This window comes from Penicillium manginii (genome assembly GCF_028828005.1).
Source record: "Penicillium manginii strain IBT 31320 chromosome Unknown utg000009l:1.0-3297300.0:1.0-3298630.0, whole genome shotgun sequence".
In the NCBI taxonomy this organism is placed as follows: Eukaryota; Fungi; Ascomycota; class Eurotiomycetes; order Eurotiales; family Aspergillaceae; genus Penicillium; species Penicillium manginii.
Genome location: NW_026643110.1, coordinates 2,853,498 through 3,262,500, shown reverse-complemented (window position 1 = coordinate 3,262,500; position 409,003 = coordinate 2,853,498). Strand labels below are relative to the sequence as shown.

Sequence of the window (409,003 nt, the reverse complement as noted above, 5' to 3'; positions counted from 1 at the left end):
CATGCTTTGGCAATTTCCGAAGTATCTCTTTCCGACGATCTTTTGCCTTTGTTTGAATCTGACGTTGTAATGTTACGCGAGAGGGCATATTGATAGGAGAGGGAGCTCGCTGAGCTAGTCGGATAAGCTTCAGAAATTCAGGGTGTTCGATCGTTGTAAAGGGAAGGCGTAATGTAGATATTGTTGTAATAAGTTGCTGTTTCCATCGGTTCTCGTTGAATGCTTCAGGGGCTATGGCTGCCTAATCAAGAGAGAGAAGCATTAGATGGTTTTCCGGCTGGAAAAGAAGGTCCTTACCTGATGCCGTAGTAGCCGCTGTAGATGAGACCCTTTCCCTTGCGCTTGCCCTCTGGCCTGGCATGTTTGACGTGTAAGATGGCGGCGTAACGCAGTAGTTCCATGTGCGCTCTTACTAGAACGACTTATAGCATTGGGGTGGTGGAGAATAGCACCACATCGCTTGCACATCATCATTGGCTTCCCAGTAACACAGTGAGCAACCTGGTCGAATGAAGCCCAGATATCTGCTCGGCAGCCCTTTGTATCCCATACTCTCGCATCCTCAGCTTGCCCAGCAGATGTACGAAGCCACCATTCAACAAACTCTTCCTTGTTCATTGCTTCGAATATTATGTGGTTGTTGATAGGTTTAAGACACCCTGGGATCTTGATAGGTTGGAAAGACTGTGTTGTTTGACTTGCAGAGTGCTCAGGCGCAATACTGTCAGAGTAAAGATCCAGGAAAGATGAATCATCAACATCACATGCCTCGCCATCATCTATAAGGGTTATCTCTGGTAATTGGATTTCAGGCATAATGAAGAATAGGCAATTAATTAAAGAACGAGGATTGTTGAATAGATAGAAGAGAGTAGAGAAAGAGGTAACGAACTATTTTATTCTACAAGTACATACTCTCTATTTAGCTGAAAGATCAATAAAGCAGAGACTCAGGGGGGACGCGTTGTGTACGCAGCTCTAGTCTGATTAGCAACTTAGCCAGGAGACTCCCTATTAAGGGTCTCTGATTGGTTAATTTAATGGGCCAGCCCATGGGCCGGCCCATTCAGCCTAGATATTCGTGAAGTGCTATCCCCCGCGGATTAGATGTCGGCATCGAATTTTTTTTTCACCCTCCGATGTTAATATTTTAATGGATTTAAGCCACCACCAAAGTAGTATTAATCAATTTAAAAATATAGAGAATCGAATCAGACTACTGCGCTCCCTATAGTATTAAAAAATCTAAGAAAACCTAAGTTCTCAACTACATCGAATTCACAAACGATCAAAGCAAGAAGGCCTACTAGCTTGCGAGTAAAGGAATATATATCTTTTGACTTACAGTATATTTGGTGAATGGTAATCTATTTAGTAATTTGCCATAGTTAAAGCTGTATAATTAGAACACTATCAAATACCACTAGTAATATTGAATATCTTGCATATAATTTATGCAAATTTGGGGGCTAAATGGGCCAAATGGGCCAGCCCATGGGCCGCCAAGAAAACCCATGGGCCGGCCCAATTGGGCCGGATATTCGAATTTTGGCCCATGGGCCGGCCCATGTACAGGTCTAGAGGGAACGCCTACATAGCCACGGCGCTCACTAGCTAGGCTGCATTAGGTTAATAGAATCTTGAATTGAATTGAATTGAATTGAATTGAATTGGTGCAAACAAAGCAAACCTGGCGCATGTGCCCTTCACTTAACCTCAACGCAACAGCAATCCAGCCTCTGTCACGTGGTCTATGATTTGCTAGCTCATTCAATTGCCCCTGTTGATTGTTTTTGTCGCGCCTAAATCATACTCGACAAATCAGTGTTATAACAGAGTCACTCGTCCGGGAATTATATAGAAATTTCATCAAGTCCATTGAAAGAAAAGCTCATAATATAATTACTCTAGAAACAGTCGAGCTAAGCCATGTTCGCCGCTGCCATCATCTAAACACCGAAGTGGACATAGGGAATCCAGTGGCTGTTCAGAGGCCTTTTTTCTGTAGTCCCCGAATCCAGATGAAAAGCTTTTCTTGCTTCCTGCCCCGTGTCAGTGTGGCCTGCGCGCAATGCTCGAAGGGCCCGGTGCAGTCCTTGGCAAACCGCTACGTCCGTCATCCCTTCATCCCGCAGGGTCTCATAGAGCACCCTCGCCACATCCACACAGTGCTTGTCTGAGACTTCCCAGAGTGTTCCAACAACATGTCGGAAACCAGCCAGTTGGAAGGCGCTTACAAGATGGATTCCCTCGTCTGCCAGTCTATCCGCCGTGTTGGCGCCAGTGGAACAAGCCGAGAGATACCCGAGAAACGGCGGGTTTTCTTGGAGCTTATAGTCGCGGAGGTCATCAACGGTCAGGGGGTCGGTGGTCCAATCCTCAAGAAGCAAACGACTTTGCGAAGGCTCAACTGGATCCGACAGCCCGTGTCCTGCGAAATGGAATATCCTACACCCCTGCAGATGTTTCAGAACGTTGTCTTTGCGACGTGCTGTCCTAATAGGCTTCAATTGAAGTGAGGGACAGAAGTCGTTCAACATCTCGACCTCTTTTTCAGCATACGGAAGAACTTGACTCGCGGGTAATCCTGGGGTTTCGTCCATGGCAACCAGGAGAGCATGGTCTGATAGGGGTCCTGTGGGTTGGCGAATATGGTTTCGGCGCCCAAATATCAACGACTTGATCGACGAAGCATAGGAGGACATGACTCGGTCTAAAACTGTATTTGAGGAGTCTTGCGTGTGGTATCCTGCTGCATGAAGTGGTAGCTGGCTGAGTACCCCCGTGGGAATCCACCAGACCCGAGGCCAACTGCTATCAGAGGGAGACTTGTTGAAACCGAGTGCCTCTAGAATCGGAAAACTGACGGTGTCCCAGAGCCACTCGAGCAGTGATGTTGTGTAGGAAGAGGCAGCGAGGGAAGATGATGGCAGATCTTGGGTTCGCTCTTGGACCTCTTGTAGTGTGAGGGTAGGTAATTCTAATGCCTTGATATGAGTAGACCTGGCTAGAACCCGCGGGGTACCCTCCACGACCCTGACCCTCACCTCCCCATGCGGAGGGTCAGGGTCCGAGACCTGGACCCGCGGGGAGGGTCGTACCCAGGCCGACCCTCATGAGGGTTACCCGCGGGGACCCTGAGGGTCGTCAAACATAACAAACAGGTAAAAGACGTGACTGGGCGTCAATTGCATAAATTATGTAGAAACAAGCTGTATTTCATTGTAATTGTAAACTAAAAACTTCATCATTGTATAGCCTTACAGGAGGATACACTCCTTATTGCATCCATAGGTTCATCCTCGAATAGGGGTTTAATTTTTGAATGGTTTACATTACATCTATAGCATAGTGTCTAGTCATAGTTCTAACAAGCCAAGAGTCAAACTATATACCCATCCAGTAGTCTCGACTTCTTCCGTATCCTACCTGATACACGATGCTGCGTATTAGGGAAGGATAATAATAGGTTCTCCTCCGGGTTCACAAATCCATCGGCATCAGAATCTTCCTCATCACCAGAAGTGACCGCAGGCCGCTTTCCAGCGGCAACCGCTGAGAGTGGCGGTACGTTTGGGGTTGTTTGCATAATTGATACAGCAGCCGGTGTATCAAGACGCAACTCAATATCCTCCTCCTCGTCATCACTGATAGCCTCGAAGGTATGTGTCTGGACATCAAGTGCTTCTGCCGAAGCTGCTATCTCATGGTCTAAGAGATACTCTTGGAGAATCAGCCGCTGCTCCTCCTCAATATCAAATTTTGTTGTACACATGTACAACATAATATCACGAATAGTCTCTGGATTCAACGACCCCCGGCGGTAGTGGCATACATCCCGAGCAGAGTTAAACAGACGCTCAACTCCGGCACCAGTTGCTGGAATTGACATGATATCACGGGCAATGCTTGCAAGAACAGGGAACTCTCTCTGATGATCTTTCCAGAAGATCCGAACAGATCCTTTAATAGTATCTAATCAGGTGAGGTTAGTTATATGATTCATCACATAGGCTTATTTACTTACCACTCTGGAGATATTTGGTGAGCTCGTCGTACTGTGGAGCAATTGATCGTGGTGAAGAATCACCGTCAAGGGCCCTCTCTAGCTCCGATTCAGTTATTAATAACTGGCTATTAGGCTGTATCATATCTGATGGTACACGTTGGCTATATCTCTCGAAAAGAGACTGAAGACTCTTGCGGTATTCTTTTCTATAGTCCTTTCCTATCTCAGGATCTAGGTCCCAATCACCTGTTGAAAAGAACTCCATCTTACTTGATGGCGCTAAGATCGTCCCAATTGCATAAAGATTACCTTCGATATCATCTGTCTCGCCGTAGTATTTCTTCAGTTTCTCCTTCGCAGCCTCAAGGGAGGAAAGCATCAGCTGTTTCCAGTGAACTTTCTTTCGACGAAGCTGACGAATTGATCTTTCAAGATGATCAAAAAGCTTGTTATAAATCCTAAAGATAAGGTGGATACTCGAGTCTTTAGTACGACAAACTAGCGTAGTAAGCGTAAAAAAGGGCTGGAGAATACAAAGTAGATAGTCAATCTGCCGCCACCCCTCAATACTCAATGCAAAATGGGTTTGGGTGTAGTCCTTGCAGTACTTGTCGAATATGTCATGAAGTCTTTTCGCCCGCCGAAGCATCAGAAATGTCGAATTCCATCGTGTACGGACATCCTGGATTGGGAGAAGCCTTATCCCAGCATTATTAGATTGAAGATTCAAGAAGGCTTCTTTGCGTTGAGGGCTTCCGTTGATATAAACTGCAAGGCCGCGAACCTATAAGGATTATTATCGTTATTGGATTATGATTCGTAAATAGAAGCTTTAAGCTTACCTTATTTAGAGTATCGGCGATCTCATGTTTCTGCTGGCGTGCACGAAGTGAATGTACACGATCTTCAGACCATTCCGTCTCGGTGTTGTTATTCTTCGGGGCGGCCTTAATTTTACCAAGTAAATCAGTTAGACTCAATTGAATAACATGCGCAAGGCAGGGCACTTGGACAATTGTAGAATCTGTCTCTTGCTGTAGCGTCTTAGTCGAATCATTCACCGCTGCGATAAGTGTCTTATTATTAGACGCATTATCAGTTGTCACCGCCAGTATACGGTCAGCGATCTGGTGCTTCTCTAGGATCTGGAGAACAACCCTACCGAGGTTCACTCCAGTATGAGATCCAGATATTGGCTCAAACCCAAGGAGAACCTCGCGATACTCCCATTCCTGGTCTAGGAAGTATCCTGTGATAGCCATGAATGCTTGCTGGAATGGAGAAGTCCAACAGTCAAGCGCAATCGACATTCTTGCACTAGATGGAAGCCGTTGTAGTGTCTCCTGTTGATGTTCTATAACAAAATCCTGAAGGCGCTCACGAATCACCTTTCTTGATGGAACACTTGGTAGTGTGGGTGCTAGCCGTGCGTAGGAAAGGAGGTCGTGGAATTCTTGATGTTCGACAAATAGGAAGGGTAAATGCGATACAGTGATCAGGTTTAGGATCTTCTGCTCCCATATTTGCTGGGTAAAGGTAGGCGCTGGTCTTCTCTCAGCCTAAATAATAGTGAAAATAGTATTAGTATTGATATTAAATATAGGCTGGTTCAAATATACCGCGTCACTAAGTAGTTGCTGGATATTACCCTTCTTCGGTATTCGCTGTCGGCACCTTAGCCCATCGAGATGTTTCTGCATCGATGAGGTTCCAGTATGGTTGGTAGTTGGGTGCTCAAGAATTGTACGGCACCGTTTGCATATAACGCCTGGCTTCCCATCTTTGGTATTTGCAACTTGTTGAAACCCTTTCCAGCACTCTGCACGACGGTTCACATCCCAGTTGATCCGCTTCTTCTTACCAAAGTCGGTTTCAAGCCACCACTGAATAAATTCTGCGGTCATTGTAGTTGTAAAGACAACGTACTCGTTGATACGGTCTGGTTTGATTCGTGTAAGAGTGTCTGGGGCCTGAGGTGCCACGCGCGATCGATGGGTTGGAAGGTCTGGAAGGTCTGGAACTGATCCAAACTGACTTTCGGATAGTAGTTGACTCTGGCTTTCGCGTTGGGATAGGGAATCGTTAGGAACAAGGTATTGTAGCGTGTCTAATTGCACCCCATCGAAGCTAGATGATGCGTAGACATCGGAGAGCTGCGACATGACAGATTTAGTAACTAGAAGATAGTACTATGACTGAGGAAGAAGAGAGTGAGGAACTTACTGTTTAATTTGTAGAAAAAGATACGCAAGATTCTTGGGGCATCCGTTCATCCCTGTTCTATATGCTAGAATTGATCTATCATCTTTTGTTTCCACATAGCTAGATCTGATTGGCTAGCATAATAAACGAACCTCAATGAACCTCAAATAGACCCTCGCTTACCCGCAGCGACCCTCAAATAGACCCTCGCTTACCCGCAGCGACCCTCAAGGGGACCCTCACTACCCGCATCGACCCTCAAAAGAGACCCTCAAGTTGAGAAAAAGTCTTGATCAGAACGACCAAGTCCAATAATTGCAATCTTTGAACCGGATTTACAACATATTTAGATTATTTGTCCTGAATTCTTGAAGAAAAAGTAATAGAAGAAGATATAACAGCTCAAATGATGTAAAAATGAGGTTATTTGAACCACGTTTTTATAGCTTTCTTAAAAAACAGTGGTTCTACAAATGAAGATACACATAGGTTACACTATCTGCAATATATATATTTACAACTTTACATGCATTTTTGTCGACAACCGCCACTGACCACCCCCTATATCGATATCATCAAATATTACTTGTAATCTGTGGGTGACCATGTCTACGGTTTACTTTTACATGAATATTTATTTATAATTCGCTATATTGATGGAGTATTCAGTAAAATATCTACAAATTGACGGAACAGCTATAAAAAACATAGATGAATCATCAATTTTATCCAACCGAAAGAGGTAAGGCGTCGAAAATTTATGCAAATGCGGGTCGTTGAGGGTCGCCGAGGGTCCGCATACTGAACCTCAACGATCCTCAGGGTAGGTTGAGGGTCGGAAGGTTGGAACCTCCCCTCAAGAGGGGAGGTTCGAGGTTCTGGGGTAGGGACCCATGCGGAGGGTCGTAGCCAGGTCTAGCCATAGATCGGGACCTGACCTGTCACACCGCTGCCATTATCTAAACACCAAAGTGGACGTAGGGGATCCAGTGGCTGTTCAGAAGCCTTTTTTCTGGAGTCCCCACGTTCAGATGAAAGGCCTTTCTTGTGTCCTGCCCGTGTCAATATGTCCGGCGCGCAACTCTCGAAGGGCCCGGTGCAGTCCTCGGCAAACCGCTACGTCCGTCATCCCTTCATCCCGTAGGGTCTCGTAGAGCACCCTCGCCACATCCACACAGTGCTTGTCTGAGACTTCCCAGAGCGTCCCAACAACGTGTCGGAAACCAGCTAGTTGGAAGGCGCTGACAAGATGGATTCCCTCATCTGCCAGCCTATTCGCCGTGTTGGCGCCAGTAGAACAAGCAGAGAGATATCCGAGAAACGGCGGGTTTTCATGGAGCTTATAGTCACGGAGGTCGTCAACAGTTAAGGGGTCGGTGGTCCAATCCTCGAGAAGTAAACGACTTTGCGAAGGCTCTGCTGGATCTGACTGCCCGTGTCCTGCGAAATGGAATACCCTACACCCCTGTAGGTGTTTCAAAATATTCTCCTTACGATGTGCTGTCCTAATTGGTTTTAACTGAAGTGAGGGACAGAGGTCGTCCAACATTTCGATCTCCTTTTCAGCATATGGAAGGGCTTGACTAGTGGTTAATCCGGGTGTTTGGCCCATAGCAACCAGGAGAGCATGGTCTGATAGGGGCCCTGCGGGTTGGCGAATATGGTGTCGACGCCCAAATATCAACGACTTGATCGAAGAAGCATACGAGGACATGACTCGATCCAAGACAGTCTCAGTGGATCCCCGCGTATGGTATCCTGCTGCATGAAGTGGTAGTTGGCTCAGTATGCCAGTGGGAATCCACCACACTCGAGGCCAATTGTTATCAGAAACAGGGTTGTTGAAACCGAGTGCTTCTAGAACCGGACGACTGACGCTATCCCAGAGCCACTCCAACAGTGATGTTGTGTAGGAAGAGGCAGCAAGGGAAGTTGATGGCAGATCTTGGGTCCGCTCTTGGGTCCGCTCTTGGACCTCTTGTAGTGTGAGGGTGGGTAATTCCAATGCCCTGATATAAGTGCGTTGGACAAGGAATGCATCGCAGCGATAAGAGCTTAAATTGACGACGACGATAGGGTCCGGATCTGCTGCGGCCATCAACTCATCTGGGGTCGGCGGCAGAAGAAAGTTGTGGAAGCCTGTCTTGGCACGAATCTTTGCTAGGGTCTCGCTAAATTTTTGGTCCGCGTCACGGCGTCGAGATGCTTGAGACTCCCAGGATAACGTATGATCAGTGGAGCTCAAAGTTATTGTTCGATCTACTGGCGAATCTAGCTCGTCTCGAAGAGATACGAATGTATCTGCCAGATCAGGGTGCTGTTGCTTGAGATCGGAGATATCCCCGCGCATTTCTATCAGCAGGCCAGCTATAATGGCGCGACCGAGTTCGAGAAGTTGCAAGGCGTGATGAGCTGTTTTTCCAGCATTAAGAGCAGCCGCAGCGGCCATAGAAGCCAAGCCAGCAAAGGCTGCGAGCATTTCCTGCTTGTCGGTGTGCTTTAAGGACCGTGGGCTCACGGCAGGAAGCAGGTCCACAGCCTCTCGGAGCAACTGACTCGATTCGTCCCAATTGGACCGCGAGGCCAGAATGCTGGCGGCATATTTGGCTAGGCTGATGCGGATAGACGGAGCAGCGCTACGGCAATTCCAGCCATCTTTATAGGCCGATAGGGCGCAGTTGAGGTCGTCCATCGATCCAGTCTGCTGGAATCGCCGACCAAGACAGTTTCCAAGGTTATTCAACCAACCAGCTCGGTTGGGGTGGTCATCAGGTGTAGAATTGACTGCCATATCGGTAACTTCGATAGCACGGTTGATGTCGTCCATTGATCCAGTCCTGTCAAATCGCATACTAAGCTGGTGCCCAAGATTGTTCAACATCCCAGCTCGGTCAGGGTTGTCTTCAGGTGTGGAATTCACTGCGATATCGGTAACTTCGATAGCACGGTTGATATCGTCTATCGATCCAGTCCGCTCGAATCGCCTACTAAGCTGGAGTCCAAGATTATTCACCGAACCGATTCGGTCAGGGTGGTCTTCAGGCCTGAAATTCACAGCCATCTCCGCGGCCTTAATACTATGGTTGAGATCTTCCATTGATCCAGTCCGGTCAAATCGCAAACCAAGAGAGACACCAAGATTATTCAGCCACGTGGCTCGGCTAGAGCAGTCTTCAGGTGAGGATTTCACTGCCATATTGGTAACTTTAATAGAACAGTTGAGGTCGTCCATCGATCCAGTCCGCTCGAATAGCCAACCAAGACAGTTTCCAAGACTATTCAACATCCCAGCTCGGTCAGGGTTGTCTTCAGGTGTGGAATTCACTGCCATCTTGGTAACTTCAATAGCACGATTGAGGTCGTCCATCGATCCAGTCCGCTCGAATCGTATACAAAGACAGTTTCCAAGATTATTCAACCTCCTAGCTCGGGCAGGGTGGTCATCAGATGTAGAATTTACTGCCATATCGGTGACTTCGATAGCACAGTTGAGGTCGTCCATCATTCCAATCCTCTCAAATCGCTTACCAAGCAGGCTACCAAGGTTTTTCAACCGATCAGCTCGATCAGGGTGGTCTTCATGTGTAGACTCCACTGCCATATCGGTGACTTCGATAGCACGGTTGAGGTCGTCCATCGATCCGGTCCGCTTGAATCGCGCACCAAGCCAGTGTCCAAGATTGTTCAACCAGGCGCCTCGGTCAGGGTGGTCTTCAGGTGTAGACTCCACTGCCCTGTTCGTAACTTCGACAGCACGGTTGATGTCGTCCATTGAACCAGTCCGCTCGAATCGACTACCAAGTTGGCTACAAAGATTGTTCAACCAACCAGCTCGGGCAGGGTGGTTATCAGATGTAGAATTTACTGCCATATCGGTGACTTCGATAGCACGGTTGAGGTCGTCCATCATTCCAATCCTCTCAAATCGCCTACCAAGCAGGCTACCAAGGTTTTTCAACCGATCAGCTCGGTCAGGGTGGTCGTCAGGCGTAGCGTCCACTGCCATATCCTCAACTTCAAGAGCACGGTTAAGGTCGTCTATCGATCCAGTCCGCTTAAACCGCCTACCAAGCTGGCTACAAAGATTATTCAACCAACCGGATCGGTCAGGGTGGTCTTCAGGTGTAGATTTCACTGCAATAAACACAACTTCGACAGCACGGTTGAGGTCGTCCATCGATCCAGTCCGCTCGAATCGCCAACCAAGACAGTTTCCAAGATTATTCAACCAACCAGCTCTGCCAGGGTGGTCGTCAGGCGTGACATCCACTGCCATATCCACAACTTCGACAGCACGGTTGAGGTCGTCTATTGATCCGATCCGCTCAAAGCGCCTACCAAGCCAGGTACCAAGATTATTCAACCGACCAGCTCGGTCAGGGTGGTCTTCAGGTGTAGAGGCCACTACCATGCTCACAGCTTGAACAGCACAGGTCATGTCGTTCATTGATCCAGTCCGCTCAAATCGCGCATTAAGCCAAATACCAAGGTTGTTCAGCCAATCGGTTCGGTCAGGGTGGTCTTCAGGTGTGGAATTCACTGCCATATTGGTAACTTCGATGGCACGGTTGAGGTCTTCCATCGATTCGGTCCGCTCAAATCGCCTACCAAGCCAAGCACCAAGATTATTCAACCCCCTGGCGCGGATAGGGTGGTCTTCAGGTGTGGAGTCCACCGCTATATCCGCAATTTCGACAGCACGGTTGAGGTCGTCAATCGATCCGGTCCGCTTGAATCGTGTATTAAGCCGGACACCAAGGTTATTCAATTGATCGGCTCGGTCAGGGTGGTCATCAGGTGTGGAATTCACTGCCATATTGGTAACTTCGATAGCACGGTTGAGGTCGTCCATCGATCCAGTCCGCTCGAATCGTGTATCAAGCCAGATACTAAGGTTGACCAACGCCGTAACGTCTGGTATAATATGTACGATGTCTTCCATCATACGTATGGCATTCTCGAGCTCTCCTATGACGCCAGTTCGCCGATACTTTTCAGCTAATTGTGCTGCGCGACCTACTTGGATGTCTATTTCGTCGTATGTGGACCCCTGGCTGTACCTTGATCGTTATGTATATGTCAGCCGTTGGTCTTTCTAACTAGAGCCGTTACCCTTCGACAATTTCTTTCTTTACGCTTCTCGCAAGCAAGGATTTGGCAACAACGCCATTGTGATCTCATGGAGAGTTTAATAAACTGCGGCTTACCGATTCCTGGAGACCATATTTTCAACGTCTTCTGAGATGATCCTGATCTGGCTCATCCAAGCGGACGTCATGTCGAGAATTTGAAATCGTCGAGCACGATCGGGGTAGCCTATCGGTACTTCTGTAATCCATCCTTCTATTCGCCGAATGGCTTGTTGAAGGTGCTCAGTTGAATATGTCCTAGTGAAGATGAGGAAACAGATGTAGATATATAATTCAATTTGATCGTCATTTGCGGGTTCTTCTTGCAACTCTGCGAAAGAGCAAAGTTCTTCATCGTTCATGTCTCGTAGTAACGAAGCCATCTCCGCCTCGACATTGAAGAGCCCAATGTCAGCCGAATAATTTGCTGCCATTAGTGTGGTTATTGTGGTATCCGGAACGATTGGTCCAAACACGGACTGTGACATGGGCAGTTTTAAGCTGATATAACCAAGGGATATATGGCGAGTCACAGATGTATCTAATTTGACAGACCATACAGGGTCAGGCGCGTACAGTGGCGCGTACAGCGACGCGTGCAGTACTGCGGGGCCAGCTCCAGGCTTCCACACCAAATCTACGGTCAGACACCTTTTCCATTTTTGCCTAGAACCGAACCAGCCAGCCATGGATCATATAATGAAAACACCAACTGAACATCTCGCCTGGCCTTGAATTTCGAGTGACCCTGACACGGCCACCAGACCTAACACCAGTCAATAGCCTGCTGCTAAACCGTCATATTCCCCAAGAGTCTATCGGGCTCGGCCCCCTTTTCCTCGACCCCCCAGTACCTTGGCCAGGACTTCTGCCAGCCTTCCTTCCAAACGCATCCAGGAGACCAATCGTTAGACGCCACAAATCCCGATCATACCCCCATCCATCCCTGATGTGCTCAGCTGAGCCTGCACAGCCTGCACTCGGTCGCGCCCTCGGTTCCTCTACGATCCACGACTTTGCGCTTCAGCTGGGGTTCTTTCCTGTGTATATTCTGTCTTCTAATTCGATCTTCCAGGGGTATCTCTATCTATGTGTTGTACGACTTATCGTACGCTCTTGAGTTCTAGTTGGATTTCCTTCTAAGAGAAATGGGGTCCGCCAAGCCTCGGGACGGCAATCTCGTTCCGCAATGCAACTGCTCACACACCATTAATCTGGCGTATCGAGATGCAAAAAGACACGAGAGCTCTTACGAACATGGACGCAGGCCTGAGTACCCTATGAATAGCGTGGAGGGACTCGGATGAACACTTAACCGAGGAGTCCTATAGATGGCTAGATCTCGATGGATTTACTGTGGTTAGACATCGTCGATGTCATTCGTTCCTTTCCGTACTAGTCCACACAGTATTCTATTCGCCTATTAGTTCCCCGCTTATTTCCTTCTGAAATTCACTTGGAGGCAGCTTACCTCAACAATCGATTTCACCGCCATCTCTAGCCATGAGCCAGGTTGACAGGGTGCCTGATAAATGGGCGGTGCTGATAGGGGTTGACTATTACGAGCATCCCGAACAGCCCATAACCACACCACGACACGACGGTCGAGGCAATAAAATTGAGTACAAAATCCTTCATGGTTGTGTCAACGACGTCCTTGCAGTTGAGCAATACCTTGTCGACACAATCAAGGTCGACCCGCAGCACATAACGAAGTTGCTCGCCCCCTGCCCAGGACGAAAATATTTGTCACAGCTTCCTGTGGACAGCTACCGAGATGCTTCCTATGATAATATGGTTGACGCTTTGAAAGTACCCAGGGGTGCTAAGAGGGGTGACTTCATCTATATCCATTTTTCCGGCCACGGGGCCCGCGCTACGACCATTTTCCCAGAATTGAAGGACGGCGGGGCTGACGCTGTGGATGAAGCTCTTGTGCCAAGTGACATCACCCGTGGCGGAAACTACCTACGAGACCTCGAGATAGGTGTTCTTCTACAAGCTATGGTAGACGCCGGTCTAGTTGTGACGGTAATCCTTGACTGTTGCCACTCTGGCGGGGCTATTCGGGGTGACGACGATCCAGAGATTGGCGAAACTCGAGGCATTCCGAATATATACAAATCAGACCCGGAACGAGATCTACCCAGGACTATAGACAGTATCATGAAATTCGGACGCCAGCCATCGTGGATGCACACTCCACAGGGCTTCGTGGTTCTTGCTGCGTGCCAAGAGCTCGAGACGGCCAAGGAGACGACTGATAAAGACTATACCCACGGTATCCTAACGTACTGGCTTCTGAGTATTCTTCGTAACAGCCCCGTGGAAATCTCCTCGCAGGCGATCTACGAGCGGATCTGTGCCAAGGTGCAAGACAGCAGTCGAAACCAGACTCCGTACCTCGTAGGAGACAGAGACAGATTCTTCTTCAGCAAGAAGCTCCGGTCGCGTGTCTACGCTTTAGCAGTCAGAAAAGCGCATGTTGAGCCGTACAGAGTACCTATTGACCGCTTAGTGTATCTATCTGGTGGAAAGCTTCATGGAGTGGAAGAAGAGTCTGAGTACGCCATCCTGCCCTGGGGCTTCGACCTTGGCAAGAGGTTTGATGACACCGACATCCTTGGCCGAGTCCAAGTAAAAAAAGTGATGCCGGCGACATCCCTCGCGCTTTTCATCTTGCCGTGTGGGGTGCGTTGGGATGATATTGAGGATGGGTGCGCTGCTGTTCTGCAGAAGTTGCCCATCGCGAAAAAGTCCACAGTCCATTTTGTCACACCTGACGAAAATTTGAGGGTTAATTTCAAAAAAGAATGGGATCAACTTCATGGCGACCGAACTTGGCTTAAAGTCAATGAAGACAATAGCAGCCCATTCTTCACCATCTCCGTCGACGATAGCGGCAATTTCAAAATCCGCGACTGGTCGGGCAATCTCACTGCGGTCATCGAAAACGCTCTGAAATCACTGCCGGCCGCGAACGCTGACAGTATGAGGGCAGTCATACGTCGCCTGGAACACCTTACGAGGTTCAGAATTACAAAAGAACTGGCCAATCCAGACATAGGGCCCGGCACACCATCCGGTTTAATCAGAGTCGAGGTAGATACTGTATCTGAGGGCCAGAGCGTGTCGGGACGGTGGTTCCCCCCTGCGGAGATCGGAGAGTGGGTGCCAGGAGTTTATGAGGTGCCCGAGAAGACCATGTTCCGCATCGCAATTAAGAATCAGTCCAGCCGACCCTTGGGCTGTGTAGTCCTGGACTGCGGTGCAGAGATCGGCATCGAGCACGTTTTTCCACGAGGCGAACCTTATCGCATCCTCCATCCGGGCGACCACGAGGACGCGTTGTTCTGGATGGAGATCGCATCAGAAATGCGAGTATCAGCGCAGGGCGGTATTCCCGTTGTTGATACATTAAAGGTCTTCGTGTCCGATCCTCCAACGAATATTGACTCGCTCAGGCTCCAGGGGCTAAAGGAGATGGAAGACGGCAGACGGGGCGGTGACGGTGAGATGTGGGCTCAGAACTTGGAGGATCTCTTGAGCTTCCTCAACACGAGCCGGCTCGCAAAATCTCTTCCGGCTCGCGGTGCCCTGAAAGCCGACTGGGAGACGTTCAACGTTAAAATTCGAATCAAGCCATCCTCCAATTAGAGATTCCAGTTGTTCCAAATGATAAGATGCATTGCGGCCGTCACCAGCCTTGTCACTTTATTACCATTTGCGAACATTCTACCTAGCTGGAAGTCACTTTCCTGTCCAGTCATTCTTCTCTTGTTTGCCCCACTACATTTATTATTTAACTCAAAAGACAGAAGACCTTGCTGATTCTACATAGTGCAAAATTGGCAATATAATCCGCCTATAAATATTGGCATATATGTTAGGGGTTTCGTAAAGGATTACAACTTCTAAATAGTATGCGTTGTTCATTGCACAAGACGAATTATTTCTCACGTCTGCTAGAGAGGATGAGAATTCATTCATTCTCTTCCAATATCTGCATCCACCCGATAAAGAATTTGCTCGCCGTCCAACTCAGAACTTTCATACGTACCCATCAAGTCTGGCAGTGCAAGGGGATCGGAAACTTCTGCATCTACCCCATCATTGGCATTTCCTTCAGGCTGCCCCGCCCTGACGGCAAGGTATGATATCCATCGGTTACCCTTTTCCAGGTAGGCTTTATCGACTTTCTGCGTTGTAAACCACGAGAAATGAATTTTGCGGTACTGGACCGCGAACACCTGTTCCCCGATAGCCGTGTATCCGACCCCCTCATTGGACGACTTTACCAGCGATATGCTGCTCGAGATATCGAGGCCCGAGACTAGGGGGGATGGGGGCCGGCACGCCAGCCGCACTAGTGATCACTGCTGCGGGTAGGGATGCGGTCATGCCGAGGTTGGTTTCGCGGTGGCGCTCCAAATCCACGCGGCCGTCGATCATTGTCTTGAACCCACAAACGAGGTATACAGTGCTGGAGGAACGCCGTGATTCCTTGTCTAACCAGGCACGCACCCTGGTCTGCCGGCATGCGGCACTGAAGTAAGCGCTAGCATTTCGTAGGTGGTGGGTGACGCAGTGCGTGGCGGTGACGGTCGCTGAGAAGCTAGTTGGGGCCGAGGGCGCGACCGAGAGCAGGTTCAGCAGTCTCAGCTCTAGTTGTGTGCCCCGGCTTCGTTGGAGGACTTCGTGGAAATTCTCAACCCGTTGAGTGGCCACGTCAGGGATGAACGGAGGGGCGATGGGATTTCTGGCGTCTAACGATTGGTCATTGGGATCTGCTGGAAAGGACGGCTGGCAGAAGTCCTGGTCAGGGTACTTGGGGTCCAGAACAAGACGGCCGAGCTCAATGGATTCTCGGGGAATAGGATGGTTGAGCAGTAGACTAGTGAGTGACATTGTGCCTAGTGGCCGTGTCAAGGTTGCTTGCATTAAGCCAGAAGAAAATGGTAGGTCGGTGCCCTCATTATATGGCCCGTGGCTGGCTGATCTGGTTCTTGGTGTGCATAAAAGCTGTCTCTGACGTGGTCACTGCAGATTCGGCAAGAAAGCCTGGTCTTGACCACACTGTTACCCGCCTGCTCAACAAGAGTCTGCGTGATTCAGCAAGCTCGTCACTACCCTGCGCCCCGGTTAGAGGGCGCTAGGCTATATACGGCTAGCGATAGTACTCAACAAAGGCCCCGGAAATCTAAAGTTAGTGTAGGGAGGGAGATTTCGGAAAAGAAAGTCTTGTGTGTCAGGGGGTTATTTATTCTCGATATTCACTGAATATCTCGTAGTTGTACCATTTTCAATCCCCCCTAGAACGAAAATTGTTCCCTATAATTGTTCGAATACTGCAGCAGGAATAGGAGAGAATTATCGCCAAAATAGCATCTTCGGTGAACGAGAGGCTAATCGTCCGACAAAAGACACAACAAATGCTGCACCATACGTTTCCACATTGGCCAGCTTTGTCACGATGCTCGGTAGTCGATTTCAGCGGACCAGATCGATGGACGACCTCAACCATGCTGTCAAAGTTGTGGATATGGCAGTGAAATCCACGCCTGAAGACCATCCTGAGCGAGCCGGTTGGTTGAATGATCTTGGTATCTGGCTTGGTGCGCGATTCGAGCAGACCAGATCGATGGATGACCTCAACCGTGCTATCGAAGTTGCGGGTATAGCAGTAAATTCCACGCCTGAAGACCATCCTGACCGAGCCGATTGGTTGAGTAATCTTGGTACCTGGCTTAGTATGAGATTCGCGCAAATCAGATCGATGGATGACCTGAACCGTGCTATCGAAGTTGTGGGTATAGCAATGAAATCCACGCCTGAAGACCACCCAGACCGATCTCGTCGTTTGAGCAACCTTGGCACCTGGCTTAGTACGAGATTCGAGTGGACCAGATCAATGGACGACCTTAACAGTGCTGTCAAAGTCACAGATATGGCAGTGAATATGACGTCTGAAAACCACCCGGACCGAGCCCGTCAGTTGAGTAACCTTGGTATCTTGCTTAATACACGGTCCGAGCGGACTGGCTCAATAGACGATCTCAACCGTGCTGTTAAAGTTGCGGGTATGGCAGTGGATTCGACGCCCGAAGATGACCTAGACCGAGCTAGTTTATTGAACAACCTTGGTAACCGGCTTGGTAGGCGATTTGAGCGGCTTGGGTCGATGGACGACCTTGATCGTGCTGTCGAAGTTGTGGATATGGCAGTGAATTCCACGCCTGAAGACCATCCTGATCGAGCCCATCGGTTGAGCAACCTTGGCAACCGGCTTGGTAGGCGATTCGAGCGGACTGGATTGATGGACGACCTCAACCATGCTGTCGAATTCGTGGATATGGCAGTGAAATCCACGCCTGAAGACCATCCTAACCGAGCCGGTTGGTTGAACGATCTTGGAACCTGGCTTGGTACGCGATTCGAGCGTACTGGATCAATAGAAAACCTCAACCATGCTGTCGAAGTTGCGGGTATAGCAGTAAATTCCACGCCTGAAGATCATCCTGACCGAGCCCGTCGGTTGGAAAATCTTGGTACCTGGCTTGGCAGGCGATTCGAGCGAACTGGGTCGATAGACGACCTCAACCGTGCTGTTGAAGTTACCAATATGGCAGTGAATGCTACGCCTGAAGACCACCTGAGACCGAGCCGCTTCGCTGAGCAACCTTGGTATCTGGCTTGGTACGCGATTCAAGCGCATGGGTTCAGTGGACGACCTTAACCGTGCTGTCGAGGTTGCAGGTGTAGCAGTAAATTCCACGCCTGAAAACCACCCAGATTGGGCCCGTCGGCTGGACAACCTTGGTATATGGCTTGGTAGGCGATTCGGACGGACGGGATCGATGGACGACCTTAACCGTGCTATCAAAGCTATGAATATGGCGGTGAATTCCACGCCTGAAGACCACCCAGACCTAGCCCGTCGGCTGGGTAATCTTGGTATCTTGCTTGGTAGACGATTCAAGCGGACTGGATCGATGGGCGACCACAACCGTGCTGTTGAAGTTACAGATATGGCAGTGAATTCCACGCCTGAAGACCATCCTGACCGAGCCAGTTGGTTGAATAACCTTAGTATCCACCTCAGTAAGCGATTTGAGCAGACTGGATCGATGGATGACCTTAACCATGCTATCGAAGTTGTGGATATGGCAGTGAATACCACACCTGAAGACCACCCAGACCGAGCCCGTCGGCTGAACAACCTTGGTAACCGGCTTAATACGCGATCTGACCGGACCGGATCAATGGACGACCTCAACCGCGCCCTATCAGCCTACAAAGAAAGCTGGAATTGTTGTAATGCCGCTCCGTCTATTCGTATCCGCCCCGCCCAAAATGCTGCACGAATTCTGGCCTCGCAGGCGAATTGGGAAGAATCTAGCCGGTTGCTGCAAGAGGCTGTAGACCTGCTCCCTGCTGTGAGCCCACGATCCTTGAAACACACAGACAAGCAGAGCATGCTTGGGGCCTTTGCCGGCCTGGCTTCTATGGCAGCTGCTACTGCTCTCAATGCCGGCAAAAAAGCTGATCATACTTTGAAACTTCTTGAACTCGGTCGCGGCGTCATTGCTGGTCTATTACTTGAATTGCGCGGAGATATTTCTGATCTCAAGCAGCAGCACCCTGATCTAGCAGACGAATTCATGTCTCTTCGAGACACGCTAGATTCCCCAGTAGATCAAAAAGCAATTCTTAGTTCGACTGATACTATGCCATCATGGGAGTCTCAAGCATCACTACGTCGTGACGCGGACCAGAAATTAAGCGAGACCCTGAAGAATATTCGCGCAGAGTCTGGTTTCCACAACTTTCTTCTTCCGCCGACTCCAGATGAGTTGATGGCCGCAGCAGATCCAGACCCTATCGTCGTCATTAATTTAAGCTCTTATCGCTGTGATGCATTTCTCATTGAACGCGCTCGCATTAGGGTATTGGAATTACCTGACCTGAAAATGAAAGATGTCCAGGAGCGGACCCAAAGTCTGTTATCATCTTCCCTTGCTGCCTCTTCCTACACAACATCACTGTTGGAGTGGCTCTGGGATAGCGTCAGTCGTCCGGTTCTAGAAGCACTCGGTTTCAACAACCCTGTTTCTGATAACAATTGGCCTCGAGTGTGGTGGATTCCCACTGGCATACTGAGCCAACTACCACTTCATGCAGCAGGATACCATACGCGGGGATCCACTGAGACTGTCTTGGATCGAGTCATGTCCTCGTATGCTTCTTCGATCAAGTCGTTGATATTTGGGCGTCGACACCATATTCGCCAACCCGCAGGGCCCCTATCAGACCATGCTCTCCTGGTTGCTATGGGCCAAACACCCGGATTAACCACTAGTCAAGCCCTTCCATATGCTGAAAAGGAGATCGAAATGTTGGACGACCTCTGTCCCTCACTTCAGTTAAAACCAATTAGGACAGCACATCGTAAGGAGAATATTTTGAAACACCTACAGGGGTGTAGGGTATTCCATTTCGCAGGACACGGGCAGTCAGATCCAGCAGAGCCTTCGCAAAGTCGTTTACTTCTCGAGGATTGGACCACCGACCCCTTAACTGTTGACGACCTCCGTGACTATAAGCTCCATGAAAACCCGCCGTTTCTCGGATATCTCTCTGCTTGTTCTACTGGCGCCAACACGGCGAATAGGCTGGCAGATGAGGGAGTCCATCTTGTCAGCGCCTTCCAACTAGCTGGTTTCCGACACGTTGTTGGGACGCTCTGGGAAGTCTCAGACAAGCACTGTGTGGATGTGGCGAGGGTGCTCTACGAGACCCTACGGGATGAAGGGATGACGGACGTAGCGGTTTGCCGAGGACTGCACCGGGCCCTTCGAGAGTTGCGCGCCGGACATATTGACACGGGCAGGACACAAGAAAGGCCTTTCATCTGAACGTGGGGACTCCAGAAAAAAGGCTTCTGAACAGCCACTGGATCCCCTACGTCCACTTTGGTGTTTAGATAATGGCAGCGGTGTGACAGGTCAGGTCCCGATCTATGGCCAATATAGGCTTGGCCTGTGCGATGTGTTCTATCAGTTCCCCGGGAAATTTACTCGCCGCGGGTCACCCCATATTCTTACACTTCTCCAAGCTTCAGATAAACTGTATGTTAGCACCGCTCAATTGAAAAATTAATTTGGCTGTAAGTTAGCCTGGGAGTAGCGGTGCTCGAATGTGCAGGTACCAGGTGGGCATTTCATCACACAGGGCATTTCATGTCCCCGGGATGGGGGTTAGTACGTTGCAGATAGTAGATGGCCTATTTCATCCTTTCTGTCCTGTTATATCCAAATGTAAGTTAGTTGCGATGGGAGCATCTCTCCTTCTCTTCTCTTCTCTCTCTCAGCTTAATACCTTCGTTCAATACTACTGCTATCTTTCAAAACATCTGAGTCCTTACACCAGTGAAAACATGTAAACGAGGCCCCTGGCCTTTAATCAATTTGAAAACTCGTCCTTGCAAATCCTCGGGCGCACGACTGAGCCGTTAAACTAAACCCCAATTATCCAAGATCGCCATCCTGGCCCCTCAATGTCCGCTTCATTCTGTCAGCCGCAGCTGAGAACACGAACAGGGCGCAGAACCCTGTCAGCCGAGATGATGATCTTATCAGAATTGGACGAGGCAATGGGCATTGCTGAGTAAATTATCATGGTTGACAGCGACTCTGTTGATTCTGGCCAATCGCAAGAAGTAGGAAAGGCCCTGTCCACTGAATTGGTTTCATGCCCTCTTGGAGGCGCAGCAATGACTGAGCCGTAATTCTGCCTTGCCCTGTGTTAGACTCCTGCACCTCGCCGTCATGCTGACATTGGCGTTCATTGGGGCGATTCAAATGAGACGACCGTGGCCCTGTCCATTGATTTAAGTTCATTTTCGATCTCGAAAAGAGAGCCACTCTTTAGCTGAGCCGTGATTTTTCCTTGCTATGTTCTAGATTCTTGCACGTCGTTGGAGTGTTGAGCCCTACATTTATATCAGCAAATAGAGACAGACGACCATGGTCGCGCCCACTTATTTGATTCCAAAACAATGTTCAAAATTACTGGGTCGCAAGTCTCGTAGGAAGCTGAGGCTGAGCCATGAATTTTCCGAGTATCGACCAACCCCCTGGAAAAATATCGAGATAAATTCATGTTCGAGATGAATTCATGGCGAATACCAATGAGGAGCCTGTTCCAATTAGCCAGTCAGATCATACGAAGGAGACCATGCCCATTAATTCAGTTTCATTTTCGAAGCTAAGCCACGATGTGGTGACGAATCGACCGAGTCATAACTTTTACTCGCTAGGCAGCTGGCAATCAGGCAAGTGCAAAAGCAGTTTTTGATGCCGAGTGATCCACGGTGGCCAATCAACATAGGTGGATGTAGCTCTGTCCGCTGATTCGGTTTCATTCTGAGCCGTCTTCTCCGGTTAGTAGCATGAGCCATAAATTTTCGGGGTGTCTGGCGATGCCCTTCACAATCTTAGAAAGTGGGATCTGAAGTTTGACAAACCGCTGTTGAAAGGCGAGGAGTAGAAGCCCTAAGGTGATTGCACATGAGAAATATACAGGCTTTTGGTTCCAATCAGAGAAAAAGGTGAACATAATTACTGGCAATTTGTTGTACGATAGATAACTCTAACCAACGCTCCTACTACGAACGTCACACTGTAAGCATATGCCATTGGCCACGTAGCTAAGAGATAATTATATTTCTATAGTAGTTACTACCAGGTGACGAGCTTCTATTCTCATGCCGGTGACACAGGCAGTCAAGCTAATATCGAACAGACCTCGTTAAGACTCAAATTCGTTAAGACTCGAAGAGACCACCTGGAAAGACCTCGTCAAGGCCTGGCCACGGGCAACCTTTGACGCAGCTCCTCTTCTTGACACAAACACCATCAAGACACGGGCATCCTCCTGGGAGAAATACGGGCGTTCTGGAAGGGATTGGTATTTGGCGGGTGGCAAATAATGGACCTCGTAAAGGCGTTGCCACGGGCAAACCATCAATCCTGCTCAGACATCAGGGAACAAGCTTGGTTAGTGGAAAGTGGCCGACGTACACTGCCGGACGGAGCCTGCACAATGGCAGCCACTGCGACAGGGTCGGGGCCTGTTAAGAGACTGTCTGTATGGCCCGAGAGGACGGATGCGCGTGTCAGTGTACAAAGAGTCGGGAATCAACTACCTCACTCGCACTGAGGGCCTGAGATCAGCTAAGCTGGTTGAAGCGGTGTCGTCCTAGTTGATTGGCCCGTGATGTATGCTTAAGGAGTAAACTGAGAGACACCCAGGGCGAGAGGCTTTGTCCACCTCAAAAGGCCAGAAGCCTCGTTTATTGGGTGAAAAACTGGGGTAGTGGTCTATGCAAGTAGGCCTGCCGAAGCTACTTTATGTTTCTTGGCCCCGGTGGTGGACTATGTCTCCAATGTCTGGATGCACACTTTCAAGAACAAGAACATCGGGCCGATCAACCGGGTTCAACGAGTCGGAGCGCAAGCGATTGTTGGGACATTCCTCACAGTCGCGACCAGCGTAGCGGAAGCGGAGGCTCACATCGCCACAGGGCAACACCGGCTCTGGAGACGAGCTGTGAAGATGTAGACAGACATGCATAATCTACCAGCAACCAATCCCCTCCGCAGGAATACAGCTCATATCAGAAAATTCAGAAGATACCACCGGTCGCCCTTGTATCAGGTCGCAGACGCGCTGAAAAGCATCGAGATGGAAACACTGGAGACCATCAACCCATTCACATTGGCACCATGGGAGGAACGTGCGCAGGGCGATGGTCATGAAACCCCAGAGACACAGACCGAAGCAGGTGGAGTCATGCGGATCGCGGTCCGCAGTTCGGCGCGGAACGAGCTGGTTGGATTTGGAGTGGCGATCGAGAAGCAGCCACCTCGTTATCGAAAACTGAAACTGAAGACTTTCCCTGTCACACTGGGCGCCAGAGCAGAACAGAATCCGTACTCCGGAGAGCTGGCGGCGGTGGCACACTCATTGAGTACGCTCGCGGGATTTGTAAGGACTCAGATGCTTTGAAAGATAGCAGTAGTATTGAACGAAGGTATTTAGCTGAAGAGAGAGAAGAAGAGAAGGAGAGAAGGAGAGAAGCTCCCGTCGTAACTATCTACATGAGCGGCTGTCTGGGCCACGTGCTTGGTCACGTGCCAGACACCGAAGGCTTCAATTGTTACACTCATGAAGGAGCGCCACGACACGCGCCAAGCCCCCTCGAGCACGCGAGGAGGTGACGCAGGCCACACGTCCTCACACGAGGGGAATGTCACATGGGGTCGAACAGGGTGGAGCACGTGAGATACAGAAAACTGGTATCACGTGGTGCGAAGTAATCTATATAACTGTCTTACTGTTGCCAAAAATGCTAGCATCGCGCAGACCCTTGGCTAATACTCTCTTTCTGTTCAACCTCAATCTTTTGGAAGCGAGGTTCATTAGAGTGGTAGGTTCAACTATTTTCGATTAATAGTCATGAAATCAATCTGAGGAGGAAGATTTGTTGGAAAGTAACACATAAAGCAGAATTGCTAGGTAAACATCTGATACTGAAGTATCTAGCTTTCTAGGCATGCATATTAAGGCCCTCCATTTCCCATTCCAACATTATCTCAGAATTAGATAAGGTATTCGGATGGTTGACGCCTATTTTTTGCTTCTGCTTCGTTAAGTAATCTCATAGCAAATGGATGGCTTCATCATTACGACCTGAAGATTTCCAGGTGAAAGCAAGATTGCCGATACTCGTCAGTGTGGAGGGATGGTCATCGCCGAGCTTCGCCTTGCGAGCCTCCATCACCTGCACCTCGAGCCTTTCGGCTTCATCATATAGGCCCTGACATTTGCATGTCAACACTAGGTTAGCTATACTGGTTAACGTAGAGGGATGTCCGTCGCCAAGCTTCATCTTGCGAGCTTCCATCACCTGCATCTCGAGCCTCTCAGCCTCCTCCCACCGGCCCTGATTCCTGTATGTCGACGCTAAATTGGCCATACTGGTCAGGGTGGAGAGATTGTCATTGCCAAGCTTCGCCTTGCGCGCCTCCATCACCTCCACCTCGAGCCTCTCGGCTTCCTTCCAATTTCCTTCAAGGCACCATGCTGTTGCTAGCATCGCAGTGCTATCAAGGGTCTCTTCATCATCTGGACCCAGCAGTTTTATCCTCTGTTTCCTTGATTCCGACGCCATATCCCTCAAGTCCGTGAGAATACCGCTACGCAACGCGTACCATGCACCGTTATAAAGCAGCGTAGCCCAATTTCGTAGAGTATCATCTGATTCTGGCCGCTGCAACATCGCCGCTTTCACATGAGGAAATAGCGGTCGGCATACATCCCAGTTTTCGTATTAGCCAGCGGGGAACTTGTGGTAGAGGATACTGATAAATTTTTCCTTCCATTGTTCCGTTTGACCATAAGTTTTCAGCCATGAACGTGTACTCAGTTGCACTAGTCGATGCATAGTGAGAGAAATGCCATTTGTGCTAAGACAGATAAACGAAAAACTCCGGAGAGTTGCAATATCATGTTCAAAATCATCGATCAAATCAGATCCGGAAATCTTCCCATCATCACTAGAGTCATTCAAATTCTCCAACCTTAAGAAATGGCTGCTCTCGGGCTGTACCCGAAGAAGTTCTTCTGGAATCCTTTGCCGATCGAAAAAGCTCATGAGAGAAAGTAAACTTGCCGCTGACGGTTTTGTTCGGCGAATGTAATCAAATGATATTTGCCATATCGCTAATATTGAGTTCTTCGCCCCCCAGTCCCGGTATAGGTGACCAGCCTCGGTTTTAAGAAGCTTGATTGCTTCACGGTCACTCTTTTGGAAGTATCTCAGATACTGGGATACCGAACAACTAGGTGCTCGATTCTTAATATAGCTTGCTGCCTGTAAGATCGCCAGTGGCATAAAATCGAGCTCCTCCACCAATTCTCGACCCTCTTGGATATCCTCTGAATGCCCAAGCTTTCTTTGCAGAAGCTCTAGCGCCTCGGACTTTTCCATCGGTGTAACTTCAATAAGGTCCTTGTAATCGACCAATTTCAATATAATTTCTCGAGTCAGACTCGTGATAATGATAGATCCATTCAAGCTTCTAGGGAGGTATTCCGATAGTGGCTTTGTGGAGGTGTTCAATAGACTGTTCTTCGCGTCTCCCTGTCCTGTCTCCGGAGACCTGCGAAGGAACTCATCATCATCGAGATTATCAAGAATAAGAATCCATCTTCTTCTCTTTTCATCCCGGAGCCAGTTTTCGACTAGTATGAATATATTGGCTTGCGGATCTTGACGCCCCGTGATTTTAACCTGGTCTGCTATATCCCGGAAACTTTCTTCGAATCGGGCTTTATTGCTCGCATGGACCCAGAAAACCCATATCGCGGGAGATTTGGATCGAACCCGGTACGAGTATTCGATGGCAAGTTGCGATTTCCTTTCAGTCATGAGTAATAAGCCAGGTACCTACTGGACGGCTACACTTACCCGACGCCACCGAGGCCGACTAACGCTATCCGCGATCCTGGCACTGAGCATTTTTCCTGGATCTTGTTGAGCAGCGTGCTACGGCTGACAAAATCTAGATCACGCGGGAATGGCACAGTCGATAGAGGACTAGGCGGGGTTATCGGTCGCTCTGGGAGGGGGAGCGATTATTAGTAAGTCGACCTAGTCGAGGATCTCTGGTTCCTGACTTACCCGGCGGGAGATGGAATTCCGCATTGATCGAGCCACGGTTGTCTCCGAACTGAAACCCGTAGTTATTACCGCGAAAAGATGTCGATGCCATAGTTGAATGGATTTGCGTCGTATGAAGTGCATTCCAAACGCCCTGGTCTTCTCCCCAGCCCAAGGAGGGGCGTTTTGTGACCTCCACGATTAGGTGACCCTGCGGCGCCAAGACAGAGGATCAAACTAAGATTGGCACCATTTGTTTTCATGATGTACTTCTGGTAGATCACTAAAATTACCGTAATCATGGCCTGTGGACAAACAATAAATTCGAAAACTGATTACCCTCTCTGGGCACTCACGCTTTGTTTCTCGAACCGTACCCGAGACCACACTAATCTGTCTTAAGGTAAATATATCGTTCCTAACAATAGACCTTTTTTATTTCCAGAATGACTACCCTCGTCAAAGCGACATATTATAATTGAAATTTTTCTCAATCTGAGTAGGCAAAAGGTGGTCCTAGCGAGTCCAATATCAGCGCCCACCTAGTGCAGCGGGGAAGTCGCTCCCTGCTCATGTGACTTTGTCTCGCTCGCTCGCTCGCTATTTAACACTAGTAGTAGCGCAAACCATCATACCATTCTTTCTCTTCCAGCTTGACTCAACAAATTCTGACCTTTTGAAGGGAAGACGTCTCTGCAACCGGGCCATTCGATTATACACCCCACCGGCAAATACGTCATGGATGAGAAGCATATACTGGGAGACTTGGCATGGACTCAGCAAAGAACAGTTTCGCGTTCCAAGTTCTGGGTCATTATTCCATCTTTCTTATCATGCTTTTACATTATTTTGCATGGCTGGCTGGGCATATTGCCATCGACGACTGAATCAGCGTCCCTCAAATACAATGAAGAGCTCATCAGCTGGCAGTCCTGTGGGAGCTTTAAGGGCAATCCCCTTGAATGCAGCAGTATTAATGTTCCTATGGACCAATTCGATCTGGGGTTCCCGGGAGATAGGACCTTTACCATCCCACTTGTTCGCATGCGAGGCAACAGCGCGACCCAAAATCTCCTTTTAAACCCTGGTGGTCCTGGAGCTAGCGGCTTTGAGTTTCTCTACCGCCGAGGAGAGCAGCTGAAGGCCGTGGTCGGCGAAGGTTTCCACCTACTCTCATTCGACCCTCGCGGGGTCAATAGCTCGACACCAATAGCCTCTTGCTATCCGGACGATAGGACCCGACAGAAATTGTCCCGCGTTCGATCTCTACATGTAATAGGCGATAGCCCCGAAGTCTATGCGTGGGCGCAGAATTTTGCCAAGGCATGTCCTGACACGATGGGCGAGTATGCCAAGTATCTCAACACTCCCCAGACCGCCGCCGACATGAACAGCATTCTTGATGCTCTGGGCCAGCAAGACATGATATACTGGGGATTCAGTTATGGCAGTCTGCTAGGTCAGACATATGCAGGGCTATTTCCCGAACGTTCAAAGCGCGTTATCATTGATGGGGTCATAGATCAATTCGAGTGGTACGAAGGTCTTTTTGAAGCACAGTCACTAATCGACACGGACACGGTGCTCGATGGCTTCTTTGACGAGTGCATCAACGGCGGAGCAGAAAACTGCTCCCTGGCCTTGTTGGCAGCATCCAAAGAGGAATTGCGTGACACCGTGCTCTCGTACATAGATACGCTTCGAGATCAGCCCGTCAGTGTATACATCAACAACTCCGTTTACGGCTTGCTTGACTATGAGAAGGTCTGGTACCAGGGGTTTCTCGAGGCCCTGCACAAACCTTCAATGTGGGCTGCACTTGCGGATAATATGTACAGACTGATCCAAGGGAATGCGACAGATGCATTCCTAGCATATGGAGTTGAGGAGATTCGGGATTGGAACCGTGAAGCATACGAGTTTATCACCCTGAACGACGGTATTAGTGGCCCGATGCATTGGCCTCGAGACAGACAGACGTTCTTAGATAAAATCGTGCCCTTATTCAACCATAGTCTGTTCAGCCCTATGCAAAACAAAAATTATTACGTGCGGCAACACTGGGCTGTACCAAAGACACATTCCTATGTGCCACGCAAAAGTGTGAAGACCACACATCCGCTGCTCATACTTTCGACAACTTACGACCCCGTGTGCCCCCTCATAGCTGCGTGGTCTGCGAATGAGGCATTCGAGGGTTCGCAGATCGTCGAGGTCAAAGGGTATGGCCATTGCTCTGTTGCAGTACCGTCGGTGTGCATTGCGAAACATGTGCGAGCGTTTTTGTACGAAGGCAAATTGCCCGACACATATACGCACTGCGAGGTGGATTCTCCCTACTTCCACCGGTCAGACAAGAGCGGGCAGTTGTCGGCTCACAAATACTTTGAGGACGCGGAGGAGGCCAAAATCCACCAAGCGCAGGTGCTGCTAGCGAGAGACTGGGATTTTGTATCGGCCAAGTAGCATAATCTTAGACTTAAAGCACACACAAGCATCTATCTTAACAAAGCGGACTAATGATTCAACGGGCGGTACCAGCTATGGATAGATGATACTAGCGGAAGGAAGGTGGAATAGGGTAGCAGCTATTCGAGGATGCAAACGAGAGCTTTTTGGCCCAGTAGGGATACTGTAGTCATTTTACAACAGTAGCACAGCCTTCACAGAGAGAGTGAGCGTAGATCAAGCCAGACTACTAGATTTCCCCACCCCGTTCAAGGTCCCACTAAAGATTTTCATGGGAGAATACGGTAAATTGTAATGACTCATCAGAGGACGGAAATCCAACCCGCTCTGACGACTAAACAGGGGTCGTTAGTTAAGTGGTTAAAGAAGTATTAGCGGACGTACGGATCGAGAAACAAAGCATGGGTTAGCGTCTGGACGAAGCCAGTAATTACGGTAATTATGATGATCTACCAGAAATACATTGAGAAAGGATAGTTTGGACTTTGACTAGCCAATCTAGCCTAGCGCGATCTGAGCTGGGGCGCTGCGAAAGAAAGCCAGTGTGTCCGAGGGGTAATCTGTTTTCGAATTCTACTGTAATATTTTGCATGATTATTGATAAAGTTCGTCGATTACAATCTCAAGAGATTTCCGATCGGTGCAAATCATGAGAGCTTTGAGGAATCTATCCTTGGCCTTCGATTTCAAGTCATGAATCATCAGATAATAAGCTTCACCATACATGCGGATATGAAAGTAGCATGGAGCACCAGCCTGATAGGTCGAAAACAGGCTTCAAAACCTCTCTTTGCTCAATTATATGTTTTACAAGGAAGTCAAAAACTGAAGTTGGCCTGTCAATTATCGACAATCCCGGGAGCTTCCCTATGTTGTCATTGAAGGCTGTCGCCGAGGTTTCGTAATAGGAGATATATCTTCCTCTGTTTGAGGAAATAATTGTGATTTAGACCGCCCTCTATCGAATCGTTTGCGGTACTTGGGCAGAAGTCAGGGGCTCCAGGGGCATGGGCCAAAGTATTTGCCGATGGGGACGAGAAAGGTTCAATAATACAATTCTCCGTGTATATATATTCCAACCATTTTTTCACATTAGCGGCACCTCTATCATGTAGATCAATTGGTTTCAAGGTTTGCTAGAGGCTTGTGTCATCGTTGAACTCATAGAACGATTCTAAAATCCCTTATCATGAATCTTTCCGAGCAAGCGTTTCTGAACCACTTTGATCTAAGACATACAATGTTTCTATGGGCCTTAATAAATTCACCACATTTGATATCCAAGTCACTATAATCTGTACTCAAATGGAGACTGCTCTGAATATCAGCACTTATCGCTATCGCTGGTGGAGCTTGTCCGTTCTCACCTAGCAACAACTTCTACAATGCTCTGGTCAATCCCAGTCTCCGACCCCTTATTCTCCGGAGAGTCAGCTTTAAGGGTTGGCATTATAGGTGCTTGTGCAGCTTTTCCCTCTTTCTTCTTAATCGCGAGTTAGGCTGTCGAGGGAATTGAGAGGACCAATGTCATATGAGAAAGTGGCACGGATGGCGTGAGTAGTCAGGCCATAAATGCGGGTCAGACGCATTGCTGCTGAATCCTACTCCGTATTCCGCCGCCCGACCCGGCAGGTGCCGTATGTGATATGGCAGCGGTCGCTGTATTTTATCTCCTATACGTATCAAGAGAACACGAAATAACACCCGCTAAGGCAAAGTTGTGATTCCTTCAATCTCCATTTCAACGCCATAACTGTAATAACGTTGTCGCGCAAGGACTAATTGTGCTAAGAAAATTGACGAATCTCTAGCTCTGCGTCTTCCGAGATCGGTAGGCTCAGTGCTTAGCCATCGCCGACCAATGGCGAAAATACCTCAGAATCCTCGTCCACCACCCACTATGCAACCAAAATGCGATCAATCTATAAATGTGCAGAGGAGGATAGTAATTGGTGTCTATACCCTTGGGAACCAAGTTCCGGTACTTAAGTGCCTTTGCAGTGGAGCAGCGTTCGAATGTAAATTCATTTGCCGCATAACGGATCACCAAGTGAAAGAGAACGGGCAAAGAGAACCTATACCCTGGTCCGCGGCGCACCCAGGGCTCAATGCGGTTTCTCGCCTGAATATTGGCCTATATCAAGCTATCGGAGCTATCATATTCAGTGGCTTCGTTCTCACAATTGTGCTAACGATCCATAGAAAAATCTCTTCTCCACTGTTTACCAACTTACCTTACAAATCCTACAGGTCTTAGGCTTTTTTCTCACCCAGCCTCCTAGCAACACTGATATCATAGATACTCTTGTAGAGCTCTTCCACTACAATTCCACCCACCGGATCTGGATCTGCAAAACCTGCCGGTGGGCCGTGACCCCTAATCATAAGTTGAGTCACTTAGCCGGCCAACATACCATATGATCCATATGCCAGATCTAGCGCACAGAGGGCAGCTATATACACTGAAGCGATAAAGTTCGGCCCCTGGAATCCCGACATTGAGCCGTTCCACATCCCATCTCCAGATGCTCGACCTATTGATGGATTGCCGGTCTATAATGGCTATCGATGTCCAGAAAAACACTGCATTTATATAGCTCTCCACCACTCTACCATCCGGAACCATCACCGTGAGAAACATCCCAACCTCACTAGCCAGAGGGGACGGCTAAAACGTGCGGGTTGTGCTCAGCTACAGCCTGTGAAATGCCAGCAACTATTCAAAACTGGCATCTATAGTAGCTCCTTCGTGGTTACACCTATCGCGGATGAACGACGGATCCGACCAGCACTAGAAATAACGAAGGCAGACTTTATTCAATCCCAGGTCAACTCAGCGCCCCTCCGCTCGGACGGGCTTGCAAAGGCTAAAGATAAGATTGTACCAACCCACCATGATGAGACCGAGACTTCACCCTGGCTTGAGCTTACCCGGTGGCCGGAGTACATTCGAGGGCATAAATTCAGCAAGATTGCATCACTCGCCTTTCTGCCTAATCCTGCGACCGAGGCGATCCTTGTCGCGGTTGAGCATAGTATACGGAGGCTGAATTCCATCGAGGCCACTCTGCTGCGGTCAGACTCTGCGTCGGTCAGACTCTGCGTCTGTGTACATTTGTAAGACATAAAATCGATCCGGTCGCTTCCGCTCCAGCTGATCAAGGGGATCTAGGTAGACCATCAAAAAGATTATTATAAAAGCCACAAGGAATGCACAGGTGCCACTGGCTCCTGAGTGGCCTTTGAGCCTGTGAACAACCTATATCGAACTTTGCCACTAATCTTTTACATGATTATTGAATGTACTCCCACTCAAGATAGTCTCGAGCCGTAAACACCATACGCGATGACTGCTACACATAGGGCCGAGGATGTTATTGCTGCCCTCAACCTTACGCCCCATCCTGAGAAAGGCTTTTACATTGAGACATTCAGAGACTCAAATGTATCGGTCGAGGGCCGCGCACTCAGCACCTATATCTATTATCTCCTCGAAGGCGAATCCGGCCTATCGCACTGGCATCGTGTGCTTGACGCTGTCGAAGTGTGGCATTATTATGCTGGCGCACCGTTGCAGCTCTCGCTATCCTGGGACGATGGCAAGCCCATCCGCGACCTAGTTCTTGGGCCCGATATTTGGGAGGGTGAGAGGCCACAGATTGTTATTGAGCGCGGAGAATGGCAGCATGCGCGGTCTTTAGGAGAGTGGACGCTGGTAGGCTGCTCTGTCGCGCCAGGATTTGAGTTTGGGGGGTTTGAGATGGCAACCGCAGGTTGGGAGCCAAACAGTGCAGCGGAGAGGAAATCTTCGGCAGAGGTATGATTCTCATTCAGTTTCTACACCATCTGCGTGTTATTGGGAGGATCCGACTGTGCAGCAGAAAGTAAAAGGAGGGCCAGGGTGCGATACTGTTGATTGATGCGGGTACTGTAATCTCATCATGGTTAGTAGGCTTTGGTAGATAATAGGATACTGGATACCTTCCAGACAAGACATATCGGATCATTCAGATAGAGATGAGGAGATATACTGCATGAATGGGGCTGACCTGTGAATTACTAAATTGGCCACGCGCAACCACGACAGCTCCGCAGCTGAGAATTCACTATTCTTCCTCAGTATTTCATTCTTGTACCCTAGTCCGAGACGCATCCAGGGCTCAATGTCGTTCTCCATTAGTTTCCCACTTCTCATCCGTTTCCCATTCACCTTCAGTATCCCGTGTGACTTCCACTTCCCATTCTAACAATGTTCCAGAACTAGATAAAGTAGTGGGATGGCTGAGGCCGAGTATTTGCTTCTGCTTGGTGAAGCACGTTCTTAGCAGAGCTATGGCTTCGGCATCGTGAGCTGAAGATTTCCAAGTGAAAGCGAGGTTGGCCATACTCGTCAGTGTGTGGGGATGATCCTCGCTAAGCTTCGTCTTGCTCGTCTCCATCACCTGCACAAAGAGCTGCTCGGCCTCCTTCTATCTCCCATTCAGCCTGTATGCTGTTGCCAACATGCTTGTGCTATCAATGACTTCCTTGTGTTCGTCACCTAATAAAATTCTTCTTTGGTCTCTTGATTTTGATGCTATTTCTCTTGTATACGCGATGTTACCGCTTTGCCCCGCATACCATGCGCCCCTATAAAGCAATATAGCCCATTGTAGTAGACACTGAGGTGATGCTGACCACTGTGACATTACGGATTTGACATGGGGAAAAATTAGCCTGCACCTCTCCCAGTTTTCGTATTCACCGGTGGGAAATTTGTCACACAGGATGCTAATGAATCTATTCTTCCATCGGTCTATTTATCTGTGAGATTTCAACCATGCGCGCGTAGTCAGTTGCACCAGCCGATGTATAGTAAAGAAAGTGTTGTTCTCACTGACGGATACGAATGAGTAATTTCTTAATGTCGTAATATCATCTTCAAATTCGGGGTCTCTATCGGATTCAGATGTCATCCCATCACTGGAGCCGTCAAAGAGTTCTGCACCAGAGGTACATTTGGCCTCAGGCCGAAGCCGAATAAGGTTCTCTGGTATCCCTTGCCAGTCAAAAAAGCTCATGAATGAAAGTAACTCTGCTGCAGGTGGATTTGTTTGGCGAAGATGACCGAAAGAAATTTGCCACGTCACAAGAATTGAATTCGTGGCTTCCCAGTCCCGGGAGAGGCGACCTGCCTCTTTTGCCAGAAGCCTTGTCGCTTTACGGTCACTCCCTTCAAAGTCTGCTAGGTATTGGGATACCGAATAGCGAGGCGCCCGATTTCGAATAGCTGGCTGCCTGTATGATCGCTAGCGGCATGAACTCCGACGCGTTTACTGATTGTAGATATTCTTGGCTCTCCTCTGGGTGCTGAAGCTTTCTTCGAAGAAGCTCCAGCGACTCAGACTTCTCCATCGGTTCTACTGTAATAAGGTGCTCATGGTCGACCATTTTTAAAGCAACCTCTCTGCTCCGACTTATAATAATGATGGATCCATTTCGGCTTCGAGGAACGTATTCCAAGAGTGGTTTTTTTGTTATGCTGTTCGTTGGGCCTATCGTTGGATCTTCCTTGCCTGCCGTCGGAAGCGAGCAAAGGAACTTATCGTCATCGACATTAATCAAGGATACAAATCCATTTCCCTTACTTCTCATCCCGGAGCTTGTTCTCGACCAGTTTAAACATATTAGCTTTCGGATCTTAGCGACCGTAGATTTTGACCTGATCCGCTAAGTCTCGGAAAGTTTGCTCGAATCGAGCTTCGTTACTTGCATGGACCCAAAAAACCTATGTCGCTGGTTTGGACCGGACCTGATAGGAGTATTCGATGGCAAGCTGTGATTTCCTTCGGGTTGTGAGCAAAGGCCTACGTTCGCGTCGCTCTACACTCACCCGACACCGCCGAGACCCACTAGCGCGATTCTCGACCCTCTGGCACCGATGTTTTCTCATGAATCTGATGGAGCAGCGTGTCGCGAGAGACAAAATGCGGATCGCGCGGGAATGGAACAGTCGATAGAGGGCTAGGCGGGGTCACCGGTCGCTCTGGGGTCGGGCACTAGTCATTAGGAAGCCGACCTTGCGACCGTGTCCAATTCCTGACTTAGCTGGCGGCAGATGGATTTCATTGTGGATCGAGCCGCTGCTGTGTCCAACCTGCAGTCCATGATTGCAGTCTCCAAATGATACTGATTCCATAATCAAATAAAATGCCTTGTGTATGGATTATGGTAGGAATGCTTCTTAGACCCCACAAGCTGAAAGAGGGGCAAGTTCTCCGTCTCGTCCGTCATCATGTGATATAAGAGCACAAGCCAGGAACGTCGCCCCCCACGGCTTTCCGAATGACAATCTGTCGATCATGGTTCCATACTGTAGGGGGTGGGGCGGGTACTGTTCCTGGGCACGGATCGACCCGATCCAGAAAGTCAGATCCAGGCAGTCCGCCGCAGTCTGCTATAAGCAGCCAAAAGGTTCCAGATCAAACGTTTTAACCTCACCATGAGAAGAAACTGTTGCGACCCAATGACATCAAGCGCATATTCTGAGAGCAACCAGAGTACAGCTTGTGGCTGATACATTTGATCGAGAGATGACGCACCGCTCTCAACCACCTTTTTTGAGTTTGAGAGGGACCCCAAAGCTCCCAGGAAACCCCGACTCTTCCAAGTCACGTGTATTTCCTAATAGATGGCACCCCCCAGACTTTTCGCCCAAATTAGCTCCACCAGCTCCCTGAGCAGAGGGGTTAAGCAAGGGTAAGCAGATGGATTGATTTTCCTTCACATTCGGTGGTCGTCCGCCCATCTCTTCCGCCAAATCCCACCTCCCCCAACGTCCTGATCCTTGCACCCCTCTTTGTACAACAGGGCGCCAAGACTCCCCATCCCAAAGCTGGAGATGATTCAAGATACTGTTAAACCTGTTTAGTACGATGTAGGTTTAGTACGATATCACCCTTCGTGCGATAAATTTTAGGCTAAAAATTGGACCCACCATACAAATATTGCTAAACCTTGATAAAGCGGTAGTGTAAGGACTCAGATGCTTTGGAAGATAGCAGTAACATTGAACGAAGGTACTAAGCTGAGAGAGAGAAGAAAAGAGGTTAGATACTACAGTGGCCCACGTTAAGGCCGGCGAGGCCTGAGGCCTGGCTTCGATCTGTACTCGCAGAGCTCACACTTCCTCGTGAAGCTCTCTATTCTGTTCTTAAAGGTTTCTCTGGTCGTGTTTAACTTCTAGAAGCTCGGCTTTCCTGATTTCGATAAGGGAGGTTTGCTGGTTGGTCGTCGGCTTTGCAGAGCAATTTTGTTTAGGATGTTGAATGCGTTGAAAACATTCAACTCCAAAAAATAGCGAGTTTGAACTCAAATAATAGTAGGGAAAAACCACACATACTGATATTTATAAATTCAATAGTAACAGAGACAAAACATTCAAAATGAGTGATCAGGTAAAATATAGCTCCCCTATTCCTGCAACCCCCTCATTATGTGTACATCCACATCCACATCCACATCAACCAAGAACAAAAACCAGAAACCAAGAACTGAAAGCGAAAAGCCAAAATCTAAGGAGAGTAAGGGGTGACAATTAGATCACCAGTAAAAATGCAAACCTGCGTTCCCTCTTCTTTGTGACATCCCCACTGGGAAGCATCAGCATTAGAACCCAAAGCCACATCAATTTCTTCTGCACCCCCAGTACGCTTGATAACAAAGCTCAACCACGTCGGCTGCTCATAGTTCACACCGTTGGGGAACTTAACAACATAGTTGTGATCGGCCGACCAGCTTTCGGCGGGTGGCTGTCCGGGGCGATCCCTAAAGTAAGCGTTAGTTACTTTTGTCGACAGGAAAATAGGGCAATTGGAAAACATACCAATTTAGGCTTGCGCTGGTGCTGTCGGAGTAGTTTGGATCCCATAGAGAGAACTGAACGGAGCCCTGCTGGTCCGAATAAGTGGCCTTAAGACCAGTGATGGTGACAGCTTGACCGGCCCGCTTGGTAGGCACAGCGAGGGCACCGGTGGCGGCAAGGTAAAGAGAGGAGATGATTGCGGCCTTCATTCTTGGTAAATAATTGACTAGTATCAATGCGTTTGAGTAGAACTAGAAGCGATTGATGATTGAATTGACCGTGGTTGTTGATGATGCTGGTTGCAAGCGGATATGGGCATCTTTTTATAATGTGGCATTCAGGCCCTCAGCATGGAATCCGACCCCGATTCACAATGTGTACATATGGCTTGATGTTGCATTCAGATTTACCGTACCTGTCTCAGTCCATCTCACTAGCTGTAAGCTCTATTCGCTCTATAGCCATGCGACATCCGCTCTGGGGATCTTGATACTCGTCAGGCCCCCAAGAGAAAACACAACCTTCAGATTAAGCCAATCTCTCATTGGCCTTATTTTTGACAGTGTCTATTTTCGGCAAAAAGCTTGAAAATCACTTGATCTGTGACTACCTCCGCCTCCTTCCAGATAACACTGAAACAACCTCCCCTCGGGTTCCGGCTGTAGAACATTCCCGAAGACAGTCCCGCTGTTTTTGTGTCTCATTCCAGTATACCCTGTGCCTGATGTTGCGATGCATTGACAAAATGGTCTCCAATTTGAAAAGACGTGCTGGCTGAGAAATGTGCTCCTTGAGCACCTTGACCCAGAACATACCCTCCAGTCTTGGGAAAAAGCAAACTTCCTCATCCTGGAGCGGCGATTGATTGAGTTTTTGTTGAGCGCGAAAAACAGCAGTTTCTAGAAGGTGAATATGTTGACAAGCTTCTGGTGCTCTGCTGCGGCATTTGAAATTCTCTGTTTCGAAACATTCCATCGTGATATATGCGAAAGTTGCAAAGTCCTGGGAGTCCTCCAAAAATTTAGCCCAAGAATTTTCACCCTCGAGCGGAATCTTGAAGCAGCTAGTCTGAAAGCCTTCGAATGGCCAAGCAACACAAATGTATTTTTCTGTCAAGTCTAATCCGGTCGGCCCAAGAGCCTGTAAAATTTGATTAATAAGGCTCAAAGTCTTTCTGTCAAAAAAGGGATCTTTTGGTCTTAGACACTCCCGTCTAATTTTGGACTCAACAAGGTCTGGGTCGAAGTTTGAGTTGATGCAAAAATGCGGGATTAAGTCTGCAATAAGCGTTCGTAGTGGAACTCTCCTGGCGATCCCTGTACAGTAGCTAACTTGAACGCCATAGTAATAATCCAAATAGGTATGTATCACATCTGGGAAATTGAGCATAATGTCTTTCACCGTGACACCCCTTTGCTTATTCCAAGTTTGGGAAACCTGGCTACCTGGGACCTCGCTGACACCGACGTTGATCTGCCGTTGCGAAGGTTTGTATATCGTAGGGCCAGTTCCCAGAATGTGCAATGAGTTTTGAGACTTTTCCCAGCATTCCCTTTCCTCAAGGTTGCATGTGGTGTTTGTTTTCACCAGAGATCCAATCAGGAGTGGATCTTCAATATTGACGGGACTTTAATCCTCTATATCTTGGATATCCTTAGACCAGTGATATGTTTGGCCGTTACCAGCGAAAATAAATCCCTTGCCGATTTTGATTGCGACTGGAAGTGCCGGTAAATCACTCAGAAATATCAGGGACCCCGGTCCCCAAGTATCCAGTATATCCTCAATGTGGCCAAGGATGTCGTACTTGATGCTTATCTGTAAGTCTTGAGGCTTTTCTAGCTCTCTGGGCTGCGATGAACCCTGGCTGGCACGGAAAATCAAGACTGGCCCACCGGTCATTTCACCTAAACACGTGAGATCAACAAGTTCTGCTATTAATTGGGGGAAGTCTGCTTCCCAGTCAAGTCCACTCAACGTCATCTGATGTAGGGGGCTATCCAGAAAGAACGGCTGGAATGGACCAATATGTGCTTGTGAATAGGATAAAAAGCCAACACAGAGGAATTGGACTGTTACCGCACAGAGATGAATGCACCATTCCATTTCAGAGCCTTTTTGGTATCTCGCAACATCTGACCAGACCAATTCTAAGATTGTCTCGGAAGCAGATAGAAGAGTTCTCAGGCTAGATTGCTCAGATGTTGGTTCTAATACACGCTTCAGTGCCTCGGATAGAGCAAGAACGGATTTGAAAGTCACGGAAATAGTCTCGCCCCGAGGTATCTCCAAGGTGTGGGCACCTTCCTTGATTATTGTGAAAGAACTGCAACACAAATTCTTTGACTGTGTCAGGGCAATAGCGTCGCAGACCCCTGCAAGGGCGCGAGAGATGCGAGACCAAATAAATCCGATATTGATTGGTTGACTTCGATCGGTGGCAAGAGTATATGAAGCCTTTATACTGCAATTCTCGTTGCTGAACTGAATGGATCCAATCCAGTCCCTGGAGGAGCGAGTTGATGGACTTATTCCAGCGAGTCCACAGAGTCCCTGGATCTGCTCAGTGGTACTCCGATGATCAATATTGAAGGGATTATGATCGAGCTTTGGGCCCCCTGATGCCCATGATCCACCACCCAAAACTTCATGGCAACATCCTGGTATATGTCTGTTGTCCCTTATATCAGCAAGATCGAGGGAAATAGGATTGAAGAAGATCCAAGGAGAGTCTTTCACGCTATCCGAAAGCAGCTCAAATATATCCTGTGTATTATATCCCACAATACCGAGCTCGTGTATCCAATTGTAATCGACGGGAATTTTGAGATTACTATCAAGAACAAGAGTCATCAACGAACGTCCTTTCTGAGAATTGTGTACAAACGCCTCTAGGATTTCACCGGTTATATAGATTGAGTCTCCTAGTTTGTTCACACAAAGAGCCAGCAGTTCGTCTCCCTTCGTCGTATTCTGGACAGCCGCTTTCACAACACTCTCAGTGATTGGGATCGCATCTCCTAGTTTCTCAAAGAAGAGAGTTATCAGTTTGTCTCCATTTCCCGTATTCCGGACAGCTGCTTTCACAATATCCTCAGTGATTGGGATCGCATCTCCTCGTTTCTTGAAGAAAAGAGCCATCATTTTGTCTCCGATCGCTGTATTCCGGACAGCTGCTTTCACAATATCCTCAGTGATTGGGATCGCATCGCCTCGTTTCTCGAAGAAAAGAGCCATCATTTTGTCTCCGTTCACTGTGTTCTGGACAGCCGCTTTCACAACACCCTCAGTAATTAGGATTGCATCTCCTTGTTTCTCAAAGAAGAGATCCATCAGCCGGTCTCCATTTCGCCAATTCGCTGCAGCTATCCTCAACATATCTTCAGTGATTGTAATCGCATCTCTTCGTTTCTCAAGGAAGAGAGCTATCAGTTTATCTCCCTTTGCTGTAGTTTGGACAGCCGCTTTCACAATCTCTTCAGTGATTGGGATCATGTCTCCTCGTTTGTCAAAGAAGAGAGTCATCAGTTTGTCTCCATTTCCCGTATTCTGGACAGCTGCTTTCACAATATCCTCAGTGATTGGGATCGCATCGCCTCGTTTCTAGAAGAAGAGGGCCATTAGCTGATCGCCCTTCCTCCAATCCTGAGTAGCAGCTTTCACAACATCCTCAGTGATTGAGATCGTGTCTCCTTGTTTCTCGAAGAAGAGAGCCATCAGCTGGTCTCCACATCTACTGTTTCTTATAGCCGTTTCCATAACCAGTGGGGTGATAGGAACATTATCTCCTTGCTTTTCAAGAAGAGACACAGCAATTTGAACACCAGTCTGTTCATTCTGGGCGACTGCCACCATGACGCGTTCTGTAATTCTGATCTGATCTCCTCTTCTGTCAATGAGGACGGACATCAAAATCTCAGCCCGGTATACATTTCGTGCGACTAACAAAAGGATATCTTCGGTAATTAAAATATCCTCCCCTTGATGGTCAAGGAGAAAAGACATAACCTTGTCACCTTTATGCTCGTTCAAAACAGCAACCTCCACAATATCTTGGGTAAGAGCAATTTTATCATCATAATTTTTGAAAAGGAGAGTTACCAGTCGATCCGCACTATGTATATCCCCGACTATTACCTTCATTACATCCTCTGTGAGCGGAAATTGATGTCTAAGTTTCTTGAGAAAGAGAGCCATCAGTTTATCTCCCTTTGCTGTATTCTGGACGGCCGCTTTCACAACACTCTCAGTGATTGGGATCGCATCTCCTCGTTTCTCGAAGAAAAGAGTCATCAGTTTGTCTCCATTTCCCGAATTCCGGACAGCTGCTTTCACAATATCCTCAGTGATTGGGATCGCATCGCCTCGTTTCTCGAAGAAAAGAGCCATCATTTTGTCTCCATTCACTGTGTTCTGGACAGCCGCTTCCACAATATCCTCAGTGATTGGGATCGCATCTCCTCGTTTCTCAAAGAAGAGAGCTATTATTTTGTCTCCGATCGCTGTGTTCCGGATAGCCGCTTCCACAATATCTTCAGTGATTAGGATCGCATCTCCTCGTTTCTCAAAGAAGAGAGCCATCATTTTGTCTCCGATCGCTGTATTCCGGATAGCTGCTTTCACAATATCCTCAGTGATTGGGATCGCATCGCCTCGTTTCTCGAAGAAAAGAGCCATCATTTTGTCTCCGTTCACTGTATTCCGGACAGCTGCTTTTACAATATCCTCAGTGATTGGGATCGCATCTCCTTGTTTCTCAAAGAAGAAAGCTATCAGCTGGTCTCCTATTCCAATATTCTGGACAGCCGCTTTCATAACATCCTCAGTGATTGGGATTGAATCTCCTTGTTTCTCAAAGAAAAGAACCATCAGTTTATCTCCGATCGCTGTGTTCCGGACAGCTACTTTCACAATCTCTTCAGTGATTGGGATCGTGTCTCCTCGTTTCTCGAAGAAGAGAGCCATTAGGTTGTCTCCCTTTACCATATTCTGGACAGCAGCTTTCACAACATCCTCAGTGACTGGGATCGTGTCTCCTCGTTTCTCGAAGAAGAGAGCCATCAGCCGGTCTCCCTTTCCCTCATTCGCAGCGGCCAACTCCATAATGTCTTTGGTGATTGGAATCGCGTCTCCGTGATCCAAAAGAGCAACTACTCCTGACAACCCACCATGAGTATTTCTCCCTTCTTCCATAAGTTTTGTCTTCACAGTCCTGCTGTTCTCAGTAGTCTGCTTGCTACTGTCCATGATTACGCAAGGTGAGATATTATTGATTTCTTTGTGTTTTGGTGTTAATGTAGACGAAATGATTTGAATGGGGAGTTAAGGCACCAAAGTGAAGGAAATCCTGCCTGTGCTCAGTCTTCCGCCTTCTGAAACGCAGTTTCATGGGTCTCTGTGGGCTGGGTTTGCCACGTCACTCGTTCCTTGTCAGCGCTAAGCCTTGCCTTTCTGATTGGCTCTAGGCTTTCCTATAATTGGCTGTCTTGTGCATTTTGCAACTAAGCAAATTTTGATAACGTAATTCCCGGTCACCCTGGCCACCCGGTCACCCTGGCCACCCACGCCCATTAGAAAATTTCAAGATCAATTATCTCAACCAACACCCATTAATTCAACTAAATATAGCGATTTTTACATGTATTAATCCTGTGGCCAATCTCCCTACACCCACTACACCTAGGCGGAGCCCTAGTAGCCGGCCTATCTGCCTGAATAGGAAATTCACCCTGCGTATCCGATTCTATTACCGGTGCTTCTGCTGGCGAATCGAGCTGCGCAACTAGCTGTAGGCCCTCTTCAACAGTCAAACCCTCTTCGCAGGGTATCTGCTTATGCGACCGATTGCGCTTCTTAACGATCTTCTCATTCGCTGCGCGTAGATTCGCATTATCCTGTGCAAGCAATGCGGTGTTGTGTAGTGATAGGTAGTGACCCTTGATAAGTCGATCCAAGATAGTTTTTGATGGGCTTGGAGGACTCATTGACCGTCGCTTTAGTAGATCTTTTAACATAGAAGCTTGTTTGAATAGTTGAGTAACGGTTCTAGGTGTTTTTGGTGTGAATTGGCTAGATCTGCTGCTCGGTCGGCTGCTTGGTGGTGTAGGTGTTCGTAGAGAGATATTAAGCTTCGAGAGCACTCTTTCTGCATTGATTGGTACTAGGCCACTAGCTGCGAAGCTATTTTGAATAGTGCTAGGTTGGTAGGCTTCTAGCCGTGCGCGTTGGTAGTCCTCTAGGAAATCGAATTTATCGATATGGTTATATCCTCTGCGTGCAAGATCGCTTATAAAGCGACTATACGTACGCTTTAGCACTGCAAAACAGCCAACATCTAGTGGCTGTAGTAGATGTGATGAATGTGCAGGCATACAAAGAGGTATAATATCGTTTTCGGCGCATACTCTATCAAATTGAGGTGTAAGGTGGCTACCATGGCCATCAAGGATTAGTAGCCGAAACCGGCCACGAACACGCAAATTCGTTGATGGGATGAATAGCTTTTCTAGCCAGCGTAGGCCAATCTCATCAGTAGTCCAGCCGTTCTTGGATACCTCAAATCGCCAATCTCGTGGTAGGTTTTCAAACCAACCAGCGATAGCAACTTTGCCTTTGAAAATCACACATGGCGGTAGCGAATAGCCATCTGCGCAAATTGCTTCGATAGCAGTAACCCATTCACGATTTCCTGGCTGTAGTATCGATCGCCGACCGTAGTATTCAGCTCGCGTAACCACCTTCTGCGTAGATATAAGACCCATAGCAAATCCTGTCTCATCAAAGTTGTAGATATCCTCCGCTTGTATACCATTCTCGTCGATAACACGCTGTACGGTCGTAAACCACTCTCGTAGCGATTTTGGGTCTTCGTTTAGTGCGCGCTGGTAGTCATATCGCCTAGAGAAGCGTGATCGAATCTCTTTACGTCGATTTATAAAGGTTGATGGCCAATTCTTGCCAACCGTAGGTGGAGGGTAGCTACCGCGTGCAGCCAGTAGGATATTAGCCATTTTGGCTACAGTAGCTGGCCTAGGGGCTGCTCCACGTGAATCCATAGAGATAATCCAATCAACAAGCGAATCCTCTTCCAATTGGGTCAGTTTATGGTTAGGGTTACGTCTCTCTGCGATAGAGACTACACCACATGCACGCGTTTGTAGGGTACTGCGTGGAATTTCGTATAGCTTTGCTGCTGCACGAATAGATTTGATACGGCCATTTTTAATATCATCGAGGGCTAATAAGATCCTGCCCTCTTGATTGGCCGATTTTTGTAAGGATTCAGAGCGAATTGGTGGCATGGTAGTTGGTTGAAGTTGGTAGGTTGGTAGGTTGACGCGTTTTCTGATGGGGTGGCCAGGGTGACCGGGTGGCCAGGGTGACCGGGAATTACGTTATTGTGTTGGCTAGTTTCGGTCATCTTCGATCAGTGCTGCAGAAATAGCGCGCTTCTTACTCTTGTACATTTCCAGAACTCTGCAAACCTAATAACTAACAGAGACGGCAACATGTGGCAGAAATATTGGGGAATCGCTAAGGAAGGTGTGCGGCTCATGGTGGTGCACAGTTTCAAGAATAATTTCTATTTAGGCAAATTTCTCTCATGTCGGATACTGGTCGCGTTTGACCCAAACTTCCGTGGTTTTATTGGGTCAGCGTGGGTATGATAAGATGTCCAATTGCATGATAGTGAAAGATTACGACCATTTTCAAGTGGTCCAGTATTACCTTTCCTTGAATTCCCCGAAAATTCTTCGCGCCGAACGTAATAATTCATAAAGAAACTCCTCACTACTAGCGATGTGAGAATGGGCAGGTGGTAGATCGACATAAACGAAACTACAATAGAAGATTTCGACGGTACGTCCCGAGACATCCACAGTAGGATGTATGTCCACGTCAGCCCGGCGCGGGGTTGAAATAGCTGTTTACATATGACAAGAAGCTAATTTTTGAGATACGTAGATAGAGCCAATAAAAATCACTGTGGGATCCTCAGCTGAGGGGCGAACGCGAATCACCCCCACCCACCCCCCGGTCAGCGGCTTATGGGCTGGGGCAGTGAGAGCACAGCCACGATGGAGCTGACTGCACACCTCCGCCGAGAGATTCACAGGTCAAACAAAGAAGTTAAAGCCCTGGGTATAATTCATGAAGACCTCAGATAAGAAAATGTACTTTGGTGTGAAGAGCTCGGTCGTGCTTTGATTATCGACTTTCATCGTTCGACTCTGAGATGCCGACTGGCTAAGCAGCCACTGGGGCCGGCAAAACGACGACTATATCAAGTGGACGCCGGAAATGCAAAACGTCTTGGGATCTCGGGGTGAGGAAATCTATTTCAACGTGTTACATTGGCGATCTCCGTTGTGTTTGGTTTGATTCTCGAGCGTGAATACTAATAGTTGTTTGTGGATATTTCCTTACATTCCCGGCCCATGGCCAGTTCTAACTAGTAGATCGCCTCTTTAACTTGGTAGAATAATGTACCTGCAATGATGAACGTTTGCGGCTAGGAAAATGTGCTTCGATTTCGCTCCATGACAGCCTCTTCTCCTCCTTTAACTCGACCAGCAGGTGGTTTTCATTGGCCGAGTATGACCGACGTTTGCCCTTTACCTGACTGGCGCGGCATTTGGTCACCGGCTGCTTTCGTCTGCTGCTCGGCGCCACGATTTCAGGAGCACACTGTGTAGAGAGGCGACGGGACAAAGGTATGTTGTCGGGCACTAGTGTAAAGAAGAATGTAGGCCTTGGTCCTTCTGACTCAACTGTAAGAATGGCCCGCCCAATAAAATCGCGACTCGTGTTAGGACACTCCAGTAAGCTACCACAAGAACTCTGAAATTAGTATGAAGAGGCTGTGCTTGTACGAGTGTGCTTGCAATCTAAGACCTCAATGCGTTCCCTATCAGAGAATCCTGGTTGGAGATTGTCTGTTGTGAAGTCCCCTTCCGAGGAATCGTCAGACCTCTCACCGCCTCCACAAAGAGACATGTTGAATGCGACTGACTGAGAATTCGATCGCGCAATTCCTGTTGTTCGTGATCGCAACGGGGGTATGACAACAGTAACAGAAGGGTACTTCCCTTTGTGACATGGTTTTTTGCTTGTCCTCTCGCTTTCATTTCTCCCTTTTCTCATTTTTATCTTTTTCGAACCTGTAGTATATTCATCCGGAATACATAATGACTTGGACATAGCCGGCGACTCAAGATCCATCGCCTCAGCCGTGTCCGCCCGTTCCGGGGTGACTTGTCCAGGGCTGCTTGGAAGAGTAGTGGTCACAGAGCAACTATTCGAATCGCGCATAGCTTCCTTTCCTGCGTACGGGTGCGTATCATATTTTTCTTTGCTGTGATCTTCCGAAGCGAGACTCAACAAAGAATCCTCTTCTGAGGGTTCAGCTGCGAGAGAAACTGATCGGGAAGAAGGCGAGGTATCTGTAGAGCGCTCACACACAGAAGTGAATATATCAGATGAAACGCACCGCGCATGGGTATCTAAGAGGAAACGTCTTTTCTCTCTGTCGCGCGACTTCCACTTCAGTCGATTGGTTTGCATCGCCAATCCAATTTGCAGAGTCCGGCCGGACGAGTACCACAGGATTAGTCTCGATGAGCGGCGGATTGCTGGCGCTGGGACGAAAAGGTGGTGGAGGTTTGGAGGGGCTTGTATCGCCTGGCTCGCAGACACAATTTACTCTCGTTGAAAACGGCGCTATGTGAAAAACCATTAGCAAGTAGGGAAGCTCTGATTACAGTTGATACATACGATCAAGGGGTAAGTCTCTGTCAAAATCCTCTTGGTAACCCAAATCAAATGTCGGCAGTGAATCGCAAGAAGCGCCTTCGAGGGCATCGTCATTGGCCAAAGGCGGAAGTTCTTCCTCCAAGCTCTTTCTCAGTTCCATATCAAACTCGTTCTGTAAAACGGCAGTCTGCTGGTGCTTCTGATTATTTGTAGGTCTCTCAGACGACGGAAATACGCCAGTAAAATACCCCCTGCTGCTGAATGCGGAATGCGGTGGCTTGGGAGGCTTTGAAGGGCCTTCATAAAATTGGATATTATCGAGAGTCACAGGCATGCTGGTATTGCAGATTGAAACAGAGGAGTTCAAGAATGAAATAAGTACACCTTTGAAGCAAGAGGTGAATGATTCTGAGGTCAAATAAGCCGAAATCAGCCTCTCCTTCCCCACTTCCTTCCGGCAATGATTTAATTATCCACTGTTCATACTCACCAAATATGTCTGGCACGTGTGAGAAAGGGGCTTCTTTAGCGGACTCTCTTCCAATTCAGCTTGGCCCGTGTGTTCCTGCTTTCACACAATGTAACCCTCCCCATATCCGTCATCTCACCTCAAGATCCGATATAAAGCTATGAGGTTTGTCGCAGAAAGCTGAAAACGTAATTTGCGATCCGTGACCAATGCCAAAAACCGCGCACCAACTACACAAAGCAGACAAGTGGCACAGGGGGTGGGGATTTCCGTGGGCTGTACATGGTCGCCCAGGCCGTCCCGAGGTGCAGTGGGTCAGATTTACTGAATCATATACAGGAAGCACCACGTCTGCTGACCGTCGTTGTAGGGTCTGGGTGGCATCGTTCCGCCAGGTGGGAGTCTGAGACAAGCTCGAAAACTCAACAATTAAATACGATCCAATTCTGAAGTGTCCAGTTCGACTGCGGGTTGTATGGCTCTGGACAAGATATTAAGGGGGCCCGGCAGAGCCTTGTAAGTACCAGAGCGAGTAGTCATTTAGCCAAGAGAACAAAGTATCGCTAGAAGAATGGTGTGAGTGGAAATGGATGACAGTGCTGCCAGGAAACGCTAGCAGTCAGCCTAGAAAAAAGAGATCCATCCAAGGCCAAGGCCAATGCCCCAATCGGATTCATGGTGGGCTTGCTGGGAGGGGGGGAGGAGCGAGATAGTCAAAGAGGGTGACGATAGAGCGACGCACCGCGCCTTTATACAGTCGGGCGGCGAAGTCGCCCGGCGGTAAGGGACCAGGGTGGTCCCGTTGAGGGATAGCGTGCGGGCTAAACCTCATCTGGAGAGCGCTAAACCGGTCTGAGGGCGCGTGGGGGCGGGGGCTAACCGGGGTTGGGGAGCTGCCGTTTCTGGCGGCGGCCCAAATCGAGATATTACTTCCTGTATTTTTCGATTTGGGCCGAAGCTGCCATCTTCAGCGTCATTCGACGCCGAAAATGGCGTCCTTGGCCCCGGTGGCTTCTGCCACGACCGCGGTCGCCATTCGCGCACGCACCGGCTAATGCAAGCCCGACCCACCCAAGGCGCCCAAGCGTCTCAATGATGTTCCGATTCCAGTCCTCAGTTCCATGCCACCGAAAATGGATTACCCACAAGGGCGCAATGGCTTTGCTAATGAGTCGTCGCGAGCAGCTACTTATTACATATAAGTTTCGATCGTGCCGATGGAGTCCACTCACTCTCGACCGCCTCTTGAGCTCCTGCACTTACTCCCCATTCGATACGAACAGTGGCTGTCTTGTTTAGCACTAGGATTCGCATGATAGACAGAACCGAAGTCCATCGTAATTATTTTCATCCTTCTATTTCTGTGGTCACCCAGCTGATAAATACAGATGGTAATGAACCGAAACCACGATTACAACGAGAGCGCAAGTTTCGAATCATCTCAAACAGAATCAGACACTAGTGGCTCTGGCTGGGAAAGTGGCTTCATCAACCTAGATCGCTCTACAGCGCGCTATTCCAGAAAAAGCTCTCGGGCTCTTCGGGTTGACAAGGGGATACGCAAGCGTCCTGCAAAATCCATTTCTAGCAGCGACTCCGATAATGATATGGCCCCTAAAACTTTGCATAAAAGAGTGAAATATCGGATTGCGAAATCTCAAAACAATCCGACCAAGCTTCAAGTGGGGGCTAATATCACGGAGAACCTCTTGAGCCCTGATGAGTCCGATGAGCTCGATAGCGAGGACGGCTCTGAGACTGATCCAGATATTGACACAGACGATACAATCTCAGAAAGCGAGGATAATGGCTATGCCGACACTACCAAGGAAAATGTAGCGGGAATGTACGATCTTTGGGAAAGGTACGTAGAAATGCAATCAATTATAAAATTCACGCTAACTGAAGTCTAAATAGATTTTGTCGGAAGCAGTATAAGAAAGGCGGAATTGGCATCAACTCCCAGTGGGCGAATCCAAATAATGCTCTGAAAGTAGCCAGTAAATCTGAATTCACACGATTCTTGCGCTGGCGCCTAAAGGTCCGGCGTAGTAAGAACGGCCGACAGGCGAAAGGAGTCAAAAAAGCTAGTATACTGGATACTAATTGGAAGAACTTTCTTCGGCATTACGAGAAAGTCAATAAAAACCCAATAGACGGGAGCCTGGGTCGAAGGATGAGAAAGGTTTGAAATCTGCCCGTATCTTGTTTCATGATAATATTAATTTGTGCTTGTACAGAGTATTCGGAGAATTATCCTACGGGCAGGACTGGATACCGAAGAGAAAGAAAAGACGCCGATGTATATTGAGGATTTGGTTCCTCTCCAGGAAACAGTGCTCCGAACTATGGAAAAAAGATTTTATACCGGATTACAGAGAATACAGTAATGTCTGTACAATCTGATGGCCTACTTTACTGTAAATCGAATCAATACCATACGAAACTTGCAATATAAGTATATACTCTGCTTAATCTAATATGATCCTAAAGGTGGTCTGCTGTGGATCTTGCTGGAGTTTACTTACAAGTTCACAAAGAAATACCTAAAAATCACATAAGGGTATAGCTTATCTACAATTTTCATTATTATGACTGGTGTTGTAATATTTCTTCTAGAAATACTTTCCTGATTCCTGAGATTATATATGACCTATTATTGATGTTAAGCCTGTATACCTTCTTGCTAGGTATATTGTTCCACGATAACGCCTTCTGCGCTCCTGGTATCCGCTCTATAGGCGATCTAAGGCGTTTATTTCTGGAGGGTGATCAGTAGCAGATAGAGATACTATTTAAGCCTGAAAAGTCTGAGAATTATGTATTCTGTAAAATTAAAGGGATTAAAGGCCTGATAAAATACTATCGTGATCAACCTATTTCGAAGAGCTTACTATCTAGCCAATTTCAAATATTTGGAGAAATTACTGGATTCAAATAGAGCCTATTCATACATCGCTTCAGATACGGCGGCGGAACTATCTTGAATGAAAGCGGTAGGTTTTCTTATGCCTGACCTCTAGGATAAAGACTAGTACGGGATTAGTTTACAGAGACTGACTTTAGTAAGGCTTGTCAGTGATGTACAATAAACTTGATTATGAAATATACCGACATTCGGACTTTTCTCAATCACTATCTGCTACGGCGGATTGGCATAGACATGTAGTCTTTGATACGGGGCTTGGAGCCTGATTCTGCGATAATGCGTGCAGTTACTAGGATGAGAAGGTGGATAGACACGCGGAGGCCTCGTGAACTTACCGATGAGCAGAAGACAAGCGTCGAGGAGGATTCCGAGCTCTAGGAAGTAATTAAAAAACGAGATTTATTTTCCGGAAAGCTTCATCGAGGGAAGAAAAGTACTGCAACTTAGCTCTAAAAGCTTGATCAGTTGAAAAGGAAGGTCACAAATACGCGTAACAGACTAATTTACGACCTGCGGAAGCGTGTACGGGAAGACTTTGATAGCCAACAGGCTGTCATTGATATCGAAAGGCAACTTTCTGGAAGTGTACTGTATGAACAAGAAACAAAAGAGATACTCCTTATAGAAGAATATATGCTCCCCAATGCAGATCCTTCTACTGGAAAAATTGACAACTTGGCCGACGACTCTATCTGTGGAGGCAGAGTGGACGCGTCGAAACGAGGCTGTTGAGGCTGTTCGGATGTATTGCGATGTTCTCGAAGGGGGACCACGCCGAGGTCGACGATATAAGAAACAAGCGATTCCCACGAGGAATAATACAAGTATGCCCAATGATCCGCCCCGCGCTGTCACCAGAGCGCCCTCTCCAGAGGAAAGAACATCAAGCGCAGAAGCGATAATGAGAGAGGATACGAAACCATTTGAATGCTTTCAATGCTACGGAATGAGACACTACTCTCGCCATAAGCATCTTCTGCGTCATTTCAGAGACTCACATTTGAATGACCGTCAATGCAACCAGTGCAACGAAGCTGTCGAACATGAAATGGGCCTGCGCCGACATATGCAGGACAGACATGGATTGAAGACATAGCAATAAACTATTTTAGCATCTATATGTCTCATAGAAATCAAGGCAACACAATTTCAGTTTGATCCAGATCCCTACAAAAAGTTAGGCGAGTGTAACTGGTGACTACAGATCGAACATAGGGTGCAAGGTTCGAATTCATACATAATGAGATGGACATCCGCATAGATTAGGCACAAAACGAAATGAACACTGGCGTGACCCAACACCGGCGAAAAGCCAAGATGAATTTTTGGGCGAACAAAGTCACACGAGTACAGCAAGTTATACGGCGTAGATGTATGTATCCGCGGAGGAAATTAATAACTTCCCGATTCTCGAATCCGAATGCTTAGGCATCAGGATTTTGGTCCTTTCTTGGTCCTCATCTTGTATATCTCGAGAAGCTTCGATCACAATGGAATACATATACTTACTTTGATCGAGGCTTATTATCCACCACCAATACAGAGAAGTGAGAAAAACTTTTAAACAGAAAATAAACCTTGGTGGGGACAATAGATACGTTTTTGTACTTCCATTGACATGAAGCATGAATAGCATGAAGAGCTTGAGCAAGCCCGCAACAGCTAGAATTCGTAGTCTGCGTCTACGTAGCGATTGCCCCCAGCTACGTATCTTGCGAGCGCTTGCTAGAGCTGCATGTCATAAACAAGCACATGTGTCGGCTAACGGTCGCTCACGAAGAGGAAGTCGCCCACGAATAGGTGACTGACAACCTCCAGATTTTGGCCTTTTCCAATCATGTACAATATCTAAAATAGTTCCGGAATATTCGTTCAGATTTCAAGGCCTTCGTCGTAAAAGCTATGGTTAGACCAAAGTTGCGGTAGTCACCTCTACATAAATAACTAGACTTGCAAATATCATGCGGTTTCTTTAGTCTTCTACTCGAACGCCGCCGACCGCGATCGCGAACTGGGGGCAGTCGCTCTAGCAACAGACGACAAAGGTGAGTGGCGAGACTGCCGTGTTAAGAGGGGGATGTGTGGAAAAGTCCTGATCGAAACATAGAAAACTATCATGAGCCATTTGAGGAGGCTCGGCGCCGTCTGATGTTCCGTTTCTTTAGCTCGCGAAGGTCATCCGGATTAAAAGGTGGTAAAGGATGATAATTTGCCGTTTTTAACTCGGACTCTTCGGGAGAATCGTTGTCGGATGAATCTAACTCATAGATCTCTCGAGCACCATCACCATAATCATGATAAATGCTTTTTTTATCCGTTTTTTTTGTTGGCACGAGTGCACCCGTCATCTGGCAACTTGAACTGTTCTGGATTTCTTCCTTTCCTCCACTGATGGTTCCATTGGCCAAAGGGCGAATCCTGGCAGATTCATAGAAATTCTGGGAGGGAGTAGATAGATGGCAAGAGCTGACGGTCTCCGGAGCAGCGGGTTGAAAAGAAGAATTTGTAAACGGAGGTAAACTAAGATTTTCGGTTTGTATCGAATTAAATCCAGACTTATCGGAGCTAACAAGTCCAGTTTTGATGACAGCCCTGGCATTTTCAATAGACGGTCCTTCGATGTTTTTGATAATCACAGCAATGAGTCGTATGTTGTCAACAGCTTTGGTAAAATCTCCAATATTGTCAAGTCTGTTTATGGATGCCTTAAGCTCGCGTTCTGTTCTAAATGTCTGTCTTTCTAAGGATTTTCTGGTTGATCCAGATGTAAGCTAGTATTTCGGGATGAGGGGAAAGGTGACTAACATTCTAGAAAGCAATTGTGATTTTTTCCCAAGGTCACTCTCCGGAATTTTTGAGTAATTGATGGTGGCCAACTCAAGCATGGCAATGGTTCCCAAGAGATTGAGACTAGCTTTCACACTGCCCAATGCGGCCAATGGAAGTTGTAGTTCATCTTTGGTGAAGTGCCATCGGATTTTTGCTAATACCTTGCCGAGTGAAGTTGCATGATCACTTCGATATAGCGGCTTCAGCTTCAATTTGATTCCCCGTATCTGGTTATGAGCCAGCTTTGATTGGCGCCGGAGTCGCTGATCAAGCTTTTGTTCCAGGGCTTGCTGCATTACGCGAGTAGGAAGTGGCGCGACAGCGTCGTAGAACATACTGGCCAATATTCGACAGTTTTGTACCTCGTAACGAAGAAGCCGAAGATCTTCTTCGGCCATGCGAAAGTCTCGGGCAAAGCGTCGAAGGCTGATACTACATGCGTCGAGTTGGCTAAGTAATGCGATCCCGGCAGCAACAGTACTAAACGCTTCCATTATGAAGGCACCTTCATTTACTGAACAGCTAAAACTCAATTTAGAAAGAACTTTGAGCTGCCTTTTATCTCACGCAAATGAGGCTCTTCGCCTGACTGGTATTGCAAACCAATGGAAAAGTGCCACGAGTACTTGGCGTCCCAGAAGGATGCCTGAGCGGCGCGCGTAAAGGTTGGACACCAGCCCTTAGCGCGAGGTCCGTGTACCGGCGTTTCCATCGAATTCGCCCACTTAGAGGGAGATCGTGCTCCACCAGATCCCCAAATCTCGTGCACTTGCGCCGACACAAGATCTACAAAGGTGACACCAGCTCCCGCGATGAAAACTAATACAGTAAAGTTCTTTTATTTCTCTTCCGTACTAACTTTCTACAAGAAAGACACGTTCATGGTTGGCATGGTCAAAAGCAAATAGCAAATAGCAAGGAAGGTACTTCTAGAGTAAGATCTGTTGGCAGTGTCCTAAGGGGCCTTGTTGTTCATGGGACCTCCATGGCAGTTCCCAGCGTATTTTCTGGATCGAGCCAGGGCAAGGGCGTTACTTTGCCTTATTAGAGGATGGTCAGGAGGGGATCAGTGGGGCTTATTTAGCGCCACAAACCCCCAAGAATATGTAGACACAAGAGCCTCAATATTCAACATGGCTACATTGCGGTCCACCACTATGTACGTCTAGTTGAACAGTGATATTCTAGTACACTGAAATCATTTGAGTGAAATTCTCCAGCAAGGTATTCAATATCAACTCTATTGCGAGGACTCGATAGTCTTTGTCTCTTTTCTTCCTTGTTCTCTTATCGTTCAATTCTCTCCATATCCAATTTTCCTAAGGGGGTGTAAATTTCAAAAATAGTTCAATCCAATTTCATTCGACTATGAACCTGGTGCAATCTAACTCAATGTCTTTTTAGTCAGATAAAAGTGGAATTTTCCTCCGCTCAAAACAAGGCCTGTGAGCTGCTTTAATACACAATTGTTAGATCAGCTCCTAACGAAGAAACCATCAATCTAATCTATTAAACTCCGTAGATCCCTGGCAATTTCTAACCCCAGAAAGCCTGGGAAGTGAGTAAAAACAAGAACGATAATGGTAAATTGTGATCCCAGACCATCTCAATCAAATCATGCGGCGTGGTTAACTCATACTCGTACTTGTCTGGACGGAAAGAATCTCGCTAAACACATTGTGGGAGTATTTGAGGTGATCGCAATCCCGCTAATGCAAGTCCCTTTCGAACTAACCCCCATCCCGGTGACTTAAATGGTCTGGAGGGTGCGAGAATCTGCGTGCTTTATGATCAAATTCTGCTGAGCTTCACTGGCCGTATCACTATTTTTCAGCATATTTCCACCTCCATAGCACATACGGTGCGCAAACATCGACTGAAGCCAACCATGAATCTCCCCGAGATTTCTCAGTCGAGCAGACATGGTGCCACTAAGAATAGGTTGATCCCACAGAAGAACCGGGTGCCCGCTGACCACTCCAGTCTTGCAAAAGATACAATAGCGCTCCACCTCGGGGTTTAACGGGAGTAGCATCTGTTGACGACCGCTTTCGACAAATAGGTTTCGGAGTTTTTCTATAGAGGAGAGGGCTGGGGATTCAAAAGCCTGGAGCCAGAAAAGTATACCAAAGATGAAAACGAGGGTGCTGAAGATAAGCGACGGGTCATCAATAATTTCAGGGAATGCAAAAGTGCTACTAAGAAGAATCAATCATCAGGCCCTTCGAGATCAAGGAATAGTAGATACTCACATTGCTTCAAACCCGAAGAATGGTTTCGTGTGCTCTGGACCTGACCTCGGCCAGAAGCACGAAAGGACTGCCTTGAGGATCCTTTTGTATAGAGAACTCGAGATTCTTCAATTGCAAGGATACGGATTGAGGCCTTCAGTTGCTTAGATGAAACCCTATAATCAAAACCCTTCCATCACCGTACCCAAGAGCAAGGGTGGCTTGCTTGACAGCGGAAGCTGTGAATTGACGATGCTCGGGAGGGAGCCACAGTATATTTTCACCAGCCAGCATTACCCAATTATTTGAAACAGATACTTGAAATTTCAAATTATGTGAAATATAGTTATACTTATCATGACCTTTTTCAGCATGAAGATGGCAGAAAGCCAGTGACTGAGCCCAATCTGGATGGCCCTTGAGCGTCTGTATCTCAGAGCCGGTCTTGGCATCCCAGAGCTTGATGGTGTTGTCCTCGGAGCCTGAGGCTAGTATCTGGCTGTCATGGGAGAAGGCCACAGACAGAACGTCATGTGAATGGCCCTTGAGCGTCTGCAGCTCAGAGCCGGTCTTGGCATCCCAGAGCCTGATGGTTTTGTCATAGGAGCCTGAAGCTAGCATCTGGCTGTCATGGGAGAAGGCCACAGACAGAACGTCATGTGAATGGCCCTTGAGCGTCTGCAGCTCAGAGCCGGTCTTGATATCCCAGAGCTTGATGGTTTTGTCATGGGAGCCTGAGGCTAGCATCTGGCTGTCATGGGAGAAGGCCACTGACAAAACCCAATATAAATGGCCCTTGAGCGTCTGTAGCTCAGAGCCGGTCTTGATATCCCAGAGCTTGATGGTTTTGTCATAGGAGCCTGAGGCTAGCATCCGGCTGTCATGGGAGAAGGCCACAGACAGAACGTCACGTGAATGGCCCTTGAGCGTCTGCAGCTCATAGCCGGTCTTGGCATCCCAGAGCTTGATGGTGTTGTCATGGGAGCCTGAGGCTAGCAACTGGCTGTCATGGGAGAAGGCCACAGACAGAACGTCACGTGAATGGCCCTTGAGCGTCTGCACCTCAGAGCCGATCTTGGCATCCCAGAGCCTGATGGTTTTGTCATGGGAGCCTGAGGCTAGCATCTGGCTGTCATGGGAGAAAGTCACTGACAGAACCCAATTTGGATGGCCCTTGAGTGTCTGTAGCTCAGAGCCGGTCTTGGCATCCCAGAGCTTGATGTTGTTGTCCTCGGAGCCTGAGGCTAGCAACTGGCTGTCATGGGAGAAGGCCACAGACAGAACTTCACGTGAATGGCCCTTGAGCGTCTGCACCTCAGAGCCGGTCTTGGTATCCCAGAGCTTGATGGTTTTGTCCTCGGAGCCTGAGGCTAGCATCTGGCTGTCATGGGAGAAGGCCACAGACAGAACGTCATGTGAATGGCCCTTGAGCGTCTGCAGCTCAGAGCCGGTCTTGATATCCCAGAGCTTGATGGTTTTGTCATAGGAGCCTGAAGCTAGCATCTGGCTGTCATGGGAGAAGGCCACTGACAAAACCCAATGCGAGTGGCCCTTGAGCGTCTGTAGCTCAGAGCCGATCTTGGCATCCCAGAGCCTGATGGTTTTGTCTTTGGAGCCTGAAGCTAGCATCTGGCTGTCATGGGAGAAGGCCACAGACAGAACGTCATGTGAATGGCCCTTGAGCGTCTGCAGCTCAGAGCCGGTCTTGATATCCCAGAGCTTGATGGTTTTGTCATGGGAGCCTGAGGCTAGCATCTGGCTGTCATGGGAGAAGGCCACTGACAAAACCCAATATAAATGGCCCTTGAGCGTCTGCAGCTCAGAGCCGGTCTTGATATCCCAGAGCTTGATGGTTTTGTCATAGGAGCCTGAGGCTAGCATCTGGCTGTCATGGGAGAAGGCCACAGACGAAACCCAATGCGAGTGGCCTTCAAGGGTTTGTAGTCCTGGGCTCCAAAAATCCTCCACTTGCGGTATTATTCGTATGCGTTTGGGTCTGCTGTTAGAAAATATATTCCTAATAGTGCTTTGCATTGGTGAAAATACTAGCCCAGAAGAGTAAAGTTGGAGTGGGGCAACCCTTGCTATATAAGTGTTCTTCAGGATGAATCGCTTTCCGTCATAGAGAAGTGTGGCGATTCTATCTGTGCCCTTCTGCATTCTCGGCGTTAGCTATTACTCAAGTATGGACAACACAGAGACTTACGCCAACAGCCCGCTGCAGCATATCTATCATTCCCACAGCCTCAGATATAACACCCATCAAGCTCAGTGCTTCTAACCAGTGGAGGAAATGTTTTTCCAAGAAGGGAAAAACCTCAGGCTCTGATACGTGGCCTTCACTCTGTTGCAAATGGTATATCCAGTACTGACAGGAGTATTGTAGAGCCGCGGAAAGATGCTGATCAACAGTCTGACGGTCAATGTCCTCGTACTGGGTCCCGTAACTTAGCAGACCACATATATTGCGTTTGAGACCACGTTTGGAGTCGTTCATAACGCGGAGGCAATGCAGTGCTATCTTCTGATGTGTTTTTTCCGGACTGACACGGAAAGGGCTTTCTTTCGTTGTTAGAAGATAATCTTGAAATGATAAGTGCAGTAGCCGAACTGGCAAGTCAAGATTTTCTGGCACACTGAGGACCGAGTAGAATCCATTTAATCGGTTAGTGATCATTTCCCTTGGCCTGTCTGTCAGCTGCGCAAGAGCATTGACGGAAAGTGGGGTAGCAAGAAGAATAATAACCCCAACCGTATCGTGGAATTCTTGCTTCAACTGCTTTTCTTCGCCTTCATCTGCACCAGCCAGGAGTTGTTTCAAGACAGGCAAGTACGTTCTGTCCATTTGGGAGCCTGAAGTTGTTGCTGGATCATTCAGAAGGGCTAAAAGACGCTCTTTAGGGAGCCATTTTGGGTCATCTACAAATCGACAGATGGTAAACGCGGAGATGAACAATGGCACTGCTCTCTTTATTAGAGTTTCAAGAACATCATCTCCCGGCCATTCACTAGGGAGTTTTCGACGTTCCTTTATCAGCGAAAATTCGTCGCTTAAAAAAGCACGAATATCTTTTCCAACAACGGTGCTAGAGAGTTCGTGGAGGACGATACATTGATGATTGTTGCTTTTCTCGAAGACAGGACGGATTGGCAATTCGGGGCGGCTTGTCACGAATATGCGGACATGCCTAGATTTGCATTTCTGCATATCCGGCAAAAGTTGGAGTATAGTTTGTATGTCATCAGTATTGCCGCATTCATCTAGAGCATCGATCACAATCACAATTGCTGTGGGCTCATTTTGATCCAGTTCGAGAAGTGGCTCAAGGAGCAGCTTGGTGAATTGCTCTTTCAGCGATTTCCCTGATATATATGGGTCGGTATCAATAGCCATCTCAACATGGTGAATTAATGCAGGAACTTGAAGCAGAAGCTGCGCGCAAAGGGTGGTGAAGAGCCTCTTGGCGCTAGCACGCTCACCCTCTCCGCGTTTGAAGAAAAAGCTGGCACCAAGTTGATTTTTCTCCCTGAAGCGATGGGCTATTGTCCGAGAAATGGTTGACTTCCCAGTTCCGGCCATACCATTTAACCAGAATATAAATTCTTGGCTTGGGTCATCCGCCCACTCAATGATCTGACGGAGCAAATCAATCCGCGTTTTAGGGTGGCATTTTGCTTCATGTTCAGCATCTAAAGCATCGAAACTAGAACCTTCTGCGTAGGGCAGCTTGTTGAAGACTTCGCGCTGCCGGGATCGACTACTAAGGTCTTTGACGATGGAATGGACTTCTCTTACAGATTTCTTGACTTGAAACGCAGTTAATACATCATCCTCGTGAAACTGATAGATGAACAGATTATATAGCTAAGTTCCACATACTTTGCTTGACAGGATCCATATTCATAACTCCCTGCCCCGAAATAACGTCTAGGAGTTCTTTTGCATAGCATGCCGCTGTCGCCGCAGCGTACGGCTGCCAGACCTTGTTTTTATGGGAATCAGCGTAATCGCAGATGCCTCGGATGACAAGACACGGAAATGAGTCCATGAGTCCTATTCAGGAGTTAGATCTCGAAGTTTGAAGTCCAATAGAGCGTTATACTAACCGGCAGCTTCCATTTCAAAGCAGATAATGCTTTCTTCACTTGCCCATTTATCTCTTAGGAGTGCGTCCTTCATCACTTGGTCCGCTGACCCAATGGTTCCGTAATGTAATCGTGGAGAGTCATCGGGTCGATTATCCCTCTTCACGAAGTTGCTTTCCAGGCTGCGACAAGACTTACACGTCTTCTTCCCCGCCTCGTGAAGATATCCTGGCTTAAAGAGGTAGTCCTTCCGAGACCCTGGATGCTGGAACTTTGTCGCGAGCGCCGGATAATTTGACATGATAGTCGATAGTGTTTTGAGAATTTGATGCCCTTCCATCTCATGCTGTGCCTTGAGGTGAGCAACGGCGCTCAGAACAATGCTTGGGGGTTTGTTCAGTTTGCCACCGCTAAGTATAAACTCCCTTTCCTGCAACGACTTCCCGAAATCGTACTGCACAACAGCGTCTGAAGACTTGGAGTGGAGGCTTATGACCACGTCCCCAAGTCGTATGTCTCGCAGATCCTCTTGATTATCGTCGGACTCTTCAGTGTCTTCGGAATCCTCCTCCTCTTTATTTGTGCCGAGATCATTATTTCTCCTGGGGCCATAATATGGCGCCCCACCACCAATCCCGACCATGAGCCCGAATCTAACAGCTGAGAAACTGCGAATCATGTCTTTTGCAACAGTAGCGGCAGACACTCTGCCCGTTGTTTCTGCTGGCAAGCAGGCAATCACGACATTATGGTCGCCAATTCGCCCAAGGACGTAGGAATTCGAATCATGTGGATCAATTGTCGGAAGAACGGGATGCTTTTCGTCCAACATGGCCATGGCAGCCACTAGCTCGGATTCAGGTAAAGCACATATCCAGCCAACAGTATAGTCGCCATGTGTGAACGTTCCGCGAGGTTCATGCATGGTGCTTATAGAGCAAATGAATGACGATGTTCGTAGTATGATAGCATCGAACGACGATATTCTACATCTACGGAGCGAGGGAAGTGCAAGACACTGATTCAAAAGGCCATTCGGAAGGAACGCAGTCAGATTGCTGGTGCGGGGTTATCTGTCGGAATATGTGGAGCTTTGTTTTGTCATATGTTGTATTTAGTAACGTGATTGTAATATTCGGTAGATAGATTGTCCGAGCTACCATACAAAATCGTATGGTAACGGAGACGTTCACAATCAAGACTGTTTGCTATCTCATTCGTGTATGCTACTTGGGCCCACAGCTGCTCCGACAGTTATGAGCCCGGATCGCCTGGAAGAATTATCTATTTAATCAATATTGAAGCTATTCCCAGAATCCGACAGTAGTGGCTCTGACTGGGAAGCTGGTTTCATCAATCCAGATCGCTCTCCAGCGCGCTATTGCAGAAAAAGCTCTCGTGCTTCTCAGGTTGACAATGGGGCAGGCAAGCGTCTTGCAAAATCTATTTCTAGCAGTGACTCCGACAATGATGTAGCCCCTAATACTTTGCATAAAAGGGTGAAATATCGAGTTGCTAAAACTCAAAACAGTCCGACCAAGCCTCAAGTGGGGGCTAATATCACGGAGAATATCTTGAGCTCCGATGAGTCCGATGGGCTTGACAATGAGGATAGTTCTGAGACTGATCCAGATATTGATATAGATGATACGATGTCTGAAAGCGAGGATGATGGCTATGCCGACACGACCAAGGAGAATGTAGCGGGAATGTGTGATCTTTGGGAAAGGTATGTAGAAACACAATCAATTATCAAATTTACTCTAACTGACTCCTAAACAGATTTTGTCGGAAGCAGTATAAGAAAGGCGGGATTGGCATCTTCCCCCAGTGGGTGAATCCAAATAACGCTCTGAAAGTAGCTGGTAAAACTGAATTCACATGGTTCTTGCGCTGGCGCCTAAAGGTCCGGCGCGGTAAGAACGGCTGACAGGTAAAAGGAGTCAAAAATACTAGTACCCTGGACACTAATTGGAAGAACTTTCTTCGATATTACAAGAAAGTTAACAAAGAACTAATGGATGGGAGTCTGGGTCGAAGGATGAGAAAGGTATTAAATCTGCCCGTATCTATTTTCTTAGTCATATTAATTTCTTCTTGTACAGAGTATTTAGAGAATTGTCCTACGGGCAGGACTGGATACCGAAAAGAAAGAAAAGATACCGATGTATATCGAGGATTTGGTTCCTCTCCAGGAAACAGTGCTCCGAACTATGGAAAAAAGATTTTATACCGGATTACAGAGAATACAGTAATGTCTGTACAATCTGATGGCTTACTTTACTGTAAATCGAATCAATACCATGCGAAACTTGCAATATAAGTATATACTCTGCTTAATTCAATGTAATCCTAAAGGGGGTCCACCGTAGATCTTGCTGGAGTTTACTTATAAGTTTACAAAGAAATACCTTAAAATCACTCAAGGGTATAGCTTATCTACTATTTTTAATATTATGACTAGTGTTGTAACTTTTCTTCTAGAAATACTTTCCTAATTCCCGAGATCATATATGACCTATCATTAATGTTAAGTCCGCATACCTTCTTGCTAGGTATATTGTTCCACGATAACGTCTTCCGCGCTCCTAGGATTCGCTCTATAGGTGATCTGAGGTGTCTATTTTTAGAGGGTGATCGGCAGTAGATAGAGATACTACTTAAGTCTGAAAAGTCTGAGAACTATATGTTCTACAAAATTGAAGGGATCAAAGGCCAAATAAAATACTATCGTGATCAACCCATCTCGAAAAGTTCTCCATCCAGCCAATTTCAAACGTTCGGAGAAATCACTGGCTTCAAATAGAGCCTATTTATACATCCCTTCAGATATGGCGGCGGTACTATATTGAACGAAAGCGGTAGGTTTTCTTATGCCTGACCTCTAGGATAAAGACTAGTACGGGATTAGTTTACAGAGACTGACTTTAGTAAGGCTTGTCAGTGATGTACAATAAACTTGATTATGAAATATACCGACATTCGGACTTTTCTCAATCACTATCTGCTACGGCGGATTGGCACGGACATGCAGTCTTTGATACAGGGCTTGGAGCCTGATTCTGCGACGATACGTGCAGTCACTAGGATGAGAAGGTAGATAGACACGCGGAGGCCTCGTGAGCTCACCGATGAGCAGAAGGCAAGTGTCGAGGAAGGTTCCGAGCTCAAGGAAGCAATTGAAAAACGAGATATATTTTCCGGAAAGCTTCATCGAGGCAAGAAAAAGACTGCAACTCAGCTCCAAAGGCTTGACCAGTTGAAAAGGAAGGTCACAAATACGCGTAACAGACTAATTTACGACCTGCGGAAGCGTGTACGAGAAGAATTTGATAGCCAACAGGCTGTCATTGACATCGAAAGGCAGCTCGCTGGAAGTGCACTCTATGAACAAGAAACAAAAGAGATACTTCTTACGGAGGAGCATATGCTCCCCAAGCAAATCTTTCTGCTGGAAAAATTGACAACCTGGTCGACGACGCTATCTGTGGAGGCAGAGTAGACGCGTCGAAATGAGGCTGTTGAGGCTGTTGAGGCTGTTCGGATGTATTGCGATGTTCTCGAAGGGGGACCACGCCGAGGTCGACGATATAAGAAACAAGCGATTCCCACGAGGAATAATACAAGTATGCCCAATGATCCGCCCCGCGCTGTCACCAGAGCGCCCTCTCCAGAGGAAAGAACATCAAGCGCAGAAGCGATAATGAGAGAGGATACGAAACCATTTGAATGCTTTCAATGCTACGGAATGAGACACTACTCTCGCCATAAGCATCTTCTGCGTCATTTTAGAAATTCACATTTGACTGACCGTCAATGCAACCAGTGCAACGAGGCTGTTGAGCATGAGATGGGACTACGCCGACATATGCAGGATAATCACGGATTGAAGACCTAGTTAATTTCTGTTTCAGTCAGAAGCCATTGCTTTTATCTCACTGAAGCTGGTCAAAGGTCTCTTCTACCCCGAGATGAGCCGAATAATTTCTGATGGGGTCGTTGACGGGACCAACGACTGATGCCAGATTCTTCAACAGTCCCGCGTGGATACAAGTGGCGGCCGTTATTGCCTTACATGTTTAGAGACAGAGATCCTCTTTCAAAACAAAATCACGTGATAATCTAAGTCCAATATATATTTCACATATATTACGGGTTTTTTATGTACATTGTAAAGATATCTGAGATTGTGTATCTGTGTATGAATACAAAGGCCTAGAGTCCAGACAGGAAGCCTGTGTGCAAGAGCGGCCTTTGGCCATCACACGAGACCTCGGAAACAACGACCGGTTCCCACACCATATCAAATTCGCCATTATGATGTCCTAATCACCAAATTATGCCTGTATAAAAAATGTATGAAACTATCAATTGGTGGCTCATCCGGTATAACGATGCGATACCAGCATCTGCACTGCCCTCTCCGGGGCGGCTATTCCAGCCCTATGATTGGTGAGGAGAGATTGTGAGACTGCGAACGCAACTGCCTCAGCTTCTCACGACTTCAGCTCTACTTACCCTCCATCTCCAGGCCTTTTCATCGATGTTTGACATACCAAAATCAGCTTGAATCTCTATCTCTATCTCTATTTTAAACCCTTCCAAAACCTGTCCTGCAAAATGCGACCGAGAAGCCGCGACGACTTTGCGATCGCAATTATCTGCGCTCTCCCTCTCGAGGCGGAAGCGGTCGAAGCCCTGTTTGATGAAACCTATGATCGGCTTGGAAAATACTACAGCAAAAAGCGAGGCGACGCGAACGCATACGTGAATGGACGGATTGGCAAGCACGATGTGGCCCTGTGCTATATGCCTGGAATGGGCAAGGGAAACGCAGCAGGTGTTGCATCCAGCTTGCTAGTCAGCTACCCGGGCGTCAGGCTTGCTCTAGTCGTTGGGATCTGCGGAGGTGCCCCACCACCACCAGAGTATCAAGAGATATTCCTTGGTGATGTGATCATCAGTGACTCGGTGATCGAATTTGACTTCGGCAGACGATACCCTGGTGGTCTTCAACAGAAGACTGGGGTCAAGGACACGCTTGGCAGGCCAGGTCGAGAGATTCGGGCTCTTCTAAATGGCCTTCGTGCGGAAAATGCTCGCAGTGAACTTCAGAACCAGGCGCAGCACCATCTTCACTCCCTTCAACAAACAAGAACTAAGTGGTGTCATCCGGGAGTCAATGACATTCTTTTCAATGCCCGCTATCTTCATAAGCATTATAGTGATGCTTCTCCTGCTGGGTGCGCCTGTTTTGGAAGTGACTCACCTGATCAAATCTGCGAGGAGGCATTAGGTAAGGACTGCAACAACCTCAATTGCGACAAAGCTCAACGAATCCGATGTCGCAAGGCCTCAGAAACCATCCCGGTCTCCATCCATATCGGACCAGTTGCATCTGCTGACACGGTCATGAAGTCTGGACAGCATCGGGATGAGATTGCCAGCAAAGAGATGGTCCTTGGGATTGAGATGGAGGGGGCAGGGGTCTGGGATAATGGCCCGTGTATTATTATCAAGGGTGTGTGTGACTATTCTGACAGTCACAAGAGCAAGGTATGGCAGGCATATGCGGCAGCGACCGGAGCGTCAGTGGCAAAGGCTTTTCTGGAGTACTAGATGCCGGCAAACCGTAAAGGTTAGTGGAATGTCTAGTCAGAGTTTGCCGCTGCTAAATATCGTTTCTTCTTGATAGACGCAAGCAGACATCCCCACGTGATGATCCCATTTGCGAGAAATCCACATTTCGTGGGCCGCCAGGAGGAAATCCAGAAGATAGAGGATTCGATCACTGTGCCAGATGGACCGAGAAAGCTTGCCATCACCGGACTGGGCGGTGTGGGTAAGACTCAAATCGCGCTCGAGGTAGCGTACCGCATGAGAGACAGACACCCTGAATGTTCGATCTTCTGGATCCCGTGTACCAGCTACGAGGCTATTGAACAGGGTTTCATGACCATTGCGCAGATATTAGGGCTCCAAGAAGTGGAGCCGGCAGAGGTGAAGGAGTGTCTCAGGACTTACTTCAACCAGTCCAACAAAAAGTGGATCCTGGTCTTCGACAACGCAGATGAAATGGACATCTGGACTCGGGGAAGCCCCACAGCACCACCACTCAAGAATATGATCCCTCGAAATGAAAATGGTCGTGTAATCTTCACCTCCCGCAACTGTCAGCTTGCATTGAAACTAGCAGCAGTAAACGTGGTGTCTGTTCCCGATGTGGATCAGAAAACTGGCAAGGAGATATTGAGGAAATTACTAATGCGGAAGGATTTACTAGAAGATGATTATGTGACAAATGCGCTCCTTGAGAAGCTTTCTTATCTCCCTTTGGCAATCAGCCAAGCCGCGGCTTATATCAATCAAAATTATATCTCCTTGGCAACATATATGTCACTACTGGGTGAACAAGGGGCAAGCATAGAACTGCTGAGCGAGGAGTTTGAAGATGATGGACGATACACAGCGACCCAGAATCCAGTGGCCACGACCTGGCTAATCTCCTTTGCGCAGATCAAGCAACTGGATGAAATCGCCAGCGACTATTTGTCATTCATGGCCTGCATTAGTCCACGGGAGATACCAGATACCATTCTTCCACCCACAGTGTCAGCGAAGAGAAAAGTGGAAGCATTGGGTCTTCTCAAAGCATACTCCTTTGTCAGCGCACAGGTTGATGATAGCATTTTAAGTCTTCATCGACTTGTACATCTTGCTACTCGAAATTGGTTAAGAAAACACAGGACATTTGCGAGATGGGTAGAGACAACCACTCAACGGCTGGACAAGATTTTTCCTGATTACAGCCATAGCAATCGACGAACATGGAGGGAATACCTACCTCATGCACTATATCTAGCAGACAGCGCAGAATTTCAGGCACACCACCATGATTATGATGATTTCCTCACCAGGATAGGAGGGTGCTTGGAAAGTGATGGCAGATATGCTAAGGCAGAAACTTTGTTTCGAAATGTCCTTCAAATTCGGGAAAGAGCTTGCGGACTGGAGGATGCTAGGACTCTTACCAGTGTCAGCCAGCTTGGTTCAGTGCTTACACAACAGGGCAAGTATGAGGAGGCAGAGGCCATGCACCGACGGGCACTCCAAGTTCGTGAGAAGGTCCTCGGTCCTGAGCATCCTGATACTCTTACGAGCATAGCCGGTTTAGGAACCGTACTTTTTGACCAGGGACGCTTAGTCAAAGCGGAAAAGCTGGAGGTGCAGGTGCTTGGGTCGCGGAAACGGATGCTAGGGCCAGAGCATCCCGAGACCCTGACCAGCATGCACAACCTTGCCCTTACTTGGAAAGGATTAGGGATGGCTCCTAACGCATTCAGCCTTCTCAGGGAATGCGTGGACCTCCGCAACAAAGTATTAGGCGCAGATCACCCACAAGCCGCCCTATCATTCAATACTCTTCTTAGCTGGGAGACGAACAGCGAACCAGCTTCAGCAGACGCTCCTACTCCACCACGGGTTCACACGTACGCGAGTGATCATATCACACTAAAACCAAACCCTGCAGGCCGTAATCGGCGTGACCTCATGGATTTTCTTTTTCGAAGACGATGATTTGTGATCAAAATTTCTTTTCTGCCTTGATTTGACTAATGGCTTATGTTTCAGAATTTAGTTACGGAAGATTTCGAAAATAGTTTACCCCCCCTGAGATAGACGCTTTCTTTCCCAGCGACCCACTAGTTCAGGTCGCCGGGATCTACAGTATATTAGAAGGAGTGTGAGCGGACGATGCAATCGTGGGGAGAATATTCTTAGGGCTCCTGGGACGCGGCTATTTTCAGACATACAAACCTGGAACAAAATATCCATTACGGAAGTATCCATACAGTACAGTATAAGGTTTACTGTAGCGTTTCATGTGATTAGGAATTGAAAGCGTGAATCTATGTTCCCAACATGGAATGCAATGTGTACTGTACCGGTCGCCACTGTATGGACTTCCTTTCCACTCGGGCGGACCTGGAGAGAAATGACGGAGGACTCAAAGATACTTCGTACATTCTAGAGTTAGACTTGAGATTTCAGACTGAAGATTATTCACTGACCTTGAATCGTACTGTACAGTACTCAGACATGTTCATGGCCGCACTTGTTGTGAATACGCGACATGGCATTCTACATAAATGCACAGGAACTAGTTAGAAAGATGTGAGTAAACCTTAAACCCTGGAACAGGGACCAGAAATGGAACACAGGCCAGAAATGGAACAGAGGCCAGAAATGGAACAGAGGCCAAAAAAGGAAACCCCAATAAACCACATTAGTCAGGTATTGAGCAATGCCTTGATTGGGTCGAAGAAATCTTTGGACAACAGAACCATCACTTTGGCCCTAGCCTCTAATCACCTGGAAGAAGTTCAAAAATTACCTCCCATCAATGACTACAGATTTGGAACAGTGGAGCAAATGCCCTCCTGTGTTGTAAGGATAGCCGATGTACGGCACTCTGACTTGAAGCCGGCAGTATCTGCTACTCACTCAGAGTTCTGTTCCGGAACATGACTCTACATACCATGCCTTGAGGTATAAAAATATTGCTCAGTTATCGCTGGTTTATCTTTTCTATCCCAAGCATTAACTTCCCGCGCTGTTCCGACTGGCGCTAGATCGATCTCGACAGAAGCGGCTCGTTTTGGAGACGGCTAAGTAAGTTCCCAAAATCCCTTACTTGGTCTAGTAGCCTTCTCATGTAACTAATTCCAAAAGATTGCGTTATTTTGTTTCTTTTATCTCTCCACGGCAAGCTCGTATAAACATGGCTGGAAAACTTCACAATCAATCGAAAAAGGCGGGCGTGGAGAAAAAATATATCCGACAAAAGCGTGACCGGCGCAAGCTCAATCTCGAGAAGAAGTCGCATGAGTACAGCGAACTTTGCGGGGCCGATGTTTGCCTGGGTATCCGAATCCGAGATTCAGGGCAGGTTTACATTTTCTCAGCAGACCACTCTGGATTTTGGTCGTTTCTCAGCCGTAAATTGGTAATTCACTCCAAAAGACTTCTTTGTCGCCATCGCATGGACTCACTCTACTAGAAGTCTTACTATCCAGCCCCAATCCAAAGGAGTCAGAGAAATCTTTAGATGCTTTGATAGGGTTCCATTCATAGTTCCCCGCGCGGTGTGGTTGGATATAAACCAACTACATTCCTAGATCGTGCGGAGGAAGAGAATTGTGTAATGAAACTCAGCTCTCATACCATCTCCAACTTCATTATTCGTATTGGTAGATATTCCGACATTTGATGCATCTCAGCGTTGTTTCAAAGTGCGTGCCTGCGCGACTTATCGAAATCCAAATAAGTTCTCTGCAATGATTGAGATATACAGAGACTATACTGTATGGATCCGATTCGTTCTTATTACGTGTTTCCAAAGAAGGCTTGCGTGCCCGAAGCAGGATCAGCCTATAGCATTGATTTATTATATAAAATATTCCAATATAAAGGCTAAGTGAATGTTCAGTAGTTCCAAGGCCGAGATCATAACAAAAAGTTTAAATCTTCAAAATATATATTTATAGCAGCTTTAGAAGCCAGTTCTCACTACTATACTGTATATTTTCAACCAAGAAACCAATATAAACCCTGATGTCTCGCGTGTGCCCAAAGTAGGAAGAGGCAGCACGACTAACCTATCAGTAAAGAGGGCATTAGAGAACTTGCTACGCTATCGCCGCCCTAACACAAAGATTAAAAATAATCGATCCGTCCTGTGCTGCCGCGTCGTTGATTCTCTGAACTTCTGAACAGGAAAGCCAGAAATTCCATTGCTGTTTGACCCATGGTAAGCTTTCACCGTGGAAAAACTGGTCTTGCTTCTTGCAAATGACCATCAATTGTTCCTGTGAAGTATACCATCCTTAATCATCAATACAGCGTTTGCACAGGGTATAGAGATTGATTCGACGCTTTGAAGGGAGGCAAAAAGACCACAATGCGACAATGAATGATCCAGGGTCGCGAGGAAGTATTTTGATATTGACTGTTTTCGTAGCATACTGGTGGCATGAGACACATGACTATGATATGGTACCCCTCATACTAGAGAGAAAATAAGTCAATTTACAAAACTCGTATTTGATCGATTTACATATACTAACTTTAAATGAAAGACTTATTGCACAATTTCAAGTAGTGTGTGGTATTACAACCAGGAAAACATCGATGGAGGTGAATAAAAGGATTTTTGCACTTATATGACCAACTGTGGGCCGCCTAAATACATCAGACAGGTTCAAAAATGGAACAAGGAACAGAAACGGAACAGGAAACTGAAATGAACAGGGCACAGAAATAAAAAATCCACCAAGCCATTTTAGAGCCCCAAAAACCCCGTTTACTTTCGAGCGTTTTTACTTTTCCTTAGTTTGCAGTCACAAATAACAGGGCTTTGCACTTTTCGCGTACCTAGAGCGCTTTTCACTTACCTACAGCGCTTTTCACTTGCCTACAGCGCTTCTATATTGTAGAGAAAGTTTCATATGTCAACGAATCCTTTTATATGGGCTCGGCGCTCTCTTTCCAGATTCAGTACCCGACAGCAATCTCATGGTCTATCTTTATAAAACATGACTTACTACGTATTGTAAATGTCATTAGCAGACAGCATGGCGTCTCTTCGAGCAAAATAGATGCCCAAGTCAAGTTTTTAGAGGAAAACATCAAGTTCGCACTACCAGAAGACTCTCAGTGGCACGGAATGTACTATAATCAAGGTCGCAAACGACTCCACCCGTCCTGGTTGCGAAAAGAGCTCATATTTGCATTTATGGGACGCAAAGGTCTGAAGCGCTTAGATGAGATATGGTATCAGACTTGGATACATGCGGTCAATTTGAAAATTGAAGGCGATTTCCAGAAAGCCTCACACAAAAGCACTTGAGGCTACATATGACGGTGGAATGGATGGAAAGTACAATATAATTCGAATATAGTTTACTGTATAGATGGGAAGCGCTTCGATGCATCAAAAAAGAATATTCTGCAGTTGAGAAATGAAATTCCATGGTTGGAAAATGGGGAAGCAGGAAATAAAAATCTTCAGGGTTGCCGATGTTTTGGGAATCGGTTTGAAGTTGTAAGGCATATCTGATGAATGTTAAGCCATATCTAAAGAGGAACCGTGCTGGTAGTTAATCATGTGAAGATAAGCCTCTCCGCGTTGTTACTGTAATGTTTACTACAGTAAACATCAAGAATCAACGGCCATACTCTCATTCAAAAGAGCCAGTCCTAAATTGCATCCAGGAAAGGTAGCGGCTATCTCGAGGTAGTTATTTACTAGAGCGCTCATTGAAATCATTCGGACATACATGAAGGAATTTCATTTCAACAAAAGAGCAGACTCAATTTAGAATTCAACAGTAAATAAAACAACGAAGCATTTGAGCCTCAGAATAGAAAACAGTACGATGTTCTCCACTCAGCTTGTCCAACTAAAGTCCAAGTACTCCATGTAGTCAATATCATACTGTGTAAGAGCTACCAGAGGCATCGGACATAGTAGACGTGGTGGACCCAGCACTAGTAGCCAAAGACGAGTCTGAATCAGTAGCAGTGACCGACCCAGCAGTATCAGCCAAAGATAAGTCTGACTTAGTAGTCGAGATCGAATCAGATGTCATCGTTAAGGACGAACCCGACTCAGCCGTCAAAGTCCTTGGTGTTGCGGGGCTTGAAGGCATATTAACGCTCGAAACAGCCAAAGGGTAGAAGTCAGGAACGCTACACGAGCTTCCAGTACTGAGTCCATTATCAAGTCTACATTTGACTTTCACACCATTCTGATTAAAGAAGGTAACCTCTCCCGTCTCGTTCACCCTAATCCAAGCGATATTTTTGCCGTTCACCTGCCCACATACTGCGACATCAAGATAAGAGAAGTCAATATAAGTGCCATTAACGGCCACAGATATATCTGAAATGATTACTATTAGTGATTCCGGTACTTTAGTCATTCATGACCCGAAGCTTGCTATACATACCTAAGCAATCCTCTCCGTTTAGCTTTGAGAATGATACAGAGTAGCCGGTACAGCCATCGACATTATTAGAGTATATTTTACACACACGGTCCTCGTCAATAACCTGCAGGACTCCTCCTAGGGAGGTGCGTATCAAAGCGCCCGTAATAAACGCGGGGATTGCAAAATACATGTTGACGGGGTTGGCAGTTTGAAAATGAAGTTCCTGCGATAAGAGATTACATTGAACCCAGCAGCTATCTTTATACGTCGAATGCACTATGAAGCATTACTACACGATTCTCCGCTACTCGATCTTTTTCTCTTCCAGTACTACAGACCCGTATTCGAGTGGGGCTGTGTATTATCCCGAGTGATACAAATATCGTTGAATCGCCCCGCGAAATAAGTATTAGGCCCCTAGATTGTCGGACAAAACCCGAGCTACATGGAAGTGGAACAGACATGAAAGTGGAATAGGACATGAAAATGGAACAGGACATGAAAGTGAAACAGGACATGAAGCAAATGAAATATGATACTCGCCAGATATATGTTAGTGCGCCAGGTCCTCTATAGGTGACATAGATAGGTGACATAATTTCGGTCAGTAAAGTGCATGATTGCCATACCCTTGAATTCTCATAACTTTCAATATGTCGACTCTTCCAAGTAACACCAGGCCTACTGGTCAAGCCTGGAAATATCAATTTTTGGATTGTTGTGAGCCTGCTGGAACATATAAGTCTATTTGATGTCCCTGTAAGTTCGAGCTTCAGCTGAGAGATAATAATTGGAAGGCTGCAGCGCCACATTCCTACCATACCTTATATTTGGTAGAGTTTCCTCACGACTAGATTCTATCAATAAACGCCATTTGTCAGATGAACGCGTAAACCACCGTTCCTACAATTCAAATGTATGGATTGGGCTCTTACTATCTCTTGATTCTAATTATTAACAATCTATCTAGTACTGTATATACTCGCTGCTGGCCTGTTATGGCCTCTGGTAGATACCCCTTGCATGGCAAAGATGGAAAGTTAGAAAGGAATTCCAGATTGCTGGTTCAGCCGGAAGTGACTGCTTGAGGTCATTTTGTTGTTCTTGTCCTGTTCTTGTGTAGCAGGATAAAGAGCTACATCACCGAGTTAAGATAGATCGCAGGTATATTCCGGTTGAAGGAATGTCATTGCCATCCACCCAATGAGATGAATGGCTTTTCCGGAGCCTTTATTACTTCAATGTTGGTAATCTATCGCAGGATGGTATATCTATACTCACAGCCTTTTATTTTCAACCTTTTTTTTGCTTCTTCCGCTTTAATACATGTTCCTAGATCGGGCCTCGTCTCCCGATATAAAGACAAAGGTCTATGTGTACATTATTTAGTACAATGAAACTCTCATGTTATCGTAGCTTCCTTCTGTGAAAATGTATACTTCAATCTTAATGCTAGATGTGTATATTGCTAGCTAATATATCAAATTAAATACACATCTTCGCAGTGTGGGGTCCCTTAAATTAATGGCCTGTACTAATATCTGGGTAATCGAGCTACGAAAGCAAAGGGTACCCACTTTTACATTGCTCCAGCTAATTTCGAGACTAGATTTATGTATACGTCCCTCAATACACCAGTTGCTTCCTAAGTCTGGCGAAAAAAACAGATAGTGCTGGACCATTCTGAGCAAGATATTATTATTCACCATCCTGCAGAAGGTTTTGAGAATGAAAAGGAAATGAATGATCTAATAGGACAGTTTTTGATATCTTGAAGGTTGGTACATACTAAATAATAATGCCAATTTGAATTCAGGGAGATATTTTGCTTTATAAAACTGATCTAGGTAAAGGGTAATGGCGGTAGTTGCCAGTCAAAAACGAGCATCAAAATCGAAGCCATCGACACTATTACCATTGAAGCCATAGTATTATATAATACATGGGATACTCTTATTACCAATATCGTATCTTTCGTTGCTAGTGCTCCAGCGGTTAAAGTTACTGATAGTATTGTCGTTGGATTGGTTATTATATCACTTGCGATTGAGGTAGGAGCAGATATAGGGGCAAAGATTGTCTCAGCGCTTGGGGGAGCCACCGAGAATTACCTTATATTCTTGCCTAGAGCTAATAAGCACTGGCCGTAAGTCTCTGCATAGTATAGAGGCGTATTTTGCTAGGGAGATTGTGGTATACTGTAGAAAGTAAGAATCAAATTTCAATAATTATGACTTAAGGAGGTATAAAGACACAGAACTCGGTCCTTTTTCGACATATAGTACCTCGGATCCAGCGCAAAAGGCAGTAGATGTCTTACTTCCTGAGATATTGGATCTAGATTCTTCTTTATAGTATACAGTAGTCGTAGAAATAGATAATATCTTGTTTGATAATAAGTAATACGGAAAATTTTCACTCAAAGCTTAGGTGTATAATATGCTAGTCGGAGATTGAATACGTACATCTTTACAAGGCCTATTAGGCTACAGTAGCGATGTTCTACCAGATTGTACAATAATAAGTGTAATACTAACAGAGATCAGGTGCCAGAAAAAATAGATCATTATACTGAATCTATGTTATGAGCGCGGCCTCTGCAGTTGATATAGTCAATTTAAACAATGAGAATCGTCCGCGGAAGCAGGCCGGAATACGTGCATATGGCTATGATGCCATACTGGAACATGACACCAATCAAGCATATATAGAGCTTATTCTTTAGTCTGAGCTAATTGCATCTCTTCGGTCTTAAATTTTTCAATAATACTGTAGATCACTAGATGTAAGATTTTGAGTAAGTCAATAAGTCGATATATAATTACAGTCTGCCTTACTGGAAATTATATGCTGGAGAAGGATAATCAATTTAATAACCTCAAGATAGATATTCTATCTCTATTTTTTAGACTTATATATAGCAATCCAGATCATATAAATCCATGCCCTATATCTTCTACCCAGACCCCAAAGTAAGCTACTGTCTCCAAGTAGTATCTGAAAAGAGACCAGCTTCCCATCTCATTATCCACCTACTACAGAAAAGCGTACTAGATATTGTTAGTTCATGAATCCACTATCATAGAGTAAGAGAAGATAGGGTAGAGTCTCCTACTTCAAAAATATAAGAATAAGAACTTAAAGAGATATTTTTGACAAAATGAATACCGAATTAGGAAAGGTTAGAGAGTAAATTTATTGTCGCTAGATTCTATAATATACAAGACTCGCTAAGCTCAGTTATGACGTTGCTGATATTTTCTAGGTTAAGTTTTATTCTTTTCTCAAGGTCCAGATTCTTGTCAAGACCTAGAAAAAGCATACTTTTACCGATATTGGCTGTAAGATATCAGATTTAATATAATATAGGGAAACAGAAGATATTTAACTACCAATTTTGATATCGCTGTTCTTAAATAAAAGAGTAGTATTCCCGCTGATATAGCTATACCCTATCTTCAAACTTTTATAAATAAATTCAAGACCCTTTAGAATACCCTTAGAGATATAAGATAAATCTGGCTCGGTGAAGCTTATAGATGGTGTAGAAGTAACTTAGAACAAATCGAAAGTAAATCTAGAGTAATTATAGACAAAATATAAAATACTTTTATCATAAAAGGCTTCTAAAAGTCCAACTATATTAGTATAGGAAGCTATTCCTAGTCTAGAGAGTACGGCTATATTGCCTTCAAAACCTAACTTCTTTATTATAATAGTAGATTAACCAAAGTAGTTCCCTATACTGATTGACCCCTTACCAGACTATTTGATTTTCTAACAGCTTAGGTACTTTCTGGAGGGGTGCTCATAATAGGGGAAAGTATACCTATAAATTTCGAAGATCAGAACGTATTAAGGCCCTAATACAGAGTTTAATATACTTACTTTAACTTTGGCATCTATTTTATTAGATTTTATTCTTTATTTAAGCAACCCTTTAAAAGTATATTAGGTAGGATTATCGATCTTACTATATCTATTAGTTACCGTAAGCAAATTCTACCATAGGAAAGAGATAAGAAGAAGCTTGTAAGGTTAATAGTTGAAAAATACGGAGGGCAGGATCCGGATTTAAGACAATCTTTTACCCCTAGTCATTTGGAACAATATGATTTAATTACGTATAGTAGATATGCCCCACTTTTTTTTGTTAATCTAGCACTGTAATCAAAGTAGAATATATTCCAGTACTGGACCTTCATAGATCCGGATCCTAAGACTAAGATATACCAAGCATAAAAAATCAGGGTATCTATTATTATTCCGTTATATAGTCTTTCTATTAAAAAGCGGTTTCCTAGTAGCTATTTGGGCACACTATCTTTTTTATATCTTGTATTCGAATATAGCTCTATTTACTTAGTACTATAGCCTTTAAACTAACCTCCCTGGTCAAAACAAATATCAGAAGTACAGATAAAGTTTGCCCTTCCAGACTACCCTCTCAGTCTTTATATTCCTTTAGAAATAAGAGCTCCAATAACTTACTAAAGCTTAATAGCCTAGTTATACTTACCAATCAATACACTAATCATTATTTATATAAAAAGGCGGAAGCTTTGTATCTCTATGCCTTAAGAGGCTACAAAAAGGTACTCGCACCAAATAGCCTCCCCATTCTTAATACAAAAAACAATCTCGGGACACTTTACGCTCATTAATCCTAATTAAGCAAAGCAGACTTAATGTATAGCTCTTCTCTCAGAGGCAAGCTTAAAATTATCGGCACTAAGCATCTATCTACATTAATAATAATATATAATTTTGGAGGCTTTTATACCTATAAGGGTAAAGTAGAAGAGGCTAAAGTATTTTACCATACGGCCCTGTCCGGGAAGTTTAAGGTATTTAGTCCTAAGTATTTCTCTATATTAAATACCATAAACGATCTTGGTATTCTATATCGCTATAAGGGTAATTTTATGCAAGCCAAGAAATTTTATTCATTGGCTTTGAAAGGGGAAATTAAGACCCTTGGGAAAGGCCACATATTCATACTTAAGATATTGAATAATCTAGGTTCTCTCTATCAAGTACAAGGAAGGTACAGGAAATGGAGCAAATCAGGCGCCTTGATTTTGTGTTGGATGAATCATGTACATAGACAAAGACAAAGTCTTATCAGACAACATGGATCGATGCATTTAGAAAGACGATTAGTAATTCAATTAACCATGCGAACCAGCTAATTCAATCTCAGAGTGTGTAGTGCCCAAGTGAGCTTTTCAAGCAGAATTTGGGGATCTGCGCCCTGTCGATATGGCGGCATCTCATTTGATTCGATTGCTGATAAGACGTCAAAGAAGTCGTGGTGTTTGGGGGGGGGATCAGCTTCCAGTTCTCTTCGTTTTCGAGCTCTCGGGGGCTACGCTTGTCCTCTAAAATTCGATCAATCCCGTTGAGAGGTCATGAATATTTCTGTGCCCTCCTTATCCATATGGCGACGGAAACCTGCAGCTCTGATAGCAGCAATCTCGACAGGGGGAGCGAGGAATTACTTGACCAGAGGAGGAGGTAGTTGCTTTTTGGGCCGGAAACTCTGTCTCTGTCAGATCCTCTTGGACCTCTTCGTCGTCCTGATAGAGCGCTCGATCCATCTTCTCCATCCTTTGTCGGTAATCTTTTTCTTGCGAGGCTTTTGATTTAATCAATAGAATTCTTCGATCGGCATCTGCTTGGTGGTCAGCATTGATAGCGAGCCCCTTTAATATCGCGCGAGGCATTAGGACAACGAGCTTCGTTGCAACCTCGGCTAGCAAGGACACCTCATCAGGCCAGATCAATCGGTTATTATGACAATCGGCGAGAACCAGGAAGTAATCGCAGTCCCGCCCAAGAATAACATCTCATTGCCCCAGATCGGTGATCATCATGGGGACTTGCAATTGTCGCCGTCCGTCAATATGCAGTGTAAAGCGGACGAAGTGGGTTATTGGTGTGCCAGGACATCCGTCATAGCACTTCACAGGGACCAGGTTATCAAACGTTTCAATATATATGCCACTATTCAAGTGTCACTGTGCTACCAACAGGGTCTTGATATACACGAATCCTTGTGCTCCGGTGTCTCTAAGGGTTGAAATTCAGAATGATCATTCATTGTCAACTAGCTGTGGCTTCAATACAAAGGCTTTTGCGGTCATTACTTGAGATAGATCCAGATCCATTAGGGATACCTCCGGTCCGCCTGGTAAGGAGACTTTCACCAGGCTTAGGCTTTTCCCGCATCGGCAGCGAATGCAGGGGGAGCAGGTGCTTCCATGTCAATGAGGTTAACGGCAGCAATAGGTTTGGGCTCCTTCGAGAGGCGTAGCGCATGCTTCGGACAAATCTTGCCACTATGGTCCGTCTCGTTACATTCGAAGCAACGTCCCTCGGTTCTCCGCTTGAGCCGTTCGGGCCGTGTCAAGAGTGGGAGGAGGAGGTTTACCGGTCGCGGCGGCGGAGGAGGAGGAGGAAAGGGTTCCTGATCGTTAGTTTCGAGACAATAATTGATTAGCGTTGGTGTTGGCGTTCGGTTTCGGGTTGAGAGACTTTCGAGCTTGTTCATCAGCATCCATTATATCCAGAAGAGCAGCAGTGCGGTGAGCCTTGTCAACATATTCACTGAAGGTGACGCCTGCTTTAGTGGCCTTCCCAATAAGCTTGTGCTGTAGCTTTGCGTTCACCTTCCGCTGGAGCAGTCGCACTCGCTTGTGGTTAGGGATCTGCGCATCATTGGCCAGACGAGTGAAATCAGCAAGGAAGATAGCAAATTTGTCCGTAGGCTTCATCTTCAGTTGTTCAAGCTCGTGCTCGGCTCTCTCTTGGCGAACAGGGTCTCCGTAGATGTTCTCCAGGTAATCCAAGATGTCGTCTCCGTCGTCGAAGGAGGGATTGTCTCTATCGTTGTCATCGTCGTCGTCAAAGATGCTCAGCCCTGAAACAACTTGGTCATACGCGGCGCCGCTCAGGTGGCGCACAACGTACGCCTTACGGAGCTCCACGGTCGGAAAGTGATCCTTGTCAGCTCGCAGCTTACCCTCCATCGCGGTACGCCAGCTTCGGAACTTCATATCACCAGTTCCATCAGAAAAGACAGGGGGGATCAGCAAGCTTGTAGGTTTTCGAAGACTTACCCCGCGAGCGTGAGCGATAGCGGGATCGAGAGCGGGAGCAACGGTGTGATCGATGGAGTGATCGATGCAGTGAACGAGAGCGAGAGCAAGAGCGCACGTGTGGCTGAGGCGCTTCTCGAGCGCGACGGAGTCGATGAGGGATTCTTTCTTCAGGCTGCTGGCTCCGGCGGAGTTCCTCTCGCAGACGGTCGCGATCTTCATTAGCTTCTCGCAAATCATTCATAACTTGTCTGACCTGTTCGCGGATCTCCGAGAGAGCCTCTTGATCAGTAGTGTGTCGATTAGTGACTTCAGCCTGATCGTTGATCAGACGATAAAAGTGTTCAGGATCTTCCTGGAGGTATGTCCGAAGGTCTTCAGGGTTCGTGAATTCGCGAAAGCTGCGTTCGTGTGAGATGAAGAATGAACCGCGGCGGTCATCTCTCTGCTTGCCCTTGTCGACCGCGGCAGTGGTCACCTTTCTCGCGGTTTCGAGAGTAGGAGTGGTCAGTTCATCCTCGGCTTCAGACTTAGTCGTGTCGTGAGCGGAGCGACCGTTAGCGTCGTCACTAACCTCTTCGACACGAGGTTCTTCAGTTCGTGCCTTCGAGCCGCTGCTCTTAGGCTTCGTGGAATGATCACGGACCATGTTGGCGCGTGGATCGGTCGGTTCGTGGGTCTGATTGGATGGAACAGTCCTGAGTGGCTGAGACGTCGCGCAAGCGCGCGTCTGTACAACCTCAGGTGTTCAGGGGGAATGGGAATGAGAATGGGGTGAGCTTAATACTATGTAAGGACTCGGATGCTTTGAAAGGTAGCAGTAGTATTGAACGAAGATATTAAGCTGAGCGAGAGAAGAAGGAGAGAAGCTCCCTTCGCAACTATCTACACTTGAGCGGCTGTCTGAGTCACGTGTTTAGGCACGTGCTCAGGCACCGAGAGAGCTTCGATCGTTACACCTTTCCTGGATCAACTCACACCATTTCCTATAAATATAAAAGGGTATGATCGATGCCATTGACATGGGCTCTCTATTACTGAGAAAAATATCTCGGCAAAGGCAATGACCCTACTTGCCGATAGAGCCTTGGCATGTCAATACTAAATCCTTATTCCATGACTGGGGGCTTTATGATTGGTAGATCAAGAATCGAGGGTCTTGGCGAAATCAGTTGAATCCTTCGATTTACAGGGTCTGTTACAGATTGAGTCAAATGAAGTACTACGCCGGAAAGCGGGGTATGTGCACGGGCTGGTCTCAAGGATGGCAATTTGATCGACATGTTGGATTGAAAGTGTTAGTGTGCTAAATATGATCGGTGGAAACGATTCAAGGGGTTGTCTTCTACGTGTTACCATATTACTTCTACCGATGAAAGTCCGAATGTCTTACAAAGTTTATTATAGAAATTTGAGGGCTCGCAAATTTCCTATTGCTGTTTGGACTTCGCAGCAATTTACCCCTCTGACAGTTGACATAATAGCCTGCTCGAGAGTATTGTACGCTTGTAACGCTCATAGAAAAATTGTGGGGCGTTTTGAAGCGAGCTATAGCTATTTATCCAGAGTTTGACCAGGTTCATGGCAACACCTGCGTCGGTCCTTAGTATACACAACAAGGGGGGTGGGAATGTGATCCACGAGTAAAACTAGTTACTTAATTTCTTAGTAAATTGCGGGGACTGAAGAAACAGGGTCAACAACCCTGTACCTTGGCAATTCTTTCCTCCCCGGTCAGATACCATTGTGTAAAAGATATTACGGGTCACTGCACGGAATTTACCCGGCTAGGGTCTAGGCAGAGCTTTAGTTACATCAAGTAAAACAAAGGCCTCGCATGATACTCGGAGAAATAGGGGTCTCCTACCGAAAGTGTATCATGCAGAGCATCATTATAGTCAAGGAAGGGAGTTTCGGTGAACATATTATCATCTTAATCTGAGTCATCTAATATTAAGAGCTGAGGATATAAATACAAGTACATACTCATAGTTGTGGATTTTCAAATTACTCTCTTATCTTCCCACTCACGAACAACCTTGGAATCTCGAAGATTGAGACAAAATCTATAATTTTACTTGACAAGAGTTTCATTATCCGTTGTCTTGTCTCTTTGTCGATTGACAATGATCTTCCTTCCTTCTCTCCTATCCCTGAGCTTTCTAGCCTCAGTTGACGCCGCCACATCCTCGGGCTGCGGCAAACAACCGACCCTCACGAATGGAGTTCACAATATCAATGACCGCGAGTACATCCTCAAGATCCCCGAAAACTACGACTCAAACAAACCATATCACCTCATTTTCGGCCTCCATTGGCGAGGCGGAAACATGAACTCTGTAACCAGCGGTGAGAGTGTTCAACCTTGGTACGGTCTCGAAAGCCGAGCGCAAGGCAGTGCGGTTCTGGTAGCCCCCAATGGCAGGAACGCTGGCTGGGCCAACACCAACGGCGAAGACGTATCCTTCATAGACGCGATCATCAAGCAGGTTGAGGATGACCTCTGTGTGAACTCCAGCTCTCGCTTCGCGACGGGATTCAGTTGGGGCGGGGGAATGAGCTATGCGCTTGCTTGCTCGCGGGCGAAGGAGTTTAAGGCAGTGAGCGTGTTGAGCGGTGGGGTCATCAGCGGGTGTGATGGGGGTAATGATCCTATCCCTTATTTGGGTATCCATGGGATCAACGACCCAGTGCTACCCTTTGACGGGGGCTTGAGTCTGGCGAATAAGTTTGTTGGGAATAATGGGTGCCAGCCAAAAGACATCGGTAAACCTGGTCCCGGGAGCAATAGTTTCGTTCGAACGGACTTTGAAAGATGTTCCAAGCCAGTTTCGTTTATTGCCTATGATGGAGGACACGACGCTGCACCCCTTGGCGTTGGGAATTCTCTTGCTCCGGATGCGACTTGGGAGTTTTTCATGGGTGCTTGAATAGGAAATAGTATTTGATAGTTTGGGTACTGTTGATAATTCATAAATATGACCTGCCAGTGGTGAATGTACTTTTGTACTACTAGTAGAGCTCCAGTAGAAGTTCTCATGTCAAAGGATACATAACAAAGACATATTAACGCCAAACCTACAGCGGTATCTTTCAAATGATAGAATATACGTTTCAAGGTTATATTGACCGGTGAGTTTTACATTGAAGCTAGCCAGAAAATAGTAATAAAATTGGACCTGAGCGTTCCATATTTGTCCGCCGACGTACATCTCATGAATGAATTACTCTCCATAAAATTTTGAATTCACATATTCATTGTCTCACAACCATCAGAGTCTCGTATACACAGCTTCGTTCTCCCTTCTTAGTACCAAATCTCATCTAGTTCTTCAAGGTGAGCACAGCCGGCCGCCAGGGTAGGGTATTGTAATTTCCACCAGAACTTGGGTTTCGTCCCTGATAGAGAAATTGCAGGTTGCATGGGTCGATGGTCATGGTTTGATCAGGATTAGACCGAACCAAGTCGCCGTGACTGATGTCGTTGGTCCAGGTTGCGCCGCTATTGGCTTTCCCGGCGAAGGGATTGCTCTCGCTTGTTGCTTGAGCCACCCATGAACCACCAAGGCTATTGGCAGTAAATGAACGAAAATACCGCCCTTGTGATCCAATTGCCTCGACAATCATCAAATATTTGTTTTGGCCTTTCACAGTGTATACTTGGACTGCCTCAAACAAATTGTTCTGAGTATCACTCAGCACCACCTCTGACGTTGTTCCAAAGTTTCCAGGGAAACTTTGAATAGACATGCTAGAACGGTAGATCTTGCCATTGTCCCCCGCAAAGAAAAGATACATATTTGTAGAGTCACCAATAAGAGTCTGATCAATGGCGCCAGTGCTTGAACCAGAGATCTTCCCTGAAAAAAGGGCTTGCTCCGATGACCATCCATTGGCATTGCTAGGATCACTTGATGTTCGATAGGTGAAAGTGCTTGAGCCCCATTGATAGGCTAGGACCCAGATGTTCTTTGGCTGGAAATAGAACAAGGTAGGCGCAACAGCTGAAAAGCTCGTTGCGCTTTGGCTTGCAGATGCCATGCCAGACCAATCTGAGAAGGTCCCGAAGTTCATCGAGCCATAGTTCCCATTTGCGTCGGAGGTTGATGCATAGACCAAATGTTTGTTGTTGAAGACCACGTTGGTGAAGTCCTTGATTGCCGTCCACCCAGACTTGGGATTTGCAAGAGCGCCAGTTGATGTCCAACTATAAGTTGATGGAAGAGCACAGTCAGCGACGACAACCGGCACTGATGTGAGCAAGACTATGCTAGTCACCAGGCCAGCTTTCGTCCCGAGGAGCTTCATTGTTGTTGAGATTCCGATTGTTGATTGTTTGGAAGAATGAATGATCCAAGTTAAGCCCAGAAGTATTTAGCCAGGAGCCTAGCTTGTATAAATACTCCAAGTACGACCTTTAATTTAAATTGTTTTTAAGATTCGCAGCGAAAGTTTCGTGGGAGAAAATAGATTATCCTAATCCTTCCTCCTTTTGGATAAACTCCGCAATGTTTTGATTCAAATTATGGTTTTTGATACGTTTCTTTTCTCAATGAAATCGTTTCGGAGTGCTTACTGGATAAACTACATTAGGCAGAAACAATCATTGGCCACCTTTCTAGGTATAGATTCCGACATGGACCCCGCACCAGTTTAGCCATTCCATCCTCGTATTTGAAATAGAGCACCGTCTTGTGACAGAGATTCGTGGAACGGCGGAACGGCCCGCGAGGCTGGGTAAATTCATCAAAGGAATTGCGAATCTAGATGGTTACGCTAGACAAATTAAACTTGTTCTGATAGTTATCATTATAGAATTGTTTCATTATAATCACACTTGTATCTCATGATTATTTCTGCTTGGGGGCTATAATCTTCTAAGTAGGGGTTATGTTTTGCTAGACTTGACGCTCCGTGAAGAAAGTTGGAACAGATTTGTTTCGGAGATACCTCGGGTAAATTAGCCGAGGTAAATTGAAGTACTAGTTTCAGCGAGGTTAGAGTAGCTTAATTTGGACTTCAGCGTATTGGAGATCGCCACAGTTTCCACACTTGGACCCTTGCTTGGCTTCTGCAGACCGCATCGTCAGGACCCTCTTGAGCACATGCTCAAATTGATATTATTTGATTGGTCAATGCTGGAGCTGAGGCCTGCACTGGGCTTACGTGAATGAGCCTGGATGTTTGTTAGTATCCAGCCTGAAACCTTATATGCGATCATTTAGCCTGATAAAAATAACAAATACCATTTTTCCCGAGTTCTTTTTTTTAAGGGGCTGAATCGACTTGATACATACATTCTCCATCAGTGAAACAGGGTCTTCGTAGATGATGCAACATCCGTTCTCAATCGGGAAATATGTCCGTCCGGCTAATTGGTTGCTTTAGCTATGAACTATTCTGCCTCAAGAAAAGTTGAGTATCATTCTGTATAAATATTGTCTTCGTGCTCTTTAGGTGATATCCTTCTCTACTCTCATTTTCTATCCATTTGGCCGTAAAAACATTCCTCAATATGGTTCAAATCAAGGCAGTTGCCCTGGCTATTCTTTTCGCTGGCCAAGCGCTTTCCGGGCCTCTTGATCCCCGACAGGCATCTGTGAGCATTGATGCTAAATTCAAGGCACACGGCAAAAAATACCTTGGAACTATTGGTGAACAGTACACTTTCAACAAGAACGCAAAAACCCCGGCTATTATCAAAGCCGACTTCGGTCAATTGACACCTGAGAACAGTATGAAGTGGGATGCTACTGAGCGTGAGGACTGACTTGTATGAGATACTTGTTTATCAAAAGCTTATTTGCGAAATAGCGAACAAAGGACAGTTCTCCTTCTCTGGGTCGGACTATCTGGTACGTACCCAGCTGGTCTTTAATATGACAAACGCTTCTTTGGCCGATGCTTACAAATTCTAGGTCAATTTTGCTCAATCAAATGGGAAGTTGATCCGTGGCCATACTCTAGGTAAGTTCTCGCACCCTAAGGGCCCAAATATAATACATTCAAAAATACTAAACTCGTCAAGTGTGGCACTCTCAGCTCCCATCCTGGGTGTCTTCCATTTCAGACAAGACCACTCTGACCAATGTCATGAAAAACCACATTACAACAGTCATGAACCGTTATAAGGGCAAGATCTATGCCTGGGTAGGTTATATTCTTTTCTATACAGCTATGTTACTGATCGATTTCAGGATGTTGTGAATGAAATTTTCAACGAGGACGGTTCCCTGCGCAACAGTGTATTTTACAATGTTCTCGGAGAGGACTTCGTACGAATCGCTTTTGAAACTGCTCGCGCTGTTGATCCAAATGCCAAGCTCTACATCAATGACTACAAGTGAGTCTCAGCCCATTCATATTCCCATCCCCATTGTTATTTGTTTTTCGTGTCTAATTCTGATCTTGTAAAGCCTGGATTCTGCCTCCTATTCTAAAGTGCAGGGTATGGTCAGCCATGTCAAGAAGTGGATTGCTGCCGGTATTCCAATTGATGGAATTGGTAAGACACCTGTCATAGTAGCTCACCGAACATGATTGCTTACTCGTCAAAGGTTCGCAAACCCACTTAGGCGCCGGTGGCGGTGCTGCAGTTTCAGGATAAGTACCGCCCTCCTTTTTTTCAATCGAGTAGTAGCTTATGGCCTCTTACAGCTCTTAATGCTCTAGCAAGTGCGGGAACGAAGGAGGTTGCCATCACCGAGCTTGATATTGCTGGCGCAAGCTCTACCGACTATGTGAACGTGAGCTCCCCAGCTTATTCCCTATTCCCTCTGCAATATAATTACTCGCGTGATGACCCTTTGCTAATCATCCAATTAACAGGTGGTCAAAGCCTGCTTGAACCAGCCAAAGTGTGTCGGAATCACGGTTTGGGGAGTGGCTGACCCTGTAAGCGCCAAGTGCCAAATCTGTTTAGATTATACTGTATACTGACACCGGACGATGTTTAGGATTCGTGGCGGGCCAGTTCCAATCCTTTGCTCTTCGACAATAACTACAATCCCAAGGCTGCATACAACGCTATCGCAAACGCCCTCTAGCGGTCTTGCAATCCTTTGGCTACATTCGACCCGTTCATAAGTTTCTGGACAATCGTCTCCCGTCTCTCAGTCAGACATGTGGCCGTCAACTATGGTGATCTGTGTATTAGGCTCTCTTTGTCTAGACCAGCTAGTGTGGCTTGGATTATCTTCAAATCTGCAAGTAATCTTTTCTCAAGAGATCCTTGTTGTGATCTAGCTCCTCGATAGCCATCTTTAGCTTTGGCGAAAGAAGAAACTACTTTGTCAATATTTTAAATTTATCGTCGATCTTCCTAGTATAGGTCCATTGTATTAAGAGTGCACCTAAGAAACTACAGCCTACCCCTGTCATTTTCAAGCATGCCCTTGGCACCAGCGTCGGAGCTTTCTGTCTGATGATCCCGCTTCTCGTGCCTGGTCTCATTTGTGGTATTGGCTTTATCACCGCTCCCTCGCGCTGCACTTGGGCCTTTCGTGATGGTTGTATTCCCGACTCTGGCTGGTGGAAGACTGTCCATAAGAAGTTAGACATCCCCTTCAATGCCCTCGTCCTTGGAATGGTCGTCGAGATCTGCCTCGGTCTGATCTACTTCGGTTCCTAAGCTGCCTACAACGCCTTCTCCGGTGTTGGTGTTATCTTCTTAACCATGAGTTATGCATGCCCCATCGCCGTCTCTCTGATCTTCCGCCGTCGTGAGGATATCAAGAACGGCAGCTTCAATTTCGGCATCTTCGGTCTGATTGCCAACATTTTTGCTCTTGGTAAGTGTAAACGCCCCTCCCTCAGTTTCTAAGCTAACAACCCCAGGTTGGAGTGCTCTCGCCATCCCCCTCTTCTGCATGCTAACCCTGAAGAAGGTCACTTTGAAAAGCATGAACTACGCCTCGGTAGTCCTCTTCGGGACTATTGTTATCGCTGCCGTCTGGTACGGAATTTAGGGTTACAACAACCACCGTGGACCTTCTACTGACGCGGTGGATAACCACTTGATGACTGACTCGATCCCTGACGTGACTTAGGAGGTCACCAAGACGAAAAGCCCATAAATCACAGCAAAAAACGCCCAATCATCTACTACAATCGCTCATATACACCGCACCAATGCAGCACTACCGCACCGCAGCACCGCATACCACAGCGCTATCGCAATAACATACCACAGCAGTATAGGACCCATGGTACCACCCTTCACGGCCTGTTCCTCCCACGGCAGCATTCGGACCTCCACGAGTCGGACTCGGACTCGGACTCAGCTTGCCTTGCGCTCTTAGGATCCTAGAATCTCGCCCGTCTCGCCTGTTTCATCCGTTTCGATCTCTTCCAGGCGCCTATTCCCATGCAACATCCTCACCACCAGATGCGCCATTGAAGCCCAATGTTGGATCGTACCTTTAAGGTAGCTTACACGGAGTTTTAGATGTACATAAGCATCTTTATATATACCTGCCATTTAATGCATTGATCTACAGTCCTTCAGCTTCGTTTTTACGAAGAATCCCCGGTGACCAGGTCACTCAGAGCTATTGATAACGATAGCATCGGACTCAGACTGTCCGGCAAACTCAATAGGCGTATGTACTGGCCCAGCTGGTCCAGCCGGTCTAGCCGGCAGATTCGCTTCTAGAAAAGCCCGGATCGCAACCAACGGGACGCCATGCCTTATGCCCGTAGAATCGTCCCACGAGGAATGCAATCCGACGAGAGTCCCATCCGATGACCTTAGCAGCGGTGCCCCCCGAGTGGCCCCAGTACGTCCAGGCATCATGTTTGAGAACGCCAATTTCCGAGTTGTCGTGTGGATCCACGTTGGGGATCAGCCCACGTAGTCGACCCCCGGATACCTCGATCAAGTCGTATGCCGTCTTACGGGGCATACTTGACTCTAGGTCGTCTGCGCCGGGTTGTCCGATACATAATATCGATTCTGTGGGGTCCTGTATTGTTGCGGGGGAAACATAACTGAAGATGGGGCATCGCACGTCGGTATCACCCGGCTGGGGCTGGGGCTGCTCCATCTCAACGTGGATGACCTTGGCCAGCGCGAGATCGCGTCGTGGGTCCCAGACGCGACATTCCACTTGCACCGCCAGCCCTGTGTAGTATAGCAGCCATTTCCGTCGGTATGTTTGCCATTCTTGTCGCGTTTCACCGAAACAGTGTGCGCAAGTGAGGATCCAGCCTCTTGCGTCGATACACACTGCTGTACCTGCCTCGGCTTGACCGAATATCAACGTGGATTTCAGAGCGCGCACTGCCTGCGGACTTGTTTCACGGGCTAAGGCAACTGTAGATGGGATTGAATTCCGCAGTCGTTGCTGTTTTCTTCGTAGAGTCTGAATCTCGGTACTATTGAGATCAGGTAGTGATTCATTGAAGATGATCCTTGGTTCGCTCAGAGTGAAAGTTGGGACGAAGCGGATAGGTGAGTGGCTGTTTGTTGTTAGTTCCGATGATGTAGCGTGTGAACGCAGCCGACGAGGCATAATTGAAATTCCAAGTCCATCGAGGTAACTTTCCAAGATTGTTGGAAGCAAACTTGACACTTGCAAGGTTGAAGAGTAGAAGAGAGTGGGCATCGCTGGAGAACGCGACGTACTTCATCACGTGATGCAGCCACAACAAAACAACCTTGGAACAAAACAAGAAATACAAAAGATAATAGTACAACTTAAGGTAATAAAGACCCAGATGAACTTGCGAATTCTAATGAAAGGACTTGTTTAACCTTGGAATTTTAAGTTTCTCAACGCCCTGCCCAGGTGAGTTCTGCCTTGAGCTACACTGCCAGTGGGTCTCACCACCAGGCACCAGGGTAGAAAGACCCTTGATTGCCCCGCAGACTCGGGATGGATCTGTCCATACTACTCTATTATCTCTCACTATTCCTGCTGTTCGGCTACTTCGTCGTCTACCACTATCCAAATATGTCTTCCGACGCCCTTGCCCCGACTTCTTCCCCGCCACGTGATCCAGCTGAAATCAACAAACTAGTGACCGAACAGGATGACCAGTCTTTCTACCATCACCCTTCATGGCCGGAGCGATGGTCACACCCCGAGTTTGTTGGCCACTTCTCAAACAACTGGCGTAAAGCTCCTTGGTTTAACCAGACCAAACGAAGTCCAACAAACTTTCTGTACCCGTCGGTCCGCTCTAAATCCCCCCTGGGGTTATATCATATACCGAACAGTCTATACTGCCGAATCTGATGAGCTATGGCCTCTTGCTATGGATAAACTGGCCAAAATCATGGATGACGAGATCGACTCTGATTTTCAAGCCGAAATTCGACGGAGGGGGCTTGAGGATGAAGAGCCAGATGGTGATGCTGAACGGTTAGTGAGGGAAACACATAAGGATGTTATTTTCTCAGACAAGCAGTTCTGGGATGGAGCAACTATCGAGCAGGTTCGAGATCATTTTGCTGAGTATCTTCGTGCAAGCAAGGACCGGGGAACGGGTCGATTCGAAGGCTGTCTTTTTATTGATGAGCGGTCGCTGAAGTCAATCGTTGCTAGTCCTGACCCTCAGCCCTGGCTTAAGGGGAAAATGCCCGAGGAGCCTATTAAGCCTTGGGGTTTTGTTGGTATGATCGATGGGCGGTATCCGGGGAATCGGTGGAAGGCGCGATATACGGGCTATATGCGGGTGGATATTCTTTCTCTATGGCATCTCTATAATGAGTTGAAACGGAGAAATATGCAGGAGCTCTGCCCCTCCGAGATTGTTCCTGAAGGATTGATTCCGTTTTATGACAGTGGGATGGGGAAAGCGCAAGACGAGGAGGGAAACTTTATTCCAACGGTGACTGATCGAACGACTCGAATATTTTGATGAATGTTGGTGCATAGCCCACTGTTCGCTATCTCCTTCAGCACCAGTCTCTTCTGGGGCGGGCTCAGGGGCAGGCTCAGGAAAACGCTTAGTCGCTTCTGGGGCAGGCTGAGGCCCTTCGGAGGCAGGCCCTTGAAGAGGAGATTCATTTGAGATAATGCCGTTCGGTGTCTTCACTAACAATGTACGAAACATTGGTTCGGCCTAATCACTATATCGTTGATTTGTTGTAAGTGGCTTACCGTGCTGATCTTTCATAGAAAATATGCGAATAGATAGTATCTCGATAATCAATTTCATCACCATATTATCAAATTGGTGGTCTTCGCCGATGATATCGTAAAATTCGCGTAAAACAAGCCCTGGATCATTAGGCCTTAGTAGTCGCTGCAAGCTTTTTTGAATGTAGCCCTGAAGCCAAGTTTCACCACCAGGGAGGCTTGAAAAAAACTGCCCTCATAACCCGCAGTATCTCAATAATAGGAAGCTTCTCATCACAGCGCTGCATCTTTTGCTGAGCGAGGACTTCAAGATCAGTAAGACCCCAAGTCCTTGATGTATGGTCTCTCCATATGAAGTTTCACACCCTAACTAATAATGATGTCTAAAGAATTCTGAACATCAAAAAATAGCTGCGTGTTTAACAGTCACAGTTGTTTCCTACAAGTCGGTCGAGAATGGCGATACTGTATAGATTATCTGCCCAAACCCCACATTTTGACTGTTGGACACCGAGAGGCAAATTGAACACGGTCACTTAATCAAAGTAGAATAGTCTCAAGCAGAAGTTGATAGGAGAAAGCAAACTCGATACTTGACCATCAACGGCCGAGCAAATACAGATAGATACATTCGCCCGGGCAAATTTCACTATCTGACAGTTTTTACCAAAAGCTTTTAACAAGACATTCAAGTTAAACGGTCGTTTTTGGTGTATCTGGCTACCTTGAAATAGGGCATCGGTCACGTGGAGTTCAGGGTCAAAGTGATCTCCCGAGGAACAGGAAAATTTTTCACTCACTTTGGATGTGTTCTTACGTAATATTGTCCTAGTCTAAAACAGCTAGCTCTAAGCTAAACCGAGGGAAACTTAGCTTCAATTTACTGTACGTGATATCAGAGCAGGAGTATAGAGGTTGTCAAAAGCTTAATCGAAGTGAAGGTTATAGTAATTAGTTTTTATAGGAAAATAATCTTTTGATAGTAACAGACTGATACTATATGTGGCTTGAATACTCTCGCTATCAATCAATGATTTGGGAGTATATTGTGTTTGGTAGACAGCAGTACATTTCTACAAAGTGATGAATATAGGTGCACGCTCGATACCCCACACCTGCTAGTGGATTCAGCCTTGCTGGAAGGCTAAGGTGGTTGCCCGTGAACAAACAACATACAGCTCGCACTTATCCGATTTACTATTCTACCATAGAGCATAATTACAAATCACGATGGCTAGTTACATAAAGTTATATACCTTTCAGGTAACAGGCCTGTCGAGGGAACTGCCCGATAGCAACCTCAAGACAGATAGGGATCTCAGCATAGTATTACAAGAGGTACTCGACGATAACTTTACTGACAACAAGAGATTACAAATTAAAGCTAAGGTCATAATCACACCGTTATACTATGAAAATAAAACACAGAGGGTAGCGCTGGTGAAATTTCGCGGTGGAGTGCCTTAGTTCCTTTACGAGCTAAGAGTTAACCCTCTCAGAAACTGGTAGGTTAAGATAGGAGACAATAATATTAACTTTGACTGCCACTTCTTTGGATTCACCTAGCTCTATACACCAGACGATAGTAAGCCAGTGATTACTGAGTATAGACATGTATCTCTATCTATATCTAGCAGACTCATAATAACTGATAGCGCAATATAACATTATTGCTATTCCCAGACTGGATAGGTATACGTACGGATTATAGCAGGACAGAGGAAATCTTGGCTAGATGTGGCTCCGCGACTTTCTATCGAAGGATCTTCCGTAGTGCCGTAATATAATCTACAGCTATAACTCCAAGCTGTCAAGCCACGGTGTCGATACAATCCTCAACTACGGGCGGGAACTAATAGAGGAGATTAAGAAAATCCGAAATACGAAGGAGGTAGGAGACGTAATTTGACTATCTATTAATAGCAAGTTTAGGCTGATTATTGGACTAGCTCTAGTAGAGACCTCTGATTTTCATCGTACATAGCTTTAGAGATATTATCATAGCTTATGTGGGACCCCTATCTGATGTTCGGTATTATATATATACTAAGACAACGTATAGTGCCTAGTCAGGGCCATCCAGAAGATAGAGGAAGACCCCCCTAGCGATCACATCACTATATCGACCACCCTAGACAATTATCATGCGAACCGAGATGAACACTAGTGTATCGGACTCATGGGAGATTCCGAACAATAAAGCGAACCGAGATAACGAACCTTGTATATGAGTAGCCGAAACTAATAGAAAGACTTGTAATGGAAATTCCGTGGACGTCAGAGCCTCGCAATGTTAGAGTATCCATGTATAATACAACTAATACTAGTCCGGTGTGTTGTAATCCATGGATGTTTCGGCTGTACTATGTAGTTTTGGGGGCGACAGAGCTTAGCGTGGCACTAGTGTGTATAAAACGGGGCCGGCGGCGCTTCTGCCAAGGGTCTTCGCCTCCGAGCCTCCATCCCTCGGCTGCTGGTATCCACGCAACCCTGCAAGTACATCCGAGTCTACCGGACTCAAAAGCCCTCCGAGCACGAGAGTTTGGCTCGGTTATACCTATATTATTGAAACAAAATGAGGTGGCTTTGATATCCACATACTAGCAGTAAGAAGTCCCACTCCGAGCTACTTGGATGAGTCGAAAAGCCCTCATGAAGCCCACGTTACATCGTACAGGAAAGGAACATTTAACTTATTTTTATTCCCGGAGAAATATATGGTAAAGGATTTGATACCAATGCACTAAATTGTTTCCTCCTGTCATTGAGCCCCTTAGCGAATACCAGAAAGGCCGAGATCTCAAATACACATGCGACGTCGCTGTGAAATTCAATCAAATCTTCCATTCTCTCAATACCCCATTTCACCATGGCTTTTCTGGTCGGGGCTTTTGTGAAACAAGCTTCAAAAGCTAATCTGCTTGTCCAGATGCTTTTGGTGATCGCCTTTTACGCTCTTGCGACCGCTTCCTCTATGATCAACACAGGGAGCCTTCCAGCTGATATCGAGTTAACTGAAAGTTCTGCCAATACAAGTTTGGTTTTAGAATATTTAAATCTTCTACACGCACGCGCGGACACAAGCCTAAGGCCCAAGGTTGTTTTTCAATCGACTTGTTCGAATGATCAGATTGCCTACCTTCAAACAGCCATGAGAGACGCGGCGGATCTGGTATGTTCTCACCTTGATCAAAAATCTTAGAAAACCTCTGAAACTTTTCAATAGGCCTCCAGAGCTCGTACTGCAATTATCGAGCTTTTGGAAATAATGGAAAACAGAGAACAGCCTAGAACCTGGGCGGCGGCCACGTACACTAGAAACAGCCGAAATTTTCTTCTTTGGATTTCTTTTTTTGGACAGATAGAGCTTGGAAGAGCGAGTGGAAAGGTCACACAGGCGGATGCTATAGCCACAATGAAGCTGGCGAAAAGTAAGTCAATGCCTTAAATATCAACGCTGGATTATTGGTCCTGACCTAGATGAAACTTTAGGAATCTTCAATGATGTCAAGAAGAAATTAAGCGCAACTAACACAGACCTTGAAATGATAATCAATTGTTCTGATGAAAGGCTTATCAACACGGGCGAAGTGAGTGATATGGGGGCTCGTAAGTTTCAATACTTCAATAATATTTGATTTGTTTCGACCACTACTAACAATGAATGTAGCACTTTATCACGATACAAGAATTGAAGATCGCGAAGTTCTCATCGAGCATCATGTGACTTGCCATGAGAATCCCAAAGCGCGAGCTTATACGTTCTATCATAATACGGATATTAAGGACGAGACCGTATATTGCCCAGGTAGTTTCAATCTTTGGGGTGGAAAGAACTTGGCTGCAATTCAAAGCTCCTCCTTTCAATCCTTGAAGGGCCAGCGCATGTCATACGTGAAGGAGTACTCCGCGGCCATCACAGTGTTTCATGAGTCCACCCATTGCGAAGGTATTTTTGGTGACAATTTCACTCGTGGTAAGGATTCTACAAGCAAATATCAAAATTGGAGTAAATTTTCTTCAGCTAACACTCAAATTCAGACCTGACAATTGTTCATAACGGGAAAAAGTGGGCGGCTTATGGGTCATTGCTTGCCCGAGAGCTTGCCAAGGTATTCACAAGCACTGGTACCCCCATTAATAATGCTGGTGAATGGAACTTCTTCGTCTCAAACGAGCCAAATCTTTAACTGATAATGCTAAAATTTTCGCAGACAGTTTGAACTTGTTTGCGCTTGGGGTGTACTTTAACCAGTGTAACTGGGCTAATCCTGCAAACCCCGGCAAATGCGCTGGTGACTCGCCAGATCCTATTTGCCCGACAGATCAGGCTGGCAGGAGAAACTGCGTTAAATTTTTCGATTGAATCACGGTCTAACTTGGCTGTCTAAAGGTCAAACAGCAAGACTTGTGTATTTGGACAGAAAACTTCATCTAATCTGGAAAATCAAGTGGTGATGCACTGGTAGATAACTAGATTGAAAAAAAAAAGAAAAACTGTTAGGGTCAGCGCGAAGCTGAAGATCTTCTTGTGTAACTGATGAGACTGGAATCTCTCTATAATTCCTGATTCTTGGAGATGGCTTTGGCCCTGGCATGAATTAGGGAAGAGGAAGTTTTCGGGTTGGCAGTTGGGGCAGGGCTTCTGGCCCGCGATAAGATCACAAGCAACTCCGAACCCTCCATCCTCTATAATTACATTTGGGTACTTCAAAGAAACCAACCAGATCACCCTTTATCTCCATTTTTCCAGTCTTGCAATACTAGTAAATCAATTGAACTGGGCTGCTATTACTTTCTAACGGGAGTGCCCAGGTTCGAATTATTACTATATAACATACGTGGCATACTACGATAAGAGAGCTTTAGGAATCTTTTGATGTATATTATAGGGGTTGAGATTTGTTTAAAGTCCTTCATCCATGGCATTGTTCTATTATCTTGCTAGTGTTCCGCACCAGTTATGCACGAGGTCAGCCTGGTCCGTTATCCAAATACGGAAATAGAATTGGTATGTGCTCCACATTATGACTTCAACACGCCAAGCACACACTGTATTTTACACCGAATACCGGAATTGCCCGAACGCGTCAGTAATGGATCTCCAACTGAGAGCCAAAAATGGACATAGGGGCTTCAAGGAATTCAAAACCTTTCATCTCCACCTTGCTCCTACACACAACATACGTGAATCTGGGAAATCATCTATCTTTTTCTTTTCTTTTCAATTCTGGTCATACACATCAAAATGAGCCTTTCTCATCTACCCACTGAAATCCTGTGGATCATTTCATCCTATCTTTCGCGCCGGAGCGACATCTATGGCTTGGTTAGAACCAATCGTCGTCTGTACCAAGAGCTGAAAAGTTGTCTTTACTATTGGAATGCTCAATACGAATCCGGGTCGGCGGTCCCTGTTGCAGCCGAGTTAAATATCCTTCCACAGCTCCACGATCTTTTAGTCGGATTAGATCTTGCCCGAACTAGATCTGACTCGCTTCCCCAGAAAGTGACCCAGATACACTATCTGACCCGGCGTAAAGGAGATTTGGGTGTTCAAGAAGGGCGACAGGGCCAGGACCAGGACCGGGACGAGGATGACGATGACGATAACGATGACGATGACAAACGGGATCAGGAAAGAAGATCAGATCCCTACTGGGAAGATATAACGTGTTTCATGGGTAACCCGGCCACCCGGGCTATCCGGCCACACGTCTCCACCAACGCGTCGCGTGTAGCAACCTCCTTTTTTCAACCATCGCCATGCCACCAATTCGCCATGAAAAGCGTCAAAAATTGATTGAACAAGAGGGTAGGATCGAATTTGCTATCCAAGCAATAAAAAACCATACAATAGCTTCTATTCGTGAAGCTGCACGCGTATTTGACGTGCCGCGCACAACCTTGCAAGATCGGCTTAAGGGTGCAATCCATAAGCCAATTCAGCGCCCAAACAACATGAAATTGAATCCAATTGAAGAGGATTCATTGGAAAATTGGATACTAGACCTTGATTCGCGTGGCAAAGCCCCCCTCACATACTATGGTAAAAGATATGGCAAATATATTGCTTGCTGAACGGCTACACCATGGCAAGACTATTACTGTGGGCAAAAACTGGGTATACGAATATATCAAACGTCGGGATACGCTGAAATCGAGGTTTTCACGTCGATATAACGCACAGCGTGCCTTATGTGAGGATCCGAAGGTTATAAAGGAATGGTTTCAACTTTTGGCCAACAAAATTGCTGAATACGGTATCCTTGACGATGATATCTACAATTTTGATGAAACTGGATTCGCAATGGGGATCACTAGTACTTCAAAGGTTATTACTGGCAGGGACTTCTATGGGAAGCGAAAACTCCTACAGCCTGGTAACCGTGAGTGCATAACTGTGATTGAATGTATCAATCTGAACGAGGTGTTACCTCCGACCATCATTTTTAAAGGCAAAAACTTGATGTCAGGCTGGTTTAATACTGTACCAAGAGATTGGCGCTTCGAAGTCAGTGATAATGGATGGACGACCGATGCTATAGGTCTTTCGTGGCTCGAAGATTGCTTCATTCCGCATGTTATCAAGAGGCAACGTGGTACCTACTCACTGCTAGTGATGGATGGTCATGGGAGTCATCTTACCCCAAAATTTGACACAATTTGCATGGCAAATAATATTATTACAATTTGTATGCCTGCACACTCATCACATCTATTACAACCACTAGATGTCGGCTGTTTTGGTATATTGAAGCACTTCTATGGCCAATATGTACAGGATATGGCCCGTGTGGGTACTACCCATATTGACAAGCTTGATTTCCTCGATATCTATCCTACAGCACGTGCAGCAACCTACAAAAGCTCTATTATTACTGCAAGCTTTGTAGGCTCTGGTATTATACCCTATTCACCAGAGAGGGTACTACAAAAGCTTGATATACGCCCTCCAACACCTACACCACCACCATCTCGTGGTAGTGCTAGTAGCCATGAATTCGTGCCACATACGCCATGCAAATCCGTCCATTTTAGACGACAGATATCGTCAATTAAACAACGAATTGAGCAGGATTCATTTGTATACGATGATGAGATACAGCTACAATTGGATCAACTTAGCAGAGGTGCCCAAGCCATGGCAAATAACGCAGCTATTGTAGCTGCTAATTATAGCCGTGCAATGGCTGAAAATGGCCGAAAGCAGCGTAAGTATGCATTACCTAACGTCCAAATGGCCTACGAAGGTGGTGTTACTGTGGAAGAGATGCAAATACGCCTACAATTGGCAAATGAGACCAATATAGCAACACCATCGGCACCTCCGCGCGCAGCAAGATCAGGCAATGAGAGAGCGCCACAGCGTTGTGGCAATTGCCGCGAGATAGGGCATAAGTGCAATAGGTGCCCGCTTAATAATAGCACCTAGTTTTTGCAATTTAATGGGTGTTGGTGGATTTATTCATGTTAAATATAGTGGTGGTGTAGATGGGTGGCCGGATAGCCCGGGTGGCCGGGTTACCCATGAAACACGTTATATACCCATCCTCTTTTGTCGCAAGGATATTGCTTTATGGATATTCTTAATATTCAGCATGCCCTAGCGATAGGCATTCGTGCTGGACATACCAAGGTTGTTCATGCTCTGTTGAATTTTGGTGCAGAAGTCAACTTCTATCGTGGAAGTCATACTGCCAACCCACTTCCATCAGACTATACTAGCACAAGATGGCATAGCCGGATGGTTGACATTGACAACCCACCATTGTTTATAGCTGTGCAGTATGGCCACACTGAGATGGTGAGCAAGTTACTCGAGTGTGGTGCTGATCCAGAGCGGTATACCCCTTCACCCTTATACCGCGCTGTTGAAGATGATAATCTGGATATCGTTTCTATTTTACTGAAAATAGATAAACGATCCCAGAAATCAGCCTTGAAACTTGCTGTATTACGACGGAACTCTTCTATGGTTGAATTTCTGCTGCTCGGTGGCCTGGGAGCTTCAGAGCATGGCAATGCCGGTCTATATGTTGCTGAAATGAAAGGTTACAAGGAAATAGCTTGTTTGCTGAAGCTTCATGGTGCGACTATTGATACACTCTCCGATAGGGACAGAAAGAAGTGGGAAGCAGAAGACAGAGATGGTACTGATCGCGCCAAATATGGGTGGTCCTCTGATTCTCATGCAGAAGATTATCCAGATGAACCTTCAAGTTCAGAATCCGAGTCTGAGAATATGGATTTGATATGATATATTTTGATGTTTGTGCCAGTGCCCAGGTGCCTGATGAAATCCCGTCGTCATTGATATGCAGGCTGTTGTATATCATGAGTTCTGCCTAGGCGTAATCATAACTCGGAATTACTGTCCAAGGAGACAATAGGGATGTACTTGCTATTTTACGAAATTTTCTATACCCAAGATACTAGTATTCCCCGAAGAGGTCATAGAAGAGGGTCCCGTATAGAAAGAAAAAAAAGTTATAGACTCTGTTCCCAAGAAGCATCTCAGCAAAGTGGTTCGTCGGATAACACCATAGTACATAGTACAGCCGAAACATCCATGGATTACAACACACCGGACTAGTATTAGTTGTATTATACATGGATACTCTAACATTGCGAGGCTCTGACGTCCACGGAATTTCCATTACAAGTCTTTCTATTAGTTTCGGCTACTCATATACAAGGTTCGTTATCTCGGTTCGCTTTATTGTTCGGAATCTCCCATGAGTCCGATACACTAGTGTTCATCTCGGTTCGCATGAAAATTGTCTAGGGTGCTTCAGCAGACTCGTGAGCAAGCTCGCCGGCTTTCAGTGCTGAGGTAATTTTTGGGCAATGGGAAAATCAGTTGATACAACGTAAGGAAAGAAAATCAGTTACTCCTCCCGCTGTCAAGCCTGTTCATTGTGCTTATTGCACTTTTGTCCACACAATTTCCAGGCGGAGCTTGGGTTGTAATATAGACTACAGAATCATGCTTATCTGTTGGGTAATGCTTGATGATATCATACGGTATTTTAGGTCAAATTTTGAGCCTCTGCATTCACAAAACGGTGTAGGGAAACCTAGCTAAATAGGGAAAACCTGTACCAAGGCAGGCAAGAAAAACATGCGCTGTCAAGTCTGTATAACCCCTGAAAACCGGCAAGGATTATCGACAAATTCTACGCTCCTGGAGTGTTTCCCTTCCTAGACACTTGGTAGTCCATCGGCATAGGCCTTAAGGTATGTCGCCATGGTTTTATCTAGCAGATGGATCAGCACGGTACACGGAACGTTATATATGAGTTCTGATAGCTTACATATGGTAACAGACCCATCGATACTGATTTTCATATACTCCGGTAGGTCCTAGAATAGAGGACAGCCAGTGTCAGTGAGTTAGAGTTCGTAAATGACCTAGGGGCCTTACCGCATCATTAGCACCGGCTTCCAACCATTTCTGGATACGTCGTGTGTCACTATCAGTGTCTTTCCAGTAGCTAGCCAGAAAGTCCAGATTCTTGTGGAGGTCAGATAATTGCTCTTTTCCAAGTTTCTTCAACTCTTCTCGTGAAGCGATTATGGTCTTCTTCTCTTTCGTGAGCTCATCTCTCTCACTTTGCTTCCTTTCAATTTTTCCCTTTGTCTCTGTTTCTTGATTAGTGGGAACCTTTTCTGGGGCTATGTAGCAAAGAACCTACCTGAGAATTGTACACCAAGACCAATAAGAGCTATGGCAGAGACACCTCCAATCACAGCCCCAAGCCCCTGGGCGTGGTAAGTTTCGTCAGAGTCACAGCATTATTATTGGTTGTATCATTGAGAATCTTACCGTTACGAACGGGGCAGCTGGGCCAGTCAGCGATGCAAACCTCATTAGTAGACCCCCAACGACAACCCCAGCTCCCATGCCGTACATAGATTTCTCTAAACGGGATAGCAAGGCTTGCAGCTCAGCGATTTCTTCGTTCAGGTCGGCGATCTTCTGGTCAAGGCCTTCTTCATGAGACTTAGCCCAGTTCGCGAAATCGCCAACAAAAAGTGTAAAATCGTTCATAAGTGTAGCAAACCGCGTCTGCATTGCATCTGCATCCGATTGGAAACCCTTGGCTTCCTTTTTTTCCCGGAAGTAATATTTAGTTTATGTTACTGTACACTGCAGAATTAGTACGTTACCTCGATGTGCTCGTTGATTTTTTTTAATCTCCTTTCGACAGTTAGTTTCTTGTCCGAAGTCAATGGAACCACTAGCGTATCGAATTCTGTTGTGTATTAATCCGTAAATATCTGTACAGGCATATTGGAGCTGGGTGAGCTTACTTTCTCCATATTGGCTGATATTTATCGCCAATAGTCGACTCTCTTTCACAATAAAATCGAACGTCTAGAAACCTGCGTTAACCGTTTGACCATGGCAGTGGAAGAAACAAATTGACCTTACCTGCTCATGGGTTTGAAGCTTCGATAGGAAATTGGATTTCGCAGTGTTCTCAAGCTCACTGAGCTTGAGTTTAAGTGATTGGAATCCGCCCTTGACACTGCTAGCAGCCCTAGCAACATCTTTGGCCGTACCCTTTAATAGCTCCTGGCCCTCAGGCGCTGAGAGTCCCTTTGCCATATTAATGGCAGATTTTTTCTTCTCTTCGTCTGTCATCTTGGGGGGCCTGGTTTGAGCAATATCCGAGAGCACCTTCCGCTCTGGTGCACTGAGCCCTTCAATAACATGGAGAAGTTGCTGGGGCATGGTATTATTACCGGTAGCCGCTTCAATGCTTTTGATAACTTCACTGTACGAAGGAGGTACATCTCCTTCTGCATAGTTGGGCGTTGCACAGGCCATTATAGTGGCTTTCAGAGGAATAATTAGATTATAAAGTCTTCGAACACACGAGAAGTCTTACATCTGAACAAATGACCAAGTTTAGGAGAAGATGTGGCCTTATGTATCCTGCGGAAATACTCAGACTGCAGCTCTTTTACATCGCCGGGTGACGCACACAAACTAAAGGATGTATGTAACATACGTAAATCGTCAAAGTAGCTCCGACATATCCGCACTAACACCCCCGCATCACTGACGTAACGGCATTGTATAGCCACCACATCTTACACAGTGATAACCATGGCTACTGTATGCACCGGTGCATGCATTCGGATACAGGGCCTTAGATTGCGTCAAAGACTCTAGGAAGTCTAGACCTGACTTGATAGACACACGCATAAGTAGACCACTGTAGTATTACCCATTTTATCTAATTGGGCAGGTGATCACCCACAGGGTTTTACCATTTGGAAGTTCACCTGAGATGTTTATTATCTGTGGGTAATCGACCGGGTCCTCCTCGATACGCTGCAAACAGGTTGAATTTGGTAAAAGTTTCATCATCAAAGTATTTCACATGTGGACTCCTAGTGACTTGATGGGGATGGTGTACTACCCTACATCCCACACGGCGGCATTTATCATAACGAAATTCTCACAGCGCATTCCAAGCATCGCACTAGGAGAGATGCGGCATGTAGAGAGTGACACAGTTGTAGCCGAATACAGTGCTGCGGAACACGCCGACGCAAGATACCTGAAATGTTACAGCCTGTCTCTAATAGGCTTCACAGTGGGCCATAAGACTAAGTTTTTGAATCATACTCAAGATTGATGGGGCAAGCTCCGCATCGACACGTAATGACCTTCATTTTCCAATGCTGCATAACATGACAAAACGGTGGGCGGTTCCACTCTGTCGTTCTCCTCCATGCTCAGCCAATCACGCATTATACAGTTCAAAGGCCGAACTCATTCCAATGGAGTAGCTGCATGCATTCTGCCGCTTATCCGCAGCCCCAGATGACCGACACCAGGCCGTCGGGATCGCCTCATACCTACTCTCTTTAAAAACATGTTTCTGTCTTCTTTCGCTTAGCCATGTTTCTCAACCTTGGGATAGAATGGCCGGTATTCAGAGCTCTGAAGCCTGCAGTAAGCTACAAACGACCCCTTGACGAATCTTAGACCCCGCTGCCATTTCCTAATGACGTGTCATTGTCGAATCTGCGGAAAGGGAAAATTTATTCAGTAGCAATGGCTGCTTTCTGGTATCTGTATGGGTTCCACTAAAGTAGGAGCCCGAGAAGGGCTCGGAAAATCTAACCGAATGTATGAATTCTTGGGGCTGTGTACAAAGTGGGTCTTTCCGTCGGATCGTCGCGAACCTACACGCGGGCGCTTCCGAACCTTAACTGCAGGAGAGTTTTCCCAGTGAATACCGACCTGAAAACGAGGTGATATATGAGCGGCTTCGGCTCTACGAGGACTATTGGGTTAGCCTAAAGAGACAGACGTGGCCCCGGTAGGATGGGCAATCTTGAAACACAAGGCAGGGACTAAAAAACCTCAATACCTGTGAGCATTCTTTAGACATCCGACTTTCCGGGTCCTAGATTTTTGGTCACACTGTAGCATATCCTGTGTTTTCTCAAGAGGATACATAATGTGTGGATGGTGCATATTCTTGACAATAGGACTGGGCTGGCCGCCCATCCCGATGCTGCAACTGTCAAAGAATTGCAGTCCCTCATACCTGGAATCTGAGAACAGGACAAGAAGTTGTTAGAAGGTAGAATGGATGACCAGACATTGTTTCCGTCGATCGAGAATCAAGAAGACCGATATATCATTTGGGGACGACTGCAGGCATATCGACGCCCCCATCCCGACTTCAGAGTCCGACTCCGATCAAAAAATGTCCATCGACGTTGCTATGGATAAGGAGTATCGGATGGGCGCGAGTGTGTCGTTGAAGGAGAGAACGCGCAGTCACGGCAGGGAGTGCATGAGCTCTGGTCGCGGGGGTGCAGAGGTATTAGGATATGCACGGACCTGCGCATCGGGCGGACAAAGGCTAGTGGAATAGCCAATCATTTACTATTGCGACAGTGATTTTGGACTGAGCTCCAAGCCTATCGAACTTGAGGCTCGTTGCCTAGGTTGTGGAGAGAGGGGAGTTGGCTTTGCTGCCCAATTCGGTGCCTAATTCGCTGTCAGGCTGGCTTATTTTAAGTAGCATAGTGCCAATGGCCATAGCGCGTTGATAGGTCAAAGCCCCTCGCACGTGCCGATCTATATATCTTAGTCAGCAGACATGTTTGTTGGAAGGTAACCAACTATCCACCTGCTCCACCTTTCCCACCACCAGCACCACTCTCAGCATACTGATGCTGCTGATAGTAAAGAAAATCAATACCAAATCAACACAACTCCTCCAGTTTCTCCCTGCGCACGCGGTGGTAGGCGAGTAGGCAGCGCTTTCTACGGCGCAAACATATGTAGTTTACTCTGCGCTTATTATAAAAAAACTCCGAGATTTTCACGCTACGCTACTATTTGAACTAGGCGTGTCGAGAAAGCAATCTATGTAAGGACTCAGATGCTTTGAAAGATAGCAGTAGTATTGAACGAAGGTATTAAGATGAGAGAGAGAAGAGAAGAAGGAGAGGAGCTCCCATCGTAACTATCTACATGAGCCTGGGTCACGTGCTCGATCACGTGATACAGGCACCGAGGGCTTCGATCGTTACAATCTATATCATGCTGAGAATTTGCGATCAGAAGACCGAGATCACTATCTTAGTCAATACCAACGTTCGAAAACACGATTTCCTCCGATCCTGCTATATACTTGTCACGATCACCTTCAAGTGAGAAATCATCATCATCCAGTGCGACCTCCATGATGTCTTCCATACAGCTCTGAAGATAACGAGGGCGGTCATATCTCTCCCATCTCGCCTCTTTTGCTAGCGTCGCATTGTCAACGCTTTTGCTTGATAGAAACCGAAAGCGGACCTTGCGATATTGCACCGCGATGATTTGCTCGCCTTGGGCCACAAACTGCCTTTGCAAGTCTTCGGCACGTCCACTAGACCCGACTAGTCTAGGATCAACAAGTTCACCAAATGGCACAACAACCCCTGATGCCGCCAATGCACTCGAAAGTGAAACAGCCAGCTTTCCATCCAAAAGCTTCTCTTCCAGTGCCTGCTCGGCAATTCGAGCATCTAATACAGTATGGTAGCCAACCACAACATATATGTCCTCCCCCTCATCGATAGTACGCTCAATCCACTTCCGGACATCTTCTGATTTCACAATATCCCGAAACCACTGTCCATTGTTGTCCAAATAATAGGTCTTCACTTGCTTGGTAGTGACGTGGATCCTGGCATTCGTACGGCTTGACATGGAGGAGGACAGGAAGGCGGTAAGTTCAGAACCAAATGTACGTTGGGTCCCAAGAGAGTCGGCACCGTCGTACTGCCTTGCAACTTTCTCAATAATATTGAGACCCTGGCCTAGTACTGGATCATGGTAATCTCGGTGGGGCTCATCAATATTGGTGACAAAACGTCCCAGCTTAATAGCAGATGGCGGGAGGAAGAACTGCGGGAGAAGAACGCTGGCACGCATTTGGAACGAAATCGGATGTTTGGAGTGGTATGAATAGGATAGGCAAGTTGCGTGGCACAAAAGGGAAATATGAGGAGACATAGCCTGCGACGTGGCAGAGTGGGTCAAGTTGTCAACTACGGGATCGGCCGCGCTATGGCCTCTCGAGAGACCCTCGCAGTCGCTTATTGGGGCTGAGTCGTATCCAGGGATCTTCATATCTTCATCAGTCATCGTTGTGAACAAGTCAAAAAGAGGGAGGTTTGCGAAGTAGATCGAGTTCGCTAACAGCTCAGATCACGACAGATGATCGTCGTTATTGTTCAGGCTAGCCAAGCAATTAAGAAACCATTTTCCTCATGTGGTACGGGGATGCATGATGGTTAGCTTTTTGAGAACTTTCGTCAGGTGCAAAACTCTACCCCTAACGTTCCGATTTTTGTACACCAGATAAAAATCTGGGAAGGGCGATTGGTCTAAAGCGGATACGAGCGTACGCACAAAATGGATGGTGATCTAATAATTATGGCTAGGCGGTCAAGAATTACACAATTCAAGAATCGTGATAAAGGAAAATAACTGACCAGTACATTGGGCGTTTTCATGCGCAGGAGATAGATTGGGAGGGAGGGGAGGATGACGTGGCAATATACAATTAGAAATCCCAGAGGACGCTTACTAAGTCCTTACGTTTTCGCGCAGAATGCTGGAAGTGACTCGCCACCGATAAAACTGACTGTTCAGGGGATCTGCCAGTGTGGATCCAGCTGCGGCTGGGCCCAGGCGGTGAAGGCTGAGACACGGATGGTGATGGTAATGCGTTTAGGCCATAGCTTTTGGCGATGTTGGCTAGATGAGTCTACGCTGACAAGTGCACACCGTAGTAGGCGTGTATCTTGATCCAAATCGAGTTCTATCACCGCAAATCCTGGAAGCATAACGCCTCAAAAAGATTGAATAAAAAACCAGAACGAAAATCAATACGAACAAACAGGACATATGGATGAACTCGAAGAAGCGATCCGTGTGTCTCGCCAGGAAGTTCAAGCGACTCCTGATCACCATCCTGATATCTTAGGGCGATTGAATAACCTCGGAGGCAAGCTCACAAGTCGTTACGAACGAACCCGCCAGATGGAAGATCTCGAGGAGGCGATCCGGGTGTCTCGCAGTGCGCTCCAGACCATTCCTGATGGCCATGGTGATCTTAGAGTGTTGTTGGATAACCTCTCAAGCATGCTCAAACGTCAATACGATCGAACCGGACAGATAGAAGTCCTTGAGGAAGCGATTCAGGTCTCTCGCCAGGCGGTCCGGGCCACTCCTGACGGTCATCATGATCTTGTGGTACTGTTGAATAACCTTGCAATCAAGCTTGAAATTCGATACGATCAAACTGGTCTGATGGGAGATCTCGAAGAGGCAATTCGTCTACTCCGACAGGCGGTCCAGGCCACTCCTGATAGCCATCATGATCTTGCAGCATTGTTGAATAACCTTGGGAACAAGCTTGGAAATCGATACAAACAAACCGGACAGATAGAAGACCTTGAGGAGGCTATCCGTCTATGTTGTGAGGCAGTTCGGGCAACTCCTAATAACCATCCCGACCTAGCAGGGTGGTTGAATAACCTTGGGAACAAGCTTGAAAGTCGATACTATCGAACCAAACAGATAGAAGACCTTGAGGAGGCTATTAGTCTATGTCGTAAGGCAGTTCAGGCAACTCCTAATAACCATCCCAACCTAGCAGGGTGGTTGAATAACCTTGGAAACAAGCTCGCAAGTCGATACGAACGAACAGGTCAGACAGAAGACCTTGAAGAGGCGATACGTCTGTTTCGCCAGTCAATTCAGGCTACTCATAATCACCCGGACCTTGCCGGGCTGTTGAATAATCTTGGAAGAGGGCTTTCACGTCGATTTAAACAAACAGGTCAGACAGAGGACCTTGAGGAGGCTATCCGGGTATCTTACCAGGCAGTCCAAGCCACTCCCAATGGCCATTCAAATCTTCCAGTGATGTTACACAATCTCGGTAACAACCTTAAAACCAGATGGGATTTAACTAAACAGAATGAAGATCTCGAGGAAGCGATCCGGATATCTCGCCAGGCGGTTCAGGTCACTCCTAAAAATCACCCCAATCTTCTAACTTTGTTGAATAACCTCCGAAACAAGCTGGACAATCAATACAGGCAAACTGGCAACATTGAAGACCTTGATGATACAATCCGGGTGTCTCGCCAGGCAGTCGAAGCTATTCCTATAAACAATTCCAACCTTGCGGGGTTGCTAGACAACCTTGGAAACAAGCTCGCAAGCCGGTCCGAACGCACAGGACATACGGAAGACCTCGAGGAGGCGATCCGGGTGTCTTACCAGGCAGTCCAAGCCACTCCCGATGATCATCCAGATCTTCCAGCTCGGTTAAATAACCTCGGAAGCAAACTTAAAGGTCGATACAATCAAAATGGACAGACGGAGGACCTTGAGGAGGCGATCCGGGTGTCTCGCCAGGCGGTTCAGGCCACCCCTGACGGCCATCATAATCTTGTAATATTGTTGAATAGCCTTGGGAACAAGCTTGAGGTTCGATACAAACGAACCAGACAGATAGAAGACCTTGAGGAGGCTATCAGTCTATGTCGTAAGGCAGTTCAGGCAACTCCTAATAACCATCCCAACCTAGCAGGGTGGTTGAATAACCTTGGAAACAAGCTTGCAAGTCGATACGAACGAACAGGTCAGACAGAAGACCTTGAAGAGGCGATAAATCTATTGCGCCAATCAGTTCAGGCTACTTCTGATGGCCATCCTGATCTTCCAGGGCGCTTAACCTGCCTCGGACATGAGCTCGCAAACCGATACGAACGCACAGGACAGATAGAAGACCTCGAAGAAGCGATTCGCCTCTCTTACCAGTCAGTTCAGGCCACTCCTGATAGCGATCCTGGTTTTCTAGGGCGCTTAAACTGCCTCGGACATGAGCTCGTAAGCCGATACGAACGTACAGGACAGATAGAAGACCTCGAAGAAGCGATTCGCCTCTCTTACCAGTCAGTTCAGGCCACTCCTGATAGCGATCCTGGTTTTCTAGGGAGGCTCAATAATCTGGGAAATAATCTCGCAAGTCGATACGAACGCACAGGACAGATAAAAGACCTCGAGGAGGCGATCCGAGTGCATCTTCAGGTTGTTCAGGCCTGTCCTGACGACCACCCTGATCTGGCAAGGTGGTTAAGTAACCTTGGAAGAGATCTAGCAAATCGATACGATCAAAAAGGCCAGACAACAGATCTCAACGAGGCGATCCGGGTATCTCGCCAAGCAGTTCAAGCTACTCCTGATGGCCATCCTGATATAGCTGGATTATTGAATAAACTCGGAAACAAGCTCGAATGTCGATATGATCGAACAGGACAAACGGAAGACCTGGAAGAGGGTATTCATCTATCTCGTCAAGCCGTCCAGGCTACTCCCGATGGCCACCCTGATCTTCTAGGGCGCTTGAATAGCCTTGGGAGCAAGCTTGAAAATCGATACAAACAAACCGGACAGATGAAAGACCTTGAGGAGGCTATCCGTCTATGTCGTGAGGCAGTTCAGTCAACTCCTAATGACCATCCTAACCTAGCAGGGTGGTTGAATAACCTTGGGAGTAAGCTCGAAAGTCGATACGAACGAACAGGTCAGACAGAAGACCTTGAAGAGGCGATATACCTATATCACCAGGCAGTTCAGCGCACACCTGATAATCATCCTAGTCTGGTAGGATTATGGGATATCCTCGGAAATGGCCTCGAACGTCGACACAAATATACAGGGCAGATAGAAGACCTCGAGGAAGCGATCCGTCTGTCTCGCCAGTCAGTTCAGGCCACCCCTGGTGATCATCCTAATCTTCCAGGTAGGTATAATAACTTAGGAAACAAGCTCGGAAGTCGATACAATCAAAACGGACAGATGGAAGACCTCGAGGAGGCGATCCGGGTGTCTCGCCAGGCGGTTCAGGCCACTCCCGATGGCCACCCTGATCTTCTAGGGCGCTTTAATAACCTTGGGAACAAGCTTGAAACTCGATACAAACGAACCAGACAGATAGAAGACCTTGAGGAGGCTATCAGTCTATGTCGCAAGGCAGTTCAGGCAACTCCTAATAACCATCCCAACCTAGCAGGGTTGTTAAATAACCTTGGAAACAAGCTCGCAGGTCGACACGGACGCACAGGACATACGGAAGACCTCGAGGAGGCGATCCGGGTGTCTCGCCAGGCAGTCCAAGCCACTCCCGATGATCATCCAGATCTTCCAGCTCGGTTAAATAACCTCGGAAACAAACTTGAAGGTCGATACAATCAAAACGGACAGATGGAAGACCTTGAGGAGGCGATCCGGGTGTCTCGCCAGGCAGTTCAGACCACTCCTGTTGACCATCCTGATCTTGCAACATTGTTATACAACTTTGCAAACAAACTCGAAACTCGATATGAACGCACAGGACAAATGAACGACCTTGAAGAGGGGATCCTGGTCTCCCAACAGGCGGTGAAGATCAGCCTAGCACCACCTCTTGTTCGGATTATGGCTTCTACATTGGCCCTTCGACTCTTTCTCAAGCGAGGAGATCATGAAGGTGGCTATAAACTATCTGTTGAAGCTATCAATATCCTTCGGCTGGTTCACACAAGGTCCTTGACGTTACAAGATCGACAATATGTCGTTTCGCATGCGTCTGGCTTAGCAACCCAAGCCTGCTCTCTTGCCCTTCAAATTGGGCAACCCCTTTTCGAAGCTGTACGATGGTTAGAGACAGGACGTGGTGTCATCCTTAGTCTTCTTATGGATGACAGGAGTGACACGTCTAAGCTAAGGAAGGCGAACCCCGCTTTGTGTGCTTTGTACGAACGCCTTCGCCTCGAAGTCAATACTTCAACGGTGAGCACCACATCACATAGAAAGGGAAAATCCTTCTCCATCAGACGGCCAAAGGCAATCGAGGAGCTCGAAAAATGCATACAGGATATACGACAGCTCCCTGGCCTCGACTCTTTTCAACAGGGCATTACGGCGGAGCAATTACAGGATGCATCCAATGAGGGGAGTATCATTGTAGTGAACATCACTAGCCTAAGAAGCGATGCTATCATCGTCTCTGCATCCGGAATAAGCCTGGTCCCTCTTCCTCGATTTGGGGAGGTTGAGGCGCAGAGTTGGGTCAACCAGAAGTTGACTTCAGCTTCATCTAAGGAACGTGGTGTGAACAACAAATCATATCGCCGATTTTTGACCTGGCTTTGGCGGGAGTGCGTAAAGCCTGTCCTCACTAAACTTGGTCACTCTGTGCAATCTTCTCCGGGTGATATCCCAAGAGTCTGGTGGATTGGGACTGGACTTGCCAGCTCATTTCCCTTTCACGCTGCGGGTGACACCTTTCCAGGAGAGAATACATTCTGTCGCGTACTATCTTCTTACGCCCCTTCGATTAAGGCGCTCTTACACGCCAGAGAGCGGGTTTCTATCTCTATCCCATCAGAAAAACCCCCCCTCAAAGCTACTCATGGTTACCATGGCCAACACGCCCGGCGCTGGTGATTTACCTGGGGTAAAGGCTGAAAGATCTACAGTCCTAGCAGCACTTGGAACAACAGTTCAAGTGGAAGCTCTCGACCAACCAGACTCCGCAAGCGTTATGCTCCAGATTCAAGAATGCAATATTGCCCATTTTGCTTGCCACGGTACCTCAGACTCGCTTGATCCTTCTCAAAGTGGCCTTCTACTACAGACTACCAGTCCACATCCAGAACAGGATATCTTGAGTGTCCTGAAACTTTGTGAAAATCATCCAACGCTTGGAGAGATAGCATACCTCTCTGCATGCTCAACTGCAGAGAACAGGGTGGAAGAGCTTGTGGACGAGGTCCTCCATGTGGTGAGTGGCTTCCAGGTTGCCGGATTCAGACACGTCATTGGGACTTTGTGGCCATCTGATGACAGTGTGTGCGTGGAGGTTGCGAGGTCGTTCTATACTGAGCTTTGCCGGAACGGTGCTCTGGATTATAGTGGCAGAGCTGTCGCGATGGCGCTTCATAAAGCGGTTTCCGACGTTTCTAAGAGTGTTGACTATCGAAACCGGCCGTTACATTGGGCCCAGTATGTCCATTATGGTGCTTAAGCATAGACCGGCGATGTCACTGTTTGTGCTATCTAGTATGTACGAAGCCTGCCTTGAGACTGTCGCTTGTATACGGACGGGAGTGGTGGCAGAGGGAAATGACATCTTACCAGACTGCATAATTCTCGAGGCCCAATCCAGCTCCTAGTATTTGACTTTTGTTTGCAGGTGACATAGAAAGTAGGAAGGCAAAATGTAATTTCAAAATTTCAAAATTTCAGAAATTTGGTGTCTTGAAATGAAATTTCAAACAGGCCGTGAAATTTTGTAATCGTTCCAGTCCCAAATGGACAAGGCTATAAAGAACCTAACCAATCAGGCGCCTTAGGCTGTTCGATTTGAGGCGGCAGAATTCAGCTTTACCTGGCACTACCAACTTGGCGGTTTACCCCGCAATCAGATGACAAATCAACTTGACCGAGGAGCCAATCTTCCCGGAAACTCCCACCAACCCGTTATCAACCGTCCCTTTCGCGCGTGATCCTGACTTTGTCAGTCGCGACACTCTACTTCATCAGATCCACGAGAAAATCTCAGTGCCAGGGTCAAGAATAGTGCTGGTCGGCCTCGGAGGTGTCGGGTAAGTAGTAAGTGACCGATATACTGTTTTGTGGCTCATAATTCGAAGTATATCGCAACTCGCCATCGAATACTCCTATCAAGTGCGATCCGAGTCGCCAGGGACCTGGGTATTTTGGGTCCATGCGAGTAATGAAGCCCGGTTGGAGCAAAGTTTTCGGGATATCGCGGACCAGATCAAAATCCCAGGCCGTCAGGACGTTAAAGTCAACATATTCAAACTTATCGAGAATTGCCTCCGGGATGAGAACAGAGGTAAATGGCTTCTAATCCTTGATAATGTTGATAATGAGCAACTTCTCTGCTCGTATTCGATGGCAGGGAAGGAAGATCCGATAAGCAGCCAAACAAACGCCTCGGCAAAACCAGTGTTAGAATACATTCCCAGGAGCCGAAATGGCTCTATCATCATCACGAGCCGCACCAGAGACATTGCATTAAAGATGGCCGATCACAAGGACCTTATTGAGGTTAAACCGATGGAGGAACCCGAAGCCCTAGAGCTTCTCCAAAGGAAGCTCGGTCAACCCAGGGGAAGCAAAGAGGGTCAACAGTTGGTGAACGCGTTAGAGCTTATGCCGCTAGCGATCATACAGGCCGCTAGCTATATTCAAAACCGGGCGCCTCGCTATTCGGTATCACAGTACCTAAGAGACTTCCAAGGGAGTGATCGTGAAGCAACAAAACTTCTGCAAAAAGAGGCAGGTCACCTCCACCGGGACTGGGAAGCAAAGAATTCAATCTTAGTGACATGGCAAATTTCATTCGATTATATACGCCGAACCAACCCGTCTGCAGCAGGATCGCTTTCGCTGATGAACCTTTTCGATCGACAAGGAATACCAGAGAATATTATCCGACCACGACCTCGGGCCAACTATACATTAAATTCTGAGCCTCTGAATGGCTCTAGTGATGGGGAAACTTCTGGATCTGATATAGGGCCCGATTTTGAAGATGATATCACAACACTGAGAGAATTTTCATTTATATCTATTAGTGAAGACGGCACTTTTTTTACAATGCATCGGCTAGTACAACTGACGATGCGTGCGTGGTTAAGATCCGAAGGAGAAATAAACCAACGGCGGGAGGTATTTATAAGCAATTTATACGAAGAATTTCCCACAGGTGGATACGAGAACTAGGAGAGGTGCCGGGCGCTATTTCCCCACGTGAAATCCGCAATGTCACAACGACCCGCATCACCTGAGTGTCTACTACAATGGGCTACATTGCTCTATAAAGCTGCGTGGTATGCGTCGCAGAGCGGTAATATCGCGGATACAAGAGATATGGCCGCAAGATCAAAAGAGCAAAGGACGGTCTTGTTAGGTGAAGAGCATGAAGAGGCGATTGATAGTACAAGTATGTTAGCAACAGCATACTGGCTTGATGGGCGATGGAAAGAGGCCGAGCAGCTCCAGGTGCAGGTGATGAAGACTCTTAAGACACAGCTCGGCGAGGATCATCCCGAAACGCTGACCAGTATGGCCAACCTGGCATCAACGTACGGGAACCAGGGCCGGTGGGAGGAGGCCGAGCAGCTCGAGGTGCAGGTGATGAAGACTCGCAAGACGAAGCTCGGCAAGGACCATCCCGACACACTGAACAGTATGGCTAATCTTGCTTTCACATGGAAATCTTTATCTTATTATGCCGAAGCCATTGCTCTACTCAGAAAGTGCTTAACCAAGCAGAAGCAGATACTCGGCCTTAGCCATCCCACTACTTTATCTAATTGTGAAACGTTGTCAGAATGGGAAACAGAAGTGACACTGAGCAACCAAGGCGAATGCGAAACAGATCAGGAGTGGGAAACTGATAGCGAATAAATAGGTAAACAAGACACTGGACATAGATGCATAGATTCTAGGTTTCAGAATTTATTTTTACACTGCATTTTCTGCTAATTGTGTACTTCCCACAGGAATGTTCCATCCTAAATTGGTTTAATGCGTGCCCCTTGAAATTTATTGACCTTATTGCTCCAGTCAGAAGCCCTTACAGAATAACAAGACGAATGGATGGAATGTCGTCAACATTGAAGACGCTGCAAATTGCTTATATCTTTTGTCAGAGTATTACGAGCATATTAATGGACTTTGTAGCACGTGATATGCCTTTCAATACGATTCAATACTTGATATTAAGCAAGGCCGGATATGGATTAGTGTGTTTCGGGCTAGGGTTCGAGAAAAACTCTGTGAAAACAAAGTGGTGAAACTGATTTCGATCCATCCTGTATTCATATAGAGACGGGAACGCAGAAAATGAGGTGGAATGATTTGGCTGTCGTGTATACTTCATCTTATGGTTTCAGGCAAGCGATGGTGGTTATTCGGAGTGTCAATGTACATTGGTAGATAGAGATACAAATAGACGCCCCCAAACTTGTTTTTATTATATTTGGTATTCACTGTAAGAAACACTGCCAGCCTTCACTCGTGAGCTGGTGAGCCAAAGTTCTCGTATTTTGCCTTTGACCAGGCTTCATTGAGGTAGTAGCAATGGTTCTGGCTAATACAGAATTTTCATAGGTCTTCAATCCGTGGTTATTCTGCCTATGTCGGCGCAGGTCCATTTCATGTTCAACAGCCTCGTTGCACTGGTTGCATTGGCGGTCATTAAAGTGTGAGTTTCGAAAATGACGCAGACGATGCTTCTGGCGAGAGTAGTGCTTCATCCCGTAGCATTGAAAGCATTCAAATGGTTTCGTATCTTGTCTCGTTCGAACTTCTGCATTCGATGTTCTTTCCTCTGTTGACAAGTAGGGCGCTCAAGTTACAGTGCCGGGCAAATCATTGCGCATACTTGTATCATTCTTTGTGGAAGTCGTTTGTTTCTTATATCGTCGGCCTCGGTGTGGCCCCCCTTCGAGAACATCGCAATACATCCGAACAGCCTCAACAGCCTCGTTTCGACGCGTCCACTCTACATCGACCTGCATCGAATATGCACCGGCCCTTCATCCGCCGCCTACATTCCCAGACCATTCGCCGCCTCGCCTCCGGCCACCGAATGCGCGTCGTCGCTCCAGTCGTCGCCATGTTGAAGCCCCGCTCACTTCTACGATGCAAAATTACTTATTTTCAAAAATGGTTGAGAACCCCGGCAAATGCTATCGCAGCAGGGGAGATAAGCGGTGAATCCGAGATGCCGAGGAACTCATTGATAAATCTAGTCTGGAGATTGTGGGTCAGAATTGAGCTCGATTTCGAGGTGTAGGGGGTTCCCAAATATGGTAGCTTCTCCAATTCAGACCATGTTGCAGCGTCCATTGGAGGGGGCATAGTCTGCTTGAGTTCTGCTCATAGTTTGTCTCGGGTAGCTGAATACCTTGATGTACAGTATGCGGCAAGGACGAGACCCACTTTTTGGAGAAGATCCCTTCCGGACGGCTGCGTCGATAGCGATGGATATCATGTGAGACAATTACAACTGTGGCATAGGGATACCAAATTTACTGTAATGGTCCGAATATTTTTTTCCACTTGCCACGAAGTACAATCAAGAAATCTTTGTGACTTTGTGAACTTGGGTTGCCATAATTTTTGTTTTGGACTCGCGAGATTGACCGTATATCATTGAGGATGAGAATATCGGGCTTCCTGTCAAACCTGAAAGGAAGTAAGCGCCAAGCCTGAGCCACCAGGCGACCGCCTCGATTGACAAATTCATTGGATTTCTTTGTTCAGTTGCGTCAAAAGGAAGGCTGCGTGACAAAACATTGACCCACTTCCGCATGTCACAAAGCTCGGGTTTCTTTGTTTGAAGTACGGTTCGGATTGGGCTCTCAACACGTGTCTCGCTACGGTCACTATTTATCTGCGCAAGAGGTTGCAACCTTAGCCACCAATCAGACAGATCCCCTCATTAAGGTGGGTTTCCCCCTTTCTTTGTTCTTTAACACGTTTGACGGTTTAGACCAAAGCGATGCTAACGACCGATACCATCAAGTCATAGGAAAGCCAGAGAACTGACTGAAAGATAGTATATAAATAGCATCCTCTTTCCCTCTCAACTCTGATCCTTAAACTGTAAAGTGCTTCAAATCTGCCAAGAGCTTCTTCCAATTTAGTTTGTAACGATTGAAGCCTTGGGTGCCTGGGCACGTCTCTAAACACGTGACCCAGATAGCCGCTCATGTGTAGATAGTTGCGATGGGAGCTTCTCTCCTTCTTCTCTTCTCTCTCAGTTTAATACCTTTGTGAAATACTACTGCTATTCTTTGGCACCTGAGTCCTTACATTCTCCAACGCCCTGCCATCCCGCTCGTCTCCTCGGCACTATGAATTTCTACCTCCACTGCCAATCATCAATGGGACACGTCAACAAGTGCCACTACTGAGTCAAACCCCCAAAACCATTGTTCAACCATGAACTGGTCAACAAAATGGATGAATCGCATGGTCTTAGCGCTCGGAGAGTCTCCTGCATCCTCAGTAATGCCCCGGAGGCCGGAGGGTCGCCTTCGTATACGCTGCCATCTCATCCATAGTAATCGCGGTTTTGGGCTGCGTGGCGTTCGAATCGCGTGGTTTCGGTGTTGCGGGCGCACTCGGATTTTTTGGCGATCCGGATGCACAAAATCGCCATTTGGGCGCGGAACGTCGACAGCGGCCATTTTGATAGGTATAATCTGGATCAAAATGACGCTATTGACGCGCCAATTAAGATGAACTAGGTCCGAAGAGCCTAGGAACCATGTTTGTCGAGATAGAGCACAAATCGATTTCGCCAAGATATAGTTGTCTGGTGAGTCTCAGTGGGACTTCCTAGGATCCGCCCCTGCATGTCTGGGGAGCTGCGATAATAAAGGATGTTGATAGGAAAGTGAGAATTCAATTAATCTGGAACTGTTATCCGCGTGACCCCTGGCGCCCTGGTGAACCTATCAAAACCAAGCGCCCACAAGAATGCATGCGTGGGGTTCAATGCAAACTGATCACAGAAGTTCGCAAAAGTTACCAACGAGTGAGTAACATATTCTACTCCACTGATTCGGCCTTCGCTGGTCAAGATAAGTGTCTTGAGTGTACCTGCCAATAGGTCCTAGGGTACTGAGGATGGCACACCTCGAAGATAAATCGTTCGCAGGGGAGTCGGATCCTCGGGCGCGCAACTGCGTCAGGAACACGCATCGATAGTATGGAGGGGAATCTTGGTGGTTCGAAATTTGGCAATTCAAGCTGCCGCGTGGTGGTTTACGATCGCGAGGGCCGAACGGGAGGAAGAGGGAAGAGGACGAAGGCCTACCAGTGGTGGTTGAGAAGCCATCCAAGAAAAAACATGGAGTACTGGCAGGGCCTAAGAATGGGCACTATCGTCAGTCATGATCCAAGCACGCTCAGGGATTATTAGGCTCGCCTCTGACCTCTACCACATCCAACGTGCCTCCTCCCCCTTCTACAGGTACGGCAATGGGGTTGAAGCGCAGGTCCGCGAGACGGTGACACAGACCTTAGTGATTCAAGGAAGCCGAGGAGGAAGTTGGGAGTGGGTTTGAGGAACGAACGAGCTGTGCGCTCGGAGCGACTGAGAGGACTTACATACATTTAGACACAGTGATAGAAGACCTGATTGCTTGATTTCTACTACTACAAGAAAATCTCAAAAGTATGGCTCGGAATCATTTCTTTCGAGGCGTCGGCGTCCACATGTTTTCTAACCCGGAACTGGACTTGGAGTTGGAGGAAGATCGCGGAGTGTTGCCACCGACTTGATGCAGTAATTTTTGCGCCGCGGGAGTGAGCATTTTCCGTGGCCCTGAACTGGATCCCACTGTCGGCGTCGATCCACGCAGGCCGAAGTTGAGCCGAGGACTGCTGGCAAAACGGGGGGTCGCCGGAACCGGGGTCTTGGTGATACGGGCGGCTTGTTCTGTGCGTTTGTTCCGCGCGACGCGATCCACCAGACGGTGGTGCAAGGCCTCACGTTTACGGGACTCGCTGATTTGGAATGGGTTTGGCGTGGAATCGGCAGACCCGAGGAGACTCCAGTCAGTTGTCATCAGCTCATCCGTCGAATCCCCTGCTGGTTCAGGCTCATCTTCATCCACAAATGCATATCCATTGATACGAGGTGTCTCGCTGCCTGCCACCACAGAGCCAGCCTCCGAGGCGTCGAGGTGGGGTTTACCGGCAATGGCGTCTCGGATCGCAGAGATAGAAGGAGATGGAGGGACATTGCGCGAGGCGTCCGCTGCCGCTGCCGCCTCGGTATCCAAGAGTCGTGTATTTTGATATAAGACGCGCTTGGGACCAGCTCGAGAGGATGCTTCTGCTTTCTGTTGTCGCGTCTCGTGCGTATCTTCGACAGATGACGGTAAGAACATGAGGGGATTATTCGGCCGGGCCTCCCATGCATCCGGCCTGGCTGGGCGTGCATCAAGGTCGGTCTTGATGGCGGGTTGAGTGCCATCATTGTGTTGAACCAGCTCGGTGTTTGGATTACCCCCCCTGTGCAGTGATGCGCTTCACCTCTCGTTGGTGGTGTGCAATTTGCCGCGCAGTCGGGATTTTGTTATTGTTCCAGACCCAGGCGTACTTCTCTCGTCGCTTTGTATTTTGCTGGTCGAGAACCTTGTTGAAGGACTCATTATCTTCGCTCGTATACTTAGCTTGGAATGCCATCAGTCCCATATTCGATACGTCGGGGATATTACGGTCGGGGGTTTCGGTGGCGGTAGTAACATCAGAGGCAACCGATAGAGGGGTGTCTCCTCCCCATCCACAAGGCGTTTTGTCTGGATGACCAGCGGGAATATGTTGAGGGGTGCCGAGAAGAGATACCGAGCCGGTTCTGCGTCGTGTGTTCGAGCCGGGCGTAGGAGTTCGCATGGTATCAGTAAGTTTCTGTTTCGCACTTATGATCCAGTCTTTGTCTTTGGATTCAAGGGCGTCAAGGTACTCTTGCTTGACATGGGTCTCGAGAAGGCCCGGGAAAAAATCCCGAGCGATGATATGCGATAGGGCATCAGTGTAGACATCTTCATCAAGGGCTGTTGTGGGACGTTTGATGCGCTTGGGAGGTGGAGGTGGAGGCATGAGCTGGCCGTCGGACCGCTTTGCTAGGGCATGCGACTGTTGGGGAGCCATGACTCTCGGGTGGTGGCGAGGGGTTCATAAAGAGAGCATTTTATGCAGTTCTCGGGTGGGAGATCCACGGGGAATAGGGCACCAGTGAAGGCAGAAACTGTAATACGTATCTCCTCCGGTCGTGGACAGAAACGAAGGGAAGTTCGGCCAGAGACTTGATGAAGACGGGGAGCGAGGATCGGGATCATGGATCTGAGAGGAGTACCATAATCGAGCCGGAGTCCTGCCAAAATCAGTGGGATAACGGTGAGGGTGGGAAGTCTCTTTCTATATCTCTCTCTCTGTGCGCGTGTGTGTATGTGCTCAAAGATCGTGAGGTGTTCAAGTCGAGTGATGGGAGATGGCAAGTTGCGGAGTTCACGTGCTTATTCACTTGTTATCAGGTGGAAACTCTTAGTGTTATGTAAGGCGGATTTCCCCCACCGCCCTGGAGGTTCTGCCGCCAACCTTGGAAAGCGGGGAATTAGCCCTAAGTTCTAATATATATACCGGACTCCCCCGGCTCTTACAGAGCCTTCCTCACGATCCGCCGGCCAAGCTAATCAAGCAGATCTTGTTGGCCCCCAAGCTAGTCAGGTCACAGTCATCTTTGACATTGACGCAAGCACAGAATGGGATTTTGAGACTCATGCCGTGCCTGGCGACGCATTCTTATGAATGTCTTTGGCAACGCACTTAAGTACAGCCCTTCTGGATATATCTACATTGGGTTGAAATCATCTTCAAGCTCTTCTAGCTCAATTGCGAAGAAGTCTCCTAGTGAGCAAAAGCAGGGGTTTGATGTCATTATTACCGTGAAAGATACCGGAAAGGGTATTGGGCCGAAGTTCCTGCAAAGCGACCTGTTCAGCCCATTCAAGCAGGAGGATCCTTTTGTTTCCAGCAGCGGGCTAGGGCTGAGTATTGTTCGCCATGATGTTCGGTTTACTCGGGGGGCTCTATTGAAATTGAATCAACTGTGGGACAGGGCACTCAAATCTCAATTCACGCACCACTTATGAAGTCAATGAAACAGATTCGTCATCATTGAGGTCCATCTCCTCCCTGAAAGGTCAAATCGAAGGACACACAGTGGGAATCCTAGGATTCGGGCAGTCTCTCAAGTCGCAACGTGATACGGCACTGTATTCGTCATTGGAACGAATGTGCCATGAATGGTTCGGTCTTGAAGTGACCAATATCTCACCATCGGATGGGACAAGCTTTAGTTTTGATTTCCACTTCGCTGTGCAGACAGAGTTAGATTGTGAGGACGTTGTAGGAAGAGACATATTCGGTCTTGCTAGTAATCTGGATTTGGGAGACACAAACAATTCACCGGTCATCGTCGTCTGCCACTCGCCGGAGGAAGCTTATCACATGTATTTTAAGGACTCAGATGCTTTGAAATATAGCAGTAGTATGGAACGAAGGTATTAAGCTGAGAGAGAGAAAAAGAGAAGGAGAGAAGCTCCCATCGCAACTATCTACACATGAGCGGCTGCCTCGGTCACGTGCTTTGGGCACCGAAGGCTTCGATCGTTACAGATACTCTCTCAATAAATAATGACGAAATGTGCCTTCATCTCCCATGTCCTACAATATAGCTCTTACATTATTCATTTCACTTCGTCTAAGGAGCGCTACAAAGACACACGGTGTGTGTCGGTATTATAAAAAGATCGATATAATTTTGATACTACGATATCATAAGAGTCACAATAAACCAACAACAGTACTTTGATACCCCGCCACCTGGCTGCAATATTGTTTTAAAACACTTCAGCGGGAGCTGCAAAACATGAGGCGTACTGAAAATAAACTTCAGTCTGACGCATTAGAGGCAACTCAGATGGCGTATTTAAGCAGCCACATATGAAGATCCGATCGGAAGCCCAAGCGTTGTAATCAGTCCGCAATTCTCCCCAAAATTAAATTTGAAGGGTTATCGTAACGATTGAAGCCTGCCTGGCACGTGACTAGGCACGTGACCCAGACAGCCACTCATGTAGACAGCTGGGATGGGAGCTTCTCTCCTTCTTCTCTTCTCTCTCTCAGCTTAATACCTTCGCTCAATACTACTGCTATCTTACAAAGCATCTGAGTCCTTACAGTTATTCTTACCTCCACACGGGCAGCCATCCTTTTGATATAGAGACATTTACGGAAATCCCGGGATCCTTTGGCACTATTATCCAAGCAGAGTAACGAATTTATTGCCAAACACGGCATCTCCTTTCTCAAATCACACCATGAAAGTTGCATCGTCATGGTATTTTCATATGATATATGGAGGCATACTAGTATGGATAAGCCAATTTCTTGTATGGCTGGTCCAGATTCGGGTAGTTAAGGCCGGGTGTGCAGAGACCCAGTAGGATGAATATTAAAATCAACGAAGATACTAAAGATCGCAGAAGGAAGAAGAACAGGCAGCAGATTCGGCACCTCGATACACTTGATTCCCTGTGGTGCCTAGATTCTTTAAAGCATATAATGTACCAGACATGTGATTCCCCACACCGTAGTCCTTCCTTGTTTTCAACTTTAGTTGGCCAAGGTGTACCGTCACCTGAATTAAATCCTCAAAAACAAGCGATTCCGGTAATGACTTGACATAGACCTGATAATAGCTTATACTGTACCCATAATGACACCTGCCGGTCACACAACCAATCCAGAAACAGCAGGTTGGGATGGTTGATTAATGATGTATGAGGCTTACCACACCGCAGCTGTACCTTCCATGACTCAATTGTGACGAACATCCCCGGTACCTATAGGGCCAATAATATAAATTGGCGATTTCACCCAGTTCAAACAGAGCTTTTCAGCATTATCAGAACTACAATTTCTACTACATACTACATCCAATCTAATTCAAAGCCACTATCCCACACAATGGAGACTGCTAAGGTTCGCAAGTACCTACCCTAATAGGGATACAGACGCCATGAGAACTTTAAATTAATTCTATTATAGAACGCGGCCAACTATGTCTCGGAGTCCGTCAAGGGCACTGGTCATGAGACTTCCAAGGAGGCCAACAAAAATGTCGCGAAGGACTCTGATGTAGGCATTGGCAGCCGTGCTAGTGCTGCAAAGGACGCTCTGAAGGATAAGACCAAAGAAGAGAAGCATGACGCCAAAGCTGATGCTCACAAGGGTAATTGAGGTCCCGCGTCTTATTATTACAGCATTTTGAAACTCACATATTTGCAGAAGCCGCTAAAAACTAAGATTTCTTCGCCCTGAAGACGATGCAACTTCATCCAAGTTATCGCTATCATTTGGTGATAAGCTGCTTGCCGATTTGAGAGGTCTGGATGCAGAATGGCAACTACCATAGCAATGTTTGCGAGGAAGGCATAGTAATTAAATATTTTGGAAGATATAAAATGATAGGATGATATGTATCGTACAATGAGTCACGCACGCCATATTTCGGAGTACCAGTTATTGTATTGACTATCGTAACTGTATTATGATCGCTGTCCTACGGCTTCTCTGTACCATTTATCCCTATTTACATCCAGATTCTACCTAGGTAGCTATCAATCAAGATAGTATGTCTTTTTGATGAGAACTTGCCTCGTATATTTAATTTGCCAGTTGGATCCATTTAAACCCCAAAAATGTCGATAATGCGTGCCGGCTTTCTCCTTGAACTCATCGTATTCACGATCGCAGTCTGCTGCGCCGGCCAAAAGATCTCACGCCGCGCACTCGTCAAGCTCTATCAAGAACTTGAAGAGAAATATCCAGAATGTTGTCGTTTTGGAGATGGAGAACCGCTCCCTAGATAACTTATTGGGCGGCTGAAAATCGCGTGCGAGTTTGAACTACTTTCTTTTATCTGCCTTATGTATGAACTATGCTCCCATGGTCTTCGATCGACTTGACATCAACATTAACTCAATTCTTGAAAGTGCTCAAGAAATTCTTGAGGGTCACTATTGAACTGAGAGCCAATCTTATCCAATTCCACCAACAAGAATGATGTAAGGTGTTCTTGGCAAAACAAAGGTCAAAAAAACATTTATTTATGACCTCACGACCGCGCTCAGACCCAATGCACACCAATTCGACACGGGTTACAATACCCACTTTGGGTTACGCCTCTCAGATTCGTTTCCAGAAACCGCTAAAACATCGTGGTGATTTTAGAAAACTGCCCAAAATACAAGAATGCCCCAACTACAACCCCCGACCAAACTTGAATAGGAAAGACTGGTCGGTCGGAACTGATGTCATAACGGTAACATGTTATTTAAGGCTAGGAAACTCTCCATTTTACCTACCTGTCTCACCTCTCACTTTTCGCAATACAACGAAAGGTAGGAGCTGCAAAATCGACCGAAATTTAACCATGGTGGACACCAGTGAGCAAATCGTACACAGATCGAAGGTCGCCAACCTTCTGGACCCCCGAGTCGCGAACAATGTCGGTAAGCTCAACTTCCGATGTTGCAAACTCGTGGGTTGGAGCGGTCACTAAACATCTATTCAGAGAATAAAGATATCCGTGAGGCGGAGGAGGGGGCTATCGGTCCTCACAATACCAACAACCTAAAGAAGACACTACCGGACTGGGGAACAGAGCAGCGTAAGTATTCCGGATAGTAGGTACAAGGCCGGAAAAGCTACTAATTCACTCAGGGCAAGATACACCCCCCGAACACTTGAGTTCAGCGCGGCATTACGGCAAGGGTGGAGCATCTGGTCCGTATGCCAGTAACATCATTAACAAAATTGACCCAAGGGTGAATTCCGGTAGTAAAGATAAGGGGGCAGACAGGGGGTAATGTGTATCATCGCAAATTAACAACCCATCTAATCTCTGAAACCTTTTTGAGGTATTTGAAAGCCACCGTTTTCAAGGATGACGCGATAGGTGGGATCTTTTGACTACCAGCTATATATATCATGACCAATCCAAAATAGCCTCCACCGTCCCAACAGAAACCTTCTTCCCGAGTCATGCTCAGTGAGCCTGCCCTGAGCACCATGATCTGATCACTGACCCTGACCTGATTAGTTACCCTAGAGTAATTACCAATTCAGACTGTCATCATCGAAGTGGCCGACCGCCTGGTTCTCCTACTAGGCACTATTACGCGTACTGACCGCCCTGTCAGACACAATTGTAATCCTTCGACGCCAATCTCGATGGTTTCTCTGGAACTTAGCTCAATTATGTAGCTGGCCACTTAGTCGTATCGAAATTTCCAAATCCTTCCCAGGAGATATTGAAGTGCCAAAAGCATTCTAGACTTCTCTGCATGCTAAGGTGACCGAGGAAAGCTGACCCGACGCTTCCCCATTCTCCCCGTTGCTCGGGGCCCGTGCGCATGGACCTGTACAAGATTGGAAACACTCGAAACTCGGCGGTCACAAACTTACGAAAAAGGTCTAAATCGCGAAGAGGGGAAATGAGGGGTCTCCTACCGATAGACCCCACAAGTTCATATGTCTAGATAATGCGATGTCATTTGATACCTTCTGGGAATATCATACGGAGTACATATTATCAGCATATTGGCGGTCCGAAATCGGGACGATCCGCGTGTATTCGCATATGCCGCCCGGGGCATCCCAGGCTCGTGTTTCTTGAACTTCCCCGACTGACCCATACAGCCTTTTGATCCACGCACGCTTTGAAAATATACGCAACGCGACACGCGACTTCAATGGCGGAGCAGGGTTCAAACAAATTGTTATCAGAGCATGGCCGTGAGTCGGCACTGGATCCCCCCCCCCCGGGCAAGCAAGCGACGACGTATCGGTCTGGCATACAATACCTGCCGGGTGCGCAAGTCCAGGTATGCCATGCTGACGAGTGCGAAGGACCTCTGGTGCACTCATTGACCTGATCTTCGTAATAGATGCGATTGACAGCGGCCTTTGTGCAAGGTGTGATGGGTTGCCTAGGTACGAAATCTACGAACAGCAGTGGTGCTGCGGTATATATGTTGCCATTGAGTAATGCAATTATTGCAAGACCTTCAAGTTGGAGAAAAAAAGAATTCACTAGCAGGTACCTATCTAGATAGATAAGAAGCTTCAAGTTGGAATCCTATGACAACTTTGACCTAGACTCGTCACTCGGAAGTCTTATCTTCCTGCCCACGTGTGTTATGGAACAAATGAAGCATTTCTTTGACAGCATAGTCACCGAGCGCATCGAGAGTTCCCATTCCCAGCATCTCCAACACACTGATATCAAACTCGAAAATGGTCTTCCACCATTGTCTCACTTCTATTGCCACAAGGGAATCCATACCCAACTCAGTCAGAGAGCACCAAGTTACTAAATCCTCTTCCGGCTTCAGCAAGAGACTGAAGACTTTCTTTCCGATCTCAAGAGCGAGGAAATGAGCACACTGGCTGTCAGAAAGAAGAGCGGCGTCTGATTTAGCGGCAAGAATAAATGATTTTAGGCCGCTATTGATCGCGCCCGCCGATGATACCTCATAGCCACCGGTATTGTGGAATATAGCCATGCGAACATCCTTTCGCCAAATCAAACGATTGTTGGGATCGTGGAGGGGTATGCTGGTGCGAAGACCAAGACAGATGTTGTTGGCAGTACTTGAGGAGTTTATCTTTTTGGATTTCATCGCCAGTTCTAAGCCAAGAAGAAGTTCTGATTCCGAAATTGGCGCAGGCAAAGCACCTGCGACCTGAAGCTTTTGCTTGATATCCCCATGCTCCGCGAGAAATCCGACCTCTTCAACTGCACCAATTTCTATCGCACAAGCTGGCAGTCCCAGGCTTAGCCGATATTGTGCGAATGCATCCATGAATGTATTTGCGCCGGCGTAGTTGGTTTGGCCAGGCTGCCCACATATACCGGAGATCGAGCTGAATAGAACGAAGAAGTCAAGATTTGCCTGAGCGGAAACGGACGCGTGATGCAAGTTCCAGGTGCCTCGGACTTTCGGGTCAACAGCCGTATTCCACTCGTGTAGTGTCATCCGAGGAAAGGTTTGATTGCCAAGTGCCATGGACATTTGCAAGATACCTTTCAGCCGGCCTTCAGATCGTGCAACGGCTTTTATAACGTCCTTGAGATTTGAAACACTGCCTTGGACGAATGAAACCCGACATCCCATGCTCATCAGCTCTTCACCAAAGTCCTGGTGGTCCTTTTTTGTCCCAGCGGTTGGAGAAAGGTAGATGAAGTGCCGTGCGCCTCGCTCCACCATCCACGTTGATACGGAGCGACCCAGACCTCCAAGGCCCCCGACAAGCAAAAATGCGCCAGAGTCATCAAACTGTGTATGTGATCTCCGACGTTGCGCACTATTATCAAGGTCTTGCACGCCCTTATTGTCTCGGATTGAAACAACGATCTTGCCTAGATGGACACCTTGTTGCATATAGCGGAACGCATCGAGTATCTCATTGGCAGGAAATATTCTGACTGGTCTTATTGGATGAATGTAACGTTCTTTGACTAGATGGACGATTTCTCGGAGTAGTCTTTGTAATTTTGTCAGCCACCGTGCGCGGTTTGATTGCCAGACATGCACACTCACCTCTTTGTGATTTTCGATCGCTTGCGGCAAATTTGGTCGAGGTCAACACAGCAATAGCTTCTATTAGCAAGAAACGGTCTCATATCAAGCTTTCCTGTACCGATCAAGTCGCGTTTGCTTATCTCGACCATCTTTCCAAATTCTGCGATGCAGGTCCAGGTTGCATGCAACAATTCTCCTGATAACGAATTCAGTGCCATATCTACACCATCGCCATTGGTCTCTCTCATGACATCATTCACAAATGATGTATCCCGAGAATTGAAAATTCTATTGCGTCGTAAACCGAAATTTTCCATTAGAAATTTGACCTTGTCATCGTTTCCAACCGTGGCGAATATTTCAGCACCAATCATCTGCGCCAGTTGAATGGCGGCAATGCCAACCCCACCACATGCACTGTGTATGAGAATAGACTGCAAAAATATCGTTAGTTTGAGCTTGACTCTTACGGTTTGATCGTTATTTGCGCATACCTGGCCTTTTTGCAAATTCCCGACGTCGAAAATGGAGTAGAGGGCTGTGGCAAACACACAAGGCATCGTGGCGGCATCCTCGAAGCTGAGACCACCAGGAATCCTTTCACAGACGTCCGCCGGGACGACAACCCTAGTTCCAAATAAACAGGAAGAAAGAATCATCACCCGGTCACCAGGTGTAAGATCTTTAACCTTTTGACCAACGCGGCGGACTATACCAGAGGCCTCGAGGCCAAATCCATTTTCTTGGGTTTCAACAATTCCCATGGCACTTAGAACGTCCTATAGTAACTAGTGTCAGCAGTGAATATTCTCCTATTGCACGTAAGATATTGATTGATCTCTTACTTTGAAGTTCAAGCCAGTCGCGTGGATGTCAATCTCCACTTCCATGGCACCCAGCGCCTGCGTTTCTTGATCGGCCCAGTTCAGGGCGGACAGACGACCAATTTTACTGGTCTGAAGCGATATACTGTCGCTAACCCTTGAAGATAGAATCTCTTCGTGTGCCGGGAAAGAATGATAACGCCCAACATGAACAGTGTTACTCACGATTGCGTACTCAAACTCGGGCTTAAGAAACTGTTCCTCATATCGGACTTGAAAGGTCTCGAAAACATCAATGATTTTACCGATCGATTGAGGGACGTTGTCGACCTCGCAGGTAGCAAAATCAATCAGCATTTCCGACCGCAATGATCTCGCAGTCCCATTGATCTGGGCAAATTTTGGGTCCCGGCATTGAATTTGGGAGAGGCCAGTTACCCAAAGAATTCCGCGATCCTCGAGGTTTTCAATCAAAGATTTGAATCCAGAAAATCTCTCCTCATCGATATCTTCGAAGAACGGGACTTCGTCGTCAATCATCGCAATCACATCCTGACCAGAGGGGAGCGGCATTTCATACAAGCCGCGAGGGTAAACCGTATAACCCCTGTGCTCGAGACCCTCTGTTACGAGATCGACATTCTTCGACCTGGATAGGGTGAGGAGGGTTACCCTCTTGATTGGAGCGACGTCAAGTGCTGGTCTGGCAACAATGACCGATCCTATTTGATACGGTTCTGGTGAGTCCAGAACTGCCGCATCAGGAGAACGGAACCCAGCAGCCTGTAGTTCGGTCTCCCATCGCTTGATATCAACATAGGGCTCATGAACTCGACCATCACCTTCCCCATACCACCAACCGGGCAATATTCCCCATATATAGTTAACCCATTTCGACGTTGGGGTGAGCTCGTGCAAAAGCAAACGACCATTTGGGGCAAGCAATGTTCGTACATTGCGCAAGGCTTCATTGAGAGACGGAGTTGCATGTATCACATTGGTCGCAACGATGAGGTCATATTCAGAATCTTTAAAGCCCTGAAGGTGGGGATCTTTGCTGATGTCTAGAGCTGCATACTCAATATTTGCATATGTCCCAAAACGTTCCTTTGCAGCAGAGAGAAAGCCGGAAGATATGTCCGTGAAAGTATATTTCGAGTAATGCCTCTGATTTCCAGGAGTCAAGAGCTTGAGTATAGTAGCAGTGGATCCGCCGGTTCCAGCTCCGATCTCAAGAACGCGAAGATTTGGTCTTGTGTGGATAAGATGCTCGAAGAATTCTGACTCGTCGCATTGATCCACTATAGAATAAAGATCGACTAAGGTGTTCTCGGAAACAAGCAAGTCAAGGCCATCAACAGATCCAATAAAGATCTTCTCGATGTGGTCGAAGATCTTTTGAATGGCTATAGCAGGGCCCTTCACACTGGTCCCTGATAGATTGGCAACAGTTTGTTGGACTCGGAGTCTGATTGCATCGTTATCAAGACACTCGAGATGTTGAAGATCAGAGAGTTCAAGCTGGCGAACGATCCATGATCGATACTTTTTCAAGTGAGAAAGGGGGCTTTCAAGATTCAGGAGTACGCGTTTTGTGTAAATCATGCAGACGTGCGATAGCTCTGTGAGCATGCGTATTTGCGTGCTGTTATCAGCTAATGGCCTGATTAGTGACTGCACATCGAGAAAGTCGATATGTGGTGCCCATCTTGCTCGAGAGAAACCGCTTGGGGTTTCCTCGGTGCCACCATCGTCAACACAAGATAGTTTTATACCAGAGGCTCGTAAAACAACCTTGCCTTCGCTTGTCACACACTCTCCAGATCCCAATATGCAGCCGCTTGGTGAGTAGCTTGCAGACGCTCGGACCTCAATGTCTTGATGACAACGAAATATGCAAATGTCCTCGATGCTTGTTGGAACCATCATTTTTCCCGTGGTGTTCACATAGCCTTTCGTAGCCGCGACGCTGAGTAACTGTAGGGAGGCATCAATGATCGAAGGGTGAAGTCGATAAGACCTGCTGTCTGTTTTCCTGCTCGCAACCTTCGACGTGGCCATCTGACTAGCTGTGCCAGCGCGCACATGATCTAGCCGTTGGAACGAGGGCCCGTAGTTGAGGCCAGCCCTCGCCATAGCATCATAGCAGCGGCGGGTTGTAACCTTCCGTACCAGGCAGTCTGGCTTTTCGTCACAAAAGATCTCTTCAACCTGCATCCGAGCTTCCCCAAAGCAATGTTTTGTCCATGTGGATCGATTATAAGAGGAAATGGTAAACTCCCACCATTCACTGTCAAGGTTCTGGGTCAAACGGTGACGCCGAATGGTTGTCATTATCTCCATTGGCTGATGTTCTTTTAGAACAAGCGCGGCACTAATGACAACACGACGCAAGCGAAATGCGTCGGTGGCACCGGATACTTGAGACATTGCCTCTCCTATCATCTCTGCATAGCCCGCAAATGGGAACACAATGTCGCCGCCCACCTTATGGTCACGCATCCATGATGCGCTTTCAAGATGGAAAACGTTGCGGAAAAGCACATCAAACTCGGTACTTTCTGCAACCCGAACCCCTAGAAGGTCATGGTGCTTGTGTTGCCGATGCCTCCATTCCTTGGTCAGCCTTGACTCATACCAAAAGCTTTGAGTATGGTCCCAGGGATATCTCGGGAGATCAGGAAGAGTGAGGCCTTTAGACACTGTCTCTTCTAGATCGACGGAATATCCAAGAGCATGAACCTTTCCTATCATCGCCAAAAGGCTTTCCACATCATTCTGGCCTCGAAGGAGGGTCGATGCGTAGGGCGAAGTGTTTGAAATCTCCGCCTGGATCTGTCGCAAGGGACCTTCGAGGGCTGCATGTGGGCCGACCTCAATAAGGATCATATTCTCGGAGACTTCATGCTTTAGGAGTGATGACACAGCCGAGTGAAAGAGGACTGGCGACTCAAGATTTTTCTGCCAGTATTCGGGTCCGAGGCTCGCGTCCTGGATAAGCTTGCCCTTCTCAACGCTGCTGAAAAACAGTTTCTTTGGCTGTCCGCTAGATAATCTCTTGATGAGTTTGAGGTATAAAGGACCTATCTCGACCATGTGTGGAGAGTGGTATGCTTTGTCAACCTTCAGCTTCCTTGCCAAAATCTCAGGATGTGCATTTTTGATGTTGGAGATTGTTGCATCGACTGCATCGGTATCCCCGGAGATGGTAATGCTTCTGGGGGGAATTTTGACAGGCAACAGTTACACCTGGCCGTAGATGATCTTTTATACCAGTATATCCCATGCCTATTGCCGCCATTGATCCAGGCTTGGTCTGCATTAGAGTAACCTGCCCGCGGTAGAATGCTATTTCAATCGCATCATTTGCCTCGATGGCACCAGCGGCATATGCCGCGGCAATTTCGCCACTTGAATGCCCAACAACAGCCGAGGCATGTATGTCGAGAGATTTCAAGGTGTCAACCAGAGCAACTTGAATTGCAGTGCAAATAGGTTGAGATAATTCAGCCGAGTGAAGCTTACTATGCTTCGCAGACTTCCGCAATTCTTCCTCGACGGACCATGATATGTTCGGGGAGATGGCTTGAAGATGGCGGTCGAGTGATTGTATAGTTCTCTTGAATATTGGAAATGTTTCATCCAGGATCAAACAACGACCCATTTCAGGCCATTGGGCACCTTGACCAGTAAATATCATCGCGATTTGGGGAGATTTGGAGGATTTGAATGGCACCGACGCTGTCATGCCGCCGAATAGATTGACCACGGCATATGCGCGATGAGATAAATGCTCTCTTCTTGTAGCCAATGTAAATGCCAGGTCATGTATTTTGCAAGGATTTTTCAATACGTAGTCTTTATAGACTGAAATACTCCTCTTTACGGCATCAGCATTGGTGCCAGAGAGAACAAGTAGCTGTGGTGACGTCAGAGGTCTGTCTGGAATGGCTGGAATACCAAAGCTTTTCGCGGAGTCAAGAATGAGATGTGCATTAGTGCCTCCTATTCCAAAGGAATTTATGCTGATACGCTCGCACCGAGACTTTGGCCACGGCATTGGCTCCGTGGGGACTGAAAGCTTGCACTCATCCCACGGAATATCAGGATTTGGTTGGCTGAACTTGATGTTTGGCGGAATAATACTGTTTTCAAGCGCCATGACAGACTTGATAACAGATGTCAGACCGGAAGCACCTTCGGAATGTCCAAGATTAGGCTTGACAGATCCAATCTGGATGCCTCCATGTGGGCCGAAGACACGGCCGACTGCTCTCGCTTCTGTCGGATCGCCAATAGAGGTCCCTGTTCCATGGCATTCCACAAATGCTGTCTGAGAGTAATCTGTGATACCTGCCAGCTTATATGCTTTCCTGATCATTGCCTCTTGTGAGACATGATTTGGAGCCTGCATGCCACCAGTTCCCTTCCCGTCGCTGTTGGAGGCAGTGGCTCGAATGACGGCTCGAATCGGGTTTCCGTCCTGGATAGCGGCAGAAAGCGGCTTAATAAATACTGCTGAAACGGCCTCTCCTCTAGCATAGCCATTCGCATTTGCGGAAAATGTATTACATGATCCATCAGGCGACAGAACACCTTGTTCGGACATGGCAGCGGTCATGCCCGGCCCAAGTATCAAGTTGGCGCCTCCCACTACTGCGGATTCGCAATCGCCTCTCTCGATTGCCACACATGCCTCGTGTAGTGCCACAAGCGATGATGAACAAGCTGTACGGATAACCATGCTTATTGAAGCGTTGTTAGTGATTTATCTATAAGAGCATGAGACGAGAATTAACTAACCTTGGCCCAGTGAAGTCCAATTCATACGAGACTCGATTGGCTAAAACAAAATCACCATAGCCGCTGACTCGGTGCAGGCCATACTGCTGGTTTTCTTTTGCAAACATCTCTGTCCAGTCCTCTCCGAAACTGCCCATGTAGCAGCCGATTGGCCGGCCTTTCCACTCGGTTTCACCGGCATCTTCAATACACTCCCTGGCGACTTCTAACATTTGACGCTGATGCGGATCAGTTCTCTCAACTTCGGCCTTTCCCATATGGAAGAACGAAGTGTCCACCGTTGAAAGATCAATGCTCTCGTCAAGAAAGTAACCATGCTGGGCTTTGACACTGCCTGGTTTGGTCGTTTCAGAAAAGTAGGCAGATGCATTGTATCTTGACTTTGGAACAGGGCCACGTGCATCACTCTTGGAAACAAGAAACTCCCACAAATCCTGTGGTGTATGTATTCCTCCTGGTAGGCGAACCGACATTCCGCATATTGCGATGGGCACAGGACTTACTACCCCTGGTGATATTATACCATTGACGTTGGATTCGGCATTTGTGGCGGGGCCTGGGTGCCTTGTCGAGGTAGTTTCAGAAGTCTTGGATTCAATTACACGAATAGCAGGCTTTGTTGAGCCATTACCCTCGACAGTTTGATAAGACATGGTTTCTTTGTCGCAATAATCGAGATCGTTTCAATGCGGAAATTTTGATGAAAGGAGTTTATTTGACAATAAGGCAAGGGGAATTTCTCTAAAAATTTCCAGGGTAGTGAATCATGCTTATATACCTTGATGCTACGAACTGAGGACAGTGGTTTGTCGAGCATTGATAAGATTCCTCGAGATCGATACAGCCCCTAGCTGGGATGGCCCTGTATAGTACTCCACAAAGAGGCACTAGCTTAAAACCCCATACATAGCTCGCTTATAGTAGTGGGAACCCTCAAATCGACCTGTAAAACTTTACTTGATGCTAGGGATATTCCCTTTCAAGACGCCGACTTCTTGGATCGTCCTATATCTTTATTAACATAATCCGCTTCTTCAGAGTATCTATCTCTGTAGATGCATCTGACCGAACGGAAAATCGAAACAAAAGTTTTCCATCTTTTGCATTTGGAACTACATGTGTTATTAATGATGGAAGAGGTTCAACGTAGATAGTAAGTTCTGTATTAAAACCGGCCACCAATAATTTTAATTCAGTTCGGAGCACCTCGGGGCACTAGGTGTACATACCGGTTGGGCAATCGAGGAGCATAAATTAACACATACGCCAGATCATAGATCCTTTGGGCTTTTTGTGGTAATCACAAATGCAAGTCGCCGAGCAGAGACATGTGTGGATAACTATGCATACTAGTACCTGTATGCATCCATAGACTCTACTAGAAACTAGGGAGAGAAGCAGTGGAATCACCAGGCGTCATAGGCCTCGGACCTAATATACTAGGAATTTGTTATTATCTGATTTAGCTAACATGTTGCGGCACGATATATCTGTGAATAATCTTGGAATTACTAGTACTTCAGCCTTTTTGCGGATAGCTTCAGCTTCAACTTGAAGCCCTGATTTTATTATCTTAGGAGCCATCTCTCGCGCTTTTGGGAGTACAAAGTTAGGCAGGATTACTAGTAGCTGAACGCAAAGTGAACTCATATTTAAGAATCCACCTGCGATGCAGCCCCGAGGCGTCTTTGGGCGGGCTTTGAGCGATTTCGTATGCCATTCATTGTAGCAAAAGCACTAGCCAGAAAGGTACGGAGTACTCCGTACCAAGGGAGATTCTGGTTAACCCCTCGCAGAACTCAGTTTCGTGGTCTTTGTTCTCTCTATGCCGCTAAGAAAGCCACGTCAATGACCCGCTCCATGTTGCCACTGCATATTGCGCTAATATCATGATTTTTGCACACAAGGAAGCAGGGGTGGCCGGGCACATGGCCAAGCACCTGGCAGACACCCACGAACTTCAAGAGTGCGTAGCCACTCTTTAAAGCCTGCTGCATATTTTGATAGAAAATTCTGGCCATACCTGCCGGCCGCACGACGCTGCCCTCATACACACACACATGCGTGTTACATGTTTCCAATAAAGTTTTCTAATCGGCATCGGCGGCTACGCGTCCCGCCGATCGTGCGATCGACGAAAAACGCTAGCGCGAGATGCTAGCGTGCGATGATCAAGCTAATTTAGTCTAGCGTAATCGAGGACGAAGGATGATCCACGTACCCGCCCGTGTGAGAGCGAACCAGGCGATCTATCATATTGACTAGGGAGTCATCTGCCTGCAAGGACTATATGCAAGCCTCAATAATTTGATGAGCCCGTATTATCACCGATTAATGCGATACCGTAACTTACACCAAACGCATTAGTCGGCATGTCGGGCGTAGCTACATAAACCGTCATCTTCGTCTTAACTGATGACCCGGCTGACAACCCACGTTTCTTTATTGACAACTGCACTCTGCGCGACACACTGCCTCCTCTCACCCCTACCACGCCGCTGTATAGATCTTGTCCTATCCTCTGATATGAAGGTAGAAGAAGAAGAAGCTAAATCTGCTGTTCAATGGAGTAGCACATTGCATGGCGCTCGCTTATACCTTGCCGGGGTAGGGTAAGTAAACCACATCAAAATGGTTCCTCCCCATTCAAATTAATTGACCGGCTCCTTTAGCCTCGGATTGGCTCTTTTCCTTACGTGTCTTGAAGCAACCATCGTTAGCACGTCACTTGTCACGATTACCAATGATCTTGAGGAATCGAATCAAGGAAGCTGGATCATCACTGCCTATCTGCTCACGTATACAGGTTTGTCGCACAACTATGACTTAATTTAGGGATTGATTTTTAGTACTGATACATTTCCGACCAGGATTTCTGATCGTTTGGTCCAATTGCAGTACAATTCTAGGCGTCAAGGCTGCCGTACTCGCATCTCTCTTTCTTTTTGTTGTTTTCTCTGCCGGCTGTGCAGTAGCTCACACACTCAATCAACTGTAAGTGAGTCCCGAGTCCGAAATCTCTCCCGAGCTAAGTCTTTCGATATCAAGGATCATTTTCCGATCTTTACAGGGACTCGGGGGAGCAGGCGTCTATTCCCTGACGCTCTTCTCATTTGTTCGGATCGTGCCTTATCAGCACTTTGACAAAGTTAGCTCACTGGCTGGTGGCATCTCGTCACTGGGCCTTGTCCTCGGTCCACTCCTGGGCGGTGCCATTGCCAGTAACGGTAGTTGGCGCTGGGTGTTTCTCTATAAGTATGTCTATCCTGATGGATTTTGAAGCTGTCTAATCGTAATAGTGTTCCCGCGGGTATCATATCTTGGGTTTTCATTTTCATTGCTCTTCCCATCCACTTTCCGCACGATAGCCCAGATCATGATTCTCATCGTGAGTCGCAACTTTGGGTGGCTACAAAATCCTTCTTCCGCCGTGTCGATATCCTGGGATCGTTTTTGACTTTGACCTCTTGTTCATTTATTATCGCCGCCCTCCAGGAAGGGAATTCGGAGTATGCATGGGGATCTGGGCTAGTTGTCGCATTCTTCGTCGTATCAGGAGTTTCTTGCATGTCCTTTATTTACTGGGAGTGGTTTATATGCCGCCAAAATCTCGGGGTCGTCCCAATGTTTCCATGGTGGCTAGCGCGCAATCGTGTGTTCATGGGAGTTGTGCTGTAAGTTTTACTCCTGGCTATTGATTTGTTCGGTCCTGATATGAGCTAAAACGGGCAATTTAGGGGGTTTTTTACCACAGGCTTGCCTTTATTTGTTTGCATAATTAATATTCCACAGCGATTTCAGATCGTCAACGGAGCCTCCCCGATCGGAGCAGGTGTTAAATTGCTTTCATTTTCGGTCAGCTGCCCGATCGGCATTATAGCCTGCTCCATCATTGCGGGAAGATTATCGATCCCCTTTTGCTATATCATTCTTGCCGGAATAGCCTGTCAAGTCTCGGGTCTTTTTCTCTATTCTGAACTCGAACCTGTGACACATCTTTGGCCTGGACAGTTCGGATACCTCGTTCTCGCCGGATTAGGGGTTGGCTTAAGTGTAGCCGCCTTTTACATGGCGGCACCGCTAGTGGTTGACCAGGATGACCAGTCAGCGGCAGTTGGCATCGGTATACAATTTAGAACACTGGGAGGTGTTCTTGGTGTCGCCGCCTCGGCTACTATTCTTAACCACTATATCCAAAGCCGACTTTCTTCTGCCTTGCTTCCTTCAGAACTAGCTGCCTTGTCCGAAACAACCGAGTCAATCATGTCGCTGTCACCGAATGTTCAAACTCACGTTCGTGAGGTTTATGCAATGGCTTACAACACTCAAATGAAACTTGCTGGTTCATTTTCAATTGCTCAGTTATTTGCCGTGGCAATGATGTGGAAAAGAGATAACATTCGATTCTACAAGGCGAAGTAATTTCCTAGTTCAGCTCAATATACCAGTATTATCATTGTTGTTACGGAGCATATATAAGAATCGTGGACTTGAAAAACGATGCCGAGCAATCACAAACAAGTTGAACACCAACATCACCACTAGTTTCAAGGTTCCAGCACTACCCCCGGTTGAAAGAGTAATCATTGGGGTTCTCAACTTTAAACTGTTCATGTTCCAAAGTTTGGCCTTGCATCTGGTTCGGCGGTCAGGCTACAGTCTAACACGACACAGCTGCGGATGTTGACTTCGTATATCCCAAATTAATGAACGTCTCGTAATTCCAATAATCCATCTGGGTTCCCTCCCCGTCAACTGTGGTATTTCCCGTGAATTTGGTGGTCCAGTAAGCACTACCTCGAGTATACTTTTTCCACGCAGCAAGGCCGGTCTCCAGTATCTTCGCACGAGAAGCAAAGGTGTTGGCAATCTGCGTCTGGATAGACCACTCGCCCACAAATGTCGGGAATTTTCCATCGCCAGCCGAGTTAACAGCATCTGCACAGATAAGCTGCGTCACGTTGCTTGGGCTCGCGGATCGACCTTCGAAATAATAATTGTGGATGTCGAACACGAGATTTGTGTCGTCCGTAAAGTTGGCAGACCAGTATGCTTCGCCTTTGAAGCTTCCCTGGAACATAATGGGGATCTTACTATTGATAGCCTCCACCTTAGCAATGACTTGATGCATGTAGTTTGCTAAGTACGTGGCACCACTATCGGTAAGGCAATACGGTGTTCCAAAGAGAGAGAGATCCTCGACATCGACAGGCTCATTGATTGGCGCCAGAGTGTATGATTGTGGAGAGTTTGAGTTTTGGATAAAAGAAATGGCCGCATCAACAGCTTCCAAGGAATATTTGAGAGCAGTCTGGTTGTTAAACCAGCCGTAGTGTCCATCAGCTTCACCAAAAGGGAAGCCATTCACTCCACCCGGAAGAGAGTGGATGTCAATGATGATATGCATGCCGAATTTATTGATGGCATATGAGGACATGCTAGCTAGAAAAGCCTGTTGGTTGCCATGGTACAATTGCGATCCAGGAACTTCAACCCAAGCCGCATATGTAGTTGGGATGCGAAGGACGTTGACACCAGCCGCGCCCAGAATGTCAATGTCCGCAGTTGTGATCCAAGTGGCATATCGACGTTCAAGGACTGGTCCACATTGAGAGCCCTGGTGGGCACAAAGACCCCATTCGTCAACAGCACCTCCAGAGTACTGAGCCCACCATGCAGTGTCGATGGTTGATTCCTGTACGAGCCAGCCGCCTAGGTTGGCACCGACAGCATTGAAGGACTTCCAATCCAGATAGGCGTTGGATGCTGCAGCGAGGCAAAGAGACGGGCCTACCAGTAAAGATAGCAGTATGACGGACTTCATGGCTTGTTTTATTTTATTTTCTTCACGAAATTTGACTGATAAAATAGCTGAAGGCTCCTTGTTGTTTGCGGATGTTGAAGATTAACGTTCCTCAATTCCCGGACTTTGTAGCTTCTTATGTAGTTCTTCGCGAAATTGAGCAACGTTGCAAAAGGCGAGGATCGTCGACGGTAGCAATAAGTCCACTCCCACCAGAACTTCACTGTTTCGGTATTTTTGATATTCACCAGACAAACGGCTTTTGGCATTGGGTCAAGATGTTTCTGCACCCCGCAATCTTCATAGTACCGGTGTTTCTAGATACCCCTGCGTTGGAAATTACGATGATCGGCGCCAAAAAAAAACATAAATCTCTCCACATTCCGAGAGAAGTGTCGGTGGATTGAGTGCCCGACTTACGATTATTCCACCTTCTCGGTATACTTTGTCACGAATTGACGACCGTAAACGGTCGTATTCAGCGCGCAGGACCCTGACTGAAGCGGTGCTTGAGCAGTCGGGGGTAGGATCGACCAATAGGCGTGCCTGTGATTGAGGGGGTGGGGGTGGGGGTGGAGTGGAGCGCAGACTAATTTCGGGTTCTTTGGGGGCGAAGTAATAGAAGCCTAACGAATGAAAGCGAGAATGGCGTTTCTGTAATGGGGTTTCAAGGCTTGGCAAATTAGCGGCTGGCGAGGATGGAAATGATGAGCTGGAGACCCTTCACTTACTTTGGCAATGCTCCAGCCACCAGTCTCACAACCATCATGGCCTGCGAGGGTGATGGGTTTAGAGGGAAACATCGACTGATCTCGGGAATGGTGGTCGAATTATACATCCACTAGCCCAAACCGTTCACAAGAGGGTTGAGTACCCCTTCTAACTACGTAGGGGTTTTATAGGCGAGCAGAACCGCCTACCACTCACAAAGTCTGGAATAATATCGCTCGAGGGAATTCTTAGGCATATTGGAAGCATTGAAAGACCACATTAAACTAGATTAGAGAAGAAAGGCACGAACTTAAATCAATTGATAAAATTGATAAAGGTGAAAAGTTCCATTCGCATTGAATTTTCAATATCAAGTACTTCTTCACCATTCCAAGATTGGTATATCATCAATGTATTTGTGCGCACAGTTGGTTCTGTCAACACATAGGACCCACAGCGACAGAAGTCAAATATTTACATGAGACTTAGGAGAAATTGGCTCCAAAAATGCTCCTCATTCATACGAATGCTCAACTTCCGTCTTCAGACATGGTGATCGTCAAGATCAGTCCATTGCATCCTTTGCCAATTTCCCGATTGCTGTATAAGCCTCCTCTGCCCGCTGCTCTGCCATTGTTACATATCCACGGAACTGCCTTGTTGGTACCCGATTCATGAACAGCTCGTCGAGCTCTTCATATGTGCGCCGTCGAGTCTCTGGGACAAAGAAAAATGCCAACACGGCAAAGATAAGCATGAATGCGCCGTAAACAAACCCAATCTTGGCCTTGAGGTTACCGTAACCGGGGTTGAACATGTAAGGAGCAACAAAAGACCACATGGTGTTAACCGCCGCAGAAATGGAAAGTGCTATCGCAAGGGTCTTGGTGCGGAGAATTGAGGTAGGTACCTCGGAGGCGATGGTGTAGACGTTAGATCCAACTCCTGCGTTGTAGAAAAAATTATACATGGTGTAGAATCCGACTGCCGCCCTGGTTGCGGTAGATGTACTAACAGAGCCAGCAATTCCCATACACAGGAGCAGCCCTGTTAGCCCGATGCAACCCGCAAGGAACATAGGCCGTCGTCCTATTCCATCACTAACAGAGAAAGAAACGATTGCGCCCGACATTGAAAGGATTTGAGCGCCGATTTGGATCAGAAACGATTGCCGATCACCTATACCCAGATACTGGTACATCAGGGCCCCATAGTTAGAGACAAAGCCTAATCCGGACATAGGTTCGGAAAGAAAGACGAAAATAGCGATAAGAGTTCGTCGTAGGTTTGTGCCTCGGAAGCATTCAATATAGGCAGTGGTTTTCTGTGTCTCTGCCTCCTCCAAAGTCATTTTAATTCGTTCAAGATGACCTTCGGCATCGTGTGGATCAGAGTAGAGTCGAGTCAGAACGCTCCGAGCCTGATTAATCTTTCCTTTTCGGACAAGGTATACCGGGGATTCGGGAATGAAGATTTGCCCTATCAAAGCCACGGCGGAGAACCCCCCATTGGGCACAAATGAGAGACTTCCAGGACCAAGCACTATCCCACTGAGATGTATAGTAGGACATGATGGCTGAGATAAACGGCCCAATACATTGAGAGAGGTTGCAGAATCCAATGACGGATGCTCGGATGGCGAGGGGGGAGAGATCGGCCACATATGCAGTACAAATATTGAGAAAGGCTCCAATAGCAACAAAATTCAGCATTTTGCCGGCAAAAAACATCCCGATCGACGTGGCGGAAAACTCGATAGCGACGGATGCAATATTAAGGACAGCTGCAGCCAGAGTAACAGGCTTCATGCCAACTTTGTCGGCAAAATAGGAGGCAATACAGGAGCCAACAATTGCAGCCGCATTAGAGCCACCGCTCAGAGCTGACTGCCACTTGGTCTCGATAAAAAACTCGCCGTCTTGAATAGAGCCGAATCGTTTTTTGAAGTCTGGAATGCTGATAACAGAGCCTGATGATTGATTCTCAAAACCTCTCACAATGAGAGTCCAGAGCATTACCCCGATCCAGAACAGCAGCCAAGGATCTTTTCGAAGCGCTTGAAAGTATCCTCGATTATGTTCTTGTTTCTGGATGGCGCGTCCTTGCAGTTCCTTACACTCCAACCCAAAGCTAGATGGATTGGTTCCATCCTGATTTGCGTTCTCGGCATGGACCTGCTCATTGGCTTTCTCCATGGCGGATAGAGTGGATAGGGCTGAATAGAAGATATACAACAATGTAGAGTGTAATCAGCGCTGCATGTAAATGGCAAGGAAAGAGGAGAGACTTGCGGTTATCTCGGCCTTTTTGTATGGAAGCTCGGATGCCTCTTAAGCTGTGATAGGATAAAGGGGCAATGCGTTTGGACATGTATAGCCCGCCCGCGTCAATTGTGACCGAGCTAAGGATAGAGAGAATCTGAGAAGTGAGCCAAAACTGGTTTAGGTCATTGGGGGCTGGATGAATCCAGGTGGTTGATGACACTCAGACGTGGTTGCAATCGTATTCCGCCATCAGCCATAATCCCCCTAAAGTGTCGGATCAGCAGCCCACTTCCCGACAGGTTTCCTTGTGTGCCATGGCGCAGTATTTACAAACTTGATACATACCTAGGTATTTATGTACTACATTTTTCACTGGCATGGGTGTGACATTTGAATGATAAAAGGAAAGCAAGAACGTCCACTTCCGCCGTTTCACTTTCAACCTTTCTTTCCCTCGGTAACCCTTAACGACGACGCATTGCCCGAAGTTTATCATGTCCAATCTTAAACAGGCTCTTTCAATGCCTTCTGAAGAGGTTCAATCGGCCACTCCTCCTGGCACTGTTATTCTATCAGGCAGGTCATCTCAGTTAAGCCTTTGAAATGAATATGTTGGAAAGCCTAACTCTTACCCTCAGTTCAGTCAGAGCGGGCAGCAGATGGGAGTAGTTTCCAGAGCGATGGAGTAGTTCTCATTCCTCAACCTAGTTCGGACCCGGAAGATCCATTAAATTGGCAACCTTGGCTCAAAGCCAGTGTTCTGGCGTGTATGTCATTCTATGCTGCGATTGGAAACTTTAGTTCGGCCTCCATCGCAAGCGCCTTTCCTCTCTACGCCACACCACTGGCCTTTCAGCCGCCAGTCTCTATTGGAACTCTGACTCATTTGATCGCTGTAAGCCTTATTTGGTCTATAGAATGGGTGGTGCGAGATCATTCTGCGGCTGCTAACCAATATTAGGTCAACGTGCTGATGATGGGCGCAGCAAATATTTGGTGGGTACCGCTGGCGAATATTTTTGGTCGACGGCCTGTGATCCTGGCAAATATTTTACTTCTAGTACTATGCTCCATGTGGGCTGGATTTGCTAAAAGTTTTGGAAGTCTCTTGGCTGCCCGGACCTTTATGGGAATTGCGGTTGCACCTGCAGATACAAGTAAACATATCCTTTTGAAAAACTACTGGTACCATCTCATGGGACTAATATTTTTAGTTGCACCGAATGTAATTGGAGAGATATATTTCACTCATCAGCGGGGTCGAGCGATGGTACGTCAAGATTCTGACTCATAGAATGAAGCAACTCTCACTAATGAACTTGCTCAGGGAGTTTACACTGTCTGTATCTGCCTTGGACCCATCATCGGAGGCCTTTCAGGCGGCTATATTGCTGGCAACAAAGGACTCCCTTGGATTCATTGGGTCAACGTTATCCTGTCTGCCATATTATTTGTTTTCTGTCTCGTTTTCGTCCCCGAGACTCTATACAGCAGGGAAAAGCCACTTATATCGAGCCAAGTAACCGACCTGAAGGGAAACACGGAAACAGTCGAGGATGTGGCCGCTGGGTGCCAAAACGGTCCACGAAAAAGTCATCCACTTCTTACATCGATGTTGAAGTTTCATAAACATGATGGAGAAATCTGGAGCAAATTCTTAGCACCTTGGAAGACGCTTCGTCTACCAGGTGTGTGGCTTGTTATGTTCTGGTATGCTGGACTTGTTGGGGGTGTTGTTACGATCACAACTGTGGCCCCAACCTTGGTCTCCAAGCCGCCATACTTATGGGGAAATAATGCTGGCTTGATTATGATAGGTGGAATAATTGGCGCATTTCTGGGGTTTCTTACAACCAGTCTAAGCGCAGATTGGATTATTACCAGCAAGCGCGTGTTACAGGGTGATGCTTTCGTTGAACCTGAAGCACGACTACCTGTCGCAATTCCGGGCTTGGTTTTAGCTACGACCGGACTTTGGACATTTGGTTTCTGTGCACAGAGCCTCAATCAGCACATGTGGATTGGGATGCAATTTGGGACCGGTATGCTTTGCTTTGGCCTGATGCAAGCACCCTCAGTTGGATTCAATTATGTGAGTCAAGTCAACCGGTGATGTTCAAACCTTGAAAGGTTACCGATTATGCTGACTTACCTTGCTTCACTCGATGATAGCTCCTCGACGCTTATGGACAACACGCCGCGGACTGCTTTGTTTCGGTCACATGTATGAGAGCCATTATTAGTTTCTCTTGGACCTTTTTCGCTGGTGAATGGGTGACAAGTGCGGGACCCGCCATTCCATTTGGAGTATTTGGAGGGCTGATGGGGGTATTTTCGTTGCTCACGATCCCGGTCTGGCTTTGGGGCAAAAGGATGAGAATTGCTACTGCAGGTTGGGTATAAATACTTAGTACTCTAGTGCTTCAAGCGATATCTATTACCTAGATGATTTTCCATCCAATTGGCTCCACTTTACTCATCGCTCGGCACGAACTTCAACTGGCCCCCGCGGAAAGAAGCCTGGGACGACTGGGTTTATATTCTCATTTGACCAGACCATTTGAAAAGAGGTTTTAGTTTCTGCATTCTTGAAATGGTTAGGGGTCAATCAACCAATCAATATTTCAATTACCCGGTATCTAGCTTGCTCACGTTGATATGGCGGCTATGCTGGGGTCTTGGTACTCAACAAAAAAACAAAGGTATTCATGGTAAGCCCATCAGCCAAGCATGAGACCTAATCTCAGGTGACATCCTTCGAAGGATATTTAATCGAATTTGCCTCAAGCTTGTTCTCCTCCAAATTTCAAGTTTCTCATTTCTAGAACTCACGCCCTACCAGCGTAAGCACCCGCGGACGGCCCCCCAGAAGCGCTCGGTGTAACGATCGAACAACGAAAGTATTAAGCTGAGAACAGAGATAAAGAAAGAGAAGCTCCCATCAAAATATCTATATATGAGTGGCTGCCTGGGTCATGTGCCCAGACACCGACAAAGCTTCAATAATTACAGTATGTGCCCCCCCCTGAAATGTCTTACTCATATCTAATTATATGCATTGCAGCAATTTCTGCCGCTTGTTGAAAAATATTCTGTTTCATATAAGAGGGCCACACAAAGCATGGGAACGGAGCATCAAGTCCAAGGAAATATGTGCATGGAAGGGGATTATTCAACATTGTATGCATTTCCTGCTTAACTATAACCACCACACCGCCAGTATGACGAATCAAAATAACGTATAGTATACTATTGTGTGTTTTATTTTGCATTGGCTATTAACGCTAGTCTTTGCCGAATTAAAAGCAAAATTGGTGTGAGATAATCCGCGTGCAGTTCATCATGGCCTAACCTGAGTTAGTCCCCCCCGCCGCCCTGAGCTGCTCCCTGAGCGACCCTGAGTACTCCCGGAGCACTCCCGGAGCCCTTCACCCTGGATACTCCGATCGGCCCACAAAATGCTTCTTTTTGATTTCACGTCCTCCGATGATAAGCGCTTTGCTGTCTGCGATTCCTCCTAGGAGCCCAAGTAATTATATAATCTAATTGAGCGCGGTGGATGTTCTACGGCGCTTGCTCACTCGGCTTTATTGCTTATTGATTATAATTCTCCATATCGTGGCAGAAACGAATGCCTACAATACACTCTTTGAAGATCTCAACATGGACATATATAAGTTTCTTGACGGAGGGTTAAAAAAGTGAATTTGGTTGCCGTCTTTGGTTCTATCCTATGGATTGGTTCAGCCCCAGGAACAGTATCTATTCTTTAGTCTAGCAAAAGTTCCTTGACCGTAGGCCAAACAAATTTGTATGTGAAGGAACGTAACCAATGGAGAAAACAAGGTATCTTTTATTCGTTTATATGATTAGGTTGAAAGCTACAATGACAATGAGACCACTAGCTGCCAAAATAAGTATAGCTTGGCACTATCCCAAAGGCGGTTTGGCTGTCGCCGAAAATCATATATCCTCGAAAGTCCTCAACTTCTCTACCCTCCCCTGGCTCAACCAGAGCCGGTCCTGATCCAAGTCATGAAATACCTGTTGGAAAAGATTTTGATGCGGCCAGTTGGGCAAGAGTTGGCAAACGGTAGACGTCAGCTACCGTAAGCGTCAGACCACCCTTGCGGATGAGACTGATGAGCTTCATCGCCGCGATCGAGTCACCACCAAGGTGGAAGAAATTATCATCCGCGCCAATCGTATGGGGCGCGGTATTTAATACCTGTGCCCATAGCTGCTGCAGTGTCTGCTCCGTCAGGGTGGCAGGGGAGCGCTTGGCTACTGTAAGGCCGTGGTATGCCTCGATCTCTGCTCGAGACAGGCGGGCAGCCCGATCTCGCAGTCGGTGACGATCTATTTTGCCAGTAGCTGCCAGCGGCACAGCTTTCAATGGAAGGAAAAGCTCTGGCACCATATAAGCTGGCATGGCATTATAGAGGTGATCCTTGGCAGTAGGAATTTTCACACGGAAGGCATTAGTAGGCGCAGCCAGGATATCTTGTGTATTGTTGTTAGAGGTAGCATTTCCTGACGATTCCTTGCCTGGGGTTTCTTGTTGTAGCCTATCTGTCTGGATAAACACCACCAGCAGCGGCGGCCGCCCGGTGTCCGTCGGGGTGACTACCTCGGCCACCACATTGCGCGCCTGCGGGAAGTACTGCTGCACATAGTGCTCCACTTCACCCAGCTCGATGCGTTGGCCGCGAAGCTTGACCTGCGTGTCTTTACGCCCGACAAAGCGTAGCGACCCGTCCTCCGCGTACTGCACCAGGTCGCCTGACTTATACAATTTTCCGGTAATGTTCCTCCCGCGGAACTGGCGTAGCCAAGCCGGCGGGTCGATAAACATCAGCTTCGTCCGCTCTGGATCGTTGAGGTAGCCACGCCCGACAATTGGTCCCTCGATCAGCAGCTCACCCACGGCTCCGATCGGGACTAATCTCGCATGGCTCTCGCAATCTACCACCCAACATGTACATCCTATCGCATAGCCAATATTCCCCCGATCTGAGTGTTCAGACAAGGATGTCTGAACGGTGGCCGACACAGAACATTCAGCAGGTCCATAGGCATTTATTAGGTGAACATGTGGACTGCAGTTTTTCATCGCAGCAGCGGAGACAGTTTCACCCCCAACAGCCACTGTTTGTAATATCTGAAGGCTCTCATGTGTCAATGTGCTCAACAAGGATGGAGTAATGTTAGCACAACTGATCTGGTATGCCTCTATGGCGGCGTTGATATCAGTCTGCTGGGAGGATTCAAAGGGCATGCAGACACATGCGCCAGCCACCAGTGACATGAAAACATCCATAATGCTGATATCAAAGGCGTATGACGAGAACTGGAGAACACGCGATTGATTTGTAAGGCGGAGAGCGTCCATATATGGTAGCATGCTAGAACAAAAGCTAGCATGTGGGATAACCAGTCCTTTAGGAGTCCCAGTGGAGCCAGACGTAAACACGGCATAGAGCGCGTTCTCTGGGCTGACAGAAGATGGGATAGATAGGCTGCTCCTGTCTCGCCATGTAGTGTCACTAACCCCAACAGACACCACAGTTCCTAGACGGTCCGCCACCAGATGCGCCGCCATTTCTTTGTTGTGCGTCGATGCTATGATTAGCTCGGCCGACACATCTCGGCAGATCGCCCGCAGCCGCGCCTGCGGGTGCGATGGGTCCAACAACACAAACGCGCCGCCCGCCTTTACTACCCCAAGCATTGCCACTATCGTCCACCGCGACTTTTCAAAGCATAGTGGCACGAACACTTCGGGTCCGACCCCACGCTCGACTAGATGCGCTGCAAGTGCCGAAGACAGTGCATCCAGCTCGCCATATGTTAGGTCACCATCCCACGCGCACACTGCCGGCGCCGCTGGCTGGGCTTGGCACCGTTCCTCAACCAGCTGGTGCACGCACCGCTCCATCCGCTCTGGCACATCTCGATTCCACTCCTTCAGTTGCCTCCAATCCTCGCGGCTTATCTTGCTCAGATCTCTGATTACCTTGTTCGGCTGCTGATAAATCTGTCTCATCACATGCGCCAGTTGGTAAAGCATTCGCTGCACTTCTGTGGTCGTAATTGTCTGCGGATCATATGTCGCTTGTATGCTCACCGAGCCGCTCTCGGATTTACACAGTAGGGTTAGTGCGTAGGTAGTGAATGCGTCTTGCTCGGCGAGGACATCCGCTTCCGTAAACAGGTCTGGTATGTCATCTCGTCGGCTCGCCTGGATGACCAGGAGGTTTTGGAACTGGCAGGCGGCGGCCGCCTCGTCGCTCAAACGGCGGATATTCTGCAGGCCAGCCTGCTCAAATGCCAGCATCTCGATTGATTGATCTTGTACCCGTTGAAGTGCTTGGGTGACCGTGGTATCCTGGTCCAGCTGGACGCGGAGAGGGACAGTGGCGATGGTCGGTCCAGTCATCTGCCCAATGCCCTCCACCGGCACCCCACGGCCCGTGACAGTCAGGCCAAAAACGACGTCGCTTGTATTGGAATACTGTGAAACGGTCAAAGCCCAGGCTAACCGGAGCTTGGTGGACACTGTGAAACCGTCCACCGGGCCGTGAGGTAAGCTTATCGTATGTGTGGCGGACATGGTTGGATTCGGAGTGTACATCGGCGACGGGAGCGGTGGGAAACATGAAGCTTGCAGCTGAGTGAATTGTGACCGCCAGAAGCCCTCTGAATCAGTTTTGGAGTTGCAGAGGTACGCTATAAACGGGCTGAAAGGTCGGGGTTTCAACAGGTCGCCCCGGATGGCCGCTGCGGCTTGTACCAGAAGCAGTGGCAGAGACCAGGCATCATATAAAGCGTGATGCATCGTGAGGATGAACCGTGGTCCCTTCTTCGAGCTTCGGCTCGAGACGACAGTCGCCCGGACCAGGGGTTCACCCAGCCCGAATAATGATGCGGCTTCGGCTTTATACGCTTCCTCGTCGTCGTAGAGCATCCACGGAAGCTCGCCCGGCACAACTGCCTGGAAGCTTCCCAGCGGGTCGCGTGAGATGATCCTCGTATGGAGAATAGGATTGGCGATTGCCACCGCATTCCAGGCAGCTCGGAAGTGAACTAGGTCGATGTCATTCGGGATACGATAGGAGAAATGAGCAATATAGGCCCTCGATGTCTTGGCTGTAAGGGCAATAAGACCCTCTTGCAAGGCGGTGCAAGGGTAAATGTCAGTAATCTGGTCGCGAGATACCTGGCATTGGTCGATGGCCAGTTGAACGACAGCATCGTGCACGCCACCGTGTTCTAATAGAGAAAACGGGGACGGAAGATCGGAGATGTGCGAGGGTGTCCTCAACGCCGACTGGGCAACATGTGCCAAATCTGACAGCCTCGGGTGGTAAAACACATCGGCCACGGTAAGTGCAAGACTTCCCTCGCGGAGAGCGCCAACAAGCTTCATCGCCGAGATGGAGTCCCCGCCGAGGCGGAAGAAGTTATCGTCCGCACCGATAGTATGGGGCGCGACATCTAACACCTGCGCCCAGAGCTGCTGCAGCGTCCGCTCTGTTGGGGTGGCGGGGGCGCGCTTAGCCGCTGCGTCGTCATGGTACAGCTCGAAATCCGCTCGAGATAGGCTGGCTGCCTGGTCTCGCAGTCGGCGACGATCAGTTTTACCGGTAGCTGTCAGCGGCACAGCTATCAAGGGAATGAAAAGCTCTGGCACCATATAGGCTGGCACGGCATCAAACAGGTTAGCCTTGGCAGTAGTGATATCCGCGCGAAAGGCATCAGTAGGTGCAGCCAGAACATCTTCTAAATTACTATTAGTGATTGTCTGATCTGGCAGTCCTTGGCGCAGTTTATCTGTCTGGACAAATGCCACTAGTAGTGGTGGCCGCCCTGCTTCTGTTGGCTTGACTACCTCAGCCACCACATTGCGTGCCTGCGGGAAGCACCGCTGCACGTGGTGCTCCACTTCACCGAGCTCGATGCGCTGGCCGCGAAGCTTGACCTGCGTGTCCTTACGCCCAATGAAGCGCAGCGAGCCATCCTCCGCATATCGTACCAGGTCGCCTGTCTTATATAACTGTCCGCTGACGTCCCTTTTACGGAACTGGTGCAGCCAGGCCGGCGGGTCGATAAATACCGCCTTTGTCCGCTCTGGGTCATTGAGGTACCCACGACCAACAATCGGGCCCTCAATGAGCAGCTCACCAACGGCTCCAATCGGGACTAACCTCTCATGGCTTTGCATGTCTACTACCCAGGGCACACAGCCTGTTGCGTACCCAATGTTCTGAGGGTCCGTACCCGATTTCATGTTTGATAGTGCAGTACCGACGACACTGCATTCTGCTGGCCCGTAGGAATTTATCAGTTGTACCTGGGAAGCCCATACCTCAACGTCTGCCTTCGACATCTGCTCCCCTATCAGAGCCAGGGTTTGTAAGCTCGGCACATTTTCTGGTTCTAGAATTTTGATCAGCGACGGGGTAAGATGAGCCCAGTTCACCTGGTAGTTCGTGATCGCCATGGCCAGGTCATTTCTTCGTTCTGTCTCAGAGGGAACACAAATTGCCGCGCCAAAAATTAAAGTGGTTAACGAGTCAGCAATACTGACGTCAAATCCGTACGAAACAAACTGAAGCACTCTGGATTGGCTGGACAGGGACAGACGTTGACCGTGGGACAGTGCACTCGTGGTGTAAGCACTATGGGGGATGACGGCTCCTTTAGGGGAGCCAGTGGAGCCGGAGGTGAAGACGGCGTAAAGTGCATTGTCGGGCGCCACTGCAGACACCGCACAGCTGGTGATATCCTTCTGCCATGCCGTCTCGTGGTCGCCTACCACTACCACCTGTGCTGCCTGCTTGACTGCCAGGTCTGCCGCCATAGCCTTGTTGTGCAATGATGCCACAATCAATTTAGCCGACACGTCTCGGCAGATCGTCCGAAGCCGCGCCTGCGGATGCGATAGGTCCAACAACACAAATGCGCCACCCGCCTTTATCACACCAAGCATTGCCACTGTTGTCCACCGTGACTTTTCAAAGCATAGTGGCACGAACACTTCGGGTCCGACCCCACGCTCTACTAGATGCGCTGCAAGTGCCGAAGACAGTGCATCCAGCTCGCCATATGTTAGGTCACCATCCCACGCGCACACTGCCGGCGCCGCCGGCTGGGACCGGCACCGTTCCTCAATCAGCTCGTGCACACACCGCTCTGTCCGCTCTGGCACCTCTCCATTCCACACTCTTAGCTGCTTTTTGTCTAATTCACTTAACAGTGATACTCGGCCGATGTCTTCGCCCTCCAGAATACCGCACACTGCTTGGTACAAAGTGTGTGCTACTTCCGTGGCTTGTCTCTCCGATAGGGTCGCCGTCTTGTAACGCAGCGCCGCTGTAAATTGTCGGCCTTTTGTTCTACACTCGATCATGATATCGTACTATTACATTATCAGCTTGTGTGATTATGGGGTAATGATCCTCGCGACGCTTCTTGCCCTCGGGATCACTGGTGGAAATATTCTCACCTCGCTCGGCAGGTAAGATTCCATCTCTCGAAGCACCAGACTTCTTTCTCCCAAATCTTTGTCTTCAGCTCTCTCCGAGGAGAAAGTCATACATGTGTTGAACATCGACTTTTCTGCGAGGTTCATTGAGTGAAAAAGGTCGGATAACGAGAAGTGCTGGTAAGTCAACCCCGCTGCAAAGTCCACTTGGAGCTTACTCAGTATCTCCAAGGGTGTCCTGAATTCATTGAAATCCAAACCACAGATTAACATGTTGATATATGGGCCCACGGCGTCTCCTATTCCAGATACCGGAGCTCCTCGCCCCGACACGAGGTAACCAAAGCACACCGAGTTTAGCCCTGTGTAAGCTCGCAGTACCAGTCCCCAAGCAAGCTGAAAGACATTCGATACTGTGAACCCTGTATCAGCGCAGAAATCGTAGATCCTAGATACGTTTTTCAGTGGCACATGGGTTCGTTGCAGTTCCGTGGCGTCGCCAGAAGATAATGAGGCGTTGCGCAGCCGCGGGAATAGGCAGGGGCCACAGCCACCTAGATACTTCCTCCAATACTCGATGGCAGGAGCTTCACATGCATTTTGCAAAAATGCGATGTAGTCTCCGTAGCTTGCTCCCCCGCAGATGGGGAGCTGGTCGTCGTATGCTAGAGTCAGGTCACGTTGCAAAATGGCTATTGAGGTGGCATCAGTAAGCACGTGGCTAATTTCCAGAGCACAGAAGACTCTGTCGCTGTTCGTCTCACAGACTGTGAATCGTGGTAGCGACTCTCGCCCCTGTTCTCGGATCTGCCGGTTTGCGTAGAGGGAACCATATACATCAGCATCAGCGGATCGTATTAGTGCTGTCTGCACTGCGCCAGCCTTCAAAACCACCTGTATGAATGAGTGTTTTGAAACCCTTTCCACAAAGATTGACCTCAGGACGGAATGGCGATGGGTCAGTTGCACCCAGGCAGCCCTGAGCCTATCACTATTGAATTTAGGAGTGTTACCTACAGCAGTGACCTCCCAAATAAAGAATAACTGATAGGATTGAGGCTGGCGTGCCTGGCTCAGCAGCATTCCTTGCTGAATGGGCGAACATGGATACGCCGTTTCCAGATCTTTCTGATCAAGACCGATTACTGGCAGGCGGTGATTCAGGAGGTAGTCAAGGTCAGCGACGCTTATCTCGAGAAGCGGAAAATCTCTGGGGGTGAGAATAGGCTTCCCCTGCCGTAGTATTTCCACAAACTCGTCTACAGATTGCTCGCATTCATGGGCCCATCCCTGAAGTTCTGTATCAGACAGTATGTCGCTGCGACTAAAAGAGACTTGCAGGACATCATTGATAACGGAAACATTAACCGCCATGGATGCGGGAGGCAGGGTATCATGGATGTACCGCGGCCACTCTAGAGCCTGGAAAGACACCTGTTGCCACAGTGTACTGCCACGCGCTTCCTGCCACTGCGTAGGTGTGGCGAAGGTGAAAAGTATTATTGGCTTTTTTCTCGACAATACCGCGTCCCCGTTGACTGCAGGCGGTGTGTCCCCTCTGCTGTGGTCCTGTCGGCAGCTCTCCTTCGTCTGGCGTAGAAAGTCTAGAAGATCGGGTTGCCCATGAGAGGGCACTTGTACTTGCAAAAGCGTATTAAAATGACCAACAGTCCATGAGTAATCACCACCAGAGCAGCGGTACAACTCGCGTCCATCTATTTGAGCTATTGTCATAGGCAGCTCTCGACTTTCAAAATTCCGTGCAAAGGAATGGAGTACCAAAGCTTGAAAGATTTCAAAGGGCTCCACCTGGAGAATTCCGCTCGCTTTGGTGAGAATCCAGTGCGAAATCATTGGAGGTATCGTGAAGTCGCTCCCAGTCGTACGGCACTTGTGAGCGGCCAGAGAATCGTCCACTGCTGAATCTGCTACTTTTGAAGCCATAGCCTGGCGGGAAACAACGTGATGAGCACGATTGTTTTGCACCTCCGTACAGCACCATTCCCCAAAAGGCTGGGGTATTGGCCTGTTTGACAGGATGCCTCCGCTCAGAAGGTGTTCAATATCTGCCAGAATGATTTTCCACGAAGTCTGGTCCACCACTAATTCATGGGCGAAAAGCACCAGAAACTGACTACCTCCGTCAGCGCAGATATATAAAGCAGCAAAGACAGGGCCCTTTTCAATATCCAGAACTTGCTGAGCGGAGGCCGTGATGTCGGACACGGTTTCTTTGCTTGTTGCAGTGCGGTTGCTGTAACCATATGCTTCTCGAAGTTCGTGAACAACTTTCTGAGTCCAGTAACCCTTATGGTCCTGGGCAAAACGGGCGCGCAGCATTGGGTGGCGTTGGACAACCTCGTAGATTGTGGTCTCCATTAATTCAAAAGAAGTATACCTCTCCAGTTGAAGACAAATTGCCTGGGTAGATTGACATTGGCCTCTGGATATTGCATGAATCATGTTCTGCTGGGCTGGGGATAGAGGAAACGCTGCCTCAGTATCATCGTTGAACTGTGTTGGCAGGTTTGTTTCCTCCATATCTGCGCACAGGGATAGACGGGCGATTGTTTTCTCACGGAAGATATCCTGCACAGTGATTGATATATTTTTAGCCCGGCATCGAGCCGCCAAATCCATCGCCCTGATGGAGTCGCCTCCAAGTCGGAAGAAGCTCTCATTCACGCCAAAAACATCAGATCGCAGACTGAGAGTCTGTGAGACCAGCTCATGGAGAAGCTTTTCAATGCCCGAGTCAGGTTTCACTTTCTGGATTCTGGTGTCGGTAAATGAGATCAAGTCTTCATAAGACAGTCTACCTGCAGTTTCCCTCAGCGTGCGGCGGTTAATTTTCCCGGTTACGGTCAATGGTACATATTTCAAAGGGATATAAGCCTGTGGAACCATATAATCGGGTAAGAGACTACGGATGGTGGAATCCGTCGTCGCAGCATTGAGTCGGAATATCTGATCGGAATCATCGAGGATTAGACCAGAGCCGGAATCTCCGAGAATCTGCTGGCACTCGCGGGCTTTCCCTTTCCTGAGATATAATGAACGCCACCAAGATCGGAGACCCAGACCCTCCCGCTGGGACCACAACTTCGGCAATGGCCTTGGTGGCATCGCGGAAGTGGCGGCAAACGTGGTATTCCACCTCTCCGAGCTCAACCCGCTGGCCTCGAATCTTGGTCTGCAGGCCCTTGCGTCCGACATAGTTGATGGTCCCGTCAGGGCCATACCGGACGATGTCGCCTGTGCAATAGAGCGTAGACGGCAATTTATGTCGGAAGAAATGCAGCCAAGGCGGATCCGTTATGAACGCTGTAGCTGTTCGCTCAGAATCACCGAGGTAACCTCGTGCCAGACAAGGGCCTTCGATGAGCAGCTCAGCAATAGCTCCGATTGGAGCGAGCCGTTCATAATTCTCCGGATTGACCAGCCAGAGGTTTGCACTGGGCGACGAGCCGATGTTTTTGACGTTCATGGTCGGTGTCATCTGCGGCTGGACTGTACATATTCCTGCCCATTCCGTCAGCCCGTACACCGGCGTTAGACGGACCAACCCCGCCCAACTCTCGACAATGCGCTTGTTTAAGGGTTCGCCGGCCACCGCCAACGTTCTCAGCGTGGGCACACTCCGAGGATCGAGCAAATTGACCACCGAAGGAGTCAGTAGAGCCCAATCGACCGACATGCGACGCACTGCTCCCGAGGGGTCATTGATGCGCTCAGTTTCAGAAGGAATACAAACCACCCCTCCCGCGACTAGTGTGCAGAATATCTCGACCAACGAAATGCCAAAGCTGTACGACGCAAATTGTAGCACCCGACACCCAGAGCTGATCTGTAATGCTGCTGCGTGATTTGCGATGGCAGCTAAAGCCTGATGCTCGACTACACATCCTTTCGGGCTCCCAGTACTGCCCGACGTAAAGAGCACATATGCTATATGGTGTGGTTGGGCGTGGGTATGTGCAAGTGAGTCGGTATCCTGCAGGTTCCCCATGAAGGAACCAGAGACGGTGAGTATGTGGTCTGCGGTCCCGGTAAGCAACGTCGCATATTGTTCCGATACCAAGATAGATGTCGCATGCGTTTGCGAAATGACTTGCTGCAGACGCGCCACCGGGTTGGAAGCATCCATTGGAACAAATGCTGCTCCCGCCTTGAGCACAGCCAGTGTTGCCACAATTGCCCAAATAGATTTCTCGAAGCAAAGAGGCACCATCACATTAGCTCCAATCCCCGCTTTTTGCAAATGCACTGCCAATTTGGTGGAAAGCTTCTCCAGCTGGGCATATGTCATCTGACCGTCCCAGGAGCAAATCGCTGGTGCGTCTGGCTGAGCACGCGATCTTCCATCGATTATTTCCGTTATTGAGCGATGATAAGAAGTGGCCAAATTTTGGCTATTCCATTTCGATATATCATGCCGACTCTGCTGATCGACCAGGTCGACATTCCGTACTATCTGACTTGGATTCCGGAAAAAGCACTGAATTGCCTGTGCTACAGAGCCCGCTATGCTTCTTCCTTGCCAGTGGGAAAGGGCTGAAGTGCTGTATTCTAGCTGCATGTGCACCTGATCGCCACGTATCTCCATGATAAGCAACAAGTCATATCGCCGGGCCTTGGAATCTGTCAGTCTATTGCTGCCACCCTGAGTCTAGGCTAAAACCGACCTGACCATCTAAAACGCTGAATCTGTCATTCAGCTTCAGCTGCAGTGGCCCTCCTGTACTGTTCTTCCGGATTTCAACGCCAGTGTTGAAGTGAATGCGGCTTGCATCAAGGTCCAGAGCATATACACTGCTGTTGCATTTAAGTAACTCTCTGATGGGGGCGTGGGGGTTTACTGTCACCGCAAGCAATTGTACGTTGTCAGGAACACAAGTCGTCATGCCAATTCTCGCACCTGGCAAACTAAGACCGAAGTAAAGCGTTTCCATTTCAGAAAACCGGTGGAGAACAATAGACCACGCGGCGATGAGTAGAGAAGTCAGGTCGGTCCCATTACTATCGCAGAAGGCTCTGACCTTTTGCAGGCTGTAGATAGTAATATCTTGCGACACAGCGTGGGGTACGTTTGACGTGTCACCGTCGAGGACTGGGAAGATACATGATTTGAATTCCGCCTCTGCATTCCAGGAGTGCTCCCCAATTTGCTGAGGGGACAGGTAAGTATCCTGATCTGATACGCTCTCCATTTCTTGCTTTTGACTCGATATTCAATTCACCACGTTAAGCCTTTTTGTCCTTTCTTGTTTTCTTGTTTTCTTGTTTTCTGCTGTTTTTTTCCGATCCTTTTTTCTCTTTTCTCTTGCGCCTTTCAAAGCCCCACGTATGAAGCAGATAGAATGAATTATCAAGTATGTGATTACTAGTCCGCGAGTAATTTACACCTCGAGCTTCGAGGGAGAGCATCCGGGGAAGGTTGCCGTTTATATAACCCAGTTGTATTGATATCACAAATAGACGAATCAAGATGAAATACTAAACCTAATATGGACCTATGTAACGAGGAATTTATACCAAGGATCAAGTCCTCATTATCAAGTTTAGTATGACGCTTAGAAAATAAGATTACTCGATAATACCTCCGCACGAGTGATCAAGATTGAAATGGCTGAAGGCTCCAACCACTAGTCGCAAAGATTATGTCTTTTTTTACTCTTATGTGACATTACGTTTTCCCCAAGTCCGGTACTATGAGCTGTGGGATTCTGATGCACCTAGTTGTTGATATGAGGAGGAAACAAAGGTTACACTTTCACTTTGTCTTTAGTAGTACTGCGTTGTCGTGCACTCCAGACTGGGGACTTTGTTCATCTTTTTCGGGGTTACACTTGATGATGATGATGATGATGATTTCATGTGCCCTGACCCCTTACCTCAAAGTTGGTTTACCCAACTAGACTAAAAACGAATCCGTTCTCAGCCTAGTCGATGAGTTTTATAATTAATTCTCAACGGTGATATGCATGATACTTCAATTATACATGTCCCTATCCGTACATGTAAAATGTCCAACTTCATCATGGCCTGCCGTAACCCAATTGACGCTCCAATCTTTAGACTATCCTCGTGGCGCGCGACTGCGAAATCGTTGTGACGTCTCGGCGAAGTTCAATACGGCCTGGGATGTCTTCGTCCTCGAGGCGGTGCCTGGTTTACCTTTCTCACCTTTGAGCCTCCCAGCAGACTCGACACGCTGCCGAACGCGTCCTCCACTTTCTGCCTCAATTCCCTTCTTAGATCCGTTTTATTCGCAATTTCACCATATCCGCGCCATGAAGGCAGCCTAATACCACAAATGGCAATAAGGCCACGACTAGCTTTACCAGGTGAGGCTCAATGTTTACCGTTCAGGCAGTTTGGATCAATCTCAAGGATCAATCAAGATGTATCTAGAAAGTAGTGGTAGCCTGTGTATCGCTTTCAATTGCGAAGGGTCATGGTAAATGAAACCATTCATCCATCCATCCATCCATCCATCCGAGTGTAAGGTATCAAAGACAAAAAAGACCCTCTCAGCTTGCTGGGATTAGCTGTACCGTGCATGGAAATCTACCACTGGTCTGCCAAGCAACGGTTGCAGTGACTAAAGATCTAGATTTGACAATAGTACGCGCTTACTTCCTGTACCACGCGATATACCATCAGAGTAGGGTGATCTGTTTCGTCTGCATTATTGTAGTTAACCAGATTCGTAGGTATACGCCGACAACCAGTTACGATTCGAAATCCATGAGCTCGGGTCACTCAGACACTCCTCATGTGGCGATTATGAAGTAACCATTGTCAGCAACGTTGCCTAAAGTCTATGAATATTAATGTTTTAGGTAATTAGTACCTCAGCAAACACTCCAAAGTCTATTCTCCTTTTGGGCTAATGGAATGATGTTATAAACACGTCACGCAATTAGTAGTTACTTTGATAGAGCTCTACATTGTAACCCTTGCTCAAGCGATCAGTAGATCAGATGTGGGTTACGCCCAATATGTGCCTATGCTCGAATATTATATTCATTCCCACAACGTAAATCAAATAGTATGATCTACTTAATAGTTTTGCGATGGCCGAAAGGAGAATCACAGTATAAGACGATTCGATTTAATTATTTTGTACGACCATACACTAGAACGTGTCGACTAGGATGTATGCTGGCTGGACTATCGCTTGTGTTTTGGTAAGACAGTAAACTAATGTACTGTATTAATCAGGAGCCTGGTGTTTTATCCTCACTTCGCTTTCCCTCTAGGTCAAGCGATGCAGATATGCTAACTTGGCCTGGATTTTTGCAAGAGATGGCGAATTTTTAATTGCATGTACAAGAATGATTATGTTTCTCGGAATTATCCAGGCTTATTCCACTGCCAAATCTTTGTTTGGGCCAGGTGGATCAAGTGATTGTACAACAGTGACTTGTGAATGTACACAAAGCAATCAGCGAACTTATATGGATAAGATCTGGAGCCTCGGCGGAATGACTTGGAAATATGTCTCTGCGCAACTATCAATTTTAACCACGCAGTAGAGAGCATTGGAAAACATCGTACGGTTATTCAAAGGATATAGGAATGGATCACAGCTAGTTCTAAGGATTTAACATCACCCCCGGTTTATGTAGAACAACGGGCTCTTTAGTTGAGAGAGAGAGACGGTAACCAGAAACACCCACCATTAATCGTAAGTACCTTCATCTGCATCTCCCTGCATGCGAGAAAATGTTCATATGATGTAATATTTGCATCGCATCATGGCTCTCCCATATATAAATGTAATAGTTTACAATGTTTTCAGAGGCTTACCGGATCTTACCGGATCTTGGCATGATTATTGAGTAACATAAAATATAATAATATCTTCATGTTCTAGGGTTTAGAAGCCAAGGTATTTAGACTTCGTTAGAAACATGGTCAGCTGGTTCCGGAATTTCTTGGCGGCAAGTTACATATGCAGTTCACGTAAGATAGTGTTGCTACACCCCTGCACCGGAAACATAAGAGAAACCTATTGCATCGTGCCAAATGTTTATATTCAGGTGTCGAACACTTTCCTTCTAGACCACCTGCTTGATGTTAAATGCTTCAAAGTCATTACATCACGCAGTTTGATATAAATCTAGCCTTCGCCCTATTAACGCACAATTACTCATCAAACTAGGATGAAGACTGCAATTGATACCACTCAGGGAGTATCATCCGAAGTAATTACCCGTGATGTCTGCATCATTGGAGGTGGGGCTGCAGGAACTTACGCTGCTATCCGTTTGCGCCAGATGAATAAGGATGTCGTCGTTGTTGAGAAAGAGCCTTGCCTTGGTGGACACACCATGACTTACTCTGACTCTGAACCTGGTGGCAAAGCAGTTAACTATGGCGTCAGATATTTCCAGAACCTATCAACGGTACGAAGTTTCTTTGCATATTTTGGGATCCCGCTAGAACGATTGCCGTTCGGTAACGATCGGGAAATGTTCGACTTTCGCGCCGGCAAGAAAATTAGTCCAGTTTCCCAATCAGATGCAGATGCCGCAACAGGAAGATACGTTGCTCAGTTAAACAGATATCCTTACCTGAAGGGAGGGTTTGAACTACCCGAACCTGTCCCAGAGGATTTATTGTTACCATTTGGGCAATTCATGGCGAAGCACAATTTATGGGCCTATATAGACGAGCTAGGCGCGTTCATTAACCCGCTAGGCGACGACTGGCCACAGCTACCCACTCTCTACGTTATGAAATACGCAAACTTAACCGTTTTGGAGGGCATGAGATCCGGATTCGTTCGATCAGGTGATCACAACAATAGCGCTATCTATAGTGCAGCGGAGAGGGAATTAGGGGAGGATGCGCTTTTGAGTAGTAGCGTGGTTGCGGTAGACCGGGACCGCAATGATGGTTGGAACCTTGTCACCGTGCGAAAAGCTGAAAATCGGAAACCTTGGCTGATCCGTGCGAGGAGGATAATTGTGGCTATTCCTCCTAAGCTGGAGAACATGCGTTGTTTCGACCTGGGAAGCGATGAGTGTCGACTCTTCGGCCAATTTCAGAATACATACCTGTACACTATGGTTGTTGGTATTAAGGGTCTTCCGGTCAAAGATTACGCAAACCGAGTGGCGGATGATCCCTTCAAACGACCTCGACTCCCTGGCATTTTGTTTTTGGCCTCCACCGACGCGCCGCATCTGAAGACGGTCCAGGTTGGAAGCACAACGTCCCTTTCGGAGGAGGAGCTCAAACGTGTGGTCTTTGAGGACATTCTGCGGCTCAGGCAGTGCCTTGGGATTAACTTCTCTAATCCCGAGTTTCTGGCAATCGCGGATCATAGCCCTTATCAGTTGACCGTTTCAGCTGACGCTATAAAGAAGGGCTTTTATCGCGAGATAAATACTCTTCAAGGCATTCGACACACCTTTTATACAGGGGCAGCGTTTGAATCTCATAATACACCGCAGGTTTGGGACTTTACGGAGGATTTATTGCAGAAATTTGTTCTCCCGTCCTTCGAGCAGACTGTTTTGACATAATAAATTAGGCTACGGCAGTATCCATAAATTCCATGGATATTGAACCTATATTAATTTATGACAATCAGGGCAAACTGGCCAACACTTTGATCTAAAATCGGAATCCGAAAATTGTGCATCCTTTCCAGTATTTTTGATGTTTTCTTGCTATACAGGGCCGCTCGAAATCAGCTTCACCTTTGTTTTCTTTACTTTTCTTTTCTTTTCTGAACTTTATTCTGAAACACGCCAGTCCCCCTTTGGCTTAGTCTGTTGTGGAGTCTTGAAATGTTTTGTAAGGATAAATTACACGAATGAGGGGTTGTAACTTTCCTACAAAACACAGATACAATCGTTACGCTGCGGTCAACCAAGGTTCGTCACTTCGATTAGAGCTTTGGTCTTCCGCGGCAACTTCGAGGAAGATGGCGCTACGTTCACGTATTGACCTCCTGAATAATGTAAATCGAAAGACACATTATCTATCGAGGTGATTAAAAGGGAATATGATCAAGACGGTCGATTTCTTCTGTCTCGAATCAGATCACCTGATAGCGGGGTAGACTGGGGATTGGGAGATCCAAGCTTGGATTTGAGCCTCCTCAAAACTCTTACGCAACGGCCATGGCAACTACTATTTCCTACGGCGAAAACAACTCTGGATTCCAGGCAGGAGTAATACACGGGAATGTCGGGAATGTCACTATTGGTAAGTGAAAAATAGATGTGACTGTAATCTACGGCTGGTAATAGTGATCGGCTTCAGTACAATCCGAAACGCTGAATCAAGAATGCCTTCGTGATTTGCATGCCACCAACCCTGTCGACGATAAAGAACGTATCGAGAAGACCAAGGGCGGACTACTCAAAGACTCATATCGCTGGATTCTAGACAACAAAGAATTCAAACAATGGCAAGACAGCGAGAGAAATCGCCTTCTCTGGATCAGGGGTGATCCTGGTAAGGGCAAGACGATGCTCGTATGTGGTATCATTGACGAGTTGACAAGATCGTATGGGGATAATACGAACATCTCGTTCTTTCTCTGTCAGGCTACCGACATGCGAATCAACAGTGCTACATCTGTCCTAAGGGGGTTGATATATTTACTTGTCAATAATCATCCATTTCTTCTCCACCATGTGCGAGCTCGGTACGACTATGTAGGAAAGACCCTCTTTGAGGATGTCAATGCATGGAACGCACTGTCAGCAATCTTCAGGGACATTCTAAACGACCCGACACTGCAGATGACTTATTTGGTAATCGATGCTTTAGATGAGTGCACCAATGGGCTCCGTTTTCTTCTAGACTTAATTGTCCAGGAATCATCAGTCAGTCCACAGATAAAGTGGGTTGTTTCTAGCCGCAACTGGCCTGAAATCACTGAGCGGCTTGACATTGCTACCCAGCTAGCTCCGATCTCATTAGAGCTGAATGAGGTTTCTGTGTCTGGAGCAGTGAATCATTTTATCCACCACAAAGTTCAGGAACTGGTAAAGGCTAAAAAGTACAGCCAAAAAACTCGCGATGGTGTTCAATCCTACCTATTGTCAAACTCGCAAGGTACCTTCCTCTGGGTGGCCTTGGTGTGTCAGAACCTTGAAAAGATACGAATAAATGTACTCAAGAAGCTAAAATCATTTCCTCCTGGGTTGGAGGCTCTATATGGTCGAATGATTGACCGAGTTCGCGAATCTGAAGATGCCAAGCTCTGCAAGGAGATACTGGCAATCATGTCAACAGTTTTTCGGCCTATTACGCTACACGAACTGACTTCATTTATTGGACTACCGGACGACAACGACGACGACGATGATCTTGTTTCTCTTGAAGAGATAATCGCAATCTGTGGATCTTTTTTAACGTTACGGGAACATACTATTGTGTTTGTTCATCAGTCTGCAAAGGAATTTTTACTCAAGGAAGCACTCAGTGAGATACTTCCTAGAGGTATAGAGGCTGAACACAACGTGATATTTATACGATCTCTCGACGTTATTTTCAAGACACTTCAACGTGATATCTGGAATATCAAATTACCTGGACTACACCCGAAGGATATTTGCAAACCTAGCCCAAATCCACTTGCAGCGGTAGAGTACTCATGTGTCTACTGGATGGACCATCTTGAAGCTAGCCTGCTTAATGGAGCTTGTGAGCTGGGAGTCTATGACAGAGGTCGCGTGGATACGTTTCTGCAGCAGAAATTCCTCCACTGGCTCGAAGCTCTTAGTATTTTGGGAAGTATTTCGGATGGTATCCAAGTGATGCAAAAGCTCGAGATTTTGATTGAGGTGAGTGGTTAAAATTGAATAGAGATGATCTTCTCTTCTGACACGGGGCGCACTTAAACAGAAGGGAAAAGAGTCAGGAATGCTAGTGAATCGATCTCGAGACGCCTCTAGGTTTATTCGATATCACAGGACAGCAATTGAAAGCAGCCCTCTGCAAGTATATTGCTCACCTCTCATCTTTAGCCCACTAAAGAGTCCCACAAGGATATCTTTTCAGGATGAGAGACCAGACTGGGTCTTGAAATATCCTGTGATAGAGGAAAACTGGAGTCCCTGTCTTCAAACTCTTGAGGGGCACAGTGATTCGGTCACGTCGATTGCCTGGTCGCCAGATGGAAGCCGACTCGCATCAGCGTCTCGTGATAAGATAGTCAGGATCTGGGATCCGGCTACCGGCCAGAGTACATCAACCCTTGAGGGGCATGGTGCTTCAGTCAGGTCGATTGCCTGGTCGCCAGATGGAAGCCGACTCGCATCAGCGTCTTATGATAACACGGTCAGGATCTGGGATCCGGCTACCGGCCAGAGTATATTAACCCTTGAGGGGCATAGTGATCCGGTCGCATCAATTGCCTGGTCGCCAGATGGAAGCCGATTCGCATCAGCGTCTGATGATGAGACAGTCAGGATCTGGGATCCGGCTACCGGCCAGAGCATATTAACCCTTGAGGGGCATAGTGATTCGGTCACATCGATTGCCTGGTCGCCAGATGGAAGCCGACTCGCATCAGCGTCTCGTGATAAGACAGTCAGGATCTGGGATCCGGCTACCGGCCAGAGTACATCAACCCTTGAGGGGCATGGTGCTTCAGTCAGGTCGATTGCCTGGTCGCCAGATGGAAGTCGATTCGCATCAGGGTCTGATGATAAGACAGTCAGGATCTGGGATCCGGCTACCGGCCAGAGTATATCAACCCTTGAGGGGCATAGTGGTTGGGTCGACTCGATTGTCTGGTCGCCAGATGGAAGCCGACTCGCATCAGGGTCTGATGATGAGACAGTCAGGATCTGGGATCCGGCTACCGGCCAGAGTATATTAACCCTTGAGGGGCATGGTGCTTCAGTCAGGTCGATTGCCTGGTCGCCAGATGGAAGCCGACTCGCATCAGCGTCTCGTGATAAGACAGTCAGGATCTGGGATCCGGCTACCGGCCAGAGTATATCAACCCTTGAGGGCCATGGTGCTTCGGTCAGGTCGATTGCCTGGTCGCCAGATGGAAGCCGACTCGCATCAGCGTCTTATGATAACACGGTCAGGATCTGGGATTCGGCTACTGGCCAGAGCGTGTCAAATCTTCCTATCGGCTTCATCGACTCTCTTCAATTCGACAACGATGATATCAACCTTCTGCACACAACTAACGGCACATATGACATAGGCTCAAAAGCTCCGATGACGCCTGTGTCTGACGACTTCATCTCGCCGCCTAAGCAGTATGTATACGGATTAAGCCAGGAACTTTCCTGGATAACCTATAATGGACTCAAGCTGTTGTGGCTGCCTTCAGAATATCGCCCAAATTATCACGATAATTTCGCTACATATGCAACCAGATTGGCGATCGGCTGCTCATCAGGTCGTGTCATATTGCTCATGCTCTCAAAACAAAATCCCGTTTCTAGCCTTTGATCTGTGTTTGGACATCCACAAATATATGTCTACATTTGTAAAGTGGGATCATATTATGCTTCTTCCAGGCTCACCCAAACCTCCTTAATGATTACCACCGACGTTGCGCGATCAAGCTTTGTGTTTAAAGCTCACTTCTTTTCATACCAATTAAATCAGTTTCCCTTGAATATCCAGTTCCTCGGCATTGGAATGATGCTTCAAGTGCAATGTCTATTTGTGAGGTGAACGTACCGGTCTGCTTTCTGTTAGCACTGATCAACACCCGCAGCTTTCGGAACGCCAAGACACAACGTTCCTTTCTTTTTCAATCTGAGTATTTCCGTTCGCTTATCCGCTTGGATCTGCCGTGGAGGGGGGTGGGTGAATGTTGGAATGCAAGCTGGAGAGGTAGCCGGACAACAATGGCATTGTTTGACATGTTTGCAATAAGTTGGTTCTAGAAAACAAAATCGTCCGTACAGCACGTTACGGAATCTACTTTTATTCATTTAATTACGCTTGTATGATCATACCGCCGCATAGTGGGTCAGGGTTAGTCTAGCCTAAACGGGTATAGTGCAATGCAAGATAAGGTTTCAAAAAGTTTTGAAAAGAATAAACAGGTGAAGCTGATTTCGAGCGGCCCTGTACAGTACCTTGCAAAATCGCCCTGCGTTTTTTGCATTCACTCTTTGTTTCGCCCACGTCATTGCCAAGCTATGTCTAACCTAATACGGTTAGGTATTGAACTATTCTTAGCTTTGTATTACATAGTATAGTTACAAACCGTAATATATTTCATTCCAAGCTTACCTCTGTTTCGCCAACCTGTATTTTGTTTCTATGGGTTGCCACCGTGAGCCATATGTCGCCGTAAAAGTTGGTGCTTAGTGAAACTACGAAGAAGGTTCATTCCAGAAATATCAGCTAGGCTAAGCCCCACTATCAGTGATGATAAAAATTGTTTACAGTGATCCTTCTTTGATCGACTGCTTCATGTCTTGGAGAGCGTGCTGAGACGCCAGTCGAGAGGGATGTTCTTCATCAAGCGTTCTCTCTTGCACTGCGACGACATGCTCGAGTAGCTCCACGGCTTGCTTGATCTGCCCGTTGGATTCATATGCCCCTGCGAGTTCATGCTGAGACGTCAGCCGAGAGGGATGTTCTTCATTATAGTGCCTTTCACCCCATGCACACACATCTTCGAAAAAAGTAACAGCTTCTTTTGCTCGGCCATCCGCTAGAACACATTTCCCAACCTTCAAAAGTAAGCTATACCGCTCACTTATATCTTTATTTTCCTCTCTTCTAAGAATTCTAAGGGCATGTGGAAGACATATCCTCCATGTCTCACGGTTTGTGTATTCAGCAGACGGAAAGCACTTGTCCATGTATCGTGTCACGGTCGCGATGATCTGCTGCATCTTCTGTGCCTCTCTTATCCACAGTTGTGTTGATAGCTGCACAAGGCTATGTATATCGAAAATATCCAAATCATTTCTCCTGGTCAGAAACCCATAGTTACACAGTGTACCAATCGCAGACTCCATCTCCTCCTCCGAATCAAGGGTAGGCAGGACCAGTCGGGGTATTCCCTTTGGCTCAAGATAAGATATAAATTCCAACAAATATGCGGCAGAGGGATCAGAGGCTTTGATTTTATTGAAGGAGATCTGCCATGTGGTAGCCACCGCGTTCGACATTTTTGGATAGCGAGTTATATCATGGAACTCTCTGGTCGCTAGGCGCATCCGGTCGTTTGTGGTCTTCTTCATAAGCTGGAGGTACCGTATGGTTGTTCCATTATTTCGGATCATATAGTAAGCTGCTTGTGAAATAGCGAGTGGTAAGAAGTTCAGCTCCTCAAGTAACAGTATAGTCGACTTTTGATCACGAAGCGAGTCGGGTCCGATGATCTTGGTAAGAAACGCAACCCCTTCCTCTGTTGTCATCTTTTCGACCTTAATTGTATCCCTTCCTGCGAACGAAAACGCTACCTCGTGGTCACGAGTAGTGAGCAACGTCATACCAGTCTTGCTAGCAGGGAAATACTGATAAAGATCATCGAAGAGCAAGCTCCCGTTATCGGCATTATCGACAATAAAGAGCCACTTTCCGGCTTTGTCAGAACTTAGATGCTGATGCACTAACTCTATCACGTTTTCACCGTCTGAATATCGATCAATTTGAAGCGTTTTAGCAATTTGCGAACAAGCCTGCTCAAAACTCTCGAGACTAAGGGCAGGCGCCCAGAAGATTGAGCAGTCCGATATATGCGCTTTTACCCAGCGCGCAAGCTGAAGAGCAACCTGGGTTTTACCGATGCCATATAATCCGAATAGGGCTACCTTCTCAGTATTTCCTTGGAAAAATAGCTTTTGCTTTAGCTCTTCTAGCGTCGATTCACGGCCCGTAAAGTGACGGTTCTCCAAGGATGGAATGACATGGTGAACTGCAGACTGGTCGCCTTAGAGAGAATTAGTGCGTCTATAATTGTACTTGGGGCTTCTGTTGACGTACAAGGCCTGGTGTTTGCCTCGTTCTTTTCTCTTTCTGGCGCATGGAAGTGGTAAGAGACTGGGCCGTGGCTCACACCTATCTGACCCCCCGAATTTGAACCCCCAAACGATATTGTGGACGTCATGCTCGTCACGGAAATAAGTCTAACTTCTTCAATGGAGACTTGGGGACACAACTATCTGGCGTAACGTGCCGCTGCCGTGGCCGAGAAGGCAAGGGTAATGGGGCAGAAATATCAATATATCGCCAGCTTTGAAATGACTCGTAGGCTATGAACTCGGCCTTTCATCAGAATCAAGAGGGGTGATACTGAGTGATTGCAACCGCCTTCTGGTCAGCCTAAGGCACCAAGGTGAAGAGGGGTAACTGTCTAAGTTACAATAGTTAGTCCCTAAGCGCCCGCCCCAGTCAGCGTACAAGCCGTTTTGACCAGTCATTGCATACAACGATGTCGGAGTGCATGAGGGATCCCGTACTATTGGTGACTGACTTATGATCACGCAGTTGCAGAACCAACCAGTAGCCTGGGATGTGGGGCTCAGGTCGTCGGATTATCAAACTTCCCATCCCCAAGAACACAATCAGGCGGCATCCTATGTGAATCTGAATGGTCTCACAATGCCAGCAGATGTAAATTCCACCCAAATGAAAATAAAGGCTTCTTGTCATTTTAGGGGAAAGGAGAGTCAAATAAGGCTAAGAAGAGAGGGAAAAAATGACTAGTGCTGTCAGAGCAAACTATGAAATGCGAGTACACATGTAGATATACGTAAGTTCTATAAGTCTATATAAGTCAATCAACAATGTTCAATTGTTAGGCCTATATGACGAAAATGGCCTTCAGCACTTCCTTCTCTTGCACCAACCACATCTACACACGACTCCAGAAATTCCTAGAAATTTTGATCCGGGTCATCCCCAAACAACTGCCAGTTCCGTTCGATGAAAGCTTTTAGCTCTGCGAAAAACTCTTCGATCGTATTGGGATCAGGAGAATACGGTGGAAGATATACCAGCTTAACTCCTGCTTCAGAGCAGATTCGATGTATTCGCTCAGAATGGTGGAAGGATACATTATCCATCATTAATACCGATTCAGGCTCCGGCTATCTACCACAATAATGAAGAAGCTGTTTAATAAAGTCTTCGAATAGCAGAGCATTAGTCGAGCCACGGAAGAAGCAGGAAAGAAGAACACCATATTAGCAATATGCCGGCAAGATCTGGTATCACTGACCACGATGGAACTTGGCTACTTGAACCAGGGTGACCCCAAGCGGGGCCCAACCTGTTCGCCGATACCCTATCCGCTTGTCACATCCAGATTCGTCTATGTAGACCAGGTGATACGACTCAAATTCCGATAGATTATGAGGTAGTAGTCTCGTAAATCCGCGTTTCGTTCCTTCGCCTGATGCCGGGCTGTCTTCTTGGACTAGCCTTTCGCTGCCAGAGCTCAACCAATAGTGGAGTTGGCCACGCAGACATGAAATTTCTCCCGAAGGAAATCCCTTCCAGTTTCTGCTATGATTCACAGTATTGACGAATTCCAAGGTCGGGAAACTGACATTGTCATTTTTGTTACGGTTCACTGCAATCCGCATGGCGATATTGGGTTTCTGGGAGATTTGAGGCGATTCAATGTGGTCATGACAAGAGCGCGAGCGGGATTCATCTGTATCGGATGTCCCTGGACATTGAAACATAAGACATTTTCTTATCTGGGTAGTGGAGGCCCTGATGAAACGGCGTGTGAAGTGAGAGGGGATAACGGAGTGACTGAAGGTGTTGATAAAGACAGTGAGCCCATTTGGAGGCGTCGCTGGTAAACGTCAAGTTGTCCTGAGTATCAAACTAAGTTTCAAGAAGTTTCCTGCTCGATCCTACTGTAAAGCGATAACATGAAGCCCACTTCATCCAGGCCGTAGCGTTTCCTCACCAGGCCGCTGCTGAACTGAGCCAATGATCCATATATTTCTATCTGGACAAAACTCCTTTAGATACTCCTCCATTACAGGCGTCTGGCTGCGCCGCAGGGCTGCAAGAAATATGTTTCTGTAGATTACGACCTCTATCTCTAAGGTTATCTGCGCTGCAGGGCGAGAGTCGCAAGATTTTCGGATTTAACTACCCGGCCCGACGTTAAATTTCCACAATATTAATTGGACCCTGGGCTATTGGGTTCTCGTCGCGGAATATTCCTCTTTGACTTGGAAAAGCGCCTCGGGCGATAGAAAATCTAGTGAAAGTGACTGAACGCAACCTGGGCCCCAGGCTACCAGCCTATGCAAGTGAAGCAGCCCGCCGCTTAAAGCTTGACGTGGTCCAAGATAAAGAAGCTCTAGAAGGCGCTTCGGATGATCGTGTCCGGGCGGAGTTCAAATCAATACTTCGTGGGCTCAATTTCATGAACGAAGAGGATACTGTGGAGGACTACTCTGCCTTTAAAGGGAAGAACTCAATTCGTAAATGTTTTTTTTGGGTTCGTGAGCCAACAGAATGGTCGGTTTCAGACCCTAATGCTCGCCCATACCGGGGCGCAGACGAGTATCCTTCAGTATTCTTACGATCTTTGTACCTTAATCTCACCAGCAGTACTTGGGGAGGAGCTTTGGAGGAGCTTTTTCCCTTGCAAAATAGGTGTTACTAGCGAAGAGTTCATTTCCATCGGCATTGAATCTGATTTTCAATTCTTCTTGATTGTATGTTTGACAGATAAACTATGACTGTACGCCGACGAGTTTTGGCGCCAAGAAAATATTAATACAGGGGAAGGGACCAAGGTCCTTTATGAAACCTCGCCCTCGACCTCGCCCTCGACTTCACGATTGGCGGGTTTTACCTTGAATGCCATGTCGCATGCCGCAGTATAGAATTCGTGGTATAAATGCTCTACAGAACGCTGGAACTCTTCAGCGTCTGCATGTAGATTGGCGTCAGCCTGCGGAATGTCAACCGCCAATGTGACTTCTGTCGTGAGTCTAGCGTAGAAAGGATCACTTTCATAGAAACGGTAGCTTAATTCTCGGCCATCGAGGTCATAATATTGAACGACAGAACCGCGAACGTCCTGCAGAGGGGGATACATGTATTCCACCTCGATGTTGTTTTCGAGCGAGATGTCCCAGATAGAATCACCAAGAGCCTCTTTCTCAGGAGATAAGAGAAGCCCACGGGGAAGCGAGACCTTGAAGAAGGGGGGGTAGAGCGGAAGAAGGCGAGGAATCGGCGGAGGTGGAAGCCGAAGCTACATCACGGACTAGGGATTGCTCGATGTTGCGGACCAGCTGCCTGTAATGAGGTGACTCGCTTAGGACCTCCTTAGTGATCTCTCGATGGGCAGTGCGGGTGAAACGGAGATCAGTCGAATTCTCGGGGAGAAGGTAGTCCACACTGCTCTTTTCAAGGATAGTTTTCAAGCTAGTTATTTGGACACTAGAGCCAGAATCTTCACCTTCTGATTCATAGAGACGATATTCAACCTCAATTTCGGGGGCCACTCCAGAGTATTCCGAAGATGGTTTGAGACAAAGTCTCCCGGTCCCTGATTCCGGCTTAGGTTCCGGAAGAGACTCCAGGAAGGACGCCAGATTGGGTACTTCGGTTGTAAAAGTCCGAGTCATGGAAGATCTCCCAAGTTCCGAGGCACTTAGAGTAGCTTCTGCATCTTCAGGCATTTGCTTCGAAGAAAAAAGACACCTACCAACAGACGCTGTCACGGTCTCCTGTATGGTAGCTCCATTTGAGACATTTCTATTTGTCACAGCCGAGTCCTTTCGAAGGAGCTTGAGCAGCTCATCGGAAAGCCGTGTCTGGTGACCGTCGAAGAATGGCGTTCGCTGTATCTCGGTTGATGTCGTTTGAGTGGATAAAATAGCCCATCGGAACCATGCTTTGGATCGATCCAACCAGGAAGGGTGCTGGATAATTTGACTGTAGAGATTGGCCGGCTCCGAGGCAGGCATATATGTGGAGAAGGGAACGGAGGTTTGGCTCGCATCAGATAGTGCATAGTTAAGGGTTCGGCGAGCACTCTCTGCATCTTGAATACTTTCCGAGAGGCAGAGGATCTTGGTAGGAATAGACGAAGAATCTTGCTCTATAGCCACGCCATAGGTTTGGCAAACCCAATCGATGAATGGCCGTGTGAATACCTGAGCCGGGTTGACAGAGGTTTTGACACTGATGCCGGTCTTTTCCGTACGAATACGGGTCACGGCGTCTTCGATGACATCGCGGATCGATTCGCAAGCTTCCTGTGTACCGGTAACTCGGACCAAACCGAGAGAACTAGTCACATCGATACTGGAAGAATGGAGGTCGGCAACTTCATCGAACGAGAAATTTGTGGAACTGAGCAGCACGGTAATTGAGAGCGGAGGGAGGCGAAGATCCAGCTGGCCAACCTCGCTGATCACCGAGAAATGCCAGCAATCTCGAAGGATATGTTCTGCGAGGAGGGGCTTTCCCGTTAATCCCTGAGCCGCGGCTAATCGTTCGGTGTTGCTATGCGCGGTTGGACTGGCATGCCAGAACGAGGAAGTTCCTGGTCTCCAAACATCTTCTTCTTGATGTTCTTCTGACGCAGATTGGTTGCGGGCGGCGATATAGTCGGATAGTTGTTTATAGGTGAATGAAGTTGCGATGTCTGATCGGAGGGTCTCCCACTCGTGCAATGCCAGCTTGGCACTTTGTTCGGAGAACTGGCCAAGTGTTTCAATGGTCTTACGGATATCCTCTTCATCCAGATCAACAGTCTCCTGGTCCAAATCATCCAGTATTGAGTCGACTGTCGTGGCAGTTTGGTTGCGAGGATGCGCCGGGCGGGGTTTGCGTGGTCGAAAAGGCAATTTGGGGCGATTAGAAGATATGACAGTGACACAGCCAGGTTCTCCTAAGGAATCGACCGTCAGCTGGACCTGGCGGGCCTCAGATTGTTGCACGGATTCGAATCGCCTGGAGTGCGGTCGGCGCGGAGGTCTCGGTGAACGGTGGGAGGCTGAGGTTGAGGTTGAGCTCTGGCAACGAATGGAGTGAATTGAGAGTCTTGTAAATGAAGTAGGTCGAGCCCAAAGTTGAAGGCGTTGGGCACACCTAGGATGAGGACGCATGGTGGTGCATCACAATAGAAAAGATGGAAGTTCTGGAAGTTCTGGAAGATCGAAAAGGCGGAGGACGGAGAAATTAATTGGCGGCCTGAGGAACCAGGTGTCATATGGTGCCTAATCTGTCAGGTGACAATCAGGCATCATTTCACTTTCCCTTCCTCTTTCCTTCCTTCTCTCCATGCGTTGATTCACACCTTGATTACACCATATCGGATGTGGTACTTGTCATACTTGTGCTACTTCGTTTCCTCTTCCTCCGCTTCATTTTCGTGACCAAGACAATTATCTGCAGCCAAGATTATGGCGGCCCGGTTTGAATCGATCTTTCACCGTGTGCCTATCATGCCTCAACTACGGGGCACAGAGTACAGAACACAGCAGAGGTCCAGAGTGGATTAAATGACGGAGTCTGCAGACCTTGAATTCGCCAAATTCGAGCGGGCCTCGATGTACACGCAGTCCACTTCAGTTCACTTTCAGCCCTACGCCCTTCTCCACTGCCGATCGGAGCAACTCCCACGGTTAAAAGTCAAAAGAAACCCGCGGGCTTTTCGGCCGCGTCCGACTTTTCCTCAACTTAAACTCCGGCCTTGCCTCTTTGCTTCTTCTTCCCTTCCTTATTATTCCCCTCTCCCCCTCTCGGCCTTGTGCTGCTTCTCTCCCTCGGCCCCTTCCCACCCACCATCGCCAATGGAGAAAGATTCACAACCCCCAATTATGCCCGACCTTGAGGCGAGCCCCTCGCCCGAGGCTAAGTCTCCTCGGCAATCATCATTCATGCGCCGATGGAAGGAAACCGTGGACCCGGCCAATGCAGACTTGGTCTGTCTGCTGCTATGCTTTCTGACCGGTCTCTGTGATAGCAGTGCCTACAATGCCTGGTCGTGTTTCTTGGGCATGCAGACTGGTAGGATTCCACTCTCTTCCCTAAAGTTTAACTAGGTTTTTTTTTTGTGTCGCATACTGATCGTCGGTCCTTTTTTCTTGCTCGATAGGCAACACCATCTTCCTCGGTCTGGGTGCCTCCAATCAACCTACCAGCAAGCCCTGGGGCTGGTTGAAGTCGCTTATCTCCATTGTCACTTTTTTCGCCGGCGCCATGGTCTTCTCCATCATCATGCGTAGTGTCGGTGCCCTCCGCCGCGGTACCCTTGTGGTCTCCTTCCTCATCCAGGCGATTCTCATTATTATTGCGGTTGCCCTTATCGAAGCCGATCTGATCCCCCACAGCTCGGCCGATATGAGTCTCGATGGAGGGCCATTGTTCCTGGAATTGATTCCGATCGGTCTCCTGGCCTTCCAGTCGGCGGGTGCCATGACCTGCAGTCGGTCTCTGGGCTACAACGAGATTCCGACTGTGGTTCTGACCAGTGTCTACTTTGATATTGCGTCGGACCCCAAAATCACTGAGAAGCCGACGGGTAATGTGAAGCGGAACCGCCGTATTGGTGGAGTGGTGTGCCTCTTGGTGGGCGCCATTGCGGGTGGATGGCTCAGTCGAAGCAGCGGTGGCATGGAGTCGGCGCTGTGGCTTGCGGCCGGCCTCAAGATTATTGCTGCGTTTGGATGGGTATTCTGGAAGGCGGCACCTCCTAAATAGAAGGGATGAGATGGGCTGTGAGCTGGTGGGCTCAGTGGATCTCTCCTAGCTACTACACATACACATATAGATACCAACGTTGAGTCTGAAGGGTTGACTCTGTAGATAAACTAGACATTTGCTAGACAGACGGCATAGAAATTTTACTACTTATTATTTGCTATTTACTATTTACTCTTTACCATCTGTCATGGACTATTTATTTATTATTTACCTGTCGCACCACCACCAGGTTCACCGAAATCCAGCCAGCTCGACTCCACAGTGGATCATGATGGATCCCCAATGTTGACCAATGACTCTCAAATTACCCTCCCTCTGATTTGTTAGTCTCATTGGCAGTTGCTGGCAACATTCGGAGCAGCGATGATGCCATCCGCATGCGGTGGAGTTGGCTGAGTTACCCCTTATGGACTGTGGAGGAGTGATGAATGCAGTTGACCTTTTCTCTCGGACTCCTACTTCACCTCCACATTTCATCTACATTGACATCTCGACCATGTCATTCATATTCCATCCATCTTCATCCCAACCCCATGTGGAGATGACGGCTGCAGCCGAAATATCCGGGGAAGAACCCGACTGAACCGAAAACCTGCTCTGCTCTGCTGGCCACCCCCGCAACTCCAACTCCAACTCCATCAGCTTGAACTGAGCCCTGCGTGATGTCCTGGGACACTATTCACCATGACCGACTCGATCCAAGTTCCCCATGAGGCACACTCCAGTACTGTCGTGCATGACAGCCCACCGCCTTCTCCGCGCACACGCACACGCACCCACGCACACGCAGAAGCAGATGACCGCGAGGCGTTAGAGCTACATCAGATTCAGACCCACGAAGATGCCGACTTCAACGACTCCTCCCCCTCAGTCTCGTCGGGTGAGGAGATCCGAATCACCACTCGCCGTACACGCTCGCGCGCCAGTATACAGTCTACCCACCGGGGTAAGGACCCGTGGAGTCGGCTGTGTCGATTCTGGACACATCATGTCACCCTCACTGTCCCGCAGAAGAGCAATCGCGATCACTTTGGTGAGTCCCGCACAGCCCCACAGAATAGTGGAAGAGAGAAGGAGAAGAAAGAAAGAAGCAGGAGCTTTGGACTGAGCCTCGAACGATGCAAGCGGACCCGCTAACGGCTTTCTAGCTCTGGAACGAACATTCCTCGCCTACATCCGTACCTCGGTGGTCATTGCCATGCAAGGGGTCCTGATTGCCCAGCTCTTTCGCCTGCAGCGATCCAACCAGGATCAGGACCGACTGCGATTCTACCAGGTCGGGATCCCGCTCTCGGTGACCTGTCACTGCGTTGCCGTCATCGTTGCCCTGATCGGAGCCTATCGTTTCTGGCGACAACAGAGTGCGATTGCCCGCGGCAAGGTGCATGCGGGTGGATGGGAGTTGAATTCGGTCGGCATCCTGCTATTTCTGGTGAGTAGAGGAGCCATCGCATCCATGTCGTCGTCTCCAGCTTGGTCCATGCTAACCACTGAAAAATAGATCATCTTGGTGACATTGGTGATCAGTGTCGCGATCATCGTACAAATTGAAATGAGCCCGACGACTCTCATGAAGCGTCTCCTTCTATTCTCAGATCGAGACTGCCTGCAATAGCCACTATAATGCCTAATGACAGCGACAAAATGCGATTCCTTGCGGTAGTGTACAGTTAAAATAATTTGCAGAGCACCAGAAATTCGATAATGAATGTTTTCCCCCTTCGTTTGACCCAATGACGGAGGAGATCAGTAGCAACAACTCCTGTTCAGCCACAGCATGGACAGGCCAGTTGGAAACACACCAAAAAGACAAACTAAATTCATTTATTCTGCCGATTGACGCCTATTCACCTTCAATTCTCAATCTTGAGTCTGTTTTGTACATTCATAAGGATCCCGTGAAAAATTTGCCCCTGAATATCCTTCAATCTCTCTCCCCTTCACAACAAAGCATTTCTAAATATTCGCACCTCCATTGCACGGGAGAATTTGACCTATTCCTCGTTAGTATCTGGATACCCTGACGTCTCTCCCTGCATTCCACATACCGTTGATCCATTCTCCAGCTGGACTGGATAAGAATGCCACAATGCGCCCAATATCCGCCGGCACGCCGCATCGCTTCAAGGGGCTACCGCCAGCGAGCGCTGCCTCGATCTCCTCGATCGAAGAGTCCTTGTTGCAGCCAGGGGCATACCGCCACGAGTTGCTCAGCCACATGTCGCTCTTCACACCGGCAGGCGCAATCGCATTGACAGTGCATCGCTTCTTGCCGAAGTCCGCCGCGAAGCACCGTGTAAAGCCCTCGACAGCGCTCTTACTACCGGCATAAAGTGAGTGGCCGGGGACTCCCACGCCGGCGGCGATTGAGGACATCAGGACCACGCGGCCGCCAGGCTGGATGTAGTCGTAGGCGTACTTGGCGACGAAGAATTGGGCGCGGGTGTTGAGGTCAAACACGGCGTTGAAGTCGTCAATAGTCGTGTCGGCCAGGGAGACAAACTTCTCAGTTCCCGAGTTGGACACGACAATGTCCAATTGGCCGAAGTGAGAGACGACTTCACGGAAGAGGTTCTCGATGGCGTCGACTTTCGTCAGGTTGGCTTGGAAGGCTGCAGCGTGCACACCCAACGCCTTGACTTCGTTGACCATCTTGTCTGCTGCGGCCGTGTTACCGGCATAGTTGATGGCCACTGAGGCGCCCTTCTTGGCCAGCTCGAGGGCAATGCCAGATCCAATGCCTCGGCTCCCACCGGTGACGAGGGCGACCTTGCCAGCGAGTTCGCCCTGAGTGGCGTTGGGATTGGTGACGACCATGATTAACGAGAGATGAATGTCACAGGGAACGTAACTAGTAGATCAATGGGCTCAGAAATTGAGGAATTGCAAAAACCACGGTCTACTGGATAATCTGGAACATGTATATACTTACTGGCAGATAATAGGAATTGTCGGATTCATCCAACTGGAATCAGATAATCCGCCCCATGTCGCATTTGACTCCTCGACTACCCATTGGAGATTCAGTCCCGCATTGAGATTCACTGGGTGGAAAAGGCTACACTACTGTTCAGTCGCTGGAGACGACCAAGGCTGCTTTCGAGTGCTGTTCGACTCCGCTGACAGGTTCCTTGCCGCATCCGGGAGGCCGTACGATCTACATCGCGTGTGCATGTCACATCGTGAGCCCGGTTGCATTCCGCCAAGCATTGGCGTACAGATCTGTATCCCCAATGGATGGATTGCATTTGACTCAGACCGCATTCGGGCTAATAATTACGAAGATGGATTGCAGGTTACACATCACAGTGTAGACTCCATCGCGGGGCTATACATTCGCACCCACCTCACTTCACGAATTTACACCTTTTTTTTTATCAGACTCTTGATAGTTAATTTTATCATGTCGCCAGCCATCAAAAACCCCGAGCCTAACTTGGACATTAGCTTCCAAGGTAATATGATTTTCCTTTCGAGGCTGATTTGTTTACTGACCACCCTTAGACTACCTAGTTTTATCCAAGCTTGTATTTGACTGGGCAGATAGCTATGACGCTAAGGTACGATCGACTTAATTTATTTCCTGTCAACCATGAATGAGTCTCTTCTAACCGCAGTTATGAATAGGACTGGGAACGCCTACGTGGCATCATTGCCCCGACTCTGACCGTGGACTATACCGAGGTCGGCCTGAGAAGATGGGATGACATGTCAGCCGAGGAGTATATGGGAATGGTTACGCATCCAGGTTTTCTCGGGGATCCAACCATCAAGACACAGCACCTTTTAGGTCAGACATGGTGGGAGAAGATCTCCGACACCGAGGTCATTGGCCACCATCAGCTGCGCGCTGCCCACCAGGTGTATACAGATGAAACCCTGAAGGAGGTCAAACTGCGTGGGCACGGACATGCTACCAATGAGCACTACTATCGCAAAGTGGATGGGGTTTGGAAATTTGCCGGATTGAAGCCACATGTGCGATGGAATGAGCTTCGTTTCGATGAGGTTTTCAAAGGATTGGATTGAAATATGGAATTCAAGTTAGATGTCTGCAAATTTCCGAAATGTACCTAATCAGGAATCTATTTATTTCGGACAAGAGTTGCATGGATATTCAAACATCATACTACATACTAGTACTAGTAGGTAGGTATTACCAAAGTATAAGATCGAGTCGACCCAGCTATGCTATTGTCCCTGTAGATGCTTCTCGTGGTCACTGTAGCGATTCCAGAAGAAATATCATATTGAAAAGTAAATTTGACAGCAGCGTATGCGAGCAAGGGTTTGTGGAGGATTTGTGCACCATAGGTGATAATCATCTATTGTGTAATTTCATAAGTTACGTTATGACGGGGCATGATAGGAATACGCATGCCCAATTTCCGCTAAAAGCGAGATCTTTGTAACATAATGTGCTTGTCGGATGGACCCATGGCCATGAAATCCAACTTGAATACAGATCATTCTTGGACAAGAGAGGAGTTCGGGAGATCCTGCTCATTGGCTGTCCTTTTCGCGAATTTCGATATTGCGAGGGAAATGCGAGACCCGGCCTTATGTGAGTAGAGCGAGAAAGGCATTGTCTAATTAAGGTTCTATGCTAGTGAAACTTCAGAGTCGGAGTCCAGTCATTTGCTGCCGAAGTACAAGTACAAGTTTCCACTTATTTGGATGTGATTTGTTCTGGCGGGGCTCGCGAAGTATTGGCTATTCTCGCAAACCACAGGAATCCTGGACGCAAAGGAGAGATACGGAACTGGGATTCTCAAAGTTTGCTAAGAACTAGGTGAGCCTACAAAATGATAGCCGAGACCACGAGAAGAAGGGAGGTTGTAGCAGGAATGCGCTCCGTGTTTACGGAGTTGCCCGGGCGTATTGTCGCTCCTGTGGGTACGAAACAGTGGTGGTCGATCTAGAATCCAACACTGTCACTAAATTTGGCAACCTGATTATGAGTTTCTGCTGCCTTTCTTTGTTATCTTCATTGATTCAATCATCATGGTTGTTATGTTAGATCCACCTTGGCATCATTGAGGATAGATCTCTGGATATGAGGTGAACGATGGTCATCTCTAATACTGGTACTGTCAAGAAGATAAAAAGAGCAACTCAGAATAGACAGCTTAATTCATCAATAGATTCTAAAGTTGTTTCTAGAGTTGTTATGAATTTCAGAAATCTTTATTCAAAAGAAGAATTCTAGTATAATCTAAGATCTATGCAATTATATCTATTTTCGTAATGGTTCATCGCTCAACTCCAGAAAGCCTTCTGGAGGGCATCACACATCAGGGTAATGCATCGTTTACCCTCCGACAAAGCACCATCCATGGCCAGGAAAGGATGAGGCATACCCTTCATGACCTGCAAATCAACCTCCACGCCGGCTTGCTGCAGCTTCTCGGCGTATTGCTCTCCCTCAGTCCGAAGCACATCCAGCTCGCCCACCATGACCAAGGCTGGCGGGCATTGCGCGTATCCATCGGCGTAGAAGAGCGGACTAGCCTCTGGGTTTGTGCGATCTGCGTGGTTGGGTATATAGTGATCGCGATACCAGATCATCTTGGGAGCAGGTAAGGCCGGGGTGTGTTCGTAGCGACGGTAGGACTCGTTGTTCTCGACGGTGGCCGTGTTATCAGTCACTGGGACGGAGAGCAGCTGCGCCTTGAAAAGGACGGGCGGCGAAAGCGTCAAGGCCTTGTGGGTCATGATGGCCGCAAGATTTCCCCCAGCCGAGGAACCACCAGTCGCAAGTTTGGACTTATCAATGCCAATGGCCGTAGGGCCTTCCTGGACCAGCCACAGCAGGGCTTCCCAGCAGTCGTGAACGGCGGCCGGCCAACGGTTTTCCGGAGCGAGACTATCGGAGAACAACTGGTATTAGATCCTCAATTTCCCATTGGGACCCCTTGGGAGATGGAGACAATATTCAATGCTACGCTAGGAATAATAGAACTCACCGGTAGTCAACGGTCACAACGACACAGTTGCCACGAACGCAGAGGTTGGAGCAGACAACATTCTCAGTGTCGATATTTCCCAGCACCCAGCCACCACCATGGAAGTACAGCATCACCGGCCACCCGCCAGCGGGGGCATCACCTTTGGGGGTGAAGACGCGGATGGGCACCGAGGGACCCTCAGTTGTTCGGCGTGTAACAGAGATATCCTTGGTAGAACCGACTTCCAGCATGGGACCAGCACCAGGGATCAGGACACCGCCCGTGCGAGATGCGGCTACAGGCTGCAGATGAACCTGCTGATTATTGATGACATGCTCATTGTAGAAGGCGACGTACTCCGGATCCAATAGGTCCTTGACGGACTCGTGAAGCGGATATGGAGGTTGTGGGCCGGCCATGTTGGATGTAATTCAGAAAGGATGGAAATTGAGGAAATTCTTCGGAGGAAGATGCAAATGAAATTAATAGATAAATGGATGAATTCAAAGACGAAGACGAAATCCGGGGGAAGGCGATGGAGTCATAAAGACCCTGTTAGATTCCACCCCCACGCGACCGCGGGATGCGGGGAGTGCCAACCGAAGAGGGGCAGTCATTTGGAGGGGTCCACTGTACCAGAAGCCCATGCCCACCAAGAATCGTCCAGGAATGAAGAGGAAGAAGAGTCCGAGAGCCTCCGAGTGGGAAGCGATCGGCGGATGCAACACGCCCCTGCGACTCTGTGCTATCGGGGCTCCATAAAACACTCGGCGATGCTCCGAGTGGAACTGCTACTTGGTAGAATAGGGGGTAGGGATAGTAGAGAGGAAGAGACCATAGGTAATTACGCAATTAAGTGATTACTGCCGAAGGGATACGTACAGATAAACATGATTTGAAGACTTGTAGCCTCAACTGATCTTAGCAGCCTGGCATTACTGAATCTTACTTACTACCGAAAAGAATACACTACTACTAGTAACTGACTAATAGGATAGCAACTATGAATAGTAAAACTTGAACTATAAAGATGAACATATACTACAATCAGCCCTGGTGTGGATTTACGATGAGCTGCAATGAACGCATGGTAAATTGCATCTTCAGTGCGCCCTGTTTATCATGTATATAGGCAGGCTGCTGTCTTGGATTATTACCCCCTTGCCTCGCGTCTTGCTCAGGCGGTGAGATCAGAGGATCGGTCGATTTGCACAGCCATTGAAGCTTACATGCTTGTCCTTGCAGATTGTTGCGGTCAGGAAAACTTACTATTCTGTGAATGTAGAGCAACTTCGGGTGAAAATCAACACTTCCAATATCGAGATGTCTATCACGAGTGACTAATACTGGCGATATACTGTTTGAACTAGCACTAGTAATAGACTATGCAGCTGCCCGACCTCTCATCTCGTATGGCAATGCCAGGAACACAATCCCTGTGACGACAAACAGCACTGCTGAGATCCAGATCGGCATGCTGGTCTCCACGCCAACGTATGCCGCGATTATTGGGGCCATCAACCCGACCATTTCCAGTACCGCGGATTGGAGCTGGGAATAGTCCAGGTGTGTTTGAATAGAGTAACCCATATACCAAGTTTTGGAGAAAGGCAATGACACAGGAAAACCCGAGAACGCTGGCGGGGGTATTGGCCTTAGTGAACAGGAACAAGAAGACGCGGGTACATATATAAGCGATGGCTCCAGTTCCTTTTCGTCCAACGCGTTTCATCTCAAGAGTGAAACCACCGGTGATGGAAGCCTGAATTCCACAGACTGCTTGAATGGCATAGTTGCGATATGTCTGACTCAATGACCCCCACTGGAGCTTGCACCTTTGGTCTGCAAGTAGATGAGGATGAAAGAGTTGTAAAGTGGGTACGCCATTCCCATTGCACATCACAGAAAAAGCATCATGGAAGTTGAAAGGGCCATCATCCGGTGGGGAGCCCAAGCTTTTACTGCACGACGGATGATGTTGTCTGGCTCGGGCGAGGAATCAGCAGACACGAGTTCATCTGCTTCCGAATTTTGCAGTCTCGCGGAAGCAGAATGGAAGTGATCAACTGTAAGCCAGGTGGTAGTAACGTCCCTCATTGCTATGCTTTGAATAACTTCTGTTGCCTCTCTATCTTTGGCCTTACCCAAGAGATACTTGGGGGGTTTCATGGATGTGGAAAAGCAACCGAGCAAAGTACATGGCTAGAGTCAGATCACCAAAAGTCCATTAATTATAGCGCTAACCGAGATTGTTTTGAAATGTGCATTCGGTTTCTGATGAGCATGTGAAGTTGACAATCAATGACCTAGATAAGGATGAGTTTTTGAAAATACGAATTCTCCGCTAGATCGATGATATCCTTACCAAGCCACGAGTGCTGCCACTGCTTGTCCTGGGGACAAAAGCCCCAACTGCATAGTGAGCAAGTACTGGTGCGGGGTATTCCACGCTGGATGGAAGATATACGATCCAGATATAACAATTCAGCGTCCATGCTGAGCCGATCATAGCCTTCTCATTGCACATGGAGCTCAAGTGTCGACTAACAGGCTGGTAAAATGCGCGTGGCATTAAATATTGCCAACGATCGAGTCTTCGGCAATTACCAACTAGGTAGCCTGAGCTGTGAAGCAGCATTGTTACTGAGAATGAGGTTCCTGGGCCAGAATTTGGTGCACACGTGTGCGGAGGAGTCGCTATCCCCCAAATTCAATGCTGGGAATTCGGAGATCTGAATTGACCGATTATGTTTCACTGGATGGCGGTAGGATGGGAAGATAAATTAATTGGTAGAGAGAGAACTGCCGCCTTTCCAAACAGCTGATTACCAATCCAACAGACTATGAACAATGATATCAAAGAAAGTGCGTAGGAATCATAATTGTCGTATATAGTTGAAGCGCTTACACATATTCTATGGTAAGCGTTGGGAAGAAAGCCATCAGCTCATTCTGAATCGAGGTGAGACCGTATGATATTCTCAGCCCATCGGACTAAGACACAGTGTAGTCGAAAATGTGCAACGCAGCGGCGGAGGTCTGGGTCTTCAGCAGTAGCTTCACGCTCCAACTTCTCTTTCGAGATGACTGATAGCCTGCGGAGAAGGATTTGATCGATCTTCATTTGGGTTTTTAATCTCTCAAGGTTCTTTTGCAAAGGGTAAAAAGCGTTGGACGGGGGTAGAATATCCTTGAGACAAGGCTTTATGCAACAGATTCTATTATTCGTGTATTGCACGCCAGGGTATTCGTTTCGATCTGATTTAAGATTCAGATCCTTTGGTTCTAAAGGTGCGATTTTTAGGTCCTGCAGAGGGAAAACAGCCTGGACCTTGTTTGTAACGACCAGAAAAAAGAAGAAAGAGATGTATGTGACACCAGTGCTGGCCTTTGTCAAATCAATCAGCACCATACCACCCAGATACCGGCGTTGGATATTAGCTGACCAGAATTCCCCTTATACGAATGAAGTTCAGTCAATAAATAACCATCGTCGCCCAAATGTTGAAATTACCTACGCAATAGTGGCCTTGCCTCGGTTTCTCCTTTTTATTTGGTGAAGGGGCAGGGCCACTCTAGTTGCCAAGATTGTAACCCTGCTACCTACAAACTTGGTCTTCAAAAATCTTATCGTCCTCGTAATGACAACATCCATAGTCATAAGATCGTAACAAGGACAAGAATGATCACCATTACCACTGTCACCACATCGATGAAGACGCTGTACCTGTAGCTAGGACATTAGAGTTGATCTACCTGTTTCGTAAGGGAAGATTGAGGGATTGAGCGATGACTTAGGCCAATAGGGCGGTGATTTCAGTGCCAGCGCGCTGTTTGAGCCCCGGTCGCCAAGTTAATCTTTTGTACGCAGCGCTTTAATCAAGAAAGGCATACTTCATTCTCATTGAATTTTACGACAAGTATACATATCTAAGTAAGCCAACTAAATTGTATTCATGCTAGCATCCTGCCCGGCATACGTGTCCTGGAATCATGATGACGACATTCAATACATCTGCTTGAATTCACACGAGGGTCAAGCTTGTTTGCAATTTGAGAAGAATGCGAGCAGGTCAGACCATCTCTCGGAGGACTTTTGGCTGCAAAGACAAGGTTGGGACCTCCGTTGCAGTCTCTAAAGTGACGGGGCTTCCAACCTCTATCTTCAGGATGCGGCCGTCCAGTGTCACCCACGTCCTCTACACACTCAGATGTGGTATTTGGCTGCTCTGTCATAGCTCCAGTTAGGCACTATGCTTCGAAATAGTTTCCAAAGAGAACACTTACTATTATCTCCATCAAATTGTATCCCAAGTTACCTTGCTTTCTCGGAATTTTGACGTTCCTTGATAGAGTTACTGTCGGGCTGTGAATGTTTTTCTATTTTGCTGTAAATACCCTTGTCTAATATGATAGTGACTAAACTTCGTTATTCTTCTTTATCCGCTTATATAGAACGTATCTAGCAACTGAAAAAGAAAAAAATTTATTTGTTACATCAATTTGCAGTCATGCATTGGAGCTTGCTTGTTTTCAAATTGAGAAAGTTTCAAATGCCTCTAACAGATGTCTGGATTATGCGAAAAGACTCCACTTCCATCTACGCTATCATACATCAAAATTTGGCGACCGCTGACCGATTAAATGGTTGGGTCTACGCAGATCCTTAGTCAGACGACCTTCCTGTGCACTAGTTATCCAATTTAGAAATTTTACTTATTGACTAATAATTACATCATTGATTGAGTAGCGACAATCCAAAAGGCGAACCCAAGTTTGTGAACCAAAATTGATTTGTTCAAGGTTCTCTGCTTCAAAGTGAAGATGTTCCCGTAGGCTTTCCTGCCTGGGGCATGAAGCGATGGCTTGCAGCGACCTCTTCACCCCGCCGTTCATCATGGGGTGTCTCTTCTCGCTCTACGCTCTCAGTCTGAGTGTTATAAATTCCCGCAGGTTTCCCCGACTGAGGCATAAATCGAGAACTTGCGGCAATGTCTTCGCGGGGGCATTCATCATTCGTTGATTCTGTTGTTTGATCTTTGTCGTAAGGCCCGTCGGTGTTCATGGAAGCATCTTCTGTGCTAGAATGCTGTTGACGTTCTGGGCGTGATTCTTGTGCGTTTCCAACGACTATATTTCTCCGGTCAATTCAGTCATTCCTTGTATTTGACAGTAATAAAGAGACACTGGCATAGGCAAGTCACACCTTTGTCGTTACTACTTTGAGCATTGACTGGATCCGCGACCTTAAAGCCGTGAGCACCTCTGTGAAGGGAATACTGGGACATTATGAGCCGTTGAAGTGTGAATTATTAGGAATTTTGAGACGCTTTTGCTATTTTATAGATAAATAAGATAACTGATAGAAAAAAGGTCTCCACGCCTATGACACATGAATGACGTTAGGTCACATGTGTATCACTCCAACCAACTATTTCAAATGCAGAACCAGTCTCGTAAAAAGATTGGCAAGTTTTCAAATTCCTGAAAATAGTATTTCTTGCCACTAAATAATGAGTCCTTATTTGGTGAGGGCTTGGACCAATTACTGCTGTATTTTGCCAACCAGAAGCAGCCTTCTTCTGCCGCTGGTCTAGCTCAGACCCTGCAATCGCGTTCAGCAGATTCGAGGGCCTGAAAATGATTGCTTGTTCTGCTGAAATGGTCTGGTACTGTATGCTTTATCAATACCTCATTAGGAATGGGACAAGGTTCTACAAAAGATCCCATTAGGTGCTCAGATATTAATCCCACTCGACTGCTGGTCCTCTCCGTTCCAACAAACCTTGTGGTCATCACTGGGTACTTTCCAAGGTTGTATATTGATGTGAACTGGAAGCCCCGTGGAGTGCTACTTTTCTTCCATCTTCTAGAAGTGGCGCATATTGAGGTAAACCTGGGTGCTCCTCTGATGAAACTGCTTAAGGTGCACCCAGGTCGACCAGATCTTGGCTATTACTACCGACAATACTTCTAACAACAATGCAATGGCTGAGAGTCTACAAGAGTCTTTTCAGGTTTCACATATCAACGAAAAGGCTAAAGCAATAAGCAAATATTAACTTCCTATGTTTTGTTTTATAAAACCGACAAAAAGAATCAATCAAGGGAAGTATCGCCTCAACGGAAGAGAAAGTCTCAATTATATGATTACTCCAATATTTTATCCGTTCAAGAGCATGAAAGGATGGATACACAGGTCTATTGATCATGCGCCCAAGACGCAGCCACGAATTATGAGTTTCACCTCTAAGTGAACTTATCGCTCATATCATGTTCTTCGAATCTATTAGCGCATGGGGTGGTAACTTACCACTAGCAAGCGATCTATAGCCCAGGGGGGGCCACCTTTGGGACATTATGGCAAGTGAGTTGAACTGGAAATACTGGTCTATGTATTAGCCACCGAGTATACGCATATACAGGGGTTATTTCAAGTACTCTCATCCGCGTGCTTCTTCTTATTCAATCAATATATTGTTTTATTCTGGGTTGCTTTCCACTTGGTCTCATTTGTCTTGAATGCGGTCTAGTTCATACGCTTTGAGCAAGTGCTGATCCACGCCTCGCATCATAACTTCTCCGTGCGTTTACGTCAGCAGCCAACCCATAAATTTATCGTCTGCCTGATAGTCGCACTTTTGGATTCCAGGAACCAGGTGTAGTGTTTTTAATTTGGCCATTAATGTCAGAGTCGTAGGTCGCTATGCTTCGCAGGGTGCAAGGTAACGCAACTACGACTGTTGGTGTCCAAAGACACATTATGTCTTCCTGAAGTCAGCAGGACAAGTCATAACTAGTGATTACCATGGTAACGGGCCAGATAACCCTCAACATTCTACATACATGCTCTCCTGTATGTGGAATTCCCAGACCTAATCAAGATTCTGAACCCTGAGCTTACATCATAGAATCTTCGACTTGTTCTACTGCACTTGAAATAATTTTAAGTTGCCGACAAGATAATCCCCCGTTTGAAATGACCTGGCGTCATATTAACATCACATTTCCAGTTTGTACTTGCTTTGTCATACTTCAAATATTAGTATAATATCAAGCTGGGCTTTATTTTTGGGAACATCAAGTTTTGTTCTTTCGTTCTGTATCATCTATTCACCGAGAAAACGTCCCAAAGTCAAAAAACCTTCCAGCTTAATACTGGTGCCCACATTCCGGCTATTGGAATTGGAACATGGCAGGATGAGGATGCCCAGGAGGCCGCAGTTCTTCAAGCACTTCAAACTGGCTATCGTCATATAGATACTGCGAGATGGTAATTTCTGTTCTTCGATCTATAAAACAAAAGCTGATTAACTCTGTACCAGCTATGGTACTGAGCCAGCAGTTGGACGCGCTATCAAACAGAGTGGTGTGCCGCGGAACGAGATTTTCGTTACCAGCAAGCTATGGAACAACAAACATCACCCCGAGGATGTTGGTGCAGCATTGCAACAAACACTAGAAAGCTTAAGCCTTGAATATCTCGACCTATTTCTAATGCACTGGCCTGTCGCATTCAAGAGAGGAGACGATATGTTTCCTTCTGATGGAAATGGTAACTTGATAACTGACGACATTGACTATCTTGACGTGAGTTAAATCTCATCTCCTCTTGACCTGAGGCAACGCCATACTAAACAAACGCAGACGTATAGAGCGATGGAAGCTCTAGTAACATCTGGAAAGGCAAAAGCTATTGGTATCAGCAACTTCTCGAAGAAAGAGGTTCAGCGTGTCATTGATAATGCAGAAATTATTCCAGCGGTCCACCAAATGGAACTACACCCGTGGCTACAACAAACCGACTTTGTGGAGTTCCACAAAAATAATGGTATTCATGTGACCCAGTATTCTCCATTTGGAAACCAAAACGAGATTTATGGCAGCCGTGAGGATCATGGTCAGTTAGTGAATGATAAAAGCCTTGTTGAGATCGGGAAGAAATACGGCAAAACCTCCAACCAAGTCGCTCTAGGTAAGCAGAATATTTCTTCTTAAATCTGACCATATAGGAACTAATATGATTATAGCATGGGGCATATATCATGGTCGATCTGTCATTCCAAAGTCCAAGTCACCGGAGCGAATTAGTCAGAATTTTGACATTGCTTTCAAACTTGAGGATGAGGATGTCAGCAAGATTGATAAGCTTGACAAGAAACTTCGTTTCAATGATTCGAGCCAGGACTTCGGATATGAGCTCTTCACTGACCTTGATGGTAAAGTCAAATGAGTCCGCCCCTGGGCAGGCTTTTGTCATGATGCTGTAGAGCCTGAAGATGTTACTCTTTGTTCGTGGCTGCCTATTATTGCTAAGAGGTTGACAAAGTTGAAAAATATTTTACTTCTTTTTGGACAATATCTCTAAATCGAAGTGATTTTACAAGTATCCTTACAGATTCCTGTTTCCCAATGCATCTTTTTCCTCTAGACCATGTTGGGCAAGGAATGATGGCTTTCAATGCACTGAAAATCGAGCACTGTCGTCATAACTTAACTCCAAAAGTCCGAGCTCAAGAACTTCTGACGGTCAACTTGTCGGTAAGGAACGGGCAAGCGGGATAGTTTCCTATTATACTTATATACACAGAGACAGTCTTTCTGAATATACGATATTCCAAATAGAAACCATGGAAATTAATCGAGATATAAAGACCACGAAATCTTGCCACGGTGGAGTCTTTGGGTATATACCATCAACTGCTTAGCAGGAATTTCCCCACTCCGGATCTGGATAGTGTACTCTCTTTTAATACTAGGTACCATGCTTTATAATTGAAATGTCCAGCAGCTCTTAGAGTCGCTCTTCTCTGGGCATATGGTTAATTAGAAACACAATTATTGAAGGTCTAAAAGAAATGCGGCGCAAAATCTGCTTGTTAAAGATTATCCTCTGAATGGAGAGCTGCGGTGAGCGCTGAGATCGACACCACCACTTTATTTTTAACGTCATGGCATTTTCGTAGCTTGGTTCATTGAAACGGTTAAACCAGTCCTCTTCCAGTTCTCACTACGCACTGAGTTGAAAGCTATCAAGTTTTTATAAGAATGCAATACAATGATGTAAGTCTTATATAATACCCAATGGAACTAAATACGGTGGTTAATTGCTCCGCCATTGACAATTTGACGACCGCAGTAATTAGCGAGCCACTTCTCTGACTCAAACTCGTCAAAAACGGCAAGCAAGTACCACCATGTTATCATCCGGCAAGGAAAGCATAATTGAATAATGGCCACGAATCGGAGTCGTCAGTGTCGGCAACATAGGAAGCCAGATAAAGATCGCATTCTCCAAGCTAGGTCTCCAAACTTCCATCTAGGATATCAATAAAAGCAATGTTGACGACGTCATCAAATAGTCGCAAAATATTAATACCAAAGGCAAAATAACGGGCTTCCACGATATCAATAAGTTCTTCGGAAGCTTAGAAGAGAAAGGAAAGAAAAAACTAGTTCTTTTCTCTATCACCCATAGTGATCCAGCAGAGTCTATCCTAGGCATGATAAAAGAAAAAGTCAACAAGGGAGACATCGTTCTATCCGGGGGCAACAAGAATCACCCGCGCACGCAGAGAAGACAGAATAAATACGCAGAGATCGGTGCTCATTGGATTGGCATGGGTGTATCGGGAGGCTATCAGGCTGCCGGAATGGTTCAAGTCTTTCACCGGCCGGCGATGCTAAAGCTTTGGAGATGGTGATGCCGCTATTAGAGCTCTATACAGCTAAATACCTCCATGGGAAGCCATGCGCGGCACGTATCGGACCTCATATATCCGGGCACTATGTGAAGATAGTATATAATGCTTTTGAAGGAGGAATGCTCTTAGCCCTTAAAAAAGTACGGTCTTTCATGCATGATGGCCTAGGATTTGACTATGAAGTTATCGCGGGTATATTTGCCGGTTGGAATAGCCATGGTGAGCTTTGGGGCAACTACCTGCTCAAGATAGCGGTCGATATGCTTCGCACAAAAAATACAGTCAGCGGTACCGAGCAACATACCTAGGTATGCTTGATAAGGTCCTCGATAAAGTGGTCCAGGATGACGATGATACCGAAGAAACTCCCCATTGGGCTATTAAGGAGTCAGCATCAAGCCATATCTCGACACCTACGCTCACTTCAGCCTATTACCTGCGCGTCGCTAGTGGTGATCGAGAGGAAATGCTAGCGGCAGCCAAAACACTCCGACTGCCGAAACCTAACCTCATACAAGGGATCAACCGCAAAGAGAAAGAAAGTCTCGTCGACGATTTACACGACGTCTTATATTGCACTTTTCTATCCTCATCCTGCCAAGGGTTAGAACTGATCAATTGAGCCTTAGATGACGAAAATTGGGAAATTAACCGAGTTGAAGATCTCCAGATTTGGCTTGGTGGGTGTATTATTCGGTCTGATGGTATATCTGATCTCTTAGAGCCAGTGCCTCAACTGAAATGTTCTGGAGGAACTTGAAGCATTCTGATGAATTTGCCCAGGATCTACGCCGGACATACAACTCTATAAAGACAACAGTTATCCAGGGGTGTTTGCACGATCAATACTTGCCTGTAATTTCTGCAACCATATATTTGAAGTATGTGGGTGCAACGAAGCTGCCCACCATGTTCATGGGAGGCCAAATGGACTTTTTCGGATCACACGGCTACAATAAGCCCGGAGTACCTGGTGAGGACCCAGGGCCAGTTTGCAAAGCTCATTATCACTACGAGTGGCGGCCGGCAGAAAAAACGAGCTACAACTTGATTGTATTTCCACAGCCAGCTATAGCCACGAATTTATGCTTATAGATGCTACTGAAATGTAAATATGTATTCGCACAATTGCGATTCTGTTATAATCTTAAACAGAATACTAAGGAACTATGACTACTATGACTCGACTCTGCCGACCAAAATAATAAATTACTATCTACAACTTTTTTTTTTCATTTTGCATGCTGGCTGATAGCATGATAAAGCTTGTGGGGATAAATTAGTTCTAAAAATTTGCGACTAATGGGACTAGCTTCACTGTGAGAGCGAAAATTGTGTTGCACTACGGCCAAGCTTGAAAGCCTGCTTGAGGAAAAGATAAATACTCTCAATAAACCATAATGATATCTGCCTTCATCACCAGTACCTCCCATATTCTACAATATAGCTCTTACATTATTCATTTCACTTTGTCTAAGGAGTGCTACGAAGAAGACGTGCACTTTACATCAGTATCATAAAAAGATCGATATAATTTTGATACTACGACGTCATAGAGTCGCAGTAAACTAAGCTCAGTACTTTGATACCCCGCCACCTGGCTGCAACATTATTGAAAAACAGGTTGATGGGAGCTACAAAACATAAGGCGTACTGGAAATAAATGTCAGCCTGACATATTAGAGGTAACTAAGATACCGTATTTAAAAGCGGTAACTAGATCGGAGCTCCTTTTTTAAATTAGGAATTCAGCGTAGAAGAATAGACTTATTAAACTATTAAACAATATATACCAGAGTGATATTTACGAGAAACATGTTAACCCAATATATCAAGGGGACTATGTGTTTACCAGAATCTGTGGAGAACCTCATAAGGGCAAGATGTGTCAGAATTCCCATATGTTCACCGGATCCCTAAGGGAAGACATTCTTAGAAGAGTACCTGAGGCTTACCATGAAGAAGGCGGACAGATCGACTTTAAAAGTCAAGGTCCCACAAATGGTTCATGTTGTTGTTCCTGTCAAAACGCTTTCCCAATTTATAAACAGATGTAGGGTTGTATTGTCATCCTCCAGGGCCGATATATTACACATACTGCCGCTCCAGCCGCGGATATGCCTGAGCGCATCACAATCGTGACATCCTTCCGCCCAAAGAATCCTACATCCTTGGACGAGACCACCAATGCCAATGTTAGGAATAAGTCCCACTTGACGGAGCTCTACTTCCAGTGGACGACCTGCAGACTGGATGTGCTGGCTCAGAGAGCACATATCGCGGCCCAAGAATTGCGAGAAGTGTATGAGAGGAATGTGCATGAATCCGATCTAGAAGGTAAAAAGGGCCTATGTCGAGTTGAGACCGTGGAAATTAAGGCCATCGAGGCTTGGGTGGAAGATCAAATGAAGTATACGAAGCAGATACTGCATGAAATGCGCCCCTTGGATCAATAGGTGCCTACTGGCAGGTGTTGTCGCATCAGTTTTGTTGTAACATTGCAAGCCTAGTTATATTTATCCGAAGAGGAACGCATCGTCACCATAACTATCATTGGCATGAAAGTCTTCATCAAATGAACCTAGCTGAGCAGTCCGATTCCATCCCTTGAGCAAGACCTCTCGTAAGCGTTCGAAGTGTTTCATTTGGAAACGCTGTTCCAAAGCCCTTAGTCGATCGATGATGTACTCCCTCTCGTAGATTTTTACAGGAGTGAGTTCGGGACCAATGATGCCGATTGGCCAAAGTAGAGCATTCTCAAAACTTGACCCATCTGGTAATTGAGAAATCAGGGATATAGCATGACAGGCTAGATCTACCAACTTCAAGCCACATTGAGACAAATACTGAGGCGCTTGCTGACGACACAGGCATTGTCTTGGATATACCTTTACTTTATCCCGGCAAAGAGATTTTATGAGGAAATAGCTGTCCATATCTACCGCGTAGGACCTTTGATCAATATTCGGACTCCGAATTTTCCTGACAGGGGGTCCTAGGTCTGATGGAAGGCGAACTGCTAGCAAACAAAAGTTAGGAAGCAAATCGAGTCGGCCATCCCAAGAATCAATGAACCCATCGGATACTGTCCCTGGCGCTGATTTGAGCTAACAGATAGGGGTAATAGCCACGACCGTACTTGGTTGTTTCATCATTCTATTATATAGGGGGGGGGCTTGGAGCATGCCTTCGACAAAAGGAATATTAGACCTGACTTCAGCGCGCCCCGCTGGCCGAAGATAAAAATTCGACAAAGTGGATTTCCTTCGAGCCGTGGAGTGCAATAGGTCATTGTATAAGAGTAGGTGGTGAATGAACGCAAAGGCTTGTCTTTGCTGATCCCAGCGCTGCATCGAATCGAGTATTCTATAATTTCCGGGTATCTCTAGTCGGTCAAAGATTGCGGCCAAGAAGGCCCAATGTGGCATCCAATTAGCTTTGCCATCTCCTATAAGCTTTTCATAGAGCATGAGGCAGATACAGCATGCTAATATTAGGAGGATATTCTTGCTATTTGACTCCTCTGCTGATGAGTTATCTGGACTCGTGTGCTTCGGATCCATCAGTGACACCGAAATGGTTAAAATGTTTCTACAGCCTTCTAAAGCACGGTGGCGTGCCTGAAGTGTAGCTTTCGCGATGTTTGTGTCATGGTGGACTTCAAATTGGGCTCCACTCAAAGCCAGAACCGAATTCATTACAGTATGATGCTGCGTTGTGCGGGGAAGAGAATGGAGAGAAAAAGATTGTTCGGGCCGGAGTATGTCGGATAGATACGAGAAAATCGCTGAACATGATGTTCCATCCAATAGAAAATATTCGTGGGTGGTCAACCTTTCCACTGTGGGAAGGCGAATCTGAGTAATCAGCGCCGCGCACGCATGGGCGTCTGGTAGTGGACAGAGATTGCTGTCAGTTTTACCTAGATCGGGAATTGCATCGTACGATTTGGCGTTTTAACAGGGGCTGTGCATTCTGATCTCGATCGTGGGGTTGCGCCTGGAGATGTTTTCCGCGAGCCTCGTCGCTGCATTCCTTTCCTCCTTGCATCGTTCTCCCAAACGAGTCTCATGCCTCGGTCACAAACCAGTCCTCATCTGACACAGCTTTTGCAGGCAAAGCTGTCAGCGTCACACTTCTTTTTACTAGAAGGTGAGTAAATCAGTGCCGGGCAGGAAGAGCCGTACGGAGTTGGACGTGAGCCTACATACCGATAGCGACAAGTCCAGCATCCCGACCTACTGCGTTTCCTCTGTTGTCGATCTTCCATCAGTAGTCAGGCTAGTTTGAAACACACGAAGTGAGAGGAGAAAATAAACTTCCGGAGCAGCAGAATTAACCATCATACTAGTGCCCAAACCCCCGCGGCATCTTTCCAAAGTTAGCACCGGCACGGCAAAGTGGAGGGGCGATCTGTGCAGCGATAAGCCGGCGGCCAAAGTAACAAAAAGGGGTTGTAAGTCCGGGGCTGCCGTAAAGTCCTGCAGACTGCCGATGTCTACCTAGGTAGGCTACTAAAATACGAGGATACCTACTAGGTCACTGGGGTGGTCGGCCATGAACGATGCTTCAAGTTGAGAGTAGCCCTGTCTCCTACCGAGATCATCCATGATTGATCGGGAGAGCTCCCTAACCCTGAAATTACAAGTAGCCCTGTCTCCTACCGAGATCATCCATGATTGATCGGGAGAGCTCCCTAGCCCTGAAATTACATATTAATAGTAGTGCCCGATGGTAGTGCCCGTGGACATGTTCAAGAAACAACTTTGAATATTCCAAGGTTTTTATGTCCAAATATATAACTTGAACTAGCAACCCCCTCCACCTCCGCCCCCCACCCCTACAACACCCATCGTGTAGACATTATCTCGACCGGCACGCACCGATCGGGTAGTTTGGCGTCGTTGTTGCTCCCGGACGGCCAGCCCTGTCAGCAGAGACGCTTGTTCGAAATATTCGCCATAATTGCCGTATATATCTAAGGAGCCCGGGACGAAGGCGAAGCCATCGCGGGAAAAGACGGCCATGACTTCTTGACTCCTCTCGTCGATAAGTTTCATATCTCCATAAGGTGTGCGGTGATTCCCCAGCGACCGTGTCTTTTTCCAAGCCAGGCTCCTCCTGTCGCCGTGAATATACATCTGAAAAGTATAGGACGGTGATACCAAACCCTTCTTCGCGAGGTGGATCTCATTGTCATTCTTCTCCAGTCTCACACTGCAGTTGGATGAAAAGCGCCGGAATTGAGCCAGACCGAGAACGGGCCCATCAACATCGGCATGATGAAGTGTCAGATCTGGCTTCTTAGGGGCGTGCGGGGAGTTTTCGATGAACAATCGATGCTGGGAGCCCTCGGCATCAAGGGTCGCTGCAGTGTAATGAGGGCCCCAGGCTTCCGCCACAACGAATTGGCGAGTCGACATATGACGTCTAAGCCGTCCAGTGTGTATATTTTTCTTATGATTGAATAATCGGAATGTGTAGGACGATCCCCTCATTTTATCTGCCGATCGAGAATGTGACGTAGGCTGGTTAGCCCCCACCGCCGATTGCGGGTCGTTGAACACCATCGCCAATAATCGTCGCCCATAGATGGCCCCCAATTTATGACCAGAAAATCAATCAATGGGCCGGAAGTTTTGTGGTGATATCTTCCACGGTTCGTGCTTGTTACTAGTAGCAATGTGTCCAATGTTTGAACTTGGTACCACTATGGCCCGAATGAATTCGAGATGGATCGTCTGGGAACACCTTGAAAGAGGTGGAGACCGTGTCCATCCGAGATCCTTCCAAGGTTGGAACTTCAAGTTGAAGTCGAAGAGCCATTACTAGGTCCCAGCACTTAACTACTTGTACTACTAGTAGATAGGCACAGTCTTATAACCCCGGGGCATGGAGCGCTACTAGTTACTAGAAGCAGTACTATTAGTATTATATTGGTTATCTTGCTAGGCATGTGATATGGCCTTATATATTTACCATTCAGAGGAGTCTCATGATTTACCAGAGCATTATTCGATATACGAGACTATCCAGTGGGGACCTGTGAAATATAAGAAATACCAACGTAATGAAAGACGTTGATGGATTTAGCTGAAGATGACCGACAAAGTGACATCCAATGGATATTATGAAAAACTGAGAAATGGTTACGAGACGATCGCGTGGGTGGCATCCCCCAAATTACGATACTTGGCCCTGGACGTGTTCTAAAAGTTCGTCCAGCGCCCAGGTGGTAGTTATTATATGCTCAGAAGACGTTCGAAAAGAACAGCCCTCATACTACTAACGCCTGGGGAATCAAAAGTGTTCCTCGCATGACATCAATCTTGCCTTTTAAACCTTCTCAATCAACTCGACTGCCTCAAAGCCCCCGACGATAGATAAAATAGAGCTAACTAAGGCAAACCTTGGAGGATGGATGTTTCCTCAGTGCGCTAGAGCACAGTGCCCAAGTGGCATATATATTACCGCAGAGGGCGGAATTTCTGTTCAGATAAAGAGGCTATTAGGCAACTAGGACCAGCAGCTGCGCATCATGATGATATGTTATAGTTGTAGTATATCATGTTAGGAGTGAAAGTCATAGGGTTTAATTTGTAATTGTGGCAAGCTTTGACGATAGAGATGTGTCATGTTGTGAGGTGATTTTCATGAAAAAGGCAGATTGATTCATCCTAGCAAAAGTTCAAGGGAGGGATAGATACCGAATTCTTGAACTAAAGAGGCTTCTGTACAAAATTCCTCCTAAAGTCTAAAGCCAAAAGTCCGAAACTTAAATCGTAAAATGCACCTCGATCAGGATTGTATTAAGGCTAGCTCGACCATCTGCCTTTGCCCTAATCTACTCCGGGATGTTCCGTATCTGCGGCCTGGAAGACCTGAAATATAATTGAAGGTCAATAAGCCGCAAATTAGAGATTCAAGCTATACTAATTTAGTATATGGACATGATTTCATCATGACGATTGTTTAGCCAAATTAATAGGAACATGATCTCTAGAAACTGTTCCCACTTTACTTTTTCATGCCAAGGAGATAAAGCCGCGTTGTGCAAGTCCAATACAAGGACTTGCACTAGATCAACGCAAATGAACCCACAGCCACGAGGAATTAAATGGTAATGACATTTTTCTGTTGGAATTGTTTGAGGGTCCAAAGTCTAAAAACCTCCATTCGCTCCACGAGAAACTCAATTACAAGTCTACTCCGAAGCTTGTTTTTCCAAAACTTAAAAACATAATGAGAATGGACCTTAGATAATACAAAGTACGCATGATGAGGTGGAAAGATGTCAAATTCGCTTTGGCCACAACTTCAATGATAGAAGGGATCCTTCGGCGAGAGAAAAGAGATATGGGGGTGTTATGCCGGGCTGTCTTTGGCATGACTGCTTAATGGGTACAAGTGCTAGTATTTGAGTTATAAAAAAAAAAGTACAAAATGCTAGGTTCAAGGGGTTGAATATTGATCAGATAAATCTCACTGACGGGGATGTGCATGCACGTCGGCAAGGGTAGAGGATCAACAATGCGACACCAAACAAGTTAGGCTTTCTACATCGAGCACACTTGCATATCTCAATTCTCTGGGATATTCCAGCTGCCAGGATATGCACAATCGAGGTGAAGTAGGTGTGTGGGTCAGGAATGCTGCGTGGAGGTTACTATCGGCTTAGATTCACATTCCCGATCCTGGATCTGAATCCTCTCAGTGGGTCTAGGTCTACTAGTCTGTCTGTTTTCCCACCCTAATTGTCTGATCTGGAACCACGAGGTTTGTCCATTTCGGGACTGGCTAAGCCTAAGGTAATCAAAATGGGCAGAAAGTCTTTTTTTTTTTCTCTGATCTTCAATGTTTGATTTTGATTTTGAGTTTCAATTTTTCGATTTTCTTTCAAATTTAATCTACCAAGTGGAATCATTCAATATCATGCTAGCTACGGTGTTCTAAGCGCTAAACACCTCAAACCAATTGTCGACAGCGGCCATTTAGGATGCGCCTCTCTCTAATATTGGCATTCAGCAGGCTTGCCGTAGCACTGGAGCTCGCTGAAAGCTCATGCTCGACAACAGTTTTGGTAACTGAAACAACAACATCGACTGAAATAGCTACAGCTACACCTCCGCCTGCTGGTAAACCTATCCCGTCTCAGTCTGAGTCCATGAGCAGAGTAGATACTTACGTCATATTTGCATAGGTGCTGCAGCGATCACTGTTGCAACCGATGACACTGGGAAGTTTACGGATATTGGAAACGCCATCTCCTACGCCCAAAAACATGCGATCCCGACAGTCACCGTCTTGGCTGGTACCTACCCAGCGGTTACCGTCTCTGCTACACCGTCAGTAGCTGTGATAGGTCAATCCAATAGTCAAAATGATTACTCCCAGAATAAGGTGACCATCACAGATGAGAATTCCGCACTGGTAATGGACGGAAGCATCGGTGGTATTGAATTCAAGAATATCAATTTCGTCAACACCGGCTTGGGAACAGCACTGAGTATCGGGGGTACCAGAATTGGTCTCTACAATTGCCAGTTCATCTCACCTAGTGGGATTGGAATTGCCACCAATCCGGGCGTTGCTGTGATAGCGAATAGCCTGATAAAAGCATCAGATACAGCCATTGATGGAACTGCAACTCTATACATCTTTAACACAGCAATCATTCTACTCAAAAACGGAGGCCGAGTTGCAGAAACCAAAGGCAGTATATCAAGCGGAACTCTTTTCAACTCCACGACAGTTCTAGACCGATGTACTGTATCTGGAAAGTCTGGTGGTTCCGATAGTCAAATATACCTTGCCGCTGCAAAGGGCCCTGGTTCGGTCGTTGTGTTTCGTGGCTCTGGCCTCGACAGCTCAATCGCGGAGTCTGGGGTACACATTGACGACATAACTCAGGACGATAAAAATCTATATGCGGAGTATGACGATACTGGTACTGGTAGCTATGAGAATAATATAGACAAACGTTCCGGTTACGTGAGTCTACTATCATCCGCTGACCTTGCTCCCTTCACAATTTCTGCGGTACTCGCCAATGCGGATCCAGAGGTGGCAATCTCGGACACTTCTTGGGTTGACTCTGCCGTTATATCTGCCATAGAAAGCGCGGACGTGATAGCTCCTTCGACTTCATCTTCCACCAATCCAGCTGGCGGGAGCTCATCAGATGCAAATGGCGACGGTGCTAGCGGAAATGGAAGCTCAACCGGTGGAAATGACAGTGGAACAGATAATGATTCTGGATCCTCTGGGGATAGTTCTGGAGACGGTTCTGGTTCAGAAGACGGCACTGGCTCAGGAGACGGTTCTGGTGACGGTACTGGATCTGGTGATGGCGCTGGTGATGGTACTGGCACTGGCTCCGGCACTGGCTCTGGTTCAGGAGACGGCGCTGGCTCTGGTGATGGCGCCGGCTCTGGTGATGGCGCTGGTGATGGTACTGGCACTGGCACTGGAGACGGTACGGGCTCTGGTGATGGCGCTGGTGACGGCACTGGCTCTGGAGACGGTTCTGGCACTGGCACTAGCACTGGCTCTGGCACTGACTCCGGAGATGGTACTGGCACTGGAGGCGGCACTGGCACTGGAGACGGTACCGGCTCTGGCTCTGGCTCTGGCTCTGGCTCTGGCTCAGGAGACGGCACTGGCTCTGGAGATGGCACTGGCAATGGCTCCGGCTCTGGCTCAGGAGACGGCGCTGGTTCAGGAGATGGTACTGGCTCTGGCACTGGCTCTGGAGATGACTCTGGCACTGGCTCTGGTTCAGGAGACGCCGCCGGCTCTGGTGGTGGCTCCGGAGATGGCTCTGGTGACGGCTCTGGCTCAGGAGACGGCTCTGGCACTGGAGATGGATCTGGCACTGGCACTGGCACTAGCACTGGCTCTGGCTCCAGCGATGGCTCCGGTGATGGCGCTGGCTCCGGCACTGGCTCCGGCACTGGTGATGGCGCTGGTGATGGTACTGGCACTGGCTCCGGAGATGGCGCTGGTTCAGGAGACGGCACTGGCGCTGGTGATGGTACTGGCTCTGGTTCAGGAGACGGCACTGGCACTGGCTCTGGTGACGGTACTGGCGCTGGTGATGGTACTGGCTCTGGTGATGGCTCCGGCTCCGGAGATGGCACTGGCTCCGACGCTGGCTCTGGTGATGGCGCCGGTGATGGTACTGGCTCTGGTGATGGTGATGGCACTGGCGCTGGTACTGGCACTGGCGCTGGTTCAGGAGACGGCACTGGCGCTGGTGATGGCGCCGGCTCTGGTGATGGCGCTGGCACTGGAGACGGTACCGGCTCTGGTTCAGGAGACGGCACTGGCACTGGCACTGGCACTGGTGACGGTGATGGTACTGGCTCCGGGTCCGGAGTTAGCTCTGGTTCAGGAGATGGCACTGGCACTGGCACTGGCACTGGTGACGGTACTGGCTCTGGAGATGGTACTGGCACTGGCACTGGCGCTGGTGATGGTACTGGCTCTGGTGATGGTGATGGCACTGGCACTGGTACTGGCGCTGGCTCTGGTGACGGTACTGGCTCTGGTTCAGGAGACGGCACTGGCACTGGCTCTGGTGACGGTACTGGCGCTGGTGATGGTACTGGCTCTGGTGATGGCTCTGGCTCCGGAGATGGCGCTGGTTCAGGAGACGGCACTGGCGCTGGTGATGGTACTGGCTCTGGTTCAGGAGACGGCACTGGCACTGGCTCTGGTGACGGTACTGGCGCTGGTGATGGTGACGGTACTGGCTCTGGTACTGGCGCTGGTGATGGCACTGGCGCTGGTGACGGCTCTGGCTCAGGAGACGGCTCTGGCACTGGAGATGGATCTGGCACTGGCACTGGCACTGGCGCTGGTGATGGTACTGGCTCTGGTGACGGTGACGGTACTGGCTCTGGTACTGGCGCTGGTGATGGCACTGGCGCTGGTGACGGCTCTGGCTCAGGAGACGGCTCTGGCACTGGAGATGGATCTGGCACTGGCACTGGCACTAGCACTGGCTCTGGTGATAGCGCTGGCACTGGAGGCGGCACTGGCTCTGGCTCCAGCGATGGCTCCGGTGATGGCGCTGGCTCCGGCACTGGCTCTGGTTCAGGAGACGGCGCTGGCTCTGGTGATGGCGCCGGCTCTGGTGATGGCGCTGGCACTGGAGACGGTACCGGCTCTGGTTCAGGAGACGGCACTGGCACTGGCACTGGTGACGGTACTGGCTCTGGTGATAGCGCTGGCTCTGGAGATGGCACTGGCTCTGGTGATAGCGCTGGCTCTGGAGATGGCACTGGCTCTGGAGATGGCACTGGCTCCGGGTCCGGAGTTAGCTCTGGTTCAGGAGATGGCACTGGCACTGGCACTGGCGCTGGTGACGGTACTGGTGACGGCTCTGGTACTGGCACTGGCTCTGGCTCTGGTACTGGTGACGGCTCTGGTTCAGGAGACGGCACTGGCACTGGCTCTGGTGATAGCGCTGGCTCTGGAGATGGCACTGGCTCTGGCTCTGGTACTGGTGACGGCTCTGGTTCAGGAGATGGTACTGGCACTGGCACTGGCACTAGCACTGGCACTGGAGGCGGCACTGGCTCTGGCTCCAGCGATGGCTCCGGTGATGGCGCTGGCTCCGGCACTGGCTCTGGTTCAGGAGACGGCGCTGGCTCTGGTGATGGCACTGGCACTGGCACTGGCTCTGGTGATAGCGCTGGCTCTGGAGATGGCACTGGCTCTGGTGATAGCGCTGGCTCTGGAGATGGCACTGGCTCCGGAGATGGCACTGGCTCTGGCTCTGGCTCCGGAGATGGCACTGGCTCCGACGCTGGCTCTGGTGATGGCGCCGGTGATGGTACTGGCTCTGGCACTGGTTCAGGAGACGGCACTGGCGCTGGCACTGGCACTGGCACTGGCTCTGGTGATAGCGCTGGCTCTGGAGATGGCACTGGCTCTGGAGATGGCACTGGCTCCGGAGATGGCACTGGCTCCGACGCTGGCTCTGGTGATGGCGCCGGTGATGGTACTGGCTCTGGTGATGGTGATGGCACTGGCACTGGTACTGGCACTGGCTCTGGCTCTGGCTCCGGAGATGGCACTGGCTCCGACGCTGGCTCTGGTGATGGCGCCGGTGATGGTACTGGCTCTGGCACTGGTTCAGGAGACGGCACTGGCGCTGGCACTGGCACTGGCATTGGCTCTGGTGATAGCGCTGGCTCTGGAGATGGCACTGGCTCTGGTGATAGCGCTGGCTCTGGAGATGGCACTGGCTCTGGAGATGGCACTGGCTCCGGAGATGGCACTGGCTCCGACGCTGGCTCTGGTGATGGCTCCGGAGATGGCGCTGGCTCTGGCACTGGCACTGGTACTGGCACTGGCTCTGGCTCTGGCTCCGGAGATGGCACTGGCTCCGACGCTGGCTCTGGTGATGGCGCCGGTGATGGTACTGGCTCTGGCACTGGCTCTGGTACTGGTGACGGCACTGGCTCTGATACTGGTGATGGCACTGGCACTGGCTCTGGCTCTGGCTCCGGAGTTAGCTCTGGCTCAGGAGACGGCACTGGCGCTGGAGACGGCACTGGCTCTGGAGATGGCACTGGCGCTGGCTCTGGCTCTGGCTCTGGTACTGGCACTGGCACTGGCTCTGGAGATGGCACTGGCGCTGGCTCTGGCTCTGGTACTGGCACTGGCACTGGTGATGGAGATGGCACTGGCGCTGGCTCTGGCTCTGGTACTGGCACTGGCACTGGTGATGGTGACGGCACTGGCGCTGGCTCTGGTGATGGCACTGGCACTGGCACTGGCGCTGGAGACGGCACTGGCGCTGGCTCTGGCTCTGGTACTGGCACTGGCACTGGTGATGGTGACGGCACTGACGCTGGCTCTGGTGATGGCACTGGCACTGGCGCTGGCTCCGGAGATGGTGACGGTACTGGCTCTGGCTCCGGAGTTAGCTCTGGCTCAGGAGACGGCACTGGCTCTGGATCTGGCACTGGCGCTGGTGACGGTACTGGCTCAGGAGATGGCACTGGCTCTGGAGATGGCACTGGCTCTGGAGATGGCACTGGCTCCGGCGCTGGCTCCGGAGATGGTGACGGCACTGGCGCTGGCTCTGGTGATGGTTCTGGTGACGGCACCGGCTCTGGTTCAGGAGACGGCACTGGCACTGGTGGCGGTACTGGCTCTGGAGATGGTACTGGTGCTGATGATGGTACTGGCGCTGGTGATGGTACTGGCACTGGTTCAGGAGACGGCACTGGCGCTGGCTCTGGCACTGGCTCTGGAGACGGTACTGCCGCTGGCTCTGGTGATGGCTCTGGAGACGGCACTGGCACTGGCACTGGTGACGGTAATGGCTCTGGAGATGGTGACGGTAATGGCTCTGGAGATGGTACTGGTGCTGGTGATGGTGACGGTACTGGCTCTGGCTCCGGAGTTAGCTCTGGCTCAGGAGACGGCACTGGCGCTGGTGACGGTACTGGCACTGGAGATGGCACTGGCTCCTCTGGTTCTGGAGATGGAAGCTCTTCCGGATCTGGAGACGGTGATGGAAGCACCTCTGGTGATGGAGACGGAAATGGATCCTTTGGTGATGGAAGTTCATCTGGCGCAGGAGATGGAAGTTCATCTGGCACAGGAGATGGATCGGACAGTAGCTCAGGCAATGGCTCTGGAGACGGCAATGGATCCTCTGGTGACGGAAGTCCATCTGGCTCTGGAACCGGTTCATCCGAAGATGGCAGTGGGAGTGCAGATTCCTCATCTGGTGGTGGTACTGCTGGTGGTGAGGATGGAGGAAGTGGAAAAGGAAGTGGAGATGATAGCGGCAGCGGCAGCGGTGGCTCCGTGACGGGCAACCCCCAACCGTCAACAACTCTCGTCGTCTCAATCTCCCCCTCCCCCGGTCAGTTTAACAATGTCACTGCCGCTCTTTCTGCCCTACCGGACAAAGGTGATTGTACAATCCTCATTCAAGCAGGTGATTATGAGGAGCAAATCTCTATCAACCGATCCGGGCAGACTATCCTTCGGGGAGAAACCGACTTTCCCAACGATTACACGCAGAACAAAGTCACCATTAAAGTCTCAAGCACCTCATCTAGTCCGGACATAGATGGAGATTCGGCTGTCATCAAAGTCAATACATCCGGCGCAACGGACTCTGTGGCTTTGTACAACATCGACTTTTTCAACACCGCCTCTCCCTTGGCCGTGAGAGATGCATTGGCCGCTGATTTTGATGGACGGGTGGCTGCTTACGGATGTTCATTCATCAGTAATCAACATACTCTTCTTGCCAATCAAGGCACCCAAGTATTATCGAATTGTTACATCGAAGGATCCACCGACTTCATATGGGGATTCTCAACCGCCTTTCTTCACCAATCATCCATCGCTACAAACGCACCGGGTGGATCGATTGCGGCACATGGGAGAGAATCTGACAGTTCAACGGGAGGGTTTGTCATGGATAACTGCAGGGTAATCGAGACGAACTCATCCGGCGATAATGATCGATCCTACGCCAACAAGAATAACGTTGGCACGACCTACCTCGGAAGACCCTATTCAGAGTACAGTCGTGTGGTCTACATGAATTCATTCTTGGAAAAGCACATCAATCCCGCTGGATGGACAATTTGGTCACAAAGCGGCCACCGGACCGGTCATGTCCTTTTCGGCGAGTACGGTAACTCTGGTCCGGGCAGTTCAGGCCACCGCGCACCGTACGTGACCAAATTGAACAAGAACGAGGCTGAGAGATACAGCTTGTCAAATTGGATCGGCGATACATCATGGCTTGACAGGAAAACCTATATGTACGCTCCTTCGTATGCACTGCCTGGTTTGGCAGCCTCCAGTACAAGCCCGGGTTCCTCGGAGAACGCTGTTCATGATGGAACCAAGCCACCCCCTGGTGCATATGTGGTCTCTCAATCAAAGGTGCCTGGTACAAAGAGTTTCAGCAGCATTCAAGAAGCATTGGACAGGTTGCCCGCTTCGGCTATTGGGCCATACACGATTTTCATCTTCCCGGGGACATACGAGGAGAAGATTACGGTCAGACAAGCTGGTACCGTCATACTGATGGGATATTCAGAATCACCAAGACAGTATTCCGATAATCAAGTGACAATACTCCATGTGGATGAACAAGACACGGCTCCCGGCGACATTAGTAGCCACACCGCCACTGCTTCCTTCACGGAGGGGATCGTGCGAGCGATCAATATCAACTTTTCCAGCACAAACGGAAAATTCGAGAAGAAAGCGTCCCTCGCTTTGGCAGTTGAACCTTCTAGCCATGTCAGTCTGTATGGCTGCCAGGTTATTGGCAACCAGAATACGCTCCTGGTCAATGGATTATTCTTCGCTTCGAATAGTTTGATTCAAGGCAATGTAGACATGATATGGGGTGGAGGATCAGGATATTTCCTGAACTCTCATATTACACCAAATCAAGGTGATTTGAGTCTTACTGCTGACCGGCGAGGTACTCGGACTAAACGTGGGGGTTTTGTCTTCGACCAATGCACCATTACGCCGGCGGACCATTCGGGATCTATATCGGGCATATCCCTCGGAAGACCTGAGAATTCATATGCGCGTGTAGCGTATGTATTTTCTTATCTGAGCTCGATTGTTGAGGAAACCGGGTGGGAAGAGGGCTCAAGTGCCATTCCTCGAACGACTCATGTGCTTTTTGGCGAGTACAAGAATAGTGGACCGGGGTCGGACACATCTCAGCGTGTCAACTTCGCGACTCAATTGGACGATACTACCGCTGCTCAGTTTGAAATAGCAAATTTTTTCTCAGAAACCTCTTGGGTTGACTTCGATTACTTTTCTGGCACTCCTTTCGTTGCCGGTCAGTCTGGTGAAACACCGTCGCCTTCGTCCTCGACCACTGACTCCGATCCTGAGAATCCGGCAACAAAGACCACCACTAGCACGTCTGTTACAACCGATTCAGAGACCTCTACAATTACAGTCACTGCAGCCGACGGGACCTCTACAACTACATCAATAAAAACCCCTCCCGTGACAGGCGCTTCTTCTTCCCATGTTATCACAACAATCCCCACCATCTCAACGACCATCCTCATCACTGTTCCGATTTACATCTCGACCAAGACGTTGACGATAACAATCGACGTTGAACCCACGATAACCGCTGCCTCCGCCATCCCTGCAACGTCAGCTGATAAGCCCGCTGTGGAGACTGTGCGTGCGAAGGATATCAACAAGACAGTTGAATCAACACTCTTAGTAACTCACACCAAGACCGAGTCGCCCTCCACCATGACAGAAATAACCACTGTGACCGATGCTCACACAATTCGACCTTCCCCCTTAACAACAACTCGGACTATCACAATGAATGTCAATCCTGGGCGAACAAGCACGCTAGAAGGGAAACCTTTGGTTGTTACCTCGACCAACACACTATCGGCAACTTCCACGATTAGATTTACCACAGAATTGAGTTGTATTGGATCGAAAAAGGCAAAACGCGCTGGTCCTACGCCCCTCGCAGCTCCCGCAATCACTACAACGGCCATTGAGCTGTCTACAGTCACATCCTTCGTGACAACAACTACTGTTACAGTTCCAGGTTCCACTTCATATTTAACTGATGTGATGACCAAAGCACAACCAGGCCATGGATCAGCTGCATCAGCCGCGATTGCAATGGCAACCACAACTGTCACAAAGACCTTCACTAAGACTATATCTTCCGGAGTTTCATTCATTACGATCACCAGGACGATGTCCACCTCAAAGACCAAAATTGGCACCGTGAAAACAGAAACCTCCACGACTACAATGGCTGGATCCACTAAAACCATAACCAATGTTGAGACTGTTACTTTGAATACCACGACGAAACCCTCTCCTTCAACGACTACGATCACGAAGACGTTGAAAGGGAAGTCAACCATTACTCTTCCAAGACTCACGTCAACAACCATTGAAACCAGTACGCACTACAAGGCAGCTCTCGTGACGGTGACCGCTCGTCCCACATCTACCAAAACTGAAACGCTTAAGACTACAACCACCACCGTCGAAACTGTGACGAAAACACTCAAGGGGGCTTCTACCTGTGACTCTTCTTGAAAAACCACACTCTATTCAACCTGTTCACAAGACCAACATACATACGACTTTGCAATTATCTTGCTCTTTTTTTCTTTTCTTTATTTTTCTTTTGCATGACCCACCCCAATCCCGAGGCGCGGTTAGACTGTTTGTGCTTTCTACTCTTTTTTCTTCTGCATTTCTTTTTTTTCTTTTCTTTCTTTTGTTTCTTTATATTCTTTTTCATTTCTCCCTTCTAATCCGAGCCCATGTAACTAAATTGTGGAACACCATACATTGAACTCAATCAACCTCCACCTACTCTGTCATATCTTTAATTCGTCAAGAAAAATCTTCACATAATCGCCTTCCAACATGAGACATTTTTCCTTCTTGCCATCCAATTCTTCACTAGCTTCTCTTAGGAGAAGAGCCCGTGTTCGGCGACCAAAGGTTCACTCCTTCACTCCCTGCAATGTTGTTTTCGTGGAGTGCGGCTCTGGACCCCGTCTGTTTGGCTGCCCCCCGATGCAAAAAATCCCCAAAAAAAAGAATCAATAAGGCGATGCATCTCCTATCGGCCTGCTATGTACAGCCAAATTCGGCTATATCGGTATAACAAAGGTCGCAAGGTCCGAGCAAAATGGCTGCGTTAGCCGGATTTGTCTCACAACCGACCCTAAACTGACTCGCGTTCGTTTATTCCACCGCCCTTCTGGAGTACAGCAGTATTCGAAATTGGCTTCCATGTTTTACACAGAGAAACTCCAAGCCGATCGTGAAACCGCCTAGGCTAAATTAAGTTAGACTACAGATCACCCCAGCGTGACAGAACGGAAGTGTAAACTATATGACAAGACAATACGTTGTGGCGGGTTCGCTCTGATTACGAGGTTTTTCCCAGTTATTCGTTGAGGTGTCGGTATCGTCACATGACGGAGTCTTAGCTTTAGTTCTACCTTCCCGTGAAGGGAATAACTTCTGGAATACATCGATCTCTACATCGACTGTGTGCCCTGGTGAATCATCATTTAAATACCATACGGTCCCACCAATAGGATCGGGAATTCTCAACGTCTGGGGTCACCACCTCGTTTCGAAGAGAAAAAAGCCGTCTATATCTTTTTCTAAATATAGAATAAAGCACCTGACATTTTTAGCGCCCGAAACATCACCGAATAGTGAGGCTGAGGATGGACTTTCCGCCCAAGTTGGGACCTTGCATCTACCCCGGAAACCTTGGAAGGCAGAGCATACATGGTATATGAGCTATGACATCTTCACATATATTGTTCGGTGACAAAAATCGGGGTAACCAGGTGGGAATCAATTACGGATCGGTCCATCTACCCCCGGGTAGGTTTCACAAGACCCTTACCAAGCTCAAATTGACTAATATTATTGACCCAGAGCGACCGGAAACCCCACCCACTCCCCTCTCAACCGTCCCGTTCCGTCGCGACCCAGACTTTGTCAGTCGTGATACACTACTCGATCAGATACATGAAAAGGTCTCCGTCCCAGGATCTAGGATAGCCCTTGTGGGCATCGGTGGTATCGGGTGAGTGCAAAGCAGTTAAGGCAGTGGGTTGTTGCTGACGGGCCGAAAGGAAATCACAACTCAGTATCGAGTACTCCTACCGAGTCCGATCTGAATCGCCGTCGACATGGGTTTTCTGGGTCCATGCAAGTAACGCGGCCCGGTTCGAGCAAAGTTTCCGGGATATCGCCGACCAGGCCAAGATTCCGGGGCGTCACGATCCCACAGTCAACATATACCAACTCGTCGAAAGTTGGCTCCGGGATGGCAAGAGAGGAAAGTGGTTACTGATTCTTGATAATATTGATGATGGCGGTTTTCTTCGCCAGCCCTCGGCAACAGGTCAGCAGAATCTGCAGGTCGGCCAAAGCAAAACCTCCACAAAGCCACTATTGGAATTTCTGCCCCGAAGCCCGAACGGATCAATAGTTCTTACAAGCCGGAGCCAAGAAGTGGCGTTGAAAATTGTCGATCACCAGGACATCATCAAAGTCAAGCCAATGGAAAAGCCCGAGGCGATAGAACTTCTCCGACGAAAAGTCGGGCTACCAGCAGAAACACCTGATATTCTAAAGCTAGTGGAAGAACTAGACTTTATGCCACTAGCGATCATACAGGCGGCCGGCTATATCGCACATCGAGCGCCCCGCTGTTCGGTATCGCAGTACCTAGAGATGTTTCAGAAGAGTGATCGCGAAGCGACAAAGCTTCTTGATTATGAGGCAGGCCACCCCTATCGAGATTGGGAGGCAAAGAATTCGATCCTGGTCACATGGAAAATATCTTTCGAGCATATTCGAAGTATAAGACCGTCGGCCACTGATTTACTTTCTCTTATGAGCTTTTTTGACCGACAGGGAGTCTCAGAGAATCTTCTCCGAGTCTATGACAAGATACAAAACAACACTTCGAGCTCGGAGGAAACCACGTTTGGGTACAACGACAATGATACAGATCATAATTTTGAGGATGATATAACAACACTAAGAGACTTTTCATTTATCTCCATCAATAGGGACAGCACAGTGTTCATGATGCATCGGCTGGTGCAACTAAGTGTGCACGTATGGTTGAAAGCTAATCGACAGCTAGAACGATGGAAGGAGCAATTTATCATGGCCTTGTGGCAACGGTTTCCCACTGGTAAATATGAAAATTGGGCACAGTGCCAGTCGCTCTTTCCACATGTGAAATCAGCCATGTCACAAAAACCAGAATCACATGACTTTCTAGAGAAATGGGCTACGCTACTTTATAATGGGGCGTGGTATGCACGGGAAATTGGGAATATTAGAGAATCACGGGATATGGCATCCGAATCGCGGAACCAAAGATTGTTAATATTTGGATTTGATAGTGAAAAGACTCTTGGTAGCTCTGCAATGTTAGGAGAAGCTTACCGACTTGAGGGACAGTGGGGAGATGCGGAGCAGCTCGAGGTGCAGGTCATGGAGACGAGCAAGACGAAGCTCGGGGCCGACCATCCTAACACGCTGACGAGCATGGCCAACCTAGCATCGACGTATAGGAACCAGGGCCGATGGGAAGAGGCGGAGCAGCTTGTGGTGCAGGTCATGGAGACTCGTAAGACAAAGTTCGGGGCTGACCATCCCGACACGCTGACGAGCATGAATAACCTAGCATCAACGTATAGGAACCAGGGCCGATGGGAAGAGGCGGAGCAGCTTGAGGTGCAGGTCATAGAGACAAGCAAGACGATGCTCGAGGCTGACCATCCCAACATGCTAACGAGCATGGCCAACCTAGCATTGACGTTCTGGAACCAGGGCCGGTGGGAAGAGGCGGAGCAGCTTGAGGTGCAGGTCATGGAGACTCGCAAGACAAAGTTCGGGGCTGACCATCCCGACACGCTGACGAGCATGAACAACCTTGCTCATACCCTTAGGTCGTCGGGTCAATACACAGCCGCTTTGCGGTTGATGGCGGATTGCGTTCAGCTTCTCGACCGAAAACTAGGCCCTGACCATCCGCATACTATATCTTCCAAGTCTGCTTTAAACGAATGGCGCGGGAAGGTTGACTCCCTGTCTTCACAGCTCACTAAACCGCCGACGGACACCAAAGAGGCCTCAATCCTACGCAATTCCACGGAAACCTCCGAGCAAGTTTCTAGACCTGGCGGTCGTCGTAAGCGGACAACAATATTTCGCCTCTTTGGCAGAAAGTAGGAAAGGCCTCTTTTCAATTTCTCTGCAGTGGAGCTTTTCTTGGTGATAGTTTATATAAATCATCAGATCAACATATTCTGTTATCACGAAGGTGAACGGCTCATATCTCACTAAATGTAAGATTGTAACATCAATAGCTAGAACCTTAGAAGGTTCTAGAAAATGTTTTGACTATATCCATAGATAACTTACGGGGCCGTATTAAGTCTCATGTTTTGCTCCATACGCAAAGACTATCCAAAACAGGGATGATCTGTAGCCTATTTTAATTTGCTTGAGGCAGTTTCATTATCGTCTTGGCGGTGGGGCTTGAGATAGTTTCTGTGTAAAACATAGAAGCCAATTTCGAACATTGCTGTAAGACCGAATGGATGCCTAATCATGGCGAGGGCCTCCCAATAAATACTACGGAGTAGTCAATACGGAATATCCACCTGGGCACCCAGTCAATAGTTAGTCATACCCACACACAATCCTGAGTAGGATCTATACTGCAATGCTCATGCATTGATGGTGCATCACAGCTGCATCGTGTTACCGAGAATGTTAGGCATTGACTAGTGTACTGCGAGGTGATTGGCAAACTGATTAAAAACCGGCACATTGGCTATGATAAAGTACAACTTGAACCAGAGAAGGGCCACCGTGGACCTTGGTTGACACCTGTGGGGATTCGCTATTCTTCACTGGACTGGGCTCTCATCGCAATGGATCGAATGCGTGAAAAGAATCCATGAGTATCAATCTGACAACTTTGGCATACCGGCCATGACATACTAGAATCAACAGCCCGTGGGAAACACTGTACGACAATTAGGATAACTGTATAGTATTAGACAATCACAAAGTATCAACGACTCGAATACTCCAAGGTTTACTGTCAGTGTACGAAAATGAATTTCTATCCAAAGAATCCGAGTCTTTTCTACAACCTACCCCAGGTGGGCACGGGCAGTCCCCAGCTTAAGGGCTTCCAACCTTGGAAGGTTGTCATCATGATATTTGGCAAACGTACCTACCTAGGCAGGTAGTACCTACGTAGGTACTACTAGTACTAGTAGTAGGTAGTAGTAAACTATATATCCATGGTTTTCATTCACTCATCTCTGTGCTATATAAGAACAATTATGCACATTGCCACACCCGTATAACAGGCCATGTCAACTGATCACCTCGTGACAGCCAATAAACTTACTAGAACGGTCATATTGACAGCAAGAAAGCGGTTTCCGACACGCATTTAGTCGATCCAGCAATGATGGTCATGGCATTCGATTCCTGTGCTAGACGATCCATCCTTGTCTATGAACAAACACCATCCAGTCTGGCCTGGATAGTCTTATCATCAAACCGCCCATCATCGCCCTTGTAATTGCGGAGCACCTCAACAGTCATCAGTCGACGAGGCGCTTTCCGACCTGTCATCAATTCGAATTGCGCAATGCCTTGTTCGATCACGTTCTCTAGTCCATCAGAAAGAACCCACGGTCGTCCAGTATCAGCCCGAATGCGACGCATTTGCAGGAGGAGAGGGGTGTCTAGGGGTTTGTAGGCCAACTTGAGGCAGTTAGGTTAGTATGAAAGTCATTCAGAGTTGGGGTTCTGGGTAGGACTTACTTCTAGAACAACACCCCCAGTCGGACTTCCCAGCCATTGAAGAGGCATCTCGAAGTTCGCCGGGGGCTCATCTCGATCCGGGTCGGCCGGTACACAAGACGCAATGAGACTAGGCGGATTGGCATCGTCTGGCCAGTCATCCTGAGTGGAACGTAAGATGCGCACCACATCCGCAGAATCAACCTGCGATGAAGCCCATGAGTTGAAGTGCCTTGCCACCTCGTTGGCTCGAGATTGCGTTCGGTTGTAGATGAAGATCTTCCGGCAGCCAAGTCGGAGCATCGCGTATATAGCCGAGCGAGCCATTCCACCTGCGCCGATGACTAGGCCTGTGGTTTTGGCACTGATTGCGTTACGCGGGGAGAGGTGGCGGGTAAAACAAGTCATGATTCCCACCCAATCAGTATTCTCTCCATACCATCCGAGCACAGGGCCAGCCTGGTTCCGTCGGCTAGCTTGCTCTCGAAGGGGGTAGATTGTACCGTCAGAGGAGCCTCGTAACGGCATGATAGTGTTAATAGCACCGATGGCCTCGGCGTGTTGACTCTTGGCAGCAAGTTTGTGGTATGTGTCGACTCGCCAGGGCTGAACAACACTCGACCCTCCAAATTGGGGGTCCTTGCGAAGGCGATCCAGTATAGCGAGCGAGGGGAGTCGGGGATGCTATATTGATGGCTCATTCCACAATGCTGGATGGCTGCATTATGCATCGCGGGCGATAAACTATATGTCACATTTGCGCCGAGAATGCAAAACTGTAACGGGTCTAGTACATAGCTCTGGAAAAGCGCTCGGACGGCGTCTCGCGATGTAATCTGTGAATCACGTTCGTTCTCCTCTGACCGAGTGATAGCTGGGTGCGTCACGCTGGTCAGAATTGAATTGAAAACTTGTGATGTCCGTCCAAGGCGACCGATATTATAAGCGATGAGGGGAGGATGTTCGCCTGGCATTGACCGAATGCGATTGGTGAATTCTAGGACTGTCGCGTTGTCCTCGCGTGAGGTTGCGACACGCAGGAATCGGACTAGCTGACAGTCCATCTTTTTTGCTTCTTGGTAGGAGTGCACGCACGTCTCGTCCTCCCACTTGATATCGGAAGACGGCTCAAAAACCCGTTGGCCGATAATCTTGGTCTTTCCTCGAGCCCGGATCACTCGGGCAAGTCGGGTCGGGTTCCGTTCGAGGTCGACAACCAGGTATTCGACAGCTAGTCGCAGTCCATGTTCCAATATATCGAAGTACTGCAAATCTGGCGCATCGGCCGCGCCAATGCCGGTGGGAGACGTGTCGACAGAAAGAATCACGGGGGCCTGCGCATTGCGTCGTAAGATCGAGACCTGTTTGCTGATCACATTCGGCATATCGGGGCCCCATCGGTCGACGCAGAGTTCAATGGCATCACCTCCCGATTCCAGCTCGGGGAGATTGACATTATCGGCGATGAGATCTGATGAGCGAATAAAAATGGCATGTGTATAGGACCGAAGTTCTGGGGGCGTCTCTAGCAACACAAATGGCGAATCGTAACTCGAGTGATTCACATCGACACCTGTCACAAAGCGAACGAAACGGGTGAAGTCTTCCTTGACTTCCTGCAGCTTAAACGAGTAAGCAGCGGATCGTGGGTCCGGAGTACCATCATCAGACCCGACGCGCGTCCGGTCCTCCACATTAAAGAACTCGAAATTGGAGCAAGTGCGGTGAAGTGGATCGCCCTCACGCAGAAGTCGGACCGACTGGTCCTCCAACCCGAGAAGCTGTTGTATGCGGTCGATATCGCGGACGAGATGCACGACAGGGTGTGTCTGAGAATAGAGGCGAAGGTGGTCCTGAACCGGGCGCGTAAGACTTCCGAGTCCGCACTCAATGACACAGCCGGTTTTATGATTGTCCAGCATCAATTTGAGCACCTCAATATCTCTGCGCTGAAACTCCTGACTGCCATATTGTTTGAGGTATTCATGTCGGGTGACGCCTGTCGCCTCGCGGAAGTAGTGATCTTCAGTGATAAACCGGCGCTTCAGGGCTGTGGCGGCGACAAATCCAAGGGACCGCTTGCCACAGCCGCGAATACCTACTAGCACCAGTGAGGCATGGGGGTCGAATGCGCGAGGGATAATCGGGGTGATCGGAGTGGTCGAGGAGGTCGAGGTAATTGTGGGAGGAGGAATCGTGGGGGAGGCGGAGGTGGAAGAATTGGGTTCCGCGTCATGGACGCGAGACTTCAAGTCAAGCATGAGGGCGGTTTCGAAGTTTCCTGGGAATATTTGTAGGTCGAGGCGAGGTAAAAGTGCAGGATGAGGCAGGTTCAACTACTTTGAGTACACGCGTGCCATGATCGGGGCAGCACCATGCATACCAACTCGCGCATTAAGGGGAAGTTGAGGGGCTACACAGCAGCAGTAGCGGCAGTAGTAGTAGCAGTCACGGTAGAGCAGAGCAATAGCAGATCTCGAGAAAGAGAAAATGTGGAGAGGAAAGTTCCCCGGCCGCAAACAGGTGAAGGACGAAAAGGTGGGGAGGTTTCTTATCGCTGAAAGTGCCGGAGGGGAAAGGAATTACCCGGTTGAATTGTAGGGAATATATGAACATCAGACTATGCATGGGATCTAAATAATATATACAACAGCTAAATATACACTTGGAGACTCACAGAGTATATCTATAGTACTAGTATTCATGGTAGTATTCTTATTTCCCAGTGTCACCAAATTTGTGCAACATTCGCCTCTATATTTACTCACTCATCCCCTCCCATCTCATCCCCGGGTTGTCCGAGCGAAACCCTGTCAGAGAAGCTTGACCTCCATCGACCATCTAGGTCTCTTTAAACTCGTACCGACCCTCGCGGTCTTGCACCTCCACCTCAATGCGTCCCTCCTCAATCTCCTTGCCATCCACTTCAATTGTGGCCCGCATCACATCACCCGCCTGGACCTGACCCACTCCCTTGGGGGTGCCGGTCAGCACAATATCGCCCTTCTCCAGGGTCATCACACGTGAGATCTGAGCCAGCTGGTGGTGGATCTGGTGTAGCATCAGGCTAGTCGAGTCCGCTTGGCGTTCAGTGTTTCCGACGCGGAGGCGCAGGAACGCGTCGTGGGGGTTCGGGATGCGCGATTTGGCAATTTCCTGCGAAATGGGCAGAAAGGTGTCGAAGCCCTTGGCGATGGACCAGGGAAGACCCTTCTTCTTGGCCTCCTCTTGAACGTTGCGGGCAGTCATGTCAATGGCGAGGATGTAGCCTTTGCGATGCACAAATGATGATTAGCAGACTATCCTATCTAGTCGGCCTGAAGCGAGCACGGGAAAATGAGAAGGCAGGGCACTAACTCTGAATAGCATCCAAAGCACCTTGCTTGTCCTCTGGGTCTAAATCCCGGACGGTCTTGCCGATGACCAGACCCAATTCGACTTCATAATGCAGGTTGACACCCTTGGGGCGGAGAACGGGGCCGGCGCCGGGGATAAGGATAGAGGAGGAGGGCTTGAGGAAGAAGAAAGGCTGCTTGGGGGTGGTGTTGTTCAACTCGGCGATGTGGTCGCTATCTCATGGAAGGTCAAGGTCAGCCAAGGCACAGAGGGCAGAGGGAGGGTGGAGTTCACGCACGCGTAGTTACGGCCGATGCACATGACCTTGCGGCAATTGGCGCGGATGGAGGCCATGATGAGTGGTTAATGGGAAAGGGAAAGGGAAAGGGGTACGAGGAGTATGAGAAGTCGGATAGCGGTGCAGTGGGAGGGGAGGAAGTTATAGCGGGAAATCCGAAGTGGAATGGAGGCGGAAGTGGAAGTCCGGGGGGGGGAAGCTCGGATGTCCTCCGGCGATGCGGAGAAGCCGCTTGTATCTTTAACCACTGGCACTTAAAAGGTGATGCAAGAGATGTGATACTAGAAATATTTGTATTTTGTATGGTTGATCAAATTGTCTGTACTATACTTAGGTAGGTACCTATGTAGATTCCTCGTAGTAGCTTGAACTCATAGCTAATGACGCCTGGTACTCAAGTTGTATATTTACAAAGTCGGCCGCACGAGCCGAGCATCTCGGGCTAACCAACCGATGGAACTGAGAGTGGTATTACTAGTAGTATCGAAGTTTAATTCTAGATTTACAATGCCAATACTATATATTTTAGGTATCCCGATAGCTTGCCGTCACGGTGTCTTCAAGCATAATAGGATTATGAGGCCCGCAGTGCCGTGGAGATGCCGCATCTTGAAGATACTAGTCACTTCAAGTTGTCTCTGGGCACTTCAGACCAATGGTAAAATTTGTCGCAGAAACAAGAATTCTGTATCCCAATCGGGATATGTGATACCCAAAGTATGAGGTTTATAAAATAGTAAGAAAAGGCAAAGTGATACATTGATGCATTGATGCCTTGATGCCTTGATGCCTCGGTATATGAGTCAGCTGTTGATTACTAATGTGGGGCTTGGACCCTGTGGGCGTCCAATTTCAATTTCCCTCTGCTTGGACCCTTTGGACTGAAGCGCCACGCTTATTATTTCCTCCAAAAAGAAGAAATGGGGGGTTGTACCCGTACTCCGTGGTGATACGTTCTCCATGAACCATTCTAGTACTCTAAGCTCTGTGCAGTTTCCACCTGGTCTTGCCAGACAGCCCACAGCACACGCACACCGATCTCCCGGTTCTCAGCGGATCAACGTGGGTCAATAAGTGGACTAGGGAACTCATTGTTGGTGCATCTCGGATCCTTAATTGACCTTAATGTCCCACAGCCTTGTCTTTCCCCTGGCGCGAGGGGGCTTTCCCCTAGACCCGATCGCGCCAAGCTGTCTTATATCTGCGGGCTGGGGCTTGTCGTATTCTTGGAGAGGCGCCAAGGAATACTAGTTTTCCTGGGAGAAGGTCATTCCATCGCCCCTTTACGGAGTAACTGTGGTATGCTAGATGTAGTATACTAGATATCGTATAGTAGATATACTATATCATATCATTCACTATCGTACTCCGAGTATACTGAAGGAACTGCCACCGCCACTGGGCCCACCGAACCCAGTGACACCCAGTGACACTCCCGCTTGGGTAAACCCAGTGACACCCTGACAACCCCATCTGGACCTTTTTCCCTTTTCCCCACTGTCAGCTCTTCTCTATTCTCCATTCTCTCTTCTTACTCCCCTTCCTTCCCCCCCTCATTTCTGATGCCCTACATCTTCCACTCGTTTTGACATGATCCTCTCCAACTGGATGGCCTCCCTCCTGGCCGGCTTCATCGCCGTCCAGGCGGCTTTCGCCATCGACATCACCGTTAACGATCAGGGTTCGTTCTCTCCTACTTCCAAGCATTTTCGCCCCGCTGACCCCAAGGCTTGTCTTTGATTAGCTTCCCTGTCCAAGGCCGCCAAGCAGGTCGCAACTGACATGATGAGCTACTACAACGATCGCGATTCAAAGAATATCCCCGGAAAGTTCGACGGTACTTGGTGGGAGGGTGGTTCCATGTTCATGATCCTCATTCAGTATTGGTTCTTGACCGGTGATGATCAATTCAACGCCGCCGTTCAAGAAGGTATGTACTGGCAAAAGGGCGACGACGATTTCTTCCCTTCCAACTACAGCTCCTATCTCGGAAACGATGATCAGGTCTTTTGGGGCCTCGCCGCCATGACTGCCGCCGAATTGAACTTCCCCGAACAGGACGGTCAACCGTCATGGGTCTCTCTCGCGCAGGGTGTGTTCAACACCCAGGTTCCCCGCTGGGACACCACCACCTGTAAGGGTGGTCTACGCTGGCAGATCTGGCCCTACCAGGATGGCTACCAGACCAAAAACGCCATCTCGAACGGTGGTCTCTTCCAACTGTCTGCTCGGCTCGCACTTTACACCCACAATCAGACCTACGCCCAGTGGGCCGAACACATCTGGGACTGGAGTGCCACCACGCCACTCCTCAAGGAGAAGAACTGGAATATTGCCGATTCCACCACCCCCGCAACACAATGTACAGATCACGGTGACTGGCAATGGACCTATAACTATGCGACTTACATCAGCGGTGCCGCCTACATGCACAACTACGTATGATCTTCCCCCGCATTCCACTCTCCATTCTTGATCCCACGCGCCGATCGCTAACCACTCCACATGCACACAGACCAACGGAACAGAATCGAAATGGAAGGAAGGTGTTGAGGGCTTGCTGGGCACCTCAGAGCAGTTCTACCCGACCAAGGGTTTTGGCAAGGACGATGGCTCGATATTGGTGGAGATCACCTGTGAAGCGATCGAGAAGTGCGATCGTAACCAGCGAACCTTTAAAGCCTACTTCGCTTCTTGGCTCGCCTGGCTGACTCTGATCGTTCCGGGTACATCTGATCAGATCATGCCGAAGCTCCAGACCTCCGCAGTGGCTGCCACTAAGACTTGTGTCAAGAATGGCCACCTCTGTGGCATCCAGTGGTACATGCAGGCCTCGGATGGAACGGATGGCTTGGAGCAACAGTTGGCGGTGCTGGGTGTTCTCAACGCTAATCTGGTCCCATTGAAGAACGCAGCACCTTTCTCATCAGACAACGGCGGTACTTCGAAGAGTAACCCGAATGCTGGTACCAACTCATCCAGCACCAACACCGTCATCCAGAAACCCATCACGACTGGCGACCGAGCAGGTGCCGGAATTCTCACCGTCATATTTGTGACGGGTTGGGTGGTAGCGGTTACCTGGATAATTCGTGGTGGTTAAGAAGAGGTTCTCCAAAGACTTCTACTATTACCCTTTTTTCTCGCTTCTTCTTCTCGCGTTCCTTTGGCGACCCCGTGGGTGCTGTCTTGTCTTATAAATTCCCTTTTTCTTTTCTACCTGTATTTATGTTGGACTTCCCTGCCAGAAGTTCTTTCCTCTTTCTCCTTCCTTTTCAACTCTTGATACTGGCGTGGCGTGATGTGGCGTGTACCTGGGATGTTCGGCGTCTGGAACTCTGCCTTTTATGACTTTTCTCCGAACAATGGACTGCACCTCGATTGACGAGACTGCTTTCAATTAAATCTGGATTACTTACTTGCAGCATTGCAGTATTGCAAGTAGTGACTGTGACTATTTTGTAGGGTTCAAGTAGAGCCATGAGTCATGTCGATCACGAAGTACGGGGTATCTACAATGTTGGGTGGGAGAAGTTACCGAGTTGCCGTTACAGTTGCAGTTGCAATTTACATATGACAGACGGCGGGGATTACTGTAACGCTAGGGGCTGGGCACATTTCATATGAAATTGAATTGTACTCTCATACGGAGTAACTGCACTCCCAATGCGGTGAACCCAATTTATTGACAGGAGATCGCCCGGTCCAGACGCAATTGGCCAAATGTTAGGACGTTAAATGGTTCATGATGTACGGAGTAAAAAGTCCTACCAGTACGTGCTACGGAGTATTTAAATCCGAATCACTTTCCAATAGATACATTAGTGTTGTACGGAGTACATTCAAAGGCCAGCCAACCACCGTCAATATTGGCTGAAACGCACACGCAATTGCAAATCGAGGGGCGCAGGTAGTGTACAGTACCATACTGTAATATACTCTTGTTTACTCAGTAATTACACAACCCCCGGGTAGAGATTGTAGATTACAGCATCAGTACACTGCCGTTACATATCTGGTAATATGCAGTACACAATCATTACACACAATCCGTCAGCCTTCAGCCTTCCTCTCTCTTCCGGCCCCTTCGACCTCCACCTCCTTTTTATCCTTCATCACTTCGTCTATCTCTAGAGACCTTCATTATCTCTTGTTATCCCACGAATTCTCTTTGTCACTTTATCCTTCCGAGTGGGGGATGATCCGCTACCCAACCTTCGACCTCGCTCCACTTCCGTCTTTTCCACTGTCATACACCCCAATCGCCGCAATCAACTCATGAACCCTTCGGTCCTCACCTCTTCGACCCCGCGACTCTCCCTGATCATCTGCACACAGTTCTGAAGTTCCCATCATGCGTTGGCGGCTGCCGGGCGCCCGTTCGACCCTCCCCGCCAGCGTCGCCCTCCTCCTGCTCCCAACTCTGGTCGCTCCGCAGCAGCAACCAGAGCTCCATGATTCGGCTTCACCCTCTCGAGTCTCCGTGCCCTTGGCGGCCGGGACAGACACAACACACCATGCGGCCACTATAGCCGCTCCTCCCATCGTCAAATCCAACGATGCGAGCGCCCTGGCAACTCTGGCTCTGGCGGGCTCTGGCCGCGCCGTTCGAGCCCCTCCTAGCCAGGCCAGCACCTCTGCCGGCCTGGTTTCGCAGCTTAACGCGCGGTCCTTGCAGGACTGGGAGGTTGAGGACTTTGTCTTGATGGCGACCGTCGACGGAACCCTTCACGCCCGAGACCGGAAGACCGGTTCTCCCCGCTGGGCCCTGGAGGTTCCCAGCAGCCCCTTGGTTGAAAGTATCTACCACCGGGCTAATCGATCCAGTTCTAGCTTCGACGAGACACACCCGGAGGAAGATTTTCTGTGGATCGTTGAGCCAAGCCAGGACGGTAGCTTGTATATCTACAGCCCCGGAGAAAATGCCGGGCTACAAAAACTCGGCCTCACAGTTAAGCAACTAGTCGACGAAACGCCCTACTCCGGTTACGAACCTGCTGTGACGTACACCGCCCGCAAAGAAACAACCCTCTACACGATTGATGCTCGGACCGGTAGCATTATTCGAGTGTTTAGCTCGCGGGGACCCTTCGCCACTAGACACGAGTGCCAGAAAGTCAATGGGCAGGACTTGGACTCGGACGACGAGGAGTGCGAGACAACCTCTGGTACGCTGGTACTGGGTCGTGTCGAATATGCAGTGGCCATTCAAAATACCGAAACCGGTGACCCAATTTGCACATTGAAGTATTCTGAATGGGCACCAAATAATCGCGATATCGATCTCCAGGGCCAGTATCTCCAAACCATGGACCAAAGCCATATTTACAGCATGTACGATGGTGTTGTATTGGGATTTGATCACTCTAGGATGGATCGGCCCCGTTATACGCAACGATTCTCCTCCCCTGTGGCTCGCGTGTTTGACGTGGTACGCCAGCGCCCTACCAGTAAAGAAAAACGAGATGCATCGACACCATTGGTTCTGCTTTCGCAGCCACTTCAGCCTCCCGACCCAGACTACGCCTCGGATGATCGGGACCAGCGGGTTTTCATCGACTCCACCGCGGCTGGGGGGGTGGTTTGCCTTGTCTGAAGAGACCTATCCTCTCGTCACGGGTCGTGCCCCGATGGCCCAGTGCTATAACAAGGATTTCTTTCGCCGAGGCCAGCCCCTGATGAGTCTCACCCAACCTCAACAGCGCGATGCACTCGCTGGTGTTCACTCGCTGAGCGGCCCGACCGTTGTCCCACCTGTTCCCCGGATCGCAAGCACTCCCGAAGTATCCAACGATACCCCAAGAGATGTCCTGCGATCGGAATTGGCGCTTCCTCCTGCCCTGCGACACAGTACAATCATTCGCAAGAGTTGGGACAATGCTCTAGACATTGTTGTGACAATGATCCTGCTGTTTATCGGCACTTTCATCTACTTGAATTCCCACCATATTCGTGACCTTGCCAAGCAGAAGCTTGATTTGAAGAATATTATCAACTCCAATGACAAGTCGTTTTCCACTCCTGCCACACCGATTGTTGGCGCGACGCCTGACATAAAGCGGACATCGACTCCTGTTCGAGATGCCACGGCTGGATTAGTGCCAGAGGTCACTGTCGACCATGTTGATGTCGACATGAGAAACAACTTCTCTGACAATGATGCCACCCCACGGCCATCCCGGGATCAGAGCAAGCCGCCAGACTCGGGGCCCCGTGTGCAAATTCGCGAACCATCTCGTGGCCCTGATGAAGGAGATGACAAGCAAGAAAATGACAAGCCCAAGAAGAAGCGTTCTCGAGGCTCACGAGGTGGCAAGGCACATCGTCGCAAGGGTGCCAAACCCGCAAGTGAGAACGGAGCGAATGAGCAGAATAACCAATTGACGCCCAACGCCTCGATCCATTCAGACCACGGCGTTCCCCTCACTCGCACTGTGTCAAGCGATGTTGTCGACATGACTGCTGATGGCGTAGTCCGCATTGGTCGCTTGGAGGTGTTCACTGATGTTGTGCTGGGCCATGGTAGCCACGGCACTGTTGTCTACCGGGGTGTCTTTGATGGCCGAAATGTCGCAATCAAGAGAATGCTGATGGAATTTTATGATATCGCCTCTCATGAAGTTGGATTGCTGCAGGAGAGTGATGATCACCACAATGTCATTCGCTACTTTTGCCGTGAACAAGCCGCAGGTTTCCTATACATTGGCTTGGAACTCTGCCCCGCTTCTCTCCAGGATATCATTGAAAGACCTTCCCAGTTCCCTGAGTTGATTCAAAGCGGTCTCGATATGCCGGATGTTCTCCGCCAAATCACACAGGGTGTGCGTTATCTTCACTCTCTCAAGATTGTGCATCGTGATCTCAAACCCCAGAATATCCTAGTGGCCATGCCCCGTGGCCGAAAGGCAGCCTCGAAAACTGCCGCAAGGGCCCTTCGCCTTCTCATCTCGGACTTCGGTCTATGCAAGAAGCTAGAAGACAATCAAAGCTCTTTCCGAGCGACCACCGCCCACGCCGCTGGTACCTCTGGTTGGCGTGCTCCGGAGCTCCTTGTGGACGATGACACTGGCCCTCTGATCCAAAACATCGAGTCGCAGCATACCGAAACATCCGAGCCAGCTGTGGTAGACCCGCAGACCAACCGCCGTGCTACTCGGGCCATCGATATCTTCTCCCTTGGCTGTGTTTTTTACTACGTCCTTACTCGTGGTGGCCATCCGTTCGACAAGAATGGCAAGTTCATGCGGGAGGCAAACATTGTCAAGGGTTACTTCGATCTCGAAGAACTAGATCGTCTTGGCGACTATGCCTTCGAAGCCAAGGATCTGGTTAGCTCCATGTTGTCACTTGATCCACGCCAACGGTATGCATCTCCTTCAAGGACCCCCACATGCTGTTTCTACTTTACTAACTCCAACCAGACCGGACGCAAGTGGTGTCCTCACACACCCATTCTTCTGGCCAGCATCCGACAGGCTAAGCTTCCTCTGTGATGTCTCAGACCACTTCGAATTCGAGTCCCGCGAGCCCCCATCCGAAGCACTGCTCTGCCTCGAATCCGTCGCGCAAGAAGTCATCGGACCGGAAATGGATTTCCTCAAACTCCTCCCACGAGACTTTAAAGATAACCTTGGCAAACAGCGCAAATATACGGGTTCCCGGATACTCGATCTGCTCCGCGCGCTGCGGAATAAACGCAACCACTACAACGATATGCCGGACCAATTGAAGATGCATATCGGTGGGCTGCCGGAGGGGTATTTGAATTTCTGGACCGTCAGGTTTCCCAGTTTGTTGATGTGTTGCCATTGGGTTGTTGTTGAACTCGGGTTGACGGATATTGATCGTTTCCACCGGTATTTTTCATCGCCGGATGAGTAGTTGGAAGTGTAGCTGGTTGAAATAGTTATGCTATCTATTTGAATTCCTTGGTTATACCTAAGCAGTTGATCACGTATTTTTCAGCTCCCTTCTAGTTACTGGTAGCATATGGCAGGTATGACGGTACTACCTTCTCTATGTTAGTTAGCAGTAGGTGTGTTCTGTGAGGGAAGGTGCCACCGGGAACCATCCAGCGGACCTGCCAGTACTAGTGGAATAGCATGACCTACTGCCTGCAGTTCTACTATGTTCATCCCCCATTTATCTTTCACCTTCCTTCGTCATATCTATTATCACTTACTCATTCACCATTCCTATTGTTTGCCCGACCGTCATTCCTCAGTGCCCGTTGGTGTTTGCCTAACTTGACCAGTCGGAAAAGTGGTGCCTGAGGCTGAAGGAACCACCGCGGCTCCGCGCAACAACTGCTTGTCACTGTTTTCTTCCCTTCACCTCACCTCCAGAACCTGAACCTGCCCGTCCACCGTTCAGCCTTTCGCAAGCATGGTTCTCTTGCGCCTGGAGGTCAGGGTTTATCCTAAGGAACCTCCACCAACCCTCTCTTCTGAAGCCAGTGGCTCAAATACGAGCGTTTTCTCGCGATTGATCGGAACCGGAGTGGGAAACCGCAATAAAGAGCCCGAGCAGAATGTTGACCGGCGCGACAGCGACGAGTTGGGAGAAGCGAACCCGGCTAAGCCATACGCCTCGTTCCTTTTGCTGCTCAGAAATTCGGAGGATCTCACTTTAGCGGATCTTGCTCGCAGAATTTGTATGGAGTGGGCTCACTTCCGATCCGACCAAGAGTGAGTGAGCTCTGCCCCAGCGCCATATTGAATACCACGTCATTTTGCTGACCCAATGGACAGACCTCTAGAAATTAAGAAACTACTCGACGAGGCAAACCCTACCGTTGACCTTAATTTATTCATGACGGTTGCCGATGTCTTTGTCGACAACGGCAAAGCATTCTCCGACGGCCACGACCAGCGAGCAATTGTTCGCGTGATACAAAAGCCCGCCAGATACGCGCCCCAGCGATTTTCCTCAGTTGTGCAGGACTGGGATGGTGCGACGAATAATGGATATCAACGCAACTCGCGTGTGAGGAACCAATTCAACCCAATTGCGGAAGAAGAATATGCCCCCGCTTCGGCGCAGGAGTCCCCTGTTGAACAGACATATCACGATGCGCCCACCCCCTCCATAGAATTGCAGCCTCAATACAGTCAAGATGAAGCGATTCCTGGCACTCCAACAATTCGGAGCTCGGGAAGTGAGGAGCTTGGCGACTCGCCAAGTCCGGAGCAAGGCCACAAGTCCAAGAAGCGCAAGCCCAGTCCAGGGGCTAGTGGGCCCGTCAAACAACGCCGACTGGGTGGAGAAAATCTGAAGAATACGGAGGCCAGCGTCGCCAGTCCCAACAGGAAGCGAGTTAATGTGCCCACTTTCGCGAGTCCGCGTCGGAGAGCTAGCCTGTCTGAGCGGTCAGCTACGGGCAACAGTCTTGGACTAGGCGTCACCTCGAGTCCGTTATTCAAGAAGTTAGCGAAATCCGATACACCCTCAAGTCAGAACACTGGGCCCATTTCCACTCCAAACAATGTCGCGACTCCTTCAGGGAGCATGCCCCCACCATCAGCAATCCGCAAGTCATCTCCAGCAAGCATCCATTCATACAAGAGACGGTCTGTTTCATTCAATGAACCGATCCTCAACTCCCAGTCTACCACGCAAGCCAGCTCTTCCAAGACCAAAAGGCCGCAATCGAAGCATTCAAAGCCCGCCAACAAAACTCCTGTCTCTGGTTCAAAGGGGTCCCCACATGTCCCGTCCAGTAGTAACAAGGCAGCTCCTGTGAACCAGCAGGACCTAGATGAGCAATTTGCTCGTATCCAAAAGGAGGTGAATGAGAAAAGAAGCCTAGAGAAGAAACTAAAGGATCCAACCACCGAACCTGCGGCCAGGTCGATTGTGGAAGCAATACTCCATATATACAGACAAATCGACGCAGCCAGAAAGGAGAGACGTGAAAATAGCCAAAGTGACAAGGGCCATCGTATCACGAGATTAGAAAGAAAGATTCCTCCTCTCAGGAAAAGACTCGTTAGGATCGAGACTGGACCCACTACAGAGCCACAACAAACAGTGACTGAAACATCAGAGCCTCGAGGAGAGCCTGAGACTGAGCCGCAGCCGGAGGCCCAGCGCTTATTGCCTGCAGTTGAAGCAAGGGTTACCCGCTCTATGCGCTCCTCCGCTGCAGCTCCACCAATTCCAAGCCAAGCACCAACCTGGTCCTTCATCAACGCCGTATCTGCTCCTGCGCAAAAGCCCGTGACCCCTCGAGAATCTCAAAGCCCGGGACGCAGAGGCTCACGGTCTTCGACAACTAGTTCTCAGGCACGCCTGCCTAACCCGTCATCTATCAGTCGCCCGGGCCGCTCTCCTTCGGTTGTGATTTACAAATCGCCCAGACGAGAATCTCAGTCTGGATCTGTCAACAAGAAGACCCCCATCAAACCACAAGTTCCTGCTGAAAATACAGATATCGATACGGAGATGAAGGATACAGACGAGAACGATGAGGTAGCGACTGAAGTGGCTACTCAGGAGACTACTCAGGAACAAACCGAGGAAGCGACGGGAGAACCCAGCGCAGTGCTCAACAACGAAGCTGACCACCCAGTCATCGACGATGCTAACCCTGTTGAAGAACACGATGACCCCGAAAATGATCCGACTAGGGACGCCGAAATGACCGATGACTGGGAAGGATCTGCGGAGGTTGTTTCAAATGGGCTTGTTGATGATGCGGCCATGGTAGATGAGAATGACGAGGAGGGAGATGATGATAAGGATGACTTTGTTGATGATGTGCCCGAGGAGTCAGAAGATGAAGAATACCAAGATGCCAAAGATTACGAAGAATCTAGCGAAGGTGTTGCCATTGAAAACGTTCATCTTCAGGCGGAGGAATCGGATGAATGCAACGACCAAGTTGGAGCTCAAATGAACGAAAGCAACGAATCTGAATATGAAAGTACGGAAGTGCCAAATGGCAATGGCAATCTAGAGGTTGCCTCGAACGGAAAACCCGATTCTGAGTATCAATTATCGAAGAGTGACGAATCTGAGTCTGGCTCTGAGTCTGATCCTGAGTCTGATTCCGAGCCTGGTCTAGAACAGTAAGTCTACCATCGATAATCTTGAAGCCTGGTCATCCCTAACTGAATATTTTCTAGGTTGCCTTTCGTGCGCAGGTCTCCCAGAAAACAGCCGAATACCCCCAAACCTATCCCAAGACTTCAATCCAGTCAACAGCTAGTCTCCTCCCAGCCGAAGCCAGCCCCTTTGGTTACGCTTAAGAGTCTCCTGCAAGCTGCTAAGGAAGAAGCTGCCCAGGAAGAGTTGATGCGCCAGCAAATGCTAGCTTCAGCTTCAGATACTCCAGCCAAACCTAGTGTCCTCGACTTAACAGACGATGAGAGCAGTGATAGCGACGGCAATGATAGCTGTGGTGATATCACCTACAATGGTGATTCCCACAAGTCGCGAAAGCCAGTCCTGAGTTAGGTGGATTCTGTCACTTTATGTGAAGTGATTGAAATAAAGCAAAGCAAAGCACCTGGGCAGGTAAATTGGTCGAATGGTCTTTGCTGTGACGCGGTCTCGTTCGATTCTCGGCGATACCATTTCTGTTTGATATCCCCCTTGTATTGTATTGTAGAGAGGTGAACTAGCACAGATCTAGGAATAAACAACTGCAACGGATTCGTGTCTCAATGTCTAAACTACTACTTGATCCTTTTCAAGGCACATTCGCACCGCTATCCACCTTCTCGACATTGCCTTCCTCCAGCCACTCCTTCGGGGGAGCCTGGACTTCGTAATTCCAGTTCATATCATCGGCAATACCACCCGACTGGATCCCCCGAAGCGTCTGCAAGAGTTTCACACACACCTCGCCACCCTCACCCTTCTCGCCAGATTGATATTCAAACTTCTCCCCGCGAGAGCGCATCGTGATACTCCGAACCGGCACCAGTGCCGCCGCCGTACCTGAAGCAAAGACCTCATCAAACTGGCCCAACTCCTCATACCCGACCCGACGCTTTTCCACCTTATATCCCAGCTTCCGCGCAATATCCGCGACCGACGAAGCGGTCACCGAATCAATCGCATTCCGGCTATCGGGCTGTACAATAGTCACAACATCCCCATCCCGCCGCACGCCCGCGAAAGCCGAAGTCGAAAACTCATCAATCTCACTGCGCGTCGCACTATCCAAATGCAGCGTAATCCCGAACCCCTCATTCCGAGCCTTATCACTATGTCGCAGCACGGGCGCGTAGTTCCCGCCAACCTTCGCATCACCCGTACCATGCGGCGCAGACCGGTCGAAATCCTCCAAGATCAACGCATCAACCGCATGGGCTCCGTGATAAACACCCGTCGGCATCACGAAGACCGCCAACGTATACCCGTCCGGCGGACTAAGTCCCAATTGCGCAGAGGAACCGAAAAGAAGCGGACGCACATACATGGCCGCGCCAGACTCATGCGGCGGGACAAATTCGGCATTGGCACCGACGGCCAGCGCGACGCATTCCTGGAAGAGATCTTCCGGGACGGGCGGGATGGAGACCACGGTAGCGGAGTGCTGCATGCGCTTTGCGTTGCGGTCGGGTCGGAAGATGGTGATCTTGCTGTTGCCGGCGTGGCGGAATGCTTTTAGGCCTTCGTAGACTTGTTGGCCGTAGTTTAGGCCTGGGGCCATGCCGTGGATGTTTAGGAAGGGGGAGGCCACGAAGCGTGGACGTGACCATTGGCCGTTACCGGAGGTGGAGAAGTGGCATTCTACATGGCCGTTGACTGGGAGGATGAGGTTAGCTGGAAGTGAAGTGGTATGGAAGTGGATTTGACTTACCCTCTCGCACTTTGAAACCGATGTCGTTCCAGTCGAGAGCGGCGGGAGGTGGGGGAAACATTGCGGGGGTGGATCAAGCGGGGGCGGGGGAAAGGAAGAAGAGAGAAGAGCAATTGGTATTGGTATTTCTATCTGTAGGGGGGAAATGCAAATCAAATAGTAAATTGTGAGGGCAAAGAGGGGAGAAAGAGAAGAGAGGTGGAAAAAGGAGGGGCAGAGCAAAGTCAAGCTGACGAAATGCACTGGCTGTTTTGGGCCAGTATTACGCAGCAGGAAATTACTATTGATGGTTAGTCCAGGATTATCTAAGATCTGATTTACTATTATTAGGAGTACTCTTAGTATTGGTGTTAGCCCTCAAGCCCAATACCATTGCTTAATGCTACCACTGCAGGTATCACGCATATACTAACTAGTACTTATGATCATGATATCATACAATCGAATGCTCTGAAGCTACTAGTAGTTAGGAAATATAGACACAACCGCCTCGGTGATTCCATTTCTGTAATACAAATCAATTTCAATGATTCTTCCATAAATACAGCCTTTCCTTCGGCGTTCCTCATTCCTCATCCCCCACTAGAATATCCGCTGGATTCCGCACGATCCACCGGCATGTGGCTGAAGGACTGTAGACGCTCGCTGCGCCCAAATACCGTCATCAGACACACTTTCAATCCTTCGGGCACTTCGTGCTGTGCAAACTTCTGATCACAACCTAGAGTTTGCTACTCATTCCAGGCGCGAAGTTACTTCCATGCCCTTGCCCAAGTGTTTCCACTATCCGGTCCACACTTTCTAGAAGCCACACACTCCCATCATCACTAGCCAACCAACGCTCCCCTCCAAGATCATCTTTCATTTCCTGGTGAAAATTATCATCATCAAATGCCTTTCGAAGTCCATATACGTGAGACAATAGCTGTGGCCCAACCCCAGTTTGCGCTCGTAGACAAGCGATGCCCAGTATGGAAGTTAAGACTCTGCCAACGGTGACCGGCATCGCTCCCGGCTGTGTGGGCGGGTCTGAAAAGAGGTTTCCATATTCGCTTTCTACGATATGCACTGGAAGGTCTGGATGAGCCTTACCAAGCTTATCAAACAGCTTCGACTCAAAAGGATAGTAGACAGATTTCCAGAGGGTTTGGCCACGCAAAGACACCATGTCGACATTCTGAGACGCTAGGGATCTGTTTCAACTGGCTCAGTATCTTGATACTAGAGGCTCTTGGCCAAACATACCGGCGTGATTTCGTAGATAGGTTTTCAGCTATGATCTGAGGCAGCGCGGCATGAAACTCATTGAGACAATTGATGGTCCGAGGAATCTATTTCCAGTCAGTTCCAGGCCGCCGAAAAATGTCCATGGCAAGTAATGTTTACACCATTGAATCCGAGACATTTTAAACCAATTTCCCTGACTAACTCTGCCAATAGGACCCTTTCATTGTGCGACTTCGATGCTGAAACCTGCTCAAAGAGCCGATTTAAGGATTCAGGAGAATTCATCGTCATCGTTGCCGCGGCCTTTTTGATTACGCAGCGTCAGTATGATTCTTTTTTTTTTCGTTCTTCATTTGAGTATCTATTTACTGCGGCAGTGAGCCATGGCTTAAGTCCCACGCCACGGTATTGGGCATCTTTCGCGATTGCTTGGTACACAGACAGGACGTTGGAGGGGGCTGGAACGGTTCCTGGTCGGGCGTATGGCGCGTTGATCACAGACTTCAGCTTCGATGATAACTTGGACATACTGAGGACTAGAAATAAAGAGATGAGGTTTAATGCGGTGTTTGAATATAACTGGAATATGCTCTCTTTGGAGTTTATATGTAGCTATTGCATTCAGTCATTGACCATCTCAAAAATGCGGGGTTATGCCCCTGCAATTTGGATTCGCTGGCTTAAGGGGGGCTCTCCGCATTTTAGCTGGCACGGCATGTCACACTATTCTCTCGGACGAAAGACATGCTCGGCACTCAAATATTTTACCGAAGGGTGTTGTCGCCGACTGGCGTGCCTGAGAAATTCAGGCCACGCCGACGTTGACGGAACTACTCTGGCATCCCTTGTCGAAGTTTGTGGCTTGCTTACATTACGCGAAATCAAAAGGGCATTTTCCGAATTCAATTGGGGGCTTGCAGTGTGATAAGGTAATACCTGCGCCGACCTTTCTGTCTGAGTGATGGTAGTGGGACCACTGGGGCACCTTGAATAATTTCAAAAATATGAGTAAATGGAACTAGCCTCGATACGGACAAACCCTGGGCCTTCGATAGTTTTTTCCTAAAACTACTAGTAAGAGTTAATAGATTTTCCAACAATCTTTATGTCAATAAGATCAGCCTCCTATGTGTTTGCAATTAGCCTATGACGAAGCGTTCGTCCTTGATGTCTCTGAGTCCGTGAAACGAATTTGAAAGTTTTAATGATACAATTTAATTTTACTACTAAATTTGAATTTCGCTTCTTGATAATCCGGTCGGTCAGTTGATAGCTTCCAAGCCCTGATTGAATACTAGGACAAGAATTTGAAGTGGTTGCTGTATCTTGCCTTCCTGACAAGTCGCCAGGAATAGAATTTCCCTTCACCTAGGTTATGTCTTTCGGAATTTAAGATTCTGAAAAACTAAATATTTAGTGAACTACCACTGGCATTGATTGGATCTTTCCAAGGGACATAATATGGAAAAGAATGATCAAAGGTGTCGACGACCTCATGCAAGATTTCCCCAAATTCTCGAGATGGGAATGGAACGAGTGGATCATGGATCCAGATCAAGAAAAAAATTGAAAATGTTTGTCATTTTTCTCGGCACCCAGCATCTTAGCAATTTCCAAATTCGACTCTGGAAGGTAAGAGCTAAGAAGTGGAGACAGCTGTCGCTGTAGGATATCGAAACTGTTTCCCTTTTCGGCATAGTGGGTCCAGCCACCCTGGATGTCGGCAAAACCAGGGCTCTTATCCAATCAATCACCGAGAATAGGGAGTATGATGGAAAGAATAGGCTAAGCCTCTCTGCCGGATGGACGCTGACCCGCGCTCTTCTTGGTATACCTTTCGATCTCAAAACAAGCTCCAAAAGTCCCGCTATTCTAGGCAGTGGGGGCTGCGGCTTGCAGGTTAATGCTTATTTTCAGCCTTTTTCATTCGTTCTGATCTCCTCTTTGGGGGGAGATAGTGGATACCGTGGCTGGAGGCGCTTCGCAGCTTATTACGAAAAGTAGAAGTGAATAAAGTAGTACTTCTAGATGAAGAAAATTAGTTGAAGTCAAGCACATATAAAACACTGGTCAATAACATCCTGATCACTCAACAACTACATCTATTCTTCTCAACAACCCAAAGACATTTATTTGGCTTCCAAGCTCTTAAATCAGCAATGACTGCTAGTGCCGAGCACCTTGCTATCGCGGAGCTGGTGGTATACATACCGATCTTACTCCTTGCGATATTCGTGGTCTTCCGCCATGGATTTTACAAACAGTTGGGATGGATTTATCTTTGCATCTTCGGCGGAATTCGTGTTGTGGGCTCTATCATGGAGATCCTAAGTGTCAAGAACCCCGACAACTCTAGCGATAAAGAGTGGGCCACGATTCTTCAGTCTGTTGGCCTTTCTCCGCTACTATTATCCACTTTGGGTCTTTTAAAGAGAATGTGAGTTTATCCTCAACTTCATAATCATAGATGTGAAAGATTTGAGTCCTAATTTGGCCAATAGATTCGACGAGACATCCGACCGGGTTCCATCGGACCCCTTATCGACGAAGAATATACTCCTACAGACCGTGAGCTTATTTTCTGGTATTTTCGGCATCTTTGGCAAACTGTAAGTTCAACTCTGTCCTGATTCCTCCCCATGAGACACCCCTTTAATTTTCTGTTTCCACCACTAGATTTTCCATCTACAACAAAAAAGCAACCGCCATTTCCTATCGCAGCAAGGTCGTCCAGCTCCTCCATATCCCAGCCTTCATTGCCCTCATCTTAGCCATTAGCGGTGGCTCTGACGAAGCATCAGCCGACGAGTCGGACCACGCCAGCGGCAAGAATGAAGTCCGCGCCGCTATCATAATGTTTCTGCTCATCTATCTCGCTACCTGCATTTTGTGGGTAATCACTGTTCGCGATTTGGGCAAGATGCAAAGTAGCCAGAAACGCATTTTCCTCTGTGTCTTTCTCGCACTACCACTCATCGCCGTCCGTTTGCTTTACAGCCTGATCAGCGATTTTGGAAATAACCCGAAGTTCTCACTCATTGATGGGGATATCACTATTCAGATCGTCATGGCAACTATTGAAGAGTTTGCAGTGGTCTTTCTGTATACAGTTCTCGGTCTCATGACTCCTCGATCGAGTATTCATCCGACCGTTGGGGGTGGCATTGTCCCGCCTGTGCTGTATCCAATGGTCAATGAGGTGGCCGATGAGCGCCAACAACGAAATTACGACCCGACATATAAAAACATGTCGGATGCTGAAGCTGGGGCTCAGTATGCGTATAACGATAGCCAACGGCAGCAACGGCAGCAGCGACAGCAGCAGCGACAGCAACACCACTCGCGCTAAATCGGACATTCAGTCGTGGGTTGCTACAAATGACAGTTGCTGGACTTTGAAACTAGAATCATGCATCGGTTGAAGATGTTTAGGGGCGTTCTGTTTCTTAGATTTGATTGTATTTTTTTTTCTTGATCTATTTTTGCTTTCTCAATATTTATGACTTGGAATTAACGACTTGAAGGGCATTGGAAGATAGGCTTGTTCAGGAATGGAGTTTTGTTGCAGATTTCGTCTTAGAGCAAAATTTGATTGTCTTTAATTTTTGTCTTTTTCTAAAAATAAAATTTCTAAAACTACCTTGCTAACTTTGAATGAGAATACGTATATTAGACTGAGATGGGAGATCCAAGCTCGGGTGTCAACCAGGCTCGAGAACCACTGCCATTTCGTAAGAGCTTCCCCATGGCCAAGGCTTGGTTAATTCCCATTGAATACCCAATTTTGTCAAAGCAGCCTGTAATCCAATTGCGGAGCTCAAGCGAGGCAAGCCCGGAGTTTGCAGCAATGAGAAGTGGCCAGACCAACGTCAGGCCGCCCGCTCCACTGATTTTGAAGAGATCCGGAGATAAACCTCCCATTGAACTGACTGTTGAAGAGTTTGAGATTTTCGAAAATGGGGAATCCCTGCCTGGAGATGAATTCCAGCTAGTAGAAGGCTGTTCTCGGCCGGGCGAATATTGTTTCGACGCAGCTGAAGTGGCTTCAGGTATGTGGCTCCAGTCCGAGCAGTTCAATGGGCTTGTAGATCCCGAGCGAGGGGCCACTCTCTCATCCATACTGTCTTCTGATCCTGCTCCGAGATGGAAGGGGGCACTGGCACAGATATCCTCCATCAGTTGACGTGCAATTTGACGGCTTTGGCTGGCTAGATGCTGCCGTTGTTGATAGCTTGTTTGATCGGTCTCCGACGAGTCAAGGCCTGTTACAGTGTCGATGATGAGTTCATGAATGAGTATTCGGGACGAACGATAATTGTTCCACATGCTGCTTGCGGCGATGCTGTGATATATATGATAGCTTGTCCCCCAGGCCATGGGGAGTATTGACTCCCCATCAACCATCGGGATGTCGATTGATTTATAATTCCATGGAGAGGGAACGTTGATGAAATTCGCCATAAGCTCAGCATCTAGCGTCAGAGCGGTGCGAATTATTTCACTGGGGTCCGTTATGGTTGCGTCCTTCAGGGCCGCACAGAAATTAGTTAGTCGTATGACTATCAGGCCGAGGTTGTCGAGAACATGATCATTTGTATTTCGATATTGCTTTGCAAGTTCACTCAGCTCTGTAAGGCTCGATGAGCTATACTCCTCTCGATATATGTTGCTAGTACTCTAAATGTGAATCTGGTAAGCATCAAGCTCCTTAAAGTTTGCTACATAAGAGCAAATGGAACCTTGGAATGGGACGTACAATTTGGGCACGTAGTTGACTGAAGAGATCTAGGCCCTCTTGTCGAGCGAGCTGATCTGGGCCTCGGAACTCAATCAGTCTTGCAGCCCCTTCCATGTGTTTCATCCAGCGGTCGATGAATGAGTTGTCAGTGCATGTCACGAGCTGAGTTTCGTTAGAATTGAGGGTAATGCAAAAGCCGGGAGTCGTCTTCCGAGTCACTCACTTCAAACATTCCGAGTAAAACCACCGCAGCTAGGGTGTCATCTTGCTTAGACAGAAATGGGTCTCTCAGTGCATGATTGGTTTGCGACAAAGCAGTGGTATACTCTCGACGTGCCTTCAACATCATCCGAGGAGACATTCGAATATTTGACAGAGCTGCCAAGCCAACGGCATTGAGAGCCGCATTGAGAGCCGCATTTTGTGGGTTCTGGATCAATGGTAGCAAATACGACATATGGCCCGCATGAGGGCCTCCGGCCATATAATTGCAAAATAAATAGCCCCTTGCAAGTTCCTGTGCTGGATATTCTGGAATGGCCTGTGGTGAAGTTATAACAGCGCCACTGTTGGAATCTGATTCAACGACTTCGGGGAGGGCATTTACTGCACGTTTTTTACGTGTCGGATTTTGTGATTTGCGAATGACTTCTTCATTCTGGTCCCGAAACTTGAGCTCGAGTGGGTCACGATACCCTGGACATTCCACCTTAGCGCGCATGCATTGGGTACAAGATGGATATCCTTGATCGCACTAGGAGAAATATGAGCCTCATTGGGTCGAATTCGAATTCCTCGATCTCGTAGCTAGCTAACCTTCATGCGGCGAGATCGACAGCGCTCACAAGAAGCACTGGGTTTGCCGCGATACACCATCTGAAGGTGAACCTGGAGTATTTCCCGCTGCCAAGTAGACCCCGGAAGGCCGGAAGGGGTGGTCGATGCGTGAAGAGCCCACGGGCGCGACAATGCTCGAATTGGGATCTCAGAGATCAGATGGAGCACAAGAGAAGGGTGAAACGGGCAGCGATGAAGCAAAGCTTTTGCGCAACGGTTTCGGTAGGGCGTTCGACGCGGCGCAGGGCGGGCCAACTTTATCTAGATGGCTCTCATGATTTGGTGGCTTGTAGTGGTTCGGCGTCATTGGTTTCCATGGATGTGGAACCTGAATGTAAGCTCAGTACTAAAAGTCTTAGCTTGGCCAGGTTAGCGAGATTTCCTAGTCTTCCCAAGACCATTTTCCCTTTTCTACCCAAGGGTCCGAGCTCGTGACTCGTTTGAGTGGGGGCCGACAGTGGCTGACAGTAACAACCAATAGAAATCACACCGGGGCACTTGATAACATCCATTGGATCATTAGCAGCGCCACAAGGGGAAGAGATAGAGCTTGGGAAATGGGATGATTCAGATCGGGATGATTAAAGAGATAACTTGAAGATGGGCTAACTATAATTAGAAGGGGAGAGGTCAAGGCGCGCCAAGACAATATTATTGCCTGAGGCATAAATATCTACAATTTAACTAACTAAAAGGCAGTTGAGGTAGCGTATTTCAAACGGGGCTTAGAGGTGCTATTTGAAGAGAGTCGTGAAACCAACCTCGGTCTTTTTGTCAAATATCGCCTCAGTACGAAGTATTCTTATGACATTCTAATATAGCAAGTTGGTTTTCTGGAATATCCCGGCAAGTGCTTGTTCAACCAAGGGACCCGCGTCAGGTAGTTAAGAATCACCCTAGGCAGCTCATGGCCGTTCCCATAAGAGCAAATGATTCAGCTTCCAATTATGGGTGCCTTTTTCACATGTCTTTTTTGCATTTCTCTGTTACAAAAGTCACTCTAGGGTAGCCATGACATGAGAACATTCAAGTTGATTGAAAAATCATGTCGCTCATTCAGTAGCATCACCTCTCATCACTCGGCTTTCCATACCCTCGATTTGCACATATAAATTTAGGGGAGTAAATCTTCCTTTGTTCCCTAATAGTGGCATAGCAAGAACTTCGGGGGTTGTTCCTGCTTTGAAAATCATCGTTTTTAAGTTGTATGATGTCTACTAATTCTTTCCGGGCGTGATTAATTTTAATTGCAAGATATGAGCCTGACTTGAAGTTGTTACTAGTACAATTACCATTTTCATATGCTCCCTGATAACATGAATCTGAGCCATGCCCACTCCGAGGACTCCAAACCCTGGAAACCCATGCTACAACTTGAACTTAAGAAGATGACCAGACCCCAAGTTCAAAAGTTTGGGTCATGGCTTCCGAACCAATCGGATGGCTGTATATATGTCAGTATACTAGTGACTAGTACATTTGTTCCTCATTTAAAGCACTACTAGGACTAGTACTACTATTCTAGTACTTTACATCATAGAATTCGATGATCTATTGTGGCTTTGGGGGGGGGGGGTGAGAACTACTCTTCCTGGATTGACTGATAGTACAATGTATGTATGCCAGTGGGTCTGCATATTTCAGGTTCCTTTCCAGAATCCGCCAATACTGCCATAAGCAGATCGATGGTTCAAGTCAGATTTTGAGGAAGGTTTCGGGCCGGATTCTCGGGCTTAGGATATGACCCCTTTGTGACAAGGGCGTCAGCCCTATGCGACTCATCAGCTCAGTGACAAATATTCAAGTTCTAGTTTCCTATAGCCTTGAGCCTCTTCCCCCCCAGATCGCTAGTCAAGATCCACGACTGATTATGGGCTAACATTGGAAGATGGTTTCTAATACCATGAAAGCAGCCCCCAAGAGATCAGTCAATATCTGTACAGAAGCATGATGAGTCAACAATGAAACATAATGGATCCGGTCACTGGGATTTAATCACCGAAAAAGTCCAGCCTTTACTCCTGAACGGGGGCAGGAATTCCGGTGTTTGGGGGATTCACGTTTGTACTAGGCTGAACTATATGCCGAACAGAGCAGGTGGGGTGACGGTTATTTCAGTCAGCCAATAATATTTGTCACACTAGCCCTTTTCAAGGATAACGTCGGTATGTCGGCGCTCCGCTCCCCGACCGCGTAGCCCAAAGTGGAGACTCGGCAGTCTCCCCACCCGAGTTACTCGCATAATTTGCATAGGATGTCGGCGTTAAGCCTGCTCGGTTTACTCCGTCCCCGAGATCTTTGTCGAGATTTCAGGCGTGGCCTGAAAATTTGCGAGGGGACCGGTGGCATTTAATACGATGGGTACCCCCGCTGCTTCTAATTGAACTCTAGCTACGAGTCAGCCACCTGTACTCACTTTCTCCATATTGGTTGACATTCAGCCAGCATGGATTCAGACAAAGACTCCGAAGTGGAGTTCGCTCCTATTACGGAGCGATCCCAAACCAACATGACTGCTGTGGATGAGCGTGAAATCGAGACCCTCGGCCGCATCGCCTCGAGTCGACTCGGCCAAGCTTTATCTGCAACAGCAACAAATGATAAGAAAGATCCCCGCTTAGACCCCGAAAATCCCCAGTTCGACCATAATCGATGGGCTCAGAACCTACTCATCAAGGTCCACGAGGCGGGAATCGATATCCCAGATCAGGGCATCGTCTTTTCAGATCTCTCCATCAGTGGTTCTGGTGCCGCTCTCCAGTTCCAAGAGACCCTCCTCTCAAGCCTCACAGTTCCCTTCCGAAACGCCGCGAGGGCCTTTTCCGGCCAGAAATCACAACCACGCCGCATCCTTCACAGCTTTGATGGCCTGCTCAAAGGTGGTGAGCTTTTGCTCGTGTTAGGACGCCCTGGAAGTGGCTGCACAACCTTTCTCAAATCACTTTGTGGCCATCTCGGCGGCCTGACCATGGACCCAAATAGCAAAATTCATTTCGAGGGCATCGATTACAACGACATGCTCAAATACCACCGCGGCGAGGTTGCATACAACAAAGAAGTCGATCTTCACTTCCCTCATCTGACCGCCGGCCAAACTCTCACCTTTGCTGCGCATGCTCGGGCCCCTCACCGTCGCCTCGAAGGTGTGAGCAGAAATGAATATGTCGATACTCTCGTGAAAGTTGTGATGTCTGTCTTTGGCCTCACCCATACTTACGACACTAAAGTCGGTAGCGATTTTGTGCGAGGTGTAAGTGGTGGAGAGCGGAAGCGCATCAGTATCGCCGAAATGTTTCTGTCTCGTTGCAGAATCGGAGCATGGGATAACAGCACTCGCGGGTTGGATGCAGCCTCGGCTCTCAAATTTGTCAAGGCTTTGCGTCTTGCTGCTGACATGGGTATGTCCTGCCATGCCATAGCTGCATACCAAGCATCGCAATCCATGTATGATCAGTTTGACAAGGTTGTCGTCCTCTACGAGGGTCAAGAGATCTATTACGGCCCCAGAGAACGCGCCGTCTCCTACTTCCAGGATATGGGTTGGACAAGACCTGAGCGACAGGTCAGCGGTGACTTCCTCACTGCTATCACCAATCCCAGTGAGCGCAAGGCTCTTCCTGATATGGAAGATAAAGTACCGCGTACTCCCAAGGAATTTTCTGAATATTGGAAGAAGAGCCCCGAGTATCATTCCCTCCGCAAGCAAATAGTGGAATTTGAGCAACAACACCCCCCAAATGGAAGCGATGCTCAAAGACTTCGTTCCACGCATGAAGCACACCAAGCGCGTCACACTCGAGCCAAAAGTCCTTACTTCCTTTCTATTCCTATGCAGATTCGACTCTGCACGATCAGAGCCTTCCAGCGCATGAAAGGTGACCGTGCGACCGCCATTGCCCCTGTGATTGTCTCAATTATTCTATCCTTGATCATTGGATCCGTTTTCTATAACACCCCCGACAGCGCCGACTACTTCTTCCAAAAGGGCGCTGTTTGCTACTTTGCCGTGCTCATGAATGCATTGCTTACGATGAATGAAATTCTCCAACTTTATAGCCAGCGACCGATCGTGGAAAAACAGGCTGGCTATGCTTTTGTCCACCCGTTTACAGAAGCCCTGGCTAGTCTCATTGTGGACCTACCCATCAAGCTCGTACGAATCTCAGCGTTCAGTATAGTTCTATACTTTATGGCGAATCTTCGCCGAGAAGCCGCCAACTTCTTCATATTCTACCTCTTCCTGATCGTCGCTGTCCTGACCATGTCCGGTTTGTTCCGTAGTCTGGGAGCCCTCACGAAGTCGGTAGGCCAGGCTATGGCACTTGCCGGTATCATGGTTCTTTGCATCGTTGTCTACACTGGTTTCACTCTGCCTCAGCCCTATATGCATCCGTGGCTATCCTGGATTCGTTGGATCAACCCGATCTACTATACGTTCGAGTCTTTGATTGCAAACGAGTTCCATGGCAAAGATTATAACTGTGGATCCATCATTCCAAACTATGGCACTGGGACAAATTTCATTTGTTCCACTGTTGGAGCCGTGGCAGGGCAGGACTTTGTCTCTGGTGATGCCTTTATCGAACAGAATTACCTCTATCACTACTCTCACCTGTGGAGGAATTTTGGCATCCTCATCGCATTCTTCATATTTTTCAACGCACTCTATCTCACGGCCACCGAATTTATTTCCAGTGACAAGTCCAAGGCGGAGGCTCTTGTATTCCGACCCGGACATGCTCCAAAGTATTTGCAAGATCATGATACCGAGGGTGGCGCACAAGACACAACCAAACTTGAATTACAGCAGACAAACGACACCATTCGTCTCCCAGAGCAGTCCGATGTTTTCACGTGGAGCTCTTTGAACTACGACATCCCTGTCAAGGATGGAACCCGACGCTTGCTAGATGATGTGAATGGCTGGGTTAAGCCTGGCACTTTGACGGCCTTGATGGGTGTTTCTGGAGCTGGTAAAACAACCCTTCTTGATGTCCTTGCTCAGCGTGTGTCCATTGGTGTCGTTACTGGTGATATCTTCGTTAATGGCCTACCTCTTGCTGCCAACTTCCCTCGCCGTACTGGCTACGTGCAACAGCAGGACCTTCATCTTGACACTACCACTGTGCGAGAGGCTCTGCGTTTTAGCGCAATGCTCCGTCAGCCCTCGACTGTTTCCAAGCAAGAAAAGTACGAATACGTCGAGCAGGTCATCAAGGTGCTCGGCGTTGAGGACTTTGCGGAGGCTGTTATCGGATCCCTCGGCGAAGGGTTGAATGTCGAGCAGCGCAAGCTTCTGAGCATTGGTGTCGAGCTTGCTGCCAAGCCCACTCTGCTCATCTTCCTCGATGAACCGACGAGTGGCCTTGACTCCCAGAGTTCATGGACAATTTGCCAATTTCTTCGAAGATTGGCGGATCACGGGCAGGCCGTCCTCGCAACAATTCACCAGCCTAGTGCAACCTTGTTCCAAACCTTCGACCGTCTGCTCTTCCTGGCAAAAGGAGGTAAGACCGTCTATTTTGGCGACATTGGCAACAACTCCTCCACTTTGCTTGAATACTTTGGGAAAAATGGAGCTCCCCCCTGCGAAGAGCTGGAGAACCCGGCCGAGTACATTCTTGATATGGTTGCAGGAGATGGTTGCCTGGAGGTTGACTGGCCTACGGCTTGGAACAAAAGCTCTGAGAAGGAGGCTGTCCTGGATGAGATTGAGCGCATACACTCAGCTCGTCGACCCTCGGTTCACGACACAGTTGGAGACAACGATACAGCCGAGTTCGCCATGCCCCTTTCTACCCAGCTTTCCATCGTTCTGCAACGCTGCTTCCAGAGTTACTACCGCCAGCCTGACTACATCTACGCCAAATTTATTCTAGGTATTGCGAGCGGTTTGTTCATCGGATTTTCTTTCTGGAAAGCGGATAACACCCAGCAAGGCTTCCAGAACGTTCTGTTCAGCATCTTCCTATTGTGTACCATCTTCAATACCCTCGTCAACCAGATTATGCCTCGCTTTGTCGCTCAACGCTCGCTTTACGAAGTTCGCGAGCGCCCATCTCGCACCTATTCCTGGAAGGTCTTCATTGTTTCACAGATTCTCGTTGAAGTCCCCTGGCAAGTTTGCCTGGGAGTCTGCTCATGGGCCTCTTTCTACTGGTCTGTTTTTGGCACTGACCAAGACTCTGAGCGCCGCGCACTCATCATGCTCTTCATTGTGCAATTCTTCATCTATGCTGCTAGCATGGCTCAGTTTGTCATTTGTGCCATCCCAGAGCCGACTCTAGGTGCTATCATTGCGACTATGACATTTGGTCTGTCGTTCATTTTCAACGGTGTCATGCAACCGCCTAGTGACCTCCCACGATTCTGGATTTTCATGTACCGCGTTTCCCCATTCACATACTACATCAGCGGGATTAGCAGCACAGCCCTGCATGGCAGACAAGTCCAATGCAACTCGGCCGAGCTGAGAGTCTTCGATCCTCCTGCAAACCAAACTTGTGGAGAGTATCTCGGCAAATATGCCGAAGCGGCCCTGGGCTCTATCTACAACCCCGATGCCACCTCGGACTGCCAGTACTGTACCATGCGTGAAGCTGACCAGTATCTCGCAGCACGTGAGATTTATTGGGAAGACCGCTGGCGCAACTATGGAATCTTCTGGTGTTACTTCGTTTTCAACATTATTGGTGCCATCACGCTCTACTACATCTTCCGTGTGCGGACTTCGCGGGCAAAGGTTGGAAAGGGCAAGAAGACTGCATAGGTGTCTTTCAAGTTACTCGTATACTAGCATTTGTGGCTTTCAAGCGTTTTCCTCCCCATCTTGCTCTATATTTTGAAGCATAAATGTATCATGTATTCTTACTAATTTCATGAATTCTCCATTCTCCCCCTTCCCGTGCATAAAAACCTCAGAAAATTGCAATTATTTAGCATGGGACTACTCCAAAAACTTGGTCCTGGAATATTCTTTACTCCTTTGAATACTAGTAACATCTGATCTTAATTGAATCCCTAAAGTGATCGCTTATTGACCACTTATTGACCACCTTATTGGTGAATAGATGCCACGTGACTGACACCCGAGATGCATGGCCAAATCCCCGGGATCAACGACGTCCAACCAATGACTACCCCTCATCGGCATACTGTTGGAATGTCGACCCACTTTGCCCGTTTAGATGCGTGCAGATGGGGCCAAGGATCGGAGCCAAGAACGGGCTCATTTCCACATTTTGGATTGGAGCACCCACGCGTCTTTGACCGCTCGTGGCTTAGATGCCTACACGCGGTCAGCTTCTCCATCCAAGTGAGCCTTTTTTGAGAATTTCTCTTTATTCCCCAACTTCTGCTGAGTTCCCTGCTGCTGTTGCTTCTTTGCTTCAGCATCATGGCGAACAGCACCACCGTCGCCGCCGCCGCTGCCACCGCAGCCGGCAACAGAGCTACCCCACAAGGAGGTATCCTCGAGGGGGGTAATCCCACTCACTATGACACAAAAAACCCCATTGTTGTGTTTATCATTCAGGCTGTCATCATTATCGTCCTTTGTCGCCTCATCCACTGGCCACTTTCCAAGATCCGCCAACCGCGAGTCATCGCCGAGGTCATCGGTGGGATTATTCTAGGTCCCTCTGTTATGGGCCACATCCCCGGATTCACCGAAGCTATCTTCCCCACTGCCAGTATCCCCAACCTCAATGTCGTCGCCAACTTGGGCCTGATCTTGTTCCTCTTCCTCGTGGGCTTGGAGACCGATATCCACTTCCTCGTCAGTAACTGGCGCACCGCCGTCAGTGTCTCGGCAGCTGGCATGATCCTACCGTTCGGTCTGGGCTGTGCTATCTCCTACGGCCTATATCACGAGTTTCAGGAAGACCCTGGCACCGTCCCGATCAAGTTCGGCACCTATCTCCTCTTTATCGGTATCGCCATGGCCATCACGGCCTTCCCTGTTCTCTGCCGTATCCTGACCGAACTGAAGCTTCTCGGTACCCGAGTTGGTGTCATCACTCTATCTGCTGGTGTTGGAAATGATATTGTCGGGTGGGTCCTTCTGGCCCTGTGCGTGGCTTTGGTGAATGCAGGTTCTGGGCTCACAGCACTGTACGTTCTTCTCGTTTGTGTGGGATACATGCTTTTCTTGATCTATGGCTTCCGCCCAGTCTTCCTGCGCTTCCTCCGACGTACTGGCAGCCTGCAGAAAGGGCCCAGTCAATCCGTTGTCACTCTGACTCTGCTCATTGCCCTGGCATCTGCGTTTTTCACTCAGGTCATCGGTGTGCATGCCATTTTTGGCGGCTTCGTTATCGGCTTGATGTGCCCTCACGAGGGCGGTTTCGCCATCAAGCTGACAGAAAAGATCGAGGATTTGGTAACAGCGCTGTTCCTGCCACTCTATTTCACACTTTCCGGTCTCAGCACGGATCTCGGGTTGCTGAATAGTGGGATCGTATGGGGTTATGTCGTTGGTGTCATCGTCATTGCATTCACGGCCAAGGTGGCTGGAGGCACACTGGCATCCCGCTGGACTGGCCTTTTGTGGAGAGAGAGCTTCTCCATCGGTGTGCTCATGAGTTGCAAAGGCTTGGTCGAATTGATCGTGCTGGTGAGTTGCGGCGTTATCTAGAAGGGGAAGAGCAAAAGGATCAAAAAACTAACATGCATCACAGAATATTGGTCTTCAGGCAAAGATTCTAAGTACTCGTACTTTCACTATTTTTGTCGTCATGGCTTTAGTCACAACCTTCTTGACTACGCCTCTGACCACCGCCCTATACCCCGATTGGTATCAGACTAAGGTCGAGCGCTGGCGCCGAGGAGAGATCGATTGGGATGGTAACCCTTTGCAGCAAGATCGCCGCTCTGACAGTGTCACTGCTGTCAAGGACCAGCTCAAAACTGTTCCAGTCCGCAAGCTTCTCGCCTATCTTCGTCTTGACGGTCTATCGGGCATTTGCACTTTGGCCGCTCTGCTCAGTCCCAATCGTGGATCCGCGCTGGCAACCCCCCCGCATCCACCCTTCCAAGGAACCAAAGCAAACCGACGAGGGCATTGAGGACGCCATCTCGACGGATCAAGATGAAACCGCACTTCGGGTTCATGGCGTCCGGCTCATGGAGCTGACTGACCGTGACTCCAGTGTCATGAGGGTGTCCGCTGGTGAGCAGGCTCTCTGGGACCCGGTTGTCAACACATTCCGTGCCTTTGGAGAATGGCATGACATTGCTCTCATGGCGGGCGTTTCGGTCGTACCAGAGCACAGCTATGCTGATACCGTTGTCAACATGGCTAGTCAGGAAACGACGGACCTACTTCTGCTCCCTTGGAGCGAAACGGGCACTCTGACTGATCGTCACAATGGGTTGGAAGTTGATACCGCCAGTCGCTTTGACAATGGATCATACACCGATTTCGTCACTAGTGTTCTCCAGCGAGTCCCCGGCCATGTTGGTATTTTCATCGAACATAACCCCGAGTCACGCTCCCCCAAGCGACCCACTCCACCCCACCCTTCAGCCAGCGGAATGAGCATCCAATCTGTATGGTCGCGCAGGGTCTCTGGCGACCGCTCTCACCACATTGTTCTTCCATTCCTTGGAGGCGAAGACGACCGCTTTGCCCTCCGCTTCGTACTACAGTTAGCGCAGAACGACCAGGTCACGGCTACTATAATTCAAGTCCCTGGCTTACAGTCCCCCGCACCCAGTTCCAAGAATGCATCCATGACCAGGGATAGCCAGTCTGACCTTGTCTTCTTCGAATCCCTTCGTGATTCTATCCCCGAGGAACTGAAGGAACGTGTCGTCTTCCAACAATCCACCGCGCGGGAAACTATTACCGATCCCACCCAACTAGCTCTCTCTGCCGTGCGGAGTGAGTTGGATGATAACATCTCCGGAAAGTCGGGCAGCATCGTCGTCGTCGGTCGCAACCGCACTCTGGCCGAGAACGGTGCGTCAATTGATGACAGCATTGGGACCGATACGTACTATGCCCTTGGTGCGGTTGCTTCCACCATGGTTGATCCGCAGAATAAGGTCTTTGGCAGTGTTCTTGTGCTACAGGCTAGCACCAGCATGGTTGTTGATTACCAATGATGTTCCTATTCACGATGCATTGAAGTTCTTTTGAGATTAGCTAGCTTTTTTGATTAAATACCAATGAAATTTTATGTGACACATGCACGGGAATGAGCCCGGTGGATAAGGAGATGGGTGGGTATGTAACGCCCGAATAGATGATGATGTAAGTTTTGGGTATCACAGCCTCGTTTATATCAGGGTAGACTGAGTGGAACGGGAGGGTTCCCAGTCGCGGCGAGCTTTTTAATGTCTAGAAGACGCATTGCTAGATGGGTGTGTATCCTCCCAAAACCAAGGTGGGCTGTACTGCCGCGGGACATTGCGGCGAGATTCCGAATTGAGCTGCGATGGTTCTTGGGAAGATGGATATGAAGGGTAGGAAGGACAGGATGGATAGGAGTTGATTTCGCGGGCGCTGGAGGGTAATTCCTCGCTGTTGTAGGTACCGCGGGCGACAGCGACGAGTTTCCCCAGGATGGCGTATTCCAATTTCAGTTTGATTCCGTAGGCGACGGGTTTGAACATCACCTGGATTGAGTAATAGCCGGTGTACTCGATGGCCACGATGGCCACGTCTAGGACGAGGATGACGACGTTGATGACGAGGAGTTGGTGGAGGATTCCGTTTGGTCGGCCCTCTGGACGCAGCTTGAGGAGTTTCACGGTCTCCCAGACGTAGATGCCCGAAATGATGAGTTCCTGGAGACAGAAGCCGACCAGTTGAATTCTTTCCATGACATTGTAGCCGCTCCCCCAGGGGCCAACAGGGGAGGCCACATTTCCGTAGAGCAAAACCGTTGTGGGGACGTGGAAGATGATGGCATCGATGATGATCATCCATAGGACCCCCCCAGAGTACTTTCGGATTTTGCAGCACCAGGTGTAGACGTGACCATAAAACGACGGATTGGCCAGTCACCATGGTAATCCAGCCCACGATGATGAGAGTGACACAGATATAGGGAGAGACCCCGGTTCGAAATAAAAGAAGGACATAGCCGAGGACATTAGGAATGATGGCGATAGAGGAGATGAGGAGGCTCCAGAAATAGCAACCACGGCGGCGCTTGAAGGAGACGAAACAAAGGACAATCAGCTCAAAGGCATTGTACCAGGCGATAGCAGCGAAAGCGGCAAAGACATGAGTTCGCACAGGATCTCCGGTGTCGGATCTGTGTATCAGCGACTCCGCGATCTCCGAAGCGGTATTCTTTGACATGAGCGGAAGGGGCACATCGCTCACGGTGAGTCGAAGGCACACATCTAGAAAGAGCAGGGGGGGAAGGGAGGGAGACAGGGTTTTGTTAAAGAGCGAGAAGAAACAAAAAGGGAAGAAAGGGATGATGTGAGTGGCCAGCGCTCGAGCGTTGTCGATCAAGGGTCCTCCTGCAGGGAAGGTTCCTGACTGTTGGGATTTTGTAGGGAGAAAGTGACCGGGGAAGAGGAGAGGAAAACTATTCGTGCGTATCCCCGGTCCAAGCGTCAGGGATAGACATTTTCCCACCCATTCATTGACGTGGAAGAGCGGAGGTGCCGGAGGTGAAGGTCTTCGGATCCCCGCCTTCAGATTGGGTGGGCCAGGAGGGTGCCCCAGATGCTCCCCCCCAGAAGCTCACCAGTTTGGGAAGAGGACCCAAGGATCTGGAACCAGTCTGGGCATCTTCGAACTATTGAAGGCTCCGATGCATCCAATTGTGGTGCAGGAGGAGGCAATGGAGCCGATGGAGCCGATCTTAGTCGCCGATCATTCCTGGCCTCGTTGGTTCGGGACTGGCGGTGGATGGGGCCGATTGGGGGGGGGGGGGGAGACGAGGGGGAACCCGTTGTAAGCGGGAGATTGGGAATGTCCTATTTTTGAGGGGAAGAGAGGGGGGGAACCTGATCATCATGATGCTGATGCTGATGCTGATGGCGTGTGGTAAGGTAAGTTGAAGTTGATGAAAGGAAGTGCAGGACAATCTCAATCACACACATACTAGAAACTTACAGTAGTAAATAGGGTAACCCCTGGCGCTAATCTCAATATTTTAGTCATGGCATCGGCAGAAATTTGCAATTCTTATTCCGTACATCAAAGTTCAAGCTATTTCCAATTGAAGTTACGGATTGTAAAGGGGAACAAAGTATACCCCTATCCATGGACCATCAATTCTCTATATCTGCCACCACCACACTGGGGTGTCAGACTTGATCCAAAGCTGAATCCCGATTAATCATCCAAACGAAGAGCCGATAGGGAAGAAATGTGTTGCACATCCAACTCAGGGTCGAGGCCTGTCCGCGTCGAATAAAAGGGCCGCGGCCATTCAGCACATCCTCAACCACATTGGTCGCGGCAATGCTGATATTCTGCTTATTCGGGTGGATTTCAGTCTTCTTGTGGCGATCGATGACACTGGTGATCTTCTGGTAATGCGAGTTTGGGGGCAATTCAAGATCGGGGATATTCAAAGGATTGTTTCCGCTTGTTTCCACACCACCAAGAACGACCGTGACGACTCGCACGCCGAGGGGGGCCATCTCGAGACGCAGTGTCTCAGAAAGCCTGGTTTGGGCACTGCGAGAGCTGCTATAAATACCTACGTTCTAGAGAATTAGCTTCTTATTCCTCTATCAGGATAGTATAGGATCGTCATGGACGAAAACCCACCCGCCCATGCAAAGACCATTTCGCCAGATACAGAACTGATATTGCACATGATGCCCTTGGCCGCAATGAGCAGAGGCGAAAAGGCTTGCGCCATTGCAACAATACTCCAAACATTTGCATCGTAGACTTTCTTAGCATCATCGATAGACGCATCAAGAAGGGGCACAATAGCGTTGACGCCGGCATTATTCACCAAGATATCCAGTGTTCCGCCAGTGGATTTCGCAACGGCATCGGCACATTTACGAATAGACTCCACCGATGTGATTTCGAGCTCGATAGTTTCTATACCGTCCATGCCGACCAAGGATCCTGCCTTGGCCATATTGCGTAGCGTTGCAAAGACGTGGAAACCTTTTGCACGGTAGACCTTGGCCATTGCGGCTCCGAGGCCTCCATCGCTGCAACCTGTAATCAAGACGGTTTTTGCCATTGATTGAGAATTCTACAAATTCAACGACTTCTGAGGATCCGGTTCAACCTGGAGTAGTAGTAGAAAGTTTGGGTTTCAAGTTGTTCATTAGCAGTGTCATGTTGTGCAATTCAGTTGCGAACCTTGAAGTTATATATTACTGATATCGGGAATCAACTTGAATTCCGTTTAGTGCTGGACGGGAATGAAATGGCCAACCCCGGCGGTAGCGTGTTTAAAAGGATACCTACCTAGATATCTATTTCGAGGCGTGAGCAACTGGTAATGTAATACTACTAGTACTAGTAGCAACAGGTTCTGGAGGAATCAATGGCGAGTCGAATTAACCAGTAACATGTGGAGGACCCCAAATTGCAGCGGAATTCCGTCGTGAAACCCGCGTGAACCGGAGATAACGGAAAAAGAATTATGACCGAGATTCAAGATATACTATGGTAGGTCTAAGATTATATAGTAAGATATACTCGTGATGAGTGTTCAATTAATTTCAATTTGAAGATGTTGACACTCATCACGTGGATCCCCAGACTAGTGCCATCAATTCAACTTTCCAACCTTCAACCCTGGAACTCGAAGTTGGTGCGACTTGAATTCGACCAGATCACCATCCATGAATGTACTACTACTATCTAGGTGTATATTGCCAACAACTTGATCCTCCAATTCTTGAGCCATGGAATTCCACCTATCCCAGCCTCGGATCGGGTGACGTCAAGAATCCCGATCGCTCGATCGATGACATCCTACGCGTCCAGGACCGACCGATGCTGGCCTCTTAATCGGGGCCGCGCGCCTGTTTGCGCGCTATTCCATCGATGCATCTCACAAGTTTTATCCCTGTTCACCTCCAAGTTCTCCCTCGACTCCTCCTCCTCCAACCTCCATCTTCCCGTATCCTCCGACCCCGTACCTCTTTAATCAACCTCATCTCTACATCCACATTCACAACTACTGGCAGATCCACAATGCCGCCGAAACGCAAAACCTCCGATGCGGACGTCGATAATAAACCAAACGGCCACGCGTCCAAGAGAGGTCGTACCGGCCTGCGTGAGCCACACCCCAATGCGAAACAGACCGAAGACTTTGGCATTGTTCTGCGCGACTTCTACCCTCCCGAGATGAGCAATGAGCGATGTAATGCGTACACCAACGGCACCATCCAACGTCCCATTGAAACACTGCAAGAGGCATGTCGCGACACCGCGGACAAACGTCGTTCGATTGAGGCAGGCAAAGCCGTGGTTCATTGGTTTAAAAGTGACCTGCGGTTATCCGACAATCGTGGCTTACATACTGCATTCCAACTCGCCCGCGACAACCAGGTGCCTCTCATCGGTCTCTACATTGTATCCCCTGAGGACTTTGAGGCTCATTTAACAAGTCCCGCTCGGGTGGACTTTACGTTGCGGACCTTGGACCGATTGCAGCGAGACCTGGCCGAACTCGATATCCCGCTCTACATGGAAACACAGGAGAAGAGGAATAAAATCCCCGATCGCGTGGTTGAGCTGTGCCAAAAGTGGGAAGCGAAGCACCTCTGCGGCAATATCGAATACGAGGTTGACGAGCTCCGACGTGATGCCAAGCTCGTTCGACTGTGTGCCTCGAATGATATCGATTTCAGCCCTACTCCCGACACCTGTGTGGTCTCGCCTGGTGCACTGAGCAGTCAGCAGGGAAACCAGTATGCGGTTTATACGCCCTGGTTCCGCTCCTGGCTGGCTTTTCTCAAGGAGAATCCGGATTACCTGGAACTGTCTGAGGAGCCGGGGTCTAATCCCGGGGATGCACGGAAGCAGTTCTCCGACCTTTTTGACTGCCAGATCCCCGCGTCGCCAAAGAGCAAACAGCTCTCGAACGAGGAGAAGAAGCGGTTCGAGGAGTTATACCCGGCCGGGGAACATGAAGCGATGCGCCGTTTGGAAAAGTTCCTCGAAGACAAAGGCCACAAGTATGCGGATATGCGCAGTATGCTTCCTGGAGAGAATACATCGCTGCTCAGTCCGTACTTTGCTTGTGGAGCCCTCAGTGCGCGAACGGCGGTGGTGACGGCGAAGCAATCGAACAAGAACTGGCTGGATCGTGGTGACCAGGGGTACATGACGTGGATTAGCGAAGTGGCCTGGCGTGACTTTTACAAGCATGTCCTCGCGCACTGGCCATTTATCTGCATGAACAAGTGCTTCAAGCCGGAACACACCAACATCGAGTGGGAGTATGATGCAGATCAATTCCAGGCGTGGTGTGATGGCAAGACCGGCTTCCCGATTGTTGATGCGGCGATGCGACAAATGAAGCATTGTGCGTGGATGCACAATCGGACGCGGATGGTGGTATCGTCGTTCCTATCGAAGGACCTCATGATTGACTGGCGACGCGGCGAGCGTTACTTTATGGAGACTCTGATCGACGGGGATTTTGCGTCCAACCATGGCGGGTGGGGGTTTGGATCGAGCACTGGAGTTGATCCGCAGCCTTACTTCCGGATTTTCAACCCTCTGAGACAGAGCGAGCGGTTTGATCCGAACGGTGAGTATATTCGGAAGTGGGTTCCGGAGCTACGCGATATTTCAGGCAAGGCGATTCATGATCCTTACGGGAACAAAGAGGCGGCGGGGGTGGCGGCGAAGAATGGGTATCCCAAGCCGATCGTGGATCACGCGGAGAGTCGAACACGGGCGTTGGAGCGATTTAAGAGTGCTCTCCAGAAGGAAAAGGAGAAGTAGGATGAAATAATGGGGACAGAGAAGAAGTGAGAAGATGTGAGACATTTGATGTGCTATGAACACTCCATACCAAGGAACTCTCAATACAGAAGAAGAGAAAAGAGGAGAATGAGAATAGAAACTGGGACCGAAAATGACTACTTGGGGTAAATCAGCGTTCAGTTCCCTAATTTAATTTAATGATCTTACTCGTCCTAGTCCTAGTTCTCCTAAGTAATTAAGTAACTAAGTTTAGAGGCAGTGCTGAGTGGTCCATTTGTACTTCCCCGCGCTTTTCCCCATTTTCTCCATTCCCCCCCATTTTCACATCTTCACATTTTCACATCTTCACATCTTATCTTCTCCTTCTCCTCATGCAATTCTCATGACCTGACATGGAATCCCACGGGGATCCTCAAAGCCCTGGCCCCGTTGACCTCCCCAATGGAAAGCGACGTTGGCGCCGCAATCGAGTCGCTTGCGATTCCTGCCACACGCGGAGGGTCCGATGCGACCGAGCCTTTCCCTGTTCGCGATGTCTACGAAGTGACATCCACTGCGAATTCACCCGTGAGCGTCGCAAACGAGGGCGCATTGCGCGCTCCAAGTTGACCTTGAACTATGATGATCAAGATCAAGATCAAGATCATGACCAGGATGAGGATCCTGATCGCCATCCTCATCCCTCGGCTCGCAAAGCCTCCACCTCCAACGGTGACCAGAAAGTCTCTCAGTCCGCCCTCTCTCCATTGCAGCAGAGCTCCTTGTCGCCAGAATCCGCCTTCCCACACAGGTCACCAGGAATTGGTTCCAATCACCTCAGTTTGTCTGCGCCGAGTGTCGAGGAAGACTCGCGCTCGCATCCGCGCTTGCGCCCACATCCGCGACCAGAGACCGAGGCCAATGCGACAGAGGAGTGGTTGTCTAGCGCACACCTGTCACCCGAGTCTTATGATATTTTAGGAGGCGTACATGGCAATGAAGGCCCACTGCCGAGATTATACGATATTTGGAACCCTGTCGACCTCGGCCATCACTCTCACCCTCAATCTCATCCTCATCAACGCAACCACCAGCATCACTACCAGCACCATGCACCCCAGCGCCCTCAGCGATTACCGTCCATCTCCGCACAAACCCACTCTCAATCTGGTCAAGGAGCGTCCTCGACCTCGCGATCAAGTTTAAAATACCCCGTCCTCGAACCCATCATGCCGTTCCTTGAATCCAGTCTCCCTCGTCGACTCGTCTGCGATTTGTTAGAACTATACTTCACCTCTGCTTTCTCGACACACATGCATCCCGTGTGCCACCACATCCACTGCTATGTCCTACGCAAAGCATCTTTCCTGAGCACCGACCGACCGCGACCGAGCAGTCCAGCATTGCTGGCGAGTATGCTGTGGGTAGCCGCCGTGGATGATCGCGCATTCTCCCTCTCCATTTCACCACTACAACGTCGCAAGATCTGCCAATTCCTCTGCGCGTTGACCATTCGTCTCCTTCGCCCATTGATTCATGTCTCGTTTAAAGACCAGGAACCACCGGAGAATCCTAATGTCCCGCAGGAATTACCAACAGCCGCAGTTCACCACCCGTTTGAAGGAGTGGGGGATGACAAAGGGTTGGTTGGACCGGCAGGGTCTCTTGACGATGTGATTACATATATCCATGTCGCATCGATTATTTCATCGAGTGAGCAGAAAGCGGCGAGTATGCGGTGGTATGTACTCCTACTTCTCACACCACCAGCTCTATGCTAACATAACTCTCATTCCAGGTGGCATGCGGCCTTCACTATGGCTCGTGAACTCAAGCTCAATCAGGAGATGGAAGTGATGTCGAACATAGATAATCAAAGTGATGGGTCGAGCCCGTCCTTTGGCTACTCCCTCGGAGCGTGGGCAAACTCCCCCGGCGGTGCCGCGTTCGACTATTCGAATCCATCTCGACCGAGCTTAAACTGCGTCTGTGAGGAAAAGCACGACCCTCACAGTACCGGTTTGATCACCGAAGAACATCGCGAAGAGCGGCGTCGTACGTGGTGGCTATTGTATATCATGGATCGACATCTGGCCTTATGCTACAACCGGCCACTTGCCCTCCTCGACGCCGAGTCGGAGGATCTACTCCTCCCACTGGATGAGGGGTCCTGGCAGGCTGGAAATATCCACAGCAACAGCCCACGCACTGATGGACCGCAGTGTATTCGATCTGGAGATCGAAACAAGAGACGTGTTTTCCCCAACTTTCTCTGCCACGACCACTCGATTCTCGGCTTCTTCCTTCCACTCATGACCATCACGGGGGAACTCATCGATTTGAACCAAGCGCGCAACCACCCAACACTGGGACTCCGTCTTCAAGGGAAGGAGGCATGGGAGGTCCATGTAGCGGAGGTCCTGGGCCAATTGGAGATCTACAAAGCCAGTCTGACGACGTTTGCTGCGACCACGGCAGCACCTGATCCCGAAGGCGACCAACAATCGGGCGACGGGGGATCCTTGTCGCAGGCTTATTCCTGGCACACTCAGACAGTGATCGCGTACTCATCTTACCTGGTGCACGTCCTGCATATCCTACTAGTTGGCAAATGGGATCCAGTCAGCCTGATCGAAGACAAAGACTTCTGGACCTCATCGCCAGCCTTTGCATCGACGATTTCGCACGCGTTGGAAGCGGCAGACTCGGTGCAGCAGATCCTGCGGTTCGACCCGGATATCAGCTTCATGCCGTACTTTTTCGGCATCCAGCTGTTGCAGGGGAGCTTCCTGCTACTGCTCATCGTGGAGCGGCTGCAGAAGGAGGCCGGGGAGGGAATTCTGAATGCGTGTGAGACGATGATTCGGGCGACCGAGTCGTGTGTGGTCACGTTGAACACGGAGTACCAACGCAGTTTTCGGCAGGTCATGCGGAGTGCGGTGGCGCAGGCTCGGGGCCGACCGGTGAATCCCAGTGAGATTCGACATCGGCGAAAGGCGGTTTTGGCGTTGTATCGGTGGACGCGCAAGGGGACTGGACTTGCTCTGTAGGGAGTATAGAGGATATTGTTAACTTTAGTGTATAGTGTATAGTGTATACCCGGCACGATGAATAGAAGCGAGATATGGCGTAATCCATGGACGCCAGTGGATACTCATAATATTAATATTAAAACTAATATTAATCCCTAAGTATTACCACTGATTCCAGCTACCTAAAGGTATTGTGAAGTCATTGCGGCGACGAAGCACGCAATTGTGGGGCAATACTCACAGTGGGCTATCTTATAACATGTATGAACTTGTTTACTATCAGAGACCATATACATCCCGAGTATATTAATGCTAGTCTACTTGTACAGTATACTAAATAATAAGAAACTCGACTGGCTGTGGTATCACCCGATATCATCTGTGTAACCTGCATGGCAATGCCTGGGGACGGAGTATAGCAGATCTAGATCAGATCGTGCATTGCTTTATCAATGCAGGTGTACTAACTAGTGACTAGTGTACTAGTTACTTAGTACTAGTACTATATCGTAACTAGCATCGATTGCTCAAAGTGAGCTGCAATGGCATCATCACCTTCCCCACAATCATTGCCGACGGCTCCACTCTTCTTACTACACTTGGAGAGTATTAATACTTTCAATTAATACTTTGGATTGTCACATTGGATTCAAGTCTCTGCATCTCATGCCACTGTCACTGTCATCATGAAGCTCTCTCTCTCGCTGGCCACGGCTTTCCTCCAGGGTGCAGCTAGCTCCAACCTCAACTTCAACCTCCAAAATGCCCTGCAGTCCGTCCTCGCGTCTCCGCACTCTTCCTCCTCCTCCGCCTCTCCACCAAATATTCTCCTCGTCATCACCGACGATCAAGACTTGCAGCTGGACTCAATCGATTACACTCCCCATATCACCCGCCATATTCGCGACCAGGGCACCTTTTACCGCAATCACTTCGTCACCACCGCTCTTTGTTGCCCATCGCGCGTGAGTCTATGGACTGGTCGCCAGGCCCATAACACCAATGTAACGGATGTTCACCCCCCCATATGGTAAGTGGAATTCAATCAAGGGCAGCATGGACAGTTCTTTGGCATATATCTAACATGATATATTGACAATTTGTAGGCGGATATCCCAAGTTTGTCGACCGGGGCTTCAACGACAACTTCCTCCCCGTCTGGCTGCAACAAGCCGGTTATGACACCTACTACACCGGCAAACTCTTCAATGCACACACAGTCGACAATTACCATAGCCCTCACGTCAATGGTTTCAATGGTTCCGACTTCCTCCTCGACCCCTACACCTACTCCTACCTCAACTCCACCTATCAGCGCAACCAAGATCCCCCCCGTAAGTTACGAGGGCTACCACACAACCGACGTGATCACAAAAAAGGCACTCGGCTTCCTCGATGATGCTCTCGAGGGTGAAAGACCCTTCTTCCTCACCGTCGCCCCCGTCGCTCCTCATTCCGACGTGAATCCCGGGAGAGCACTGGCTGGAGAAATCCCCATCATGACCGCCCCGATCCCACTCGAGCGACACGAGCATCTCTTCAAGAATGTCAAAGTCCCCCGGAACAAGAACTTCAATCCCGACGAGCCCAGTGGTGTGAGTTGGGTCAGGGATCTGCCTAAGCAGAATCAGACGGTCGTGGATTACAACGACCACTTCTACCGCTCGCGTCTCCGCGCCCTGCAAGGCGTGGACGAGTTGGTGGATGCGCTCGTATCGCGCGTCGAACAGAGTGAGAAACTGGATAATACTTATATCATCTACACCTCCGACAATGGGTTCCATATTGGTCAGCACCGGTTGCCGCCCGGAAAGACCTGTGGGTTTGAAGAGGATATCCGCGTGCCGCTTTTCATTCGGGGTCCTGGGATTGCGGAAGGCGGGGTCGAGGATTCGGTGACGACGCATATTGATCTGGCCCCGACGATCTTTGAGTTGGCGGGGATCCCGGCTCGTGAGGATTTCGATGGAACAGCCATCCCGGTCACGGAAGGGTTCTCGGGTACGCGACATGAACATGTTACGGTGGAGTATTGGGGAAGAGCAGTGGTGGAAGGGGATTACAGTGCTATTGGTGAGTCTTTCCTTTCTGTCCCCCCGGAGAAAGACATTCTGTTAGGGTCAGTTTGACACGATACTAATCATTGCATTTCATTTGTTCAGGCCCCGATGGTCTACCGCAGTTCCCTAACAACACTTACAAATCGGTACGCCTGCTCGGCGAAGGGTACAATTTCTACTACTCGGTCTGGTGCAACAACGAGCATGAACTTTACGATCTATCGGTGAGTAATTTTCCCAGCTCAAAACAGAAGAGGTCCGGAACTAACTGAACAGACCGATCCATATCAACTACACAACCTCTACCCGAAGACCACCTCGAAAGCAACAGAAGAGCCCCAAATACTGGGCCGTAGTCTTTCGCAGGTCATTAGTCGATTGGATGCACTTCTTCTGGTGCTTAAATCGTGCCAGGGAGTTACATGTATCAAGCCATGGAATGTCCTGCAGCCAGATGGCTCTGTCAGTAACCTCCGCGAGGCCCTGGACGAAGGATTTGATGCTTTCTACGGGGGGGCAGCCCGGTGTATCTTTTGACTGGTGTGCCAATGGCTATATTATTGCGGCTGAAGGTGCGCAGGTGCCATTGACAACTCGTTATGGACTGCCGTGGGATGCATGGGTGTAGCGGGTTTACTAGAAGACACATCCAAGTTCTAGCGTTAGATTGTATATATTAGTACCATCACGATCATGATTACAGAGAGCAGATTCAAAGGCATAAAATATCTATTGTTAGTAATGAGCAGGGGAAATTCAAATGTCAAATCGACTGGCACTGCACTGCACTGCACTGCCATGCACTTGGTGATCGTAAACGGCCTCGTAAGGGTAAACCACTGGCACTACCACGCCACACGGTATAACTGTACAATCGCAACAATAGCCGAGCCTGGCTTAAGAAATGCGTATTACATCCTGCGTAAGCCTCGCAATTGCTAACAGCCAATGGCAATGACATTCGCGGAAAGGAAGAGAGAAAACTGGGGCGGTTCTCGCGATGATGATTGATGATTGCGCCATATCTCCCCGCCGTGTCGACAACACTAAACATTCCAACATTCCCCGAATACGCGTGGTTTTTTTTTTATCTGCATCTCGGCAGATTAGAAAATAAAATGTATAAAATGTCTGGTACCCACTGGCTTTGTTGGATATTCTCGAAATCTTTTTCAAAGTATCTCTTCGCTCATCATCGCCTTCACGATGTCCGATCGGACGAGTTTCGATGAGAAACACATCAATGAAAAGGTCATTGACTCACCGCCGAGTGAAATAGACCATGGAATTGTTAAAGATTGGGATGAAGAGGAGTCGGCTGTGAGACGCAAGTTCGTATCAACATCAATACTTGCACACTGGACCAGCAGGATAATTTCGAATGGACATGAAAACTGACTCTGTCGCTTTGATAGAATCGACTTCATCCTCTTACCGACCCTGGCCCTCGCCTTCTTCTGTCTCCAGATGGACCGAGGCAATATCAGCGCCGTTCTGACCTCGACTATCACCAAAGACCTGAATATCACCACCAACCAGATCAACATCGGTACTCAATTGCTCTCCGCCGGCATCGTTCTCGCCGAGATCCCTTCCAATATTATCATGCAACGAATTGGGCCTCGTGTGTGGCTTTCAGGTCAACTCTTTGCCTGGGGGTTGGTCGCGACCTTCCAAGCGTTTGTTCAGTCATATCCTGCATTCCTTGTCACTCGCATCTTGCTGGGCTTCTGCGAGGGCGGTTTCATTCCTGGTAAGTCAGATTGGGTCAGGTCAAAAAGCGAGCAGAGCGGTTGAAGCTAACATGATTAGGTGCGCTATACTACCTGTCCACCTGGTATAAAAGGAGGAGGAGACCAGTATGCGTACTAGTCTGTTCTTTTATGGCCAGATGTTCGCCTCAGCGACATCCAGCCTGATTTCCGCTGGCCTGCTGCGCTTGTCCGGAACGCATGGAATGGAAGGATGGAGATGGATCTTCCTGGGTTAGTTCGGTTCAACATCCGTCGTCTTTCTGTTGAATAGACTAACACCAACACAGTGGAGGGCCTTCTCACCCTATTCATCGGCATCTTCTTCACGCTCCTCGTCCCACCAAAGGTAGGCGATGGCCGGCCACTCATCTCCTTTGGTCGTTGGAGCTACTTCACCGAGCGCGAATCACACATCATTCGCAATCGCGTCCTGCTGGATGACCCACAAAAGGCACAAGGCCATATCCAGATCACTTGGTCGGATATTAAAAACACCGTGAAACAGCCGCGAATCATGCAGCATGTCTTCCTCACTCTTGTCTCCATGTCCGGATTCCAGGGTGTCACTCAATATACCCCCAGCATGATCAAGGCGCTTGGATTCGATTCCATCAAGGCTAATGCCTTGACCTCGGTCCCGGTGTATTGCAGTATCGTCTGGTTGACCATTCTGTCGTTTGCCTCGTAAGTTGAGCCCAAAATTCTTTCGCTTATGGGCTACCATAAACCAGCCGATCAAGTGAATTCGGGGGTTTCCGACAGATTTCTAATGATTAACAGAGACTGGACTGGTCATCGAGGACCCTTTGTGTTGATTTCCATTACTTGGAATGTTATTTCATACGTCTGCCTGAAGACAGCGCCGTACACACTTGACAAGTGGCATCGATATGGAGTGATTGCGGTCGCCAATGTCTCCTATTGCAGCATGCAGTAAGTCAAGTTCCCCCCCTGTGTTGTGCCTTTTTTTTTTTTACCCCGGGTAAATACTAACGGTGAGAAACAGCATTCTCAATGTAGGCTGGCTGTCTATCTACTGTCGCACCCCACAGGAGCGAAGCGTTGCCATGGCGTAAGTTCTCTCCCTGAAACTTCCCTCAAAAGTAAAGTTACAAGGATACTAACTTTTCCTTCCAGCCTGGTGGTTATGGCGGCCAATTGTGCTGGTATCTCCGGCTCTCAGATCTTCCGCACCGCAGACGCGCCCAAGTACACGCACGGTCTGACGGCGATCTGTGCATTGGCTGGAGCATCATGGGGCCTCGCGGCCATTCTTGGTGCGCAGTATTATATTCGGCGGCGTAAGGCGAGCGGAAATCAAGTATGAGCTGAGTGGAGAGCGGCGGCTCTTCTGCCCCGGTGTGCACATTATGATTGTAAATAGCGCATACCAGTAGTATACATGCACATATTAAACTATACTTATAAGCATTGCTTATTTACCGTTGTGCAGAAGTACCCTGGCTAGTTACCAAGTATAACTACTAGTTAGTTAGTACTTCGTAGTTCTACCGAACAGGCTTTACCCCCTAACCATACCCGGCAAGGAACTACACCCATTGTTCTTCGTCGTTTCGCGTACCTGGCAGTCTGCAGACTACATCTGTACACCTGCAGAACTGCAAACTTCTCGTGGCGACTTGCGGGGAAATTCGGTTAAAAAGATGCAGTGATGGGAGACAAATGCACCGATTGGTGCATCGTTGGCCCGCGTGGCTCGATTATTCGGCCCGACGCGGGGAATCCGGGGTCGGTTAATTCTCGAGACAATTTATTTTCGTTGTTTTTGACTTTGAGGATCATGCGGTCTGTCGGGTGGAGTGCTACTGTTGGCCTTTTGTTTGGATGTATTCACTTTCATCTGGTGTGATCCCAGTACATGGAGGGAGCTGTTTAATTTACCGACCGGAGCTCGCTTGCAGCACTGCGTCTCTCCTGGTTCTCCGCAATTTATTTTAGCTCTGCTTTGGTTCCTGAAGATGAAATAAAATGGAAGATTCCCCAGGTTTGCGGGGTTCAATCATTCTCCAGGATCTTTTTGTACGTACCTACTATACTTGTCCGTGGAATATTTGAGAATCAGTTGCACCCATCTTCGACGGCAAAGATCATTTTTGTTTTGCAAGGGAATGAGCACATTGGACTTGAAGACGTCAAGTTTTATCCACACCAAGCCCTCCTACTTTCAAGATGACCACCGACTACCCCTACCCCATGGCTCAGTGGCCGGCGCATCTCGCGCAAATGGCCGAGCCCCAATTGATGACCCAAGAAGAACTCGACCAGCAAGTCTTGATGGCTGCAGGCTTTCCCATGCAAACCGACTTTGAGCAATACCTCCCGCAGTTGGATCAAATGGATCAAATGGACTGGAACAGTGAAATGGCCAGCAAACAAGTGTTTTTGCCACCGTATCCCCAGTCATGGTACGAGGCCGGCCTTGTCAATGACCAGCGAAAGCAGCTAGAAGCTTCATGGAGGAACAGGTGAGCCAAGCCGAGCTTTGCCAGAGAATCATTTTTTTCTGTCTTCGCCAAGGAAATAACTAATCGTTGAAAATCATAGCTTCATGCAGGAATATCAAAATCAAACCATGACACCCACAGCCACCCACCACGACACCGAAAATAACCTCCTCTCCCAAAGTGCCAGCGAAAGGGCCCTCTTCATGACCCCACCGGCTCAGTCTCACTATTACCCGACCTTTCCAGGCTCCCCGATTTCCGAACTCTGCAGCACCCCCGAAATGTCTCACTCGTCGCGCTGGGAATCCGACGAGGACAAAGAGAGAGAGAGGGAGAGGGAAAGAGAAACCTATACTTCAAGTTCAAGTTCAAGCTCAAGTTCCCGATCGCCCTACACAGCCCCAGATCCCCGACCGAAAAATGAAGGGGATTATTTCTCGCCCACGCGCGGGGTAGACGGGGTGCATGGACATGCGCATGTGGATGAGTCGGAGAGTGAGACTATCCTGGAAATGCCCGATGGCACCACCCGCCGCACGGCAAATTGGCTACCCGTTGACTCAAGCGCTGGCTTCACAATCGGCCCGGAACAGAGGGGCTTTTATCGAGATCCTTCGCAGATGGACGAGTTTCAGGATATGCAGGGTGCTTTCTTTATGAGCCCTGCCAGATGATGGGTGCCGGCTACCGTCATCTATACATGAAGTTCATGGTATGCGCCGGCGCTTACCATCATATCGGTCTCAGTGAAGAGGAAAGGCACTCCGTTGATCCGATTCATCGATTGATGCACCTATAGGCTGGTAGGCTGGTAGGCTGGGGGCCCAGGCTGCGTTCAGTCACTTTCACTAGGTATTCTACCGCCCAAGGCGCTTTTGCAAGAGTCAAAAAGGAATATTCTGTGACGAAAATCCAATAGCCCCGTGTGGAAGTATGACATAGGACTTCATCCAGGTGTGTGGTGAGTTCTTGGTCGCAGACTACTTCCAGTAATTTGCGCACTTTATCAAGCAATTCTGTGATAGATAGACTAATTCATTGGATAGTACAGGGATCGGTCTCCGGAAGACTATTGAGTTCGACCACTGGTTGGAATGGTAGATCTGATGCTGTGCTTTGCCTAAAACAAATGGGCCCAAAATCGCGATGGCTTGGGACTGGCTGTCTGGTGGGGCCGAGGGGCCGTTCGCGGGTACTCATGCTGGTCGGGCATAAGTTCTAGAAACTAGAAATTTGAAATTTGGAGAAGGAGCTCGAGGCAGACTTGATGAAGAATATTTCGACGGATGTCATCTGACTCAGGTCTTATGCTTGGCTGAGGGACTTACCTTGAATTCCTTTGTTTTTCAGTGGGAACCAACACCCCAGCATAGCGGCCATATCAGCCCGAACAAGCTAGATACTGGGTAGTTGAAATATTGAAATGTGGATTGATTGATTGATTGATTGATTGAAGTTTAGTGAACAAGGGGTTGGGTAGTAGAAGGCTGCTTCCTTCTTCTCCTTCTTCTTCTCCTCCTGCTTCTCCTCCTCTTCTTCCCTGTTCTCTCTGGCACTGGTCCCGCTCTCACCACTCTAGCCAGGGGTTGGTCGTTCACATTTAGACATAGTCCCTCTGTCATAAACTCCTCGTGATCACGATAACCCTCACAATATTTAATACATGCTGGCTGATGGGGACAGATGAAAATTTTCTTCTCGCAATCATGGTTACAGTCCACCCAAACACGACATCCCTTTCGGGACTGATTAGTGATGGTTGGCTCCGAAATGATATGTTCCTTAACCAAGCACCGGGGGTGGTGGCATAAGTGCGAAGCATCCTCCCCCGCCCTGACTTCCCCGGCGTTGGCCCAAATCACCAGTGTCTGTAGACAGGCAAACTTATTCGCGCCTGCCCAAGAAACCTGAACATATCCCGCCTCCTTAGACTCCCGCAATATAGTCTCGTGGCACCACCCGTTAGAAGTAGTCTTCAGAGAATACCGTTCGAGGACTTCGTTGGCAGTGACTGGATCAATTGCGCAAAGGTCAGATATTAGTTCACGTCGTATGGTTGGATGGTTATAGTCAATGACATCTGAGTCAACACTTGATGGTGGGCTGGAGGGCTCATATGTACTAGCGTCGTCCATTGTGCATCGGGGCGCTTAGGGGTCTGGTAAATTGGGTGTCAGTTACTGTATGGAGGAGATGGCGTATACTGGATGTGGTCTCGAAACTTCTTGACATAAGCTGCCGCAGTGATTTGCGATCGCGGAGGCGGTGGTGACAGAGATGGGGACGGAGATTGCTGCGGGTCTCCCAGATAGCTAAATGAGGGGGGTCCTTTTCTTTCTACCTGACGGTGTGCGGCCGATGGCAAGGTTATTGCGTGTGACCCCATCCTCCATGATTTTCAATTTACGATTGGCCAAGAAAAAAATACGAGGACGCAGTTGTTAAGCCTCCAGGGCTTTCAAATTGGAGTTGGTGAATATAGTATAGTAGGTCTCTATAGCAGGTCTTGAAATGCAGTCCCACTAACATCAGCCTGAACTTCAAGTTGAAGTTAAAGTCCCAAGAAGTTCAAGTTGAGGTTATAAACTAGGCGTGAATGCCAGCATTTTTCAGGACCGCAGATTTGACGCGGCTGGCGTCGACGACGGAGATGCCGAACTCGCCCTTTGGCCAGCTGGACAGAACAGATGAGTCCGAGGCGGACAGTTCACCAGAGGAGGTGAGGGTGTTGGCGACACAGGTGCGGCCGAGGGCAGAGTCGCAGGATGACTTGTCGCTGGCGCTGACGGCGTAGGTCTTGCCGGGCGAGCTGTCATCCAGGAAGGGTGTATCGACTTGGTTGAAGACGTTGCCTTCAATCAGGGCATTGGTTCCATCGCCGACATCGAAAGCATGGCCAGTGTTATTGTACCAGTAGTTGTTGTAGGCGTGCCAGTAGCTGTTGAACTCGAGTTTCGGCGAACGGCCGGAGGTGTGATGGATGTAGTTGCCAGTGAAGGTGACCTTGTCATTCTTTCCGTAGCCGAGGCTGGTAAAGCATTAGCTCTGCTGAAATCTAACGATGTTCATACCGAGACTCACATGGTCCAGTAGTGGTGGCCATCGCAGGTGGCGGACCAGCTTGTTTGTCCGTCAAATTCGCTGTTGGAGATAGTGACACGACCACCTGAAAATAGTTAGAGGGGGAAATTTCTATTGGATTATCGGGATACTTACTAGCCTCGTAGCCAGCAACAAAGTGCTGGCGACCAATCAAAGAAGTCTTGACATGGTCGATCCAGACCAGGTCTGAGCCATCCAGGGTAATAGCATCCCCACCCCAGATGTACTGGGGGTTCAGCTCGGTGATGTGGATATTCTGGATAATGACATTGCTAACGCCATTGCGAATACGTAGACCCTTACCACGAAGTACACCAGCGCTTCCAACACCAACGATGGACTTGTTAGAGGCGACATCGATACCCTCAAGAGCGGCCTTGTCATAGGTGCAGGTCAGAGTGGGATAGCTACCACACCAGCTGGAGGAGTCGAGATCAATGGCGTTTTGACCAGAGCTACCGCAGGTGTTGGACGAGGGCTTGCAGCATTTGCAGTCGGTGCACTTGCTGCCGAGGAAGTTGAACTCCTTATCGATGAGAATCGTACGGGGGGGTGCTGTCGGTCAACCACGAGGTCAACTCGGCAGTGTCACTGGGGGAAGCGGCGCTTGCACTTCCACCACCAGTGGTGCCAGTTGCGAAACCGAATGCCTTTCTAGAGACGCCAGCGGCCTGGGCAGTGGCTCCGAGCAGCGCAAGAGCTGCGAGGAGAGATTTTTGGATTGCCATATTGGGCAATAGAGAAGGGGAAAGTACTGAACTAGCAGTATTTCAAAGAATGAGCGTAGAAAAAGAACGAATGGGCCGAAGTGGCAATGGAAAAGAAATACAGATGGCACAGGTCAACAGCACCGTGCAATGTAGCAATGTTATATACCTGCACACATTTTATCACAGCCCAAACAGGCAATGAAGAGCATCTTGGCCTCGTTTGAGCTTGAGTAGACGTGAGGCTCGCATTGAAGATCTATGCTCCTTTGTGTCAACGGACCGAGCACCGCCCGTGATATCTTGCCCACAGTATCACAGAGATTGACCGTAAATGATATCGCAGGGCGGATCCCTGATCGACCGGCCACTTGCCCGTTCCTAAGGATCGACTCCACCGGGACGTTTCAGCGAAGCCCTAGTCGGGGCTTGGGCACTGTGATCCTTGCTTGTAACATGGGGATGTGAACTGTTGGTACAAGGCCTTGAATAGAGTTTGTGTCTTTCAGCTTCTTTTTGGAAGGCCGACGCGATTTCCACGTGCAAGTGGCAGTTGAAGGTACCGCCCCATAGCACAGAATTTCTAGTTGCGTGTTACCTAGGGTTCGCAGCGACGATTCCTCGGAAGAAAGTCGGGGATATGATCTGATATAGAAATGATCTGATGCACACGTCAAGTGGAACTTCGGCGAATGGTCTTTTTGAATTGTTTCACGACATCACTGCCTATTGCCAGGGGGACATTGCTTATGTTGCCAGTGGAGCAAGCATTTCTCAATGAGACGGGGTCAAATTCTCCACTTACCTCAATGAATCCCGTGTCTGGGATGTTAATTTGTACTGGCCAATCTCTCTAGTGCGGCTAGAACAAGTCGAGATCATTCCAAGTTTGTCCGATGCCTCTCCTGAATAGAACCGTGGCCGAAGATTGCCAGTGGGGGAAAGGTGAAAATAAAGGTGAAAATAAAGGTGAAAATCATGCACCCCCTTCCTCTTGAAAACTTAGGAGTTCAGAACGAAAGAAAATCCAGCCATCCTTGGAATGCTTATAAATGCTTTGATTCTGCTCCATAATAATGTCAGACGGAGTTCAAGTTACTCTAACATCAGCTAATATATTCTGAGGATCTTCATCCCATCAATATATAGCCCGGATCCATTCCGAGCGATGCTTAGCCATAAGCCACCCAACAATCTTATTATATTAAACCTGTTGATCGTTCACCAGATTATTCCCACTCCGGCCACACCGTAATTTCTCTGAGATCCTCTCGATGGGCCATGTAATAAGCATTTCCTAACATGTGAAGCTTGCGACGATCCGTCTTCTTCGACTTGGTTCGTGGGACTCGGTCGACGAGTAGGAAAAGACTAGGAACATAGTAGGTGGGCAGATTCTGCCGGACCCCTTCGCTGAGGGCCTGAGTGAGAGCATAGATCGCATGACGCTGCATTATCGGGCGAAATTGCATCTCTTCGATTGGTCCCGTCTCCAGGTTCATTGGGTTATTCGCAAGGTAGAGGTAGACCCCAAGGATTGGCTCGCCCGCACCATCCACAGCACCTAAGACATCCACCACCGCGGCATCCCCAGTCGACAGATGTTGGCGAAGTACGTACTCGACTTGGCCGGCTTCCACCCTCGCCCCATCGAGTTTTAGCATTGTGTCTTTTCGCCCAATGAGCTCAATCGTTCCGTCGTGATTGTACCGGCCAAGATCACCGGATCTATAGAATCGATGTTGTGGACGATCGCCATGAATCTGTGCCATCCAGAGAGGCGATGTTGTCAAGAAGTTTTCCGATTTTCCGGAGACGTGGTCTAGATAGCCTCTTGATATGTGTGGACCCTCCACGAGCAGCTCTCCGACCGCTCCCACGGGCATCAGTAGATCAGGGTGATCTTGGTTCACAATCCAGATGGCGCCACTAGCTGGTCTTCCAACAATAGCGCCGTGGCCCATTTGAAGGTTGGGATTGTGAGCACACAGAGACGCTACCTCCCCCATGCCATACTGGTTTACAACCTTCACGCGAGTCAGCCACTTGGCGAGAACCGCGTCAGAGACAGGCTCCCCGCCGATGCACATCATCTTCAGCGTCGGCACACGGTCGGGATTAATCTCGATGGCCACTGAGGGCGTGGCAAACATCATATTAGCCTCGAGGTCATCGATATCTGTCATGAGGGCATCCACTGACAGCGCAGTTGTGGGCACACAGCAGCAGCCACCGGCTAGCAGAGGTGCAAGGAAATCATTATTACTGATATCAAAGGCGTAAGCATCGAATTGAAAAAGTCGTGAATGAGGGCCCATGCCCATGACGCGGATGTAATCGGTGAGAGCGGACGCGTAGCTTCGGTGCTCTTGGACGATTCCCTTGGGTTTACCGGTACTGCCCGAAGTGAAAAGTACTACGCAAGCATCGGTAGGCTTAACATCGACACATGGTACCCCGGATATGAAAGGGAGTTCTCGGAGAGAATCCGCGCTCACTTCAAACTGGACTTCTACAAGTTGCGTGTACCTCGATGCGTATCCGGTCGATGTCAACATGATTTTAATTTGAGTTCGCTCCAGGACAGATGCCAGATATGGTGGTGGGTCACTGCCATCAACGCAGATGTATGCACCACCGGCCATTAGAATTGCAAGACGGGCTACGATTGCCCAGGTTGACTTGTAGAAAGTGCAGGCGACAAAAACACCCGGTCGAACACCCTGACCAACCAACCAATGAGCCAGGCGAGATGAAAGATCCTTGAGTTCACTATAGGTGAGGTCGCCGTCCCATGATCGTACAGCTGGTGCATTCGGGGTTGTCACGACGTGGCGTAAGCAGAGATCGTGAAGCAAGGCATCTTGAGAAGGTGCAAGAGAGCCGGTGAAGTCGGCAATCTGGGCACGATCATTTGACCCACAGAGATCCACGGCTCCAATCGACTGCATTGATGTAATTCCAATTGAAGAGAGGGCTCGATTGAAACTGTGGAGTAAGCTTGTTGCCAGTGGTAAGCCGATTTGAGAGTCGCCCACATCGAGCTGTGCATGCAGGAGGTCATCTGGCGTACATCTGACGAAAAGAAGCAGACCCTCCCCGGGGGTTTCTTGCTTCGAAGCAATAGAGCAACAAACGTGGCACCGGCCCATGCAGGCTTTCTGGCCCAAGCCCACCGCCATTGCAGGCTCTCGCTGGTAAACAATGGTCGTGTTATAGCGAGGATTCTTGCAATCATTTACATGCACGCCATTGGCATATGACTCCTTTGCGAGGGAACCAAGCCCATTCGTAATCTGCCCGAACAATTCATGCACTGATTCTTGAGTGTCGACGTGGATTTGCATCGAAGGGGCGGTGGAATCATCAGACTCCCCGACATAACAACGTCCCTTGGTATATTGCTCACCAACGTATAGGGTAGTCGAGGAGGTGAACGCTCCAATTGTAATGACCCAAGCAAGTTGGAGTAGACGTTGAAGTTGGATATCAGAAGGCTCGGCTTTGACGATTGTTGGTGCATTGAAAACCTCGACGAGTCGCAGAAGGAGCCGGGGGTGCTCAGAAAGCTGTAGATCCACGACCGACTCTTTCAGGCCATTTGCCTGGTCCCCCAAGAGAACCAAAGTTAGCGGTTGGTCCAAGGTATCGGAATCTAACAGAATGGGCGCCATGGTGGTAATGACAATGACAATGCTTTTGGGATGAATCCAGAGCTGTGGTTGAATGAAATGAGATTCCGAGACAGGAGTTCAACTGGGATATTCATGATTAAATGTCTGGGGGCAGATGTCAAGCTGCAATGGTCTGGAAGGACGTTCCACGGACATGACTGATGCGGCGCAACGAGGGGTTGGCTTTGTTGGACAAAGAAAGTACTCAATTGGAGTGGGCGTCCAAGCGCTCGTCTGGAAGGCATCTGCTGGGGAGTCTTGGATGCTGCAGGCCTCGGAGAATTGGCAGGAATCTATTCGATCGGGGTGATTGCTCCAACGGCCACATTTGCAAACGGGCTGGCTGATGGACGCGGCCGTTCGTGAAGGGTGCGGAAAGGCGCAACTGGGGGCAAGCAGTGCCGGGGGTTGAGCGAATGGGAAAGACAGAAAGTATCATGGTGGATGAAGTGCAGATCGAGTGGGAAAGAATTCAGCTGATGTGAGGGAGCTAAAGAATAGTTGGTCGATCATGGTTCATGGGCTGAGCACTGGCTGGCGGCTTGAGGAGGAGATGTTTTGAGGGGAACGTTGGAAGTTGGGGTTAAGTCGGGCAAATCGGGGAAGTCGGGGAACTCCCCACCACGCCTCAACTCTGCAACACCACGTCAATCATAAAGTCAAAAAGTCTCAAAGTACGAGATGACCGAGGCGCTAGTAGAGACTAAATAGTGCAGATAACAATAGTTCATAATAATCATAAAATTAGCAGTGCGAGTACTAACCGGCGCCACATTAAATTTCTACAATATCAATTGGACCCTCGTAAGCGAGGGTCCGCCACCCAAATGGCACTCCGCCCCCAAATGACACTTTCGCATAAAGATATTACATCTCAACTTTGTCGCGTCGCTACACCATCAATATGACAGATATCAATAGGCAAATTGAACACCGTATTCAGCAAGCATGCGAAAAAGTACGACTACAATCTCAGCCGAATATTGCACAAATTGCGCGTGAATTTCGCGTGCCATATCGACGGCTTCTTCGCCGCGTGCAAGGTCAGAATTCGTTATTTGAACGAGAACCAAATGGTCGCAGGCTTGATTCCATACAAGAACAAGCTTTATGTCATTGGATTGATTATAATGACAAGCTTGGGTTGTCAGTGAAACGTCATGAGATTGCTGCAGCTGCTCTATCAATTCTACAAGAAACTGAACCTGATACTGCTCCGATCGGTGATAAATGGCTTGAACGCTTTTTTCAACGACATTCTGAGTATCGTGTACGTAGGCGTAAAAGCCTTGATATTGAACGACTTCGTGCGCATGATAAAAAAGTCATGGAGGAATGGTTTGAAAACCTTCAACGTACGATCGAAAAATATGGGATTCAATCCGAGGATATCTACACTTTCGACCAAACAGGCTTTCAGATTGGGGTGGGCAAAGATCAGTGGATTGTTACACGTGAGCCACGTCAAAAAATTGTATCTGAAAACCATACAAATCATACAAATCGTGAATATGTGACTGTTGTTGAGGCTATATCAACAGATGGCTTCACCGTCCCACCGTTGATTATTTTGGCCGCGAAACAAGTTCAATATCGCTGGTTTGAGGATCTCAAAGATGACGAACAAATTGCTGTAAATGAAACCGGCTATATCGATGATCTGCTTGCGTATCGGTGGATTCAAATGTTTGAAAAATCTACGCGTTCACGCACCAAAGGATCCTGGCGGTTGCTCATCTGCGACGGTTTTGGTTCGCATCTGAATTACGAATTTGTCAAGTTTTGCGAAGCTTCATTTATTCAACCCTTCTTCTTGAACGCTCATACTTCACATTTGGTTCAGCCATTGGACGTTGGTGTGTTCAATGTATACAAACACCACCACAGTGAAGCAATTGAGGCCGCAACTGCTACAGGATGTACGAAGTTTCAGAAAGTTGATTTTTTTGGTGCAATTGCTTCAATTCGCGCAAAAACTTTTACATTACGTACAATCAAGCTTGGATACAGATTATCTGGTATCTGGCCATTCAATCCTACGATTGTATGTGATAAAATGGTTGAATATACACCTGAACGTACTGAATTGCCACTATCACCAAACAAATCTGAATCTTCAACCTCGTCACTCTCAACCAATTTCGGTACACCAACAACTATTCGGGAGATTCAAAAGCTTGAAAAGGAGCTTCTTCGAAGTGGTGAAGATATGCATGACTATACAATAGCTATTCAAAAGCTTGCAAAGTCAGCGCAGTTAGCTTTATACCAATTGAAGGAAGTACGACGGGAAATGGAAGCAACGAAAGCCACTACGCTACGTCGCGATGAGCGACATAACCTTTCAAGATCAGGTCTTCGTACGTGGGGTATTGTATCCGCTCAGAATCTACAAAAAATGAAGCGAGGTAAGGAAAATTTGACGGAATTGGAAGCAATTGACAAAGTGCGTCCTAAATGGCGCAAGGTTATGGAAGAATTGAAGCGTGAATCTAGGCGTTCGGGGCGGCGTCTACGGCGCTGAAATATTGATATATTGCAATTTATACGCTATATTATATAGGGTCATATGAAAGTAAGTGGTATATATGGTATTGTGTGGTATAGAATGTAGGAATGGTAAAAAGTGTCATTTGGGGGCGGGTTGCCATTTGGGTGGCGGACCCTCGCTTACGAGGGTCCAGTTGATATTGGAAAATTTAATGTGGCGCCGGTTGGTATGATATGGATATGAGTTAGGTGAATAAAGGCTATGTATGGTAGTACATGGGTTATAGATAAACATCAGAAACTTGAACAAGAATATTGGGCTTTCGAGAAGCCGCTGCCATTGCTTTGCTCCGAACCATCACAGGATTACATAGGCATACTTCTCATCGGCCAAAGGATGGTCGCACCGAATCAGAAGTGCTAAAAAGTAGACAATAACATTAGACGGCATTCTGCATGATGCCAGGACGCACACCCTCGAGAATTGCCGCAACTTCCTTCCACAGCTTCAAGCGGGCCTGTCGCCCCTCATCACTGCGCACCCAGGGTGATAATGCGGTGTTCTCAACATGACCGTCGGTCATGTAGGCACCGTGGCTCTCGAGTCCGGCCGTGATCCCCGCCACTAGGGTACGTGATCCAATCTCTGTTGTTCGTGCGAGCAAGAGCCGTATAACCTGGGCTGCACCGCCTGCCTCGCGTCCTAGAGAGGAGTGGCAGAGACCCGGGTTAATCATATTGATGATCACCTCTGATCCTCGCACCCGCCCAGCAAGCTCCTGCACAACAAGAACCTCGAGGAGCTTAGATAGTCGGTATCGCTCGTCCATTTTGGCCTTGGACTCCTCAGAGAGTGTGTCCAGGATATGGTCGGCCTTCCACTCAGGAAGCGAGACCCAGGCGTGGACTTCACTGACCACAAAGCTGAGCCGGGGCTGACTCCCTGGTACTTTCTGGCCTGTTTTCCTGAGGATCGGGAGAACCAGCAGTGATAGTAGTAAGGTATTGACAACATTCACGGTGATGGAACGCTCCAATCCTTCTGCCTTTGCGTAGTTGAGAGTTGCTACTCCGGCATTCAGTAGAGCGGCATCCAGTCGAGGCAACTGCGCAACACGATCCCCAAACGCCAGAACTGATTTATTGGATGCTAGGTCAACCTCCCAGACTTCACAGACGCCTGAACGGCCGGTGGATGTCTCGATCTCCTGCTTGGCTTCTTCACCAGCGGGGACATTGCGCACTGCGAGGATGACACGCGAAGCGCCTAAGCGCACCACATGACGAGCTGCTTCAAATCCTAGTCCAACATTGGCACCGGTGATGAGGACAGTTTGGTCGGCGAAGGAATGTTCGGGGTAGGGAGGTCGAACACAGAATTGAGAGTAGAGGAAGCCCATGTTGTCGTTATTGTGGGTGGTTGTGGATGAGATAGGTAAATGGGAAATTCAATGGTTGAATTTGTTGAGTGATGGAAGATTCCAAGGTAGATTCAAGTTGTTTTTGATGAGAATTAGAATCATTGCTGAATGGGGTGTCTTTATATAAGGGAAATTCAAGAAGAAGTTGAAGCTGAAGCTGTCATATCCCATGTCGGAGATTAGTGGACACGGCGATAAATGTGGAGCGGCCCCAAAGGCCTAATCCCGCCACGGTGCGATGGGGTTTGCTAACACCGACTCGGAGACTCCAAATGCCGGCATAATCAGATCGGGGGCGTGTATGATGGAGGAGAAGCCGGAGGGGAAGCTGGATGAAAATAGACTGGGTGATGTGGAGAAGAAGAATAAAGTTGAGGTTGAAGCTGCCAAGCCACATTGCAGTGAGAGTATGTACTAACTAGTTACAGGAGTACCTGAAGAAGAACTGCTGTAATCATTCACTACCCTCGGTTTAATTTAGTTAATTAGTTTCGGTGTAATTAACATACCAGTATAGTAGTAGTCCATCTTCTTTCCTTTCATTGTATCCGTATAACTTGGATCATATTTAGATTAGATTCAATCTGTAGCTGTTTGGGATTTATTTATGCTGCCTGGGCCCATGACGTAATATGAGACATCTGGAGATCTCCTGGAGGTTGAGAGCATCTTCAACTTCAACTTCATTTTCTCTACTCTTCTCTTCCCCTTCCTCCTCCGCAAATCACTCTCCCTACTACAAACACAATGCCTGGTCGCTTCGGTCAGAAAGTACTCAACGTCTTGGGTGTCAATCATTCCCACGATGAGCAACAACCCCCATACGGAGGGAATGGAGGATACCCCGGCGGGCCACCACCAGGAGGACAAATGCCCCCAATCCCCCCTGGACATCCAGGGCCCCAACACCCAGGTCGCGGTCTAGTGAACAATGATGAGCGTGCACTCTCCTCTCACCCCAACCAAGGAACCTACCCGCGTCTCGCTCGACTCTCCGATGGCTCCATTCTCTCATCCTTCACACGCTTCCCAGACGGCCAACGCGCTCTCTGTGTAGCGCGCAGCACAGACAATGGACACACCTTCCAAAACATCTCCGAAGTGACCCGGGCCGCAGGCGATGTCGATAACATGTTCCTCTGTGAGGTAGGACCGGGTGTTGTACTAGCAGCCTTCCGCAACCATGATAAAGGAGACAATGGCCCCACACATTTCCGGATCACCGTCTGTAGGTCGATGGATGGCGGAAATACGTGGAGCTTTGCATCGCAGGCCGCCGAAAAAAGACCTCCATTTGGAATCTGGGAGCCGTTTATGCGAATGGGTCGGAGGGGCGAGGTCCAACTGACCTACTCCGAAGAATTCGCCCATAATAACCAATGTACCATGCTCACCGTCTCGCATGATCAGGGGAGTACTTGGAGTCGCCCAACATGCCTGCATGGGGACAGTGATCCCCGTCGAGATGGTATGAATGGTATTGCGCGCACTTTTGATAATGGTCGCGAGGCTCTTGTGATGGTCTTTGAGACTACGACGTACGGTCCATTTAATGTCGAGGCTCTTATCTCTTATGATGACGGTGCCTCCTGGCATAATCGGCACCAGGTGTTTCGACCCCGACAAGGACACAATGCGGGTTCCCCACAGGTTGCCTCTTTCGCGGATGGCTCCCTGGTCTGTGTCTTCATGACGGATGATGATTCAGATCAAGTGGCCTGGGTCAAACATGCTTCCATCAAGGTTTGCTTCGCAGGTCCTCCCCAGAATGGCCAGATTAGGTGGGGGCCTCCGATTATGGTTTCACCGGCCTCTAGCTTCTGGCCGGGAGTGATGGCGCTAGATCATCACACGGCCCTTGTTACGTATGATCGTGGAGGACCATTGGCCAAGTCAGTTACCTGGCAGACGTGGTAGGTAGCCAAATCCCCACAGGGGACATAAGAAACTGATACAAAATAACTATTATGAATATTCATATGCGATGCTTAGTAGTGTTCCTTGAATCCGCACAATTGAGTGTTGATCAAGCATTCTCTAATACTGGCCGGAGTTGTGTTCCGATCAGTATGAGTATGACGCAATTTAGTTGTAGTGGAGTTCAGACCTGATAGCCTGGTCTCAACGTGATGAATATTGGCATCATCAACTTGAAGAGACTCGAAAACCATCGTCATGATGACTACTACCAGTAGTAGCGAATTTATTGAATATCGTAAATGCCCCCAGTTGAAGTCATCCCCCCCCCCGGGGCCCCAGAGTCACAGCCTCATCTCGGTGCTTCCGTAAAACGATTGGAGCCATAGAAGCAAAGATATTTATATTTTACTAGTCGTTTATCAGATTAGATATCAACTTGTCTTAATCGAGCTCCGACATCATGATCTCTGAGAAAATGTGTCGAAAGACTTCACAGGTTTCGGCAAACTTGCTTGAATCCACAGACAATTTGTTGCTGAACAAAAAGAACGCACAAAATCCTTGTACTTCAAAAGCGCCCAGTCGAAATCAGCAAAATATCAGTAGACCTTTTCCATCTATACTCTTAAACAATTCTCAAACGGTTCGTTGGTCTCGGCCCATGGGCGAACCGGACAAGTAACGCTGCACAGGGTCCGAGTCACCAGTTCCACATTGAGAGACCTTGCGTCCGGCCTTCTTCCTGTCTGCTGCAAGTACTTGTGCGAATGGTGATCTCTCCCGGATGGTTGGCCCTTTCCAGTAGAAGATATAGATTGGGATCGTGAATATAATAGCCATGAATCCCAAAAATGTCGAGGGCCACTCGAGCGTATTTGTCTTGCCCATGTTGCTGTACACTGCAGGGTGTGAGTAATTATGCACATCATTTGCTTAGGCTGGTAATACAGATATCACTTACTCGGAACAGAGTACATTGCAGCTATACCGGCGAGGAAATCTCGCGCGAAACCATTGCCTCCGGTGGCTGAGGCAGAGTACGGTCCGTACGAGGCAATCATGTAGTCGATCGTTGCCATATAGATTGCGAACTAAAAGCAAAAGGTAAGCTCGCGTCCTCCAAGCTTCTATTTTATGTAATTAGGCCTTTTAGAGTACTCACGTTGGCAATAGCAATCAAAGAGGAAAATATCATCGGCGCAATCCAGTGAACATGTGGAGGGCCGAGACTTGTCCAGGCGAAGCCAAATAGCCCGATCGATAGCAAAGGTGCGACTATCACAGTCAGAACATACTTTCAACTGATACTTAACATTCAATGGCAATAATTACCGAATAAAAGCCAGTAGAGTCGAGCCTCCGGTTGTAAGCCATCCGGGTCACGCTCCCGATCCCTATTATGCTTGGCGATCCAGGGTATGAAGGAGAAATAAGCAATGAAATACCCGACCAGAATACTGGAGATAGTCAGTAGTTATCTTAAGTAATACAGAGGATGTGATAGTAGTAGGATCTATACTCACGGGATGAAGGCCAGTCCAATCTCAATAGTATTGAACCCCCACTGCTTATACACCGGGGTATAAGACTGAAGGAAAGTGAAGATCAGCGCATCACTGAATCCACTCAGTAAAGCGAGACAAAGAACAATCGGCTCGCGGAAAAACATGATGAAAGGCCGAAGCCAGATCATGAAGATCCAGCGGAAGGTCAATCTCGTGCCTTTCAACTCGTCTCCACTCCAGACCATATCCCCGGCCGCCCTTCGTCGCCTCGCCTCCCGGGTAACCAGAAGACTGCACCGAGTCTCAGGTACAGCCCAGTGCAAGATCTGTACGAATCCGCCAAGTATCAATTGGAGCCAGAAATTCCAACGCCAGTCAAGGAACGTCGCGACAAATCCGCCAATAATCGGCGCAATCACAGATCCAGCCACGGAAGATAGAACAATAAAAGAAACGGCATATTGTTGATCTTCTGCCTCCCACATATCAGCCACCATACCGAGAGTCACTGATCCACCAGCCGATGAAAGGCCGCCCAGCAAACGACAGACGACAATTGTGCCGAAGTTTGGAGCCAGCGCACACGGTATCTGCCAGATATTGACGAGGAACAGACTCAGCTGCATAATGGGCCATCTTCCAAACTCCTCACTGAAAGGCGCCCAGAACTCGCAGCCAAAGGCGTAAGCTATGAGGAAGCCCATCTGCCCGACTCTAGCTGCTTGCTCGGAGATACTGAAGTGTTTGGAATAGAGGCTGATACTGCTGGCGTAGAAACTTGCGTTGAAGTTCATGGATGTCTGAACGGCGAATATGATGGATATAATCCCCCATTTCTTCCACCAGGGAAAGGAGTAACCCAGTTTATCGTAGCATTCCCATTCCTTGAGCTCGGAGTGATCCGAAGGTGGCTCGGTGTTGACACCATCAGCTTCGGCTGGGCCTTGTTTCTTCTTTTTCTGTGAAGTTCCGCCTGGTGAGCGGACGCGTCCATCCACGGTATCCTCATCGGCATCGCTTTGCTTCTCGATGTCCTTTTCGAGTTTCCGGTCTGTGGCTGCTGTTTCGGAAGACTCGGGGCTATCGGGCGTGTGTGGCATGTTTGTTTTTCGTCTAAATATTATTCGATTGGTAGAATATGGGAGTATGTAGAGATTGATTGTTTCTGATCACAAGAGGGATCACCATCTTCACTTTTTGCAAAATGAATGATAACTCGTTTTCCCGGGTCTGGGGATGGACCTTATATGAACGAACTATCTCTCGTAAGCGACAATGGCATTCAAGACCTACTCTATTCGGATCCTCCCCGATAATGTTCTCACAATTTCTTCTCCGATTGGTCTCGAGTATTGATTCCCACGGGATCGTGTGTATGTTTCCGCTAAATGTCGCGTGCATCCTGGTGTGGAGTGGACATCCGGGGGTAATGACCAGGAAGATCGTCACCAACGGAATCAAGATGCCCTCCGCACTTTGGAGATCTCCAGAGACCGCAATTGGGGCCCGCAAATCGCGAGAACTGAATCTGGAATTATGTTGGATTGTTCTCTATGCGTTCGGATTTGGTCTTCCGGTGGGTTGGTGTCTGTGCCTAGCATCTTGGAAGGCATCTTATAATTGAGAGGGCTTGCAATTGGACCATGCCCACGGTAGCTGCTAACTGATAGCTGCAATTACGCACGAATTGCGAAGACTGGGGTTTCTTTCGGGGCTAACCCCGTCGATCCCCAGCTATTTATCTTACCCTTTAAGTACTGGGAACAGTGTCGAGCAATGCATTGATTTAGTTATGGGGAATAGTTAGACTATGCGATCATCAATCATAAATGGATCTCTGCCAAGGGCTATGTACATCAGATAATATGTATAGCTTCGTCTTACAACAGAGGGAATGCCATTCCATCGCCACGCTGGTCACTGCCGGCACTGTAGACCGGCTTCCCCTCGTCATAGTGCAGACGAATGACCTGGCCACGGCCAAACATGGCGCGCTTCCAGCCGGCAAGTACCTCGACCTTGTGGCCAAGATTGCGCAGGCCCTCCACGGTAGCTTCGCTAATGCCCTCTTCCACATAGACGGTACGGTCCTGGTCCTCCTCTGTCGGTGCGGCGAGGCAGATGCGGGGGGGGAGTCCAGGGCTGCTTGTGGGTGGTAACCAAAGGCGAGCATGTTGAGAAGAACTTGAACGTGACCCTGAGGCTGCATGAATCCACCCATTACACCGTATACGGAGTGCAAAGAATCGTCAGAGACATTGGTAATGAGTGCAGGGATGATGGTGTGGTATGGTCGCTTGTGCGGTGCCAGTGCATTCGGGTGGCCCGGCTCGAGGGAGAAGTTGGCTCCACGGTTTTGCAGGGTGAAACCACAACCAGCAGGAATTATGGCAGTGCCAAAGCCGGCATAGTTGCTGTTGATGAAAGAAATACCATTTCCTTCGCGGTCTGTCACGTTGAAATACACGGTATCGCAGTGGTTGTGGGCAGGGCTGCCGTGGTCTAGAAGATCGGATGTACGCTCGGGGGAGAATAGTTTCGCGCGCTCAGCCAGATAATCGCGTGCTAGTAGGCCTTGCGAGGGAACCTTCTCCACGTCGGGGTCAGTGACCCACCATGCGGCATCAGCGAAAGCAATCCGCAGACTCTCAATGACGGCATGTAGATACTCGGGGGAATTGTGCTGATCCTCACGAAACTTGGGGATCTTGCCTGTTCGCTCGAGCTCTTCCATGATACCGAGGGCCATGAGTGCCACAATACCTTGTCCATTGGGTGGGTGTTCCCAAACTCGGACGCCTTTATTGGGGCTACCATCAGTTCCGGGAGTCTGCTTGGACACAATATCCTGTCCGGTGAACTCGAGTGAGATGGGATCGACTTCTTGGGTGCCAACCTCGGCGTGGTAGGCCAAATCCTCTAGAGTCATGTAACCACCAAGATCTTGTATCACCTTGACGATCTGCTCGGCAATGCGACCTTGATAGAAGCCTTTCTTGCCCTCAGCTGCGAGAGTGCGGAAGGTCTTCGCCAATGTGGGGTTCTTCATAATATCGCCCGGAAGCGGGGGACGCACACCATCCTTGGCCGAGGCATCATCCTTCAGCATTTCGCGGAAATTGGGAGACGCATTTCGAATATCATCCTCGGAGCCGTGCCACTTGGTGGGGGTTAACAAGCTTGCGGGTGAGGGGAAAGCAGGCGGGGTTACTTACTCCACGAGAGGAAAGTTCGGAGACGGGGAATCCTTGCTCGCCCATCTCGATAGCCGGCTGCAGGATTTGTTCTAGGGAAAGCTTGCCACTGCCAAACTTCTCGACTGTGTCCACCCAGCCAGCAGCGGCACCGGGGGTTGTCACGGCCAACGCGCTCAGCATAGGGATACTGCCCGAGTCACCGGGGGCGAGCTTCAACTCCTGGCGGACTTTTTCCAGACTTCCCGCGCCGGGGTAACGGCCAGAGCCGTTTAAGGCATGGACTTTCTTGGTCTTGGAGTTGTAGAAAAGGCAGAACATATCGCCACCGATTCCGGTAGAGCCAGGCTCAGACATGTTGATGGCGGCGGCTGTAGTTATCAGCTTGAGATCTTCGAGTTCTTTTCTATTCCTGTGTGTGATGATCCAGACTTACCAACGGCAACAGCGGCATCCTATAGAGAGGTCTAAATTAGTGATATTGCTCTCATCTTCAAGTTGTCCGGGCACTGGTATGACATGACATACCGCAGCATTACCACCCTGGGTCAGAATGCGATGGCCGGCAGCGGCAGCCAGAGGCTGAGTGCACGCGACGATGCCATTGGAACTGTGGACGGTACTCCGGCGACTGGCGAAAGGCACAAAATTGGCGTTCGCCTTGGCGTAGACGGCTTTGGAGTTGAGAGGCATGATGAGAGAAAGTGGATCGGCGGAGTTCAGGGCAGAATGGGGTGGGGTCAGGGTTTTTATAAAGGTAACTCGGAGTGATGTCCATGAGTAACACAGAGAAGCCGAGGGTGATTCAAGCCTGGGAGTAACCGATGAGGGGACTCAGATAACATTCCAACTGGAAAGTCTCCACTTGCACCCCCGCGCCTTCCAATGATGCTTGGAGTCGGAGTTGGAGTCATTCGGAGAGTATCCCAGTCTCCCCGTAGTAGAGTAGCAGTAGAGAGTAGGCATCTATGATACGATTAATTAATTTCAATTCACCTGGGCATGCTACGAAAATAATTCCTAAGTACTAGTAGAGGAACCATGTAACCATGAGCATGGTACTATTCATTGCCATATTAGGGCTTCATCTAATGTACGGAATTTTGGTCTGGGAAAGATACATATCCCATCACATCTCATCATTCATTTCACATCCGCTCACGACGGCGAGGCGCCGCCCGGATGATGTTATCCACCCGGAGAAGAAGCTACAGAGTAGTATTAGTATATCAATCTCTCAATCGTGGTGGGAATCTGTCCAGGGTGAGAATTTACCTCTGCAGCCTCCGAGGCCGACGAAACAACCGCCTTCTTCAACTTATACGCCTCCACGACGCCCAACTCGCGCATATCAGCAATACCTCCACCCGGTGTCAACAGGTCCAGTCCGGAGCTGGTCATACCGTTGTTGATGGCCTGGCGGAGACGGGTCACCAGATCACTGGAGTCCAGACCCGCATTATCAGCCAGAATGGTGGGCAGCTGCTTCAAGGCGTGTGCGAAAGCGTCTACCGCCAACTGCTTCTTACCAGTGGTGTTCTGCGCAGCGTGCTCGACAGCCTTGGCCATCACCATCTCGGCGCAACCTCCACCCAGGGTAGCCCGCGGGTCCTTCACGGTCTGTGACAGGACGGCGAGAGCATCGTGCAGCGAGCGCTCAGCCTCGTCCAACAGCTGCTCGGTGGCACCGCGCAGCACAATGGTGCAGGCCTGGCCGGCAGACACACCGGAGAACTTGATTAAGGTGTCCTCACCAATGATAACCTCCTCGATCAGGTCACAAGATCCCAGCTTCACCTGGTCGGGGTGCTCGAAGGTCGAGGCGATCTCACCGCCAGTCACGAGAGCCAGACGCTCAATGCCGTCAAAATCGGCGTGCTCAATGGACATGATGCCGGCCTCGGTGAACAGCTGCTCGGGCCAGTTGTAGATCAACTGACGGTTGACGAAGCAGTTGATGCCGTGGGACTTGATCTGCTCAACCTTGGCGCGCATCTTCTCACGCTCGGCCTTCTCCAGGTCGGCCAGCTTACCGGTCGAGTCAACCTTGACACGAGCACCGAAAATCTTGACCTTATCCGTGTCCATGGCGGTGTTGGCCACCAGGATCTTGGCGTTCTCCAACCGCTTGGGCTGGTTGACACCAATCTTCTTGTCCATAATGAATCCCTCATCCAGGTATGAGTCGTTCAGCTTGCCGCCGGCCTTCTTGATAATCTGAATGTGGCTGAGGTCGGTGGAGCCCTTCAGGCGAAGGACAGCCTCGCAGGCGAGACGGGCAAAGTGTTCGCGGTCCTGGGCGAGCACCTTGGAGCTCAGTGTGGTACGGGCGATGGCGTGCAGGTCCTTGCGGAAGGCCTCGGGGTCCTTGCTGCGGTCGACAGCCACAGACTCAAGAGCGGAGAGGGCGGCCTTGCTGGCTATCCGGTAACCATCGATAATGGTCTGGGGGTGGATCTTAGAGTTGACAAGTTTCTCGGCCTCGCGCAGGAGCTCGGCGGCCAACACAGTGACGGATGTTGTGCCATCACCGACCTCGTCGTCCTGAACCTTGGAAATGTTGACCAGGACCTTCGCGGCGGCGTTGTCCAGAGCGATCGATTTCAAAATGGTAGCACCGTCGTTGGTGACTAGAATTTCGCCAGTGGATCTAAATATCCCAAGACGATAGTTAGTACACCTGTGGTATAAATGCAATGCCCGCGCCCGCACTAGCTTGATAAGAAATTGGGAACCCCTCCACGTACGCAGATTGCAGAATCTTGTCCATTCCCTTGGGACCGAGGGTACTCTTCACCAAGTCGCCAACGGCGATGGCACCGACAAAGGCGGAAAGACGAGCATTCTCGCCCTTCTCCTCAATTACGTCGTCCGCAAAGATCTGTGTGGGATTGCCGAAGGAAGCCTATGACAAGCAAAGAGTTGGTTAGCTGAGAAATACCCACTTCGAAGAATCAAATCGATCCAACACATACCATTTTGATCAGCTTGAAACGAACAATCGACCGTAACGATCAAATGTGTCGACTGCTGAAAGATGATAGCAACTCGTCAACAGTGGGGGGGAACTTGAAGGGAAAGGAGAAAAGTCAGGTGGTCCGAGCTTCTTCTGCCCGCAAAGGCCACCGCCCGCGCGATGCGCTTCCCTTGACTTCTTGATTCTTCGAAGCTGCTCCTGTCTGACGAAGTGAGGAAAATGCCAGACTCTGAAGATCTCGCTGTAAATGCGGCACTGAAGCGACCGCATTCCGCCGTGGAGGACAACGACAATGGTGAGTGACCCACCTCCGAAGAGCTCTCGATAGCTTTACACAGACGATTGATCAACTTCATGATAGCCGACGACGACTCTTCCGATGATGACTTCGGTCCAGCGCTCCCTTCGGAGGTTGCACCCAAGAAGAAGCGGAGAAAGCTGCCATTTGAGAAGGTCTACGTGACTGCGCTACCCACCTCGCCGCGGTACTCCAAATCACTCATGCACAAGGAGCAATTGTCCTTCGTGACGGTCACTCCATTCACCGATTTCTTAATCACCAGCTCAATTGACGGCGTGGTCAAATTTTGGAAGAAGGTAGCGGACGGTATCGAGTTTGTGAAGGAGTTCCGTGCCCATCCAGGCGAGATTCGAAGCACGACTGTCAGCGCCGATGGCCGCAGCTTCGCAACGGCGGGCACAGACAAGACGGTCAAGATTTTTGATGTGATTACTTTTGGTGAGTATCTCTAAGCTATCTGGAGTTGTCTTTGCTCGGCGCTCATTAGAACAGATCTTCTGGCAATGTATAGTATCGAGTTCGTACCCCGGTGTATCTGCTGGGTGCATCGACGAGGCGCATCTCTCCCTCTCCTCGCAGTGACCGACGAGTCCAGCAACAAGATTCAAGTCTTCGACGGCCGTGGCGAGAACCCGCAACCCCTGCACACCGTCACCTCCGTCCACCGCAAGCCCGTGGCAGCAATTGCCTTCAACAATGCATTCGACTGTGTGGTTTCTGCGGATGAGTCGGGTATGGTTGAGTATTGGAGAGCGGGAGATGGATCATTTGAGAAACCAGACAATGTCTTCGAGCTGAAATCATCGACCAACCTTTTCGCCTTCAAGAAAGCCAAGTCCGTCCCCACCGCGATCACCATCTCCCCGTCTGGCGAGCAATTCGCAACTGTCTCGTTCCCGGATCGCCAAGTGCGAGTATTCGAATTCGCAACTGGCAAGCTCTACCGCACATACGACGAGTCAATAGCAACCATTACAGATATGCAACAAGCCGGCACAGCACCCTATCAACTAGACGAGCTAGAATTTGGACGAAGACTAGGCGTGGAGCGCGAACTGGAAGGAGAAGCGACCCGGAACAAGGTCAACGTCTCCTTTGACGAGTCAGGACACTTCCTGCTCTACGGATCACTATACGGAATCAAGTGTATCAACACCTACACCAACCGAGTGGTACGAGTCTACGGCCGAGAGGACCCATTCCGCGCCTTGAACCTCACCCTCTACCAAGGCCAGCCCCTGCGCAAGGGCGTGGTGACTGTATCAATGGCAGCCAGTAGCAACCCGCTACTACAAGAAGCTGAGGAGCGTGATCCAATCCTAATTAGCACCGGGTTCGCCAAGGTCCGATTCTACATGTTCACCAACGAAACGGAGATATCCAAGTCATCGCGCGATGTGCAGAACGAGAAGCCGACCGAAACATCCGGAGGACACGAATCAAATGCCCCCAAAGCCGGCGAGAGCGGAACAGCCGCCGTCCTACACACCACCATGGGCGACATCCACCTGCGCTTATACCCCTCCGCTGCCCCTCGTACTGTGGAGAATTTTGTCACGCACGCTCGACGGGGCTACTACAACAACACCATTTTCCATCGTATCATCCGCAAATTCATGATCCAGGGTGGTGACCCGCAAGGCGACGGTACCGGAGGCGAGTCGATCTGGGGCGGCGAGTTCAATGATGAGTTCTCCAGCTTGAAGCACGACAAGCCGTATACGCTTTCCATGGCCAATGCCGGGCCCAATACGAACGGCAGTCAATTCTTCATCACAACCGAGAAAACTCCTTGGTTGGATAATAAACATACGGTCTTTGGACGGGCGGTGCAAGGTCTGGACGTGGTGCACAAGATTGAAAATACGAAGACGTTCAAGGAGAAGCCCGAGGTCGACATCAAGATTGTTAGCATTACCATTTCGTGATGCGAGAGGAGAGGAGATGCAGATGAGGATCAAATCTACAATGTACAGTAAATATATGCGAGATGAAAGCGCTGAAATTCATTTCATTCCATTTTGGACGAGCCACGCAAAAATTGTAGTAAAAGTAGTAGAAGTATATGTACGATGCACCTCCTAACCGAGCAAGAAATCCGCGGGTTGTATACGGAGTAATCCGTAACGAGATAGACCAGTGTTAGCATTAGATAGTATCGAAAGGGGGAAAAAAAAACCGTGCAATGCCTTAACCCCATGACCACGCAAAACGCCGAGAAATGCAATAGAGTGGAACGAAGCAACACGTAAAGGAGGGTCCCGAGGCAGCACCGAAGATCAGATATATCAAACATAACGCGCAGGATGGTGTAATAAAATAAGCAAAGTATTGTTTTCCCCCTGCTTTTCCCCTGAAAAGCGGGTTCCCAGAAATGAAAGGAAAAGGAGCGGTCAAATCCATAAATAACCGATCATCGATTATCGATTACCTTTGGAGTTGTCGAATCTCCACATCTGCCGCTGCTGTGGGCGCACCCTTCTGTAACCTGGAAGGAGGAACAACTCCCTTCGGCGCGATATCAGTACGGGAGGAACTAGCCAGTGAACCCGACTGCACAGGACCAACACCAGCACCTTGGGTCTGGGAGACGGGCGGTTGGGACCCCCAACCTGGTGGCGGGGGGGCTCAGCACACCCGAATCATTAACCGAGCCAGGTTTAACAGGCAGGGCACCGCTGCTGCTGGCGGCGTTGGGAGCGTAGAGACCGGGATGTCTCGCTTCGTAGCGACGTTTAAGCCAAACGCCCAAGACGGCGAGGGCCGAGAAGCCGATGACCAGGACGATCAGCATGACAACCCATTGGTAGTGGGTGCTCCACCTGCGGATCGGGAAGGATTAGCATGATAGGTCTCTTTTTCGGGACAATAGTTTACAGCGATCGTCTGAATGATGGTTCATAGGATCCCATGACACCATGTATGCGCTGTAAATAGGAAAGGGTTGGGTTGGCGGATAGTGGGTGGGGCTTCAGGTCTTACCAAGACTTGTTTTCTTCGGTGGTGGCATTCTTAGAGCCGCTGGACGCGGCGGTCGCGGTCGAGGTAGAAGTTCCGGTGGTGGCCGTCGCGGCAGTCGCAGTACTGGTGGTGCTAGTCGTGCTGCCACCGGATTTGCAGTAGCTATTGTACCAGCTGGAGAGAGTGGTCTGGTCGGAGGAGTCGCAGTTGCTGCAGATAGCGCCGGAGGTTTTCAGCGTGGTGAGCAGAGAGGACTCGCAGAAGCAGGAATTCCAGGTGGATTCGGCGCCGGCGACACAACTATCCTGTGCGGATTTCAAGATACTGCAGTCGATACCGCATTGTGGGAAGGTGGATGAGGCGCTCGTGGGGATAGGTTTCGAGGCAGCCAAGGTGGTGGTGAATAGGGTGGAGGTGCAGGCGAAAAGCAGGCAGGCCCGGAGGAGGGTCATGGTGATGGGGTGAGATTGAAATGCAGGATTTAGTGGCGAATAGAGGGCGATCCGGCCATATCAGAGACTCGGAGTAGGGTATCAACGAGTAATGAGAGATGGATGTAAGAAGTCAAAAGCAACCAGACAAAAAGGAAAGTCGAAAGGGCCGAGTGAGCCGTGGCTATTTGGGGATTTCGGGGTCGCGCTTGCCTGTTTTCGCCCGCATTTGGGGCCTTCCGCTTGCGACTAGTCTTTCTGGTATTCTTGGTATGGTATTGTATTAATATTATATTATATACGGAGTAGTTATATCTAGATCTATATGGTATTAAGTATTTTATTATTTATACTATTTACTCTAGGATATAACTCAGTTATCACTACGGAGTACTCTGTACTAGATATGATGGCAGTCATCAACCCCAAACAGTGGCCCACTGCTGATCGCCCGTTAATCTTACCAAAGTATGGTAGTACTAGAACAGAGTACTAGAGTACTAACTAGCTAGAATACTAACTAGAGTACTAAATTCCTAGGTATTTCTACCGATTGGCCCTGATCGACTTGGAGCTTGTTTTGTTGACCTCTCCATTCCCGCCATCCCTGTGGAATGCAGCTGGACGAAAGGAATGTACAGTACTCTATACGGACTATCTAGGTATCACTGTTAACTATAACATAGTAACTAGTATACAGCATACACTCACAAACATTATGGAGTATAATGTCCCACTATCTCTTCTATATCTCCTGCGCTCGGATCGCGTCCGAGTCCTTGAATCGGTCCCGCACGAGGATTCTCGCCCACGAGTCCACCCACATGGTGTTGCAGTTAAAATGAAGTGAGGGTCAAACTCAATCCATGATGCCACTTACCTACCAACAGTGTAATACTACATTCATTATACATATCTACTACTAGTATTCCGTGCTAGGATCGTGCTGCATTATCAGATCCATCATCTGCGGAGTAATAATTTTATTTACTACCAGTACACCTGACTAATTAGGGAAGTGCATGGAATCCTGAAAATGGGGAATCACTGTCCACTGGCACTACTAGTACCTAGGTAGTTTGGTCGTCGTAGTAGTAGTACTGCTACTAGTACTAGTAGTGCTTACTTCCAGTTCCAACTTGAACTTGCTTCAAGTTGGCTCCAAGGTTCCGCCCGAGTCAAGTTCAACTTCAACTTAAGTTGTTGGGGGGTCCGAGCTCGGGAGTCGGATATATAACGCCTACTATTTACCCAGATGGTACTAAGTAGCTCTTCTTCCAAGGTTCGCAGACTCACCTGAGGACCTCAACACCGACTCGGAGCTTCAAGTTGAACTTGAAGTGCTCGAGATTATTAGTAAATGATTTATCGGCTAAGAATAGCCAATACTTTTACTTTTCTACTAATACGATGTTTCCGAATCTGTGTCAATAGCCATCATCTGAATGCCTCATCCGTAGAGTGGAGTACTCCGATAGACAGCCGCTCTCCCGCTCTTCCCTCACCTCCCCCATTCAACCCATTCAACCCATTGCACCCAGGCACCACCACCATGCCCTCACGTCAAATCCTCGCCACTCTCTTCGGGTCCCTTGGCAATACCCGCTGGTCCCTCACCCGCGTCCTGCGCAGCGATAACCCCCCTCGACTTTAATGGCGAACTGCGGGGCACTGCCACCTTCTCCGCCCTCCCCTCCGACCGCGACTGGCTCTACAGCGAAGAAGGCGAGATCCCCAGTTCAATCGGCGGTGCCGCAGCTGTAGCTGGACTGCGCTGGACGAAAAAAATATATCTGGCGCACAAATGAGTCCGGCCGGATTAGCGTGTGGTTCGTCAAGGTCGCCCCGGGCCCCGACGAGGCCGATTACCTTTTCCACAACTTCGATTTCAATGAAACAACTCTCTCTGGAGGACAACAGGCTCAAGCTACTGCCGAGTCCAACTCTGAGTTTGTCAAGCCGCCAACCCCGCCGATCACCGAGGGATCCGGCCCAACAACCGTCCTCGAGGCGCAAGGAAACCACCTCTGCATCAATGATATGTACCGTACGGCTTACTCCTTTCGCATTCGCCCCGAGACGGGCGAGGTCCTGACCTGGGCAAGCCGGCACGTCGTTAAGGGCCCAAAGAAAGACCAGGATATTGTCAATTGCTACCAACGGTTGGAATGATCGCGCAATCCACACATATAATCTAGCTACGACATGATGAAAATGCCAGCGTCCCAGCCTCAGTCACGTTCGATATTATATTTGCATTCATCGATTCAACTTGGGATCTCAACAGACCATACCCTCGATCATTGTTCTGACCTGGCCTGACCTGGATTCACTTGACTTGACCTATCTACACATATTTACATGGTGTAGAAAAAGTCCGGCCGCTTATCACCCAGCAACTCGATCTGACTCTGGTTCAGCCCCTCGATCCAGTGGTCGCGCTCGCCGCGCCGGCGCTTGGCATTCTCCCGCTTCAGCAGGATGTATTGCAGTAAAGATCCACCGAACTCGAAGAGAACCAGGTAGGCGAGGACAGTGCCGTGGCCCGGATAGTAGCGCGGTTTATCCTCGTCACGGTAGATATTGGAGGAGACGATACCGTTGAGGTTACCCCATCCAATGATGAAACCCAGAGAGACACCTCGCTTGTAAACACCTACAACCGCGTTAGTATACTGCGACAGTATAGTAGATAATGGAATCAAAGCCCAAACTGACCCTCTGTATTGTTACTCGTCCACGAAATCGTGTTCGCAATGGCGGGGTAGATACCCATAGCCCCAAGGAAACATCCAGCATACCGGGCACCGGGAGCCTCGCAGCCCAACAGCATGGAAAAGCCTACCATCCCCAACAAAGAGACGGCCATATTGCAGATACCACGCTGCTTAGTACGATCCGCAATGAAGCCGACCGTCACGGTCAGCACAGCAGCGGCTGCGTAGGGAGGTACACTGAGCAGCTGCGCCTTGATAGAACTATAACCCTGCAAAGGGGTTAGCGAAAACTCGTATAAAAGCCGAAGGGGTTGAGAAAACACTCACCAGTTCACTGATAATAGTCGGAACAAACAAGGAGAAAGCATACAGCGTCCCATCAGCCCCCATATAAATGATGGCACCAGTATAAGTCTTCCAATCCTTCACACTGGCCCAGAAATAGTCCATTTTAAACTCCTCATGTTCAGCACTAGACTGCTGATCCGCCGCAAGACGACGCAAGACGCGAGCCCGGTCATCCGCCGACAAGAACTTAGCCTGATCCGGAAAATCATGAATGAGCCAGAAAGAAGCAATCCCAATCAGAATCGTCAGTAGGCCCTCCAGAATAAAGATCCACGACCACCCCGCCAGACCACCAATCGTGTCCATCTTCGCAATGGCCGCTGCTAACAGCCCGCCAAAGGACCCGGCGAGGGCGGCGGCGGAGAAGAAAATCGCCATCCGAACGCCGAATTCAGAACGCTTGTACCAGCATGAAAGGAAGTAACTCACGCCGGGGAAGAGGCCTGCTTCGCTGAGACCGAGGAACCACCGAACAGCCATGAGGCCGGAGTAGTTCTTTACCACGCCCATGCAGGTCATACAGATACCCTAGAATACGTGAGCGAGGTTTTAATCGAAACTTGTGTATGTGTATAGACCCACCCAGGCGATCATGATAAGAGGAATGAAGACACTCGGACGCAGCCGTTTGAGTAGGATATTGGTCAATGGCTCGAAGACGGAGTATGAGACGAAAAAGATGGTAAGACAGGCATTGTATTGGGCGCCGCTTAATTTGAGATCATCCTGTAGACCGACAAGCTTTGCATTTCCGATATTTGTTCTGAGACGAAATAAGTTGTTTGGTCAAGGGATGTATGGGGGCGTAGAGATTTCATTTCGAGAAACCTACCGATCAAGGAATGAGACCAAGTACAGTAGACTCAACCATGGCACCAGACGCATGTCAAGCTGCCAGAGAAGCTTGCGATCCTGCAAAAGCAAAATAGAGGTTAGGGTACCTGCATCGATCGACATGCAGAAGCAAGACTGGGCAAGACAGGGATACGATCGGATGAGATGATATGGTTGGAATGGAAGTTCGTACGATCTTTGCCCTTTCCTCCTCACTCAAGCCCGCGTCTGGGTCCTCGAACCCAGCGAGTCTCTCATTGCTCTCAGTTTTGAGGTCTTTCTCCGCATCAGATAGGCGGGTGGCGTCAACCGGCTTTTCTGTCTCGGGAGATGTAGCCATGACTAGCAGACACAGGCACAGGCACGGGCAGGAGTCACAACAGATGAAGTCACCGCACCGATGCAGCTGCAGGGAATAAAAGAAAGCACAACCTAGCTAGCAGACTGAAAAACAAGAAGAGCGGGGGCAGGGCAAGCGAGCTTATAAATCCGCACGTTGTTACCAGGATCTCTGAGCTCGAGCCAATCAGGGTTGCATCGGATTTGGCAGGTAGGGGGCTGTTGAACGGACAGACTTCGTACCATTGAGACCCAATGGTTTGCGCTGCATTAGCTTTGACTGCGTGCATCTCGGTGGAGAAGGGATCATCCCTGCGATCGGCAGTAGGTCGAGAGATACGGGTACGATCAGCGTGGGAGGGTTGAGCGGAGGACAATGAGCAGCGGACCAGCGGAATGTGGAGATGGATAAATGGAGGGATTGTGCAGCTTATTTAGTTCGATTCTATGGGAGGTAATAGGATAAGAGAGGAGTTGGGGTGCCAAGGATGTTTTCATTGGATGTAAAGTGTGGGGGGTTGGTCGGGGTATGCGGGGAATTAGGGCAAGTCAGCCCCGACGTGGACATTCACAATGAGTGCATTGTATCCACAATATATGGAGTAGGTGAGGGAGTTACTTCTAGGTTCAAACTCTGGCTTTGTTTTGAACCAGAGAAGAAATCGAGTGCCTACTTTGATATGTATTTCTTATTACTATTAGTACTAGTTAATACCTGGTACTTCTTTACTTAGTGCATAAATTGGGAATTCTCATATTGAGAGACCTCGGGAGCCAGTTACACTCAATGCTAGAAATAGTCTCGATCCGAAAAGAACAGATTGAAATCTACCAAATTAACATGTGTATACTCTCAGTTACAAGAATAAGAACATACATATAAACATCAAGCCAAGCCTAAGTATAGATCAGATCAAATCAGACCCACCCCGCGGAGTGTGGGGAGCTCGGCATCTTGCATCCTAGCGAGTCCGGGAAACCGTCGGCAAACACACGCCGCGGGGATGCGCCTTTTCTCCTGAACACGGATGCTACTTATCATGGAATGGGAATTTCAATAAAGAAATCCTCGATTTTGTAGGCATACAGCCTAATGTCTTTGATCTGTCGCGAATAGCGGAAAACTAGCTGTATTTCTCCGTCCTTCGTCTCTGCCAGTTGCTAACCTCCTCCGGTTCCTTTGAAATGATTCGCGTTCCGCGCTCGAATGGTTCAACTCCATGCTTAATCACCTTTGCCTACTAGCCTGTCCTATTTCCATCAAATCGCCCGCTGCCGACTGTCTCCTGAAGTCTCGAGATCTCAGATAAGCAACCACAAAGGGATTTGGATCACAATGGCCTAGACCGCACAGGGGTCATGGCAGAACTCAAGATCCGCAGAGGAAAATTGCCGAGTCGAATGCAGAATGCCATACGCGACGATCGCCATCTTGATCGATGTGAAATGGAGAATACTGGTTCCAGCCAAGGCATTCTCCAGCGTGAATTCAATCCACTCGGCCCAGTCCGGTTCGTATAGAACCTGACGCAGATACCCACGCAGTTCCAGATGTTCGGAATGAACTTTTAGGCAGCGAGTACGCCCCCATTGGTTGATTTGCTTGTCCATTTCCTCGCCGAGGGTGTAGGTCGGGGTGCCGACCTGACGGACTTGAGTGGGCCAGTATCCAAGGAAGAGAGCGCCGTGAGTTCGACGCAGGAATTCCTGTGCTCCGCTCTGCAGGACAAATCGGATCATCATTGTCGGGTAACCGCCCATAATAACCGCGGTATCAGCCAAAACGGCGGATTCGATCTTGCCGCCTTCGACACGGGACAAGACTTCGTGAACGGTGACCCAAGGGGGTAAACCCTCCACCACCACAGTGCGATAGATATTGCTGTTCTTGTCGCGTTCCGATGGAATATACCGGAGGCCTGGCCCGAAAAATAAGGGGGACCGCTTGATTCCAGCGATATTGGCATTGTACTGGAAATTTTCCGCGAGCTTTGCTTCCTTGCTATCGCTGAATAAACGACGCATGCTCCACTGGGGCAAGGCTGTCCAGGTAGGCGGAGCTGTACTGAGTCCGGTGCGCTCTACCTCAAGCATAGGAACACTAACGGACTCAGCAGGAACTTGCACCACAAATTGTTCGCCAATAATAGGCTTTGGGACAGAACTCGGTGCGTGTGAGGTTGTTTCCAAACCACGGGGCTTCCCAAGCCAGCCTACCGGGGTCGAGACTCGATAGGGGACTTTAGTGTCACGATGAATGCTTGACACTGGTTGAGATGAGGTGCTGGTTTCCTGAGAGGTCGTTTGTGTTCTTTCAGAGATAGCGAAGGGTTTGAAGTTGGCCATAGTTCGCTTGTCGACCTGAGGGATTCCGAAGTGAGGATCGGGTTGGCTTAACGGGGCGAAGGGATCATCAAGGTGAGTCGGAGATGCCTATGGGACAGTCAAAGAAAAACTCCAGAACCAAAAAAAAAGATAGAGCTTTACCAGATGAACGACTGGTCCCATTGTATGTTCGACCATATTGTTTGTCGCAGTACTGAAGCAAACTTGGATCAGAACAAAGTCACGGCCAAAGAGACATGAAAAGAAGTTATATTGGTGTGACAACTCACTTGCTTGGGACCAAATAGCTATACTGGAATGCGCCGACCAACTCATCCACCAAGTAAGAGGTCCCTGTCGACTGATTGGATGGAATGAAGTCATTCATTCTGCCGAAAGATAGATCATGTGCTTGTCTCCGACAGGGTATAACCTAGGCAAGGAAGGGATTGGAAGAAGTTCTGATAATAGAAGGAAGGTCGAGGATGAAAGTTGAGGGTGAGTGAGAAGATAAGGTGAGAGTGACCTCCCGAGACAACCACCTTCGAGGCTGCCTTAACCACCCAACGCCCACCACCACCAAACACCACCAAACACAACACAACGTGTTCTCCTCTTAAGAAATTATTACACTAGAGTCGAACAAGAATAATGGAAGCACGTGGTGGAACATCGTAAGTTGATGAGTTAATTGCGCTACATCATCTATTCGGTTATTCGTGATTGAGGCGCTCATACTACTCCTAATAAATGGAGGCGGAAGTTCAGGATTGCCAGTCGCCATATCAAGCTGCTATTCAAATACCCAAATAATCAATTACCCGAGAAATTGTCCCTCGGCTAGCGCAATCCACGGAAGCTTGTCATCCCAGCAGCGTTGCATCAATTGGCGGGCGTGTTGAATCTGGAATTTGCTCGTTAGTATTGTTGAAATCAAAAACTATACAGCTGAAGGGAATGCTCACCTGCTTTAAGCCAGACTTTTCCAGCACGAAGAACCGATTGAGCAGCTTTGTTCGCTGCGCCGCGTCTCGCGACTCACAGCCAGCAGTGAAAAGTGGGAACAACGAGCAAAACTCGGGCGGCGCGTTGGCTGGCATACGCTCCAGTGCCCCAATAAGCTTGCGGAGGGCTTCTTGCACAGGGAAAGAATCGGGCGACGAACCAAGCACGCGTCGGTGCAGATGCAGCAGTCCCGCACACCGGAATGCCTCCTCAATGGCCATCATATCGTCACACTCATCTTTGTGGTGGTCGGGGTCAGCATGGGCATGTTCGCTGAGACCTTCAATGTCTCCCAAAACTGATTGAGCTTCCATGACAACATCCGCTGAGGGATGCCATGTCTGTCGGAAATTCCCGTGCTTATCGAATCGCTCACTATCACATTGTTGTACAAGACGACCTAGCCGGATGAAAAACGCTCCCGTGCGTGGGGTGAATCCCGTGAAGCAGTCCACGGTGAAGTCGTCGTGATGGTCTGAACCGTGACAGGCAGCTAACACAGTATGATATAACATTAATGGTGGTCCGGCTTGACGACATGACAGTGCTCCCATTGTGTCGAGATAACCCAGCCAGCGCGCAAAGAAAGCTCCAATTCGATTACCCGGCCGTGCGATACGCTCACTGCGCGCAAGAAACAGATCTCGTGCAAGCTTCAAATGGCTTTGCCAGGTGATCGGTACCTCAAAGGTGCTAGGAGACACGATCTTCAAGGACAATAAGAGAATCGCCGTGGCTAGGTGACTGTCTGTGATGTCTTCCGGAGAAGCCTCCAATGCAACACGCAAGGCTGGGAACACCTCACTTACCCAGTGTGCAATTCGGTTTGCGGGTTCAGGCTGGCCCAGGTACCGTGCACGATGGCTGGCAGAATATGCGAGCAGGAGATTCAACAAATTTGGATCTCCAGTGGCCATTGAGGGAAGGACAGACAAGAAAGGGTTGTTTTCACAGTCATGCGGTACCAACATACGCGACGTGTGGTTGATGAAGTGATGAAAATACATCAGATTGATGGGGTTATCCAACAGCGTTCGTGGAAGCGGAGATAGATATCTTGGAATGTTGATTGGTACTGGAGACGCATAGTACCCGCTGTAATCGGCATTTTGTGTCGCAGGCGAAGCCCAAGGTACACTGGGGGAAGCACTGTCGCCACTTCGGCTCTTTGTGGTAATCGAGTCCAGCGCTGAGTTGATGTCAATGGCGGCGTGGTCATTGTTGAAGGCAAGGTCTCGATCCGGACGCCCAGAATCCATGCCGTAGTTATCGGTTACGCTGGTCAAATAGGCTTGCCATTTGCTTTGCGCCAGGAATGACTCTCTAACAGAGTGCTCTTCGTCTGGCTGATGGAAGGCATGCAGTGACTCGCTCCGCGGGGCATTCATCAAATCGAGTCCCCTTTGACCATGCATCGGAGACGCCGTGGCCTGGGATCCGCCTGTCAGCTCGTGAGATCCGAGCAAGGCTAGAATATCGCCATGACTGGAAATATCACGGGGGTGATCATCCCGGTGTTCCATACCATTTATGGAAAATCCCAATCCGTGGGTCGTTTGGTTTCCGTTCTGATGATGATCGGATGGATGGTTTGTCTCATCAACCGAGTCACGAAGGAAAGACTCTGGTTGTGATACTGAGTTGGCATGGAATGCAAAAGCAGAGAGAGATCGAAGCCCGACCCCTTGATCTGCCGCTGCGGAAAATGACCCATGGAAAGAGGGACCAAATGGGTATCCTGACATAGGACCCGATGATCCCGCAGTCGCCATGGGAGAGTGATCAGCCCACGCCGAGGAAAACTGTATCTCTGCTTGAGATGGAGAATTAATTCCCTCGGAGCCGGACTGAGGCTTTGGGGAGTCAAATATACCCAAATGGGTGTTTGTACCGGGTGAGATTCCACCGGGAGAGCCCAAGTCTCCAGATCGGAAATTTACAAAGCCATCCGATGATGTGGGATTGCTTCCCGGCGTGGGTAGTTGGATTGGCTTAGCGGCACTTGTTGGAATAGGATCAAACCCGATCAACGTCCCTCCATATCCACTAGATTGAGAGTTGGGTGAGTCCACAGAGGCTCTTTTGGTCCGACCACCCCAATTTAGGCGGACGCTATAATCGCATGACTCTCCCTGCCGTTGACAATTGAGGCAAATCGGCTTCTCTTCTCCGCTGCGAGAACAAAAGAATCAGCCAAAGGGTGTTGTTGTTGTTGACACAGGATGCCTGCATTCTTACCATTTAACTTTCCGTGCTTTACATGGCCTGCAACAGTCATTAGTTGGGAGATTCAACAATTGAGAGGCATAGATCATTTACCAGCATCCTTTGCGACTTCTCCGCTTGGGCTCTGGCGCGCCAGGTCTTCTTGGACGAGGCATTGCCCGAAAGTGGCGAAAGGCAGAAGGCGAGGGTGAGGGCGAAGATTCAAAACAACAAGAAGAAAATGAGAAGTGGGGAAAGGGGAGAAGAAGAAGGAGAAGAAGAAGGGGAATTGTCAGAGCAGTCTCCAAATTTCTATACACGGTACACTGTTGACCCTTTCCATATACAGGTTACGTGCTTCTCAAACCTGATACAGCCACCTCACGAAGCACACAGATCGGACCGCTTTCTGTGACGGGAACTGCGATGGCCCCAGGTAGCAATGAAACGAAAATCGACCAGACACCCACACCTAGTAGACAAGCACATCGAGGTGTGGGAGGGAGATGTGCCTTGGAAAGAGATTAAACTCGGAGAAAAAGCTGCAGGTGCAGCTCGGCAGAAACAACGTTCAAAGTATGTGACCAGGGTCGATTGTGACGATCCCTCACGGGTCTGGGGGTGGGAAAAAAACGGGGGATTCTGGGGAAGGCCCACTTGGTAGGTTCAAAGACACCTACAGACCATGCACTTGTCAGATGAACAAGAGAGAAAAGACGCAATGGAAATTCGAGACGAGAGAATGGGTATCTCTCCTAAGAAAGTGTGGGGAACCTGGTGATAAGGATCAGTCATCCACCGGAATATCGGAACGATTTAATCCGGGACGGGATGCCGCGGCAGGCCGGGTCACGTGGTCGTGCACGGAGTTGTACACTGTGGAAGTGGCAGGCGTGGCAGGCGCGATCCGCGGGGGCCCGGGGGGCTCGGAAGGTGCGGGCGCTGGGAAGGTCCCGACAGTCCGCGATGACTTTGGTTGGTTCCTAGTTTCCTGTCTCGTCTTTATCTACCTTCATTTCCTCAACCATGTCTCGTGCCCTGATCGAGAAGCACCCCTTGCAGTGGCTACACAGCCCTTCTCGGGGTATCTCTACTTTGATTCATGTACGTTGCTGTTCTTTTTTGGCTTCCGTCTTCTGTTTCTCACCTCGTTATCTGGTTATTCCTCTTCTTAGTGGAGCTGAAATGCTGACTCCCTATTCAGGTGACCGGCCTTGCAAGCTTTACCTGGTCTTTCAAATAGTAAGTACATCGAAGATGTTGCTCGGTCCATCAATTTACGTAAAGATTAACGCTAACGTCATGATATAGTATGCATGAAAACCCTAACCACGCGTATGTCTTCCCGAAAGAGCGTCGGATTTACTCGGCTTGGATCTAATGCTGATGACCATCTTAGAAACGAAGCATATGGTTGGCACTTCCAGTACTTGACCGTCATTGGCCTGAGTCTGTCGACTCTCACCTTTATTTTTGCAATTCTTGCCGATGTGACACTTTCCCGACGCCTCTTCTTGATCAAAAACCTCTTGTCAGTGTGTAGTGCGCCGCTGGAGGTACTGATCAGCGTTCTCTACTGGGGCCTGAGATTGGTAAGTGTCAACCGCTTTTTTTTTCGTCCGCCCACCTGATCCGGGAACCCTTTATCTAATTGAGTTTTAGATCGATGAACGTCTCGTCGTTCCCGATTGGGCTGTGATCCCTCTCGATGCCGGTACGTGGCTAAACTCCGGGCCTCCTCAGGGGGGTCCGCTCGCAGGGACCCGCTAACCTGCTTTCATGGGGGCTGCTTGTTTGCTAATTCATTTCGGTAGATATAAGCTTTCACGCATTGCCGTCCATATTGATGCTGATTGATCTTCTGTTTCTCTCACCCCCGTGGACAATTACCGTCCTGCCCTCCATCGGACTGTCCGGTGCAATTGCCTTTGGCTATTGGTTCTGGGTGGAGCGGTGTTTCTCCTACAACGGATGGTATCCGTATCCCATCTTCGAGCAGCTGCCGACCCCGGGTCGCATTGCGCTCTTCTCGCTCAGCGCGGTTGTGATGGCATTCAGTACCGCGACGCTCAAGTGGCTGCACGGTCGCATCAATGGGTTTGGTGTTCCTATTCCGGCGCAGTCTCGTCCTGGCGAGATCAGGCGGGCAGATGGCCTGTAGAGGTAAGCTAGACCTCTTGCTCTGCACCCTTTTGGTACGAGCAAGCTGTCACCAGCAAGCAATCTTGCTTTTTGGTGATTTATATGGCTATAGAATATATGAATGGGATATATTGGAGGGCTCTGGTGCATTGGGTTTGGCTCGGGGAGATCTGGATTTATTGTATCCCCTTGTCTTTGGTTTTAATTTCGGGAGAGTGGTGTTGCTATGGTTGATACTAGTCGTAGCATATTTCGGAGTTTTCATAATCTAGACCTACTTGAATATATGCTCAATTTCCGCATTAGCGATGAACAAATCTCTTCTACGCTAGCCATTGTGTCAACCCTAATGCTGAATTCAATTTACTCCCATGTCTTTTGCTTACTGCTACTTAGGTAGTAGTAGTCTGATACTCATAGGATTGTCCTCTTCCTACACTCATGTAGTACTAATTCTACAGTTGTTGTTGCTTCAAGTCAGCAGACCTGCTGACTAACCGCCGATCCTCCGTCTTCCTGAACCTGGACAATCTCTTGATTCGACCTCGCAGCGATCACATACACCTCCCAGCTCCTTCACAATGTCAGTTCGCTCAGTATTCGCCGGTCGGATGAACCCGACCGCTATGAATGCTCTCATAAGTACACGCTCGATCCAACCCAGCTCGCAAATGGCATCCAAGCTGCTCGTCCGACCCCAATCGACGGCCGCTCGCCCATCGGCACAGCTAGCCCTCCGTCCTCAGGCTCGTCCTGCTCCGTCATCGCTAGTGAAGCCGGCTGGCCTGCGCATGCAATCGACATCTGCTGCCAAGGAGGAGGTGAAACTCGACTGGGACTCGTTCTTCAAGCTCCGCGCTTCCCGCCGCCGGTACTCCCTCGCGTCGTCGATTGCAACTTCGCTCGCCTCGACGGCTGTCGGCGTGCAAGTTCTGTCCGGGCAAGATCTGGAGTCCCTCGGTGCTCAGGTCATGGGCCTGGACCCATTTGTGGTTCTTGGTATGGCCACGGCAGCTTGTGGTGCTGTTGGCTGGCTCGCTGGGCCGATGGTTGGAAATGGCATCTGGGGATTGGTTTACCGTCGATTCAAGCCATCCGTTGCGATTGTAAGTGATGAATCCATTGCGTGATGTCGTGCCTGCCTCCTTCTGCATCAACATCTAACACATTCATCCCTTCTACAGAAAGAGAAGGAATTCTTCGATCGCATCCGCCAATACCGCGTCGATCCCTCTACCAACTCGATCTCCAACCCCGTCCCAGACTACTATGGCGAGAAGATCGGCAGTGTCAAGGGATACCGAGCATGGCTGAAGGATCAGCGGGCTTACAACCGTAAACGCCGCAACTTCATCGCCTAGACACCCACCGAGCGACATGTTCGGCAACTTGACCTTATTCTAAAATCTATTCGTGTGCATATGGTTGACCTTACCTGGTATTGCAATATTTGCAAATCCAGGATAAAGCTGGTCGTCAATTTCTTCTCATTTTCTTTCCTATTCTCTGGATCGGTGTTTTGCTTTCCTCATTAGCGGTCCGGGCGAGCTGGGGTATTACATTTGTATTTGAGAAAGTCTTGGTAGCGCTAACAAGCTGCATTATTTCTTTGAATCCATTCATTTTGTCTCTTTGAGTTGAATTAATTCTTGCTAAGATTGAGGAGATTGGGTATGTGAATCATTAATCGAAAATAGCACTATCCCCCGTCACTCCGGATACACTTCATCACAGCTTCGAAGAAACCTTGGCCTTGGGAGCCCGGCCAGTGTCGACCTCAGTCCACCAGGGCAGGTGAGATGGGGGGGTTATCATCCAGATTGGCTCGGAAGTTTGGCTTGCGCTTCTCGAAGAATGCGCCAACACCTTCCTTTTGATCACTAAGAACGATTCGTGTGAGTAATAGGAAAAATGAGGCGGAGACAATGAAGAACATACTCAGAAGCAAAGGTGTGATGAAGAATATGAGATTCAACCAGATGAGCCTCTTCAGGCGTGCCCGGATTCCGCCACATAAGAGCACGATTGAGATACGACGAAGCCGGGCTGACGTTCTCCGCAAGCTCAGTAGCCAACTCCAACGCGCGAGGCAGGACTTTGGATGGATCTGGCAAGGTTTCATTGAACAGATCGCCAAAATGCTTGGAAGTAGGAGGGAAAACAGAGCCGGTGCCGACGAGGTAATTCGCGTTGGAGAAGCCGATCAACCGTGGGAGGAAGTATGAGGAGCAGGATTCCAGAACGATACCGCGACGTCCGAAGACGAAGCCGTATTTACCCTTTTCATACGCAATGCTGGGAGTGGTCAGCTTTGGAATCGTTGTTCGTCGTTGGAGAAGAAGTTCTTACCGAATCATTGCAGGAAGCGTCATGGTCATGCCCACGCCCACGGCGGAGCCTTGCATGGCTGCAATAGTCGGTTTACGGCAGCGATGGATAGCGAGGACGACACGTCCACCACTGTAAAGTCGTTAGTATGAGAAATAATGCGGGAGAGGCGACTGAGATTGTTGCTAGTACTTACCCGTCGCGGTGGTCGGTAGCAGGCCGTTTCTCGACATGGTTGTTGAAGCCAATGTCCAGATCCGCTCCAGCACAGAATGTCTTGCCGGCCCCTGTGAGCACGATGACCTTGACACGCTCATCGACGTCGAACATGGGGAAGAACTTCTCGAAATCGTGGACCATTTGGCTGGTGAAGGCATTGTGGTTGGCTGGACGGTTCAGCGTGACAACCACAACAGGGGTCACTGTGGGCGAGCCCTGTGGGTGGTGGGAAAAAGCGACATGGCCCGTTGTAGGAACCTTTTCGTATGAGTCTGGGAGCTCCAGGGGGCTGGGATCGAAGATCATTTTGGAGATGGATGTTGGGTGAGGAGTGAGAGTAGGAGTAAGAAAGTAGAGTAAATAGTAAAGTGGAGAAGATGAGTGGAGTGGAGTAACTGGAGTACTGGTAGTGAGAATGGCAGCAGGGAGGATACTAGTATATATCAATTCAGTCAATGAGCTACGCTTTTAATCCTGAATCTTGTTTAGATTTATTCTTTCGATTCTTTCTTAGAAAAGTTCCAGTGTAATTGAAGGTGACTGGCTGTCCCGGCGCGACCTCGGCTCGGCTGTTGCGATGCGGAGAAGACCCCGCATGCTAAATATCCCATGCATGATCATATAATCAGAGTCACCATGGGATTCAAGTGGACTAGTAGTAATATGAATCTATTGCACATGAATATGGCCATCTCTTCGATCCTTCTAAAGAAGAGATTCTCATCAAATTCATCTTTGAGCGATTAAACGGGATGTATGGTACTAACTAGAGAGTATTCGCAAGGTCATATAAATGGAATGCAGGCAGTCTATTGAATACGATGCGGAATCTCCCCAGGGTGATCATGAATAGTGTTGCCGATGAGATCGGTACATCTTGAAATGGAACTTGGCGGAAATATTGGTCTCATAGGCCGGCGTATGACATGGTCGTGAATCCATGTTTCCAAGAAAGTATGAGCTGGGGTATTCGAAATAAAATAAATTTGTATGATAATGTACGAACGGCAGATGTCAGAAATCATATCTTCTATTTTGATAGATCTGGGTACTTCATTTGACGCTAAATTCCATTAATGCTGTGTCAATAGTATGAGACATTAACAGATCTCAACTGGGAGAAGGGATGAAATGTGATTGAGCTGGAGCTCAATTATGCAGTTATGCTATCAATAGCAACCATTCATATCTCTGCCCAGTGCTACTTATTATGCAAAGGAAACCCATAGATGTAGCTTATATATCGGTACCTACTTAGGCTGAAAAGAGGCTATCACTGCACCCAAATGTTGGATTTATGGTGAGGGCCACGTAGGCTGCGAGGTCTAAAGGATTCATAATAGAGGGTGAATATCACGGCTCTGCCACTGTAATTACAGCATCTGTTTTCCAACTGCTATTACGCTGCAAATCGAGAGGCCTTCAATGTACGTAATTTTGCGCTTGGGGAGGCCAAGGCTAGGCCGCCAGCCAAGCTCAGCCAGGTACGACTGAAGAAAGGGGCCGAAACGGGGAATTCTGCTTTGACTGGCAGACATGATCATTTTCCTGCTATTATTAAAAGGCCAAGATTGAATCAGCCCCCACCGCCCCCAAAAAGATTCGGAAATAGTTAGTATCGTTCACAGAGTAAGAATGTCAGTCAAAGTTGCAATGCTTTACAGGTTAAAATATTCCCGCTAAATGTCTGGGCAAAGGGCTATCAGGCGCAAAATCTCCCCAATTCAGATGTATGCCACGCCAGGAAATGATGATTTGCAAGAATTAGCTTGGAAATAAGCCATGTTTGGGGGCACTTAACGGCGGAGAGAAAGGGATTGCCTGCGATGGAAAACTTATAAATTGGAGAGGTAGATCCTACAAAATAAAAGGTTCATCAACATCATCTTCAGGTCTACCTTCTTCACTACAGAAAAACTTGAACCAAATCTTAATTATCTCTTCCCACAAATCGTCATGAAGTTCTCATCGCTCAGCTGCAGCCTGCTCGCCTTTGCCGCAGGTACCGAAGCATGCATCCGTGTACATGCATACCTGAACAATGATCCCGTCACTGGGGATTCTATGGGCGTCAAGATATATGACGGTTACGACTACAAATGTCGAGCCGGAGACTCTAAATATCTTGCCAGCGGCGAAACCACATGGAAGTTCAAATGTGGGGAAGACGACCGCTACGAAGTTCATCTCACAGCCGATGGAACTAAGGGCACAGTCTGGAACCGCAATGCCGGATACGAGGGAACTTTGACTTCCAAGGATCATGATCACAAAGTTGAGTGCAGATATCGCACAGGACTGAATGATCGCTGTGCTGGATATGTTTCGACTGACGAGACAACTCTTTGGGATGGATTTGGTGACTGCGACGACAAGCTGTTCAAGACGGAAAATTGCGGAGACAATGAATGCGATATCTCCAAGGACGACGTGCCTTGCGCAGTCAATTACAATGGTCGTTGTGAGCCGATAGAGTTCTGATATACCGCAGGTAGTATGGACTGCAGTATTCCAATCACAGATCTGGAAATAGCATGGAATGTTTTCACACCCGCCGGGTACTCATACTCCTGATGGTATCACTGGTAGGATTACAAAGTGAAATTTACTGAACAAATCATACTCGACTTGAGGATTAGTATACAACAGCCTTTTACCAACTTTAGCAATTGCAATACCTACTACTGTGATACGCACTGCATGCAGAGTCAGAGTCCAACTTGACTGTTTCTGAGTATACAAGGTTTATGTAACCCTAGGCCCTAGTATCTTCCTCCATAAAGTTAGGACTCGGAACCCGTGGAGCTCAGGCTGTAGTGACCAGGAATTATCTACTAGTAGCTTAGTAGACATGGTTGCATCAAATATTAAGAGTAGCGTTGAGTGAGATCCAAGAAGGGATAGCCCGATTGCACCGTGACACCAACCTTGGTAGTGTCCGTGCAGATCGGAGGCTCAAAGGTTGAGTACACCGCCAGTTAGGAGTGAGTTAGGGCCCGGAAACTCGAAGCGAGGGCTTGATGACGTGGAGGCTAGAACTATTCGAGAAGGAATCGAGTGATCCGCTAATACGGGGAGTATACTCCGTAAACTAGGTAGTACGGAGTACATAGTAGCACTACTCATTCACCGGTGATCCACTGCACCCCTAGACTGGATGATCCATGACTTCCAGCCTACTCAAGTGTATGATAATATTGCATTGATATCAAACATGAATAGATGTGGCGATATTGGAGGTATGCATGGAGTGCGGCAAAGCGCCAGTTAGCAGATAGTGCAGATCTTGAGATATTTGTATCATGTCATGCCAGCAGGTAGTACGGAGTACTTTGTACGGGATGTCACTCATTTTATTCAATATTCAATATTTACTATTTGATTGAAATATTCAAGGTAAATGCAGAGTCTATACTCCGTACTAGTGCTAGTATACTTCGTATTCACCGCCTTCTGCACCACGTATGCCCCGATTCGGAAAGAGCGCTTCTCGTCGTGCTGAGTCATCGGGATAGCCACCAATCAGCTTTGCATCAGCCTCGCATCTGCCTCGCATCTGCCATCATCTCATCCACCCCACTTCTATTTCCCTCCACTCGCCTTGGCTCCACTCTGGGCCTAACCGCGATCCGGCAAGACGCTGCTCGTATATTCGTGGGTCCCGTTGATCAAAGTGCTGATGGTCTTCGGCCATTGGTGCAAGGACCAGGAGGTTGCGCCCTCGCTGTTACTTGCTCGAAGCACAATGCAGCTTCGGCAGACGGAGCTCGCACATTTGCCATCGGCCTTGACCTACTGTCCGCCTGTCACTCGCCGATTGCCCTGCATTTACCACTTCCGGGAATCTACTGGGCTCGCCCCACGCCTGAGCTGCTAGGATTGCCAGGATTGCCAGGATTGCCAGGATCGACTTTGTTCCCTGCTGGCTTGTCCCTTTTTTCATTCTCCCTTTCTATACTTGACTGCATACTCCCCGTCCAGCGTATATAGTTTGGGCCATCGGGGTGTGCGCATCCTCATACTACTCATGCCCCATCTCACAGCACCACCCAGGTGAAAGCTTGCTGGACCATCAGTGAGGACTTTCGATAACCCCCACCTCGATGCTATACCCATGTCCGCTCCAAATAAGCGACTCTGCCAGAGCCTGCACGAATATCAGGTACGGCCCTAGCCATGCAGCCATGCGGCGACAGCAACAGCTCTTTCCCGACTAGTTCCGCGCCCGGACAACTGCTTGCTGCCCCTCTCAGTTTCTGTTTAGATCTGACCTTTTGTCCAGATTGTTGATGTGGGAGCTCTTTCCCTGAATCACAGCATTATCATGCCAGGGCTGCCTCGGCCCCGCCCGTCGCGACTGGAAAGTAAAAATCGCCCCGGATCTTCTATCTCCAGTATCTCTACTGCTTCCACCTCAGGGTCTTCTGCTTCAACACCGCCTTCCATGACAGACCTCGTGCCGCCATCGAAGCGGCTGATGGAGGAGGAGCGGCCGGTGGCAAAAATTGGATCCGAATCGCAGGACTCTTGCAACTTGCAGGATATGGAGTTGATGATGAACTGGTGCACGAGGACATATAAATCTATGTCGCGGGATGAGCCGGCCGAAGCACTCTGGCAGACGACTATTCCTCAAATATCACTGCGTTTCCCCTCTCTTCGACATGGGCTTTTGGCCCTATCGGCTCTGCAGCTGGCTGGAGCAAATCGAGCCCCACAACGCAAATGGCGATATCTAGTTACAGCACGAGAGCATCACGCGGAGGCGCTGAAAGGCATCCATCCAGATGGGGAGGCAGAGCTGTCCCAAGCTCAGTGCAACGCCGCCTTCGCACTGTGCTGTGTATTATTGGTTTGGTCCTTTGGATACTGCTTAATTGATGATGGCATGGAAGAGGACGGCAAGCCAGACGTATTGGATGAGTTTCTCGAAGTTTTCGAACTCACACGATGGATCGTGAGAGCCATGATGACGACGATGGAGCGAGTTGCCGGTGGCGAGCTATGGCCTCTTGTGCGACCTGCCACATTGCGTCCAACCATGCCAAATATGTCGCGATTGGTAGTGCGAGCAATGCAGCGGCAGAACGATATTGAAGCTTCACACAATCCGGCCCATGAGAGGGGCGTTTACGAAAACACCATCGAACATCTGAGCCACTGCCTGGAGCAGTTGATGAACGGCGGTGAACCCAAGGACTTTGTTTTTTGCTGGACTTTTCGCATCCCCGGTCGGTTTCAAGATTTGGTCCGAGAGCGAGAGCCGTTTGCTTTGGTTGTGCTAGCCCACTACGCCGTCACCTTACACCATCTGCGGGACACCTGGTGGATGGGGAATTGGGGAGCTCGAATCCTCAACGAGATCGTCGATATTCTGGGCACAGAGTGGCGCGAGCTGCTGAGCTGGCCTATCGATGCTACCGGCTGCTCATTTCCAGGGCAATAATTCGAGTCGACTGCTTGAGTCGGTTTCTCCTCTTTTCTTCGCAAAGAGAAAGCGATGGCGATAGTGGTTGCGAAGGGCTGAATAGGAACTACCAGGTGCTAGAGGCGAAACCATGGCCGGGCAGGCCCCGGGCAGGTCCCATCCACGACCATCTCCTGAAAACCGCATAAGCTAACTCCAGCTATGTTCCGAGTCCCTGCATTCGTGCCACTCACTGCCGTGGTGGGTGCGACCATTGTGTAATAACGAGTCATGAAAGCGTTGTCATTAGGATAGAAATCCCATCAATAGATACCTCCCTGCGCCGATAAAGAAAACTATGTAATAATAACCCAACCAGAGACACCAAGCGCCGTCTATCTTCCTGGTCCAATAGGTTGGAGATAAAAAAAAAAGGGATGAAGGAGGGAAAAAGCAAAAGCACCGAGATAAGCCCGACCCCACCTTGCAGCACTGCCCGCAGCACTGGCAGTATATTGATGTCCTTCCACCCAGATTGTTCGCGTGGGGTTTGTTCATCGATGGCCCGGGTATGAGATCTAATACACAGACGCGGGTGTTGGTGCTTGTACCGAGACACATGGTAATCAGCACCACGGCCAGTACCACGATCAACCCGTCAAGCTCGGTTAAGCTCGGTCGCTCGATCGACCCTGTCGCGGCGCCAAATGCACCGGATCAGGCTTCCGAAGCTCCTGACGCTCATGTTCGACCTCCCTGATGCGATCCTTATCCTGCGTGCGCACCCGCATCAGCTCATTAACGTGCTCCTGCTCCTTTTTCGCCCGTTCTTCCTCCTCCAGTGTGGGGATATAGGCATTTGCTGCGCCGCCTGCGATAGATCGTCAGTATCAATGCAAGTCAAGCCAATACAAGCCAAGTCAATGCAAGAATCCAATCTCTTGGTGTGTCTTCATTGGTAACTGGGAAGGCATAGCGTACCTCGTCCAGTGTGGTGGGGCATCTGTTGCGCCCGGAGGGGAGGAGACTCGACGTCCTGACTTTCGCGCGCGATCTCAGGACGGTCAGGATCATTGTGGGCCATGTTTCCCGAGCCACCGCGACCGGTTGTGTAGACTTCTTGCTTGATTGTGGGAGTCACGAGGTCTTTCGGCGTTGGGGCTGAGTGTTGGCGCGAGATGTTGCCTGGATTGAACGAAGTGAGGTCAGTTTGCGTTGCGACGGGATGCGATCAGAGACTTCGGATATTACTCACCGGCGCCTCCGCGGCCGTAGGAGATGTTTCGACCTGACATTGTGGACTGTGTGAGTGAGTGTGAGGTCGAATGGAGATTGAGGGGTGAATCCAAGTTGGGGAGATCAGCTGGTCGGATCCGGATTCGATCAGATTCTGTTTCCGCCTTGGCGGAGCGGAGAGCGGCAGCGGAGAGCGGAGAGACTACTCACAGATTATATCGATAGGAGTACCTCAATACTGGCAGAGTGACTTAGCCTCTATACGTAAGTATTCATCTCTCTGGGTGACAAGTATTTCATTTGGCTCCTAGTATTAGGGGAAGTGAAAGCGACTCCGAGCGCTCCTATCGAGGAGGTACTAACTAACTACAACTACTATTTCAACATCACAGTTTAACAGTAACATAGGGCACCAACTTCACATCTCCAATCAATCCATTGTCAGTCGGATCCGGAAGCCCATTCCCAACCGCACTCAAGAGAGAATCAACCGGGGCATCCACGGCTTCAATCTCATCAGCAATACTCCGAATATAGTTCCACATAGTGGTCGGAACCACCACAGCCAACACATTCGATCCCTTTTTCAGATAAGCTGTGAGATCTGACCGGGGAGCTGTGAGATCCAGAGCTGGCAGTTGATGTCCGTTCACATATACCCTCGCCGTGTGCGCAATGGCAGGGAGGAAGAGGTAGGCCCCATCGGCAGGACCTTTAGATGGTGGCCAGGTGACGTGGGTAGTGTAATATCCCAAACCGGAGGAATTTGTCAAACCCTCAATTTGACGCCAGGACACTAAAGACGAGAGCTGGTGAGTTGTGTTATGCTTGATTGCAATGATAGACCCATCCGAAATATTGCTGGGTGCCTCCCAGTGCTCTGCAGTGAGGGTCCAGTTGGAAAGCGCAATTGAACTTGCGACATCTGTAGAGGGCAGGATGACTTTCTTTCCATTCGAGAGGACCAAGGACTGCTTGGATTTACTGGCTGAGACAATAGCATCGCCCTGGGTGTCATACCCAATGACCGACGATGGGATGTTGGTGGTGTGCTTCGCGGAAATGTCTCCATCCTGACTGAATCCGATGACGATGGTTTGGTTCCCCGCTAGAGAAAGAGGGATGGTCACGCTGTCCTTGCTTTTGGTGTAGCCTAGCAATGGCTTTTTCGACCCAGTCCAAGGATCAAACAAGAATGGAGTCTTTTCAGTGTATATATTCAAGGTTCCAGTTGAGCCATTCACATCTGAGAAAACAAAAGCATGGTCCGTACCAGACTGAGAATTTTCGCGCCAGGTGGTGTACCATGTCCCGTTAGTCTTCGTAGCTATTTGTGCACGCAGGCCGAGAGCCTGAAGCTTAGCAGAAACCTGACCAGCAGGGACACTGTAGACATTCGCTGACTTCTTGAGAGCCTGGATTGCCTTTTGAATGGATGTCTTGTCTGTGTTGTCATGGCTCGAATAGACCCCAGGATCTCCGCCACTGAGAATAACAGGCAAGCCTTCGCGGGCGTATTTTCGAATGTAACGGACACCGGAAAGTGTAAGATTGCTGTTTCTGGTGATCACCAGAGCCTTATATGCAGGTCCATTTGGAGCCAAAACCCCGTCGCGAACGTTGGCCTCGGGAAGAGCGAAGTTGTCGGGTGACAGGTAAGAATAGGTGTACCCTAGGCAAATACCATATCAGCATCAATCATAATATGAAAAGAATTTGAACTTGAAAGCGATCTTACCCCCATCGATGAGATCATTTGCTGTGTACATAGTTGGAAAGTTGGGATCAGTCCCAGACTCCTTGTTGTAAATTGCCACATCAACCCTTGGAACACCCGACTGCTGAAGATACTGCACTCGAGCGGTATAATTGAGAAGATCACCAAAGCCGTGGTCCCAGGAAGGCTGTTTGTTGGAGTACATTTCCGAGAACAGATATAAGAAAGCCGTATATCCCGGCCAGGTAGTACCGTAGTAGTTCCCAGTATACGTCTGCCCGTGGAATACCATTTGATTCACACCACCCACAATGGCACGGTTAATAGAATAAAGAAGCTCACTGTGAGTCAATTGATACGCCTTCATGAAAACAGCGCCCATCTCGTTAGAAATGACACGTTTACCGGCGAGTTGTGCCGGGCCCGTAAACTGCCGATAGCCATCAATACTGTCGCGAAACTGAAGACTTTCGCATTCGGGAGCATTCACAAATGGAATATTTGCTTCCATATCCATCGGCATGTTGTATGAAACCTGGGCTGACATTTGGAGATTTAGCTCCGAGTTTACCCAGCGGGTCAGCTCTTCAAGATAGCTCCGGTACCCATCTACCAAGGCACCTCTGAAATCGTTGATGTAACCGAGGCCGTGTTCGGGAGTATTCAGAAGACATTCGATAGCACCTGGTTCGGTGCTTTGCGTGTTGATGTTGTTGTTGTTGAACATGATGATCGGTAGCATTGGCTTCAAATCGTATCCGTATTTAGATTGGAAAGTAGTCGGGAGTGACGGTGTCCAGGAAATATTAGAAAGTATCTCGATGCTATCCTCCCAGCCTGAAAGAAAAAGATAATGAGTTTAAGAGAACGAATCTATAGTGATGTAAAAAGGGTGTCTTACCATAGTTGCCCACTTCCATAAGCAATTCCTTGACGCCGCCTGGAAGTATGTACTCTTCCCAGAATCTTGTTGTCACTTTAGCGCCGCGAGCAGTGAAGTGATCCACCACATAAGATCCATTATCAAAGATAGTCTTAGCCGGAGTTGTACTGTACTGCAAATTCTTGTTATGACTGAGGAATTGATAGAACGCAAAGAGTCGGTATGTGTTTTGAGACGGAGGGAGATCGAGGGAGACGCTTCCACTGGATGATACTTTGCCTGCCCAGTCGGTCAAGGTTCCATTCTTGAGAGTCAACTGCAGATGAGAACTATTCGTCGAATGTAGCACTTCAGCCGAAACAAGCGCAACTAGTTCACCGGCACCCCATCCAGGAATCTTTCCATCGAAGTGACCATTTCCAGGAATGGCGATGGAAAATGGTTCCTGAAAAAGTCAGTTGACATCTCTGCTTAGAGGTCCCCTCCTGCATACCAAATCCCACTGTAAACCTTCATCACTCGGGTCTGCGGGAACACCCTGTCCCTGGTTCGGGCCCAACGGGAAATCCATCACCAGACCTGCCTCTTTATGTGCGCGCAACGCAGCCAGAAACATGCTGTGAAAAGTCTCTGTTCCAAATCCATCCCGGGACCAGTTTGACCCCGCCGGCGCAGGAGCCAATTGGCCACCATAGTTGTAAAAGGGTAAGAATTCAACACCGCCAGCGCCGAGGGCACCGGCGGCTTTGATATTCTCCCGAACTATTTCGGCATCGACGCCGGAGTCTGGAAGCCAGTATCTGAAGCGGGGGCGTAGTCGAGATGAAGGATTCTGGAACGATCCTCGATCTACTGTTGCTGAGGTTTGGTCGTTTGTGTCTGCTAGCACGGGCTGGAGAACCAGTAACAAACTGAATAATTTGACGGCTGACCACATAGTGAGACCGAATTAGCAGATCCACCTCTGAGATCATACCAGCGGAACTCATTCTCATATATGGAGAGAGTAATGCATGGCCGGATCATCCGGATGGTTGTAAGAGTGCTATAATTCTCGGGGTTTTTCACACCGAAGGCAGCAGAAAAAAATCCGCGAAGAGAGTGAGTCGTCCACCCGCTTACAAAACAAGCAAGAAACGAGGGTAAAATGAAGGGTCTGATACGAATACGAATACTACGATGATCTCAACTCGAGACGAAGCGCGGGAAACCCGAGTCAGGATGCACAAATTGTGTACCCCGTACTAATTTAATAAGCGAAACTAGTGTCGGGGTGATGCTTGACCGAAACAAAAACAAGAACCACTTACCCCGCGGGGAACCCGGTCTAGTGCGGAGTTTATTCGTGAAGGAGCAGTCGGTGGCCCACATTCCCCGATATTAGAGGGCTGGTTCGAGGGGTAAGTGTAGTAGTACGGATGCTGTCTAGTTGTTGTGGAGTTGTTTATGCAGTCGGTGAGGGGTTGGTGATCGAATAAAATTGTGATTTACAAGCTTGTCGGGGTAGAGCGGACCGAACCCATTTTATTCAGACTCTTTTATGATAAAATATAACTGCTGGAACTCCATTAGCGAGGAAGTAGAAGCGGAGTAAGTATCAATCAAGTTACCGAATCTGACGGTAGTGGTTATCTACTTCTCTGAGTAACTGATTTTTTAAGTATTACTTTACGTAGAGGAAGGGAATACCTTAGTGTTGGATAATATTGTAATGGCAAACACTAAGGGACAGGCTAGAGACCTGTGACTAGGCAAGGCTTCGGATGGTAATCAAAGAGTAGGAGAATCAACCAATAATATGTATGAATAGTAACAGAGACTAATTCTTGAAGAAAACTTCAAGAACAAAGGAAACACTGCATCAAGTCATTCATTCTGACTATTAAGTGAATCAGACACGAATCGGGCCCGAATTGGGCACGAACCCCTAGCGTGGCTGAGACAAGATCGGATTGCCAAAGGGAATACAAAGAGAGTTGGTTGCTTCTTACCGAAGCTCACCCTCTTTGACACGAGCCCCGTGACAAGATTATAGTTAATAGTTTAGTATGAAACGACCTAGTTAGATTTAGAGCAATGATCAAGAAACAGTTACCTTATTATCAAAAACTAAGGTTAAAGAACTTCTCTGTTATACTAGGTGTAAGAGTAGAGTAAAACCTATACTCTAGGGAATTAGTAGTAATAGTATATATACTAAGTATACTATAGGGACTGAAACGGTGTAGGGTTACGCTACTTATAAGTAATCAAGTAGTAACTCTTACACTAAAGAATCCTCGATAACAGTTGGGCCAGGAATATATTTGCTAAGTATATAAGCTAATTAAGAGACTACGGAAGTATAAGAACTATATTAATATCTATTAGGTCCTGACTAGTAAAGATAATTAACTACTAGATCTAGTAAAAGAGTAGGCTCGGACTATAATCTAGGAATATTCTACCCCGTAAGTATAGGTCCCCTAGATAAAGTCAATAATACTGAATATCTTATGATCCTAAGTAATCCCTAAAAATTACCTATTAGAGAATATAGGGAAATACTCTAAGTAAGTGGATATAGCACTTCTAGGAAGACACACCTAATAGTTGTATGATTGATTAACTTAGAAAGAAATAAGTATACTAGCCTAGCTCTGGACTAGTATAGCAAGACTTAATAGATACCTCTATCGAAATATCGAATTAATATTGTAGAGATAGATTAATACGTATGTGGATAAGCCAGAGAGACCGTAGAGCACTTCCTGTTTTGGTGTCAGCGGTAGACCACACACTGAACGGAAATATTGCACTGTACCTATACTCACCGAGGTAATATGTCCTTTTTCCTAGGGGGTAAATTACCTTTGGATAACTAAAACTGGAAGCTGAATATAGAAGTAGTGTGAGCTTTGATACGATTCACAATCGCCACGGGCCGACTTAACGCCGCTTGACTATGTCAACCAACACAAATTAACTCTACCCCGCCCTAACCCGAATCTAAACCTTACCAACTACCTTGTGCCAGAGACGATAGACGCGCTTTAACTGCTGAGGATAGGATGTTGAACACTTGGAGAAGTGCCTTCAAGTAAGTCTACTAGCTAAACACTAACCCACAAGGACCGCTAAGATATTGACATCTGAGATGACATACACTGGAAGGAATCTTGTATGGGCTCCAAAGAGGCACAGCATTAGCTAAGGCATGTAAATTTAGATCAGCGATAGTTGCCCTCTCGGTTCAGCCGCCGGGCGTTAATAAATTGTGTGTGTGTGTGTGTGTGTGTGTGTGTGTGTGTGTATACAAAATTTCGCCCCCAGTGAGCTCACACTGGGCGACAGTCCTCGCCAGGCTGTTGGGACAATGGATTCATAGCTTCTCGTAGTGTCCGGTGTTAATCACCGTCGGGGGAGACCAAAGTGAATCCACGTGGTTGTGCGGTGCGGCTCGGCGCGGTGGCGCGGTGGCGCGGGGCACGACCACACACAACCACATCAAAATCAGGGGAAAATGGCATATGAAAACCATCCGACTTCTTTACCCGACTCGCACTCGGGCCCAGACGCTGGTGTTGCAGTACCAGTGAAAGTGGTGTCGCCCTAGAAAGAAGACAGGACACCCCTGAGCTTGCATACGGTCTGGGATCGCATCGTACGAGATGCGGCGAGGCGGTAGTGAACCGGTGACACAGGCAGTCAAGCTGATACGATACGTATCTTCTATTTATCTCCCAGCGATATAAAGAAAATATGACTTTCTTAAATACTTGGTGACAAGAAAGGTCTGAACACTAAAGTGATACCTACCTAGTGTTGGTCCACCCGGAGAAGCACCCAATCACTCTTAATGCATATGGATTATGGAAATTTCAAGCAAACAAACGAATATCAGCACCTGCTTACCCTCTTGGTTTGTGATGTTCCAGAGAATGCATGCATCAAACATGCATCAAAGCACCTGCCCAGGTGCATGTGAGATGCACCTGGGCAAAACAAAACAATTTTTTTACGTAAGGCCACCAATTTGGCCCCCGGGGCTGATAGTCTTCTCTTCTCTTCACCCAGGTACAAAATTCAACAAATTATCTTCATTTATCTCCATTCAGTGAGTGATTCGAGTTCATGGAAGGCATACGAACCTGACATTGACCTGATTCCCAGAAATGTAAGACGGAACTGATTCTTACTGTGCCTCTCGATTGTGAGCCTAACCAAACTCCAGACCCCCAAGACCCCCGGACCCACAATTCCTCCTTCCACACGATGTCATTCTACACGGTTACCAAGATCATCCTCCTTCTCGCACTCTGGGGAGCTGGAGGGTTCGCCCACATGCAGATGAGCAAGCCGCTTCCCATTCGAAGTCCTTTGGACTTATATCCCACCGGGCCTGTGGACTACGGTTATACCAACCCATTGAATGCGTCCGGGAAAAATTATCCTTGTAAAGGGTACGAAAAGGATCCTTTTGTCTCTCAGGAATTCTATGTCCCGGAATCGTCATACGAAACCAAGATTCAAGGAAATGCGCCACATGGAGGAGGCTCTTGCCAGCTTTCGCTGAGCTATGACCAAGGTCAGAGCTTCAGAGTTATTCAATCCATGGTAGGAGGATGTGGTTTCAACCAAACATGGCTATTTAAAATCCCACAGGAGGCCCCCCCCTGGGGAAGCGTTGTTTGCTTGGACGTGGTTCAACAGAATTGGAAACCGCGAGATGTATATGAACTGCGCCATGGTCACTATCGGTGATGCTCCCGACAGTTTGAATGATAACAAAAACGGCACAAACAGTCCGAAGTTTGAGTCTCTTCCAGAGATCTTTATTGCAAATATCAATGGTGAAGGGAAGTGCGTTACTTTCGAGGACCAAGACGTTAGCTTCCCTCTTCCGGGTCCCAAGGTCATTGGGAAGTCTGATTCCAAGGGATACAATTGCACTGAAGATGCTGCATTTCTGGACAAGAGTCCAACTAAGCAAGAGCCCAATCCTAAAAACAACTCAGGCCAGACAACGCTACATGTGTCCGACCTCAAACTGCAAATAATCCCCATACTTTTCTGTTTGCTGGTGAATTAGGTCAACTCACTGCCTGGTCCTGAGACATTTTATATGGTGTTTTATTGGGTCTTGGATTCGTCAGGTAAAAGTGAACATCAGGCGAATTCTGATAGGTTCAATGTTGGCTACTTCGAAGGAACAGTAGGTTTTTCGACTATATACCAAGTATGCCCCTGCATGGAAGCCCAGTGCGTTTGGAGTTACAGATGAGATTTGAATCGCCAAGAATAAACAATTAATTGTGAGAGTGATACTGGTAATATCTAAATATCTTAAATAAGGTATTTCCCTACGAAAACTGTATTCCACCCAAAGAAACAGAACTCTGTTCATTCTTGATAGTTTAGATAAAGTAGCGATCTACCTAGAGAGCCATAGCAACTATCCGAATCTTTGATGAGGCTTCTGGACAATCTCATATTATTATCACGTCCCGCCCAAATACGAGGATCCCAGGTACAGTGAAAATAATCGATTTGGAGTCAGGTATTACATGTATATAAAAATTGCTAACGCATAATACCTATCAATACACAATCCATCTAAGCCCCACGGTCGAGGCCTCATCACCGCCGATTTCTTCCAAGTCTATCCATTTCCTACACCTGGGCCACATTGGTATCCAACTCCTATATCGGGTCTGGTCTTTGTGCTCCATGCACACCAAGCCCGTAGCTCTGACCCAACACCTATTTCTGATACGATATATCCTCGCCCCCGATACTATTCGAGTAAATTTCTGAAATAGATCGTCCGTTTTCTGAGGGTATTCCGGAGGAGAGCGAGGGCGGGCTGATACCTGCTAAGGAATTTGACATGTGTTTCAGCTCCTTTCCCCCCCCCTCCCTTATTGTCGTGCCAGCGGGGCTGGAAAATTCCGAGTCTAAAACAGCGCAATAAAATATCAGTCAATAAACTTAGATAGCTCCAATCCAGGAGGAGACTGGTACATACTAAAGGACGGTGATGCCGGACATGGATACATCCTCCTATGCTCGCCCTCGATAACAGACGACGTATGTCTATGTCCACTCATAGCAGCGGCCTTATTACCCCTTCTCCGGACGAAGAACCAGACGAGCGCTCCGATAGTAACCAGCGCCGCAACAGCCCCAACCACGATTCCTGCAATCGCGCCGCCGGATAACTCATCGTCATCGGCTGTGCCCTCATCCTGGAACAGGGCGAATTGACCCGGACGGGACTTGCTCCACGCAGCAGGAAGTAAATCATCGTCGGGACACCCCGTGTGGTCTGGGCTTTTGCAGGGATCGCTCGCGCAGCAGCCGATGAAGGATGGATTTGCCCCAGTGCAGGTAAACCATTTTCCGCCGTCGATGCACGCGTTCGCTGGGATTTCTTCATGGATAAAGGGGTCATAGGAGGCGTAATAGAGGTTGGACCCTGGGCATGGCGAGGTGCTGTTTGCGTCGACGTTTCTGCATGGGTCCTGAGAGCAGCAGCCGACGAACTGAGGCTCGTCTGGGCACACATACCCAGCGCCGCCTTTCGGGCAGCTGAAATGGTTGGAGCTCGAGTTCAAGTTCGAGTTCGACATTATGATTACAGTTATATTCTGTTTCGATAAAGACTATTCGATTTCGCGACAAAAAGAACTAAATGCCAAGAGAGCGCTAACTTAGAGGAGTTCTTTATTGTCTCAGATACCAACCTGTAATTTCTTGCGATTCGAATACCCTTTCCGAGACCGTTCACGGAGCCGACATGGAGATAGCAGGGTTAGCCTTGAGCATCGCCGGATTGGCTGGCCTATTTGATGCCTGCTCGAAGCTCTATGATAGAGTCTCCAGCGCCAAGTCGTACTTGGAGGACAGCGAATACTTGGATACACTTCTCCAGATTGAGAAAGAAAGGTTTGCAACACTCAGACGCGAGATTGAGGGGATAATAAGCCCGTCTGGTGCAGATTCCCCAATGACCAACAACAATCAACTGGTCGAAACGACCTCCAACAATGAATTAGAGATTGAAATTGAGGGTGACGGTAAGTTCCTAATTATAGGGAATATTTTGCGACTGGTGAAACGGAGACTTGGTGACGCGGAAAGACTGATCAGTAAATATGACGCGGAATCCAACTCAGCTAGCCAGAGCTCCTCAGGATCAAGAGCCAAATTCTTTGGTCGTATGTCAAAGAAATTACGCCAGGTCCGATAGGCAGTAGGGGACAAGAACTCTTTGAGTCTCTTAATAAAGGAGCTACACCGTCTGAATGACGGCTTGGAGAAACAGCTTCTGCAACTATTACTTCCGTGTCTTTGATTGGGTTTTACTACGGGTCAGATTTTGTCTATAGGCCCCGAGAAACTACAATCAATCCAAAATGCGTTATTGTGAGCGGGCTATGACATTTTGTCAAAGGGTACTGTAGTCCGGCTGGCTTGTCTGAGTTAAGAAATAGTTGTACCCCACCAAATCTTTACGGACCTGAACTTAATGATTTCTATGAATATAGGTATTGATAACAACGCAGAAGGACATAGTCTACGACTTTCATATCCAGCCCTCAGATGTTAAAATTTCTCCCATACCCGAGAGCTCTTTAAGATATTGGACAGGGTTTATGCAATCTATATCAAGGTGCTAATGTCTATGCTTGAGAATTATTCATTGGAAAATCAAGTTTTAATGAGAGATATAATCTCTAACTGTCTTAACAAGGAAATATAGGCTAGACTGATGAGGCACTTTAAGTTCAGGGTTGGATGTACATCATTCAAAGAACATTACTACCACCCATCCAAGCAACACTTATCGATCTACACTTTCCACGACCGGGAATCTCGGTGGACACGGCTGGTAGTCGAGGAAATAGGACGGGCCACACCACCACCGGAAAGATTAATGGTCTTTCCACCCAGCCAGGTGTTGACGGTCGAGTTGTAGTGTAGAGTAAAGCCCTTAGAGTGAACATTCTTCAGCGTGTGAAGGTCGTCGGTAAATTTCTGAACAGTGGTATCAGCAGTCAGAGTCCAGGTACTGGTAGCGTCGAGAGCAACGTCGAAAGTAGATTTGGCGTAGCCAGAGTAGGCAGCGCCGGTCCAGGTGCTGTGTTTGCTTAAAGACCAACTGATGTAGCTGCCATTATAAGCAACCAAATCACCGACAAGATCGGACTCTGAAACAGAAACGGTAATTTTAGCAGGCTTGAGGCCGCTGTTGTCCTCGTAACTGGCGTAGTAGTCAAAGTCCTGGGTAATCTGTGAGTAATTGGCAACGACTAGAATTCCAGAATCGGTATTCAGCTCGGCGTTGTTGAGGGTGACCTGGCCAATCAGGTTGCCGAACCAGAGACCTGGCATTGTTTTGCCGGTAGTGGTGAACTTGGTATTTGTCAGGTTCAGGGTGGCAGGGCTGTCAGCGTCGTTTCTGACCTGACTGCTGAACATGGCGACACCACCAAGCAGTCCCGCCGTGCAGTCACAGTCAACCAAGGTAGCAGTCTGCGAACCATCCGCGAAGATAACAGGGCCTTTCTCCGAAACACTGACGACATTGCTTGCATCGATTGATCCCAAGGCGTAGAAAGTGGCAGAACCAATGCCAGCTGCATGGGCCACACTATCCTTCACATAGACGTAGCCGGCGGGGGAATCGCCAGAAAAGCTGGAGGAACGATGGCCTCCGGAATAAACTTGAAGGTTGCTGCCGTAGATGGTGCCGTTTCCAGAAGCATAGAGACCATGGCTCACGGGTCCGGAGGAGTACAGCCAGGAGTTGGTAACGTTAACCACGGTCCCAGTGCCGTAGGCATACAACCCAGCAGCGCCATTGTGAATAGTGACATTAATATGATCGAAGACCGCAGTTGAGGCATTGGCCTAAGCAGGTCGGGGTTAGCGGACGAGGCCAGGAGGGAGATGTATTGAACCGAAGAAGAGAGACTACGTACCACATTGATGGCTGCATTGAAACCCCAAAAACTGGCATCGTCCAGGTTGGACGAGTAGCCACTCTTGTCAAATGTCATATACGAGCCTTTGAAGGACCCCTTTTCAGAAACCAAGAGTACGCTAGTATCATTGGCTGTCGCGTACCAGGTGGTATGGTCTGCACTCGCAGACTTCCCCTTGACAGTATGAGTTGCAACGACTATATCCGATATCAGTATCCTGTATGTACTGCTTATTTTCTGAAAATGGAGACCTACTATCCGAAGGTTGCACCTCAGGGAAGGGAATGTTGTAGTCCGGAATGATGGCATTGTCCGCGGTCCACCACGAGGGATCAATCACATCTGAGGGATCTTCAATGGTGACCGAGGCGAGCGCGATCGCTGGCCAGAGGAGAAGGGACTTGGAGAACATCGTTCGGGTGGTTGATGAGTTATTGATTCTGTGTGGACCTGGATTTCAAGCCTTGCAGTGGTGCTGGCGACCTTATATAGGAAAAACACGACCTACATGTTGAACATCAAGGCCGCGCAATCACATTTATTTTCATGAGGGGTCACTCCGTACAGTGAAGAAAAGGATAGACTGGAAGTGGTCTGTTCGGGAGCAAGTGGAGAAGAACGAGCTGTCAAGGTAGATCCGGGGTACCTGTGGAGAAGCTGGAGAGGAATTGGCGTGACTGAGCTGTTGTGGACCACAAGGCGGAGGCCCCCACATTCCGACCCTTGGGAAAGATTCTACTATTAGTACTTCAGGATACTTCTGAAGAAGTGTAAAAGGACGATACTATGCGCCAAGGGAAGGCTTACGCAAGCTTCTGAGTCTTATTTGATTTGTGGGGCTGAAGACTTCAAGTTGGGCCATATCCCGAGAAGAGGGGAAATGCACTAGTATACAATCAACCTAGTGGCACTGGGCTATATTTTGGAAGTGAATGAGAATATTGGAGCGTCTGATGTATGTGTCTGCGTGTATAGACATTGGAATATGTTTAAAGTCGAGTTTGTCACTTCATGAAGTAGATACTAGAAGCTACGCGAAACCAAAATTATATCAAGACCAACCCCTAGTTTCAATTCCCGAGCTCCAAATGTTAGCCCCTGACAAAGCGACCAAGGCGAAATGACTAACAAGCATGGGACAGGCTCCCAAGGAATAAGTGCCTTGAAGAATACCCGTGTTCACCATTGGACAAATAAGTGTGGAGGTCGCCGATGAATAGGTCGCGAGTGGCAGTAACAGTCACAGCTATGAAAAATTGCCAATTTGTCGGGCCCTAGCCTATAATACCATCCAGAGGTACTCCGACTGTTCTTTTAAGGCTGGTATGCTCCAAGTCATTCAGGATGCTTTTGGTACTACCTAGTAGTATACTTGCTTGAATAGCTTCTTCTTGCTCTTTCCCATACGTCACAATTGAGTAATTCTAGCAAATCACACCTAGGAAGTCAGGTTACAATATGCTGCAATGGGGGATCGCGCTTTCCGTGACATGGTGACTTAGAACCACCGTTGTAGATCATGAAACTAGTACATCCCATATCCATCACACTGCATTATGCAGGATGGAGACTACTATTCACGCCGTCACACTGCATTATGCAAGATGGAGGCCACTATTCACGCCGTCGCCGTGTCAGCTTGATTTGGTTACATTCTTATCATAGACATCAAAGTTCCCGGAGCATCAGCTCCTACATACACCGACCAGCTCCGTATGCGGTCCATCTAGAAAGAGCAAGAATCCAGAAGTGCTTGGAAGCCTGCAATACCACATGGCCGATAACTCAAGTGGTCATCCATGGCCCTTGAAGCAAAATGGAGTGAAACACAAGCGAAAATCCAGGAAGATATGCTGTTCGGTTCAGAGGGCAAGTAAAGATTGCGTTGATAGCCTCACTGTGCCCTCGAGGGAGAATCATGAGGGTCATGGAAAAAGGGGCCTGGATAAGAAAAATGCCCTTTTCACGGAACAGAAGTCACCATGCTCCGAACTATTTGAACACATGACTGTCAACTGACACTCCTATTCTAAGACATCTTCCTCAAGCCTAAAATGCCCGACCACCTGGGGAGATGGATTGCAATTTATCACACACTCAGCTGGAGATCGCGAACGACATCTGGACTGTTCAATATGAAAAGGTTGGACGACAGAGCTGAAAGGTATGGTAATCCTATACTGGCCACTATCATTGTTACTTCATTCTTCAAGTTATTGTATGTCCTTATTGTATTGTCATAGATACAGGTGGTGCTGGACTCGGAGTGGATGCCACCCGACCAACGCACCAACGCCATAAAAATCACAGCCATCCAGTTCGTTACAATGGTCAAAACAGATGTAAATACACTGTGCAATCAGCAGTAGAAAATGTATATAATATATACTACTAGTAGTAGTATCGTCGAGTCTACTACTGTATATGCGACTGGTACCTACGTACTAGGTAGGTAGGTACTAGTTAGTAGTATTAATACACTGAGCACTTTCTCGTTCGTGGAGTGGATGCCACTTGCGTATCCGAATCCTCGAAGGCATCCGGTTTATATCGATCCCCTGGTTCATGGACGGTACCAGTGGAGGACAGAGTGAGGGTCAAAAGTTCTGGTCCAGGAGGCCCGTTGTAAAACATGGGCCGTCGAGAGTTGGTTCTGGTTCACGGCAGTGCCCGAGTGGTAGAGGAATGGGAAACCAAGAGATGGAGGTAAATATTATCATTATAATTATGGTTATCATTGTTGAACAGAGCTGAAGGGAGAGCCTCTCACAGAGCCTCTCGCAGGCTCCAAGTGAAACTGCGGGGTTGTTCGGATATCTGATGCCATTGGACACGAGGGTGTCTCGGGCGAAAAATGCCGAGAATTAGCCGAGGACAGTCTCAAAGTCAGAATCGGCAGTCTCGGAGACTCGAATCAGAGTCGACAAGGTAGTCCCAGAGACTCGGAGTCACAGAGTCTCAAAGTCGACAGGGTATAGAGGGAGAAGACCAGTTCCGCAGACGGGACAGTGGATATTCTCGATGCAAACGGACGGGGATGGCGGTTACATCCCAGCAAATGAAACGCTGGGATTGGACCGAACCCACAAACCGAGTGGCCGGGTCCACGTTCCTGCGGCGCGGATCAAGAACAGTTGGGATGACAATGATTACTGGGTGGGTGGGAGTGGGAGGATTACTCAGGCTCCCCGAGTGTCTGAGAGGACAGTATAGTGTGGGTTCACTCGGTGGGAAGTCAGTGACGTTTTCGACACTCCCCACTTCCTTCCTTCACTTCACTTCACTTCTTCCCTCCTCTTTCACTTCCACTCTCAGCCACTTCTTCACTGTCACTCCCACTCAATTTCCTGATTCGAATCGCCTTTCAATTTCCATTCTGGTCCGAGTCAGCAGTAGTGTCCCCGATCCGTGGAAGCCCGCCAATCTCCCGCGCCCTGACAGCTTCGTCGCTTGGCTCACCCGACCCAGACAAAGTGGGCGGATCCAGACATTCCGGACTGACGGTTGCATCTCCGAGAAGATTCGAAGACCCTAGCGCGAAAAGAGAAAGAAAGAACGAAAAGAATCCCTGCAGAGACCATTGTTCCGATCCTGCATCGACCTGATCTGATCTGTCCCCTCAGCCTCTCACTGCCTCGCTCTCGCTTCTCTCGCTTGTCGTTCGCCACTGCTCATTTCCTTGGTTTTAGTGGGCACTGCTTGCATTTCATTTGATCTTATTCCCTTTCACTTCATCTCGTCTCTGTGCTTGATTTGCACTTGCCACAGAACCTTTGCCTTTGCCTGGTCCTGGTCCTGGTCCTAGTCCTCGCTTCTCACTCCTCCGCCATATCTTGCGATCGCAATTGTCCTGCCACCCTTCATCCTCCAACGTGATCCTCGATCGATATAATCACCACTCCGCACACCGCCTCCCTCCACGACCGCCGCCCGAAGTCGATGCTTCAACAGTGACGTGTGAATTTTGCGGGGTCGCATGTCACCTCTCTTCTCCTCCACCCTCTTGCATTCGCTCCAGCAACTCGCGATTCTCTGATCGAATCCAAATCACGTTTCACGGAGCCACAAGATAATATCGATCAGATCATATCTGATCTGTAAAAGGACCGTTCCGTCGTTTTTGTCGCGAGACTCGCCCCCGGTTCCTCTCCATCTCGAACCATGTACGCTATAGAACAGGAAAGGGCCCATCCGCTGCCACAGCCCCCTCCTCTCTCAATGGACCGCATCCCTGCCCCGTCCGCCGCCTATCCCACCCCCGGCTCCGCTTCTCTTCTTCCCTCCGATCACCTCGCCCCCATCGAGACCGAATATGATGGTCGCAAATGGTCCTTACAGGTCGTGCAACAGCCAATCCGCGCCCGGATGTGCGGCTTTGGTGACAAGGTGGGTGTCTTTTCTGCTGCACGCCCTCACCCCCAGCAGAGGGTTGGGTACCGAGTCTGAATCGCGTTGACTGACTTGATTTTATCTCTAGGACCGAAGACCCATCACTCCACCCCCGTGCATTCGACTCATCGTGCGCGATATCCACTCCGGCAAAGAAATTGACATCAAGTAGGTTACCTCTCACGGACTGCGCCTTTATTTCGTTCTTTTTCTAACTGTGGGCAGTGAGATCGACACATCCTTCTACGTCCTCACCGTTGACCTATGGAACGCCGATGGTACCAATGAGGTAAACCTGGTTAAACACTCCGCTACTTCGCCCTCCATCTCGACCGCCATGTCCTCCTCATACCCTCCCCCACCTCAAAACAACATCTCCCCAACCTACGCCGGATATGGTCAAAATGCCTACGGAGCCCAGCCAGTCGGATATCCCGCCATGAACTACTACGGTGGCGGGCAGATGTATCCGAATCAACACCCATATGCCCAGCAACCGGTCGGCTATCCATCCTACGGGTTTCCCCCGGGTGGCCAAATGCCCGCCGCCATGTCCCCTGCGCAACCTGTCTCGGGCGGCCCTGGAGGAATGTTCACCCGCAATCTAATCGGTAGTCTAAGCGCCAGCGCATTCCGATTGACCGATCCGGACAACAAGATCGGCGTATGGTTTATTCTGCAAGATCTGAGTGTGCGGACTGAAGGCTCATTTCGGTAAGTTCTGAACACACACACACACTCTCTCTCTCTCTCTGAGTGCAGCTGCTAACTTCCACAGGCTGAAGATGAGTTTCGTTAATGTTGGAACGCCATCTACCGATTCAAGTAATGGTGCCCCTGTGATCAACCAGGGCTCAGCCCCCGTTCTCGCTTCCGTCTTTAGTGAACCTTTCCAAGTCTTCTCCGCCAAGAAGTTCCCCGGTGTCATCGAGAGCACCCAACTGAGCAAGTGCTTCGCGCTGCAGGGTATCAAAATACCTATCCGAAAGGATGGAGTAAAGGGACCTCGTGGCCGAGGTGGGGACGGCGACGACGACGACGGTGACGACTATTAAAAATTTCCATGACACTTCTCGATGAGGGCTTCCTCATCTCACTCATCATTATGCGCCAAGGACCCATCCACAGCGCAAAAAAATACTGGTGTTTGGGGTCCCTCACAGACGAATAATAACTGAGCAGAATTAATTTCTCTTGTTGTTGGCAGACGAAGACAAAAACGGAAGGCGTGATGGCTTAAATGGTGTTTTCGGTGGGCCTTATACTTTGGCGGTTTCCTTTCATACTTGACTTGATATTCCCTTTTTTTTTACCCCTTTCAATTCTCCTTTGATATTCCTTACACGGACTGGTGCTGGAGGAGTCTGGCTTTTACTTTTACTTTTACTTTTCTTTACTCTTGCTTAGTTGGCCTGTGGCCGTGTTCATACCTCCCGAGGTCGGCAGCGTTAAAGCTGCTCGTATATATATTTTATTCGGTGATCGATCGCTCGAATACTCTCCACCTGGCAATTGTAAGAAGCAGACAATATGTAACTTGTGTTTCCTATCTCGGATGATTCTCTTCAGCATCTGCACCAGGGTTGTACGGGTGGACCCGAGAAGGTCGTGGCGCACTTAAGGTTAAAATGGGGCCACTCCCAGGAGCAGGGATCCGGGATGGCTGTGACCAATGAGTGAACACTTCATTCAAGACCCCTGACTATATGTCCGGTGACCTATTTTGATTTGGTCTTGAAGAATAGTACCTAGGTATCCATGGATTTTGTATGGGTTCAGCCCTGGAGGCTGATATAGGAGTGTCGCTGTTGGAAGATATTGCCGGGGCTGTACTATGTTGTCGGTCTATGGTCTACTGGAACAACTCCGTTTTAAATCCATCCTTTGGGAGTAAAGGCTAGCAACTGAGTTGGAACAGGTACTATACTAGTAGTACCTGTAAACAAAACACCACACAACTTGAAGTTGAAGCTTGGAACGCGGGGACATTTCACTCGGTGCTGCTCAAGGGAGGTATGGGCCGTGAGTCCGTCCCCTCATCATCCCCACCTTCTCCTCGGAGTAGCCTGAACTCGAAGCACAGTCATTAAGTCTGATTTGAATTTATTATTTCTCTCACTCAACCTTGAAATCTCAGATTCTGCATTAGCAGCAGAATAAAGAACGCCCAACAACCTTCTCCGGTTGACTACGGCCTCCTCGAGTTGTAAGTTTAAACAGGCTTATCTCCTGCGTTCGGAAACAAGTCTTGGAAAGTCGAGTAGTTCATTCCCCTGGAGATGTTCTTATCTATGGATGTTAAATCAATTCTAGGCCGTGTGCCGTACTTCATATATCTTAGACAAGAACTGACCCAAACTTATGAATCCCGAAGCTCTACTCAACTTGGTGACGATTATTTGGGCATCGTTGCTGAACCTCTTTCGCAAGCCTAGTGCTGTTGCCAATGATGCCTCCAAGTTCAGCATCGAATACGGAAGAAACTCAATCCGTGGGATTGACGTTGACTCGCTATACCTAGATTTTTCTCTCTCGGCTGCATCGAGCAATATTTTCGAACGTCACTGTCATGCCGGTCGAGGTTGGAAAGGATCCACTGGCAGTTGACGCGCTCATTGAGCTTGAGAAGGGGATGAGATACAGCCTCGCAGATCTTCCTGCCCAGCTGCCTCATTAGTAGCCTACCCTCTCTACAGCATGATGGCAATCGGGCCCCATGTTCGCTTCTACTAGTACATTCTCGGCGGTACCGTGGAGGAACTTCGCCCGTGTACAGATGGATCGGCGTGGCATATCAGGCATGATGATAAAGCGGTATACGAGATCTTGAACTGGGTCTTCGAGAGTATTATTTACTAACTTCACGATTTATATCATCTTCGAAAGATGCCGCGACTACTCCGAATCGAGATTTGAAAAATCATCCACGGGTGATTTATTTCTCACCACATATTGTGCGTTGTAGGGAAGCTAGTTTTCGGGTTCATGAACCTTGGAACAATTTACGAAGTCACCATATGATGCTACGACTCGGGAAAGGGGGATACCAACTTGAACAGGCAGCACAATACAATGGTGCAAGCTGATGACCGGAGACTGACTCGTGATAGAAGGGATTCGACTGCATGCATTAGCGATGCCATTTTTCCAGACTTACTGCAATGCGGCAAGAGAGCTGGCGACAACTTTGATACTTTGTAGACAAGGTAAAAAGACAATACAGACTCTCATCTGTATTATCCTGGCATGGTATCAGGCTGATACTACTAGTACTAACTACCAGTATAGCAATGTTTGTAGTGCGAGACGCATACTAAAATTTGTCTTCTCCGGAGTATTGGAAAATCTATTTTCTTTGTACTTTATTGTAAAAGGACGTGTACTTTGCACCGCGCATTGGCTCTGTATCACACATGTCATCTACATATCAGCCGTAATCTGGAAAGAAGTCCGAGTCACCCCCGCATCTACGCTCTTCATGCCGAGGCCTGATACAGCATACTAGGATTACATATAGATAAATCCAACTGCTCACTCGTCAAGTTAGAGATGTCTTGAGTGGTAATACAAGAATTAAACGACCCGCCAGAATGTCCGGTGTCTCACAGGATACTGAATTCCATCACATCGCCATCAAACGACTACACCCGACGTTCGGCGCGGAAATCAGTGGCGTGGACTTCTCCAAGCCGGTGACAGAGGAAGTCTTTGCAGAGATCTTGGCTGCGATCAAGAAAGTTGGTCTGACTTACCTGTACTCTCTCAAAATACTAGTTAGTTAATCACCTCAGCGACTAGTACGGGGTCTGCGTATTCCGCAACACCAGCCTCGACGATGCCGGCCACATCGCCTTCGCCACCCAGTTCGGCGAATTGGACGATGTGACACCATACATCGCGGGCGGACGCGCCCACCGACTCTCCGACGTGCGGCTATTTGACGTAGGCAACATCGACCTAGACGGTGGCGTGTTTGCCCTAGATAATGTGCGACGCGAATGGAACAAGGTAAGCGAGACATCCGGGGAGGCCAATCCCTACCCAAATATCAAACATCAACCCGGGCTAATGAATGTCTGCAAGGGCAACGGCCTTTTCCACGTGGATTCGAGCTTCAACCCCCGCCGGGCCGGGTACTCACTCCTGCGCGCCGCCGAGCTACCACCGGCAGGCCTGGGAGGCGAAACGGAATTCGCAGATTCACGATCCGCCTTCGGCGACCTGGAATCACAGTTGCAGGATCATCTGCGCGCCCAGGATTTCATCGCCGCTCACTCCCTCTGGCATTCTCGGAAGCTGGCCAGCCCGTCTACCTTTGCCGAAGTGAATCCGGACGAGTACCCGATGGGTCGACACCGACTGGTACAGACGCACGAGGGATCTGGCCGTGAGACGTTGTACCTTGCCGCGCACATTCACCATATTGAGGGATTAGAGGAGGAGGCGTCGACAGCGTTGGTGGAGCGGTTACTGGCTCATGCTACGCAGACGCGGTATGTGCTGCGGGTTGATTGGGTGAATGTGGGGGATCTCGTGCTGTGGGATAATACGAGTGTCATGCATCGGGCTGTTGGAGGGCAGTTTGAGGGCCGGTTTCGCCGAGACATGCGGCGGGCGACTGTTCATGATGGGAGCTCGGCAGCTTGGGGGTTGAATGAGCGAAGCGAGATTCGACAGGGGTTGCCATAGTATGCATAACCATGGGTATAGGACAAGTAGCGGTGTCGAGGGTATTGCTGTTGAATAGTGGTCTGCAGAGGACTCTGTACGTGATAGTGGATGAATATCTGAGTCAAAAGATAAGCGAATGCTACTGTGGAGAGGATGGTTTCATACTAGTTGCCTCGATTCTCGAAATTTCATATGATGCCGCCAAGAATAGATGAGACATTGAGGGACGATCAGTGGATTCGACCTGGATGATAACTGGATTATAAGTGGGTGGGTGGTTGGTGGTTGGTTGTGGTTGGCTTTTGTTCGTGTTGAACGAACCACGGACCCGCTGGAATTAATTGGCGAAGCAGAATATTGTTGCAGAGTCAACAGTATGCTGTTTGTTCTGTTGGATGAAGACGAAAAAGAGAGGAGAAGAGAGGAGGAGGTGGAGGTGGCTCTGTTGATGCCTACAACCACGGCTTTTCTCAAACTTATCCAATAAGAACACTTGCACTTCTCAACTCCGCCCCAACCACTTGATATAGCCGTCATCGTCATGGATTATTTGGTTCCATCATCGCAGGTGGACGGGGTTCTCCCATTTACCCCACCGCATCATCATTCATTGTTGATCAGAATATCCGTGCCTGATTGATTGATACCCCCCGCCCTATAAAGACCTCCTGTTCCCCTTTCAACTTTGCCTTATTCCCACCTCAAGTCATTCATATCATACCAATATTCCATCTCACCTTACTGCTGAGAATAATGAAGTCTTTTTTCGCCCTTGCTCTGCCTCTTCTGGCTGCGGCTGCCCCCGCGCCCATCACTGAGCCCCGGACCGATGCCGATGCCAACCCCAACTTCAGCGTCATGGCTGTCCGCTCCGCCTCGCCCATCCATTACACTCAGCTCAATGCTGCGGGTCAGAGATTCTGGTTGGGTGGCAACACCGCCTCTTATTGTCCTCACCTCAATGGTCTCGAGTGTCCCCCTGGTAACCAGACCGTCTTGACTGCCGGCGGTAACTCTCTGGTACGTCCCCATTCAAAGAAAAGGCATAACCTCCCCCCGTACTAACTAGAAGCCAGGATGTCGAGGTTCCCGGTGGCCAACAAGTCTACGTCGCTGCCTCAGGCGCATTGGGTTTCACTCAGGCTCATTCCGCTAGCATGCCCCCCGGATCTGCCGTCGGCGGCCTCTCGTACGTCCCCGGCAAGCCATGGGCCCACTACACCTTCAATGGCTGGAATGCAACTGGCCTGATGGCCTGCCCGACCGAGGACAACCGCTGGCAAGTGTTTGCCGCTATGCAGAATGCTACCGTGCCCCAGGGTAAGGTTGAAGACTGCCTCGGCTTCTCGGCCTTGGCCCTGACGTACAAGGGCGATGTACCTGCTTGGCAATACATCTAGGTGCAATAATCATGGTCGGGATGAGGACTTTGTTTTTGTCTAGCGTTACTTGGTTATATCATAGCTCATGACCTGTACAATAATGTCAATCTTACTTTATAGCTGGTGCATTGCACGAGAATTGCAATAATGATATACTTACTACTAGTAGCTACTAGTTAGTAGTATTACTAGTACTCTATCTACAAGCAATGCCTACCACATAGTAGACCAGGTCAGAAGGGAAATGCTGAACATTGTACTTTTAAAGACTGGGTATCAAGATCTATACTCTGCTCTATACTTCTAGTTTCGCCAGATCCGAATCGCCTTGTCCTTGCCTCCACTGCCAACCTTCTGTCCATCCGGACTCCAGTCCACCGCAAACACCTCATCCTTGTGGCCTGGCAAATCCATAGCTAGCTTGCCGGTGCGAACATCCCACACCTTCAGGGTGGTATCCTTCGACGACGAGACCAGCATGCGAGAGTCGGCCGAGAAACAGCACTGGTAAACAGCACCGACGTGACCGCGAAGGGTAGTGATAAACCTGGAAACAGTGTGTAAGTAGAGAAAAGATAGAGAAATGCGAAAAAAGAAGATAAACGAAGAGAAGAGAACTCACTTTCCATCCCGTCCATTCCAAATCTTGACATGGTTATCAAATCCAGCAGACGCGATATAGGCCATATCCGGCGAGAAAGTAACATAGTTAACCTCCTTCTGGTGACCTAACAGTCGAGCAACGGGCTTGTTCGAGCTAGACGGCTCCCAAAGATACATAGTGAAATCATCACTAGCCGAGACCAGTCGCTCAACGATCGTACCATTGACAGTAGCAGCCTGTTCAAACCGCTTCCGCGCAGCAGCCACCTTCTCCCCATCATCCGTAGGAACCTTACCCGTATGATCATGGTAAGCAGTGCGCAGAGCGAAATCCGTCGACAAAGCCAAATGATTCACGCGATGCGCATGCGCAGACAAAGTCTGAATAAGAGAGCCATCCTTGGGGTTCCAAATCTTAATCGTCTTATCGTGGGAAGCAGTATAGACCAAGCCCGTACCACCCCATCGCACACAAGTAACCGAGCCCTTATGACCGGTCAAGACGGTATCCATGCGCTTGGAAACAACATCCCACACGCGCACGGTCGAATCCTTCGATGCAGACGCCAGCCGCGGACGACCGGTCTCTTGAATATGATACGGCTCCCAGGCCAGACTAGTAATCCACTTTGCATGGCCCTTCAACGGACCACCGAGTGCCTGTCCTTTCTTTGCGTCCCACAGGCGTACCGAATTATCCATACTGCCCGTCGCGATTATCGCTCCGTTCGGTGAGTACGCCACCGCCAACACCCAGCTCGTGTGGCCCTTGAGTGTGTGGAGGGGTGTACCTGTATCGCAGTCCCAGACACGGGCGGTCGAGTCACCGCTTCCGGAGACCATTGTCGAGGAAGAGACGGGCGAAAAGGAGGTTGCGAGGATGGCTTCGCCATGGCCGGCGATGGAGGCGGCGCAGCGGGAGACGGCCTTGACGCGGAAGACGGCTTGCGGGGTGTAGTATAGCGAGACGGTGTCTTCGGTTGTTTTGATTCCGGGTTGGAGGAGGGAGTGGTAGAGATCGGCGAGGATGTCGATGGTTTGGCCTTCTTTGTCGGATTGGTATGTGAATCGGTACGGGACGCGGTCATCATCCTCCTGCGGCGGGGTCAGTGGACATGCAATGGGGTAGAGTTGATGGAGGGTCATTCCACATTGACTTAGTGACTTACATTGCCTTGTAATGTGTTGAGAAGTGTCTCGAGGTTCTTGGTATTGGCGTCGGCCACGGGCACCGAGACTGCGGGCCCGGTGGGATTGCCGGTCGCCTGGTCGAAGAATTGGACACGGACACTGCCCAAATCAGAGGGAATGCGATCGATCTCCTGTTGCTCACGGGCCTTGTCGGCCTGGGCAACTCTTTGGCGCTTGCTTGGTGGGGAGGAGAGTCGACATGGTTGATTTGAAGTGGTGACTGGACTAGACCAGCAGTGACTTTCGAAGAAATTTTGATGCCCGCCGCTTATCAGCTTATCGTGGACCCACATATTTCCCAAAAAGGTTACTCTAAGGTAGTAACGATAGCATAGCATAGCATAGGATGGTATAGAACACCGAAAATTATCATATTAACTTTGAGATACTTCTAAGATGAGGGCCTCGTGATTAGATTCATCCCATGCTGTATGTGACCCACTACCTGCTGTACACAACGATTGGAAGCAGATTGAGTACATCAACTGAGGTAACATGTAGTACTACTCCAAATATTTCACGTTTTCTTTTCTTTTTAAAACAACTAGTACCTAGGTACTACAGTGGCTGTTGGCATTAATAAATATCCATCTCTGTACTTGCCATTTATCTCAGTCTTCATTCAGACCCTCTCGTTCTCAGTCTCATGGGAAGTCCTCCTTTGATTCCCTATATAACCATGAGCTAGGTACGAGTATTCGATTGTGTTCATAAAAGGGGACATCGAAATGATGCAGAATAAAAGATCAGAAGAGACCACATACCATATTTAAGGTAGCAAGTGGTTCATAGGGCCTAGAAGTATCTTCCAGGGTGATATCGAAGCGTTGCAAAATCGCAGTTGTGATTGCAATCCCTTCGTAAGTGGCCAATGCACGACCAAGACAGCTGCGAGGTCCAGCATTCCACGAATGATATTCTAAAATATTACTAATAAGCATCTTCAAATTCCTCAGGCTTGGTCATCACTTACTGAAAGGACTATACGATATACTTTCCCCATTCTCTCTAAACCATCTGGATGGGTTGAAGACAGCGGCATCCTCGCCCCATACCTGGGACATTCGAGAAATCACATAATCTTGGTAGCTCACGATATCTCCCCTAGGAATGGCGGAAATTTCTGTATTAGGTGAGGCTCTACTATAGATCAAATTCGAAACTTACTTTTTGATATGCCTCGGAGGCATATTCAATTCTGGAACTGCGGGAAGGATATCATCGTCTGCTGCCTCCATTTGACCAGCAGGAGATACCGTATTGAGGCGCGCATTCTCGTCCCACAATGCGTTTGTGAATTGCAGTTTCTGTTCGGCAACAATATTAGAGATCCAGCTTGGGCCTATCTATGCGCTGAAAAATGGCTCAATTACCGGGGTATCACTATAGCCAAGAAAGCTAGTTGCAAAACCATGATCTTCAACCTCCGCTCTAACCTTTTAGAGGCAATCAAGATGCTTGTTATCGTTGTGGTGGATTTCTTTCATAAGCCACGAGATCGTGTAGGCAGTTGTGTCCCCTAGCATTGTGAGAAAAGTAACGAAATATTATTCGAGAACTCGTATCTATACTTACGGCCAGCGGAGAGGAAAGCAAATACCATACCTCCGATCGTACACCCATGTTGATGTTGATCGGAGTCAAGATGTAAATGGTTTTGTATTTGGACTTTATACCGGCCTCTCAAGACAAGATTTCATCCAAAGCTCAACGTGCGGGGTGAGGCCAGTGCGTAACCGAAATTCTCATCTACCCGGAATGAAACATCCGAGGAGTAGTGGAAATTACGAAGTCGAAGAAGAGCTAGATCCAAGGATGTGGATGAATGTGGAATATATCAAGGTTATTACTACCCGGTAATATTCTTCTTGGTCGAATTGAAAGTGCTACTGGTAGAGTAATACACCTGGGCACCCAAGGTCATACTTCATCTCAAAAATGCTAAACTCATGTTATGCTTCATGCTCCTGTACTCTACTTATCCGCTTCAAAGACAATCTTCTGACTCTTCATCTGATTGAAATCATCATATCTGCATGTGCAATGGTTAATATCATCCTCGGGTAAACCCTAGATAACACGATCACTTACGCCTGTACAGCCTGAGAAAGCGGGCGAATATCTTCGGCCATAAAACTGGGGACCTTGTGAGACTCGAAATCGAAACAAACAACGGTAGTAATCAAAGGGTCTTGAGAGAGGGGGTGGGGGTATGATCGCTTACTTCAATGTATCTTGCTTCTTCACCAACAGCTCCATCGCCTCCCCAAAGATACCTGTCAAGGTTAGCCTTCGTTGAAACGAGCAAAGCAACTCGAGTAATCAAGACTCTGATTTACTCTGATTTGAAAGACGAGGTCAAAATGAGTAACTTACTGCGAACAGGACAGCGTCCCATCTGGATCCGCAAATTCTTGCCGTATGCTTCATTACCCGTCCAGGGAATCTCGCCATTATGCACACCCACACTCGACAATACCCCCCACGGACGAAGCAGTTCGAATCCCATTCGAAGAGCACTGCTATGTCCAACAACCTCGATCACCACATCGGCACCTCGGCCCTCTGTGATGGTCTTGACACGCTCTCTTAGCCCGGCCTCGTTCTCAGCGAAATTCCACGGCTCCGCACCAAGACTCTCCGCTAGCTGCAGACGGGAGTGTATGCTGTCGATAGCAATCAAGTGCTTGGGGCGATACTCCAGTGCACTCACAAGCGCGCAGATTCCCACCGGGCCACAGCCAAACAAAAGCACCGTACTATTCTGAATCGCCTTGGGTTCTAGCGAGCGGAACCCATTACTCGCCGCAAAATACCCGGTCGGAAAGATATCGGCCATAAGCACTAACTTCTTCTCGTCGATGGCCGCGGGCGCGTGGAAGAGAGTTGACTCGGCGAGCGGGATTCGAACATACTCTGCTTGGCCTCCATCCAGAACGGGGCTGCCGTATAGTAGACCGTTGGCGCATCGGGAGGAGAACCCGCTCTCGCAATAGAAACATTTGCCACAGCTGACAGTGAAAGGCGAGACGGCAAGATCACCCTTCTTGAAGGCATGGATATCTGTACCGGTTTCGACAACTTCGCCGGTGAACTCGTGGCCCATGATGAAGCCCGTTCCCGAGGGTTGATGGCCACGGAAGACATGCAGCTCACTGAACATGATCAGCAACACACCAGAGATCTCAAAAAGGCAATCGAATGGAGTCCAACCGACTGCGAGGAAAGCGAAAATGGGATTCTCACCTGCCGCAGAGCGCCGTGTATCTCACTTTCAGAATCACATCGGTCGACGCCTGAATCTGAGGTCGAGGGCGCTGTTCCAGGGCAACCTGAAGCGGACCTTTGAAGACGACAGCCTGCATGATGATGGTAATAGATCTGGATGCGAATGAAGCTTCAAGTCGATCAATGTTGATGATTTGAAGTTGTTGAAGAGGGGTCAAGTTTCCCCACACTTATGTACTTCTCCCAGAATCACATCGGCGGACCTCGGCTGTCATCAGTCTTGCATCTCGGCTGTATAGCTCAATTCTTGGTTCTCTTGCCAACCATTCATGGTAGGTATAATATTGGATTGCATGAGTATGAATAAGAGAAAAGAAAATAAATTCTAGGTGTATTCTAGAAAAGTTTCTGATCGTCGGGGAGTGGAGCGGGTGGATTCGTGGCTAGAATATCTGACAGCAACAGGTGGAAGTTGAAGTAACTTGAAACATAGAACAACCGAGAGCGAGCTATCAATGCGATGGGGCACCTGGGCAGTCTAGTGTAGTCAGAGTTTACATCCGTTCTCGAATAGTACTCGTAGAGCCCCAGAGACCCAGGCTCGAGTCCGATTGGCAATTTTCCCGAGACGTCACTAATGGTTCATAATTCTCAGGGGCAACACTTCACCCAACATCTATAATATATATGTAAATTTTGGTCTCATTCGACCCACCTATTACTCAAAGAGACCCGGAGAAATATCGCAAGGCTCTCCGAATCAAATTTAACTGGAAGGTCGAAGGAATACCAAAAGGGGAAACGGAAAATACAGGGTTGCATGATCCCTACACTCTACTAGTCAGCCTGGAGATTGCTGACTCGATAGATAGAATGAAGAGTATCTCATTGCATTTGAAGTATTCCGCATGTCGACTAATAGTAGTTAGTACTACTAGTACTAGTAGTATATACGCAGGGCACCTTCTTTGCGAACAGTGTGGTGTTGTACAAAAAACAGCCTGGAAATCTTCTTCCACAACCCCGGCATACCTTCTCGATGATCGTCTCGGTCTGCTTAAATCCGAAACCTGAGATTCCTTAAGGAGTTACTGTCGATCGATCTCTTTCGAGTCAAAGCCCGACCGCCACCTCGCGCCAGGATTGGATGAATGGAGCATCAGCACCCCGCTAGACTAGGGGGGTTGCACCCCATCAGTGCCCCAAGGTTTGCAGGCTTTGACATCTATGGAACAGTAAGAGAAGAGGATTGGTTGTTCAAGCACTGGCCGTCTCGCGTAGTTACGTCTACACCTCGAAAGGCTTAGGGGGGGAGAAAGGAAAATCTTGGCTGGCTTGCGGATGGACACAGCAGCCGGACGCCACAAGCCAAGCTTTGCCTTGGCTTGAAGTATGAAGTGCGTCAACATCATGATATTTAAAATCTTGCGAGGAACTCTACAAATCTAGCATGCACTTTCGCTCCCCAATAACTCGGAGTGATCTGGAGACTTGAATACACCAAAAGGAGGGGGAGTATCATCTGGGGAGTGGGGTGGGTCGCATTTCCCCCATGGGGGCCGCGCGAGCACCGGCCGGACATTGGCCCATCAATGAAGGAAAATTGGGGCAGCAATCAAGTAACAGGCAAGTAACAGGCCATCCGACTTGAGGGTCGACCACTCGCATCTCGATACTACATCGCATCGAACTAAACCCAGTCTCGTTGGTGCGTATTTCCTCCGAATCAGTCCCGGGCCCAATGCGTGAGGTCTCTGCGTGACTGGTCTGATATATAACGTCAATCCACCCCACCCTCCCGCTCTGGAGAGTTGCACCTTTGACCAGGTGAATCTGAATCTGATAATTTCCCACCGTCATCATGGTGGTTATTGGAAACATCTATGTGATCGCCTCCGTCGCCGTTGTCGGCGGCGGGCTGTTTGGTTTCGATATTGCTTCCATGTCGGCCCAGCTGACGGAGAATTCTTACAAATGTTACTTCAACCAGGGTCCAAATGGCCCTCCTTTCAGTTATGATAATCCGGAAAAGGGATGCAGTGGTCCTCGCTCGCTCGTTCAGGGCGGTATCACTGCTTCGATGGCCGCGGGGTCGTGGCTTGGTGCTTTGATTTCTGGATTTGTGTCCGATATCCTCGGTCGTAAATATGCAATCATGTCTGGTTGTGTGATCTGGTAAGTTCAAGTTTGTTCATCCCCGATAAAAGAGAGAGATTGCTCAGGAACGTCAATATTCAGGATCGTCGGGTCTGTTATCATCTGTGCCTCGCAGAATATTGGTATGCTTATTGTCGGTCGCATTATTAACGGTATCGCCGTTGGTATCGAATCCGCACAGGTCCCTGTCTATATCTCGGAGTTGTCGCCACCTTCTAAGCGTGGTCGATTTGTGGGTATGCAACAGTGGGCTATCACTTGGGGCATCTTGATCATGTACTAGTAAGTGCTCCCGATACGTTCCAAGCACTTCCCCCACACGTCACATCAGCTGCTGACAGTATTAGTATCTCCTACGGTTGCGCTTTCATTGGCGGGTCGGATGTAGACAACTGGAGTGCTGCCTCCTGGCGTGTTCCCTGGGGTCTGCAGATGGTCCCTGCCGTTCTCCTCTTCTTTGCAATGATGTTCCTCCCCGAATCGCCTCGTTGGCTGGCTCGCAAGGACCGCTGGGAGGAGGCTCATGAAGTCCTGGCACTGGTTCACGGTAAAGGTGACCGAAACCACGCTTTTGTTACTCTGGAGTTGCAGGATATCCGCGAGCAGTGCGAGCTGGAGCGCACCTTTAATGACGCCGGATACCTCGATCTGTTCAAGCCTCGGATGCTGAACCGAACCATGGTGGGTCTGTTCACGCAGATCTGGTCCCAGTTAACCGGCATGAATGTGATGAGTGAGTTCCCCGAAAATCTAAACTAGCATTGCGAATGAAAGTTCCCTTCCTCGGGAGCAATTTGCTGACTGCATGGACAGTGTACTACATCGGATACGTCTTCGGCATGGCAGGCTACACGGGCAACGCCACTCTACTAGCGTCGTCCATTCAGTACATAATCAACGTCGTGATGACGCTGCCCGCCCTGATCTGGCAAGATCGCTGGGGTCGTCGACCGACAATGTTGGTCGGTGCCTTGTTGATGTGCATCTTTATGTTTGCCAATGCCGGAATTCTCGGTGCCCATGCCGAGATCTTGCCCATGGATGAACGTACCTCGCCCGAACAGTCGATGAGTGTCAAGGGTACGGCGGCCAAGGGACTGATTGCCTGCACGTATTTGTTTGTCGCGTCGTATGCGCCCACCTGGGGTCCGGTCTCCTGGACCTACCCACCAGAGTTATATCCCCTCCGGCTGCGATCCAAGGGTGTGTCCCTGTCAACATCGGGCAACTGGGCCTTCAATACAGCGCTGGGATTGTTCACCCCACCGGCATTTGAGAATATCACCTGGCGGACCTATGTGCTGTTTGGGGTGTTTAATGCGGCGATGTTCATCCATGTCTTCTTCATGTTCCCTGAGACGGCGGGCAAGACGCTGGAAGAGACGGAGGCGATGTTTGAGGATCCGAGTGGACCTAAATATCTGGGCACACCGGCCTGGAAGACGCGAGTGATTACCAACCGAACGGTGGCGCTGGAACACGGTGACCTGGAGACGGTCAAGGGTCGTGAGGAGGTAGCACGCGAGGAGGTAGCATCGACGGTGAACACGACGGAAAAGACTGAAGCTCACGTATAGGGATAAATACGAAAGAGAAACCATGGAAGTATGTAGTAGACGTGTCAACCAAGTCAGTTGAGAAGTGGAGGAAGCGGAGAGCGGAAACGGAAGTGGAAGTGGAGGTGGAGTGGAGTGCCAAGAGATATCGACTGGGAGTAACTACTAGTAGTAAACGGTATACAGAATGAAATATCTACTCTGGAGGAAGATGATATCAATCAATACTACTAGATATACAGTACCTGGTCTTTCCATATGGTATTCTCTATCTATACTAATATTGTTCGGAGTCTGCGTAAATCGTATAAGTCGTATTGTATACATGTCACGGGACCTCCCGCAATACTCAGGTACGGACTCGGAGTATTCCAGGTCAGCAGGGCATAACTGGAAGTGTAACGGATTATGATATCAAAACAATAGTGGAATATTCAAAGAATCTATACATTACTATATGAACCATATTTATACTATAATCTACCATAATATACTCTATACTCTCGACAAAATCGACTCGACTCCATTTCTGCCATGCCAAGCCCGCCGCGCGTCCAACTTTCACCCTCAAGCAACTTCTCTCCCGACGTCATGTTGGCTGTCCACTCTCATTTCTTGGCTACCACTGTCCACTATCTCCTTGTTTTACACTTGGCCCGCCTCTGATCGGCTCTGCTTCGCTTTCAAATGCTTTTCCTCTGACCGGCGTTCCCTCTCAGCCGTCATGATATGGCAATGCCCCTGATCGGCCCCTTTGCTCACCTCCCGTCAGCATGGCCGTTGATGCAGACAGGCGGGGATGGCGTCTCCGGGCGCAATGGGATGGTGAGTCTTATTTGATTTTACGGAGGACTCCGTATCCTTCTGCTTTCCGATATCTCTGATCACCTTCAACTGACATGGGTCCCTTACAGCCTTCATAGCTCCCTTCCGCGCCCCCGTCACCGACCGACATCGACAGGGCTGGCGTCCGCTTGCCCTGCGTGTCCCCTACCTTGCGTCGCTGGTCTGCTTGATGACGACCATGTTCCTGCTCCTCGAGGGTCTGCGCCAATACAGTAATCGTCAGGGTGGATTGGTCTTCTTTGACGATACCGACGACGTCTCCGCCCTCCAGTCCTTCGCTTACAACTATATCCCCATCATTATCGCCCTCATCCTCCTCGTTTTTTGGACCGTCACCGATTTTGATGTCCTCCGACTCGAGCCCTATTTCCAGCTGTCCAAACCAGGTGGCGCCCCGGCCACTGTGCTCTTCATCAACTACAATTTCGGCCAGACCATCCTCACTCCCATCAATGCCGCTCGCCGCCGCCACTGGTTGGTTTTGTGGGTCTCGTTGCTAACACTCTCCATTCGCATGATCCTACCGGCCCTGCAGAGTACCATATTTGAACTGCGAGAAGTGCAGGTAATTCAACATGAGAATATGCAGAGTTGGCCGACTCTGGTTGATGTGGAAACGCAAGCCACGTGGATGTCCACCCAGGCCAACAACACCATCGACTCAATCCTTTCCTCTGACGAAAGACTCCGCCGGTCACGCTCCTCTCAATACGCCATTGCCCCCGTCGAGGTCCCAGATGATGAAAAGCAAGCCGATGTAATATGGCAACTGGATCAAACTTTGTACTGGGCCGACCTATCCTGTCAGAATGTCCCCGTGAACAGGAAACTAAACGTTTCTATTGAGACACCCGAGCATGGAATGCAACGAGTCTCCTGGGACGCTGCGGGTATCGACTTGTCCGACACCTATGGCGCGGCGAAGGAATGCGTATTGGATTTTCACTACGATAGCGTCTTCTTTCCCGAAACCGATTACCTTCAGGTCCGCTACTGGGAGCCCTCCATCAATGCGACGACCGAAGCCGAGTATCCACATACAACTAAGGCTTTTACCGCCACCGGTTGCGATCCGTACGATTTGTATGGCATGTTGATATCTGTCAACGCGACGAAAGATGGGTCCACTGAGACGGAGTATTCGGCTAGCGGCCTCGCCTTTGCCTGTGATATTATGTATTACAAGGCACAGGCCCGAGTCGCAATGCATCCCAACAGCTCGATCGAGTCTATTCATCTGCATCATGCTACGACCCGCAATTTATCGGCCAAGGAATTCAACATCGATCACTTCCAAGCGTTGCTTTCTCAGCGTGCTCCTTATACCAGTGACATGATATTTATCAGCAACAACTCCACGGATGGTGGCCGGACCGTGACCGAGTTACCCGTAATCAGCGAGGAGCTTGGCGATCTTCAGCCGCTACTCACTTTGGACACTTCATCCATCATGACCCAGGCTGAATTCACTTCGAAGATCACGCGCGATGTCAAGCAGACTTTCATACTCACACTGGGGCGTCTTTTCGACCCCGATCGCGATCCTACCATCATCGCCGCCATTCGCTCTACCACCCAAGTCGCCATCGCCGTCGTCACTTTTGCAGCTCTTTGGTCCGAGCTGATTCTAGGGCTGGCCGCTCTCACCGCCGTATATCTTCTCTTTCTCTATCGCTCTCGCGAAACCTTCCTACAATGCGACCCGGGATCGATCGGCGCCATGTGCAGTATCGCTGCCGACATCTTCCACCCCGACAACATCCTCTCTGAACCGCTCGTCGAGTTTCACCAATTCTCGACCCGTCAGATGCGCCGTATCTTCAAAAACGCCCGTTGTCATTGGCGATCTAGTTCTTCCGGGCATAATCGATTGGAGATTCTCGCCGAAGATGGCTCTCCGGTGCAGTTGGGCGAAAATCTCAGAACTCGCAACGACCCAATGCCTCACTTCTTGGTCATCCCTTTCTTCATTGTCGAATTCCTAGCCCTGGCAGCCGTGATCATTCTAATGGCGCTGGTTGTTCAGTCGCTCGCTCGAGATGGTCGCTTCCGGCACTTGACCCAGTCAGACTCCAGCTCGCTGCAAGTGGTTCTGTCCTTTTTGCCTTCGGTCGTGGCCTCCTCAGTCAGCTCTCTCTGTACATCGATCCACCGCAATCTCACTGTTTTGGAACCTTGGGTTCATCTTCAACGAGGCATGGCCACGGCAAGATCGTCATTGTCTCTGAACTACGCCTCTCAAAGCCCTGTTGCCATCTTTTGCAAGTCCGTTCGTGATCGACATCTTCTCCTGGGACTTGTGTCTATTGCATGTGTTGTAAATATGGCCCTGACAGTAGTGGCGGGCGGTCTTTTCACCCAGGAAATGACGACCTCCACACTGCCGACGAAGGATTTGACCTTGAACTATAGTTCATCCGTCTTCTGGAAAAATGATTTTGCCGCTCAATTTACCGAATACGATCTGATCCAGACAAGCATCACGAGCGGTGTCTCGATCCTGCCCTGGACAAGCCCCAACGAATCGTTTGTACCTCTCCAGGTGCACAACCGCGATCCCGATGCTATGTATGGAGCAACTACCTTGGGCGTGGGGGCTTCCTTGGAGTGCCAGCCTCTCCTTCCAGAGAAGGGGCTTTTCTACAACAAGACCGCCGGCCACAGTTATTGGAAATACCAGCTGTTTGAAGACAAATCCGTGGAGTGTATAGCCCCCCATGCCGGTCCGGAAAAAGAACGAGGGCATCTCACTCTCCATTCATTTCCTGTCTGCAAACGAGATGAACAATTCCGATGTCTGTCAGACATCGTCTGTCCTTGTTGTTGGCCGTTGGGACTATCTGCCCAATAGCACGGTTTCTCACGACAATACTATCGCTTTGCACTGCGAGCCTCGTGTCCGACTGCACGATTATTCTGTCGTGTTCGACTCAAGAGGTCAGATCAACTACCATAAACGTGTCCAAAACACCTCCATCACAGAAGGCACCATGTTCGATAACGCTACGATCAGCCTGGGGCAATTCAACAAAGTGTTTGCATCCATTCCAGAGAGCTTCGTGGGCAACACCACATCTCACAACGGCACATACAACATCTCCTCGTACGACTGGGCAGGATTCTTGGTTGCCCGTCTGTACCAGCGCGAAGACCCTGATTTCGACTCCCTCGACCCTGTCCGTATGACTGCTCTTACCCAAACTGTGTATCAATGGGTGTACAGTACATATTTTTCTATTTGGCGGGATCTATACCTTGAACAGCTGAACGAACCAATTTACGCGACCAACAGCACGATCATCCGAAGCACCTGGGCGATGAAGCCATCCGTTCCATCGCTCGCAATCGCTCTTATCATCATCGCATTCGATACCTTGGTTGTTATGGTTGTCTTTGGAACGCGACGAGGCCGATTTAGAGGTCCGCGAATGCCGCGCTCTATCGGAGCAATCATTCCATGGGTTGCACACAGTCGCATGCTCAGTGACTTTGGTGATACCCACAGCTGGGACAACACCAAACGACGTGACCATCTCACCGCCCTAGACAAACGTTACGGCTTCCGTATGTTCATGGGCCCCGATGGTCGTTGGCGATTCGCCGTGGATGAAGAGCCCAAATCATCCGATTCTGGATCACCACCACCTCCACCCATCCCCTCCGGCCCCGATGCCAATAAAACTACCTCTATACAACTGCGGGAATTGATCGGCACTCACTTTCGGAGGTAAAATTAATGCACGGTCTCATCTGGTTTTTATTTCTGTGACTCCGTGGAACGCGAAACGATTTTTCTAGTTATCACCTCTTTATTGGGCTTTGGCGATTCTTTGTTTAACGTCGTTTGGACTATACTTTGTATACTTGGAACTTGGCAACTGGGCGTTTATTCTGTTTAGATAGCATTTGGTGTTTTTGGATATAGAACATGAACATGTCACTTGGACGAGGAAGCTGGTCTTCACTTTGTCTCACCGCATGAGGCATCGGCATAATGGTCTGGATGGCCAAACGAGCCTTGAATGAATGAATACCCTTTGACTTCTCACCTTGTCTTTCTAATTAGCCCAAGAAACTTCGACGTGCATGAGGTCCGCCATTCTACCATTACAGCGCAGCTCGAATGCGGCCGTCCACCGCACGCAAAATCACATAGAGGCTCTCAAGATATGGCGCCGGGATCCCCAGTTCTCGTGATTTCCGTACTGGAAACCCGAGAATCACATCAATTTCCATTGGTCGATCGTTCTTGCAATCGGTCTGCATGCTGCTTCCAATACCGGGCATGGCATTGATTCGATCCATCAATTGATCAATCAGGCCATCCTCAAGCTGCACCCCACAACCACGAGCAACTTGGATAACCTCATGCATGAGTCGTCGCGTATAGGGCTCCGCATCGGGTGAGGAATGCAGCCAAGTTTGTGTGTCGACCATGGTCAGTGTCGTAAGCGAATTCCAGGCCACATTCCAAACCACCTTCTCCCATCGCTGGCGCTGCATATCCTCGAGAACAGTAAACTTGGTTTCGCCATTTTGGAGCAAGGTGGAAAATGTATCCAAGCGCTGCTTCTCGGTTGCTTTTTCCACCTGTTGATTGGGGAATAACCCGATTTGCATATCTTCCGACTTTGTGTGCTTGATGATACCGGGGCTACTTTGAATGGCGCCGACCCAAGTCTGGAAATATAGAAATGTTAGTTGAGTGACCAGGTGAAGCTGTCTTGAGGCAGCCTACTACTACTTACCACACAGGTTAGAATGGAACTCTGAGGAAACTGATTGCGGAATGCCTCCTCGTTCCCAACGCCATTTTGGATAATCACAATCGTCGTGCGTTCCTGGTCTACCACTGGAGCTAATCTCTTTGCAACGTCTTCCTGGTCGATGGCCTTGTGCGCACAAACGACATAATCAACAGGACCGGCCTCAGCGGGTGATCTCACCACTGTGTCTGTCAGCGAATTCGACGATAGGGAGTAATTAGATGACATAGCCCACCTTGATGGGGGCGAAAGATGTGGTCCCCGTGGTTCTCGCTATTAATGGTGATTCCCTTTTTCGCATTAGCAATCCGTGGTTAACGATGTATTGATGCGAACGCACATTGGCCTTGACAGCATCGTAGTTGGAGCGCGCGACCACCGTTAGTCGTACGCGGTCGGAACGACTCAGAATGAACGCATAGAAAGAGCCAATGCTGCAGGATGTTAGAGATATCAATGGTTGGGCGGTTCGGTTCAAGACTCACGCTCCCAGGCCGTATAGAAGGACGTCGATTTTGTCGGACATGATGCTGATGAGGATGGAAAGCGACAACACATTGCAGAGTCTAGTTTTATTGGCCCCCTCACGATCAATCATCCCACCAGCACCCCCGCAAAGCCTGGCGGGGTTCGGTGGTTGTCCGCGTGGGGGGGATTCCAGGGTTGTGGATGTGCCACTTTGAACTTGGGGGCAACACGAATGTGGGTAATTGGCTTCTTGCAACACCCGTAGTACTCCGTAGCTAGCAAAAAAGTAGTGCGGCATTTATAGTAGACTCGAAAATGATATTTCTATGATCTCCAAGTAGATTACATGATTGATGATTGACTATAGTTTCACGCTTCCCACCAAATCCCGTTCTAGCCGGCTGGTATTAAGCATCTCTGGCTTGAGATCCTTCAGACTGGTCACACCCAAGAAGGTCATGTTGGCTTCAATCTCCTGTCGTAAGATTTGTAACATGCGACGCACTCCCCTTTCTCCGTATCCCGCCGATAGACTAAATAGAAATGGTCGACCCAAGCCGACAGCTGTGGCGCCCAGCGCAATGGCCTTGAGGACATCCGTACCTCGACGAATGCCCCCATCGATGAAGATTTGCATTTTGCTATCGAGAATATGCGGCGCAAATTTACGAATCTCTAGTAAAGTAAGGAGTGGCGATTGGGCCCTGTGATATAGATTAGTATTAGTATATGCAATAACCCCATTGTCAAAACATCCATGGAAACCTGGTGGACTTCACATACGTATCCTGGGAGCGACCTCCATGGTTAGACAGCACGATTCCCTGAACTCCGTGTTGATAAGCAAGCACTGCATCTTCAACACACTGAATGCCTTTAATGACCACTGGTAAATCAGTCAATTCCCGTAGCCAGGTCAAAATATCCCAGTCGATGAACGGGGAGATTGAGCTAGCCATGATCTTGGCCACCCCCTCGCCCTGGGCATCGCTATCGGTCGCAGAAACATCTAAATTCAAGCGTTCGTCCATCTCTCGTTTCCCAACGACTGGCGAATCAACAGTGATCCAAATTGCGCGGGCTCCGGCTTTGACCGCGCGTTTGACCATCTCCACTGACTTGGAGATATCCCGGTTGACGTATAACTGGAAGAAGAGTGGTTGATTTTCCGTGATGCGACTCTCCCGTACCTTTTCAACAGACATGCTAGATCCATTGGCAAGAACCTGCACAAGTCCCTCTTTGCCCGCTGCGGCCGCGAGGGCACACTCTCCATCTGGGTGGGCATATTTGGCGATGCCGACGGGCGACATGTAGATTGGGAGCGCCACCGAATGGCCAAGGATGGATGTGGTGGTATCCACGCCTAGGATCTTCTTAAGTATGCGAGGCCGGAGTGCGACCTTCTGGTATGCTTTCGCATTATTCCGCTTGCTGATCTCGTCATCGGCAGCAGAGGCATAGTAGGCCCAGGCATTGGGGGTAAGATATTGTTGCGCGACTTGCTCGAAGTCGTGGAGGTTTATAAGAGTATTGAGTGGTGGGGGTGGAGGTGGATCATCTGAGTCTGAATTTGTTGGCTTTGGCGATGACTTCGAGTTTTTGGTACATCTCTTTGGCATATTTGCTTCAAGTTCTGTGATCTCGGCCAAATCCGCTGCTTCGATATGACCACGCAGGGCGCTCTTTGGTAGCGTTTCAGCTAGCAGCTCCGGCGAGTGCACCGAGTCAAAGTCGCTGGTTGCATCTCGGCCAGCACATCGCAGAATGACTTTCGACCCTCCAGGGTGTTCATCCAAGAAATCTGATCTCAGTTAGCTGATGGGGAATCCAACCGAGGCAATTGGACAGACCTGTCACGTCGTAAACAGCCCCGTGGATGGCAACCCAGCAGGACTGCCGACTGCTATGTTCTTGAATCTGGGCGCGTGTCACCGTCATAATTCGATGTCTCCAAGTGGATTATTTGTGCTTGAGTGAATCTGCGGGCGCAGGTGTAAAAGTACATATCGTCAGACGATTCCGAATCCCCGCATGGAGTGGATGCGTGGGGGTCGCAACGCCATCAGCCGTCGACTGACTGCAAGCTTTCGACTCCACTCTATCCAGCTCCAGGATGCATTGATCGTCTCAGTATGGAGCAAGCGGGGAATCTGAATCTGGGGTGCCAAACAGGATGAGTAGATTATTCTAGGACGGAATGATGGTGAAGGGACATAGGTTAATGAGGGCCGCGATTGACTTTCTATCAACCCATCATAATCTGTCTCCAGGAACACTTATTTCAATACGATTGTATGATGATTTTGACAATCAACGAAACTGCAATGTCCTACAAGCCGGGGCGTATTGCATGTTAAAGGTAAGGATAACACAAAATTTCACAATAGCGATGCCCATGTCGGGATGGGGACCTCGGAATGATTCAACTTGAAGTTTACGGTCCTCCCACTTAGAGTTATCATACGGTACCTACCTATTAGTAGATATTCAGTGACCTGACGCACAAGGAGAACTTGAAAATCTGCTATATCTATTGATAGACAAGTGTCCTTAGACGTGTGTATGTCTATAGAGTGAAACCAGCCTGGAATTATAGATCTGAAGCTTAAGTTGAGCCACATTCAATTTAGTCAAATAAGGCAAGTTTTAGTCTAGATCTTCTATAGGAGATAACCAGATACGAATCTACTCTATATCTACTCTAGTAACTCCCCACGTCTCAATTTGATGATGCTGCCCAGCTTCCTGTGGCTAAATTCATCCACCAATAGTCTCCGCTCTGGCTTAGCGTGGGGAAACCCTCGGCTCAACTCCGGAGCTTCTCCGCATTTGCGCATCTCCTTCGCCATTCTCCGCGATTTGTACCCCCGCGTGGGATGTCGTGGGATGCCGTGGGATTTCAATGGAGGGGAAACGCGTGAGAAGCAAGAGAATATTCATATACTGGATCGTTTCCCCGCGATCGCACTTTTCTGCAATCCAACTAGACTGCTGAACCATGGCGAAGATCAAATCTATCGAATACTTCCGGGTAAAGCCTCGCTGGCTTTTCGTTAAAGTCACTGATGATGAGGGCAAGTTTGGCTGGGGTGAAGGAACCCTCGAAGGCCATTCTCTGGCTGTAGAGGGCGCGTTGGACGAGATCATCGTTCGTCTCATTGGGCTTGAGGCAGAGTCAGTCATCTTCTCCGCCAGCTCTTGTCTTCCGAATCCCCTTAACTGACGCATACTAGTGATATCGAGCATATTTGGCAATTGATTTGGCGACTGGGCTTCTACCGCGGCGGCCCTGTCTTCATGTCTGCAATGGCTGGCATTGATATCGCGCTATGGGATCTCAAGGGCCGTCGATTGGGAGTCCCCGTTTACCAGCTGCTGGGCGGCAAGGTGCGATCCAAAGTGCAGGTCTACGCCTGGATTGGAGGCGATCGACCCAGTGACGTTGAGGCTGCTGCGTAAGTATTCAAAAAGTCCCCTCCCCTCGCAAGAATAAGGCATTTGTCGTTCTAACATTTCCCAGTAAGGCTCGCATTGCCCAAGGCCTCAAGTGTATAAAGATGAACGCCACCGAAGACATCAACTGGCTCGACTCCCCCCGCTGCCCTCCAATCCTGTGTCGACCGCCTGAAGCAAGTCAAGGCCCTCGGCCTGGATGCTGGACTCGATTTCCACGGCCGTCTACACCGACCGATGGCCAAGCAGCTCGCCAAAGCTCTAGAACCCTACCAGCCTCTCTTCATTGAGGAGCCACTCCTTTGCGAGCACCCAGAGGCCATTAAGCAGCTCTCAAACTACACAACTATCCCAATCGCTTTCGGAGAACGTCTCTATACCCGCTGGGATGTAAAACGCTTCCTCGAAGACTCCTCTGTCGACGTTCTTCAGCCTGATATTGCGCACGCCGGTGGAATCTCCGAGACAAAGCGGATCGCGACACTGGCCGAAACTTACGACGTTGCCATCGCTCCGCACTGCCCTCTTGGTCCTATCGCCCTTGCGGCATCAATGCAGGTGGCCATTTCAACGCCCAACTTTGTCATTCAGGAGATGTCTCTGGGTATGCACTACAATGTTGAGGCCGGAGATATCGATCTCAATAGCTATCTCATCGATAAGACGGTATTTGATATCAAGGAAGGATATGTGGATGCACTTCAAAAGCCTGGTCTGGGAATTGAGATTGATGAGGATTTGGTTCGCCGGATCAGCAAGGAGACGGAGCCCTGGCAGCCAAAGGAGTTCCACGGGCCTGATGGGTCGATTCGCGAGTGGTAATAGAGTATATACAGCTATATTGAAATTCAAGGTCTGCTTGAGGGCCATTTTTCTACCTCTTAAGATTCGCGTGAGTAGGAGCCATGGTTAGTCAATCAATTAGCGTAAGCTTGATGTTGAGATTTTCAATTGCTCTTGAAAACGACAGATTTTCTCGTCTCGTTTTTTCAACCTTGGAAGTTGTGGGCACCTGGGCATGAATGGTCGATTGTTACAGAAATCTTGTTAGACCCTTCGGCAACTAGTCCGTTCCTCTTCGTCAGCTCGATCACCCCCACACTTCCCCCTCGAATATGCGGGGTGGCGTGGGGGGCTCGGGGAACTCTGGCGCGAGGAATATAGAAGATCGCACTCATCCCCGTGAAGCCAACACACACAAACCACATGATGGATTTCTTTTCACTCACAGGTAGAACGGCATTGATTACGGGTGGCACCCGGGGAATAGGCCAGGCCATGGCCATCGCGCTGGCCGAGGCGGGTGCAGATATTGTGCTGATCCAAGTACGCAGACCTCCATACGAGAGTCAGAGACACCCGAGAATGAAAGGCTGACAAATGGCAGAGAGATACTAGTAATCAGGGAACCAAGCAGCAAATTGAACAGCTCGGACGAAAAGCGACAATTTACACGGCAGACCTAGCCTCGCAAGAATCGATCTCCTCTCTGGTATCGAGAGTAACCCAAGATGGACATGATATCAACATCCTCCTGAACTGTGCGGGGATTCAGCGACGACACCCAAGCCATCAGTTCCCACTGGAAGATTGGGATGAGGTCAGTACTGCATCTGCCGTCAGCTCAAATTGAACCGGAGCTAATGCTGGATTTTTTAAAGGTTCTACAAGTCAATCTCACCACCGTCTTCACCCTTTGCCGCGATGTTGGAGCGTACATGTTGACTCGATCACCCAACAAATACGGTTCTCGCGGCAGCATCATCAACGTCGCCTCGCTAGTATCATTTCAAGGCGGTTTGACGGTACCTGCCTACGCCGCCGCCAAGGGAGGTGTCGCCCAACTGACCAAGGCCCTCTCAAACGAATGGGCCTCCAAGGGAATCAATGTGAATGCGATTGCACCGGGGTATGTCGCGACCGACATGAACACGGCTCTGATTCAGGACCAGGAGCGGGCGGCCAGCATTCTTGCACGAATCCCCGCAGGCCGTTGGGGGGATCCAGAGGATTTTAAGGGATCGGTGGTGTATTTGGCAAGTCGAGCGAGCGCGTACGTCAGTGGAGAGATTTTGACGGTGGATGGTGGGTGGATGGGTCGATAGTGATAGTACTTCCTCCAGCGGTGCGAGCAGATGAGCGAGCATATTGTACTCCGTATGTAGATCACGATCGGGATCAAAACACGGTCAATGCATGCGCTTTTTTTTTCTTGCTTTGCTCTTCCGTCCTCACTCAGCTCACTCCACTCACTCCACTTTCGATCTCATGATCTCATTCTGCAGAACCGTGTGCCCATGACGATTGGAGCGGGCTGAGGCGGGACTCCACCACGGGATGCGGCGCCACCGAACTATCGACCGAGCTGAGAGGGTGAGGGATGCCGTAGATGGCGTGCTGGTCGCAAAAGGTACGAGACAGAAGGATGTGGTTGTAGGAAATTTCTGTGGAGTGAATAGAACCAGGGGAAAGTAGAGGAGTACATATGCCAGAGGAAGAGGAAGTGGAAGAAGATGAAGAAGGAGAAGAAGAGAAGGTGGAAAAGTCAGGTGGATGCCTGCCGATCGCAGTTCGCGCCTTCCCTGAGTTTTTTTCCAATTTGAGGACGCTCTTTCCCTTTGGACACACGAATCACATGACCTCAATACTTCTTAGCATATAAACGTTCGAAATTAAGTCAATTGGGCAAATTGAACCACAATCGACCATGATACACTCTGGGATCGGCAGCGAGACCTCCGTACACAGTCTGTCGCTGTCATCGAATGCCCTGATGCCTGATTCTTGGTCCCCAATTCTTCCTGTCACTCCACTAAGCGCCCCGCAAGGGTTGCCGATCCCGACAATCGTGCACCGCGTTCAGCTCCGATGAGCATGATTCCTGCATGTCCTGCCAATTATCCTCCACATTTCTCTAGTCGAGATCTTGATCGGCCCACGATGCACAAGATGCCCAGCTTTTGGTGGGTTATCGCTGCCAGTCACCTGGCAACCCTCAAACTATATCCACCCCCCTATACATAAGATGGTACTACCTGCCAGCTGATCCCCGTGCCTCTTTTCTTTTCTCCGTCACGCTTGTCTCCGAGGCTTCCAATCATCTTCAATCGTCCTCAACGAGAGCCTTCACCATGAAGGTCGCATCCATCCTTTCTCTGTCCCTGTCCCTGCTGGCTGCGTCCGCCGAGGTCATCCCCAAGACTGACTACGATGTCATCGTTGTGGGTGGAGGCCCGGCTGGTCTCAGCGCTTTGAGTGGTGTCTCGCGTGTGCGTCGTTCAGCCTTGCTGTTTGATGACCACCGATACCGTAACGGCCCCACGCGGAACATGCACGATGTCATTGGCAATGATGGTAAGTCTCCGATCTAATACCTTAAGCCTTCTCCAAATCCGCCCCGCTGACGAAACTAGGTACTCCTCCTGACGAATTCCGTGGCCTTGCCAGAGAGCAGATCTCCAAGTACCCCTCAGCCCACTTCAAGAACGGCACGGTCAAGTCCATCACTTCCACCGGTACCGACGACGTTTCCGCATTCACCGTGACCGACGCTACCGGCAAGAACTACACTGCCCGTAAGATTGTACTCGGTACTGGACTGCGCGATGTCCTGCCCGATACTCCTGGCCTTCAGGAGAGCTTCGGTAAGGGTATCTGGTGGTGCCCGTGGTGCGATGGTTGGGAGGTAAGTACCATATGGATCCAAATTGAAGTACCCAGATGCGGATTTGCTGACCCTATTTTTCTTAGCACCGCGATCAACCTCTGGGTGTTCTGGGTAACCTATCGGACGTTTTCGGAAGTGTCTTGGAGACCAACACCCTGTTCTCTGATATCACTGCGTTTGTGAATGGAACTCAGAATCCCGAGGGTGAAGCCCAGGCCACCGCCTCGCACGATGATTGGAAGGAACAGCTCAAGGCGTGGAACGTAAAGATTGACAACCGGACCATCACCTCAATTGAGCGCATTCAGGATGGTGCCGTCCACCAGAACAAGACTCTCGACGCCCAGTACGACAAGTTCCTGGTTCACTTCACCGAGGGCGAGCCCGTCGAGCGTGGTGCTTTTATCACGAACTTCCACACTGCTCAGCGCACCGACCTGGCTTACAAGATGGGTCTCAATGTCTCCGACGAGAAGATTGTTGTCGACACTAGTGGCATGCGCGCCAGTGAGTTCGGTGTTTATGCTATCGGAGATGCCAATAGCGATGGTAGCACCAACGTGCCCCACGCCATGTTCTCTGGCAAGAAGGCTGCTGTCTACCTACACGTGCAGCTGTCGCGTGAGGACTCGGCCTCTAAGATCTCCAAGCGTGGTGACCTTAGCTACCGGGAGCTGGAGAAGGAGGCCCGCCGCGCCATTGGCGACAACCTTGAGCCCCAATGGGCCAAGGCGACCCGCCGCAACTAGACTCCTTTGCTGGGAGTCCCATAATGACTACGAATCAGTCATCGACACTGAGTCATGAATAAATAGGATCGCCAGTATATAGCCCCGGCGAATTACGATAATATCCTCGAGGACTAATGGATTAATTTCACGCACCGCACTTGAAAAGTAGCAAGTATATTAGAATCCTGCCAGGAGGCGGAGGTGGAGGTAGCCAAAGAATAGACTACGTTGGAACTTGAATTGGCCGCATGCGAGTCAAGTCCTAATGCCTGCCGTCTCTGAACTATCGGCCGATAATCTTGGAACAGGTTCTTGATACCTCCAATTAATTTGTCTCGAATATGCAAAACTGGTTCGGCTGAAGGCATCGTGAGCCCATTTAATCGCCACATCATCTACCCCACGGGATACAATGAGGACCGTCGAGGTTGGCCGATCCTTGGGCGTTAAGGTGGAGTTCAACCATGGAAGTTCAAGTTATAGATGGGCACGGGATCTTCTCCAGGTTGGCGACGCGAGTATTACTGCAGAAGATTCACCCTGATCGATGCATTCCAAGATTCCCCCATCTCGAAGTCTTAACGCTTCCAAGGTTGGCACAACACAACACTGAGATGTCTCGATTCCCACCTAACACTAGCAGTCACTCGTCATCATGATACGAGATTAGACAATATCTACTAGTAGTGGGCTATTCGCAGTGACCCTAGTCTGTTGTCTGCGACTACAGTTCAGAAGATGTGATAGTCCCTCCCACTCCAGATCAAATACCCTTAAGCATCTACCAATAGACAAGGGTGCCGATATGCGATTGCTCTTCGGATTGAAATGGCATAATGCCGAGTGCCGTTCCTATCGCATCGGCCTCGGCCTCGGGAACCGCCACCGTCGATCTTTTTCGAAGGGAAAGTGGGCCACCATGCCTTGCATAAATATCTGAAACGTGACGTGACCATTTGCACTATCTATGCAAAAGCGGTTACGGGTGTTGTATTGAATTTGAATTGCCGGTCTGGCCATGAATCGGCGCTGCTTCGAACATGCTTCGAGAAGGAATGCCTTTTGCCGATGTGGAGCAAAGCCGAGCAGACCGTGGTTCGTCGGCGGAGCTTCACACACATCTACAACGTTGATACGTGGACCATCGATCACTACATCGGTTGTATGTACAAATCCGGCGCTCTCAGTTCTTACCAATGGTGATCTACAGGGATTGTCGATCGGCCCCGACAAAAGTTCCTGGGATAGTCCCGGAAGAGCCAGGCTTTGATACCTCACGATCCATGCCTCCGCCAGTCACAATGCTTTCGCAACCGGGTTTCGTTCCAAATGCGTCCATTTATTTTATCATTATCAGTCCTCGTGGTGAGCTCTCTCCACCGGGCTTCCTCTACTTGCCACTCGATTCCATGTCGTGACTGTGGGGAATGATTCTGAAACGACAAACCTAAATGCCCTTGTGGGGACCGGCAGTCGACAATTCGCGCAGACTTCCAACAATTATCCGGGAAACCGTACCTTGTACCCTTGGTTTACCCAGGGACACACTTCTACTCCAGGCACCTGATCTACACCAGGTCATTGATTGACTTTCGCCTAGGTGGCCCCATACTATCGATGCCTTGGAACTTGGAATCGACCGATACCGAAGTCCGTTGATATCCATGCCTTGGGCTAGTCAAATCCAATCAGAGTCAATGTTTCCAACATCCACTACGATAAGCAACAGTCGATGTGGAGACCCCGTGGAGGATCTTCTGGCTAAACGGCGAACGACTCACTCATTTTTGGGACTATGAACCTGCAGATCGTTCGTGACGACAGTGCTGAGAAAAAAGGATATAAAGCAGCCTTCGAAACCGTCTGGTTGTGGTTATCATCAAACAACCAACATTCTCTTCTGATCGAATCTTCTATTCCACAAGATTACACTCTTTGACCAACTACTTTTCGAAATCCATTCACGATGAAGACCTCCGTCGCTACTTTTGTTCTGGCCCTCTCGGGCTCTGCCATGGCTGCCCCGTTCTACTCAAACGGCACCTCCGTCTATGCCTCGAGCTCTGGAATTCCCACTCCTTCACGGACTCCCAGAGGTATCCCCAGCGGTACCCCGGGCAGCACTGCCAGTGCAATCCCGAGTGACCCTCCTTTGCCTAATCCATTCGCTTCTTCCTCTGCCAGCCTTCCTCCCCCATTCACACCCTACGGTTCGGAGCCTGCCTCCGTGGTCGCCAAGCGCGGCCAGGATCTCTCAATCCCCACCGATCTTCCTTCCCTCGTTTCTGACGCCCAATCCGTCGCGGCCGCTCTCGCTTCCTCTGGTGCCCAGAAGCGCGGTGAGTCCCTGTCAATCCCGACAGACCTACCCTCTCTGCTCTCGGACGCCCAATCCATTGGCTCTGCTCTGGCTTCTGCCGGCGCCCAGAAGCGTGACGGCTCGCTTGCACTCCCCACCGATCTCCCTTCGCTGGTTGAGGATGCCCAGTCCGTTGCCGCAGCTCTCGCCTCTTCTGGTGCTCAGAAGCGCGATGGTTCTCTTTCCATTCCCACCGATCTGCCTTCTCTGATCGGTGATGCTCAGTCCGTGGCTGCTGCACTTGCCTCTGCTGGAGCTCAGAAGCGTGACCTGCCCGTTGCTACTAGCACCCCTGTGGCTCCTAGTGGTAGTGTTACTCCCTCTGCTACCATCTCCGGAGCCCCCAAGTTTACTCCCAGCTTCACTCCTGTCGCTTCCTCCGCCACTCCTTCGGCCGCCCCCTCTTCTTCTGGAAAGACAGGCCCTACTCCCACTGGCCTCTCTTTCCTTGGATTTCCCCTTGCCTAAATAGGTTGATCATGGGGTATCCGTCACTGATTGGGTTCTGCATATGTAGTTCCTGGGGATTTATACTATGGCATATTTTGATGCCTTATCACTTGTTTTATGGGAGTTCCTTGAATTTTTCTTGTGGAACACACTTGTATTATTATAGAACGTACACGGAGTTGAATTGACTATTGTTATTATTATCATTATTATTCGAGACTCTTTTCAAGTGCAAAATTAACTTACAGTCAAACGACATTTCGAGCCGTCTGGATCCTCTAACTCTAGTTTCGATAACATCAACCCGCCTCTTTATGGGTATGATTCAATATCTGGATTTCGAAATTGAAAACCACTGGCACCCCTGAAGAAGTCCTTGCAGTTTCAATTTAAATTTCGGACGGGGTGTCTGTGAAGAGAAAGGCATTACCTCCAGGACTAGTAGATACATACCTAGTTATTAGTTGCTTGAGCTGATCATAATGAGAGGCAGTATTGTTAACAGCTAGTGCCTAGGGTACTGGCCTCAGGGATCCCAGGCGCCCCTTCCATGCTTAGATAGCTTCGTCTCTCTCTCTCTCTCTTCTCCCTATCACCATATCTCTCATGCTATCTGTTTCCTTCATCGTAGTACCCTCCGACAGGTATTGTCGAAACCACGTGGGCAGCGCTGGAGGTTGAGGGCTCAATGACTGGCCCCCACTACTATCAGCCCCCAACTTGACGCGACGCATTGATTCAAAGGATCTCGCCGCACAACCAGGCCATAACTAATAGATCGGAAGTCCCGGTTATATTTTTGATGGCTTACAAACCTTGGAGGTGACTGAATAGCGCGGCATGATTGCGCCGATTGATCATTACTTTGAATTCGCATACCCCGCAACCACCTCCACCATCATCCCCAACCCCTTTGGCGATCGCATCACTCCAAGGCTCATAAACATAATCGCAAGATTTCTGATCATGGCCACAACTACCCAGTTAGCCGATCTGGAGTCGTTTCTACAAGAAAACCCAAAAATTCATTACATTGCACCGTCTTCTCCGGACTACGCTGACGCTCGAATTGTTTACAACGCTTCGCGTGCTGATAATCCACTGGCGATTGTCCAGCCACAATGCCACTCTGATGTTTGTGCGCTAATCAAATACGCCAAGCGCAAGTCTCTGCCCTTCACTCTGCGAGTAGGCGGACACAACTTAGAAGGCCGTGCAGTTGTGGAAGATGCCTTGCTCATCGATCTTCGTGCCTTGACCGGCGTCACCGTCGCACCCGATCAGAAATGCGCGACTATTCAAGGAGGAACATTACAAGGAGAAGTTGGAAACACGCTGTGGGCTGCGGGTCTGGGTACGCCGATAGGGTTAATCCCATCTGTCGGCTACGCCGGGTGGGCCGTCTACGGCGGATATGGGCCTTTTTCTGCGCACTGGGGTTTGGGGGTAGACCAGATCATTGCCGCTACCGTTGTCAATTCTGACGGTGAGATCATTCAGGCCGATGAAGCTCTTCTAGAAGGTATTCGTGGTGCTGGTGGTCTTTATGGTGTCATTCTTGAGCTTGTGGTTAAGGTGTATCCCATTTCCAAGGTAAGGCCTTTGTATTCTGATCCGAATTATTGACAATGGACCCAAGTCCTAAGATTTAACAGATCCTGACTGGTCCTATTATCTTCGATTCCGCCGATATCCACAAAACCTTCGTCCGGTATAATGCCGAGTATCGAAAGCTTGAAGCAGAGGGTATTCCTGCCGAGTTGACTCTCCAACAAACTATATTCAACGGTCCACAATGACATGCGTTTGCCATTAGATTTGTCTGGAGTGGTATGGATCTTGAAGAAGGCCAGTTCTGGAGCCGGAAAATTGTTTCTCTTGGCCCTGTTGTCATGAACGCCATTGCTCCAACAACGGTACCAGAAATATTAGCCAATACCGGAGCCCACGTACCATCGAGAGTGTATGGCTCCGCCTTTACGCATAATGTTAGCATAATCTCTTCGGAGACCGCTGAAGCAATTGGACGCGGTATCGCCAAACTGCCAAAAGATCCCGGGACAATAATTTCCATCCACCAGCTCCGCGGTAAATCGACAAAGTCTCATGTTGCCTCGGTTTTTGACGCACGGGATCCGCATTTCATGCTGGAAATCCTTGGCTTTTCAAAAGAGGCTTGGGCGGCTGGAGTTGCAGAAGATGTGTCTCAGGCGTCCCAGCATAATGTTCTCCCAACGGGGTATATTTCGCTGTATAATTCTCTTCTTCAGGCGGATTCGCCGGCTGCATATCTCGAGAAGACTTACGGATCTAAAGTAAAGGTTTTGAAGATTCTGAAGTCAAGGTTTGACCCGGAGAATGTGTTTCAGCTGACTGTTCCTACACTGAAATAACCAAGCCGGCTCTGTCAATACAGGTCATGATATTAGACAGGAGATACTATCAACATCGCCTATGGGATGGCTACTAGTAATACTTGTAGCCGGTCCACATCCCTCAGGAATCTCGACCTTTCCGAACAGGAAAATTACGTTTCTTATGATTCTTTTGCCTCTATTGTGCGTGCTTGTCAAATGTTATTCACATCTTTAGTGAAAGACTGCCAGTGTATGTCATTTACATTATGAGATCCTATAAGATAACGAAAGTAAAGACGAAAATAGGACTCGGAGAACCTTGGAAGTCATTGTGGGGATGTACATTTTGATGCCATCAATATTAGGAGTATTTGAATAAGACATCTTACATGTTCCACACTGACTGGACACTGTGACTGTGACCCACTTCCAGATTGCCAATTCCCTGCACGTCATTTGTTATAGAAAGCCCGGGGCACTGACACCGGTCCTGCCATAAGTAACTGCTTCAGGTTGTGGATAAAGACCCAACAGTGCCAGCAACGCTGCGACTTGCGCTAAACGGTCTGCTGGAACTCGAAGGATGATGTATCTCAAAAGCCGCGCGAGAAGTGGAGGATTGATCAGAGGAATGAAAATTGAAAGGTGCCAAATCCCTAGCTCCTCAATCTTAGTCCGTGTTCATTCTCGCCTAGCCGTTGAAAGTGTGAGCTTGACGGCGGGAAGGCCCCACGCCAACTGTCAGGTCGCATCTCCGAGGACTATTCTATTTGACGGATAACTGAAGCCCCACAACGCCTGTGCCCATCTCAGTCTAGCGGCTTCACCTGGATGCACTTAAGCTCGCTTCGGTTTTAGTCTGAATTCATGACGCCATATCATAGCTCGAGGCAGCTGGCAGGGGATGCGTTGGTCTAATCAAATTCTGTTGAGACGCCTATTACCTTCCCGTGATCTCCCCATCATATGTCCTCGATGAAACCCCCTCATTTGTAAACAGAGTTGAAGACATCGCGCGCCTGCCATCAACCGCGATGGTCATCACCAAAATGAGCGAGATCTTGTCTGTTCTCAATGTGTACTACCTGCTGGCTTCTCTGGCTGCGTTCTACCTTTTACGTGCTGTTGCCCGGAAATATTGGACGCAAATAAGAGACGTACCAGGCCCTTTCTTTGCATCATTCTCGAGTCTCTGGCGAGTGTATCATATATGGAAAGGTCACAGTGAGAAGGAGATTCTCAAGCTGCATAAGGAGCATGGTAGATCTTCTCGAAATCCACTATACCGAAACTTTTACTCATGTAATAGGTTATTTCGTTCGAATTGCGGACAATGAAGTTAGTGTCTCGCACCCTGATGCAGTTAAGCAACTACTGCAAGCAAATATCGAAAAGGTATATTCCCATCATTCTAGATTGCACGCCCTACCCAACTGCATAGAAATGGCTAAACCTGTGCACAGGGTTCTTTTTATTCTATGTTCAGTCTTCCAGACTATCGCTATATCAACCAAATGTCGGAGCTTGAGCCTACTCGGCATATTCAGAAGACTCGCAGCCTGTCTGCTGGCTTTTCACTGTCTAACATCGCCAAAACAGAGCCTTATATTGACAATGTTTTGAAGCTCTTCATGACACGCTTTGACGAGCTGTGCGCGTCCGGCACTCCTGTCGAGTTCCAAAATTGGTTCAGCTTCTTTGCGTTTGATGTGCTTGGCGAAGTGACATTCTCAAAGTCTTTTGGTTTTGTCCAGTCTGGTATTGATATTCGGAACGCAATCGCAAACACTGGAGCGTTAGTATACTACATCTCCGTCATCGGAAACTATTTGTGGTTCCATCACCTCACATTAGGAAATCCCCTATTCAGCCGACTTGGTCTGCAGCCTAGCTCTCATATATTTGATACCTGTCTTCTTGCGATTGAAAGTCGAAAAAAGAATCCGGAGGTCCGACATGATATGATGCAGCGATGGCTAGATGTTCGTGAAAAGCAACCCGACCGACTAACAGAAAACGACATCTTTGGCGCGGCGGTAGCAAACATTGGCGCTGGGGCAGAAACTGTGAGCGCTACTGCTCAAGCTGTGGTTTATAATTTGATTCGCCTCCCGGAGCTTTTGAAGAAGGTAACCGAAGAGATCGATACGGCGCAGATGCGTGGCGAACTGTCACAAGTGGTTCAATTTAGTGAAGCAATTAAGTTGCCATTCCTACAAGCCTGTGTAAGTTTTGACATTCTGCAAGGATCAAACTATCGCTAGATGATATGAAGCTGATATCCTGACTACCACAACTTTCAGATAAGAGAATCTTACCGGATTCATCCCGGCGTTTCCCACAACCTTCCTCGAGTCGTACCCAAAGGTGGAATAACAATTGCAGGAAGATATTTTCCGCAGGGCGTACGTTTTGGCAGAAGCCCATGGTTTATGGAATATGATTAATGGTCAATATTAGGTTCTTCTGAGCGTAAACCCTTGGATCATACACCGCGATCCCGATATTTTCGGAGAGGACAGCGAGATATTTAACCCAGACCGATGGTTACAAGGCGAAACCAAGACGATGGATTTCTTCATGATCCATGTATGCACACTCATCCATGATTCCAGAATGAAACTAACAAGTCTGATAGTGGGGAGCCGGGTACAATCAATGTCCGGGCCGGCACTTAGCACATTTCGAACTCACCAAAGTCCTTACTACCTTGTTTCGTGATTATGATATTGAAAAGATCAATCCCAAGGAAGAATGGAAGTTTGATACTCGTTTTCTTGCTGTCCCGTACGGATGGCCGTGTCGGATTCGCAAACGCCAGAGAAGCTAAATGCTGTTCGGCTTACAAGCTATGTGGTGGAATCAAACTATTTGGGGGCATTTTGGGTGGGTGATTGAAGGTGGTAGCAATTTGTGCGAACGTCTTTTTCGATGGGGGTGGGTCGCCATTCACAACTGGTAGGTTAGGGTGCGATCGCTGAGAGTTGTTGATTAGCCTGAGCACTCTCACAGAAGCGGCGGCAGCCAAGATAGGAAATACCGACCCGTCAGATATTATTTGGTCTAAATAACTCCTCCGTAGGTGCATATACGAGGGACGTTATTCCAAATAATGCTTACCCCCCCTGAAAAAGTGGGGCTTTTATCTTGACAGGCACATATTCTGCATCCTGGGTCTTCTACGGGGTAGTCAATACACATTACGGAAGTAGGCTAGTCCTTAATAAATCTAAATAACACTCTGATCAAAGGATTTCCTACAGCCGAGCAAGCTCGGCATTTCTAAATATGCTTATCATTGATAGAACGGAGACTATATTTTCCTCCCGTAAATAGAACTTGAATTTGGCCCCCAAAAGGAAAACTTCACATGGCTCAAGGCTGAATCATAGCTAAGCCACTGGGCGAAACTAGGATCATCTAGCTAGCCAATCCTGTCGAGTGATTGCGCGTCGTTCTACGGAGAACCCCGTACAGGGTACTTATGCGTAATCTATGAAGCGGGGTATGCTGCAGCTTCAGTCAAGTGTCCCTGGTCCTCGCTATCGCATACAGCCTTGGCCCCATTTTTTACATTTCAGGCACGCTAAGAGAGTGAAATGTGTAATTGTCAAGCCGCAAGAGCCTCACGGCAATACTCCGGTACTTAGGAGATTGATATTCTATCAGCCGCCATTGTGGTCTGAACTATCATTCATTTTCCTTTCATCCATGCAATAGTGCGAACTCATTGCAAGGTTGAGATGTTGTCCTTTTTGAAGAGCTTGCCTCTTTTTCTTCCGTTTTGCAATGTCGCTGTCGCTATTGGAGGTGAAAATTCCGGACTCCTTACTACTGTCATTGGGACAGACATGACCGAGGCCGATGCTCTGCGTGTCGTGGGCAGAGCTCTGGACAAAGTGAGAATGAAATCCCGAGACACCACTGCCTACGAAATGGATACTGCATCCATTGACAAAAGTTGGATTGATGCCACTCTGTACGGTGGCGGCGAGTAAGCTCCCAATAAGACATTTGATTCGTTAATGACCGCAATTTACTCACTTCCCATGTTATTTCCTAGTTCTGACAATCTAAGCCCATCCACTGAGATTGTCTGTAACACTTGCTACATCACGGGCTCGGTTACTGGCGAGTTCAGCTTCACCGATGGGTTCAACTTAACAAATGCCGTGAAGGACATAAAGAGTGATGTTGAGACGACTATAGAAGACGAGTATAATAAGCTGAAACAGAACCACTCTATCATTGAGATCATTACATCCTCGGAAAACGATCCATTCTCATTGAACGTCGATCTTGATTTGAATATAGACAATTTTACTGGTTTTGCAGACGCGAAAGTTCATTTCGAGCTTGACAATCTGGAAATCTATCTTGATATTGATACTAAGCTGCCAGGCCATGCTTTCACGCTCAACCTTTTCACCTCGCAGACTCCCGTGGGCTTCAAAATCCCAGACCTAAACGTGGGGGCCGTTTTCAGCGTTGATCTTATTCTTATCCCCGATGCGGATATTCATATCGAAAGTGGAATTCATATCAAACTAGATGATGGCGTCGCTTTTGACATGCAACTGTTCGACAAGGATATTGCAAGTACCACAGTGTAAGACTCCATCTAACGCACACCCCCGCGAAGAACTTGGAAGTATTTAACTAACACTTTTATTGCATTTCAGTCCTGGGGCTCAATACGAGTTCCTGCCTCTCACAATCAAAGTGAATGGGGGCTCGCTTCGAGCTGTTATAAGACTTCAGATCAGCCTAGGAGTTGAATTGGCCTTACCTTCTATCTTGAGCGATCTCGATGCTAGCGTTGGCGTCGTAACTGATGTTTTTGCCTATGTCGCCGATATCTCCATGAATGTTGACAGTGGCAAAAGCTCTGAACCCAATGAATGTGACATTTCGGCTGATCTTGAATACACGCTTGCCGTCGGAGCAGCAGCCGGCGCAACGCTTGCGATAGATTCCCATGGATGGGGCCCCGATTTCACCTCAACAGTTCCGATATTCACCACTACATTGGCAAGTACATGTGCGAAAAGCCAGACAGAAACAAGCACCACCCAATTTACTCAAAGCACTTCAACGTCAACAGACTGGCTTGATGCGATAGGTCTTCGAGATATCGCCACCAACACAGTGCAGACATACACAATTACCCGATGTGCCTCAACTGGACTAGTCGAGTGCCCTATCAGTCTGCAGACTACCATTGTTCAAAAGAGCACAGGGACATCTGCTGGAACCACAGGAACGTCTGTTCCCAGTACGATTGCATTTGGAACAAACGTAGCCAAGGTAGCTGCCACCACGGGCGCACCAACTGCGTACTCTACAAATCATAGCGTTCTTCATGGCACCACGAACGGAACCAGCAACAAGCTTATAATTGGCCTGAGCGTTGGGCTTGGAGTTCCCTTTCTTGTCGCCTTAGCCGCGGGAATCTGGTAAGCATGCGCATTGTATGCAATTCATTCAGATACCTTGAAACTAACGACCATCTTTACAACAGGTTCTTTTGCTACCGGCGAAAAAGGTACAACGCTGTTTCATCGGGGCCCAAAATACCCCTTGACCAGATACCTGCCCCTCCATATGACCCTTATATGGAGCCAATAAGCCAACCGAGTGTCTCTAGAAAACCTTTGTTGGGTTCTTCTTGAACTAGGGGGAATTGGGCAATGCTAGGGAAACGCTATTCACAATTCCGAGTCACTAAGTTATCTATCTTACGCAATAATGAGACGATGTCTACACTCCAAGTCCAGTGTCTGGTCCAGCAACTAGTACTAGTACTGAGATTAATGATATTTATGGAAAGATTCTTAGTACTGTCCTACAAGCGAGCTCAGAAACAGAATGAGAAATACTCTGCCTATGCGGTCTGAAATCGCTTCATTGGTCCATATTTAGAGGTGAAGTCCCGCAGTGGACGACCCCAAAAATAGAGCGGAATGGCAAAAAGAATGCTCAGGACTTGAATTGCCGTCATCTCACCGAAGACGGGCGCAGTACCCTGCTTTTCGATCCAATCCGCGGCATATAGAGATAGAAGCATCCCAATGGTATTCCGGATAACGAAAATGATAACGAGAGCCTCACCAGTCACCTATAGAGTGTTAGTTCGACTGTCACCGAAGAGAGAGGTATCAATCATGTCTTACCGGTTTGTACGAGTCCAGGCAATATGTCACAGCCACGTTCGAGATGGCGGCAAGACCGAAAGCCTGCATGGCAAATCCAAACGCGGGGCCAATCCAATGTGTTTTATGGGCAATGCAGAGTCCAAAGATAAGAATTCCAGCCGGTCCAATTATACCAGGGATGATGATTGCAGGTAGCCGATACTCGGGCATACGGATACCACCATGTCGTGCCGTGCTTCGGGACGAGACGATATCGATCAATCGGCCACCGATATAAAAGGCCAACACTGCTCCAATGAACCCCGAAAGCAGGAAAAGACCCTCATTTCCTAGCTTCCAGTTATAGGGCGGTTTGGTGAACGTCCGCGAGGAGGTCAATTGAACGACGATATTCCTAATCCAATGTTAGCAGGGCATTCCAAGGTTTTCATCAGTTAATATGAGGTCACTCACCATCCAACGGAGATACCAATAGTGAACGAACACCAGAGGATTGGCGGGTAGGTAGCATTGGCCAGGATATCCAACAGAGTCTGAAAAAATGAGGCATCCCGATTGTATCCGATAGTCAATGACATCCACTGAAGGCGAGTTCGCTTACTGTCATCTTGGTGTCGCTTGAGATAGGAAGTCTCTCGGATTGTAAAGATTGAAACGACAAAGATGACTCCGACAGCGATTGCCATGAAGTAGCACATCCACCGCCAATCCTGCTGTTGAACAAGGAAAGCGCTGATCATGGGACCCAGAAACAGACCAGCTGTCATGGCGAGATGGAAGAACATCATGTAGTGGCCCCGGTCTTTGACTGCGACCATATCGGCCACCACCGCGGGAACGGTGGCATCGGCCGCGGCGGCCGCAAATCCCGAGACGATACGAGATGCGAGTAGCTCGTTATAGCTGCTGGCTCGACTCGACCAAACATTAATCATGCAGAGCAGCAGCATGGAGATCAAGTAGACCGGGCGTTTACCGACGACCCGCATCAGTGGAACCCAGAAGATATTCCCCACGCCAAAAAGAAAGACATTGAAACAGACCAAGGATCCGGCTTGGGTTTGACTGACATTGAATTCCTTGATGATTGCCTGGGTCGCGACGGTGAAGTTGCTTGAGTTTGTATTGGCAAGAAATGTGAAGGAGCAGATGGTTAGGTACGTGCAAAGCTTTGCGGTCAAAGACCAGTTCTACAGACGTCAGTTAGCTGGCCTCGCTCAGATTGAATATGGGGAATCTACCTGGGGATTGTTTGCATCCTCTTCTGCTGTGTCCAAGGATGACTTCAAGTCCCCCACAGAAGGAACATCCTGGCCATCCCATTCAGGCAGGGATTCCAAATGATTGCATGTTGAGTATAGATTTGATTCCACTTTGGTGTCTGTCATGCTGTATGATCGTTCGTGGTGAATAGTGCGTTATCGACCCCGGGACCGATTCAGAAGAGTCGATCTGTTCGAAACCACGGGGCGAGGCTGGGTCCTCAAATATCCCCAGACGATCGACCTGTGACGAGGGCTTCCCCACAGTCGAATATGTCGAGATAATGGGGTATCCTACACGATTGGTTGGGGATTGGCCTCATTGGGTCCGGTGAGAAAAATGGATGTGGATTGAGAGGAGAGATGTCCGGCATTTCCGAGATTCTCTGCGGTGGGTGGAGATCGTCCCGAGGTCGGTGACGAGGCATCCCATATTGACCCAGTCCTTGCTAGAAATGGTCGAAATGAAGCAAAGTGTAGGTTTCCTGCTTCTAGATTCTTCGATCTGGATTTGCATATCGTAAATGTGACATTGTTTGCGGAATCTTGAGAATATGGTCCGTTCTATTGAGAACTCTAGGACTGTTGGGCCTGTTGGAGGGCGCCGCTCGGGAATCCCGGAGTTGGACTATCCAAAGAGGCTTGAGAGTGATGATCTCAATTGATTGATTTGTAATTAATCGACATCTATACCTAGGGTCCGCGTCTCGGATCCGGGGGTGATTGTGGAGGATCGTGGGGTGAGGCAAATAACTTCTCGGGGCGCTCCTACTGGTAGTTGAATGTTTATGTCACGGGATCCCCAGGGTTAACTGCGAGTCGGGACTCAACCTTGGAACTTGAATCACGATTGCACCGGAATGCATGGAAAGAAGAGGTGTCTGCTTTAGCACAGGTCGACCGGGGAAACCCCTTTTCATTTTCACCTGGCAGTGTCCCGTCGCAGAGCATTATGGAAACGTATTTACACCAATGGTCGTAAGCCCTCAGCCACAGACGCTTATTTAACAACATTCTTCAGTATGGCAGTCTCCAGCCAAAGCTTGGCGTATTGCTGATGCAACCAAGTCATAACAGGTCCCATCGGAGAACCCTCAGCCTTGCCCTCGCCCTGGTAGAAGCAGCTCTTCAGCTTGAACTCCGCGATGCCTTCCTCCTGCTTGACGACGGCGGAGATTTCGAAGAGACCGTCGGATTTGCGGATATCGGGGTGTCGTGGGGTATCGCCACAGCGGACGATGATAGATTCGTCGGTCTTCTCGAGGACTTCGAAGTGATCGGTGATCACGGTGCCGACCTCGTAGGTGCTGGAGAGGAGGTCCTTGCGATCCCAAAGGTGGGTCGCGGTCTCGGGGCCTTGGTATTTATTGGCGAACCACGCGCGTTGGGCCATGTATCCTAGACAGAAAGAAAGCATCGCGGATTAGCTGTGCGCGCGTGTCAATGGGAATGCGAAGGGACCGACTCACCCATGCCGCCCCAGACACCGGCGCAAAAGGCCTCGACTAGCTTGCCCTTCTTCTCCAACAGAGAGGGCTCGATCTTAGAAAGTTCGATTCGGCGGACGCAGACATCATGCAGGGTAGGGTTGCGGTTGGGGTTATATTTTTGGAAGAAAGGCGAAGAGAAGATGGGATCGGTCGAGTCCATAGGTTCGAAGACGTCATTGCGCGTGGCGCCGAAGAAGACACCGATGGAGGCGACCGTGCCCGCGGCGGAAATTTTGAGAGTGCGACTGATGAGACCCATGGTGAGAACGGAGGTCGAGGAGGAGGTCGAAGAGAAGGGAGAGAGAGAGAAAGAGGAGGTGAAGCGAGGTGAGGTGTGGAAGAGTCGAAGTGGAAGAAAGCTGCGGAGTCGGCGGGTACGCCGAACTCGCCAGTTGCCGCTCGGTTATTGAACTATGAGGATGATGAGTTGAGTTTAACAACATTATCAGCAATTATACAAAGGTAAGAAGTGGAAAATTAAGATAGATTAATTGGATCTTGTCTTTGATTGTTTTATGTAATACCATGGTTCAGAAAATGGGATATGGTCATCAATAACCACGGCGCAACTCCGAGATAGTGACAAGACACTACTATAGGTAGGGGGAAAAAAACAGAACGAACTGAATTGAATTGAGCTGAACTGAACTGGTGCATGTATACAATTATCGTAGATAAAAAGACTCTAGTATGAAGATGCCACGCGATGCAGTGAAAATCAGACAGACTGCCTCCCTCTATGATTATATTATTCCTTCAATTGAGCTTGGGGTTTCTCATCATCGCTTGACATACGCTGCGCGTTGATATCATCATCCGACCCACTGGTCAAAGTCACTGCAAGCACGGTGGGAATTGCAATAACTAGTGATCCCATACATAGACCCCAATCCATGGCAAACTGTGTCATAGCTGGCTTACCCATCGCATTGATACGCCACGCCATGGCACCACCAGTACTCTGGAAAGTCTTATAAGCACCAACAAGAACAGCAGTAACGGCTGGAGAGTTAGACCGAGCGCCCATTAGCCAGTAGCAGAAGGACTGCCAGAAGGCATCGTAGGCGCCATAGAAGATATACAAGAATATCGGACCGACCGATTTAGACCCATCGGTGTAATCAATATCTTGCTTGAGGCCCCGCGCCGCACGCTCATCAAACCATTTCTGGAAAGCCAGACCACCACCCCAGGTTGCCATACCAGTGACAAAGAGAAAGACCCAAGCAATACGCGCACGTGTGGGACGGCTGAAACCTGGAAGATCAAGGATGAGGCCGATGATCAGACCGCCCAGCATCTGCGCAATCCAGTAGAGCGCGCCATTCAGCGAACGAGAACGAATGTTGAAGGTCATTCCGTTGACGACATTCTGCTGGTAAGAGTAGAAGACATTGGCAGAGAAGAACAGTGGCAACATGCACAGCACACGCCAGTCGGCAATCGCACGCACCGAAACGAGCAGGGTCTGTTTCCAGTTCTTCTCCTCTTCCGGGGTTGCTTCGAGTTGTTTGACGCGAACAGAGGCGGGTGGACAGATAAATACGCCCAGCAGCCAGCCGATTGCCATTAATATGAGTAGGGCGATGTATGTTCCGTTCGAGACGGTGCCGCTGGTGGAGTTATAGTTGAGACCGAAGCTGGCGAGCGAACCGACGCCGCCACCAAGGTTGAAAATGATCCAAAACACGGCGATAGCGCGACCCTTTTGGGATTCGGGGACGTATGTTGTCATGATGGCTCCTTGAGCAACCCACAGGAAGGATGCGCCGATACCGAGGATTGCACCGGCGGCGATGACGAAAGAGCCATTATTTGTAGCTAACAAAGATGTCAGTCATCAAGTTATCATCAATAACGCGTAGTAGATCTTCCATTGGGTTGCTTACAGTTGAAGCAGAGCAGACTGCCAGAATACAAGGGGTAGGTCCAGCCGCCGATGAGAAGACAGACGCGAGGGCCGACGCGATTGAAGATTGGGCCAACGACAAACAGCGCTGTAGCAGCAGTCGCAGAAAGCAGAGCCACCTGAGCATTTGCAGCAACAGCTTGATTGACTTGTCCAGATCCTCCTAGTCCTGAGAGGGCATTGTACATCTATACCGAGGGTCAGAATCGCACCAAACATAAACAGCCACTCTCTACGTGGCTTGTGGGACTCACCCCAGGACAGCAAAAACAGATAAAACTAATCAACAGAATCTGGAACCAAGAATTTGTATAAATCTGGTACCAGGTCGAGCGATTTGCCTGTGGCTCCGACGACATCGAGCCCGTCATCTCCTGAACACGATTGTCGTGCTCCATGTCGGTGTCTATTCGCGGGGATGATAGAATGGGGAAACCAAAAAAAGAAACCTCAAAATCCCGGGGAGAGGGCGATCGTGAAGGGCTTTTAGAATCAAACAACAGACGGCCTAAATGTGGGTTATGCGATTCGAGGACGTGCGGGTTGCGACCCTGACGACGCTAATCCCTGGATTCCTGAGATATCGTGGTATCTGGAGCGGGGGCAATTATCATTATCAGGCTAGTTAGACCACTCACAACAAGGCATTCTAATTATCAACACTTATCGCTTGAAGAACCGAGCACCCACACTTCATAATTGCAGCAAAAACCGGCAAATGGAACATTGACAGTGAGAGGCCCTACTCCACATCGGGCAGGTTTCTGGGGAAAACAAGAGGAGCTTCTCCACGTCTCGCGTGTTGGGGTCTGAGCCCGACCGTGGATCCAGAAATACCGATGGAGTGAAGAATTGATTGTTCGTGTGACCTGATTTGTCGACAGTCTGGCAGTCAACAGTACTAATATTCTGACAAGCCTCAACTATGGACTAATTCTAGGTCAACATTTGAATCTGCTTAGATCCAACGAACTCCTAGTCTGCACCTCCATGGATCAAAATGTCTCTCATCACGCCACTGAGAACAAAACACAATATGCATAAACCGCCACGGCCACCCATCTCATCGAGCCAAGGTGGATTCGCTTAGAAACGCATGTGGCGTGAGGCTGTAACATGGGAACATAAAGGGGGGGCCTCGCTGCAACACTGACTAGTAACGCCCCCCGCAATAGCTTGACATCGGCTTGTCTCATCGGATGTCGGCAACATTTGCTGGTTAGCGCCGGCATTGCGAGATCGCGTTTACATGAACACGAGTGTCACATCCCATTCAAGCAAGGTTTTTCTCCTGCACATAGGCCGCAGTGATCTCAGTCTGCTGCAATCTGCACAGAGCCGGTTGACGATTTAACATTTCATTTCTTGTCAAAAGATTCAAACAAACAGAGAGCAGCTGACAAGTATGGATCTCGGCAATTTGGCCAATCTCCAGACGGAGGGGGTCAATCCCCGGACCGTCAATATCGACCGCATCTCAACATTGGAGATGTGCACCATCATCAATGCGGACGACCATAAAGTTTCCGAGAGTGTTACACCGTGTCTGCCGGCGATTGCAGGTGCCATTGACGGGTTAGCATTGCGCGTGCGCCGAGGAGGTCGAGTGATCTATGTCGGGGCTGGAACGAGTGGCAGACTTGGCGTTTTGGATGCCTCAGAGATACCACCTACTTTTGCAGCACCTCGCGAGCAGTTCGTCGGATTGATTGCCGGTGGAGATGCGGCAATTCGACAAGCGCAAGAAGGTGCCGAAGATGACGACCACGCTGGCGAAGAGGACATGAGGAATCTCAACCTCAACCCCGAGCTGGATAGCATCATTGGAATTGCCAGCTCTGGCCGTACACCGTATGTGCTGGGGTGTCTCGCGTTTGGAAAAAACTTGGGATGTCTCACGATTGGTGTTGTTTGCGCGGAACCCTCTGCGATCGGGCTGTCTGGCAATGTGGATTTTCTGATTGCACCTGTGCCAGGGCCGGAGGTTGTGACTGGAAGCACGAGGTTGAAGGCTGGAACAGCGACAAAGTTGGTTCTGAATATGCTCAGTACTGGCACAATGATTCGAACTGGAAAGACTTACGGTAACATGGTATGGGCTCTCTTGGCACCAGAGTGTCTAAATATTGACAATAAGCCCTGATTGCTAACAAGCATATAGATGGTCGATCTGCAAGCATCGAATTTGAAGCTGAAGCAGCGTTCAAAAAACATTCTGAAGAGACTGAGTTCAAAGTGTGCCGCGATGGCAGACTCTGATCTGGACGAGCTGCTCGTCAAGTGTAACTGCAGCGTAAAGCTTGCTATTCTTGTTGCGGAGACCGGGAACTCCGTCGAGACTTGCAAGAGAGACTTGCAGGCTGTGGGAGGAATCCTTTCAAAAGCACTGGACTCGGTAGTGCCAAATATCCAGCCTGTTTCGGATGAATTCGTGAGAAAATTCGCGCTTTGCATTGATGGTGGGGGTACCAAGTGTGCTGCAGTAATTGCCGACGCAGCAGGAAACACAACTCGTGGCTATGCAGGTCCATGCAATCTGTATGATATTGTTTCACTCGGGATTGTTTCGCTCGCTAACGTTGCAAATTAGTACAGATAACATTGCGAATGTTGATGGAGTAGTATCCACACTGATCGAAGCTACCAAGAACGCCTTGAAACAGCACATTCCCGAAGAGAAAGTGACAGCATCCGCCTGGAAAGCCTATCTACAAACTGTATTCCACTCGGTTTGGATTGGTGTAGCTGGCCTGGATCGTGCCGGGCTGAAGGACTCCTTGACTCCTCAACTTGGAAAGACCTTTGGATTGGATCATACAACCGCCGCATTCCGATTAACGAGCGATGTAGACCTCTTACCTGCTGTCGTTTCAGCAAAAGAAAATCATCCACCGGTGATTGTTCTCATCGCAGGTACTGGCAGCGTGGCGATGCGGTACAACTGGGACCAGGATCAAGGTTATGTTCGCGTCGCTCGTTCCGGAGGTTGGGGACATATTCTGGGCGACGAAGGTGGAGGCTATTCCATTGGTCGCGAGGCGATCCAATTCACACTTGATGTGTTGGAACAGCGTACCCTGGGTCTGAAATCGCAGGATTTGGGTGAACTTGAACTGGCTGTGATTAACAAGCTTGGGTGTCCTACGGAAGAAGATGGAAGCATTGATATTTTGACGGAAATTCTCTCTACGCAAGAGGGTCGCCATATCAAGACTCGCATTGCTGGGATAGCAGAGACTGTCTTGAGACTTGCCCCGGGCAATGATGCTGCAATGTCGATTGTAAAGCTTCAGGTCTCTCGTCTCATCAATAAGACCCTTGCTCGTTTGACTGATAATCGATCCAAAGGCTTCTCGGCTATCATAGAGTCTGAACTGGTGTTGACTGGGGGCTTGATGAAAAATGTCGCATATTCAGAAGCGTTGCGGAAAGAGTTAGAGCAGAGTGGGTTGCATTTCCGGTCGATTCGACTCGTTGAAGACGTGGCGGAAAGTGTCGCAAAAGGCTTGATCTTATAATAGAACGGAGTTGGTCAAATCGGAGGCTTTCTTGCTTGGTCTTAACTTGCGATATAACTACCTAGTAGGGAAGAAGAAATGTGCAATCAGAAAGAGGGTTGAGCTATGAAATCAACGCCGAAGATTGCTCCTTTTTATCCCGAGGTCTATTCGGGGTTTGCTCGGCTCTAGTTGCTTAAATGGCGGCCAGTATCTTCATATACGAGCAATGGGGTTTTCTTGGGAAGGTAAAAAGCAATTCATTCTTGCTTTCAATCATTAGCCAAATATGTTCATTTCCAAAAATAGAAGAAAAAAGGTTGACACAGTCACTATCCACAATGGGTGAATCGCTCGAGAAAAGTCGCGTCGCACCTCGCCATGCAGATGTACACTCTAGAACTTGAAGGAAAGACGGGGCCATTGTACCTGACAATAGTACCCAAATATGGACAATGAAGATCATACCAGAGATAGAGCAAGAAAGTAGTATGTAGTCAGTGCATTGGGACGCCAAATCTAGAAAAGCGAAACTAATAGCAGTAGCATGTTTATTCAACCATTTCTCCCTTCCTCTCACCTCGTCGCCCTGAATTCTTTGGCACTGCTTCGATCACCGATTCCATACCAGCCGACTGATTCCATATTCCGGTGATTTCCAGTCCAACGCTATCCAGGAGATTCCTCCACTGGCGCTCCGTTCGCTCAACGCCGGCACCAATGCTCATCATCTGAATATCCAACGCCGCTTGCATAAGTGGAGTGCCCGTGTCCGATAACACGAAGTCTACAATCAAGATGCGAGAGTAGTCTGGGGCCATGGCTGAGATTGTATTGAGAAGGATTTGCTGGCAGATGTGGTCCGGCCAATCGTGGAAGATGGATCGGAAATAGTAGACCCGCGCGCCCTGCACTGGCTGGGGATCCAAGAATGAATATCCCATTACCTCCACCCCGGAGTCCCGACTGGACACGCCTGCGACGACGTCGGGGAGGTCTTGTAGGATCAACCTACCCGGCAAATGAGAGTGTTTCAGTCGAAACTGGCTTAAATCATGGCCTTGATTACCACCCACATCAACTAGAAAGACACTGTCTTCATAGGGCACATCATGGCCCAGCAAACGCCCCACGGGGTATGTATCAAACCACATGGGACGGCCTTGTCGGCGACTTGCCATATACGAGTTGAACAGTGTCTGCTGATCCTTATGACTTGCCAGCCACTCGAACTGACTCTGGCCAACAGCCCATTTCATCGGGGACGTGGTATACTCCTGTGGATTGGCATATTGGTGAGCTTGCAGATATTCGGGGAGCTTGCTCAAGGTGGGCACCGTGAGGTCGTATCTACTCAGCAGGTCAGTCAGTGAGTTGAAGGAAAGACTGCATGCATGTACATACATGCACGGCACCCCATCTCTGCCAATAGGCTGAATCAATGCCACCGTCTTATCATTGGCCCGATACACTTCCGAGCCCGGGGTTGAACACAACCCTAGGGATGCAATGACACGCATCAGTCGGACTATTCAGCTGGTTAGTAAGATCCGCCAAGTACCTGTCGCATAGGAACCCAGCCAGAAGTGGGAAAATTTGGAGACTCGTACCGACCAGATCCTTCTCTGCATGGGTAAACTTTGCAAGCTGATCGGCAGAAATTCCCGACTCGCGATATTGCATCTCCATCAGCAGTGGGAATATTCCCATATCAATAACAGTACGTAATGCGGCATTCTGCGGAGGCTTGTGTTCGGTCACGTCAGCAATTTAATTCACAAAATGGCCAGCTTGGCAGTGCTGTGGTATACCTGGTAGATGAGACGCAGAATGGTTTCCGTTGGTGATTCGACGGCGAGTCTAAGCTGGTCGATCATCCGCAAGAGTTCAAGGTGGGTCTGCGGTGAAGGGCTCGAGCCTTCCTGTACAGCCAACTGTCCTAGGCGGTTCACCATCGAGTAGAGTGGAGTGCCTGTGGTGACGGTCATATTTTCGAGGGGAAGATTGCGTAATGAGAGATGCGCTAGAGGTTTGTATAGTAGGGACCCGAAACAACGATAGATACCGTCCTTCTCTCCTGGTCCAGGGTGTCCATTTTATATCATATTCTCAAAATAGATGGCCACCGTCCTCAGCTTCATAGTTGCATCGGATGCGGCGCTATCCTCGGAGGGTTAGCTCTCAGCTATGCCATCTCCACGCCCGGTCCATCGGAGGACAACTAGGTACCAAAAACCAGCAAACAGCCCCGCCACCCGAAAGCAGCTCATGACAGCAATCCGGACACCTCGAACATTGACCCGGAAGATTCCTGGATATACTTTGCAATTTCCCACCGGTACCTCTCTCCCGCCCAGGTGGAGTGCGGGTTGCACGCAGCGATATCAGTCATTGGGCTGATTGAGTTCTGGACCATAGATTGACTGTATCGGCCCACTTATTTGACGCATTTGCTCACCCCTGACCTTGAAGAGTCTCCGATCGACACGGAAACAGACGTGTTGGCATCAGGTGCTCGTGGAACTGTTTGATTTAAATTTGAATAGTGGGAGTTGTCAAGTCGATGATGATTGAAATGAAATGAAATATTCTAAGGTTTCTATATACGCACTGGCACCCGACGACCGAAGACGCCTTGCAACTTGATATCTAACAGCCCTTGCCGAGACTATCAATCACTAGCGCCCGATGCATTCACTCCCGACTCCGCCAGCTGAAGACGCTATTCGCTGGAAGCCAGCTGTCGCAACAGTGAGCCTCGGCGTTGCTAATCTGCACTCCATCACGGCCAAAATCGACGCGGCAGCAAAACACGGCCAGAAAGGTCTGGAACTGTTCCATGACGACCTCGCACAGCTAGCAAAGACGCTACGCTCGCACGACTGTGAGCCGACGGGCCGTACTGATCGAGACTACGAGATCGATGCCGCCCACGCCATTCGCGATCTTTGTGCCGAGCGTGGCCTGCAAGTTCTAGCACTTCAACCTTTCCGACACTATGAAGGCTTGATAGATCCTGTACAACATGTTCAACGTATCGACGAACTCCAACACTGGGTGCAGCTATCCAAAATTCTTGGAGAGAGTCTCTTCATTCTCATTCCATCCTCCTTCCTCGACCCTTCTGAGATCACAGGTGACAAGGATCGGCTAGTGGCAGATCTGGCCGAAGCTGCTGATGTGGCATTCCCAATTCGCATCGCCTACGAAGCATTGGCCTGGGGTACTTACATCAATACGTGGGAGGACTCTTGGGAAATTGTCAATCGAGCCAACCGACCCAACCTGGGGATCTGCCTGGATACGTTCAATATTGCAGCTCGGGTGTGGGCTGATCCGACCAGTCCATCCGGACGGAGATCTCCGAGTGCAGACGATGATTTGCAAACATCAATGGAGCGGCTCGTCCGAGAGATTGACCCGGACCGCGTTATGATGGTGCAGCTAGCTGACGGTGAGAGGGTAGACCCGCAAACTTCCTTCCTTCGGACGCCAGGACTACCCACTCTCCTAGCCTGGTCACGGAATGCTCGTCTGTTCCCGTGTGAAGAAGAGAGGGGCGGATATCTGCCTATCGTGCCGGTGACAGAGGCCTGTTTGAACGGAATAGGTTATACCGGATGGGTGAGTATGGAAGTCTTCTCTCGAACCACCGGGGTAGACGACCCATCCGTGCCAGATGAACATGCCGCAAGGGCAGGCCAGGCATGGCGAAAGATGCTGGAACGACTGATGACGGTGGAAAAGGAAAAGGCCATTGCCTTCTAGAACTTGACTTGGACTCCAAATTTCCGGTTTTGGGTCTTGGTTGGGGCATTGAGTTTGCACGGCGTTCCTTCGTCATTCTTCATATAATAGAAAACCCCAAGATGTTCAGATGCATCCATTCCTTGCCTTCAGGCCAGTGCATCAAATGTACTGTACTGTAATGTCATATGATCACATGTGGAATAGATAAGTCTATTCTTTCAATTCAGCAGCATCCCTGTCGGACAGTCCCTAGAGAATCCCTTAGTGCCCCTCTCGTTTGGCCGCGTCGATAGTTAATAGCAACGAACATACCACGACGGATCCGTGTCTTCCGGCCCGATACAGTTGATACTAGTATGTCCCAGGCGAAAGGAATGTTTGAGTACCGACAACCAGGATGGCACTCGATCTTCTAGAAAATTTGACAAGTCAGACATGCAAATACCATGAACCGGGATCACTTCATTTTCCGCTCCACCGGGGCAATCTACGCAGTCCCGCGAGGAATGCGACTAGCATACACGGGCCGTCCCTGGAAACGAATCAAAGGCAAACAACCTTGGAATGTACTGTCCCGATCGAACGGTTGACATTCTTGACCACATATAAAATGGCGATCTGGTTCGAATTGCCCCACAAGGGGTTTCTGCAGGACCGTTCCCAGCGGCCGTTGAGCCAACGCAAGGACTCATCAACTTCTCGGATCTAGTTCCCCGTCGGAACTCATTTTGGGAATGCGGGACTGTGCACAAAAACAGTAGGAATTCTGATTTTAAGTCCTTTTTCTCTCAATACCTACTAGTATGAGTGACGTCGATCGGGTCTAGCAAGCCTGCATAGTAGAGCTCGACAATGTCTCGGGATGTACACTTAATCCCCGTATTCATTGGATCGGTAAATAAATCACCTCGGGGTCCTAGCTATGAGATTCTACTTGAAGGGAACCTTTTTCAGCTATGGCTTTTTCTTAATTCATATCGGCAATCCTAACCAACTTGATGGACGGAGTATACTAGTACATAATTTGATATAGTTCCCAACGCCCGTTCATCTCAGCAATGATCAGTAATTTCGCTGTATTGGCGAACGTCTCAGAGTACAAACGGTCACTCTGTTCACGGTGGAAGTCCCCCCCCCCTTGTTCATGACAGCGGGATGAAAACTGTTGTTGGCCAACAGGATTTCAATGTAAGCCAGGACAGCAAGCTCGGGCACACATGCAGTGTAACCATCGCCACCAGCCGTGATTGCAACTAATCCCGTAAATATTATTTACTAGGAACCTGAAATTATTTCAGACCATCGTTGTATCGTAGGCGAAAACGGTTTATCTGTGCAGAAAACCACCGACGAATCGCGTAAGAGATTATCCATTTTGCATAATTATCAGCTTACCTGCAGCTGTTATTGGACTACGGTCGCTCAGCTGTGACTTCTGCTACATAAGTCCCAATGATAGACAGGAGAGTATCTGATTTGAGGACTAAAATTCCGTGGCTTGTTTGTGGCAGCAGCTGGTGAACTACGGAGTATTGGATTGGTATAAGATATCCTCCGATGAAGGGCTGGCTGGGTCGGCAGTAGTGGCTCAGTATAGCACTATATGCTGCATATTGAAATAAAATCGCAACCCATTAAACTATATTACGGAAATATACATCAATTCAAGAATTCGGATAACTAGCAACAGATATCCGTCACTAAAAACGGAGAGACGGCAGCGTCCCGGGAATCCCGAATGCAGTAAACAGAAAGTTTAGGACAGAAGCCGAGCTAATATTAGATTTTTTGCACAAAGCAAGTCCCCTTAATACCACTACTTCCCATCCTAAAATATCTTGCTGCAAGTTTTACGTCTTTTGAAGTTCCTGTGTATCCTCATGGGTATTCAACGTGGTGATCAGACCGCCCCTGCGGCCTCTTCTGGTGCCCCGGATCCCTTAATACAGAAGTTCGGACAACTCCACGTTCTTGACGATTTGATTCGACATCGAGCTGCGGATTTTGTTCAACAACCAATACTCGCATATCCTAACTCCGCCCAAGATGCTGCATCTTACAGTTACTATACTGGGCAAGATATTGACCAGATGGTCGACCAGATTGCCTCGGGATTGATGGCCAGTGGCTTCCAACCAGTAAGTTCCCACGTTAATTTCCATCGCTAGATACTGATCTCGATTTTACACAGCCGAAGCAAGATGGTTGCACAGTGGCACTCCTCACACTCTCCGACCTCAACATGGTAATCACGTTCTTCGCTCTAAGCCGATTGGGATACACTGTGATGATGCTTTCCCCACGTCTGTCTGCAGAGGCATGTGTCTACTTACTTGACTCGGCTCAATGCGACACTATCATCTATGGAGATACCGGAAGCATTCGCACAACAATGGGAGAAATCTTACAACGTAAATTGGTGAGCTGTCGTCCAATGCCAGTTGCGTCCCTCGACACTTTCGAAACGTCGCTTTTAGTCCTGCACCGCAATCGCGATCCCGAAGTTCGGAAAAGTAAGATTGCACTTATTCTCCACTCGTCAGGTTCTACAGGAACCCCGAAAACCTTTGTATCTCACACACCGTGCCTTAATGACGCACCCGTTGCGAGGACCGGGGTTGACCTCCTTCAATCCACTTCCGTGGTACCATTTGCATGGTCTCTCTACTGCATTGCAGGCTATGTGGATGAGAAAGACTGCGTACATGTGGAATTCGGCGATCCCTCTGACATCTCAAGCCGTGGTTTCGGTACTAGAGATTGCACAACCTGAGTCGGTCGCAGCGGTACCGTATATGCTACAGCTGTTAGTAGATAGCCCACGCGGAATCGCTTGTCTTCGAAGGTGTCAACTTGTTACGTACGGAGGCGCTCCATGTCCCGATGAACTTGGTGATTTTCTAGTGAAGGAAGGCGTTAAGTTCAGTGGATCATTTGGCTTGTAAGTTTTATGCCGGATTTCCGTTGCTCTTTCGCTCTAACATGATAATTTAGAACCGAGGCAGGGCTGGTAGCCGAGTCAATATCACGACCCGAGGGAGATCCATTTTGGAACTATCTCAAATTTTTTGAGAATATCCGACCGTATATCTGGATGAAGCCAATCGGCGACTCCCTCTATGAATGTGTGTATTTAGCTGGCCATCCAGCGTTGACAACATCCAATTCGAATGAACCACCCGGCTCGTTCCATTCGAAAGATGTTTTCACGAAACATCCCACAATCCCAAATCGATGGAAGTATGCATCCAGATTGGATGACAGGGTCACACTTGTGAACGGGGAAAAGGTCTTACCACTTCCAATTGAAGGGTTTATCAAGCAAAACAGTCTTATCGATGAAGCTGTAGTTGTGGGACTTGGCAAAGCGACTCCGGGTCTACTAATCATTCGTTCGCAAGAGGCCGAGAGTCTCGACCTCAGCGACCAAGAATTCCTTCAAGTTATCTGGCCTACGATTGAGGGGGCCAATTTACGTGCCGAGCGGTTCTCTCAAATCTCGATCGATCTGATTGCCATTCTCCCCTTTGATTCTAAATTTCCACGAACGGACAAAGGATCTATGATTCGGGCTCAGGTTTATGTGCTCTACGCGGATCTGATTGAGGGTATCTATGCAAAGGCTAATAGAGTCAGCGGACATCTTCAACTAAGCCTTGAGGAAACAAAGTCCCTCTTGATGAACCTCTGTCGAGATGAACTACGAATTGCCCTTTCCAGTGTCGAAGCGAATTTCTTCGCGGAGGGAGTTGACAGTCTCAGGGCAATCCAGCTCCGAAGATTGATTCTTCAAAATTTCTATTTTGAGAAACATGAAATCTGCGTCAATATGATATACGAGACTGGTAGTGTTGCTTGTCTCGCTACAAATATCTGCGCGCTCCAACGAGGCGAGTTCGAGTCTGTCACATCCATCGAAGACAACCAGACCATGATACTGGATTTGATACAGAAATATTCATCTTTCCAGAGCCATGTTGCTCAACCTAGTCTCTGTTCAAATTCCAAATGTGTGGTTTTGACAGGCGCAACTGGGTCAATTGGTGCACATGTCTTGTATGAATTTCTGAAAGACGATGCTATTTCAGCGATCTTCTGTCTGACACGACAAACATCACCGATAGAAGCCGTTCTCCAAAGTCTGGTCGAAAGAGACCTACATGTCACAGTCGAACAGATGTCCAAGATCATAGCTCTACACAGCACCCTAGATCAGGAAAACCTCGGCCTCGACGAAGAAACATTCAACCAAATAAAAAGCAAAACAACACACATCATCCACGCCGCCTGGCCAGTCAATTTCAACCTCCCACTCTCTGAATTCGAACCACACATCCAGGGACTCCACAATCTCATCAAGCTATCCCTCTCCGTCCCACAGTCCGCCCCAGCCGTTCTAATATTTTGTTCCTCGATATCGACAACCCTCCAGTCTACCGACGAAGAAATCTCAGAAACTCCAGCCAAGCTCACAGACGCATACATGGGCTACGGACAATCCAAATTAATCGGCGAGCACATCGTTGACAATGCCCGCAATTCAGGAGCACACGCCTACTCCCTTCGGATCGGCCAAGTATCCGGTCACTCGAGGAAGGGTCTGTGGAATGACTCGGAGGCACTACCATTGCTTATCCGGTCAGCGTTGACTCTAGAGGCACTACCGGATCTAAGTCATACTTGCAGCTGGATTCCAGTTGACAAGCTAGCCTCTACAATTGTGGAGATAGCCCAAACATGCACTTATCCAATTACAAAATCAAGTTCCTTGGATAGTGAAAGCAGCCAAGATGAAAGACAAATCTCCTGCATTGTACCAGCAAGGCGGGCAAATGGGCAAAATGACTCGCTTTACAACGTGTGCAATTCTCGTGAATTCACATGGTCGTCTATGCTCTCCGCTTTGAGGCATAATGGATTCCAATTCGAGACTGTCAGTTTTGAAAAATGGATGCAAGGACTTCGCCAGAGTGAGGAGCGGGGTGAAGAGCATATCAACCCCGCAGTCAAGCTCATCGATCATTACGTGGCAATGTACGGCGAAAATTCAAAACTTGGCCCGAAGAGATTCATGACGGAGAAGGCTGAGCGCGGCAGTGATACTCTGAGGAATGGAAGATTGGGAATAATCGAAGATGGGATATTGAATTGCTACGTGCGGGATTGGATGAAGCGGTGGATGAAGGCTTAGTGGGGCGAAAGTTTTATGTAAGGCGTTGATAGACTTGATACATTTTTGTTTGAGAGAATTTAATTGTAATTTAATTGATATTTTAATTAATTGACATGAGGGGAACCATTGCTGCAAGGATTGTTGACTATCACGATCTATGGACGAGAACAAAGGGCCTATTTTACATATGGAGAAATCACGCAAGGGGAACCGCCATCGAATACAGAACGCGAAAACGCTGATTAGGTTAAACTGAAACACAACAGCACGTCTCATACTGCCATGGCGAAGCCAAGGGCAACGGCAAAGACTGAGAATCCAGTCGACAGCTTGTCTGCTCCGCTAGTGAAGAGAGCAAAGTTTCCAGAACTGCTGGGAGTACCTGGGAACGTGCTGCCCGAGGGGACAGAAGCATCGGTTGCGGTGGGGATCAGAGCCTTCGACGTTTGAGGCTGGTTGGCAATGGCACTCGCAGAGTCGGGGTTCACACCAGGGGCGGGGATGATGGTTGGCAGAGGACGCTGGGTGGACGAGGATCCTTGCTCAGCAGATGTGTTGGAGACTGCATCGGCACCGATGGGAGTCGTCGGGGCTGGGGACTGCGCAGCGTGGGTAGTAGCAGCATTCGCCTGTTGGGTCCCGGCGGAATTGGTAGGCTGTGAGGCTTCCGCAGCCTGGGTAGGAACCGACTCGGCAATCGGGGCCGAGTTGGAAGATTTAACAACATTAGGAGTCTCAACAACGACCGATGAGGATGCAGCGGTTTCATGGTTGGCAGGAACGGCGGCGATAGACGAGCTCTCGGCAGCAGGGCAGAGAGTGGTGGTAGCGGTAACAAATTCGGTTACGATGCGGGTGGTCTTGACCTTGGAGCTTGACTCATTTGATGCGGACTCAACAACGGCCTGTGTAGCGGCGTTTGCTGTAGTGGTAGCCGCCACAGCAGTGGAAGTGGGGCTCAGTTCACCGATGATACCAACAGCCTCCGAAGTGGCAGCAGAATCGGCAGCGTGAGTTCCCTCGGTGGATGAAGTCTTAACAGCAGCAGACTCGGCCTCGGCTTGCGAGGTAGAGGAAGCCGCAGAATCGGCCTTGGTGACGGTGTGATCGGTGATGGAAGTCTTGGTAGTGGTCTCCTGAGCGACAGAGGCGTGAGTAGCAGTAGCCTGGGTCGCGACAGTGTTGGCAGTAGTGGTCTCCGCGATACGCTTGACACCTGTCTGGTAAATCTTGACAGAGTTGATCTCCCAGTAGGTTTCCGTAAAGGCAGCTGGGTGGTTAGCGACGTAGTTGCGGCAGCTCGTAGAGGAGTCGGAGCCAGACATGGGGCAGCCGGACTGGCCGTAAACACCACCAGCCCAGTCACCGCAGAAGGTAACATCGAAGACGAAAGATTGTTCCTTGAAGCTGTTGGCGACGTCGCAGCCATCCTGAACCAGGGCCATCGGGGTACCGAATTGGGTGACATCGGGGCTGCCACTAGTGATAGAGGCGGGGATCTTGGAGCGAGGGAAGAACCAGATCTTGACGTGCTTGTCGGTCCATTCCATCGCATAGACACCACCACCCTGCTTGTTGAACGAGGTACCATAGCTTCCTTCTTGACCCTCAATGACACAGCCGACTGTACCGAGGTCCTCACCGCATCCCGTGGCGTTGACACTACCAGTCATTCCAGTGTCGGTGATACTGCATGTACCAGCAGTGTGCATGACGATCTCGTTGTGGTCCTGGAGGTTAACACCTTCAATGATATCAATCTCACCGTCGGCAGGCCAGTTCTTGCCAACAGACCAGAAGGCAGGCCATGAACCACAAACGCTGCCTGGCATATGGGCCAGATCGGCGATCACCAGAGACTCATCGTAGTACTTCTTGCTGCCGATGCGCACCGAGTCACGACCCTGAGAGCTTGTCGAAATCGTCTTCTTGTGGTCGACACCGATATAAACACCACCCGAGTCCAGCACCTTTACCAGCCCTGAGCTCTCAGCACTGCTCTGGTCGACGTAGTTGACGAACCCGTTGGTCGGATCTTCACCGACGTGAAAGTTGAAAAAATCCAGAAATTTGTCACCATGCCAATTCTCGACCAGCGAATAGCTTGAGCTGGCAGTCACAGACGAGGCCAGACTCAGCAGGAAAAGCGAACCAGCGCTAATCCGAAGTGATGAGGAAACCATATTTCCTAGTAGAAAAATGAAAAATGCAGAAGCTTGGCTAGCAATTCACAGGGAGAAAGGCAGCGCAAGGAGGGAAAGAAAGCAAAGTAAAAGTAAAAGAAGCGATTGGAAGGGATCGTAGGGACGATAAAGAAGGACAGGGAGCAAAAAGAGAGGCTCGACAATGCCGGATTGTCAACAAAACAAGGAGAAAAGAATGAAGAATGTACGCGTGGATGGAGGAGAGAGGAGAAGTCGCGAGCTCAGGCAGTCTCTGGCATTTTGTAGATTCCAGGGAACAATCAGAGATCAGAGACAATCCATTCACTTTCTGGTCCTTGCTCTAGACCCATTCATATTCCACCAGTGATAGGCCGGTGCTTGGTGAATGCAACGTCTCAGGCCATGGCAGCGGCGGTGGTGAAGTCCACCATCACCAAAATGAGCAGCCTAGGAGGAGTCTAGCCCAGCTGGTCCATCCACCCGAGGTGGAAGATCGTCCATTCTTCATAGGAGTGGGACAGGGAAAGGGCGCGAGTGGCCACTGTCCGGCGCCTAAAGAGTTGGTAGTGTCAACTTGAAACGTGATTGCACGACACCAAACCGCCGGTGAAACAGGGGAACACCGCTAACAACGCCATCAGGGGGGGGGGTATCCATGGGCATACGGTGAACTCGATATCGAGTGAACTGTCTCTCAAGATGGTTCAATTCATATGTGCGATCGCCCCCGGCAAGGGACCGTGTTGCAGTGGTGGATGATCGAATGACTCATCTCACATTCCAATTGTTGATGTTGTTGCTGTAGCGCGCCCGCGTCGATCCGGAGACTAGAACTGAATTGACGTTCCTTGAGTATCCACATCGCGCAAAGAGCCAGGGCTAGTACTATAGTAGTTAGTAGTCAACGAAATTTGCGGTCGGGGGTGGGGTGGGAGGAGATAACTAGAAGTTGAAGTTGACGTTGGAAGGAGAAGCGAAGGGGAAGTGGAAGGTTGGACTGCCAAGACATGCGAATAAGTATTGATACAAGCAGCCCTGAGTACTACTAGCACTACTAGTACCAGGCATATTCTATTAATTCTACTCTATTTGATTCTAATATTTAGTTCTATCTATCATCGCATCTATTTCATCGGCACCAGCCGGCTTCTCCAATCACTACTCTCGCCACCTTTATCCTGCCCTATACAAGGCCAATCAGCGTCACATAACCTCAAGAACTCCCTGTATAAAACCCTCCAACTCCACACATACCAAGCGGTTCATCGTAGTACCGATATTCCGCGCTCAGAGGATCCTCCATTTCCAGCTCGGCCACCGGGAGAGGGTCCACCTCATAAGGATTGGGGTTCGTCCCGGTGGGGAATTTACTCCGCATAATCCGACCGTAGATCAAATTGGACCTATTCATAGGCTCGAACAGGTTGGTTTCCTTGAACGGGTTGGGCATGGCGAAGAAGCGGAGATGCTAGGAGAGGTGGAAGTGGATGCCGATGAGTTTCGTGATACAATCAGATATGAGGTGACTGGGATCAACCGGGAACTGTTGCGACCCTTTCAAATGGAAGATGACTTGCAAGCAGTGATGCGGTGATGCGATGATGACTGTGAAAGGAATCGGGACCCCTGTCCGGCTCTTATATAGATCTCCTTCCCCTCGTATTGGCCACGAGAGCCACTGCCGCCACTCAACGCAGCCCTGACATCAGTTGAGGCCAGGCTATTGAATCATCGAACACATTCAAGGCGAGGTACTCGTAGCAACTTCAAGAAGTAAGGAAACGCCTTGCTACCATTGCCATTTCCTATGGTTAGTACCAGTGGATAGTGGATAGGATCGAGTGCCCACCTGGGCACTGGCAATAGCTGTTGCAGATGCTGGGATATGTTGTCAGGGGAAGCTTTGACTTCGTATCTATAGTTTGCGGGGATTGCCGCCATCCCGTGGATCATCCGGTCAGGCTCCTCGGAACCAAATTTGGGAAGAAGCTTTTCACGTGTCCATGGGGCTGGGATGGTCTCCGGCGATTTGCCAGCTCGACGTCGCCATGACGCAGGTCCAGACTAGAAGCCAATTGTAAGGGGCGCAAATTGTCCCGGCTATATTTTGTTTCACTTGATACTAGATAACCCCACATCAAATCTACGTTTGATTGAACATCACAAGGAGATTTCAATCATCGCGACCAGCAAAGATTCATCATGTCGAGATCCCCAGCAAATGACGAAGTGGACACTACCGCCGAGGAAAGAATCAGCGCAATGCTTGGTTATCAATCGTAAGTGCCTGGAGACACCCCCTCTGTAGGTTGTACTACAGTCCATTAGGACTTGGCCTCCGGTCGACAAGCTAACCACACAAACAGAGCGCTGAAAAATCCCCATGTGTCGGACACCGCCAAGCAAGAGGCCACCGACTTGCTCAACAATGAGTTGGGCTGGGATGCGCCCCGACGAGAAAATCATGCGCCCGGCGACCATCACCCGGCGAGCGTCGAGGCTAGCACACGAGCTCTGAATACGCAAGGCATAGCTCATAATGAGAAGCGAGGCGCAGAACATTAACCGATAGGCGGAAACGCAGTTGTATTTATCCACCTCGTGCCTATAACTGTGTGCACACATTGCATGTATCGCGCACATGTAAATATTGCCAAATGGGAAAATATGTCAACTTGAATTCAAAAGTCAGCCTTCCTCCGGGCCAGGCGTCGGGTAGAGTTCAGGATCGGGCCACCGCCGAAATAGATCCTGCAGATGATCTAGTGGGGCCGCGATGAGCGCGGTCGCCATCTCGTAGGGTGAGCGATCTGGTAGCGATGGATGGGCACGCGTGGGCGCAACCCATTTCGAGCGGGCAAACCAGCGGGCCAGACGTTGGCTTTCCTCTGCTGTAATGGCTGACTCCAGTTTAACCAAATCGAGAGTCTCCTCGGTGTGGATGTGGGCTGCAAGATCATCCATCAAGACGGTGATGGTGGGGATGAAGCGTGGGTCGGAGCAGTGGAGATTTTGGAAGATTTGGAGATTCTCTTTGAGCTGCAGTTATCAGCACAGGTAAGGAAGAGGAAGAATAATGAAATGAGCCCCAAACAGACTAACCTTTTGATGTGGGTGGGGGCGTTGTGGTTGTTGCTCATCCACTGATTCGTCGCGTACATTCCTCTCCATTGCAGGGAATATCACGAGCTCCTCTCCAACAAGATGACGGGCCAGTTCCCAAGTAAATTGATTCTGGTGTCGGGTTTGCTCATCTTCATCGACGGCATCAACAATGCGGCGGTAACACAAAGCCAGGTCACGATGATCGGCGCGGATGATATTGGCGATGCGGTCCATTTGATGATGGGATCAGGGAGATTCAGCGATAGAGGATTGAATCAATATGCAGTACAGGATAGAGTGTATGAGAGTAACTTGAATTCTGGTGGAGATGTACTCCGTAAAGAGTGTAGAAAGATGTGAAGGTGGAGAAAAATACGGGAGATAAACCCGCCAAAGAGAGCGAGTCACGCTTTCCGTGGAATCAGCAGATCAGCCAAGTCAATGCCAACACTCCATCACACACACTCACAAACACACCTCCACTCCAAAAAGCCATGTCATCCGACTCCACTGGAAAATCTGCGCCATTTATTGAGGGGTCCGGGTCCTCAATGGCTTTGCATTCATAATGCTGCCCACTTCCTCTCGGTTTGTTACCCCTCTAGGGCAAACAGCAGTCAACAATCCTGAGTCTTGCCAGGTCAGTGTCAGAGTAGCTGGAAGTTCTGCACGGATTACTTCATATCTGGGGTCCTTCCACTGACTTCTACCCTCTTTCCCCACCACCACTGTCTCCCAGCTATACTGACTGTCTGCAGAGTACAACCCCACGGGGAGCAATCCACCAAGACCACCGTCTCTGTCCAGAACAGCATGTCCTGGGGAATATGTGGACGGCTCTCTCACTGGCTGCGGCCGACATTGTGGGGCTCTCCTTGTGAGGCACCGACAACTCCGCGCCCAACCCGCCAGCCTTACAATGACTGCAAGGCATGCCGAGAATGGCATGTCGTTTGTGATCACGCCAAGCCACAGTGTTCCCACTGCTGTCAGGAACAAATCTTATGCTTCTACGTCGATCCCACCGCCAAACCGAAGATCAAACGAAAGCCAAAAGTAGACGTGCCAATCCTGAAGCCAATAGTGCCCCCGTCTCAACGTTCTCCCGGGGAGAACAGACTCCACTCCAGAGCAAGACAACAGCAACAACATGATCAATGACCTCTTATAATTTGACGTTCAACTCCCAGCGTATACGACATTCAACGACTCGAAAATCTGATTACGCATACTATTTTACTGTCACATCTCTCTCCGATGCTGACCTCCGGTGGGTGCGAGCATTCTCGAAACTCGCTCAACCTAGCCAGCTGCATTTGGAGGTTCACGAACAAATCTAGCAATATATATGACTCTACCCTCCCCTTCTATCCCCATTACCCCCGCTAAATGGCGGGGAAATCGAGTTTCCCGACCCCTCCCTGCTCCCCAATGAAAACTCACCGAATGGCGGGGCCACCAAGCCATCCACCTTCGGCGTCAAGGACCAACAACGGCGAGAGCACAACCTGTCCTCTCGCTATTCACCCCGCTTTGCTTGATAAGATCGGCATCTGCAGCTTTGTAGTCCATTGTAAAGTATCTCGGGCAGCCGACTCGGATCAACACCGATGGCATTCCCATCGGAGGACACTCGTCCGTGGAGCACAGTCGCCCGAGGGCAACTCCACCATCTTCTACATAGCAATCCCATATCCCAGAGATGGCGAAGGACTATCCGGCACTGTTCAAAGTGTAGAAAACTTTTCCTCTTTCAGTTCATTATGATCTGCTGAAAGGGCGTTGCCGGGAGGCGCCGTAATACTACTACTAAATCTACCTACCGTGGCCTAGTGATACTCTGGACTAGCTACTCTATACTACCCCATACTGAACTGCAACTTGAACATATTGTTCAATTCAAGCCAACGTGTGTATCAACTCGTTTCATTCGAAAACAGCTTCTAAAAGCTAACAGTTCAAAGATGGAAGCCGAATATCACCGCCTAGCGGAAACCATCCGCGATCAAGCCAATATTTCCCTCAAACCACGCTACATAGTAGCCATTGCAGGAATCCCCGGTTCAGGAAAAACGACCACTGCCGCCGCGGTGGTGAACCATCTAAACAACGAACCGGATGTGAAAGCCGCCCTACTCTCGATGGACGGCTTCCATCTCTCCCGCTGCGAACTCGACGAACTCCCAAACCCGAAAGAAGCACACATCCGACGCGGCGCCCCCTGGACCTTCAATGTATCCCGGTTCGTGACATTCATGCACACACTCCGGCAATGGGCCGACAACACGCCTCTACCGCAAGACGAAAAATGGTCATCTGAACACGTCCTCGGCGCACCAACTTTCGACCACGAAGCGAAAGACCCTGTCGAAGAAGGGATCACGATTACGCCCGATGCGTCTATCATCATTGTCGAAGGAAATTACCTCCTCCTCGATGAGCCAGGGTGGCGAGACCTTTCGACTCTCTGCGATTATCGCGTCTTCGTCGAAACGGATCTTCTCGAGGCGCGGGATCGGACGGCGAAGAGACATGTTCAGGCGGGCATTGAGAAGACTCTGGATGACGGGTATCGGAGGGTTGATAGCAACGATTATCTTAATGGGATTTCGATACAGGAGAAGTTGATTGTGCCGGACATGGTTGTTAAAAGTGTTTCTGTACATGCGAATGCATGAGTGGGAGATGGATTGATCTCTGACTACCTTTGTGATATCATCCGAATGAGAGTTCCTATGACTATTTTTTAGACCTGGGCATCAGTTCTTTTTCAATTGGTTCAGGGGTTTCTCCAGCCTCATCTGCCCTTGAGACTGAAATTCAACGGTTGGAACTAACATACTATTCAGCAATAGTATTACTCAAAGATTTTACCCATGCCATTGACGCCTACTATACGTGCTCTAGAAAGTTCTACCACGCCGATAATATTACGCACATGGCTAGCTTGAGCAAGAGAAAGAACAATCATCGAAAAACTTGATTTTGAATTTCCAACCTATCAATACGAAGATTGGGAGAACTACCGGTCGCTCTTTTCACCGAGCGCGGTTGCGGGAAGCTTAACTAGCATGTCAATAATGGGATATAGAGACTGGGATTAACTGCAAGGAGATTATCTAAGGCAGGACAAGTCTGATGTTTGCAATCATCTGAACCGGAAAGTGACTCTCGAATTGGGTTATGATACCTGAGGTGCCGGAGATTTGCCAAGAATAGAATGACTTTCCTTTGCAAAAACATCACTCTTGTCGATTTTTCGCGAATTGTTTAAGATAATAGATACAAGCTTTTATCAACGAACGCGCTACGGCCGCTAACTCCGACCCGCTATCTCAAATCAAATTTGTCGGGCCGGGGAAGCGGGGATCGTGGATTCCAGGTTGGGCAATTAAGGTAATTGGTGGCAAGTAACTGAGTACCCCACAAGAGGGGAAACAAACTCACTAGGTGATGAGACAACGTAATAGTATATAAAGATTCTCAGTTCTCTATCACCAAAAGATCATTGACAACAAGTCTTTTCTATTTCTTCTACCTCTTGAAATTCCCAACAAGACTATCAAATAATCATGGAGTGATTCGACGTTGCAGTTGTTGGCCTTGGTGCCCTGGGAAGCGGCGCAGCATATCAAGCTGCCGGCAAAGGAGCCAAGGTTCTTGGCCTCGAACAATTCGAGCTGGGCCATGTTCGTGGGGCATCGTCTGATACCTCGCGTATTATCAGAACCTCGTACGGCTCTCCGCAGTATGTTGCACTTGCGCAAGCGGCGTATAAGGATTGGGATGACCTTTCAAAGAAAACTGGTGGAACTAGTGCAAATAACTGGTGGAGTTGTACTTCTACCAAGGGGAGGACAAACCACTGCTGACGATTTCACAGCGAGCCTTGATGTTCGTGGTGTCAAATATGAGCTTCTCAACTCAAAGGAAGTTAAATGAACGTTGGCCTGGGTTTGAGATTGCTGATGATATCGATACTGTGCATACGGAAGATACCGGTATCGTTCATGCCGGCAGGTCTGTCACTGCCATGCAATATCAGGCTCGGACCAATGGAGCTACCCTGAAGGAAAACCACAGAGTGGATAAATTGACTCCTGATGAAAACGGCGTTGTGATTGAAACATCCAAGAGGAAATTTCATGCCAAAAAGGTGATTTTGGCAGCCGACGCCTGGGTCAACAAGCTTCTCAAGTCTCTTGGGTCCGAGATTCCCGGTATGACAGTTATGCAAGAGCAAGTTACGCACTTCAAGCCCTTGGATCCTGAGCGCTACGAGCCGAAAAACTTCCCCGTGTGGATTTGGGGTGGCCATCCATTATATTATGGATTCCCAGCTTACGGGGAGCCAAGCATCAAGGCAGGCTAGGATTCCCTGCGAAACGTGATGCATCCTGACCATTGTACCTTCGTTCCGTCACCAGATCTGCTCAAGAAGTTGACGAAGTTTATGGACACTATCATACCCGCCCATGGCCCGGAGCTTCGAACCGTTACTTGTCAGTATGCGATCACGCCGGATCGACAGTTCATTATTGGCCCCTTGAAGAAGCACCCGGACATTATCCTAGCCCAGGGGAATGGACATGCATTTAAGTTTGCCCCTGCGATCGGTCGAGTAGCGGCAGAACTCGCAATTGACGGCAAGACGACGGAGGATATCTCCTTATTTACCGTGCCAGACCCGAACAGCAGCAACCCTCGTCCAGCCCCTCCCGGCGGTAGCAAGCTGTAGGCAGACTTGAAATCGTGCTTTCTCTAGGTATGATTTAGGCCAACGAAGAAAATCCAGGCACCCAGGCATGTGTACATACGAGGTTTTTCACGGGTCATATAGGGGGGCTCTCACTCATAAACTCCAGCATACATACAGTTAGGTATTCCAAAGGTTTTAGGATGGAGTGTTCAATATGAAGTGTTTTATACTACTAGTATCCATACCGATAGTTCAAACTGCTACAAGTTGCGTTGTCTAGTATATACACCCGTGGACATCAGCTTATCATTGCAAATCTGATTCAACAGGGATATTTGAAGTTACTACCCAGGTGGTAAAGAGCGGGGATTTACAGATCTAACCTTGGAAGTATTTCAGAAAAGTGGCCCGGCCCTGAAAATGGGGCTCCGAACAATGGCCCGATCGAGAACCGTTCCAACGTCCAGTGCTTGGGAATGTTCTTCTAAAAGTGAATACCTAGGTACAACCACTTTCTTTTAGTAGTATTCATCAGGTGACATAACAATAACCAAGTTCTTGAATGGTCACAAACCCTGGAGTAGGCTGGGTATAATTAAAGTACCTAGGCAGGGAATTTTTTAAAAAAAGGTCATTCATTCTTGTTAGGAGTAAGACGTTCCGCATATTTCTCCTAGCGGATGGCTCCGCCAAGTTTCTGCAGATTGCCCAGGTGACCTTGGCAGCTGAGGAGAAGCTGTGCCTACCTAAGCACTAGCCTTGATACAGTAAAGATCTCTAGGGAGTACACACAAGAACTTGAAACCTTGGAAGGGGCTGAAGCCTGAGGTGGACCATGATAGCATCAATGATTGGTCACCTGAGCAGACGGTTATATAGCTTTGAGTGTGAAGGCCGCCAAGGCTGACTTCAAGTCCACGGGTTCCCAACCTTGGAACTTCAGGCTCCCGAGGTACAAGGCTGCTATAATAGTACTGGAATATCATCGGTATGCCTTGATTATATTTTCCGAGACGCTACTAGTACTAGTACTCTAATTGAACTGCTCGTGTCCCGTGTGAGATTTCTGTTTATTTATACAAAACTCAGACGATTTGATATCTTTTTGGCTGAACTTTAACATGGGCTTGGAACAAGACAAATGCCTGGTGGTTTAATATTAGTAGAGTGGCTCTATTTGGGGCCAAAAGTGTGAAGAGTCAGATTGAAAAGCCATTAATGGGGGCAAAAAGTTCAGGTGGGTCAGTTTCTTCAGATGTAATGGAGCATTGCGTTCATTGGGCTGTTGGCAGCTGTCATAGAGCCAACCCTGTGGAGTTATTCTGGAGAGAGTGGCTCAAGTCCTGTCCAAACACTACCATGAGTTCACTAGTTTGACTACACCTAGGGAGAGACCAGAAAAGCTATATAAACCTTTGAAAACCATCAATTCCAACTCCCAGTTCTCAAACTCATTCTCACCCTCATCCCGGGCCTCAACAAATTCAGTCACTCAACTCTCCAGGGCTCACACTCCAAAAATGAAATCGTCTATCCAGATTCTCACGGGCCTCGTTCTCTTTGCAATTTCTGCTGTCGTTGAAGCAGATTGCAAGCTCAACAACCAAATCAAAGATATCGAAAAAACCAGCGAAGACCGTTCAGAGCTGTGCCTCGCTGAAGGCCCCAATAAAATGGACCTTTGCGATGCAAATCAGCCAGGTCAGCGTTCCTACTTTCGATGGGAGCAACCCATTTGCCGGGATTTCTGGCTCCAAGGCCTTCATTCTTTATGATGACGTCTGCAAGCGCACCGGTGTCTACTCCCCTGATGAAGAGGGCAATGACTGCGGTATTCCTTATGTTATCGAAGAAGAGTGGCTGTCGGATAAACTCACTGTTACCAACATCAACTGGGATGTCGCCGCCCCTTACTTCAAATTCAAATACGCCGACAACGAGTATCAAACCGGGCAGGATTGGAATATCTGCAGTGATATCAGCTCGGGCTTGCGTGCAGAGCAGGCCTGCCAGGCTACTTTCTCCAACTGGGTGGAGTAGGTGGATCTAGCAGCGTGGCTACGATGATCCCATGCCATCCATGAAAGGCTGCTAGTACTAATACCTAGTGACTAGTCGTATGATTACAGAATAGGATAGTGCGTGGGGGCTGTTGCAAGTAGCTTATTGTGTCTTTCTTGTTCTTTTTTTATGTTTCATAATGTTGTTTGATTATATGACCGCTTGATTTTACATGTGTTGGAGTCGAATCTACACCTTATTATGATAGTAGTATATCGATACAAACAAATGATACCAGCTGTATACTACGACTGGCACTTAATCATAGAAGTAAAAACTAATTGGATTCCGTAATTCAGATTGGACTTGGTCAAGGGTGAATCTGGCTCACAAAACCCCAAAATACTTGTCAGCATTCTTCTTCACCTCTTCCGCCTTCTTCCGAATGTCAGCCACAGTATAAAATCCATGCTCACACAAATACCCATCAATCAAACCAGCAGGGACCCATTCAAAGTAGATGTTTTGAACAATAACCCGGCAATTCGCTGTCTTAGGAAGCGATCCCCAAATCCCTTCATCAAGTAAATCGATCCCTCTCACGCCGCTGCCAACCCAAGGTGTCGCAACTTCCACGGGATCATTAGCTTCTTGTTCACTTTCATGCTCTCGCTCGGATGACGCCGCGATTTTGTCCACCCCACATAGTACGAGTACTTTCACACCGGGAGTGATATGCTTTGCACTAAGAACAGCGGGTAATGAGCCAGTCTTGTTACTGACCCAGCCAGATGATGATATTCTGTCAGCTCCTAGAAGTACGAAGTCGACATCTGATGCAGCTATCGCCGCAGATGCGTCAGTGTAGATCGCCAATTTCAAAAACCGATCAGATGAGTCTGGGTGTTTTGATTGAAACAAAGATAGCAGCGTTGAGGCCATGGTAGCTCCTTCGAATAGCGGTCGAGATTCTAGGATACGCAGATCTAAATTCGATATTGACAGCGACGAGAAGGCATCAATGATGCAGTCGCGAATCGTGGAGCTAGCAGATAATGTGAGAATCGTGAGAGTATCGTTGGATCCAGATTCTACCGCTGGAAGAAAGCTGTCTTCGAGGTATTTCGCAAAGCTCTCTTTGATGCGCGTCGGAACCTCCCGGCGATCCTCCAAGTGGCGATCAACCATTGCCAGAACACGCTCCCATGATGGCCCATCTTCGAGATTCAGAGGGAGTATACTCTCGATGTCGGCAAGGATGCTCACAAATGCATTCAGTGTTGCTGAGCCCATACTTTCTCGGCCATTTTTCCATAGATGCCAGGCTGCCGTGCGTACCGTAATCCACCAATCATCATCGTCTCGAAGATGAACAAGGATGTTCCGGAGTGCCGTCACAGCAATGGAAGTCAGCTCGTGGGCTCCACTTTGGTGGTCTGTTCTCAATTGGTAGAGGCCCGAACGGAGGGCTTCACTTGCTGCTGAGCACATATCCATCTCAAACCAAACCCGTCTTAGACTCTCGACTAAACGAGGCACGCCATTGAATATCTCGTTGTCGGTGACTTTGTTCGGATCGTACCATCCCCACCCGTCATGCTCCCAGTCTGTTCTTATTTTGTCTTGTGCCTCGGGCCGCAGAGAGAATGCGAAGGGATGTATAATCCAATGTCGTCCCATGGAGGTATCATCAAAGGTGAACGGCTTGCCTTGTCGCCATAATGTCACTTCGCGAGCAGTCAAGGTTGTTTCCTCCTCCAGTTCTCTCCATGCCGCGCGTAGTGGTGATTCTTCTTTCTCGATGTTTCCCGAGATTGGCGCTAAACGGCCTCTTTATTGAGTGAGTCTGGTCAGCTAACATAGCCTCTTCAAGTTCTGAATAGTGAACTCACTGGTATGATCTGGTTTTTTGGCTGCGTCGGAATAATGCCACCCTCAGGCTATCGCCAGTGCCGGTGAAGATGAACGAAGATACCACGGATCTTTCTTGTAATTCGGCGTTTTGAATCTCATGTGCTGCCATGACTTGCGTTTTGAAGGTAGGTGCGACATGAGTAGGAAATCCGGGGATTGCGGGGAAGAAAGTCAAGATGGGATGTCATAATCACATCACCCGCCGTCAGAAACGCCACAGTTGGATTGGCCAATTATTGTTAATGTTTTGGGAGTATTGCTAGTTTGTATTCAAAGGCCTTCTTACTGCCCATTGCCGCTTGTTGTTGATCTCAAAAGCACTCGGAGTTCAGGCCTTCCGCAAGCTCCTCGCACCGAAGCGGAGATAAGCGGTGTTAACATCAACATCCGAGTATAAATCCAAACACCCTGCCAATGTAGACCCCCCTTCAGAGCAAATTCAATCGAATTGAAACTTACTCCACCGATTGTCATTCTCATTCCAAACCTTCATCCCAAGATGTCCTCCGTCATCGTGTTCGGTCCAACCGGAAGTGTTGGCTCGTTCGTGGCCCGCACCGCCCAACAGCTGGGAGCCAAGGTGTTCCTAGGAATGAGAGATACCACAAAAGCAGTTCCAGGCCTAACCCCAGAAGCCGAGAAAGCGGGAGACTTTCAAAGAGTTCAGGCCGATCTCACCCAGCCTGATAGCGTCACCGCTGCCGTGCGGTCATCCAAAGCCAAGCGCGCCTTCATCTACCGAGCAAATGGCACGTCCGACCACATGCGATCCACGCTGAGTGCGCTGAAATCTGCCGGCATCGACTTCGTCGTATTCCTCAGCAGCTACACTATCACCGGAGATCCGCGTGACGTACAGCCCGCCGACATGATTCCTTTCATCCACGCACAAGTTGAGATCAACCTGGACGAGATCTTTGGCGCCGAAAACTACGTTGCAATTCGCCCCGGTGGTTTCGCGACGAACCTGCTGCGCTTCAAGGATGGCATTGCTTCCGGCGAGATTAAGATGTACGGTCCAAAGTTCAGAATGGACTTCGTTACCCCCGTCGATATGGGCCAAGTCAGTGGCACGATCTTGGTGCAAGGGCCCAAGAACAACCAGCGAAAGGTCTACGTCTATGGACCACAGATCTCCTCTCAAAAGGAAGGGGTGGAGATTATTGCGAATGTGATGGGCAAACAGATCAAATTTCTGCCTGTAACCGCGGAAGAGGCGATCGAGCAATTCATGGCATCTGGCGTGCCGAAGCCTGTTGCACTGTATATGGTCGACAAGCTTGATAACGCCGACAGCGAGAATGTGGAGCGGGCCCATTATGCGACAGGTGTCGAAAATGTGCAGCTATATCTGGGGAGAGCCGCCACAAGCCTGGAGACTTGGGCAGAAGGGATTAAAGATTCGTTTTGAGCTAAGGAAGCATTAGTATAGGTGATGCCCAGAAGCGCGTTGGTATGACAAAGGCACGATTGGTACGGAGAGGACCGACTTACCTATTCGACGGCTGGCGTTGTATCGGTATTCCCAAATTGAATATGTTTAACAGTACGACAGAATTAATAGTACCTGTCAGGTGGACAAAAGAAAGCATTTGAAACTCTGGAAGTATCAGAAATATCGTACTGTGCATTGCTCTAAATACGACATCGAGCCCAGGCCCCACTTCCCCGACCCGCAAAGAAATAATCATTATCAATCAATCCCAACACCAAGGCGGGGGACAGGATCGTGAAAGACCCCCACCCATAAAAAGACATCAATAAACAAAAGGAAAGCTGGACTATATGCAAAAAGGGGAGAGATATCATAATATTCAAGTGTCGCGAACACGCGCCTGTCGCTTTGCTGTGCCGATATGAGTATTGTGCACCTTCGTGGCGAACTTCAAGCTGGTCAAGGTCTCCGACATGTGTGCCTGCAGCGGGCTGGCCATGACAAACATGAGGGTTTTCGAGTTGCCACCAAGGGAGAATTGAAGGAGGTAGGTAAGCTGAACGGAGTGATTAGAATGTTGAGATGAATACAAATTTGGGACAATGATGATAGGGAAAACTTACCTTGCTGTTACGGTATGGGATATGACCACCATCCTTTCCTTGGCCAAGAGCCGCAATCACATCACCCAAGGAGCTGAGACTGCGATTAATGTTCTGAGTCTCCTTGAGGCGTTCACCTGTGGCCCCACTATGGCTCAGGCGCTCGCTACCAGCGAGATCGACCAGGTTGAGCGTACCCTCACTGCGCTCGCCGGTTATGTGATTCTCCCCAATGAGTTTAAGAATAAAGACGGAGTGAGATCGCGAGGATCGCTCGTTCGCCTTTGTCGCTGCCACAGAGCGGTTGGCATCTGCGTTCTTGAGAATAGACTCGACCATCTCGGGCGAATCCAGCTGCACCGTCGTGATATCTGTGATTATTGTCTTGCCGCGCTGCATATCGTGGCGGATTTCATGCTTCTTCTTATCCAACTCATCGGGGTTACCGAGCAAATCATTCAAGTTCTCATTGTACACCTCCACGAAGTTTCCAGCCATCGTATAGCGCCAGCCCTTCTCCTCCAGACCTTGTGCGGTCTCGTATATTTGATGAACGGCCCGTGGGATCATACCATCCTGGGAAGACATGGTGTGTGTCTTACCACTGCCAGTCTGACCATAGCAGAAAATGCAAACATTATAGCCATCAAGAGCACTCTGGACAAGCTGACTGATTTCGTCAAAGACCTCTCCATTCTGCGTGCGGGGGCCAAAAACGCGATCGAAGGAGAAGTTGTTATTCTTACGCGAGACGGTGCCAAGACTGCTCTTCTCTTCAGGACCCATGATATTAATCTCCTTGGCGTCCTCAGACTCATCGGGATATTGCATGGCGGCGAGGTGGGAGGCAGGCTCGTTATTCAAAGACGGACGGACACGGCAGAAGACACGGATATTTCCCTTCAGTTCCTGGACCTGGTTGTGAAGCTTGCGACGGAGTGTTTCCTCTCTGCGTAGCTTCTCCTTGACCGCATCGGTTTCAGCTAGAGCGTCCATCATATCTTGATTGCATCGCTCAAACGCTTCGGATTGTTCCTCCCGGCCGCCCTCGAGGAACTCAATCCGGGCCTTGAGGGCTCGAATCGTGGACTCCAAAGTGACGCTGTTGCTGCTGACCGTGTCTAGATTCTGACGGAGATCGTTGGTGTGCTTTCGCTCGCGGTCCAATTCAGCTTTCGTGCTCTCCAACAAGCTGCTAACCGAGTCAATCTCGCGGAGTTTGCTTTTGAGTTCTATTTCCGATTCTTGCAAGGCAGAGGCGTTTTTCGACGTCATTTTCCCGAGCTCACGAACCCGAGCTGCCTTCTCATCTTCAATTTCATTTTCGAACTGCCGTCGAAGGTCTTGCATTTCGATTTTATGGCGAGCACTCAGCGCCTCTGCGTCTTTTTTGCTGTCTTGTCGAATGGATTCTATCTCGATCCGCTGGCGCATTTCGAGATCATCCATGGCGATCTCTTGGTCTCGTTGAGCAACCTTCAAGGACTGCTCGGCAGTTATTAATTGCGTTTTCAAGAGCTCCATCTCAACCCGTAGGTTCGTATTGCTTTCTGTGAGGGTGTCGCGAGTTTTCTCAAGCTCGTCAACTAAGGCAGTCGTTAATACAGTCACCATAACCAGCGTGACGCGTCAACTCACTTCGGGTCTTGTAGAAATCGACCGATTCCTTCAGGCCGGCACTGTTTTGGCCTTGCTGGTTCATCCGTGACATGAAGACTTCAAACATGTCGTTCATATGCTTTTCTCTAAGCTCGTGGTCCCATTGGGTATCTATACAGCTGTTAAAAACGTGAACAGAGGAATTTTTGGTGAGGAAAATGGGAGCGGGTTGCTTGCGAGTGCTGCTATTAAAGGGCACAAATGGGGTCCGCTGGGGCTGGGATGGCGTCGCGTGTTTTCCCCGCGACGCTTTACCAGGTCTCATTGGGTTGAAGGGGGGTGTAATCCGTTGGGGGTTGCTTGAATAGTGGGCATGGAACAACATCTGGGACACCACTATCCGCAAGGGAAACAGAAGCAAGTTGAGTGGCCAAGCTAGTGATAGGGTTGTCGGCAGTTGATGATGTTGTGTCGCTGCTCCGAGGGCCATTCGAGCTGATTCCTCCAAGGGATCCATTGGGGAAGGAAAAAACACGGTGAGGGAAGGAGAAAAACTGCATACCCTTTCTTTTTCCCAGGACACTTCCTGTGGCATCGTCCATTCGGGTATCCATCGAGGTGGCGGGGCGAGAGATTGACGAGCCGTTCAGTTTGCGGGTACCGATCGAAGAAGCTGGTCGTGCCATTGAGGAGGCTGGTCGAATACTGCCAGCACCGACGGTAGATGAGAAGCTTCCCTTGATTGATCGGGTTGCTGTTGAATTGCTTCGGGACATGGTGGATGAGGCGTAGGAGGTTCCGCGGGTATGGGTCTTAGTCGGGCTGGTGGGCTGTCGAATGATTGATCCGGAGCGCTTCGTATCCGTGGGGTTAGGGGCTTTAGATCGGGTCGCTAGCAATCAAGGTCAGTCATCAAGATATACCTCTGCAAGGAGGGAATTTGAGATCGGATCTGATCATACGAGAGACACTGGTGGCTTTGTTGGCAATGCTTCCCGGTAGCGGAATGTGGGATCGCGAATTGGTTGTTGCAGAGGTCATTTCGCGCAGACCGGGTTGAGGGAGACGCGACCGAGTCGAGGCCCGGGGGTGAGACTATGTGAGAGTGAGTAATAAATTCGGTGTTGATGTTGTTGTTACTATCAATCATGCGACGACGTGAGGGGGCGCTGGCGCAAGCATAGGCGCAACATACCAGGTTCTCATCATCCATGGTTGCCGTAGAAGGGGATCGCCAGGGTACCGGGGAGTAGATGATCCGGGCGAGAAGAGAAAATTCTCGACCTGCCACGATCTCTGAGGGGGGAGTGAAAATGAGGGGAAGCGGGATTGCGCGATGCGATGCGATGCGATGGAAGCTGCTTTGGCTGGATGGGACTGGTTTGGCTGGTTTGGCTGATTTCCCCAGCGACGCCGTAAACAAACGATGACTCAGCAGAGCTATCCCCGGATAGGACTAGCGTCGGGACCCGCCGTGCTTGCCAAGTGGCACCACGTGATCAGGGTAATTCACGGGCATCTGCAGGGCACGTGACATGGTCATCCTCGAGGCAAGAACAACACAGCAACCGATTGTCATTGCGATTGTCACTCTCTACTTCTCTTCTACTTCTACCTATCATCCTATATCCTATTACTGTTCCTTTCCATCTCTTTTTCTTTCTCTTCTATTGTCACGTTGCTCAAACTCAATTGCAACCAATCGCCACTCTCCCTCCAGTCGCCGCCGACGCAGCGCGGACTCCACTCGGCCCGCTGAAACACCCAAAGCGCCCCAGTTCCCGCATTCCCTCGTTGCTGGTGAACAGCTGGGTCTTCTCCATTCTACCTCCTACTCTTCGAGCTCCCTTCTTGTCCATATCTCTCCGTCTGACCGTCGATACTCACAATGTCCGGGCGTTTTGTACGTGCCTCTAAGTATCGTAAGTATTATTTGGTGTCCCGCATCTTCCATTTCATAACATCCCGCTGACCGTGCTGGTTTCTGTCAAGGCCACGTCTACGGGCGTCCGACGAAAAAGGTACTTCTATACCCCCTTGTCCCCCTGTCGGGATTGACTTAATGGCCAAATCTGACACCCATTGCGACCCCCAGGACCAATGTTACGATAATCTTCGTATCTCCAACAATGCCTGGGATACCAACCTAATCAAGGTCCGTCTCGTGCCACCCGCACCGCCCCCTGACGTTTCGCCCCATTGTCGATCTAACGGCTCTCCGATATAGGTTAACCCCAAATACCTCTCGCTCAATTGGCAAGCCAGCGGTGGTGGTGCCTTTGCTGTCATCCCCCTCAACGAAACCGGAAAGCTCCCAGAGCGCATCCCTTTGTTCCGTGGCCACACTGCCGCTGTCCTCGACACCGACTGGTAAGGGAAAAAAGAAGCAAGTCATATACATCGCAAGCTTACCAAAGGCACCCCAGGAACCCTTTCCATGATGATATTATTGCTTCGGGTTCGGATGACGGAAAGGTAAGCTCTTGGGCGCGAGAACAAACCCCCATCGGATTACGCTGATCATTTCCCAGGTTTTCCTCTGGAAAATCCCCGAGAACCATACCGTCCGCCCCGACCCCGAGGCCCTCGACAGCATTGAAGACAGCCTGAAGCCTATCAGCAAGCTGAGCAGCCAGTCTAAGTGAGAATCTACAACCATCCTGCGCGATGCGACGCGAGGGCGCAACGCTAATAACCCTGCAGGAAGGTCGGCCACGTGCTGTTCAACCCCGCCGCCGAGGACGTGCTGGCAACGACCTCGTCCGACACTGTGAAAATTTGGGATATCGGAACCGAAAAGGAGATGCACACCTTCAATGCAGGCAACGTTGTTCAGTCGCAATCGTGGAGTGCGAATGGTGCCCGACTTGTAACTACCGTTCGTGCCGATAAGAAGGACGACAACAAGCTCAAGATCTGGGATCCCCGCCAGGCGACTGCCGTCTCCGAGACTAAGGGTCATGTCGGAGCTAAGAACAGCCGCGCCATTTGGCTCGGCGAGCGTGATCAAATCGCAACCACCGGTTTCTCCAGATTCAGTGACCGCCAACTGGCCTTGTGGGATATTCGCGCCATGCAGGAACCCATTACTGGCTTCATCACCCTGGACAAGAACTCCGGTGTCAACATGCCCTTCTGGGACGACAGCACTAACTGCCTTTACCTGGCTGGCCGCGGTGATGGCAACATCCGCTACTTCGAGCTCGAGAATGACAAGTTCGAGCCCCTCGACGAGTACAAGTCCTCCGACCCTCAGCGCGGTATTGCGTTCATGCCCAAGCGGGGTGTGAACATGCACGACACTGAGTTGACCCGTGCTTACAAGACTGTTGACGATACTTATATTCAACCAATCTCCTTCATCGTTCCTCGCAAGTCCGAGACCTTTCAGGACGACATTTATCCTCCCACTTTCGGTCTTACCCCTGCTATGAGCGCCGGAGAGTGGTTCCAAGGCAAGGAGGCTATTCCGCCCAAGATTTCTATGGCCAGCCTCTACGACGGCGAGGGTGAGAAGGAAGTCTCTGGAGTTCTGGACAAGCCCACCACCGCTACGGAAGCCCCTGCTCCCAGGGTTGCCGAGCCCGCTCCTAAGAAGAGTGAGCCCGCTTCGCTGCCGGCTGCCCGCGAGGCCGTTTCCGAGCCTACCCCCGTCGCTCGTCCCGCCCCCTCTATGAAGGATCAAGGCGCTTCGATGGCTGCCATGGTCAACAAGTTCGCCGATGACAAGGAAGATGAGGTCAACACCGCCGACGATGATGATGATTCCAGCTTTGAGGAGGTCCCTAAGCCCGTTGAGCGTACCCCTCGCTCGCCTGTTATCCAGGTCACACCTCCCCGGGTGAACAGCCCTCTGCGGCCCAAGGAAACTGAGCCCAAGCCGGAGCCCAAGCCCGAACCCCGGGTCTCCGTAAGTTCATTACTATCTTACGTGGCTCCATTCATTTACTAATTTTCCCAGGCCTCCACACCCCCCTCCTCCTCCCCCGTCACCGAATCAGCCGTCGCAGCAAGCTCCCTCCACAAGGAGCTCGAGGAGATCAAGAACTTGATCACTGCCCAGACCAAGACGATTGCTTCCCAGGCTCAACAGATGCAATCCCTGACCTCTGAGATCGAGTCTCTCAAGACCCAACTGAAGTAAGCCTGAATCAAGGCTAGAACGTGTTTGATATTGTTGTATGCACATTTGCCGTTTGTAATGTAGTGACTACCTGGTGTTGGCGCCCCTGGACATGCACTTGGAAATGACATCCAGTCCCTCGACATACGAGAATGCCTTGCTGCGTGTGGATATCGTGTTTGTGTTTTTTAGCGGTTCTGTCAATATATTGACCCCAATTTCATTTCAAAAGAAATTTGCAAAATCCATGGGGGGTTCCATCAGATCTATTACTAGTAAGTAATACCTGTAGCACAAAACAACCCTAATGTTCCTTAGAGGTTGCCCAGGTGCAGTCGACCGCCGGAGTGTTACTACTACTAGTACTTGCCCACTTCCAAGTTGTTCATTCAGTATATAAAGCTAGTTGGTGCCGTTCATTCCAACGTTGTTCATCGCGAAAACTTGAGTCTTAGTACGTAGGTATTTGCTTAGTCTTTCGTGTATGCCTACTACTCCCACTCCTAAAGCTACAGTATAGAGCTCTTTTAAAGCTTCATTTTTACTTTCAGATCATCCAGAACACTCAAATCACGGATAGCTAATCGAGAAATTGTGATCGAGACCAACATTTCTATGGGATCACACCAATCATTTGGGCCCGTTCCAAAGGCCGCTTTAGTAATGAAATTGAAATACAGGCCGATTAGAGGCTTGGCGGCTTTCCGAGTTCCAATTATTTCTGGCCACGGAGTGTAGATTGATCTAGAGATTCAATCGCCCCTTCGTCGTAGCATGTACCAAATCCAGTCTTGTATAGCCATGGGTTTCGGGGGTGGCAATGAATGGACCGACCTGGTTCAATATCAGCCCATCTCATTCTACAAGCACTTGGAAGCGAATTTACAATGTGTCGGGACGCTTAGAAGGATGCACCATTTTAGTGCCTAATTTCCCACGAAGGACGGCCCATTACAGCTAGCGGGCTAACCCGTGGCGTCAGTTCTTTTTTTTTCGGCCGGCATTGATTTCCCACTAGCAACATGTCGATTGGTGGCAACGAGGAACGTAGTCAGTCTTTCTTCGCCTGCGCCGAAAACGGCCCCCAAAGCACCCCCCACTGGTAGCGGTGTCGGTGGATTTGAGGCTAGAAACTTGTCCCAGTGCAATATATTTGGTCAAGACGGAGATGCTCCCATTTCGTCTTAACAGCAGATCTAGACTTGACGAGGAAGAAAGAAAGAAGACACGACTAACATAGACGCACGTGGGGGCTATACCGTCTATACACGTAGAACGTTAGCGATGGACGCCATCAACAGGAACAAAAACCCGAAATCTGATCTATGATCAAGAGGGAAAGGCCAATACAATGCAGAAATTTTGAATGCGATATACTGATAAGTATGGATGCCACCCATATATGAAATATTCAGGCTTGAAAATACAAGCGCGTCAAGCGGAAGAGGGTTGTGATATGTTTTGGTTAAGAGAAAACTTGGCGTATCTCGTTCAAAGCCGGTGCGTGTGCTGCAGTATGCTTGAACCGCGCCAGGACTTCTTCCAGGGTATTGGTCCAGAAATTCCCTTGTGATTTCCGACCACGGTCGTCGACCGTCTCTTCTTAAGCTCTTCAAGCAGTCTATCTGCTCTGTAGTCCACTTCAAGCGCTTTCTATATTTTTTCTGAGATTGGTTGTCGCCCCCGCAAAATAATGAGGTTCGTTGGATCTCTGATGGATTTCCATTTCTCTTCTCACAGGCTGTAGACACACTTCGTCTGCAACGTTTCCCCTGTCTGACTTGCCGTGTGATGTTATTCTCGGAAGGTATTTGATCGCGTGATTGCTGCTCATGAGATGTTTGAGATAAAATAGGCGAATGACGAGGAACTTCAGGCAGGAATATCATAAAATAGGCATACCGAGGACCATTAGCCTGGATACGTAGCAGTCTTCAAATGATGCACTATGGCCGCTGCAGACGTACAAGAGTTCATCGATCAAGACGCCATTCATGAATGTCACTAAAATGGGACAGACAGAGCCTGGGCTCCTCTTCGTCTCCCCACACGATATGGTTCGAGCAGACACCCACCCTACCATCTATTCGGATGATGATCAGCTGGTTTGGCAAGGAGTCAATGGGAATCACACGGCCTTGGAGCCGCAGATGCTAAACGGCGAGCCTGTGATTGCTTATTGGGAAGGACTCACGGGCTCGGGTTTTGGATTCGGGCATATCAGCATCATCTGTAGCTCGTATGACGAGATACATCGGGTTACTCTGAGCTGCAAGGACCAGAACTTCGTCACTAGTTATGACCCAATACTATTTTATTCATGCATTGATCTCCATGAGATCCAGTTTACTAAGGATGGAACCATTCTGGTCACTGCAGTCAATGTCCCCCAAGCCGATTTGACCTCCATGGGAGGGCCGAAGGATGGGTGGATCCAAGACGGCCTAATTTACGAGATTGACATCAAGAATAAAGAATCTGTACACTACAGGCACAGTTGTTCCCATGTTGCATCAGCTTTAATGAATCACATACAGAATGATATTTCTCTGGCCAAGACAATGTTGAAGCAAGTGCCTTAGGCGTCCACCCACCTTGCTTAGAGAGGCGGTATAAGTGAGTCTCCTGCTTTCCTTCGTTTCATCTCCCCGTCGTCGTCGTCTTCTTCTTCTTCTTCTTTTCTGTTCACTCCATAGGAGCCCCCAAGCCATCAGAATCATCAAAATCAACCACGAGTCCTAGGCCTTCATCCCTTCAAGTAAGATCACACTCGAAAATATCCCCAATCTAATGAGACCAATGATCCTCACACTCAAGTTCCGGCTTGCCACGGTGCTCCACCTCGACATCATAGTGAAGTACATTCAATTCAACACTGACCTCCTCACAAGCTTGCCTGAGATTGTTCGTCAAAACATGGACGTCTTTTAGTTCATCTTGCCAAAGACCTTCGATATCAATAACTCGCAAGCGCGTGAATTTGTCCTTTGCACGGACCAGCCTTTCTAGCTCCCTCAGGCCTATGGAGAAGGACCGCTCAAATCTGACACAGATGTTCTAACGAGACAGGCAGAGCGTCGACCGGAGGAATGAAGGTCGGTACACTATAGACGGAATCAAATCCATCTGCTTCATAGTCAGGAATTCTATCCAAATCTACATGTAGCAGGTCGCATAATCGCAGGTGCAGAGTTCTGAGCTTTGTATACTCCGTCAGGCTACCGATCCAACCCAGCTGATTATTCGTCTCCGGATATGAGACATCGATGTAAAAATCTTCCAGGCTGTCTTTCGCTGACATAGTAGATTGACCATAGCCCTGAATTAATAGAGGGATAAAATTCATGTTATAAGCCCAGTAGTCCAGATATGCCCATACGCTTCGCGTTAGGCAGGTGAAGGATTTCAAGTTTCCGCAGGCGGAGATAAGAGGCGTGAAGCCATTTTATGAACTTGCTTCCACTAGATGAATATTTCCAATGGGCGATGACTTTATGGGGATCGGATCAGCGAAATTGACTCTGCTCTGATCCTCCAAGTCAGCGATCAACGCGCCTTTGAATTTGCGCATAGATTGTAGTCGGAAAAAAGGCGCAATTTTATAAAATTGAAATTCGAGCCCGGAGTTGAAAGACACCTGTATGGTTGCTTCGGTAAGACACGAGAATCCATTATTCCGGGACATGAACTCCAGGAATCGTTCCGAGATGTCGGTGTGCCCTCCCCACTCCATCTCCCGTGATGTAATATTTGGCGCGCAGTTGAGTAACATTGTTAGCCAGAGGTCTTGGCCCAGATAACTACATTCCTCCCCAGGAGTAGCTGTAGCTGCTGCCATCCATGCTTTGGATTCAACGTCTGACGGCGTAAGACGTTGTATCAAGTCCGAAACGGACTGGTTGCGGGACCGCTGCGTCGGATGAGAGGTGGGTAGATGAGACTTGCAAGGTGAGTCTTTTGATTTCGCAAGCGATATACGGATGACTCTTTTTGCAAGGTCTGGAGCTTCCAGAAGAATCTCCACCAGCTGGCGGAGAGATTTCTCACAGAAATAATGGACATTAATTGATGTGTATGCCTCCTCAAGGAGGGGTACGCTGAGTCGGAATCGACGACAGCAGCTGGCAAGGTGGAGACGGTCCGAAGAATACGGAAGATATCTTGCAATCTTTATGAGGAGTTCACCGGGGAGGTTTTGAATCATGATGGAAAATGTCGTGAGATGTGGCGGGGAGTAGAAGAAATGGACGGCGGGAGGGAGGGAGGCGAATATATAGCCTGAGCACTACGATTAGCGGGCATCGTGGAACCCCCGAACCCCATAGTGTTGGGAGATAAGACTCTTCCAAAGGTTCACAAGCATGAACAAACTCAACACAGTGCCAGTCTCGGAAGGTTCAAACTCCAAGTTGAATCTTAGATTGAATTTGTTAGTGGGTTGCGAGCTACTACTAGTACTAACCCTGGATTAGCGTGAAGTTACTAGATACTACTCCATGTAGTATATACTACTAGTAGTAGTTACCATGATGATAGTCAGTTACCAGTAGTATCACCTAGTATCTCATCAAGTTCAAGTTCAAGTTGTTCGAGTCTATTCAGAGTTTTGAATCGCAGGTTGGATACGATAGCACTCTAGTTCCAATGTTAGTGCTACCAGTGATAATACTAATGCTTTGAGGGCATTAGAATCAGCATGGTATCAAGTGCAAGCCCTGCAGGCCTAGTAGTATGCTCTCGGAGCTCACAATTCATGGTCACCCCGGAAAGTGGAGTTGTGAGTGTTCATGTCATAAATTCGATCTTTCATGTTACCGTTGGAACGTTTTGAAAGCTTATCACAACGCACAGGACTTTGTGATTTTTATTTTTAAACAACGCAAAATATAGGCACTTGCAAATGATAATTTACAATCTAGAGTTCCTATCACTCCAAGTCGATTAATTGATCCTAGAACTGAAAGATTCAATTGGAGAGAGAGAGAGAGAGAGAGAGAGAGAGAGAGGTTGCATTATACACCGTTCATCAGCTCTCGAAGGGCTCTTCCGGTGTCGCTGACGGCCGCCACAGCTCGCCACTAAGGTGATTGATATACAGAAATGCCATACATGTTATCCATTTGCACCAGTTTTCACCAATATGTCCTCCTCAACTCGCCAGTTGTCAGTTGTCTGTCTTGCGCACGCTGTCTTCTACGCGTGTACGCCGCCGCTGTCACGCCTCCCTACCCCCCGCCCGTGAGTGCTCCTGCTTCCATCTCCATCGTGCGGCGGTGGAGGCCCGGTATCATAATGTTTGTCGGACTCCGATAGCTGTGTATCGGTCACTGTGCAGGGGGGGTCTTGTAGCGAGAGGGGGTAGGTAGGCGTGGCGTACCGGGGGATCGATCAATTGTCGTTGAAGCCCTCGGCACCTCAGCCGCTCGCTGTAGCGGCTCTCATCAACATTTCAGGTCAATCGGCATGCATGGTCACCGTAGCAGTGTGCCGGTGCTTCGGCTCCCTAGTAGTCAGAACAAGGATCAAAGGAGGAGGGGGATCGAGAGTTCGATAAAGTTGTCGTTCGCGCGATGCAGCCTCCCCCAGAACGTGCCGGTTGAGTCGCTTGGTTAGTTTCACTGCCCCGTACCCTGGCCCATCGCTAGGAATGGAGTTGCGTTGTCTGCCATGGCATGTTGGTTGCTGTTAGTTAGTTTTCGTCTAGGTCCATCCCAGTGACGCTAGTTGAGCCCGAAGAGTCTGACTCAGTGGCTCTGATATCCTTCCTCTGAGTCTGAGTCAGTTTCTTCTGTATCTGATTCGATTTCGGGCATAGGCATAAGAGATTGCAGCCGTCCTGTTGCCAACAGAAATCGGGCCTTTCCTTTTATGAACTCCGCGCTGCAGAGAGCCTCTTGAAGGATTCTGGGTGCTGATTGCAGGCCCCACGTCGTGCACCGTAATTCATTATACAACGGGCAGAGGAAGGATAATATGGGCAGCAGTTTCATTGGAGGATTCATAGAGGCAGACAGGAGAGTCAACGTACCCCATACGGTAGAGGTAACCATTAAGGCCCAGATGGCCGGTTTTCGCTTGCATGATTGCAGATGCCTCACGCATAGAGAGTCACTGATAAACCGCCACGCCACGCCACGGGGGTCAAGATCGGGCAAGCTCCAACTGGTTGTGTTAGCTCTAAATCACGGATCTAACTTTCATGAACAATGGTTCACGGGGAACCATTGTGGAGATTTGAGGAGTATGGAAATATTAGAGCCTTGGAATCTCCTTCCAGGCTTCCCCTCATTGAGGCAAGCCATACTCAATTCCAATCTCTTGATTGAGTAATATCATTACTAGCAACATTGCAATAGTTCAATTTTGTCGGCCGGCAAATCTAACTAGTATAACTTTCATTTCGCACTGCAACCTTTTTCCAAGCCAAATCATACACCAAGACTTGAAAAGTTTTCTCACTTCTCATTCTCAGCGATCCCGAAATTGATGAGCTGCCCCCAGGCGCCCCTCACGAGGGTGGTCCCCCTCATTTTGCGTGCGGGTTGTGGAAAAATCCACCTCTTGGTGCACTTAACCATCTGACACAAGTGAGTCGCTGAAGAGGTTGCCTATATCTAGTTTACATCTGGATAGTATCTTCACACAAAATATTTTCTTAGCTAAACCGATTTTCAGTTTCTTTCTCCTCTTGCGACCAAGCGATGTAGCTACCAACATTAGGTGTCTAGGATTGAATCACAAGGACCATGCAGAAGTTAGTCAGTATCTATTATGGCAGAGTGCTCAAAGCTAATATCCCGGCCAAAGGAGTGCTACGTGCCGCTGCCTAAAGCCCCCATCCTGTTCATCAAGCCACGGCCAGCATTGGCTAATCCGTTTCCTGCTCCAATCCGAATTCCCAAATGCGCCCAGGATGAAACCAGTGACTATGAGGCCGAGCTTTGCCTAATCATTGGCAAAGATGGGAGAGAGATATCTGAAGATACAGCCTTGGGCTATGTTCTCGGGTATATTGCTTCGAACGACGTGTCGGCACGTTCATTTCAAAGAATCATTTCACAATGCTCTTTCTCCAAGGGACTTGATGGAAGTTGCCCGATCGGTGATTAAACAGCGACCTCGAAGGTAGGCCCTAATTCATACTAGTACTCATAGACAAATACAGGGCCTGTATTGGTCGCTCCGACCATCATTCCCGACCCGCAGAAATTAGCCATCGAAGTAATCTACAACGGGGCCACCGTACAGGATGGGTTGACTTCCAATATGATCTTCGACGTGAGGAAGCAGATTTCATATCTCTCTCAGGGAACCACCTGTGGGCACTTTAGAAGCCGGGAGTATTATCCTCACCGGAACGCCTGCTGGGATTGGTTGCACGCGAAATCCCAAAGTCCACTGTGCTCCAAGATGGAGATGAGATTTCAATTTATATTAGTGAGATTGGAACACTTGTGAGCCATGTTCAATACGAGAACTTTAAATAGTGGCTGACACGCCCGGGTCTTCGGCAACGTTTCATGTAAAACAAGCGAGTTGCTAAAGGTCACTGTACTAGTAGGCCGAGTCGTTGATCCTATTACTACTTTGGAGGTACTATGCCGTCGTACTCGTTAGAGTATGAATTCGGATACTAGTATTTTTGATCATTTAAATATTCACTATCTATGTATTTAGTAGGTAGTAGTAGCATGCAAGTTGTGAAACCTTCCGAGGTTGGAAGATGCAAGGTTATTTCAAGTTATCATCGTTTTGCAGCCAATACCCACTGTGCGCAACTTCAAGGCAGCTACATTCCTCATATCTACCTGGATAGGGTTGAATTTGTTGAATTAATAGTAGTGCAGAGATTCGCTCAACAGTACTAGTTACTAGAGAGTAATCGTAGCTACTAATAATACTACGCACATCATTGCATCATCGGAAAGTAGCCGTTTCTCCGCTCTCCGCCCTGGGAGCGTCGCCCCAAAATCAAGGCACAACTCCATGCTAGTCTAAAAAGAAGTCTATTTTGATATCGTAGTAAATCAACAATTTTTACTGTATGAACTTATGTAAAATTTCAGGTAGGTGCTGGCCCTGCTCATCAGTGGCGACCAGTTGTTGATATGTGGCAACCCAAGATTAATAGGCTGGGGAGGTCGCTGACGACAAGCCTCCTACTCGTTTGATACGTCAGTCATTCACTTCAAGAAGATTGTCCCAAGGCTTCAAGGGGTGCCATATTTTTGATTGGTCAGTTATCGGGGATTCAATGTCAGTACACCTGGGTAAGGTTATTGCATGATTCGACATGTTTGAGTTGTTCTGTTCTCCTTGGCTCAGTGTACCTTGCCGTAACTTACTAATAGCTATACCATCCGGGTTTGTAATTTTTGGTAACATGCACTTGAAGTCACTTGATCGAAATGAAGCACATGTGAATCAGTCCGGCCCCGCGACTCATGGCTCTAGCTACCTAACCAAGCTTGGAAGCAGGTAAGTACACCAGTGACAAACTGCGCCAGGCAGTCGTTGGATTCGGTTGAATCGGCGCCAGGGATCTTCCTGCACGTAACGACGTGAGAAAGAGACGGCGGACCGTAAATTGCCGATTCCTGTACTCCGTACAACGTACACGCATCGCACAATGCCTCCTTTGCACCTGGCCATGCCATCAAGCTTGGGAAATGTCATTGATCCAAGGCTCGTCTCGATAATTTTGCCATCCCTCTTGGAATGTCACTCGCTTCGCGTAACTGATGGATCTGGGTTCCCGGCTGCTGTCTGTCACTTCCACCCACGCAGATTGACCTAGATGTGGTCATCTGAAGCAGGTATCAACCCAGGGTTTTGCTCATCAGTTGGTCAAGTCATTGACTCTTTGTGAAAAAGGTCTCTGGCCTCCCCTGAGCACGTAAACCTGGTATATTTTTTTGGAAGGGCGGCATCAGGTGGAGCCGAGCCCCAATAACTTCGCAGGGAATCTTTTTCCATGAGGGTGGGTAACCCCAATTGGCGCCGCAGGGAGCCAGGGAAAGCGTTTTCCTACTATCCCTCGCTCCTTGTCGGAGGAAGAGCCTCTTGTCTCTTGTCTCTTCCTATCTCGAAGGGCATGATCTACGAGAGATGGCGGCACGACAACCTCCCCTGGAAAGACTTTCTGACTGTCTTCCTTCATTTTCTAGCATGCTTAGCCCCTAGTCATCACTTGGTCGTCCGTGGCCATCGTCTTTGGGTAATACGACGGACCAGAAACCCTGTATGGTGAACAGGGCCGTTTGGAACACGCATCACTGACTTGACTTCAACACACCATCAATATCTTCATCATGATGACGAGGATAGATATCCGCCAACTCACAACCTAATGCCACATGAATAAAGACTTGACGGGATGGTTGTCACAAAGCCACTATCCGAATCCTCACGGGGTGAAGGAAGACGTGGCGATGGCGATGGCGGTCTTTTGCCTGACCGAATGCACCTGGATACTCCTGACATAAAGACAGTTCACACGACGGACCGACCACAATGTAAGGATAACAACGATAGCCTCATTGTGGAAGGTCGATGGCAATAGTAGTCCACCTCCCTGCTCTCCAAGTGTTGCACGCCGACCGACACCCCGACGCAGAGCTGACATCCTCGACGCCACCGACGAACCACCAAGACTCCAGATATCTCTTCGGAATATCAATGGGAGATGTTGCCACCAAGATCAAAGTCGCCACCGGATACCGTGATCGTATGGCGGAGATGTCACCGAGATGACCACGTCGCGAGTGACAATTAAACGATGCCTTTGAACCTCGCTGATATAGAGCCACGACGATGAACTCGGGACACTCAAAACGAGAAACAGACAGCCTCGCCGATCGACACCACGAATCCGATTGCACACTGCACCATAACCACAAGGAAACCCGTGGGTTACCACATAGCTAGCCAGGCTAATTGGGACTGGCGGTGCTCATCCATTATTGAGATAGTCACGGGGTTGATCAGAGCTCCAGATGAATTGCTATCCCTGTTGTCTTGTACTCCAGTCGACTGCGTTACTATTTTCAATGGTCTGCACTGTCATTCGGCAAAGACCATATAGTGGAGGCTTATACTTGATTGGGGTTATGGGCAAGGATACTCAAGGATAGGATCGAAAAGCGGGCGATGGTTTCCATCCGGACAAATGGATTGCCATTCTTCCCAGGATACTCCGATGTCCCCGTGGACCATATCAAACCGTGGCCTAGTCTGTGGTGGATACTGCAACACAGAGGCTCAAGGCTCGTGGCGAACTCTGTTTTGCTAGCCTCTGGTCCCATGGTGATGGACGATGAATGGGCTGAAAGAAAAGCTCGTGCAGTTGTCAGACACATGCACGAGCATACGTGTTGACCAGAGATACATCAACCTAACAACCCATCTCCATACCTTTGCAGCGTTCCAGTTTTGTGTCTGATCTTTGAGTGGGTGGCCTCGGTTCGTTGATCCAGAAAACAGCCCGCTCGCTAGCACCGAAAACCTCCACATAGAGATTGACATGATGCCCGCTTTGGAATGTCTATCTTGCCGGTGGTGCCTTGGGAATGTGTTGGGTGTGCGATGAGACAAGATCCATCGTCATCAGAAGTCTATGATGGGTATCCCTGGCGGTGACGACTATAGCAGTCACATTCGATGCAGTCAAGAAAATAGGATGCACCGGAGTCATTTGGACATTATTCGGATATTCGATGGGTTTTTGATGGTCAAAGAAAGTGAAGGAGGCCGTGGTGGATGAGGGTGATCCTTGCTGAAGAGATTAACGAGGTAGGATGTGGATGGAGGAGGATGAATGAAAGGC

At 48.8% G+C, this 409,003-nt stretch overlaps 144 protein-coding genes across 144 annotated transcripts; 76 read left to right on the top strand and 68 right to left on the bottom strand.

Annotated features, from left to right (window-relative positions):
* Window positions 1-1,949: 1,949 nt before the first annotated feature.
* Window positions 1,950-6,171, bottom strand: N7533_012912 (uncharacterized protein; the record flags this gene model as incomplete). The annotated part of the gene is made up of 5 exons (XM_057109562.1): window positions 1,950-2,980; window positions 3,430-3,975; window positions 4,028-4,793; window positions 4,852-5,568; window positions 5,629-6,171. 5 exons carry the CDS (start codon window positions 6,169-6,171, stop codon window positions 1,950-1,952), a joined length of 3,603 nt encoding a protein of 1,200 aa, XP_056954663.1.
* Window positions 6,172-7,238: 1,067 nt separating this feature from the next.
* Window positions 7,239-11,153, bottom strand: N7533_012911 (uncharacterized protein; the record flags this gene model as incomplete). Its single annotated transcript, XM_057109561.1, has 1 exon — window positions 7,239-11,153. The coding sequence occupies one exon, from the start codon at window positions 11,151-11,153 to the stop codon at window positions 7,239-7,241; it is 3,915 nt and encodes a 1,304-aa protein (XP_056954662.1).
* A 1,690-nt stretch (window positions 11,154-12,843) lies between these two features.
* N7533_012910 (uncharacterized protein) lies at window positions 12,844-14,997 on the top strand (the record flags this gene model as incomplete). Its single annotated transcript, XM_057109560.1, has 1 exon — window positions 12,844-14,997. One exon carries the CDS (start codon window positions 12,844-12,846, stop codon window positions 14,995-14,997), a length of 2,154 nt encoding a protein of 717 aa, XP_056954661.1.
* Window positions 14,998-15,621: 624 nt separating this feature from the next.
* On the bottom strand, window positions 15,622-16,248 carry N7533_012909 (uncharacterized protein; the record flags this gene model as incomplete). The annotated part of the gene is made up of 1 exon (XM_057109559.1): window positions 15,622-16,248. One exon carries the CDS (start codon window positions 16,246-16,248, stop codon window positions 15,622-15,624), a length of 627 nt encoding a protein of 208 aa, XP_056954660.1.
* Window positions 16,249-16,813: 565 nt separating this feature from the next.
* Window positions 16,814-18,076, top strand: N7533_012908 (tetratricopeptide repeat protein; the record flags this gene model as incomplete). The annotated part of the gene is made up of 1 exon (XM_057109558.1): window positions 16,814-18,076. The coding sequence occupies one exon, from the start codon at window positions 16,814-16,816 to the stop codon at window positions 18,074-18,076; it is 1,263 nt and encodes a 420-aa protein (XP_056954659.1).
* A 121-nt stretch (window positions 18,077-18,197) lies between these two features.
* N7533_012907 (CHAT domain-containing protein) lies at window positions 18,198-20,255 on the top strand (the record flags this gene model as incomplete). Its single annotated transcript, XM_057109557.1, has 1 exon — window positions 18,198-20,255. The coding sequence occupies one exon, from the start codon at window positions 18,198-18,200 to the stop codon at window positions 20,253-20,255; it is 2,058 nt and encodes a 685-aa protein (XP_056954658.1).
* Window positions 20,256-26,803: 6,548 nt separating this feature from the next.
* Window positions 26,804-28,531, top strand: N7533_012906 (alpha/beta hydrolase; the record flags this gene model as incomplete). Its single annotated transcript, XM_057109556.1, has 1 exon — window positions 26,804-28,531. The coding sequence occupies one exon, from the start codon at window positions 26,804-26,806 to the stop codon at window positions 28,529-28,531; it is 1,728 nt and encodes a 575-aa protein (XP_056954657.1).
* A 3,349-nt stretch (window positions 28,532-31,880) lies between these two features.
* Window positions 31,881-32,357, top strand: N7533_012905 (cupin domain-containing protein; the record flags this gene model as incomplete). Its single annotated transcript, XM_057109555.1, has 1 exon — window positions 31,881-32,357. One exon carries the CDS (start codon window positions 31,881-31,883, stop codon window positions 32,355-32,357), a length of 477 nt encoding a protein of 158 aa, XP_056954656.1.
* A 3,730-nt stretch (window positions 32,358-36,087) lies between these two features.
* On the bottom strand, window positions 36,088-36,586 carry N7533_012904 (uncharacterized protein; the record flags this gene model as incomplete). Its single annotated transcript, XM_057109554.1, has 2 exons — window positions 36,088-36,340; window positions 36,399-36,586. The coding sequence occupies 2 exons, from the start codon at window positions 36,584-36,586 to the stop codon at window positions 36,088-36,090; spliced, it is 441 nt and encodes a 146-aa protein (XP_056954655.1).
* A 1,420-nt stretch (window positions 36,587-38,006) lies between these two features.
* Window positions 38,007-39,872, bottom strand: N7533_012903 (uncharacterized protein; the record flags this gene model as incomplete). Its single annotated transcript, XM_057109553.1, has 1 exon — window positions 38,007-39,872. The coding sequence occupies one exon, from the start codon at window positions 39,870-39,872 to the stop codon at window positions 38,007-38,009; it is 1,866 nt and encodes a 621-aa protein (XP_056954654.1).
* Window positions 39,873-39,980: 108 nt separating this feature from the next.
* Window positions 39,981-41,624, bottom strand: N7533_012902 (uncharacterized protein; the record flags this gene model as incomplete). The annotated part of the gene is made up of 1 exon (XM_057109552.1): window positions 39,981-41,624. One exon carries the CDS (start codon window positions 41,622-41,624, stop codon window positions 39,981-39,983), a length of 1,644 nt encoding a protein of 547 aa, XP_056954653.1.
* A 3,600-nt stretch (window positions 41,625-45,224) lies between these two features.
* N7533_012901 (uncharacterized protein) lies at window positions 45,225-46,464 on the bottom strand (the record flags this gene model as incomplete). The annotated part of the gene is made up of 2 exons (XM_057109551.1): window positions 45,225-46,015; window positions 46,152-46,464. The coding sequence occupies 2 exons, from the start codon at window positions 46,462-46,464 to the stop codon at window positions 45,225-45,227; spliced, it is 1,104 nt and encodes a 367-aa protein (XP_056954652.1).
* Window positions 46,465-47,993: 1,529 nt separating this feature from the next.
* N7533_012900 (uncharacterized protein) lies at window positions 47,994-48,989 on the top strand (the record flags this gene model as incomplete). Its single annotated transcript, XM_057109550.1, has 3 exons — window positions 47,994-48,463; window positions 48,517-48,784; window positions 48,840-48,989. 3 exons carry the CDS (start codon window positions 47,994-47,996, stop codon window positions 48,987-48,989), a joined length of 888 nt encoding a protein of 295 aa, XP_056954651.1.
* Window positions 48,990-49,004: 15 nt separating this feature from the next.
* N7533_012899 (uncharacterized protein) lies at window positions 49,005-49,378 on the top strand (the record flags this gene model as incomplete). Its single annotated transcript, XM_057109549.1, has 2 exons — window positions 49,005-49,057; window positions 49,219-49,378. 2 exons carry the CDS (start codon window positions 49,005-49,007, stop codon window positions 49,376-49,378), a joined length of 213 nt encoding a protein of 70 aa, XP_056954650.1.
* A 2,921-nt stretch (window positions 49,379-52,299) lies between these two features.
* On the bottom strand, window positions 52,300-52,851 carry N7533_012898 (uncharacterized protein; the record flags this gene model as incomplete). The annotated part of the gene is made up of 1 exon (XM_057109548.1): window positions 52,300-52,851. The coding sequence occupies one exon, from the start codon at window positions 52,849-52,851 to the stop codon at window positions 52,300-52,302; it is 552 nt and encodes a 183-aa protein (XP_056954649.1).
* Window positions 52,852-54,744: 1,893 nt separating this feature from the next.
* Window positions 54,745-56,622, bottom strand: N7533_012897 (F-box and wd40 domain protein; the record flags this gene model as incomplete). The annotated part of the gene is made up of 1 exon (XM_057109547.1): window positions 54,745-56,622. The coding sequence occupies one exon, from the start codon at window positions 56,620-56,622 to the stop codon at window positions 54,745-54,747; it is 1,878 nt and encodes a 625-aa protein (XP_056954648.1).
* Window positions 56,623-56,767: 145 nt separating this feature from the next.
* Window positions 56,768-58,168, bottom strand: N7533_012896 (uncharacterized protein; the record flags this gene model as incomplete). Its single annotated transcript, XM_057109546.1, has 1 exon — window positions 56,768-58,168. One exon carries the CDS (start codon window positions 58,166-58,168, stop codon window positions 56,768-56,770), a length of 1,401 nt encoding a protein of 466 aa, XP_056954647.1.
* A 522-nt stretch (window positions 58,169-58,690) lies between these two features.
* On the bottom strand, window positions 58,691-59,599 carry N7533_012895 (G-protein beta WD-40 repeat-containing protein; the record flags this gene model as incomplete). Its single annotated transcript, XM_057109545.1, has 1 exon — window positions 58,691-59,599. The coding sequence occupies one exon, from the start codon at window positions 59,597-59,599 to the stop codon at window positions 58,691-58,693; it is 909 nt and encodes a 302-aa protein (XP_056954646.1).
* Window positions 59,600-59,990: 391 nt separating this feature from the next.
* Window positions 59,991-60,997, top strand: N7533_012894 (uncharacterized protein; the record flags this gene model as incomplete). Its single annotated transcript, XM_057109544.1, has 3 exons — window positions 59,991-60,403; window positions 60,457-60,590; window positions 60,615-60,997. Coding segments are annotated over 3 exons (930 nt in total), but the record flags the coding sequence as incomplete, so codon positions are not given.
* A 204-nt stretch (window positions 60,998-61,201) lies between these two features.
* On the top strand, window positions 61,202-61,480 carry N7533_012893 (uncharacterized protein; the record flags this gene model as incomplete). The annotated part of the gene is given in 2 exon segments (XM_057109543.1): window positions 61,202-61,307; window positions 61,326-61,480. 2 exon segments carry the CDS (start codon window positions 61,202-61,204, stop codon window positions 61,478-61,480), a joined length of 261 nt encoding a protein of 86 aa, XP_056954644.1.
* Window positions 61,481-61,639: 159 nt separating this feature from the next.
* Window positions 61,640-62,572, top strand: N7533_012892 (uncharacterized protein; the record flags this gene model as incomplete). The annotated part of the gene is given in 3 exon segments (XM_057109542.1): window positions 61,640-61,770; window positions 61,789-62,161; window positions 62,177-62,572. The coding sequence occupies 3 exon segments, from the start codon at window positions 61,640-61,642 to the stop codon at window positions 62,570-62,572; spliced, it is 900 nt and encodes a 299-aa protein (XP_056954643.1).
* A 722-nt stretch (window positions 62,573-63,294) lies between these two features.
* On the top strand, window positions 63,295-65,440 carry N7533_012891 (kinesin light chain; the record flags this gene model as incomplete). Its single annotated transcript, XM_057109541.1, has 3 exons — window positions 63,295-64,195; window positions 64,370-65,368; window positions 65,421-65,440. 3 exons carry the CDS (start codon window positions 63,295-63,297, stop codon window positions 65,438-65,440), a joined length of 1,920 nt encoding a protein of 639 aa, XP_056954642.1.
* A 4,726-nt stretch (window positions 65,441-70,166) lies between these two features.
* Window positions 70,167-70,857, bottom strand: N7533_012890 (uncharacterized protein; the record flags this gene model as incomplete). The annotated part of the gene is made up of 2 exons (XM_057109540.1): window positions 70,167-70,618; window positions 70,686-70,857. 2 exons carry the CDS (start codon window positions 70,855-70,857, stop codon window positions 70,167-70,169), a joined length of 624 nt encoding a protein of 207 aa, XP_056954641.1.
* Window positions 70,858-76,059: 5,202 nt separating this feature from the next.
* N7533_012889 (uncharacterized protein) lies at window positions 76,060-76,393 on the bottom strand (the record flags this gene model as incomplete). The annotated part of the gene is made up of 2 exons (XM_057109539.1): window positions 76,060-76,143; window positions 76,169-76,393. 2 exons carry the CDS (start codon window positions 76,391-76,393, stop codon window positions 76,060-76,062), a joined length of 309 nt encoding a protein of 102 aa, XP_056954640.1.
* A 123-nt stretch (window positions 76,394-76,516) lies between these two features.
* On the bottom strand, window positions 76,517-76,770 carry N7533_012888 (retrovirus polyprotein; the record flags this gene model as incomplete). The annotated part of the gene is made up of 2 exons (XM_057109538.1): window positions 76,517-76,673; window positions 76,718-76,770. 2 exons carry the CDS (start codon window positions 76,768-76,770, stop codon window positions 76,517-76,519), a joined length of 210 nt encoding a protein of 69 aa, XP_056954639.1.
* A 373-nt stretch (window positions 76,771-77,143) lies between these two features.
* On the bottom strand, window positions 77,144-78,416 carry N7533_012887 (uncharacterized protein; the record flags this gene model as incomplete). Its single annotated transcript, XM_057109537.1, has 2 exons — window positions 77,144-77,965; window positions 78,024-78,416. The coding sequence occupies 2 exons, from the start codon at window positions 78,414-78,416 to the stop codon at window positions 77,144-77,146; spliced, it is 1,215 nt and encodes a 404-aa protein (XP_056954638.1).
* A 1,477-nt stretch (window positions 78,417-79,893) lies between these two features.
* N7533_012886 (CE1 family esterase) lies at window positions 79,894-80,697 on the top strand (the record flags this gene model as incomplete). The annotated part of the gene is made up of 1 exon (XM_057109536.1): window positions 79,894-80,697. The coding sequence occupies one exon, from the start codon at window positions 79,894-79,896 to the stop codon at window positions 80,695-80,697; it is 804 nt and encodes a 267-aa protein (XP_056954637.1).
* Window positions 80,698-81,091: 394 nt separating this feature from the next.
* On the bottom strand, window positions 81,092-82,075 carry N7533_012885 (glycosyl hydrolase family 62-domain-containing protein; the record flags this gene model as incomplete). Its single annotated transcript, XM_057109535.1, has 1 exon — window positions 81,092-82,075. The coding sequence occupies one exon, from the start codon at window positions 82,073-82,075 to the stop codon at window positions 81,092-81,094; it is 984 nt and encodes a 327-aa protein (XP_056954636.1).
* Window positions 82,076-83,282: 1,207 nt separating this feature from the next.
* N7533_012884 (endo-1,4-beta-xylanase) lies at window positions 83,283-84,813 on the top strand (the record flags this gene model as incomplete). The annotated part of the gene is made up of 9 exons (XM_057109534.1): window positions 83,283-83,526; window positions 83,582-83,622; window positions 83,686-83,734; window positions 83,796-83,917; window positions 83,965-84,110; window positions 84,184-84,272; window positions 84,440-84,513; window positions 84,596-84,661; window positions 84,724-84,813. The coding sequence occupies 9 exons, from the start codon at window positions 83,283-83,285 to the stop codon at window positions 84,811-84,813; spliced, it is 921 nt and encodes a 306-aa protein (XP_056954635.1).
* A 629-nt stretch (window positions 84,814-85,442) lies between these two features.
* Window positions 85,443-85,734, top strand: N7533_012883 (Amino acid/polyamine transporter I; the record flags this gene model as incomplete). The annotated part of the gene is made up of 2 exons (XM_057109533.1): window positions 85,443-85,557; window positions 85,604-85,734. The coding sequence occupies 2 exons, from the start codon at window positions 85,443-85,445 to the stop codon at window positions 85,732-85,734; spliced, it is 246 nt and encodes an 81-aa protein (XP_056954634.1).
* Window positions 85,735-86,397: 663 nt separating this feature from the next.
* N7533_012882 (S1 family peptidase) lies at window positions 86,398-87,279 on the bottom strand (the record flags this gene model as incomplete). Its single annotated transcript, XM_057109532.1, has 1 exon — window positions 86,398-87,279. The coding sequence occupies one exon, from the start codon at window positions 87,277-87,279 to the stop codon at window positions 86,398-86,400; it is 882 nt and encodes a 293-aa protein (XP_056954633.1).
* Window positions 87,280-87,720: 441 nt separating this feature from the next.
* On the top strand, window positions 87,721-88,630 carry N7533_012881 (uncharacterized protein; the record flags this gene model as incomplete). Its single annotated transcript, XM_057109531.1, has 2 exons — window positions 87,721-87,854; window positions 87,907-88,630. 2 exons carry the CDS (start codon window positions 87,721-87,723, stop codon window positions 88,628-88,630), a joined length of 858 nt encoding a protein of 285 aa, XP_056954632.1.
* Window positions 88,631-91,720: 3,090 nt separating this feature from the next.
* On the top strand, window positions 91,721-93,041 carry N7533_012880 (uncharacterized protein; the record flags this gene model as incomplete). Its single annotated transcript, XM_057109530.1, has 5 exons — window positions 91,721-92,023; window positions 92,078-92,282; window positions 92,344-92,460; window positions 92,522-92,827; window positions 92,893-93,041. The coding sequence occupies 5 exons, from the start codon at window positions 91,721-91,723 to the stop codon at window positions 93,039-93,041; spliced, it is 1,080 nt and encodes a 359-aa protein (XP_056954631.1).
* A 1,058-nt stretch (window positions 93,042-94,099) lies between these two features.
* Window positions 94,100-97,111, top strand: N7533_012879 (uncharacterized protein; the record flags this gene model as incomplete). The annotated part of the gene is made up of 2 exons (XM_057109529.1): window positions 94,100-94,403; window positions 96,468-97,111. 2 exons carry the CDS (start codon window positions 94,100-94,102, stop codon window positions 97,109-97,111), a joined length of 948 nt encoding a protein of 315 aa, XP_056954630.1.
* Window positions 97,112-99,232: 2,121 nt separating this feature from the next.
* Window positions 99,233-99,688, bottom strand: N7533_012878 (uncharacterized protein; the record flags this gene model as incomplete). The annotated part of the gene is made up of 1 exon (XM_057109528.1): window positions 99,233-99,688. The coding sequence occupies one exon, from the start codon at window positions 99,686-99,688 to the stop codon at window positions 99,233-99,235; it is 456 nt and encodes a 151-aa protein (XP_056954629.1).
* Window positions 99,689-101,828: 2,140 nt separating this feature from the next.
* N7533_012877 (uncharacterized protein) lies at window positions 101,829-103,312 on the bottom strand (the record flags this gene model as incomplete). Its single annotated transcript, XM_057109527.1, has 2 exons — window positions 101,829-101,965; window positions 102,484-103,312. The coding sequence occupies 2 exons, from the start codon at window positions 103,310-103,312 to the stop codon at window positions 101,829-101,831; spliced, it is 966 nt and encodes a 321-aa protein (XP_056954628.1).
* A 978-nt stretch (window positions 103,313-104,290) lies between these two features.
* On the top strand, window positions 104,291-109,466 carry N7533_012876 (uncharacterized protein; the record flags this gene model as incomplete). The annotated part of the gene is made up of 2 exons (XM_057109526.1): window positions 104,291-108,650; window positions 108,694-109,466. The coding sequence occupies 2 exons, from the start codon at window positions 104,291-104,293 to the stop codon at window positions 109,464-109,466; spliced, it is 5,133 nt and encodes a 1,710-aa protein (XP_056954627.1).
* A 4,897-nt stretch (window positions 109,467-114,363) lies between these two features.
* N7533_012875 (uncharacterized protein) lies at window positions 114,364-114,672 on the bottom strand (the record flags this gene model as incomplete). Its single annotated transcript, XM_057109525.1, has 1 exon — window positions 114,364-114,672. The coding sequence occupies one exon, from the start codon at window positions 114,670-114,672 to the stop codon at window positions 114,364-114,366; it is 309 nt and encodes a 102-aa protein (XP_056954626.1).
* Window positions 114,673-115,677: 1,005 nt separating this feature from the next.
* N7533_012874 (splicing factor ESS-2 family protein) lies at window positions 115,678-117,145 on the bottom strand (the record flags this gene model as incomplete). Its single annotated transcript, XM_057109524.1, has 2 exons — window positions 115,678-116,419; window positions 116,502-117,145. The coding sequence occupies 2 exons, from the start codon at window positions 117,143-117,145 to the stop codon at window positions 115,678-115,680; spliced, it is 1,386 nt and encodes a 461-aa protein (XP_056954625.1).
* A 653-nt stretch (window positions 117,146-117,798) lies between these two features.
* On the top strand, window positions 117,799-118,146 carry N7533_012873 (sensor histidine kinase; the record flags this gene model as incomplete). Its single annotated transcript, XM_057109523.1, has 1 exon — window positions 117,799-118,146. The coding sequence occupies one exon, from the start codon at window positions 117,799-117,801 to the stop codon at window positions 118,144-118,146; it is 348 nt and encodes a 115-aa protein (XP_056954624.1).
* A 1,879-nt stretch (window positions 118,147-120,025) lies between these two features.
* grg1 (putative glucose repressible protein Grg1) lies at window positions 120,026-120,363 on the top strand (the record flags this gene model as incomplete). Its single annotated transcript, XM_057109522.1, has 3 exons — window positions 120,026-120,040; window positions 120,107-120,290; window positions 120,347-120,363. 3 exons carry the CDS (start codon window positions 120,026-120,028, stop codon window positions 120,361-120,363), a joined length of 216 nt encoding a protein of 71 aa, XP_056954623.1.
* Window positions 120,364-121,493: 1,130 nt separating this feature from the next.
* On the top strand, window positions 121,494-121,929 carry N7533_012871 (uncharacterized protein; the record flags this gene model as incomplete). The annotated part of the gene is made up of 3 exons (XM_057109521.1): window positions 121,494-121,572; window positions 121,635-121,730; window positions 121,784-121,929. The coding sequence occupies 3 exons, from the start codon at window positions 121,494-121,496 to the stop codon at window positions 121,927-121,929; spliced, it is 321 nt and encodes a 106-aa protein (XP_056954622.1).
* Window positions 121,930-123,225: 1,296 nt separating this feature from the next.
* Window positions 123,226-130,927, bottom strand: N7533_012870 (reducing polyketide synthase sphB; the record flags this gene model as incomplete). The annotated part of the gene is made up of 6 exons (XM_057109520.1): window positions 123,226-124,609; window positions 124,666-125,081; window positions 125,142-125,426; window positions 125,493-128,656; window positions 128,721-130,216; window positions 130,275-130,927. The coding sequence occupies 6 exons, from the start codon at window positions 130,925-130,927 to the stop codon at window positions 123,226-123,228; spliced, it is 7,398 nt and encodes a 2,465-aa protein (XP_056954621.1).
* A 1,873-nt stretch (window positions 130,928-132,800) lies between these two features.
* On the top strand, window positions 132,801-134,696 carry N7533_012869 (major facilitator superfamily domain-containing protein; the record flags this gene model as incomplete). The annotated part of the gene is made up of 6 exons (XM_057109519.1): window positions 132,801-132,886; window positions 132,947-133,080; window positions 133,145-133,268; window positions 133,323-133,529; window positions 133,574-133,948; window positions 134,012-134,696. The coding sequence occupies 6 exons, from the start codon at window positions 132,801-132,803 to the stop codon at window positions 134,694-134,696; spliced, it is 1,611 nt and encodes a 536-aa protein (XP_056954620.1).
* Window positions 134,697-134,934: 238 nt separating this feature from the next.
* On the bottom strand, window positions 134,935-136,098 carry N7533_012868 (glycoside hydrolase superfamily; the record flags this gene model as incomplete). Its single annotated transcript, XM_057109518.1, has 1 exon — window positions 134,935-136,098. The coding sequence occupies one exon, from the start codon at window positions 136,096-136,098 to the stop codon at window positions 134,935-134,937; it is 1,164 nt and encodes a 387-aa protein (XP_056954619.1).
* A 1,255-nt stretch (window positions 136,099-137,353) lies between these two features.
* N7533_012867 (general substrate transporter) lies at window positions 137,354-138,983 on the bottom strand (the record flags this gene model as incomplete). Its single annotated transcript, XM_057109517.1, has 2 exons — window positions 137,354-138,330; window positions 138,386-138,983. The coding sequence occupies 2 exons, from the start codon at window positions 138,981-138,983 to the stop codon at window positions 137,354-137,356; spliced, it is 1,575 nt and encodes a 524-aa protein (XP_056954618.1).
* A 563-nt stretch (window positions 138,984-139,546) lies between these two features.
* N7533_012866 (major facilitator superfamily domain-containing protein) lies at window positions 139,547-141,455 on the top strand (the record flags this gene model as incomplete). Its single annotated transcript, XM_057109516.1, has 6 exons — window positions 139,547-139,628; window positions 139,691-139,947; window positions 140,014-140,209; window positions 140,267-140,322; window positions 140,380-141,144; window positions 141,225-141,455. The coding sequence occupies 6 exons, from the start codon at window positions 139,547-139,549 to the stop codon at window positions 141,453-141,455; spliced, it is 1,587 nt and encodes a 528-aa protein (XP_056954617.1).
* Window positions 141,456-143,085: 1,630 nt separating this feature from the next.
* N7533_012865 (acetyl-CoA synthetase-like protein) lies at window positions 143,086-153,749 on the bottom strand (the record flags this gene model as incomplete). Its single annotated transcript, XM_057109515.1, has 4 exons — window positions 143,086-148,473; window positions 148,561-151,582; window positions 151,623-153,172; window positions 153,225-153,749. The coding sequence occupies 4 exons, from the start codon at window positions 153,747-153,749 to the stop codon at window positions 143,086-143,088; spliced, it is 10,485 nt and encodes a 3,494-aa protein (XP_056954616.1).
* A 2,961-nt stretch (window positions 153,750-156,710) lies between these two features.
* N7533_012864 (amine oxidase flavin-containing superfamily) lies at window positions 156,711-158,078 on the top strand (the record flags this gene model as incomplete). Its single annotated transcript, XM_057109514.1, has 1 exon — window positions 156,711-158,078. The coding sequence occupies one exon, from the start codon at window positions 156,711-156,713 to the stop codon at window positions 158,076-158,078; it is 1,368 nt and encodes a 455-aa protein (XP_056954615.1).
* Window positions 158,079-158,681: 603 nt separating this feature from the next.
* Window positions 158,682-161,985, top strand: N7533_012863 (uncharacterized protein; the record flags this gene model as incomplete). Its single annotated transcript, XM_057109513.1, has 3 exons — window positions 158,682-158,766; window positions 158,824-160,355; window positions 160,573-161,985. 3 exons carry the CDS (start codon window positions 158,682-158,684, stop codon window positions 161,983-161,985), a joined length of 3,030 nt encoding a protein of 1,009 aa, XP_056954614.1.
* Window positions 161,986-162,932: 947 nt separating this feature from the next.
* N7533_012862 (uncharacterized protein) lies at window positions 162,933-164,529 on the bottom strand (the record flags this gene model as incomplete). The annotated part of the gene is made up of 2 exons (XM_057109512.1): window positions 162,933-164,426; window positions 164,488-164,529. The coding sequence occupies 2 exons, from the start codon at window positions 164,527-164,529 to the stop codon at window positions 162,933-162,935; spliced, it is 1,536 nt and encodes a 511-aa protein (XP_056954613.1).
* A 2,746-nt stretch (window positions 164,530-167,275) lies between these two features.
* Window positions 167,276-169,598, bottom strand: N7533_012861 (putative respiratory complex assembly protein Rmp1; the record flags this gene model as incomplete). The annotated part of the gene is made up of 2 exons (XM_057109511.1): window positions 167,276-167,674; window positions 167,739-169,598. 2 exons carry the CDS (start codon window positions 169,596-169,598, stop codon window positions 167,276-167,278), a joined length of 2,259 nt encoding a protein of 752 aa, XP_056954612.1.
* A 687-nt stretch (window positions 169,599-170,285) lies between these two features.
* Window positions 170,286-171,195, top strand: N7533_012860 (YoaK family protein; the record flags this gene model as incomplete). Its single annotated transcript, XM_057109510.1, has 2 exons — window positions 170,286-170,502; window positions 170,591-171,195. The coding sequence occupies 2 exons, from the start codon at window positions 170,286-170,288 to the stop codon at window positions 171,193-171,195; spliced, it is 822 nt and encodes a 273-aa protein (XP_056954611.1).
* A 687-nt stretch (window positions 171,196-171,882) lies between these two features.
* N7533_012859 (DUF202 domain-containing protein) lies at window positions 171,883-172,813 on the top strand (the record flags this gene model as incomplete). Its single annotated transcript, XM_057109509.1, has 3 exons — window positions 171,883-172,231; window positions 172,347-172,630; window positions 172,700-172,813. The coding sequence occupies 3 exons, from the start codon at window positions 171,883-171,885 to the stop codon at window positions 172,811-172,813; spliced, it is 747 nt and encodes a 248-aa protein (XP_056954610.1).
* A 341-nt stretch (window positions 172,814-173,154) lies between these two features.
* On the bottom strand, window positions 173,155-174,015 carry arp2 (hydroxynaphthalene reductase arp2; the record flags this gene model as incomplete). Its single annotated transcript, XM_057109508.1, has 2 exons — window positions 173,155-173,192; window positions 173,247-174,015. The coding sequence occupies 2 exons, from the start codon at window positions 174,013-174,015 to the stop codon at window positions 173,155-173,157; spliced, it is 807 nt and encodes a 268-aa protein (XP_056954609.1).
* Window positions 174,016-174,601: 586 nt separating this feature from the next.
* On the top strand, window positions 174,602-175,227 carry arp1 (scytalone dehydratase arp1; the record flags this gene model as incomplete). Its single annotated transcript, XM_057109507.1, has 3 exons — window positions 174,602-174,653; window positions 174,703-174,758; window positions 174,826-175,227. The coding sequence occupies 3 exons, from the start codon at window positions 174,602-174,604 to the stop codon at window positions 175,225-175,227; spliced, it is 510 nt and encodes a 169-aa protein (XP_056954608.1).
* A 1,230-nt stretch (window positions 175,228-176,457) lies between these two features.
* Window positions 176,458-177,565, bottom strand: N7533_012856 (alpha/beta hydrolase; the record flags this gene model as incomplete). The annotated part of the gene is made up of 2 exons (XM_057109506.1): window positions 176,458-177,064; window positions 177,165-177,565. The coding sequence occupies 2 exons, from the start codon at window positions 177,563-177,565 to the stop codon at window positions 176,458-176,460; spliced, it is 1,008 nt and encodes a 335-aa protein (XP_056954607.1).
* Window positions 177,566-178,529: 964 nt separating this feature from the next.
* Window positions 178,530-179,046, bottom strand: N7533_012855 (MFS siderochrome iron transporter 1; the record flags this gene model as incomplete). Its single annotated transcript, XM_057109505.1, has 2 exons — window positions 178,530-178,697; window positions 178,741-179,046. 2 exons carry the CDS (start codon window positions 179,044-179,046, stop codon window positions 178,530-178,532), a joined length of 474 nt encoding a protein of 157 aa, XP_056954606.1.
* Window positions 179,047-181,959: 2,913 nt separating this feature from the next.
* Window positions 181,960-182,211, bottom strand: N7533_012854 (uncharacterized protein; the record flags this gene model as incomplete). Its single annotated transcript, XM_057109504.1, has 1 exon — window positions 181,960-182,211. The coding sequence occupies one exon, from the start codon at window positions 182,209-182,211 to the stop codon at window positions 181,960-181,962; it is 252 nt and encodes an 83-aa protein (XP_056954605.1).
* Window positions 182,212-184,125: 1,914 nt separating this feature from the next.
* N7533_012853 (aldo/keto reductase) lies at window positions 184,126-185,379 on the top strand (the record flags this gene model as incomplete). The annotated part of the gene is made up of 5 exons (XM_057109503.1): window positions 184,126-184,158; window positions 184,193-184,419; window positions 184,472-184,736; window positions 184,794-185,121; window positions 185,177-185,379. The coding sequence occupies 5 exons, from the start codon at window positions 184,126-184,128 to the stop codon at window positions 185,377-185,379; spliced, it is 1,056 nt and encodes a 351-aa protein (XP_056954604.1).
* Window positions 185,380-186,378: 999 nt separating this feature from the next.
* On the top strand, window positions 186,379-186,850 carry N7533_012852 (uncharacterized protein; the record flags this gene model as incomplete). The annotated part of the gene is made up of 2 exons (XM_057109502.1): window positions 186,379-186,397; window positions 186,531-186,850. The coding sequence occupies 2 exons, from the start codon at window positions 186,379-186,381 to the stop codon at window positions 186,848-186,850; spliced, it is 339 nt and encodes a 112-aa protein (XP_056954603.1).
* A 310-nt stretch (window positions 186,851-187,160) lies between these two features.
* Window positions 187,161-187,472, top strand: N7533_012851 (uncharacterized protein; the record flags this gene model as incomplete). The annotated part of the gene is made up of 1 exon (XM_057109501.1): window positions 187,161-187,472. One exon carries the CDS (start codon window positions 187,161-187,163, stop codon window positions 187,470-187,472), a length of 312 nt encoding a protein of 103 aa, XP_056954602.1.
* Window positions 187,473-187,591: 119 nt separating this feature from the next.
* N7533_012850 (uncharacterized protein) lies at window positions 187,592-188,023 on the top strand (the record flags this gene model as incomplete). The annotated part of the gene is made up of 2 exons (XM_057109500.1): window positions 187,592-187,903; window positions 188,006-188,023. 2 exons carry the CDS (start codon window positions 187,592-187,594, stop codon window positions 188,021-188,023), a joined length of 330 nt encoding a protein of 109 aa, XP_056954601.1.
* Window positions 188,024-188,967: 944 nt separating this feature from the next.
* On the top strand, window positions 188,968-189,306 carry N7533_012849 (uncharacterized protein; the record flags this gene model as incomplete). The annotated part of the gene is made up of 1 exon (XM_057109499.1): window positions 188,968-189,306. The coding sequence occupies one exon, from the start codon at window positions 188,968-188,970 to the stop codon at window positions 189,304-189,306; it is 339 nt and encodes a 112-aa protein (XP_056954600.1).
* A 60-nt stretch (window positions 189,307-189,366) lies between these two features.
* N7533_012848 (uncharacterized protein) lies at window positions 189,367-189,724 on the bottom strand (the record flags this gene model as incomplete). Its single annotated transcript, XM_057109498.1, has 2 exons — window positions 189,367-189,623; window positions 189,670-189,724. 2 exons carry the CDS (start codon window positions 189,722-189,724, stop codon window positions 189,367-189,369), a joined length of 312 nt encoding a protein of 103 aa, XP_056954599.1.
* A 1,934-nt stretch (window positions 189,725-191,658) lies between these two features.
* Window positions 191,659-192,273, bottom strand: N7533_012847 (uncharacterized protein; the record flags this gene model as incomplete). The annotated part of the gene is made up of 1 exon (XM_057109497.1): window positions 191,659-192,273. The coding sequence occupies one exon, from the start codon at window positions 192,271-192,273 to the stop codon at window positions 191,659-191,661; it is 615 nt and encodes a 204-aa protein (XP_056954598.1).
* Window positions 192,274-195,283: 3,010 nt separating this feature from the next.
* On the top strand, window positions 195,284-203,956 carry N7533_012846 (pectin lyase-like protein; the record flags this gene model as incomplete). The annotated part of the gene is made up of 1 exon (XM_057109496.1): window positions 195,284-203,956. One exon carries the CDS (start codon window positions 195,284-195,286, stop codon window positions 203,954-203,956), a length of 8,673 nt encoding a protein of 2,890 aa, XP_056954597.1.
* Window positions 203,957-208,948: 4,992 nt separating this feature from the next.
* Window positions 208,949-211,503, bottom strand: N7533_012845 (repressor protein; the record flags this gene model as incomplete). Its single annotated transcript, XM_057109495.1, has 3 exons — window positions 208,949-209,203; window positions 209,264-209,926; window positions 209,998-211,503. The coding sequence occupies 3 exons, from the start codon at window positions 211,501-211,503 to the stop codon at window positions 208,949-208,951; spliced, it is 2,424 nt and encodes an 807-aa protein (XP_056954596.1).
* Window positions 211,504-212,083: 580 nt separating this feature from the next.
* Window positions 212,084-212,932, bottom strand: N7533_012844 (fumarylacetoacetate hydrolase family protein; the record flags this gene model as incomplete). The annotated part of the gene is made up of 3 exons (XM_057109494.1): window positions 212,084-212,511; window positions 212,600-212,811; window positions 212,877-212,932. The coding sequence occupies 3 exons, from the start codon at window positions 212,930-212,932 to the stop codon at window positions 212,084-212,086; spliced, it is 696 nt and encodes a 231-aa protein (XP_056954595.1).
* A 1,534-nt stretch (window positions 212,933-214,466) lies between these two features.
* On the top strand, window positions 214,467-215,979 carry N7533_012843 (glycoside hydrolase family 76 protein; the record flags this gene model as incomplete). Its single annotated transcript, XM_057109493.1, has 3 exons — window positions 214,467-214,557; window positions 214,621-215,315; window positions 215,392-215,979. 3 exons carry the CDS (start codon window positions 214,467-214,469, stop codon window positions 215,977-215,979), a joined length of 1,374 nt encoding a protein of 457 aa, XP_056954594.1.
* A 1,251-nt stretch (window positions 215,980-217,230) lies between these two features.
* ireA (bifunctional endoribonuclease/protein kinase IRE1) lies at window positions 217,231-220,757 on the top strand (the record flags this gene model as incomplete). Its single annotated transcript, XM_057109492.1, has 3 exons — window positions 217,231-218,457; window positions 218,516-220,239; window positions 220,298-220,757. The coding sequence occupies 3 exons, from the start codon at window positions 217,231-217,233 to the stop codon at window positions 220,755-220,757; spliced, it is 3,411 nt and encodes a 1,136-aa protein (XP_056954593.1).
* Window positions 220,758-221,261: 504 nt separating this feature from the next.
* Window positions 221,262-224,333, top strand: N7533_012841 (uncharacterized protein; the record flags this gene model as incomplete). The annotated part of the gene is made up of 3 exons (XM_057109491.1): window positions 221,262-221,563; window positions 221,627-223,945; window positions 224,003-224,333. The coding sequence occupies 3 exons, from the start codon at window positions 221,262-221,264 to the stop codon at window positions 224,331-224,333; spliced, it is 2,952 nt and encodes a 983-aa protein (XP_056954592.1).
* A 235-nt stretch (window positions 224,334-224,568) lies between these two features.
* Window positions 224,569-225,748, bottom strand: N7533_012840 (branched-chain amino acid aminotransferase; the record flags this gene model as incomplete). The annotated part of the gene is made up of 2 exons (XM_057109490.1): window positions 224,569-225,632; window positions 225,688-225,748. 2 exons carry the CDS (start codon window positions 225,746-225,748, stop codon window positions 224,569-224,571), a joined length of 1,125 nt encoding a protein of 374 aa, XP_056954591.1.
* Window positions 225,749-229,073: 3,325 nt separating this feature from the next.
* On the top strand, window positions 229,074-230,263 carry N7533_012839 (uncharacterized protein; the record flags this gene model as incomplete). Its single annotated transcript, XM_057109489.1, has 2 exons — window positions 229,074-229,351; window positions 229,591-230,263. The coding sequence occupies 2 exons, from the start codon at window positions 229,074-229,076 to the stop codon at window positions 230,261-230,263; spliced, it is 951 nt and encodes a 316-aa protein (XP_056954590.1).
* Window positions 230,264-230,583: 320 nt separating this feature from the next.
* Window positions 230,584-232,528, bottom strand: N7533_012838 (Zn(II)2Cys6 transcription factor domain-containing protein; the record flags this gene model as incomplete). The annotated part of the gene is made up of 4 exons (XM_057109488.1): window positions 230,584-231,591; window positions 231,671-231,814; window positions 231,876-232,406; window positions 232,469-232,528. 4 exons carry the CDS (start codon window positions 232,526-232,528, stop codon window positions 230,584-230,586), a joined length of 1,743 nt encoding a protein of 580 aa, XP_056954589.1.
* Window positions 232,529-234,935: 2,407 nt separating this feature from the next.
* N7533_012837 (uncharacterized protein) lies at window positions 234,936-239,258 on the top strand (the record flags this gene model as incomplete). The annotated part of the gene is made up of 1 exon (XM_057109487.1): window positions 234,936-239,258. One exon carries the CDS (start codon window positions 234,936-234,938, stop codon window positions 239,256-239,258), a length of 4,323 nt encoding a protein of 1,440 aa, XP_056954588.1.
* A 418-nt stretch (window positions 239,259-239,676) lies between these two features.
* N7533_012836 (Kha1p) lies at window positions 239,677-243,424 on the top strand (the record flags this gene model as incomplete). The annotated part of the gene is made up of 5 exons (XM_057109486.1): window positions 239,677-239,804; window positions 239,882-241,103; window positions 241,168-241,438; window positions 241,476-242,578; window positions 243,161-243,424. The coding sequence occupies 5 exons, from the start codon at window positions 239,677-239,679 to the stop codon at window positions 243,422-243,424; spliced, it is 2,988 nt and encodes a 995-aa protein (XP_056954587.1).
* A 1,338-nt stretch (window positions 243,425-244,762) lies between these two features.
* On the bottom strand, window positions 244,763-245,664 carry N7533_012835 (uncharacterized protein; the record flags this gene model as incomplete). The annotated part of the gene is made up of 2 exons (XM_057109485.1): window positions 244,763-245,160; window positions 245,232-245,664. The coding sequence occupies 2 exons, from the start codon at window positions 245,662-245,664 to the stop codon at window positions 244,763-244,765; spliced, it is 831 nt and encodes a 276-aa protein (XP_056954586.1).
* Window positions 245,665-246,629: 965 nt separating this feature from the next.
* On the top strand, window positions 246,630-248,393 carry N7533_012834 (deoxyribodipyrimidine photo-lyase PHR1; the record flags this gene model as incomplete). Its single annotated transcript, XM_057109484.1, has 1 exon — window positions 246,630-248,393. The coding sequence occupies one exon, from the start codon at window positions 246,630-246,632 to the stop codon at window positions 248,391-248,393; it is 1,764 nt and encodes a 587-aa protein (XP_056954585.1).
* A 374-nt stretch (window positions 248,394-248,767) lies between these two features.
* On the top strand, window positions 248,768-251,404 carry N7533_012833 (uncharacterized protein; the record flags this gene model as incomplete). Its single annotated transcript, XM_057109483.1, has 2 exons — window positions 248,768-250,095; window positions 250,153-251,404. The coding sequence occupies 2 exons, from the start codon at window positions 248,768-248,770 to the stop codon at window positions 251,402-251,404; spliced, it is 2,580 nt and encodes an 859-aa protein (XP_056954584.1).
* Window positions 251,405-252,072: 668 nt separating this feature from the next.
* Window positions 252,073-253,983, top strand: N7533_012832 (sulfatase family protein; the record flags this gene model as incomplete). Its single annotated transcript, XM_057109482.1, has 4 exons — window positions 252,073-252,390; window positions 252,493-253,459; window positions 253,549-253,670; window positions 253,723-253,983. The coding sequence occupies 4 exons, from the start codon at window positions 252,073-252,075 to the stop codon at window positions 253,981-253,983; spliced, it is 1,668 nt and encodes a 555-aa protein (XP_056954583.1).
* Window positions 253,984-254,652: 669 nt separating this feature from the next.
* On the top strand, window positions 254,653-256,527 carry N7533_012831 (uncharacterized protein; the record flags this gene model as incomplete). The annotated part of the gene is made up of 8 exons (XM_057109481.1): window positions 254,653-254,777; window positions 254,862-255,199; window positions 255,259-255,305; window positions 255,338-255,431; window positions 255,488-255,884; window positions 255,981-256,133; window positions 256,207-256,272; window positions 256,338-256,527. The coding sequence occupies 8 exons, from the start codon at window positions 254,653-254,655 to the stop codon at window positions 256,525-256,527; spliced, it is 1,410 nt and encodes a 469-aa protein (XP_056954582.1).
* An 863-nt stretch (window positions 256,528-257,390) lies between these two features.
* N7533_012830 (uncharacterized protein) lies at window positions 257,391-258,339 on the top strand (the record flags this gene model as incomplete). Its single annotated transcript, XM_057109480.1, has 2 exons — window positions 257,391-257,686; window positions 257,766-258,339. The coding sequence occupies 2 exons, from the start codon at window positions 257,391-257,393 to the stop codon at window positions 258,337-258,339; spliced, it is 870 nt and encodes a 289-aa protein (XP_056954581.1).
* A 1,912-nt stretch (window positions 258,340-260,251) lies between these two features.
* Window positions 260,252-261,495, bottom strand: N7533_012829 (polysaccharide lyase family 1 protein; the record flags this gene model as incomplete). The annotated part of the gene is made up of 4 exons (XM_057109479.1): window positions 260,252-260,693; window positions 260,747-260,831; window positions 260,882-261,273; window positions 261,314-261,495. 4 exons carry the CDS (start codon window positions 261,493-261,495, stop codon window positions 260,252-260,254), a joined length of 1,101 nt encoding a protein of 366 aa, XP_056954580.1.
* Window positions 261,496-262,703: 1,208 nt separating this feature from the next.
* Window positions 262,704-265,148, bottom strand: N7533_012828 (non-ribosomal peptide synthetase; the record flags this gene model as incomplete). The annotated part of the gene is made up of 1 exon (XM_057109478.1): window positions 262,704-265,148. One exon carries the CDS (start codon window positions 265,146-265,148, stop codon window positions 262,704-262,706), a length of 2,445 nt encoding a protein of 814 aa, XP_056954579.1.
* Window positions 265,149-268,078: 2,930 nt separating this feature from the next.
* N7533_012827 (Short-chain dehydrogenase/reductase SDR) lies at window positions 268,079-269,038 on the bottom strand (the record flags this gene model as incomplete). The annotated part of the gene is made up of 1 exon (XM_057109477.1): window positions 268,079-269,038. The coding sequence occupies one exon, from the start codon at window positions 269,036-269,038 to the stop codon at window positions 268,079-268,081; it is 960 nt and encodes a 319-aa protein (XP_056954578.1).
* A 768-nt stretch (window positions 269,039-269,806) lies between these two features.
* Window positions 269,807-270,976, top strand: N7533_012826 (sialidase family protein; the record flags this gene model as incomplete). The annotated part of the gene is made up of 1 exon (XM_057109476.1): window positions 269,807-270,976. The coding sequence occupies one exon, from the start codon at window positions 269,807-269,809 to the stop codon at window positions 270,974-270,976; it is 1,170 nt and encodes a 389-aa protein (XP_056954577.1).
* Window positions 270,977-271,615: 639 nt separating this feature from the next.
* N7533_012825 (putative MFS multidrug transporter) lies at window positions 271,616-273,584 on the bottom strand (the record flags this gene model as incomplete). Its single annotated transcript, XM_057109475.1, has 5 exons — window positions 271,616-271,878; window positions 271,941-272,070; window positions 272,142-272,254; window positions 272,312-272,436; window positions 272,503-273,584. 5 exons carry the CDS (start codon window positions 273,582-273,584, stop codon window positions 271,616-271,618), a joined length of 1,713 nt encoding a protein of 570 aa, XP_056954576.1.
* A 780-nt stretch (window positions 273,585-274,364) lies between these two features.
* Window positions 274,365-276,371, bottom strand: N7533_012824 (gamma-glutamyltransferase family protein; the record flags this gene model as incomplete). The annotated part of the gene is made up of 5 exons (XM_057109474.1): window positions 274,365-274,585; window positions 274,645-275,644; window positions 275,700-276,049; window positions 276,115-276,133; window positions 276,207-276,371. The coding sequence occupies 5 exons, from the start codon at window positions 276,369-276,371 to the stop codon at window positions 274,365-274,367; spliced, it is 1,755 nt and encodes a 584-aa protein (XP_056954575.1).
* A 455-nt stretch (window positions 276,372-276,826) lies between these two features.
* N7533_012823 (chaperonin-containing T-complex subunit CCT2) lies at window positions 276,827-278,656 on the bottom strand (the record flags this gene model as incomplete). Its single annotated transcript, XM_057109473.1, has 4 exons — window positions 276,827-276,886; window positions 276,954-278,328; window positions 278,426-278,583; window positions 278,654-278,656. 4 exons carry the CDS (start codon window positions 278,654-278,656, stop codon window positions 276,827-276,829), a joined length of 1,596 nt encoding a protein of 531 aa, XP_056954574.1.
* A 218-nt stretch (window positions 278,657-278,874) lies between these two features.
* On the top strand, window positions 278,875-280,884 carry N7533_012822 (WD40 repeat domain-containing peptidylprolyl isomerase; the record flags this gene model as incomplete). The annotated part of the gene is made up of 3 exons (XM_057109472.1): window positions 278,875-278,950; window positions 279,017-279,394; window positions 279,449-280,884. The coding sequence occupies 3 exons, from the start codon at window positions 278,875-278,877 to the stop codon at window positions 280,882-280,884; spliced, it is 1,890 nt and encodes a 629-aa protein (XP_056954573.1).
* Window positions 280,885-281,492: 608 nt separating this feature from the next.
* On the bottom strand, window positions 281,493-282,369 carry N7533_012821 (uncharacterized protein; the record flags this gene model as incomplete). The annotated part of the gene is made up of 2 exons (XM_057109471.1): window positions 281,493-281,778; window positions 281,939-282,369. 2 exons carry the CDS (start codon window positions 282,367-282,369, stop codon window positions 281,493-281,495), a joined length of 717 nt encoding a protein of 238 aa, XP_056954572.1.
* A 1,531-nt stretch (window positions 282,370-283,900) lies between these two features.
* On the top strand, window positions 283,901-284,520 carry N7533_012820 (uncharacterized protein; the record flags this gene model as incomplete). The annotated part of the gene is made up of 2 exons (XM_057109470.1): window positions 283,901-283,969; window positions 284,158-284,520. 2 exons carry the CDS (start codon window positions 283,901-283,903, stop codon window positions 284,518-284,520), a joined length of 432 nt encoding a protein of 143 aa, XP_056954571.1.
* A 185-nt stretch (window positions 284,521-284,705) lies between these two features.
* On the bottom strand, window positions 284,706-286,587 carry N7533_012819 (allantoate permease family MFS transporter; the record flags this gene model as incomplete). The annotated part of the gene is made up of 6 exons (XM_057109469.1): window positions 284,706-285,004; window positions 285,067-285,334; window positions 285,393-285,941; window positions 285,996-286,176; window positions 286,246-286,325; window positions 286,441-286,587. The coding sequence occupies 6 exons, from the start codon at window positions 286,585-286,587 to the stop codon at window positions 284,706-284,708; spliced, it is 1,524 nt and encodes a 507-aa protein (XP_056954570.1).
* A 1,340-nt stretch (window positions 286,588-287,927) lies between these two features.
* N7533_012818 (uncharacterized protein) lies at window positions 287,928-288,932 on the bottom strand (the record flags this gene model as incomplete). Its single annotated transcript, XM_057109468.1, has 1 exon — window positions 287,928-288,932. The coding sequence occupies one exon, from the start codon at window positions 288,930-288,932 to the stop codon at window positions 287,928-287,930; it is 1,005 nt and encodes a 334-aa protein (XP_056954569.1).
* A 796-nt stretch (window positions 288,933-289,728) lies between these two features.
* N7533_012817 (fungal specific transcription factor domain-containing protein) lies at window positions 289,729-292,194 on the bottom strand (the record flags this gene model as incomplete). The annotated part of the gene is made up of 4 exons (XM_057109467.1): window positions 289,729-289,815; window positions 289,877-291,962; window positions 292,028-292,088; window positions 292,155-292,194. 4 exons carry the CDS (start codon window positions 292,192-292,194, stop codon window positions 289,729-289,731), a joined length of 2,274 nt encoding a protein of 757 aa, XP_056954568.1.
* A 758-nt stretch (window positions 292,195-292,952) lies between these two features.
* On the top strand, window positions 292,953-294,282 carry N7533_012816 (androgen-induced gene 1 family protein; the record flags this gene model as incomplete). Its single annotated transcript, XM_057109466.1, has 7 exons — window positions 292,953-293,054; window positions 293,109-293,225; window positions 293,326-293,363; window positions 293,433-293,456; window positions 293,521-293,713; window positions 293,784-293,835; window positions 293,936-294,282. The coding sequence occupies 7 exons, from the start codon at window positions 292,953-292,955 to the stop codon at window positions 294,280-294,282; spliced, it is 873 nt and encodes a 290-aa protein (XP_056954567.1).
* A 562-nt stretch (window positions 294,283-294,844) lies between these two features.
* On the top strand, window positions 294,845-295,624 carry N7533_012815 (presequence translocated-associated motor subunit PAM17; the record flags this gene model as incomplete). The annotated part of the gene is made up of 2 exons (XM_057109465.1): window positions 294,845-295,369; window positions 295,448-295,624. 2 exons carry the CDS (start codon window positions 294,845-294,847, stop codon window positions 295,622-295,624), a joined length of 702 nt encoding a protein of 233 aa, XP_056954566.1.
* Window positions 295,625-296,040: 416 nt separating this feature from the next.
* On the bottom strand, window positions 296,041-297,116 carry N7533_012814 (enoyl-CoA hydratase/isomerase family protein; the record flags this gene model as incomplete). Its single annotated transcript, XM_057109464.1, has 4 exons — window positions 296,041-296,143; window positions 296,202-296,558; window positions 296,613-296,723; window positions 296,788-297,116. The coding sequence occupies 4 exons, from the start codon at window positions 297,114-297,116 to the stop codon at window positions 296,041-296,043; spliced, it is 900 nt and encodes a 299-aa protein (XP_056954565.1).
* A 1,650-nt stretch (window positions 297,117-298,766) lies between these two features.
* N7533_012813 (uncharacterized protein) lies at window positions 298,767-299,291 on the top strand (the record flags this gene model as incomplete). The annotated part of the gene is made up of 1 exon (XM_057109463.1): window positions 298,767-299,291. One exon carries the CDS (start codon window positions 298,767-298,769, stop codon window positions 299,289-299,291), a length of 525 nt encoding a protein of 174 aa, XP_056954564.1.
* A 1,843-nt stretch (window positions 299,292-301,134) lies between these two features.
* N7533_012812 (uncharacterized protein) lies at window positions 301,135-302,256 on the top strand (the record flags this gene model as incomplete). Its single annotated transcript, XM_057109462.1, has 1 exon — window positions 301,135-302,256. The coding sequence occupies one exon, from the start codon at window positions 301,135-301,137 to the stop codon at window positions 302,254-302,256; it is 1,122 nt and encodes a 373-aa protein (XP_056954563.1).
* Window positions 302,257-302,885: 629 nt separating this feature from the next.
* Window positions 302,886-303,512, bottom strand: N7533_012811 (DUF3602 domain-containing protein; the record flags this gene model as incomplete). The annotated part of the gene is made up of 3 exons (XM_057109461.1): window positions 302,886-303,088; window positions 303,199-303,402; window positions 303,473-303,512. The coding sequence occupies 3 exons, from the start codon at window positions 303,510-303,512 to the stop codon at window positions 302,886-302,888; spliced, it is 447 nt and encodes a 148-aa protein (XP_056954562.1).
* Window positions 303,513-303,839: 327 nt separating this feature from the next.
* On the bottom strand, window positions 303,840-306,990 carry N7533_012810 (uncharacterized protein; the record flags this gene model as incomplete). Its single annotated transcript, XM_057109460.1, has 4 exons — window positions 303,840-305,125; window positions 305,192-306,007; window positions 306,072-306,498; window positions 306,547-306,990. The coding sequence occupies 4 exons, from the start codon at window positions 306,988-306,990 to the stop codon at window positions 303,840-303,842; spliced, it is 2,973 nt and encodes a 990-aa protein (XP_056954561.1).
* Window positions 306,991-310,779: 3,789 nt separating this feature from the next.
* N7533_012809 (uncharacterized protein) lies at window positions 310,780-311,124 on the top strand (the record flags this gene model as incomplete). The annotated part of the gene is made up of 1 exon (XM_057109459.1): window positions 310,780-311,124. The coding sequence occupies one exon, from the start codon at window positions 310,780-310,782 to the stop codon at window positions 311,122-311,124; it is 345 nt and encodes a 114-aa protein (XP_056954560.1).
* A 508-nt stretch (window positions 311,125-311,632) lies between these two features.
* N7533_012808 (EGFR-like transmembrane domain-containing protein) lies at window positions 311,633-312,664 on the bottom strand (the record flags this gene model as incomplete). The annotated part of the gene is given in 3 exon segments (XM_057109458.1): window positions 311,633-311,795; window positions 311,809-311,989; window positions 312,061-312,664. 3 exon segments carry the CDS (start codon window positions 312,662-312,664, stop codon window positions 311,633-311,635), a joined length of 948 nt encoding a protein of 315 aa, XP_056954559.1.
* A 167-nt stretch (window positions 312,665-312,831) lies between these two features.
* N7533_012807 (uncharacterized protein) lies at window positions 312,832-313,284 on the top strand (the record flags this gene model as incomplete). Its single annotated transcript, XM_057109457.1, has 1 exon — window positions 312,832-313,284. One exon carries the CDS (start codon window positions 312,832-312,834, stop codon window positions 313,282-313,284), a length of 453 nt encoding a protein of 150 aa, XP_056954558.1.
* A 602-nt stretch (window positions 313,285-313,886) lies between these two features.
* Window positions 313,887-315,434, bottom strand: N7533_012806 (uncharacterized protein; the record flags this gene model as incomplete). Its single annotated transcript, XM_057109456.1, has 3 exons — window positions 313,887-314,948; window positions 315,020-315,190; window positions 315,294-315,434. 3 exons carry the CDS (start codon window positions 315,432-315,434, stop codon window positions 313,887-313,889), a joined length of 1,374 nt encoding a protein of 457 aa, XP_056954557.1.
* Window positions 315,435-319,183: 3,749 nt separating this feature from the next.
* Window positions 319,184-320,466, top strand: N7533_012805 (velvet factor family protein; the record flags this gene model as incomplete). Its single annotated transcript, XM_057109455.1, has 4 exons — window positions 319,184-319,408; window positions 319,500-319,579; window positions 319,637-320,125; window positions 320,190-320,466. 4 exons carry the CDS (start codon window positions 319,184-319,186, stop codon window positions 320,464-320,466), a joined length of 1,071 nt encoding a protein of 356 aa, XP_056954556.1.
* Window positions 320,467-323,001: 2,535 nt separating this feature from the next.
* Window positions 323,002-324,100, top strand: N7533_012804 (TauD/TfdA dioxygenase family protein; the record flags this gene model as incomplete). Its single annotated transcript, XM_057109454.1, has 2 exons — window positions 323,002-323,148; window positions 323,210-324,100. The coding sequence occupies 2 exons, from the start codon at window positions 323,002-323,004 to the stop codon at window positions 324,098-324,100; spliced, it is 1,038 nt and encodes a 345-aa protein (XP_056954555.1).
* A 735-nt stretch (window positions 324,101-324,835) lies between these two features.
* Window positions 324,836-325,482, top strand: N7533_012803 (putative IgE binding protein; the record flags this gene model as incomplete). Its single annotated transcript, XM_057109453.1, has 2 exons — window positions 324,836-325,102; window positions 325,159-325,482. 2 exons carry the CDS (start codon window positions 324,836-324,838, stop codon window positions 325,480-325,482), a joined length of 591 nt encoding a protein of 196 aa, XP_056954554.1.
* A 285-nt stretch (window positions 325,483-325,767) lies between these two features.
* On the bottom strand, window positions 325,768-327,551 carry N7533_012802 (Ribosome assembly protein 4; the record flags this gene model as incomplete). The annotated part of the gene is made up of 3 exons (XM_057109452.1): window positions 325,768-326,011; window positions 326,087-327,162; window positions 327,237-327,551. 3 exons carry the CDS (start codon window positions 327,549-327,551, stop codon window positions 325,768-325,770), a joined length of 1,635 nt encoding a protein of 544 aa, XP_056954553.1.
* A 672-nt stretch (window positions 327,552-328,223) lies between these two features.
* Window positions 328,224-328,881, bottom strand: N7533_012801 (uncharacterized protein; the record flags this gene model as incomplete). The annotated part of the gene is made up of 3 exons (XM_057109451.1): window positions 328,224-328,362; window positions 328,426-328,604; window positions 328,864-328,881. 3 exons carry the CDS (start codon window positions 328,879-328,881, stop codon window positions 328,224-328,226), a joined length of 336 nt encoding a protein of 111 aa, XP_056954552.1.
* Window positions 328,882-329,232: 351 nt separating this feature from the next.
* Window positions 329,233-330,623, bottom strand: N7533_012800 (alcohol dehydrogenase family protein; the record flags this gene model as incomplete). Its single annotated transcript, XM_057109450.1, has 5 exons — window positions 329,233-329,290; window positions 329,350-329,394; window positions 329,483-329,534; window positions 329,635-330,413; window positions 330,505-330,623. The coding sequence occupies 5 exons, from the start codon at window positions 330,621-330,623 to the stop codon at window positions 329,233-329,235; spliced, it is 1,053 nt and encodes a 350-aa protein (XP_056954551.1).
* Window positions 330,624-332,347: 1,724 nt separating this feature from the next.
* Window positions 332,348-334,220, top strand: N7533_012799 (sugar porter family MFS transporter; the record flags this gene model as incomplete). Its single annotated transcript, XM_057109449.1, has 4 exons — window positions 332,348-332,661; window positions 332,725-332,925; window positions 332,991-333,376; window positions 333,457-334,220. 4 exons carry the CDS (start codon window positions 332,348-332,350, stop codon window positions 334,218-334,220), a joined length of 1,665 nt encoding a protein of 554 aa, XP_056954550.1.
* A 752-nt stretch (window positions 334,221-334,972) lies between these two features.
* Window positions 334,973-338,776, top strand: N7533_012798 (DUF3433 domain-containing protein; the record flags this gene model as incomplete). Its single annotated transcript, XM_057109448.1, has 3 exons — window positions 334,973-335,024; window positions 335,123-337,812; window positions 337,850-338,776. 3 exons carry the CDS (start codon window positions 334,973-334,975, stop codon window positions 338,774-338,776), a joined length of 3,669 nt encoding a protein of 1,222 aa, XP_056954549.1.
* A 376-nt stretch (window positions 338,777-339,152) lies between these two features.
* On the bottom strand, window positions 339,153-340,337 carry N7533_012797 (ketopantoate reductase family protein; the record flags this gene model as incomplete). The annotated part of the gene is made up of 5 exons (XM_057109447.1): window positions 339,153-339,725; window positions 339,794-339,993; window positions 340,047-340,101; window positions 340,152-340,245; window positions 340,297-340,337. The coding sequence occupies 5 exons, from the start codon at window positions 340,335-340,337 to the stop codon at window positions 339,153-339,155; spliced, it is 963 nt and encodes a 320-aa protein (XP_056954548.1).
* Window positions 340,338-340,640: 303 nt separating this feature from the next.
* On the bottom strand, window positions 340,641-342,220 carry N7533_012796 (FMN-dependent alpha-hydroxy acid dehydrogenase; the record flags this gene model as incomplete). Its single annotated transcript, XM_057109446.1, has 3 exons — window positions 340,641-340,983; window positions 341,063-342,083; window positions 342,133-342,220. The coding sequence occupies 3 exons, from the start codon at window positions 342,218-342,220 to the stop codon at window positions 340,641-340,643; spliced, it is 1,452 nt and encodes a 483-aa protein (XP_056954547.1).
* Window positions 342,221-343,280: 1,060 nt separating this feature from the next.
* Window positions 343,281-344,557, top strand: N7533_012795 (uncharacterized protein; the record flags this gene model as incomplete). Its single annotated transcript, XM_057109445.1, has 4 exons — window positions 343,281-343,456; window positions 343,516-343,737; window positions 343,803-343,831; window positions 343,917-344,557. The coding sequence occupies 4 exons, from the start codon at window positions 343,281-343,283 to the stop codon at window positions 344,555-344,557; spliced, it is 1,068 nt and encodes a 355-aa protein (XP_056954546.1).
* Window positions 344,558-344,941: 384 nt separating this feature from the next.
* Window positions 344,942-345,840, top strand: N7533_012794 (uncharacterized protein; the record flags this gene model as incomplete). Its single annotated transcript, XM_057109444.1, has 3 exons — window positions 344,942-345,061; window positions 345,123-345,335; window positions 345,397-345,840. The coding sequence occupies 3 exons, from the start codon at window positions 344,942-344,944 to the stop codon at window positions 345,838-345,840; spliced, it is 777 nt and encodes a 258-aa protein (XP_056954545.1).
* Window positions 345,841-346,866: 1,026 nt separating this feature from the next.
* Window positions 346,867-348,151, top strand: N7533_012793 (NAD(P)/FAD-dependent oxidoreductase; the record flags this gene model as incomplete). The annotated part of the gene is made up of 3 exons (XM_057109443.1): window positions 346,867-347,089; window positions 347,149-347,420; window positions 347,486-348,151. The coding sequence occupies 3 exons, from the start codon at window positions 346,867-346,869 to the stop codon at window positions 348,149-348,151; spliced, it is 1,161 nt and encodes a 386-aa protein (XP_056954544.1).
* A 1,948-nt stretch (window positions 348,152-350,099) lies between these two features.
* N7533_012792 (uncharacterized protein) lies at window positions 350,100-350,960 on the top strand (the record flags this gene model as incomplete). The annotated part of the gene is made up of 1 exon (XM_057109442.1): window positions 350,100-350,960. The coding sequence occupies one exon, from the start codon at window positions 350,100-350,102 to the stop codon at window positions 350,958-350,960; it is 861 nt and encodes a 286-aa protein (XP_056954543.1).
* Window positions 350,961-351,782: 822 nt separating this feature from the next.
* On the top strand, window positions 351,783-353,335 carry N7533_012791 (FAD-binding oxidoreductase; the record flags this gene model as incomplete). Its single annotated transcript, XM_057109441.1, has 3 exons — window positions 351,783-352,535; window positions 352,598-352,653; window positions 352,759-353,335. 3 exons carry the CDS (start codon window positions 351,783-351,785, stop codon window positions 353,333-353,335), a joined length of 1,386 nt encoding a protein of 461 aa, XP_056954542.1.
* A 998-nt stretch (window positions 353,336-354,333) lies between these two features.
* On the top strand, window positions 354,334-356,129 carry N7533_012790 (cytochrome P450; the record flags this gene model as incomplete). Its single annotated transcript, XM_057109440.1, has 6 exons — window positions 354,334-354,559; window positions 354,609-354,694; window positions 354,763-355,524; window positions 355,603-355,704; window positions 355,760-355,888; window positions 355,938-356,129. The coding sequence occupies 6 exons, from the start codon at window positions 354,334-354,336 to the stop codon at window positions 356,127-356,129; spliced, it is 1,497 nt and encodes a 498-aa protein (XP_056954541.1).
* Window positions 356,130-357,150: 1,021 nt separating this feature from the next.
* Window positions 357,151-358,759, top strand: N7533_012789 (uncharacterized protein; the record flags this gene model as incomplete). Its single annotated transcript, XM_057109439.1, has 3 exons — window positions 357,151-357,293; window positions 357,363-357,908; window positions 357,982-358,759. The coding sequence occupies 3 exons, from the start codon at window positions 357,151-357,153 to the stop codon at window positions 358,757-358,759; spliced, it is 1,467 nt and encodes a 488-aa protein (XP_056954540.1).
* Window positions 358,760-359,183: 424 nt separating this feature from the next.
* N7533_012788 (uncharacterized protein) lies at window positions 359,184-360,842 on the bottom strand (the record flags this gene model as incomplete). The annotated part of the gene is made up of 4 exons (XM_057109438.1): window positions 359,184-359,417; window positions 359,473-359,848; window positions 359,908-360,644; window positions 360,696-360,842. 4 exons carry the CDS (start codon window positions 360,840-360,842, stop codon window positions 359,184-359,186), a joined length of 1,494 nt encoding a protein of 497 aa, XP_056954539.1.
* Window positions 360,843-361,716: 874 nt separating this feature from the next.
* On the bottom strand, window positions 361,717-362,465 carry N7533_012787 (uncharacterized protein; the record flags this gene model as incomplete). Its single annotated transcript, XM_057109437.1, has 2 exons — window positions 361,717-362,114; window positions 362,186-362,465. The coding sequence occupies 2 exons, from the start codon at window positions 362,463-362,465 to the stop codon at window positions 361,717-361,719; spliced, it is 678 nt and encodes a 225-aa protein (XP_056954538.1).
* A 489-nt stretch (window positions 362,466-362,954) lies between these two features.
* N7533_012786 (putative MFS transporter) lies at window positions 362,955-364,513 on the bottom strand (the record flags this gene model as incomplete). The annotated part of the gene is made up of 3 exons (XM_057109436.1): window positions 362,955-364,027; window positions 364,096-364,303; window positions 364,370-364,513. 3 exons carry the CDS (start codon window positions 364,511-364,513, stop codon window positions 362,955-362,957), a joined length of 1,425 nt encoding a protein of 474 aa, XP_056954537.1.
* A 1,007-nt stretch (window positions 364,514-365,520) lies between these two features.
* Window positions 365,521-367,633, top strand: N7533_012785 (putative glucokinase regulator family protein; the record flags this gene model as incomplete). The annotated part of the gene is made up of 3 exons (XM_057109435.1): window positions 365,521-366,207; window positions 366,277-366,653; window positions 366,706-367,633. The coding sequence occupies 3 exons, from the start codon at window positions 365,521-365,523 to the stop codon at window positions 367,631-367,633; spliced, it is 1,992 nt and encodes a 663-aa protein (XP_056954536.1).
* Window positions 367,634-368,163: 530 nt separating this feature from the next.
* On the bottom strand, window positions 368,164-369,600 carry N7533_012784 (uncharacterized protein; the record flags this gene model as incomplete). The annotated part of the gene is made up of 4 exons (XM_057109434.1): window positions 368,164-368,962; window positions 369,017-369,140; window positions 369,223-369,358; window positions 369,424-369,600. 4 exons carry the CDS (start codon window positions 369,598-369,600, stop codon window positions 368,164-368,166), a joined length of 1,236 nt encoding a protein of 411 aa, XP_056954535.1.
* A 700-nt stretch (window positions 369,601-370,300) lies between these two features.
* N7533_012783 (sugar phosphate isomerase/epimerase family protein) lies at window positions 370,301-371,380 on the top strand (the record flags this gene model as incomplete). Its single annotated transcript, XM_057109433.1, has 1 exon — window positions 370,301-371,380. One exon carries the CDS (start codon window positions 370,301-370,303, stop codon window positions 371,378-371,380), a length of 1,080 nt encoding a protein of 359 aa, XP_056954534.1.
* Window positions 371,381-373,242: 1,862 nt separating this feature from the next.
* N7533_012782 (uncharacterized protein) lies at window positions 373,243-376,553 on the top strand (the record flags this gene model as incomplete). The annotated part of the gene is made up of 5 exons (XM_057109432.1): window positions 373,243-373,500; window positions 373,554-374,112; window positions 374,181-374,222; window positions 374,267-374,303; window positions 374,357-376,553. 5 exons carry the CDS (start codon window positions 373,243-373,245, stop codon window positions 376,551-376,553), a joined length of 3,093 nt encoding a protein of 1,030 aa, XP_056954533.1.
* Window positions 376,554-376,807: 254 nt separating this feature from the next.
* On the bottom strand, window positions 376,808-378,718 carry eng2 (putative GPI anchored endo-1,3(4)-beta-glucanase; the record flags this gene model as incomplete). The annotated part of the gene is made up of 1 exon (XM_057109431.1): window positions 376,808-378,718. The coding sequence occupies one exon, from the start codon at window positions 378,716-378,718 to the stop codon at window positions 376,808-376,810; it is 1,911 nt and encodes a 636-aa protein (XP_056954532.1).
* A 440-nt stretch (window positions 378,719-379,158) lies between these two features.
* Window positions 379,159-380,150, bottom strand: N7533_012780 (uncharacterized protein; the record flags this gene model as incomplete). Its single annotated transcript, XM_057109430.1, has 4 exons — window positions 379,159-379,252; window positions 379,302-379,387; window positions 379,440-379,585; window positions 379,955-380,150. The coding sequence occupies 4 exons, from the start codon at window positions 380,148-380,150 to the stop codon at window positions 379,159-379,161; spliced, it is 522 nt and encodes a 173-aa protein (XP_056954531.1).
* Window positions 380,151-380,902: 752 nt separating this feature from the next.
* On the top strand, window positions 380,903-381,265 carry N7533_012779 (Con-6 family protein; the record flags this gene model as incomplete). The annotated part of the gene is made up of 2 exons (XM_057109429.1): window positions 380,903-380,979; window positions 381,067-381,265. 2 exons carry the CDS (start codon window positions 380,903-380,905, stop codon window positions 381,263-381,265), a joined length of 276 nt encoding a protein of 91 aa, XP_056954530.1.
* Window positions 381,266-381,388: 123 nt separating this feature from the next.
* N7533_012778 (uncharacterized protein) lies at window positions 381,389-382,039 on the bottom strand (the record flags this gene model as incomplete). Its single annotated transcript, XM_057109428.1, has 2 exons — window positions 381,389-381,739; window positions 381,803-382,039. 2 exons carry the CDS (start codon window positions 382,037-382,039, stop codon window positions 381,389-381,391), a joined length of 588 nt encoding a protein of 195 aa, XP_056954529.1.
* A 1,730-nt stretch (window positions 382,040-383,769) lies between these two features.
* Window positions 383,770-384,483, top strand: N7533_012777 (phosphoribulokinase/uridine kinase family protein; the record flags this gene model as incomplete). The annotated part of the gene is made up of 1 exon (XM_057109427.1): window positions 383,770-384,483. The coding sequence occupies one exon, from the start codon at window positions 383,770-383,772 to the stop codon at window positions 384,481-384,483; it is 714 nt and encodes a 237-aa protein (XP_056954528.1).
* Window positions 384,484-385,715: 1,232 nt separating this feature from the next.
* On the top strand, window positions 385,716-386,543 carry N7533_012776 (uncharacterized protein; the record flags this gene model as incomplete). The annotated part of the gene is made up of 2 exons (XM_057109426.1): window positions 385,716-386,115; window positions 386,233-386,543. 2 exons carry the CDS (start codon window positions 385,716-385,718, stop codon window positions 386,541-386,543), a joined length of 711 nt encoding a protein of 236 aa, XP_056954527.1.
* Window positions 386,544-388,190: 1,647 nt separating this feature from the next.
* Window positions 388,191-388,544, top strand: N7533_012775 (uncharacterized protein; the record flags this gene model as incomplete). Its single annotated transcript, XM_057109425.1, has 1 exon — window positions 388,191-388,544. The coding sequence occupies one exon, from the start codon at window positions 388,191-388,193 to the stop codon at window positions 388,542-388,544; it is 354 nt and encodes a 117-aa protein (XP_056954526.1).
* Window positions 388,545-388,892: 348 nt separating this feature from the next.
* Window positions 388,893-390,528, bottom strand: N7533_012774 (translation initiation factor eIF-2B subunit family protein; the record flags this gene model as incomplete). Its single annotated transcript, XM_057109424.1, has 2 exons — window positions 388,893-390,336; window positions 390,398-390,528. The coding sequence occupies 2 exons, from the start codon at window positions 390,526-390,528 to the stop codon at window positions 388,893-388,895; spliced, it is 1,575 nt and encodes a 524-aa protein (XP_056954525.1).
* A 390-nt stretch (window positions 390,529-390,918) lies between these two features.
* Window positions 390,919-391,830, top strand: N7533_012773 (uncharacterized protein; the record flags this gene model as incomplete). Its single annotated transcript, XM_057109423.1, has 1 exon — window positions 390,919-391,830. The coding sequence occupies one exon, from the start codon at window positions 390,919-390,921 to the stop codon at window positions 391,828-391,830; it is 912 nt and encodes a 303-aa protein (XP_056954524.1).
* A 403-nt stretch (window positions 391,831-392,233) lies between these two features.
* Window positions 392,234-395,268, bottom strand: N7533_012772 (putative kinesin family protein (KlpA); the record flags this gene model as incomplete). The annotated part of the gene is made up of 6 exons (XM_057109422.1): window positions 392,234-392,410; window positions 392,478-394,042; window positions 394,095-394,300; window positions 394,371-394,947; window positions 395,018-395,150; window positions 395,251-395,268. The coding sequence occupies 6 exons, from the start codon at window positions 395,266-395,268 to the stop codon at window positions 392,234-392,236; spliced, it is 2,676 nt and encodes an 891-aa protein (XP_056954523.1).
* An 849-nt stretch (window positions 395,269-396,117) lies between these two features.
* N7533_012771 (coronin) lies at window positions 396,118-398,199 on the top strand (the record flags this gene model as incomplete). The annotated part of the gene is made up of 6 exons (XM_057109421.1): window positions 396,118-396,210; window positions 396,283-396,425; window positions 396,482-396,530; window positions 396,587-396,696; window positions 396,759-397,965; window positions 398,017-398,199. 6 exons carry the CDS (start codon window positions 396,118-396,120, stop codon window positions 398,197-398,199), a joined length of 1,785 nt encoding a protein of 594 aa, XP_056954522.1.
* A 1,988-nt stretch (window positions 398,200-400,187) lies between these two features.
* On the top strand, window positions 400,188-400,760 carry N7533_012770 (uncharacterized protein; the record flags this gene model as incomplete). The annotated part of the gene is made up of 1 exon (XM_057109420.1): window positions 400,188-400,760. The coding sequence occupies one exon, from the start codon at window positions 400,188-400,190 to the stop codon at window positions 400,758-400,760; it is 573 nt and encodes a 190-aa protein (XP_056954521.1).
* An 863-nt stretch (window positions 400,761-401,623) lies between these two features.
* N7533_012769 (F-box protein) lies at window positions 401,624-402,382 on the bottom strand (the record flags this gene model as incomplete). The annotated part of the gene is made up of 1 exon (XM_057109419.1): window positions 401,624-402,382. One exon carries the CDS (start codon window positions 402,380-402,382, stop codon window positions 401,624-401,626), a length of 759 nt encoding a protein of 252 aa, XP_056954520.1.
* Between the last annotated feature and the right edge of the window lie 6,621 nt (window positions 402,383-409,003).